The sequence below is a fragment of the Canis aureus genome, chromosome 9 (assembly GCF_053574225.1).
Source record: "Canis aureus isolate CA01 chromosome 9, VMU_Caureus_v.1.0, whole genome shotgun sequence".
Lineage (NCBI taxonomy): Eukaryota > Metazoa > Chordata > Mammalia > Carnivora > Canidae > Canis > Canis aureus.
This window is the reverse complement of record NC_135619.1, coordinates 42,864,896-43,427,445: the sequence shown is the minus strand read 5'-3', so window position 1 is coordinate 43,427,445 and position 562,550 is coordinate 42,864,896. Positions and strand designations below refer to the sequence as shown.

The 562,550-nt window shown below is 39.0% G+C and overlaps 1 protein-coding gene, 5 long non-coding RNA genes and 7 pseudogenes across 21 annotated transcripts; 9 read left to right on the top strand and 4 right to left on the bottom strand.

Moving 5' to 3' along the window:
- Positions 1–100,643: 100,643 nt before the first annotated feature.
- FUT8 (fucosyltransferase 8) lies at positions 100,644–402,218 on the bottom strand. 12 transcript variants are annotated; one of them, XM_077909648.1, is made up of 13 exons: positions 402,085–402,206; positions 353,548–353,586; positions 299,111–299,184; positions 294,668–294,772; positions 247,673–248,098; positions 201,770–201,885; positions 201,493–201,655; positions 191,925–192,039; positions 161,630–161,867; positions 122,860–123,106; positions 117,593–117,769; positions 111,244–111,394; positions 100,644–101,647 (listed from the first exon to the last, which is right to left on the bottom strand). In XM_077909648.1, the coding sequence occupies exons 5-13, from the start codon at positions 247,873–247,875 to the stop codon at positions 101,330–101,332; spliced, it is 1,728 nt and encodes a 575-aa protein (XP_077765774.1). In that variant the 5' UTR covers positions 247,876–248,098; positions 294,668–294,772; positions 299,111–299,184; positions 353,548–353,586; positions 402,085–402,206; the 3' UTR covers positions 100,644–101,329. The 12 variants fall into 12 exon arrangements, with proteins under 12 accessions (XP_077765774.1, XP_077765777.1, XP_077765773.1 ...); XM_077909651.1 differs by lacking the exons at positions 294,668–294,772; positions 402,085–402,206 and adding exons at positions 298,922–299,020; positions 400,856–401,245; XM_077909647.1 differs by lacking the exon at positions 402,085–402,206 and adding an exon at positions 400,856–401,245.
- On the bottom strand, positions 163,724–164,623 carry LOC144320125 (transcription factor BTF3 pseudogene; annotated as a pseudogene).
- Positions 208,619–208,885, top strand: LOC144321300 (cytochrome c oxidase subunit 7B, mitochondrial pseudogene; annotated as a pseudogene).
- Positions 216,697–218,278, top strand: LOC144320124 (importin subunit alpha-1 pseudogene; annotated as a pseudogene).
- Positions 251,216–254,115, top strand: LOC144319934 (lymphokine-activated killer T-cell-originated protein kinase pseudogene; annotated as a pseudogene).
- LOC144319933 (eukaryotic translation initiation factor 1A, X-chromosomal-like) lies at positions 279,405–282,225 on the top strand (annotated as a pseudogene).
- LOC144320745 (uncharacterized) lies at positions 290,050–292,062 on the top strand. The gene is made up of 2 exons (XR_013386349.1): positions 290,050–290,186; positions 291,955–292,062. It is a non-coding gene; the product is annotated as an uncharacterized LOC144320745 (long non-coding RNA).
- Positions 332,133–336,373, bottom strand: LOC144319932 (small ubiquitin-related modifier 1 pseudogene; annotated as a pseudogene).
- Positions 340,800–341,369, top strand: LOC144320123 (small ribosomal subunit protein uS17 pseudogene; annotated as a pseudogene).
- LOC144320743 (uncharacterized) lies at positions 356,816–359,653 on the top strand. The gene is made up of 2 exons (XR_013386346.1): positions 356,816–357,122; positions 359,462–359,653. It is a non-coding gene; the product is annotated as an uncharacterized LOC144320743 (long non-coding RNA).
- LOC144320742 (uncharacterized) lies at positions 400,337–548,011 on the top strand. 4 transcript variants are annotated; one of them, XR_013386344.1, is made up of 6 exons: positions 492,983–493,259; positions 507,314–507,464; positions 508,104–508,160; positions 513,469–513,613; positions 547,288–547,450; positions 547,895–548,011. It is a non-coding gene; the product is annotated as an uncharacterized LOC144320742 (long non-coding RNA). The 4 variants fall into 4 exon arrangements; XR_013386345.1 differs by lacking the exons at positions 492,983–493,259; positions 507,314–507,464 and adding an exon at positions 400,337–400,514; XR_013386343.1 differs by lacking the exon at positions 507,314–507,464 and having other exon boundaries at positions 493,025–493,259.
- Positions 456,053–471,962, bottom strand: LOC144320746 (uncharacterized). Its single transcript, XR_013386350.1, has 3 exons — positions 471,269–471,962; positions 468,949–469,113; positions 456,053–456,856 (listed from the first exon to the last, which is right to left on the bottom strand). It is a non-coding gene; the product is annotated as an uncharacterized LOC144320746 (long non-coding RNA).
- On the top strand, positions 466,084–491,720 carry LOC144320744 (uncharacterized). 2 transcript variants are annotated; one of them, XR_013386348.1, is made up of 3 exons: positions 466,084–466,383; positions 470,951–471,560; positions 489,594–491,720. It is a non-coding gene; the product is annotated as an uncharacterized LOC144320744 (long non-coding RNA). The 2 variants fall into 2 exon arrangements; XR_013386347.1 differs by having other exon boundaries at positions 470,870–471,560.
- Positions 548,012–562,550: the final 14,539 nt, after the last annotated feature.

Genomic DNA, 562,550 nt, shown 5'->3' with positions numbered 1-562,550 from the left:
GGCGCTAAACCACTGGGCCACAGGGGCTGCCCCTCTTTTCTCTTCCTGAATTGTACTCTATGTTAATTTCTTGGTGCATAAACATATGTAAAATTTTGCATAAATGAGTAAATAAGTGGTCTGCTGATTCACCATCTTGGCTTTCTCCCCGCCCTGCCCTCCAAAAAGCTGAACTGATATGGCAGGAATTTTTTTTTAATATGGTCTCTTTTTGTCCTTTTCTTTGTTTAACCACCCACTTCCACTTTTCTCTCCCTTCCATCCATGTTAGTCACCCGTTGCCCAGATAATCTGTGTTAACAACCTATTATATACCCTCCCATATACTTCTCTTATGCTCATATGATCTTAACATAGACACATATGCACATACAGCTAAACATAGCGAATTGACGTGTACCGATGAGTCAGCCTAGTCAAAGATATAATCTCTCTCGGCCAGGAGCTTACCATCTTTTGGGGGACACAACGCACATAATATGAAAACATCAACACAGAGAAGGAGGAACAACAGGCAGAGGAGGAAAAGTTTACTCAAGTGGATAGTACTATAGAAATATAGTGAAGATATATATAGAAAAGGCCTTTCATTTTATGCATTACAGGCTCATGGAAGGCAGACAAGAGAAACTGTAAGAGGTCACTGTCATTGCCTCCATGTCTTCTTGGACCACCAGCGTCCGAATTCGATTAAAACCTGGATTCTGTGTGTACAAGAGACATACTCTCCCAGGTTGACAAGGAAGCACCCCACTCGCGGAGAACAGGGCTGAGGGGAGAGTCTCTCCCCAAGGTGGAGCTCCCAGACCCCAGGAGCATCTTGGGTCTGAAGCAAGGTGAAGGTCAAGCAAGCAAAGGCACTGTGTTTAACTTAGCAAATGCCATGGTGATATTTGCAGGCACAATCATGCAAATGTTATTTGCTGTGAGAAATGCATTTCCAAAACAGATGCTTCCCACCATCTATCCACTTGGCTGCCTCGAAATGAAGCAATTCCTTTCTCAGCCTCCCAGGAGGGTGCTAGTATGCCGGGGGTCTGGGATTCAGACTTGGCAGCCAACTTAAAGGAACAGCTAAAATCCTCCTCTTGGCTGGCAACATGGGCTTCTGCTTTGGGGATGGCAGAGCTTGGGTTTGCAGGCTTTGAAGGGCACAAGTCAGTCCCCACCTGCCAGGTCTGCCCTGTGTCCTGACCGAGAAGGGAAGTGGGCTTTGGGTAGAAACTGACTGCCTTAGTGAACCCAGAATTAGTGAGAGACCAAAAAGACTCAAAAGTGAGCGGTACAGAGCAACAAAACAACAACACTCTGATCAGCAAGCAACTCAGATCAACAAGGCAAAAATAGACTCTTTCTAGACAATGGCTCTCAGTTCTTCTTGTGTACTAGGCAACTTTAGTTCCCTTGGGCGGCTTTATTTTTGTAAATCCTCTTGGCAGAACAGGAATGTGGGGTCATGGGGGCTCCCTAGTCCTTGGCTGGCCCAGGTATCAAATGGAAAAAAAATTCTTCTAGGCAAAGAAACCTATACCAAGACTTTTGCCACTTCCAAGCTTAGCCCCCTACCCACTCAATGGGGATAATAAGAACTCACACCCTCTGAGAAACAGTTATTGTAGTCCTAGCAAGTAGGGTGATATAATTTAAAAGCCACTGCACTTGGCTACCTAGATAAATAGCACACGGCACAGTGAAAAGAAAATGAGACATTAGTAAGGCACATGTTCCAGATCCACCACCTGCCCATTGGGTGACTCCAGGTGCGCCCCTAAACCACACTGAGTCTTTGCTTCTTGTCTATAGAATGAGAATATTAACATCTTCCCCCTTACCTCACCTAACTGATGTGCAAATCATGACCACTAAAGCATTTTGAAATAGTAAATGTCATAAAATGATAAGGTCCTGGGATGCCTGAGTGGCTCAGTCAGTTAAATGTCTGCCTTTTTGGCTCAGGTCATGAGCCCAGGATCGAGGCCCAGGTTGGGCTCTCTGCTCAGCGAAGAGTCAGCTTCTCCCTCTCCCTCTTGCTCATGCTCACTTTCTCTCACTCACTATCTCTCTCTCTCTCTCTCAAATAAATAAATAAAAATCTTTTAAAAAATGATAGGTCTTAATGGCACTGTATCAAATCTTCTGCTACCAAAGATGTGAAAGGAGCCTACAATGAGGCCTCAGTATATGGATAACACAAGAACATCTAGTGAAGACACCAAGGCAGTGCCTAACTACCTAGTAAGTGGGGTGGAGAACAAAGGGCCACAGTCTCTCAGAGAAGCAAGTGGTAACTGGTCTATAAGATACATTTGTAGAGAGAGGTTGGGAGTGAAGTCAGTCCTTATAAATTTAAGTAACTGGACAGTTAAAGAACCCAGGTGAACATAACATCTGGATGGCTTTGTCATTGAGTAGAAAAAAGTCACCTGCACTCTAGTTGAAGGGGTGTCTATGAAGCTGAACCCAAGTACCCCCTCTACTAAAGGGCCTCTAGATGTCCTCTACTGACCCTCAGCCCCCACCTCCCTTTGAGATGAGAGATAATGGACCACAAAGAGCCCTCCAACCCTTCATGCCCTTGTACACACTTCACCAGGTTTTTCCTACAAAGACCCAATGTTGTGAAAGATGTTCTACAATTAAAAAAAAATCAAGCAGTAATTCAGCCACCTCCACACTGCTGTGTAACAGTACAGTGTGTAAATGACAAGTGCATGCAAGTATCTTTTCCCTACTTATTAGTTATTCAAAATATAAATAGTTGCCAACCAACTTTGCATATCAGCATGTGATAACCAGTGTTACCACGCCAACCTAATGATATAATTCTAGCCAAAAGGCAAAGAAACTTGACATTTTTGTTAGCACAGACATTATTATCTGGGTAAATGTACAATTTCTGAGAGACTTTCTGAAATATTGAAAATAATGAAAAATTGCAAATATCTTTGGTATGACTTGGAGGTCCAGATCTCTAGGTCAGTAATCGCTTTTCTAGAAGGTAATTTATAATATCAATCTGTCAACAACAGAAAGGTTAAAAAAAATTAGCTTAACTACTTTTATTTTTATTTTTTTATTTATTTATGATAGTCACAGAAAGAGAGAGAGAGAGGCAGAGACATAGGCAGAGGGAGAAGCAGGCTCCATGCACCGGGAGCCCGACGTGGGATTCGATCCCCGGTCTCCAGGATCGCGCCCTGGGCCAAAGGCAGGCGCTAAACTGCTGCGCCACCCAGGGATCCCAGCTTAACTACTTTTATGCGTGATGCAAACATTATGCTCAGAAGTGACCTGAAGATGACCTGAAGAGAAGTCTGCATCAATGATACTCATCTTAGGTTCCATTCTTATTTCTAAAGTGCTTCACAGTGTGGCAGCCAGGGAAATTTCTTCTGAGGGTGTCTCAGTAGTGACCACTCAGCTGCTTGGAGCTCTTCATTACAAAGTAGCCAGGACACATGCTCTTCTATCTCTGGTAACAGTTGGATCTCCCGTCCTGGCCATTACCCCTGACACCCCCTTCCTCCCACACTTTCCAGCTGGGTACTTCAACTACCTCTCCATCTCAGCCCCTGGCAGGAGTATATGCTGCACTTCCTCCAGGCCAGAAAGTAAAACAGATGGATTGGACCAACTGTTCCACTCACTAATCCATTCTAGTGAGTCCACTAGAGTCTCTAGTCCACTCACTCATTGGGCTGACTTTGCCAGGACCACACAGCAACATGGGAGCTGACCTGGGTCTGGCATTCAGTTTTCCTGTTTCACAACCCACTTCTCTTTCCAGTTCTTCTTTGGAAGACAGAATTTTAATGTTTTGGTATAAAATAAAATGAATCTCAGAAATTCAATCATGGTTTTCTTAAATATTTTTAAAAAAATTTTAAGTAATCTCTACACCCAACATGGGGCTTGAACTCACAACCTGGAGATCAAGAGTCTGTGTTCTACCAGCTGAGCCAGACAGGCACCCCTTAAAGCAATGTTGCAATGACGCTTGAGATCTTAAGGGAGAATGACTAGAAAATAAGAAATGCAGAGTAAGGATATATCAGAACATCGCTGATACAGATCAAAAGAGAAGATACTCTGAATTCCAAAAACCAATACCAATAAACCAGGCAGGAAGATCCCTAGAGAAGAAAAGACTATTCACTGGTAGAAATATCTCTTGAACAACGTGCATGTCTGCCAGGTGGTCTCCTAAGCAGACCATCCACCAGAAAGGATTACTGTACAGAGGGCTGGTGTGAGTCACCCTGCACTGCACGCTAGCATCTGCATGCTGATGTCTTGAGTTCTCTTTGAGATCAGTAGAGATGCCTTCTCCTAGGGTCGATTCCCCTAAGTAACCAACAGCAGACTTCTAACCCACAGCACCAAGACCCAGACCTGGGACTGAAGGTCCTCTGAGGGGGATTCCTGGGTGGCTCAGCAGTTTGGCGCTTGCCTTTGGCCCAGGGCGTGCTCCTAGAGACCCGGGATCGAGTCCCACATCAGGCTCCCTGCATGGAGCCTGCTTCTCCTCTGTCTATGTCTCTGCCTCTCTCTCTCTCTGTGTCTCTCATGAATAAATAAATAAGATCTTTAAAAAATAAATAAATAAAACGGTTGAAGGTCCTCTGAGGTGCAAACCCAGCCCATAGTTGAGGCCAAAGCAAGATTTCAGCTGCTGTCCTTAGGTCACCTTATCTGCACTGGGGTGTCTTTAGCACCAAGGACCCCAGCAGAAGGCAGTAGAGTGCAGTGGATAGATAGGGTACAGGCTTTAGCATCAGAGCCTGGCACTGCTGTGTGCTCTGGGCAAGTAGTTCAGCCTCTCTAGTCTGTATCCTCATCTACAAAGTGTTGGCAGTGATAATAATAATAAGACCTACTTCAGAGGGTCATCGTGAGGATTAAATGGTGCTTAGCACAGCAGCTGGCACATTGTAAGCGCTCCATAAATGTTAGCTGTTGCTATTAATACCCAGCAGGCTTCCACTGTGTTGGTTTGGCAAGGACACTGCCCTGTGCTTTGCAGGACTCAAAGACAGTTTTCCCCTCTTATTGTTTTGTCTCTCAGCACTCTGACCAGAGACTCCAGAGCCCCTGTGATATCATTCTATTAGACTCTACAAGACAGGATCAGAGGACATCCTGTCTGCACAGTTGTCAAGCACACGCCACCAGCCCGTGGGCTTGCCTATCTCTCTCGGGGGCTAGGAGCTCAAACTTCAATGTCCTATAAATGGCAACAGATCACGAAGCAAAACCAATGCACCCCTCTCACTGTGGTTCTTCCAAGAGAAGGAAATCCTTTGATAGCCAAAGGGGAGCCCTTGATTCTAATCTCTGCTGTGGCCAAATCCCAGGGTGGTGGAGTCTCCTCGGCTTAATGCTATGGAGACAGAAGATCTGACCAGAGAGGAAGCGTGATTGAGGACTGATCTCGCCTCTCTTTTTCCCTCGCTTCTCCCAGAGGGAATTCAGACTGGAAAACATTGATTTAGTATTTACAACACTGGTTTAATGAAGGCTCTTGGAGACAACTGAAGTAGCTGTGACTCCAAAGCTCTCTGATAGAAAGGGGAGCCCCTTGGCCATTGTTTCAAGTTGTTTTCTGGAAACTTCCAGAATAGTCAGGCAATAATTTCGTTGCAAAATCTAGGAAAAGCTAGAGAGAGTGATCTCTAGAAAAACAGGACTCATTCTGTGTAAAAGCAGGAATGAGATGACCAAGAACATGGAGATTACAATCGGAAAGGAGCTTATAGATGAATTTTACAGATGAGGAAACCAAGACTAAGAGACGGAGTACGTTTCCCCATATCACAGCCAGTCAGAGGCAGACATGAGTTAGTAACAGAAACAATCTGGCAGCTAGTGCTTACCTAGGGCTTACCATGTTTCAGGCATTCAGGGCTTCACGTGGACCTTGAGCACATCATTTAACTTCTCTGAGCCTCAGTTTCCCCATATGGAAAATGAGGACGATAATAGTGTTTACCTCAACTGTATAGGATCATTGTAAGGATTAAATGAGCTCTCCTTGGGTGGATCTTAGAATGTAAGTGCAGTCCGTGTTAGTTCTTACTACTACTATTATCATGAAAATGAGGATTGCTATCACCCTCTTAGGTTGGCAGGTGGGAGGAGTGAAGGAGCTGTTGTCGCTAGAAGAAGGGCAGATGAAGACTATGGCTATTTACAAGATAAAGGCAATGCCCTCACCAGCCAAAATATGTGTGGTTAACACTTCTGGCATGAAAGCAGCTGTGACCCTCCACAGGAGGGCACCAATGTCATCTGCCAAGAAATAGGACTCAAGCCACTGTAGGCTGAGAAGTGCCTCCTGCCCACAGGAGAGCTGGAGGGCAGCCAAGGAGATGGTGGTGAGGACGGCCAGGCCTGACCTGGGGACAGGAGCTCAGGAAGGAAGAGACAACAACGACTGAGGGGAGGACAGGCAAGGATGAGGCAGCTGCTGATGGCCTCAGCCCACAGGGACAGAAGGTTCCCACAGGACTCAAGACAAGAGTCTCGTTGGTGCCGGGTGTGAAAAAGATGGCCAAGGGATGCCTGGGTGGACTGGATTTCGGCTCAGGTCATGATCTTAGGGTGGGATCCAGCCCACACTTAGCAGGGAATCTGCTGGAGACTATCTCCCCCTCTCCCTCTGCCCTGACCCTGCTCATGCATTCTCTCCTACTCCCTCTCCCTCAAATAAATAAATCAATCTTAAAAAAAAAAAAAAAAAAAAAAGGCAGCTAAGAACATGAGCTTTAAAGAAAATTCAGGCAATTGATATGGGAGTTTATCTTTGTCTATGAATTTAAACTCTGTTACCTCATTTATTAAAGCATTTCCTCACCATACCTTTCAGCAGATTTAGTTAGCTAGTTAGTATTTACTGGGGAGGTGGGGAGGGGGAGAGAGAGAATCTCAAGCAGAGTCCCCCAAACCCTGAGATCCTGATCTAAGCTGAAATCAAGAGCTGGATGCTTAACTGACTGAGCCACTCAGGCACCCCCCAGAATTTTTTTTTTTTTAATATATCAGCTTCAGCAGCCCACTTGGGATCCATCCAGGCCCTTAAACCAGGTAAATAGTGGGTGAGGGCTACAGGCATGAGCACAAGCAAGCAGGGTCCAAAGCATTCTGCATCTATGACCTGGGAGCCCCAGGTTCCAGGGTAGGCCCCCATTTCAGTCTTCAGTTCAAAGAGGACGCTCTAGGAAGGGGTCAGCAAGCCCCTTGTGCCAGAGTTCTGTCCTAGACACTGTGCTGCACACCCACCAAGTCCCCTGGTCATCCAGCAGGGACCGGCAGCCAGTGGATTGCCGGGCCAGCAGCAGAGACCGGGATAGCCTGGGCGGGGCCCTGGGCAGCCCCCTGCTCTGCACCCAGCCTGCAGGGCCACGTCAGGGACGTTTTAAGACAAAAAGCACCGGGGTCTTGAGGGGTTTCCTTAACCCCCCCCCCCCCACATGCTTATGTTTCTGGGCATCTGCATAGCAACAAAAGCCTGGGTGTCCACAAGGAGCAGCCCCTGATGTCTATCAGCCAGGGTCTGGACTTTAGGTCTTTTCAGAACCTGATGGATGCGGGGCGGTGTGGGGTGCTATATTTACTGGAGGCTCTTAGTACATAAAAGTGGATATTTCCCAATAGGCTGGAAACCATCAGACTTGGGAAGATAAATACAAGCAGCTTGCTCTGTAATAGCTTCAGGGAGCAGGTTCCTGTTGTCTTCCGCCTCTCCCTTGCTCGCTCCTCCCCTTGCTTCCTATCTGGTCTTTCCCTGATGCTCTCATCCACTCCTATGCCTTAAGCCATTCTCTGCAGATACGACCCCCAAGTACCTGTTTCCAGCTCCTCTTCTCTCCCGACCTTGATTCCACATGTCTAAACGTCTCCTGAGCATCTCCCCTCAAATGTGGTGCCAGCTTCTCACACTTGGTCCAGAGCTAAATTCTCTGAAGCCTGCCTCTCCTCCAGAGCCACCTTCCTCTGTAAGAACTCTCCTCCAGGCTCTGGAGCTGAGAGCTTAGATCTCTCCCCATCCCGGCCCTGACATCCCTCAAGCCTCCCAATTTGCTGATTCACCCTGACAAAAGCTGTCTTCCTTCTGTCCTCTCCTTTGTGTTCCCATCATCACCACCAGGTCCCTAATTGTGGCTGTCATCACTTCTTCCCGGGCGATTGCCACAGGACCCAGTCTCCCAGCCTCGACTACTTGCCCCCTCCCAGGCCTTTCCAGGCTCTGCTGCCAGATTAATCATCCAAAAGATCATGTGTAATGGTCACCCCTTCAGTGGTGGTGATGGGGTGGGGGAGACTGTCTTCCAGTGACTGTCTCTGGAATAAAATGCTAATTGCTTGGGTGCAGAGGGGCAAGGAGGGGTACAGAATGAGTTTTCCGTCCTGAGCCAACTCGGATTGGTGGATGCATGAAGAACTGCACACATAGTGAGACAAGGAGCTCTAAGGCAGTATCCAGAGTTAATGGAAGAGATTCCCACAATCAGAGTGGGTCATGTCTTTCACAATCACTGAAAGAGGACACCCATGCCTCCAATGGGCCACTTCCAGGCCTGCCAGCATTTGACCCACCATCATCATCTTTTTACCATTAGAGCTCTCCAGTTTCTTGCTAAAAAAGCAGAACACCACCCTGTGTCTGACACCCTTTATCTATCCACCGACCTCTGTGCTTTATTCATGCACACCTCTGTCAATCCAACCTATTACTCCATGTGAAAATTCCATCTCCTCCCTAAAAAGGTCCTGATTTTCCCCGAGCTGAACAGTATCTCCCTTAAATCTCTTAATCTGTAGTCTCTCTAGAATATCACACCCTCCTTTCCATAAGCAACCGGACAACAGAAGCCAGGTGGCTTGTCCAGTATTTTGCATCCGGTAGACAAAGATTTGTTAAATGAATAAATGGATATTCAAATGTGATATGTGTCCCTAATAATGACACTGTCCATCAGTTATTTTTCAATTAGGTGAATAATGCAAGTATCACAATTGAATTATTGGCTAATTACTAGTAATCAAAGCTATACCAGAAATGCAAGCTGAGTTCTGACTTACCTGCCCTTCCCTTTATTCTAAAACCCAGGGAACTTTATCATGGAGCATCCCAGTCCCTCCTCTTGCCAGGCTCCCCAAGAGCACATGTGTGGAGAATAATTGAACCTCTCCAGGGCTCATGCTCTACTGAGGCAGACAGAGAAGCCTTGGAGAATTGTCTTGGCAGCGTGATGCCATTTGGGGAATTTATGCTGATTCTATCGCAGATGGTGCGTTGTTTCAGTTTGCCTCCTACGAGTTCATGCTCATTGTTCTCTCTTGAGTTTTCAAAGGCTCAAAAATTAGTTGATTCAGAGCGCCCCCAAATTAAAAGGAAAAAATACATACCCTGAGTAAATAGACTGAGAGGATGGTGGTGGATTTGGATCCTTGAGCACTGATTTAAGAATGGGTCACCTGTGTATGAGACCAGAGTGGGTAGAGGCCAATCCCCTCACCTGACTGAGCATCGAGGTCTACTGGGGAGATTTTTCTTCCAAAAATATGGGGAACTTCCCCATCCTATGAGATCCTACTTTAGTTGGTCTAGGATGAGGATTTATAATATACATTTTAGAAAAATCTTTCTGGGCAATTCTGGTGTGGAGACACATTTGGAAGCCAATAGTATAGAGGAAGAAAAGTGTGGAGAACAGGACCCAGCACTGCACTTGCCACCTGGCCTCAGAGCTTGCACATGAGGCTGTCTGCTGGTCCTGCAGGACTGGGTCAGGTCTCCTCTGGGCAGTGGTTCACCAATGAAGTGTGCTAGGAGCATCACCAGGAGTGATGCTAATCTACTTGCTAAACAAGTAGATTCCCAGGGCCAGCCCCCCTCATTCTGAGGCAGTAGGTTTTGGGGACCCAGGAATTTGCTTGTCTAACCAACCCTCCATAGGAACCTAATGAAAGTGAGCTGAGAACCACATGGAGGGATTCCATCTCTATACTTGGGTCTAAGCCAAATGACTCATGCTAGCTCTGTGAGCCTTGAGGGATGGCCCCAAGTGGCCCATCCCACTGCTTTAGCACACAGAAAAGCCTTCCTAACTGACCCACCATGATCAATAGAAATAGCTACAATGCCTGGGTTTCTTGGCACCCCCAACTACATGATGAGCCTTCATTCTGAGATGTATCAGAATTTCTTTTCCTAAAGGGAAAATGACTTGGACCAGCAGCTAGTCTCCTTGACACTCGCGTCAACAGACCTCCCCACAGAGGTAGTGATGACAAGGTTGTGGGGGATAAATCATGCCATTTCCCCCTCACTCAAGGCCTAGATCAACGTTCTACCCCCACATGGCCTGCTCTCTGTACCACTAAAAGCGGCTTACTCTGAACTCCTAGAATGATCTCTCTTCTGAGAGACTTTGAAATACCCTTAATAATGATGAGTATTCACCCAGCAAGTCTCGGGCATAACTTGAGGCAAAGCCTGTCCTATCTTGCCTGACATGTCCAGCTGCTCTGTCATGGCTCACCCTGACCCATGCCTGCTGTGAACCTGCAGTCACCGAGTCCTCGTCACCACAGGCAACTAATATGCTACGAGCCTTCATCTCAAGAGGCTCAAAGGGGTCTCACAAAAGAGGCAAGGAAGCCACCAGGGGGGTTGCTGCAGGATCTGCTAACATGTAGATATACACGGTATTATGAGTGCTGAGGGAGCATCATGTGACCAGTGTCAGAACCACCTCATGCTTCCACCTGCCACACTGGACAAATGAGGGGTCTTGGACCCCATTTCCTCTCACTATGAGGTGACACTGACTTAAACCCCTTCATACAACTCTGAGCTCCCACCCTCTGTCCACTTGGGGCTCACAGTAGCCCTTTGAAGGCAGCCTCCATCCCTCTGTTGTCTATGTTGGTGTAGCACAGTGGGTGATAACCAGGCCCTTCAAACCAGGTAACCTGGATTCAATCCCAGCTCTGTGCTTTAGGGACAGTATGATCTCAGGGTGTTAGTCAACTTGCCTGTACCTTGATTTCCCTCTCAAAAGTGGGAAAAAGTTACTTCACATGGGTGAGAAAAATACAAATGGGATAATACACATACTATCATCATTTTTCTAAGTAAACTCTATCCCTATCATGGGGCTCAAACTCACAACCCCAAGATCAAAAGTTGTATGCTCTATTGACTGAGCCAGCCAGGTGCCCCAGCACTATCATCATTTTAGAAGGCCAACTTATGACTCTAATGGTGGGAATTCTAGACCTGAGGGAGAGAAGAGGTAGCCTAAGGCAGGATGCTGAGAAAGCAGGAAGCTTGTGGCTCACCTGGCATACCAAAGTGTAGGGCCCTACTTTTCTGTATAAGCCTGTAGAGCCACAATCCCAGCAGCAGGAGTGGGAACAAGAGCGCTCCCTTCTGTGAGGGCCATGACAAATCTCACCTGTGGTGCTTTCCTGAGCCCCTTCACCAACCCTGAGGGGTGAGGAGCTCCTGTAAATATAAGACCCACTCCACCTGCAGCTCCAAGGCCTTCCAGCAGGCCTCACTAATCCTGAAGCACTGGAGACCAGAGCTCCTCTCCACCAGGGTTTACAAACCTTCCTCACAGGTGACTACCAGGCCCTCATTGTGTGCTACATGAACAGTCTGCAGACCCCAGAGGTGGGCAGTCAGGGACTGCAGGGGAGAGGCTACCAACAGGACTGATGGTGTGGATGATGGACGCCTGGCCAGGAGACAGCACTAGGCAGCATGATGAGGGTGTGCTGGTGAGTATCGCACAGCTCCACCCCTTCTAAACATCCACCCCATTTGTAACCAGCTTCTTTGCATGTGTGTGTGCAGGTGTATGTCTTAGCTACTGCTGTGTAACAAAACATCCCAATATCCAGTGGCATTGAGTATTGGTTACAAGCCTATGTGTTGGCTGGGAAGTCTCCAGCTTCAGCTGGGCTTACTCACACACTGGTAGTCAGCTGAAGGCAAAGTAGGAAGCTCCCCTTGTCTTGGCTGGGCTCTCACAGGCGTCTGGGAGTCAGCAGGTTGTAAGATGGTCTATGCTGTCCTTGACCTGGGACAATTAGCCATCTTCCCATATGGCCTCTGTTCTGCTGACAGAGAACATCATCATCCTGGGCTTGTCCTCTAGGGGACGGGGCTCTGAGAGAGAGAAGGACAGAGGGAAAGAGAGTAGAAATGTTCAAGGCTTCCTGAGATGCAGGCCCTGAACTGGCACACTGTCACTCTGCCACGTTCCAGTAGTCAAAGGGAGCCTCAGGAGCAGCCTAGATTCCAGAGCAGGAGAACTAGATTCCATCTCTTCAAGGAGAAAGCTCCAAAGCCACATTGTGTTTTTTTTTTAAGTCGATATAGGGAGGGGAAGAATTGGAGTCATCCTTGCCAACAATCTACTCCCAAGATTCAGTGCTGGAGACAATTTTTTTAAAGCTGCATGGACTCACTATTGCCAATATTAGAATGAATCTCTAATTATGACAATGACTGGTGAGTGAGTGAGTGACTTGTGGTCCCTGCCTTAACCCTGGATTTAAGCACACAGTTCCATACCCACCCTTGTACAGTTCAGGATTCCAGTCACAACGTCCTAGCTGCTACATTTCTCTGTCATGGAATTCCATCGTGATCCAGGGCTTTCCCAAGGCCAGCAGGGTGAAGCGAGGTCAACAGGACTGCGGGCCAGGCATTGTAACCCAACTCCAGAGATGCCCCCAACCGCACAGGACCCTGGCAGCATCAGGGCTCCTTCCTGGGGCTTCATACTCCCAGAAGTTGCTGAGCCTGGAGAATACATACACAGTGATGTCCTTTCCGAAAACAAGTGGCTCCAATGAGACCAGCCAGGGAACATAGGACATAAATATGGATTGTACCTGGGAACATGATCCTAGCGCTCACCCCAGGAGAGAAGCCGAGCTGCAAAGCCAGGCCCGCAGGTCAGGGAACAGACAGTCTGTGGAGAACCCTCTAGAGGCTTCCACACTCTCTGCCCCTCCCTCACAGCTATAGAACCAGGGACTGGGTGGCTCAGTGGTTTAGCGTGATCCTGGAGACCCGTGATCAAGTCCCACGTCAGGCTCCCTGCATGGAGCCTGATTCTCCCTCTGCCTGTGTCTCTGCCTCTCTCTCCCTCTCTCTCTCTCTCTCTCATGAATAAATACATAAAATCTTTAAAAAAAAGAACCACAGACTGTAATTGCATGGTTTTTAATTTGCACTCTCTGTGTCTCCCTGTCAAATGGTTGCTTCCATATTCCAGTTTAGGACTTAAATGTCCCACGTTCCCCATGTGATCAGAGTACCAGATGCCTCCGTCGAAAAGATGTGACTGCTCTGGTGCACAAAATGGAAGGCTCGGGTCACCTGTGGCCCCTGACCCCTCCCCTAGGCTTGTAAACTGCCTCTTCTCCTCACCCGCTGCACCCAGCCCAGCGCCGCTCTTGCTACTGGCCTCTAAGAGAACCTGGCAAGGGGCACATCTCTCTTGATTTTGTACTTCATGGGTAGCCTAAGAGCATCCTTAGGGTCGGTGCCGCTTTGAGTCAAGGCAGCTTCTCTTTCTCTTTTCTAAAAAATCCAGCAGAGGGAGCAGCCCCAGAGCTTTGTTTTTATTTTTAACATCTGTCTCCTGCATACGGACACATAATCCCCTCACCCCTCACATTACTGTGATCAATTTGTTCTTTTTGGAAAAAAAAGATTGTGGCAAAAAAAAAAAAATCCCAAATACTAAATAATTAATTCAAGGACATCTTCCAAGAAAAATACAAGAATTCAAAAGAGTAATCTTCCACTTGAATGGTTTGGGCCTCTATTAATTATAACTTCCTATTCATTGTGATTAATGATTGCAAGGATGACATTTAGAACAGAAAGTTGGGAAAGAATAACAAGGGGAAACTTGTCTTTGTGATAAGATCTGACTTTAAAATAGTCTTTCCCAGAGGAAGTGACAGGACTTCATTTCTGGATCCTTTTAAAACTAGTCCTCGCAAAGCCCAGGAGAACATGCTAGAAAGAGCAATTATCCTCTAGGGACAGATCAGAAATGCCCTAAAAGGTTCCTTACCTCTCTGCTTTCTGACATGATCGACAGCTGACAATGGTATGACAACAGCAACCGCAAATACAGACCAAATAAGGAGAGAAGTTTGTTGTATTTTTAAGATAAATTATTGTAACCAGCTTAACAAGTTGATAGAAGAAAATCATCGGTGAGCATTTAAAACTTGGCAGTTTCATGCTGGGAAGATGTTCCTCCATGCTTTTATTTGGATTTTCTTTTTCTCCATGGGCTCAGTTAGCACATCATTTGGATCACCTGCTAAACCCAATACTGAATGTGCCCCATACCTCAGATGACAGCCTATAATTTAGAAGGGAATCCCCTGGAGACACGATTGTCAGGATCTATTAGAACAGGCAACAGTTCCACGGTGCCTTATCCAAGGAGGTGTGGAATTGCTGGGGACTCAGTGCCATTGACACTGAGATGCACCAGATCTACGTGGTATTCGATGGCAAACGTTGCAAATGAGCAACGGTATAAGCTCCCCAAATCCCAACAGCTCCAACATCTTCCCTGTTTCTGAGCAGGGCTCCCAGTCTTTGCCTGGTTTCTGAGGGTCCCTCACCTTACTGCAGGCTGCTGGTGAGTCAACACTCCCCAAGGGCCCCTTGAGGCTGCACACCCCAGCACTGCCCCCACCAGCTCCTCCTCAGTGACTTAGGCACCACAGCCACCCAGTAAGAAATGGAGCTGGGGCTTGTGGAGACAGGACCAGCATTCAGCACCACTTTTCATGTGGACACCGCTCACCCATTGCGCTCCGGGCCACAAAGACAGTACTTAGGACTGCTCAGAATGAGTACCCATCAAGCTATAGCTTTTTCCACTCACACACCTACAGCCGTTTTACCTTTGACACACTCTAGTTACTGAATACTCAATCCATTGGATGTGAAAAGAGCATTCCCTCACCACATGCTGGGTACCATACATTTTGGACCACCTGCCAAACCTACCATAAAACATATCACAATTCCCAAGGCCCAGACAGTAGAGTCATCATCCCCTCCCTCAGTAGATTTCCACTAAGGGGTTCTGTGGTCATCTCCTGGTTGAAGTCGACCCTAACCGTCAGACCTGGCTTTCTGTCTGTGCACTTGAGTGCGTGTGTGTGTGTGTGTGTGTGTGTGTGAGTGTGTGGTGATGATGATAATGGTAAAGGGGTGAGAACAAGAAGAGCCCTCTCAGGACCCTGATCTCTTCTCTCTCAAGAGTCTCTGCCTCTAAATAACTAGGTAAATTCAGTTAGAGGAAATTCTACTAAGCTCCAAATTCAAACAAGTATGTGCAGAATAACTTACTGAGAGATTAACTTGCATTGGTCTTGCTTCAGTAGGAGTCAAAAATAAGGGGCATTTTTACCTCTCCCATCCCAAGAGGCCTTTTATTGGGCAGCTGGGCTCCCTAGTTAGGGGGAGTTTCCCAGGTTGTAAATGCCCAGGAGATAGCCATGCCTGTGCATGTGGGCACACATTGCCTCCTCTCCCCATAGAAGTTCTTGGTTTGGAAGATGAAGCCAATTAAGACAGGGGGGAACAGCCTATCCCAGGGAGAAATGAGTGATTTCTTCAAGGCCAAAGGGAAGGAAAGGATGAGAGTATCCACTCTGCCCCTCACTGCTACACAACACCCAGAGGTGTCTGGATCTCTCTCTGAAGAAGTGCCATTGGGTAGGTGCCCAGGGGATGGGTGTCAGGCCTGGCAGCTTGGGATCCTCAACCAAGGTCCTACTTGATCCAGAAGCAGTGGGCCACCTTGTTCCTCTAGTCCTTTCCTCAGCAGTGACACTAAGAGTGTGGAGACCAGAGGGCCTGCAGAGGATCAAGCTCTGCTGGGGTCCTCTGAGAGTTCCACAAGATCCCAAGGGAGCCATTAGGCTAATCTGTAACCAATCTTGACTTTTTATCACTGGTAAGTGGGAGCTCAGAGGCAGATATGATTTCCTTCAAAATAAATAAAGCAATGTGACAGTCATTATCCCTGAATGTGGTGGAGAAATGAGGAGAGATGTGATATTTCACTTCACCCACCCATGGAGACCTAAGAACAGCCAGCATGTCCTATCACTGGTGACATAGGGCCAGCTCCTACAACTGATTATTTACAACCCAGTCCTGTGTGGCAGGTGAAAATCAGACTCTATCCTCTTGAACCTCTCAGCCTTCCCTCCTTCTTCTCTCCTCTTGCCCATGTGGGTGGGCCTAGGGGGTGGGTGGGTAGCTGGAGACACTCTGGCGCATTAAAGAGATGGGGGGCATTCTGGTTTTAGTCCGTCCCCTCATCCTTCCAGCCATGTCCCAGCCACAGAGAGCTATCAGTGGGTGTTATAAGTGATGAACTAGCCAGTTTTTTCTCTTTCCATCCTTAAAACCTAAGCTGAGCCTATGCCTGTGGCCCCCAGAGATCTGATCCACATGAGCCCCCACTTTGCTTTCTCACACCTCCTATTCCCACCCAGAGCCCTTCACGGAATGTCTAGGCTGCATTAATTTATGGTTTTTCTTATGCCAGTAAATACAAACATTTCTAGATATTTTTGATAGAGTTCATCAATTTATTAATTGTCTATATGTTCTAGAAGGGCAAGAACCATGCCTTCTATCCCACTGACATCTCCAGCTGATGCCACATCAAAAGCAGGTCTCCATCTCTAAAACCCAAGCCATCTATGTGCACTGAAATGGCCTCCACGCCAAGAAGACGGACTCTGGAGCCTGGAACTAACCCCTCACTGCCTACCTGGCCCTTCGTTCCCTTTGCCTTTCCTGCTTAAAATCAAGGTTATGCCATCCCCTCGTTCAGGGTTGAGAGGAGTGCAGGAAATCTAAAGTGCCTTAAATCAGTATTTTGTGGACAGAACCAAATTCAAGAGTGGAAGCAGCCAACCAGTTTGAGTCTATTAAGGCCCGACTTGCTTGGTTTGGTGCTGTAAGTAAACAGTTTTCTCAGCTGGGATGGATTTATGGCCCTGCCAGGGACTTGCACAGGAAACTGGACAAGCCTCTGACTTCATTTCTGCTTCAGAGATACCCCTGCCCCCGGGGCCAAGCCCTTCCTCTAAAGGAGAGATTATCCACTTTGCCCCCAAACCACAGGCATCCTCCGAAGCCAGGCGGCTCCTTCCCCTTTGACTCAATTCTCAGCCTGGAATTTCTTGCCAACCCATTTTTTTGAAATGCTTGTGCTAAAAGGAAGGAGAGAGTGAGCCTAAAAAGACACCACACTCGACAGAGACATGGCACTTCAGAAGCATCCCAGGGAAGACACAGGCTAGGACCCCAGTCTCTAGCAAAGTTGTCTGCTTTCTACAAACTAAGTCAGCCCTGCTTTCCTTGTCCCACTGGTCAAGACAAAGGAAGAGAAAAGCCATCAATTAAACAAAAGAAAAAGAGAGAGAGAGAGAGAAAGAAAGAAATAGATGAGAGAGAAAGTCCCCCCATAGTCAGATTTCTCGTTGCCCTAGCCTGAGCCTCGTGTGTATAGGACCCGCAGCTGTTGCTGTCTGTCTGTCCTGCTCCTTGCAATCCCCCCCTGCAGCCTGCTCTCCTGGGTGACTTCCTTCCAGGAGATTGCTCACCACCAGAGCCGTGCGTTGCTGGGGCGTCTTCATGAGGGTGCCACAGGTTCTCGGGGCCCAGCCCCCCTGGGTGAAGCCAGAGGCCTTCCCCAGCAGGTTGAGTGCCTGTCACTTTTCTGCCACATCTGTTGTCACTTCATGGTTTCTGTCCTGCAATACCCATTCCTTACATTCAGGGCTCAATCTGTTCCAGCTGTATTCCCTCCACCGGTCTGTGTGGTTAGAGCCTTTGGTCTACCAGAGTGTGGGACCACCCCGCTCCCCATTCTAGGGCATTTCCCCTGCTTGTGCGGTGAGCGAGTGGCTCAGTGTATCCTACACCAGGGCCTCTCCGTCAGGCACAGAGCAGGTTTGCGTGCCCATTCCTGTAGACACCGGATTGGTTCACTCGGGGATAACCCGGTGTGGGAAGAGGGTGGGGGGGATCATTCTCTTTCTGCATCGTGAGAACTAAGGATCTTGCAAGCCGGAAGCTCCGAGGAGGGATGGGTTGTGAGGTAGGGGATATTTGCCACACTCAGAGAGAGCCACACTGAGAATAGAACCAAGCCTGAGGAAGGGGGAGGAGAGGGTCAGAGAAAAAGTGGGATCCTGAAGATACCATTTGAGTATCGAAAGTGAGAGCCTCTCCTGGACATTCTGGTTCCATGAGCCAACACATCTCTTTTACACTGAAGCAAACTGAAGATGGGATTGTGTCACTTGCGACCACAGTCTCACTAATTAATGCACCTTCAGACTCCAGGCCCATGGAGTCATTTCTCTATTTTTCAAGAGTCTTAGTTGCAAGTAACAGGAACTCAACTCAAGTTAACTTATGCCCAAAAGGGGAGAAAATACTAAACTGCAAGAAGGAACATGAGTGGGTACATCTGGCCTTAGGGACAACAGCACTGGAACTTTCTCTCTTAGATGGCCACTTCTGCTTGTCTGCATATCCACCAAGGCCCCCTGGCTGCCTGAATTCTGGACCTAGGTCCTTACAGCCTCACGAAGAGAGAAAAGTCCTGGGAAAGGACTCTGATGGCCCTGCCTTATGTCTGACCCCAGACCCATGCCTGTAGCCAGGGAGGAGGGGCAGTGGTCAGCTGAGAGAGGAAGTCCGTCACTAGAGGAAACTGGGAAAGGTACAGGTAGTAAAAACAATAGCCACCCCAACTTCCACCCTCAGGAGTACTAAAACCTCTCCCTAAAGCACTCCTGCTAAAGCCCCTTCAGATACCAAGCACCTGGCAGTCAGCTCGGCCCTGGGCTGCTGACTCACGCTGGTCATTTCATTAACCTGGCAATCAAGCTCCCCTACAATTTGTGTGATTGGATTTTTGGACAGCACTTAGTGTATTAAGATAGGGTATTGCTTTATATTTCAAAACCTTAAAAATGATTATTTGCAGCTTAATTTTCATTCTCTGTTACTTGGCAATATTTATAAAGAGAAGACAAGACAGTGTGTCCTCAGGCCACTGTCTCCTGCTGAGCCGTGCACAGCCGTGCATCTGTGTCTGGCTTACGAGCAGCCTGGAGAGCCACAGCCTGTGCCCACCCATCCTCAAAGACCTGGTTCCACTGTCCACCTTGATGGTTTCCCCTCCTTCGGCCTTCAGAATAGAGACGTGAAGGTGTGTGGATGTGTGTGCACACAGGTGGACAATACGGTGCCCATGTTGCTGGATAAGGAAAGGTGGAAAGACAGGAAAGGGCTGGTATAGGCAGGTAGTAGGGAAAAGGTGCACAGAGCCCCTTGTCCTCACGGTGTACACTGAACTATTTGTCACAGGCTGACAAGAGCTGGGAATGTGGTGGAAGGCTCTTATTTGTAAATATCACTCAGATTTTCAGACAGATTTTTTAAGGGAGGAGATGGAGTCCAGAGTTTATAGACTTTGCTAGCAACCTATTTGTCTCACTCAATCCAAAGCTTTTAGGCAAGACCACCAAAAAGTCTTCCAATGAGTTTTAGACGTTCTTGCCAATATTTTATAACAAGGAACCTGGCTAGAGTATTGAAATGTTGGGCACACTTCTTTAAAGGGAACACGGAAATTGTAATGGATCAGAGCTGAAATACATATTTCAGAGAGGCTAACGTAAGACCACTGAAAAAATTATTTGTAATTACTATATTCTTTAGCGAATTAATCTATTAACATACTGAAATAAAATTTCAGTCCCTCAAGTCACCTGTGATAATATTTAGTAACTGCCAGTATTCCAGATAGTAATTAAGTCTTTTGATAAATCATGTGTTCGTTCACTTAGCTGTCCTTCTACCTTAAAACATGTATATCTCCTCGTCGTTAAAGTGTCTCCATTACTTATAAGGACTTTTTATGGATCCAAGTGTATTGAAAACAATGTAACAACCAAACTTCAAATAGGTTCTCCTTCCAATCACAAACTATTTTAAAGACTTTTCTTCATATCAGCCAATTATTCCTGTTGATATGAAACACATTCCAATTTGCTCATGATAATAGCTGCTGATATAAAAAGAAAGCCAGATCATTTTAGTAAAAAATACATAAACATTTTGTAACTCGTGTATGCAGCCTGTTGGCAAACCTGCAATAACCAGAAGTGGACACTAGAGGGAGGTAGACAGAGAGGGTGAGAAGGCAGGGGGGAAAGTTGGGATATCTAGATGTTGACTTTGAATGAATAATGTATTTTGGTTTGACCCCTTTGATGCTCATTTACTGGAGGCCAAACCCAGGAACCTAATTAGAAATATGATCTGTGACTCACATAACATACATTCACTTCGTTTGGAAAGAGATCTGAGCATAGCAGGCTTGTCTCTGAAAAAAGAAAGCCCCTTCTCACGCTCCCTCTCCCCATTCTTCTCCCCAGCCAATACTTGCGTAATGCATTCCAGTTTCCAAAATGATTTCATATACATTATCTTATTTGGGAGTCAATGTGGTGTAGCAGAAATAAAATTAGACTTGAGTCAGGGAATGTGAATTGTATAGTCTGGGCTCTTCCACTAGATGGGGGTGACCTTGGGCGAGGTACTTCATCTGTCTGGGCAGCAGCGTCCGCATATGTAACATGCCAGTGTGAGAACAGATCAACTCGAAGGTTCTTTCAATTCTAAAACTCTATAATTTTATGATACAGTCTGTGTAAGAGAGAAAGAACATAAAAGTGTGTGTGTGAGTGTGTGAGAGTGCGTTTGTGTGTGTGGGGGGCCTATGAATGTGTGTGTCCTGACTTACACAGGAATTCTTTCAAATAAAAACATTATTCTCCCTTCACTGAAAACATTTTCTCCTTGTGCCTCGGAGGAGTAACGCAAACACCACGGAACTCCCAAGTAGTGAAACAGTCCCTCCGGGACTCGGCAAGTACCGAGACTGGGTTACAAAACCTAATGTGTATATGAAATGTTTCCATCAACTTATAAAATAAAATTCCAATAAAAGCAGTGGCTTTTTATTATTATTTAGATTTAGATCATCTCCTGCAGTGTTGAAAAGCCAAAGGCAACCTCCTGAGTTTAGTAGGATCTCGGAATGAAATGGAAACTGAACGTATGGAGGGAGACAGATGCATTAAGCATCATGGTCTTACCTAAAAGGCGATTCTTGTTCTTTGTTTTTTGTGTTTCTTTAAGCCCAGCAAATAGTGCAAATGCTAAAAGCTCATTCGAATTTTAAAGAATTCTCAACCTTCTGATCAATTTGAACTTTTAGAATTTCTGAATCATTTTTGATCTCAAGTCCGTCTCTACTGTGTCATTTTCATTAAATTAACGCAAAGCAATTCTCATCCCCAGCCTGGAAGAAATCCTTTAACTCTCTTGTCTGGGGGTGTGCAGATGCCTGCCTTGCTTCTCATCTGTGTCTGTAGCTTTCAGTTCCCAAACTTCTAGCTCAAGGGAAAAAATAAAACAGAGACAGACTCTAGGAAAGCCAGGAGCATGGGTCCAGGAGGCCCACCCAGGGATGGGAGGAGCTCCGTTTCATGGACCATCAGGTCAAGGCTTGGACAGGAAGCCAGAGACCCAGGCTGGAAGAGGCCATTCCAGGGTACCCCAGAGCATAGTGTGGGGGCTCCAGCGGGCAGTTCCGTAGGTCAGTAGAAACAAATCTGAGAAGTAGAGAGCAGGTAGGGCTGTGCAGAGGGCTTCTTGATTCTCAGGTACTATGGCTGGGTAAGGATTAAATTGATAGCATCCACACTGACAGGACAAGCAAGTAGGAACATGAAAACTTTGGAAGGTGTTTCACTTAGATCCCTTGGAGCCCTATTCTCCAGAGGAATTCCAATTTACAGAAAATATTTCATTCAATAATTTTTATTAAGCTTCTACTGGCACTCTTTGAGACGCTAGGGATACATCCATGAACAAGTCAAACAGAAGTCCCTTCTCTCGTGGAGCTAGACTAGAAGTCTAGACTTCTTCTAGTCTAGCTTCTTAGAAGTCTTAGACTTCTAAGACTTCTAAGAGTCTAAATGTATGAAACAAATACACGATCTAGTATGCTGGGTTCTGGTGGCAACTGACGTGGAAAAAGTCAAGTCAGGTGAGAAGCATAAGAAGGGTTGGGGGACAGGGAAGAAGTTTGAAAGAGTGGTCGGGGGAACCTCACTAGAAAGGTGACACATCAGTAAAGATGTTTAAAAAGTGGGGGAGAGAGCTATGCAGGTATGTGGAGGCAGAGCACTTCAGGCAGAAGAGTAGCCAATGCCAAGGCCCTGAGGCAGCAGCAGTAGGTTCCGGGGAGAGGAATGTGGCTGGAGCAGAGTGAATGAGGGGAACAGTGTTAGGAAGATGAGGTCATAGAAGTAATAATCACCAAAACGTGTAGAGCATGTGATGTCAATTGTGAGGACTTTGGTTTTTACTTCAAGTGAAATGTGGAACCATTGGAGTGTCTTGAGGAAAGAAGTGACATGGTTTGATTTATCTTTTAATAGGATCACTCTGGCAACTGGGTTGAGATTAGTCTGAAAAGAACATATAATTCAATGCCAATGGGAATTCCCATCTGAAATGCCCTCCCAAATGGGCAACATCCTGAAATTCCTTGTGCAATGTGGCAGCCTGTCTTGGAGGGGTCTTCTGTGTCACAGCAGGACCACAGATTTCTTGAGAGGTGATGCTGCCATGAGGTGAAGGGGGTTTGCTCGTTCCTTCTTGGGTGGAGCTACTACAAAATGGCATGAAAGCACCTGCGGTCCCTTCCCCCAGATCTCGGTCTCACTTCCCTTCTCCAGCCCACCCTTCCAGGAAGCCCTCTCCTCTGGGTCCCCAGTCCAGGTTCTCCTCCTCTTCACAGTGGAAAGTTCACCCCTCCCCCACAGGAAGAGGTTCTGTTCCCTGAGATATTTCCCAAACCCTTCAGACTAGCACCTCAGGCTTCAGCAACATGTCCTCTCGTGGCTCTTTTATTCTTTTTTTAAGATTTTTATTTATTTATTCATGAGAGACAGATAGAGAGAGGCAAAGACATAGGCAGGGGAGCCTGATGTGGGAATTGATCCCAGGAACCTAGGGATCACAACCTGAGCCACCCAGGCACCCCCTTCTCATGGCTCTTAAGCGAGGTGGGAGGACGGGGTCAGCCCCAATGACTGGGCACACTATTGGCATCTAGAGCCTCAGTGCCAGGGATGCTAAACAACCAGTGATGGTCAGAGCATGCTTGTTCCATCCAAAGGGCCAAGAATCCCAATAAGAATCACTCAAGTGAGAAGTGAGTAGAGAGGAAAACCAGACCGCAGGTTCTTCCCAGCTGATCTTCTGAGGGGTCCACCTAAGAAACCAGCATGGACTTGAATTTCAATTGAATAGTAAATTTTTCTTCTGGAAGCATCATCTAGTCTCAGATGAGGAAGGGCTTATTCTCCTGATAGCATGAGTTTGACCTTGCCCCAATGACAGTGAAGCTCAGCGGCGCTGCACTAGATGACGTGGGGTGTAACGGGAGGAGGGAGCACAGGTTCCAGAGCTGGGCCTTCCCATGTGAATCCTGACTCTACCACTGATTAGGAGTGTTACACTGAGCAGGTTACTGGACTCGGTTTTGTTATCTGTAAAATGGGAGAATAGTGGCACCCCCACCTTATGTGGACGTTATGAGAGACCTCGTATCAAGGGTGAGCCCAGTAGCGCTCAAGAACTTAAATTCCTTCTGTGGAAAGGGGATGCTCCCTAAATACCAGAGTTTGTAACACATAATATACCTGAAAATTGTTGGTGTATGTTTTTCACGTTGCCTGGTTAGAAACTGCAGCCCCAAGCTGTAAGCCAATGTGAATCTAATCAGGTTGCTGTTTTGCCAGAGCTCACAGGGCTTGACAAGAGCAGAGGACTGTCAGCTGTGACACATCCCGAAAGTTGCTCCATAATCACACAACATACACTTGAGACATTCTGGAGAAGATAACACTATTTATGGCTTTAAGGTGATGTTACTACCTTGGCTCTCATCTCTTCCAGAGAGCCCCTCTGAGTAGACAAGGAGCCACTTCCCAGTGAAAAGGGGAGACAAATCATCCTCCAAAGCCCTTACATTTTTAGACAATAGTTTTGACCTGCTCTTCCCCAAGACCTTTCTGCTGGAACTACAACCAAATAGCGATGTTGATGGGCAGTTTATTAGGGTTTTTTTTTTTTTTAACCTCTTCCCTGGATCGTGACTTTGTTCTTTCCCTCTATTTACTTTCTTGAACCTCTCAGGTAAAGTGATGACACTGCATTCTTTTCTCTCCCAGTGAAATCAAAATGGATTTTAAAATGTTCAAATTATGGCAGAGATTCTCTCCTTTTACCAAGTCGGCTGAGTGCATGGGAAGGCACCTCGAATATGTGTGTGTGTGTGAGATATGTGTGTGTGATGTGTAGGGTGTGTGACATGTGTGGGTGGTGTGTTATGGTATGTGTATGCATGTGTCATATGTATGTGTGTGGTATGTGTATGTATGTGTGGGTGAGGTATACATGGGGGAGAGGTAGACATGTGTGTGGAGACGATTCTTACCTATTTGTTGTATATATGTATACATTGTGTGCATGTGGTATGTACACGGCATGTGTATGTATGTGTTATATGTATGTGTGTGTGGTGAGCCTGGGGTGTGTGTGTGTTTGTGAGGCAGGGCAGTCAGCCAGGAATGGACAAAGCTCAGTCAGGCCCTGACCTGGCTTTGCTAAGAGCTGTGCCTGATTTTGAGTGATTTACATACATTGTCTCTAACGCACACTCCATCAGAGTTGTTTACAAACCTGGAAATCGAGTCTCAGAGAGGTTAAGATTTGGTAAATTGCCCAAGGTCACACAGCCAGTGAGTGGAATAACTGGTATCCAGAGAGGCCTGAATACTCCAAACACACACGCTCTGTCCCTGATCTCAAGCAGTATGCCCTATGATACTTGGGGCAACCACAACAGTTTGGGGAAACCACAACATCAATGGGTTTAGTCACTATTTCTTTGCCTTTCCTGGTTCCTTTTCCCCAAAGTTCTTTCTACCCATTAAATTTGTTCCAATATCAGGATTTAACTGCATGAAGGGATCTAAGAGGAGGGAACCATAGCTGGGTCTTACAATCCTTCTTATTCTGGGAGCCGGTAAATAATCTTAGTTGTCTATTCTGGACCTTAACAGTGAACAGGGCTGACAAAAGAGAAAGAGAAGAGAGATGGCTCGAAACGACCATCTTCAAGGAGTGGGTTGGAGGAGGACCTGGACACAATATGTGTCCAGGATCTGGACACAACAGCAATATGTTTCATCCTACTTACTCATACACCAGTGGTCATGTAACACTAGCCCAAAGAGCATATAGATGGAGGATTTACAGGAAAGGGTAACAAGGAGAAAGGTTGCATTGAAATGAAGGGATTAGAGACAGAATGGCCATCAACACAAAGACACCTGCCAGATGTTTGACAGATTCACTGAGGCCATTTGACTTTGGGTCTCTCACAGGTGAAAAGCCAAGGATATCCTGACTGCATAACTCATTCCAAACACAAGAACTGAGGTTCAGCAGAGGGCTCTGGAAGAGACAAAATGTGTGAAGGGCAAGGCATCCATCAACTACAGCAGGCCTTCAGCGAGATTCTCTCCAGCTCTGCCACAAGGTTGTTCTTGGGCCCCAGAGACCTTGGAACCATTTTCACTGTACGAACACAGTCCTCCACCCCACCCTTCTGAGAAGGCCCAGGTAACGGGCATTGCAGCACATGGGAGAACAACAGAGAGATTCCATTTCACACCATCATTTCAGCACAAGAGAAACATCTAACAATACCATGCATTGACGAGCATGTAGAGAAAAGAAATTTTCATATGTGGCTAACAGAAGTATAGATCAATTTGACCATGTTGGCATGCAATTCAGAAGTAACCAATGAAATTCATGCTCTAAATCTACCCTGAGAGAAAATCAATCAATCAATCAATCAATCAATCCACTCTTAGAGAAATTCTCAAATGTATAAAGAGATACATGTAAGAATTTTTGTTTCAGCACTGTTTGTAATACCAGAAAATTGGAAATAACCAGAATGCATATTAACTTGAAAATGAATAAAAAATTATGGGTTACCAAGTGATTAAGTACTATTTAGCAGTTATAATAAATGAACTACAATTACTTTTAGCAACATTGACAGATACCCAATACACAAAAATTGAGTAAAAAGCAAGTCACAAAGGGAAAAAGGAACAGCAAATCACAATCTGATATTAAGTAAAACTTAAAAATGCAAAATACAGCAATCACATGTTCATGGTATGTTCACATGCAGTGAAAATGTGAGTCATACATTAGGGTAGCATATGCCATAGTCTGCAGGGCAGGCCTCTCTGGGCAGATGGAGAAGAAAATTGAATTTTTTTTCACAACCAAAAAATGAAAATTATATGAAATATTTCCACCAGTATTTAAACACCAAATTTAATCGAACAATAGCTAAAAAGCAAAACAACACAGCATAATAACACAACCTTCTATTTAAAATAACAGTACTATTCTAGCTCTTTTCCAATTACATGTGAATATGAGGTTTATGTATACCTCCTTCTGTATGTGACTAACGTGTTTCCCAACATCTTAAAAACTTTAAGTGGGATTTGTAACCACTCAACTCTGAATAGAAAGCTTGCCCTAAATGATCAATTAAAAAAAAAAAAAAAGTAAACCTCTCTGGGTCTCATTTTCCTCATCTGAAAATGGGGCTAATCATACCGATTAGGCACTGAATTAAACTGACAAACCAGCTGCCTGTCAGCAGTTCCCCAGGCTGACAGGGGAGCCGGGGGAGTTCCCCACAGAGCTGTGGGAAGGACAGAAAGGAAAGTACCATTCATTTGGCTCTTAATATACTGTTGCCCTTGTGAGAAGGCCAGGCGATGACTGGAAGGTATGAGTGTATCCCTCCCTAGAAGCAAATGGGGAGCTACATGACCTCTGGGGTCTGCTCATCCCAGGGATCCCGGATGCTACCCAGTGGGCCCAGAGTCACCCAAACCACTGGAATACCAGGCTCTGGCACAAGGGAAACTTTCATGCCAGTATTGATTCTTGCAGCACAACATTTGTAGCATCATTTCAAAAAAAAAAAAAAGTATGGATTGAGGGAGGCCTTTCAAAGACAAATGAGGCTTTCTCCGGATGGAGAAAGATGGAGAGGCCTGCAGAGACACATCTGTTTGGCTCAAGTGCAGGGCAACACCAGCCAGGGACCAGACTGTGATGTCAGAGCCAATCAACTTGGCCAACCTGTAAAAAGGGCTCTGAACAAACCTTCACCAACCTTCACTGAACAGCCTGGCACCCTCTCCATAGAATCAGTCTTCAGAACATTGAATGCATATCTTCATTATACTCAAGACTGAACAAATTGCCTAGTAAATGTTCACAGTGGGTGCCAGAAATGGCAGTGTGTGGGTTTTTTTTTTTTTTTTTTTGGCGGGGTGGAGGAGGAGTGGAGGGCAGAAAGGAGCCGAAGACGATTAATGATCAAAGCCTAGAGGAAAAAACACTCCAGCCAATTTGTGCTGATTTTCTTCTGCCTGAAAATGGGGAAAACCCATGGATTATTCAAGCTTAATTGATGTTTTTGCAGCAAAGGAAATGAAAGGTGCTTAATTCATATATACACTCTCAGAGGTCCATTACCAAGCTGTCACCCCCATCAGCCAAGCCAGTAGGTTTTCCTTGGGCTCTCCTGCCCACTTTCACATGAGTCTGCTCCCAGCCATATATCAATCCCTGGACAACTGGCTGGTTGGGTTGTTTAAGAGGAGAAAATAGGGTTGAGAAAGAGCTGAAAAAAATAATCTGGACAGAAAATCAACACCTTTGGTCTTTGCAATTTAACAATTAAACAATTTAATTTGTTCTCCTCAAGTTGCAATTTTTCAGGCCCTAGCCCTGAAATAGTATTTAAGAACTTAACCTGAAGTGACCAAACTCAAATTTCTCAGGCAGGTACTCAACCTCTCTGAGTGCCGATTTCTTCAACCATCTTCCAGGGACATCTGTAAAGTAGGGACAACACTTCTTTAAAGAGTTGTGGTGAGGATTATGAGCCCAAGAAGATATGTGAGTGACAAAAACTGGATGCTCCATAAGGGTTATTCTTTTTTCTCTGGCAATTATGAAGACATAATTTTCCTGTATATGACCCACAGCATTTAATGAGTTCAGGAGGAAGAAAACAGTACAAGAAAAATGTGTACAATGTAATAGTTAACTACCTGACTTTTTTTACTTTGACCAGAGACTATAAGTGTAATATCCTTGCACACTCAGAGCCTAAAGCATGTACCTAAGAAAATCAGCACACGAATGAACTATAAAATTTTGCACAAAGGAGGTAGCCCTCCAAATCACATGTGAACTGTCCAAGTGAAGAGCATGAAATAAGAAGCAACCAAGCCCTTGCAAGGCCACATTTTCTGGCAAGTGAGTGCCTTTAATTCCTGCTGCTGTTGCTAAAAGTATGTTTGAAAGTAGGGAACAAAGAACAACTAGAGGGGAAGGATGTTTGCACAACGAGGAAGGCTGTCCAGGCAGCACTTAGCTGTGAGTTCTTGTTTCCCAGATACCCTTTCGCCAGCAAAGACTGCGCAGGATGCATTTGCATTCAAGGAGGGCTGCCCCTCCAGCATCTCCCAAATTGCCCAGATGGGCATTCACAGGGAATGCAAATTTAAAATAAAAGCTCTAGAAAATCAATTGAATTCTACAATGGGCATGTATTTCTTTTGTAATCAGAAGACAATAGATCTCATAAAAAAGAAATAAAGAGAGCCAAATTGATTAAGGCTATACAATTGAGACCGAAGTCTGTGTATATTAAAGCCTAATCTCTATAAACAGTTGCGGACAGAGACGGAGAGGACACAACAACCCTTCTACAAGCTTTGATGTAGGGGAGAAACCAAAATAGTGTCGACCAGCAGGGGTCAGTAAGGGACATGGGTCGGTATGGGACATCAACAAACAACAGAGCTAAAGAGAAAACAAATGAGGAAAAGGTTTAGACCCAGAAGGAAATCACCCTAGCAATGCTAATACCCCTAGAGAACAGAAGACATTGATAGTTATCAACAGAACTGTCCTATAGAGACAATACTTATAAATCAAAATGTCCCCTAGGTCCTACCCTGGGCAAGATCATTTTAATAGTTTATAGTATGACCTGTAGATCAATTTCACCCATCTACTGAGTTGCACAAAGGAGGCGCCTCTCAGTCCTCAGCCTTCTTGTATCCTTGAGAATCTCCTAAAGGATGGGAAGGCTTTTGATGATGTATTTCGATTTATAATCAGTCTCTTCCCTGTTCCAATATCTGTCCACTTCTCTACACCACTTCTGTGTGCTGTCACTTTGCAGGCCTTAGTTAGTGGCACACTCCTGGTGCACCTCACTCTACCAAGCTACTGACTTGGATGTATTTCATGGCCATTGCCACTGCCAACTGCCCCCAGAAGCCAGTCTCTGCTCTGCATCATGCTACTGCAAGGCCATCTGTCATGGTTCAAGACCACTGACACTATGCTCAGTCCACTCACTCCAGAGCCCTGATCTACCTTGACCTCTAAATACCCCAGAGTCTACTCCACCCAATACTGGTCCTGAGCTTTACTTCCACAACTGTGCTGCTTGCCTGTGTCACTAGCCAGTAAGGAAACCACCCGCTTTCCTTGCTCAGCACTTTCAAAGGCATTCCCAAAGGAGAGTTGCTCAGGCTTCCAGTCATATGGTGCTTTCCATTTTGTCACACAATCTTCTCCCTGCAGGAGTGTCTCTGACACAGATTTTGCAGGAGACAAAGATGAAGAAATGAAAGCACCCTACCCTAAAGCAGCCACAGCCCAGTAGAAGGAACACTTCTATTTGTAAGTGTCCACTATAGCATAAAAGAAGTGGACACATCAGTACTTAGGATAAATAACAAAAATAAATAAAATAAACTAACAAATCAAAACAAAACTTCAGTGCCATTGTTCAATCTTTGCTATCAATCCAGTCAACAAGAAAATCCTTCAGCATCCATTCTTGTCCAGGACACCATCACCTCTTAGCTGCTCTCCTGCTCTGTCCATGGTCCCTCTATCATCTGTGCTAGACATAGCAGCCAGAGGCATCCTGCCCTAATATGAGTCGAATCCTGTCACTGTTCTGCTTAAAGCCCTCAAATGCTCTCACCCTCTACATCCTTACTCTCACCCCTGAGGGCCTGTATCCCCTGGGCCTCCTTCTCTTCAACTTCATCTCCTGCTGTTCACCCCTCACCCAAACTGCCAGGTCAACCACCGGCTCAGGCCGTGGCCACTCCCTCTCCTGGGTGCCCTTCCAGATGACTTTTCAGATACCTCCTTCACTCTCCTTGGGTCTTTGGTGAAGAGTTGCTGCTCCAATCACCCTGTCTAAAACATCTCAGTCCCCCCAGTTGTGTGTTACTATCTATATTATATATTAATCTTGCTTATTGTTCTCCTTCCTCACTAGAATATAAACTTAATATAGGAAGGGCTTTTGTCAGTTTTCTCCACTTTGCATACCCAATGTCTGATAAATCGTCATTGAATGAGTGGGAAAAGAAGAGGAAGAAACATTTCAGATGGTTCTTGGACTAGGAGGTAAAAGGTTTGTGATACTCACACAGCTACACAATGATATCAGATTGTTCTTCAAGGGAAAAGGCCTAGAGGCTACATTTGCTACTCTGGTCAATTTTCCATAATCCAGAATCTCACCCTCAATCTTTTGAAGACAGAAACCTAATTTGCACCTTCCCTAAGGAAGAGGGCTCACAGTGACCAAATTATAAAATCAGAAAATCCATTTACTTCCTTATAATTAAAAAAAAAAAAAGTTATTTGCATGGGAAAAGTCTATGTACATATGTAATCAGCAAATTCATTCCCGCTGCCAAAAGCCACTTGGAAAATCAACAATAACCAACCAATAATAATAATAATATAATAAAATGAATAATAATAATGAATTAAATAATGGCATGAAATTTTTAAAAAGTAAAAAGAAACAAATATATAGTTGCCACCAGGCTTACATGGCCTGATGGACAAGCGGCCATTAGAATTCTCATAGTTGCAGGTGCCAGAAAACCCAGCTCACTGGCTTGAGCACGAAGGGGATCTACTGGTTCATACAACTGAGAAAGCCAGAAGTGGAGCTGACACGAGGCGTGACTTAATGCAAGAGCTCAAAGGGATTCAGTTTCTCTTTCCTTCTCTTGTCTCTGCCTCCTCTTGGTTGAAGCCATTTTCAGACAAACCCTCTCCACCTGGTGGCAAGGTGACTCCAGCAGCTCCAGCCTCACATTCACAACTCTAAAACTAATTAAGGACACAGCCTCTTTTCCAGTAGCCCTCCAAAGTCTTAAGATTCACCCTGTAATATGGGGGAATAAAGTGTGCTGATGAGCCTAGGCTCATCTCGTGCTTTACCCCTGAGTTGGGGGTAGGACTGTGCCCAAAACATGTGGCCTCAGAATGAGGAAGGGTGAATCTCAAACATTAGTGAGGGCTAATGGGATGAGCAAATAGTGCACGAAAAAAAAAAAAAAAATCCCCCACAGCCTGTGACTTACTATCACATGCTCTTGTCAATGGTGTTGGAATACTCACGGTTTAGTATGCACGCAGCCTTTGCGTTATACATACTGTTGCCAATAGGTCTGGATGTCTACTGGCACGACTGCCCCTTCTCTGGTTAGTGCACAGAAACACACTCTTTTTTCTAGGCTCCTCTGCTGACCAGCCCCTGCTAACACACTCAGTCAACTACAAACAATGCCTGCTGGTTGGGAATTCTTAGTTCTATTTCCTGCAGATGATTGTATATTTATGCTCTAACCCAAGAGTAACCTGAGTCCTTTATGGGACGAACAAATTTGTTACCCATTGAGAACTGGGGGCACAATCTGGGGCAACTCCTGCAGACACATTTTGTTTAAAATCTTAAGCTCTGCCATAATGTTTAATATCGATTTTGCATTTTATTCTATAGTATTTTACCTACCTTCCATAAAAATGGAGACCAAAATGTAGGAGAGGCAGTGAGTTAGGTCTGGGATGTCTGGGGTTCAACGCTCACATGGGCCCTGCAAGTGAACCTGTCTGGTGAAGCAACTAGAAATATGGAGATGTAGCTCAGGAGAGAGGTGGGAACCAAGATGGAAATTCCAACAGCATCAGCATGATGGGATGGTGAAAGTCAAGGGTGTGGGCGGTGTTGCCCATGGACCATGTGGGGAGAAGAGAAAGGCCTACAGCACTGAGTGCTGCCCACATAGTTGAGTGATGGAGAAGGAAATGGGACCAGGAATAGCCATCAAAAGGCAGAGAAAGCCTCAAAGACTCCAAACAAGTACCCAAGAGAGACAAATCAAGCTTTGATGCTGGACGATTTGAGGTTTCCCGAGCCAGTACAGAGCACTACCTGGTGCTAAGGCGGACCTAACAAACCAGGATTCACAGCCTGTGTGGCCCAGAACTCCCAGCACTCGATTACCCTGGTCACCATGGAGTTCCGGGTGGGTGGGACTGCTTGGCGTCACCTCTGGTCCTCAGTGACACTGCTGTTCTGCCACAGGGGGCCACCACGGTTTGTGCAGGTGGGCAGAACCACTTGCGGGAGGCATGTCCCTGAGGGTCCTCTGCTGGCCTCACCATCTGTCAGCTGCTCCTCGCTTGCCCAGATCAGAGGCCCAGAAAGGAGGCAGGAAAGATCAAGGTAGGCTGCTGTCTGAACTACGGTTTGCTAAAGAGCTATCTCTTTAAAGAGATCTATCCGCTTGTGAATTGCTGGACTGGACAGATGACCTACGGCTGTTTTAAGCCTTAGATCCTCTCCGGGGTGACAGTCACCAGGGTGTATATAATGGAGTCTTTTGCCAGCTTCAGACTTTCCTCATGACCAAGCTTTGAACCACTAGAAGAAGAGGAACGAACATGGATTCCACTTGCCCCGTGAGCAGGCCCTAAATTAAACACTCCGCACGCACCACCCGGGTTCCTCTTCAAGATGACCTTGCACAGCAGGTGCTGTTATGATCTGTGTTTTACACATGAGGAAATGGGGCTCAAAGAACTAGAAAGTGGAGAACCACATCAGACAGCATTTTTCAGTTTTCGGTAATAACTTTAGAGTTGACAAAGCTCTTCCTCATCGAATATTTCCTTTTGACTCAGACTCACAACCAACTGTGAGAATTAACCCCATTTTACAAATAAGAAAACTGAGATCCTGAGAGTTTAAGTGACTTGTACGAGATCTGAATGTGGGGCCAGCTGGCATCTGAGTTCAGTTTTTTCCTAGGGTACTTCCCATCTATTCTTGCCCCCAGAGAAATCCCACAAAGTATAAACAAGTGATTTTTCCCATAGCTAACACATAGGTTCCTAAGCTGGAGGCCTTTTTCTTGAAACTTCTTGCAGGAGACCTCAAAACCTGCCAAGTCCCAGAGTGAATTTGGGGAAGCAGAAGGTGCAAGAGGGTGTCAATATGGAGGGAAATGACTACTCTGGATTTAATGAAGCCCATGCCATCTCCCCTCCCCTCCAGGTCCCCAGACCTCTGCTTCTGTGGGACCCAGCAAGGCTGCCAATCTTGGCTGTTCCCTGTGTGCTCTTAAACCTCAAGCATCATGCCCGTGGCTCCCACAGCACCTGTTCCCACCCTCACAGACCGCTCTCTGCCATCCATTCACCAACTAACCAAGGGATGCTCTGTAGATCTTGGGCACTCTCCACGTATTCTCATCTAGCTTACCTTTATCATGTGCTTCATGCTCAGATGTCCTGCTTCCCTAGCATGACAGCAAGGGATCTTGTGCTTCTCTCTGTAACACTGCATGGGTCCCCACTTAGAGGATTGGTTTTTTATTTTAACCAAAGTCAGATTAATTTTTTTACTATTATATTATACCCATTCCTTACCAGAAACAGCCTTTCTACTATTAAATGAATTTCAATAACTTGTCAGGGGGAGATGCTGGCAATTTCCTTTATGATCCTTTTTGCGATGAAAGTCTCCTCTGCAAGCAAGCCATCATGATATTGTTCCACAGAGAAGCATCTGGTCAGTCATAGCTCTGAGCCTCCCTGCTCCCTTTTGCTAAGCACTGGCCGATGGAGAATAGCAGGTTATTTGGTACCTTAGTGAGATCTTTCGTTTACCATTTGGAATAATAACATCAACAATAATAACACCAAGTATTTGCAACATGATTTTTCAGAGTAGCTATTGGATTTTAGTGCCGGAAAGAGCCTAGACAGAGCCAAATTCTCTCATTTACAGGTGAGGAAGCAAATGAAGTTCGGAGCACCTAATATCCTGTGACCCTCACAGCACTCTCCACGGGTGGGCCACCCCTATTTCACAGATGAGGAAACAGACACAGAAACCCACTTATCCTGAGTGACTCAGGCAAGTCAAAGCAGAGCAGGGCCCAGACTTCTAGTTTTCCAATCCCTGCTCTGGTGCTCTTTCCCCTTAGCTCTCTTCTTTGGCCAAGGAACCAGTAGAAATGGTACCAAAGAAACTAGGCCATCTGTGACACTGGATCTGACCTTGGCTCTGATCCCAGCTGCCTCCCTGCTCAGGGGTTGTCTCTGCTCCCATCCCAGCCTCCTTTCCCTCCCAGTCTGCCTGGAGCCATGAAGTGTGAAAACCCTGACTATCCTAATCATCTGTTAGAGACAATTTTGAGCTAAGGGCTGAGTAGCTTCCTGTCACTTTAATTTATGACAGTATGTGTCCGAAGCTCCCTATAGCAGCAATTCTCCTATACTGGAGGACTTTTTTTTAGCTCTATGTGAGGGAAATAAGCAGGCAGGCCTATATGGCACTGTTGGGTGGAAGTGGACCTGGCCTGGGCGGCCAGCGACGGCTACCAAACACGGAGGCAGGAGGGTGCCCCCTGGTGGAAAGGTAAAGAGCTTGCTGTTTTGGGGGCAAAAAGGGAGAGCAAGAGGAAAGGAAGGAGAGTGGACTTCAGGGGACCTAGCCCTCTTCCCAGGCAAGTCTGTGTTAACAGCTGCTCACCAAGTGGCTCCACACTGCAGCTGGGGAGCCAGGCTGATTCTGCAGCGTGTGATTGCTGCAGGCCCCACTTCCCATGGAGGTCAAGGCAAATCTGTGATCCAGGTTTCCAGCTCCAGGTACTTATATCATGTTAGGAATTCAAGTGGCAACTCTGCTATCTTTTCTGCCTGCTTGACACCCAGTTCCCTTTCTTCCAGCAATAGCACCCTGATTTATCTCAAAAGCCCCCAACTCTGTCCGTGTGGTTCAGCCTCCAAGGACTTTCCCACCCAAACTGTCTGAGAAGCACTTCCTGAGTCCTTAAAGACCCAGATAAGCTAGCTATCTCCTTCCTCTTCCAGACACCCTCTCTAGAAACCCTCAAAAGTTATCTACTTTGTCTTGTGACATCTCTGCACCCTTGCATTCATCATGCTAAACCACAACTCTGTGTGTGTCGGTCTCCCTCTCCACTCTCTCTGGGCTTTTAAGAGCTCAGGGTGTCAAAAAACAAAACCCCAGCTGGGGGTGTCTTTCAATTATTTTCATATCAGCAGCTTCTAGCACGGTGCCTGGCACATGGTAGGTGCTCAATAAATGTTGGATGGAGGAACGATGACGAGACTCACATATAAACCATAAATAATGATGTGAGTACCATATAGACAGATCAGATCCTACAGGCTTGTAGACGTTTTATCAACCTCGAGTGCTACAAACCATGACACGCAGAGGCTTTATTGCATTTATTGGAGAGGCAAGATAAACCCCATCTGACAGATCCTCTTGCTCATACATCAGACAGACAGCACAAGATTAAACAATCAACCCCGGCTCACCCCCGCAGCACCCCCGAGGCCGTGCTACAGCTGGGACCGAGGGGCTGGGTGAGAGAGCTTTCACCCGGGGCCCAGAGTGTTGTTCCTCAGGGTCTCACCCTGGTTCGGGGCTGGGCTGGAGATGGGGAGCCTGCAGAGGAGGAAGGTGCCACATCTGCCTTAAATTTTCTTGGTTTCTAGTTAGGAAAACAAAATACTTGCCTGGGGCAACAGAGGACCACCAGGCTATGTGCAGCTGATGCTTAAAAATAAAATACTTTGCTATAAGAAACAGTTACACCATAAAACAGATTCGGAGCAATCCAGGGCATCTCTTTCCTTGTAAAATGCATGAACTCAATCAATAAACATTCTTCCTCTACAGCTTGCAGCCCCAGGACAACCCTGCCTCAGTGGAAGAATTTCACCTTCAGTGAAAAAGGAAGTGAACTCAACCACGGTCTCAAGACTAGCAAACTGCAATTTCTCATTTCTCCCCCCCACACACACCACTACCCCCGCCCCTCCCCCCCCCATTTTAGAAGAACTGGTGCATTTGCTCCCGCTTCCCCAAGTTAGGAGACAGAGAGCTCAACCGGGAGTGATTTCTTCATTGAACCTCAATATTCCTCTAAATCTACTTTTTGTTGGCCCCCAGCCAAAGCCAGTTATCTTGTGATGGAAAGAAATTGTTTCAGCGTTATATGATTTGTATCTGACAACCCCGTGCACCCCGCTGATTATCAACATATTCCCGTCCTTTTGTTGCTTTCAAAATGACAGTCTATTGATCAGTCCTCTCCCAGGTTTTGAAGTTCATGGAAAAGGACGTCTCCCATGTCTTGTTCATCCCCACTGTTCCTTGTGCTGCAGGGGAGTGCTGGCGTTCATCTCACGTCCTTCCTCTGCCCCTTCACAGGGGCTCAATCACCAGGAATCTTTCCGTGCCTGCCAGGCCCAAGTTGGCCCTCAGGGCTTGTGGCACAGAATGGAGTTGAGAGGAACCATGTCTCACGCCCTCCTCAGAGACTTCGCCCTTTCTGTATTTTTAAAAGATTTTATTTATTTATTCATGAGAGACACACAGAGAGAGAGGCAGAGACACAGGCAGAGGGAAAAGCAGGCTCCATGCAAGAGCCTGACGTGGGACTCGATCCCTGGTCTCCAGGATCAGGCCCTGGGCTGAAGGCGGCGCTAAACCGCTGGGCCACCCAGGGATCCCCGACTTTGCCCTTTAATAAAGGACAGCGGTGCGGGGTCCTCCTGCACAGGCAGCGGGCATAGCAAGACATCTTGGCTACTCCTACCTTCCCAGTTTGCTCAGGCCTCACAACAGCCCACTGAGGCTGGGAGAGCAAGTGCTACTATGGACCTTTTACAAGCGCCGGAGCTGGGCCTGGTTTGAGGCTTTGAGGAGACGGAGCCGGGATTTGGCCCTCGGAATTCTGGCTCCAGGCCGCGGGCTCTTCTGTCTGTCCCTCCCCGTGCCCCCCAAGCACCCCGCCACTGCAGACCCTGTGGCCCACCGCTGCTCCAACAGCACCTTGGCCCAGGGTGCTGGGGGGCCTCGAGCCTCGCTCTCACCTCCCGCCTGCTGGAGCCATGGGTGCCCCCGTGGGTGCTCGCGGGGCTCTGGCCCGTGTTAAATGAGATGCAGCTTCCAACGCGGCGGTTATCCCGCGCTTAGCACCCAAGCGCTGTCACCCTTACAATCGTTGATATTATTATTTGGCTGAAACTGTTCTGTCTCTGAGCCGAGGCTACTCATCAGTAGGTCTTCCCTCTTCCTTGACGTCATTGTTGCTCATCCAGCTCCTTTTCTGCTTCTATAAAGAACCCATCGTTCTTTATAAGCCAGAAGGATTCTTGATTCTAAGACACTTAGAAAGCCTCTTCCAGGCAGACGTAATGAAGAGAGAAAGATCCAGACCAGACACCTGTGCCATGAGAAGCTCAGGCCTCAGGCCAGCCGCCCTCCTTCGTCTTCCTTTGTGGGGCAAAAACTTCGCTGGAGACTCCCATGTGGGCTGGCCGCCTGGTCCGGCCGTGGCCCCGAAGCAGCGCTGCCCAGCTCCCCTTCCTCCCCTCTCCATCCATTTGGGTACCGGGCTCTGCTGACGCTTCCGCCGGGACTCACTTGAGCGCTCTGGCCATGCGCACTGCCGCACCCGGGGCCACGCGCTCCCAGCAGGTAGGATGAACCAGCCGCTGCAATCTCCTTGCCTCCAGGCTCTCCAGGGGCCCAGGACCCCGGAACGGACTGCCTTTCCCGGAGCCTGGCTCAGGTGATGCCTTCCCTCAGCCACGTCCCACCGAATAAAGCAAACTTCTAGGCCTCAAGCCCCAGGCCACGCAGAATCTGGCCACACCTCATCTCACCTTACTGTCCTACTTCTGATTCACCCAGGGTGCTATGTAAAAATGGGTGCTCCTTAATTTACTTAATGAGATTCTTAGGGTGGATCCCAGGAATCTAAATTTGTTAAAAGTTTTCCAGGAGACTACAGCCCAGCCAGATATAGGAACCACTGCCCTGCACGGGGCCCAGGGAGATCCACCCCCAGCCCAGCACATGGGCCACATACTCTGCTTTGGTGTGCGCCACCATCTGTGCCAAGAGCCCCAGTCTCTGCCTGAAAAATTCTCCCCATCATTCAAGGCCCACATCAAATACCCACTCCTCTGGGAAGTTTCTCATGATTCCTCCAGCCAGAAGTATGCTCGCCCTGCTCCAAACACCCATAACATTTTGTACCTCCCTTCTTGCCACTCTCCAGCCATTCCTTAAAAACTCATTGCCTCTATTTCTCCCAGCCCCCAGACACAAGCCTAAGATGTGTCCTTGCCTCATTGCTCTCCATCCCCTCCCCATGCACTTGGGGATGAGTATACTAGTACTTACCTAAGAGGGCTATTCTAAGGAGCAATGAGTTATCTGTGTGGACTACTTCCAATTCTGCCAAGAGACGTTAGCTGTCTTAGGCTAACTCTGCCGTCATGTCATCTTAACTCATGGCATATGGTTCTGGTTCTTTATGTACATATGCTTTCTCTCTTGAATTCCTGTTGAGAGCAAGGACTACAACTCGTTCATTGTCATACTGTCCATAGCAATTGACACAATGTCATATACCAACAGGACATGAGAAATGTTGGATGAGTGGATGACAGATGGATATATCTAATTGCTTCCCTTTCATTCCAGTCTTCTCTCCATCTACTGTAATTCACTCTCAAAGAACGTATTCTCATCAGAATTTATAATTATATGTTTATTTTTTTGTGATTTGATTATCAAATGACATTTCCACCAGGCTCTAAGATCCTTGAAGACAAGTATTTTATCTTAGCTCACTCCTGTGTCCACAGGGCCTAGCACATAGTAAATACCCAAAAAAAGATTTTAAATTAATTAACCAGCAAACCCTAACTAATCCAAAATTGATTCATTAACCCACCAATGGCCTTTTTTTGTTGTTCCCTTAATTATGCTAACAGCTTGGGTTCTGAATGTTAGAGCAGTTGTGGTAAATGAGCCCTACTAGCAGCTAGAACTGTTCAGTGATGCAACTATTCAGATGAGCCAGTTTGGGACATTTTCTTTTATTAACTGTATGACTGTAAACAAATGAATAACCTTACTCTTCTCATCTGTACAATGGAGATATAGTACTTACCTCATAGGGTTACTATGCACATGAAATGCTTACTCTGGAAGTTAGTTCTTATGATGATCTAATGTTGGCTTCCAAGGAACATTACAGACTAACAAATTAAACTTTCATGAGTTAGATCATGTGCTTCTATTTTTATATGTGCATAATGATGCACTCAAGTTCTTTTTAAGATTTTATTTATTTATTCATGGGGGGGTGGGCAGAGACACAGGCAGAGGGAGAAACAGGCTCCCTGCAAGGACACCGATGTGGGACACAATCCCAGGTCCCAGGATCACGACCTGAGCCAAAGGCAGAAGCTCAACCACTGAACCATCCAGGCATCCCTCAAGTTGTAATTTATAATAAAAATTATGAGCTATTTGGGCAGCCCCGGCGGCGCAGCGGTTTAGCACCACCTGCAGCCCAGGGTGTGATCCTGGAGACCTGGGATCGAGTCCCGCGTCGGGCTCCCTGCATGGAGCCTGCTTCTCCCTCTGCCTGTGTCTCTGCCTCTCTCCCTCTGAATAAATAAATTTTAAAAAACAGAAAGTTTAAAAAATATATGAGCTGTTTATAAGGGAACAATAATAATGGAAATACAGGACCCATCCAAGTACATCCTAAGCCTTGACCAGTATATTCTCACTTACTAGAAAATAAAGCCATCACAGACTTTACTTCCTTAAGGAAAGTTTAAGCAGATTTAAAACTTTCCTCGTGGAAAAACTAAAATGAATAATTCCAGAACAAAGACAAAAAGAAGGGAATGGATCAATTCAGCCATATTCATCTTCCTGCCCTGCAACCTGTAGGCCACTCACTTTCCAAGAATTTTCATGGAAACACTAAACACTAAATATCACTATGACCCTAATAAAATCCAGAGCTCTATCCAGACTGTGCACCAAGTCACATTCAAAGTCACATGAGCCAGGGCCCACATATCATTAAAAGGGCACTCACTGCTAATCTTTGCCTGCATCTCATGAAGTACTTGAAAACTGAGTCAATTCAGGGGTACCTGGGTGGTCAGTCAGTTAAGTGTTGGATTCTTGATTTCAGCTCAGGTCATGATCTCAGGGTGGTGAGTTTGAGCCTATTGTCGGGCTCTGCCCTCAGCACAGAATCTGCTTGGGATTCCCTCTCTCCCTCTCCCCCTCTGCCCCTCCCCTTGCTCTCTCTCTGTCTCTCAAATAAATAAAATCTCTAATAAAACACACACACATACACACACAAAAATAAACCTGACTCAATTCATAACTCACCATGACACATCTCAGGAGCACCTTGTCCTTTGCTCTAATGTGATGCCATCTGGGAGATACTCCTCAGCTCCAGCACCAGACAAGGCCTGCGTACCTTCCTCCTGTCTCCTCCCTGCTCACTCCCTGTGCTGACTGACTGAGTCCCTTCATCACCCCCACCGGTCCTTCCCACTTACCCTCCACTGCCCACATCACAGAGGATCCAGGACCAGGGCTGACAAAAAAACTCTCCTTTATCAGAAGATGGCCTGGGACTGGAGGGGTCCACATAAAGGACGGGCATGGTCTTTCCTATTCCTCCTCTTTCAGTAACTGAAAATTCTGTTTTCCTTTTCTGACTACAGTTCACTTTACTGGGACTGTCAAGTAGGCCCTGGCCAAGAGGACAGCACGTGGTTCAGGTTAGGGGAGAAGCATTGGCCCAGTGCTGCCCCAGTGGGTTCCTGCCTTATCAGGGATAAGACCAGACCCTGCTCAGACCCTGAGAGCTGCCTGCAGTCTTTCCAACACAACTATCTGCTTCACTTCTCCAACCTGAGTTCTGCTGGACACTAGTCGACACCTGAAAATCACGAATCTTGTCACCATCTCCACCTGTGAGAATACGGCTGCAGCCTGGGACCAATGAACTTACGCTAACTTAAGTAGTTGGCTGTAGCTCACCGTCAAACGTTAGCCTTCATGAAATCTGCCCTCTACTGCCTTTGCTCATCCCCAACAGAACCATTTGGACATCCCCAAAATACCTAACGAAGAAAGGGATAAGGGTTACTCAGACATGTGGTAAAAACCTATGTTCATCTTCTAGAGGCCACATGTAACAATAAAAATAACAGGTAGCAAAGAGTCAAAATATTCAGCCCCTCCCATTCACTGGCTGTGTCCTCAGCGTAATCACTTCATCTTCCCTGAGCTTTGTTTATCTCATGTATGAAAATATAGATAAATATACCAGCTCTGTCTACTTCTCAAGGTTGCTGTGAGGCCAAAATTAGAAAATCAAATTTTAAAAATGCCTTGCGAATGATTAAATCTGCAGCCTGGACAAAAATTAAAGCCCATCACAGGCACTCTCTTCTCCTTACTGGTTCTTCCTCCCTGTTTTACCAAGTCTTCCTGCTTCCCCCTCGTCCCCAGGGTTGCTGTAGCCCACGTGAGTAGGATGGGGCTTTCTTAGCTACCATGCCAGGTCTGGATAAAATGCACGTCCATGAGTATGTAAGTATCTATAGAATCTTCTCAGAAAATGTGAATTCCTAGTTGTGTCCTTCCCAATTTTTTTTTACAAACATGTATACAGTACGCAACAGCCTGTGGGCACGTCCTCAGTGCCACTGGGAGGGATGATGAGGGCCCACTCGCAGGGGATCCCCCGGGTTTATGAGAACTGAGATTGCTGTGGCTTTCACTTTTTCTTTTTTCTTATTAGAAGCCGAGCTGGAGGCAAAATTTTCCTCACTCTGCAGTCTTAAAAGTAAGAATCATCACTCCAGTGCAACTTGATTAGCTAGGGATCCTGACCAAAATCTGTAACTGAAAATGATTTCTACTCAAATTTCTTAAAAAAACAAAACAAAACAAAACAAAACAAAACAGAAACAGTATTAAGAAGAAGAGTCAGGGGCGCCTGGGTGGCTCCATCGTTAAGCATCTGCCTTCGGCTCAGGTCATGATCCCAGGGTCCTGGGATTGAGCCCCACTTTGGGCTCCATGCTCAGCGAGGAGCCTGCTTCTCCCTCTCCCTCTGCCCCTCTCCTCCTATTCTTGTTCTTGCTCTGCTGTCTATCTCAAATAAATACATAAAAAATTCTTCAAAAAAAAAAAAAAAGGAAGAAAAAAAAAGAAAAGAAAAAAAAGAAAAGAAAAGAAGAAAAGAAAAGAAAAGAAAAGAAAAGAAAAGAAAAGAAAAGAAAAGAAAGAAAAGAAAAAAGAAGAGCCAGGAGAGCCTGGAGGAGAGGGAGCTGAGGTGGAAGCCTGAGACATGTGGACAGCAGAGGTGGAGCTGGGGGCTCAGAGTGTCAGAGGCAGCCCAGAGGCAGGCCTGTGATCGGCAAGAGGCTGGTGTTCCCAGAAAGCCTGGGTGCAGCTGCTTGCTCTTTTCTTGGTGACAAACGACTGAACTGAGAGCAGGGGAATTCCCTAGGTGCAGGGCAAGTTGCTCTTTCCGGGCTGCATGTGCTGTTAACAGGGTGACAGGTATCATTTCTGAGCTCTCACTATGTGCCAAGATGCTGCCCAGAGTGCTTCTGACGCCCTGGGAAGTAGGCACTGGGATCTGTTAGGTTGTTGTCTAGATATTTATTTCCCCTCCCTGGGGGGTTATGTTCTCCTCTCCCATTCACTTGGACGGTGATCAGTGAGATCCTCTCTCTCTCTCTCTCTCTCTCTCTCTCTGTCTGCAGTCTTGAAAGTAGGAATCATCACTCCATCCCTCCCTCTCTCTCTCTCTGTCACTCACTGGCTCCCTGGCCCGAGTGCTGCTTCGGACTTGACCCTGCCCTTCTCCCTCTCTGAGAAGGTCATCCATAGGCTGCTCTGGGCCAGTAAGATCCTCCATCTCCACAAGCTGGACCCCAAGATCCAGAAACCAGTCCGTTAGGTCCATTAGCACTTGTTCAACCTCCAGACCTACCCAGACCCAGACGTCTTCCATCAGCTCCCCGGTTCTGCCCCAGCCCGCATCACTGTGGGTCTCTGACTTGGGGCAGGAGGACCTGGGCATACTCTCCTGGGCCTGTGCTCATGCCCAGGGTCTACACTGCTGGCACGCCAGTGCACCTGCTACAGCGGAGGTCACCTGCTCCCCAGCTGTATCCCGGCCCTCCTCACTTCACTCTCCTCCCATGCCATGCCTGCAGGACTCTCTGGGCACGTGCTCCTCCTCACACTCCCAGCAAGCCACACTTGTCTGCTCCCCGTTCTTTGAAGGCCTCAAGCAATGCCCCGTCTCAGTGTCTCCACCCATTTTTGCCCTCTGCTGGAAATACTCTTACCTCAGATAACTGCGTGGATCACTCACTCATTTCCTCAAGTCTCTGTTCTAATACCACTGGATTGGAGCCAGGCCTCTCCAGCCAGCAGTTACAAAAATGGCACTCCACCCCACCATCTCAAAGGCACTATCCAGACCCTCACTCAGCTTTATTTTTCTTCATAGCATATTGCCACCTGAAATATTGTATCTTTATTTGTTTAATACATTTTCCCTACTAGAAATAAGAGGTTTTGCTTTGATGTCTGCTGTATCCCTGGTGCCCCAAAATACTGTCTGTCTAACACACAAGTTTTATTGAATGAATGACTAGATGGATAATATTGAACTCTTGAACTGAAAATGAAAAGCCACAGTAAGGCCAAGGAAGCAAGGAAGGCATCCAATAGTCAGCAGAGAGGGGCAGGAAGATGGAACAGATACACAGAGAAAGGCAGAGAAAACAGGCCATGTGTCCCCAGAAAGATAGAGGGAGAGGTGGCCATAAATGACTTCCAAGGTCCCCTCCCAGGTAGTTCAGCTCCTTCCTGCCCTGGGACATAACATTAGACGTGCACACATATACCCCCCCCCCCACACACACACACACACACTTTACTGTAATGACTTTGAGTGAGTGCCTGAGTCTGGCTGCCTGATGACCCCACACCACCGCAGTGTCAGGATGTTCATTAGCGTGAGGCCCTCCCCACCATCTGGAGCAGCTCCCAGCTTGAGACAGAGTCCTGTCTTCACTTCCCTGTGGGTGTCCCTGGGAAGTCTCCATCTCTCACAGCCCCAAATAGCCCTCCCTGGGCTCCTGCCGTCTGCCTGGCCACCTTGCCCAGCATCTGCAGTCCTGCCACCTGTCCTCTATACTCGTCGTGTTCTGGGCCACTTCCCCTCAAAATTGCCCTGCCCAATTGCCCTATCTGACAAGAGCACCTGTGATCTCCAGCTATTCTAGTGAGAAACTTAGAAGTCATATTTAACAGTTTTCTCCCTGCTACGTCTATCCATACGGCTTGTTAATTCTTATTAATTCCTTTTAAACACTTCCTAGAGTAACCTTGCTCTTCCATGCCCATGATTAGATCTGATAACAGTTCATCCAGGAGTCCTCCAACCCAGAGACATCAAGCCCCCCTGCATGCTCAAGTAGCCCCCACCCACACTTCACTTTCATAGCGCTGACCACAGTGTGCACCTGCGTGTTTGGGATGGTATGTGGTTGCTGTCTCTCTTTCCCCACTGGACCATAAACTCTGCTAGGCAACTCTGAGTAAATGGCATTGGATGGACAAATAAAGCAATTTTTTCTCTTTCTTTCTTTTGTCCTTGTCCCCAGCTATAGTGTAAGTTTCCTGAAGGATGGAGCTGCCTTTGTTGCTGCTTGTATCCCCCAGTCCCAGTGCTCGACACAACACCAGGAACATACCAGGTGTTCAGGAAATCAGGGCGTATCGATTGCTGTGTCCCTGTCAGTCTTTCAGATGTTGGGTTTGTCTGGGGAAGGGCAAGGCTGCACCCAAGTGAGCAGTCAGGCAGCCAGGCCCTGCTGTCCCCGGGAGCGCTCCACAGCAGCCCGCGGCCGGCCGGTTTCTTTCCTTGGCCTCTCCATCCGGCAGTAATTAGAAACAGCAGCCCTGGCCACGTCGCGTTCCCCGGAGCACCCTGCTGGATGCGCGAACACATGTAGCTGCGAGACCACCTGCCAGGAAGAGAATAGAGGAATCATTTGCTGAACATGGCAGGGGTGATGGCTAAGGGGATGAGCCACTGCATAGCAAGTAGCTGCCCCGTCTTCCCCAAAGCCCTAAATAATTTCTCCACTTGAAAAAAAAAAAAGAGAAAAAAATACACAATTAATTTTTCATGTAGATCATCCCACTTGGAAGCTTAGGGAAGAGCTGTGCATACTAAGAGCCAGACGTGAGGAGCCACAGGCGGCCCAGCGGAGACGGAGCCGAGGAGCGGGAGGGAAAGAGGAAACACCCCGGGCTTTTGCCTGTGGCCTCCCGTGGCCCACGGACTGCAGAACAGAGGACGCCGGCTCGGTCTCTCGCCTCGAAGGTCTCGCTTTGGGCCCTGACGCTTACTTTCACCGCCGCCTTTGCACACCACTGCTCGGATTTGTCCTCCTCCTCCACTTGAGGAAACTGAGGCACGGGCAGGTTGGCATCCTGGGCCAAGGTCACCCAGCGGCCGGGAGGCCGAGCCCCCTGCACTGAGTCCAGGAGGGGCCGAGAGAAATGCTGCCCCCCCCCGGGTCCCAGAAAGAGCAGGGCCCCCCCTTCCAGGCTTGCCCGCACTCGCGCCAGCTCTTCACCCTCTGCCTGCGCCCCACGGTGCAAGGCCGCTCCATTCTGCGGCTGCTCTAGGCTGGCCCCCTGGGTGGCAGTCCCCTCCAGCGCGACATCCGCCTCTGCTACGGAGGGCGCGACCACGGAGAAAAGGTCTGAGCCGCACAGCCCAGCTCACCCTGGCCCTGCCCCTGGGCGGCGTGTGACCAGGGCAAAGGGCGCGACTTCTCCGACTTCACCTCCCAGGCCTCCCAGAACAAAGTGCTGCAAGCCGGCAACCTCGAACGGCAGCGGGTCCCCCCAGGGCCGGAGGCTAGAAGCCCGAAATCCGGGTGTTGGGGGCCTGGGGGCCGTGGTTCCTTGCGGAGGCTCTAAGGAAGAATCTGTCCTTCTCCCTCTAAACCTCTGGTGGTTAGCCGAAGTCCCTGGTGTCCCCGACTCAGGGATGGGCAGGACTCTACTCCCTGCCTCCTCTCCTATGGTGTTCTCCCTGTGCTCCCTCTTTCCTTGTAGGGACAGCAGTCACAGTGGATTGAGGGCTAACCCTCCTCTGGTATGAGCTCATCATAACTAGTCTCACCTGCAACAACCTTTTTCCCCAAGTAAGTTCACATACTGAGGTACGAAGGGGTTCGGACTTCAAAATATTTGAGAATAGGACAAAATTCAACTCATAACTACCTCTGTGTCTCCGTTTCCCCTAAAGGAAGTGAATATTACCACACATCTTGTAGGGTGTTTGTGAGGTCTGGAGAAGTTAGTATACAGAAGGGACTCAGAACAGCACCTGATACGCCCTAAGTGTGCCACAAATGTTTGTGATTAACACACAAACATTAGAATGACATTCATTCTAACTGTCTGTGGAAGAGGTGGAGGTGTCCCCTTTTCTCTGAGACAGCAGCTTAACAGCTCGTGCTGTCATGTAGAAACTTGCTCTTTCCCCACAACCAGGAGTTTAAATATTCAGCGGCTAGGACTTTAGTCGCATTTAACAGAGCTCTACTCAAGCCAGAAGTGACAGAAAGGAGAGAGTCAGTAAAGGGAAGGAGGGTGTCTCCTGGAACAAAGGCAAGCATCCCAAGAAGGCTGGAAAACCCAGGTCTGGGGATGACTGGAGGGAATTCAGGGAGAGTCACACCCTAGCTCTTCACTCTGCACAACTGCCTCACTTGCAGGTTTGGGGCCACTTACTTAACCTCCCTGTGCCTCAGTTTCCTTGTCTGAACAAGGATGGGAATAGGGTTGTTATAAGGGTAAAATGAGCGAATATATGCAGAGTGTCTGCGTGGCACAGAGGAGCGCCTCGCGCACAGATGTCAGCTTGCTATTACTAATCTCTCTGCTTGGCTTTTCCTGCCTGCTGTTCCGTCTACGAGATGGAGAGCACAGCTTGGTGACCAGTCTGGCGGTTTTCCCAAGCTTGTCCTTGTGGCCATGTGGCAGCCTGACCCATGTCCAAGACTATCTCCTCCCCTTTCCAAATTCCTTCTTCCACTGGGGTGGTATCCCCAAGTACCAAGTGTAACTTTGCTACCTAGACTTTCACCGTGGCCCAAACGCACCCCTCCCTACTCTTCTTGGCTTCCCAGCACCTAGGCTAAGGCTCCTATTTGTTTTTCTTGTTGACGAGGCCCTTCCAGATCTAGCCCCACCTTGCTCCCCTGCATCTCAGATCTCTCCCTTAGCCTTGCCAGATATGCTGGTTCTCTGTTTCTTAGGCACAGCAGACTTGTGGCCCTCCTAGCACTTTTGCACACGCCATTCCTGCTGCCTACAGTGTCTTTCCCCAAGATTTCCATATGACCTCGCCTTTCTCGCTATTCAGATCTCTGCTCAAATGCCACTCAGCTCCCAGAGACACCCTCTCTGATCTCCTATCCTTATCTCATCCTTCTTTTATTACCACCCTAGTCACACTCTATCCCATCACCGGTTGTTATTTCTTAACAGCAATTATCACTGTCTGGCTTTATCTTGTCTGTTTATGGGCTTCCTTGTTTATTTTCAATATACTTCCCATAGAACTTAAGCCTCATGATAGTAAAGACCTTGTTTGTCCTATTCTCCCTCATGTCTCTCAGGCCCAGAGCAAAGCCTGCTTAACATAGATGCCCACAGATATTGGGCGAATGAACCAACCTATGAAGAAATCAATTCTGGACCTAGTATCAGGTGAGTGGGAGAGTCAGAAGTTTCTCTGCTTAGGGTAAAGTCGTTAGCGATGCTCTCCAGTCTTCCACAGCCCACCCAACATGCCAACGAGATGCTGTCAGGCTCTGCTGACACACTAGCTTCTCAGATCCCCACAGCATGTAAGGCTTAGGGGCAGTCCTTGGGAAATTCTATATCAGGTCTTTTTTCCACTTCTTGGCTTTACTTGTGTTACTCAATTTGCCAGTAGTAGAGTTTGTCAGTTGGGATTTTAAACATCACTAATAACATACATTTATTTATTTATTTATTTATTTATTTATTTATTTTTTATTTATGATAGTCACACAGAGAGAGAGAGAGAGAGGCAGAGACATAGGCAGAGGGAGAAGCAGGGTCTATGCACCGGGAGTCCGATGTGGGATTCGATCCCGGGTCTCCAGGATCGCGCCCTGGGCCAAAGGCAGGCAGGCGCCAAACCACTGCGCCACCCAGGGATCCCCACTAGTAACATTTAGTTAGAAGATCAAAAACAAGCTAGACTTTTTCCTCCTTTAGCCCTGTGCAATCAAAGAAAATCTCCAATCCTAAAGCTTATTATCTAATTTTATTATCACCCAAGGATGCAAGATGATTTGTTTACATAGGTTCAGATTATTCAAATATTCCTTTATTTGCTCTGTAATAGCCATTCTTTTTCTATTGCCTTAATTGTATCTTATTAGACAACTTGGTTTTGCTATATGCTATGTGGCCTTGGGATATACTGATGCATTTAAACACCCTCACACATACTTTAATATATTGTAAGTCATTTAAACTCATTGTAACTTGTCTATGAGCTATGAAACCATTACAGATTACTTTCTGGGGAAGAAAAACTAAACCAAGTGAATTTTTCCTGGATCCGCAAATGAAGACACTTTCGCTTTGAAAAGCTCTCCTCCAGCTCAACTACCCATGTTGGGCCCATCCTGTTAGAAAGAGGAGAGAAAGTAGAAATGTCCTCCACTGTCAGGGAGGTTCCAAGTAGCACAATGGCCTAAGTGTCCCAGGTGCCCTCAGAAAAGGTTTTACAGACTCTGGTTACAAATGTTACTTGGCCTCTGGTCCTCACAGCAGCCTAAGAAATTACGTGCCCCAGTCTCACTCTGGCTTATTTCCCTTGCTGTTTTATGGAGTTTAGTTTCTGTGAGTTTGATGATTGATTGATTGATTCTGTGACCCATAAGTTGCTGACTAATCCATCTGCAAAATTAGGGATTTGAGCTGAGGCTGGGTCACTATTGGAATGAAACAGATTCCCACAAGAGTTGTGGAGGTCTCAGCATCCTGGGGTTCCTCTGTGGGTCTGCAGAAACTTCCTGTCCCTATGAGTACCTCTTCACCCCTGCACCTCTCTGTAGCCAGAAGGTAGGGCTTTGAGGACAGAGTCCAGAGAGCCTGGGATCTCGGAGACCACCTCAGGAGAGAGCACTCCTCTGGGTTCTCTGCAGAAATGGATGGGTGCCCTGAGCAGTCCCCTTATTTCAGTAGGGAAGATCTAAAGCAGCTTAGTCTGACCCGATATTAATTCCCCTCTTTAATGAATTACCCAGGGGACTTCTCTTTCCCAATTTTCCTAGTGTTTTTATGGTTGTCTTTAGATCCCTTTTCCTTCATTATTCTCTCCATCCCTCCTGGGTTTGGAGCTGGAGGAATTATTTCTCCTCTTGCTGAACCCTCACGGTTTATTGGTCACTGGTACTAACGCTTCCCTGTGGCTCTGGAGTTCCCGAATCATTTTCTTCCTAATAGGAAGCACCGGGTTTAGAGCGGTGGCATTGTCTTCTTTTCAAGTCATAAAATTTTCCTCCCTGTGATTTAAGTGCCGCTGGGATGTGGCGCGGGTCTCCCAGGAGATAAAGTCCTCCTCCACTGCGAGAGTCCTGCTGTTAGATTTTGGGTTTATGGTGACCTATGACCCTAGTATCCAAGCCCTCATCAGCTGGCTTGGCGAAATTTTCAGAACACTTAAAAAACCCAGCTCCCACTATGTACCAATGAAGTGTTAATTAGAATGACTAACTTTAATGGAGTTGATGAAGGTCCTAAAAGCCATACAGGCCTGTGTGGCTGGCCCAGTGCCCCTCCAGAAAGCTCAGAGGCAGACCATTTTGCTGGATTGCAAGCCCTGCAAGAGGGAACAGGAAACACTTTATCCTCCCTGTCCTTGGGCCATTTGGAGGTTGTTCCCACAAATACCCTAGAATATAGAGTAGAAGGCATAACTTTCGGCTGTATCTAACACTAAAGAAAAATACAGATATGGATGCTGTGTCATTTATTTGAAGACCTCCTTCCCCCAGGGAATACAAAGCCTTTTACAAAACTGTCATTCTTTAACAGAGGAGGAAGAGCTATTTATAAAAATAGAAAAACCTAGGCATGGATAGAAGATAAGATAGCCCAAGGTCACATTTGGGAGTCAGGGATAGAATAGGCAAAGGTCACTGGAGGTCTCCAGAACGTACTGTATGTGGCGCTAGATTAGCTACAGGGATGGGGCTCAGGCCAGTCTCTGCAGAGCAGTCAGTGGCTGGAGGACAGCAGTGACAGCTGGCCTGGGAACCTGCTTTGCTTTGCATTTTCTCAAGGCTCTTAGGGCTGCAGAACTTTCCCTAGTTCCGGTCTACACTGTCTGTTTCCAAGAATTAGAGACTCCCGTGTGTCAAATGAACTGCAACATTGCTGCTCAACCCTGGCTCACAATGCTGAAATCATAATTATCCTGACACAGATTACCATAGGGGGCCCAGACTAGGACACTTGACATTCACAGGTAGGAATAGCATGACGACTTATGTAAATTACATCAAAAAATGCAAAAGAATTTAATTATTTTCTGTTGCTTTGGCAGCAACACAAAATGATTTTTCACAAAATATTTAACAAGGATTTTTTTCACGCTGAGTCCTAAGAGATTTATTTTCTGGAGTAGCTATCCATCCATAAACAGTTAAAAGACAACATATGTAAATACAACCTGAAATTGAGTAAAATGTTGATTTTAAAAACTGCCCTTCTGTTGTATGTAAGCAACATGTAGTGGTATATGCAAAATAGCTCCTGTGCTCCATTTGGTTAAAATTTGTCATCATAGTCATGCAATGAATGGTGGAAGGTGGCCAGTGAGTGGCGCAAATCCAGGCGTTGGAGTCAGTCTCCTGGGGTAAAGTCCCAGTTCTGCCACTTACCACTTAAGAGACCCTGGGCAATAATGGGACCTCTCTGAACCTCGGTTTTGTCTTGTGTAAAATGATAATAATCATCCCCACCCTGTAGAGCGGAGGCTTAAATGAATTACTTTATATGACCCTCTTAGTTCCATGCCTGCTACATAATAAGCACTTGAGAAACAGTAATGATTATTATGAAGAGGAATGCGACAAATTTCAAATATGCCCATGCAAACCATGATGGGGTGGAGGGCAGGGGAGGGAGCATCCGGAGGGAAAAAGCAAAGCATCACTCGTGCTGGACTATAGCAGTTGGCAGTCTACAAAATGTGGACAATGCAAAAGAAAGAAGAGTATTGACTTAAACAAAAATACCATTTCAGTAAAGTTAGGCTGCCAAATTCTTTGAAGGACATAACCGTAAGACCCACAGAGAGGACTCTAATTGTGTAAAAGTGAGAGGGAGAAAGATCATGTGAATAGTTGCTCCGACCACTCCAGCCCTCCAGTGGTGCCACAATATCTGTGTGGCATCTTGACTAAAACAAAAATATTTGGGGCAGATTTCTCCACTTAGGGCTACCAGCCCCTCTGCTCTCTGGAGCTCCTCCTGGGAGCCTCCTATCCACACCAGATCATGCCCCCTTAGATGCTTTGGCTGGATGTCTACAAGTTCCCATGGCAGAGGATTCTCTGGAATGGAAAGCATCAATTGTCCCCTAGTCTATAAGCGAGGCAGGCCATATTTTAGAGAGAAACTGAAGTGCTTGAAGAAGGTTCAGACCTCACTGGTTTGAGCAGGTCATGAGATAAGTTTCCACAAAGTGAGACCATGTCTCAAAAGTGCCTTGATTTCTCAGTTCTTACTTCAAAAAGGATGTAATAGGCCAGAATCAACCTTCTGCATCCCCTTCCACAAGAAGAACAACTTTGGCAGTGGGACCAGAATATTAGCTTCATCAGCTAAGGTCAAGGGTCATCTTGACTGAGGCAGAGCTCCTTGTCCTTCCACCTAAGCAGCTCTCCTGGGGCATGTGAATGGGCTGAGGGATCCCTGGCAGGGGCAGGATCCAGTCCTGGTCCTTAAAGACAGTCTTACTGTTAGGCTCAGCAGGTGAACATGTCTCCATGGCAGGAACAGTAGCCTAAGAACTGAGTCTGTTACACGGAAGACTTCACCTCTGTTTCAATTCTCCCTCCTAGAGGATGAGGATAATAATAGTACATACCTCCTAGGATTATTTCAAGGAGGAGATAGTATATCTAGAGTGCTTGGAATAGTATCTAGCATATTCAATAAGTGTCAACAAATAAATGTCACTTAGTAAATAACTCTCAATAAATGTCACTGATGATCATGATGAAGGAGAGAAAGAAGGGCATGTTACTCAACATCAACTAAATCCAAATTCCTCAAAAGAATTGTCTTTCAGAATTTAGTAGGAGAAAAATTGTTTTCTCCAAGATAAACTGATGAGAATATAAATTTGGATTCTCAAATTAAATTGTAGTCCTCAGTTACCACTATGTTAACTCTAGTGGTTAAAATATTTGCTTTTTTTTTTTTTTTTTGGTCCTGATTTCTATTTTATTAGTCTTGTCTTTTATGTCCTTTAGTGTAAACTGCCTAGAATTCCTGTTAGAAGAGGTGAGATATAAACGATAAAGTAAAAATAAAGAGAAGACACTCCATAAAAGTTTGCTGAATTTATTAAATTGTTGAAACTTTCCACATAAACCAGACTGCTTCTGAAAAATGAGTAAGCACAAGAGAGAGCAATAAGAGAAAAACATTCTTCTTATTTTCTTGTTTATGTATCAAAATTCTACCTAGGAGAGGAATCCCATTTCTCTCATTTCCTGTAGCCATAATGTAAATCCCCTTTTCCTTATGAGAGGATCTGAGAATCTGTGTGAGGGCAGATGCTTCAAGAGGCTAAGAGTACAACTTACACACCATCTGTTCATCCTCTGCCTTGAGGCGTGTGCCATTTCTTGTTGGAGTGGCAACTTCAACAGCTAATTTCAGCCCTATCTTTTATCACTCTTCCGCCACTGCCCTGCCCTGCCTCCTGGAGAAGAAAGAAAGAAAAAGAGAGGGAAAGAGAGAGGGAAGGAAAGGAAAGGGTAGGAAAGGAAGGAAAGAAAGAGAGAGGAAAAAAAAAAGAAAGAAAAACACACCTGCATCCTCAAGGATCAAAGAGACATCATTTGAAGCCATTCTTGAGGTTGCTATGGCAATGAGTAATTCTGATCATGGGTGTGCAGGAGCCACTGGTGCTGGGGAAAGCCATGAGTTACAGAGTTGTGGACCGATGGGTTCAGAGTGCCTCCCCAGTTGAGAAAATGCCTGGCTTGCTCAGCTCATTCTCTGCACTCCTGCAAATCCTTTCTGATGGAAAGCCAGCCTCTCCACACTCAGTTTAAACATTACCTGGCCCTTGTCACACCTCCAGAATGCTCTGGGGCTCTGGCGGAGTCCTTTTCTCATTATGCTTTAATGGGCCCTACAATGATGTGCTAAAGGAGTGGAACAATTTGCCTTTGAGGGTTTTGAGTTCAGCTCAAATTGAAGAGGAGCCCAATTTCTCCTCTGATGGATCCCTGGGGGGACTGCCTTTCCTAATGTGTCCCAAAGCTAGACGCTTCTGAGTCTGGTTCACACTGGGACTGGCTTCCCCCTGTTTGGGAAGTGATAATAGGGTATTTTAAACAGACATGGTTCAAAGTCTAACTGCACTCTGAGGACGTTCCTCTCCAAAGCTTTTTCTTCATGTATTTGCCCAGCCTGCTTCACCCACCACTGTCCCCTAAAACTATGTGCTTTTCTCATTTTGAAAAGGGTTTGTGACATCCACTAGGTCATATTCACAGGGTCTAAACACTGAGCCAACTATTTGTGCTGACTAACAAGAACGGGCAAGGAGAACAATGAAGTGCAAACAGAAGGTAGACAGAATATCTCACGCCCAGGCTATGGGCCGCCAGGGAAAACTGGAGGTGGGTGGAGCCAACGCACATTCCCAGCCCTACTCTCCTGACTGGCTCTCCTACGAAGTTGGGAAGGCAAAAGACTCTTTTTCCCAGTCTTCCTTGAATGTAACAATGGCCATGTGACATCATTCTAGGCAATGATGTCTGCTAAGGCCTTCTGGAATGTTACTGTTTTTGTAAAAAAAAGTACAAGATTCCCCCCCTCTTACCAATAAAGAATGTGCTCCAAGACCTCCACTGGGCTCCTGAAACTGTGGATAGTACTAAAACTTATATACACTGTGTTTTTTTTCCCTATACCTACGTACCAATCACAAAGTTTACTTTATAATTAGGCACAATAGGGGTTAGCAACAATAACTCATGTTAAAATAGAAAAATTATAACACTATTACTATATAAAAGTTATGCGAATGTGGTTCCTTTCTCTTTCTCCCAAAATATCTTATTATGCTGTACTCGCCCTTCGGCCGTTTCTTGTGTTGATGAGAGATGATAAAATCCATCAAAAGGAGAAACATCTGTTTCCAGGCTGCTGTTGAGCAAGGATAACTGAAATGCAGAAAGCAAAACTGCAGATAAGGGGACTACCGTGTCACCTTGTTGTTCCTTCGGCCTTCCTTTCTTTTTTAAAGATTTATTTATTTATGATAGACATAGAGGCAGAGACACAGGAGGAGGGAGAAGCAGGCTCCATGCTGGGATCCTGAGGCGGGACTCGATCCCGGGACTTGATCCCGGGACTCGATCCTGGGACTCGATCCTGGGACTCAGTCCTGGGACTCCAGGATCGTGCCCTGGGCCAAAGGCAGGCGCTAAACCACTGAGCCACCCGGGATCCCCGGCCTTCTTCCTTTCTTGAATGAATACGTGATGGCCTAAACAGCCTGTGACAACCATGAGGGCCTTGCCAAGAGATCCCCGGGCCTTAGCATCATCAAACCTCTACATCAACACCGGCAGTGAACTATCTCCAGACTTCTTTTTTGAGAGGAAAAACAATCCCTATTTATTTATTTATTTATTTATCTATTTATTTATTTATTTATACCGTTGTAGTCAGATTTTTCTTTTACCGATGGCTGAATGCTTTCCTCATTGAAATAGTCCCTCTCATTTCCATATTCTGACTCTCAAAATGCAGATGCACAGGGAGAAGCCAGTGAAAGCCCACTTCTTGAAAATTTTAAACTCAGAGCTATCTAATTTGAATCACTTGGCTGTGCCCAGGCATCTTTTCTGCTGTTTCTAAAAATTGGCGAGGTTAGGATTTTCTTAGAGCTTCAGAAATTCTGCTGTGTGCTATGATAAATAAAGCAGTATCTCAATGTTTTCTGACCAAACCATTTTGAAAGGGAGGAGAGAAAGAGCAATGGGAAAGATGGCACAGTAGAATGATAAAGTGACATAGCTCTACAGTTTTCTGCAGAAATAGAAGAAAAGCCACTTCGATAAGCAGAATTTGTAAATGGTACAATCATGAAGAGAAAAACAGGACCCTAAATCCCATTTTTTTTTAATAAGGCTTAGTCTCAATATTTCAATCTCCTATTCCTTGGAGACTTCTTCCCCAAAGAAGGAAATTCAAGGAACGAGAATAGTTTCCATCCCTAAACACAACAATGGAAGATTTATAAGACAGATTTTTCCAAACCACTCTTAGTGCATTATGTTTACTAGTGATGTTGGCACTTGTTCTGTTCTCTCTGTTCCACCTCCTGGACCCTGGACCCCTCGTTCATTCAAAGGTAAGGGTCATTTCCTCCAATGGCAAAGAAAACAGGGGATCCAAGCAACTACTTCCTCCCTAACATCACCCCTCTACCACATACCCAGACCAAACAAAAATAAGGTGAATCAGACTCCCATTCTCCAGGTTTCTCATCATTTTCTGGTTTCTCCAAAGTTCTTCTTCAACTTTCTTTTTTTTTTTTAATTTATTTTTTATTGGTGTTCAATTTACTAACATACAGAATAACCCCCAGTGCCCGTCACCCATTCACTCCCACCCCCCGCCCTTCTCCCCTTCCACCACCCCTAGTTCGTTTCCCAGAGTTAGCAGTCTTTACGTTCTGTCTCCCTTTCTGATATTTCCCACACATTTCTTCTCCCTTCCCTTATATTCCCTTTCACTATTATTTATATTCCCCAAATGAATGAGAACATATAATGTTTGTCCTTCACCGACTGACTTACTTCACTCAGCATAATACCCTCCAGTTCCATCCACGTTGAAGCAAATGGTGGGTATTTGTCATTTCTAATAGCTGAGTAATATTCCATTGTATACATAAACCACATCTTCTTTATCCATTCATCTTTTGATGGACACCGAGGCTCCTTCCACAGTTTGGCTATCGTGGCCATTGCTGCTATAAACATCGGGGTGCAGGTGTCCCGGCGTTTCATTGCATTTGTATCTTTGGGGTAAATCCCCAACAGTGCAATTGCTGGGTCGTAGGGCAGGTCTATTTTTAACTGTTTGAGGAACCTCCACACAGTTTTCCAGAGTGGCTGCACCAGTTCACATTCCCACCAACAGTGTAAGAGGGTTCCCTTTTCTCCGCATCCTCTCCAACATTTGTTGTTTCCTGCCTTGTTAATTTTCCCCATTCTCACTGGTGTGAGGTGGTATCTCATTGTGCTTTTGATTTGTATTTCCCTGATGGCAAGTGATGCGGAGCATTTTCTCATGTGCATGTTGGCCATGTCTATGTCTTCCTCTGTGAGATTTCTCTTCATGTCTTTTGCCCATTTCATGATTGGATTGTTTGTTTCTTTGGTGTTGGGTTTAATAAGTTCTTTATAGATCTTGGAAACTAGCCCTTTATCTGATAGATCATTTGCAAATATCTTCTCCCATTCTGTAGGTTGTCTTTGAGTTTTGTTGACTGTATCCTTTGCTGTGCAGAAGCTTCTTATCTTGATGAAGTCCCAATAGTTCATTTTTGCTTTTGTTTCGTTTGCCTTCGTGGATGTATCTTGCAAGAAGTTACTATGGCCGAGTTCAAAAAGGGTGTTGCCTGTGTTCTTCTCTAGGATTTTGATGGAATCTTGTCTCACATTTAGATCTTTCATCCATTTTGAGTTTATCTTTGTGTATGGTGCAAGAGAGTGGTCTAGTTTCATTCTTCTGCATGTGGATGTCCAATTTTCCTAGCACCATTTATTGAAGAGACTGTCTTTCTTCCAATGGATAGTCTTTCCTCCTTTATTGAATATTAGTTGACCATAAAGTTCAGGGTCCACTTCTGGATTCTCTATTCTGTTCCACTGATCTATGCGTCTGTTTTTGTGCCAGTACCACACTGTCTTGATGACCACAGCTTTGTAGTACAACCTGAAATCTGGCATTGTGATGCCCCCAGATATGGTTTTCTTTTTTAAAATTCCCCTGGCTAGGGATCCCTGGGTGGCGCAGCGGTTTGGCGCCTGCCTTTGGCCCAGGGCGCGATCCTGGAGACCCGGGATCGAATCCCACGTCGGGCTCCCGTTGCATGGAGCCTGCTTCTCCCTCTGCCTGTGTCTCTGCGCCTCTCTCTCTCTCTCTCTCTCTCTGTGTGACTATCATAAATTAAAAAAAATAAATAAATAAAATAAAATTCCCCTGGCTAAAAAAAAAAAAAAAAAAAATTCCCCTGGCTACCCTGGCTATTCGGAGTCTTTTCTGATTCCACACAAATCTTAAAATAATTTGTTCTAACTCTCTGAAGAAAGTCCATGGTATTTTAATAGGGATTGCATTAAACGTGTATATTGCCCTGGGTAACATTGACATTTTCACAATATTAATTCTGCCAATCCATGAGCATGGAATATTTTTCCATCTCTTTGTGTCTTCCTCAATTTCTTTCAGAAGTGTTCTATAGTTTTGAGGGTATAGATCCTTTACATCTTTGGTGAGGTTTATTCCTAGGTATCTTATGCTTTTGGGTGCAATTGTAAATGGGATTGACTCCTTAATTTCTCTTTCTTCAGTCTCATTGTTAATGTATAGAAATGCCACTGACTTCTGGGCATTGATTTTGTATCCTGCCACGCTACCGAATTGCTGTATGAGTTCTAGCAATCTTGGGGTGGAGACTTTTGGGTTTTCTAGGTAGAGTATCATGTCATCGGTGAAGAGGGAGAGTTTGACTTCTTCTTTGCCAATTTGAATGCCTTTAATGTCTTTTTGTTGCCTGATTGCTGAGGCTAGGACTTCCAGTACTATGTTGAACAGCAGTGGTGAGAGTGGACATCCCTGTCTTGTTCCTGATCTTAGGGGAAAGGCTCCCAGTGCTTCCCCATTGAGAATGATATTTGCTGTGGGCTTTTCATAGATGGCTTTTAAGATGTTGAGGAATGTTCCCTCTATCCCTACACTCTGAAGAGTTTTGATCAGGAGTGGATGCTGTATTTTGTCAAATGCTTTCTCTGCATCTAATGAGAGGATCATATGGTTCTTGGTTTTTCTCTTGCTGATATGATGAATCACATTGATTGTTTTACGGGTGTTGAACCAGCCTTGTGTCCCAGGGATAAATCCTACTTGGTCATGGTGAATAATTTTCTTAATGTACTGTTGGATCCTATTGGCCAGTATCTTGTTGAGAATTTTTGCATCCATGTTCATCAGGGATATTGGTCTGTAATTCTCCTTTTTGGTGGGGTCTTTGTCTGGTTTTGGAATTAAGGTGATGCTGGCCTCATAGAACGAATTTGGAAGTACTCCATCTCTTTCTATCTTTCCAAACAGCTTTAGGAGAATAGGTATGGTTTCTTCTTTAAACGTTTGATAAAATTCCCCAGGGAAGCCATCTGGCCCTGGACTCTTGTGTCTTGGGAGGTTTTTGATGACTGTTTCAGTTTCCTCCCTGGTTATTGGTCTGTTAAGGTTTTCTATTTCTTCCTGTTCCAGTTTTGGTAGTTTGTGGCTTTCCAGGAATGCGTCCATTTCTCCTAGATTGCCTAATTTATTGGCATATAGCTGTTCATAATATGTTTTTAAAATCGTTTGTATTTCCTTGGTGTTGGTAGTGATCTCTCCTTTCTCATTCATAATTTTATTAATTTGAGTCTTCTCTCTCTTCTTTTTAATAAGGCTGGCTAATGGTTTATCTATCTTATTAATTCTTTCAAAGAACCAACTCCTGGTTCTGTTGATCTGTTCCACAGTTCTTCTGGTCTCGATTTCGTTGAGTTCTGCTCGAATCTTTATTAACTCCCTTCTTCTCTTGGGTGTAGGATCTATTTGCTGTTTTTTCTCTAGCTCCTTTATGTGTAAGGTTAGCTTTTGTATTTGAGTTCTTTCCAGTTTTTGAATGGATGCTTGTATTGCGATGTATTTCCCCCTTAGGACTGCTTTTGCTGCATCCCAAAGATTTTGGACGGTTGTATCTTCATTCTCATTAGTTTCCATGAATGTTTTTAATTCTTCCTTAATTTCCTGGTTGACCCTTTCATCTTTTAGCAGGATGGTCCTTAACCTCCACGTGTTTGAGGTCCTTCCAAACTTCTTGTTGTGATTTAGTTCTAATTTCAAGGCATTATGGTCTGAGAATATGCAGGGGACGATCCCAATCTTTTGGTATCGGTTCAGACCCGATTTGTGACCCAATATGTGGTCTATTCTGGAGAAAGTTCCATGTGCACTTGAGAAGAATGTGTATTCAGTTGAGTTTGGATGTAAAGTTCTGTAGATATCTGTGAAATCCATCTGGTCCAGTGTATCATTTAAAGCTCTCGTTTCTTTGGAGATGTTGTGCTTAGAAGACCTATCAAGTATAGAAAGAGCTAGATTGAAGTCACCAAGTATAAGTGTATTATTATCTAAGTATTTCTTCACTTTGGTTAATAATTGAGTTATATATTTGGCAGCTCCCACATTCGGGGCATATATATTGAGGATTGTTAAGTCCTCTTGTTGAATAGATCCTTTAAGTATGATATAGTGTCCCTCTTCATCTCTCACTACAGTCTTTGGGGTAAATTTTAGTTTATCTGATATAAGGATGGCTACTCCTGCTTTCTTTTGAGGACCATTCGAATGGTAAATGGTTCTCCAACCTTTTATTTTCAGGCTGTAGGTGTCCTTCTGTCTAAAATAAGTCTCTTGTAGACGTTGCATTCCAGGTGTTCTCTCTTTAATTCTTAGGCCGAATTCATAGATTTTCAGGATAATTTGAAGGTTTTCTAGGTAATTTGGTGGAGACAGGTGATTTGGAGACCCTACTCTTCCGCCATCTTGCCCCTCTCCCCTTCAACTTTCTTTAAGGGCGTTTTTCTCTCTAAAGATGTGTAGATTCCTTGGGAAACTTTTCTTCCTCCCAGATTTGTTGCCCCATATATGATCCCAGGTTCTGAAAGAAACCACGGAAGACCCAGAGCACCTGATAAATCTACTTCTCTGTGCCCTTCTCAGACCTAGGGGAAAATCTTTTCATACATTTTATCAGATACCATCTTTAGACAAAGAAGCCTTGCTACCTTGGGACCTCAGAGTGGAAAGTGTGATAGCTGGGCCATTTGGGTGATTTTCTTTTAGGGGATCAGCTAGGCAGTGCTAACAGAAGGGTTTCCCTTTTATATAGTCTCTGGGTGAAGGAATACTATGACACAAAATGCACTTGAGAAAGTCTTTTCACCTATTCATCAAAGGAAAAGATAACTCTTCAAATGATTTATTTTTTTACAGATTTTTTATTTATTCATAAGAGACACAGAAAGAGAAAGAGACAGAGACACAGGCAGAGGGAGAAGCAGGCTCCCTGCAGGGATCCTGATGCAGAACTCGGTCCCAGAACCCCAGGATCACGACATGAGCCAAAGGGAGACACTCAACCACTGAGCCATCCCAGGCATCCTCTTCAAATGATTTAATGAGATATTTTTCTATCCCATCCCATTATTTAACAAAATACACTGAATGACTGCTACGTGCCAGGACTAGACATACCAAATAAGACATGGACCCTGTTTTTGAGTCACTTACAATGTGATGGGAGATGTACGAACTGAAACATCATAATGTGGTAGGATAAGTACTAAGACAGACAGATGGATAGGAAAAGCATGTAAGTTTCGAAAAGAGCGTGTAAGCTGAGTAGAAGTCAACTAACCAAAAGAGGAACTCCAGAGCAGAGAGGAGAGAACATAGTCCTGACACAGGGACACTGAGGTAAGAGAGTGGTCCTGGAGTGGGAGAGGCTGCTCAGTCAGTGCCAAGTGAGGGGTTGGGAGCACTCTTCCACTGCCCAGGAGCTATGTGGGCCCATGGCTGCCAACACGAGGGCTCTGTATCACCCATACCCCCAGGAAATTGGAACATCTCTTCATTTAAACCAAGCTGTCTATAGGAACCAAGTCCACCCACACCAAGCCTACCCCCTTCTAGCTATCCTAGAGAATATTTCCCTGCAGTGCCAGGCTGGACAACTACAAGATTGAAAAAAAAAAAAAAAAGGACACGTAGGCTGGGAGGTGATTCATATAGTAGAGATTATATATTTCTATACAATTATTTCTTTAGAGGCTGAATGGCCAAACTCCATTGTATTGAAGTGTCATACATTATTGAGCCAGTTCCCCTATTGTTGGACATTTGGGCTGTTTGTCACTAATGGTGCTATCGTGATCCATTAAAGAAGTTTGAAGCAGCAGTTTACGTGATGTATTCAAATTAGCCACCTGAAAGATCTTTATTTTTCCTCAACCTTTAAAAATCTACCTTAACTTCATTATGATTTTTGCCAAAATGAACAACAAACCCCACCTCTGTCCTGTTGATTAGAGCTCTGACTTTGTTTCACAGGCCTGCACAAGCCAGTGGTTTGATTGCTCATGACAGGAACTTCCCAAAGACCCATCAACTCTTCAAAAAATATATCAACAGACAGAGAGTGTCATAAGGTTCTTTGAATCCCTCTCCTCAAAATCCTCACCTTGCTATTTCTACCAACCCTGGATCATTCTTACCCAATCCTAAGCAAATATCATCCTCCTCCTAACCCCCACTTAAAGACCAACCTTAGACTAAACTTCCATTCTCACTAAGTTCTGACTTTCCCTTTCCCTTTCTGAGACATTGCCAAAGATTTCCGAGGTGGTGGTCTCCTCCGTGGCAGAAAGCCGAAAGCTCAGTTTTGTCTTAGCAGCAGGTTGCTTTGGTGATATTTAAGGAGCCAGGTACTGCCAGGATCTGCACATTTTGCACTGTGATATCTTCAAGCTGCCTTTTGGAAAGATTTTACTAGCTGGTAGGGCCACCAACACTGCACAGGTGTGCCCATTTTCCCATCTTCTCATCAATATAGTTTTTTTCCCACTGTCTTTCATATATACTAATTTGAGAAGCAAAAGAATCAAATCCTCATTGTTATTTGTATTTATTTACTATTTGATGAGCTGGACCATATACTGTGAGCTCTGAAATTGGACAGTTTGGATCCTCTTACTGTAGCCATGTTCATCTTGGCTCTGTGCTTTAGATTCTATTTCTGTGAAATGGGGTGCATTAGTCTGATTTCTCCAGAGAAATAAAACCAATAGACATTTTTTTCCAGAGGGAGCAATATTCTTCAAAGAGAGAAAGAGAAAGAGGAGGAGAGAGAGAGGAAGAAAGAGTGTTTGATGGACATACTGTAAGAAATTGGCTCCCATGATGACAGAGACCAAAGAGTCCCCAGATCTGCAGTCACTAAGCTGGAGACTGAGGAGAGCCAATAGTGTAAGCTCTAGTCTGAGTCCAGGGCAGGAGGAAACTGAGGTCCCAGTTCAGAGATGGGCAGATAAAGAAAATTCGTCTTACCCAAACATTATTCCATTCAGGCCATCCATGGACTGGATGAAGCCCACCCATGTTGGAGAGGCCAATATGCTTGACTCGGTCTACCAATTGAAATGTTACTATCATCCACACACACTGTTACAGAAAGACTGGAAATGATGTCTAACCAAATAGCTTGGCAACTAACTCATGGCTCAAACAAATTGACACAGAAAATTTACTATCACATGGGAGTAATAATCATCCCTGCTGAAGAAAGGGTTGTTATGGGCATTAAATAATACTAGTAAAGCGCTTAGAATGGTGCCTGGCACATAGCGGGCACATAGTAAAATATTTAGATACTGAGATTCATCCTTTTATATCAGAAGAGGAAGATTCCATTACAAATGCTGAGTTTAGGGGTGCATGGGTGGCTTAGCCAGTTAAGAGTCTGCCTTTGGCTCACTCAGGTCATGATCCTGGAGTCCCAGGATCAAGTCCTAGATCTGGCTCCCTGCTCCAGAGGAGGGTCTGTTTCTCCCCTTGCCCCTCCTCCACTCACTCTCTCAAATAAATAAAATCTTTAAAAAATAAATGTTGAGTTTAGCTTTCAACTCTTGAAAGATTTTTATTACACCATTTTCTAAATGCCTTCATGGTGTTAGTATGTCACAATTGTATGGTTGATCAAACCAATTCTAGACTTTTGCTCAGAGGAGAAATGTGGCCTAATCATAGGAGAAGGTCAGTGTCTGAGCAGGGAAGGCACCTGTAGTTAGTGGGTTGCTCCCCAGCTGTGTGGCCGGTTAGGGGTCCCACCTGGCTGGGAAACGGGCATAATGAGCTCCTGTTGATTTATCACCCAACTGCTTTAGTTAAAAATGTAAATGGCAATTTTCTTCTAAATGCAAATCATAGGCCCACTCACTAAATTAAATAATTTGAATGACAATGATGTGGAGAAGAAAATGAGGACTCTGGTTTTTCATTAAAGAAAAAAGCAAGGAGGAAGGGAAGGAAATAAGAGTGTCAAACCAGACAGGATCCCTGATGATGGCTTAATGGCTCCCAAAAATTGCAATAAAAGTATCTAAAATTACAGCACCAATTTCTCCAAAATGGCCCTGAGACATTCAGGTATTCATATATATAGTCTTTGAACTAGAAAAGATATTCAAGATCTCAGTTCTCTGTTAAAAAAACCATTCAGTGACTCCCCATCCCCCTGCACCTGACTTGAAATTCGAAGTTGTAAAAAAGGCTTCCACTAACCATTGGATCTGACCCTGCCTTCACATCGTCCTTTCTCAGATTTGGAGGGAAGAAAACCTCACATCTGTCACATTGTCAACCACCTTAAGGAGTTGCTCAATCACCGTAAGGACACACTCCTGTGTCCATACCAAATGATACTCTTTCTGCTCCAAGACCCCCCTCCAGGTGACACCCATCTACATTTTCAGAGAAGAATGCCATTTCAGATATTTTAACAGAGAGAATTTTAAATGGAGAACCTATAGATATTTTGCTTTCAGTGTACTTATTAATTAAAGGATTCAAGATTTTTTTCATATTACTAAGCCCTGGTCTCATTCTCCCATATCAGAGCTAAGAGGAGTTTGAATCATAGGAGGACACCCTCAAGCATTTATTTTGAATAATGAGGCTCTTCAATGAGGTAAAGAAGAAAATTAGAGATCCTGAGAGGGAAAGAGGAAGACCAGGAGGGAGAAGTCTGGATAGCTGTGGAGTTAAGAGGATTTCCAGACATCTAGCTGGGGAAAGCTCTTGCCCTCACACCTACCCTCCCTCCTTCCTTAGTATGTCAGGAGTCTCCAGGACCACATCAGCATCAGTGTTTGCCAGGAGGACTCACATGATTCAGTGTTTAGTCATGCTCAAGGCTAAGATTTATTACAGTGAAAGGATACAAAGCAAAATCAGCCAAGGGTAACGAGGCATGAGCTTTCAAGAGTCCTATCTCTGCGGAGTCATACAGGACACACTAAATTCCCTCAGGAACAAATCCAGACTATACGAGGCTACCAGGGGAGCTTAGCAGAGACTCAGTGCCCAGCGTCTTTCCTGGGGGCTGATCATGCAGGCACTGTCTGCCTAGCATGCCCCCAAATTCTGGGCTCCCAGGAGAGCAGTTGTGGAGCATAAACCACATTGTTTGCACGAACAATTTAGGTATAGTGAGCAACTTATCAGTTGGGGTGATGGGAACCCTCTTGAATGGCAAGCTCACCGAGGCCTGCCTTGCAAGCTGGCCTCTCAAGCCACAGCCACATCAGGTCTGCTCTGGTAATTCTTTCTGCATATATTTCTGGGTCTGCTCAATGTCTCCTGCAACACTCACCTGCATCAGGTGTTCCACTCAGGGGACTGAGGACACTGCTGAGGCCCCTCTGAAAAGGGCAAACAAGTCTGCTTGCCAAAGCCATACATTTACATATGCATACATTTCAAGTTACCTTCTCTTCCTGTGGTGCCTGACAAGATTTCTTTGCCATTTCACCCAGGCCCGCTTCTCCCTGCCTCACTCCACACCATCACTCCAGGAATCAGGTTTGCTGGCTGGGTGGTCTAATGTTCTGCTTGGCCTTTGGGAGTAAGGGTGGAAGCCCCTGGCCACTTCTTTCTCCAGAGGAGGAAGAGTTCATTCATCAGGTGTTTACTGGGCATCTCAGGCCAGGGAAAAACCACAGGAAGCATGGAGAGTGATACTGCAAATGGCCCCAGCAGGAAAGAGCCTCATGTGAGGGTAAATCACTCTGGAAATCACACCTAGAAGCATAAGGCAGGGGTAAAGAGAAGAGTCTGGGGTCTGGGTTCAGGTTCTGAGTCTGCTCTTTGCTAATTGTGGGGTCCCAACTTCTGTATTTGCAAGGTGAGGGTATTAAACTCCACCTCATGTTTGTTGGGAGGAATAAATGAGAAACTCAACTGCAAAGTGCCAATTCTCTTGCCTTTCATCTTTTCTCTGCTCTAAAGGGCTCTAGATCATCCCTGCTTCTTTCAATAACTAAATTCCAATGTTAAAGGCGCTAGAAAACAGCTCTGTAGTGTAAACAATAACCCTACCTCACCCTCCCAGCAAGGATTATCGACCTGGAGGAGGTCTGTTTGCTCAGCAGGAAAAGGCTCTGAATATAAAGGCTCCCACAGAAATCCTGGAGCCCCAGAAAGCTAGACTAAAAGAGAAAAAGTTTAAACAAGTTTAAGTTGAGAGTTGATCATAATCAACAAATATTTATCATAGCCCTCTTCCTGGGATGGGTATGGTGAGGGGATATGAGAAGTGAGGGATGAGACCTAGCCGTCTTTGTTCCTAAGGGAGATGGAATGCCATTAAGAAGAGGAACTTCAGACACGTGGGGAAATTAGACCACTGTCCACAACAGAATGAAATCAAAAGCCTGGATATAGGGAGAACACACTCTACAGTGTGCTCAAAGAATAGTTAGGAAACGGGGAAAATGTTATCTGGGTCTTTGTGATAGGTGGCTCATAAGAAGGTCCCCAACATCACCACCTCCAGTATTCAAGCCCTTGGTAATGCCCTCCTGTGTGGGCTGGACCTAATGACTTGGTTCTAACAAAAAGGATGACGCAGAAGTAATGGGATATCACTGTGACATTAGGTTATTGAAGGACTATACCTTCCATCTTAGATGTTTACTCTCATGTGCTCTCTCCCTTGCTCGCTTCCCCTGAGGAAAGCCAGTTGCCATGTTGTAAGATGCCGGAAGGAGAGGCTCCCATGGTGAGACCTGAGGTCCTCTTCCTGCCAGTAGCCAGCAAGGACCTGAATACTGCCAATGATCACGTGAGTGAGCTTAGATGTGGTCCCTCTAGTCAAATGAAACTGCAGCTCTGGCTCACTGCCCCCTGTCTCAGTACCCAGGACGTTCCCACTCTGAGCCCTTCCCTCTGCCCTCACTCTCTCCCCCAAGTCTCCGGGGCCATAAAACTGCCTTTTCTTCAGGGGCTTATTCAAGAACAAGACAACTCTCACATTTACACTGATCCATCTGCCCCTGACTGGTATGCCTTTCCACAAGCGGAAATGGAACAGGGCCAGTCATTATCTTTTGCAGTTTTAGACTCTTGCTTATATCATTGAAGTCCATGATTTATGGTTGAACTCTTTCATTCTTAGTTTGTTGCTTTAATTAGCTACTCTGACACCTGGTAGCTAGCTCAGTGCTTTCTCTCCCAGCTCAGCTGAGCCCCTGACAACAATCACAAAGGTATGGAAGGAACAACATCTGTGGCCTAGGCTGGACTCTAGCTGGAGAAAATGAGAAATAAGAGCTCAAGTTCAGCTTATCACTGAGAAGATGAATTCCAGAAAAGGAGACCAAAGCTCCTGGATGGAAATAGTGGATACAAAGTGTGATCCTTGTCATCTGAATGTCATCGTCAGTAAGTCTCCCCTTATTTTTAGAGCTTCACCCACTCACAGACAGAAGCAACCCCTGTCCCCCAGGAACCCTGCTGTCCTGATGACTTTGCTATGCTCCTTGGACCGGCATCATCGGCATCACCTGGGAGATTGTTTAAAATGCAGACTCTCAGGCTCCATTCAGACCTACTGTGTCACAATCTGCACATTAACAAGAGGCCCAGGTGAGTGGTATGCACTGGTTTAAAACAGCCTGACAGACTCACACATTTAAAAATAAACAAGAACAAAATCTTAAAATGATTGCATTAATAAGGTAAGTTGAGAATTGGGATCAACTGATTAATTTATTTTTTATTTATTTTTTTCAACTGATTAATTTAATCATTCATCCAATTATTTATCTGTTAGTTTTAAAGCCCATTTATTGACCTTCTGCACTGGACATACACAACTGAAAATATATATATATATATATACAGCCTTGCCCCAAAAGAACTTAGAGCTGGAAGGAGAGTCAGACATGTACATAGCCAAAGAAGAAGAGCTATTACAGGTCTACTATGGAAGTATTTACTGGTATAGAGAGGCACAAAGAAGGGAACATTCCACACAAAAGGTATGAAGGGTCAAGAAAAGCTTGAATCGAGTCTTGTATATGAGTATACCCAGGGCAAGGAAGGACACTCCTGGCAGAGGTTTCTAAAAGCTTGGCCCATTTGGCAAATAGTTTGGCGTGGCTATGGAATGGAAAAGCAAGGTGTATCTGGCAAAAAATGACACTGGAGCAGACCACAGAGCAAACTTGTGAAGGCCTGATGTACCCATGCTAAGAAATTTGGATTTTCAGCTGTAGGGATCTATGGACGTTATCTTAGGTTGCTTTTGCCTGGAAGTAACAAAAGAAGATCCATCTAAAAGTGGCTTCAGGGCAGCCCAGGTGGCTCAGCAGTTTAGCGCCGCCTTCAGCCCAGGGCCTGATCCTGGAGTCCCAGGATCGAGTCCCACATGGGGCTCCCTCCATGGAGCCTGCTTCTCCCTCTGCCCTCTGGACTGTGACTCTGCCTTTCTCTCTCTCTCTCTCTTTCTCTCATTGTGTCTCTCATGAATAAATAAAATCTTTAAAAAAATAAAAATAAAAAATAAATTTAAAAAGTGGCTTCAATTGTAAAGACATTTAATTTTCTCATATAATAAAAAGTCCAGCAGTATAAAGCCATAGGAGCTCATCAATGTAGAGCTCTGGGTCAGCTTCCTTCCACCATCACTATACAGGAGTCCAGGTCCAAGCATCACATCCTCAGCACACAAAATCTCAAAGCAAGAGAAATGGAATTCCTCTCACTTGTGTCTTTTATATTAAGGAGGAACTTGTTTCCCAGAAGTCCTCAGAAGTCTTCCCCTCAAGTCCAGTCAGCCAGGGCATATTCCTATGCCATAGCTGTAAGAGAATCTGGGAGGGTGAATTTTTGGCACTTTGGGCATCTCCATTGGAAACCATGACTCCCAATGAGGAAGAATGGTATTGGAAATGACTGAGGAAAAAAAAAAATAAAGGAAATGACTGAGGAACAGCAAATAATAGTATCAGCCACAGATGGGTGTTAAGCAGGACAATCATGTAACAAGATTTACATTTGGAAGACAGCTCTCTTGGCAGTGTGGAAGAAGAGCTGGATGGGGAGGTAACAAGTTAAAGATCCATGGGAGATAATTCTATTAGAGGCCCCTGGAGGAGCAAATTTCTCCATGTACCCAAATGAAACATCCCCCTGGAACCCAAAAAAGTAGTAGAGGGGAATTTTCAGGAGTTGAGGTGCTACATGAGCCAGTGATTTCTGTATTGTTACAATTCCCGTAATCTCATTTCAACCTGCTAGTTGAAGAGGCTTGGGGAAATTCGGACGTAAGACACATTGGAATTCATTTGTTTCCCTTAAAACAGTTGTCTCTTGAGTAATACAGGTTTGAACTGCACAGGTCCACTTATATGCAGATTTTTATAATATAGTACAGAACTGCAAATGTATTTTCTCATGATTTTATTAATAGCATTTTCCTTTTTTCTAGCTTACTTCATTATAATAATACAGTATATAGAGGACCTTGGGTGGCTCAGTTGGTTGAGCATCTGACTCAATTTCAGCTCAGGTCACATTCTCAGAGTTGTGAGATCGAGCCCCGCATCGGGCTCCATGCCGGGAATGGGGTCTACTTGAGATTCTCCCTCTCCCTCTCTCTTTGCCCTCTCCCCTTTTCTCCCTCGTAAAAAAAAAATACAGTATATAATACATAGAACATGAAAAATATGTGTTAATCAACTGCTTATCCAGTCAACATAGACTATTAGTAGTTAAATTTTAGGGGAGTCAAAAGTTATACTTGAATTTTCTATTGCACCCCTAGCCCTCTCATTGTTCAAAGTGAACTGTATGGTGACAGTTAATACTAAGCAGCTTTAGGTTGGGAAAGCTCATAAAGACTTCCTTGGGGCCAACTGATGTTGATGTTAAAAGGGCTTATAAAACTGAATTTCCAGAAAGCCTTTCAGCCCAACCTTTCAACAGCTGTCATATATACAAGTTACTTGGAAAGATTTTTCAAAAGGCTAAGACATAAACCTCTGGCCTTTGAGAGCTTGTTCCTGGTTTGAGGAACAAGACTTATAGACATGGATAGTACAAGATAATGTTCTGATTAGGGATGTTATAGCTGTAAGGGACCAAGGCCAATACAAATAAAGGACAGGGGGTAGGAGATTGTGAAACTCATGCCAGTCAAGGGTAGGAAGTGAGGTAAAGCAGAGCCTCAATGACACTAGAAATCACCAAGAGCTGCAATCCTTCTTTCATCTTTCTGGGGGAACATGGTCACTTATGCCCATGTGTCTCTATATTGATTCCATCCTCTTGCTTCTTTTTTAAAAATTAGCTCTTTTTGCTTACTGTTTCTGCACAAAGTCCAACATGATCACCCTAGTACTGGGATCTGTGTGGCCTTTCAGGTCCAGTGCCTTATCCTACTTAACTACAATTTCAACACTTGCAGCCAGGCCATGTCATGGGCAGATGATCAACCTATGAATGAGGCTCCTTAGGGTCAAGTGTCTCTCTCTACTCTTCTCAGCTAGGGTCTCAATCATTGGTGACAATCAGGGTGGGGAGAGAAGCAAAACCAGATATGCCCAATACGGCCAGCCAGCCAGGATCCAGTCTATGTTGAAATAGATACTTAAAAGGCCTAAGGATCTAGGGGCAGACAATTTGTGTAGCTGATGAGGGCATAGAGTTTTCTCATCTGAAGTGGAAACATTTCTCTCCTTTTCACATCATTTCTGTTTTCCATGTTTTTCCAAGATGAGAATAAGACCCCAAAAGTAGGAACATGAAGAACATCTAACTTCCCAGGCCACTAAGGAGGAGAAGCAGGATCACTGGGAACCATATTTCTAAGGCCATAGTTTCTGGGCATTGAAGTCATTTCACTCCTCCAAACCTCATTCCCTCATCTAGAAAATGAGGGACTGTGCTGAATGATTTCTAAGCTTCCTTCCAGCTGTGTCATTCTGTGACTGTGGGCTTTTTTCTATGAGAAGCAAGTCTTCTCATTGTAGAAAGAGGGCATCATTACTCATTTGCTGAAGTACAATGTTTTGTCAGCATTAATCACCTCTCATTTTTAGAAAATAATATGAGATCCTAACTCTGAAGTGTAATTAAAAAAAAAACAAAACCCAGACAGAGACCTCTGCAGTCTATTCTGGTGGCAGTGGAAGAAAAGATGCTGAAAAATCCTCGGGATGTAACATCTGAAATGATAACCTTCCACGTCATTAGCCAGAAAAAGCTGAAGGCAGTTTCAGGATCTCGAGCCTGGGGGAACTGCAGTTAATGAGGCTGGGTTACTCCCATGACTCTAGAGGTCAATGACAGAACTGAGGATTGGACAGATGGAACTGCAGAAAACTGATAATCAGGAGGGCTTATGGAGGAGCACTTGTTACTGTGGGCCTCTGAACTTTCACTTGGACTCAGTCTCTCAGCCGGAAACAGGCAAACCCTCTTGCTGCTTCCCTAGAAGAGGCAGGTTCCTAACTTGGAGCTACTGTGAACACTTGACATCCATCACAGCCCAGCTGTCACTCATGATAAGCACACTGGACTCTCTCACATGGGAGTAAATTAGCTTGACCTTTAGGAGAAAAGGAAAATACGTCACCTTTCTACCACAAGCCATAGGCAGATGGCCCCTGCTATAAAGAATGATCTCATTGTACAGCTTTTCAAGGAGGTAGACAAGAACCCCCAAAGAGAGCTGAGAATAAAAAATTGAGGTCAGAGCAAAGGCACACAGCATGAAGTTTAATCCCCTTTGGCTTTCCACGAACCTCTCACAAGTACCATTTTCTCAGGGTCTGATCTCTCCCTCCCTTTCAACCTTTCTTGGGCATCTAATTAGCTTAGAAGGACAGCCACGGTCTTTTCTGTCATTAAATTAGATCTGGCAGGAAAGCCAGCAGTGCTTGACAGTTTGAGCCATTCAAGGGGGTGGGATGTCAAGAAAGAGGTTTCTTTCTAAGCAAGTGTCCAGGACAGCTTCCTTGGAGGGCCCTCCTGGAGATGATGAAAGGAAGGGAGGGATGTCAAATCCAGTGAATACACTCTACCCACAGCCCTACTCATGAATGAACATCATCCTCTTTCAGAGAAAACAGTGGGATCCAGCCCTGGTCAGAAGCCTCAGTCTTGTTTCAAGACAATCTCTCCACCCTAAGGGATATGTGTTCCCATTGACCTGGGCAGTACTTAGCAGATGAGAGGCAGATGGAAAGCAATCTCTCTGACTAGAAAGGAAACTGGTCCAGTTGGCCTCAAGGCAGGTGACATTTTAGTCAGTTTAGAACTTGGGTTGAGGTTTTGCTGGTTCTTTTGGTGTAGTTGGACGACATCCCAGAGTGAGAAGGTGAGCAGGGACTCCTTGGAAAGAAATTCTTCCAGCCCGATGAATGAGTCTAGAAAGGTTGCCAGCTGTCAGGAGGAGGTTTAAAAGCCAAGGGAACAACAACAGAACTTCTCTTCTGCCTACACAAACCCTTCCAGGCTCATCAATTCCATGAAACCCTGTCTGACCACTCCACCCTCCACTGATCTGTCCCTCCTTTGAACTCCTAATGGGATTACTGTCCCAACACTTAAGGGATCACAGAGCTGGGAGGATGTTACTTAGAGATCATTCTGCACGTTGAAGGTTGGGTTGAGAGGATTTCCCAGATGCAGAAACAGATGCTCAGCAAGGTGAAGTGGCTCACCTAAGGCTACTAGTTAGTGGCAGAGGTGGAAGTCGACCCAGGAACCCCAGGCTGCAGTCCCTCTTTGTTGTGTAGCATATACTGCCATGGACTATCAGTGGCCTTTTCATGCATGCCTCATCTCCTGCTTTGTCTTTTTTGTGGGTCATTGAGGGGGCAAAAGAAAGCCCTATGTGCTTGAACTGAAAGGCTTATGTGATTGAGCTTCTCTATTCTCCATGTGGAGGGGAAGGGAATGCCAGAAGCTCAAAGCCTCTGTGTTGTCTCCAAAGAAGACTAAGGTGTGGCAGCCTCATTCACTGATGCCCTGAAAAGCCTCAGATAGCAGGGTTACTTTCCTTTTCCCCCTACTCCATCTTTTCCTTCTAGGGAGCTCTCATCTCACTGTGGCTGCTGGAGTCAATCCTGGTCTTTATGCCTGGTTTATGTTTAACACCCAAGTCTTGGAAGGTATGGGCTCCTGCCCCATCTCCCAGTTGTAGGAGAGGGAAAATCTCCTACCATTAAGGTCTGGCTTATCTCCTTTCCTGGATTTTGTGGGTTATCGCTTACCACTAAAGAAGAAAAGTCTGCCCCAGCCTTATTTTTCTTTTTTTTAGAAGAAAAGGAATTTACTAGTTTAATGCAAAGGAATGCAATAATAATAACTAATCCTTATTACATATCTATAGTGCACCAAGTACTGCTGTAAAGACTTTACATAATTAACTCACTTTATCCTCCAACAACTCTCTGAGAGGGATATCATCATCACTTCCTTTTGTAGACAATGAAACTGAGGCTCCAAGATGTGAATTTGCCCAAGGTCACCCAGCTGGTAAATGGCATAGCTGAGATTTAAATCCAGGCTATTTGGTTCCAGAGTCTACTGGTTTCACTACGATTCAATATAGCCTTGCACACAATGCACAATGCAATGCAATAATAGTAATATACAGCTCTGTATGGCAAGGCCCCAAATCACTATTGGAATATTTTAGTTCTTTTCTCAAATGAGGGTCTAAAGAGCCAGACTTGGGCTTCTGAGTACTTCTGAGTCTGGTGTCATGGATCAGGTGAAGAGTGTGTTCTTAACTGGGTGAAATGACAACAGCCTACACTTTCTGAGTACTTGCTGCATGTTAGGCACTACGCTTAGCATTTTACAGAAAGTGTCTTATTTACTCTTTACTATAATTTTATGAGGAAACTCCTATGTCATACCTGTAATACCCCCATTTTGTAGATAGAGAAATTGGTGCTTAGTCCAAGAGTTCATGGGTAGTAAATATCAGAGCCTATGCTATGGGCATTGCCATTTCATCTGCCTCTTCTGGAGTGGTATGTGAGCAGCAGCATTAACTTGAAGGCTCTGAACAGAGGATAAAAGATACTACAGGTGCAGGATCACCTTTCATAAGATGGCTGTCCCTCACTGATTCATTGATTTGCCCCACCTCCTTCTTGGCTGGTTACCCAGCAGAGTGGGGCAGTCAAACTCAGCATTGACTGTAATATGACAGTATCAGAGATCACTGAGCTGATTGTAGCTCACTGTGACCTTGGACAGCATCACAAGCCAAGAAGAGAGAACTGATTCAGTGGGAATAGGTAAGGTCCAAGAGTAATTCCTTTTTGATTGTGATTCATTGCAGGTGGATGGAGGGCAAAGAGTATTGCAGGGAGGCAGTACAATGTAATGGTTAAGTGTAAGATTCTGGAGCCAGATTTCTTGTGTTCTAAACCCTAGATCTGCAACTTACTAGCTGTAGGACTTTGGAAAAATCATTTAATATCTCTGTGCCTCAGGGTCCTCATTTGTAAAATGGGAATGACAATAGTGCCTACCTCCAAGGATTATTATGAAAAGAAATAATGTAGTGTTTATAAAGTTCTTAAAATAGTACAGAGCATATATTGTTATAGAATATTAAATAAGCACGGGCAGCAAGACATATCTTAAAACTCTATACCCCATCTTCTCTTTGATATTGTTGGGGTGGAGGGAAGCCCGGGTGGCTCAGCGGTTTAGTGCCGCCTTTGGCCCGGGATGTGATCCTGGAGACCTAGGATCGAGTCCCATGTCAAGCTGCCTGCATGGAGCCTACTTCTCCTTCTGCCTATGTCTCTGCCTCTCTCTCTCTCTCTCTCTGTGTCTCTCATGAATAAATAAATAAAATCTTAAAAAAAAAAAAGATATTGTTGGGGTGGAGATGGGATACAATTGACAGGGTGCACAGTGTGTAGGGAAGGTAAACCAGTTTACACTTATGCTCTGTGGCCATAAAAGGGAAGAGTTTATACAGGATGGACTTTCCTTGGCTGATTAACCCCTTGAGCCATATTCTAAGTACTGAGGAAGCAAGAGCTGCATTGCTTAGTTTTCATCCCCTGTAGTGACTAACAGAAGGAGAATAGATACATAGTAAATACATGTTGAATGATTCTTTCCAACATTCTTTACACTCCATACATTCTATCCTAGTTTAGTTCCACGTTAAAGTTTACCCAGAAGCAGATGGCTTCAGGTCTTCTAGTCTGGCTCCTTATCCCCACCTTCTACTGCCTCCAAAGTTGCTGAACACAACTTCCCAACTATCCTTCCCAAGGCACACACCACTCCAATGCTCAGAAACCTTTGATGACTTGTCTTTGTCCACATCAAAAGCATTTTGGCCCAGAATTCAGGCTCTGCACAATCTCTTCTCTGGTGACCTTTCTAAAACTGTTTCTCTCAACTCCCCTCTGTGTTCTAGCCAAACAATTAGCCTCTGTTTCCCCATAGGTCTCTTCCCTCATCTCCATATGTTCATATCCTACCCTACCTTTAAGATATATCCACATGCTCCCTGATGTTTTCCCTTCCTCTGAATTCCTTAGAACTCTGTACCTGGTTTTCCATGCTTATCACATCCTGGTCTGTCTTGCAGTTATTTATGATATTAAATTACCTTCTCTTCTGCAAAAATGTAAGCTATTCAGGGCAGGTGTGTCTAATCCATCTATGTATCTACTACAGGGCTTAGGAGGGCATCTCACATATGCTAAGCACTAAATGATTATTTCTTGGTTTTCTGTATAGATGGGTGGATGAATGGACAAATAAACCCTCTTGATGATGAGAAAGTTTCCATGAGGAGTCCTTTCTCTTTACTTTTCCAAAAGACACTTTAGTCCCAGGATCTACACTCATTCATGAAGTAAGAAATGACACTGGGACTCAATTTTGCTTGACTTGACACATGTATTAGGTGGCCTGCGTATTTCCAAATGGGGCCTGGAGGGCAGAGAAGTGAAAGAGTTAATGCTTAAGTCTAAGACCTAAAGGAAATTCCTCTTTCCTGGTCAATATTCAAACCACTTACATGCCAGGATGCTGCCATTAGAGATTAGGAAACAGATGCCTCACAAGCTAAAATGATTTACCAAGTACCAGTGGCACTGAGTTTAAAATTCACAGCTGAGGGGATCCCTGGATGGCTCAGTGGTTTAGCGCCTGCCTTTGGCCCAGGGTGTGCTCCTGGAGACCCGGGATCGAGTCCTACATCAGGCTCCCTGTGTGGAGCCTGCTTTTCTCTCTGCCTATGTCTCTGCCTTTCTCTCTCTCTCTCTCTCTGTCTCTCATGAATAAATAAATAAAATCTTTAAAAATAAATAAATAAAATTCACAGCTGAAAGAGGAAAAAGAGGGAACTTTTACTGAGTACCAACTATTATAGATACAAGACATCTATCCACAAAAGAGGCTTATGAGGTAAATATTCTACTGATAGGAAAACTTAAAAAGGTAAAGTAATTTGCCCAAGATCAAGTCATTAGAAGTGGTGAGGCCTAAATTTAAACTCAACTCCAACGTCCAAATCCTTGTTCTTTTCACGAAGCAATCATGCTACACTCTGTTAAATCTCAATACAGTGTCACTTAAATTAGAAAGTCATATGCTTCCTTATATTTGTATCTTGAATACTCCTTTGCTCTAGGTGGCCTCTTCATTAAACACCTCCACTGAAGTAGCCAATTATTAACCCTCACGGTGGTAACAAACTACTCTCAAGATCTCAGTGGCACAACACAATAAAGGCTATTTCTCACTCATGTCATAGTTGAATACAGTTGGGCAATTCTCCCCCAAGCAGTGACTTACGGATTCAAACTTCTCCCAGCTTGAGATACTGTAACCTTAAATATATAGCTTCCATTGTTACCTTGGAAAAGGAAGAGAGTGGGAACGATTGCAAGAGGTGTTTTATGGCCAAGATTGGAAGTGTCATATATGAGTGTCTGACCCCATCAGTCAGAGCACAGTTGCCTAGCCTCAACCTAAATGTATGGGAGAATGGAAAATGTAGTCTTCCTGTGTGCCCAGGAAAAGGAGATAGGATTGGTTAATATTGGTTGATTTCTGACACATCCATTGTATCAATCAAGGTTCTTGCAGGAAACAGATGGCACACTCACCTGAGATTTTGAACTTAATGAAGGGACTATTTACAGAGGTATTAATGGGGTTAAGGGAATCTGTATGGGATTTTGAAGTATCCAGTAACTAGCAAAAACAGGAAGTTTATACCACCACTGTTCCAAGGGCAAGGAGAGAAAACATGTTATTAGAGCCCAGTAAGAGCTGGAGCCATGGAAGAAGGGCTTCCTGACAGAAGCTATAGTTGTGGAGGGATACAACCACTGCCAGAACAGCAATGCCCATGCGGAAAGGAGATGGAGGAAGAAATACCCTGACCCCTGGCTCCTTAGGCCCTCATATCTCCTGCCAGCGCCCTCCGATGGCCAAAACCAATTGGAAGCCAGGGTGCAAGAAAGCCTGGGCGATGCAGTGCCCCGTGGTCAGCCTCCCAGCGTGGACAATGGATCTTGAAGATAGGAATTCAAAAGAATAAAACAGCTCACTATGAATTCCATCTGAACACCTCCCTTCCCTGGGAAGAATCATTCTCCCTTAGAGCCTTCCCTCTGTGCTCTGTCCCCCAAATTCTGGCTATTGAGATTCACTCACCCTGAGGGGCACCCTGCACCCCACACGCTCCCTTGCTCCTGCCAAATCTTCATAAATGGGATGGGGGGAGAATGTAGAATTACCAAGAATCCTGAGGTTTTTTTTTTTTTTTTCAATATGACATGAGGAGAGAAGAGTAGACCAGGGCTGAGGGAAGCCCCATCCTGAGAGATCTTGACACCCCAGGCTCTGAATGATTCAGCCCTTCACGCCTTCCTGGCCCGCTCCCTCCCCGACAGCAGCCTGTCCTCCACCTTCAGTAACCACCCCCAGACCTGTATCTGACCTGACTCTGTGCTGTGATTCACTGTGCAGATATGTGCACAGCAGCTCTGTGCTCCTGTCGGGCTTGGAGAAGCAGCTGCGGTAATTACAGCGGATTTCTGGAATGGAAACTAATGGTGCAGGTTCACATCTAAAACGCTTTTGATACTCTTCATCATTAAAAGGCCATTAAAGGTACAACACATATATTACTGGACATCAAATCTACATTGATGTAAAAAGAAATTAGGCTGATAATTGTTCCTAAGGCCATTATCTCGAGTGAGTGAGGGCACGTGGTACCCTGTGCAGTTCTACAGAAGGGCTTTCATCGACCCTGATCAGTTCAGTTTAGACAACATTGGTTAAGCATATCTATGTGCTATCCTAATGAGATGTCTATGTCTGTGATGGCCCTGATTTAAACTGTGACTTTCAAGGACTTGAACTCTGGTTTATAGGCTGAGCCCCAGGAAAAAACTTGCAGGCCTTGAAAGACCACAAAAGTCTGAAGCAAAAGCAACAAGAAAGACTGCATGATTTAGTGACCCCAGCAAGAGGAGCGACCCACAATGCATAAAATGATAAAATAGAGACTGTGAGCATTACCTAATACAGAGCTTTGCATGTAATAGGTATTCAATCAATATCAGCTTAATTATGAAATTAATATGTGGCCCAAAGGGTTCTCTTTATAGGCTTCACATAAGGATAGGGATTAGGACATTTTTATTGGCTTAGATACTATCTCCTCCAAACTACCACCCAAGATTCTCATCCAGAAGGCTTACCATAAGCCAAGCACACCTCACTTAATTCTGCACATCCACATTCCCAATCAGCTGGCAGGGGCCAGTAGATCCACCTGCCACCCCCTTGTGTCACATTGCACCACTGGTCAGGCTCCTCATTATCACTGCCCTTGTCACCTACGGTGTGAGTTAGGTGACAATACCCTAGTCCTATTTCCGGATCTTCTGAAATGGTAGAGAGGATGAGGGAAGTGGAGGGAGCTCTGAGATTCATGGGCCACTGGCCTCTCCCGAGAAAACACTGAGGCTGGAAGACAGTGCAGAAGTAAACAGTGACAGAGAAAGAGAGCTCCATGGAGGGGACAGATTATTAAATACATAGCACATAGCTTATCAGATCTTAGATCCTAGACAAGAATGTCTTCAGAACCATGCCAGATCTGGGTCACTACCAAAAAAAAAAAAAAGAAAAAAAAAAAAGAAAAAGAAAAAAAAGAAAAGAAATAGGTAAAAAGACTGTAACCAGAATGGGTTTGAACTGGAACCAGAAGGAAGTCTCTTGAAGTCCCCCAGTCTCAGAAGCTGAGGCAAAGATATGACTGGAGCCCATGGAGAGGGTGATGCTTGCAGAAGAGACCAGGATGGGGTGGTCATTTCTAGATGAAATGATCTTTGAATCCCTTGCATCTGGGGCCTCCTTCAGAAGATATCACTGGATTGAATGTCCACCAGTAGAGGACTGGTTAAATAAATGCTACAAATTATTGGAATATTTGCATATACCGATAAGGAAAGATCATCAGTAAGAGGAATATAAAATAAGAGTGTAGAAGGGCATAAAGGTGTAGAATATGCTACCATTTGTGTAAAAAATGAATGAAAATAACACACGACTTTATATATTTGTTTATATGTGCATATTTTCCCTAAAGGATATGTAAGAAGCCAATAACACTGATGAACTGTAGGAAAAGGGAGTGACTGGGGATGCTTGGGTGGCTCAGCGGTTGAGTGTCTGCCTTCTGCTCGGGTGTGATCCTGGGGTCCCCGGATTGAGTCCCACATCGGGCTCCCTGCATGGAGCCTGCTTCTCTCTCTGCCTGTGTCTCTGCCTCTCTCTGCATGTGTCTCTCGTGAATAAGAAAATAAAAATTAAAAAAAAAAAAAAGGAAAAGGGAGTGGCTGGAGGCCTGAGGTAGGAGAGATAATTCTCATTTCCATATCCAAATAAGTTTGAATGTGACTATTGTTTATTCAGAATATAAAATAAAAATCATTTCTAAATGAATAGGTAACTATCATTTATTGAAAATGTATCAAGAATTTTGCAGATATTGTCTGTTTTACTTCTCTCAATTTTATTGAGTACTTTTTATTTTTATATGATTTTTTTAAACTTACAGAGGTAATATACACTCAATGCTGAAAATCTGAGAAACTCACACACCTATAGGGAGAAAAACCCAGCTGTAATCCTAACTACCCTTGGCGATAACTGTTGTTAAAATTTTGGTATAAATAGGCTTTCAGTTATATAGAATTGCAGTGATCATACTGTTTTTTGTAACTCGCTTTTCTCACTTCTCACTGTATCATGAACGTTTTCCCATATCAGCCTTATTTTTCTATAAGACAATTTTAAGTGGATGCATGAGATTATTTAATAGGGTATCATAATTTTTGTAATGAATTGTCTACTTACAATGCTGTTGTAAATATTCTTATGTTGGGGTTTTTTAAAGATTTTATTTATTTATTCATGAGAGACACAGAGAGAGAGGCAGAGACACAGGCAGAGGGAGAAGCAGGCCCCATGCTGGGAGCCCGATGTGGGACTCAATCCCAGGACTCCAGGATCATGTCCTGGGCTGAAGGCAGATGCTCAACCACTGAGCCACCCAGGCGTCCCTGTATTTTTTTTTATAGAGCTCTGATTATGTTATCTTTACCACCTTTTTTAGAAGAGTCCAGTGGCTTAGTCTGACACGGCGAACAAACGGTACAGCTGAGATCCGCACCCAGAGAGTGTCCGCCTCCAAAATTGGAGTTCTTTCTGCCACTTAACACTGCCTGAATCTGCTTACTAAGTAGCAGATTTTCATGATTTGGTTGTATGGAAATGTTACAGGTACCCGACTGCTCTATCAGGAAGATGTTTGGACTGAACACGACAGCTTCCTAGAGGCAGGGAAGGTAAAATGAGATGTTGCCAGAGCTGTGCACATCTCCCTCCTCAGAGATGAAGAAATCATCTTCATCTTGGGGAAGCCATTTGTGCTGAGCTATCTGTTGTCAATTCAGCATAAGCATTGCTCTATCCTAAAATCTCTGCATTGCAGGAGGGAAGTCTGGAACTATGTTTCTGAAGATCTTTTTCCCTATCTGGTTCTGGGTTAGATTCTGCTAATGAGAAGCACTTGTGAAAGATTTAAGGCAGGAGAGAAGTAATTTTTCTCTGGCAGCAACTGGGGGCAAATATATGAGCAGATGGCAGAACCAAGGTTTGCAGGGATTTCTGGGCAAGCTTCTGCAAGTCACTTGCTTTGGTAGTACAATCAGTTGTGAGTGCAGTGGCTTCTTTGAGATTCTAGCATATTTTGAGTTTATAGTCTCTGACAGGGCTTCCCTGACCGTCACTCCTCCAGCTTATCTAATGTTTGTTTAAGTCTCTAATTCCCTTATTACACCCTTCCTACTTGGAATACCAGGAGTAGCTTCTGTCTCCTGACCACTCATTAAGCAAGACTTCAGATGAAAAATGTGGCCCTTGGGAAGAATTTTTTCTTTTTTACAACCACCCATCCCTTCCCTCAACCCCCTGCCAAAGGCTTAAAAAGCTATTGTACTTGTATGATTTCTTCATTTGCCACTTTTCTGGTCACTTTGAAAGATGCTGTGTGTTTTTTAACAGACATTAATAGAGCAGCTACCATGTGCCAGGGATCAGAGATACACACAGCACCTGGTGGGAAAGTCAGGGCAGTCAGAACAGTCGACAACACAAGTCAGGGAACTAAGTCTTTTCTGTGCCCTCTTGAAAGAGTATAATATCCAGATGTCATCTCTCTTTGGAAGGCTCCCTACCTTTACAAGCAGAATTAAGTGTGCTTCCAAGATAACTTGCACGCACATACCTCTAGTATAGTTCTTGAATATAAAAACCAATTATAGCAATGTGCTCTTGCCCCCACCAGACTTATCTTCTTGAAATAAAAAAGTATGATCTACTTATCAACTTACTTATCTAGTAGTTGTATACAGATTCACTTAATCCCACAGCTCTCTTTTAGTAGCTAATTCAGGACTATGTGTCGTTTCATCTTAAAATGGGAATGCTGTATATATCCTGAAGTATAAATGGTGTTGAGCACATTAATTTCCTTGATGTTTGACCAAGGAGCCCTTGCTAGAGTCATGAAGTGCCTCATACCTCTCTTTTTTTAATATAAATTTACATTAATGAAATTATTATAATTGAGAATCATACATGCATAAGGTTAAGAATTACAGGCAATAGATAAAAATTAAAATAACTTATTGCATAGGGATTTTTATGGTAGAGTGAACTTCTGTAATTTTGATTTCTGTTAATGTAAAACTATTTAGCATTAAGGCTCTTTGAGGGTTGGCTCAGTTGGTGGAGTATGTATTCCTGATCTCAGGGTCATGAGTTCAAGCCTAAGATGTGGAGCCTCCTTAATTTAAAAAAAAAAAAATTGGTCTTAACAATGGTGGCCTCAGCTGTGCTCAGCTCCCTCCTCTGTAATAGGAGGGTGGAGGGGAGGAGTCATTCTCCTAAAAAATGCAGAGGAGTCTCCTCTCTCTGCATTCTACACATCCAATATGTCACCAGATCCTTTGGCTCTATGTTGATAACATTTCCTTAAATGACCATTTTTCTTTCACTATGACCACTTTGACCTGAGCCCCAATCATCTCTCACTCAGAAGATAATAATAATGATAACAATAACTCAAATACAGAGGCATCATTTCAAGTGTGTCGTTACAGGTGTTTTAAGTCACTTAATCCTCACACAACCAACCGTATGTTCAAAGTGTTTCACATTTAATAACTCACTTAATCCTTACAAAAACTCAATGAAGTAGGCACAATTCTTATGCCCTCATCTATATTCTTATTGCCTCATCTATAGATGAAGAAACAGAGACGCAGAGAGATTACATAGTTTGCCCAAAGTCATGCAGCTAGTAGGCATAGCTGGGTTTTGAACTCAGGCAGTCTGATGTCAGAGACGCTGCTCTTCCTAAGCTCCTATCACCCCTCTAGAAGATCACCCTATGTCCTAAATGGTCTCCTTGCTTCTATCTCTATTACCATCTATAGCCTATTCTCACGGCAGCTACCTGAGTAATTGATTTTATTATGTAATCCAGACCATGCCATTCCATTGCTCAAAACCCTTCAAAAACTTTCCATTTTATGTAGGCTAAGCCCTTATGCTGGTCTGCAAGGTCCTGCACCATCTAGTCTCCCACGACCTCTTTCATCTCTTTCTCTGCCATTCTCCTTTTCTGTCACACGAGCTGCCCTGCTATTATTTGAATAGGCCATTCAAGCTCCTGTTCCCTCTGCAGGGAATGCTCCTCCTTAGTCAGCCACAGTCTTCTCCTTCAGCTCTTTGCTCAAGTGACGCAGTCTGTAACCTCCCCTTATTAAAATAATAACCTTTCACCTCCCACTATAGCATTCTTCATATCCTTTCTCCGCTTTGTCATAATTCTTAACATTTGACATACTATAAGTTTTATATATTTATTTGTTATTTGTCTCTCTCCTATAAGCTCCAGGAGGGTAGAAATCTTTTTCTGTCTTCTGCTCTAGGGCTTAGCATAGTGTCTGGCATATAGTATGTATTCTATCAATATTTGTTCCAAGGTCTCTCCAACTACTGCCATGCTCTAACATCGCATTTAAATAAACCAGTGAGTATGATTTTGCTGCCCATTGGGCATACACACTGGCAGTAGGAATTGCCAGCTATGACATTTGTATAGGAAGAAAAGGGATGGGGAAAGGGGAGGATAGGGAAGATGGAGGTCTGCGTTATTAATACTTGGTCCTGCATTATTAATCATATCTGCCTATTAAGAATATATTTTAAGAATGAAAAAGAAGCTAATTGTTTCATTAAAGCATATTACTTTCTGTTGGTAGCGGTTTCCACAAAGATGCTTGGGGCTAATTTTCCTGGGCTACATGGCATAGCCCATATCTGTGAATTGGATCAGTGCTGGGTTCTAAGACACCTCTGAACGGTAGGGCCAACTCCAGGGTAACTCCAGATAAAATCTGAGATAGCTCAATTTTCTTAAGAATTGGTTTTGTGTTATGACTCAGAGGGAAGTGTCTTAGGATACCTGTTGGAAGGGCTCCAAATGGGCTTGGAAATCTTGGGCCCAGAAAACCATGAGGTTGGGGTAAGGGACTAAAGAAGTAAAAGAGTTGGGGAAAAGCCACAAGAAAAGAACAGTCTTGGGGCAGAACAATCAATCAGCTGGGCAGACATCTTTTTACATTGGAAATATAAAGTGTCTTGGTCCAAGAAGTATGAAGCATGATGGGCTTTGGACAAAAAAGTCCTCCTGGTCCCCGGACAATATCTGCCAGTTTTATAGTCTTCTTGAAAGTCAGGAAAAAATCGGAGCATCAACCTTCAGGGCTCAGAGATTCTTCTTCCCCAGGAAGGCCATGAGGCAAGCTGATGGGGGCATTCAGTTGCTTCTATACCCTGTCAGTTCACCTGAGCAGATGCCTGAATGAGGGAAGTTTTGAAAGGCCTACTCTGATGGCCAATTGTATCTCACTCTCAATTCCTTAATGTTCAGGTCTTTTTGCCCCCTTCCTTGTCCTGCTACTTGCTACATATATGAATTTGAACACATTGCTTAGATTCTCTAAGCTCTAGCTTCCTCATCTATATAATGAAACAGATTAATACCTAGCTCATGGGATTGTTGTATGGATCAAATGGGATGTGTGTAAGGCACACAGTAGGTACTCAATAAGTGAGTGGTGGTGGCTGCTGCTGCTGCTGATATCAGGCATAGGAATAAGATAGAAGAAGGCTGTTTGGTAGAAATGACCTTAGGGACTCTCTGGAGGTTGAGAGCCCTAGGCCACAAGGAGGTCACTTTTAGTTAAAGCTGAGTACACTACAGGAAAAATGGTTGGTGGTGTCATCTTCTGATTTCCCCCCTTGGTCCCTCCTCTATCACGTACACAATAAGCACTGCCTGCACTGACCCATTTCACATTCTTTCCTCTCCACCCCATTTCCCTATGAAAGCAGCTGAAGATACAGATGTTATGGCCCCTTTGAGCTCAGTCTAATTGCTAGGCTCGTAAGCACTCAGCACCATGCTGGCAAACGAGACAGTGGGGATGCATAATGTTTAAGTTCTGGTTATATTAATAAGGAGACATGATCACGTGATAAATAAGCCAACTCAAGAAGAAAAATAATTTAGGGAGGATAATAGGGGAAAATAAAGAAGACTGAGTTGGAGGAAGAATGGAATAGGGAGGTGGGATGGATGCTTCAGTGGGAGCCTGCAAGGACAGTGGAAATAGCACAGGTTTAGCAGTGAGACCCGGGTTTGAATTCTGTCTCAGACATATCACCTATGTGATTTGTTATGTGTTTTGAATTGCTTAAACTCAGTTTCCTCACCTAGAAAAATGGGATCAACAAGAATATATCTCCATTAAGTTGCTGTGAGAATTACATGTTGTAAAGAGTCCAGAACAGTTCCAGGAACATGATAGCTATTCAGCAAATGTTCTTCTCCTCTGTATGCTCTGAATTCCCACAGCCACACAGCCAAGCCCTGATTGGTGCCCTGGCCTTACCCCAGACTTGTAACATCATCCTCATCTTGGGGCAAAGGAAGAAAATGAACCTCTGGAAAGTTAGGCAAATAGAAGGCCAGGAGGCAATGGTCAGGATAGTTTCTGACTCTAGACAGAACCAGTGCAGCTCACCTATGCAACCAAACTGCAGTGAGCACTTACAGTACACCGTGCCCCTGGGATACAAAGATGAATAAAATGTGGAATCTGCCTTAAAGGAACCAGAGGTTGAGAGGGAGAGACAGACACATAACTATAATAGCTATGGAAGGAGTAGGGCTTTACTTATGATATCTATGTATCTTGATTTCAAAAAATCTGCTTTATTGTCCTCATCATCTACTTTGATTTGGGGTTTGAAAAAAAAAAAGTTCCTTACAATTTCATCAGAGGTCTGAGCAAAGTGCTTTGAAAGCACAGAGGGCAATGAGTTCTGCTTGGGAAAGTCAGAAGGGAGCAATTGAATAAGACTAGTGAGAACTAATGTTTATTAGTGTTCACTAAGCACTAACATCTCAAGCACCAAGTGCTTTACACATATTAATTCACTCAATCCTTGCAACAGCCTTATGAGAAAAATATTATTCATATTTTGCAGGATAAGGTCACAGTTTGCAAGTGGCAAAGTCAGGATTTGAAGCCAGAAGTTCTTATTCTGGGTTTCCACGTTCTTAATGCCTATGCCAGATTGCCTCTGTGAATCTTAAATAATAAATATTGTAGTTATCCTGATATTAAGTCCAGTCCCCACCCCCCCGCCCCGCCCAGACCAACAGAGATTGAATCATTCATTTATTCACATCATGTTCATTTAGTGAGTGTACCATGTCAAGCCACTCAGAACTGTGGGAATTGTAGGGGAGCAGAACCCACAGTCCTTTCTCTATGCACAAGCTCTATTTTGCTGTGTTTTTCCTTGGCTCCAGAGCCTAGAGAGCAGGATATTAGGAGTTGGGACGGGCAGCTGGCTTTTCCCACCTCTGTTCCTGGTGGGCAGGAACAGTGGCACCTGAGAAGTTTGAGATATAAAGAAAAACCCAAAGGTTTTGATTTTCCAAAGCAAGGGCTTTTTTGCCCTCTCTATTTCAAGAGTGGAACAATTCTCCAAATCCAATCTTACATGGAACAGATAGAGTGGAATCACTGTGATAGTGGTGATTTATAGCCCCATTCATTCAACCCTATCTATATCTTCTCCCATCTTCTCAGGTAGCTCCCAAAGCCTCTCTATGGGATACAATTTGAAAGTCCTGTCCCAGGTAGAAACTGGTAAAAAGCTAGATGGTACCTCAATAGCCAGCAGAGTTGATGATGGGCAGTATCTTCAGCAGGCAAGTGAGGTCAGGAAGCAAGGGAGTTATCAATAACTGCTATCATTTGGAGGTTTAATGGGCATTGACATGACTCTCTGCCCTAATATGTGCTCTGAGTTTCCCAGGAGAGAGAAGAGACATAGGTTCTGGGGTAGGATGAAGGAGAAGGGGAGAGTCACAAAGCATGGGCCAAATATGGGGGCATGGGAGATATGAGTGGAACAGATGACAGACATTTCCTCTTTGTGGTAAATACAAGATAGACCAAGGATGACTGGAGATAGAAAGAATAAAATCAGAGAAATTCAGAGTAAGTGAAGCCCTCATACTTAGTTTTAACCCAGGTGATTGAGAACACTATCATTAAATTCTGCTCACTAGGGCACCCTTTACAAGAGCAGGGGAAGAGCAGACTTTGGACCTTTTCTGGTTCTGTATACTCCTCCTCAGAATGGGGGTCCAGCCCTACTTTACAGGTGATACCTTGTGCTGCCCAGATATTATTTCATGCCATTCCCCATGGCAAAGTACAAAATATTGAGGCAATATTACAGGCTAGTGAAGAGACAGGGCTTGGAAGTCAGACTTGAATTTTAATCCAGGCTCTGGCACTTAGAATTTGCTTGACTTTGGAAATTATTCTTTCAGTTCCCTCTTTTACAAAATTATTCTTTCAGTTCCCTCTTTTACTATACTAGCTTCTTCCTCATAGGATTCTTGTAAGGAATAAATGCATTAGTACATATAAAGCACGAAAAACAGTCCTTGGTATATAGTGATTATTCAATAAATTATTTTCTTTTATCATCATCTTAAGAGGTACTTAATTATAGCTCTGGATATCCTAAAAGGTCAAATAGCTACTAAGCCTCCTCCCATATCTAAAATAGCTAGGCTCAAAACCTCATTTTGCCAGATTATGGCCAATTCAATATTGTCCTTTTTTTTTTTTAACATAACAAAGACTTATCTCTTAGTCACATCATAGTCTATTAAAGGTTCATCAACAAGAGTGTGGGAGGTGGTTCTGCTCCTTGAAGTAATTCAGAGGTCTAGGCTTATTCACCTAGGCTTCATCATTGCCCAGAAGTTTGATGTTCTTCACCAATTTTCTGCATTTAATTTGGAAGCAAAGGATGAGAGAAAAGCTTAAAAGATGATGTAGAGTAAGGGTCACACTTGGAAGAGGCTCTGTCACTTATGTCCACATTCTATGGGCTGGAAATTAAATCACTACACAGTGCAATCTAGCTACATGTCCAGGAAAAAGATAAGACTAGAGAGCATTGGGTCTGTCTCTGCCATATCTTACAATATGTTTTATAGTTAATTTAGATATTAATAAAAACTTATTTATGGAAAATATCAAACAAAACTAGAGAGAGTGGTGTAACAAACCCCTATGACATATCACTTAGCTTAAAGTTTTCATCTCATGGCCAATCTTGTTTCACCTCTACTTCCACCCAATTTTCCCTCCCTCCCATATTACATGAAAGCAAATTGAAGATACTGCACCCATAATTATTTCAGCACAGTACATTTTCAAGCACTTACTATGTGCCATTCACTGTGTATGCACTAGGAATATAATGATGGATAAGATAATTTTTATTTTTAAGGATCTGCAGCTGAGTGAGGAGCTTATAAACTAAAGCTTATTGATATAAGCGAGACCAAATCATGAGGATAGAAAACACAACTCTCTTATTTGGGAGGATATATCCTCCAACATGTACTAAAACAAAAACAAAAATCTACAATAATTAATAACCTTATTTTCCCCTGACCTCCCTACCTCACAAGTGGGTTTCTGTAAGCATTTTTACTTCCTTGAGCAGCTGCTCCTCTGAGAGCCATTTTAGCTTAGGAGCTCCGTATATCACAGGGCATGAACTAACCTGTCAGTAGAGGAGTCTGATAATGGAATGGTTGCGGAGAAAGAGTAAGAGAGGCCCTTTCCAGCCCAATCAGCTCCGGGGCTTCTACCAAGCAATGACCTCAGGCTTTAGCTCTGTCTTTTTTTAGAGGTGGGAAGGATAACTGGCCTCCAGGGGTTAAGAGGCAGAATCTTAATCAAAAAGAAACTGAGTGTTGACAGCTCTGCTGGCTCCAACTTCTGTCTAATCGGAGCTCAGGACACCTTAATGGGTCACTAACCTTGCCCCAGATGTCCTGCCACATATCACAGCCTATACACCAGTCATTTGGCATGCCAGACGAAGCCAGAAATAAAATACCGTCTGTGTCTTCCATCTTCAGCAATCCTTACCCTGAAGATGGGAGTATGAAATTCAAATGCAAATAGGCTTGGGACTTAGACCAACATCAAGTAATATGCAATATCACATGCAATATCAAGCTTCATATTAAAATAATGTGCCTATATATGTATGTATATATATATACATACACATCATTTAAATAATGTGCCTTCATATATATATATATACACATTTATATAAATGAATGAAAATAATAGATAAAAAGCTCCAATCTCAACTGTAGTCAGACTGAAGCACACCCAGTGAATTGTTTCTGTTCAGATATATATCTTGTGAAGCACAGAAGGCAAACAGAATCAAATCTAGAATTAATTCCTGCATTTAGGGGCTGGGTAATTGATAGCATAAACAGCTATTTATTATACCCTTGCATCTTTGCGTGAGCACAGCAGGCTGAGCTGGGAAAGGACACTGCTAGGACTCCATCTCCCAGTGGTTGCAGGCAAGCAGAGGCCCAAAGGGAGAGTGAGCCCAACTAGGTATCTCTAGAGCATGGGGGAAGTCTACTGCCTATCAACTCACAGAATCTTCACTTGCCTCACCAGTTTTTCTATTTCCTATTATGGATATAGGTAGAGAGTGAATAGAAACAAGTAGTGAATACTAGTTCTAAAATTATTGAGAGGATGGAGGAGGGGAACAAGGTTAATTGAAGACCATGGTTGATCACAAATTTACCTTATAGTGAGTCTGGATGATCAAACTTCAAGTGATCAAATACTCTAAGGATAAATGGAGACTGGCTCATGAAGTCTGCCTTTTTACTGCAGAGGAGCAACATTGTATAGAGGCAGACTTAACAGTCAGACAGTGCTGGATTCAAGTCTTGATTCTACTCAACCACCTATTAGCTATTGTCTTGCAAGTAATTTATCTCCGAGTTTGTCAAGTAGCAAAGGATGGCTTACAGGTGCACTACAAAATACTATTGGTTGTGAATTTTTTTTATGATAAAGTGTTTAAAACAATTTTTGTAACTATTCAACATTTTATAACAGAAGTTACATTTGAACACTTTGTATGGCATTTTGTGAGATTTCTGGACTATTGTAATTGTTAGGTTTTTTAAAAAAGATTGATTGATTGATTCATGAGAGACACACAGAGAGGCAGAGACACAGGCAGAGGGAGAAGCAGGCCCACTGCGGGGAGCCTGATGCAGGACTCCATCCCAGGACCCCAGGATCACTACCTGAGCCAAAGGCAGATTCTCAACCACTGATCCACCCAGGTGTCCCGTAATTATTTTTTTTTATCACATACTTTACACCTAGAACCCACTGCCAGAGAGCAGTGTGAGCTAACTACATCACATATACCTTTCCTGATCCTATACTGAATCCTCTCAGCTAGTGAAATTATTAATACCAATGTACTGAATTTTTTACCCAGCCCTATATAGTTGCTCCAAAAACCTCAAACTTATCCCAGAATGCCAGTTAGAATTTTCTGTGTGCCATAATGTGAAAAAGTTTGGAAAGCACTGGTTTAATCTCAGAATAAATTTCCTCACGTGAAAAATAGAAACAATAACTATGTATCTCAAAGGGTATTGTGAGGATGAAATGAGTTAAAATGTGTAAAGTGCTTAGAGTAGTGTCTGGAACATAGTAAATAAATAGAGGCCAGTTATTATTTTTCCCTATTAGCAATGATGAGGATAATAATGCCTACCTCACATGGCTGATGTGGATTATGCATGTGAGATGAAGTATGTTAAGTGCTTAATACAATGTCTGGCATACAGTCGGAGATCAGTAAATGTGAACCAGTATCTCATACCCCATCTTCAGGGTGGGGGGAGCTGAGGGTGGAAGATGTCTCTTAGCTAAAGGATAATTAGTTTAAATATATATAACTTTTTATGTTAGATTGTAACTTTCTGGTTGCAGTTCATACATGTACAACTTTCCAGTTAAATTGTAAATGAACTGATTTCATTCTCTTTGGGACCTATTACAGTTGTAGAACTGTAGAAGCTGTCCAAAACATGACTGGAGATTGATTTTACAGAGCTGTGAGTCTTTACAAAGCAATCTTATGTCTACCTCCATGTTAAAGACAAGAAAACTGAGGTCCCGGCAGATTACATGGCTTGCCCAAGATAGGAGCAGCTTAGTTTCAGAGCTAGAAGTAGAATCCAAGTCTAGTACTTCACATACAGTGTCCTTTTTACTAGACCATATTACAATACTGACGCTGCTGCATGCTGTTGTACAGGAGGGTGCAATTCATATTGTGGACACTGCACATTAGTATATTTATGAAGGAATTTTCTGACAGATGGCAGTAAGAGTTTTCTTATAAAAATAAGTATATTACAATAATTTTCTAAAGGAGAACCTTTATCCAATTTGGACAAAGGCACCACATAGATTAGTGGAGGCCCTAACACACTACTGCTACAAGTTTTCTTTGATGATTCAAACAGTATTTTGGGATGTTGAGCCCCTTTCAATTATCAATTTGAATCTAAAAGGTAGGATTACTTATAGCAGGGGTCAGTAAATTTCTGTAAAAGGTCAGACAGTAAATATTTTAGACCTTTTGGGCTCCAACAATCTGTCTGTTTTACAACCACTCAACTTTGCTATTGTAGCCTGAAGGCAACCGACAGTATGCAAAAGAAATGGGTGTGCCTGTGTTCCAGTAAAACTCTCCTTATAAAAAAGGCAGTGCTTGCCCAATACTGACTTACAGAATTCTTGCTGTCTGAATTATTAATAAAAATTTCTTGAAAGAGCATTACCTCAGTTAGACTAAACTTGTTGATACTCAGTAAGTGTGAACCCAAAACTAGAAACTAGAACTAATTTGCTTCAAACCTCTTGTTCCTTTGTCTTAACACACATCAGATGTTCTTATTCCTGGTGCAATTAACCCCCAAGTATCAGGGATTAATTGTGAGGTGTGTTTGAAACAATTTCCAGTGTTTACAGATATTAATTAAAAAATAATGAAATAGATCAGAAGGGACTCATACTTGTTTTGATTTCATTGTGGGAAGGAAAAGTCAGATCTGTTCCAGAGGGGGATATCATCCCAACCCTTGGTCTCCAAGAAGACCCTGACTCCTCAGTTCTCTTGTCCTTTGTCTCTTCTGTCAGTTTAGATAGGAAAAAAAGCTCTGATTGCATGAAAGAAGCTTTACCAGGAACAAAGGTGAGAAAGAAAACAAAAGAGTTTTCTTCACATTTAAACAGAGGTTCACAAAGCCTGTTACGTTAGGTAAGAAGTTAAGTTACTCAGTTATAACTGATGTCTAGAAAAAGACCTAGTCACCTAGTCTAGCAAATAGGGCTTTGTTTCTCTTGCTACCAGATCAAGCAGTCCAGGCGGCTTCAAGCTGGCACCACTTAATGACCTTACTGGAATTTCAGTTTCTACAACATGACTGCAAATCCATGACCTTTTTAGAGATATAGGGCTGGAATGGAACTTAGAGGCTATCTAACCCGTCACATGCTTGAGGCTCCCTTGGACATCCCATTCTGCGTGGACATGGCTGCAAGGAACAGGAAGCTGTCACCTAAATTAGCTGGTGTCATTTTCAACAACTCAATTTATTAGGAAGTTCTTCCCTGTGTTTCCTTTCTCTCATCGCGCTGCTTCTGCACACCATGGTCCTATAAAACAACTCTATTTACTTATTCACACGGCAGCCACACCAATGCCTGAACAGGCTATTGTGATGTAACAAGCACAGAAGTCAAGGTGAGATTTAAGGGTTCAGTGCCTTCCCTGGCAGGAGGCTTCTGTTGGTGAGGGGCAGGGTGGGGCAGGAGGGAAAGCCACAGCACACCACGGCAATATTGAATTTACAGGCAACTGAATTCTCTAGGTCTTTAGTTACAGTTCCCATAGCCTGAACTGAGGTACAATCAGCCTTTGGATCTAAGAATAAAGCCCATTTGTAAGCTGCACAGATGTTAAACGCCATAGCATTTATTATCTAATGCAGTGATTCTTAGCCCTGATGATATGTTAGATTTACTCTTTCAATTTTTATTTTTTTAAAATATTTTATTTATTCATGACACACACACACACATACACACAGAATGAGAGAGAGAGAGAGAGAGAGAGAGAGAGAGAGAGAGAGGCAGAGACACAGGCAGAGGGAGAAGCAGGCTCCATGCAGGAAGCCCAATGTCTCGATTCGGGGACTCCAGGATCACATCCTGGGCTGAAGACAGATGCTCAACCACTGAGCCACCCAGGGATCCCCTCATTTCAATTTTTAAGGCAACTTTTAGGGATCCTGATTCTCTCAAACAGTATAACTTATTATTATCTCAGCTTTTAGTCACTAAAAAATTTGACAACAGGGAAATAAGAATAGTGATAATAGCTCAATTTGTTGAACTTTGTACCAGGCACTGGGCTAAGAGATTTTCATGTTGACTTATCTAATCCTCACAAAAGCCTTATGAACTAGTTACTCTTCTTATTTTCATTTAGTTGATGGGTCAGTGAAGGTACAGAAAGGTTAAATGATTTGCTCAGGATCACAGTACCAATAGGTAAAGGACCCAGGATTTGAACCCAAGTAGATTGACAAGAGAACTCAGACTTTTAGCTACTACATCATATTGTTCCCATCAATGTCCTTTTTCACAGCATTATTATACTGTGTGAACAAGTCAGGCTAGAGCTCTAAGACAAATCAGCAGAGACTTGAGTTAATCAAACCTTATGAATAAATATAGCTAATTCTTAATACAACCACCTATGTTCATGCAGCTTCAGTTGCTTTACAGTAACATGATTAATGCCAGGCCGAAATCTTAGTATAGCAGTATGCATAGACACAGTATTCCTTGAAGTGGTTAAAAGCCATACAGTCTACATATGAATCTTGGCTATACTGCCCTCTAACTTTATCATCATAGGGAAATTACTTAAGACATCTGTGCTTTGGTTTCCTAGTCAATAAAGAAAAGGTGATGATAGTACTTACCTTATGATTATGGTGATTATAAACTAACCCAGTAAAGTACTTAGAAAAACCCCAGGTACATAGAAAGTGCTCAATAAGTGCTGTTATTGTTATTCTTATTAGTCTAAAGCTATATGAAAACAAGAAATAAAATTAGCCTGGTATGTCTGGTTCTTGTTATTCTTATTAGTCTAAAGCTATATGAAAACAAGAAATAAAATTAGCCTGATATGTCTGGTTCTTGCATAGTTACCACTGTTAACTTTTAAATAATCTAGTCCAAAACCTTATTCATGACTTGTCAAATTTATCCATTTATGTGTTGATAATCTATCTTCTCATTTTTAGAAACTGAAATATCAGCTCATCTTCAATCATTTAGTATCTCCTGGTCCACCATGTCTCCTTAAAGACTACCAAGAGCCTTAATATTGCTCTCTATACCAAGGACCAGAGAGTTGAAGCATACTTTGGTGTCTGAATATTTGGGTGTATTGGAGAAAAATAACAGGAACTCCCTAAGGTGGCACCTCAGTTTGTGGCCTGTTAAGTCAGAGGCAATCTGTAAGCCTTGGTATAGGATATCAAGATTGGTGGTCAGGGCAGTTAAAATAGAGCTACTTTGGATCCTCAGGCCAAGTCAGAGAGGGGCCCAGGGTATGAGCTATCACAGCACAGTCATCCTTGAGCATGCTAAGTTAATTCTGAGCCCAGAATAAGAGCCAACCAAGCAGATATTTCTGAAGAATTGGGACATGTGTGACAACTGAACCTGAAAGCATTGTATAGCTGTTACCCATATTACCAATCCTTTCCAGAGACAGATTCTTGAAGCTAGGAAAGAACCTTATAGATTAGTCTAGAGGTTGTAAACTAATGGACTATGGGCCAGAAGTAGCTACAGATGTCTTATTTGCTCCCCTTAGTGTTTTATGTATTTTTTGAATTAGCTGCCAATATTTAAAAATTTGAAGATGGTGCATAGCAAATACATTTTGCTGGTCTTGAAAAACAAAGATCTGGCCATATTCTGTCCTTGAGACAGTAGTCAGCTGGGATAGCTAATAGATAATTAGCTATCTTCTTTAGACATGTGGAGCCCAACGAGACAATAAACACTTTTAGAACCTGATTAAATCCAAGCAATTCATCCCACAGATGAAGAAAATGGAGCTCTGAAAAACTATTAAACCTGTCTACATTTAATAGCAGAGTCAAAATCAGTGAATTCCAGTCTAGTGATCTTCAGTGAATATAGCTGACCCTTGAACAATGTGGGGTTAGGGCACCAACCCCCGATGCAGTTGAAAAACCATATATAGCTTTTGACTCCCCCCACACTTAACTAATAGCTTACTTGGCCAGAAGCCTTACTAATAACATAAATAATTAACATATATATTTTAATTAACACATACTTTGTATGTTGTATGTATTATATACTGTATTCCTACAGTAAAGTAAGCTGGAGAAAAGATGATGTTAAGTAAATCAGAAGGAGAAAATTTATACTGTACTTATAAAAAACTCCCATGTATAAGTGGACTTGCACCGTTCAAGGGTCAACTATACTGTTGCTCTTTCCCCTAAAGGGTCTGAGATACATGCACATTACCTGCTTGTAGGCACTATGACAAAGAAATAAAACTGAGAACTTTTGCCTGTGGTCCATTTGTTTTGTTGTGCCAGCAATTCTAGGGGCTGCAATCCAGTAGGGAAGTAGAGTGAGTTGGTGAGTCAGAAACTCAAAGTCCCAACATTCCTTGGGCTGCTGACCACACCCACAGTCTAAACTATCTGTGCTTTCTATATAAAGCACTGCACATTCTCAGCCTTCACAGATGCTTGCTTATGCAGCTGGGTTATGGACAAACATACTGCTTTTTCCTTTGTTTCCTTGTTTTCCTTTGTGGGCCTTTTCTCTGCCCATACCAGCAGTTAGGGAACACGAGCCCTGTGGGACCCTGGTGCTGGAGGAAAGGTCATAGAGAACACTTACAGATGACAGGATGTCAATAGAAGCTCAGAATTCTCTTCCTGAACATCAAATGGCTATGGCCATGGCCTTTGATACATTACTTTTTAAAAAAGTGCAGACATAGTTTTACACAAAGGATCTCCTAGCTATGCTCCATTTGAGTATAACATTGATTCATGAAAATATTTGAAATCTTTAAATACATACAAACACACAGTTATCATAGCTTCATTATACCTCAGGTCCAGGAATATCTTACCTAAAACTGTCCAGGGGGAATATTTGGTTCCCTTTAAATCCTGGAAATGTCAATGACTAAACTATAGTGTAAGTAATTAGGACAGGAACTGCATAAGAAATGGAATAATAACAAGAGAAACACTCACATGAGATCATTCCCTGTAAAGGTAGTAGAAAACAAAATCAAGACTAATTTAAGGATAAGGAAAGGAGAAAGAAGTGGCAACGGAACTGGACTGGAGATGGCAAGTCTGAATAGCTGAGCAGGTTTCCAGAGGCAGAAATTCTGACTTGTATGAAGAACCAAAAATGAATCCACCATCAAAGGGCAAGGACTAAACACACATGTCAAGGACAGCTGAAGCCAAGAATTTACCAAGGCTTCCCTCAGCCCTGCCAAGGATCCTGGAATAGCTTCTCTGTGTTTCCATGAGGGAGAATGCTTCCAGGAACCAGTAAGAACAGAGGCAAACTCTCCTTTGAGTTTCCTTGTGGACATTGCATTTTAAAATTCCCTAGAATTATCTGTATCTGGCATATATTTGGGTGTCATAACCAAGTCCCCAAATTCATCAATTCCCAAGCCACACATCTGTTTTATATTGTCTGTTGATCCTGGCTATTGCACAGCTTTCCCGGGAGCATAAATGAAGTATCAGGCAGTTGGTGATGGTCAAGGAGGACTTGTCTGTTGCCCCTAAGCTAAGAGAGATTTCTTATTGAGGCATCGATTAAAAAAAAAATTTATTTATTTATTCATGAGAGGCACACAGAGAGAGGCAGAGACATAGAGGGAGAAGCAGGCTTCCCATAGGGAGCCTGGTGTGGAACTTGATCCCTGGACCCAGGATCACGCTCTGAGCTGAAGGCAGACGCTCAACTGCTGAGCTACCCAGGTGTTTCAAGGCAGAGATTTTTCTAGTGCACCATTTAGACTAATACTTTTCCTGCTTATTGAATATACTGTGATTGTAATCTCTCTGAACTAAATATAATGGTATTTCATGAAATTGTTATTTTAAATGTGCTTTTCTAACACTCAACCCTCTCAGAAGCTCAGTTCATGTTCTTAAGAGGGAACCCAGGAAACAGGCTAGGCTGTATATAATAGGAAAAACAAAAGCTCAGAGAAGGTAGCAACTAGCCTGTTCCTCACTTGGAACACCACAAAACTCTGGATTATGCCCTTTCACAGCAGGCAGAAAGTGCCAGCTCAGTACTAACTCACTTTAATGGTAGGACCAGGAGAGCCTTGGCAAGACCTTTTATAGCCCCTTAGTTATTAATACACAGGACTTTGGTGCCTACATCCAATTAGCCCAGCCTAGTAATCTGATTCTAGGTAAGGCTCCTTCAGATATGGGTCTTATAACAAGGAAGAAGACCCAAAACTTCCCAGTCTAGCACTGCTCAGTCAATTCAAAACCATGCAGTTTTTAAGTACCATGTCCTCATGGAGAAGTACACCAATGGTGAAGAAATGTCAGCCCTCCCCACAAGGCAGTGTGTAAATGAAGAATCAACACCATGTACATGATTGGCAAAAAAGTGGCTCAGAAAAGCTTTTCAGGAAGATGTGGTCAGCAGTAGTCGTAAGCCCTGCATAGCTGCAGGTTTAATAATTTGATTAGTTCTTCATCTTCCTTCCTGCTTGAAGCTACTGGCTGCTTAGCTATTAAGGCTAGAGTCTAAATAGGCTGTCATAGGACTATGTTCCTTCCTCCCACACCTTGCTTTTTTATTTTAAGTCTGCCTCAGAGTTTCACTTCTGGTATGGTGGAGTTTAAGCACGTACTGAATAGATCTTCCAATGAAGAACAACTATAAACTTGACAAAATACAGAAAAACCACCAGAAGGCATGGGAGAATGAACAAAAAGAGGTGGTAAACTCTGGAGACAGGGTGAAATTAGAAGGAAATGGTGGGGCATCTGCATGGCTGAGTCAGTTGGGCATCTGCCTTTGGGTCAGGTCATGATCCCAGCTCTGCATTGGGCTCCATATTCCTGCTTAGTAAGGAATCTGGTTCTCCCTCTGTCTCTGTCCCTCCCCCCTGCTTGTGCTCTCTCGCGTGCTCACTGTCTTTCTCTCAAATATTTTTTTTTTTTTTTTAAAGAAGAAGGAAATGGCACAAGGTGAGTTCCCATTTTTATGGCTTTTAGGCTGACTGAAAATTGAAGAGTCAGAGGAAACCACAGAATCAGAGCAGCCACAGCTGCTAGAAAGTGAGGGGGGAATCTCAGAATAAAAGAACCAAACAAAAGAGAAACTCAAATTCTGTGCATAAACTCTATGCAAATCTCTGGTGGACCCCTGGAGCCGCAAACATGTAGGGCAGACTCAATCTAAAGATAAAAGAACTGAACTGAGATTTGAACTGCTGCCCAAAACACAATTTACAGTTTGAGTTCAATGAAGTTAAATGCCTAATACAAACCAAAAATCAGCACTCTGTTCAGAGGAATATAACAGAATCCACAACATAAACATTTACAACATTCAGTTGTAAACAATCTAAAATTACTCAGTATTTGAAGAACCTGGAAAATAGGGCTCTTTCTCTAGAGAAAAGACAAACAATGGAGACCAACTTTGAGATGATTCAGATGTTGGATTTAGCAGAAAATAATTTTAAAGTAGTTATAGCTATGTTCTATAAAGTTAAATGTTTGTAATGAATAAAAACAGGAAATCGCAGCAGAGACATTATCAGCAGAGAAATACATTATCACTAGTAACCCATGGTTACTAATGTTCTGATGACCAGTGAGATGGGAATTAGAAAACAGCTCATATTCAGGGGTGCCTGGCTGGCTCAGTTAGTAGAGCCTGTGACCCTTAATCTCAGGGTCATGAGTTTAAGCCCCATGTTGGGCATGGAGCCCACTTAAAAAAAAAAAAAGAAAAAAAAAAGAAAAAAAAGAAAAAGAACTCACATTCAAAAGTACCTCTGCTCACTGGGAGATTTTTATTTCAAATGACTTTATTTGTACTAAAACTAAATTGTAAATTGCTGGCTGACACTAGGTAATTAGTTTTTGTTCTTTGGGAGACTTGACCAGAGAGGTAGAAAGAATTCAGGGAAGATTGGTGGGGAGATTTTACGTACAGGTATTTTCATTTAGTGAGGATGTGAAAGATAAAGCTTTTCTGTTTGGCATTCCTGGTATTCAACACCAGGCCTGCCACTGGTTCTTATTGGATCAAATTCTTCTTTCAGAAGCTAGAACACATGCTATGAAATATTCTTGCCATGCATCTAAAGGATCAGGTCACTGAAAATAGGAAGTGTTTCTACAAGGAGAAAAGTGATGTTTAGAGAGAAAAAGCATAGAGAGTATCAAAGTCTTATCTTCTGAATTGATTCTCTCATAGAATTACTAAAAGTAGTATTTGGAAGAGATAAACCCAAGTCCATCTTGGGTCTCACAGTGGTTCCACTCTCCTTTGTTTAGCAAATTCTACATACTGTGAGATATGTACTTAAGAAACAGAGCCAGCTTCTCAACCCCCAAATTTCTTGGTATGCTCAAAACTAGGACATGATAGGAAAGGGCACATATTGGTTCCTGGATAAAACAGGGCTCAACTCACAAAAAGTGACAGTAGCCACAATAAGAAAGGTTGCCAACAAGCCTGAAATTGTTTGTTTTGGAAATGGAGGTGACAGTTCCTCTGGGACAACAGTGTGATTATTTAATTCAATTAAAAAATAAGCAATGCCAAAATAAGAAAATAAAAGTGTGCAAAGAGTATTCTTAGCAATTTTGTAATGCGTATCAACTAAATTCAGTTTTCAGTGTTACAATGGACTAATCTTCTACCTAAGCAATCAGAAATAGAAAAAAAAATTAAGCAGAAAAACTAGAAAACTCCTCTTTTTATCATAGTTTTTCTATAAAGCTGACCACAACATCATCCAATGATGGAAAATTCCAAAAACTTTACAAAATTCCTTTTTAAAATTTATTTTTTGTTATCAAAGAGAATGTCCAGAAACATTGAGTACTAAAGATCTGTTCATGGCATTGTTTTACAAAAGTTCCTAATGGAGTGTGAATATTTTATTTTTTGATGTATCTTTCACTTATTAATGATGAAGTGGATGAACTGATGTAATTACTTAAAAAAAAAAATCCAGACAAAAACATCCATTCTCATTCTGAATCTGTTGATTGGAGTGAATTCAGTGGTTACAATAGCACCACTGGCTAAGAATCAACCTCCCCACAGTAGGGAGCTATTTGTGTCTTCTCATTAGGTCACGTAGGTCTCTCAGATATAGGCACCATGTTTGAAGTCTCACACAAAATGTCTGTGTCACTTAAATTACACAATGTGGCAGTGTTTGTTTCATGGGGACATAATCTTGAAAGAAGGGGCAAAGTAGAAAACAACCTGTTTGTATGTTATATGTGAGTACATTATTGGACTGTGCATGAGTTTAAGGGCATTGTAGCCCTTAAAGAGTTAAAGGGTAATTCCAAAGAGTGAAGCATCTGTTATTTCCAGCTGCACCTGGTGCTTGAAGTTGTCTACTCATTTCACCATGTGTTGTAAAGTCAGGGCCTTCTTCATCTACTGTTTGGCTCAAATGGTTTGAACTGAGTTTAGCTGTCCTTCTTTTCCATTGAAACTTTATTTCTCAGCCTCAGGATATGTGGGGTACTTGACCGTTTCTATCTTCTCTCGGACTTTGTAGGAGGGATATAGGCCCGTCCTTCCCAGTTTCCTGTTGACACCTTTAGAATAGCCATCCCAATGATTTCCAGCCACACCAATGATATCTCCAGGTTCCATGGGGATTTCATCTGCAGTTCGAGGTTGGTGAGGATAAATAGCAATCTGGTTGTGGGCATTTTGGCCCCCAAAATAGTAGATGTCATCCAAAGAATGGAAGTTTGCAGAAGCATCAGGATGAAGTGTTTGCATGATTTCGTAAGCAACTCGACAGACCTTGGGAAAGAATGAAAAAAAAAATGTGTTAGTATACATAAAATCTCCTGCATAGCAACCTGAAGGCCCTTGGCCAAACAGACTAGGACCAGACCAGGACTAGGACTGACAAGTTGAGAAGAGGTAGATTCTAGTCACAGGTTTTCAGTTGATTTGCTCTCAATTACAATACAAATCATTCTTCATCTTTGTGCTTGTATCTTCTTTTTTTTAAGCATAATAGATTACTATAAGTTCTCTGGGAGTAAAAAACATATCTAATGCAAGTACTTTAAGAATATGAATCAGTTAATTTTAATGAACATTTAATAAGAGTCACACAGTATACCTCGTGTTGGGTACTGGTGACAAAAAAATGAGTAAGACCCAGTTTGTGTCTTTAAAGAATTTAAGGTTGAGCATGAAGATCATAAATACTTTATACAAATGTTGCTGCTCCTTTCTCCTCATTCAGTCTCAATCAATCCCATATTCTTTTCTGCTAGGTTGGATTTGATCTCAGAACTCTTTTCAATAGAAATTCAGGTAATTTTTGACAATCAACTAGCCTTGGTAAGTGAGCTAAAATATATCATTTCTGTTCTAAAGAGTTTTAAGAGCACTAAGTAGATATTAACATTCTAGAACTGAATAAGATGGACTAGCCTTTGCTGAAGATGCATCTACCTGATGCATTTAAAGCTACTTAAAAGATTCCTCTGTCCAGGGGCACCTGGGTGGCTCAGTGGTTGAGCGTCTGCCTTTGGCTCAAGTCGTGGTCCTAGGGTCGTAGGATCAAGTCCCACATCAGGCTCCTCACAGGGAACTTGCTTCTTCTTCCTCTGCCTATGTCTCTGCCTCTGTGTGTTTCTCATGAATAAATAAGGTCTTTTAAAAAAAAAAAAGATTCCTCTGTTCAAAGAATACCTACATGCCCACTGGATGGCTGCTAAAATACCACAATCTGAGCTTTGTACATTGAGATGCTTGGTGATAAAGTTAAACTATTACTATTTTCATGAGGGTATAACATTAATTGCTTAATTTTAAGCAATTAATAAATATATTCTTTATAAATGGGGTTCATGAGCTTTTTCTAAGAATAGGTGAAGACAGAAGAGAGAATACTGTCACTTTGCTTAAAAAAATTCTTCCACTATGGGCAGCCTGGGTAGCTCAGCGGTTTAGCGCCTGCCTTTGGCCTAGGGCATGATCCTGGAGACCCGGGATCAAGGCCCATGTCAGGCTCCCTGTATGGAGCCTGCTTCTCCCTCTGCCTGTGTCTCTGCCTCTCTCTCTGTGTCTTTCATGAATGGGTGAATAAAATCTTAAAAAAAAAAAAAAAAAAGAAAGAAAATTCTTCCATTATAAAAATAAAATTCTTCCATTATAATTCAATGTGAACTGTGAACAGAGAACTCAAGTCAAATTTTCCCAAATCTCCAGTAGTGGTTGTCTCAGTTAATGAAGCTTTGTCTCTATGCCAATACTTTTGCATTTATTTAAAATGAAACTACTAATAGTAATTGTTAACCTGCTCAGTGGAGCAACTTAGGATTACTCAGCAGTCTTTTAAAACTCTGATATTTATGAGATCAAATCTAAATGAAGATGCTCATTCTTAACTATTATGAGCAAATGAAATCTGATTAGGTTAAGCCTCACTTTAACTTCTTAAAAAATCTGAATTTCAGGAACTGCAGGGGTGCTTTTCAAATGCTATACATACTTTGCAGATGAGACTTTAAAAATATTTTAAATTTTGCAAATATGGACTAAAATACAAGGAGAGCAAGTCATCTGCCCAAATTCTAGTGCTAGAATTTCAACATCATAAAATCAAGGCAGTGACTTTGCTTGCAAGTTTGCTACTCTATCAACAGACTAATTTCACACTGGAGATGCGAGAATGTCATGGTACAGTTGAGATCACTGATAGAATACTGAGACTATAACAAAATGAGGGTCGAAAAGATTTGGAATGGGAACTCCAAAGTCAGCTGAAGGTCCACAGGGGGGCAAGCAAAATCAAGTGGAGACTCTACAAAGGAAGAAACTAAGTAAAACAAAGCAGCTTCAAAAATAGCAAAGTATAGAGGCTAGCATTTTCTGAGTTTTTGCTGTCATTGTTTTAGGTATTATTTATTTAATATCTCTATTAATTTACTTAATACTCAAGTAGCCCCATAAAATTCTATTTCCTATTCCTATTTTCTATTTCACAGAGGTCAAAGGTCAGTTAAAATTTTGCCCAAGGTTGTAATTATTATTAAGTGGTAGATTCTGGTTTTGAACCTGGGCAGTTTGTGAATCTTGTTAACTCCTAAGTATATTTCTCTTGCAGAGCCTGGTCTCCATTATTTGGATTTTTTTTTTTATTTTTTAAAGATTTTATTTATTTATTCATGAGAGACACAGAGAGAGAGGCAGAGACACAGGTAGAGGGAGAAGCAGGGACACAGAGAGAGAAGCAGGCTCCATGCAGGAAGCCCAATATGGGGACTCGATCCTGGGACTCCAGATCACGCCTGGAGCCAAAGGCAGATGTCTGCTCAACTGCTGAGTCACCCAGGTGTCCCTCCATATTTGGATTGTAACACCAGAAAGATAAAACATAAGGCCAAGGCAAGCCTTGGGCAAACTAGACAGTTTTGTTTTTTCAGGGCCCTTTAACCCACTCTTCAATTATTTCTAGCCAGGAATGCAGGAGCTTGCATTGCCCTTGACATGACCATATTGTGGCAATGAGCCCTGACATATTTCCTCCTCTCTACTATTAAGTGTCTTACCCTCAAAAAACATTGCCTTCAGTCCCACACCCTTAGGGACTGCTTTCTTTTGTAGGATAATTCTAATAATCAGTTTATAGTTTGGTATCCATAGTTGTTGAAGTGTTAGTGGGTTAATAACATAAGTATTTTCTTAAGCCAAAGAAAAACAAAGGGTAGAAATTTCAAAGACTGAGGTGGGCCAATATGAGGCCCTAAATTCTTCTCATTATAATGATAACAGTATGAGGTGGTTGCTGTTATTATCCATATTTTATAACTGAAGAAACAAGCCCCAGAAAGATTAATTAAAAAAAAAGTTGGGGGGGAATGAGCTAGTAAATGGTAGAATTCTTTCTGGCTCTCTACCACACTAAAATGTCTTAGGATAAGAACCTAATACTGTGCCTGTCACATAGTAGGTGCTCAGAAAGTACCCGTTGAATGAATACTGCTTCATGCATAATATCAGCCTAGCAGTGGAGATGCAGGTCCATGAGTGATATTTAATCCCTAAGATCCACATATAACATTCTTAGTAGTACCATGGAGCAATTTACTGCAAAGGGCTATAAAGATAACTATAGTATTAATGTTTGCATTTAACTACCCTAGGCTTTCTCTTTGGGCTTTACCAATTCAAACTGTGTGGCAGGTAAATGAAGGCTTTCAGCTAATATCAATACTCAGTTTTTTTTTTCTTTTAAGATTTTATTTATTTATTCATGATAGAGAGAGGGAGAGAGAGAGAGAGAGGGGTGGGGGGAGACACAGGCAGAGGGAGAAGCAGGCTCCATGCCAGGAGCTTGACGCAGGACTCAATCCCGGGACTCCAGGATCGCGCCCTGGGCCAAAGGCAGGCGCCAAACCGCTGAGCCACCCAGGGATGCCCAATACTCAGTTTTTGATGATGGACAAATCTCATGACTGAGAGAGGCAAACCCTTTGGTTGAAAGCTGTGGTTGACTATATGTAGTAAGTTTTATTTCATTTATTGCATGTCAGTATATCATTTAGAACACCACTAAGCACACAGGATGGGTTAGAGCAAAAATGTTGCTTAAGGATAAAAACACGATGCAACTGTATTTTTTAAAAAAAAGCTTAAAAGGAGAGGATGGTCCATGAACCTGAATTTTATCCCTGAGGAGCAACCAGCTGAGTTTACATGAGCCTCCAAAGCCTTCTCAGAGCAGATGGGATCTTGTTTTGTTTTGTTTTTTGTTTTTTTTGTCAAAATAGATGGGGCCAGGAGGATCTCCTAGTGTGAAAAGTTGGAAGTAGGTTCTTGTCTCCTTGGGTGATGGTGAGAGATGTATACACTTTTCCTGTAAACTACTTTGTTCTGCTATTCAGCAGGAGAATAGTATCCACTATTGTTTCGTGGGCCTTCCCTCAATGGAAATTCCTATCCAAAGTCATTTGTCTAGAATAAAATGAATGTAGTATATGGTTTTTCCCTTCGGGCTTTCCAAAATCTGATTCAGAGTGTAATGATGCCAGGTATGTTGTGTGTGGATTTGGAACTAGACAACAAAGAGTGCCACTAGGATGTTGTATTAAGTGTGAAAAAGTGTCACAAGGGAAAAAAAGTAGTTTTGTGATTTCAATGGTTAAAACTACGGAACAATGTTGATAGCTGCTTTAAAAATGCTGATAATCCAAAGCTTTTAAAGTGAGCATCTACAACAATTTATGTAAATCAGATTCCAGGATAATAAAAGCTGATTCCATAACTTGATAATATTAAAAAAAAACCTTTCTGATATTTTGCCCATCTACAACTAAGTATAATTGAATAATTGCTGTTATTTCACCACCTATAATTTCTGTGTTTCTTATTTAAGACGGTTTTATTAAATAGGAAACTAAATGACAAAGTAGATGCTTTGGATATAGGCAACTTCTAGTAACATAGAGCAAGATTAAATACTTGGTAGAATAGTTTGGAATGTGACTGCATAGCTTTCAAAACCTACTTGATGTTTTCGGAAAATGTTTATATTGCCTCTAATTTTCAGATTAAATCCTGAGGATTGTTCTCTTCGATTTATGAGGCTTTTAGGACAAACTTGGCTTTGAGAAACAGCTCTGATGAAGGGATTCAGAAAACTAAGAGCAACAATAGTAACAATATTAAAGTTTTATTATTGGCTTAAAAAAACCTTTTCACTTAAGGGGAGAGAATTCCCAGATCTCAGTTATGGATATAAAACCAAGAAAAATCAGAAGTCCTGAGATTGAGGGGGATGGATCCAAAACGTTATGAGGAATCCTGATTAAGGTGCCATGATATTTGTGTCTGCATTTTCTCAAATGTCAATTAAGTCTTGCATTTTTCCTTCTGGCATGGCATTTCATTCTTCCAGTATTGCCTATAATAGCTCATAGTCAACAGATAAACTCTTTCTCACTATTGTCTTACAGTGTAATAGTTCTCAAAGGATAGGACACAGGATACAAAACTGCAGGGTTGTCAAAGCATTATGAAGAAGATACTAAACTCTTTGTCACTTTCTAATAATATCTTTGAATATGATATTATCATCAAGGAAAGTTTGAGAGCTACTTGTCCATGTTTTATTCTGGGCTGAGATTTGGTTCTCAATGTTTTATTTTTTTGTCCCCCTTCTGGATGTAACACTTAGTCTTCTTCTATTTCCCAACATGCCTATGGCATATATAGGAACATCTGCAGATTAATTTCCCTAAAAGTCAACAAATACACAATTTTACTTGCATTTGCTAAAGCAAATACTGTTACTCATCATTTACCCTTTGGGAATGAAGAGCTTTTGTTTCTGAAAATTTGTATTATATGGTGCTGTTCTCTTTCAATAAACTAAATAAAATAAAAGTGAGGAGATATATTGGCACAGAGAAATTAAAATGCCTAATGCTACTGGCTACTCTTCTTTCTTGTTTAAAAAAAGATTTATTTATTTTAGAGAGAGGGAGAGAATGAGAGAGAGAGAGTGTGAGCCAAGGGAGGGACAAAGGGAGCGGGAGAGGATCCCAAGCAGACTCTGAGTGTGGAGCCCAACATGGGGCTTGATCTGATGATTGTGAGATCATGACCTGAGCAGAAATGAAGACTCAGATGCTTAACTGACAGAGCCACCCATGCACTCTCCAGCTTCTCTCTCTCTCCTTTTTAAAAAAATATCTTATTTATTTATTCATGAAAGACAGAGACAGAAACATAGGCAGAAAGAGAAGCAGGTTCCCTGTGGGGAGCCTGATGCAGAACTTGATCCAGGACCCTGGGATCATGCCTTGTGCTGAAGGCAGACGCTCAACCACTGAGCCACTGAGGCCTCCCTGGCTTCTCTTCTTAATGAAGAATTGTTATACCTGTTCAATATACATAATTATTCAGTAGAACCTAAGCATTACCCATGACCACAAGCAGGAGTAACAGAGTCCTTGAATAATAGCATGTTTCATGTTCCTCCTAAAACATGAGAGTGTATGGTCTGAAATAGGGCCATGTGAAAAAAGGTTGCTACAGTAACTACTGTAGAATCTCTGTAACACACAAAGGTATTCCTATACTTTTCCCTTTATAAATAACAATAGCAGCTAACATTATATTTAATATATTGTTAAGTACTATTTTCAGTAGTTTACATATAATTTTTAATCATCATAGTAACTGTATGTAGTAGGTGCTACTACTGTTTTACAGGCAGGGAAGAAATGGTCAGTGATAAGCTAATTTGTTCAAATGCCACCCAGATACTAAGTGGTCAAAGTTAGATTTATTTATTTTTAAGATTTTATTTATTTATTCATGAGACACACACAGAGAGAGGCAGACATAGGCAGAGGGAGAAGTACAGGGAGAAGCAGGCTCCTTAAAGGGAGCCATATATGGAACTCGATCCCGGGACCCTGGGATCATGTCCTAAGCTGAAGGCAGATGCTCAACCACAGAGCCACCGAGGCATCCCCAAAGTTAGATTTAAACCCATTCTGATTCTAGAGTCCATGTTACTTCATTCTAGTTCTCTGCGTAGGAGTCAGTGGCTTGGCATTTTGATGTTATCAGTAACTTTTTCTCAAACTCCACTGGTGATGATGATGAGACATTTTTAGGGAAATTTCAAACAATTCCAAATTTGGGTTTATGGCAAGAGAACCTCTACAATCAAGCAACCAATTTCATTCATAGTGCAAAAATACTGAACTGTACTAAACCCATATTTTTTCTAAAAATATTTGCAAAAAATGCTGGAGTATGAGCAAACCCAGAGATTTATCAGTGAATGTGGAATTATTTCAAAATTTCAAATGCTACAGCTGATAGTCATCAAGAAAGGTATGTGATAATGACAGTGATCACATTTAGCAAACTGCCATTCAATATATAAATATAAGGTATTTTTACTGTTAAACTTTTATTCTGAACTCTCACATAAAATTTTTTGAGGTATTCAAGTCTACTTTGGGATACAAGATATTAGTTTGAGTTTTGCTTTGTTCAAATGAACAAAAGTTATTTTGGATGAACTTTGACTTATCAAGAGTTTTTAGGAATAATATAATATATAAGCATAAATCTCATTCCTTTGGAGATAAAACATCCTCTCAGCACCACTCTTTCTTCATATGAATGAATTCTCTGACCCTGAGGTATGGAAAACATGCTGAGGTTGATATTATGCACAAAATAGAACAAAGTAGTATGAACAATATGCCCCTCAAGCTTGTACAGATTTCTACTACCATAAAGTAACAGAATTCCTGATTTCTGGATCAAAATTAGAGTCATGAGGTTATAAGAATCAGAAATTCTATAGCACATCCTTGAAAAGAAAAAATAAAAAAGGATTTTCTTTCTAGAATAAACCTAATGGTATTATTAAGGAGGGCTGGAAGAAGGAAAGCAAAATAGAGAACATCCCTGTAAGTCTCAGTGTCTGCCTACATGTAAGGCTGCTAAATGTTTAGACATGTATATATTTATTTAACTTTCAAGCTTTATGACTACAGCAGCGATTCTCAACAAAGGCGATTTTGTCCTCCCCACTGCTGTGGGATATTTGGCAATATCTGAAGACATTTTCAGTTGTCACAACTTGAGGTGGGGTGCTACTGGCCAGGGGAGCTGCTGAGTACCCTACAATGCACAGGACAGCATCTCACAACAAAGTACCTGCCTATAATTCTAAAAATGCCTAGGCTGAGAAACCCTGGACTACAGGAATAGACTTTAGACAGGCCTAACATCTAGACCTACAAAGAAGGTGGCATATCTAGGAAATTAAGTCTTGCAATTAATGAATGACTCTGATTCATTCATTCAAACAATAAGCATTCAAAAATTTGTGGAGGTTGTTACTAGTCATTTGTACCTGTTGATCAGGTGGGCATATAGCCAGATTCTCAGTTAAGAGAGAAAAAGTTGCGATTCCTCCCATCTACCCACTATGAGAATAGAAAAGGGAGCTTCTCAAAGAAAGGATCCTTATCCCAGTTAGGAAGAAAACATCAGCAGTGGATCCCTTCATGGGAACTTGGAAGGCCAAGGAAATTTTCTGTTCTGACTAGGACTGTTGCTATGTGACTTCTGTTCTGGGTAGGAAGTTCTCATTCTATATTGAAGAAACTCATAGCCTTTGCTGGGGTAGGTATCTTTATAATAATCATATCACCATCCCATTGTGACAATGTACATTGTCACAAAATAAAAAAAGTTCATTTCTTTATATTCTCTGAAGTATATTCTCATGAAAATGGTGCAGCCTTCCTTTTCACATTTCCTTTTCTCTACTTCTTCTAGGCATTTAGGAAAAAATTTATCTTACATGATCTATATTTCTTGGTAATTACTCTCCAGTTACTTCACGTGAGTATTTTGCTCACTAGATTCTGGGCCAGGGTAAGATCTGTATCTTCAATCTCCCTGGAAATCCTCTCTGCACCTAATATAATTCTGAGCACAAATAGTCATTTAACAGATTGTTGAATGAACTAACCAATAATATGCACATAAATGAGGTCAGAATAAAACCAACAATAAATATTTCTATGCTGATATTCCATTGTGTATACAAGGCTGATTGGACCACTCATAGAAACAAATACACCAAGCCCATAATATACAATTATCTGCAACAATTAAACTCAAAGAATGATTGTAATATGGTATTGCTTAAATTTAATGTATAGTTTTTTGCTTGGTAGAAATGTAATAGGACTTGAAAAAGAATTACATTTATACTTTATTTTCTATAAAGTAATCAATGAGACACAATGCTCACCATTTAAGCCTCTCAGCATCAGTGCATCAATGTGTAGGAGTGGACGGATTCTGGTTGCATAGTGATGGCAAAATCAGGAAATATTTTTTTTTAAAGATTTTATTTATTTATTTTTAAAGGAGAGAGAGGGAGAGCCAGCAGGGGGAGGGGCAAAGGAAGAGGAGAGAGAATTCTGCGTAGACCTTGCACTGAGCCCTACACGGGGCTCGATCTCATGACCCTGAGATCATGACCTGAGCTGAAACCAAGAGTCAGAAGCTTAACTGACTAAGCCACCCAGGTACCCCTGCAAATTCATAAAGTATTAATAAGTAAGCTTTTTTACTTGCTATTTGGTTAAATGCTGTGAACAATTGCTTGTAAGCAACTATACTTGAATACCTAACTTTTTGGGAGGAGGTATGGAATCTTCCTATTCTTTCACAAAAGAGATCATTCCCAAATATTAGGAAAATTGCACCTGAACATTAAACACAGACACAGATACAGATATATATATACACACACACCCCCTAAGAACTTCCTGAGCTCAACATGACCAAAAAAAATATTGGCTATTTAAACATGCCCTACTATCGCTTACCTGGGATGAAAAAGTACACACTAGGAAGTCTGCCTGGGAGAGAAAGTGTATATCCAGGATCACACCCCGAAGTGAATTTTCTGTGTATCGATTGTGTAGTCCAGCTGACCAAGAGATAGAGTTATCACTAATAAATTCATAAGTGGGGTACCTATAAAAAAAAGAAATAAATTTGTACATAGTCACTGAAATCACAATATTCTATCAGGAGTTAGTATCTTACCACCGGGAAGCAGACCTGCTCCTTTGACCAAAGTTCTTTTTAATAGTAAGCAGAGCTTTAACTGTGGTATTTAATAGATTCGATGAAGCATCTTTGAATCTGTCAGTGGAGTAGAAACCATTCTGGAATGTCCTAAATATTACATGTTATTGGCATGTCACATAATATGCACAATACATGCATCAAAATGTCCCTTCTCAATTCATAGGAGTTGAAGGTTCCTTATTTTTTTTGTAACGAGTGACAAAGAGGTTTTTTAAACTGCTTTCCCATTTGGTCACTAAACTTTTCCCTTAGAATAGAAATATCATGGTTAAATTTCATTTACATTTTTAACCTAGAATTTGAGATAATTCAGACTGGTTTCCCCTAAACCCCATCCTCAAAACACTGTCTTAGCCAACAGCAGTAATGGAAAATCAGTCTAGGGCAGCCTGGGTGGCTCAGCGGTTTCGTACCGCCTTCAGCCCAGGGTGTGATCCTGGAGACCGGGGATTGAGTCCCATGTCAGGCTCCCTGCATGGAGCCTGCTTCTCCCTCTGCCTGTGTCTCTGCCTCTCTCTCTCTGTCTCTCATGAATAAATAAAAATCTTAAAAAAAAAAAAAAGAAAATCAGTCTAATAAATTTATGAAAGCAAATTCTTTACAGATGTCCACCAAGTAATATTTCAATAGTCTTGAGATAGGATATGTGTTTAAAAGTATTAAAACAAGATATCTTTAAAAAGTCCACCATATGTTCAAATGATTCTACTGTGAATTAAGAGGTTTAATTATACTCTAGTATACAGTGAATAAATTTTCTTAGTGCATGAGGTAAATCTTTAGAGTTGAGTTGAAAACTTAGAGAATTATACAAAAATTGGATAATAATTGTACCTGTTTTACATAATTCTGTAGGAATTAAATACATAAGCAAAGTAAAGTGGTTAGGAGAGCATCTGACATGTAGTAAATGCTCATTACGTATTAGCTGTGATTGTTAAACATTCTTTTGCAGATGTCCACCTGGTTTTATTCCTTACTTCCTTTAGATCTCTGCTGTAATAAAGTCTTATTAGTGAGGACTTCAGAAATTTCTATCTTTTTTACTTACTTAATTTCATGACTTTTATTATCATCTGACATAATATATATTTTGACTATTATTTACTGCCTGTATCCATTCCCCACCTCCATCATCCCTAGCTGGAATGTAAGCTATATAAAGAGGCATTTCATCTGCTTTGTTCCCTGTATTATTCTCAGTAACTAGAAAAGAATTGGGAATATAACAGAGAATCTATTAACATCTGGTGAGAGGGTAAAAGTGCCTATCTGTAAACCCTGAACCATTAGGAGTCTGTTTACATGTCTGTCTCCCACATAGTATTCTCCCAAGGTTGGGACTGGACTTGATTTTTCTTTGCCTCACAACACCTAGTGCCCCACGCAATGCTGAGTAGGTAAATACATGAATAAGTGAGTGCTACCCATGTCTGGGACTTTGTCCTAATTCCCTAACAGCTGCTTCAGATTCTCTTCATTTCACAGCCACCGAGGAGCTTTCTCTCATTGCCTCTAATAATGACTGGGATGGCAAAGTCTCAGAGCACTGTTTCAGACTGGTATTCAGTGCTCAGATCCATTCGGCCTCATTATTTTTGACATTTTGCCCTCCTAAGCCCCAAATCAGGGAGACAAAGGAAATGTCACATTTATTTTAAAAAGAAAACCACCAAAAAGACTTTTAATGTGATTCTTGTGAAGCTGCACACCCAGGCATGGGGCAGAAACAGCAACAAATAAGTATGAAAAGGCTGGGGGACAGAGGACAGAGCGAATCATTAAAACACAGGTTTTATACTTGAATAAAGACTAACTCTGTCAGTGTGGTTTACGTGCTCAGTGAAAAGAAAAGAGTGATCTTTTTACTGAGAAGTGACACTAACATTAATGCCCTTCATAATTTAAAGACCCCTCCCTGGAACCAAACCAAAAGAACGCTTAAGTTCCACAGGCCTTATCTGAGACTGCTTGATGAAGGATACCTGAGTTTGGGAAAGAAAACAAACAGAAACAATGTAAATAATGGAAAAGGGAGATTTTGCCTCTCCAATTATAAGCATGGAAATTTCTGCACAAACATGCTTCTTTGTCTTCTGCCCACAAGTATGTCAGCAGAGGATTTCTTTTACTGTGACATTGTAGAGATTAGCAATGATAAAATATATTTTTTTCTTCTTCTACCTTATAAAAATTTATTTTTGCATCACTCACAAAGGGCTAACTTAAAGTTATAAACTAACAACACATTGTCTTTTCTGAAGTCTTTCTCCAGACTGAGGGAGATACTCCTCTTCATGATTTCACTGTACCTGGTATAAAACTCCTACAGGGCATTCATCTAACTATACTGCAATACTTGTTACATGTATATGCCTACCAGTTGGATACTCCTTTAAATAAGAAGCCACATATTATCTTTTTATTTCTCTTTTTATTTCTAGTGCCCTGTAACTGTGTGTAGCATATTATAGTTCAATAAAACATTGAAAAAATTCATCACTCGTTATTTCTGAGTCTTTATTTCGCAGGGCAAACACTTTACAAAAACTTCGAAACAAATTTTTCTTGCCTCTGTTCATTTAAATGAAACTAAATTTTAGGAGTGCTCATCCAGCATTTTTGATAAAAAGCAAACTAAGTACATAAATATATATTCTAAGAGATTTTTATTTTTATTTTTTTATTTTTTTAAATTTTTATTTATTTATGATAGTAACAGAGAGAGAGAGAGAGAGAGGCAGAGGGAGAAGCAGGCTCCATGCACCGGGAGCCCAATGTGGGATTCGATCCCGGGTCTCCAGGATCGCGCCCTGGGCCAAAGGCAGGTGCCAAACCGCTGCGCCACCCAGGGATCCCTATTCTAAGAGATTTTTAAAGACTTGTTTCTTCTCCTACTTCACCCCTGTTCCCAATCTCCACGTCTTAGAATATGATATTGGATAGACAACTTTAAGAGTTCTTACTTCTTGGCCAATGATTCTGCAATTTAAACTCTCTAACAGTGATCTGCCTAAGAGAGACATCTACACATTATCAATGGCTGCCATAATCAGTGGGAAACAGGTGTGAAAATCTCACAGATGAACTCAGTCTTAATCTAAAGAAACCTGAGATATAATACCAAGTAGCAAAGCATTATCTACTCATTTTCACACTAAAGCCGAATATATAAAGCTAATCTTGACCACTTTTAGAAAAGATAAGCTACCCAGAAAATGGATTCTTCTCTGTGTGAATCCTATGCATCATTTACTTCTTCAGCACTTCACCCTCTTGAAGCACAAAAGTCTCATAATCATCCTGGATACTATATACCTTGATGAGAGACTAACTCATGTTTTTGGTCACCTAAAACAATGACAGAGGTTTTATGGTTTGCTTAGGTATCAAAACGAATCCTGACAGGTCTAAAGCAGAGTTAATTCAGAGCAGAAAAACATCTAGGTAAAATACTGAAGGAGAGAAACAGCATTTAAGTTCTTGGGAAAATTTTCAAAATGATTCATAAAATTGAGGTGCCTCCGTGGTTGCAGTTGGTTAAGCATCTGCCTCTTGGTTTTGGCTCAGGTCATGATCTCAGTTCAGAGCCTGCTTGAGATTCTCTCTACCTCCCCCTCTGTCCTCCTGCTTGTACTCTCTCAAATTAAATCAATCAATCAATCAATCTTAAAAAACAAAGACTCAGAAAATTAAAATTAAAGGATTTCCAAAGAGGAAAAACAATGCATAAAATGCTGCTACTACATTTATAACAGAATATGAAAAAAACCTTCCTCCTGGACTACTGTGGAGAAGAGTTACTGGCTCTTTACTGTAAGTTACTGAGTTACTGACCACAGAAAGGAAATTCAAGTTTTACTATTCCTACAATCTTAGTAGATTCTGCTGTCAACAGTACTATAAAGGTTGCTTGCTATAAAAATATCATGGGGCACTATGGATCAAAGTTGTAAGATGTTCATATCTTTTTACCTAAATATTTCCAAATCCAGAAGTCTAGCTTAAGGAAATAACCTAACTACAAATATTGGGAAAATGAGCAAGTAAGCAATTGCAGAAGATATGTAGTCATTAAAAAGGGACATTTAAGATAATAATTTTTTAGGGACCTGAGAAAATGGATCCATTGCTGTATTAAGTAAAAAAGAGTTCAAATTATATAGAATATGATCAACTACTAAAATGGGTAACTATATAAATGACTAAAGGGAATATGTCAACATTTAAGTAATTGTTACCACTGAGTAATAGGTTGTGGGTAGTATTTTTTCCTTGCCTATATACTTATCAACTTCCATATTTTCTAATGAGCATGAATTATTTTGCTAGTCAGGGAAAAAAGAAAAACAGGAAAAAACCTTGTGATGCTTCAAGAACAAGTATAAGAGTAGATAAGATTAATATTTTAATTTTGTTTTTCAAACAAGCTACAAATTCAGTCTGGTATTTTAAAATGAAGGAGTATGGTGAACTATTTCTAATTTGTTTCTATCTAATAGGTCTGGATATCAAACTGGAAAAGTATTTGTGAAAATTTTGTATTGTGTTTTGTGCCCAAATATTCATTTAATCCCTAACTATAAGCATATAACTTGGCTTATACTTGGCTGATGAATTTCATGGTCCTTTGTGTGTATGTGTGTGCAAGACAGTGAAAGTGTGTGTGTGTGAGAGAGAATACTTGATAGAGGGAGCCTTAAAAAACGCAATTTATATCAGGTTAGTTTGAATTCTTAAAGGGAGAAATAGGATTTAAATTATTACCCAGTGATTTGAATAAACATTTGCATTACAGTCTTCACTTTAAATTTGTTTTTCTTCCCAAGTCCTATTTGTGACATAAAAAATGACCAAGAAAATTAATTAAACAAATAGCTTAAATGATTAGCAGTGAATAAAATGTTTTCAAGCTGATGGGATTGAAATAAACATAATTTAATAATTATTGGGCACTGAGCTAGGTAGGTACTGTGTCTAAGGTGCTTATAATCCAGTGAGGGAGACAGAGGTAAGCAAGTGCTAAACACTAAGTCAGAGCAGAAGGACACTTAGGGATTTAGGGATGATCTGGAGTAAATGGTGTATGAGCAAAGCTAAGACTACAGATTCTTCTCTTTCATTCCCTACTTTCACACATTTAATATATCTTTTATTAATTGTAAGTAAAGGCCAATTCTAGGTTCACTCAGATCCTGTGATAAACTCCTAATTGGGATCAGTGAGCTTTATGTGTTTTTTGAATACCCTATGTTAAAACTCTACAGTAGCTACTCTACAGTAACTGTAGAGTAATTGCCTGTTCTCCCACTAGATTAGGAATTCCTTGAGAGCAGAGGATCTTGTGTATCATGGAATACCAAGTATCTCACACAATGCCTAAAATATAGGTATGCTCCATAAATGATGATTACTGTTCAATACATACTAGCAGTTCTTATTTCTCCACTTATAAAACTCATCTTCTGATTCTTTACTTTTCTTTAATTTCCAGGTTCCAGAAATATTTATGAAATGAAAATTTATATTTTACATATGTTTCACTTGCCCATAATTGCTAGTGAAGATAGTAAGAGCAAAAAAGGTAAGCACTTGGTGTGTTTTATTGCTAGTAGTCCTAAACAGTTGGTTAGTGTTGTGGACTGAATGTTTGTGTCCCCCTAGAATTCCTATTTTTGAGCTGTAACTCCCAATGTGATAGTATTTGGAGATGAGGCCTTTGGGAGATGATTAGGATTAAATGGAGGCATGAGAATGGGCCCCTTGTGATGGAATTAATGCCCTGATAGGAAGAGACACCAGAAAGCTTGCTCTCAAAGAGGCCATGGGAGTACATAGCAAGATGGCAGCTGCCCACGCACCAAGGGAAGAGACTTCAGAATGAAATATATACTTTGCTGGCACCTCAAATATGCTTTGATTATATTAATAGTCACCCAAGTACACAGTTGTTTGAATTTTAAAAACTCCCAATAATCAGTAGTAATATTATATAATAAGAATCATAAGTCATGGGAATTAAGGATTCCTTTCAACCGAAAAGAATCCCAGTCTAGAATCACTAGTGTTCATCTAACTCACTTTGTTTTTGCCTCCTTTAATAAAGAAGGGTCATCCGTAGCCAAATACACTCTTCTTTTATCCACTTGCATTCTTCGAGCGAGAAGCTGAAAATGTTCTTCAACGTGTACCATGTATTCCTCAATGGGATGGAAAGCTGCTTCTGTTCCTACTTTGTCTGTACGTCTGACATGGACTCTGGGGGGCAGAAGGAGAAAGTCAGATTCTGCCGACAATGTTCTGATCCACTTGGTGCTTTTAATACTGAATTTTATACCTTTATTTATGGTGGCATCACAGACATTTTAAGCCAATTTCTCTTTCAGTTTTGCCATTAGAAAAAATAAAATATTAAAAATTCAAATACATATATTCTAAATATATGTGCATGTTAACACAATACAAGGAGAATTAGAAAATAAGCTTTTGAAGAATGCTTTCTTATAAAGAAAGTAATTGGTATATCTAAGAATAATGGTAGAAAAAATGAAGATTCCAGAGTTTTATATTCCATATACGCAGCAAAATACCAACCAGCCTTCCAGAAAAAACTGGATGCAACTTTTTAAGATTTTTGACAACAAATAATACCAAGATTCACAGCTGTTATTACAGAATATTAAATATATTTTTTGCAACATTTTGGTACCAATTTTTCTTGTCTTCATGATACCCTGGATAGTTACTCTAACTGCCAGCTTGTAGAATTTAAAGTTGTCTGAGGAAAACACAGACCTGCATGGATTCTTCCTATACCACAATCAAGGCAGGTAAATCTTTTAAGAATTCTTACTATTTTAAGTTCATGGAGATGTTCTAGCCCTTTTGTTGTATGCATAATGAATTTTCTTTCGCTGTTTTTCACTCTATCAAACACAAGCAGATATTGATCTCATCTGTCCTATTTTTAAAAAGCCCTAAAACCATAAAATTGGAAACAAGGATTTACACTGTTCTGCACTAAATGTTTTGACTTCCACAGTACTCTCCTCCCATCTTAGTGCTTTCAAAGTGATTATAAATGAAAATAATAATGGTCAGAGTTTATTTTCATAAATTAAAGCTCTCCTTCAATTTACCCTTCTGCATCCCTCCCTACCAAATTACCAAACCACTATTCAAAACTGGGAAAAAAAGTAGATTTGTTTCCCCTTAGGTTATAAAACATGGGCATGCCTTAGGTCAAGCCAAAAGCTGGCTTTTTTTGTGAATCTGGAGCGGGGAGGGGCAGTGTCTATTCTCATGGTAGTTAATCTGTTGTCTTTATAGGTATTATTTCCTTTGCATTCCAGACTAAGTTCCAGATGTGAATACCATCATATGAACACCTATCATTCTTTCTTCCCACATCATTCTTTTTATTTTTAAGATTTAATTTATTTATTCATAGAGACAGAGAGAGAGAGGCAGAGACACAGGCAGAGAGAGAAGCAGGCATCATACAGAGAGCCTGACGTGGGACCTGATCCAGGGTCTCCAGGATCACGCCCTGGGCTGTAGGTGGCGCTAAACCGCTGCGCCACCAGGGCTGCCCTTCCCACATCATTCTTAATCACTGCTTCTCTCAGGAAATTGGAATTATTCACTGTGCTCCTTAGAGATGAAGTGGGCCAGAAAGAACAATTGCACTGAATTTCAATGAAAAGCTTCATGAGAAGAAGCACTATTTGATACTCTGGCTTCACCATACACTTTCTTTAGCTCTAACATTTAAAATAGGGATCAGGGGGTGCCTGGGTGGCTCAGGCCATGATCTCAGGGTCCTGGGATAGAGCTCTGATTTGGGGCCTTTTGCTCAGCAGGGAGGTCTGTTTCTCCCTCTGCCTCTGCCCTGCTCCCACCCATGCATGCTCACTCATGCTCTCTCAAATAAATAAAATCTTTAAAAATAAACAAACAAACAAACAAATAAATAAGGGATCAGTAGCTTCTCTACATATGTAGACTAAGACCCAAGGGAAGATGTGGGGTGGGAGATATGAAAATGAAAATAAAAACAAAAACAAACAAAAGCTGTAATGACAAAGAAGCAGAGGTAGTGGCAGAGTACTACCAATCAATTTTCTCAATTCTCCAAATACCCCTGAAATTAGAGAGGAGCATAATGGAGTCTTTATGGAAGGATCAGAACGTTAGGCCTGTGAAGGATATTTGAAGTCATTTTAATGTAATGTAAGTCTTTCATTAGAGAGTTAAGGAAACTGATGCCTCTGAAGACATTATCAGCGAACAAAAAGACAACATAAGGCAAAGGGAAGCTGGTTTCTCTCACATACATTCAACCTAGTCATCACAAAAGTTAAAGTTCTTTGTGTACTTGCCTGACTTTCACAACAGTTGCCCCTTCAACAACATGGGTGTGAACTATATGGGTCCACTTATATACAGATTTTTTACAGTTCAATACTGTAAATATATTTTCTCTTCCTTATGATTTTCTAATAGCACATTCTTTTCTCTAGCTTTCTTTATTGTAAGAATACAGTATATAATACATATAGCATACAAAATATATGTGAATCGACTGTTTATGCTATTGGTAAGGCTTCCAGCCAACATCAGGGTATTAGTAGTTAAGTTTGGGAGGAGTCAAAATTTATACATGGATTTTGGGATCCCTGGGTGGCGCAGCGGTTTGGCGCCTGCCTTTGGCCCAGGGCGCGATCCTGGAGACCCAGGATCGAATCCCACGTCAGGCTCCTGGTGCATGGAGCCTGCTTCTCCCTCTGCCTATGTCTCTGCCTCTCTCTCTCTCTCTCTGTATGACTATCTAAATAAAATTAAAAAATTAAAAAAAAAATAAAGTACAAAATTTATACATGGATTTTAAACTGCATGGGGGGTCAGTAGTCCTAACATGGCATTCTTCCAGGGTTATCTATATTAGATACCAAGCTCTTTCCGGGCAGGGAATCTTTTTTTTCTTTTTTTTAAGATTGTATTTATTTATTCATGAGAGACACAGAGATTGAGAGAGAGAGAGAGGCACAGACACAAGCAGAGGGAGAAGCAGGCTCCATGCAGGGAGCCTGACGTGGGACTAGATCCCGGGTCTCTAGGATCACACCCTGGGCTAAAGGTGGCGCTAAACTGCTGAGCCACCTGGGCTGCCCTCGGGCAGAGAATCAAATTTTATTTATTTCTAATAGCACCAAACACAATAAATAAATGAATGAATTCTGGGTCCACACAAAAATCTAATTGTTTAGTACCATGTGAATAGAAACCTTAGATATCACCTTAGATCTTCAGTTTTAAACAAAGAAGAGTGGCAATCAATGAAGACCCAGAATGATCAAGTACATCACCCAAAGTCAGATTATTTCTTAGTGGTAGAAGTTAGATGGTACCCCCAGATTCTTGAATTTTAGTGTGCTCTTTCATTACAGCACACCACCTCAATGTACAAATAACTTAATTGTCTGTGGTATTTCAATTTTCTATATTTGGCCAACTCTTAATATGATGGATGGCCCATGGACAATTAGGACAGCTTTCTGGTATACATAACTGCAAGAAAGCTTCCAAGCAAAGTTAAGATGGTCTAAGCCCCGGTTTTGTTTTTTTTTTTGTTTTTTTGTTTTTGTTTTTGTTTTTTAAATTTTTTAAAATTTTTATTTATTTATGATAGTCACACACAGAGAGAGAGAGAGAGAGAGAGAGGCAGAGACATAGGCAGAGGGAGAAGCAGGCTCCATGCACTGGGAGCCCGACGTGGGATTCGATCCAGGGTCTCCAGGATCGTGCCCTGGGCCAAAGGCAGGCGCCAAACCACTGCGCCACCCAGGGATCTCAAAGCCCCGGTTTTGTTTGGAACTTTGGGCAGAGATTTTCTTCCTTTAGTTTCCTCACCTGTAAAATAGTTATCTCTACCCACTTCACAGGACTGTGTTATAGGATCAATGAGAGAACATAAAGTTATTTTGGTAATTTAATTACTATACTGTTGTCTTTCAAGATCCTGTTCAAACACTGAAGCTATGAAGACTTTCCTGATCTAGATGGAAGTACATTTCTCTTTCTCTGATCTCTCATAAAACTTTTTATACTATTCGCAGGGTATTTTACACATATAATGTTAGCCGTATGTCTCTTTTCCAATTGCCTGTAGTAAGCTAGAAGAAGCTATTTAAAAAAAAATTAATCTCTGTCCCCCACAGTAGCAGGTATTCAATAAATGTTCTGCAAATAAGTGAATGAATCAACACATGTATTAATATTAATCAATAGCTGACTTTATTACAAACAGTATAAGCTACAGAATGTCACAGCTGCCTAGCCTACAAGTCTATTTTCAGGAATTATTTTAGCATCAGTCTCTCTGAAACGTAATAATACTTTACAGTATATTTTTTTCACTTAACTAAAATCCTTTTATACTCCTTGTCACATCACTTTTAGGTATTAGCTTCACTATTTTACAGATGGAAAAATCAAAGCCCAATATCATTAATAAGTTACTTGGTCCAGATTTAGGGAAAAGCCAGAGGTACTGTCCAGGTCACTTAGTCTAGGTACAGTATTATTTCCATTAAACAAAGACAATTTTCCCAAGGTATGAAATCTGGCCCTAGGACCTAGGAAAATTCCTCTTTCCATAACTTTTTAATGTATGTGTACAGGAACACATATTTGTGAGCAAGATGCTCCTTTGGATTCTTCTCAGTCCTAGGATTTCCTGATATATCTATCTTCCCTGAACATAAACATGAGACTGATCATATATGTATATGAGAAGTGGGCCAAGAAAGAATTTAAATAATAATTTTAACATTATCTTACATTATATATACTCCTCTTATTTTCAAAATAGCTTCCAGGACAAAAAAGAAAACAGAACATCAAAAAATGCAAAATAATCACCAGTGGTAATTAATGAAGCCTAACAAAAAGAGCAACAGAAAAGCTATAAATGTGACAGCTTTATCTCATGGTCTTGTTAAGGGTAAGACAAGAATCATGTATAACATCCAAAATACTCTCAATAAAATAAAATTTTGCTAGCTTCCCCAGAAGAGATAGCTAATTTTAGAAGCATCAGTTTAATATATTTGTTGAATGAATAAATAAGTGAATGAGGGTAACAAAGTATGATGACTTAGCTGTTCTAAGTGAACAAAGTAAGAATGATCTCCCTGTGACCTAAGGTGAACTGTGGAACATCTGTTTTTGGATGGGGCTCTGAAAATTTATGAAACTTTATGATATAAAGTTTACAATATATTGTGAAGTATACATATATCTCTGCTACTACATATCACTTTATGAGGAACAAATCAGATTCTTACCCAATAACTGGATGTTTGAAGCCAAGCTTCTTGGTAGCCTCTTCTATTTCCTTTTCTAGCCAGGGTTGTGGGCGGATCAAATATTTGACAAACTGGGACACCCACCACACTGCAGGATCACCATGGACTCGTACAAGCCGATCTGCAAGGTCTTCTGGTACAGCCAGGGGTAAATATGGTGGACGAGGATGAAGACTGTCTACAATGGGGAGCTCAACCACCTGAACATTTTTGTCCTTTACTTCACCTGAAAGAATATCAAAATATATCATCACCATGCTGGATTCCTCATACATTTACCATTTAAGAAGAACTCACTCTGGATGCTTTCATCCTCATAGCAACTCTAAGGCAGTATTATAATTCTCACTTTACAGAGGCACTTAAGTAACTTGCTCAAGGTACTAGGACAGAAGTGACAGAGCCAACTTTCACATTTGGGTTGGTCTGCCTCTCAAGTCCATGGCATTTTTTTTCCCGTTCATAACATGCTGCCATATCAATACCTCATACCCTAGATAAGGATGCATCTGGCACTCAAAGAATCTAATCAGAGAATAATCAATCATATTGCTAGTGAACACAGCCAAAGCAGAAAGTTCTGCTTTTTTGTACTTTTTTTTAAAGATTTATTTATTTATGATAGACATAGAGAGAGAGAGAGAGAGAGAGAGAGAGAGAGAGAGGCAGAGACACAGGAGGAGGGAGAAGCAGGCTCCATGCCGGGAGCCCGACGTGGGACTCCATCCCGGGACTCCAGGATTGCGCCCTGGGCCAAAGGCAGGCGCTAAACCGCTGAGCCACCCAGGGATTCCCTTGTTTTTGTTTTTGAACTAGACAATAAAGTGTTCTCAAAACTTCTAGATTGTCATTATAGCAAATGACTCTTGTATTACTTTCATGCTAGAGCACAATGATATTAGAGATACCTAAAGATTTTAATTATAAGCCAAGCAGTTATATCTTTTAAAGAAAAAAAGAGATAATTCTAGTCTTTTTTTTCTTGGCCAAATTATCCATTATATTTTCAATTATGATATCAATATAATCTATGTTGATTGTTTACATGGATATTAATGTAGTTAGAACAGATTAGATGCTAATTTTTGTAGATGATGATTAGCTTCAGAATCCAACTTCTATATATCATTAATGTTACTATGGTTCTACCAATTTTATAATGCAATGAAATGAACATCCCAAAATGGGATAAGCCAGTAACTTTAGAGTTTACTTTACATATCGAAAACCACATAGTAATAACTAGAAGACACAAAGATACCAGGCAGAGAAATTTCACAAATATAAAATATACTGAATTAAAATTTCAGTAACAGAAAATATTAACCTGAACATACAAAATAACTCCACTTAAGATGTTGTCAATGTGTATAATGAATTAGAATCACAATTAATCACTGGACCATTTAAGAAAGAATGTACTTGCAGAGAATAAACCTAGAATACATTTAAGATGTATTCACTAGAATGGAACATAGTCCTCAAATTCTGTTTGTTTTTTTTTTTTTTCAAATATACAAAATGTCTTAAAGCAAATTACATGATCTGGGAAAGTAATCACTCAAACCAACGGCATGATTATTAGAAAGTCAGTTGGCCTAACTAAAAATTAAAACCGTCTGGTTAATATTCTCTCTCTCTGATATGTAAAACTCATTTGAGGATTCTTAGAACAAAGCCCCTGAAACATGGTATTTGTTGCATGAATAAATGGAAATAAAAAAATTTACCACCAGTATTGCAATTCATCTAGGGTACCAGTTAAGAAAAAAGTGGGTAACTTTATCCGATGAGAAACTGTAATTATAGGGAAAGAGTGAGCTACATTTTAAATTAAGCTCTAATAATCTCCCTAAGGCAAGGGAAATTGGGATGACTTCTTTGACATGGACACGATAAGAGATGTAGTACATGAATAATAGAGAAAAAAAGGAAGCAAAAACAGTTTTTTATAAAAAAAGAAAGGAAAAAATCTAGCTCTCCTATATGACCATAAACAAAAGCAAAATTAAGAGGGCTTCCTTTTGTGATTTCTTCCTAACAAGGTTATTCTCTGTGTAACTAGAGCATTTCACTTAGATAAGTATTACACTGATTGCCTCAAGGCCTTAGCTTTCTTACAGCTAGTCCTATTGACAGCTTTCAGATAGAAATGAAAACTATGCCTATACCTTCAAGACAGAGAATTTAGTTTGCTTTTGTTGGTTCATTGTTCATTCATTCATTTATTCAGTTGTTCAAATATTTGTTGAACACTGTTATAGGTCAAATACTATATGACGCAGAGTATACAGTGATAACATGGTCCTTACCTTCAAGATTTCTAGTTCAAAAACCTCTCCTAGAACTGACCACTTTCAGTGAAAGAAAAATAAACAAAATAAAACAAAATGCCATCACCAAAAAACTTATTATCAAAATGATATCAATACTCAACTTCCTAGTAAAATATTAAGAATTTATCATTTTCATATCAATATCATTTTCATTTATACAAAAAATAAAGTTTAGCTTCTTCAATAATGATATATTTTAGAATAAATGAAAATAACATTATATATGCTATGTTAGAAGGTCCTTTTTTAACTTGGTTGACCACCTATGTATTTTTTATTCTACTGACATACATAAGCAAAAAGATTAAAATTTGGAACAGATCTATAATCTTGTTCAGTGTTTTCTAAACTTTAGTCACTAATGTAATGAACGTTATAATTTTTACCATATCCATATACTATCTGTACTGTTTAAAGTTTTAAAAATTCACTTTTAAAACATACGAATTTATTTTATAGATGGCAAATAGAAAAATAACTTCATTGAAACAATATAGACACTATTCCCTGTGAAGGATTCTGAGCCCAAGCTAGATTTCTATTTAAAAAGGAGATTACTGGGGCACTTGGGTAGCTTAGTGGTTGAGTTTCTGCCTTTGGCTCAAGTCATGATCCCAGGGTCCAGTTCCGCCTCAGCCTCCCCACAGGGAGCCTGCTTTTCCCTCTGCCTATGTCTCTGCCTCTCTCTCTGTGTCTCTCATGAGTAAATAAATAAAATCTTTAAAAAAAAAAAAGGAGATTATCAGTGATGTTAAAGGGGTATAATTGCTTTTTTTCCTTACATCTCCTATGAGTTTGAAACAAAATGAAAGAGAAGAATAAAATGGCCATCATAATACCAGCTTGATCACCAATAAGGATGAACTAGAGAATGTAGTTTTTTGTTTTGGATTTTGGGCCTTATGGGTTTTCCAACAGTTCCCACCCAGCCCTATGCAGAGTTTGTTAACCAAGGCCTACTATACGGGAAGGAGGAGGAGCATGCCTTCTGAGAGAAGCCAGAAAGCTCTGTGCCTCACACGTTCAGTTCCTCCTCCTAAACTCGCCAGTTGTACACTATTTTCCTTCCAAGTAGAAGGGAAATGAGGTGGACAGAAAGGAGCAAAAAAACACTTTAGTACTTTCTCCTTGAAGGAATGGAATTAATTTCTATAGGAACTCTTGAAGAATGGAAGATTCCCAGTACGTGTTCCTACCCATCTCCACCCCCAAAACAATTATCCAGTGTTAAAGAAGTATTAAAGATACCTTGATACCAAACTGAGAATTTGTCTGACATGCTCAGAAAGACTGAAAAAGAAGTAACTTTCTCAACTATGCAATTCAATGTTTATTTTAATCTTTTATCAATAAGGAAACTGTCTGAAATTATTTCATACAGATTACTACAGATTATTTTATTAAAATATGTAGGTTCAGAGTTTGGGAAACAGATTTACCTAAATTGTCTCATTTTACAGAACAAATAAACTAGAGAAGCTAAGTGAATTTCTCAAAGGTAATAAAGCTAAATAAAAGGGCCAGGATTAGACAGACTCTAGTATTTACTGCATTACTTTTATTACATTCTGCTTTCTGGAATATATATATATATATATATCTCAAAGCATTTAAGTATGTTCCCTTTTGATCAATCAGGAGTGCCCTGCCATTCTAATAAGACTTTATTTAGTATTGAAAAGAAAAAAAAAACAGCACTGCATTAACATTCCAGCAAGAGAATGTTTTATGTATGTGTATAAGTCACACAAAAGTCAGCACTATGCATTTGGAGAGCATCAGAGCAAACTAGCCTAGGTATTACACGAATGACTGCCTGGTTCAACTTGAACTGATAGGACCATTATTATTTCAGAGACTTATTTTCAAGACTACCTTCTCTTGTTGCTAATTCTGTTTTATAAGGTCATTCTCTTTGCTAAAGGCAGGGAAGAGTCAATAGGCTTGTTAGTACACTTAGAGCCCTCTGCCCATAGCACAGATAGCTCTTTGACAGAGAGGATATCTACAGGTGCAGGCAAGTATCTCTAGAAAAGCCCTCTTCCCTGCTGTTCAATCCATAACAACCCCATTTAAAAGCAATACTCTGTTATCATTCCATGTGCCATAAGACAGAGACACTAGCCCTAGAATTAGGCAATTTGAATTATTAATCATCAGTAGACTCAATAGAAAGATCTTAATACCTACCGTGAATGAATAGGTTCTACTATAATGAAAAATGTTTCAAGGGTAGAAAAGATTTGGAATCCTAGTCCATGAGACATCTTCTGCATTTGCTGTCTTCTTTCTTCGGTTGCTACTCAGTGACTATATCACTCTGATTTGTGAGAGAAACAGAACTTAGGAGGGGAAAATCTTCTAAGACAGAACTCATATAGCCAGAATGGCCAAGGTAAAGAAGTTTGGAGTAGGGTTGCCAGTTGCCAGTTGGGAAAAGTTGCCAATAATAAGACATCACTACCTGAAACTTAAATTTCAGGTAGGAAGAGGAGGGGATTATTAGTAACACTATGGCAATTCTGAAGCTAAAAAGTTGTCTGCTTTCTGATCCCAAGACTCCTAAGGAGATTTCCTTAATATTCACATAGGTCTAGGCTTCCCTCAAATAGGTACAGAGGGGTAGAATGAGGTTTTAATTCCCTTCCCAGAGGTTGCCTTGAATGGCTATAGCTGGTAAATACCATCACACTCAAGAGCCTTTCCAAAGACTGTGCCCACTGCTGAGACTCATGGCCCTACCTGAGGCTGGAACAAGGGAGAAACATCAAACAAGTATGGTAAAGCAAATGCCTATTCATACAGTACCTTGACTGTAGTGCATAGTGATTATGAGTATGGGCTTTGTAATGACAAAAACTCTGTGTTGAAAAATCACTTAACAGTGGTATGATCTTGGGTAAATTATATTTAACTTCACCCAAATTTCTTCATCTGGAAAATGGCTCTGATAATAACATCTTATTATCTGTAAAATGGGATTAATTATAGGATCTTACTCCTCGAGTATTTTAAGGATAAGATATTATATGGAGAGAGCTGACACAATGCCTAACACATAGTAATTCTCAAAAAATGTTTAGTTCTTTACCCTGGAATCAATCCTGTTAAATAATTCTCAAAAAGCTAGCTAGAGTTTGGTCAGGAAAGAGATTATTTGCCAAAATATTATATTCTTTGAAAAAATATCAAAGTTCCCAATTTCAGTGAGCCAAAGATATATTCTCAAATATACCAGATATAAGAAGACATAAGATATAAACCCAAAGTAAATCTTATTCATATTGTTTACCATAGGCAATACAACAATAAAGAGCTTTTATCTTTTCAAAATATTCAATAAATATTCAAACTGAAGAGTAGTGACTCTGGCTATCTGAAAACTCTGATATCCTATCATCACTTAACTGACTTGACCGAAATTCTGTTCTATATTAAAAGCACAGAATGACAGTAAGTTGGCTTAACTACTAATGCATATTACAGCAAAGAATTTGTATGCTTAAATTATATCTGCAAAGACTTTCTGGACTTCTGGGATTTACATTTTCTTTAACACTGTGTGGCCAAATATGACCGATTAAATCCTTACTAAACTCTGAGACTCATTACAGGAGAGTGACTCAGTAAGTAAAGGGAGAGAGAGATCTCCCTGAGTAAAGGGAGATCCAGACTGAAAGCTAACTAGCTGGGGAGGCACTGGGGAATTTTCTTGATTTTACTTGGACACAGTAAGATGGACATAAAAAAAACCACATAAATGTGTGAGGTCTGTTTTTCGGGATTATTAACAATGATGAGATTAATATTTATATCTTCGTTTAATGACTGAGCTCTGTTTTCATTTAAAATACAGAGGAAAGATATACTATTAAAAAGTGAACAGCTGGGCTACTTTCCTTTTGTTTTTCAACCACTGTGGCTGATAGCGATTTCTTCTAGAACTTGAATGAGCAACTGTCACCTGCCATATGAATTCCATCACTGCTTTACTTATGCAACAACTCAAAAGACTGTTATTACTGCCAGTTTGAAGCCTTCAACCAATTGAGTGAAAGTTCTAAATTCAATCATATGAAACAAAGTGCAGTGTTAGCAACATTCTTAAGAATTAGCATATCACACTATGGGAATGATTGTGCAGCAGTCTTATGAGGTGTTTTCTGCTTTTACTAGTACAGAAATGCCTTGTGAAGGCAACCAGACTCATGGTTCACCAACCTCAATGTTATTCTGAGAGATTTAGCTGTGGATATGGGGCTAAAAGAATGGCTAATGGAAAATATATATCTTAGTGAGTTAGGTAGTTCAGGATAAGGCAGGCAGGACATATCAAAAGAAAAAAGACCAAAGAAATTTTTTGCTTTATACCACTAAACAGAAGGCTCCCTGCAGTCATTCTGCATGTTTCTGAAACAAATTTAATCATTTAACTTTTATATACATATGTTACTTTGCCAAGATTCCAGACAGTCCACAGACAGCTTGCTCATAAACTGGACAGTGCCAACAGGTTCTCTGATGACTCACACTGCATAGGCCCTATAGCTCCATATAGAGATTTGAAAGAGTGTTTGGTTGTATTTTGTTTTGTTTTAAATAATTTAGTAATTTTTCCTAACTTAGAAACTCCTTATAACCCAAAGGATCCCAAAGCATTTTAGAACAGCTTTTCTCATGGGGAAAAAACAAGAAAAAAGAGGAATGGAAAGCAGCAGAAAGAAAGATAAGCCTTAATTTCATCAAATTATTAAGGAGCCAAAACCCAAACTCTCTTCTCCTCATTCTCATATAAAAAAAAAAAAATCACAATTCCACTTTCACATTCCTCTTATTCCTTCACCACAAATCACTCTCCTCGAAAGAAATAGGTAGGAGGAAGGACCTCCAGGTAATAATAGCCTTTTATCCCTTGAGGATTCTTTTTTTTTTTTTTTTAAGACTGTATTTATTTATTCATGAAAGACACAGAGAGAGAGAGAGGCAGAGACACAGGCAGGGGGAGAAGCAGACCCCATACAGGGAGTCTGATGTGGGACTTGATCCAGGGACTCCAGGATGATGCCCTGGGCCAAAGGCAGGCACTAAACCCCTGAGCCACCCAGGGATTCCCTCCCTTGAGGATTCTTGAAAGAGATGACTGAGTATACTGGTGTGCCATCAGGATCTCACAGGATAGAGCTGTCAGTTGGCATGCTGTGTTACCTTTTACTTTGGGGGAATTTTACAGCAGCCTTTGAGATTAGCACTTAATAATTAAAAGTTAATAATTCAAAGTTTCATGTTGGACTTATAGTTCCTTGTGATTTTTCTGCTTAATTATCATTCAAATGTTAAATCAAGAAGGACTAATTTGACTTTCCTGATGGTAGTGTACATACAGGTCAATCCTGATACCCTAAAACAAGAATTATAACTAGAAATTCTGGCTACCCCATGAGAGAAGAAAATGAAAACACAATCATCTTGGAAGAAAAAAATCCTGACAAAACAGTTAAGACTCCTGTGGGATATGAGGAGAGAAGACAACCAAATTGACTATAGCACTCCACAAATTGCTGCTCAAACAGACAAACATCTTGCCTACTAAACCAGGGATCGGGGTAGCAAATCTCCCTCATATTGTATGCCAACCCAATCCATAAAGTACCAGCAGCTCCAAAGTCACCCTACCACCACTGCCACCTTTAGCTTGCTGCCATCACAGACTATAGAATCTGTCTTCTTTCCCAGCTGCCCTGGCTTCCACTGTGGAAGAAGAGATGGGGGCTGGGGTAGAGCTTTATGTGCCAAGCCATAGTTGCTTCTGTCCCTGCAGCCGCTGACCTTCCCCTTCTCCTCTCCTTTTCTGGGTTGTGTTACATCTCTAGAGAGAAGAGAGCTAATACTTTACAATCTGGAGTCTTGGTGGCATAGCTGAGATAAATACTGTAAAGACGTTACTCAAAGAGTAGCTATATTTACCCTTTTGGGTTTAACTGAGGGAAAAGCAGGGGATATACCCACACATGAAAAGAAAGAACTCTGAGGCAAAAGGCATGAAATCATAACAGAGCATGGAAAGGGGAGGAAGAAGGAAGATAAATGCAGCAAATAGGGCAAGGAGATGTCTGAGATTGGGAAAAGTAGTCTTTTGCTTGTTACTGCTTACAAAAGACAATACTTTGTATAGATTTGATACTTCACGCTATGGTTCCCATGACATTTTTCATTTATACTTAAATCTGGTACAGCACCATCACAACCCTCTTTAGAACCTGGACTAGAATTTGCAAAGGAATACTTCTGTCACCCCTGCCAAGAATGGTATCTATGGTTTCTCATCATCTGCAACATATTTTTCAACCTGTAGAGAATTTTCTATCAATAGGCTCCAAAGTCTTACCTTGTAAATTTCCAAATCAGAGGCTACTATTTTATCTTAATCATATCTTCATCCCAAATCATAAAGATTCTGGCAAGGATGAGGGCCCAGGGTCTGTTCTTTTCATATGTTTTACTTCTCTTCAATGACCTATGCATGCTATAAGCCATTTCTAAAATAGCTCCTGCATCCGTTGTCTTCCTGCCTCAGCAACTTTAATTAAAGGCTAACATTTATTAGGCACCAACTACATGCCAGGTAATACACTAGATCTTTTCCATGTATTATTCCAATTAATCCACAAAGTCTTTATGAGGTCAGTAATCTCTTTATCCTCATTTGAGTTAACTTGTTTAAAGTCACTCAGCAATCAGAAACAGGAGCTGAACCCAGACATTCTGATTCCAGAATTCGAAGTTTTACACCACCCTACTCCATTACCTTAAAATTTCACAGAAAGCAAAAGTGACTCTACGTGGAATTTTTAAAAAATGGGGGCCTCCCGATATGAGTAAGGTAGCACCAATGGGTAAGGTCCAGGTCTCTTTTTACAGCAAGCATTAGATCAAGGAACTTAATATTAAGTAAAGGACATAAACTTCACACACTGACCACATGTACACATATAAAGCAATTAGATAGTGACTAAACAAAACAACTTAATTCATTGTCATTTTGGGTTCATATTGGGATCCCTAAAGAAACAAAATAACAGCTAAAGACAGATTATCTCAAGTTTAAATTATTTGCATGAAAAAAATGAGGGTGCTTTTTAGTCAACTTAAAGCTCATGGTTAAGAGCTAATAATAATATCTTCATAATTTGATTGTAAAGAGAATATAAATTAGCCAACCTATAACAATCTTATTTCCTAATAATTATATAATAACCCTTCCATGAAAGAGAAACAGCCTACTTCAGAATAAAGAATCTATAAAGCAAAGTTATCATAGAGATTTATTTGACATGTAAACCACTCTCATTATCTATTTACATAGTTATTTTCAACTATTAAATATTAAAGCAAAAATATTTTGCAGTCTTAAATATCTTATCTAAAAAAATTTCCTCCTTTAATTTCTTAAATAGCGTATTTATAGATAAAAATGAACAAGTTTCACTTTGCTCCTAAAGGCCTTATAAATTGAAGTATCTACTTCCGAAATTATCCAAAATTTGAGATATAGTAATGGATGCTATCCCAAATGAATCACAAGATAAATATAAATATTTTATATTTTCAGAAACAAATTTCAGCCTTGATTATTAACTTTATTCATGTCAGTGGAATTTCTGAGAGATTAAAAAAGATCAGAGAAAGGACTTTTAGAAGTGATACAAGGTAATTTTTAAGTCAATTCAATAGATCATTTAGTTGAATATAAATGAATGGGGACAATCACAACTGTGCTTATATACTAATAAATTCATGCAAACTACTGTATCTTAAGACCAAAGAGAAATAATATTTAGAAGGATGGAGATGTTCCAAATGACAATAGGATGATTCTTTTCTATCTGAAAAGATGAGAACTGAGAATTATATGTTCAAAGCATATAAAATCATGGAAGATTTAAACAAGGTGTTCAAGAATGTGTTCACCATATTTTAGAATTATTAGGGATCTTTTGTTGGTGTTTGAAAAAAGCAGCTTAAGAATAAATAAAATTAACCCTAATTTTATACAATATTTAGAATTCTTACAGAACTCATTATCCCAGGAGAAGATAACTTAAGCCAGAAATGATGTTTGGGGTAAAATATGAATGTTCATACCATGACACCATGGATGACAACCATATTTCCTATAAAACATCACTGAAAACTACTGTTAAATCAGAGTACTTAACTGGATTAATCAGTGGTATGACCCCAAGTGCCATTCGTAGCTTTCAATGCACAGGACACAACATATATCAGATAATAAGACTATGTTACATTTTGGTTCTAAAGGATGCTTTTTCTTTGTATACCAACAAACCATTATTTCTTCTTCTTGCAGTATGGAAATAAGAGGTAGATATACCACAAAAACAGAAAAAGATAAGAGGAGGAAGAATAGAATACTACTTATGCCTACAGATACTGCTTGCTTGATTAGAGTAAAATATAAAATTCATAAATATAAAGGATATTGGAATTCTGAAGCTAGTATCACATAGTTGTTTTGTTAGAACAAATCCTGTACATGACTATTTCCTCTCACCAATATCAAACAACAAGAAAATACTTACTAAGAACTTTTTAGCCAAGGATCACTGGTTGCAAAGAACAGAAACCTAGTCAAATTAGCTCAAGTAAAAAAGAAATTACTGAAAGAATACAAGGGAATTTGCCAAGAAACAAAAGGCAGGAAGTATAACTGTGTCTCAGGAGATGGGAAACTTGAAATTCATATCATGTCTTTGTGGACACATGATCTGTTTGGGGCAGCAACACCTCCCTTTCTGCTGATTCCCCTTTTGCTTAGGGCCCATCTTGTAGACATCAGCTTCAGTCTACAGAAATTAACAATTCAATCTCATTTTCAGATGAGCTACAGTCTCTGTCTTGTAATAATACTAACATTTACTGAGACCACGTGTTGGATACTGTACATAATACTTATAAACATTATCTCTCTCGGGCACCTGGGTGGCTCAGTGGTTAAACATCTGCCTTTGGGTCAGGTCATGATTCCGGGGTCCTGGGATCAAGTGCCACATCAGGCTCCTCACAGAGAGACTGACTCTCCCTCTGCCTTTATCTCTGCTTCTCTGTGTCTCTCATGAATAAATTAAAAGAAAAATCTTTAAAACAAACAAAACAAAACAAATTATCTCTCTTAATTATCAAAATGACCCTATAGGGCAAGTACACTTATAGATGACCAGTGAAGGAATTAGAATCTAGATCCATCAAACTCCAGAGTGCTCAGCTACAAGATTGGATTCTCTGTCCATGGAGAATCTTATTGGCACAGCCCAGCCTGAAGGACTGGTCTCCCAGGGTCAGGTAATCACATTGGCCTGTACAGCTGTGACAGTGTGTGTGTGTGTGCATACACCTGCAGGTATTGGAGAAGAGTGGTTACAGAGGTCAGTGATTCATCAGTCTTATATAATATCCACTGCTCATTCATTATATCACATGCCTCCTTAACGCCCATCACCCTGTTATCCCATCCCCCCAAGCTCTTCCCCTCTAGCAACCGTTTGTCTCCTATGATTATGAGTCTCTCATGGTTTGTTTCCCTCTCTGATTTCATCTTGTTTTATTTTTTCCTCTCTTCTCCTATAATCCTCTGTTTTGTTTCTTAAATTCCACATAAGTGAGATCATAGGATAACTGTCTTTCTCTGATTGATTTATTTTGCTACACATAATATCCTCTAGTTCTATCCATATCATTGCAAATGGCAAGATTTCATTTTTTGATGGCTGAATAGTATTCCATTATGTATGTATACACACACACCACACTCACACACACACACCACATCTTCTTTATCCATTCATCTATTGATGGACATCTGGGCTCTTTCCATAGTTTGGCTATTCGGAACACTCCTGCTATAAACATTGGGGTGCAGGTGCCCCTTTGGATCACGACATTTGTATCTTTGGGGTAAATACCCAGTAGTGCAATTGTTGGGTCATAGGATAGCTCTATTTTCAACTTTCTGAGGAATCTCTATACTGTTTTCCAGAGTGGCTGCACCAGCATGTATGCCCACCAGCAATGTTTGAGGGTTCCCCTTTCTCTGTATCCTTGCCCACATCTGTTGTTTCCTGACTCATTAATTTTAGCCATTCTGACTGGTGCGAGGTATCATCTCATTGTGGTTATGATTTGTATTTCCATATTGCAGAGTAATGTTGAACATTTTTCATGTATCTGTTGGCCATTTGTATGTCTTCTTTGGAGAAATATCTGTTTTAAGAACCATTCATTTATGTATCTCTATTACTGCATTTACCGAGATGTTTATAATTGCTTTTATGTGTATCGTCTCCCCCACAAATCTGGAATGACATAGACCTTAACCTATTTGTACTGTTGCTTCAGCAACTACCACTATCCCAGGTACATAAAAAACAAAATAAGTGCTTAGTTGAACTGAATTTAATTTAATATTTAAAGTACTGTATTTAACAGAGATCCCTCAGTCTTCTGTAGGAAATAATCACTTAGCTAGTTAATAGATCACCCCACCACTCAGCAATGTTATGGGCAAATTTTGAGATTTGAGAGTATCACCAGTTTTACTGCTTTACAATGCAAGATGGTCAATATTACTCATGTATTGTCTTTATTTAAGAACTTTACCAGTCAAATAACAAACAGGTGGAAAGCGATATATAAATATTTGCTAAGCTATATTTATATATAACACCTCTATTCTTTTTGTTACTTGCAAAGTACTTGAGAAATATATAGGCATTCTCCTTTGGATTCATTGTCCATTTTTAAAATATATATTACTTAAATAGGACATGGCAGGAAAGAAGATAATATTCTTGCTTTTGTTATTCTGACTATATGGATACTTTTCCAGGGAGCTGAATCTAATTTCCTGGACTTAAAGGATTATCTTTGAGAGTGACATACACTATAGTTATTAGTTATTAAATAATATTAGCATTTACGGTTAATTTTTACATGATGAAAGGAACCTGATGGCGCTGGAAATTATACATAGGCTTATTTATTTTATTTTATGTATGTATGTATGTATGTATGTATGTATTTATTTATTTATTTATTTATTTATTTTATTCATGAGAGACACAGAGAGAGAGAGGCAGAGACACAGGCAGAGGGAGAAGCAGGCTCCAAGCAGGGAGCCCGACATGGGACTCGATCCCCGGACTCCAGGATCATGCCCTGGGCGTGAAGGCAGGCTCTAAATTGCTGAGCCACCCATGGATCCCCATGCATATTTTATTGTTAAAACAAAGTCTGTCCCTTCATTCAGAATTGTATTGGTTTCACACTGTATATTACCTTGAGTTAGGTAATGAAATTAATCTATAAGAATCTCACTTAGAATATTTTTATAAACCATAGCAGAAAACATACAAATGAATTAAATATTACATTTAAAATGAACATTGTCATATCTCTTGTTAATGCTATTTGTGATCATTACTATCATTCTAATAAGACATACTATACTTATTTTCACTTTCAGAGAATTTTCACCTATTAGCTCAGTTTATCTGAAGCAAACTTTCTGTTCTTCTTGACCCTACCTTCAAGGGAAACTATTTTACCAGAACTTAACCTACTGAGGTTTTACCAAAGACTAACCAACTTGGGGGACAGGAAATAGCCACCTCAGGTTCACTAAAAAACAGATCTAATCATAAGACTATAAACTGTCCCTTCCTCATACCCACCACCACATCAATAGGGCTACTGAATAATAACAAATGAGTACAGTTAAAAGAACTGCCTCTTTAAGGAGTCTTTAAGTACATCTAAAAACAATAGGGGAGACAAAACCAAGAATACTAGAGGAAAATTTAGCATCTGATTCAGAGCTATAGCTAAGAGTAAACATAGGCTAACTCCTAAGTAGATAAACACAAACCCTCACACTAAAGGCCTATCTACTATCAGTTCCTGATCTATCATGCCCAGATCTCAACAAAAAATTACAAGACATGCTAAAAGGCAAAAAGTAGACAGAAGGGACAAAGTAATCATCAGTTCTAGACTCAAACATGGCAGAGATTTTAGAATTATCAGATCAGGAATTTAAAATGACTATGATTAATATGCTATGGACTCTAATGATAAAAGTGGACAATATAAAAAAAAGTGGACAATATGCATGATGAATGATGTAAGCAAAGAGATGGAAACTCTAAGAAATAATCAAAAGGAAATGTCATAAATCAAAAACATTGTAATGGACATGAAGAATGCCTCTGATGAGGTCATCAGTAGAATGGATATGACCAAGGAAAGAATCAGTGACTTTGAATATATAGGAATATAAACTTACAAAATTGACTGGAAAGAGAAAAAAGAATGAAAAGGATGAGAGAGAATATTGAAAACTGCAAGACAATTATAAAAAGTGAATATACATGTGAAGGAAATACCAGAAGAAAAAGAGAGGAAGAGAAGTCGTTGAAGTAATAATGCCTGAGAATTTTCCAAAATTAATGACAGACACCAAACTGCAGATATAGAAGTTCAGACAGAACCAAGCTGGATAAATATTTTTTAAAAAGTCTATACTTAGGAATATTATACTCAAACTGCAGAAAATCAAAGACAAAATCTAGAAAGAAGTCAAGTAGATGAGGGTGGGGATCTTATCACTAGAAGAAGTAGGATAAGAATCATATCAGCCTTCTCTTTGGAAACCATGTAAAGCAAGAAGAGTGTAGAGTGAAATACTTCAAAAGTTTTGGAAAAAATACAACCATCTACTTAGAATTCTGTATTCAGTGAAATTATCCTTCAAAAGTAAAGCAGAAATGAAGATTTTCTCAGACAAAAATTAGGTGAATCTACTGACAGCTTCAGCGAGAATAAAAATGGTATAGGTCAGAAACATTAAATATGTGTGTTAGAAAAGGAATAAATAGAAGGAAAATAAAATTTATCTTATTCTTAATCTAACAGATAACAGTTTGTTCAAAGTAATAATAGGAACAAAATATTTGATGATCATAGCTTACAGATAAGTGAAATAAATGACAATTATGTTATAAGGTATAGAAAGGAGGATTGGGGATTATTATTTTATAAGGTGCTTGCAGTTCCTATGAACTGTGTTATTTGAAAGTAGACTTGTATTATTTGTAAATGTGTATTACAAACTCTCAGGCAACCACTTAAAAAATACAATTTATATGCTAAGACAGGATAAAAAATGGGATATACAATGATCAATGAAAACCAGAGAAGGCAGAAGAATAGAGGAAGATAAAGAAAGAACAAAGGTCAATGAATAGAAAACAGTCACAAATATGGTTTACATTAATCCAACTATGTCAATACTCACTTTACATGTAAGCGGTCTAAAAAATACTAATTAGAAGACTGGGACTGTGAGAGTGGATAAAAATTCAAGTCTCAACTACATGGTGTTACAAGAAACCCACTTTAAATATGAAAATACAGATTAAAAATAAAGGGATAAGAAAAATACATCATGGTAACACTAATCAAAAGAGAGCTGGAGTAGCTCTATGAATTTCAGACAAAGCAGACATCATAGCAAGGAAAACTATTAGCAATAAAGAGAGAAGCATTGTATTATAATAGAAGGTCAATTCGCCAAGAAGCCAGAACTATCCTTAATATGCATGAACCTAACAACAGAGCACAAAAACACATGAGGTAAAAGCTAAAAGAACTGCAAGGACAAGTATACAGATTATAGTTGGAGACTTCAACACTGCTCTATCAGAAAGTGACAGAACCAGCAGTCAGAAAGTCAGTAAAGATATAGCTGAACAGGATAGTATCATCAATCAACTATATCTAAGTGATATGGAATACTTCATCCAACAAGCAGAATGTATATTCTCAAGCTCAGAGGGAATATTCACCAAAATAGACCATATTCTAGGCCATAAAACACACCTTAACAAGTTTAAAAGAACAGACATCATATGAAGTATGCTATTAGACCACGATGGAATTAAGTGAAAAAATATTAACAAAAAGATTAGTAAAAAATCCCAAAATATTTGGAGATTAAATAATACACTTACAAATAACACAAGAATAAAAGAAATCTTAAGAAATTAAAAACTTTTGAACTAAATGAAAATGAAAAAAAAACATTAAGATTGGTGGGATATAGCAAGATTAGTATTTAGAGACAACTGTACAGAACTGTAGGCACATATTGAAAAAAGAAAAAGTTAAAATCAATATTCCAACTTAGAAAAACAGGGAGGAAAAAAAAGCAAATTAAATCCAAAGCAAACAGAAAAAGATAGAGAAAAATCAACAAAACCAAAAGCTGGCTTTTTGAAAAGATTAATAAAATAGATAAGTTCCTAGTCAGGCTAGTCAAGAAAAGAGGATAGGGTACAAATTACTAATATCAGAAATGAAAGAGGTATCTTCACAGTTGATACCATGGACACTGAATGGATAAATGAATATTATGGACAAGGCTATGGCCACAAATTTGATAACTTAGATGAAATAGATCCAGTCCTCGAAAGACACAATTTAGCAAAACTCACACAAGGAGAAATAGATCATTTAGTTAGATCAAAGAAACTGAATAAATAATAACTTTCCAAAACAAAAAGCACCACACCCAATAGTTTCACTGATGAATTCTACCAAATACTTAAGGAATAAATGATGCAAATTCTCTATGATTTGTTCCAGAAAAGAAGCAGAGGGGAAACTTCCCAACTCATTGTATGAGGCCATTACACTAATTTCAAAACTATACAAAGACATTACAATAAAGGAAACAGATTAATATTTTTCATTAATATAAATGCAGTATCCTCAAGAAAACATTAGCAAATCAAAACTAACAATGTAAAAAAAAAAAAAAAAACTAACAATGTATGAAAAGAATTATACACCATTATACACCATGACCAGGTGGATTTTTTCCAGGTTATTCAAGGCTGGTTCAACACCTGAAAATCAATTAATGTGGGGCACCTGGGTGGCTCAGTCAATTAAGCATCTACCTTTGGCTCAGGCCATGATTCCAGGGTCCTGGGATAGAGCCCCACATTGGGCTCCCTGCTCAGCTGGGAGCCTGCTTCTCCCTCTCCATTACCTGCTGCTCTCCCTGCTTGTGTTCTTTCTCTGTCAAGTAAATTAATAAAATCTTTAAAAAAATTAATTAGTATAATTCCACACATCAACAGGTTAAAGAGGAAAAATTCTATAATAATGTCAATAGATACAGAAAAAAACACAATCCATAATCTAAAATTCATTCATGATAAAACTCTTAGCAAGGGGAATTTCCTCAATTTATTTATTATCATCTAATAACAACCTACAGCTATAGCTAATGGCATATATAATTTTAAGAAACTTGATTAGGAACAAGGCAAGGATGTTCCCTTTCACCACTTCTATGCACCACTGTACTGGATGTCCTGGATAATTCAGTAAGACAAGGAAAGGAAGTAAAACATACGCAGATCGGAAAAAAAGACATAACACTTTATGTTTGTTCCCAGATGACATGATCATCCATGTAGAAAATCCCAAGTAACTGACCGAAGAACTGCTGAAACTAATATGCAATTATATCAAAGTTGCAAGAAACAAAGTTAATATACAAAAGCCAATGACTTTCCTATACACTACCAATGAGCAACTGGAATTTAAAATTAAAAACATGTGGCCACTTACATTAGAACCAAAAAAGAAAGAGTGAGAAAGACATTTAAATCAAAATATGTATGATATCTATAGCTGTAAGACAATATCTATAAGAGAAAAACTGTAAAACTGAAGAAATACATCAAAACGATATAAATAAAAGGAGAGATAGTCCAAATTCATAGATAGGAAGACTCAATATTGTTAAAATTTAAATTTTTCACAACTTGATCTATAGATTCAATACAATCTCAATGATTCTAAAGTTATATGCAGAGGAGAAGACTCAGAACAGCCATTATCAATACTGAAGAAAAAGGTCACAGTCAGAGGACTGAACCTACCTGACTTCTAGACTTACTGAAAAGCAACAGTAATCAAGACTGCAATATTGGTGAAAGAACAAACAGATCAATGGAACATAACAGAGAGACCAGAAATAAACACACACAAATATAGTCAACTGATCTTCGACAAAGAAGTAAAGTCAATCCAACTGAGAAAGAAGAATCTTTCAACAAAGGGTGCTAGAATAACTGCATGTCCACATGCAAAACAGAGAGAGAGAAAGAGAGAGAGAAAGAGAAGAAAGAATCTAGACACTGACTTTATAGCTTTCACAAAAATTAACTCAACATGGTTCATAGACCTAAATGTCAAATTCAAAAGTGTAACAATTTTTAAAAATAAACACAGAAGAAAATACAGGTGGCCTTGGGCTGGCATGGAGTTTTTACATACAGCACCCAAAGCACAATCCATAAAGGAAAAAATTGAAAAGCTGGACCTCATTAAAATTGGTTAATTCTGCTCTTTGAAAGACATTGTTAAAAGAATTAAATGAAAAGCCACAGAAGGGAGAAAATATCTGTTAACAGAATTACACCCAAAATATAAAAAGAGCTGAACAGACACCTCACCAAAGAAGACATATAGATGGAGAATAAGCATATGAAATGATGCTCAACATTAAAGATCATTGGCACACTGTAAATTAAACAGTATACCACGACATGCCTTATTAGAATGGCTAAAATCTAAACGGTGACAACGCCAAATGCAGGAGAGGATGTGAAGCAACACAAACTTTCATTCACTGCTGATAAGAATGCATTATACTATAGTTACTATTAAAGACTGAATGTTAGTGCCCCCCCACCCGCCATTCATATGTTGAGCTCTTAACCCCCAGGGTGATGGTATTAGGAGGTTGGAGACTTTGGGAGGTAATAAGCCTAGCTGAAACCATGAGGATAGGGCCCCCAAGATGGGATTAGTGCCCTCATAAAAAGAGGAAGAGTCACCAGAGTTTCTTCACTCTTATCTTGCTAAGAATACAGCAAGAAGGTAGCTCCCTGCAAGGCAGGAAGAGCGGCTCTCACCAAGAATTAATTTGCTGGCACTCTGATTTTGGACTTTCCAGCCTCTAGAACTATGAAAAATAATGTCTGTTGTTTAAGCCAGCCAGTCTGTGGTATTTTGTTATAGCAGCTCAAGCTAACTTAAGACAGCCATTTTGGAAGATAGTTTGGCAGTTTCTTATAAAGCTAAACATAGTCTTACCATACTACCAAGCAAGCACTCTCTTAAGTATATCCCCAAACAATCTGAAAACTTATGCCTGCACAAAAACCTACACATGAGTGTTTATATCAGCTTTATTCATTAATTGTCCCCAATTGGAAGGAACCAAGATGTCCCTCAATAGGTGAATATACAAACTGTAGTACATCCATACAATTCAATATTATTCAGCAAAAATGAAATGAGCTGTCAAGCTACAAAAAGACACAGAGAAACTTTTTAAAAAAACTTGTCAGCCAGAAAAGACTTCCTAATGTATGATTCCAACTTCCTAATGTATGATTCTAGAAAAGGTAAAATTACAGAGACAGAAACAAAACAAAACAAAACAATGCCTGCCAGAGGTTGAAAGGGAGGGAGTGGGAGTGAATCAGTAGAACATAGGAGTTTTTTAAGGCCAGTGAAAGTATTGTGTATGATTATGTGATAGTGGATACATAACATTATGTATTTGGCAAAACCCATAGTACTACACAACACAAATGCTGAACCCTAAAGTAAACTATAGACTTTAGTTAAAATAATAATGTATCAATACTAGTTCATTGACGGTAATAAGTGTATTACATGAAGGTAAATATTAACAACAGGAAAACAGGGCCGTGGAGGTAGACAGAAGGAGTAAGAAAGAAAAGGAGAGAGTATATGAGAACTCTGTACTTTCTAATAATTTTTCTATAAATGCTCTAAGAAATAAAGAAAAGTCTATTAATTAAAGTACATTTATAAAAGAACACACATACACATATATTTATGAATTTTTATTTTCTTTGTTATATTTTCTACACTTTCTGGGTTTTTCCAAAATGAGTGTTCACTGCTTTATATTTAAAAAATTTTTAAATATCCCAAATGGAATAAATAAATTTGTCATTAAAACAGAACAACAATCTGATCCAGATTAAATTAAATCCAGAAAACTCTGATCTCTGATCCTGTTGTCCAGTTAATATAATCTCTAATTCTTCTTTTTCTTGTCATATGTTAATTAAAAATCATGCTACCTCCCCTTACAGTTGTTTTCTGGGGAGACTAAATGAGGAAAGCTCCTTAAACAACAACAACAAAAAGAGTATAAAAGAAAGTGCTAAAAATGATTAATTATAGGAAAAGATAGGTGTTTCCTTTGATTGAAAAGAGAGGTAGGCCTGGAGAGATTTCAGTGAAACCTTTAACCAACTAACAGAGGCTAAATTTATCACAAATTAGAAATACAAAGAGAGCATTCTATTAAACCAAAGGTTTTCTCAGTCCAACTGTAAGGCTATATGGAGGAACAGCTTCAATTCAATGAAGTATGAGTCATGGTTTAACTGAAACTTCTGTCCTGGGGAAAAACTTGTTTTATCTGAATGTATTTCTACTTCAGTGTAGCTGTTTTCAAATTCACAACTGTAGGAATTTTCTGGTCAGTATTGATCTGAAGGCTATAATCTGAGATAAATGGAAATACAGTGTTTCCAAAGTCCTTTCTTTTATGGCAACAGAACAGCTACATAAAATTTGTCCTCACACATAATGGTTTCTTAGTCTTTCCTAATTGATGGAATTTTAAAGCTTAGAAGAAATCAAAGCAACATGTAATCAAGCCCCTTTCCCTATTTATTGTCTTCAGACTGTTAACAAAACAAAAACAAAACAACTCTTAAAATTAACAACATTAATCCTTTATTGAAATGACTTTGGTATAGTATCTCATATCCATTAACAGCCTCAACCATTCACTTAAGCCCATCTAAGTAGCTTGATCTGGTTCCATTATAATAATGTATGCTTTCTTTATTCTAGCATGACACAGCATAGAGATTTATTTCACACTGAACTTTTCTGAATTAAAAAAAAAAGATTCAAGAACAGGTGTCTCAGGCTAGATTTGGGACTGCATAAGTGAGCTTTGTGTTAGGGGATGATAAGAATACATTTAAAATTTTAATTGAAGAATGCCAGGCACCAGAGGCAAATAGCATGCAATTTTTTTAAATGCTAAAAACAGCCAGCTGCCAAAAAGGGCAAACTAGCTGATGGTTACAGCTGTTTACCATCATGTAACAGAAACACAAAAGCTGTGGGAAATATCAGAAAGGGAGACAGAACATAAAGACTTCTATTTCTTGAGATATGTCTTATCCACATGGTGGACTATGGCCTCTAAATACAATTTCTGTAGAGTGGTGTTAAGTTACCACAGCATGGCATAAAACTATTCAAAATGAAGGAAAAATGACTTTCTGACTATACTGTTTTAAATGATCTACAATTACATCTTGTTTCGTTAATTTAGGAGAGAGTTGACTGCATCATTCTTACTGTTTTATATAATGGCCACTGAGAGAAAGTGAATTATTCCATGTAGTGCTGCTAGGAAAAAAATGTGTCCAAATCTCTTTTTTGAATTGGGAAATTGAGTGGAAGATTGCAAAAATGTGTTGTCTAACATTCCAATGACAAAAGAGATTGTAAAATGTCAAGCAAGGGAAAAAAAAGTCTGAGCTTTTACCTTTTCCTTATTTCTGGTAGTCACTAACCTAAACAGAGAAGAGGAAGGACAGGAAAAAGAACAATGGCCTTTTAAAACATCCACAGATTGAACAGTCTTTTTCTGTAAGTGTTTCTTATCTGTTGTCCCTGACAGAAAATAGCATTTGATTAAATTAAACTGATTAAACATAAAACTGGATAACAACATATTACGTTTTACTAAAAAAGCAGAGCTTTAAAATCCTAGTTTGCCCTTGACAACAGACAATTCATTCCATCAACACACAGCTGTGGAACCACTTTTTTCCCTGCTCTTATTAAATAATGACATAGCTAGATAGAGGGTTCTATTTTTTTAGCTACAGTGCAAAAGACTTCATTCAAACCTTCTCCAAATCATTCTTTTTCCTCTTCTTTACTTTAATCTTCTCGACATACTCAAAGACCCAAGGAATTCATTTCAATGGGACTGAACTGCAAAATGGTCTTTAAGAAGTGGTATGGCAGGGATCCCTGGGTGGCGCAGCGGTTTGGCGCCTGCCCTTTGGCCCAGGGCGCGATCCTGGAGACCCGGGATCGAATCCCACGTCGGGCTCCCGGTGCATGGAGCCTGCTTCTTCCTCTGCCTATGTCTCTGCCTCTCTCTCTCTCTCTCTCTGTGACTATCATAAATTAAAAAAAAAAAAAAAAAAAAAAAGCGATCCTGGAGACCTGGGATCGAATCCCACATCAGGCTCCCGGTGCATGGAGCCTGCTTCTCCCTCTGCCTGTGTCTCTGCCTCTCTCTCTCTCTCTCTGTGACTATCATAAATAAATAAAAATTAAAAAAAAAGTGGTATGGCAAATGCAATAATTTGCAGAAGTGTTGTTTTTGCACCTGTGGCCACTCCTGTTTTTACTCAGTTACATAGATAATTCCACTACTAGAATAGAGAGGAATATGTACAAAAAAAAGTTACGGACATGCTAAGAGTTATAGTTAAACATGTATCACTCTTTTGTTAAAAACTAAAAATGCCATCAAATATACATTTTATATAAAATTAATGCTAAACAAAATATCTGCACCAACAATAGAACACAGAAACCAAAATTGCTACTTATCACTAATATGTATTTCTTTCAGGCTAAGAAAAATGTTCAAAAAAGAGATTTCATTTAACCAAATGAGAAATACTTATATACCCACAACAGACTAGGGAACAGTAACATGTCCATATACGTTAATTGGTTCATTATCATTAATATTAATATTAATGATATTCAGAAAAAATAGCTTGAAGCTAGTGTCAGATTTTTTTTTAAATGTCATGAATATGTACATAACATATATTACTCATACACTGGATGCCAGTCTGCATGAACTACAAAATTAAAGAATTTTTATGCCTCCATTGATTTTATTTTTTGTTTGGAATTTTGTTCAATTGGCATGGAGTATTTATTCTTTTCTCTCTTTTTGAGAAAAATCCCTCTGTCTCCAACCACTTGATTAATTATTTAACTGTCACAAATTATGTTTAGCAGAAAATGCATCTCCTGATATAGTTTAATATTTTCTTGTGTGCTTAATTTATTTATTTATTTATTTTTTTAAATTTTTTTTTTAAATTTTTATTTATTTATGATAGTCACACACAGGGAGAGAGAGAGAGAGAGAGAGAGGCAGAGACATAGGCGGAGGGAGAAGCAGGCTCCATGCACCGGGAGCCCGACGTGGGATTCAATCCCGGGTCTCCAGGATCGCGCCCTGGGCCAAAGGCGGGCGCCAAACCGCTGCACCACCCAGGGATCCCTTGTGTGCTTAATTTAGAAAGCACAAATCTTTCAGGATGACATTCATTGTTTATATCCTTGCCATGGTTTACAACAAAGGGCTGAGTGAGTAATAATAATAATGCAATTCTATCATTTCCTCAATTTAATTAAAAAATTTCCTAACAAGCAATTCTGTATTAACTTGACTGCTTTTGCTGCTATTCTTCAGAAGCATAGCTGCATTTATTGTTTTTCAAAAATGACTGTTAACGTTATAAAATTACATGTTGAATCCTTAGACATAAAAGAAACTGATCACAAAAATTGCAATTACTATGAATGTAAACACTGGTTTTCAGTTTCACCTATTCAATGACTGTTAAGAATGAATATAAAATGCAAGGTTTATTTAACTAAAGCACTATCATTTTCATACTTTAACAGCTGAGAAAATACTTGTACCTAAGTACCCTCTATCAGATTTGTTTTGGCATCCCTTGAGAAATGCAACGTAAGTGCTATCGGGCCCATTTTTTTAGTCACACTCTCCTAAAGGATAAACTGAGAAGCAAATGGTCTAATGTTCTCTTCCACTTAATTCAGCAAAGGATAGGCAGAAGGAAAAATAATGCCCAGGAGCTCTGATACTTTGGCATTATTCTAAGTAAGATATTACAGGCACATAAGCATTTTTATCATCATCTGTAAAGCAATCCAGTCTGTAGACTTGTGTATCTAAGATTTCTGGTCATTTTACAACTTTTAAAAGCCACTTCCTTCTCATTTTTCTGGCCTTTTGGCAATACTTCTCAATCCTTTAGGGTCTTGTTTATATCTTTATAACATCACTAACTATAGTTTGTCTTCATGAGATCAATTTTTTTAAGTGTTTGTGTTAATCTCTACTTAGATTGGGAGCTTCTTGAGACCAGGGACTCTGTCTTAATTATCTATAATGAGATTGGCAAATCTCATTTTTTTTTAAGTATTCAAATAAGTCTCAGTTTTAAGAAGATCCTCTACATACACATTTGTTACTAAAAATTGAAATAGCACATCAAAAAAATTACAATTCAATTTCTGAAAACCAGAAAAATCTACCCTATGCACACTCTCCCTTAATTATACTCTAACCAAACCACCCCAAGTTTTCTGTGTATTCCTTCTGCACAAGTTACTTGGCTTCCAATTTTTTGATGTTAGGTTTTATCTTAATGACTTTAAGATAAGTCATGAAGGTTTCTTATTACTTCTGGCAAATTACTTATCTACATAAAATATGGGTAATGATAGTACCTACCACATAGGTTTATTGTGAATATTAAATGGAATAACATATGCAAAGTTTTAAGCACTGTTAGATATAAAATTCACTAAATGTTACCTATTAGTATATACAGTATTACTTTCATAATGCCTAAATGAAGTGTTTACTGAGCCAAAGATATCCAAAGAGACAGACATACACACATACATAGCTGAGACTTTGTATAGGAAAATGCCATCTTAAGTTAAAAAGTACAGTTAAACTTAGCTATTTTTTAACTTAGCATTTTTTTTAAAGATTTTATTTATTTATCCATGAGAGACAGACAGACAGACAGAGAGAGAGGGAGAGAGAGAGAGAGAGGCAGAGACACAGACAGAGGGAGAAGCAGGCCCCATGCAGGGAGCCAGACATGGGACTCGATCCCAGGTCTCCAGGATCACACCCTGGGCCAAAGGCGGCACTAAGCCGCTGAGCCACCCTGGCTGCCCCAACTTAGTATTTTTCAATGTTAAGTATTTTCTTAGTTATTTTCAGTTTTACTATTTTACTGAACATATTTTTTTATATCTTACTAAAAATATTAGGAATAAAAATTTTTTTAAAAGTCTTTTAACATTAGGGTTATTTTAACTAATGCAAATATGTGAAGGTGAATTCTACCAAAGTAAAATTTATGAGACACCAAGAAGGTTAAATTCTATTAGGATTTTGTTATAGGCAATAATAAGGTCATATTTTAAAAACATTTTTCCCATATTTCCATGCCTTAGTAAAATAAAATAAAACATAAAAAATCATGTTCTTTAAAAATAACAAAAAACAAACCAACCTTTTTCCATACCTGTTGCCTCATTTACTCCTCATCAGAAACCTGTGAATCACATAGATTAGGCTATATTTCCTTTATTTGGTAGATTTGGGAAAAGAGCCTTACATTTTCTAAGGATCATTTTGCTTAGAGGCAATTTAATTTAAAACAAAAAAACAAAAACTGAGTAAAAAGTGTTGGCCAGTACTATTAGGCAAAAAAAAAAAAAAAAAAAGACAAAAATAAATCAGACAAGCTTCTCAAAGATTTTACAATATAGTCAAAGAGACATATAAACAAACTATTTAAATATAGTGTATAAGGGAGAACATGGGGTCAATTAGAGAGAAATATCACAAAAGAAATGATATTACAAGATAAATAGGATTTCATGTGATGAAATGGAGGAAAGACATTCTAGAAACATGTTCCCAGCATAGAAATACAAGTGTCTATTACTTTGAAGAAATAAATCAGTAGCTGGACTGGTGAGATCAGGAGTACTGGGTACATTTTGAGAAGTGGCTTATTTCCTATATGCTAAGTAAGGAATTTATACATACCTCTCTAGACACTGAGCAGTCACAGAAGAGCTTAAGAAACAAAATCATATTTGATTTTGGAAATATCATTCTGATGGCAGCATAGAGAACAGATTAAAAGGAGATAGATTCTGAAAGCAAGAGGGACAGTTAGGAGACTACTGAAATAGTTGCCCACACAAAGATTAGGCATATGTAGACAAGATAAAGATATGTACAGTCTACTATGACCTAGTGATATAACTACACTTCTAGGCTTATATACAGCTTTCTTATCAACACACTGCAAAATATCTGATGGCAGGTAAAAATTTAAGGTGTAAGGACAGACATAAATTAAACAGTTGAACAGAACTGAGAGACCAGAAATAGGCCCATATGTTGTCAACTGATTGTTGACAAAAGCACCAAGACAATTGAAAAAGGAAAGACAAATTTTTCAACAGATAAAGCTGGACAGACTGGATAAACATATGGAAAATAATGAACTTTAACCCTTAACTCATACTGTACACAAAAAATAGTATGAGTGGGATCTAAAAGTTTTAGATTAAAACCAATAAGGCTTTCAGAAGAAAGCATAAAACAGTATCTTTGTGATCTTAGGAAAGGCAAAGATTTCTTAGAACACAAAAAGCATTAACTTTTATAGTACTAGAATAAACATTGATGAACTAGACTTCAACAAAACACAGTTAAGAAAATAAAGACAAGCCACAGACTGAGAGAAAATACTTACAAATCATGTTTCTGATAAAAACTTGTATCCAGAAACACACACACACACACTCCTCTTATAAATTAAAAATAAAAAGATAAACAACTCAATTTTAAAAACTAATTAAAAAAATAAAATAAATAAAAACTAATTTAAGACTTGGATAAGGATGTTGGTTACATTATCAAAACTCATTGGATTATACAATTAAGATCTGTTTACTTCACCAGAAATTAATTTTACCTCACACTACTAAGTACATGAAGAAGATCAAATTTTAAAAAACGATTCACAAATTTACAGTGATTGAAACTATACTTGTTTGGTAATTATTATTTTAGAGGAGGAGTCAGCAAACTTTTTTTGTAAAAAGCCAGGTGGTAAATATTTTAGCTTAGCAGGCCATACAGTCTCTGTTGCAACTATTCAACTCTGCTACCATCCTATGAAAGCAGCCATAGACACTATGTTAACAAATGGGCATGGGTGTATTCTAGTAAAACTATCAAAATAGTGGGGAGCTGAGTTTGGCTGAGGACTACAGTTTGCCTATCCCTTTTTTTAGAGCCTAAGATATATATATATATTTTGTAATGCACTGTCATAGAGATCTCTACAGCTTTATCATATACCACTACCTCCCAGGTGATAATATGGGCAGTAAAGATATATTTAACATACGATAAGATGTGAAAAACTTTTATAAGCACTGCCCTAGGGTAACTAACACATATGCCCAAGGACACAGGCACAAAGATATTCATTCATTATTGTTTGTAATGGGAAAAACTAGAAATAATTTAACTGTCCATCAATGAGGAAATACACAAATTATGACACATATTTACAATAAGATGCAGTATGTGAATGAACTACATGTTAACTTATTAACACTGTATAATATAAATGGATGCCTCTAAGATGGTCACCCATAACAAGCCATAAGGTATTGTTTTTAAAATTCTAGTAGCATTAACATACCGTGTAATTAGCTTTAAGTGTATATTGTAGTGATTCAACACTTCCCAGCAACACCCAGTGCTCATTACAAGAGCGTTCCTTAATTCCCATTGTCTATTTCACCCATTCCCTGCTACCCACCTCCCCTCTGGTAACCATCAGTTTGTTCTCTATCATTAAGAGTCTTTTCTTGGTTTCTCTCTCTCTCTTTATCCCCTTTGCTCATTTGTTTTGTTTCTTAAATTTCACATGAGTGAAATCATATGGTATTTGTCTTTCTCTGACTGATTTATTTGGTTTAGCATTATCCTCTCTAGCTCCAGCTCCACCAATGTTGTTGCAAATGATAAATTTCCTTCTTTTTGTGGCTGAGTAATATTCCATTATACATAAACACACACACACACACAAACACATACATATACACCATATTTTCTTTATCCATTCATCTATCAATGGACCCTTGGGCTGCTTCCATAATTTGGTTATTGTAAACAATGCTACAATAAACACAGGGTATATGTATCCCTGTATATTAGTGTTCTTGTATCTTTTGGACAAATTCCCAATAGTGTGATTACTGGATTGTAGGGTAGTTCTATTTTTTTTTAACTTTTTGAGGAACCCCCATACTGATTTCCACAATGGCACACCAGTTTGCATTCCCACCAACAGTACAAGAGGATTCCTTTTTTTCCACATCCTCACTAACACTTGTTTCTACCATAAGAAAATCTTTCCTCTGAAAAAGGGATGGTTATCTTTGTCTCTTTGGCATATCTTTGTCTCTTCTGTTTTCATTTATATTTCTCAATGAGTTTCACAAAAAGCCACTGGGTACTTTTAAATTCCATTAATGTTGGTTGTCAAACTTTCTCAAAAGAAACCCTTGCTGAAATCCCATGACCTAATTATTTTATTATTTTGCTTTGTTCCCATAAAGCTAAAGTGCTAATAAACATACAAGGTGGTTTAAAATATATAAAGCATTGTCTAATACACTATCACTTTGAATCCTCATAACTCTGTAAGGTACACAGACCAGATATTAAAAAACATTGTGGGACACTAAAGCTACACGCTAATAACTTCTGATTCCAAATCAAAGACATTGAGTTGTCCTTATTGACTATGCCTTTCCTCATTCTGTAAAGGCCTAGCTTATGCTCCCAGTGATGTCTTTAATTTCCTCAGCCAGAAACAATTTCTCTATCCTCTGATGGCCCACAGAACTTTATTTTTTTTTATTTTTTTATTTTTATTTTTATTTTTTTTCCCCCACAAAACTTTATACCGCTCTTGTGACACTAATCATATCTGGTCTTTGTTACATTAATAGATTTATGGGTCTTACCATACTCACTGCAAATTCCTGAAGGGCAGGGATTGGATCTTATTTATCTTTATATCCCTGACAGCATCTAGGAATACTCAAAGTTTTACTTGATGTCTAGTGAACTACCCTGTTTTCTTAGAAGCTTCATTTTAAAAAATATTATAAATACAAATGTACCCATTTATATTTATACTCAAATAAATATACAGTATTTGTGTAGCAGTTGTACCTTGAAAAAATTTAAGATGGAGAGAGAAAATCTCAAGCAGGCTCCATGCCCAGTGCAGATTCAATCTCTCAACCCTGAGAGATCATGACCTGAGCTGAAATCAAGAGTGAGACGCTCAATCCAGGTGTCCCTTTAGTTGTTGTTTTTTTTTTTTTTAAAGTAATCTCTATACCCAGTGTGGGGCTTGAACTTAAAACCCCAACATTATGAGTCACAAGCTCTACCAACTGAGGCAGCCAGGTGCCCTGGCTGTACAGTTTTTGAACAAGAATTATAATACTCCTAATTGTAGTATTATATCTTTTAGGAAAATCAATTTGACTTATAGCATTACTATCTGAAATTTCTTGCTTCTAGGGTTTACAACCTGCATTGTTTGAAGGCTACTTATATTAGTTTATTAAAATTTAATTGAATGAAAAGGAGTACCTCTTTTTGAATAGGTAGGGAACTCAGATCTAATCCTTTTCAATACCATCAGGAATATTTTTATTCCTAGCTTCCTGGGCAGCGAAACAGGAGAAAGAATAGTGATCGCTAAAGTATCAGGGATTTTATAATTCTTTAATCTGCTTCTGATCTTCTGCTAAAGGCAAGGAAAATGTGTGAGAAGGAATGTCTATTATCTAAATTACATATATATAAAATATATTTTATACCGTTACCTAATGTATAAATCTCTACTGAGCTTTCTTACTCAGCAATATCCTTTTGGAAGGAAAGAAAGGATATGTATAATTCCACTAATGATCATAGACTATTATCTTCCTATTCCATGGAATTAGCCTATAACTTATATAAACTCAAGGAAGAAAGATAAGAAAATTCTAGATTTATTTCATATCCAGAGCTCTTGCATATAAAACTAACCAAAAGAGCTAGGAGGGATTCTTGACTTTATCATTTCAATACTTATTTTATTTGTAGAATCATTTCTAAACTTGATAAGATCTACATGTTTTAAACAAACAGAACTCTTATCAAAATGCTACTGAAAGACTGCATTCTTCATTTACATACTTTGATATTCGAATCAAAAGTCAAATGTGACTAAGACTCTAAGACTTACATAGATGTGCCTCAGGAAAACAGAAAAATCCAATCATTTGAAAAAGGAAAGAAGGTGGAAGGAAGGGAGGGAGGGAAGGAAAAACAAGTGATGAATCTGGGTACTACTTGATCATATTAGAAGAAGGATTCTTTACTTTAGGAAAGGATTTCCTTTGGGAATCCTTTACATACATAGCTCCACTAAAATGTTTAAAGCATAACTTGATTTAATTGACAATAATTCAATTTACAGCAAATTTTTAAGATAAAAAATATAACATAACATAAAAAGCATATCTGTATTTACAAAACCAATGATAACTTCTGAGACTGGTATCATGACTATGTGGCCCAGTCACTGCACAGGAAATAAGAGTGCCTCAATTCTATTTCTAGCTCTAGCAACCTTGGGTAGGTTCGAACTAGAAGTAAGAGGATTTTTTAAAAAAAACTTTTCCAATGAAATTGTGTCTACTCCACAATGACTTTAATGCTAATTATGTATTGCTACTTTCTAAATCATACCTCTTTTTATCTCTGAACTCACTCTGCCAGGAACCTCCTCTAAAGTCTGCCAGAAACCTGGTCTAAAAAGGCCAGAATATACTGCTAAAATGATTCATTTTAGTGATAAACTATTTTTTTAAAAAACAAAATCTACAATTTGGTAAAAGTGCTTCATACAGCATCGCAGGGTGACAGTTTGAGATATGGATCAGAATGCAGGAGAGGTAGGTTTGATTTGTTTCTTTTGTTGCATTTATTGTGTTCTGATCAAGTTCTTGGCATTGTGTAAATAACTAAGAAGACGTAGGGCCTATTGCCCTTTGGAGTTTCCCCTTAAAGATAAAATAAACAACTAAAAATTTAAATACAAAATGGCATTTCTTAAAGTTTTCCACCAAAATGCTTCCAATAACAGCAGAGGAGGGTAAACTTATATTACTTAGGAAGTTTTGTCTAAACCAATGGACTGAAGTTTGATGTTTCATCAAATTTTTCATTTTACTCCATTATAATATCCTGTTTGTTTTATTACTTGAAAGGATTTAACTTATATACCAGCAAATAAATTAATAGTCCAGGAAAATGTACCGTGTTTATTTATCCTGGCAGTGCATAAGCCTCTGACTCACTTCCCCAGGTTCCTTATAATTCAATTTGAGAAGTATTTGTATGATAAATTTAGAAATAAACATCTACGTGAGCTCACTCTGGGCAAGGCTGCTGTGTGGTCAAAGCTTCAGCTCTCTAATACTGTATTTCATAATTATAAATGAGACATCAAAGGTTTCCTTTTATGTCCTTAAGTGGGAAGCTAAAGATAAAGGCAATGTTATAGTGAAAAGTAGTTTGAGTTCTTCTGAGACACACAAAATATAATCTGGTATTTTGCATTCCTGAAATAAAGATCTTTCTTTTATGAACCATGAATAGTAAAACAAAAGCCACACAGGTTGAAACAAAAGTCCTTATGTACCTGTAATGATACTTGCTTAGATCAGTAATTCTCAGAGAAGTGGGGAATAGGACAGATAGACTTAGAATCTTGAAGCACTGACATCTTGCTTTTCAACTACATATGGCACCAATTCACTCTCCAAACCCTGTACCACCACCTCTTGCTCCCAAACTCAACCAGTTTAAAAATCACTAACTACGGTGAGCCACTGTTATGGGTGGGAGTAAATCCTCTATCTTGGATGTGTTAGTATAGAAAAAATATTGAGATGGAGGCTTATGGTAGCTGCAGGGTCCAAAATCTTATTATGATTAAATGGTAGATTACGCAAAAAGATATTTTAATGTCTAGAAGTTATTCTCAGAAATTATTTCTTCTCTCTGGATCTCTTTTAATTTTTCATCTAACTCTATAATTTTAAAAAGGAAAAACTATATGAAGCTCTTATAAAAGCTTAATTTTCACCTAAGAGTGCAACTTTCCTGTTGTTGCAGATTATAATCTAATAATATATTCCATTATCATGTTTGTATTTTAAAATCTGGGGACCAAACATACACAATGAAAATAAACTGTATGTAAAAATCATCTTAATATTGTTATAGTTCTTATTCATTTTTCCTTATGATTACAACCCTATAAAAGTGGATAGGAAGGTAGATATTGAGTATTGTGAGCTTTTTGTATGGCTAACCTGAGGTTCAGAAGATATAACTGCCAGAATCCAGAAAGATAAAAACAACAAAAGTGAGATCTGATGTAGTCAAACTCATAGTCCACTATCTTTTCCTTTTCCTCACATTACCTGAACAGAGAAATCAAGATGTTTTTGCAGCATGAGGGACCTAAAATATCATATGCATTTACTTCAAGTTTCTATTAGTCAATCATCAAAGGTTGAAAATATTACTGTAAAAATGCCACATAGAGGCATATCCATAGTCTATCCTAACAGGTATATTATGCCTATAGATTCTTAACCACTTCATTAGTTTACCAGTCTATGTGAGTTAGCCGTTATTAAGGATACAAGCTGGCTGGACCATTTAGATGATTCTAATATATATCTTAGTAGTTTTATAAATGTTACAACATTAGTTTCACAGGAAAACTTGAAGTAAAATTTAATCCGTGCTTTGCTTGCTAAAGATTTTCCATTTGACATAAGTGACAGATATTTGCTTAAGGAGTTCAGTGGTAGAACTATCACTGTGTGACTGTGTGATCTCATTTGTTATGTGGAATCTAAAAAAACAGAACTTACAAAAACAGTAGATTGGCTGCAGAAGGGTGGCGGTGGAGGAAGAGAGTGAAGGTGGTCAAATGGTACCAACTTCCAGTTAAGAGATGAATTAGTTCTGGGGATACAGATACCATAATAATGACAGCTAATAATACTATACTGTATGTTAGAGAATTCCTGAAAGAGTAAATCTTAAAAGTCCTTATAATAAGAAAAAATTTTAAGTATATTAAGTGATGGATGTTAACTAAATTTATTGCAGTAATCTTGTCACAATATATGCCCATATTAAATCATTATGTTGTATATTTTAAACTAATACGTTATAATATATCTCAATAAAACTGGAAAAATTATTTGATCAGCCAAGCTGAAGACTGAATTATCTTCCTATTCTTTCCATAAAATGATAATGCAAATTGTTGTCATATAGAAATTATCTAATTTTAAAATGTAGGGAAAATAGAGTTGTAAAATTGACTTAATAAAAATATTTTTTTTCTGAATTTTATGAGTTTGTAGTATTTGTCAGCTTTTTAAAATTTACCAAGAGTAAACTCTAAAAGATATTACAAATAAAGCAAAAATTTTTTTAATTGAAAAAAAATTTATTGGTTCCTAAATGACACCAAAAGTCAGCTGAAAGCCAATTAACTTGTAACTTTGCCCCTCTCTGCTGCAAAAACAAAACAAAGGGCTTTGAGTCTTGAATTAAAATCTATTGGTTTTAGGGGAGGAATAGAATCATACAACCATCCAAATGGAAACCTGACAAACAACATGTTTTCAGAGCAAAATTTTAGTCTCTCAATAATCAAACTCTACAAGGAGCTACTTCTAGTTCCCCTAGTGATTCTGTGCTCTCTTGCCTCTCTTTTCCACATGTGATGCCCAATGACAGAAAATTCTTCTATCATATCTCTACCTCACGGACTCCTATTCATACTTTGGGTCTCAGTTTAAAAATCACTTCTTCCAGAAGAAACTCAAATATGTGTTAGATATGTGCTTCAGAGTCCTATCAACTTACCCATATCACAATATATTTTCACATTACATTCAGTTGTCTGTCTTTCCCCCCTAGGCTGTCCCTGATGGGGCAGTGACCATGTTTATCTTCATGTAGTCCAGTAGGGTGCCTGGCACAGAGCAGGTGCTTTTATTAAATTACTTTATTTTAAAATTGCCTCCATATAAAAATGCAAATAAAACTCTTTGATCAAAACGTTTTTGGAGGCTTGGAGGTATGGAGAGGAAGTAGCCATCCAGTTTTGATAATTAAATACAGCAAATGGCACTCTACCTAAAGATATACTTAAATCAGGCACCGTTAGGGCATTAAATTTCATCATATTTAGAAAATACTTTCTTGTTACTAGTCATTATTTTCACTTAAAAGATTGTTTTCCAATTAGACCTATCAATTAGGTCTTAATTTTTTATTAAAACAGTGGAAAAAGACAATGGAAGGAAATATAAAACAGCCAAAATGGTTTAACTGCTCAACTGAATAAATGTTCAATTTTTAAAATAGAATAAAGAGTGGAGAATTGAGTTTAAATGGTTGAGGTTCTGGGCAGCCCCGGTGGTGCAGCGGTTTAGCGCCGCCTGCAGCCTGGGGAGTGATCCTGGAGACCTGGGGTCGAGTCCCACGTCCGGCTCCCTGCATGGGGCCTGCATCTCTCTCTGCCTGCGTCTCTGCCTCTCTCTCTCTCTCTCTCTCTCTCTGTGTCTATCATGAATAAATAAATAAATCTTTAAAAAAAATGGTTGAGGTTCTTTGTTGCTAAATCATCTACTCAAGAGTATTTATATCAACTAGATAAGCATTTTGGAAGCTGGTCATTGGAATAGCTCAAAATAGTTAATATATATTGAAAATCAAATCAATAATTGTTGGAAGAATACTTCAAGCCACTAAACACCAAAATTCCATTCTGAATTATCATCAAGAATCTATTTGGAATAATCAGTCTTATTACATGTAGTTAGTTCAGGTTTAGGAAACAGCTTGTATATATAGAAAAATAAATTGTATGTATAAAAAAATAAATTGATCATTTTATCAGCAACTTTAACACAACATCTATAGGGAATGGGCAAGATGATGATGATGATGATGATAATGATGATGATGATTTTAACTGGAAGCATAATTTTGAATATTTTGCTTCACTTAATGAAATTACTTACTGCAAAGGATATGGTTTCATAAATAATGAAGGAGAAAAACAAAACTCAACCTATAACAAGGTATGATTTAGATATTGAAATGATCAGATGTGCATACTAATTCCTGTACTGGTGACAGATTTCAACAGAAATCACAAAATTCCACCTGCAGGCACATCATGTCAAGTGTGTATAAACAACAATAATTTCATGGCAGTGGTACCAGGGGAAATATCCCACGATTCTTTATACAAGTCAGTACAATAACAGATGCAGTAGTTGATTTATGGCTAACTAAAGAATTAATGTTAAAGAACTAATTAAAATTCATTTTGTTTCCTCTAATTCTAGAAATACGTTAGTTTCTCCAAAAGGTACAAATACAGGTTACATATAAAAACAGAAACAGAAGTGGATGGCCACCAGAGCTTTCATGAAAATTAAATATTCTAAGCTCAAATATAAATCTCTTCCTCCTTTTAGATAACCGATTAGCATCTAAATTACGTTATTTACAATGAATTCTGCAAGCATACTGAAAATAATCACTAGTTTAATTAATTAAAGGTGTCCAACAGGCACAGTATAATTCATTAGCACAAAGAAAAATATATGATTTTATACAATATCTGTAGTGATAAAGGAAAGGTCTATAAATTAAAATCATAATTCTGTATTACCATAATAAAATGGCTAACCAAGGACTGCAAATGACTGAGAAGAAAATACCACTGATAACTCTTCAGTGGAAATTATATGGAAGGTCTGGAAAAAGTTACAGGACAGGGGGAGGAAATAAATTAGTAATTTTATTTAATTCCTAGACATTCAGGATAATCTCGATGGCTGTCCTTGTTCTAATGAGTAAGGTGTTTGGCATGAGTTTACTGGGAAGGATGTAAACTGAAGGTAGGTATAAGTCAATGTGCCAACCACAGTTCTGTCATTTATAAGCTGCATGATCCTGGATAAACCACGTGGTATCTATTTGGCCTTAGAATACACATAAATAAAAGAAGGATGATTTCTAGAACCTGTTTAACTACAACATTAAGAAATTCTGCAGGTTTCATATTCAAGCCTGTCTAGCCTTCATATCCTGTAGTTGCCACTACAGACTACAAAATCTATGAGCAAGGACTAAAAATCAAACCAAATAGCTAGTTGTAGCTTTTAGGCAAGGTCAAACTATATACTAAATTTGGTAGGTCTGGTGAGGCCAACTTTTTACTTTTCTATTAACACAAGAACCTTGCCCTACTCTGGCTACATATTTGACAAGCAAAGATGCTTGAAACTAAACGAAGTTCACAAAGTGAAAAAGTTAGCCACAATGAGTCTGACAGATCTGTTTTTCCTGTATCTTCCTAACCTTGACACCCAATCTGTTTGCACCAGCTGTAAACTACAGACCAGATCAATGAAAGATGCAACCTCAAAATTAAAGCTCAGCTAAGGTTCTAGCTTAAGAGGTTCACTTTAAAACTTGGGTGAGTTACAAAGAAAAAATATGTTGGTATATACCATAAGGCTCCTAAACCATCCTAAGGAAGACAAAACTCACATCACAAAATAATACTTTTAAATCCATATAGAGTCTTTTATAGAGCAACTTAAAAAACATTTTACAAAAAATTATCCAATTAACTTTTCTGTCACTTCAGTGAAAAGTCAACGGTATTATCTGATATTTTCCAAAGAAGTTAAAAAGAAACAAAGGAACTAAAGTTACTCACTTTGCCAATTACAGAGCTTCTTAATTCCACATCCAGTGTTTTAGACTTGTGAAAAAAGATGCTCAGCTCCATGACAAATTATATTAACAGAAATACCTCAGCCTTTTGAAAAAATTTTGACTTTCCACAAGATGTAAATGCAAGAGATGGTGTACTGTCTTGCTTAGCATTTCACCTAATCACTTAGTTCAGCATATGCCACACTGTAGGTATTCTCTGTATATTTACCCGAATAAAGCTATTAATGATAGCTAATAATTACTAGAGTTCATGTATCAAGTACTGTGCTAAGTGTATTACATATATTGCTTCACTTAATCCTACTAACAACTCAAAGAGGTAAGCAAATCATTCTCATTTTACTGATGAGAGAACTGAAGGCCTAGGTTAAGTAACTTGCTTAAGATTATAAACAGATAAAACCACAATTTTTACAAAGGTAGTCCAACTTTAGACCTTGTTTAAAGATCATCATTACAGAAAGAATAGATTAGAAGTAAGAAAGTCTGTATTTTATTTCTTTTATCACTAAATTCTTGGAGATAATGTCTAGCATTGTACCCTACTCATATTTTTCCTCATCAAATGTTTCATGGATAAAATTAAAATTGCATAAGCAAATTAGGTTTCATTGGCCTCAACAATGTAAAATGGAGATAAAAGTACTTGCATGGTCTGTCTCAGTGGTTCTCAAAGTGTCATCTCTGGACCTGGAAACTTTGTTAGAAATACAAAATCTCAGCACTCTCCCCAAACCTACTGAATCACAAGCCGGTGTTTTCACAAGCCTTCCAGGTGATTCTCATGCATGGTGGAGATTCTCATATATCAGTCTACCTTACTAGCTAATTATATCAAATGATTTCAATAATGTGAAAGTACCCTAAAAAGTGAATCATGTATCATCATTAAAAGCATAAATTACATTCCTTAAAAAACTTAGTGATTTTGCTAAATCCAGATAAAAATGAACATGAGAAATGAAAGAGGTCATAAAGCACCTTTTTTTTTTTAAAGGTTTTATTTATTCATGAGAGACGCACACACACACACACACACAGAGAGAGAGAGAGAGAGAGAGAGGCAGAGACACAGGCAGAGGGAGAAGCAGGCTCCATGCAGGGAGCCCGATGTGGGACTCAATCCCGGGTCTCCAGGATCACGCCCTGGGCCGAAGGCAGGCGTTAAACCATTGAGCCACCCAGGGATCCCCCATAAAGCACTTTTAAAATAAAGTACATTCTAGATTTTACCTTGGTATGTAGAGCAGTCATGGATCCAGGGAAAAAGATGACCATAAGCCATAAAGCTGTGCCTAGAAATCTGATAATTGGAATGTGGCAGTTCAATCCAGAGATGTGAAATGCCGTACAGGCCTCTTACCTGACCAGTGTCCAGTGGAGGTGCCAGATCTGTCTGTACAGGTCTCACTTACAGGTCTAAACACTGTTTCCCATCCACCAGTAGCATAGCGCCAATTCTGAGATTCCAAGATGAGTGTTCGCTGAGTACCATATGCAATCATGAAGCAATAGACCACATGATGGAGTTGACAGCCATAGCCACAGCCTTTGTTGATATTACATACCAGCTTCTTGGCTTTGCTGCAGTCCTTGGGATTCTGTCAGGAGGAAAGACAAACAAAGGTGAAGAGAGGTCATCTTCTTTTTCTAAATGACAAGTGTCAAAAATCATATAATAAGCAAGGACTGATCCAGTGTATCTTACTAAGCAAAGAATCCAGCTTTAAGGTTTGAATTTCAAAGAATCCACTGAAAGTTTATTATAGAGAGATGGCAATGAAAAAGAACAGTTGCTTTGGAAATATCATGAAACAAATACGAAATGAAGCAGTTACACTGAAAAAAATACTTTCATTTCTCTATCATTCAGAACATGTAAGTATGATCATCTCTGAACTCAAAGTTGCATACGTTAAGATCTTTATGAAAGAAGTGAAATATGCTAGCTGTCCTTCAGCATGCTGTGCTTACTACCTTCCCAGCTGAAACTCAAATAATCTTAAATGAAAAACTATAATTTACCTATTAATTCTATCTTCCTCTAGAGTCAAGTGTCACAAACAAAATGTACTTTTCATTATGGAAGTGAAACTACTGAATAAAAAAATATGATTAATAATTACAAGATGTTAGTTACAGGACTTTAAAAAAAACCCTAATCTTGATGATGGCTACTAGTAATTTTCACAATAAAATGTAGACTATGTTCTATACTGTCTTGAGACTGTATTATGTCAATTTTTTAGTCATTGAAGTATAATTAACATACAGTGTTATGGTAGTTTTAGGTGTACAACATAATGATTCAACAATTCTATACACTGCTCAATGTTCATCATAAGTATAGTTCACCATCTGTCACCAAATATTATTACAGTATTATTGACTATATTCCCTATGCTTTACTCTTCATCTTTGTGACTATTTTACAACTGGAAGTTTGTTTACCTCTTAAACCCCTTTACTTCACCCATTTGCCCACCCACTGTTATGCCAATTTTTAATCAGGAGGTCCATTTTTCTATTTGTGTACCCTGCTATAAGATGAACAGCAAGTGGTTAAAACATTATTATCTAACAGTGGATGTGATAGGGTTAGTTAATGAGAGATGCCTTTTTTATTCTAAAGCTTCAACTCTGGGGCACCTGGGTGGCTCAGTGCTTAAGCATCTGCCTTTGGCTCAGGTCATGATCCCTGGGTCTTGGGACTGAGTCCCGCATCAGGCTCCCTGCCAGGAGCCTGCTTCTCTCACAGGTTCTTAGTTTATATGACTCTTGAAAAAAGCAGTTGCCAAACCACAAACCTAAAACTAATCTTCAGGGATATCATCTGTTCTGTCAAGAAGAGCCCTAGAAACAAAAGTTAGGAATGTGATGGTATAAAATGATTCTGAAGGAAAAGCTGAGAAGGGAAAATGCAACATGGTTACTTTCAGAAGAGGTATCTTTTAAGATCAAATGTGCCATAGCAGGCTGATCTTTTTAAAATCAAAGCTCTTGTTCATCAAGAGCCCTCTGAAGAGTTAGAACCCTTATGAATTTGAGAGAATCCACATAAAATTCAGCAAGATTTGGTCAATACTGTTTTCCCAATCAAGTACTAGAGTTGCTGATTCTTTTCACTTTTGAACTCCAGTTGGTTTAGCTGCAAAAGATTTGAAGGGAACAGAAGAGTATGAGATGTGCTATTGAAAGACTAATATCACTTACTTTCTATCCAATATTGTAGAATAATCCTGGGAATAAGTAACATTCTCAAACTGATCCAAAGCTTTATTTTAACTCAATAGTTTATCAAAAGGGCAAATAAAGAACACTGACATTTGTCAGATTTTTCAAGATTTGTAAGAAATACAGCACTTGAATATCTCTAAAATTCTTATGAATACAAAAGAAAATATTCGTTATATATTTTCAATAACCTTTTTTAAGAAGTTTTTATTTTTTTAAATTAAAAAAAAATTTTTTTTCCTAGGCAAAGAACTTTATTAACCTTGTTTCAAACTTTATTCCCAGGCTTCTTCAGCTTAGTTAGCTGCAAAGAATGAATTGTGTATAAGCAAAAACTGAAAAGAGCTGCAGTGTCCAAGGGGCTTGGGCTTAAAAATATTAGAGATCTATATTTTATCAGATCCATGAACAAAATTTTAAAAAAGCAGTCATAATATAAAATAGCAGCTCCCAGTAACTTCTTCAAGTTTTATCTTCTTCAGAAGTTGACTCAATTCAGTTTGCTTCATTCTTGGAAGCTTCATCAAAATTCTCCACAACATCTGGAACTTCATCATCATCATCCTCTCCGATAGCAAGTGGTGCTTTTCCACCCACGGATTGTGTGGGCAGAGCTTCAGCCAGTCTTCTTAAACTAGTCAGGCTGTCTGCACCAAGCTGGTTTAAGATACTGGGTAGCATTTCTGTCAGCTGCTTTGTCTCAGCATGGCCTGTAATGGTGAACGTGTTTGCTGCCAGCGATGCCTGAACTTTAGGGTTGTTAAAATGGATCACTGTTCCTTGGTTTGTGAACATATTCACTTGTTCAATACCAGAGATACTGTTTACCCCTAACTTCTTTAAGGAGAACTGAAGTTTTTTATCATCTGTTGTAGCTCTTCTATGAACCACCTTCTTCTTTCAGTGAGCAGTTCCTTTCCCACCAATGCGCACTTGTGCTTGCAGTTTGGCGAGTTTCTCCTGGTTCATGATAGTTTCTTTCATCTTGATGGAGTGCAAATGGGACCACGTGGGGGACTAGGGTTGGCGCTCGGGGGGTCTCGGGCGGACCAGCTGAGGTTAGGCGCACACACGTGGGGACGCAAGATGGCAGCTAGAGGCTAGAACAGTTTTTAGATATACAGAATTATTGCAAAGAGTACAGAGATCCCATATGCCTCACATCCAGTTTTTCCTATTATGTCTTTTTTTTTCCTATTATGTCTTACATTAATCTTCATTTTTTTTCAAGGAAAAAAAGAGTGAGGGAACATAATAATTAAACATTTGAAACTAAGACTTTTTTTAAATAAAGAGAAGATATATATGCATTTATTTTTTTAAAAGATTTATTTATTCATGAGAGACACACACACAGAGGAGCAGAGACACAAGCAGGCTCCATGCAGGGAGCCTGACATGGGACTCGACCCCGGGTCTCCAGGATCACACCCTGAGCTGAAGGCGGTGCTAAACTGCTGAGCCACCTGGACTGCCCGACATATGCATTTAAGACAGGCACACCGCTTATGCTTCGAGAGTTTAATTAGAATGCAATGCTTTGAGCACAAGAACTGAATACTAAAAGAAAGAAATGGCCAGTTTATGAAACGAAGCTCAATTCAAGAGTTTTAGTGCTCCTCAAACCAAGCTAAATCAAGAATATATTAAATCTGTTAAATCATAGGTAACATGGAGAAAGGAAAAAAATCTATTATGTTTGGTTCTGGAATGAAAAAGGTCTACAATATACAGGGTAATCAATGGAAGATTCCAAGGCAGAGGCTAGCAGTAAGAGAAGATAAAATGAATGACTAGAATGAGAACAGTTACCAAAGTACTGAAGAAGCTCAGAGTCACAGCTCAATTTTTTCACAAAAATATTTCCAAGTCTGAAAAATTCAAAACGTCTTGTTCACAGAAAGGCAAAGAGACAGTGAGAAATAGAAAAAAATACATGTGTGTTTCTATCATAAGATTAGGTTCACCAGAATAAATGTCTAGAAAAAAACAAGCAGATATTTATAAGGTAAACAAAGCAACAATTCTGAGATGGGCAAGGATTTATTCAGATGGAAAGGATCCGTATGGGACAACCTTTACCTGACCTAAGTCTTTGTTACCCATCACTGTTACAGAGTAGTAACAGATATTTATAGGAGTCTATAAAGGGGACACAGAACTTTTGTTACACACACACAGGTGTGCGCATATATACGTATGCGTAATCTTCAAATTTCTTACCAAATAGTCTTTGCCAATTGCCACTGATCCTGGTTTTACACTTTCTGTCTGCAAAAGGCTTGCAGGTATGTCTCATCCATAAGCAAGCATATACAGAAGGGCCTCATTACTAAAAGAAGCTATAATTATGCTAACACTTTAACAGGGTAGCTATTTCTGATGATAAAACCTGTTTTTCAATTGTTTCTAGTATGCCTAATGCATTTTATTTTCTAATTCTCTATCAGTTATACAAGGATGCGGGCATATTGCTTTATTCTATATTGTGATTCTTTCGATCTTTCCCCTCCTTTCCTTTTATGACACTCTCCACTCATCACACACACAATCACACACACACACACACACACACACACACGCAGACACATACCCGTGTGTACGTAGAATATGATAGAATACATCCCCAGCAGAAGTCCTACTAGGAAGTACTTCTCATCTGAGAGTGGAAGATGGGGAAATACAGATTGAAAGTACACCTCTTATGTCCCCAAGACATAAGAGCAAGAAGGTCTCACCTCTTCCTGCCTTGAGTATCACTCACTGACCAAGTATAGATTAAGAAAAATCACTTTCAGCTGGACTGGAAAGGGTTATGAAGAAAAATTTGTATTTAAGTTAAACCTTAAAAGGTATAATTTATTGTCATTTCTGAAATGCCAAGTAAAAGTACTTTTTTTTTTATTATTAATAAGAGCCTATATTGTAAAGAATGATGGTTAAGGGCAAAGTAAAATTATAAACTCTCTAAATTATACTTGTATTGTGGGATTTTTATATATAGGGTCTTCTTGAAGTCAAAGCCATTAATAGGCTCATATATTCTTCCTTGCAATGATGATGATTATTCAAGTTTTTGAAACAGGAGGTAATTTTGTCAAAATTACTTGAGACAACATGCTTAGTTAAGGAACTTTGCATAGAGAGGTTTAAGATAAAATTTTGTTCTAATTCAGTCTCTGTTATGAATTAAATGGTGTGATTTTTGCCTCATTTTCTTAATTTAAAATTGTGACAAAAATTCCCTCCCTCCACAATCTCTTTCTGCGTACCCATCCCTTCCTTCTCAGAGATACAAGGAAGCTAAATGACATGGTATATGCTCAAAGCTAATTCAAACATACTATCTCATTTATCCTCATAATCTCGAGACATTATTTCACAATGGATAAATGTAGTATCTTTTGCATTTAGTGCTACAAGGTGGTCCAATTATGGAGCTTTATAAGCTAACAATGTTATGTAACATTTTTACAGTTATAATTCTGCAGCAAAGTTAACGCTATAGTACATATAAATCAAGAGATAAGGACTTAAGATAAAATAGGGTTCTTCTGTATTCAGTTTCCTTCTCTTCAGTTTTTTTTTTTAAACACTATCTGAGGCATTTTTTCTGACACTGCTAGTTTCCAAGAATGATCCTAGATCAATAGAACCAAAAGCAGTGTTTGTTCTCATTATCCTATAAATCAAAATTGAGAAGTATATTAAAATCAATATGCCTCTAAGATGGTACATTAAGAGAAGCAGCATCTCTTAAATCTAAATGATTACTAATTCACTAAAGGCATCATCATAACGCTGAAATATTTTAATCTTTTTTACTTTGGTTAAAATACAAAAATTGTTACCATTGAATGTATTTCAAATTACGAAAAGCCATTTTAATTTCTACTTTGCTAAAAAAGAATAGTTTTGAATCAACTAGCAAACCAGAATTATTCTTATATTAAGTAGGCACTGCTAAGATTTAGAAGTTTCCACTGCCTTCACCTAGTAATAAACCAGTAGTAATTGTGAATTAATGATGTAACATTATAAAATAGTATGGATTCCATGGTTTTTAAATTAAATCAAAGATAATGCCTTTTGTCCACAACTATTTAGGTTTCCAAATAGGCTCAAGTAAAAGGCTCTTCAGAGGAAAATTTTCCAGGCACCATGTAATTTTCCTCTTATCTGCCTGGATTTACTACAGACCAAAAACATTATATTAAAAGGCTAAATTCACAACAAACAAAAAAATTTAGTCAATATAAACTGGACATAATATCTCCAGGCATCTCTTGCAAAGAGTAAATGCTCAATAACCATTAGTTCAATTGAATTGCATGTAGGGAGACAAAGATGATGTCAAGCTGACAGTGACAAAAATAAATTAATTGGTGACAGCTAGAATTTAGAATTTGGCTCTCTCAATCTATTGTTCAATGCTCTTATCTATCTTCCCATGATGTCTTTAATACAAGATTCAACAAGAAGTGCACTCAGAGCACTTATCTGGTTACTCCCCAGCTTTATGGACATATGTATATTTGATGAATAAAAATTGAATATATTTAAAGTGTACAACATGTTGATATATATACATACACACCATGTAATAATTACCACAATCAAGCTAATTAACATAGCTATTGCTTCATATTGTTACAATTTTTTAAATTATTTATTTATTTATTCATGAGAGACACAGAGAGAGAGAGAGGTAGAGACACAGGCAGAGGGAGAAGCAGGCTCCATGCAGGGAGCCCGATGTGGGACTCCATCCTGGAACTCCAGGATCACACCCTGAGCCGAAGGCAGGAGCTGAACCTCTCAGCCACCCAGGGATCCCCAACAATTTACTTTTTGGTGGGGAGATCACTTGAGATCAAATTTCAAGTATATAATGTCAGTATTATTAATTATAGTCAGCATGCTGTACATTAGATCTCTAGAACCTACTCATCCCACATAAGCGAACCTTTGTACCTTTGGTCAACATTTCTCCATTTCCCCCAGCTCCTTGCTCCTGGTTATTACTGTACTATTCTCTGCTTTCATGAATTTGACTTTTTTAGATTGCACATATGAGATCATGCAATATTTGTCTGTGTCTTATTCAGTCAGCATAATGTCCTCCAGGTTCATCCATCTTGCAAAAGCAGGTTTTCTTATTTTTGTGGCTGAATAATATTCCATTTTACACACACACACACACACACACACACACACACACACACACACACATATCAAAACCCCGAGGATCCTTCCAGCAACTCTCTAACAGCATGTCTTCTCTAGGGAGTAGTTAAGCCATAGCTCCTAGTTCCAATGAAGAGAGGTCAGAAAAACCAAAGGACTGAGCCAAGTAGGTTAAATTTTATTGTGCTCTTTGCTCTAATCACTAAATAGTTTTTAATTTGTTTGTTTAAAAAGATCTGCAACATCTAGCTTTGTGTTGGTGATGAAGAAAAGATTCATTAATAGTGTAGTGAAAACATTTCATTGTATTGGAAATAGTCTGATTTTATTTCTCTAAAATTATTTTCAGAACTGAAGGAGAAAAGGTAATGAAGCAAATAAGAGAACTGGAATACTGAACTGTGGTAATTAAAACAAAGACTCTGGGCATAGTTAATAACCATGAAAGACAGAGTTAAAAAGCATTCTCATTTTTAAAAGCCAGGACTGGAAATTATTGTCTTTTAACACATTAAACAAGATTATTTTCATAGTAAAGTTAAGATAGTATCGAGGTGTCCTTTCTACCCTTCTAGCAAAGAACAATTTGTTGCAAGTACTAAGAACAACACAATAGTTGAGGCATATACAGGCTAACAAATGCTGCAGGAAATCAATGTTCCTTTAGGTATTTTATAAGATTTTAAGTGGGGAAACTTAATGGAGAAAAGATATCAAGATGCATAGTTTACAGGCTGTAATCCTGACACACTGAAGCAAAGGTCTATACAGTTATAGAAGAGGAAAGATCCTAGTAAGTAGAGCATCAATTGGCTTAGTTAAATGCATTCTTAAAATTTTTGCTCTTTGCCTAGAATTCTCTATTGAATGTTCTAAAGCCATTTTTTTTTTAAAGATGGAAATTCTACAAATCCAGTAGAAAGCAACAAACATTATGGGGGATTCTACTGTGGGTCTTTGACACAGTAGTCTGTCATCTCTAGATATTCCAGATGGTGTCTAAAAATATCTCTACTTCAGGTTCAAGAGATGAGTACACCAGAGCAACCTTGGTAATATTTTCTGATACTATAAAAGCCACAAAGGAAGGAAGAGAAAGAATGAGACCAAGTCTAACTTTCTCATCCAAGAATCTAATGTAAACAAGGCTAGAGAAGAAAAGCTAAGTTACCTGAGAACCCAGACTCTGCCCATCCTACACAAATGTACAGAAGAGTTAGTATAACCTCAAGCACCTTCAAATGTTTTATTTTGTTTTAATAAAAGTCAGAGTAACTTAAACTGTTTGCCAGCTCTTCCATTCTGCAAAGTGCCATTCATCCCAGTAGTGGTGGTACTTATAGCACTTATCTGTCTACTCACTGGCTTTTAAAATCAAATCATAAACAATAACTACACCAGATGTCAAATCCTGCTGCCTGGATAGAGGCATCGTTCCACTTCTCCATGCAGCTATCCATGCTGTGAATCCACTGTTAGCTGAGCATAAATTTCTTTGAAATCCCAGTTATTATTATTATTTTTAATTAAAAATAAAACATACTTAAGACCATTTTTCTCACTGCCTCAGTTTAACAGTGATCTAACCAAATCAGGCTATTTACTTTTTGAAATCTTTAACCCTGTATTTTTTGCTGTTTATTTTTAAATAATTTAATACACACAATAAATTATAAAAAGAGTAGAGAGTTACCATATATACCTTCCATAGTGCTTTTCCCAGTGAGAACATCTTACTTAACCACAGTTCATTATCAATACCAGGAAATTGACATTACATAACATTATTAATATATAGAAATTTCTTTGAATTTCACCAGGTTTTACATGCACTCTTTTTTTGGGGGGGGGGTATATTTAATTTTATAACGTGTATAGACTCATGTACCTAGTACTACAATCAGGATATAAAACTGTTGCATCAAAACAAAGAAATTCTCTTACACTACTCCCTTTAAGAGTCACACCCTTTCCCCAAATGTTAATCTCTGGCAACTACTGATCTGTTCTCCATGACAATGATTTAGTAACTTTGAGAGTGTTGTAAATGGAATCAGATAGTATAGTATGTAAGTAGCCTTTTGAGATTGGCTTTTTTATCACTTAGCATAATGCTCTTGAGATCCACCCAAGTTATTGTGTATACCAATAGTTCATGCCTTTTTATTACTGACTTGTAGTCTCTTATGTGCATTGTGTCACAGCCTATTCACCCACTGAAAGGCATTTGGGCTGTTTTCATGTTTAGGGTATTACAAATTAAGTTGTTATGCATACAAGTGTACAGATTTTTGTGTGGACATGAATTTTTATTTCTCTAGGATAAATATATAGGAGTATAATTGCTGAATCTAACTGCCAAACTGTTTCCCAGAATGACCATATCATTTTACATTTCCATAAGAAATACACAAGAGCTGGTGGCTCAAAATTCTTTGTATTTTTTGTTAGCCATTCTGATAGGTGTGTGGTGGGATCTCAGCATGTTTTTAGGTTACATTTTCCTAATAGTTAATGATTTTGGACATCCTTTCATGTGCATTTTTGTCATCCGTATATCCTCATTGGTAAAGCTGTCTGTTCAAAACTTCTGCCCACTTTCCAATTGGATTGTTTCTTACTGTTAACATTAAAGAGATCTTGATACATTCTGGATATAAGACCTTTGTTGGATAAGTGGTTTGCGAGTATTTTCTCCCAGTCTATGGCTTGTCTTTGCATCCTCTTTAACAGGGTTGTTCATAGGACAGAAGTTCTAAATTTGATAAAGTCCAATTTATTGATTTTCTTTCCTTTTATAAACCATTCCCTTAGTGTCATGTTTAAGAACTTTTAGCCTAGGTCACAAAGATTTATTATAACATTTTCCTCTAAAGTTTTTATAGTTTTGTATGTCACAGTTATTTTATCTGTCCTGTTTACTATCCATTTTGAGTTATTTTATGTAAAATGTAATGGTTAGGTCAAGGTTCATTTTTTTCCCTATGAGATGTCCTTCCACTGAACTGCTTTTATACCTTTCTCAAAAATCAATTGCCCACTCATAGGTATATATTCAAAAGAAATGAAAACTGTTATTCAAATACACGTAAAGATGTTAACAGCAATGCTATTTTGAAATAGCAAAAGGTGGAAACAATCCAAATGTCCATCTACAAATGAATGGATGAATTCATTTGGTATACTCGCACAACAGAGTATTACTCAGCTATAAAAAGGAATGAAATGCTAATATATGCTACAACATGGATGAAATGTCAAAACATTATTCTAAGTCAAAGTTGGAAAGAAAAGATCACATATTGCATGATTCCATTTATATGAAACATTCAGAATAGGTAAATCCATAGAGAATGCAGATTGGTGGCTTCCAAGGGTTATGGGAAGAGGGAATGGGGGAATGAGAGCAACTGACAAATGGGTATGAGGTTTCCTCTTAAGCTGATGAGATGCTGTGCAACTAGATAGAGGTAGTGGTTTGCACGACCTTGTGAATGCACTAATAGCACATTCATTTTAAGATGGTTAATTTTAGATAGTTTTAGAAATTTCACCTCAATGAAAAACAGCATACCCATGTGGTTCCATTTGAAACTCTGTTTCATTGATTTATATGTGTACCCCTCCTCCAATACCATACATTATGTTGATTACCATTGCTATAGTTGTCGAGCCTTTAAACGATAAAGTATGATTACTCCAACTATATTCTTCTTTTTCAAAATTGCTTTAGCTATTATCGTTCCTTTGCCTTTTAATATACATTTTGGAATCAATTTGTCTATATATACAAAAAGGAAAAAGGACTTGCTGGGATTTTAATAGGAATTATGTTAGGTCTATGGATCAGTCTGGGAAGAACTGACATCTTTTCTATGTTGAATCTTCCAACATAATATATTCATTTACTCATTAGATTTTTAGTTTCTTTCATCAGCACTTTTATATGTATTTTTACGTAAGTGTTCCATTTTTAATTTTTGGAGCAACTGTAAGTGGCTATATGTCTTAAAATTCTGGTTTCCAATATTTCTTGCTAGTATATAGAAATATGATTAATTTCTGTGTGCTGATCACATATCCCACAATTTTGCTAAATTCACTTATTCTAGGAGCTTTATTGTTGTGTGATTATTGTTATTGTTTGGTACATTACTTGGAATTTTACTACGGAGACAATCATGTCACCTGCAAATAGAGACAGTTTTCTTTCTAGTATATATGCCAATTATTTCTTTGTCTGCCTTACTGGATTGCACAGAACTTCCATTACTATGAATAGAACTGAAAGAGTAGGTGAGAGAGGATATCATTGCTCCTTCCCAATTTTAGGGGAAAAGCATTTAGTCTTCTACCATTAAGTGTGATGATACCTGTAGGTTGTTTGTAAATTCTTTTTTTCTTTTTTAATCAGATTGGAGAATATCCCTTTTTTTCCTAGTCTGCTGAGTATTAATCATGAATGGGTATTGGATTTTGTAAACTTTTTTTTTTATCATGTTGACATTTTTTTACCACCTTATCAACGTGTTGTATTACCATTTTTATAATTTTCAACCTATTTTAGTATATATGCATATATGATATATGAATATATATTTTTATCATGACCATATCATGACCAGGTGGGGTTTATTCAAGGAATGCAAACCTAGTTAAGTATTCAGAATTCATTCAATGTAATCTGCCACATTAATAGTTTAAAGAAGAAAATCCACATAATTATACCAATTCATAAAGCAAAAGTATTAACAAATCCAATATCTATTCATGCTTTCCTGTGCATAATTTGAACTTTCAGTATTCAATTTTGATTCACCTATACTGTTTTTAAATATATTTCCTCAGAGTTTTGTTAATGGCCATATATGTATTTATACACAAACATACACAAGTAATTTATTACAGTCTACTCATATCAGCATTTTATTATTATTATTTTTTAAAGATTTATTTATTTATTTATTTATTTATTTATTTATTTATTTATGATAGAGAAAGAGAGAGAGAGAGAGAGAGGTAGAGACACAGGAGGGGGGAGAAGCAGGCTCCATGCCAGGATCCCGCCCTGTGCCAAAGGCAGGCGCTAAACTGCTGAGCCACCCAGGGATCCCCAGCATTTTATTATTTCAAATGGGATGTAGAAACCTCACTACCTTTACTCTCTCCCCTTTTATGATATAATTCTTAAAGATCACTTATATATACATTAAAAACTACATCAGACAATATAAATTTTGCTTTCCACCACCACCATTTTTAAAAATTTCAGAGGAGAAGACTAATCAATCACCCTGTATCTATGCTTTCATTTGCATTCTTAATTCCTGACACTCCAAGTTTCCTTCTATGATTATTTTCTTCCCATCTAAAGAATTTCCTTTTTTTTTTAGACTTAAGATTGTTGGCAATGAATTCTTCCAGTTTTCCTTCACCTGAAAATGTCTTTATTTCACCCCATCATATTTTCACTGGATGAAGAATTCTAGGCTGCCACTTCTTTCCTTTGGTACTTAAAAAAGTATCTTACTACTTCTTTCTGGCCTCTGTGTTTTCCAATAGGAAATTCACTGTCATTCAACTTGTTCCTCTGTAGGTAATGCATTGCTTCTCTCCAGCTGCTTTATTTTTTTTTTTAATTTTTTATTTATTTATGATAGTCACACACACACAGAGAGAGAGAGAGAGAGAGAGAGAGGGGCAGAGACACAGGCAGAGGGAGAAGCAGGCTCCATGCACCGGGAGCCCGACGTGGGATTCAATCCCGGGTCTCCAGGATCGCGCCCTGGGCCAAAGGCAGGCGCTAAACCGGTGCGCCACCCAGGGATCCCCTCTCCAGCTGCTTTAAAGAATTTTTTCTTTGACTTTAGTTTTCAGCAAATTACTTAGAAAATATCTGGAAATGGATTACTTTGGGTTTTTCTGTTGGGAATTTGCTCAACTTCTTAAACTTGATGGCTTGCCAAATTTAGGAAGTTTTCAGTCATTTCTTCAACCCCTTACTCTTCCTTCTCTCCTTCTTAGGCTCCAAAGATAACATACATAAATTTTTGTTGCTCTTGTTATTGTCCCACAGGTCCCAGGCTCTGTTTATTTATTTATTTAATCTTTATTCTCTGTTAACGAACTGGATAATTTCCATTGATCTAACTTCAAGTGCACTGATTCTTTCCTCTGTTCCAGCTATCCTATCATGAGCCAGTTTTTTTTTTAACTTGTTATTGCATTTTTCAGTTCTGAAATTCTCATGTTTTTTCCTTGTACCATCTATTTCTTTGCTGAGGCTATCTATTTTTTTCATTTGTTTCAAGTCTTGAATTTGAGTAATTGAGTATTTTTATTATATATCTTCTTTAAAATTCTTATCAGTAATTCCAACCCTTATGTCATTTAAGTGTGCTGTGTGCTGATTATCTTTTGTTATTTGAATTATGATTTCCTGATTTCCCTGGTTCTTGGTATATGGTGAATATTATGTTATGAGACTCAGCTTTCTATTAAATGATCTATTTTGGTAGGAAGCAAACTACATAGATTCCTAGCTTATTTTTACTGGCTGTTGCTCAAATGGCAATTTAATTATTAAAGGTTTTGCAATGTTATTCTGCTCTGCCCTACTTGTGGCTAATCAAGAGCCAGTGCGAAGCCTAGGTGGTATATCATACCAGAGTTCAGTTCTCAAACCCTTTTTTTGGATTGATTCTCAAGAGTTACATGTATGTGATGTTCAGAGGTCTGCTCAGGATATCAAACACAGACTTGAAAAATCCTGTTCTCTAATTCTCTTTTCTCCATAACTTTCTTCCACTCTAGTGGTGAGGAGAATGGGAGTTGCCTCATGATTGGAATAGGATAAATGTAATCAAAATGAGGCCTTTTTGGCTTCACCCATTAGCATTTTTAGGTTGGAGGATTCTGCAGCACCTCCAACAAGGATATATACGAATAAAGCAAGCAAATAAATGTAGAAGATTCATATTGTACAGGATTTTGGTTTTTACTTAGCAGGAAGAATAGGAAGAATATTAATGTATCTTATCCAGAAACTCTCATTTAATGCACATTTAATTCATATCTGTAATGCTACTTATTTATTTATTGGAAAACTAATGACTTTGTGTTTCCAGAGGTATAAGTTTCTTTTAAAAATGATAAACCACCCTTTTTCAATATTTGAATCTTGATAACACTATGGTACTGTATCTTCTTATATAAAAGGAAAATATAACATCTGCTGGGAGAAAAGAACTCTAGGAGTGAACATTTAAAAGATTATTCAAAGCTTCTATGGAATGTAGGCTTTGAACACAGGCAAAACTCCTTATATTTAAAAGGTTTTTCTTAGGGTACAGCTTTATTTCTTTTTTCATCCAGGGCACTAAGGTTTTTTTTGGTTGCAAGCCAAACATAGTATCTATCCTGCCCCTAACCCTTTAATCATAACCAACCCTCTCACAAGGCATCCTCTCTTTATTTCTAGCAGTACCTGCAGCTTTAAGGCATGGTCTCTTCTACTAGCTCTGATACTTCCAAACCCAGCAAGTACAACCACTTTAATCACTCCAGGGAAGAGGATTTAGACCAAAATTCAGAATAAAACAAATAAATGAAAAAACCTCCCATACAAGCAAACAAAAAAACCCCACCAACCTCTGAGCAAGGGAGATATCCACAAAGCTATAGGACAATTTTACTGGCAGAATGTTAACTAGAATTTTTCCAACAATCGCAGATAGTCCCTGATATGCTTCAACTTGTAAAAAGAAATGATGGGGTATGTGAGTATAAAAGTGTTGGCTTTTTATAGGTGATACATTTTGTCTAATAATAAACAATGGTTATGCCAATGAAAAGAGAGAGGAATAAAAGGTGCAACAGCTCTGAGAAAGACATGAAATAGTTGAAAGAAACCAGTAACAAGCAATGATAAAAATAGTGACCTATCTCTATCTATTCAGATATTAAAATCTATCTGCTTCTTTTTCTATCTGCATTGTTTTTTTTGTTTTTGTTTTTGTTTTTTTTATTTTAAGAGGGAGAGTATGCACGAGCAAGGGGTTGGGCCAGGGACGAGGGAGAGAATCTTAAGCAGGCTCCATGCCCAGAGTGGAGTCCTAGATGTCTCCATTCAGGGTTCAATTTCATGACCCTGAGAGCATGACCTAAATGGAAATCAAGAGTCAGATGCTTAACCGACTGAGCCACTCAGGCACCCCTATCTGCATCTTAATCTTTTTTGGCTATTACAGCCTCTTGTGATAGCATGACAATAATAGCCCAAATATACCAGAAGAATTTTGCTATACAGTAAAACAGAAGAAAATTATTAACTAAAAATAAAAATACTACTCTCATTCCTTCCCTATCTCCAACATGTAAGAAATAAAAGATAAAGTAAAATAAAAACTGATTTCATTAGTTTAACTGCTTTAAAGTCCCTCTAGTAGAACCTGATACTACTCAGAATATATCAAGATGTGGCCCCAATATTTAAGTTGACATCGTTTTGCATTTGAAAGTTTCATAATCATTAACAGTGTTCCTTACTATATCTTAAGGAGATCACTGTGCTCTCAATATGATTTAAAGTAAATATGGCCAAAGTCTGTAACAGAGCAGAGTATATTCTTGAGAACCTACATATGCTTCATATCTAGTTCCATGATCTAACCAGTAAATCTCAACTCACCCATAAATGTAAAAAATAACCTATTAGGATAGGAACTTCAGCAAGGGGCAAAGGCATATGCTCAGAAAGCTGGTATCTCAAATACAGATAAGAGCTTATATACAGCTGAAGGAACAGGAGGAGGAAGCAAAGGAAAATAAAAGGCAAAAATATTTAAGAATTATTTCTATCAACGTCTAGCCCAGGATTAACAAACTTTTCCTGTAAAGGGCCGTACAGTAAGTATCTCTGACTTTTCAGGCCATAAATTCATATTCTGTCACAATTACTTAACTTTGTCATTGTGGCCTGAAAGCAGTCATAGACAATATTTAGACAAATATGCATGGCTTTATTCTAATAAAACTTTATTTACAAAAACAGCTGAGCTGGGTTTGCCCTGAGAGTGATAGTTTGCTAACCTCTGGTTTAGGTCAATAAAATCTGTAAAAACAGGGTGGCAAAAGGAAGGACAATATTAGACAGGATGGGTAAGAATACATGTTCTCTAAGAACATTGGAACCTATGTCTTTTTCTGTTTTGCATTCTGATTTGATAAAACTTCTGAGACCTTACCATTAGTGAGATACATAGATTTAGCTCTTCAATAAATCTAGGATCCAACGCCCACATTACTTTCTACTTACACGACTAATAGTATTTTCCTAATGTCTCAGCTGCTAAAATCTTGACTCCTCTTTCTGAAGAGGACATTGACCTCATCTATAGATATATTTGAAGGATACCTCTACAGTGTATTGAACAACACCGAAAACTAGATAGGAACAAGTAATATTCATTTCTTACCACCTGGAAAGAAAGATGTTTGATAGATCTGACTTAATGGGGAAGTCAGAATATGTTTAACATTTCTTCTGTGAAAAACCAAGCTTTCTATTCACACCTCTATCTAAATTTTAATCTACTTAGCACATCATTCTATACTTTACCACCATTAAAGTTAAACTTTTTATAATTCAAAGAAAGAAAATCACTTCTTATGACTACTGTCATGATTACAAAGACAATCACTTTTTAAACATATTTCCCCTAGATTTCCATATCATAATATTACCGTATCTTTTTTCTTCAGATTTGTTCATTACTGAAAAAAAGTTCATATTCTCTAATGACTTTTACAAATTTCTATGTGTTTTCACAATTCATAATCTTTTCTAATGACAAAGAAATCATCTTAAGAGTTGGAAACAATATATATAGGCAAAGGCCACTTCTAGAAACTTTACATTTTGTGTTTCTACTCATTTAGTTATTTAAAAGTTACATATCACTTTCCTCTATTAACTAGATACATGAGGAGTCTGTTTTAAGGTTTCTGTGGCAAGGTCCTATATTGCTAATGATGGACAGATGCAAAAGAGGATGTGGCTTCACCAGACAATATTAAAAGCAGCCCTAAAGCTTATATTCAGTTAGTCTCCTTCAACAAAGCACCAGGAAAATAAAATAAAAATCAAAATACTCATTCCTCAAAGCACTTGTTAATGGTAAATATAACAACTTGGAGTTAAGATTCTGCTTCTTCCCTCTGTTATTTACTAGGCAAGTTATACAAACTTCTCTATGCCTCAATTTATTCTCCTACATGCTGAATATAACAACACCTGCCTTGTAAGAGTTTTGCCTGCTACTGAGTAATACAGAAAGTGTATAGAAGGGAAGTGTATAGAAGCTTACAGACATTATCCATGCTCACAGCTTCCTTTAATGTAGCAGAAGATTTTAAAGAAATATCCCCTCTTTCACCTTCCAATTAAAGGACTTTAATGAGACCTTGGGCTACTTGGATGTTTTATCATCTATTTTCAAAATGATTGATCCAAACCCTGAACCCAGTATAAAACCAATGTAATGACTTTGAATGCCTAAATTTTCCACAGAAAAAAACAGAATCACTAATAACCTTTCTCAGGTGGGTTTTTGAAGTGATATGAGCTGTGCAAATCACACACACCACCCCCTGATAAATATTGATCACAACTGGCCTTTTTGGTTTAGGTAGGTCAAACATATGATGGCATTCATACAGAACATCTAAGCACATTTTAGAATCACTACTACAGTACCATAAGCAATATGAGAGCATGCGTCATTTTCTAGCATCAGAGCATATCTATATATTTTAATGCTATATTTATATGCTTTTATAACTTATCACTGAGTCACATCAGAGACTTATTTGATCTTAGATTCTTAGTCAGTACTCTGTCCTGAGTTAAGCAATTAAGGAGTGTGAGCACAGTAAGAGTGAGCAGTGAGGCTTACTGAGCAGATACTATTATTGTCTACAGTAACCAGGACTTACACCTAGAGTATGGGGTCGTACAAAAAGGCTGTGGACATTTACTGAATAGCAGCTAATAATCAATTGCAGGCTGGTCAATTTGAGAAAGTACTGCATACTCTAGGGAAAGACAGTGAAAGTCCTAGTCAGAAAGCTGCTTTATAAATAAAGTACAATTTTAACTGGAGGCAACCTAGTCTTTCTTTGTTATCTATGTACTTGAGACAGAACCCACTCAATCTTAAACAGTCAGCATCTATTACTTTTCATCTAAATTTGCCATATGTCTTTTTCTATTTCAGGCTTCTTAATTACAGTGGTTCTTAGGTAATCTTATGTCTAAGGGATGTTAGATTCCCTCTTAGTTCAGTGACAAAGGCTTCCTTAGGAGCAGAGTGTGTTTACTAAAACGTAAGCTGAAGGGACCCTCATTTGAACAGGTCCTTTCAAAGGCCCTGGGAGGAGGAGGTATACGTAATGTGTTTACCTGGTCATGTGTTTTTGCTAAAAAATGCAAAATTTGATCACAATGAGTTAAGATAGCTGTCTTGTCCCACTTAGAATTCCCTTCCATCTCACTTTTCCACTATTGGTGTCAATATTGGGTGGCAATGAAGTGGCCTTCAGCATTTCTGGTTCCTGTTATGGGAAAATTAAGGTGGGGATTCATTTAGTTTAGATCTATAGGGATGTATTTATGTGGTTCAGGATTACTTTTGTGCAGTTATTTTTGTGATATAAATAGATACAGGGCAAAGGGATGTACTACAATGTCAATGGGACCCCTGGCACCTAGCATGGGAAGTGTCAGGTAATCAGAGAATTGGGAGTTAGTTCTCAATAATGCCTAGTCAACACAGTTCTCTTCTGTCATTAATATCCTAAAAAATGTAGTGTATATAATGTAAAATGTAGTTAAATAATTATATGTATTATTCTTTGTTCCTTTTTTGATAATCACATGCAATAGAATTTCCTTTATATGGCACAAGCTTATAGAAGTACTACAAACATGAGATATGTATATGTAAAGTTGCAAATTTTGTGCATCACAAATATCAGTAATTAAAAAACAATTTTATCAACAATGTTAGAGAAAGATCTGATTGAATTTTTCTGTTCTCTTCATAGAAAATATTACAAAATCACTGTAAATTCACTGTACAGGATATCCTATAAATCATAAAGAGCATGAAGCTAAGAAACGGTATTACAGAGTGTCAGGCAATAATAAAACTTTCAATTTTTCTGGAGTATTGTGTTATGGTATTTGTCAACTTTGTAAAATTTGTAATTTGTTGGTATTTCTTTTTTTTTCATTATAAATAACCAAATCTCACTATTCATAGGTTCCATATTTGCAAATTTGCCTACTAGCTAAAATTTACTTGCAACTGCAAAATCAATACTTGAGGTGCTCTCAGGGTCACTTGTGGACACATACAATATAGTGAAAATATGAGCTGCCTGAAGCACACAGTTCTCAGCTGAGGTCAAACAAGGTAGCATTTTGCCTTCTGGTTTTAGCTGTCATACTACAAACAAGCATTCTTTTTGCAGTCTATACAATGCTTTTTGCATTTTTGTGCATTTGTTGACAACTTTACTGTTTAAAAATGACCCCTAAACATAGTGTTGAAGTGATGTCTAGTGTTCCTAAGCACAGGAAAGCTGTGATATGCTTTACTGAAAAAATATGTGTTACATAAGCTTCATTCAAGTATGCCTTGCAGTGCTTTAAGCTATGAACTCAATGTTAATGAGTCAATGATATTATATAAAATGTTTTTAAATGGAAACACACATAGCATAAGGTTATATATTAATTGGTTGGCAAAAAAGGTGTGACTAGATTTCCAGGAACCCAAGAGCTGTGGTTCACTAATTCAGTGTTTATGGTGACTTTATAGAACATAATGATACAAATAATGAGACTTGACTGTAACTATTTACTTTAATATTTAATTCTGTATTTGTATTCCTTTTTATAAAAGAAGAGTGCCAAAAACTGTAGAGATTTCAGGTCCAGCCCCTAGATCTGAATCCACCTCTCGTCAGTACCCTCCTTCTTCCTTTCATGGGAGCTTTGCTACTCCTCAGTATTTTTGCCTTGCTAAAATTGAGAATAGGATTCTGGAAAATGAACTCCTGGCCTGGGACTTCGTAATCAAGATCAAAATCACCAAATGTAACAGTATTCCTATGTGGAAACCAGACCTGCTTTAAGATTTGGAAAATTGTTTCTATAACACTGTGTATATTGTAACCTAAGGCAGAGTCAAATTATTGTGAAATTTGCCATTTCTTAGGAAAAAAAGAGTCATATTTCCAGAAACAGAAACTGAGTAACATTCAAAACAAGTAGATGTTAGGTTGATAGACCTATATTAAATAAAATTTAATTTAAGTCCAACATATTCAAAAAAAAGTAAAGAGGATAAAATATTAGGTAGGGGAGTAGCACCCAGAATGTTGTCAGTTGCTTATTTTTTTCTAGGTAATAGATGTTAAGAACCTCACATGCATTCTCTTATATACTTCTACTAAGGAATGATGTTTTATTTTATTTTATTTTATTTTATTTTATTTTATTTTATTTATTTATTTATTTTTTTAAAAATTTTTATTTATTTATGATAGTCTCACAGAGAGAGAGAGAGAGAGACAGAGAGAGGCAGAGACACAGGCAGAGGGAGAAGCAGGCTCCATGCACCGGGAGCCCGATGTGGGATTCGATCCCGGGTCTCCAGGATCGCGCCCTGAGCCAAAGGCAGGCGCCAAACCGCTGCGCCACCCAGGGATCCCAGGAATGATGTTTTAAAAAAGCCTTTCTTAAACTAATATTATACCATATGTTAACTAACTGGCATTAAAAAAAACTTGGCAGAAAAAATAAACAGAAGTTAAACACACACACAAAAATGCCTTTCTTATCGATAATTAAGAAGATATGAATATATAAGAAATATGTAAACTTAAAAACAACAAAATGCTGGGGTGCCTGGGTGGTGTAGTCAGTTAAGTGACTAATTATTGGTTTCAGCTCAGGTCAAGATCCCACCATGGTTGTGAGATGGAGCTCTGCATCAGAATCCACGCTCAATGCACATGCTTCAGATTCTCTCTCTCTCCCTCTGCCTCTCCTGCTCATAATCTCTCTCTTTCTCTCTCAAATAAATATTTAAAAAACAACAACAGCAACAACAACAACAGAGTGCTGGAATAGTTGTGCTGACTACACTGCTAGGAATTTAAAAAATTCCTCCATAACCACTGGACATCTCAAAATGTTTTGTTTTGTTTTTTTAAGATTTTATTTATTTATTCATGAGAGACACAGAGAGAGAGAGAGGCAGAGACACAGGCAGAGGGAGAAACAGGCTCCATGCAGGGAGCCCAATGTGGAACTCAATCCCAAGACCACGGGATCATGCCCTGAGCCAAAGACAGATGCTCAACTGCTAAGCCATCCAGGGATCCCCTTCAAAATGTTTTTAAACTCTTGTTAAGAAAACCTAAAATCCCAAATCAGACTTTGGCAAAGATTTTAAAAGAAGGAACTAAATTTGTGATTCACTATATTGTTATGCTAATATTAAGTTACACTATTTAATTAAGATAAGTGGCTTTTAAGAGAATACTGCAAAAATGGCATCCAAATTGAAAATGACTAAATAAATGTGTCTATTTTGGTATGACATGGTAATTTATGTGGTAAACCTGATGGAATCTACAAAAATGCTACTAGAATTAATGTATGAGTTTAATAAAGTTGTAGGATACAATATCAATATACAAAAAAATCAAGCTTTTATATGTTGAGGTCATTTCCTTCTGTTCCTATTTTGTTCAGTCTTTTTATCATGAAAAAGTACTGGATTTTGTTGAACATTTATTTCTGCAGCAATCAAGATGGTCAAATGGGTTTTTTGCTTTATTTTGATGATGCAGCATATTATAGTGATCAATTTTCATATGTTGAACCATCCTTGCATTCTAGGAACACATAACAGCTGTCTGTCATGAGGCTGGGAGTATGGGGTGGGTAGCTGCTGTGGAACTAAGAGAGGAAATTAACCAAACTTAACTGCAATTTATAGTTGAAGATTTCCCCTGGAAGTTATAAGCCTTCAACTGACTCCAGAGTTCCAAAATAGTTATATTACATAGTTTCTGCAGTGCAACTGATGTCTAGGTGAGGAGACAGATTCTTGGTGCTTCCCACTCTGCCATTTCTTGGAATTCCTCCCCAGATAATCAATTTTTGATTAGCACATTAAAATGTGCTTGGCAATCAGAGAAATTTGATCGATGACTGGTTATTTGATTATATTAAAGAACTATTCTTAGTATGCTAGGTGGAGTAATAGTACGTGGTTATGTTTTGGAAAAGTATCTTAAACTTTTAGAAATTTATTCTGAAACATTTATAAATAAAATGATAAATATCTGGGATTTGCTTCAAAATGATCCTGGAGATGGTAAGGACTGGTGGCAGTATAGATGAAACAAACTGAGCATGAATTCATAATTATTAAAGCTGGATAAGGCGTACATAGGGGTTCACGAGTCTCTCATTGTTATGTATGTTGAAATTTTCCATAATAAAAAATATTTAAGGGATAATAAAAAAGCCTGTAGCAAAATTAGTGTAATAGGTGAATTAATAAAAAGATCCAAATAATGAGACAGAAACATAAACCTCAAAACAAAACAAAACAAAACAATGGGAATTAAAAAAACAATGTGTGTGTGTGCAAGTGTGTATATCTGAGGATAATTAATTCAGAGATACTCTGAGAATGTTACTAAACTTTAAGCTTTCCAAGAGCAGACAACATACCCTATCTGTTTGTTCACCATCCTAAATCCTCAGCAACATACCTAATGTCTAGTACATCCAAATACTTACTGAATAAACAAACAATTCAATCAGACCTATGCTCCCATATGCAAGGACTCTGTAAAATCTGTAAGAATTCAAGATAGTGTGGTTTTTAATAATGCTTAGAAAACTAACTTTAATAAATTTTCATTTTTTCTCATCACCACCTTTGTCCATCGACTTTTAGTATAACAATTCCCCTCTTTCATTTTATGAAAGCTATTCTTGATGTTGTATCTACTTACCACTTCTTGTTCCTCCCTCATCAAACCTGTTTATATTCTTGTTCTTGGGAAAGATATTCTCCTTCTCAGTATATTCTTAAGTCTTAGATCTAAGAAACTGTCTACTTTTCTCCATTTGATCTCTTTAAAACTAATAATTTCTTTCAAACAAGGAAAGGTTGTGAAAGTTTCTACCTACTCCAGTCGTTTTATATATTTAATTAACATCTTAATACAGCTAAGCTAATGACTTTGCCTAATGAGTTATAAATATTAGTACCTCTGACTTTATTTTTAGTTTTCATCCTTGTTGGTCAGAAATACAAGTGTTACCTGAATCACTCAGTAGAACACATTTTACAACTCTGAGAATACCTGATGATGGGTTTGATCTCATGTTCAGTACACCAGCAGACAAATAAAATTTATAGTTATATTCTAACTTTATTTATTTTATTTATTTGAGAGAGAGAGAGAGAGAGAGAGAGAGAGAGAGAAAGGGAAGAGCACAAGTAGGGAGAATAGCCAAGGGAAGAGCAGGGAGCCCGATGCAGGGCTCGATCCCAGGACCCTGGGAACATGACCTGAGCTGAAGGCAGACGCTTAACCAACTGAGCCACCAGGGCCCCTCGCCTTAAATCTATTTTATTTATTTTATTTTATATTTCTATTTATTTATTCATGAGAGACACACAGAGAGAGGCAGAGATATAAGCAGAGGGAGAAGCAGGCTCCCCGTGGGGAGCCTGATGTTGGACTTGATCCCAGGACCCCGGGATCACGCCCTGGGCCAAAGGCAGACACCTAACCACTGAGCCACCCGGTGCCCCGCATTAAATCTATTTTAAAGAATTTGTTTTGTCAAAGACAAATGTGTCTACATTTTGTGTTGGGAGTTAGGGTTTCTTCAAAATCTGAAATACATGTTTAATAGCCCCAACAATGCATTCCTAGTATGACCTGGCCACTTTCCATTTTATAGACCATCTACAGTTGCTGGAATCCATACAGGAAAAGAGAAATTACTATTTCTCTAGCCAGTCTGTTATATTTGAATGGAAAAAACAAATGTCTATCGTCATTTAAGAAGTAGAATACTTGTTTTCTATTTGCACATCTTTTACTATTCTATGAAAAAAAGGAAAATTATCACCCTACTGATTTCCAGTAAAAGTCCTATTCACAACATAAACAAATCCCTAAAAAAAGGACATCTTTGTTACTTTTTATATGCTTTACTTAGAGTCCACTGAAAATGGGCTCAATATTACTTAAATAGTCAACTTTGGGTCTAGGTAGAAAAAAAATCAACCTGAACCAGAAATTAAATTAACTTTAATTTCAAGTTAAACTGGGAAATGCTTTTTGCCATAAGCTATATGCCATAACTAGTAGCACTCACCACTGTGAATTCAAACTGTTTCAAACAAGTTAAGAAACAAAGGCATTGTGATCTCTATCATTCAGTGTGTTTAATATAACCAGACTAGAATTTAATATGAGCTAATTAGAAGCCACAAAGTAAATTCTAATAACAGTAATGAAAATAGAATCTCTTCCATGTCATTCAAAAGTCTAGAAAAATGACTTATATTATGGCAAAATGTGGACTCATAATGACAATATCAGCAATGTATAGTTTTTAAAATGAGCCTGGAATTGATATCAGAAACTAGATTTCAAAATACAAAAAACAGCACTTTCTCAATTTGTTATCATTACACAGCACACTTGTAAAGACCCCCACAAAATGGTACTTAAACCAACCCAATATTACATGGTTACTTTATGGATAAAGAACATTTTAGGTAAACATATAGAAGACAAACACCTTAAGAGAATTACTTGCTCCATTCTACTAGAGCCTAACAGCATATTCAAGGTTGCTCAATAAGATTATTATAATCTTTTAGTCAGTTTAGTCTTTTTATACTACACCATAAGCCCTTCAGCTCTAAAGAGAAAATAATTTTAACTAAGACAACCATAGAACTTTGTCCCAATGAAGTCTAGTTGCCATAAGTATTTTTTTATTTTCTAGTATCTTTTGTGAAATGGCTTCTCCTAAGTAAAACCAAGATATAAAATTAATGAATGAAAATCTAAAATGGAGACTAAACTTGACTGAACTACGTGACTAAGTCAAGCAGCATTTTCATGGGACATAATGAATGTCAATGGGTTGGAATTGCAAAAAGGCTTAGATTTAAACTGAAACCTATTATTGATTAAGATAAAGGCTTAATGCAGGTTGTTTCTTTGACCAGGTTTTGTATTACACTTTAAATAAATCAGAGTTTAGAAAATTTTACAATTGCACCCAAAACCATAAGACACCTAGGAATAAACCTAACCAAAGAGGTAAAGGATCTGTACTCTAAAAACTAGAACACTTATGAAAGAAATTCAGGAAGATATAAAGAGATGGAAGAACATTGCATGCTCATGGACTGGAAGAATAAATATTGTGAAAATGTCCATGCTACCCAGAGCAATTTATACATTCACTGCAATCCCTATCAAAATACCATGGTCTTTCTTCACAGAGTTGGAATAAATAATCCTAAGATTTGTATGGAACCAGAAAAGACCCCAAAGAGCCAGAGGAGTGTTGAATAAGAAAACCCAAGCTGGAGGCATCACAATGCTTGACTTCAAGTTGTATTACAAAGCTGTGATCATCAAGACAGTATGGTATTGGCACAAAAACAGACACACAGATCAATGGAACAGAATAGAGAACTCAGAAATGGAGCCTCAACTCTATGGTCAACTCATCTTCAACAAAGCAGGAAAGAATATCCAATGGAAAAAAAGACAGTCTCTTCAACAACTGGTGTTGGGAAAATTGGACAGCCACATGCAGAAGAGTGAAACTGGACCGTTCTCTCACACCATACACAAAGATAAACTCAAAATGGTTGAAAGAGCTAAATGTGAGACAAGGATCCATCAAAATCACAAAGGAGAACACAAGCAGCAACCTTGTTGAAGTTGGCCACAGCAACTTCTTGCAAGACACATCTATGAAGGCAAGGGAAACAAAAGCAATAATTAACTACTGAGACTTCATCAAGATAAAAAGCTTCTGCACAGCAAAGAAAACAGTCAACAGAACTAAAAGACAACCTACAGAATGGGAGAAGATATTTGCAGATGACATATCAGATAAAGGGCTAGTATCCAAGATCTATAAAGAACTTATCAAACTCAACACCCAAAAAACAAACAATCTAGTCAAGCAATGGGCAGAAGACATGAACAGACATTTCTCTAAAGACGACCTACCCATGGCCAACAAGCATATGAAAAAATGCTCCACATCACTTGGCATCACGGAAATACAAATCAAAACCACCACGAGATACCACTTTACATCGGCGAGAATGGCTAAAATTAACAAGACAGGAAACAACAAATGTTGCTGATGTTGGAGATGTGGAGAAAGGGAAACCCTCATGCACTGTTGGTGGGAATGCAAGCTGCTACAGCCACTCTGGAAAACAGTGTGGAGGTTCCTCAAGAAGTTAAAAATAGAGCTACCCTATGAACCAGCAATTGCACTACTGGGTATTTACCCCAAAGATACAGATGTCATGAAATGATGGGACACCTGCACCCCAATGTTCATAGCAGCAATGTCCACAACAGACAAACTGTGGAAGGAGCCATGATGTCCTTCAACAGATGAATGGATAAAGAAGATGTGGTATGTGTGTATATATATATATATAGATGGAGGAGGTGGATGGGGGAATAGGTAACTGGTGACAGACATTAAGGAGGGCATTGACGAGATGAGCACTGGGTGTTATACTACATGTTGGCAAATTTAAATAAAAATAAAATAATGCTTACTAGTAATAATGAGAACTGATACTAAATTTCATCAAAATGAGTAAAAATCTAGTAAAGCTTAAAATGATTTCAACTGTCCGGACCAATCACTGAAGTAAATTATAAAATCATCTGAATTATTTATTAGGAATACAATAAGGTATGACTAAAATCTCCCAAACAGATTTGAACTATTAAAAACATTTTCTCTTATTGCACCTTTTTTTTTTTTAAGATTTTTTATTTATTCAGGAGAGAGAGAGAGAGAGAGAGAGAGGCACAGACATAGGCAGAGGGAGAAGCAGGCTCCATGCAGGGAGCCCGACGTGGGACTCGATCCTGGGACTCCAGGATCACGCCCTGGGCTGAAGGCAGGCGCTAAACCACTGAGCCACCCAGGGATCCCCTCTCTTATTGTACCTTTTCCCTATTATTTCCTTGTTAGCTATAAATTATTATCATTCTTTATATAACTGCTGCCTGATAGGCCAAATAAAAAGAATCTTGTAAATTCTCTATTAAGTTATGTAAACTACTTATTTTTATGTAGAATACAGGTATCAAAGGTCAAGGTTTTTTTTAAAAAATATTTTATTTATTTATTCATGAGAGACACAAAGAGAGAGAGAGAGGCAGAGACACAGGCAGAGGGAGAAGGAGGCTCCATGCAGGGAGTCGGACACGGGACTCGATCCTAGGTCTCCAGGATCACACCCTGGGCCAAAGGCAGCGCTAAACCGCCAGCCGGGCTGCCCAAGGTCAAAGATTTTTTTCTTTATCCTCCTTTACACTTGATTCTAGCCAAAAGACCAAGAAGCTATTATCGTCCTTTACATATTTATTTTCTAGTATAGTACTCAGTTTCTAAGCCTGTTGATGTCTTTTGGGATTTAAGTTGCTTAAATAGCCTTTTTACAATAGTATTTCACTTAAAGCAATGGTTTGGGAACACCAGTACATTTGAATGCCAAGAAAAGTTATAACAAGAAAAAAATGTAATCACTTAAAAAATATGTATAAATAGCTGACCTCATCTGATTAAACTCTCTAATTCATTTAGTTGAACCAGTCAAATCATTCTTTTTAAAGTAGCTGCTGTGCTTTTCTAAACTGGGAATAAAAGTTCCAGTCAGAGAAAGCATTCTTTACTAACATAAGTGCTTAATTTTGTTGGAGTGGGAGAAAGGACTCTTATTTACCTGTAGCCAAAGAAGGAAAAGTGCAAGTGACTGGCATTGTTAATCTCTAACAAATAATATGTTAAAAATATAGTTCCTGAATTCAAAGAGCTTTTGGACTAGATGGAAAAAATGATCATGAATACATTAAATAATTAAAGAAAAATATTTTTCTGAAATATGTTTTTTCCTACTGAGATTTTCCTCATCTCCTTCAAGAAAAGCATGAAAGTAAGCATCTGTTAAATGGCAATATTTGAAAGTGAAAGTAAGGTCCAACTGAAATGCTGTTTTGCTCTACTCTAAAAGATTAATAAAGCCAACATGGTTTGAAATCATTAGCATGATTTACAAGTGAAATTCTCTAATATAGAACCACAGAAATCAGCACATAGAGGATCAGATTTGCACTACAAGTAAAAGCACTTGGACAAGGAGAAAAAATAAACTAAAGCAGGTGGCAGGTACTTGTTACAGTATGCAGAGCTCAACTACGACCAAATCATAGTTTAAATATAACTTTTGTTGAATAAAATCTAATGAATATGTGGAAATGGAAGAAACTCAGAAACTATAGTTATTTCCATTTTAAATGAGGATGATAGTTCTGCACCACCAGCTGTTTATAGTTCATTGAATGAAGTTCTGGTTGATAGGAGATAATTACCTCTTCCCTACAGGAGGCAAGTGTTTCTCATTCTGCAGACACCCCTGATAAATGGTCATGGGAGTATGAGACCAAGACAGCATGCCAAGATCAGTTTGGTTTTTAATGATCTCTTTAAACACTTGATTTTCTATTTTTTTCCTATGTAAGTTTAGGAAAACGTGCACCTTGAAATATAGAGAATTAGGTCACTGGCTATTATTTTGCTTTTACAAGGCACTTCAACCTTAGAAGGAAAGCAGAGTGACTGTACACAGAAAGTATACCATCCATAGTATTAGAAATGGATGGGCATGGTTCCAACTTCAAGCATTTTGAAGTTACTTACTAATTCATTGTTTACCCCAAGACTATTCTTTAAGTTCCCTGTCAGATAACAATGCGCCCATCATCCCAGTCACTTCAGCTCTCTCAGCCACTTGGAAGGGCCTATCAATCATACCTTCCCAGTCTCTCTCAATTTTGTCTCTTCATTTCCAATTCAAATTGACACACACCTCCATATTTCTCATCTGCAGGGTGGTCCTCACCTCCTAAATGGTCTCCTTGCCTCTAGTCTCTTTCTATACTATTCCAGTTCAGCCAAAATAATACTTTCGAATTAATAGCAACACCCTCATCATGCCACTCTTAGATGTAAAAATTTTTCAAAAGTGGGTTGTAATTCCAAAATGGAGAAAAGCATATTAAGCAAAAATCCAAAATTTAAAAAGTAAACCACTTCTGTTATTAGAAATAGTTAAGATTAGGTATGCATATTAATAAGAGAAGAAAACACAAAAAATGAAGAGAATACATTTAAAAGGGCCTAGGACTTGAGGCTGTTTATTGTTAAAATGATGTTTTTGCAACAAATTCTCTCAGCAACCACTTGCTGCTTATGCAACATAAAGCTTAACCGGCACCCAAAGAACCCTGCAATTTGGCTCCCAAACCTACCTTTTCTAGCTTATTTTATACCCCACCTATTCATACAACCCAAAACTCCAGACAAATTAAAATATTCCATTACTCAATGGGTTCCTGTCCTGCACTTTCCCGGCTATGGACTATTATTCATATCATATGCTCCAGCTAGTATACTCTTTTCCATTTCTATGTGTCTAAATCCTACCTAATCATCCTTTTTAGCTCAATTCAAATAGCTTTTCCACAAAGCTATCCCTGACATCTTCTTCCTCCAATGAACATTTCACCTGTATGTCGCACATAAAATACCACTTTCTACTTTGCATGGTAGTGTGTGTGTGTGTATATGTAAGCAGTAGCTCCTTTAAGGCAGGGACTTTGTTTTAGCCGTCTTTGTATTGTACTGGAGATATAACATAGCATCTTTCTGAATAAATACATAAAATGAGTAAATACTTTAAAAAAACAAGGGCTAGAAAGACTAAAAACCAACATCTCTTATATGCTTATATGATTTTCCTTCTTTTCTCACTCAGGTTTACTTCTTTACCTAATTTTCTTACCTGAAGGTATGTTATTCTCCGCTGGACCAGGTCTGTCAGATCTTTGGCCTCTTTTTCCCGCCAATCACCTGCTCCATCTGTTTGACTGAGGTAGTATAGATCCGTCATTATAGACCTATAGACAAACAACATTTGGAGGTCTAACTTATTTGTACTTCATCATAGGATTACACAGAGTCATAAGAAGAGAACCAAATTCTTCATAAAGATTGGTGCTCACACTGATGCTAGTTCTCTTCCTTTATTTTCTATTAAGACTGTGAAATTCAACAATTAGTTCCTAACATCCAAGATTCATTCCTTCAGTAAATTTCCACTGTTGAGAAAAACATGCTGGTTTTTCCCATGCCAGTCAGCTGCATTTATTTCCCAATGCAAAGTGCTACAGACATTGGGGGAAATGGAAACCCACAGCAAAGAAATAGGTAAATTAATATAAGGGAGAGAAATAAGTTGGTGCCAGTATTTGAATACTACATCTTTGTTCTCTCTGTCATTTCCTTCCCCCACTTAAATGATCTCTTCATACATAAACACTCTGAGTGGTTGGAATAAAAGATAGAGGAAAGTTCTGACATAAGTCTTAAACAATGGTCCAAACCAAGGTTCAGCAAACATTTTTCTGTAAAGAACCAGATAATACATATTTCAGGCTTTGTGGGCCTCTGTTGCTTTTGTAGCAGGAAAGCTGCCATAGACAATATGTAAATGAATGCATGTGCCTGTTTTCCAATAAAACTTTATTCATAAAAACAGGCTACGGGCCAAATTTGGATCTTTGGGAGGTGCTTAAGTCATGAGGGCGGAACCCTTATGAATGGGATTAGTGCTCTTATAAAAGACCCCACAGAACTCCCTAACCCCTTCCGCCATGTGAGAACACAGTGAGAAAGTGCTGTCCATGAACAAGAAAGCAGGTCCTTACCAGATACCAAATATGGACTAGATCTTGGACTTCCTGGCTCCAGAACTATGAGAAATAAGTTTCTGTTGTTTATAAACTACACAGTCTTTGTTATTTTTGTTGTAGAAAGCTGAACAGACTAGGCATTGCTATTTACACTACAATGCCTCAGAGTTGTTTTAGAGCTTTTACCTTGTATATGAAGAGTGCCTATGAATAGTTCTACAACTAAGAGAAAGTAACTATTGGGTGTGGGTGACATGGTACTGACGGCCAGTCAGAAAAATGATCCAATACCCAGTGCCTTACAGGACTCTTGTTTGATCAGTGAGAACTCATTTAGGAGATAATGAAGCTAGCCTTTAAAAATTGTGATTTACCTAGGAGTACATGGCATAGTCTTAATTCTCTGTTATTCCTGGCTCTTAACTAGTTGCTAAACCATTTAATAAAAAACCAATAACACCACACAGGAAAAACTAAAGTCTTATTTACTATCATAGAAAATTATTTAAAGGGATGCCTGGGTGGCTCACTGGTTGAGCATCTGCCTTTGGCTCAGTTTGTGATCCTGGAGTCCTGGGACTGAGTCACACATGGAGCCTGCTTCTCCCTCTGCCTATGTCTCTGCCTCTCTGTGTCTCTCATGAACAAATAAATAAAATCTTAAAAATAAAAAAGAAATTAACTTATAGTCTTACACAATGGATAGAGGTTCAACTTTTAAGTTTTTTCAGATTATAAAACTGAGGCCCCTATGGATTTTTAGGTAGCCTACAGTATTTTTATAACGTTTTACATTTTTTAAAAAAGATTTTATTTATTTATTCCTGAGAGACACAGAGAGAGAGAGAGGCAGAGACACAGGCAGAGGGAGAAGCAGGGTCCATGCAGAAAGCCCAACGTGGGACTCGACCCCAGGACTCCAGGATCACGCCCTGGGCTGAAGGCAGGTGCTAAACCGCTGAGCCACCCAGGGATCCCTAAAGTTTTACTTTTATTAGGGGAAATGTCACTACCCATAAGAAATTGTGTGAGTTGATCATGGAAACACATGAGAAGTCTTAGACTATAATGGTGCTACAGGGCTCTGCTGGAAGTTTATTTAAATTAGTTTCTCAGGGTCTATTTATTTTATTTTTTATTTTTTATTTTTCTTAAAGATTTTATTTATTTATTGATAGAGACAAAGAGAGAGAAGCAGAAACACAGGCAGAGAGAGAAGCAGGCATCATACAGAGAGCCTGATGTGGGACTCGATCCAGGGTCTCCAGGATCATGCCCTGGGCTGCAGGCGGCACTAAACCGCTGCGCCACCGGGGCTGCCCTCAGGGTTTTTATATATATATATATATATATATATATTTTTTTTTTTTTTTAATTTATTTGAGAGACAGTGTGTGCAGATGTGTGAGCAGGGGGGAGGGGAAAAGGAGAGAATCCTCAAGCAGACTCCCTGCTGAGGGTGGAGCCCACAGAGAGCTCAATCTCAGGATCCATGAGATCATGACCTAAGGCAAAACCAAGAGACAGATGCTTAATGGATTAAGCCACCCAGTTTCTCGGTTTTTTTTTTTTTTTTTTTAGTTCCTCAGTTTTATAAGCCTCTGCCCCATCACTCTCATCATGATGATTATTTTTTATACCTCATAGGTTTCATCATATCCAAATATGGTTATTGGTTATTTGCTTTTTTCTGCCTATCAAATATGAGCGATCTCAAAACCTGTTATAAGCCTCAACCTTTTTTTTTTTTAAAGATTTATTTATTTATTTATCCATGATAGAGAGAGAGAGAGAGAGAGAGAGAGAGAGAGAGGCAGAGACACAGGCAGAGGGAGAAGCAGGCTCCATGCCGGGAGCCCGACACAGGACTCGATCCCGGGAGTCCAGGATCGCGCCCTGGGCTAAAGGCAGGCACCAAACCGCTGAGCCACCCAGGGATCCTGTAAGCCTCAACTTTAAATAGCAGTACTCTTTCTGGAGATGTAGTATAGTGGGATAAATAAGCAGTTTACAGGCAAATGCCTATTGAAGGAAAAAAAGGAAATCCAATATGCTCTGCATGGCTTTAACATTAAACCTACACATACTCATTGACAAACAGCACTACATTTCATTTCACTGTATACAGGTAAAAACTACATTAGGTCTAATTTGGAGGTGAGAGTTCTTTGAAATATAAAAATTGGCTCAGTTATGCTTTCACATCATAGTAAGCAAGCCATTCTTTAACCAGTGGGAATAAAAGCTAATCTCTATATCTTTTAATAAATTAGAAAAAATAATGAATGTTTTTACCAAATTACATCAGTACTAAGTCTTGGCAATTAATTCACATCAATCCCTACCTGTTAAGAAAATAGGATAACCAAGCTTATAATTAGAGAGCCAAATATCAAAAAAAGAAAAAAGAAAAAGAAAAAAGTGCACTAATTTTTTATGATAACACAGAGTCTCAGCTACTCTATTCCAAGAGTCAACTAAAATCAGGCTTGCTTTTAAAATCTTTTTTCTTGGCCTTTCTGTTAGAGACCATGTAAGGAAGACAAGCCCAGGAAACAATCTTATTTTTATTTTTTATTCTTTTTAAATATTTTATTTATTTATTTGACAAAGAGAGAGGGAGCCAGAGAGCACAAGCAAGGGAAACAGCAGAGGGAGAGGGAGAAGTGGGCTCCCAACTGAGCAGGGAGCCTGATGTGGGACATAATCCCAGGACCCCAAGATCACGACCTGAGCCAAAGGCAGATGCTTAACCGACTGAGCCACCCAGGTAGCCTACAATCTTATTATTTTTTTAAGATTTTATTTATTTATTCATGAGAATACACAGAGAGGAGAGAGAGAGAGGCAGAGACACAGGCAGAGGGAGAAGCAGGCTCCATGCAGGGAGCTCGTTGTGAGACTCCATCCTGGGTCTCCAGGATCACGCCCTGGGCTGAAGGCGGCGCTAAACCCCTGAGCCACCCAGGCTGCCCTACAATCTTAAATTTAAATTAATTCTTTGCTGATACAATAATATTTAGAAGTTACCATCCCATAAAATTTATCATCTTTTAGCCAAAGACATGACAAAAATCAAATAGAAAGTTATGGATCATTACTGGGAAACAAGGTGACTAAAAGTCATTCTACAGAAATGTTGAGTTTTCAGTGACTACTCAGATTAAATTTCCTAGAAGTGTTCCAAAAGCTGGTAATCTGGCTGTCTTGGTTTAGACTATGAATAGATATCAAGAAATTTGGGAGGTAGGTGGTAAATCTTAAGGTCTGGTATGAGGCCAGGTCAAAGCGTGGGAAATACAAACCCAGGCAAAATACCAGCAGACTAGTGCTAGTCACTTGAGGTAGGGTACAGATGCCTGAAGATAACCAGTAGACTAGAATATAATCTGTGACTCTGAGTGCAAGCCAGCTACGACAGGTATCAAACTTCTACTTCAAAAGCTGGGCTACATTTATGTTTTTTGTATTTTCAGTAAATTTCCTAGTTCTATATTTTAATACCCATAAAACCATTTTTAAATGTTTCAGTCTGTCTCAATTATGTCAATGAAGAACCACAAGTAGAGTATTTTGTTTATACCTGATTTGAAATGTTAAAGACAAAAATTCCCCTCTGAGGGTGAGCAAAGAGCAGACATAATTCAAGAAAATATCAAGGTGAAGGATCCATCATTTGTTAAAGTAAATGTGACTAAGAGAGGCTATACCACAGAGTCTAACCCATAAGTAAATCTGGATCACAGGCAAGAAAACTTACTTGGGCTTTGTCCAAGGCTGCTTTTACTATGATTTGCTCCTGGGGCAGAAATAAGCAGTGCAAAGGATAAAAATGTCACCAGGAGACAGATAGGGAGACAATGTTCCTTTTGCCTTCCTGGTCTCAAGGAGGAAGTTTAGGACCATCGCTTTTTGACAGCCCACATGGGTGGGGAGGAGTCCAGAAGAGCAAGAACAAAAATAGTTCATACTATCACATAAGGCCATGATTATGCTACTTGATGAGTGATGTCCTACCAACCTCATGTTTAGGTTCTAAACCTTGAAATTCTTTCTACTGAGCGCTATAACAGTTTCCCCTTATCTGTGCTTGCCCTGCAGCATCTAAGAGTTTTCTATTTATATCTTCTTTTGGGGCTTTCCTTACGCAGGTCTCCTTAGAACCCACTAGAATCTATAATGTTTCAGTCACTGTGGAAAGTGTTTTATATATTTTCCCACATTTAATCAACACAATGCTATGATAAAAGACTTATATCCCCATGTGTAAAAAAGAACTTAACAATTAAGGAAAAGTATTTTGGAGTAAAATAGCTTAGCTACTTACTTGTGTAAACTCTCTAATTTCTCTAAGCCTGAATATAACTTTATTTATATAATGGGAAATGATAATACTTGCCTCAAAGTATCACTACGCTGATAAAATAAGACAATGAATGGAAAGCCTTTATCACAGTAACTGACATGTAGGAAATCCTACCTAACTATTTTTAATGTCAAATCATTCTTGAGTTTGGAAACCACACTCAAGGAGATGTAAGGTTGGGGGCAGACAAAGCAGAATCAGAGCCATTAGATGAGACACCTTTTCTACCTTTAGATTCTCCTTCCAGTGCAAATTTTATTTTAGGGGAGGGTGTTTCTGAGAATCATGATCTGGTTGATAGAGACTAAGTGATAAGAAGAATAAGGACAACTTCATATGACAATGTTCCCTTGTCCACGGATATTAGGAGGAGTGTTCTAGCAGCACTTAAAAATAAGCCTGATTCCTTAGGAGAAAGACAATCAGACAAAAACACTTTGTCCAAAGAAATTAACAACTGAGGAATGAGTATCTACATTCCAGTGTAATTTAAGTCTCAATCAAATCACATCTCAAAGAACTTAAGGTCTTCCTTGATTCCTTCCTCTCTGTGTGTGTGTGTACATGAAATAAAAAACAAATAACAGCTTTGAAGGTTCACAAAACTTAACTTTTCAAGAGTGGAAATACCAATTCTTTGACCTTTCAAAGACAGTCTAGTAGCATTTGCCATATAAAAATAGTGAAAACACATGCTATTGTGCTATAATAGCTATGATCAGCAGTTCTGATCAAATAAATCTATAAGCTGTTGGCCTACTAATCTTCCCTATAACCAGAGATTGCACCTCTTACCTGAGTTGAAGTCCTTTCCCTTGCTACATAACCCCAATACACAGTATTCAACAGCCAATCAGCATAATTAGCCATAAGTATTATTTATCATTTGGGAAACATCTCACCTCAGTCTTATCAAAGCTGTTTTTTATATTACTGATAATGAGATGATACAGACCAGGCCAGGGCAATGAGATTGCTGCTTTGCCAGATTATTTCTCAATAGTTTCAAACAACTTCATTGAGAAAGAGTTCATCAACCCTGTATGCCCTCCTGTTCTTCAGTTTGAAGTTTAATAATGGCTATAATCTAAAATCAGAAATAAGTAGCTCCAGGAACTATTTCATAAACCCTGGTGTCTAGCAATATAAGGAATGCAAAAAAGAACCAAAGCAACAGTGATTAAGTTAAATATGTCTATAGTCAACCTAAGATGATGGTAAGACAGAATTTCCCATGATATGCCCAGAGGTTAAGGGATGAATGTATATAGCTATAAATTCAAGCACTAAAGCTGTACTGCTACACAAATAATAAAATCATGACAATAATAATTACTCTAAACTGTTAATCTCCCTTTTGCTAGTTCAAAGAAGCCACAGTAAATTCATGATCAATATTGTCAAAAGCAGCAGGTAAACTTGGCTGAATTACTATGATGTATGGTAACATGCAATTGCTAGAATGAAATCATCACTTGAAAATCTAGTTTGGCCATGTCTTGTAAATTAAAGAGACACTCAATATATGACCCACAAATCCCGCTCCAGATATTTAATCCAAACGAAATGAAAATATGTTTCTGCCAAAACATGTATGTTAATGTTTATAGTGGCTTTATTCATAATCACCAAAACATATAAACAACTCAAATGTTCTTCAATTGGTGAATGGATAAACTACCTATGGTACATCCATACAATAGGATATTACTTAGCAATAAAAAGAAATGAACTACCAATACACAAAACAATATGGGTGAATCTCAGATGCATTGTGCCACACTCAAAGCTACACAATGATTGCATTTACATAAAATTCTGGAAAAGGCAAAATTATAGGTATAGGAAACAGACCTAATGACTGCCAAGGACTACGGGATGGGCAGGTGCTGACTACAAAGGAGCATGAGGAAACTTCATGGGTTAATAGCAATGTTCTGTATGTTGATTGTGGTGTTGGTAACAAAACTGCAAGCATTTGTGAAAACTCATAGAACTACAGACTAAAATACATATGTTTTATAGTATATAAATTATGTCACAATAAAACTGACTTAGGAAAAAGATCAATGTTTCTATCAGAACAAAGTTCTAAGAAAGAAAAAAACCCTTTTGAAGAAACAAAAGCCTCTAAATTTGTTCCTATAATTGATGTCTTTCTTTTTTTAAATTTTTTAAAAGGATTTTATTTATTTATTTGAGAGAGTGAGAGAGAGACAGAGAGTGAGATGGAGCATAAGAGGGCAATGGCAGAGGAAGAGGGGACTGAGTAGGGAGCCCAACACTGACACCAGGGCTGGATCCCAGAACCCTGAGATCATGACCTGAGCCGAAGGCAGATGCCCAACCGACTGAGCCATCCACGCACCCAACTGATGTCTTTCTGAACCAAAAGATGACAACAGTGATCATAGGGAAAGCTGAACAAAAACACTAATCGACGCACCCTCTGATTTCTTAGAGAACACAAACTTTTAGTCCAGAGACAACCTATACACTACATTTGGGGAAATGAAAAAGTGAAATGGGAATTTTTGTGCAATGTAAAAATCACCAGAGGCAAACACAAAAGTCTGTTTTAATTCTTACACTTAAAAATCTTGAAAATTATAAGATGGCATATTCTGCATACATACAAATTCTCTCTAATTATACATTCATAACTTTAGGGTTATTTATCCAATGTCTGGCTGTGCTTTGCTCATTATTTTATCATTGCATTCTAATACAGCTACCTGAAGTGAAATTACTACCCAGTGAAGTTGCATCCCAAGTTCCTTAGAATTTCTGCCTAAGATAACAAAAGAAACTGACTGGGGTACCTTTCCATTTTCTTTTCAGTGAAATATTATTATTTAACATATACTAAAAGGTAGTGTCAGGAATCATAATATATTTAAAACAAAATTCAACTTACAAAAAATTTAACAATGATTTACATCAACTTTAGGGCTCCACACTTTTTTCATTTGTATATTTGCACATATTTTTCTATTTCTATATACAGTCACAAAATACATGCACAAAATAATTCTTTAAATAATAATTTTAATTTAGAAAAGACCTGAAGATTAAATTTTCAAGTAATTTAATCACTCAAACTTTAAACACAAAGAATTCAATAGCCAAAATTGTCCTTTAAATACCACATAGTCTACCCAACTCAAATCCTCTTCAGATCTGCATTATCCTATAAAACTGCATTAAGCAAAGCATACAAGCATACAGCTCCAATTAGCAGAATCATGATGCTCAGAATCAGCTTTAGGGTAGAGAAGCAATAAGGATGGAATTAATCAGCAATTGGTCTAATGGTCTAAATATGGCTAAAATTTTAAAAGGGACTGCTGAATGCCCCTTGAGATTAATGCTTACTTCTGTAGATTAATGCTAAAATGATTCCAATAAACTGATGGATTTTATTTGTAATTTCACTTAAAATAGCAAAACAGTATTTCAAATCTGTACAATATTGGGGATGCTGTTAATATATATAAATCTCTTGGTTGTGGGGTAATTCTTTTCTTCTTCCCAGTGGTAGGTTGTGTTAATACAACAATTTTTCTTTTACTGTTCACTAATGAGACAGTAATTGCCATCAGAATCCTACTGGGAATATAGACTTGTATATATAACAGGCCTAAGGACAGGTTTCACTGTATTTATAATGATTCTCAGATACACTGTGTTCCACATGAATACTCCAGTACCAAAATGTTTTCTTTTCTATGGAAGATAAACTGCATATTTTCAGGAATATGTAAACAGGAGAAATAAATTTAACTAGGGAGATCTCAGGTTCTTCTTTCTAAAGCAACTAAGTAGAAAAGAATTAAAAGAAATGTAGCCATTTATTAAAAACATGTGCAACCTTTAGAGATCCTAAAAAGGTGTTATTTTAAAGTCTTTAACGTGTGAATTAGAAACATAACTGCCAGCCTCAGTATGAGTTCCAATGTACTATAATGTAAAACTGCATACTCCAATTATTGATTGTATATGAAGGAAATTTATAGGAAGATATTTTAATGCATTACTGGCTGACACCTTCAGAGTTCACTTAGGGTTATAAAGATTTCTAAAAATACATTTTAAATAATATTTTCCAGTGATATATTTTAGTTGATGAACTACACTTGGGAATTATTGTCCTTAAAATCTTAGGTACTCTTCTTCTAAATATGGTAGGTATCACTTACCATTCAATAGGGAAATTAACAAAAATTCCAGTTTATATTCTTAGAGTATAATCTTTACCAAAGCCCCAATGAAATGTAAAAAAAGAATAGCACCTTTCATGATGTCCCAAATCTGACAGAAATTCATCTGCATGTCTTTGGAGTACATTTCCTTCTAAATTCTTTAATTTCTTTAATTCACTTTGTAGAAAAAACCAGAGCTCTTTAGCTCCATTTTCAATCCTCCTCCTTAGGATTTCATGATCCTTCCCCAGACCTGCAGTCAAAGAATAAATAGTATTAACATTTTCATATTTTGATGAAAGAAAATTTTAATTATTTGTGGTAATATCAACATATTAAAGAAGAAAAAGACTACATAATCACCTACCATTTCTAGTTTGTTTCTTATAATTTTCAATCTGTTCTTTGGCCTTCAAAAGCTGTTCTTCTAAAGCACGAACCCTTCCTGAAGCTGGCGCCTGGTCGATGGGACCTTCTGGTATCCTGTAATTCAAAAAAGAAAATGTAAACATTTCACTTATAAATTATACAATAAAATTAATGCTTACTTTGCTACAATATATTTATTGGTAACTCTAGAAGTCATAAATCATATATTAGAAGTACAAAATAAAATTTTCTCTCCAAAGGTATAGGATAAAGCATAAACAATGGAATGATACTGAACAAAACCAGAAAAAAATAATCTAGCTCAGATATCTATGACCTTCTAGGAATACAGGAGCCTTTAGGATTGTGTCCTAAAAACTCTCATCATATCACTTAGAAAAACACCACCCGTGGCATAGTGGTCAATTCTCCATTAGTGTCAAGAGCAACAAAGGTGAAAGAGAAGGTGACAAAAAGGCTTAAGGGAAATAAGAAGGTATGAATCTAAACATGTGCGGGTGTTCAAATAGCAAATACAAATTATTTCTGAATTCATCACAATATCAAGTTATGTAAATTGGTGCTTCAATTCATAAACTCATGACCTTAGATTGCTAAGTACTGGTTTTATTTTATTTTTTTATTTTACTTTATTTTTTTTTAAGTACTGGTTTTATAGAAAGGAAAGACAAGAGTAGAAGATGAGCATATTGGAAAAAAAATGTACAGTCTTGGATTATGTAGGTGGGCCTTAATTGTAATCACAAATGTTCCTATAAGAGGGAGGCAGAGGAAGGTTTTACTACAAAAGAAGAGAAGATGGTGTAGCTATTAGCTTTAAAGATGGGAGGACGGGGTCATAAGCAACAAATACAAGGAATGCATCCTTAGAAGCTGGGAAAAGCAAGGAAACAGATTCTCCTCTAGAGTTTCCCAGAGGAATGTGGCCCTGCTGACACTTTGGTTTTGGCCCAGTAAAACTCATGTCAGACTTCTGCCCTCCCAAACTGTAAGAGAATAAATTTCTATTGTTTTGAGCCACAAAGTTTGTAGTAACTATTACGGCAGCAATAGAAAACTAACACACGTTCACATAATACTTACATCCATACATCTATGTATATATTTGCATAATTACTGTCAAGATTAAATAATGGCTGATTTTCTTCCAAAATCTATGGAAGTATTTAGCACAATGTTTGGCAATAAACTATCAGGACCATTGTATCTGGGCTCAGGCATTTCAGAGATGAGCTATAATTGCAAAATATCTGGGTTATCTATTCTTATCACAATCATTTTAAGGGAACTTAATTTTTAAAATATACTTGGCAGAACTTAAATCCAGATGTCAACTCAGTCCTTTGATGCAAAGACTGCAATACAGATTTTTTATACCTTTTTGAATATTTTTTTATATAACAGCCAAATTAACTATTACTTACCTATACCACTTCAGAATAAAGGCTTAGTAAAGTAGCTCTTGGTACAAATCTACCAGAGTAAATGAGGTATTCTGTAATTGTATGCATTAACACTGAACAGCAGCATGAAAAATAACCATTCTCTAATCATGAGTATCCCAGGCTACAAAATTTGAATTACAAAGCCTTAATTTGTATACATAGAGTGAATAATGATAAAATAAACAGAGTTGTTAGGTGCACAATTACCCAATTTATAAGCTCAAATGTGCATACATTCATAAATGAGGCATTTCCTGGTATACAGTTTTTAAAATTTGGCTTTTAATCTCTTTCTGAAGTAGATGGCTGATTTCTAGGAAATAATTTGATAAGAGACTAAAACTACTACCTCTTAGAATTTATTTTTGAGAGCAATATGCCATAGGACAAGCATGCCCTTTTCCAGAACATACCTTAATGACAGAAAATTCCAGACAACACAAAAAAAATATGTCTAGGTTCTCTTCTTCATCTCATTTCCTCTTATATTGATGGAAAAAAATTAGTGTAAAAAAGGCAAGAAAAAACAGCATTAAATCATTTCAGTAGATTTCCATGAAGTACTAAATCCAATCTAATTTTAATAAAACATACATGAATTAGTAATTTATATTACATTATTATATATAATAATCTAATCCAACTGTGGATAAACTACAGATAAAAGTAATAGAGAAGCCAGTGTAAAAAAAAAAAAAGAAGTACACAATAAGGACTATTCTTTCCAAAACCATTCCAGAAAAGAGTCAGTCTGCAAGGACATTATCTGAATATTTAGGATTTGATTTTGTTTTGCATCATACTAACTATGCAAAAGATATATAGGATATCTTCTGGCCAAGATGAAGCACCAGAGATTAAATTTACCATAATGTCTGAAACAACTGAAAAACCAGACAAAATATATGAAATAACAGTTTAATAAAACTGAATCAGCCATTTGAAAGATGGAAAAATAGGTGGTTCCCCACTTCAGTCCCCTTCACGGAAAGGGCAACTAGCAACTATATAGAGACATTTGCAAAGATTCCAGAACATGGTGGTGAGGCTGAAGCATCCACTTTGGTTATAAAAACAAAAAACAAAAAACAAAACAAAACGAAACGAGAAAACCTCATTAGAATAAGATAAGAGGAGCAGTTTCATTTTGACTGCATTTCTCCTCCTCCAGGTCAGTGCAGTGCTACACAAGTGGGTCCCCCCTGGGCCTACAGTTTCTCTAGCGAGAAAAGGAATAGTGCAAAGTGGGTATCAAGCTTCCCTCACATCACTGATGCCTCCTGGAATGTCCACTAAAGAAATGCTTCATGGAGACTACTGGAAGCAACAAGTGTGCAGATCTTGGCCAACTGCATTCCTGTTAGTTGTGGGGCCTGAACACAGATCTCAGTCCCTGGCTCTGATCATTTGCAGAGCTGAGCTAGTGCCTCTAACTGGCCAGGGAGCTTAAATGGCAATTCTGCTTTGTTTGGGCCCCCCGCTAGAGGGTTATCTTGGTGAGGAGCCCCACCTACACAAGAAGCAAGTCAGCAGCCTGCTCAAATGCTGAGCATAGCCTCTGGCCCCACTTAAGCAGGAAGCCTGCCCTAAGCTGCTGGGTTTTTATAGGGCATCCTATGACACAAGAAAGCAGAGAAACAAGTCACTGGCCACAGCTAACTGCTGGGCATAGCCTTCAGGCCCACCCAACAGGGAAGCCTGACCAAAGATGCCAGGCAGCCATGGGCTGCATATAACACATTCTATGGCCTGCCTAGGCAGTAAAGCAAGTCAGTAGCCTCACCAAACTGCTAAGTAAGTTTGCCCCACCAAACTCCATAGCTTCCAGCTGCTCCTGCCTGAGAATTCTGGCCAGGGATCCTGGCAGCCACAGACCCCATTCTATAGTTCCATTCAGGTAGGGAACCAGGTCCAGCAGCAGCATCCTACTGTTGAGCATAATTTCAATCCCTGCCTCAAAAGGTTGCCCATCTAGAGACCCTGGCTAGCTCTAAAGCTCAACCTGATAGCCCATGCAGAGCACAGACAGCCTATGGCTCCATCCAATTGCTGGCCATAGATTGCAGAGTCACCCAGACAGAATGCACAGCCAGTCACCCCACCTAATCACAAAGCAAAGCCTGTGGCTCCACCTAATCAGCGAGCCCCGAATGCAACCCTGCCTGATGATGGAGCACAGCCTCTAACCCCATCCAACTGTAGGATACAGGTGGTAGTCCTTACCCAACCAGAAAGCCCAGCAAGAGACATTGTCAAACAGCAGAACACCACCCGTAGCCTGCTCAATCGTAGAGCCTAATGTGCAGCCCCATCCAATATAGGGCACAGCCTACAACCCCACCCAGTCAAGAAGCACAGCCTGAGTTCCCATCTGATTGCAAAGCCCTGTGTATGGCCTTAATTAAATGTAGAGTCCAGCCAGTGGCACCATTAAGCCAGGGGACACTGTTTGGGAAACTCCAAACGACAGGAGGCAAATCTGGAGTTCAGCATGTGGCTTTGTCCATCACAGAGTGCAACCAGCAATACCACCCTGCCAGGAAACATAGCCTGCAACCTGTCCAACCATATGTGATTGCAAAGCCCAGCAAGTAGCTCTGCCTGAACACCAATACAAGCCAGCAGTTATGCTTGAACGCAGAGCCCAGCCATCAGACCTGACTGCAGAACACTGGCAATTCCCCACACCAACCTCGGAGCACAGACATCAACCCCACCCAATTTGGGGCCCCCGAGAACAAGCACTGCCTTCAAGAAGCTGCTAGCAGCTGCCTGTTGACCCCCCCTCTCCGCCCCTGATTAGCTGAATGGCAAGGTCTTTCCCTGTCAAAGCAAATCTATAAAGTCTGGAAAGGAAACTGCTTCCTCAAATGAGCAAATACCAACATTAGAATATGAAGATTGGGAAGAATCAAGTAAACATGAAGACTAATAAAGCTAATAAATTAATAAAGCTCCAATAGCCTTAAAGAAATAAAGATATAATTAATTAATTAATTAATTAATTAATTAACTGTCTAAAGAAGAATTCAGAATAATCCTCTTAAAGGAATCTGCTAAGAGATTTGGACATCTAAGTTCAATGCAGCCTCACAGTCCTCAGTTTCAACCCAAAAAAATCTTCTTTAAGGCAAATTATAATAAAACTATCTAAAATCAAACACAAAAAGTTTAAAAGCAGCAAGAGGAAAAAAAATTCCTCACATACAAGTGAACTTCCATGAGGCTATCAGTGGCTTTCTCAGTAGAAACCTTACAGATTAGGAGAGTGGGATACTGTTTTCAAAGCACTATAAGAAAAATACTACCAATCAAGAATACTTTATTTGGCAAGGCTGTCCTTCAAAAATGAAGTAGAGGTAAAGAATTTCCAAGAACAACAAAAGTTGAGGGAGTTCATCACCATGAGACTAACCTTACAAGAAATGGTAAAAGTTCTTTTTAAGCTGAAATGAAAAGATGCTAATTAGTAACATGAAAACATTAAAATATAAAACACAATGGTAAAGGAAGTATATAACCAAATTCAGTATACTACAGTACTGTAATATGGTAGTGTTTTAATCATTTCATTCTGGTATAAAAGTTAAAAGATCGTAACTACAATTATTTGTTAATTACTATACAATATAGAGATATAATTGTGACATCAAAACATAAAGTGTGGGGAGAGAGTAAAAAGGGAGAGAGAGGTTTTTTTTGTATGATAAACTTAAGTTGTAATCAGTTTAAAATGGACTGCTAGATCTTCATGGTGTTTCATTTAACTCTCATGGTAACCACAGAACAAAAACTAACAGCAGATACACAAAAGGTAAAGAGAACAGAATCAAAGAATACCATCAAGTAAAATCATAAATCACAAAGGAAAACAGCAAGAGAGGAAGAAGGCCGGGGGGGAGGGGGTTAACAAAACAGCCAGAAAAATAATATGATGGCATTGGTGTTTGCTTATCAATAAGTACTTTAAATGTAAATGGATTAAATTCTCCAGTCAAAAGGAATAGACTAACTGGTTAAAAAAACAAGATCTAAGTATATGTTGCTTATAATACTTACATCAGCTTTAAGTACACATACAGGCTTACAGTGAAGGATGAAAATTGATATTCCATGAAAATGGTAACCAAAAGAGAACAAAGGTAACTATACTTATACCAGACAAAATAGACTTTAAGTCAAAAACTATAAAAAAAGACAAAGAAGCCCATTATAAAATGAGAAAGAGGTCAGTCCTCTAAGACTATGTAACAAATGAAAATATATATGTCCCTAGAATTAAAGCACTTAAATACATTAAGTATTATCAAACCTAAAGGGTGAAACAGACAATAACAATAGCAGGTTCCACTACTATTGTGGGAACCCCATCTCCAACAATGGGCTGATCATTCAATCATAAAATTAATAAGGAAATATTAGACTTGAACTATACTTTAGACAAAATGGACTTCATAGACACATACAGAACAGTCCAACAGCAGCAGAATATACATTCAAGCACAGATGAAACATTTTCTGGGACAGATAATATTTTATTTTATTTTTTATTTTTTAAAAAGATTTTATTTATTTATTCATGAGACACACACAGAGAGAGAGACACACACACAGAGAGAGAGAGAGAGAGAGAGAGGCAGAGACACAGGCAGAGGGAGAAGCAGGCTCCATGCAGGGAGCCCGATGTGGGACTCGATCCCAGGGCTCTAAGATCACGCCCTGGGCCGAAGGCAGGCGCTCAACTGCTGAGCCACCCAGGCGTCCCAGATCATATTTGAAGTCACAAAAAATGTCTCAGCAAATTTAGAAAATCATACCAAGAATCTTTCCTGATCAAATGGTATGAAATTAGAACTAGGTAACAGGAGAAAAAAGGAGATATTCACAAATATGTGAAAACAAAACCCCACACTCCTGAGAAAAAATTGGGTCAAAGAAAAAAAATCAAAAAGGAAATTTTTAAAATCTTGAAACAAATGAATATGGAAAGCCAACATACTAAAACATAGGGGATACAGAAAAGCAGATCTAAGACAGAAGTTGATAGCAATAAATACTTACATTAAGAAATGAGACATTCAAATAAACGATCTAAATTTATATTTTAAGGAAATGGAAAAAGAACAAACTAACTCCAAATAAGCAGAAGGAAAGAAAGAAATAACAAAAATCTGAGCAGAAAGAAAATGAAATAGAAAAAAGGAAAAGAATAAGACAATTAATGAAACTAAAAGTTGGTTTTTTGAAAAAATAAGCAAAATTAACAAACCTTTAGCTAGATTTACCAAGAAAAAAAAGACCAAAAAAATTAGGTTTTTCAGGGCTCTTGGCACAAAGTGCAGCAAACCAACAGCTGCAGTTGCCACCATTCATTCAGCTTCATGGTGTTTCCCACAGCCAAAAACATTCTAAGTTGTCTCCAAGTTCAAAGCATTCAGCAAACAATGGCAAAATAGAGCCATCAGAAAGGGGCATCTGATATCCATGGCAAATATGGCTATGCTGTATTAGCTAACAGAGCTACTTTCTGTGTTTCTGTATGGGCATACACAGAAACACAAATTGGAATAGAATGGGACCTGTCTCCTGTTGGCATAGTCATCCCAAAGGAATGAAGAAATCAGTATTGTTTCAAAGCCAACTCATGATTGATGCCAAGTAAAAGTACTGCACACCCATTAAAATATGGCATGATTGAAGAAATAAGGTATAGTTGAAACCTTAAAAACAATTAATGAAAAAAGAGAAGACATTATAACTGATCTCAGATATTCAAAGAGTTGTAAGAGACTACTATGAATTAATTACATGCCAATAAATCAGACAACCTAGGAGAAATGAGTAAATTCTTTAAAAAGTACAATGTATCAAGAAATAAAAGATCTGAATAGACTAATAATGAGCAAAAAGATTGAGCAAGTAACCAAAAATCTCCCAACAAAGAAATGCTCGGTACTAGATGCCTTCAAGGGCAAATTCTACAAAACATTTTTTAAAAATGCCAATCCTTTTTAAACTGTTCTAGAAAACTAAAGTAAGGGAACACTTGCAAATTCATTTTGCAAAGCCAGCATTACCAGAGCCAGATAAGGACACTACAAGGAAATAAAACTCCAAGCCAATATTCCTGATGTATATAGATGAAAAATTTCTCAACAAAATACTAGCAAACCAAATTAAACAGCACATTAAAAGGATCATATACCATGATCAAGTGGGATTCATTCCTAGCATGCAAGGATGGTTCAATGTATGTGATTAAGTAGGATACATCACATTAATAGAATAAAGTACAATAATCCTATGACTATCTCAATAGTTTCTGAAAAAGCATTTGATAAAATTCAACATTCTTTCATGGTAATATGTCTTCACAAAGTGGGTATAAGAGGCCATATATGACAAGCCTACAGCTAACATAATGGTAAAAGGTGGAAAGCTTTTCCTCTTAAGATCAGGAACAATATAAGAGAGCCCACTGTCACTATACCTATTCAATGTAGTTTGGAACTCACAGCCAGAACAATCAGGCAAGAGAAATAAATAAAAAGCACCCAACTAGAAAAGAAAAAGTAAAACTGTCTTTGTTTGCAGATAATATAACCTTATATATAAAAAATCCTAAAGACTCCACCAAAAATTGTTAGAACTAATCAATAAATTCAGTAAAGTAGCAGGATACAAAAGAAACAGAAAAATCAGTTGCATTTCTTTACGCTAATAATGAAACATCTGAAAAACAAATTTAAAAAGTCTATTCACAATAATACCAGAAAAATAAAATATTTAAGAATAAAAGGGGGGGTGAAAGATTTGTACACTGAAAACTGTAAGACTTGGATGAAAAAAGATACAAATAGAAAAATACTCATATTCTTAAATCAGAAAAATTAATGTTGTAAAATATCCATACCACTTAAGCTATGTATAGATTCAACACAATCTCTGCCATAATTCCAATGTCATTTTTCACAGAAATAAAAAAAAATCCTAAAATTTGTATAGAAACACAAAGACACTGAATAGACAAAGCAATACCAAGAAAGAATAAAGTTGGAGGCATCACACTTCCTCATTTCAAGCTATATTACAAAGCTATAGAATTTAAAGCAGTATGGCATGGCATAAAAACAGATATACAGACCAGAATCAAGAGCTCAGAAATAAATCCTTACATATATAGTCAACTAATATTTAAGAAGGGAGCCAGGAATACTCAATGGGGAAAGGATAGTTCTCTCTAAGGAATGATGCTGGAAAAAAAACCGGAAAACCACATGCAAAAGAATGAAACTGGATCCCTATCTTACCACCATTCGTAAAATTTAACTGAAAATGTATTAAAAACTTGAATGAAAGACCTGAAATCATAAAGCTCTAGAAGGAAACAAAGGAAAACTTGACACTGGTCTTAGCAATGATATTTTTTGGATGTGGTACCAAAAGCATAAGCAACAAAAGCAAAAACCAACAACTGGACTACATCAAATTAAAAAGCTTTTGCACAGCAATCAAAATGATCAAAAGAATGAAAAGGCAATCTATTGAAGGGGAGAAAATATTTGCAAACCATGTATCTGGATAAGAGGTTAATATCAAATATCTATTAATACTCATGCAACTCAGTAGCAAAAACATCATCATCTGATTAAAAATTTAGGAAAGGTCTTGAATACACATTTTTTCAAAGCCAATATATAAATGTCTGACATTTACAAAGGTATATGCAAGATGATTAACATTACTAATCATGATAGAAATGCAAATTAAAACCACCTCACACCTATTAGAATGGTTATCAAACAGACAAGAAATAACAAGTGCTAGTGGAGGATGTGGAAGAAAGGAAAACGTTGATACTGCTGGTAGAAATGTAAATTGATTCAGTCTTTATGGAAAACAGTATGAACATTTCTTACAAATTTAAAATAGGACTACCATATGATCCAGCAATCCACTCGGTTTATATCCAAAGGAAATAAAAATCAGTATCTCAAAGAAATACCTGCATTCCCATGTTCTTTGCAGCATTATTCACAATACTTAGGGCATGGGAAAAACTTAAGTGTCTGTTGAAGGATGAATAGATAAAGAACATATGGTATGTATATATGGTGCATGTGTGTGTATTGGCATATATATATACACACACTATATACACACATACCCACCATATATACATACCATATACACTTTATTCATCCATAATTATATATATATACACACACACACACACACACCTTTACATGAAATATAAAAATTACAAACTCACAAAAAATGGAGTGTAGACTGGTAGTTACCAAGGACTGAGGTTTGGAAAAAAATGGGAAAATGTTGGTCAAAGGGTATAAACTTACAGTCCTAAAATAAATAAAGTCTGAAGAATTTAATGTACAGCACAGGGACTATAGTTAACAGTACTGTATTCTATACTTGAAAATTTCAAAGAAAGTAGATCTTCAATGTTCTCACTACAAAAAAATTATAATTATGGGTTGAGATGGTTGTGTTAACTAACCTTTCAGTGGTAATCATTTTATAATATAGATATGTATTAAACCATGTTGTACACCCTAACCTTGCACAATGTTTTATATCAGTTACATCTCAATAAAGCTGAAAAAAAACACTAGAATCAGACAATAAAGGTCAGTGATTCTCAGAGAAGGGAATACAAATGATCACAGCCATTCTATTGCCCCAGTTTACTGTCTTGAGAGTTTCCTGACTACATCTGGAGTGATGGAGCTGAGTCTAGCTGTCTCAGAGTATGGATGACCAGAGTACCACAGAAGAGAGAGGTGAACAGGGAGAAAACTCCAGAGATATGCATAGGTCTACTTGACAATCAGCAGGTGTATGTAAGGAAACTTCTGAAGGCTGGGAAAATAATTCTCTAAAAGAATTATAAAGGAATGCCTGGGTGGCTCGGTGGTTGATCGTATGCCTTCGGCTCAGGGCATGATCCTGGAGTCCTGTGATCGAGTCCCACATCGGGCTCCCTGCATGGAGCCTGCATCTCCCTCTGCTTGTGTCTCTGCCTCTCTATGTGTGTGTGTCTCTCATGAATAAATAAATAAATAAGTCTTAAAAAAAAAAAGAATTAATGAAATCAGTGCTTGGCATTCCCTGGGTTAGGAACAATTCTTGATCTTACCAGGTGAGATTCATTCTATACACCAAAAGTTATAAAACTCCCCTGAAGAAAACATTTAACAAAAATCTTTATTAAAAAACATGAAGGTGCCCTACTAATACCCAACATAAGTCCCACTCTTCAAGGAATTCAGTGGACCTGTTCAAAAATATGAAAACCAGTAAATGCTTACTTTCTAGTCAGAATATGAAAAAACAGTGAATTCGTAGCTAAGTGGAATGATTATACAGTGCTCTCAGAAAAATTAAACTTTTATCATCAGAAATATATTTAATAATTGATTTAAAACAGGTTGCTTTCTTAAACAGTTTCAACAGTTATACCATGAATATTGGAATAATAAAGACCTTAATTAAGAAAAAGAACCTAGATACAAATAAACAATATTAGGAATGTAAAGGGAATTACACACATAGATCAAGAATATTAAAAATTAATCACAAAATACTATAAACATTTTCAGGCACTTAACTTAAAAACATGGAAAAAGTAAATAATTTCTAGAAGTTAAATTACCAAATAGATTAAAAAGAAACAAATTGAATCAGTAGTCAAAAATCTACTGAATTAAAAAAACGCTAGATCCAGGCATTTTTATAGATGAGTTATAAAAATCTTCATAAAACAATTATCTGAATTGAAGTTTTCTATGGAATATAAGAGAGGATGCTCCAAAATTCTATTCCTAAGATTAGGATAAGGTTGATATAGAAGGAATAAAAAGATCAAGAAAAGGAAAGTAAAAGGCCAATTCAATTTAAAACTTATTTTCAAAATCTCAAGTGATATATTAACAAGTACAGCAATGTATTTAAAATTACATCAGGACTATCCAAACTTTATCCAAGAATAACAGGCTGATTTATGATTAGAAAAGCTATTTCTTGTCATTATACCTATCCATTTTACCTAATGTGAAGAAATTCAAAATGGAATGGAAGAAGGAGTACAAGGGTCAAGGAACCACATCAGCTTCAATAGAATAATCACATGGGATAATCTGTATCCAACTTCAGCTCTAGATACTGTAATATCAACATTAAATAGAGGTCTCAGGCTCAATTCTCCCAGGAAATCTGTGACCATGTTTGTTTTGACAAGTGAAATAGAAAATGTAAATTTGGCCATTCTTTCATCATCCAACAAGCCTTAGACAGAACAATCTAGACTGACAGTTGTCCCTGTTCACTTCAAATGTGACAACACCCCTGGTAAAAGAAGGCATTTTGGATAAAACACAAAAATTAAGATAATGAACGATTGTTGTAAAATTTGAAGGTTTTATCTCCAGATTTTTTTTGACAAAAGTGTAATTACTTATTTATTTGCTTATTCATTGTACTGTTAATTTTCCTTCAATCTTATTCACTTAAAGTTTCTTTGAAAATATAGTACATGAATAGAGGCTTATTTCTTTTTTAAGGTACAAGATTACATATAATGAATAACAAGTCCAGTCCCCATGGACCCTCAGTAGAAGCTGTGTCTTCTACTTCACTGTTGGCAGTGTCTTAGGTATTTTTCTAAAAATGTAAAACACATACACAGAGAGAGAGATATATATAAAACATTCATTTTACAGAAATATCATAATCTATTCAATGTATCCCCTATTGATGGTGATTTTGGCTGTTTCTATAACCACACATTTAAAGTAAAAGCTTGTTTCTCCTCTCTGCTACATGCAAATTGGTGAGGGCACTATTTTATATATAACATATGACACATTCTCTGCCACACAGTAATTGCTTCATAAATATTTTTTTGAATAAATGAACTAACAAACAAATCACTATTTATCAGAGCCAAGGGGGAAAAGAAGAAGGTGTAAAGGAAGGGGGAAACAATAAAGCTCTGTTATGTAGCCAGCTAAAGATCAGTGAGAAGTGAAAATAAAGCACTTGTGAAATTGAAATCTGAGTAGATGGAAAATTCAATTACTTTTTCAAAAATCCAATTGCCACATTTGTTTTTATAAATTCATGCTTTTCATTAAGAATGAACACTTTAAAAAAAAGGATTTATTTATTTAAGAAATAGAGACAGAGAGATTGAGCAGGGGGAGGGGCAAAGGGAGAGGAACAAGCAGAGCTGAGCAGGGAGCCAGATAAGGGACTCAATCCCAGGACCCCAAGATAATGACCTGAGCCAAAGGCAGATGTTTAACCAACAGAGCCACCCTACCATGCCCTAAGAATGAACACTTTAAATGGAAGAAAATGCCCAAAACACAGGTTGTTGTAAAAAATTTGGACATTCTATTCTAGGTTTTTTTGGTTAAAATAAATGTCCAATGCTGGCCTTATTATCAAGTTTTCTTCTGTTAATACATCTATCATTTTTTGGAGAAATTCCTACATTCCAACATTTCTCAATAGTACCAGCTAATTTTCTTCATGTACTCAAATGGCATGAAATCTTTGGTGAGAATATCTTCTGGGCAGATTTATAGACCACTGAATTTTTGTCAAAGCTTATATACAAAGACCTGATAAACTATTATTGGAAATCTCTTCTTACAAATTAAGAAGACAGTGAATGGCTTTATTAAGAAATGGAAAGACCTCAATAGCCTGCCAAATCATGCTACTAAGACTCTTTAGATGCAAGGTTTGAAGGTAGAAAAAAAGGTACCACTACTAGTTTACTAAGTGAAGCAGAACCCTTAAGATAAAATGTTGAAAAGCGACTTGGAAACCTTGCAAACCACAGAGTATCTCTGGATGTCTGGCCCAGCAATATATCCTCAAATTCTTCTAAGCATAGACTTCCTTCAAGGTGGTAGATCAGGCCTTTATATGACATAGGTCCAAACTTGAGTAGCTTGCCTATACCAGCCATTCCCTAGCATGAGTAAGAATTTAGAAAATTTCAGAAAATACTCATAAGCAAACTGGGAATATATTAAAGTAATTAAAATGACATTTTGGAAAATAAATTTCTAAAAGGGTATTTTTTTTTTTTGTCTCCTTTCAGGTACACCTTCATTTTTTAAAAAAATGCTTACAAGAAATGCTGTTAAAAGTATGCATGGAAAGGAGGAAACTGCAAGCATTCTCGATGAATTTAGGTTTTCTTTTCCCCTCTCTTCCTCCATCCAATTTCTTTTTATAAAAATGATTACCTTATTTATATGCCTGATATTAGAGTGGGCAGCATATTCTGAAAATCATGTTTTCTGTTTACTAGTGCTGATGATTGTTTTTGCTTATTTCTCATTTACAAGGTGAAAAACAGCTCAAGCAAAAATTAAGTTTTATGTTCAGAGGCTTGTAAAAAATTGCAAACAATAGTTTAGTTTTTGAAATAAGTAAGTGTACTATTATGGAAACCTAACATTATTTTCTTCCACATTTCAATGACAACAATAAACTAAGAAATGAGGGTAAGACTTCTACCAAACAAAAACACTAAAAGCTAAATTAGTCTAGATTTAATAGATGCATACACATATTCTTTTCTCCCAAAAGTACATATATATATATGTACACAGACATATCTAAAAGTAGAAACATGTATACTTATATTCATAATAGAACTCAAATTAAATTGGCAGATTGCTACGACTATAATGTTTCTCATACAAGGGTAGGGCACATTAGTTTGTCTGAATGCTTATCACCAAGCTGCTTATTTATTTCTAAAGTGCTCAAGTTTGCAAGCAAATTTTTAGAAAATTTATTCCCAGGCACCTCAGTGGCTCAGTCAGTTAAGCATCTGCCTTCAGCTCAGGTAATGATTCTGGAGTCCCAGGACTGAGCCCTGCATTGGGTTCCCTGCTTGGTGGGGAGCCTGCTTCTCCCTCTGCCTCTGCTCCTCCCCTGGTCATGCTCTCTCACGCTCTCTCTCTCTCTCTCTCTCTCTCAAATCAACCAATCAATCAACCCCCACTCTTGTTTGTTCTAACATGAATAATGAAAATGGCAATATAGTTATAACAGCTATTGTAATATATGCTACTCCCATTATCTTCAAGACACTGTGTTTAGCCTTTAAGAGAACTATTTCATTTACAACTCATAATAATCATGAAAAAGGAATTTATTCTTATAGACGAGGAAATGAAGTTTAGAAAGGTTAAGCAACTTTGTTCAAAGTTCCAAAGCTAATATGTGGTGCAGCCAGAATTGGGAGTTCAGGCCTTTATTATCCTTCCTGGTAGTCAACAGAATAAAATAAAACCTATTAAGAATAAATTTACTATAAGGTAGCATGAGTTGTAAATATTTAACTCGGACACCATCTTTGGGCTGATCCGTGGTGCATGTTTTGAGGGCAGCTGACCCACAGCCTACGCGCACTGCCTCCTGTGGAAGCCTGAGCCGGCTGTGGAGCTTTCTCCCTTTGTCTCATAATGATGTCCACCAACGAGAATGCTAATTTACCAGCTGCCCACCTTAACAGATTCAAGAACAAGGGGAAAAACAGTACAGAAATGAGGCGGCACCGAATAGAAGTTAATGTGGAGCTGAGGAAAGCTAAGAAGGATGACCAGATGCTGAGAATGAGAAATGTAAGCTCATTTCCTGATGATGCTACCTCTCCACTGCAAGAAAACCGCAACAACCAGGGCACTGCAAATTGGTCTGTTGATGACATTGTCAAAGGCATAAATAGCAACAATTTGAAAAGCCAGCTCCAGGCTACTCAAGCTGCTAGGAAACTACTTTCTAGCGAAAAACAGCCCCTCATAGACAACATAATCCGGGCTGGTTTGATTCCAAAATTTGTGGCCTCCTTGCGTAGAACTGATTGTAGTCCTATTCAGTTTGAATCTGCTTGGGCCCTCACTAACATCAGTGAACAGCTGTATGGGCTCTAGGAAACATTGCAGGTGATTGTTCAGTTTTTCCAGACTTGGTTATCAAGTATGGTGCAGCTGACCCACTGTTGGCTCTCCTTGCAGTTCCTGATATATCATCTTTAGCATGTGGCTACTTACATAACCTTACTTGGACACTCTCAGATCTTTGTTGCAACAAGAATCCTGCACCCCCGTTAGATGCTGTTGAGCAGATTCTTCCTACCTTAGTTCGTCTCCTACAACATGATGATTCAGAAATATTAGCAGATACCTGCTGGGACATTTCCTACCTTACTGATGGTCCAAATGAACGGATTGAAATGGTTGTGAAAACAGGAATTGTGCCCCAACTTGTGAAGCTTCTAGGAGCTACTGAATTACCCATTGTGACTCCTGCACTAAGAGCTATAGGAAATATTGTCACTGGGACACATGAACAGACTCAGACTGTAATAGATGCAGGAGCACTTGCTGTCTTTCCCAGCCTGCTAACGAACCCCAAAACTAATATTCAGAAGGAAGCTACATGGACAATATCAAACATCACAGCTGGTCACCAGGACCAGATACAGCAAGTTGTGAATCATGGATTAGTTCCATTCCTCGTTAGTGTTCTCTCTAAGGCAGACTTTAAGACACAAAAGGAAGCTATATGGGCTGTGACCAACGATACAAGTGGTGGAACAGTTGAACAGATTGTATACCTTGTTCATTGTGGCATAATAGAAACATTGATGAACCTCTTAGCTGCAAAAGATACCAAAATTATTCTGGTTATTCTGGATGCCATTTTAAACATCTTTCAGGCTACTGAGAAACTAAGTGAAACTGAGAAACTTAGTAAATGACTGAAGAATGTGGGGGTTTAGACAAAATTGAAGCTCTACAAAACCATGAAAATGAGTCTGTGTAACAAAGCTTCATTAAACTTGATTCAGAAGTATTTCTCTGTAGCAGAAGAGGAAGATCAGAGTGTGTGCCTGAAACTACCTCTGAAGGCTATACATTCCAAGTTCAGGATGGCACTCCTGGTACCTTTAACTTTTAGATTGTACAGCTGAGACAGAAAGTTGTTTGTTGTGTACTCTGGTAGAAGTTTGTCTTAACAGTTTCTCTACTAAGAACTCTTTTTAAATGTGTTTTGTTATTGTAGCACTTTTTACAACGAACCTATACTTAACCAGTTCCGAACTGTACAAACTGTATGAAGCTCCTTTCAGTGGGCTTCTTATTTCTATGTGGAATCTCCTATCTTACAGTGTCCTGTAAATAAAGATTAAATTCCACCCTTAAAATAAATAAATAAATAAATAAATAAATAAATAAATAAATAAATAAATAAATAAATAAATAAATATCTGACTCAATGTTACCCTGATTGAGTTATCCATATTGGTCAGTGTGGAGCCAAATATCCTCAGCTGTTTTAAGATAGGTGGAAAGAGTTTCCGGGCCACCAAAGAAATGTTACACTATGCCCTTTACCCCAAGCCATACTCTGCGATATACATCATTCTAGTAAGTATGGATAAATTAGATGATTAATCATTACTATCACTGTAAAGATCATTCAAATCAGTGCCTTTTTAACCGCTGGTTAGGTACACTACAGTGGTTTTAGAGTAAGACAGATCTTGATCAGGGTCCTACTAGCTGTGTGACTCTGAAGTTATTTAGCCTAAGCTCCTGTTTCCTTATCTGTACTATGACAATAACAATAGTAACACAAACTGTGATCATATCTTACTTTTCCATGTGTACCTGAAAGATTTTTCCATCATGTCTCAAAGTAAAGGCTGTAAAAAAGAGAAAAAAGAAAGAAAAACAACAGTACACAAAGACTCATTTTGAGGACTAACTGCTCCAAAATAGTAGAGGCTCAATAAATGTTACCTATTAACATTTGTACTGTGTTCTATTGTTGAACAGCACAGAACACTGTGGAATAACTTTACGGTACATCCCTAAAATTTTATAAAGATTATAAAGAATATGATTACACCTTCTTCTTATGAATTATGCTACTGAGCTGACTGGTCTACAAAAAACTTAGTAAAATTCTATATATTCAAATAAGTGTTTACATAGGACCATGCTTAGAAAACTCAATATACTAGAATATAGTAAGTCCTCTGAGAGAAAATAATCACTAATATTAAGCTACTATCTTTTTTTAACAAAAGAATCTCTTGGGTCATCAAAGAATTATGTAGTTTCTATCTGTTTCTTATGGCATCTTGGAGATGTTAGCTGAAAACTATCAAAATAATAAATAGTAACTTCCCTAGTTATTCTGCACACTCACATCATAGTCTGCTAAGAATATTTGAAGGAACATGAAAGAAGGATGGCTTTAAAAAATTTCAGTAACATTAAAATAGCTTATCATATAAGAAAGAAAGATAATCCTTCTCCAGAACAAAAGTCTTGGTAACTGCTATAAATGAATTAACAGCATTTGAAAGAATACTATATAAATTATATGACAATATCAAGAATTTTAACTGAACACTGCTGCTGTCAAAGCAATGATTAATAAGTACATTTAATCTTCAAATTATGCATACTCACATCCAAGTAAAAAATGTGGTTTTTATTATAGGAGATCTGCAGTTGAAATCATAACATATCAAAATTATAACTTTCCATTTTGCATACATATGTGCATGTGGTCATTTCTGAGTACATTTATTTAACCTGGTTAAAAAAATCATTCCTAAAATTAAAAATATAATTAAAAAAATCCCAACAGAATCTAAAGGGACCAAAAATTAATTTCAATTTGACTGGAAAGGTTTTAGATTCCAGATCACCAGTTTGTCAGGTCATTTATAAACTTAATTTCCATTGTTACAAGTCTGTTTTTTCTAGCCCAGATAATATGATTTATGTTCATACTTTAAGAAACACAGAATAATTATCAGTCCCAGCAGTAATGTTTTAGAGTATAAATGATAGAAGAAAATGCCGTGAAAAATAAACAGATGACTCTCACCAAGTTCTTTGATAAAGAATATATGTCAAATTCTACTTAATGCAAAGTGACCTTTCTTCTCAAAATCAGGTAACTGGTTTGAAACTACTACTAACCAGACTGAAGAATATCATGGAAATGAGAAAAAGAAAATGACACTTTATTTTTAGGAAGAAATGAACCCTGCAAACAAGTTTCCCCTATCATTTCACCTCAAAAAAGAAAATCTAATACTTTGAGTTCATATTAAAATAGTCAAATAGACACAAGACAGTTCAAGATAAGTCCGTATTTAAATACTTTTGAAATGTGGCTAATGAAATTGTAGTTTATTATATCCATTCATGTTAATGATACTCTGACCCTTAGTGACAGATTTAAGGATTAATAAATAACAAAGATTAGATATTCTAATTTGTATTTTAAAAATTCACATTTAAAAGCAATTTTTCACTTAATTTTTTAATTACTTTTTTAAAAAAGATTTCAATTATTTGAGAGAGAGAAAGAATGAGAGAGCAAGAGTGAGGAGGTGGAGAGAGGGAAAGGCCGACTCTGAGCTAAGCATGAGACTGATGTAGGGGGTAAGCGGCAGGCAACACAAGCCACCCAGGTACCTCTCTGTACTTATAATAGAGATTTCTTAGTCAAATTGGCAGTGTAAGGTTCATTAGAAAAGTGCATTTCAGAAAAGCATATCATCTCACAACTATTTTAATTTTTTATAAAATCAAAAATTATCTTTACATAGATATTAAGCAGACAAGTTTAGTCTGTATCTTTACTTTGTGAAATACAGAATCTACAGTGCTATGATAAAACTTTGAACATTTCAAAAGCAAAAAAATCTTGTTTGCTAAAGGAATAATTATCCCTCTTTCAAAATAAAAGTAGTAGATTCCTCACCTAACCTCAAAATTTATTTATTTTAGTTGTTATATTATTCTTTATTTAAAGTAGTGGATATTTTCCTTACTCTTCTTTTTCACTTGGAAAAAGTAAATATAAGGCATCTATATGTGCATTGGCACATAAAGACTCATAAAAGGAGTGCAGTCCAGGTGACTATTTTACAGTGATTCAAGTAAATCAAGAAAAATACATGGTAAAGATCAACAAGCAATGTAAGATTAGCTTGGAAATCCTATGGTATTATGGTGGGGATGATAAATAGTATTGAAGCCTGGAAGGACTGATCAATTGCCTGAACTAGTTGTAAGAAACTATACTGGATCCATCATATGTGAATACAATGGGAAAGAAACTACCAAAAGAATATACACAGAATTTACTCTTTGGAGACATGGTCTCACAGCCTTGTGCAGTTCTGATTTAATAAATATTAATATTTACAAGAATGTACCCTTTCCTAAAAGGGGTCATTTATATTACATCTGGGACTATGAAGATTCTGGAATCCCAGACAGAACATTCCATTCATTTAAGGCAATCGCTCCACTTTTTGACATAATCTACAGGTGGTCTTCACTGACTTAGCCTTAATCGGGCCTCAGAATGCTTTAGAGTACTTTAATCACTTTATGTATTTGGTCTTCAATCCAATTCAATTTTATTGAATATTTACTATGGCTTAAAATTGTACCTGACAGTAGGACAAATACCAGGGGATACATGATAGGTAAAACATGTATCCAACACTTATCCTATCTTTAAAAAGCTGTCTAGTAGGGAAAGGCCAGGGTGAAAAGTGCAACACAAATTTGTGTCTAGGTAGCAGAGAGGAGAAAGTGATTAGACTATGGAGTTACTATACAGATTGAGGAGAGGCAAAGGTGGCTTTACAGAAAGGATAATGCATGAGTTATATTTTAAAGGATAAACTAGAACTAGGCCAAAGGAATGGAAAGCATTCTATAGGTAGAAACAACAACACATGCAAAGGACTGGTGGTATAAAATGGAATAACAGCAGCTCAGTACTACTGATTTGATAGTGGACATAGTGGAAAATGAAAGCAAAAAAGATAGGTAAGAGCCAGATCATAAAGACCTCTTATGCCATCCAAAGGAGGTTAAATGTTTATGATTGTATGCCACTAAAGGGTTTTAAACAAGTTGTGGCAAGATAATATTGTCAAGAGCATTCACATCAGCTGTATTACAGGGAATAGAAGACAGGGAGGGATGCAGACCAATCACTATAGCAGTGATAGTTAGAACTAAGAGAGCAGTAATTATGGCAGGAGATGCTGAGGAGTTTGATGGCATACTACTAGATAGAATCTGGGGAAAAGAATCTCTTTCTGCTCCTCTACTTCCATAACAAATCCAGAGTAAAATCATAAAAGATAATAGATGTGAAGAGAAATACTGTTTAAGAAGTAAAAGGAAAGAACTGAGACTTCAGGAGATTACCTCTCTCATCAATTTAGAGAACTGGGATTCCTAAGTGAATCAAAGATACTGCCTTTAAGAAATAGTTGATGAATCTTATAAAAAACAACAACAATAATGAATAGGAAAGGAGAGGGCAATCAGGTTCTTTTCTCTTTCTCTCTTTCTTTTCTTTTCTTTTTTTTTTTTTTTTTTTAGAGATTTTATTTATTCATAAGAGACACAGAGAGAGAGGCAGAGAAACAGGCAGAGGCAGAAGCAGGCTCCATGCAGGGAGCCCGATGTGGGACTCGATCCTGGGACTCCAGGATCATACCCTGGACCGAAGGCAGGCGTTCAACTGTTGAGCCACCCAGGCATCCCTGGTTCTTTCCTCTTCACAAACAATATTAATCCTTTAAAATGGTACAGAAATATAATAATAATCATGATGACAATAATAATAATACATCTGGTAATTTTGATGATTAGCCAGATTTTAAATCGATTCTGAATCTAACATGAAAGAATGCTTTTAAAAAAAGGCATAGGTTAATATCATATTTTAAAATCAATTATACCATATACTGGTAGTACATAATGCCTGACCTACTTGGAATTCAACTAAGAGCAATGAAGTGAGCCAAACATCTTCTGAGTAGTAAGGTAGATAAAAAGTCTCAGCACTAGAACCTATTTGGTAACTGCCAATAAGACAGGGAAAATGGACAAAAGGGAAGCCTACCCACTTGAAGGGAGAAAAAAGTATTGGTAGAAAAACCTCACCAGGTATAACAGTGAATATTTACTTTTAAGAGCAAAAAAGGTATCCTAAAACTACTCAATGGAAATTTTAGTTTTTTTGATTTCTCATTATTCCTATTCAGTTAAATAAAAAGAAATATAATTTGTGGAACATAATTGACTTGCATTTGAAAAACAAAAAGCACTTTATAAAGAATAACCACCTTATCATTGCTAAGGAACTTCTGGAAGACTTAATGAAGATATGCTACAGCATCGTGTGAAAGGTAATATAACTGTAAATTTAATCTGTTACTTGAAAATAAAAGGAAGGAAAGGGCACGAAGGAAGGGAGAAAAGAAGGAAGGGAGGAAGGACAAAACACTCAATATATCCCCAAACAATAATCCTCACTTAGAGAGCAGCTACTTTGTCTTATTCAATTCTATGAACATGGCATGCCCTAGCCCAAGTGCTGGCACGTAGTAAGTGCTCAGGAAATGCCTATCAAATGACTGATGCATTTAAGAATGACTACAGATAGTTTCCTAACAAGTAAAAGAGAGGAATATTTTAATTATAATCTTTATAATTAAGGAAGACCTCACCACTTATTTCATTCTCTAAGAGAACACAATTACATCCCCTAGAAAAAGCCAATACTTGAATAAAGGGGGGGAGGGGAATAGGTCATAGGTCACTCCCTCTCCCTCCACCAAACCTCCCTCCACCAAACCCTCATGCTTTTGTCCATGAATTACAAATGTAAACTTGTATTTCAAGTCACACTCACAATCATTTTTTGTGAACTACTTTCAAGCAGGGAAATGATTATGACATAAAACTAAAGTAAAAATTCTTCATATATATCCATAGGCATTCAATGCCTGTTTTAAAAATGGAGCTGTCAAAAAACCAACTGCACATATGGCTGCAAGTGCACAAGGATGCAGAAACACCTTCATAATTAATCCCTGTGTTAACAAACAATTAGAAACTTCCTCAAGAACTAGGAGGTAATATCTAGAAGCAATGACCTTTTATTTCCAGTTAAAATTTTATTAATTTGTAATAAATTTTATACCCTTTTGAAAAATATTTTTTTTATTTATTCATGAGAGACAGAGAGAGAGAGAGAGAGAGAGAGAGAGAGAGAGAGGCAGGGACACAGGCGGAGGGAGAAGCAGGCTCCATGCAGAGAGCCTGATGTGGGACTCGATCCAGGATCATGCCCTGAGCGGACAGCAGACACTTAACCGCTGAGCCACCCAGGCATCTCAATTCTATATCCTTGTAGTCACAACCGAATCATGCAAAGAATTGTTATAATCAATCTGTGACTTTCCTGCAGTGTTAACCATATCAGTAAAGCAAACTGCTACTAGATTCTCTCTCTCTCTCTCTCTCTCACATGCCCCCCCTCAAAGCCAACTTGAACAGTGCACATTTCCTTTGGTTAATGTACTAGAATTGTTTAAGGGAAAGACTACTAATTTTTAGCTGAGATATTAAAGATGAGACCCACTTCAAAAAGCCCTCTAGCCTCAAACTACACTATCTTACAGATTAAGACCAAAATATTCTCCTCAGCCTTCCCTCAAGTCACAAATGAAAAAATGATCATTGGTTTGTAAAACCACAATCATAATAGCACTATCTAACCTTTAATAACTTAACTTCATTTAATCCAATGGTATCAAGCTGCTTTGCCAATGTTAATTAAGCTATATAAAATCCCAGTGAGGTAAGTAAGCATTATCAACAACTGAGGGTTAATCCTTTCAAAGAAAAACATGGATTTTACTTATATATCATCTTGTGTCTGACTGAAGTAGAACACAGTTGTCCGAATAAGGAAGTTCAAGTTTAAAGGCAGAATGCATTATAAGCTCTCAGAAGTAGAATTTCATGTCCCATTCATGTTCTTCAATACTCAAATCTAATCCTGAACTAAATATCAGTTTGTTTGTTTTTTTTAATTTTTGTTTTTTGCTTTTCATTGAAAATAGTAACAAATGACAGGCCAAATGAAAACCACATAGACTGTTAAAAGCAAGTTCAAAAGTAAATTTGAGTTTCTTTATATTGAAATGGGAAATTTAAAAACCACTCATTCCATATTTATTGAAGTAACAAATGTATTCACATAACAATTCACGAAGAAGCATTTCCCTCAAAAGACTGAGCTTTGTTTCCAAAGTATCAACAAAGTACTTTCTATTTCCTACCATCATTGCACAGCACTGTTATATATGTGTGTGTTTTAACAAAATATAGGTAAAATAACTCACATTTTAGGATACAACATTTTCCCAAGTAAATACTGAAATGCTTTTGTTTGTTTTTCCTCTACAATGAAATGATGAATGTGTAAAATTCCTCAAAATATAACACTAACATCACCTCTTCTCCCCACAGAGATTTTTATCAAGACAGATGGAGTGGCAGAAGGAGGTGAAAGAACATTACTATCATGTGCCCTCAGGCATATAATTGCAGCCTGAAGCATGAAAGCTATTTTCAACAAATACCAGGAGATTGTTGAAACAATGTTTTAAGTAGGATTTTACTGAGGTACTGAACCCTGGCAGTGTCTTGAAACTTTTTGTCTGGAGTTAAGAATCACAGGTTTTTACTGTGTTCCTACTTCACAAAATAACTAGTTTTCCCACATGCTTAAGTATCTTTTAGACACTAATCCATTTCCAGGAAATGAATGAATGACACATTAGGTTCCAGCACGCTGCCATCTAGGCAACAAAACTTTTCCGTTATTATTATTCCCCAATGTTTGCTAAAGAGGGAAGAAAGAGAAAGAGACCTCCCAAAGGATTTTCCCCATAGTACCTATTCTTTGGCCCCATGATGCAAAGATATAAAAACAATTCTGCAAGTTATGTGGAGACGTTCAGCTTTCAACAAAAGCATAATCTCTACTTTCCTATCTCTTCTTATATCATGTGACAAATGAACTGGTTATACTGGTTTGAAAACATATTCATTGCAAAGTCATTTCCAATTATAAAGACTTAATGTTTTTCACAGGTTTTTAAAAAAAGATTTTATTTATTTGAGAGAGACAGAAACAGAGAGAGAGGGAGGGAGAGAGCACACAAGCGGGGGGATGGGGCAGATGGAGAGGGAGAAGCAGACTCCCAACTTTGAGTGTCATGCGGGATTTGATCCCAGAATCCTTAGATCATGACCTGAGCTGAAGTCAGCTGCTTAACTTACTGAGCCACCAGACACACCAATGTTTTTCAAGTGGCTATTAAATTTTCTGCCCATAACCTCATGATCAACAAGTGATTTTTTTTTTTTAAAGATTTATTTATTTATTCATGAGAGACGGAGGGAAAGAGGCAGAGACACAGACACAGGGAAAAGCAGGCTCCATGCAAGGACCTGAGGCTGGACTCGATCCTGGATCCCGGGATCATGCCCTAAGCTGAAGGCAGATGCTCAACCCCTGAGCCACGCAGGTGTCCCTCAACACATGATTCTTATTTTTGTACAGTTATAAAGACCAAAAAAATGAATTTACAGGAACAAAACAAGTAGGCAGAGCTCTCAAACACTGAACAAAGAGCTAGGAGACCATGCCAATATGTGAGGTGATCCACTGGTATGGTCATATATTTCTTTCCTCACAGATAGGGAGGATATCTCTGAAAGGATGCACAAGATCATGATGGAAGAGATCTTATGGGAAGAGGAAATGAAGGGTTGAAGAATGGGTTAGTGTGGGGATATTATTTGCCCCGTATCCCCTTTTATACCATTTGAATAGTTATTTTAAGTCCAAGAAACCATGGAGGCTCAGTGTTAAGACCATGCTACCATCTTTTATGCCCACATTGTAAAATTTTCTAAATGTTAACCTTAACAGTATAATTTTATTCACAAAATATTACATGTACTAAGTAGGTAAGTTTACCTTACTAAAGATTTTTAGCCTATTATATACATACATATATAATATGGAGCCTATTATTTTTTTCTTTGTAACACACTGTGGCTGTCTCTACCACTGCCCTGGAAACATCTTAATTCCATGTTATTATTCATGTAAGAGAGTAAAAAGAACAGTAGACAAAGAAACATGTCATTTCTGGGCCTCATTTTCTTTTTTCTTGTGTAAGAGTCATAATTTTTTCCTGAATACATGAATATTATATTTTATAGTAAATAACTTCTCCTAAAACTTATAAATATTTTACTAATTTTTGTGCAAGTTAGGACTTACTACTTGAGAGGGATTTTTAATCCCTTTAATAGGGATTTTTACTATAGAAAAAACCCTCAAATACCACTACACAAAAATAGCTATCATTTACATTAACATAACTCTAGCTACTTCAGTGCATATGCAGAAATAAAGTTTATATATAAATTGTATCCAATGGATACTGTTTGTGTTTTTTAAATATAGTACACCTAATTTTACTTTAATTTATTACAAGCACAACCTCAATGAAAATACATGAACTCCACAATTTCAAATTGATATTTTCTAAAATATTAAGGTTAAAAAATTGCAATAAGTCATATATTTAAAATTACATTTTTTAAAGATTTTATTTATGAAAGACAGAGAGAGAGAGAAGCAGGGACATAGGCAGAGGGAGAAGCAGGATCCATGTAGGAAGCCCAATGTGGGACTCGATCCTGGGTCTCCAGGATCATGCCTGAGCCAAATGCAGACATTCAACCACTGGCCAACCAGGCATCCTTAAAATTATATTTTTAATTCCAGATGTTTATTAACTGAAACATAAGAATATTCACATTTGCAACTCTAAATTTTGTGGGCATGCTATTATTCACGCTGTCCAACTTTGTAACAAATATATTCCATAATCATAAATTGCATAAATGTCTAGTATTTCATTTTAGATGGCTCACTGCCAATTTTGTTATCAATTTGTTGTATCTTTTAATTGGTTGGATTTCATAATTAAGTGATATTTTCTTAAGAGTACTCATGGGTATTTGGGAATAACTGTACTGAATTTATACTTGATTGGTATCTTAGCTAGGCATAACATTCCTCGATGGCTTTTTTACTTCAGAAGTGTACAGAGATTGCGAAAATGGCTTTCAGCACTGACTGCTCCTGGGAAGACATTTACTAAAAGCTTGATTTTCCTCCCTTTGAAATGATATGTTCTTCTTTTTTGCATACCTGGAAAAATAGCAAAATTCTTTTTTTTTTAAATATTTTTATTTGAGAGAGAGAGAGCAAGAGAGAGCACAAGTAGAGGGGGGAGAAGCAGGCTCCCTGCTGAGCAGGGAGCCTGATGTGCAGCTCTGATCAATCCCAGGAATCAAGGATCATGACCTGAGCCAAAGACAGATGCTTAACTAACTGAGCCACCCAAACACCCTTTAATTCTATCATTTAACCTAGATGTGTCAAGCAATCAAAATCTCTAGGACCCAAAATATTATTTTGACCTGATGATTGTTTATTCTTTTCAAAGAAAACTTTATTATATCTTTGAATAATTTTTCTCTTTCACATTTTCCACTCTCTACATCATGCAATTATCTTAATTCTGGATCTCTGCTGGTTCTCTGTATCTAATTTATTCTCTGTGCTTTTATTTCCCACTTTTTCACCTGTATTCTCTGTGATTATATCAAGTGTTTCTTCAATGTTAATAATTTAATTTTATCTATTGTTTTTTCTGCTATTTCTACTTTATTTACTATTTCAGTAACTATGTTTCCAAGTACTACAGAGTAAGTATCTAAGGCAAGGCAACCTGACTTCCATATGATGAGTTCTGCCAGCCATTATCTCTGAAGGAAACTAGTAACTAGACATGCCACTCCTCTATCTTCACTCTTTGTAACAATGTAAGAAAAATTATACTTTTTTTGCTCCTTGTCTAAAATCATAATAAAAATACAAGTAATCTATACATGTATCAAAAGAGGAACAGCTTAAAAACATCCATATTTTTACAAAAATATCCATATTTATATGTTAATGTTATTTCCTATTACCTCACATTACATATAGCCAGAACTTTTACCCTGGCTATCATTTCAAATCAATCTTATTCAGGGTAGAGAACCATAAAATTGAGAGACCAGGAGAAGGAGGGAGTGGGGGAGACAGTGAAAGAGAGAATATCCTAAGAGATGAGTTGGAAGACAAATAAAAGTATTTATAAATGAATTAACCAATAAATGTATAAACAATTAAAAGTATCTATTAGAACAATTAAATATTTAGTTTACATACATTCCCAAACCATAATATGCTAGTAGAATCAATGGTGACATTATAAGGTCCAAAAGAACAAAGTTTTCCTAAAGTTCAGAGGCTTATTCTAGTCTAAGCTGTGCCATGAATTAGCCATAACATCTTAGGGGAAATACTCAATAAGCCACCTAATATTCCATTCTTTTGGCATTAAAAATGAGAGAATTAATAGAGGTAACACTTAAAATCCTTTACAGTTATCAAATCCTATGAACATGTAAGTAATTTATTGTACTAGGTACAGCAGCTAGCCTACAAAATGGCCCAGATAGATTCCCACCTCCTGGTATGCACTCTCTCATGTAGTCATCTCCCACAGTGACTAGAGATGACCTATGTAATAACAAATATGATGTTGCCAATGATGAAGCATAACTTTGATTGCTAGGTCTTATAAGACATTGCAACTTCTGACTTTTTTGAATCCCTTTCTCTGGGGGCAGCCAGACGTCATGTCATTAAATACTCCAAAATAATTCTAAGGCAATAATCTGCTACACAGAAACAGATGATAAACTAAGACCACGGAACAATATGTTTTGAGTAACTTCTTTTATTTCCTACAAAATTTATCCCACTTCTCAAATGAGTACTGTTCAAAGAGGGACTAAGGAATCAATAAGATATGTACTTTCATGTACGTAAGATAAAGAATGCCTAAGAATGCCATCTCTAACTACAAAATAGAATTTTTCCCCATACAAATATAATAGTTTGGGGTGTGGACCAATTCATGACCTTTTCCTTAACATCATGCCCTCTGACATCGACTAAGCCAATTGACTCAAAACTCTAGTATTATAGATTGATTTAAAAGGTTAATCTGTCATTCTTACAGTTGCTTGAGAAGTAAACTTTGGTAGTAATTTTTATAGGAAATGGTATATTGTTTTATATTCTGAAAGTTACAATGTATTTATGTGAAACTGAAACTGAACCTGAACGTAGTTTACAGAATCTGTCACAAAAGGGACACCTGTGTGGCTCAGTTGCTTGTGTTCAACTTTTGATTTCAGCTCAGGTCTTGATCTCAGGATTGTGACTTCAAGCCCCTCATTGGGCTCCACGCTGGGCATGGAACTTACTTTAAATAAAAAATCTATCAAGAAAGACATTTAACATCTCAAATGATGGAAATCATTTGGGGCAGAGATCTGTGATTTAGCAAATTCTAAAGATCACTTGGCAAAGTATTCTTCATTTGTCTTCTCTGATGGAGAAAAAAAAGAGTGTCTTATTTCCAAGCTAAGGAGATTTGTTAATAACTGTTTAAAGGGGGGGGGCAACCTGGGTGGTTCAGTCAAGGTTAAGCATCTGCCTTCAGGTCAGGTCATGACCCAGGGCCCGGGATTGAGCCCCACATCATTGAGCAACCTGCTCAGCGGAGAGCCTGTTCTCCCTCTCCCTCTGCCTGCTGCTACCCTTGCCTCTCTCTTTCTCTCTCTCTGTCAAGTAAATAAATAAGACATTTTAAAAAATTTTTTAAAGGTTTAAGTGGATATTCCTATAAAGTGATATATTGCACTTGAGCTATATATAACCTTCAACTAATTGATGTTGCTACTGTATTTTGTAAACATTAATGTCTTTACTAGTCAGAGGAATGGTCACAGTCACTTTGCTCATACTACTGCAGTTGACTGATTCGAAGTTAACTATATGATCCCTAAAATCACTTCTGCCTTTAACTTTAGGCAGGTCTGCCCATGTTATCAATGCGGTGGAATTACCCTGGCCCTTCATGCAGAAGGTAAATGTATATCATTCACAAACCAACTATATTTTTGAGCCTCAATAGAGAAGAAAAAGTTTATAGCCTCCATTTTTATTAGCATCCATACCCCCATTTTCTTTATGTATTCTGATTTCCTTTATATGAATTTCCAATTAACAAGTCTTTTATTTGACAGCCATTTTGATATTCTTTCCTCAATAAATTGGAGTATGGTCACATATACATATGCATGTATTAGGCTACAATATTTTAAATGTGTGTAATATCCCAAGGTTTTCAAAATACCATCTAAGTAAAAAAAAATATATATCTGTGATTGATAATCTATTCAAAAATATAAGAAAAAATTTTCTGAAACTTTAAATGTAAACTTTGGATAATAAATCATTATATTTTTTAAAACTGCCTTAATGGGGCAGCCCCGGTGGTACAGCGGTTTAGCGCCGCCTGCAACCTGAGGTGTGATCCTGGGGACCCAGGATCGAGTCCCACCGTCGGGCTTCCTGTATGGGGCCCGTTTCTCCCTCTGCCTCTCTCTCTCTCTCTCTGTGTCTCTATGAATAAACAAACAAAATCTTAAAAAAAAAAAGGGGGGGGGGGGCGGAATCCCTCGGTGGCTCAGTGGTTTGGTGCCTGCCTTTGACCCAGGGCGCGATCCTGGAGTCCCGGGATCGAGTCCCGCATCGGGCTCCTGGTATGGAGCCTGCTTCTCCCTCTGCCTGTGTCTCTGCCTCTCTCTCTCTATGTCTATCATGAATAAATAAATAAATCTTTAAAAATATAAAATAATATAAAAAATAAATAAATAAAACTGCTTTAACATGCTACTTATCTTCTATTTTAATCAGATCTAAAACTTAGAACAGGCAGGAAGCATAGTGCTTTTGAAGAACTATAAATTGCTCAATAAAGCAGTTTAGAATCCAAATTAAGAATATTGAGAATAAAGGTTAGTGAAGTAAGCAGAGATCATAAAATACTAACATTATTATAACTCTATCTAAAACTAATGAAGTACATTTAAATAAAAATATTTCAGAACAACATAAAATTTCCAGGGGAAAAACACATAAATTTAAAATGAAAGAAATCATATGTGCTTACCATGAATAAAATATGGATATACAACCAAAAATGGGTACTCATGACTTTAAATATTACTTTAATTAGATGGAAGAAAAAAATTCTGGTTAAACTGACTCTTCTGACATTTATGCTCCTTTCAAGCTATGCCTCTGTGGAGCAAAGTGCACTCACGTACATTGTTCTATTTCCTATATCTCAAAGACAAGTTCAACATCATGACTTTTAGCTATCACAATGGGATTCCAATAGCCTCAGCCAGATGTAATGGACAAAATAAACTGCTTCCTCCCAAGATTAAGAAAGTAAAAATCTGATCAAATGTCAATACCTTCCTTTCTGTAACCAAATTTTTGTGTAAACATACAAAAGTCCCATTAGAAAACAAAAAATTCATAAATATGTCTGTGTTGATTTGGCAATAACAGCATCATTCAAGAAAAGAATAATGGGTAGAACAAAAAAGATAAAAATGATTGATACCTATTAGTAATAATATATACCAACTCAATATCACACATAGATAATTATGAAAAATAATCTCCATAGGTTTTAACAGGAAAACAAGGCCAGAATACGTAAACTGAAATTTACACATGCTGGTTTATATTCTTTGACACAAACAAGTAAGGTAATATTTTATTCACATTCTCCTTTCAAGGCTTTTGTTGTTAATAAAAGCTTTGGCTGTATAAATGATTCAATATAAATCTTGCAAAAGCAGCAATCTTCCTAAAATGAATAAACAGAAGGTTCCCAATAGGTGCTTCTGAAGTAATATAAACTTCACTTCTATCATATTACATGAGGTTCTACACGTAACAGAAAAAAGATGTGAATATTTATCTCATTAGTAACCTCTGCCAGGTATCTGAGAATAACTGGTCACGATAAGCTTCCAAAGATGATTTACTGGTAGTTAACTATTTCTTTTTCCGTTATGAATTTTTTTCAGGACTTTAAATATCACATTTTTATACTTATTAGGACAGTGGTTCTTAATTTTTTTCTATCCCTCTAGTTTGTATCTATATGCATCCTCAAAGCTGAAATGGTCTCATAGTTGTTGTTGTTTTCTTAATCTATCTAGTCACTCTGTCTTTTGGAGAATTCAATACATTTACACTGAGAGTAATTATTAGTAAGGACTTACTAATGCCATCTTATTAACTGTATGTATTAAAAATACACATCAGATCCATCTAGATAATTAGTTAAAATACATTACTGAGCGACATCTCGAGTTTATGATTCAACAGGCCTTGGGGTGGGGCCTGAGCATTTGGAAGTTCCCAGGTAATGTTCATGCTACTGTCAAATGACCATAATTTGCAAGACAGATGTGGTAGGGGTGGGGTGTGTGTGTGTATGAAATAAGTGAAGGCAATTAAGAATACACTTATCCTGAAGAACAATTAGTGATGTACAGAACTGTTTAATAACTATATTATACACTTTAAAATAATATAACTGAATTTTAATTATGCTTGAATTTTAAAAAATAAATTAAAAAAAAGACAACCACACTTTGAAAACCACTGCTTTGGGGTGATTCGATGAAATCAGAAGTCTAGTTATAAACCATTACAGCATCATCCTTCCAATTTTTTTTTATATCAAAAAGAAAAAAAATTTGCTCAGATAAAGAACACAAATACAGAGTATAAAATTATTTTCAAGTTTTCCTTTACATTAAATATAACGTGTAAACCATCCTGTCTCTCATTTACACAGTGACAAAAAACATTAATCAACTATAAGAGCAAATCATGGTCTTACAAAATTTTTAAACATCATTAATAACTTTAGCAGTTAAAGTCAAAGAAATATCCCCTAGTCTACTTTTTTCCTAGTGATTGAATATTTAGAGAGGGGGAAATGGAATGCAGTAAAGAGTAGAGAGGCACAATATCAATCTGTGTGGCATGCCTTTTAAACATCTATCTTCCTATAATTACCACTGGTTCTTGCCAATTTTTATACTTTGTTATAAAGATATGTATATAATTTTTTTCAATCCAAATATGTCAGGGTGCTTCCTAAATGGATTCCAAGAACCTTCCCTTGAAGCAGTTTGGATTCAATAACAACAACAAAAAAGTATATAAAAATTATTCCAATTAATCAGTTATGATGAAAAAAGAAATATTTTTACAATGAATTGCTCTGGAAATTTTTGGTATTAAAACTCTAAATAAATGCATTCCTAAAAACATACCCAAAACTTCCTTTGTAGGAAGCAATATGTTTTTAATACTGTGGAGGATACAAAGATGATTGAAATAGGCCCTACTTTCAAGGTGGTTAGCACTAAAGAGGTTAAGATAAAACAAGTCCATATATATTTTTTAACATGTATTTGAGAGAGACAGAGAGAGAAAGTGCACAAGTGGGAGGTGGGAAGCAGAGGGAAAAGCAGACTCCTGCTGCATGGAAGCCCAATGAGGGGCTTGATCTCAAGACTCTGAGATCACGACCTGAGCCTAAATCAGGAGTCAGATGCCCAAATGAATGAGCCACCCCGGTGTCCCAAATCTATTAATATTTTTAATACAATACCTGGTAAAAAGTGCTATAACAGACAATTTTATGCAAGAAAGAAACTGGGAAAAGGCTTTAGGAAGAAGCTTATTGGACAAAGGCCCTAAATAATGGACAGAACCTCAATGGACAAACTCAGGGGAAGAGAGGAGAGTATAAATATATGCACATTTATACATGCATAGAGAAGCATATATCAGAAACAGCATTCTCTTCGGGTTTAAACTTTGAAAGCATGATGCAATTTTTTATTTGCTTGGTTCTTTAAACCAACAGAAGTTTCAAATACTTAAGTCTGTTATATCTTTGAACGTTAATACAATTTAGGTAGCATATACATCTTTATTTTCACTTACTAGACTAGTACTAATTAATTGCTCATCTAACTTAAGATTTCTTACCTGACTACAGAATATCACTTTAAAGAGGAGTGTTCTACTGATATATATTGTATACCACAGTTTGGATAAGTGGTCATTAAAAGAATCATTTACATAATATGATTTCCACAAACCTGATTTCCTTTAAATTAAGTAGACTAGGTAGGCATGACATCTGCTCTGAAGCAGTGGTTCTCTCTATATAAATGTTATTGGAAATAGAAAAGATACAAAAATAAGATGAAAACCAAATGTAAATTCCATTAAAGGATGATCAATAATAGTCAATCTCTATATACAGTACTACAATGACAGTAATAAACTTCAAAATATCTTAACAAATGGTGTATGTGGTGAATGCATTTGTGGGTATTAGTGTATATATGTTCTAAATCTATACTCAAAGAGTAATAAAATATTTTATTGGGAAATAAGCCCTTCAAATTTGTTTATATTTTATTGTTGAGAATTTTAGCATATTCATCGAGGATATTCTCTTGTTTTCTTTTTTATAGAGTCTTTTCCTTCTTTTAATATCAGGATAATTCTGGTCTCATAAAATAAGTTTCCTCCTCTTTAAAGTTTTGGCCCATACAGTTAATCAGATGGCATAAATAACTCTTTAAATATCAATAATCACTCTAAATGTAAGTGTACTAAATTCTCCAGATTCAAAGCAATCCCCAACAAAATTCCAATGGCATTTCTCACAGAAATAGAAAAAACATTTGTATGGACCCACAAAAGATGCTGAATAGCCAAAACTACCTCAAGAAGGAAGAATAAGTTGGAGGCAGCACACTATGATTTCAAACCATCTACAAAACTATAGTAATCAAACCAGTATGCTACTTGCATAAAAGACACATAGACGACCATTGAAAAGAACCAAGAGTCCAGAAATAAACCCTCATATATGGTCAACTGATATTTGACAAAGACATCAAGAATACCCAAAGGGGAAAGGATGGTCTCTTCAGGAAATGGTGCTGGGAAAACTAGATAACCACATGCAAAAGTACGAAATTGGACCCTTATCTTACATCACTAACAAAATTAACTCAAAATGGACTAAAGACTTAACTGAAATCATAAAACTTCTTGGGAGAAAATATAGGGGAAAAGCTCATTTACGTCAGTCTTGGCAATAATTTTTGGATATAATGCCAAAAGCACAAGCAACAAAAGGAAAATTAATAAATGGGACTACATCAAACTAAAATAAATAAAAAAGCTCTGCACAGCAATAACCATGAAATAAAAAAACAATCTAACAAATGGGAGAAATATTTACAAATAATGTGTCTTATAAAAGACTAATATCTAAAATCTATAAATAACTTATACAACTATACAGCAAAAAAATGATCTGGTTTAAAAATGGGCAGAACTAAATAGATATTTTTTTTAAAGAATACATACAAATTACCAACATGTACATGAAAAGATGCATGACATCACAATCATGGAAATGCATATCAAAATCACAATAAAATATCACCTCACATATGTTAGAATGGCTATTAGAATGACAAGATATAAGAAGTATTGGAGAATAGGGGACCATTGTGCATCATTGGAGGGAATGTGAAATAGTACAGCAGCCACTATGAAAAACAGTATGGAGGTTGCCAAAAAAATTAAAAATAGAACTACCATATGATTTAGCATGTATACACACATACACACACGCACATACACACACACCTGAATATTATTCAGCCATGAGAGAGATGGAAATCCTGACATTTGCAACAACATGGAAGAACCCTAAGAACATTACACTAAGTAAAATAAATTACAGTATGATAAATACTGTATAATCTCACTTAGAATCTTAAAAAGTTGAATTCCTAGTAACAAAGAGTAGATTAGCTGTAGCCAGGGGGTTGGGGAATGGAGGGGTAGAGGAAATGGGTGAAAGTGGTCAAAGGGAACAAACTTCTAGTTATAAGTTGTGGGGATCTAATACAGCATGGTGACTATGGCTCATACTAGTGTACTGTATAGTTGGAAGTTACTAATACAGTAAATCTTAAAAGTTCTCACCCACACACACATAATTAAGTAACTAACCTTACTGTGGTAACCATTTCATAATATACACCAAATCATCACACTGCACAACTTAAACTTACATAATGTTACGTGTAAATAACATAAAAACCTCAATAAATCTGAAGGGGGGGGGAGACAATATCCCAAAAGAAACAGTAATATTAAACTCTTCAGCCAGCTTTATTTCCAATAAAAGGCAGTTTATTAGCTAAGAAAAATCTAGAAATATTATTTCATTGTTATAATTAATTCAATATACATGAAAATGTGAACTATCTAGAATTGTTATAGAAGCACTTTGTCAACAACTAAAAATCTAGTAAATACAAAAGTCCATGACCTGAGGGATAGTGCATTAGGCTTAGGTTCCAAAACCATAGTGTCCAGGAGCTGATTCAGATATCCTTTGATACCTGAACAGAAGGTTGATCAAATCCAGTAGTTAAAATAATGCCACAACTGCCTTAAGAGAACCATTTACACAAGGTACTGCAAGAACACCTAAAAGTATAGAAGTGTGGATTTCAGAGTTACAGAATAGATCATGTGACTATTTTTGCAGCTGCTTATTATGTTTCTATATTCAACAGGCAGAATTCAATCTGAGCCTTGTCTTTACTGTAAAATATTAAATGTCAGCAAAATTATGAGGGAGGAGGATGCCTGTCTTCCTCGCTAACCTTTAGTCTGGGGAAGCTACCAATAGCTAATAAAAATAATGATCAACTGGTATAGGTTAGTTTGCAATTAATCTTGTGTGTGTGTGTGTGTGTGTGTGTGTTTGTGTGTAGAGTATGTAACATTAACAGTACTGTGGAAAGATATACTCTCCAAAATGCTGGGAAGCCAGAGGCATATTGATTATTGGGATATCTTAAAATGAATTTTGCTTTCTAGGGCTTTCTTGGTGTTAGGTCTGGCTCAAGAACTTATAGATCCCAAAGCTGATATACATTCCCTTAAATGGAAATGCATTGACTGTTAGCACACATTCTTCCAAAAAAAAAAAAAAATGATGACATTAGTTCCAGGTATAAAAAGATTAGATATAACAACAAATGACCTTAGAGCTGGATAGACAATACCTCATATGGACAATTACACATGTAGTTTATAGGACTCTAAAGAGCCATGAGGGAATCTAAAGGGCCAACAGAAGCTACATTTAGACATATTACATGTATTCCTACTCTACGTGGCCACTTGTAATAAACTTATATATGATTAGATTATTTGACCAATCTTATAGCATATGGTTTCTTCCTACAAATCCATGACCCACATAAAATGCTACAAGTACTGAATATAGCAAACTTCTGTGGCAAATGTGCCATTTGTATTTATTTGTACAGATTATAAGCTTTTATTATAGTTAAGTTCAATAAATATTAAACACACCCCTTATATGCTTAAATGGGTGTATCTATATAATTTAAAGATTTAATGATTCAGCTAGCCATTTCTGATATCAGCATATGGGAATCTTAGATAACATATAACAATGACCAGAAGTAATTATAATGTTATTTGGATATTTTGGTCATTATTGATAGGCTAGTAAAACATACTGTCCTGAGTAAATACTTAAAGGAAGAGAAATCTGAAATGGTATAAAAAATGACAGTGTTTCAGTGTACTGAAAATTAAATACCACCTCATAATTCCTTGGAAGATTCTATTTCTGTTTCTACAACTAACTTGCAGAAAAATGACTAAGTCACTTAGCTTCTGTACACATCGTGTGGTATAATATTTTTGAAGTGCTATTGAATACAAATTAGAAGTAATATTAAACTATACTTCTGAATGTCCCTTTTGTCTTTATTTGCAGATTTAGCATTCTGCATTTATTAGGGGAACCTGTTTCTCTCCAAACCTTATTAGACTCTTTTAAGGATTAAGATGTGAAACATCTCTGCCAAGCAACACCTTTTGCATACAGTTTAAAAGAACAAAAGGACTGGATTAAAATCAAACTTATTTTATTTGAACCAGCAACAACAAGAAAAGCACAGTATGGTATTTTAAACTATACTTCCTTCTATCCATCATAATTCATAGGCTAACTATAATATTTTATAATCTTTTTATATTTATTTTCCTTCAGACAGCTTTGTCTAGAATACTGATCTCTGAACTAAATAACCATTTTCTTTCATGATTTTAACTGAATGAATTATGAAATATCAATTCATATTTTGAATATTTTCATATTCATATTTCATATTTTGCAGTTTGCAAAAACAAACATCTTCATAATGAAATAAACGTCTACCTAAAAGAAATATGAGAAATAGTCCAGAAAAGTTGTTTTCTAAACTACTAGATTATGTGTCGTCTAAATCAGATAGCACAGAAATTGATCACTATAAGCCATATTTCCTATAGTTATTAGCTTCAATTATCAAGAAGTGCTCAGAGCTATTATCAACTCCATAATATCAGGATAAGAGAATAAAGAATAATATGTAAAAAAAAAATGTTCAATCCAGCTCCTAAACTCAAATATTCATACATTTTAAAATATTTAATGCAAATTCACTTTGTCTCTATAGCATTTATACATGGAAAATAATTCAAACAGAAAGTTTAAATTTTTTCAATCGAGTTAAGATTTTACTATTCTTATTGTGTGACATCTCTCTGAAAGAATGATCTATTCTTTCCTAGAGACCTTTCTGGGTAGTGATAATAACTAAAATTCCTATATTTTAAATAAAGCTTAGGATAGGGAATTATAATTCTTATACCTAAAAGCATCAACCAGCTAAAAAAAATATAAATTTAGGCAGGAAACCAAATTATAAGAAATAAAGCCCATTCTATGCTATTCAACCTAGTGTATTATATAACTCTTTTGTCTCTGCAAAAACGTACAGATCTACCAAATGTGATCATCTATCCCAACTGACTTTCTTCGTAATTTTGATTCCAGGCCCACAGAAGTTAAGTTTTCTCAAGGTAGAGAGTTACTCTAAAAAATATGTAGGTTTCTGAATTTTAATCCACTGAAATAAGAGAATTCTTTCTATTAGAAACAAAGGAAATAAGTATTCTAAATTCCATGAAAAGTATATAAGGTCATGTGCTTTTTAGATTATTAACTACCTACCATAGGGTATAAAACTAGTTTATAAACTACCATTAGAAAAATTACTGTTTAGTGAATAACTACTAATACAAAGGAGGGCTTCTCAATGAGCTTTTAAATCTCTTGTTAAAACTTAACAAAATTCCAAAATAGAGATTATTATTACCATTTTACATCTGAAAAACCTGAATATCAGAAAGATTGTAATCTTTTAAAAGACCATTTAGTAAGTAGTATACTTGAGATCCAAATACAGATCTGAGAAACTCACACTCCTTTCATTTCACCAGACTGTTCCTTTCTAAACATACCCAATCTCTTACCCATAAGTCCCATTTCAGCCCCAAGTCTAAGCTGCTTCAAGGAGGCGGACTGATGAAAACATGGGATAGCTGAACATGGAGTAAAAGCATAAAACAAGAAGAAATGAAAGGTATAAAGTATATAAATATTTATAAGCAAAAACATAAGAATAATATCAATAATTGGACTTTGTCTTACTTTCAGAGCATGTCAATACCCACATGCAATATGCATAGCAATTTAGAGATTAAGAGAGACAAGAGCTAAAAATGAATACATCTTCATTCACACAAACTTTTGGTCAGCAAATTTTGTATAAGGGGCCAGACAGTAGGTTGAAAATATTTTTAAATTTTTAACTATTTTAATTACAATTAAAATGGGACACTGTCAAAACTTGTGGGATGCAATTTAAAACTGCTTAGAAATTTAAAGCATATATTAGAAAAGAAGCAAGATTTAAAATCATTGATATAGGGGCATCCAGGTGGCTCAGGGATCAAGTCCCTTTTCAGGCTCCCCATGGGGAGCCTGCCTCTCCCTCTGCCTATACATAGTCTGCCTCTCTGTGTCTCTCATGAATAAATAAATAAAATCTTTAAAAAATAAATAAATAAAATCAATGATATAAAATTCTTCCTGAAAAAGTTTTAAAAACCACAGCAAAAACAAAAACAAAAAACCATACATGAAAAAGAGATTATAAGAAATTATCAAACTAAGAGAAGAAATCAATAAAATAGAAACAGACATATGATTAGAGAAAAAACAAAATAACAATCAAACTACTTCTTTGAAAAGGTAAATGAAATTGATAAACTCTTAGCAAGGTAAAAGGAGAAAACACATTTAATATCAGGAATGAAAAAGGTACATCACTACAGGTATTACAGGTATGGAGAAGAAAATTAGAAAGGCATTATGAACAACTTTATGTTTATACATTTAAAAATGTTGATAAAATGGACACATTCCTTGAAAAACACATCTTACCAAAACCTATATAAGAAAAAATAGAAAAAAAAATAGAAAACTGAATGGGCCAATTTCTATTGAAAAGATCAAATTCAGAATTTAAAACCTTACGTCATGCCCCCTTTCACTCAAACTCAAACCTTGCACCCTTCTCAAAAGACTCTAGACCCAAATAACTTCACTGGTAGAATTCTAACAAAGATTTAAAACAGAATGAGTATCAATTTTATACAAACCCTTCTAGAGAATAGAATTGGCCTGTATAACCTTGCTCTAAAACCCAAAAGACATCATAAGAAGGAAAAATTATAGGTAAACATGTCTTGTTAACACAGAAAAAAAATTCCAAAATACGACAAGGACAAACTTAACCTAGCAATATATTAAAAAGTTAGTAAAAATTTCAGGGAGATAGCAGCTGTTTGTCAGACTGGGAGGGCTAGGAATCTTGACTACAAATCTTTTTTTTTTTTTTTTTTTGACTACAATCTGAGAAAGATATTCTCACACAGGGGAGCAGTATTGCCCCTAAGGACAAATTAGATACTCTTAATAGCATAAGGAATAACAGATGCAGCGTTGCAAAAATAAAAGGCACATATGTAAGGTAAGGTTAAAGGTAGATGGCAGGTGTTCTAAACATTCCAAACCACTCACTTGCTCTACGAATATAAGTACACTCTTTACATGAGAAATGGGCAGTTACAGAGAAGAGAGCCTAGAGCAAATTTTCCAATCAACCAATAGGAACAAAGGCATCCCTCATTTTCTAATACCAGCTTCTCAAACAGAAGAAGTAAGATATGACCTGTGAAACATTATGTCAGTTTCCTTTCTACCCATTCTGTGTCCATGCTTCTGTTGCTCCAAATTTTTCCAACAGAAGACTCGTGCTTTGGCTCTAATCCATCTGGGAAATTTACTACATAGCTTAGAAAAACAGAGAAAGCCATAGATTAATTATACAAATCCCAAGAAGCAAAGATTCTGTGAACAGTAACTTCACATTATTAAAGGTTGAGAGAAAACAAACATGAAGTATAGAAAAGCATTCTTATAGGGTAGCAGGCTGAGAAGGTGATTACCTCTAAATTTTTAAAAGAATGTTTTACAAAACAAGTACCACATGCTTACCTAAAGTGCTGGCAATTAACAAGTAAAAAAGGGATGTCTGGGGAATGCCAAATAAGAGCATACAAGAAACATGAGAAAATAAGTAGATGTACCTTGATTCCTGAGCAAAAAAATTCAACCACTAATTTTAATCGAGGTCAGTATCACCTCATGTCTAGATTTAATACTATATTTCCAAGTTAATTTCATTGCAGTGAAGCACATACCCTAATTCCATCTGAAAATCTAAATCTTACTCAACCATCTTCAATATGTCATTCCTCTGCTATAAACCGAACCACAAATAACTCTATCAACCAAGTCTAAACCAAACTCTGGCTATCAGGACCACAATGATTTGACCTAGTCGATTACTTCTGAAGATGAGAATGGTAGTTTAAATATGGCCACAAATTCTTTGCAGTTTTTCCCTGTGTTCCCTGAATATGGAATGTCCCTTTCACTTGCATACACTAACAGAATATGGCAAAAGTGTGACTTTTGATACTGGGCCTCAAAGGGACTTACAGTTTCTGTTCTTTCCCTCTTGGAATACTATTACATAAGAAACCTGAGCCATCCTGCTGGAGAAGCCACATGTAAGGGTCCTAGCTAATCATCAAACACGTGAGTGAGGTCATCTGGACTCCCTTATCACAATGTAGTAGCTGCAAGAGTGACCCCAGACTAGAAAAAACAACCAAGCTGAGAGCAACCCAAATTAAATAATCAAGGAAAAAAAAACTTTGTTTTAAGCCACTGGATTTTTACTCTATTATATATAATGTATATTATATACATATATAATTTATATTTACATATGCATATAAATTTAATTTTTTATATCGAAATACAATTTTAAAAAAGAATGCAAAAATAAGAAAACAAATTTTAGTAACAAAACCCAATTTTTTAAAATTGACAATAGGGGCACCTAGGTGGCTCAGTTGGTTAAGCATCTGCCTCTGGCTCAGGTCCTGATCCTGGGGTCCTGGGATAAAGCCCCACATTGGGCTCCTTGCTTGGCACAGAGGTGGTTTCTCTCTTTCCCTCTGCCCCTCCTCCCAGTTGTGCTTGTTCTCTTTCTCTCTCTCAAATAAATAAATTAATTAAGTAAGTAACAAATGTGAACAGATGCCTCACTAAATTATGGCAATTAATAAGCATATGAAAAAAATGTTCAACATCATTGTGGAAATGCAAATTGAAACTCAGTGAGATATTACTACGTATCTATTAAAACAGCTAAAATATAAAAAACATAACAGCAAATGCTAGCAAGAGGAACTGGAACTCTCAAGCATTGCTGGTGGGAATGCAAAATGATATAGATACAATGGAAAACATTTTGGCAACATCTTAAAAAATTAAACAAACACTCAAATGACCCAGAAATCCCATTCCTAGACATTTACCCAAGAGAAATAAAAACTTATGTTCACACAAAAACCTATAGAGCAAATACTGTAACAGCTTTGTTCATAATTGCCAAAAAACATCTTTCAACTGGTCAATGTGTTAAAAAAAAAAAAAAAAGACAACAACCCTGAGATACATCCTTACTATGGAATACTACTCAATATTAAAAAGGAATTAAAATAATAGGAAAAAGAAAAAGACTACCAATCCACACAATAACATTAATGAATCTCAAGTACATGATAAATGAAAAAAGCCAGACTTATAAGGCTGGCTTATTCTATTTATATGATGTATTTTAGAATCAGTATAAAATACAGAACAGGGCAGCCCGGGTGGCTCAGCAGTTTAGCGCCGCCTTCAGCACAGGGCATGATCCTGGAGACCCAGGATTCAGTCTCGCATCGGGTTCCCTGCATGGAGCCTGCTTCTTCCTTTGCATGTGTCTGCCCCTCTCTCTCTCTGTTTCTCATGAATAAATAAATAAAATCCTTTTTTAAAAAAAGAATTGTTTTAAAAAAAATACAGAACAGAAAAAACTTCAGTACCAGGGACAGAAGGTAAGGCTAGAATCTGATTACAAAAGCACACAACAGAATTCTGGTGGAAGGTAGAATTTTTCTAAAATTTAACTGTGATGGTAGTTACAAGACTCTAAACATTTGCTAAAATTTATAGACCTATATGCTGAAAAAAGTGAATTTTATTGTATAGAAATTATTCATCAGTAAGTCAGAATTAAAGACTAAACACACACACAAACAACCCCCCAAACATAGTACTTAAACATTTGCATCCCTCAGAATAATGATTAATTTTTCTAAATGTGTAATTCAATCAACAAAATTAGCAAATTTTAGCTAGAGGATGAGTTATCTACTTTTAAAACTACTGTCCTAACTCTTGAACATTGTAATTTCAGGCTTCTGGATCACTCTCCTCCAATCCAATCCATATTCTTCATCCCAAAGAAATGACCTAGATTTGCAGACATATGAATTACTCCGTTTAGCTTACAAACACGTTGTCATCTAAGAAAAAGACATAGAAAACTGGGTACAAAATGTTATAATGAGAGGGAAAAAACACCAACACCCATAGCACTTCTACTGTTCTTCCTTTTATGCCAGGGCTCTAAAATGCAATCCCTCTGGCTGAAACACAAGTAGCCCTACTGGTAAAGTTGATGGACGGGTCTGAAGAGGTTTTCTTCCCTAATGAGGGAAAACAAGAACTTATTTATTTTCCTAAAATTATCTATCTATACATAAAAATGGACTTGGTCTGTTTTCAGATTGTATTTATGATGATATTACAGCACTGTCTATTACATACCATCTCAACTCTTACAAGTTGTCTCTACATTTGAATGTAGTAGTAGAGAATTTAATTTCAACACAAAAGAATACAAAGAAAGTGACTTAAGAGACACAAAGATTGGGGTGCCTGGGTGGCTCAGTGGTTGAGCATCTGCCTTCGGCTCAGGGCATGATCCCAAAGTCCTGGGATCCAGTTCCACATCAGGCTCCCTGGAGGGAGCCTGCTTCTCCCTCTGCCTCTCTTTGTGTGTCTCTCATGAATAAATAAATAAAATCTTAAAAAAAAAAGAAGACACAAAGACTAGTCTGCAGAAGAAACTACTATTATTAAAGGCAAGCTTCCTTTCATGCAAAAAAAAATAAGACACTTGGCAGTCAGAAATAAGCCAACTGACATCAGTATTGAAGTTGGAATGAGGAGAAAAATAATTATTTATGAGCCTGAATTGTTAAGAAGCAAAATCTTTTCCAAGGACCAATAATCCCAGGATGTAGAACAAGATTTTACTATAATCAAAGCATACTCCAAAATCAACTAGAGCAGTTGCTATTCTTAGTGATCTCCTGCATGACACTTTTAGTTGAGATTTCTGAATCACTGACTTCTCTCTGGTTTCTCTTCAGAGGCAATACACCTTATCAGAGTCCAGGCTTTTGAGGCATACCGCCAGGATGCAGGATACTCCACCACTTGTGAAAGTATAACCTTGGGAAAAATTAAATTCCTTAATACTGCTTTGATTCCTCATCTGTAAAATGGTTATGAAAACAAGTATCAGCATCTCATAAGGAAACTTATGAAATTCAAAGAGATAATCCATGCAAAGTCCTTGGCATAGTACCTGGCACAATAATAGCTATTACTAACCTCTAAATTATCAATCTTTGATTCTCATAACAAATGACTGAATGAGACTACAGAAAGATCACCTTCTCTGTGATACTCCCAGGTCCCCACCCAAAAGGAAATAAAATGATATATAAATCCAGGAAGTTATCTGTTCACTTTTTAATTCCTGGTTACTTTGCATTTTACCACATGGTACTACTAAAAATGACAGGAATAACTTTTCATTCATTATGTGAAATTCTTAACATCAAGCACTGTCTTCCAGAGAACATAAAAGGGCCAAAAATAATATTATGGTAAAGAAAAAAGTTGAGAGAAAAGTAAATTCTAAAGAAAGTGCAAAGGCAGTAGTGGCAGGGAGATGAAGGAATGGGAGGAGAGAAGTCTTCTCTAAAGCCCCTAAAGTATGTGACACTGCCAACTGTATTCGTCCTTCACAGAATGCTCCTCAGCTTCACCAATCTAGCACTTTCCTTCTCTTCTTCCTCATCTACTCTGAAGGCTCAATGCACAACAGGATGTTTTCATTTTCCACTCCTCAATTTTTTTGTTCTCAAAAAGAAATGAACTCTGTCCTCTTTTTCTCTACCCTTGGGGTCACTTACACCTCTAGAGTAATGAGAACTCAAATCTTCAAACTTTAGCTTGAGAAACAGCAAGCACTGAATACATAATCACCTTCATATATAAAACAGAGGATTTAGAATTAAGGAATTACTTGTTCCCTGAAAATACAAGATTTTATTCTTCCAAACAGCTGATGCCTTCTAACATACATGTTACATTTTGTAATAAACTAGAAGTAGCAACAGTAACAATTCCCTAGATTCCATATCCAGTTGTTTTATTCAGCAATGAATTTTTCTTTCTTAATTTTAATAAGTTAAAGATTATTATCTCAATTATTATAAATGTCTATTATTGTCCATATAACAAAAAGTTTAATATGCACTAATTTAAATCATACAAAGTTTATATTTAATGTATCAAAATTATTAAAATGCTGAAGATAACTACTAGTGAAATACAAAAACAAATTAAATGGCATGGTTTTTCTATATTAAAATTCATATGCAAAATAAGATTTGACACCATGGAGAAATTATGTTAAATATATAGAGCTATCATTGTTATAAACAGTATCTCACTAAAATATTTAAATTTTTGCATAAATAGCAATTTAAGGAAATCATTAAGTATATTTTAATAGGTGAATGAAGCCCTGCAACTAAAAAGAAAGTACTGTACTTCATCACTCTTCCTTCAGTTTTTTAGAACCTACCGGAGAGATTCAGCCATTCGCCTCAAGTCTTCATTTTGCTGTTTTAAACGTTCAAGCTTTGCCAGAATCTTGGACAGTTCTCGGCTAGAGTGATCAGGGTGGTCATTATCTCGTACCAAGTGACCACCTATATAAAATAGCAAGGTCCCCCAGGCAAAAAGAATGAGCATAATCCAACGCCAGGAACCAGTCCATGGCCGCATTTTCAGATTTTCAACTCACTCTCCTGGCTTCCTGGAGCTCAAAGAATTGAAAACATCATAACTCTGTTTCTAGCTAGTGCAAAAGTAGTAGCCTTCTGTTGTTTCAACACATGATGCTTCAGACTTGGTGTCTCTGGTAGTCCTGTAGTGAATCTTTCAAAGAGATCCTCCTGGTGGTATGAGTAGGAAGCTTTATTGTCCTGTGCTTCATGGACTCTACATGCTGTGGAAAGAGTAAGAAATATATTTAAATTATTTAGAATATGCAAAATAGCATATGCGGAGATTCATGGAGTTAAATGAAACACATTGGTGTTGAATGGTCCACAGGGTGGCAAATAACTTAACAGCCTAATAATAAGTAAAAAGCTAAAGCTTTTATGTCTACATCACCCATGTAGACCAGGGCTATACCAGATAAATTAATTAGCTCTAAGCTTGAAAGTCTTCTAAGTGCCATCATAATTCTTTTTTCTTATATCATTGTGCAATAGATAATACACAGAAATCAAAAGATTATCTTTGAATGAACAATCTAAGCCAAACAAACATATTCAACCACATATTTTGGCCCAATGTTTCCATGATCCCAAACAGAAACATGTTCTCATTCCTAAAAGATCTTGATTTCTGGGACACCTGGGTGGCTCAGCGGCTGAGCGTCTACCTTCAGTCCAGGGCGTGATCCTGGAGTCCCACATCGGCTCCCTGCATGGAACCTACTTCTCCCTCTGCCTATGTCTCTGCCTCTCTGTCTTTGTGTCTTTCATGAATAAATAAAATCTTTAAAAAAAAAAAAAAGATCCTGATTCCTTCTCCCTCCATCTCACTGCTCAGCTGATATTACACTACTTAACTCTGCATGTGACAGGCAAATTGTCACTGATAAATTCTAAAAGTGACATGCATATTAACTAAGCAAAGGTTATTGCAGCCATTAAGCAGCTGGTAACCACTCCAAATATCACAAGCAAAGGTTCATTATAGATTAAACTAGATTATCCCTTCCTTGAATGTATTAAAAAATACAAACATTTGCATCCTAAGTCTCTACCAGTTATATCTTAGTCACTGCGCATCTTAAGTTTCACATGCACATGCTTTCTCAGGCTTGGCTGCAGGTTTCATTTGTCACTTCATCATTAGACTTATAATTCCCTTTAGAAACAAAACCATTTTTTCCCCCAAAGAAAAAATTGTAGCCAAACATATAACTTTAACACCATTTGAAAATTCCAGAGCTATATAAGAGAAGTCATATCTCCCTCCAGCCACAGAGTTCCTTGTAAAAAAGAGAAAAGATGAGAAATAGTTTTTATATTCAAGACTAAATGTGATAGGCACTTGAGCATTAATGAAAGTTATTAAAAACTAAACAGAAAAGTTGGGAGAAAAGTTGGAAAAGAGGCTTCAAAAATTACTACAGAGTTGCTATTTTCCTACTTTTGAACCTCAAATTTCAACTGTTTTTAAGTGGCCAAGTATTCAAAGAAAAGTAAATCTCTTCAAACAAGTGTTCTATTTCCTTCCTATTCCTACACTATTTTCATCATCGTTACTGGTTTACACTAGTTAAAACATACAACAAAAGGAATTGTACTCACTGAGAATTGTTTGAAAAACAAATAGAAAAGCAATAATCAAAAAAAAATTGGGTGTTTTCTCTGTTTTAATAACTATGTTTAAGCCTACTGAGAACATTATTTTTAGTGACTCCACTGTTCATTCTTGTCTCTCTCAAAATTCTTTCTCAAAATCCTGCTCCTCTAATCTCAGGTTACCTCATCCATTCACTAAAACATAAGAATAATTAAGGACTACTCAACATCTCAGGCCAAAGATCAGTCATAAGATGTCTACTTTATTTTGCTTTAATTGGAGTTCAATTTGCCAACGTATAGCATATTACCCAGTGCTCATCCTGTCAAGTGCCCTCCTCAGTGCCAGTCACTCAGTCACCCCAACCCCCCGCCCACCTCCCCTTCCATCACCCCTTGTGTTCGCTTCCCAGAGTTAGGAGTCTACTTTTCATATGCAGAAACAATGCAGATATTCAGGGCTTCCTGGTTAAAAAGAAAATTAAAAAAACAAATCTACTCTTATGCCCTAAGGATGGATTTAATTCAGTAAGTTAACAAAAGAAGCTACCCATTAACATTTGAGTTAATAATATTGTTTGTGACAACATATACAACAATATAAATTGCTGTTTTAACATATGCTGAACCTATAATATAGTCCAAGCTATACCAGTAAGATGTTACATTTTTAAAAATATTTTATTTATTTTAGAGAGCGAGAGAGTGCACACAAGTGAGTGGAGGGGGGTGCCATGAGGGAGAAGGAAAGAATCCCAAGCAGAATTTATGCTGAGCACTAAGCTATGCAAGGCTTGATCTCATGATCCTGAGATCATGACCTGACCTGAAACCAAGAGCCAGATACAGATGGACTGAGTCACCCAGGTGCCCCAAGGTATTAAATGTTCTAATCTTTCCCTTCATAGCAAAAGTTAACTTAAAAAATATAACGGTGATAAACAAAACATAGCTTTCTTACAAGAATCATTTAAATAATAAGTAATAAAAAGATGTGCTATAACATTTTATTAAAATTACAATAAAAATTATAATACTCAAAGCCAGCAAAAGTATAACTCAAATAGAAACAAAAGGCTATAGAAACATAAATTTTGTTATACAAAATACTTTAAATTCTTATAAACTACCATCAAAAATAACCAAAATATTAAATATCAAAATATTAAATTACTACATATTACATGAATTGTAAGAATGCATTAAAAATTATCATAGGAGCAAAACAAGGCCATTTTCTTAATTAATAGCACCAGCCTATTGTTTGAACGATGTCTGTCAAAATGTAAACTCCATGATTTTTATCTATTTTGTTTACTGATGTATCCCAAGTACTTAGAGCAGTGTTCGGCACTTGTAGATACTAACAAAATTTTTTAATAAATCAGTGAATGAATGAATGAAGGATGTCATACATGGTATATGCTAGTATGACATATGATGCAATTCATGCACATCAACTTCAAATGCATTTTATGCCCCCCTTAAGAAAGCAAATCTGAATGTATAAAGTAAAGCAGTACTGTACCATGAGGAAAACAGTTCAAAAATAAGTCATTTATAAGCTTTAGGCTTTACTATTGTCAACATATACCTTATAAAACACCCCCAAATAATCAAAATAAAATGGTCTAAAAGGCTACAACATCAACTTATGGTTACCTTTCAAAATGAGAAAATAATTTCTCACTACTTTGTCTTATTTTCCTCACCTAAAAGATTCATTTTGCAAAGACAATGGGATGACTGAAGAAAGTATGTATAGATCTTGATATGAAAGCCACTATATTTATTTGTGAAAGAATTAGTGAAAATATTTCAAATTTATTAGTAAAAATATTTCAACATTAACTACATGAGTGAATTTCTAACTAAAATTTATATAGTAGTGTTTGCTGAGATTTCTTCTAGGAGTGGGTTGTTTCCTTTAAAGTTTTGATAAATTCATTCCTAAGATTCACATACCACCTTTCATCTGCAGAATATATATATACACACATATTATATCATATATATAATAATATGTATATATATACACACATATATTTGAAGAATATTAAATGTGAATAATAATGTGTATATATATATATATACACACACACACATATATTTGCAGAATATTAAATGGACTGAAATATGTCAGACTTCCTTCCACAAATTTATTTAATGATACTACTTTTTTTTTTTTAAGGTAGTAGGTATTTAAATGATTCTGGGGGATGTTTACAGAGATTCTTTGGGTCATATTTGCTTAATTCTCTGAAACAAAAAAATGTATGTAATTTTTCAAAGTAATTCCTTTAATCTGAAAGCTGAAGTATATAATCAGTAAAACTGAGAACTTTAATAAAGTTACTGTGAGGCTGAAATGATGTTAATATATATGTTCTTACTATAATGCTTGGCATATGAGATGTGCTCAATAAAAGGTAATAGTATTTTAATGCTGATAAGATATGGAAATTAAATATATTGGTAGTAAAATAGGCAAAGCCTGGACTAGAGACTTTGTTCTGCTACGTCACAGCAAGGTAATCTCACTGAAGTTCAATTTCTTTATCTATTAAATAGATATAATGCATACTACTTCTCCCACGGGATACTGAAGAAGCTTAGATAAAATGTGTGGGAAGCAGTTAGCATACTACTAGCAAACTGTTACTATACTACATATATTAATGTTGGTATGTTATTTTATAGACCCATTTATAATATTTTGTTAATTTATACACTATGTATTATTATAGGCAGTTTCTAAAATGACTACCAATGATCCCTGTGTCCTATACTCATGCCCTGTGGAATCTATTCCTCCTGAGTGTGGGCTGGACCTAGTTGACTTGCTTCTTAAATAGAATACAGAAAAAGTGATATGATTTCACTTCTGAGATAAGGTTACAAAAGACTGATACTTCTATCTTGCTCACATGTTCTTGTTACTTTGATGCTGCCATATGAAAAGACTCATGAACTACTGGGACTTCATCAAGATAAGAAGCTTTTGCACAGCAAAGGATACAGTCAACAAAACTAAAAGACAACCTACAGAATGGGAGAAGATATTTGCAAATGAAGTATCAGATAAAGGGCTAGTTTCTAAGATCTATAAAGAATTTATTAAACTCAACAGCAAAGAAACAAACAATCCGGAGTTGGTGAGTTGGTGGGTTGGTGGGTGGTGGGGGCGGGGGGTGGGGGGAGGGCTCGGGATCAGATTTCAAGACCGGCTTGGCCGAGACCTCTCCTCCCCGAGACCTCTCCTCCCCGGCGTGGCTCCAAGTGTTTATTACAACGGAAGAAATCAATAATTTCAAGACACCAAGCAAATTATCAGAAAAAAAAGAAATCTGCATTATGTTCAACTCCATGTATAAATATTCCTGCCTCTCCATTTATGCAGAAGCTTGGCTTTGGTACTGGGGTAAATGTGTACCTTATGAAAAGATCTCCAAGAGGTTTGTTTCATTCTCCTTGGGCTGTGGAAAAGATTAACCCTAAATGTAATGATCATTACCAAAGTATGTATCAAAAGAGATTAATAGATGAAGCTAAGATTTTGAAAAACCTCCATCACCCAAACATTGTAGGTTATCGTGCCTTCACTGAAGCCAGTGATGGTAGTCTATGTCTTGCTATGGAATATGGAGGTGAAAAGTCTCTAAATGACTTAATAGAAGAATGAAATAAAGACAGCCAAGATCCTTTTCCAGCAGCCATAATTTTAAAGGTTGCTTTGAACATGGCAAGAGGGTTAAAGTATCTACACCAAGAAAAGAAACTGCTTCATGGAGACATAAAGTCTTCAAATATTGTAATTAAAGGTGATTTTGAAACAATTAAAATCTGTGATGTAGGAGTCTCCCTGCCACTTGATGAAAATATGACTGTGACTGATCCTGAGGCCTGTTACATTGGCACCGAGCCTTGGAAACCCAAGGAAGCTTTGGAAGAGAATGGCATTATTACTGACAAGGCAGACATATTTGCCTTTGGCCTGACTCTGTGGGAAATGATGACTTTGTCTATTCCACACATTAATCTTCCAGATAATGATGATGATAAAGATAAAACTTTTGATGAAAGCGACTTTGATGATGAAGCATACTATGCAGCTTTGGGGAGGAGGCCATCTGTTAATATGGAAGAACTGGATGAAACGTACCAGAAAGTAATTGAACTTTTCTCTGTATGCACTAACGAAGATTCTAAAGATCGTCCTTCTGCCGCACACATCGTGGAAGCTTTGGAAATAGATGTCCAGTGATCCCCGCATATTCATGACTACTGCCTTTACATGTGGCTCATGTATAGAACTGTTCTGTTTACTCTAATACACTATAGAGTTACTATGATAAGCTGTAATTATTAGACTTTTTGGAAGTGACCCACTTTAGGACCACAGCGCCTAGTTAACATTTAAACAGTTGTATTTGTTAATATGCTTCTGATGATAAGCATTTGAGATTATAGGTTTTCTTTTTTTTTTTTTTTGAGATTATAGGTTTTCTATTAAGTTCAGGAAACTAGCTACTTATGTATTTGAATGTTTATATATATATATATAAAACACTAGCAGTAATACAATGCTATAAACTCTATGCATAACGTTAATTTGGATTGAGTGACCATCACTTTTACTGTTTCTCAAATATTATTTTAATGGATTTATTGAAATTAGCACTTTGTGCCATACAAAAAGAAGTCTATGTTTGCTTATCTTTTAAGCCATTTAACTTTTTCCTGGCCTTTTTTGGCTGATGTGCTTATTATGAAATATGGTCACCAGAAGCTGAGAGAATATGGCTCACAAGACTAGCTTCCTGGGTATTTAGATGTTTTTGGTTAAGGCTTATCTTGCTCTCTCCATTCTCCCCAGGTCTTTGGCTTTTGCTTTATTAGATGTATTTTCTGTTTTGAAATATTTTTTTTATTTAGTAATCTATATCTTAAGCATTTTGTAGTTCTGGCATAAAAATAAAATCCTAGTAGGATGATATAGAATAAAGGAGACTTCAGTTACCAGAAAAAAAAAAAAAAAAAAAAAAGAAACAACAATCCAATCATGAAATGGGCAAAAGACACGAACAGAAATCTCACAGAGGAAGACATAGACAATGGCCAACAAGCACATGAGAAAATGCTCCGCATCACTTGCCATCAGAGAAATACAAATCAAAACCACAATGAGATACCACCTCACACCAGTGAGAATGGGGAAAATTAACAAGGCAGGAAACCACAAATGTTGGAGAGAATGTAGAGAAAAGGGAACCCTCTTGCAATGTTGGGAATGTGAACTGGTGCAGCCACTCTGGAAAACTGTGTGGAGGTTCCTCAAACAGTTAAAAATAGATCTGCCCTACGACCCAGCAATTGCACTGCTGGGGATTTACCCCAAAGATACAGATGCAATGAAACACTGGGACACCTGCACCCCGATGTTTATAGCAGCAATATCCACAATAGCCAAACTGTGGAAGGAGCCTCGGTGTCCATCAAAAGATGAGTGGATAAAGAAGATGTGGTTTATGTATACAATGGAATATTACTCAGCCATTAGACACGACAAATACCCACCATTTGCTTCGATGTGGATGGAACTGGAGGGTATTATGCTGAGTGAAATAAGTCAATCAGAGAAGGACAAACATTATATGGTCTCATTCATTTGGGGAATATAAAAAATAGTGAAAGGGAATAAAGGGGAAAGGAGAAAAAATAAGTGGGAAATATCAGAAAGAGAGACAGAACATGAAAGACTCCTAATTCTGGGAAACGAACTAGGGGTGGTGGGAGGGGAGGTGGGCGGGGGGTGAGGGTGACTGGGTGGTGGGCACTGAGGTGGGCACTTGACGGGTTGAGCACTGGGTGTTATTCTGTATGTTGACAATTGAACACCAATAAAAAATAAATTTATTAAAAAAAAAAGAAAAGAAAAAAAAAAAAAAAAACCCTGTGAAATGGAACCGAATCTGTCAACAACCATGTAATTAAGCTTAGAAATGGATTCTGTACCAGTCAAGCCTTAATGTGACTGAAGCTTGGTCCACATTTTGATCTCAGGCTTTTGAAAGACCACAGCCAGAAGATCTAGCTAAGCCATGCCCAGATTCTTGACCAACAGATAGATAGTAACTGTCTTAAATCACTTAGTCTTTTTTTTTTTTTTTTTTTTTTTTTTTTAAATTTTTATTTATTTATGATAGTCACAGAGAGAGAGAGAGGCAGAGACACAGGCAGAGGGAGAAGCAGGCTCCATGCACCAGGAGCCTGATGTGGGATTCGATCCCGGGTCTCCAGGATCGCGCCCTGGGCCAAAGGCAGGCGCCAAACCGCTGCGCCACCCAGGGATCCCTTAAATCACTTAGTCTTAAGGTGATTTGTTATATAACAATAGATAATTAGTATACATGCCTACTTCCTACTAGGGCTGAGTGCCTGGTCTTCAGTTCATGTGTTATTCTTTCTGTCCCCAGCAAGTTGTACAAAGTCTAAGGCACAGAGCAGGCATTCAAATGCCAGACAGAATTGAATCTTAATCATACTTTCTTATGCATCCTGCTAACATATCTTACAAATACTTTTTATAAAATTTTACTCAATTATAAAATTTTTTTATAAAATTTTATAAAAATTAAACTCAATTTAGAGCAAATAAGAAATTCGATAAATGCCTTTAGACTTCCAATATAGCATTAAACTAATAATTACAATCTTATTTATTTAACTAGGCTAGAAAACTTAAGTATTTAGAAAACCTGTTTTCAGAGATCGGGCAATAGCCAGACAAGACTGTGATGCCTGAGATAAGGTAAACAATCAAAGGTAAGTCCTATAATCACTCCAGTCTTTTGCCTAAAATTTACTGAATACCCACACAAAAGTGGAGGACCCATGCAAAGCACAGCTGTCTTCCTAAAGTGAAAAGATAAAGTCTAAGAAGTTTAAGGGAGCGAGAATCTACAAGTTAGCATATTGAAGAGGAGGGTGCTGCCCAGTGAAAACGATCTAAAAATGTGCATAGGTGAATCTTCAGTCTTTGGCTGGATACTAAGCTCTGCGTGCATAAGATTTCATGAGGCTGCCAAAGAACAATTATCAAGAAAAGAAAAATACAAGCTAACTGAAAAGTAACTATCTCTCAGAGACTGTTTGAAGGGGAAAATCTATGAGTTCCAACCAAAAACAATGAAAATGCCGCAAAGAAAACCTGGTGCATTCAGTAGAAAGGCAAGAAATAAAACACCTTAGAAGTTAGGGTTAAGTAAGCCCTAGAGCAGGGATCAGAAAAATTTCTCTAAAAAGCAGGATAATAAATATCATAAGTTAGTGGGACACATAATTTCTATCACATATTTTTTATTTTTGTTTCTTTATAGCCTTTTAAGAATGTAAAATCCCATTCTTCACTCAAAAACTATACAAAAACAGGCTATGGACCAGATTTAGCTCATGAGCCAAAGTTTAATGACTCCAGCCACAGAATTAAGATGAGGCTAACAAAAACTATAACAAAATTAAAAACAAGCTACAAAAGGATCAAGGTGATCAAAAAGTAAATTACATGCCTATTCAAACAAAACTCAACATTCTTTTGAGAAAGACAACAAAATAAACTTCACACTCTCCATCAACTAATCAAAAATATAAAGAATATTGAGACAGATCATCTTGTGATGCAGCCATCCAAAGACATGGTAAACGCTAAGGACAGACTAGAATACTGAGTAATCTTAGCACTCCAGGCCCCACACTAAAAATGAGGTAGCAGTATTCCACTACTCTAAGAATTTTAAGTCTCTGACTCAATGAAGGTAGCAACTTGTAAAAACAACAACAAAACAAACCCAATTCAATCACTGAACATAATGACTCAATTCCCATTCATACATAAACAAATAGCCTCAAAAAAGAAAGGTACCCATTTCTGAGCATAAATACTATTCACCTCAGTCTTTACTACTCTGTAATTATAATGTCTGGCATGCAACAAAAATCCTGAAACACATAAAAAAAAAAAAAAAAAAAGCAAGATATGACAAACCGTTTTCAAGAGATAAAACAAACACCAGAGCCAGACCCATAAATAAACTGGATGTTAGACCTATCAGACAGAAAATTCAGAATAATTATAACCAATATATTGAATGTGGACAACACACGTGAACAGATGGAGGATTCAGCAGATAAAATACCAAATTAACAAAAAAAAGACCAGAGGACCTTCAACAGGCTTACCAGAAAACTAGATAAAAGTGAAAATTAATCAGTGAACATGATAAAAGGCTGCCAGATTATCAAAATAAAACTCAAAGAGAAAAAAAAAGACTGGAAAAAAAGAGAAGGAACTCGAAATCTGTGAGAGGATTGATTATCAAATGATCTAACACATATATAATTGGAGTTACAGAAAGAGAGGAGAGAAAATAAGGCAAAAAATATATTTTAAAACATGTTAGCTGAGAATTTTCTAAAATCAATGAACAATAAATCACAAATCCAAGAAATGCAGAGAACTGCTGGAAAGGTAAATTTAAAATGTAGGTAAAGCTGCTGAAAAACAGAGAGAAAATCTTGCAGGTAGCTGGGGAAAAATTACATACTGACAAAGAATGAGAACATAATTCTTATCAGAAACAAGTCAGCCAGAAGACCACGGAGCAACATCTTTAAAGTACTGCGGGGGGTGGGGGCGGGGGAATGGAGAGATGGAAGTGGAGATAATTTTATAGCATGGTTCACAACTTATAACTAGTGAAAATATCTTTCAAGAATAGTTGTTTCTGGGGGTGGGGTGAGGCTGAAAAATACTTTGTGCCAGCAAAACTGCACTTCAAAAAAAAAAGAGTAAATGAAGTCCTTCACATAGGAGAAGTATGATGCCACACAGAAATTTGGATCTACACAAAGAAATAAACAGCACTGGAAGTGGTAAAATCTAAAGAAAATAAAAACATATTTTCCCTAACTTAATGTCTAACTCAAAAAGAGCAATAACGTATCACTAGGTTTATGAGTCTGTAGAAAATATGACTAAACACAGAAGGAGAGGAGGGAAAAAATGGAAGTACACTGTAGTAAAGTTCTTATAGTACATTAGACTGATAGCTCAAAAATGTATACTGTAAGCCCTAGAACTGCACTATCTGCTTCAATAGTCACTAGCCGTATGCAACTACTTAAACTAGAATTAAAAGTAAAAATTTGTCCTCAGTCACAGTACCAACATTTTTATTGTTCAATAGCCACTTCTGCCTATGGCTACCATTATGAATGGTACAGATATAGAACACTTCCATCATCTCATTAAGTATCAATATTGCCCCAGAACAACAAATGATTTAGAAAATAAGTATAAAAAATCCAATAGTGGAGATAAAATGAACAAAAACGAAAGCGTGATTCAAAATACAAAACCGAAAGGATGAACATAAGATATATGATATAGATGACTATTCTGGGATTTCTGAGAGAGAATTTAGTATCTTGAGAAGACGGGGAAAGTTTCACAGTTGCAGTAGAAAAGGGAGTGCATCTGAGAGATGGCATGAGCAAAGGTCTTTGTCCATTATGATGGTCATTTTTTACATACTCTCCTGTGCCACCAATAAGAAGTTTAACTTTAAATAAGTTACTTCACTCAGTGTAGCTGTTTATACATTGTGCTCTATTTATTTTAAAATATATAGCATGGTTCTAATCAACATTTGTAATAGAGAACATCTGGAACAAATCTACCATATACTTTACCTAATGCTATAAAGTACCATGATTCAATCATTTGTTCATTCAAAAAATACTTAATAAGTCCCAATCATATAAAAGACACTGTCCTAGGCCCTGGAGTGGTAGCAGTGACTAAGACCATGAGAAGCTCTGCCCTCAAGAGGTAACATTCTATTGGATTCTAATTGCAAAGGGAAGTAATTCCACAGAAACAACTTCAGAAAAGCCTCTTCTTGAAGCAACTAACATACTAAGTGATACAGTGAGAAACTGAATATAAACTATACCACCTAATTAATTTCCTAAAGACAGAACTAATCACTCTGTGAAAAACAATTGCAGTACCATTTATAACATGTCAAATTGACTGTTCTTATTATCTGACAAATAAGAAAATGACCAATAGCCACTTCCTTTAGCATCTGACTATGTGCAAATGATGTTTCCAAGAATCACATTCAAGTGGTTTCCCTTTAATGCTAAGGGCAAAAGATAAGTATATAACAATATTCTATAGAACTAACTAAGAGTCAGAACAAAGAGTTGTTCTGCTATGAACCACTCTCATAAGAGGATAGTCTTCCAAACTCAAAAATAATTCACCACTTACTTAACTAATACAAGTATGTATATACTTATATACTATGCAAAGGAAAATATGGCATTATATATCAAGTATTTATGTAAAAACATGACCTTTGATGAGAAATCCCACTAGCAGGAATTTATACTAAGATGTGTTTTAACATATGAACAAAATGCATTTTACAAGTCTATTCATTATAATTTTTTTTTGCAATAGCTCCATATTGGAAAAAAAACATAATTGCAGATCAATACAGTTTAATAAATTATGAATTACTTTTTCTTCCCAAAACTGTGTTTTTCTGTGACTCAGAACCAAAAAGAAAATCAGCAACCTAAAACAAACCCGTAAGACAGAGATGATGAAAGCAGACAAGGAAACTAAAACAATTACTAAAAATATACACTACAATTTAAATTTAAAAGTCAATACACTAAAAAAAGAAAAGCTATAACAAAAAATAATTTCTGTAAGTAAAAGTATCTGAAAGTTTTAAAAATTCTCTGGAAAGGATTAAAGATTAGATACTACAGAGGAAAAGTTCAATGGACTTGAAGACAAAGTAATAAAAAAAATACCCTCATGACAGGAAAAACTTTATAACTAAATACAGTGAGAAATGCTAACTAGACTTATTGTGGTAGTCATTTCACAATATATACAAATATCAAATCAAGATGTTGCACACCTGAAACTAGTATGTTATATATACTATGTTATATGTCAATTAAAAAAAAATCCAGAGAAAAATATCCAGGAAAAAAATCTGAAAAGATTTGATAGAAAAGAAAATTTTAAAGCAGGTACTTTATAGCACTTATCTTTAGATATTATGATATTTTACAGCTTTTCCCACAGGGTATCACCATATAGTATCCATCATCATGAACCAAAAATTGTTCATGTATTGATAAGACTCAAATAAAAGCCATACATCATCGTTAGCAAGAAAGCAATTTACATCATTAGCCTCAGGGCCAGTTAGAATATACCAGCATTTCCCAATTTTGAAATTCAGCTTGAAAAAGGACTTCTCAGAATGAAACCTGTCATCAAACTTTAATATACAGTAAAAATAAGCCTAGTCATAAGTAAACACAGAATTTGTAACATATTTTAAAATACAAATAAAATCATAATTTAGAGGGGAAAAATAGTCATGGAAAAATACATACATGGCAAAAACAATTTCAGGGGCTTCTTAGAAAAAAGTACAAGCTAGTGGGCAATGGAACAACATCTTTTAAAATTGCTGAAATTAAAAAAAAAAAAGGCAAAACTACACTCGGCTATCCAGTGAAAATATTTTCAAAAATAAAAGCAGTTTTCTGTGAACTTAAGTCTTCACTTAACTTGGTAAATACCAAAAAGTAAGGCTGTTGTGTCATAAGGAAAATGTATGTTTATTTAAAAAAAAATGCCACACCCAGCAAAACTTTAAATGTTTTAATGAAATATGATCTATTCTTTTTTTTCATAATTGTTGTTTTGGTCTTATATCTAAAAATTCAATCCCAAATCTAAGATCACATGTATTTTCTCCTATTTTTTCCTAAACAAGTTTTAGGACTCAAAGTTAAAACTATGCTTAACCAAAGAATGCCACTCCTAGGTATCAACCCAAGAGAAATGAAAGCTTATGTTCTCCAAAAATCGATACTCAAATGTTTATAGCAGCTTTACATATATATAATAGGCAAAACTGGGAAAAAAACTGATATGGCCTTTAACAGATGAATGAATTTAACTCTGATATGTCAAAAACTAAGGAATACTGCTCAGTAATAAAAAGGAACGAGCTACTGACCCACTCAATGAAATGGATGAAATTTTAATATATTTTACTACATGAAGGAAGCCAGAATCAAAATTTGCACATTGTGTTATTCATTTATTTAACATTATTGAAGATGGAAAACTAGGATGAAAAATGGATTAGCAGTAGCCAAGGACTAGAAATGCAAGGAGAGGCAGATTACCAAGGGGCTGCAGGGGAAATTTTACAGTGATGAAACAATTCTAAATGGTACTGAAGAAGGGCATATCATCTCTATGGTATTCACTCACAAATCTGTAACTTCATCCTAATAATGAGAAAAATACCAGACAAACCAGAACTGACCCAAACATACTCTTCAAAACTATTAAGGTCATAAAAAACAGGAAATAACTAAGAAATTGCCAAAGATATGAGAAGGCCAAGGAGACATAATGACTATATGCAACATGGTATCCTGGATTTGGATCTTAGAAGAGAAAGGGACACTGAGGAAAAACTGGTGAAATCCAATATGATCTGTAGTTTGGTTAATAACACTGTACCACTGCTAATTTATTAATTTTGACAAATTACCACAGCTGTATAAGTGGGAAACTTGGCCAAGAGTATTGGAAACTCTCTGTACTTTCTTTGCAAATTTTCTGTAATTCCAAAATTATTCCAAAATAAAAAAGGTTTTTTTAAGGTTTTTTTTTTTTTTAAGACAAAATAAGTACATTTTGTTTTCTGAAAGGAAAATAAAAGCTGAAAGAACTTGTTGGCAGCAGATACCACTACAAGATATATGTAAAAGGATGCTTTTCTGGCTGACTGTAGATGGAAAAGTGAATATAAACAATGGATTTAAACAGACATATTAAATGTATGGTAAGTATAAATGAAATATCATTTTAATTTCTTCTAAAATAGATTTGATTCTTTAAAACTAAAGTAATGATAAAGCATTATGGGACATATAACAATGTCATAAAGTGTATGCCAATGATAATGAAAGATGACAGGCAGAAAAATGAAAGATTGTTTTAAAGCTTCTACATTATTCTTCAAGAGGTATGACAGTACTACAAAGTTTGGTGAAATAGGTAAAAGATTCAAAATATAAACTCTATCAATGAACTATCAAACAGATAAGCAATAGAAAAAAAATCAATGAGACCAAAAACAAGCCCCTTGAAAAGACCTATAAAATTGATATTTCAGCTGAACTAATCGGGGGCAGGGGGCAATAAGACATAAGTTGCCAATATTAGGAATGAAAAGAGAGCATCTGGGTGCTGAGGTGGCTCAGTTGGTTAAGTGTCTGCCTTCACCTCAGGTCATGATTCCAGAGTCCTGGGATTAAGCCCACTTTTCCCTCTTCCTCCTCTCCCTCCTGCTCTTGCTCTCTCTCTCTTGCTCTAACAAATAAAATCTTTAGAAAGCGGGGGGGGGGGGGGGGTATCACTACAGATGCTACAAAAGATAAGGGAATATTGTAAACAACTTTGTGTGAACAAATACAAAGCCAGACCTGAAACTGGCAAGTTTCTTAAAAGAAACAACCAAAGCTCAATCAAGAAGAAAGAGACATTCTGAATAGCTGTATAGCCTCATGACTATTAAAGATTCAAATTCATATTTATAAATCTTCCCATGACGAAAACTCCAGGCCCATATGGCTGTATGTGTGTATTCTACGAAATATATTTATAGAAAATGTAACAACAATTTTAAATAAATTTTTCTAGAAAAGAAAAAAGAAAAAAAAGTCTGACAGACCCATAAAATGCTAAATATATATTTGCCATATAACTCAACCATTCCATTCTTAAGTATTTACAAGAGAAACGAAGACATATGGTCATACAAAGACATACAAGAATGTTCACAGCTGCTTTATTTGTAAGTGCCAAAATTTTGAAAAAATCCAAGTATTACCAACACATGACTGGATGAACAAATTGTGATATATTCATATAAAAGGATATTATTCAACAGTAAAAAGGAGAAAACTATTAATATATACAACATGGATGAATCTCAACAATATGCATGGCTAAAGATAGTAGAGACAAAAAAAATACACATTAATATGAAAGTCTAGAACAAACAAACACATAGTGCCACAGAGCAATCAGGTGACTAAAACAGGGAATGTTAGTTACAAGAAGGTATATATTTGAGAAAAACCATCTATCTGTATACTTAATATGGGTACATTTTATTGATGTAAATTATCCTTCAATGCAGCTGAAAAACATTTTAAGAGAAAGTTTAAACTACCTCCATTTTGTGAATGTAATTGAGAATTTCAATAATTGAAGGCTGCTAATTCATTAAATGGCTAAATTATGTGCTCACATCTTGAGTTTCAATGAAAGAGGTTTTTTTAGCAAAATCACTGTACATTCTTTTAATGAAAATTTTTCAAAGGTAATTATTCTATAAATATAATCAACTTCAATCCAAATGGTAATGTGAAAATTGTATTTTGTACATATCTCAAAAAAAATTAAGAATCAACTCAAATAACTAGTAATATAATTAACAAACCAAAAACTGTGTTGAATTTTACTAGTCTAACCTTCTTCAGAACAAAAGAAATAATCACAAATATTCAAATAATAATGATTCCCTAAATCATAATAAATATATACTATTTATTATTATAGTAAAATTTATATTTCAGAGAGTTATTATCTTTAGAAGAATTTACTTTTCTAACTGGAAAGAGTAAAAACCAAATTATTATTAGAGACTGCTTCTTGAAGTAACTCATTGTAATGAAATGAAAAATTCAACAGAAAAATAAAATCATAGAGGTTAAATATAACTATTATATTTTAAAGGCATCAGGTTGATAAAGGGAAACAAAACTTTTAGAAAAAAGCTAATTATCAATTATAATGTACAAATATTTTGGTGGGGGGCACCTGGGTGGCTCACTTGGTTAAGCATCTGCCTTTGGTTCAGGTCATGATCCCAGGGTCCTGGGACTGAGCCCTGCATCAGGCTGCCTGCTCAACTGGAAGTCTGCTTTTCCCTCTCTTTCTGCCTCTAGCTCTCCAACCCTGTGCCTGCTTCAAGCTCTCTCTCACTCTCTTATGCACTCTGTCTCAAATAAATAAATAAAATCTTGAATTAAAAAAAAGGGAAAAAAAGTACAAATGTTTTAAAAGCCCTGTACATAAGAAATTTAGTTTGTGATTAACATATACCCAAGACTTTAAATATCTTCCCATTTGATCTAAATTCACTTTCAAATTAAATATTGTTATATAATTTATTTAAAACACTTCTTACTGGGCAGCCCAGGTGGCTCGGCGGTTTAGCGCCACCTTCAGCCCAGGGTGTGATCCTGGAGACCCGAGATCAAGTCCCATATCGGGCTCCCTCATGGAACCTGCTTCTCCCTCTGCCTGTGTCTCGGCCTCTCTCTCTCTCTCTCTCTGTCTCTCATGAATAAATAAATAAAATATTTTTAAAAAATACTTCTTACTGTCCAGTCTCCATAAATGGAAAAAATGAAGTTTATAAAATTATGTTTATTAATTTAAGTAGAAAAAAAACAAATTAAAATAGTATCATAAATTAAAATGGCCTTTTAATGCTAGTTGAAATCAACTTTATTTATATAAAAGCACTAAGTAACCAACTAAACTGAAATATAGAATAAAGTCAGGGAGGAAGAAAGTAAAAAGAGGGAGTCAAGAAGGCAGGGGAGGAGGAGGGGAAAGATAGGAGAGGACAGAAAAGGAAATTTTCATATAGCCCTCACCAAGACTATAAAATTCAATTTTCATTCATTACTTACAGAGTGATCTATCATACTTTCACACTGCTTATCAGTAAGGTCACAGTATATGCACATATGAATTTAAAATGCTATGCATCCTGATTGCATAAGCACAAAATACTCTATTTAAATTCACCAAAACCAGCCAATATCTTAGAAATTAATCTTCCTCATTATGAAGAGCAAACAAATAATCACATTTATGAGGTTTCTATCAGGAGTATCTCACTCACCTTAACTCAAGATAACACATCAAGCTGTGTTTACTGATGCAATTAATTTGTACCATTCAAATGGGTCAGAAATCTAGCCTTGGCATTAGTACCTTTGGCCCTGAATAGATTAAAACTGGTAAAAAGTGGTAGTACTAAAAAAAATTCAAATGAAATGTATACCCTTACCATTTTATCTGATTATCCAGTATTACATAATATATACTTGACTGGCAGCACGATAGGGTAGAAACAGCAACTATTTCAAATTAATGACTGGCTATAAATATATGGGAAGTTACCCAACTATAAAATGAGAATAACAGTATATCCTCACATAATTGTAAAGATTACATGAAATAATAGATGTAATGATTTGTAAATTGTAATGCAATTTGTAAATATCAGTTACTACTCTTTTTCCCTTGGTCATTAGAAAGTAAGTATACTAGCCTTCTGCCAAGTTCTTACCTATCATGGCACCTTCATTCTTCCTGTTCCTTCTACTTGAAATGCAATTCCTTTAGCTAAGTCTTACAATTCAGATGTCTAATTGAGTTAAATGTCACCTCTTTTCAGAGACAGTTCCCAACAAACTGTATCAATTATGACATATTAGGATACAAGTTAGAGAAAATCTAACTCAAAACTGCTTTAAAAATAAGGAAATTTTAATTTCTCAGTAGACAAAAAGTTAATTTAATCACTTCAAAAATCTACTTTTATCTTTCTATTCTACCCCGTTGGCCCGTCAGCTTCTGTCCTCTGGCTACTATTCTTCATGAACAAGTTGGTTGCCTCAATCCCAGCCACAGGTAATTACAGTACATTACCAAAGACCAATTGGTAATCTCCTTCAGTCCATCTCATTTTAAGAAAGAACAGGGACTAAAAAAAAAAAAAAAAAAAAAAAAAAGAAAGAACAGGGACTTAGAGCACAGTGCCTAAAACAGAGCAAGCCCTTTATGAGTATTTGTTGAATGAAAAACTGAATGCATGAATATTACCCAAATGTGCATATATTTAATACCTACAGTTAAAATTCTAGGGAAAATAAAATTAAAATCAAGCCTTAGAAGAATTAAAAGATTCAAAGTCATTTTCATATGTTTATTCATTTATTTTTACATGCAGGAAATGTTAAAACAAATGCTCAGAAGGAAATATATCCAAAATTAATTTCAAACCAAAGACTTGAGACACCTGGGTGCTCAGCAGTTGAGTGTCTGCCTTTGGCTCAGGGCATGATAAGTCCCTTGATTGAGTCCCACATCAGGTTCCCTGCATGGAGCCTGCTTCTCTCTCTGCCTATGTCTCTGCCTCTTTGTGTCTCTCATGAATGAATAGATAAAATCTTAAAAAAACAAAAACAAAAACAAAAACAAAAAACAAAGACTTGTACTCAGTCCAACTCAGGATAAGCTGAAGAGTCTAGAAGACAAAATAATGAAAAATAATGAAGCTGAACAAGAGAATTATGCAACGTAAGAACAGACTTAGCGAACTCAGTAACTACATCAAAAACAATAATGTGTATTATAAGAGTCCCAGAAGAAAGAAGAGAAAAGGGGACCAAAAATTTATTTCAAGAAATAATAGCAGAAAACTTCCCTAATCTAGGGAAGGAGACAGACATGCAGATCAGGAGGTACAGAGAACTTCCATCAAAAATCAACAAAAGTATGCCAACACCAAGACATATTATAATTAAACTTGCAAAATATAGTGATAAAGAAAAAACAATAACTAAAGGAGTTCATGACCACTAAATCAGCCCTGCAAGAAGTATTAAAGAGAACTCTTAGAGTGGAAAGAAGAGACCAAAAGACTAAAAGACAAGAAAGGATCAGAGACAATCTTCAGAAACAACAACAAAACAAATAATAAAATGGCAGTAAATACATATCTTTGAGGGTGCCTGGGTGGCTCAGTCAGTTAAATGTCCAACTTTTGATTTTGGCTCAGGTCATGATTTGAAGGTCATGAGATTGAGCCCCATGTTGGACTCCGTGCTCAGCGCAGAGATTGAGATTCTCTCTCTCCTTCTCCCCCTGCCTTTCCCCCCCACTCACACTCTCTAAATAAATATCTTTAAAAAAATTAATTACTTTGAATGTAAATGGAGTAATGCTCCAATCAAAAGACACAGATGTCAGAACGCATAAAAAAGCGAGGCCCATCTATATGCTGCCTACAAGAGACTCATTTTAGACTTAAAGACACTTGGAGATTGAAAGTGAGAAAGTAGAAAAACATTTACCACATTAATGGATGCCAAAAGAAAGTCAGAGTAGCAATACTTAGATCAGACAAACTAGACTTTTTTATTCTTGTGTTATTTTTATCCTGCTTTGATATCGGGGAAGTACTGGCCTTATGGAATGATTTTGAATGTGTTCTCTATATTCCATTATTTCTAAGAATTTAACAAAGATTGTCATTATTATATTTTTAAATATTTGGTAGAATTCACCAATGAAACCATGTGGTCTTGGACTTTTCCATGCTGGGAGATTTCTGATTCCTAATTCAACTTGCATTCTTATTATTGGTCTAAGATATTGGTCTATTTCTTGGATTCAAGATTGATGATTAGATTGTGGTAACATGCATTTTTAGAAATTATCTGGGTTTTTTTTTTTTCTAAGTTATTTGTTAGTTTATTCTGTTATCACACCATGTATTTCTTCTAAGTTATTTGTTACTTTATACTGTTATCACACGATGTATTTCTGGGGTTATCCGTTGTATTATTTTCTCTTCCATTTCTCATTTTGGTTTATGACTCTTCTTTTTTTTTTCTTTTTTTTTAAAGATTTTATTTATTTATTCATGAGAGACACACAGAGAGAAGCAGAGACATAGGCAGAGGGCGGAGAAGCAGGCTCCATGCACAGAGCCTGATGTAGAACTCGATCCTGGGACTCCAGGATCAGGCCCTGAGTCAAAGGCAGACTCTCAACTGCTGAACCACCCAGGCATCCCTTCTCTTTTTTTTCTTAATGTACATAAAGCAATGCCAATTTTGTTTAAATTTTTTTGAAAAAAAAAATCATTACCTTCAATGTTCTGTTACTGTTTATTCTGGTTATATATATATTTTTTTGTCATTTCCTTCCTCTACTAAATTTCAGCTAAGTTTCTTCTTTTTCTGGTTTCTTGTGGTATACTGTTTATTTGAACTTTCTCAATACAAGGATTTATAGCATAAATTTCACTCTAACTTCTGCTTTTGCTGCAACCCATAGGTTTTGGAATATTGTGTTTTCTTTTTCTTTTGTTTTGAGACATATTTTGATTTTCTGTTTGATTTCTTATTTGGCCCACTGTTCGTGCAATCGTGTGCTAACACTTACATATTAAATATTTAACATTCATATTTTAGATTTTCCAGCTTTCTTTTATTGTTGATCTTTAGTTTTGTATCATTGTGGCTGGAAAATATACTTGGTATGATTTCAGTCTTCTTAAACTTGTAATATTTGTTATGTCTCTTTTTATGTGATTTAACCAGGAAATTCTGTATGTATTTTAGGAAAATATGTATTCTATTTTTCTTGGATGGAATGTTTTATATATATCTTTTAGAACCATGTATTCTGAAATATGCTTGAAGTAAAAAAAAGTTCTTGTTGAAAAAAGTTTAACTTTAACTGAGGGTGCTTATTTAAAATAAAGTGTATCAGAGTGAAAGTTGGGGACGGGATGGGTAAAATAGATAAATTAAATGGGATTAAGAGTACACTTATCATAATGAACAGTGAGTAATGATGTATATAGTTCTACAGAACTGTTGAATCACTGTGTTGTACACCTGAAGCTAATATAACAATATATTTTAACTATACTGGAATTAAAATGTAAAACTTAAAAAAAACATCGCATTTAATAGCTAATAAGGGCAGACAGATGTATTGAAAAATTCCAAGTCATACAGAATACAAATAATGAATAAAGATTCACAATCTTTCTAGAGAACTCTTTCTAAAGAACAGAGATTAAAATTTTGGTTTAGGGATCCCTGGGTGGCGCAGCAGTTTGGCGCCTGCCTTTGGCCCAGGGCGTGATCCTGGAGACCCAGGATCGAATCCCACGTTGGGCTCCCGGTGCATGGAGCCTGCTTCTCCCTCTGCCTGTGTCTCTGCCTCTCTCTCTCTCTCTCTGTGACTATCATAAATAAATAAAAAAATTTAAAAATATATTAAAAAAATAATTAAAAAAATAAATAAAATTTTGGTTTAAACAGATTTAAAACTGTTTCTAAAGAACAAAAGAGATTCAAAAGTATAATAAACATTTTTTGCTACAGAAAATTTTAGTGGGATATATTTAAAACAACACACATATTTTAATCTTCATATAAGAGGCATGAAAGCCACTTAAAGGCTAATCTTTGCTACTGCATGTATGGAGAATATTAGGATGATATTATTGGCTAATAATTCACTAATATTTGAGCAGATGAGTGACAGGAAATTTATATATCCTAAAAAAAGAGAAGTTTAAATAAGTTAATGGGACAACCATTGGTGAAATATTATGGCTTAGTTTTGTTTTTGTTTTAAATTGTTTTTATTTTTTAGATTTTTTTTTTTTTTTTTTTTACTCATGAGAGACATAGAGAGAAAGAGAGGCAGAGACACAGGCAGAGGAAGAAGCAGGCTCCAGGCAGGGAACCCGACGTGGGACTCAATCCGGGGTCTCCAGGATCAGGCCCTGGGCTGAAGGCGGCGCTAAACCGCTGAGCCACCTGGGCTGCCCTATGGCTTAGTTTAATGAAGAAAAATATACACAATAAAATATTAGGTGAAAATGCAGGATGCAGAAGGATTTGATGTTGATAAGCAGGTAGTATGATGCCTTGAAAACTGTAAGCTCTAAGGTCAGACAGAACTGGGTCTAAAACCTGGCAATACCAAAATAAAATTGGGCCAGCAAAGAATTAAGCAGAACATCTTACTTTCCCAGAGCCTGAATTTTTTTAACCTTGAAATGACTGTAATAATTTCTACCATATGGGCCTATCATTCTAAGTGTAATGATGATATAGTTACATTTATATAGTGCTTCCTGAATGCAAGGTACTTTTCTCAATACTTCACAACTGTAATACCATTTAAGCTTCTCAACAACCTCTTGTTGTTAGTACTATTATCCCCATTTTACAGTGTAGGAAATTAAGGCACATTGAGATTAAATAACTTTCCAAGGTTGTAAAGCCACTAAGTGCCAGAACCAAAATCAATGTTAACTATTTTTTTTGTTACTGTTATTAAGAATAGCGGGCTGACTTTAAGAATTACAAGGGAAGCTAGAAAATCTCATTCCACACATACTTTTTAACTCAAGCATAAGCAATTTGTATCACTAGGACATGTCAACTATAATTCAATCCAGAGACTGAAAGGCCTCCACTTGTCCTCCCTAACTAAAAGCACACTATTAGGAACACTTCCATTTAATTTTTTTTTTTTTTACATTCAAAATATAGTGAAGTGACTTTTGGTTCCATTTCAAGATGGTAAAGACAGACTTCATCCAACCCCTATATCTAAGGGGTTATCTAAGAATATCTGTATCTAAGAATATCTAAAAACCCTGGACACTCTGTATAAAACAAATACAAGAAGACTGTCAAAGATAGAAAAGGCAGAACTGCTAATAATCTAGGAACTAAGGCAATGACATGGAAGTGAGTTCTGAGTTTTCTTTTTGCCTCATACATTCCAGAAGGAAAAAAGAACAACAGAAAGAGCAAAAGCATGAGTAAATGTAAAAGAATTTCTTTTCTTCTTGACTTTTCTACATTATGTTTTGATAATACCTGTTATGGCTTCAAATACATGTAGAGGTAATTTAAGACTATTATAAGAAAGAGAGAGTAATGGGACTTCAGAGAGGCAAAGATTCTACATTTCACTCAAACTGGTAAAACATCAACGTGAGTAGACTGTGATAAGTTACGTATCTTTCAGGTATTACTTAAAGCAACTACTAAAAAACCTATACAAAGAGATACACTCAGTAACACTTAGCAATATAATCATTAGAAGTTTAATACAGAGGAAGTTTTATAGTCAACTGGAATAGCTGTCTGCCCATTTTATCTACTTTCTAGCTGTGACTGTGACCAAATTATTTAACCTCTTTGTAAATTATTTAATAACATTCATTTTAAACCAATTAGAGTTAGAACATATTACCTATAATTATTATAGCTATTATTTTAATATTTTCATTGAGTGAGACTATTAACCTTGTCTGGTTTATTTACTTTGCTGGTTTAAGCAAATATTTATAGTAGTCTTGATATTTGTGTAAAGTGCTGCTCATGGTGACTAGTATGTAGTATGGGCTTGATAAATAAAGGCTATGATTATTCAGTAGTAAATAAAGGGCTATGGGTTAATCTTTATTCCTACAGACTCTGAGCCACAAGATCTTATAACTTCCTTTATACCAGTCTTGAAAATTATTTTTTTGGATTTGACACCAAAATCAAAGGCAACAAGAGCAAAAATAAACACACGGGGACTACACCAAACTAAAAAGCTTCTGTACAGCAAAGGAAATCATCAACAAAATGAAAAGACAACTTATGGAATGGGATAAAATATAAGACATATATCTGATAAGGGATTAATATCAGAATAAATAAAGAACTTATATAAGTCAATAGAAAATAAAGAACCCATACAATAAAGAACTCATACAAGAAAATAAAATTCATACAAGAAAATAAACAACTCATACAAGTCAACAGAAAAAGCCAAACAATCCATTTTAAAAAAGTGCAGAGGATCTGAAAACATTTTCCCAAAGATAACATACAAATGACCAACAGGTACATGAAAAGGTGCTCCTTTTTTTTTTTTTTTTAATCTTGTTTGAAAAAACTTTACTTGATTAACTGAACTGCTCGTGAATAACATCAAGAGCTAATAACTTTTTTTTTAAGAGCTAATAACTCTTAAAAGAAAAGCAATCGATGCTCTCTTTAAATTGTTGAATGTTCATCTTCTTCTTTGAAAAACAAAAATATTTTCTTCCCAGAATCGACCCCAGCAGGACTTGCCCCAAGTGGAGAGAAGCAGAGTGCCTGGGGCACACCCGTTGCTGGAGCTCATCTGACATATGGACACAGGGGCTGGCAGTGGTGTTCACACCACTGCACTGAGTATGGTCTCCAGGAAATGCCAATGGTGAAGCTAAGTATATCTTGAGATTTAGTGTTCATTTTAAAGAAACACCCAATGTACTGGCATGAGGTATAGATTATTAACAGAAAAGGAGCAGCACAGTTCCTGCTATGTATGTGTAAGGAAAGGGAAGAGGTTAATCCCAAAGGCAATTTAAATAAAGGTATTTTATTTTTTATATATAAATAAATGTTCTGAGAAATCTCAGACTTTAAGTGCATTGTTGTAAAAAATTAGTGCAGTTTTCTCATTAAAGTTTTTAGCGCTCAAGTAATAAGATAAATCTATGTCTGTTCATAGTCTCTTTCACTGCACATTAAACATTCATATTGCTAAATGTCAAACTGAAGGTTTTCTATACTGGTCTGTTCTTAAAAATCAAGGTAAATGGATTTCATGTTCTGTGACAAAACATGGCAATTATTTTTGGCAAAGAAACTAGAAAAATACGAGATCGGAGTTTAGAAATGTAGAGTTTATTGATGTAAAGCATAGGCAATACATAGGAAAAACTTTTTTTAAGGATGTATTTTAACAGAACTTTATCCTTCATGCAAAAGGATAACAAATCATTAGCAAAATGCAAATAAAACCACAATGAGATAGTACCTCATACCTGGTAGGATGGCTATTATCAAAAAAAGATGAGATAAGTGTTAGTGAAGACAGAGAGAAAAGGGAACCTTGTGCATTGTTGGTGGGACTGTAAATTGATGCAACCACTATGGTAAACAGTATGAATGTTTCTCAAAAAAATTAAAAATAGAACTACCATATGATCAGCAACTCCACTTCTAGGTTTTTATCAAAAGGAAACAAAATCACAATCTTAAAAATATATCTGCACCCTTACTTTCATTGCAATATTATTTACAATAGCCAAGACAGAGAAACAACCTAAGTGCCATCAACAGATGAATGGATAAAGAAAATGTGGTATACAGCTGACTCTTGAACAACATGGGTTTGAACTGCACGAGTCCACTTACTTAGAAATTTTAAATTTTTCTAATATATATTTGAAATATTAATATATGTTAATTATAATATTTGGGACAACATGGATGGATCTTGAGGGCATTACACTAAATGAAATAAGTCACATAGAGAAAGACACTTAAAGGTAGATCTTAAAAAAAAACCCAACTCATAGATGATATGATACAGAGAACAGATTGGTGGTTGCCACAGGCAGGGGTGTGAGGTGGGCACACTGAGTGAAGGTGGTCAAAAAATACAAACTTCTAGTTATAAGATAACTAAGTCTAAGGAAAAAAAATTCATAAGACATTCCTGGGGATCCCTGGGTGGCTCGGTGGTTTGGTGCCTGCCTTTGGCCCAGGGCGCGATCCTGGAGTCCCGGGATCGAGTCCCGCGTCGGGCTCCTGGCATGGAGCCTGCTTCTCTCTCTTTCTGTGTCTCTGCCTCTCTCTCTCTGTGTCTATCATGAATAAATAAATAAATAAATCTTTAAAAAAAAAAAAAAAGACATTCCTGCATTTTTTTTAAAAAGTAAAGACAAACTGTTTTATTGTTTTATATTTATATGATGCTATATAATTTGTGCTTTTATCTCCCCAATTTGTGCTTTTATCTCCCCTAAAACTAATTATTATGAATTACTACTATTTTACAGATGAGAAACTGTAGCTCATAGGTTATTTAAAAATTTGCTCAAAGCATTTACAAAGCTAGTATATGATAAAGTCAGAATATAGGCTTTCTGTCTCTAAATTTAATGCCCTTTTCACAACACTATGCTGCCAATCAGATAGGAAAACATACAAACTCACAAAATTAGTAACTATAGGATACAAGATTGAAAAATAAGTAGTTAAGCCCTATGTGCCTAAGATTATATTGCACTGTTGATACAGATGAATAAGATATAAACAGATGGATATTCAAGCTTGTTAGCATTAAAGACACATTAAAGCACGTCAAATTAGAAATATTACATATATCAAATTAGCAAACATGTACTGAAAACCAAAAAACTAATGATAATACAATGGAATATTACATTGCCATCACCAAAGGGAATTTATTATTGAAGAAGATACTCTATTCCATAGCATGGATAGTTAGAGATTTGAGGGTATGTAGTATTTTCCATACAATTTGAATTCTATGTACTGCCTAAGAAAATTGAAATATAAAGATAAAAAGGAAATATGGTGACATCAAGTGACTTAGTATTTACTATAATCAATACTTATTATCCTTTAAGTAAAAATTAAATGGTCAGAGATATATGGAAAGAAATTAATAGATTCACAAGGAAAAAACAAAGGTAAAAACTACATAGCACAGTAAATTACAATGAAACATATGACCTTCTGTAGTCTTTCTAGGCCTGTTACTCCATACTAACCCAAATAAAACTAAAACACAGATTAGGCAACATGATTAAGAGATTAAAATTCTCAACTCAGGAATCTAAACATTTTTCTATCCAAAGCTGCTGAATTAAATATGTCAAATCAATTATTTTGGTGTCACAGAAACCATTAAAAAGTGAAAGCCTATCAGTACATAAATAATTGTTCAGAATCATCTTTATGCAAAGGAGTAAAAGACTATCAACCATTTGCTACATAAGATCCAAAAAATCTTTTTTCATCCTCTTCAGCAGTAAATGGCTAATCCAATGTTTTCTAACATTTTCTCACATTTGCCAATTCAAACTTTTGAGAGAAAACACTTGAAGTGTCATTAATAAAAAAGAATTTACCATAAAAAAACAAGTTATACATTCATCAATTAACAATGGTATAACAAGCTAACAACAATAGCCTATAAAAAGCTGTTAATACTCTAACACAAGAATGACTATGGCCAACACATCAATTTTGCCAATTCTTACTACCCTCGATATCTATCTAACAAAAATGTGATAACTATCAGCGTAATTGAATTAAATGGTTTTCCCATAAAATAAGTTTCATATTTCCTATTAATCTAATAAAATTTTACCAATATGATCAAAGGAAATCCACAATCCCTTATTTAGTGTTAGCTTCCAATTCTCCTTATATCCTCACTCCCCTTGCACAAACACCCCCCTACAAAAACATTAAATCTCAGTGGTGCTTTGTTATTTATACCACTTCCCCTCAGTATAAAGATATGTTTCTACACATTACAAAATACCCCAACACAAGAGCAGCTTGGCTTAAACAAGATTGAGATTTATTTTTTCTTTTGGAGAAGGCATCTAGAGATGGTGATTGCAGAGTATCCTCAGGAACCCAAGTTTCTAACTTTCACTTCCACCAATTCTCTGTGCCTGGCTTCCATCATCAAGATCACCTCATGGTCCAAAATTTTGCTAAAGCTCTAGTTACCACTACTTCAATAAAGGTCAAAAAGGAGAAACTGAACAGCAAAATGGGATCTCTTCCAGCAGAGTCACTGACCTTTATAAGCATTCACACGCACGTACACACACACCCCCACACACACAATACTTCTGCTTTTATCTTTATTACCAGAACTTAGTCACTTAGTTAAGCCCTATGTGCCTAAGATTATATTGCACTGTTGATACAGATGATTAAGATATAAACAGATGGGATGTTCAAGCTTGTTAGGATTAAAGACACATTAAATAAAGCACATCAAATTAGAAATATTACATATATCAAATTAGCAAACGTACTGAAAACCAAAAACCTAATGATAATACAATGGAATATTATATATTGCCATACAATACAGTATTTTTTTCAAGGCATCAGTGTGCCTACCTAAATAAAACTTAAAAAAAGAAAAAGAAAGAGGATTCTATTACTATAGAAGAGAAAAACAGATTTAAGGTTGGGTAGAATACTAGCAGCCTGCATCATATGGTCCTATCCATTTTTCACAGGTTCTGAGGAACCTTTGATACTGGAAGAAATTTTATATCATATTTTTAATCAATACAGCTAATATAAAAGCTTTTCCCAATAAATACTTTTACCTCCTTGGCTATCTGTGGACTACGGCCAATCCTAAACTGTACTGATAACCACAGTATGTATAGTAAGATTACAATTCTAAAGTCTTATTGGATAGGGTTTTTCATCTATTACATCTTGTGCACCAGCTAGGGTAGAAAAGTTGATTTGTTTTGTACAAGTGACCTAATAGAATGCTGCAACTCACTCTGTGTGTCTTGACCAATCAGCAAATCAATGAAGCTCCAGTGTGGTCTCTTTTGTTACAAATCTGGGATCTTACTCCACAGACTCATCTGCTATACAATCACAATTACCATCAATCCCATTATAGCACCTCATTTACTGAACATGTAGTAGGTCCCTGTGCAAAGTGATCTAATTATTCATTTAGGCCTCATAATAAACCTATTATGTTATTTTTGTCCTCATATTATAGAAAATAATAATAACAAACATTTACTGAGTGCTTAGTATGTGCCAGGCTTACTCAAAGTAGTTTACAGATAAGTACTATTATTATAATTTAATTTATATTATATTATAATTTATAATTATAATTATTCCTAATTTATAGATGAGAAGGAAGAAAAGTTAGTAATTTGCCCAAAGTCACATAGCTTCTGGGGGGATCCCTGGGTGGCGCAGCAGTTTGGCGCCTGCCTTTGGCCCAGGGCGCGATCCTGGAGACCCGGGATCGAATCCCACATCGGGTTCCTGGTGCATGGAGCCTACTTCTCCCTCTGCCTGTGTCTCTGCCCCTCTCTCTCTCTCTCTCTCTCTCTGTGACTATCATAAATAAATAAAAATTTAAAAAAAAGTCACATAGCTTCTAAAAAACAAAAACAAAACAAAAAAAAACAAAGTCACATAGCTTCTAAGCAGCAGAGCCATGGAGCGCCTAGGTTGCTCAGTCTATTAAGCATTCAATTCTTGATTTTGGCTCAGGTCATGATCCCAGGTTCCTGAGCTCAGGCCCTCCTCTTCCCACCCACCCCCTCACGCTCAGCATGGAGTCTGCTTAAGATTCTCTCCCTCAGAAAAGGGAACCCTCTTACACTGTTGGTGGGAATGTGAACTGGTGCAGCCACTCTGGAAAACTGTGTGGAGGTTCCTCAAAGAGTTAAAAATAGACTTGCCCTATGACACAGCAGTTACACTGCTGGGGATTTACCCCAAAGATACAGATGCAATGAAACGCCGGGACACCTGCACCCCGATGTTTCTAGCAGCAATGTCCACAATAGCCAAACTGTGGAAGGAGCCTCGGTGTCCATCAAAAGATGAATGGATAAAAAAGATGTGATTTATGTATACAATGGAATATTACTCAGCCATTAGAAACGACAAATACCCACCATTTGCTTCAACGTGGATGGAACTGGAGGGTATTATGCTGAGTGAAGTAAGTCAATCGGAGAAGGACAAACATTATATGTTTTCATTCATTTGGGGAATATAAATAATAGTGAAAGGGAATATAAGGGAAGGGAGAAGAAATGTGTGGGAAAGATCAGAAAGGGAGACAGAACATAGAGACTCCTAACTCTGGGAAACGAACTAGGGGTGGTGGAAGGGGAGGAGGGCGGGGGGGTGGGGGTGAATGGGTGACGGGCACTGAGGGGGGCACTTGAGGGGATGAGCACTGGGTGTTAGTTATTCTGTATATTGGCAAATTGAACACCAATAAAAAATAAATTTATTATAAAAAAAAAGATTCTCTTCCTCTCCCTTTGCCCACCTTTGCCCCCACACACATACACGCATTACCACACATACTCACTCTCTCTTAGAAAAAAAAAAAAAAAGTAGCTGAGCCAAGATGCAAATCCACGCAAACACTCCAGAGTCCACTCAATCAACTTCTATAGTACAATAATATCAAATAAACCAGCAAAGGTTAAGTAATTCACTAAGGTCACAAATCCAGGAGCCCAGACTTATGGCTATATCTATCTTATTGACTCCAAATGAATCTAAGAAATATGGTTTGACTGACCAAGGGATTATTATTCTTCAGGGGCAGTTAGAAGAGAACAACACTATCAAAATAACATACATAATCCATAAATATCAACAATAAGCAATCGAGGAGGATGGAATGCAGTGTGTATCCCAGGTGCCTAGGCAGCACTACAGGTAGATCTACCTCTTTTAGTAACAGATAAACCCAAAACAGCTTTTGCAAACTTATCTAGTGACTGCCATACATTAGTCTGAATAATCATTAGTATAGAAGATAAATAGGTGTCTGTATTTTATATCTGCTGTCAAAAAATTGAAGAGTAAACAGTCTTTTGCTATACCATACTCAATGGATATATCTAGAAGCAGTAATTTTTGAAGACAATAGGAAAAAAATTTTAAGAAATAATAAAAAGTAACAGAATCAGACACTTTGTTGCCATCTGTTAGGGCTAATGAATTTATAGTTCTCTCATCCTTCGAGATATATATAAATTATGGCTATAAATTTCTTTAGCATTTTTTCCTAAGATTTACAGTGTACAATTCTCGTATCAGAGTCAAAAATGCCTCTCTAAAAAATAAATAAAATGAAAATCTCCCCTTCTCCCAAATAAATAAATAAACAAATAAGCCTATGGTAAGCCCGAGCACACAACACATAAATCACAATGCTACTACTGGTTCATTTTCAAACACTCCCTGAAGAATTTCAAGTCCCTCTTCCAAGACCAGCATAGACACATAATGACTATTAGAAGGGAGTATCTTGTACCTAGTACAGTAACTAAAACACTGTAAGCGTTAATGATAAACAATGAAGCTCATGTCACTAATCAAATCAACCAAGAGAGTCATTTACTGTTTCATCAACACTTCATATCCTGTAAAAATTTTGGGTTCAGTATATTGTTGCTCATCAAACACATCCTTTTTTCATAATTCCAGACTTAATGAGACATTCTCAGTTAAGTTCATACCAATTCACGTTTATACTCTACTTCTAATTACCAATAGTTTTAAACTAATTGAAAGGACTTTAAAGAATTGAGCAGTACTACACTTATAATATTTCACTGTATCCTTAATGGATGAAACATAAAATGTATTTTTATTAGTAAAAAGTATACTAAGTAAGAATTAAGGTGTTTTTTTATTATACTGATTCCTGTTTAAATTTAAAAAAGAAAGAAAAGTATCATAAAACAGCCAGTGATCCTCAGTGAGGCAGAAAAGCACCAAAAACAGTCAGCTATTATAAATCATTAGAGTTACATTCACTTTAATTCTAATGCAGCAGTTGACTGGTAACTAATACTAGATGAAAACCAGCCAAAGCAGCTTTTATTTATAGCTATCTGTGGAAGAATAACAGAAATGTTGTTACTAAGATCAACTTAATTTAAGCAACATTTAAAAATGAATTTTTACACATATGGTATTTGAACAATTTCAAATGGGCAGGACATATCACTTGCTAAGAATATCATTCCTCATTTTAAAAGTGTTAAGAGATCTCTACTTTTACCACAAGGGAGTAATAGGATCCAGAATTAACTTCCAAATGTAAACTAGAAAACTGGATAACTATGTATCTGACTTTAGACAAAAGGCAGCACAAAACTGATTTGAAGATGGGAAAAGGAGAAGGGAGGAGGAGGCAGGAGAAGGGGAGGAGAGAGGGGGAGGAGAGAGGGGGAGGAGAGAGGGGGAGGAGGGAGGAGAAGGAGAAGGGCAAGAAAAGTAATGAGGAGACCTATAATTACCAGTGATTCTTTTTTTTTTTTTTTTTTTTTTTTTTTTGGTACGCTAAAGGCTGGAGGATTCATTTCCAAGAAGGCACACTCAAAGGACTGGCAAGTTGATGCAGGCTGTCAGCTTGGCAGTTTGGTCAGAAGCCTCAGTTCATCTCCACGTGTGCCTCTTCATGTGGCCTGGCCCTTCTGATAGCATGGTGGCCGAGTTCCAAGGTGAATGTTCCAAAAAAGAGGGCAGAAACTATGTTGCCTTTTATGCCCCGGTCTCAGAATTTCCATGACATTACCACTATCACACCCAATTCATGGAGGGAGTCACAAGGACCTGCCTCAGATCAAAGAGAGGGTACATGGACTTTATCTCTTGATGAAAAACATGTTGGAAAATTGTTGATGAAAAACATGTTGGAAAATTGCGGACATGTTTTAAAACTACTATATTATTTTCTTAAATAATGATAGTAAATAAAGATGACAGTGATTCCTCTTTCTTGATCAGCCCAGCATAGTTAATTGATAATGAAAGACTGTTTGGTCTTCATTGGGGCACACAAGGATGCACTTCAACTGCCTTGGATAGGACAATTTCTTTTTTGAAATTTTATTTAAATTCAATTAATTAACATATAATTCATAATTGGTTTCAGAGGTAGAAGTCATTGATTTATCAGTCTTATATAATAACGTAACCGGAGATTCTTTCTGAAAGCACATTTGAGATATAGTATGTTGAAAGGGAAACCCAAGTAGAATCTAGTGCATTGCTAAATTGAAAAGACAGAGGTCTGTGCACAAAAACAAAAACAATTTTTTTGGGGGAAAAAAATCCCTGAAGTGAGAGAGCTATACAAAGACCTATTTTTAAAATTTTTAAAAAGACAGAGAGAGAGAGAGAGAGATCCCCTTAAATTACATAAATAACAATCTGTATGTGCAAAGGGTGAAAACACATAAGGCTGAGCAAAAACAAGTTCTGGGAAAGAAAAATTACCAGGTAGCTAAAGCTGAGTAAAACTATTTATGATACTAGAGCTCACAGGCGGTAAGGGATCATTCAAATTCTTACAAACAAGATAGAGAATCTTCAGTGAATCCTTGGGGCATTCAGTAAAGTCCCAAAAAGAGGTCAACCTTAGTAATAAGGCTAAGAAAGCACAAAAGTAAAGGTTACCTCTAGACCTGCCCTAGGAAACCTTAAATACATTAACATCCATGGTAAAGGAAGAGGGAAGGAAGTAAATTTGCTACTGCTGAGTCTGGCTCAGAAAAGCTCAGTCTCAAAATGCTCCCACACCTGCAAAGTGCCACTTTGCACCACATGCTAAGCCATTCCCTGTGCTGTTTGGAAGAACAGCTACCACGGCCACAAGAGGAAAGGAGACTGAGAAGCCATGAAGCATTGCATTGACCAAGAATAAAGGTAAAGGAGGTAAAAACAGGTGCAGGGGTAAGAGTGAAAATGAACCTGAAAAAAGTTGGTGTATAAACAGAATGACTAAGAGTATAAACAAGTAATCAAAATGTTGAAAAATGTGTAATTAGAAGCAATGTGTCTTGATGGTGTGAAGAGATTATAACATTTGAAAGGAAAACTGAGAAAAATGGCTTGAATTGGTCTGCCAAACTCTGAGGATAACAAAGCTGATGTAATTTTAAAATACAATGCAGAAGAGGGTATTAATCTGAAGCCATATGGCAAGCTTCCAAATGTGCTAAAATTAATAAAAACATATATATTTAGTGGTGGAGATGATGATGAAATCCAGTTTTATGACACTAGAGATGATGATAAAGACCATGATGATATTTAATTGAACTCAATGTCTTACATTCCAAATTTTCTGAGGATTAAATCCCAAAGGAGATAGGGTTCCTTGTCTTTTAAAAAGTTAACCAGGCTTCTGGAGTGTCTGGGATGCTGAGTCGGTTGAGCATCTGACTCTTGGTTTCAGCTCAGATCATGATCTCAAGATCATGGAATCGAGCCAAACATCAGGCTCCGCACTTGGTGGGGAGTCTACTTGAGATTCTCCCTCAGCCCCTCTCCTTCACTTTAAAATAAATAAATCTTAAAAAAAAAAAAAAAAAAAAAAAAAGGTTAACAAGACTTCTATGTAGCTTAGTCATTTTATCATGGCATCCCTTTCCCTAAGGAATAGGTGAACTCCTGATAATCAAATACTCTTGGAAGCAGTTCTTATATCTTCGTGATTGTTCTCTCATTAGTTAAATAAAAACTTTGGGGATCTCTGGGTGGCTCAGCAGTTTGGCGCCTGCCTTTGGCCCAGAGCGTGATGCTGGAATCCTGGGATCGAGTTCCACATCGGGCCCCTGCATGGAGCCTGTTTCTTCTCCGTCTGCCTCTGTCTCTGCCTCTCCCTCTCTCTCTCATGAATAAATAAATAAAATTTTTAAAAAAACTTTGATACATGTTAACAAGTAACTTTAAGAGGTAACCTTTTAAAGAACCCAAGTATGTTTAATTCCAAAGTCCTATGTTCTTAATCATAACTCTTTTAAAAAGGGAGGGGAGGAAATGTCTACATGATAATGTACTCAAAGATTAATGGGAAAATCCTATTATACAAAAGAAAATGTTTATGGTTTAAAGAATACTGGAACAGAAATAACAATATCTGTCTTACAGTTAAGAAAACTAAGGCATTTAAAGGTGAATTAATAGGGGGTGGAAATGGTGTCACACAGCTAGCAAGTATCAAACAGAAATTTTAACCTATCTATCTGATTCCAGACTGTACTGCACAGATATCTTTCACAGCCAAGTATCTTCTCATGTCTAGACCAGACATCTGAAACAAAAAGATCCCTATCAATAGTTAGGATAAGAAATAAAGTATTTGCCATCCTAATTAACAGTGACTTTTGGAGAATCATTGTACCTAAAGAACTCTCTTGTTTTCTTATGATTTATAAAGACCTCTGCAGCTTGAAATATTATAGTTTGAAGTTTAGAAAGGTGGGGCAGGTGATTCCTTCAAAACTACTCCTCATTGACCAGCATTACCTAGATCCCAAAACCAGATAAACATCCCACCCAAAAAGGAGAATTACAGATCAATATCCCTGATAAACATGGATGGAAAAATTTTCACCAGGATGCTAGTCAATAGGATCCAACAGTACATTAAGAGGACTATTCACTACAATCAAGTAGGATTTAACCCTGGGATGCAAGGGTGGTCCAACATTCGTAAAACAACCAATGTGATAAATCAAATCACATTAATAAAAGACAAGAACCATATGATCCTCTCAATTGATGCAGAGAAAGCATTTGACAAAATAAAGCATCCATTCCTGATTAAAACTCTTCAAAGTGTAGGGATAGAGAAAGCATATCTCAATATCATAAAAGCCATCTATGAAAAGTCCACAGTGAATATCATTCTCAAAGGGGAAAACCTGAGAGCTTTTCCCCTCCCTAAGGTCAGGAACACAACAGGGATGCCCATTCTCACCACTGCTGTTCAACACAATACTAGAAGTCCTAGCCTCAGCAACCAGATAACAAAAAGAAATAAAAGGCATTCAAATTGGCAAAGAAGTCAAACTCTCCCTCTTTGCAGATGACATGATACTGTATATAGAAAACTCAAAAGACTCCACCCCATAATTGCTAGAACTCATGCAGAAATTTAGCAATGTGGCAGGATACAAAAATCAATGCACAGAAATCAGCTGTATTTCTATATGCTAACAATGAAACTGAAGAAAGAGAAATTAAGGAATTGATACCATTTACAATTGCACTCCAAACTATAAGATACTTAGGAATAAACTTAACCAAAGAGGTAAAGGATCTGTACTCTAGAAACTACAGAACAATTATGAAGAAATTGAGGAATACACAAAGGGGAAAACATTCCATGCTCAGAGATTGGAAGAATAAATACTGTGAAAATGTCTATGCTATCCAGAGGAATGTGCTATTGCACATTCACTGCAATCCCTATCAAAATACCATGGTCTTTCTTCACAGAGTTGGAATAAATAATCCTAAGATTTGTATGGAACCAGAAAAGACCCCAAAGAGCCAGAGGAGTGTTGAATAAGAAAACCCAAGCTGGAGGCATCACAATGCCTGACTTCAAGTTGTATTACAAAGCTGTGATCATCAAGACAGTATGGTATTGGCACAAAAACAGACACACAGATCAATGGAACAGAATAGAGAACTCAGAAATGGAGCCTCAACTCTATGGTCAACTCATCTTCAACAAAGCAGGAAAAAATATCCAATGGAAAAAAAGACAGTCTCTTCAACAACTGGTGTTGGGAAAATTGGACAGCCACATGCAGAAGAGTGAAACTGGACCGTTCTCTCACACCATACACAAAGATAAACTCAAAATGGTTGAAAGAGCTAAATGTGAGACAAGGATCCATCAAAATCACAAAGGAGAACACAAGCAGCAACCTTGTTGAAGTTGGCCACAGCAACTTCTTGCAAGACACATCTATGAAGGCAAGGGAAACAAAAGCAATAATTAACTATTGGGACTTCATCAAGATAAAAAGCTTCTGCACAGCAAAGAAAACAGTCAACACAACTAAAAGACAACCTACAGAATGGGAGAAGATATTTGCAGGTGACATATCAGATAAAGGGCTAGTATCCAAGATCTATAAAGAACTTATCAAACTCAACACCCAAAAAACAAACAATCTAGTCAAGCAATGGGCAGAAGACATGAACAGACATTTCTCTAAAGACAACCTACCCATGGCCAACAAGCATATGAAAAAATGCTCCACATCACTTGGCATCACGGAAATACAAATCAAAACCACCATGAGATACCACTTTACATCGGCGAGAATGGCTAAAATTAACAAGACAGGAAACAACAAATGTTGCTGATGTTGGAGATGTGGAGAAAGGGGAACCCTCATGCACTGTTGGTGGGAATGCAAGCTGCTTCAGCCACTCTGAAAAACAGTGTGGAGGTTCCTCAAGAAGTTAAAAATAGAACTACCCTATGAACCAGCAATTGCACTACTGGGTATTTACCCCAAAGATACAGATATCATGAAATGATGGGACACCTGCACCCCAATGTTCATAGCAGCAATGTCCACAACAGACAAACTGTGGAAGGAGCCATGATGTCCTTCAACAGATGAATGGATAAAGAAGATGTGGTAAGTCACACACCTCTCTCTCTCTCTCTCTCTCTCTCTCTCTCTCTCACACACACACACACACACACACACACACACACAATGGAATATTACTCAGCCATCAGAAAGGATGAACATCTACCATTTACACTGATGTGGATGGAACTGGAGAGTATTATGCTGAGTGAAGTAAGTCCATCAGAGAAAGACAATTATCATATGGTTTCACTCATATGTGGAATATAAAAAAATAGTGAAAGGGACCATAAAGGAAGGGGTAAACTGAGTGGGGAAAAATTAGAGAGGAAGACAAATCATGAGAGACTCCTAACTCTGGGAAACAAACAAAGGATTGCAGAAGGGGAGGTGGATGGGGGAATAGGGTAACTGGGTGACAGACACTAAGGAGGGAACATGATGAAATGAGCCCTTGCTGTTAAACTGTATGTTGGCAAAATGTATTTAAATAAAATTAAAATAAAGTCCACAATATCGTTGGGTTATAGTCAGCATTTTAAAAAAAGAAAAAAACACTCCTCTTCATCATTCGTAAATTCATTCTTATTTACCCACTGCCCCACTGCCTACCATGTGTTTGGCACTATACTAAGTGCCAAGGATACAATGATGACAAAACAGAGAGAGACTCCTAGGTGGCTCAGCAGTTGAGTGTCTGCCTTCGGGCATGATCCCGGTGTCAAGGGATCGAGTCCTAGGTCAGGCTCCCTGTGAGGAGCCTGCTTCTCCCTCTGCCTCTTTCTCTATGTCTTTCATGAATAAATAAAAATTATAAAAAATTAAAAAACTTTAAAAACCAGAAATAATGCCCATTTTAGTGGACCACAGAATCTACTGGGAAAGTAAAAATGAAACAAATAATTACACAATTAATTTCTTATGTTTCTAAATATGTTGAACCTACACCCAATACAGGGATTTTGAACTTCTCTGAAACACACTTGTCCAAATATCCACCACAGTTCTTTCTTTATCAAATTCAGGACATCATTCAATGATGATCTTTTCAATAAAACCTTCCCTGACCATTCTATACAAAAATGGTACTCCCCACTCCAACATTCCCTATCACCCTCCCTGATGTACTTATTGTTCTCTAGAATATTTATCACCATCAAACATACTTATTTGCTTATTATTTGTATCCCCACTAGAATATAAGTTCCACAGGATAATTTGTTTAGGCTGTTGATTAGTATCACTCAAAGTCTAGAACAGGGCCTATAATATGGTAGATACTGAATATTGTTGACTAATGAATAAATGAGTACAACGAAGGAAAGTCCAAGTATAGTGACAGTGTATAAAAGAAGAAACCATTAATTTCATTTAAACTAACATACACAGGGACGCCTGGGTGGCTCAGCAGTTGAGCATCAACCTTTGGCTCAGGGCGTGATCCTAGAGTCCTGGGATGGAGTCCCACAATGGGCTCCCCATGGGGAGCCTGCTTCTTCCTCTGCCTATGTCTCTGCCTCTCTCTCTCTCTCTTTTGTCTCTCGTGAATAAATAAATAAAATCTTTTTTAAAAATTTAAAAAATAAACTAACATACACAATGTTATTATTCATATACATGTTATGTAATAATTAAATAGCACTTATAAATGCTATCTATCATTCATGTCTATGGTATTAATTTAAGCATTTTGTTTCAGATTTTCTGTAATTCCTTTCTTATTTTTAAACATTTAAAGTATTTATAACAATGACTTACTGCTAAAGAGATTCACAATTTTATTCCAGAAGGAATTCAACATCTAACAAAATGATTTATTCTTCATTCTATAAACTCTTTCACCTTAGAAAATGAAGACAATATGGGATGTACTATTCTACCTGGATTTGATATTACCATACTCTTAAACTAGAGCAGGCAACAGAAATGAAAAACTAAAAATAAAGAGAGAGAAGGAAAGGACCTAAAATCACCTTCTAAGGTTTATAGTTTGATTACTTTGCTTTATATGCTTAGTGCGTGAAGATTTTATACAATTATGGCACTTACAGCTAAACACCTAGAAAAAAAATTGTCTCAAGTTTGGTGTATCACAGTCCAAAGGACTATGTGGCCTGACAAAACTCTTGTTTTGAAGAATGATACTATATTTTTATACATACATAAATATAGTATATTTATACTTAAGCAACATTAACTTATCATTTAAACAAGTATTTAACAAGAGTCATTTTTAAAACATTTAAAAAGATAAAAAGACCCTGAGACAGTTTTGAAATTCAATCACCTATCATTTGAAACTCCAATAATCAGAGTCAACATGATCTCCAGCAGATAAAGAAAAAAAATGAAATTTCTATAGTATTTCTAATAAAATGAATTTGTTATGAATAATCTATGTGCACAATGGAATTTTTCACGTCCTCTAATTTTTCTTGATAAAAACACAACTTAGAACAAGTAATTTGAAGAAAATACTTGAAGAAATAATCTGCCCCATTATACTGTGAAAAATCTAAGATTATTAACCAGCTATCACCAGGACTCCCAAAACACATGTATTCCTTTCCCCTAATTAAGAAAATCAGGAGCCCATGGGTGGCTCAAGTCGGTTAACTGTCTGCCTTCCACTCAGGTCATGATCCCAGGTCCTGGGATCAAGTCTGCTTCAGGCTTCGTACTCAGTGGGGAGCCTGATTCTCCCTTTCATTCTGCCTCCCTCCCCACCGCCCCCCACTCCCCTTGTGCTCACTCTCTTGCTTGCTCTATCTCAAATAAATACAATCTTTAAAGCAAAAAAAAAAAAAAAAAATCAGTAATCATACTAACAAGAAGCAAAAACAAATCTTCAGGTAAAAAATACAGTTCAATCTAATATCTATTAATATCTACATCCATACTAAGTTTTCAAACACACAAAAAAGCTAAAGAATGTTCTCAGTTCTCCATCATTTAATTATGTGGATATTCCTCAAAGTATCTATAAAAATTAAAATCACTATAAAATAGTTTCCTACTATTACACACATTTGCAAATGTTACTATTCATTTTAAAAATATACTCTATATTGTAAAACAAAGCAAACAACCACAGAAATGTATAAAGGATAAAGAAAAGGTCATAGGAAACTTACCCTCTAAAAGAATAATTCACAGTTACCATTTCTGCACCCTCTCTCAAGATATTATACTTAAATATAATCTTACATTAAATGATTCATTGCATATATCCTATTTTATAGCCTACTTTAATTTATTAGTAAAGAACACCTTTCATGTCAGCCAGTATATATCTTCATATGTCATTATCTTTAAAGGCCCCAGTGTATATTACATTCTATGTATTACCATAACTTACTTAACCATTTTCCTTATTAATAAATACTTGAGTTGCTTCCATTTTTTCATCTTTTAAAATGCACTATCTATAATACAATGATTGGGACATTCTTCACTACAATGCCCCTTACTCCAAAACCTTCTCCACAAAACAGAACTCATTTATTCAAGTATTTTTTAAGTGCCCATTATGTTCCACTGACTGTTCTAGGCAATCTAAATTCCACAAGTGTAGGGACTGATTCCATTTTAGCCACTTCTTTATTTCCTATGTTTAGTGGATTGTCCAGTATATAGTAGACTATTATATATGTGTTGAATGAATGGATGATCATCCTTGTTCATTCATCCCTTCACTTTTTTGTGTTGACTCTGAAATTAGCTGTTTTCTTTTCTTTTTTCTTTTTTTTCCACTCTGCAGAGTAATGAGCCTATACATGTCTTTACCACTCACAATGCACGCTCACTACTGGGAGCCAAGTAGATGAATATGGAGAAAAAAGACAGTACTACAGCATCATCTTTTGGGACCTCTGCTTAGCTGTGTTTAAAATTTTCAAAGTTTCTTTCAAGCTTCAAAACATCATCCTTAGGAAATGTGAATCTAACAGCTAGCTAGCTGTATGTTTTCCTTTGGTCTAACATTTCAGTGGAAAAGAGTAGTAGTAACACTCTCCAAAAGGTCCAGCTGGCACACACAGAGAAACCTTAAAAATCCAATTAAACTGAAAAATCATGATTGAATTCATAAAAGATTTATACTGTTTTTCCAGGAAAGATTCTTTGAGAGAGATAAAAAGACCATTGAAATACCAAAATGTTTATATTCTGATCAAATTTTAGCTTTTAAAATTGCTATGTAATAGATCTGTTGAGATATCTTATTTAGAGGTTATACAAACCTATTCTATTTTCTCTCATTTGGAAAATCCGGGTACTATAGAGATTAAATTAGGATTACAAACCTGGGAAGAACCTTGAGACACAGAGAGTTCACCCTTCTGCCTTTTACTCATTTACACTTAGGCCAGTTTATATACATAAGAAATGTATCCACAACAAGAATTACTCAGCTCAGGGTGGGGATGGGGTTAGGAGATGTGATCAGAGTTAAGGTGGAAGTCTGGGAAAAGAATGTTCACTCACTCTAAGAATGTTTTCATTAGAGAAAATTGTTTAGAGGAATGTCATGATTCAACTTCCATTTTAGTATGGCTCTAGAATTTGTGCTTGAATGTTAAATGCACATGTTAAATACATATGCTTGAATGGAACATCCATGTTGATAATGGTCAAGTACTTTGCCTCCTAATTGGTAAGAACAACATGCAAAAATTTAGTAAGAGAGGATGTTGGTTTGTATTAGATTGTGAATACCTCTTCAACTCCAAAAAGCATATGCTACCTATCAATGTGTTCTTATTAGCACACCAATTATTATTAGATTGTAAGTTCTTTAAAACAGTATATCATGATTTTATAACTCTTTTTTTTATAAATTTATTTTTTATTGGTGTTCAATTTGCCAACATACAGAGTAACACCCAGTGCCCATCCCATCAAGTGCCCCCCTCAGTGCCCGTCACCCATTCACCCCCAATCCCCGCCCTCCTCCCCTTCCACCACCCCTAGTTCGTTTCCCAGAGTTAGGAGTCTTTATGTTCTGTCTCCCTTTCTGATATTTCCTACCCATTTCTTCTCCCTTTCCTTCTATTCCCTTTCACTATTATTTATATTCCCCAAATGAATGAGAACATATAATGTTTGTCCTTATCCGACTGACTTATTTCACTCAGCATAATACCCTCCAGTTCCATCCACGTTGAAGCAAATGGTGGGTATTTGTCATTTCTAATGGCTGAGTAATATTCCATTGTATACATAAACTACATCTTCTTTATCCATTCATCTTTTGATGGACACTGAGGCTCCTTCCACAGTTTGGCTATTGTGGACATTGCTGCTATAAACATCGAGGTTTAAAAAAAAAAAATCGAGGTTTATATCTCCACTATTTAGACTACCCTATAGGTATTTAATAAATATTCATTGGTATCACTGAAAATATAGGTATTTATCTAGTCTATGTAAATGAAATTTCATTACCACAAAAATTCTGAATATTAAAATATACTAAAAACATATTACTACACTTGAACATAGATACTTGCACAACAAAGTTCACAGCAGCATTACTCACAACTCAAATGTCCACTGACAGATGAATAGATAAACAAAATGTGGCACATCCATAAAATAAAATATTATTCAATCTTAAAAATTCTGATACATAGTGCAACATGGATGAACTTTAAGGGCACTATGTTAAGTGAAAGAACTCAGTCACATAAGAATAAATATATGATTCAACTTATAAGAAGAACCTAAAATTGCCAAATTCGTAAAGACAAAATTAAACAATGGTTACAGGGGTGAAAGTAAGAAGAAATGTGGAGTTAATGTTTCATGAGTACAGTAGTTTTGGATGATGAGAAAGTTCTGGAGATGGTAGTGATGGGTGGGTGTACAACAATGTGAATGTACTTACACTGAATTACCGTGTAATTAATGTTACACTGAATTACATACTTAAAATGGTTAAATGGTAAATTTTACGTTATATGTATTTTACCACAATAAAAAAGGACAAAAATATATTACTTTATAAATGGTTTGCCCAAATAATACTTTATAATTGTACAATTACAGAATTCTAATAGTTCTTAACATTAAATTATTAACAGAAAATGGAGTTAAAAAATAAACACCCAGTTCTATACATATCTGGAGTCTTTAAAAAAATGAATACAAAAAAACCCAAAAAACAAAAAATACCTTGATGAAACAAAGTTTATTTTGATTTCAGCAATAACTGATAATGCATTTATTCTAACTTTGCAAATCCTATGCCTTATGAAAAAAAATACTCAAACATATGTTTATCTATACTTAAACATAATATGTTTATATGTGTTAACATTGACACATAAATTCATCTCCACTTCTCAGCAGAAACTTGTCTGCACTTAAATGTTTCTGCAACTTAGTTTTCATTCTATTTTCTTTTATCTTTTTCCTTGCAGGTAAAAACTATGCATGCAAAGACTATTCTCTACTTTCTGCGACATTTTCAAGGCAGTTAATAATCTGATAAGAAATACAGCATGTCAAATAAAATGATAAACTGGGAATTCTTGAGAGTGATTAATACTGTGTACACTAAACCATTTCCTAACCTTTGGGAGATGTATAAGAAAATAAGTTAAAATTTACATTAATCTCAACATATACAAAAGCTAATACAACTGCTACAGGACACAAAGAAAAGATATTTTTGCTGCTAATTATTTATAAAAATGATTCACATTCAAATAAATCTAACTGAAATTCATGGAACTACATAATATCCTTAAAAATACAAACTTCCTAGATCAATACAATATACCACACACACACATCAATTTTTATTCTATGATTAACTCAAAGGAATTATATTGATTTAACACAGTTAAATTCAACAATATTGATTTAATTCATAACTACTTTAACATGATTCATTTATGAGACTTCACCTTAATTTACCAATTAAACTTCAATATTGGTTAACTACATCTTTCTCTGGTAATTCACAAACTATAAACTTTTCAGCACCAATTAATTTTCCAAGATCTGTCCACAAAACCAGCATTATATATTAAAGTCTCACTAAAAATGAAGTTACCTAAGATAAAAAGAAAAGCAAAGACAGAGGCATATTCAAGTGTTTGACTTCCTTAGTAACCTATTAAGCAAAAATTAGGTAAACTATTGTAGAGTCCTCCCACAAAACTAAAACTAGAGATGTGTCTTTCCTTATTATGTAAAATATATTGTGGATTTGGTGTCCAGAAGATCTGTCCAACAAAACTCACATATTTACATAAATTTTTAGCAGTTTAAGATTCACATTCAGATTCAACAAAAACTTCTTAGACTACACTATGAATTGAACTCCAACCCACAACTTTATAAAATAGACATTAGTGATCTTATGTTAAAGGAAAATGGGGTTCAGAAAGACAAAATAATTTGAACTTATAATCAGTGACTGGTGATCACATTCAAGAGATGGCATCCAGATATTACTGATACCAAAAAGAAAGAGGAAGAGAAGTTAACACTTGTTCCACGTCAAACATAACCCAGGCACTTGGCACACATTTCCTCATTTAATTCTTACCACTGTTTTGTAAGGTAGGCACAATCTCCATTTTGAAGATAAACTAAGGTAAGAAGTTATTTGACTTGATCAAGGTTTGTACAGAAAATAGGAAGCTAAAACAAGAAAGAAACCCTGGGATTATTAAACACTGATAGATTTTGTCCTCAAACCATAATTGTGATCCAAGGAGGGAAGTTCATTTGACATGTTTTATTTTTGTTTGGGGGGTTTCTTTTCTTTCTTTTTTCTTTTTTTTTTTTTTAAGGGAGAGAATGTGTGAGCAGGGGGGTGGAGAAAGGAGCAGAGGGAGAGAAGCTCAAGCAGGCTCCATGCCCAATGCAGAATCCAACAAGGAGCTTGATCTCATAACTCTGAGATTATAACCTGAACCAAAATCAAGAGTCAGACGCTCAGCCAGCTGAGCCCTTGTTTTCAGTTTTATTTGTTTTTCTACAGAAAAGGGATCAATTTTATCAAATCCATTTAATACAATTTCTAATTCCTTTAAAGAACCATATCTGTTTTGGTGACCCCGGGAAGGTCACTATCATGAGTCTACCAGGCAGACAAATGATAACAATGATTCAGCATTTAGCATGCAAATAGATGTCAACTCAATATTAATCCAATAATCCAATAGCAAAACACTGAATGCCTTTTGTCATTAGAATAGCTTTGTTAAGCATCGGCCCTTCGTGGGCAGCCCAGGTGGCTCAGTGGTTTAGCGCTGCCTTCAGCCCAGGGCCTGATCCTGGAGACCCGGGATTGAGTCCCACATCAGGCTCTCTGCGTGGAGCCTGCTTCTCCCTCTCTGCCTGTGTCTCTGCCTCTCTCTCTGTGTGTGTCTCTCATGGAATAAATAAAATCTTTAAGAAAAAAAAAAAAAAGAATCAGCCCTTCTTGAACCAGGTGCTAATTCTTAAAACAATACTTTGAGCAACAAAGAATGAGAAAGTTTAGAAAAAGATGGTGAAATAAATACTCCTCCTCATTCTACCCAGTGCCCCTACATTTCACTAATTTAAACCTACGATCTGGTCCCTGCTAGCATAGCTCTATAGGACAGCAAGAGCAGGGAGAAAAAGTCTCAGAATGGGAAAGAAACACACCATTTCATATATAGAATCAAACCTCAGTCATTTTCATCTCTCCTTGAGGAAATTGGGCAATGTATCATTCAAACTATTGTCTTCTACTGGCCGATATAACCTTCTAAAATCCAGTTAGAATATTCTCTTCCTTTATAAATTCTCACCTATCCTTTCCCATCTGCTTCTGTTTGTACTCAAAATCTACTAAAAAAAAAAAATAAGGCAGTCAGATATCCAGAGCTCTATTATTTGGGAGCAAAGGTTAATAATTATCATACACTGGCCAAGCCATGAGGTATTCATATTTCACAGTAATTTTCAAATTTTGCTACATGGAATCAAAAAATTGTATGAAATATTCCTAGTAGCTAATGAATGAGAGAGTGCCAGATAGGTTTCATTTATAAAAGTATATAACTCACATATACTTATTCATTAAATCAAACTTGAGGCCAGAAAAATGTATTAAATATCACAATAAAATCGAAGTTCTAAAATTCTTACCCTAGAATATGTAAGAGGTAGAGGGGAGGCAGGTGATAATTTGTTGTATTTTTTTAAATGAGTCCTCATCTTTCTTTTTCTCTGATCTCGTTTATGATGCAAATCCTACAGGAAACAAATTGAAGTCTAAAATGAACTCTGAAGTTTCTGAATAATACCATTTTCATTCCTTTTTTTTTTTAAGATTTTGTTTATTTAAGAAGGAGAGAATGCTCACAAGCAAGAGAATGGAGCACTAGGGGAGGGAGAGAGAGAGAGAGGGAAAGAATTTCAAGCAGACTTCCCACTTAAGCATGGAGCCCAGGGAGGTCTCAATCTCAAGATCATGACCTGTGCTGAAACAAAAGTAGGATGCTTAACTGACTGAGCATCCCTACCATTTTCATTCTTGAGATGTGTATTCTGCTGTTGTTGTATAAAGTAATCTACAGATATCAATCATACCTGGTTGATCAATGGTACTGTAGAGTTCAAATATGTCCTCACTGATTTTTTTGCCTGCTAGATCTGTCCATTTTTAATACAAGAGTATTGAGATACCCAACTATAATAGTGGATTCATCTATTTCTTTTTGAAATTCTGTTTTTGCCTCACATATTTTGATGCATACATATTAGATCAACTAAGAATAAGAAAAATAAAAGTTATTTTAAAGTTATTCAAAAGTTAAAGTTATTTCCTTTTTTAATGTAGATCCAAGTTTCTGGCCTATACAATCTTCCTTCTCTGAAGACCTTCTTTTAATATGTCTTACAAGGGAAGCCCACTAGCAACAAATTTTCTACATTTTTGTCATCTGAGAAAAATCTTTATTCTCTTTCTCTTTTAAGGACAATTTAGCAGGAAACAGAATTCTAGATTGTTGGATTTTTCTCTCAACATTTTAAATATTCCACTCTTCTCTCTTCTTGCTTGTGTGATTTCTGAAGAAAAGTCAGATCTAATTCTTACCTTTGCTCCTCTATAGATAAGGTGTTTTTCCCCTTCTGGCTTCTTTCAAGATTATTTCCTGTTTTCTCTGATTTTCTGCAGTTTGAATATGATATGCCTAGGTGAAGTTTTGGGGACACTTACCCTGCCTGGTGTGCTCTAAACTTCCTGGATCTGTGATTTGGACTCTGCCATTAACTTAGTCAAATACTCCCTCATTATTGCCTCAAATATTTCCTCTGTTCCTTTTTCTCCTTCTGGTATTTCCACTATGCATATATTATACCGTCTGGTTATTTTTTAATTTTTTTCAGGCTTTTTTCTCTTTGCTTTTTAAATCTTTTTTTTTCTTTTTAAGATTTATCCATTTATTTGAAAGAGAGAGAGAGAGAGTCTCAAGTAAACTCCATGCTGAGTACGGAGCCCAACACAGGGCCTGATCCCATAACCCCAAGAACATGACCTGAGCTGAAACCAAGAGCTGGACACTTAACCAACTGCACCACCCAGATGCCCCTCTTTGCCTTTTAGGTTTAGATATATCCTTAAACTCAGACTCTTTTCTCAGCCACGTTCAGTCTTCTAATAAGCCCATAAAAGGCATTCTTCATTTTTGTTACAGTGTTTTTTATTTCTAGCATTTCTTTTTCTTCCATAGAATTTCCATTTTTCTACTTATTGTCCATCTGTTCTTGCTTGTCTATTTTCTTCATTAGAGCCCTTTGCATATTAGATATTAATTGTTTCAAATTCCTGGTCTGATCACTCCAAAATCCCTGCTATGTTTAAGTGATTCTGATGCTTGTTCTGTCTCTGTAAACTGTGCTTTCTGCTTTTTAGCATGCCTCATAATTTTTTTGTTGGAAGCTAGACATGATGCACTGGGTAAAAGAAGCTGTGGCAAACAGGCATTTAGTAATGTTGGGGTAGAAGAAATGTTCTATAGTCCTTTGATTAGGTCTCAGTTTTTTAGTGAACCTGTGCTCCCAAGTTATAACCTTCACAAGTTCTTCTCACTCACTCCACACGTTCCCACCACCTAGCCCTACCCTTCCCCCACAACACACACATGCTGTAGGTCGAACAGGATAGTTAGAGAAAGAACAGAATGGCTAGAATTGGATACTTCTCTTCCCCTACATGGAAGGCTAAAATGAGTTGTGTTTTCCCTTTCCTCCAGGTCAGTTAGGCTCTGATAATACCTTAATAGGTTAGGCACTGATAAAATAACTACTTTAGAGCAAATCTCATTGAGACAAACAGAATGACTTGGCACATTTCAAAATGATAGCATTTTTCTCTAATACTCACTACGAAGACATGGTAAAGTTCCCGGAGGTAAAACCATGAAAGTGTGGGGTTCTTAAACTTGGGCCCCCCCTGGAGTTTTTACCTCACACTGACAATTCATTAATTATATTTCACTTTTTTTCCTACCCAGTACTGGTTCCCTTAAAGGTCTCTGCTCTTACATTCTGCTAGAATAAGTTGTCATTCTCTATATTTGCCTGTCTGTCTCTTCAATTTGGGGTAGTAGCTTGCCTTGTGACCTCGCCTCTATAAAAAAAAAATCTAAGAAAAGTTGAAAGATTTTTCAGTTTGTTCAATTTTTTACTTAGTGCTAGGAGAGAGTGATAACATACATGTCATGTCACACCAAATAATCACTGAAAAATCTCCATTTTTGACTTTTACCTTCACATTTTACTAGTTGGTAAAGTGACATATAACACTCTTATGATATTAAGGAGAGAGAAAAAAATAAAGACCTGTATTTGTCTCAATGGCACATAAATTACCTAAAACATGATTGATCATAGGGTTCATCTATAAGTATCACCAAAATGCAAATTATTAAACAACACATTTCATCCTTGGTTTCTGAAACAATGAAAACACATATATAATAAAAAATTATAGGGATCATTTAGATCCTGCATTATTACTACAAACTAAAATATTTCCTAAATAAAGATCTAAATATTAGATTTCCATAGGGGCGTTTTAAAAATCTATCAGTAAAAACTGCAATCCTCTGATATCTTTGCTGCTTAATTTACAGAAAAATAAAGCCTACTTCTAATTCCTAAAATAGAGTTCTAATGCCTTCTAAACAAACTTGAGTTTTCAAATTCTTCCTCTGGAGGTAAAAAAATCAGTAAAAAACTAAAATTTGTATGTGAAATTTGACACTTGGATGCCAATTCCCAACATTTGCTATCACTATGGAATTAACCTTTATAAATTAATTTACTTAGGAAATCTTAGTCCACTGTATAGTGCTGTCTGCTGTTCTTGGAACAAGAAATGCAGCTGATATTTTTTTTTTCCAAATTACACTGTAAAACAGCTCATTACTCTTTATATTATTGACCTAAACTTTATTCAACTGAGCTTTAACATACTTAATCAAAGACATGCTGGTTAAACAAGATGAAAATATCTAATTCATCTTAAGAAATTTGAAAGCATGTTGCAAATAAGCTCCCAAACAAAGAATGTCAGAATAACCAAACACAAGGGAACATATTAGCAGTACCTTCACTTCACATAAATACAACTTTATTTTATTATTATTATTTCCATATCTGTGATAGATTAGGTACAACAGACATTTCTGAGCCCTTAATATATTGAACAGATGGTGAACCATTACAAAATTAGGAACAAGGGTAACATCTTAAAGAATTACTAATAATCTTGCTCTCCAGCCAGAGGAGAGGCTGCAAAGTTGGACAAATAAATTTTCCTACAACGGTAATGAGGAATTAGGGTGAAATACATAAGAAATTATTTGGGGATGGTCACAAAAAGCATGGAGAAACAGGACTACAGTAATAAGCAAAAAATATATATATGCAAAAGCTCCTAGAAAAAAATATTAATAGACCCAAAAAGGTGTTGTCAAACAAGAATGAAGATGGATGCTTGTGAAAGATAGAAAAGACTGCTCTAAAAGTTCCATTCTTAATTTGCTAAACATAAAATATATTCTTGAAACGCCACATTCCTGCAATCCTCAAAAAAAGTCAATATCTAACTAAAACTAAGACTTAGTACTTGGTGTATTTTCTAGCTAAAGTAATAACTAATAAAAAATGGAGTCAATTATGTCAATTCACAAGAGATAAATGAAAACACCCAAAGCAAAAAAAAAAAAAAACAACAAAAATTAAGCCTCTAGTCATGTCAAGTGGTTATATATGTAAAAATAAACTATTCTGGTGAAAATGGCTAAGAGACAGGATAGCCTAGCAAAGGAGCACAAAATCTACTCCTGTCCTAAAAAAAAGTCACATGAATTTTAGAAAGTCACCGATTACCTCCGGAGCTGAAATAATGTAGTCTCAGTAGAATATCTTGAGGAATGGTGATACAGCGTCAATAAATAATACAGTGCTTTCTGGATAAAGGGACACTACCTAAAGAGAAAAGGATTTCCTAACTTTTAAAGAGAAAATGTTGATTTATTAATAAAGTTATTTCAATACTAACTGTGAAAAACAGCTTACCTCCCTTCCACTGGAACATAAGCTGATATTTCCAAAAGATATTATTGCTTGAATCTGGGTCTCTAAAATTATCACTGTTCAAATGAGAAAAGAAAAGGGTAACAATAATTATCTACAATTATACATTTTCTTTATTGTTAACATGAAACATATCTCACATAAAATCTCATAGACCATTAAAATGAAACACATGTTCCTAGGCTTGAAATCTCTAGAGGTAGATTCTTTGAAGACTGAATAGTTAAAACTAATTAAATAATTCATGATTACTAAATGTGAATACATTTTTTTCTAACTAAAAAAAATTAATATTTACTGTCCTCACACACTTTATTTTTTTTCCCTAAAAAAGAACATGGAAAAGAAGTTCAGCTATACAAAAAGGCTCACTGGAAAATAAAATAAATAAAAATTAAAATAAATAAAATAAAATGATAAAATAAAATAAACGGGGGGGGGCAGGGGCTGAGGGGTGGATATTCAAACAGCTTCAAGGACAAAAAACATGTTCCACACCAGATCATATTTACAGTTCCTCATCTAGAATTCAACTAACATCCAACTGCAGCAATCAGCCAAGCTTGGCAAATTAAAATAACAGTAATTTTGACAGATTATGTTCTATAAATATTCAAATATGGGCGTTTATGTACATGCAAGGGTCTCTATATGCCAATCAAAATGCTTTGTTTAGGATCCTAAAACTGAGCTTTTTTTCACCTTTCTTTTCTGTAGGAATCCCCTGAATCCTTAACTTTCATTTTAACTCTTTCACCTCAGCTGATAAAGGGGCCAATTATTTCCCTATTCATAGCCTGAATTATCATCCATAGCCTGAATTAAAAATTCAAGGATAATATTCATATCAGAGAAAAAGAAAGTACCTAGAATCTTTGAAAAATATAAGTCTGTAAAGAAAAAAAGAAAGATCCAGGAATGGGGATGAGGTGGATACAGAGACGGGATATTAAAGGATGGCAACTGAATAAAAGATTAATGTTTTACACATGTGACCATTTATGGCTTGGTAAAGTCCAAATGTAAAGAACAATTAACAACTTCATTAATTTGGGCTGCATCTAAAGTTCCATTAAGACAAACTACCATTTATTTGGGGTGCTGGGTAGCACAGTCAGTTGAGTGTCTAACTCTTGGTTTTGACTTAGGTCACGATCTCAAGTTTGTGAGGCTGGGCTCTGCACTCAGCACAGAGTCTGCTTGAGTTTCTCTCTCCCTTTCCCTCTGCCCCTCCCCCTTCTACATGCATGCTCTCTCTCTAAAATAAATAAATAAAATCTTTTTAAAAAATAAAAATAAAATAAAAGACTATTTGACTCAAGGCAAGACTCTACACTTTGATGACACATTTAAGTATATGAAAGTGTCAAGAGTGGGGAAATGCAATTAGTATAAACTTCAAGTGCAATTTTTGAAATCTGTAGATAGCTCAATCTAATCAAGAATAATGGCTCTAATGAAGGCAAGATATCTGATACATGAATTTATTAACTGTCCTCCTATCCTATATCTCCCATTAGTCAGTTTCCCTGAAACACGTATGCAATTGCTGAAAAGACCCAGATGTTCCAGAAAAACTATAAGTGATAGACATGCCTCTGCATCCAAAGCAGACAATGCAGTCAGACAAAAATTCAACCTATTCAGAGGCATATGCCCTTCTGGTTCCACCTGGAAAGAAACAGTTAAAAAATCTCAATTAAGATTGCTCAAAATATTTCTAGAAAGTTAAGCCTGCAAGAAACTTTCCCCTTTTGATCACTCATAAAAAATAGTTTTACCTTTAAAAGTAAATGTAAAAATAGTTTTACTTTTAAAAGTAAACTTTTAAAGTTAGACATTTAACCTACTGAGTGAGCCACCCAGGTGCCCCAAGTTTTGTATTTTAAATAAGGGATCTTAAAAAATAGAAACCCCTTTGAGAGCTGAGGAATTAGTATCTAATGATTAAATCTCAGATCTCAAGAAAGCATGTGACAGAGTTTCTTAGAGCAAGTGGCCCCATCCCATGCCTCTTAATCACATTAACTAGACAAGTTAATTTAATAACTCCTTTCATTCCAAACCCTAGACTATAAGAGCATGTGGGAGTACCAGTAGCTAAGAAAGAGACCAAGAGACCAAAAGCCTATGCTGTCACATAACTAGAAAAGGAGAAAACTGCATGTGCTCATTATTTAGATATTGTCTTTCAGCTCCAAACCCACCCTTTCATACTCAGCATAGTGATACTGAAAACAGAACCCTGGAAACTACTTTTCTCTTTTGTCAGCCAGCTTCCTCATGCTGCCAATAAGGGCCGTGAGAAGGAGAAACTTGATTTTTCTAGTCAGCACTGCCTTAGCACAGGCCCCCCCACTCCAGAAGTAGCCCTTGGTGACAGCCACCACTTTTTCCAGCACTCTCAGAAGTATCAGCAGCAGCAATAGGATGCGTGAGGAGAGACTCAAGGAGTCACACTTCTTAGTCCAGTACAGTAAAAAAGAAAACTTCAGGATATTAGCTGCCTTCCATAAAGAGTTCTAACCAGCTACGCTTTATCATCCCTACAGATGCTTAAAATGATAGAAGACAGGGATCCCTGGGTGGCGCAGCGGTTTAGCGCCTGCCTTTGGCCCAGGGCGCAATCCTGGAGACCCAGGATCGAATCCCACGTCAGGCTCCCGGTGCATGGAGCCTGCTTCTCCCTCTGCCTGTGTCTCTGGCTCTCTCTCTCTCTCTCTGTGACTATCATAAATAAATAAAAATTTTTTAAAAATGATAGAAGACAAAGTAAAGGAAGACATAAAATGGAGCTTCTTGGTTTAATGGCTCTCCTTTGAATCACTAAAGTAGTAGCTTTTAATGCTGTCTACACGAGAATGAATTAGAATATTTTTTACAAAAATAATAAAACAGTAATAGTGATGATGCTCAGAACACAATGCCAGAGACCTGATTTAACTGGTCTGAGATGGAGACTGGGCATATTCAAAAAAGAAAACCAAGACAAAACAAAAACTGGAGCACCTGGCTGTAAAGTGTGTGACTCTTGTTCCTGGAGTTCTGGATTTGACCCCTACTCTGGGTACAGAGATAATTTAAAAATAAAATTAAAAAAAAAAAAAAAAACACTCAAGCATTTATAAACTACTGATAGAGGGACTGAGAATAACTTAATAGAACATTCCATAACTTTAATACTCAAGGTATGGCCTAAGGACTTAGCTATATCCAGATTACCAGTGGAATTTATTAGAAAGGTAGCTTCTCGGGTCTTACCAAGAATCTAACAAGATCCCCGAGTAATCTGTGTACACATTAAAGTTTCAAAAATAACATCATTCCATAACATTATGAAAAAGGTTTGAGAGTGTGTGTGTCCAAATTCCAACCTAAAAATAACTAAGATTAATTTGGATTGTTTTTTTTTAACTTAAAAAGAAAAAAAAAAAAAAAAAAAAAAAACATCGTGGGCCTAAACTCACAACTCTGAGACCAAGAGTCATATGTTCTACCAACTGAGTCAGTAGGGCACCCCTAAATATTTTTACTTTTAAAGTCTACTAGAGTTTACTAAGAATACAATGTTACTAAGTGAATAACTTTTAATAATATATATTTATTCAGCCTATATAATTTGTAGGCATTGTTCTTTACAAAATGATTTAATCCTCAAGATATGTCTACAAACCACATCATTTTATAATACCTGTGTTACAGATAAGAAAACTCAGGCAAGATTTATATAAATAGGGATCCCTGGGTGGCACAGCGGTTTGGTGCCTGCCTTTGGCCCAGGGCGCGATCCTGGAGACCCGGGATCGAATCCCATGTCGGGCTCCCGGTGCATAGAGCCTGCTTCTCCCTCTGCTTGTGTCTCTGCCTCTCTTTCTCTCTCTCTCTCTCTCTCTCTCTGTGTGACTATCATTAAAAAAAAATAAAAAATAAAAAATAAAAAAATAAAAAAAAAGATTTATATAAATAGTTTGCCTTAGGTCACACAATTAGTAAGTGGCAAAGCTGAGAATTGAACCCAGATAGTCTTAGCTTATACTTAACCACAAAATAAGGAGAAGGTTTATCAATACCATCCCAAAACATTCTGAAATCATTCAGGAGAAAAGGTATAATTATTGTAATAAGAATACGATACGAGTAAAGGAAAAAAAATCAGTGTGCTTCTCTGGTTAAAAAAAAAAAAAAAAAAAAGACCAATAGAGTTGCAATAGTAATATAATTACATCAACACTGGGGATCCCTGGGTGGCGCAGCGGTTTAGCGCTTGCCTTTGGCTCAGGGTGTGATCCTGGAGACCCGGGATCGAATCCCACGTCAGGCTCCCAGTGCATGGAGCCTGCTTCTCCCTCTGCCTATGTCTCTGCCTCTCTCTCCCTCTCTCTCTCTGACTATCGTAAAATAAAAATTAAAAAAAAATAATAATAATTACATCAACACTGTTAGGAGTCTGTGGCCACCACTTAAAACAGAGAGGAACATGACGAAAATAACTCAGGAAGTTGCTTATAATGACAACACTGTTAATATTTTAGGATAAATGATAAATATATCAATACTTCATGGAGAGACTATCCCATGGAAGAAAGATTTCTGGTAATAATTACTTTGTTACCTACATTTGGGAAATAACTGAAAGCCCATGTTAGGATATATATTCTCCTCAATGCTTCCTTAATTCACTACTACAACTGCTCCTACAACTACCATCGCAACTACCCTCAGAAAAGTAAAATATAAAAGGCTATAATTATTTTTCACAATGAAACAGGCATGACATAAATTTAGTCTAATTTTTTCCTCACTTTACCTCATTGCTCCTAACATCACAAAAGGTCCACTCTCAGCTTCTGTCATAACAGAAGTAAAAATTCCAGTCCCATTACGACCCAAATGTTATTTTTGAAAATATTAAAGACAACTTTTATAAAGACAACTTTTAAAGAAGTCAGACAGAAGCTGTCAGTTAAAGGCCTACAAGTAAGTTATAATAATTCATGTGAATTCTAAATAGCATGATAGAATAGCCGAAGTTCCCAAAGGTAAATAATGTAACTTTACCAGCAAACAGATTGAATTTAAAATATATAAAATTATATGAGTATTTAAAGCAAAGCAACAATTTCTAAGATGTCTTAACCTCATTCCGTCCAAGCATACTCAAAAAAAAAAAAGGTATACAGTACCTTTTTCGTGAACAATGACAAAACTCTGGTGACCTACTTGCTGAGAATGAACAAAACTATAGAAAAAAAATAGAAAATAGAGTTGCTTAACCCATAAGAGCCATGAAAGTGGATGCTGGAACAAGAAAGATTTAAGGACTAAAAATACCAAAGCAAAGACTTGCTGAAATTCAGTCTTCTAAACACCTAAGTATAAAACTATGATTGAAGCAATTCACTGGTTCCTTTGGGTAAGGTTTTACCTGAAGAATCTAAGAAAGCTGAGTTCCAGGGACATCTAGGTGGCTCAGTCAATTAAGCATCCAACTCTCAATTTCAGCTCAGGTCATGATCTCGGGGTCATGAGATTGAATGCTATGTTGGGCATGGACACTGCTTAAGATTCTCTCTCCCCCTCTCCCTCTGTACCACCCTCCCCTCCCCTCTTCTTCCTCTCAAGAAAGAAAAGAAAAAAAAAAAAACAGAAAGAAAGATAATGAAAGAAGGCAAGCAAGATGACAACCATGTGAAGCATTACATGGATGCAACCTGATTTCCCAAAAAATGGATTAAGAGTCTCAGGAAGCCAACATTGACAAAACCCAAAAGAAGCATGCTCTTAGGAGGCAAAGCAACTGTCAGAAAACACAGAAGTGGAGTATTCTTGATATGACTCTTTTCATTAACCAATATGACTAACAAAACTACCCATACCAAAACTCCTTGAAAATTTCCATCAAGTTTTAAGTATCCATATTAGTTATGTAAATTATTTGTAGTTATTTTTTCCTTCTAGTTAAAACCAGAAAATCACTCTCTTCATCTCTCCACCTACCTTCATAATGTGTTCTCAGTTTGCCTTCCTTTGCTACTCTATTCCAAAAGACTACATTATTTGAATAATAAAGTAAAATATGATCTATTTATGAAAAAATATGCCTCAAATAAATTATATTTACTAAATGAGTCAAATGACTAATCACTATTCTTCCTACCATCATACCATAGAAAAATCATATTATACATCATGTGTAAAAATTTAAATGGAAAAAATTTACTACCTTCATCACCAATAGAAAGCTTATCGTATCAAAGAAAAATATTTAAATACACTCGACTCTCTGTGTCTCTCATTAATAAAATAAAATCTTTAAAAAGCAGGGGGAGGGCACCTAGGTAACTCAGTGTTTGAGCATCTGCCACCTGATCAGGTCATGATCCTGGGGTACTGGGATCAATCTCTCATCAGGCTTCCCACAGGGAACCTGCTTCTCCCTCTGCCTCTCTGTGTCTCTCATGAATAAATAAATAAAATCTTTAAAACTACACATTTTAACAAGCTTCCTAAGTGATTATGATGCAGATTATCCTTGAAGCATGCTTTCATATATACTTCACCTTCAAACCACTCTCCGCTTCCCTGTAAGTCCTTTAGGTCTGATCAGACTACCCACTCCTATCCCTCATCTTAACAGTTTCAACTTCTAATTAAATAAATGCTTAGAACTAACACAGAGAAAAAATAATAGCAATCAGTTGTTGGACATATATTACTATGGGCAAGGAACTTTACATAATCTGTTACAGATACCAGAATTAAATGACAGGGGGCAGCCCAGGTGGCTTAGCAGTTTAGTGCTGCCTTCAGCCCAGGGCGTAATCCTGGAGATCGGGATCGAGTCCCATGTCGGGCTCCCTGCATGGAGCCTGCTTCTCCCTCTACCTGTGTCTCTGTCTCTCTCTCTGTCTCTCATGAATAAATAAGTAAAATATATTTTTTTAAAAAAAGAATTAAATGACATATTGCATGCAAAGTCTATAACAGAGTTTTTGGCTAAGATAAGTAAATGCTCATTAAACTAGCAGCTACTTGAAACGAATATCCACATAATACTCTGCGTATGGATGTTTATAGCAGCTTTATTCATAACTGCCAAAACTTAGAAGCAACCAAAATGACCTTTGGTAGGTAAATGAAAAAGTAAACTTTGATACATATGAAATACTATTCAGCCCTAAAAAAGGAATGGGCTATGAAGCCATGAAAAGACATGGAGGAAACTTAAACTGAAACCAGCCAAGCTGAGAAGGCTACATACTGTGTGATTCCAACTGTATGACATATTAGAAAAGGTAAAACTATGGAAACAGTAAAAAAAAAAAAAAAATCAGGGGCTATCCTTGGGTCAAAGTTAGGGAAAGAACACAGGAGATAAAATAAGGGATACTCTGTATGGCATTATAATGATAGATACATGTTATACATACATGTCCAAACCCACAGAATGTATAACACCAAGAATGAACTCTAAGGTAAACTATAGACTTTGGGCAATTACAATAATTTAGTATAGGCTTATCAATTACAACCAATGTACCACTCTGATGGGGAATGTTGCTAACGGAAGAGGCTATGCACATGTAAGGGCAGGGGATATAAGAAAAATTTCTGTAACTTCCTCTTGATTTTGTTGTGAACATAAAATTGCTCTTTAAAAAAGTCTTTATTATTTAAAAAAAAGTCTTTATTAAAAGAAAAGAAGAGCAGCACGTGGGTGGCTCAGTCAGTTAAGCATCTGCCTTCAGTTCATGTCATGATCCTAGGGTGCAGGGATCGTGCCCCGTATCAGCTTCTTTGCTCAATGGGGAATCTGCTTCTTCCTCTCACTCTAACTCATTCACTTTCTCTCAAATGAATAAAAAAATCTTAAAAATAAGTAAATTTAAAAATTCTAAAAAGGAGGAGGAAACAGTAAGCTGCTATTATATTTAATACGAGATTATTTTGTAGGCATGAACCTAAGACATGGTTGTTACTTATTTCCAAGTTGCAGTTGAGAAAACTGATTTAATAACTTGCCTGGGCAAATAATTTGCCCAAGAGATAGTTAAGGAGCAGAGAAAGAATTCAAGATAATACCTGTGACTCCAAAACCTGACCTCTTTACTCGAACCTAGGCTAACTTCCTGAAACAGCAGGGCACAAAACCATTCCATAGTCATAACTACCCTTTACAAGTATTTTCCCAAATCATCCCCAGGTCAATCATGACCTAAGCATGTCTCACAAATGTTACTATATGACTAAGAACTGAAAGACAAGCATAATACTATGATGGGCGGCTAAGGACAGGTAATTATAATAACCAAAATTGAGTATGGGTTAATGAATGAACTACTTTATATTAAGGGATGTTCTACTTAAATATAATAAATATTATAAAGGAGTATTTTATGTTTAAATAAAGGAGTATTTTATGTTTTCACAGCACTTTAAAATTATAAATTAGCAATAACTCCACAACAAGCGTCAGTATGACTGTTAACATTCCAGCAGACAATACAAACAGACAGGTAAATGAAATCTAGTCTAAGTCATTAAGCTGTTTAACTCAAAAACATTACAAAGTCAGTCTCGTGACTTCTCACATCTAAGGACTGTAATCCTTAGTTAAGAGTATAAGAAGCTATAAGAGGGTGAATTCAAAACAACCAGGAAGATTTCTATATTTCATCCATACAAAATATAACATAATAAATACAAAATTCAAAGTTCCCTATCATGATGCCTTCTACTCAAATTTTGTAAAATCTGATTATGTTCCTAATGATTAAGTTTTTTGTATGAATCATTTATTTTTTTTTTAAAACATTCTGGACCTCCTCTCAGAGCATCTGTTTTCCCCTCATCTCAGCTCCCCCCAAATGGCCATCATTTTCTTTCTCCCAAGTACACGTTTAGCTTGCCTGTTTCCAACCAGCTATCTCCAAAGTGGTAAGCACTGGTTTCCACAAACCTCCCCCACACTTGAACCACATTCATAACTAATAAAATATAATTATTCTTGCAAAAATATATATATATATTTACTGATAATGTCCGCATACAACCAAAAGTACAAATTCAGAAAATGGAAATTACTAATGACAAAAGTACACTCTATTCTGTTAAAATTGCACAGAGCAGAATTTATATTTTATCCTGATAACTCTCAACAAATTCATAGAAGTCTTATGGCTGTTATTTAGTTTTACAAACCTTACGATTTATAGATAACTCTAGAAAAATTTTTAATTAAATGCATTAAAATTAGCCTCTTAAATATAAAATATGTTACATAATACAGAACAATATACAAATATAACTCAGCCAAGAAGAAAACATATCTCCCATTTGCTCACCCTCTCCCTAAAGGAGAAAATACCTGTCCCATACAAACCAAAGAGGCTCTGATTCACTGGAATGCTACAGAGCTCAAGGAACCCAAGTACTCTAGGGAGAAGCCAAAGTGATAATGCTTCCTTCTACTGGAGATCTGTTGATTAAAACACATAAAAGTAGGTATCCTACTACCTAAATTTTTACAAAGAATGCATATTACACTTTTACAATTAGACAAGATTTATTGTCATTTTAATGTGGTAAGTTTAAGTTAGGTATATCCTTCTTTTTCCTTTTTTTTTTTTTTTTTTTTTTTAAGAAAAGGCAGCATTAGAAATTCTTGCCTGAGAAAAGTAACCACAAACATTCAATCCCACAAAAATCAAACTATTGAGGCTGCAAAGGGTTCCAGGCAGAGACACAAAGTCCCTGACCAACACACACCCCATGTTTTAAGAGTCAGAACTGTGTACTTCTCCTCCATTGCTCCAGCTACAGAAAAAGTACTGTACTCTATATAGAACCAGAGCCCAGTACTTATGAGATAGCAGAAATTCTCTGGAATCCCCTGCAAGCCCCTCTAACCATGTAACACTCACAGAACCTCAAACAACAGGAAGCCTAAACATTTGGTAAATCTTTGCCCATCCCTTCTTACTAAATATAAAAAAATATATTCTCTTCCTGAGCAGATTCTCTAGCACAACTGAATAGTGAGTGATGCCTTTTTGGCTCCAGATCAACCTCCACTCTTTGTGTTATACACAGAGAATAAACCATCTATTTGTAATTCAATCAGAAATCCTTTATGAACATAACAAGAGGAATCAACCTTTTATCTTTTAATGGGGCATAAATGCACTATCCAATAAAGTAGTTAGTAGCCAAATGTGGCTATTCAGTATGTGAAATATGGCTAATTTCTTTGGATTAGCCATATTTCTAGAGAGTTTCTATAATTAGCCATATTTTCTAGAGAGTTTCTGTAATTCTGAGATTCTGTATGTGTAAAATACACACTGGTTTCACTCTTACTTGGCAGAATGCAAAATATTTCATTGATATTTTTATATTAATTAGTTGAGATAATATTTTTAATATATTAGGTTAAATAAAATATATTATTAAAACTACTTTCACTTGTTTCTTTTTACCTTTTTTAATGTGGCTACCAGAAAATTTAAAATTACATGCATGGTTCACATTATATTTCTAATGAACAGTGTTGGTCTATAAACTAGTGATCAGTCATAAGTTCTTATGAAATTATTTCTATGTCACCCTCATGCCCAAGTAGCATCATAAAATCTAGTCATTACAACAGCCTAAACAAAACTCCCTTTCTCTCTGATTTACAAAGTAGATTATATTCATATTCAGGTTCCTTCCTTTCTGATACCTTCATGTTGTCTTAAAATGTTGAATAAATTCTATAATATTTCATCTCCTCTACCCTACCCTCTACCAACCAAGCTACTGGCCTTATCATGTTCATCTTTTATCTCTAATGAGTATACCATACTTACAGAAGGGGAGGCTGAGAATTTTTCTTAAAAGGGCCTCCAGATTAACAAGCAGTATGTGGTAGTTTTAGAGTTTGGTATTTAGAATCAAATACCCCTAACATGAACCCTGCCTCTAATTGTGCAAAACACTATAGCTCAGCTCCCTTTTCTGTAATAGGTTAAATATTATTATAATTTGGGGCACCTGGGTGGCTCAGTGGTTAAGTGTCTGCCTTCAGCTCAGGTTGTGATCTCGGGATCCTGAGATCGAATCCAGCATCAGGATCCCCATGGGGAGCCTGCTTCTCCCACTACCTATGTCTCTGCCTCTCTGTCTGTCTCTCATGAATAAATAAATAAAATCTTTTTTAAAATATGTATTATTATCATTTAACATTAAGTTGATATTTCATTTAACTAATACTTAATATTAAAGTATCAATACCATATGTTTTTGTAAGGTAATATAAGAAAAGCATTTAGAACAGCACCCAGAACTTCAATGTTAATAAGTATTAGCTATTATCATTATTATTTCCTTTTTTGACCTGCTTCCCGAACCTATCATCCTCTTCTTTTTTTTCTGGCTGCCCCATCAAGAGGTTCTCTCCTTATTCAAGCCCGTAGCATATCTTTTTTTTTTTTTATAAAGAAATTTCTTTTTTTTTTAATTTTTATTTATTTATGATAGTCACACACACACAGAGAGAGAGAGAGAGAGAGGCAGAGACACAGGCAGAGGGAGAGGCAGGCTCCATGCACCGGGAGCCTGACGTGGGATTCAATCCCGGGTCTCCAGGATCGCGCCCTGGGCCAAAGGCAGGCGCCAAACCGCTGCGCCACCCAGGGATCCCGCCTGTAGCATATCTAATAAAATGTAAAAAATACAGAACAGCAGATAGAGCAGGTCATTTGGTCTGAAAAAACAAAGAATTCCAAATACAACATCCCATAAGAAAGTGTACTTCATCACATAATAGAAAGATTCCTCATTATGAGAGTCAAGCTAATTCTGGGACCCTGTAAAAGTTCTCTTCAAGGGGGTTGGAATAGATGTTCCTCAAGCTTTCCTTTAATTGTCTATGTCCCTGTCAAGGTATTCAACCTGGATGTTAAAATCTAGAACCTATCCCATTGACAATATTCATCAAATCTAAAATTGTACATTCTTTATGGTACTTTGACTCCGCTACTGATTCATGTCTATACACCTAAAAAAAAAATCAGTAAGCTCCCATCTGCAATTATTAGAGAGCTCAAGTTTAGACTTTCACTACATTGTAATGCAAGTTAAAAATCTGTCCACTCTTACCTAAAGGCTAAAAAGGCAGATCTATAAGAAAAGGTCAAAATGCTCACTTTGCCACTTGTAGCATACCAAGTCTCGTGGACTTCAAACAGATTCAGGAGGGGAGTTCTTTAACTTGAGCCATAATCTGGGTCAGCTGAACCTCTCATTACCCTTTTCATATTGTCATACAGTGTAGACATTTGCATTATATATTTTATTTCTTTCTTCCCCAAATTACATAGAAAAGATCTTATAGGAACGGAGTATATCTTCCTGAATTCAGAAGTCTACAACTCAGGTTCTGACAAATTGGATATGCAAGTATTTGTCAAGCTGGATTCAATCTATAGTTATAAAAATATTATTATTTACTTTTGTGAAGTCTTCAGTTTTTTAGACATTTTCAGGTGACTTCATTTGATTGTCCCAACAATCTTATAGTCACATCCAAGATCTGATCTCATTTTTCATGAAGTATCTTAATGGAAGCTCATAAGTCAAAGTAACTAACTCAAAATTATTCACTTTTGTATGTCTTAAATACATAAATTTAAAGTCCAAGACCACACTGGTCATTGGTGACAAAGCCAGAACTGCACTGAACTGTATCACATGACACCACACTAAAGCCCTTTTCAGAGAGAACCAGCAGAGGAAGGAAGAAGATGAAAGAAGAGACAGTGACAATAGCAAGTTTTGGTAGTGAGCTAAATAGCCAGCCAGTCCCTAAATAAAATTAAATTGCTTTTCACATTTCATTTTTCCTATCTTCTTAAAGTCTTAAAGTTTTATTTTCTTTCCTAAAAGTTTAAGTTTCTTCCTTTATTTTCACATAATTAGCTGTATCTTCATCATCAAAATTATACTCAATTTCAAACAAGCCAATCTATGTTTTAAAAGCTATGTAATTAAAAAAATAAGTAAAAAATAAAAGCTATGTAATTTTGTAAATAGTTTCTTTATTCTGTCTTAATGAATGTATTTAACTATTCATTTGAATTCACCAGGATTCTCTGAAATGGCTTTTGTTCAAATTTTCTCTAAAAATACCTATATAAGTCCACATTCTGCTGATACTATTAGACTCATGTGAGGAAAAAAACGGCAGTTTCTCTCCGAAAGTACCTACAATGAGTAATCAATCAACTTTAGCCAACACCCAAGATTATAAGCAAAGTTAACTTGCTACCTTTGTCACTCCTGAGTTCATATTTAGAATGACCTATAAATCTCCTATTTAATCAATGACTTAATGTAATTCATTCAATTCTTTGAATCTGTTTCCTCCATGTATAGCAAGAAGAAAATTGGCCTAGATCTCTGGAATTTTTTTTTAAGATCTAAAGAATCCCTGAGTCTGGAGATTTAAATTCAAGTTTATTTGCCCTCTAAAAGTTGATTTCTTTTTTTTTTTTTTTTTAAGATTTTATTTATTTGAGAAAGAGAGAAGAGAGAGAGCATAAGCAGGTGGGAGGGGCAAAGGGAGAAAGACAGACTCTGAGCAGGGAGCTCAACTCAGGGCTTGGTCCCAGGTCCCTGGGATCACGACCTGAGCAGAAAGCAGATGCTTAACTGACTGACCCTGTAGGTCCCCCTAAAAGTTGATTTCTTAAACTAATGCACATATTTTTACTTTTTCTACCCACTGTACTTGAAGAACCATATATCTTTGTACCCTAATCTCTTTAAGCATGGTAGTATTTACATATAGGTATGTTTCATTTGCTTTTCTGCCTGAAAGTGTTAAATTATTAGCTTTGGCAGAAGACTTTTTGAATTTCCCTACGTGCAATTCAACCTCAAATGACTCAATTCTAAAACGTATCTGAGAATACAACACTGTAAAATTATGGTTAGAATCCAAGTTATTATAGATAGCCCATGACTGATACTCAACATAACATCTGCAAAAGAGAAGGCAATTAATTGAGACAATGAGATTGGCCCCGAACCTTGCTCTTAGCCATAGTTTTTCATAACCCTTACAGCCAATCCTTGACTAACTGAAAACCAGACCTTAGAATGACATCCACATCCCTAGATCATAAAGCTACAGGGAGAGTGATGAGAGCATTAACATGGATGTACTTAACTTATAATTTATCATCATAAAACTTGCTCCAAAATTAAGAGATTTACCAAATTTGTTTTTAGACAAGGTTAAAGTCAATTTCCTATTAGAATAAAATTTGAAAAATACTTTTGAAAAAAAATTGAAGTAAAATTTGAAGAAAAAATAGATGTATGGTTTTACAGATTCTAGTTAACTTGTAATAATATCAGCATTAGCTCAAATTTAGATTTAAAAACTATTCTCTCCCTAAACACTTTTAGTAGATGCCTTAGCCTTGATAAAAATCAATAAACTATGTTTGGAATACACATAGATCTATAAAATTAAATACAGAAATAAGATGATAAAAATCATTTAACTGTGCATAGAGCAGAACAAAAAAGGTTCCAAAAACCGTAACGAAGAATCACATATAATCTTCACATCTGCATGCAGTTAAACATATGGTACTCCAGTTTCAGGAATCTTGAGCTCACCAAAACTTTTACAACTAAATTTGGGTTACTTGGGGTAAGGGAAAGAAATGAGAAAGGGGAGTGGAGCCTTTAAAAACCCCTATTTTGACTAAATCTGCAGCTGTAATTACAGCTGTTCTGAAGCTTTCTTGGACTGCCTAATTACATTTTTTTTAAATAATAACAACCAAAAGTAGGCTTAAAGAACTGAAGAATGATAGGAGGACTTCATAGTTAAAAGCTATTTTTTATATAAAATTAATTTCCTATTGTTTTTTGCTCTGCAACTATTAGATAAAAATTGCTATATACGTACAAGAAACTCTCAGTTTCCTTGAGTTTTTGAATTTTTAATTTCTTTAACAGAAAGTACACTGCACTTCTTTCCTTTGATAATTTTGCAGCAACTCTATGTTTCTTCTCCTTCCCCATGCCACCTATTTTATGTAACTATGAGACCAGTCTATGACACAAATTACATACATGTATGATATCAATAAACAACACAGCCTTTTTTACTATCATTCTAAACATACTATAGTCCCCCCTTGCTTTTCCACAGGGTACATATTTCAAGACCCCAAATGGACTGAAATTGCAAATAGCACCAAACCCTATATGTCCTATACATGTATACCTATGATAAAGTTCAATTCATAAATTATACACAGTAAGAAATTAGCAACAATAACTGAAAACAAAATAGAATTATAATATGCAAAAATAAAAACCATGAATGTGGTTTCTCTTTCTGAAAATACCTTATCACCCCTCTTCCTGTAAGGATGAGAGATGATACAATGCTACATGATGAGATAAAGTGAAGTGAATGACACAGGCAATGTGACATAGCATTAGGCTACTACTGACCTGACTGAGAAGGAAGATAATCTGCCTCTAGACTGTGGTTGACTGTGGGTAACTGAAACTGTGAAAAGGAAAACTGTGGATAATGGAAACTACTGGAACTACTGTATTCTCTAATGGTATATTTACTGAAAAGAGTTACATCGTGCAGCAACATGAATGAAGTTATATGTCCTTTAAGACTCACTTTTGTTGGGGGGAGGGAGGGCGGGAGGGGGTGGAATAAAGTACTATTTTTACTGCCAAAAAAAAAAGACTCACTTTTGTATTATATTTTAGATATGACTGGCACCTCAGTTAATTCTCTGGAATAACATCTGAAAATCACAAATCTGATTTCAGTCGAAGATGGTGACAAGATTCCAAATTCACCTCCTTCCAGAGACATAATGAATCTACATCTAAACATGAAACAGGTCATCCCTCTGAAAGAAACCTAAAATCTAGCTGAGTGACTACTACACATAGGACAAAACAAAAAAACAAAAAAAAACAAAAAAACAAAAAACAAAAAAAAAAAAAACAACTATAAATTGAATGGGTAGGAAAGGCTGAGAAACACTCTTTCCATAAACCCCATTCCCAGCACATCAACATACAACTGGGAGAGAATTCACAACTGCCAGCTTCTCCCTGAAGAAAAAATATTTTCTGGGGCACCTAGGTGACTCAGTTGGTTAAGCATCCAACTCTTTGTTTCAGCTCAGGTCATGATCCCAGTGTCATTCTTTCCCTCTCCCTCTCCCTGTGCCCTCCTCTGCTCGTGTGCCTGCATGAGCACACACTCTCAAATAAATAAAATCTTTAAAAATTAGGTTAGATCAAGTGGAAGAAAGAATCAGCAAACTTGAAGACATGACAGTGGAATTCATCCAATCAAAGAAGAGAAAAAAAAGAATGAAAAACAGTGAATGTAGCTTAAGAGAATTATGGGACATCATCAAATATACCAATACATATATTATGTGGTCCCAGAAGACAAAGAAAGAAAGGGGCTGAAAGCCTATTCAAATAAATTACAGCTGAAAACTTTCATAACACAGGAAAAGAAACAACATCCCAAAGAATTTCAAACAAGATAAATCTAAACCAAGACACACTATAATTGTTAAGTTAAAGACAAGGACAGAATCTTAAAAGCAGCTAAAGAAAAACTTGTATTATATAAAAGGAAATCTGAATAATTTTTGCAGGTGAGAAGGAAATAGAACGAATGTGATCAAAGAAAAAACTACCAACCTAAAATATTCTCCCCAGCAAAGTTGTCCTTCAGAGTTGAAGGACAGACAAAGAGTTTTCCAAGGAAGTAAAAGCTTAAGGACTTCATTGATCCTAGGTCAGCATTATAATAAATGTTAAATAAAGACTTCTTCAAGCTGCAAACATAAAAAGGCTTATTAGTAACAAGAAGACAAATTAAAGAACAAATCTCCCTGGTAACAGTAAATACATAGTTCAATTCAGATGAATATAATTTGTAATGAAGGTGGGTAAATCACTTATGAATCTAATAGGAAGGCTCAAAGATAAAACTAGTAAAACTAACTACAATTTGTTGTGGATACATAATTGGATACATAATTTGTTAATGGACACACAAGGTAAAACAATATAAATTAAGACATCAAAAACAGGATATATGGGGGTACAGTAAAAATAGAGAGCTTTATTACACATTTGACATAAATTGCTACCAACTTAAAATAGACTGTTATAATATAAAACGTATTACATAAGCCCCAAGGTAACCACAAAGGAAAAACCTACAACAGATACATAAAAGATAAATCTAAGCATACCACTATAGAAAATCATCAAATGACAAAAAGATAAAAACGGGAACAAAGGAATTATAATACAGCCAGAAAACAATTAACAAAATGGCAATAATAGGGATGCCTGGGTGGCTCAGCAGTTTAGTGTTTGCCTTCAGCCCAGGGCATGATCCTGGATACCCGGGATCGAGTCCCACGTCGGGCTCCCTGCATGAAGCCTGCTTCTCCCTCTGCCTGTGTCTCTGCCTCTGTGTGTGTGTGTGTCTCTCATGAATAAATAAATAAAATCTTTTTTAAAAAATGGCAATAGTCAAGTCCACATGTATCAATAATTACTTTAAATGTAAGTGGACTAAGTTCTCTTATATATCTTAAGAATATATACAGACTGAAAGTAAAGGAATGGAAAAAGATATTCCAGACAACTAGAAGCCAAAAGAAAGCAAGAATAGTTACACTTATATCAGACAAAATAGCCTTCAAAGCAAAATACTGCAAGAAGAGATAAAGAAGGTCATTGTATAAGAATAAAGAGGTCAGTCCAACAAGTAGTTGTAACATTTTAAATACTTATCTACCCAACATAGAAGCATCTAAAATTATATGGCAAATAATAGTAGATCTGGAGAAATAGACAGCATCACAATAATTGCAGAAACTTCAATATCCTACTTTCAACAATAGATCATCTAGAAAGAGTATCAATATGAAAACACTGAACTTAAACTATATGTTTGACCACATGGACTCAAGAGAAATTTACAGAACATTCCACCCAACAGCAGAATACTTAAGTACACATGGAACATTCTCCAGAATACATCATATGTTAGGTCATAAAATAGGTCTTAACAAATTTAAGAAAAATGAAATCATATCAAGCATCTTCTCTACAGCATCAAACTAGAAATCAATTACAAGAAGAAACTGGAAAATCCACAAATATATGAAGAGTAAACAACATGCTATTGAATAACAAACGGGCAAAGGAAGAAATAAAAAAATATCTATGGGCAAATTAATCTGGAAATATACAATGCTAAAGGGCTACAGCAAAAGCAGTTCTAAGAGGTAGGTTTATAACAATAAATACCCACATTAAGAAAAGAGAAAAAGCTCAAATAACGTAATTGACTCATCAAGGAACTAGAAAAATTTAAAAAACTAGAAAAATAAACTAAAACCAAAGTTAATTTAAAAAAAAAAAGAAAGACTACAGATTACAGTGGAAATAAATGAAATAGAAACTAAAAACAGAAAAAAAAATGAAACTAAGAACTAGTTTTTTGAAAAGATAAAACAGACAACATTTAGCTAGACTACCCAACAAAAATGAGAACTCAAAATTGTAACGAATGAGGAGACATTACAACTGGTGTCACACATATACAAAGACTACTACAAACAACTACATACCAACAAATTGGACAACCTAAGAAAGGGACAAATTCCTAGAAATATACCAACCTACCAAGACTAAATTATGAAGAAATAGAAAATCTGAATAGGACAATTACTAGTATGAAGATTTAATCAGTCATCAAAAACCTTCCTACAAAAAAAGTCAGGACCAGATGGCTACACTGGTAAATTCTACCAAAAGGGCAGTCCAGGTGGCTCAGCAGTTTAGCGCCGCCTTCAGACCCCGGGATCGAGTCCCACATCAGGCTCCCTGCATGGAGCCTGCTTCTCCCTCTACCTGTGTCTCTGCCCCTCTCTCTCTGTGTCTCTCATGAATGAATGAATGAATAAATTCTACCAAACATTTAAAGAAGAACATCAATCCTTTTCAAACTCTTCCAAAAACTTAGAGAAGGGAACATTTCCAAATTCATTTTACAAAACCAGCATTATCCTTATAATTAAAACCAAACAAGGACACTACAAAAAAGAAAACTACAGAGCAATATCCCTGATGAATATGAATGTGAAAATCCTCAACAAAATATTAGTAAACAACAATAAAATAAAATAAAATAAAGTAATAATTTAAAAAATATATTAGTAAACAGAATTCAACAACACATTAAAAGGATCATACACCCAACAGCGTGGTCTAATGGGTTTTTCCCTGGGATGAAAGGATGGTTCAATACAGGCAAATCAATAAATGTAATACTACACATAAAATGAAGGATAAAAATCATATGGGGCACCTGGATGCTCAGTTGAACATCCAACTCTTGATTTTGGCTCAGGTCATAATCTCAGGGTTGTCAGATCAAGCCCCACATCAAGCTCCATACTGGGGCATGGAGCCTGCTTAAGATTCTCTCCTCTCCCTTTGCCCTTCCCCTTTGCACATTCTCCTCTCTCTCAAAAGAAAAAAAAATTATCATCTCAACAGATGAAGAAAACATGTAAAAAAATTGAAAATTCTTTCATGATAAAAACTCTCAACAAAGTGAATATAGTGGGAACATAACCTCAACATAATAAAGGCTATATATTACAAACCCACAGCTAACATCATACTCAATAGTGAAAAGCTGAGTTTTTCCTCTAAGATCAGGAACAAAACAAGGATGCCCACTCTCACCACTTTCATTCATCACAGCACTAGATATCCTAGCCAGAGCCAGTAGGCAAGAAAAAGAACTAAGACATCCATACTGGAAAGGAGTGAGTAAAACTCACTATTTGCAGATGACATGATATTATGTATAGAAAACACTAAGACTCCACCAAAAAACTGTTAGAACCAATCAATGAATTCAGTAAAAATGCATGATACAAAAATCAATATATAAATATCAGCTGTGTTTATATACACTAACAACAAACAGAAAGAGTAATTAAGAAAATCCCATTCACAACTGCATCAAATAGAATGAAATAAAATACTTAGAAATAAATTTAGCAAAGGAAGTAAAAGATTACATGAAAACTACAAGACACTGATAAAGACACAAATAAATGGGAATCACAATTAAATCTGTGTTCACAAATTGGAAGAATAGTATTAAAATGTCCAAACACCCCAAAGCAATCTACAAAATCAATGTAATCTCTATCAAAATTCCAATGGCATTTTTCTCAGAACTAGAACCAACAATCCTAAAATTTGTATTGAACAAGAGATCCCAATTGAGATCTCAAGATCTCAATCTTGAGAAAGAACAAAGCTAGAGACCTCACATTTCCTAATTTCAAATTACACTACAAAGTTATAGTAATCAAAACAGTACAATACTGGCATTAAAAAAGATAAACCAATGAAACAAAACAAAGAGATCAGAAATAAACTCATGCATATATGGTTAATAAATAAACTCTTGACTCTTACACATATGGTCAATTAATATTTGACAAGCCAAAAATATACAATGGGTAAAGTATAGCCTCTTCAATTAAATGATGTTGGGAAAACTGGACAGCCACAGCCAAAAGAATGAAACTAGGCCCCTACCTTAAATCGCAACAAAAATCAACTCAAAATGACTTGAAACTATAAAACTTCTAGAAGATAACATACGGGGTAAGCTCCTTGACATCAGTCTTGACATTGATTTTTTTTCAATTTCAAAACACCAAAAGTAAAAGTGACAAAAACACAATAAACAAATGGGATTATATAGAACTTAGAAAGCTTCTGCACAGCAAGGAAATCATCAGCGAAATGAAGAGGAAACCTACAGAATGGGAGAAAATATTTTCGAACCATATACCTGATAAGGGGTTAATATCCAAAATATAGAAAAACTCATACTACTGAATAACAATAAATAAATAAATAAATAAATAAATAAATAAATAAATAAATAAATAAATCTGATTTAAAAACTGACATTTTCTCACAGAATACCTACAAATGGCTATCAGGTATGTGAAAAGATGGCTCAACATCATTACTCATCACCAAATGCAAATCAAAACTAAAATGAGATACCATCTCATGCCTGTTAGAATAGCTATCATAAAAAGAGAAACGTGATTTAACAAGTGTTGGTGAGGATGTGGAGAAAAGGAAACCCTTGTGCACTGCTGGTGGCAATGTAAACTGATACAGCATACTATGGAGAACATCAGAGCTTTCCCAAAAAATCAAAAACAGAATTACCCAAATGATCCATATAACCTTCTTCTCAGTATACACTCAAAGGAAGTGGAAATAGGATCTCAAAGAGACATCTGTACTCCCCCATGTTCACTGCAATATTATTCACAAAAGCCAAGATATGGAAACAACCTAAGTATCCATCCACAGATGAATAGATAAAGATGTGGGGTGTATATGTATATATGTATATGTGTGTATGTATATACACGTATGTGTATATATGCAATATTATTCAGCCGTGAGAAAAAAAAAATCCTGCCATTTCCAATTTCTCAATAAATCTTGAGAGTGAAATAAGCCAGACAGAGAGAGAAAATACTACATGGTATCACTTCCATATGGATTCTACCAAAAAAAAAAAAAAAAAAGAAAAAAATCAAACTCATACTAACAGAGGTAGACAAGTAATTGTCAGGGACTGGATGGTGTGGGAAATACAGAGATGTTGGTAAAGGAGTATAGGCTTCCAGTTATGAGATGAACAAAGGCTGAAAATCTAAAGTAAAGCATGGTTACTATAGTTGATAACACTATGCTATGAAATTACTAAGAGAGAATACATGAAACCATCATTATGTATCCTTTAAATATTTTATAATATTTGTCAATTATACCTCAATAAAGCTGAAAAAAAATCACAAGTCTATGGAATTTTTTAAATACCTGATTTGTTCATTTTTAAAAAGCCCTAAATGACCAAGATTTTACATTGCATATTTTTATTTCTCTGGGTAGCAGAAATCTCTACAAAAACATCAAGAGTAAATGAAGGTATTTTCTTAAGAAGAAATAAAGGATAAAGAAGCCTTTCAGAGTTCTCAAGATTTAAAGATAGGAATACTATAAAAGATACTTCTCAGAAAATTAAAGAAAACTATGGTAGTGACATTTATATCATATCACTAAGTGTTACAAATGGAGGAAAATGAGATTTAAGAAGCATAGTAATATATTAGGTAGAAAAGATTCTCACAAGTGACTATTTAAATGTAGATAACTCTTATCTCTAATTTTCTCTGAATATCAAAAAAAGAAAGCCACATTATGGAAATATTTGTGATATTCTGCAGAACAAAAACAAACATAAATAACTTTCTTATAATCTATGGGAAACTGCTTAACTATATATGACAATACTAAAATGCTGATTATATCTAACGCATTTACCCTGAGAGCTTCAAAGTAAATAAAATATATTTTTCACAGTTATGGTAAGTACATCCATGTAGAAATAGTGGATATGCCATTCTTCATATTATTTTTCTACTCAAGCTGTTTTGAAAAGTAAAAGGTCTACGGTGAGCTAGATAAGAAAAAATAAGAAATTTACCTCCCTTTCTATATTCTGAAAAATTAGAATGAAATACCCCAAAAACCCTAAAAATGGTGGTCAGATATTCATACTTTCCCAATGTCTGAACAGCCCAAAGTTTTCTTTGGATGCTAACTGACAGTAACCTTGTATTTAAATTACAAGTTAAGTAAGCGTTACAAAAGGAACATGGAAGCCATAAAGCAAGAGGCAAACTATCAGATAACAAAAGGATTTATGATTCAAAGAGAACAAGAATAATTTAATTTCAAAGCACAGATTATATTTACAGGAGAATGGATTCACCTATAGTCAAAAACTACCTCATAAAGGCAAAGAAATCACATGAAGCACCAAATTCAAGAAAGAAAATGCTAAGTACCAGCTGCTAGAAACCAGTAATGCATTAAATAGATACAAGAGAAGAAATGATCCATTTAGTCACAAGCTAAGCTCCCTGAAAGTATAGGTAGGAAGCTCTGGAAGGTTAGCTGCAAATACCAATATTCACAAACTAGCTATCAAAAATAATTTCATTTGACTTCTACTAGAATCATCACAGAAAGATAAAGCAAAATTTTAAAAAAAATCAATTCCAACTTAAGTTGAAGACGTGTCATCAACTAAAGTAGCTTCTGCAAAACCCTATTTGAATCTCCCTTCCAGTGATATGTCTACTCTGAAGATTTTCAGTATCATGCATTACCATTCCTCTACTACAGAGCACCTGCATAATAGAATCCAAAACACAATGCAAAGAAGGCAGAAAGAGAACCTTCTAGCTCTACAAAATACTTAATTCCTCATTCTTTATAGTTTCATAAAGATATTACCTCTGAGATCAAGAACTAGAAGGGGTATAAAATCATACCCAGGATAAAGGGTCCTTATACTAGTGGCAGGGGTGTAGGGGGAGAAGAATGCAAGAGTCAATGACAGAAAAATCTACTGTGCAGACCCTAAAAACATGAGAGTTTTGCAGTGGTCCTCTCATGTCCTTGACTGACCCTCATAGCTGCTTCTCAAACTTCTTGAAAAAATCTGCCCAATGGCTACTAATCTACAAGATCAATTCTCTGAGAGCCTTGATGAACTACTCCCCAAAACTGGTTGAATGATGCCTAACCCCTCCTGCTAATGGACCTATGAAAAACTGCCAACCTTCCTCAAGTTAGAACTCTCCTTCAAAACATTTTCTAATATAATTTTATGTTCACAGTGTTCTGGTTAATTTTCTTTCAAACTATGAGAAGTTCTAGATCAACACAGCAGGAATTGGCTTCATTTTTTATTTTCTTGATGGGTTTCAAAGTAACTGTGGGCACTACTTCTGTATTTATATATAATCAAAAGGAAAATAGGCAACAGAAAAGTAATGCTTCTATTGGTCATTTAAAAAACAATGAAGACAAAGACATTTATTAAGCACCTAACTATACCACTATGGCACTTTTATGTAAATGATTCTATTTAATCTTCATTACAACTCTTGGGGTAAATATTCTTATGTTCATTCTACAGATGAGAAGTCAGAAACTTAGTTTAAGAAACTTACTGAGTAATCGAAGAAGGAAAATCATCATATGGTTTCACTCATACAGGGCATAGAAGAAATAGTGAAGGGATTATAAGGAAAAGGAGGGGAACTGAGTGGGAAAAATTAGAGAGGGAGACAAAGGGTTGCAGAAGGGAAGGTGGGCAGGGGATTGGGGTACCTGGGTGATGGGCACTGAGGAGGGCACTTGATAGGATGCGCACTGAGTGTTATACTATATGTTGGCAAATCGAACTTCAATAAAAACAAATGAAAAAAAAAAGAAACTTACTGAGTTAGCAAGTGGTAAACCCAGGATTTAAACCCAATTATCTCAGGGCAATTCTTTCCATTTCACCAGCCACCAGCTACCTTAATTCTAACTATTTTAGTCTGTAAGAAACAACTGCATTCTTTCTGAGCCGCTTGTGTTCTGCCAGGTATACTTATTTCCTTTTTTTCAATCATCAAGTAAGCCTCTGTGCTTTAAATTTTTCTTCATGTAATTCATCTATTGCTTTCACTCCTTCCTAAACACTGATCAAAGATCCTTAAATATCCATATCCTATAGCTGTCTCCCACCAGTAATGCTGAATATCAATTTAGAGTTAAAACAATTGTACTCAATCAAAAATCGAGAATGTCCACTCTCACCATTTCTATTCAGCATTATACTAGAAGGTCCAGCCAGTGACATTAGGCAAGAAAAAGAAAGAGAAAACACAGACTGGAATGAAAGGAGTAAAATTCTCTTCATTCACAGAAGACATGACTAATCCAGTGGAATCCACAAAAAAAAAAAAAAAAAAAAAAAAAAAACCTACAGAACTAAAAAATGAATTTTGCAAGGCTGCAGGATATAAAAATTGCATTTTATATATTAGCAATGAACAAATGGAAAGTGGAATTTTTTAAAAATCATGTCATTTATAAGAGCATATAAAATATAACACATTTAGGGATAAATCTGGCAAAATCTCGGAAAGAGCTATATATATAAAAAAAAAAAACCTAAAACACTGCTAAAAGAAACTGAAAATCTAGGGGCACCTAGGTGGCTCAGTTGGCTGAGCGTCTGACTCTTGGTTTCAGCTCAGGTCGTGACCTCAGGGTCATGAGATGGAGCCCACAATGGCTCCAAGTTCAGCAGGGAGTCTGCTTAAGATTCTTTCTCTCTCAAAAAAAAAAAAAAAAAAAGAAGATTCTTTCCCTCTCCTTCCCCCTCTGCCCCTCCTCCCACGTACCCAAGCACTCTCTCAAATAAATAAAAAAGAAACCAAAAATCTATAAATGAGAGGTGAAACGTTATTCATGAATCAAAAGACTTCAATACTGTTAAGAGGTCAATTCTCTCCAAATTTATCTTTAGACTGCAATGTGTTTCCCCCAGATTTATGTATAAATTCAGTGAAAATCCCAGTAGGCTTTTTTTTTTTTTTGTAAGACATTTAGAAACTGCTTCTAAAACTCATATAGAGGGCAGCCCAGGTGGCTCAGCAGTTTAACACTACCTTCAGCTCAGGGCGTGACCCCGGGGTCCCGGGATCGAGTCCCACGTCGGGCTCCCTGCATGGAGCCTGCTTCTCCCTCTGCCTGTGTTTCTGCTTCTCTCTCTCTCTCTCTCTCTCTCTCTCATAAATGAATGAATGAATGAATGAATGAATAAATAAATAAATAAATCTTTAAAAAAATAAATAAAATTCATATAGAAATGTAAAAAATCTAAAACAGCTGTATCATTCTGGATCTAATCAGAAGAGAAAAGCCTCAGAAATTTGAAAAGGGAAAGTTAAGCATAAAGAATTAATAACTATAACAGGGATTGGTATAACAACAACTAACTAGTGAGAAACAAAGAGAATACTAACAAATAAAAGAGCAGCTAATACCTCCTAGGGCTGAGACAAGAGTGTTTAAGCAAGAGCCTTTCCCAACTCCCTAGCCATTCCAGGACTGAGATCAGATCTTGTTGGAGAGGGCACAGTTCTGTCTCACCGGATGACAGATAAACTGTTCTTGTGTCATGTCATCAGAACTTGCTGGAAATCTGTCTTGCACAACTTGCAAGAAATCCATTCATAGGGGGGCTAGGAAAAACTGTTCATCTGGAATTGTCCCATTAAGGCATTCTGCTACAAACTGACATGAGAGGTACAAAAAAGAATCTTGGGTTGCTGGCTGCTAGGGTAGTGCTATCCTCTGAGCACTGCAGAAGTTTAGTGTTGGTAAGCCCACACATGTGGCAGGAGCTGTACACTAAGGAAGCCATGTGTGCTGATTCTAGAGAAGCTGCATGTGCTGTTGGTGCCTGCCAAGCAAATACACAGAAACCAAGAAGCAAAACTCTTTCCTCTTACAATGTGTCTGCAGCACCCTATATCGACAAAGCTTAATGCTGGACCAGCTAGAAAAAGAAAAATACTAAAAGGGCCAGATCTATTTTCACAGAACAAGCAAAAAGGGTGAATCTGGAGCTAAGAGGCAATAAACCAATAACCAGTACAACAGTCAAAATAACACTGAAAAAGAACAAAGGTAGATGAGTAGCACAACTCCGTTTCATGACTTCTTATAATGCCACAGTAATCTAAACAGTAGAGTATTGAAACAGACAAGAGATCAATTGAATAAACTAGGGAATCAGAAATTAACCCACACATAGATAACCAGCCAATTTTTGACAAAAGTGTAAAGGATAGCTTTTCAACAAATGGCATGAGAACAAATGGAGATCACCATGCCAAAAAAACAAACTTACCCAAAAAATAAAATTATCCAATTTTCACTTCCCATAAAAAAAATTAACTCAAAATGCATCATAGTACTAATCATAAAACCTAAAATCATGGGGCACACCTGGGTGACCTAGTGGGTTGAGCATCTGACTCTTGATTTTGGCTCAGGCCATGATTTCAGGGTCCAGGGATTGAGCCCCTTGTCGGGCTCCCTGCTTAGCAGGGAATCTGCTTGTCTTCCTCTCCCTCTACCCTTCCTTTTGCTCATGTTCTCTCTCTCTAAATAAATCTTAAAAAAAAAAAAAAAAACTAAAATCATAAAACTTCTAGAAGCTATCCTAGGAGAAAGAAAACCTTTATTACCTCACATTAGGTAAAAATACCTTAGATGCAAAAACACAGTTGATATAAGAATAAATTGATAGCCTGAACGTTCATCAAAATTAAAAATGTTTATTCCTCAAAAGATACTATTAAAAGAATGAAAAGACAGCCATAATTCAGGGAAAAAATGTCTGCAAAGTTTGGAATCGAAAATATAGAAGCAGCATTCAAAACTCAAAAAAAAAAAAAAAAGCATCCAAAATTCAGTGAGAAAACAACCAATTTTTTTTAAAAAAGTAAAAGATTTGAGCAGACTTTTTTTTTTTTTTTTAATTCATGAGAGACACACAGAGAGAGAGGCAGAGACACAGGCAGAGGGAGAAGCAGGTTCCGTACAAGGAGCCCGATGTGGGACCTGATCCCAAGACTCCGGGATCATGCCCTGAGCCGAAGGCAGATGCTCAACCGCTGAGCCACCCAGGCATCCTATGAGCAGACATTTTAACAAAGAAAATATACAAATAATAAGCACAAGAAATGATGCATATTATCATTAGTCATTAGAGAAATGCAAACTAAAACACAAGAAGATAATACCCGACACCTATTAGAATGGCTAAAATTAAAAGGAATAAACCATACCAAATATTGGTAAGATACAGAAGAACTGACAACAAAAACAAAAAGTGGTATGGCCACTTTGGAAAATTATCTGGCAATTTCCTAAAAATTTACACATACACCTACTGTACAATCCAGTCGTTCCACATTTATGTATTTATCTAAGAGAAATGAAAATATATGTCCATACAAAACCTTGTATTATTAATGTTCATGGCAGTTTTACTTGTAAGAGCCTGTAACCAGAAATAACCCAAATTGTCCATCAAGAGGTAACTGGATAAACAAACTTAGGTATTATCCATATGTGTCAGTTATGGACATATATGCAGAGGCCCCCAGCTCTGAAGGACTCTTTCAATATATGTTTTGTGATAAACAACAAAATTCCTTTGACATGAGCACTATGCTAAACTTTTTTCAGTAGAGGGCACTCAAGGGACACTGAAATAAAAAGAGGTTCGCCACCAGTTTATAGTAGGGACTTGGTAAGGAGCCTTAGATATGTGGGTGAGGAGTTCTAGTAGAGTGCTGTCCCAGTCACTTAGAGGAGACACAATCCCCTGCAACCCTGAAGCCTCAGCCTGATAAGAAGCTGTCAACATCCCTCTGCACATGGAAACCAGAGCCCCTGGGCACTCTGAAAGACTCTTGTCGGAACCAGCACCTATACTCCCTCTGTGAGCCCCCATTCAGATTGAACACAGTTGTCTGTGGCCCAGATGGACACATACCCCTAAAATACAGTTCCTAAATCCCTTGGAATTTCCTGATAGAAACATCTTTCATTCTGATGAGGCTACTCTTGGCGGGCTCCCAGATCGCTCCAATATTGGGACTGGTCACCACAAAGACCAAACCCTGATTATAAACTTGGAACTTTCAGCCCCATAACCTATCCTTTAGGGACAAGAGAGCACCAGACATTGACTTAATAACCAATCATGCCCATGCAATAAAGCCTCCATTAAAAATTCCTAAACTAGGGATCCCTGGGTGGCTCAGTGGTTTAGCACCTGCCTTCAGCCCAGGACATGATCCCGGAGTCTCGGGATCAAGTCCCACATCAGGCTCCCTGTATGGAGCCTGCTTCTCCCTCTGCCTGTCCCTCCCTCCCTCTCTCTCTCTCTCTCATGAATAAATAAGTAAAATCTTTAAAATAATAAAAAAAAAATTTCTAAACTATGGGGCCTAGAGAACATCCAAGTTGTTAAACACATCCATGTGCCAGAAGAGTGGCACACTCCACTGTGTGTGCTCAGGATCCTTCCGGACCTCATCCTATGTACCTCTTAATCTTGCTGTTCATCATTATCTTTAATTACGTTCTTTGCAGTAAGATTATAAACATAAGTGTTTCTGAGTTCTGTGAACCATAATAGCTAATTATCAAATGTGAGGAGGAAGTCATGGGATCCCCCCAGTCTGTAGCCAAGTCAGACAGAAGTGTAGGTAACCTGGGCACCCACTACTCCCAAATGACATCTGAAGTCTTGTGGGACCAGGCCCTTAATCTTTGGGGTCTGTGCTAACTACTCAGTTGGTATCCTCTGAGATTAAAGAATTGCTTGGTGTAGAAAACCCACACATCTGATCAGAAGTGCTGTGAGTACAGAAAATGAGTTTTCTTTTACAGGGCTAGATCCTCTGAGACACTAGCAACACAAAGATAAAAGGTCTCCATGATTAAGGGATTTTTGTTCTATCATATTTACACATAGGCAGGAAATCAAAATGAATAGTTTTGCTAGACAGCATTATTAATGGCATTAGTTCAAAATGATTCCAGTAACAACCAGAACCAAAGATATGATCAGTTTCCAAATGATAGTAGCAAAATACTTGCTTTCTTCATAAGAAAATTTTAAATCCAATTCCTTCACTGTCAAACTGAAAAGGATTATTCCTAAAAGATACCATTTATGAGAAAATAGATGGAAATATGTACAAGAAAATAGATGGAAATATATACAAGAATCTTACAAATCTACCATAGACTTAACATTTTGCCCATATCTACACCAAGCACAATAACCAAAATCTACCCAACTTTCTCAACACCAATTCTTGTTTTCAGTCATTACCTTCTATCTAGCCCTATCATTCAACTTATTGCTGATCAAAACTAAAAATGTTAGGTATGTGAAAGAACAGATATCAAAAACAGGCAATTCAAAAGAAAGAAAGGAAGTGGAAAGGGAAGAAAAAAATGAATATCAAAAAATTTGGAAAAATGTTGGCTCTCTTATAATAAAAAAAATACAAACTAAGAGATCTTTTTAATCAACTGAGAAATATTAAGTCTATAATACCCAGCATAGAGAAAACATGAGGAAAAGTTTGTAAAATGGTGTAACTTTCAGAAGGAAATTTGTTTCTGTGAATCAAAACTCTAAAAAATTACTCAGCCATTAGAAACGACAAATACCCACCATTTGCTTCAACGTGGATGGAACTGGAGGGTATTATGCTGAGTGAAGTAAGTCAACTGGAGGAGGACAAACATTGTATGTTCTCATTCATTTGGGGAATATAGATGATAGTGAAAGGGAATATAAGGGAAGGGAGAAGAAATGTGTGGGAAATATCAGAAAGGGAGACAGAACATAGACTCCTAACTCTGGGAAACGAACTAGGGGTGGTGGAAGGGGAGGAGCCGGAGGGTGGGGGTGAATGGGTGACGGGCACTGAGGGGGGCACTTGACGGGATGAGCACTGGGTGTTATTCTGTATGTTGGTAAATTGAACACCAATAAAAAATAAATTTATTATAAAAAAACTCAAAAATAATTCAATCTTTTGAATTATTCTTTCAATTTTATCTCAAGGAGTTAATGCTAAGGAGTGTATACAAAATCCTTTGTGTACATTAATACATATGCTATGTAAATATAATCCTTTGATATCTGTATCCTTAAATAGCTCCTCAGGGAATTCTTATGATCATCCAGTTTGGGAACCATGCTCTAAAAAATGAAACTATGTATTAAAAGAACTAACATCTAATCAGCAATTTTTGTAAGCTCAGCACTATACTGACAAAATCATTATCACTTTTAACCAAAACACACTAGGAGCTAAAGGCCTATTTTGAAAGCTCCACATTCCTAAAATACTCATAGTAAAAGCCTTAAAAAGAATTTTCACACAGTTATATTCATTACCTCACTTAAGATTAATGTTCTGTGTTACCTGTAAGGACAATTTCTAGTTACTATCTCAAAATTTCCCATTAAATTATATTACAAAATGGAAGCTTGTCTCAAAATTACATAAAAGTGACTTTTAAAACAGAATACAAGAATTAGTGGAGTATGCATGATATAACAGATAATCAAAATAAATTTCATAGAACAAATATCTTACCAAAAATACTGAGAATCTTACCTTAAAAATTATAATCACCTGCCTGGATCATTAAAATCTCTAAGAGAAAATATCTGTATCAGGTATATCCACAAGAAGGAAATGTTCTATATCTATACGGTCCAATATAATAACCACTAGCCATACGCAGCTACAGAGCACTTAAAATATGGCTAGTGAGACTGAAGGGGAAGCATACAAACATATTTAAGTTTACTCATCAATTTTAACATGTATTAAAATGAGAGGAGTATTTCATTGGGGGGAAAAACTGTAAGTGAAATAAAAGCCTAGAAGAAAATCTAGACTAAGTTCTTTTTGTATTTATATTAGTAAAAGGGCAATTTAATCCACCCCTTTCATTCCATGAAGATACAAGCAAAGGCAACTCTGAGTTTCTTCATGTCCAGCAAGGACTAAGTAATTTTTCATTGCTACCAACAGAAAAAAGGTTTGAAATCACTAACTGTAAGAGAAAAGCCTAGATGACTCATTCCTAATCCTCTAAATCATTATAACTTCACATAACTAAGTAATACAGATTTATTTAGCAGGACAATTAAACCCTCTGGAACTTTATTTAAGGTAAGTAACTTCACTAAGAAAATAAAAGCAAGATTTTCTATCAATGCACCGGTCATAGACTCAAATTTCAGCTACCAGAACTTTAAAAACTAGAAAAGCTTATCCTCTTTTATGAAAATAAAGGTCCAGCCATAGATAAGAATAATGCAGAAAATAATTCAAAGCATATTATTAACAAGGGTCAAAGGAAATAAAAAAAAAGGGGTCAAAGGTACAAATTCTGATCCCTCACCCCAAAAGGCTAAGAGAAACTTAAAGAAAAATGATACAGGAGCACCTATGCTCCTGTGGTTTTAAGGAGTGTGGTAACAACACTCATTAAAAATGTCTGAAATCAGTTCTCCAGCATTTACTATCTACAGATTAATTCACTTTTTTTTAAGAAAACACTTTTTGCAGAGAATACTAATTGCCAGGAACTACATTGAGTCCTGGGGATAGCCCTGAACCACATGAACTTAGTCAATGTTCCCAAGGAGAGTCTATGATAGGTCCAAAGTAGTCTAATTCAACAGTAGGTTGAAGGTAGTACTTCTGGGTTCCTCCATATAACATCTGTTCTGAGCTAACAACATTTAGCCTCAGATTGGCCTGCTCTGTCAATACCTAGCATACTTATAACCTAATTTTATTTCTTTTCTCTTTCAGATTCTAAAATAAACATCTACTTCAGAGATTCTGCTTTGGCTTTTTTTTTTTTTTATGGCCTTTACAAACATTTTGTTTATTTTAATGAAGCTGGTACAGAGAATGTCCATTTAAAACTCATATCCCAGACCAAAAAGTACAAATAAAATTAAAAAGAGCAGTGTTCTATTGTATACACTTCTACATAAATAACTTCATTAGGTGCTAATGAAAAGTAGAATTTTTCTGGATCTTCTGACAAGATTTTTCTTTTATCTTAAAAATGCCTTCTCCTGGGCAGCCCAGGTGGCCCAGCGGTTTAGCGCCGCCTTCCTTCAGTCCAGGACCTGATCCTGGAGACCCGGGACGGAGTCCCACGTCAGGCTCCCTGCATGAAGCCTGCTTCTCCTTCTGCATGTGTCTCCATCTCTCTCTTTCTCTCTCTCATGAATAAATAAATAAAATCTTTTAAAAAAAAAAATGCCTTCCCCTCAGTGAAGTCAACCTTTGGAGTTAGTCATTACTCTCATGATCTCTGTCACCTCAACTCCAGCCTGATGTTTCTCTTCTTTTGGTCCAGACCCTTAAATTTTAAAAGCAGCTTCAAATTAAGGAAAGGCCATTTTTCCACAGTTCAGTTCTCTGAAAAAACTTCCATTTCCCACTGAAAGTCATAGTCCAGGAAAGAAGCAATCACATGCTAGAACTTCAGGGCTAACTGGAAAGTCATTATGAACAATCACATTGCTTGTGAATGCAATCATGGAAAAGGTGGCCTTTCTGTGCACACGTGTAATTTTTAAAAAGGAGAGGGCAATATGAAGGAGGTGAAGGTTTGATCACCAAAACTCAGCACAATGAAAACAAGTGATAATGAGTAACAGGCACTAGAATTCAAATTACCAGATGTTTTAAAGAGATGGAATACAGGTTTCCAATTCCATTTTGAACACCATATTACAAAAGAACTATTTTTAAAAACAAAAAAGGATTGATAGTAAAGAAACATATAAAAAGAACCGCTAAATCATTGAATGACCTCATTTGTTCTGATAAACTTCAATCACATCTTCTTCCATTTCCAGTCCTTTTGCAGCGTGATTATCAGAAATTCTCTGACCTTCAAAAAGGAACCTGAATGAACTCCTTGTCTTTGACAGCACCATTCTTTTGAGTTTGAGATGTGTTGTCATTTTCACTTTGAAGTGAATGAATCTCAATGCTATCCTGGTCCAATGACGGAGTTTAATGTATTCACCTTCCTTCTAACCCCTCCCCCTCCCAAGTCCTTAGTTGACAGTTTTGCCTCCTGGTCAGATATGATGAAGGTGGCTTCGCCCAGGGTCTCTGCACAATAGGGACTTCAGGTAGAACATCATTCTGAGATTTATAAATCTGTCTCTCTTTCCCATGGAAAAACACCACAGCTGGAAGGACTTCTCCCAGGCATTGCATCACTCTGCTTTGACTTTTTAACTTTTGGGGATTTCAAGGTATTTAAGCTTTTCTAAAATTTTAATTATATTTATAATTTTTATTACAAACATATCACTTTACCAATCAAAATTTCTTATATTTTCAATTTAATTATCACCATTTATATTTTCCTTTAACAGATTACAATGATGAACACTAGCAAGCCTTAAAACTAATGAGTTCTTAATTCCTCATTTTTAAAAGTGTTGAAGTGTATCCCTTTATTATGCAAATATACTTTCCCAACATCATCTTTATGAAAATGAATAACTTAAAGTTACTTATATCTGATTCAAATCTAAACTTCGACACTCCTCCCCTGAAAAAAAGAAAAAGGGGAAGGAGGAGGGGGAAGGGAAGGAAAGAGGAAGGGAAGGACAGGACAAGAAAGGAAAAGGAAAATCCTCTACCAAACATTTATTGACCACCTACTATGTGTCATGCTATTATTTTAGGTGCTTAGGATATCTCCTGAAGGGTTGGCTAGAAGGATTGGCTTGGTGTCCTTACCCCTGGGTTCCATTCCATTTAGCAGAATCCTGCTCTGGTATATGTATCCCCTCCTTTGCAGGCCACAGGACTGGCCCAACTATGAGCTTTGTGAACATGAAAAGTAGGCAACAGTTTTCCTGGTTTTAGCCAGGCACTCAAGTCTTTAACAAAGCCTATTTACAGTTCAGGTGACATCCAGTTAAGCATTTAATAAACGTTTTGATGAAAAAGGAAAAAGAACTCATGGAATTTTATTCTGGTAAGAAATTAATCAATAGGGATGCCTGGCTGGCTCAGTGGTTGAGCATCTGCCTTCGGCTCAGGGCAAGATCCCGGAGTCCCGGGATTGAGTTCCACATCGGGCTCTCTGCATGGAGCCTGCTCCTCCCTCTGCCTGTGTCTCTGCCTCTCTCTCTCTCTCTCTCTCTCTCTCTGTACCTCTCATGAATAAATAAATAAAAATCTTAAAAAAAAAAATAGTCAATAAATACAAACACATGCACACACACATACAAAAACAGTGTCATACATAAGATGATATGATAAAAAATAGATATTTATTTTAGATGGAGTGATCTGGAAGAGTTGATAGGAGACTGTCAACTAATCTCTTTGATAAAGTGTCATGTATTATACCACTACTCTATAAATTCCAGTTTTAACTTAACAATGTGTATGAAAAGTATCAACCTACTGATTGACTAGGTGTTTTGTAAAGCATCCTCTAGAATCTAGAATTAAAACAATTAAAGATTTTATAGCAGGGCATCTGGCTGGCTCAGTAGAGCATGATATCCAGGGCATAGAGTTCAAACCTTACATTGGGTGTGGAGCCTACGTAATTAAAATAAAATTAAATAATAATAATTCCTTACAATAATAAAATTCATTTACAATTAACCAAACTGTCAAGTAACTTATTAGTGTATGAAAGAATCCATTTTGTTTTTAAGCCATCTCCTTCCCCTTTTAGCACTTTTTTAAAACCCCAAAATGCAAAGATGCAAAGTGTGCATAATATATTAAACTATCATGAAAGTACAATTCTCCTAGGATTTTTAAGAATGTTTCAAATATTACAAATCACTACTAACTGGTGGCACAGTAAGAAATATTTTTAAAATGAGATTTATCTTCTATTCTGCAATTGCCTGTATCAAATTTTCTCAAGCCACTAACTCAGAACCTAAACCGTAGTCACACTACTGTCATTAAGATCTAAGTATCGGGGATCCCGGGGTGGCTCAGCAGTTTAGCACCTGCCTCTGGACCAGGGCGTGATCCTGGAGTCCCGGGATCGAGTCCAGCGTCGGGCTCCCAGCATGGAGCCTGCTTCTCCATCTGCCTGTGTCTCTGTCTCTCTCTATCATGAATAAATAAATAAAATCTTTTTAAAAAATAAAAATAAAGATCTAAGTATCTAAGATCTGAAGTGGAAGACAGAATGTCTCTTTTCAGAACAGTAACCATATATACAAAGGTTTCTATGACTGTGAACGTACTTCTAACTTCCCTTGTCCAAAAAGAAAGACAAGGAAAAATTAGAGCTCTCAAGCACTTGATCCTCATGGAGTCCCCTTAGAGGGTTTTCAGCATTTTACAGACCTGGTCCTAGAACCTAAATCTTCTAACTGAAAATATTATCGGAGATATAATCTAGATTTAGCTATATTTGTCTCTGATTTTTCTGCTGCTTTCATCAGTTACCTCTGATGTGTGATAACATCTGAAAGAAGGGTTTTTTTTAACCTAAAACTTCTTTAAAAAAAAAAAAAAAGACACCTCTCCCTACAGTTTGGCACTACTGACTCTAAATTCAGATTCCTCTAACCTATCCCAAGTAAGCCAAATTTACCCACACCAGAAGCTGTGAAAAAGGTACTCTTATCAACTCTTATTATATGATTACACTCACATCACAGTGAACCCTAGCCACCCTGTGGCTTCATCTTATGCCAAAATGTAAAGGTATACTAAGAATTTCTTCTACACTACTATTTTTGCAATATTAGAGTTTTTTAAAAAAATTTTTGGGGGGATCCCTGGGTGGCGCAGCAGTTTAGCGCCTGCCTTTGGCTCAGGGCGCAATCCTGGAGACCCGGGATCGAATCCCACGTCGGGCTCCCGGTGCATGGAGCCTGCTTCTCCCTCTGCCTGTGTCTCTGCCTGTCTCTCTCTCTCTCTCTCTCTCTCTGTGACTATCATAAATAAATAAAAATTTTTAAAAAAAAATTTTTTTCAGCAAAGCTCATAGGGCATTCAATTAGTTTCAGGTCAGAAAGGCATACCCAGAATAGGTCATCTCTAAGACCTATATGAGACCATCTTCTCCATATAGGTGCTCAAGGTGGTCCCAAGGTAGTCATAGTCTCCAAGGACCACATTTAAGGCCGGAGACCTAAGGAACTCCTAACTCAGTTAACAGTAATAGTTAACATTTATTGAGCCATTACTTAAGCCAGGCACCATGCTAAAGACTTTGCATTTATTATTTATCTATATTTTACAGATGTGGAAATTTAGTACCTAAATTAACTACCTAAGCACAGCTAGTATCCAAGTCAAGAATCAGACCATATCTGCCTTACTCCATAGCTTATACTCTCTAGAGCAATTCTAAAACATACAAACACCCCAATTGACCTGAATGCCCAGAGAAATATCAAGAGTAATTTAAAAAGCATATACTTAAGTAGAAAACAGCTTTATATTTAGTATCAATTTTTATTTGGAATAAATCTAATCATAAAAATTCAATCATATTATCATGCCTATAATACTTACCAAGAAACATAAAGAAAAACACAGGATAAACCCTCATAATTAGAACTTGAATTACGAATACTTTCTTGAAAATGAGGATAATTTAGTTTAGATATTGTTTCTGTGAAATAGTCACCTTTTTTAAAATTAATATTCTTGAAAATCCTTCTAAAAATTGAAATAATTTCCCATCTTAATACTGTAAAGAATAATAATTTTAAAAAACTATAAAGAACATAAAGTAGGTGCGCCTGGCTGGTTCAGATGGTAGAGCATTCGACTCTTGATCTCAGGGTTGTGAGTGCAAGCCCTACATTGGGCACACAGATTACTTAAAATAAAAAAGATTTTTTTTAAAAAAAAAAAAGAACTTAAAAGTGGTTCCTTGTAAAAACAAGTATTACTTAGAAGTAGGAGGAGGAGGAGAAACCTGTTCTAATAACAGTAATAATGGTAATGACAGAAGTAGTTACAGAAGCATTAGTGGTATAGTAGTATTTACAGTAATATTACTTAGTAAATATAATAAACCAAAGAAAATATAATTTTGCTTTGCTGATCCTGAACCATGCAAAATCTGAGAATCCTTATTAAAAGTAGTAATTCTCTTTGTACACATAGGTAATTAAATGCTATGGGAGATTGTAACTTAGCCAATCAAGTCTAGAGTTAAAGAAAACTTAAGAGACGAGGTACTAGAAGCTTAGCTTTAAAAGTATGTTTGCTATCAATTCAACTGTCATCTTCATGAAGCACCATTCTCAAACTCTCTAATTCTTGCAAAGCACATTTTATAAGAGCCCTATTTGTCACAATTTTAGAGATTTCTATCTTTCCTCTAGACTTTTATCTCCTTTAGGCTTTAATTCATGTCATATGTTGTGGCTGTCTCAGGCATTCAACACAGTACCTGAATCATAACAAAAGTTCAATTAATAAAACTGTTCTACTTAAAAAAACATTTAATCATCTAATGTATAATTCATAATGAAAATTTACTTAGGGCAGCTTAGAAGTTGCTGAAGTTTGTGTATAAAGTATTAAGTTATAAAGATATTCATGAAAGCTCTACCCCAAGTAATGTATTCTAGACCACAGACCTGTAAGATTTGAGTAAGGTTTTAAGGTATCAGTATTATTAGGGAAAAACTTCCATTATTAGATCTACTTTTAAAGCCACTCATTTACTAAAGAGTTTAAGTATTCCTTCCTCTGTAAACCCTTTCATTACCTTCTAGGCACAATTTATTATTACTCTCTGCGTGCTACTACAAAGTTTTACAGATAAGCCAATTATACTTACACTAAGCAGAGTAGGACTAAATTTCACACAACTCAACATATTTCACACATTACAGAGGGATAACCTCAAACTACCTTCAGAACACCAAATTCAGTCTTTGAGACATCATTTTATAAACAATTGTGAGTTACTGCATGAAGATCTGGTAGCTCATAATGCTAAGGAATAGGAGAAGTGTGAAGACAGGCCTCCCTGAAGTTGAGAAAACATCTGTTATCATGCTGGCCTATGATGACTTCCTACCTCATTTTTCTCAGTCCTTCTACAGAGCGAGCTTTGGTCACATATACATAAAAGCTGGGACACGTAAGGGTGAAGGGGTTACTGAAACTATCATTCCAAAATCCTGTAAAGTAGGTATCCTCTTGTCTGGCCTAACTCTTCCCTGGGCCTATCTCCAACAGTCCTTGATTTCTCCCTTGGGACAGAGAAGTGCTACAGGTATTGCTGGTTTTCAGAAAGATATCTCAAGTAATCAAATATATAAGTGGGCAAAATTTTTTAAACACCCAGATCATATTGTCACAGCAGGATGAGAATGAACCTTTTCCCCTCAGTTTCACAGACCTATCATTCCAGTAACAGAGCTCAAATCCCAGAGTCTGCACTCCTCTCTACAAGGAGGTTGGGCCCAAGATCCACTTTCTCAGCCCAAATACAGCAAGCAATCTCACCCAGACGCTTTTGATGTTGTGCACCAAACAGGATTCCTGGTTCCAAGGGAAACAACATGCCCAGGAACCAGAATTAGATGTTTTGTTTTTATTTTATGTAGGCTCCACACTGGGCTTAAACTCATGACCCTGAAATCAAGGTCTGAGCTGAGATCAAGAGTTGGATGCTTAACCAACTGAGCCACCCAGGCACCCCTAGAATTAGGCATTTTATAATGACACATTTTGGGTCTGTGGAATAACTCCCTATAGAAATACCCGAACACCTCCTACCTGTCTGACATGTGACATTTATTTTTAAACACATTTTGGAAAATATATTATTATAAAGAAAATTAGAGGACTTCCTATACTGCAACTATTGACTTACATTTCCAGCTTATCTACTAAATTGTCAGCTTTCTAAAGGCAGAGTCTTAATCATTTTGTGTCCAAACTCGTAGTAGTTGTTCATTAAATTTGTTGAAGAAAGGGCAAGAAAGCAAGACTAGGGAAAAGAAGGGAGTAAGGATAGAAAGAAATATGATGAGCACCCTTCTATACATCACTTTAAATCCCACACCAAGACAGATATTCATAAGTGATATATATTTTTTAAATCCTATCTTCCTGGAATCCCTGGGTGGCTCAGCGGTTTAGCGCCTGCCTTCAGCCAAGGGAGTGATCCTGGAGTTCCAGAATTGAGTCCCATGTTGAGCTCCCTGCATGGAGCCTGTTTCTCCCTCTGCCTGTGTGTGTGTGTGTGTGTCATGAATAAATAATAAAATCTTTTTAAAAAATAAAAAAATAAATCCTATCTTCCTTGAAAAAAAATTGCAAAGAATAAGAACAAATTCTAATTATGAAATTTTACTGCTTTCAAATAAAATGAACCCATCAATTCTGCATGATCTTTTCCTTCCCTTGGGTTTATCTACGTCTCAGTAGAAAGATGATTTTTTTTTAATAATGGTAAAATACCTTGAAGATGACAAGAGTAAAAAAAGCTAAGTAATTTATAAAACATCAGCTTAGAAAGCAAGAAGAGACATGCAGTATAGAAGGTCCTAAAACAATCCTTTGATAGCTTTTACGGGTAAGGAAGTGGTTCAGAATCATCAGACTCACTAAATGTTTCTAGAAGTTTCTACTACTACTAATTTTCCACTCAAAAGGGTAGACCCAATTTAGGCCTAAATACAACTAATAGGGTACAGGAAAAGTCAGAAGAATGCAGAGAAATCTGATAAGGAATCATGACAAAGACATCAAATGAAACCCAAATACAAAGTCAGTAAGGAAAAATTCAATTTGTAAGTACAATATAAAATATTAAATTATTTAACTATAGATAATTTATAATCTAAGTAGGAGAGTCTAGAATACCAAGTTTAACACATCTAGAAGATCATTTTAATCACCTAGTTACAAATTCCAATTTTCAGAAGAGAACAATGTGAATCACTGTGGCAATATAAGTCCTAAAGCATTGTTTTCTTTTTTTTTTTTTTAATTTTTTTTTTTTTTTTTATTTATGATAGTCACAGAGAGAGAGAGAGGCAGAGACATAGTCAGAGGGAGAAGCAGGCTCCATGCACCGGGAGCCTGATGTGGGATTCGATCCCGGGTCTCCAGGATCGCGCCCTGGGCCAAAGGCAGGCGCCAAACCGCTGCGCCACCCAGGGATCCCGCATTGTTTTCTAATCATAGAAGAAAAAAAATACATTTTCAAGATCCAACAAAAGTTAATTAGCACTGAGGGCGAAAAGATAAAATACTCCTTAGAAAAAGAAGAGAGAAAAAAAAAAAGAGACTGAAACTCCTGAAAACCCAGGTAAGGAAATGCACAAACATAATAAAGCTAAATAAAAGAGTGCCTGGCTGACTCAGTCAATAGAGCATGCAACTCTTGATCGCAGGGTTGTAAGTTCAAGCCCCATGTTGGGCACAGAGCCTACTTAATTAAAGAAGAAAAGAAAGAAAGGAAAGGGAAGGAAAGGGAAGGAAGGGAAAGGAAGGGAAAGGAAGGGAAAGGAAGGGAAAGGAAGGGAAAGGAAAGGAAAGGAAAGGAAAGGAAAGGAAAGGAAAGGAAAGGAAAGGAAAGGAAAGGAAAGGAAAGGAAAGGAAAGGAAGAAAAGAAAAAAGAAAAGAAAAGAAAAGAAAAGAAAAAGAAAGAAAGAAAGAAAGAAAGAAAGAAAGAAAGAAAGAAAGAAAGACTAAATCAAAAGAAATAGAAAAGCTAAATGCACAGTGTATCAATCACAGTGATAACAGAGTAACAGTCTCACCAACCTAACAGTACTGCACTCATGAAAAAACATTATTATTAAAAGCACAATGATACAGAATCAGAAAACAGACTACTAATTACATAAAGCACAAATTTAAAAAGAAATTATGATCACAACTATGTCAAAAAAAATCTATCTATGAAAAAGAACTAGAAGGCACATATACTCACACATGGTAACTATGGTCATGTTAAACTGTGGGATTAAGGATGATTCTCTTATTTTAACAAACCAGCTGCCTGGCCTTTTTCCAGGCGGCCGGGAAGATGGCAGACATTCAGACCAAGCGTGCCTACCAAAAGCAGCCAACCATCTTTCAAAATAAGAAGAGGTTCCTGCTTGGAGAAACTGGCAAGGAGAAGCTCCCGCAGTACTACAAAAACATCGGTCTGGGCTTCAAGACGCCCAAGGAGGCCATTGAGGGCACCTATATTGACAAGAAATACCCCTTTACTGGCAATGTCTCCATCCAAGGGCGGATTTTGTCTGGTGTGGTGACCAAAATGAAGATGCAGAGGACTATTGTCATCCGCCAAGACTCCTCCACTACATCCGAAAGTACAACTGCTTTGAGAAACGCCACAAGAACATGTCGGTGCACTTGTCTCCTTGCTTCAGGGATGTCCAGATTGGCGACATTGTCACAATGGGTGAGTGCCGGCCCTGGAGCAAGACTGTGCATTTCAACATGCTCAAAGTCACAAAAGCTGCTGGCACAAAGAAGCAGTTCCAGAAGTTCTGAGACAAGACTTCTGTCTACACCCCTGAAGAAAATAAAACTATTTTCCCAGTCAAAAAAAAAAAAAAAAAAAAGTTGCCTGAATTGCCTATAACATAGTGATTTTTTAATGTAACATTTTTTCAAAAGAAAATAAATTACACTTTACATATAATTACACCAATTTCTCTTTTCATACTTCCACCGAGATACCGAAGCACTAAATTCAAGATACCTAAGCACTAAAATCATGACATACATTAAGTTTTTTTACATCACATAAAATATAAGGATTAACATTATTACTCTATTCTCTGCTCATAAAAATAATTAGTAACAGTGTACTAATTAAATTAAGACACCCAATCTGAATGAGCCATCCAATTAATTCTATATATCCGAAGCATCAGCACAAGGTTTTAATAATCATCAGAATCATCAGTTATCCTAAGTACAAATTAGTGAAACTTGACATTACCCTACATGTTTAAGAGTATAAAAATGAAACTATCAACATAGGAAACAAAGGTTGCCATTGTCCAGAAATAGTAACTGGGCTAAGAATGAGTCATTTCACCAATAACAAGAATCAGCCCTAAAATCATTTTCCCTCTGAAAAAGTTCTTTACTTATTTTTACAGATTAGAATACACTACCTCAAACTATGCAAACCTAAAGCCAGAAAGCAAATTCCAAAATACTGTCAAATCAGACAGAAGGTATCATACCAAGTTTTACCATTACAAAATTGCCAAAAAGAGTCAAAAGTAATCATCATTCATGTCCAACATGTAATGAGCCGGAAGGGAAGGGAAGGGAAGGGAAGGGAAGGGAAGGGAAGGGAAGGGAAGGGAAGGGGAATAGACCAACATGGAAAACAAAAAAAGAAAGAAAGAAAATCAACACCTCTTCTTAGAGCCATCAGAGAATTGAGCTCTGAGGGCAAACTGCTACCCTGAATACTAGAGAGACAAACAGGCAGATGCAGACAGAAAATCAGTGTGGGAGATATAGAAGCCCAGAAACATAATAAGCCCTCAGCTGGAGCCAGTATCAATAAGAATACTTTAACAGTAATAGACAATTTGCTGGAGGCTCTGTGTCAACTAGCTTGGAACGAAAAATGGAGAGAGAATCCAGTCTTTGAGAGGTCCCCATGCTTTCCTGACTTTTTACATCCAAAAACCCTATCAGGTTCTCACTGGGAGGATCTGAGAAAACTTGGTTTCTGGAAGGGGCAAGGGAAAAGTAACCACCTTGAAATATGCCCAGAATTCTCTGTTCTTTACAAGGCCTGCCTGAAAAGAAAACTATTTAATAAAGCCTAACAAACTAGAATTTTATACAGCCTAACCAACCAGAGTTTTACAGAATCTAACCAAACTGAGGGAATGGAAACATCCAACTCCAACTCCTCTGTCCTTCAACATGGGGTAACAGAGAACCAAATCAGGCTCACTAAAACACTGGGACCTAATACCATCCCTTACCACCACATTACATCATTATAAATAAATGAACTGCAAGCCTCAGATCCTATTAAAGGATTTTCTACAAAACCCAGAAACAACTGAGCAGACAAAAACAAAAACACTAAAAATTTTAGTTTCTGACACCACTGATTCAGAATATAGTAAACAGCCTAACTCATGGCCAGATAAACATAAAACCTCACACTAAAGGCCTATTTAACTTCAGTTTGTTTTACCTAACATATCTGGCTGACACCAAATATTACAAAACACTGTAAAAACAAAAACTATAATCTGAAGACACAAAGCAAGCTTCAAAACCAGACTCAGGTACAGCAGAGGTTATCACTGAATTTTAAAATAGCTAAGGTAAATACACTAAGGGCACTAATGGACAGACCCATTGAGGCACCTCTTTTTTAACATATTTTTTAACGTATTTTATTTCAAGTATTGCTACAGTGTTACTGCAAATGTTATATTCTAATATGTCTTCCAAAATTTAAATAAAAGAAATCACCTTTGTTGGAGTATCTAGTGATCCTCTCTGAATCACCCAAATACCCACCCTGAAAACAGGGGCCTGGGAAAACTTGTCTGTTATTGACGAGCTATATGTCGGTAGATCCTTAAGTTCAAGCATTCCAGGGTTTCCCTATAAGATGGGTTTAAAACTGGACTGTATGGAATAAACCAAAAATCCATTTTCTTCCACTTCAGTCACTTTCGTGCAAATCCAAAGATGTTGGTTCAACTGACATTTATACCTACCACCAATACATAGACATTATTAATTTGTATCTTGAAAAAGCGTAGACAGAACCACAGGTGGTTTTAGTTAAGTATTACCAAAAAATTTCCTCTTAAGTATCCACAGTATGTCTATGAAGTAATCATTATGTATTTTCAATATTATTCAAAGGAAGAATTCAAACAATAGTGCAGTGAGCTATTCAAAAATATAAGGAAAATCCAATGGAAGAAGAACTCAGCACCATGCTTCGCCTCACTAGACTATTATCACTCTATTAAGAATGTTTCTCAGATCCCTTGACTGAAGGAGTATTATTATAGACAAATGTAGGCAATGAAGGGAGAGCTACTCTCTCATCCTCACTTCAGAAAAGGTTATTTCATTTTCTGAACTCAGCTGAAAAAGAACAGCAACAACACATTTTTTTAACTTCAAGTGAATTAACTAACCTGAAGAATGTCTCCACTCCAAATATACTATTCGAATTGAAAAACAAAATATGGTTAAGTCAGAGAGATCAAGACTAACGCCATGTTTACCTAACATCTTCATGACTGATCTTCACCCAAGTAAATAAAACATAAATAAGACTACATTCACAAGTCAGAATCTATCATACCAGCACTTAAAGCATTCTCTATTTCATTTTTTTGTCACTCTAACAAAACTACTATCAATATAGTATATAGCAGACACTCAACAATTACCAAACTTCAGAATCTGAAACCTAGAAAGGCCCTTACAGATCATTTGGTCCATTCCTCTTCCATTTTACTTATTGAGAAACTACTACCTTGAGAAGACAGTAACTTTCTCAAGCTAGTTAATAGTAGAGTACAAACTAGATCTAAGGCAACTTGATTTCTATACTGGTATTCTTTCCACTACATCATCCTGTTGCCAAGAACTCTGAAGAGCCTGTGATTTTATCCTACATGCTAGCTAAGCAATCAGCCTGCCACAGTCATGGATACTGAGAAACATCATCATCTAGCCACACACAACTGAGATACTGAAGACTGAAACCACATACTTCCTTGTATCCTTGCACTGGGTTGAATACTGTCCCCCTAAAATACATTAACTGTCAACATGACCTTACTTGGAAATAGGGTCTTTGCAGATATAATCAAGGTAGCATGAGTTTACAGTGGATTAAGGTGAGCCCTAATCTAGTGACTAGCGTCCTTATAAGAAGAGGGAAACTTGGATACAGATACAGAGGGAAGACCACCATATGAAGATGGAGGTAGAGATTAGAATTATATTGCCACAAACCAAAAAACACTAAGGACTGCTTGTAAACACCAGAAGTTAGAAGAGAGAAGAAAGAATTCTTCCCTAGAGCCTATAATTTTAAGCAAGAAGTATGTGATTTATTATAGCAACCCTAAGAAGCTAATATACCTACACACACATCTTCTGGTATATAATAACAAGATTTGGGGACACCTGGGTGGCTCAGCAGTTGAGCGCCCGCCTTCTGCCCAGAGCGTGATCCTGTAGTCCCTGGATTGAGTCCCATATTGGGCTCCCTGCATGGAGCCTGCTTCTCCCTCTGCCTATGTCTCTGCCTCTGTCTGTCTCTCATGAATAAATAAATAAAATCTTAAAAAAAAAAAAAAAACACAAGACTTATTACTCCAATGTCCTCATTAGCATAATTCTACTATTCCAGGAGATTCTTGCATAAATATAAATTTGATTGTTCATTACAGAAGCTTCAGGAAAGACCCATCAACTCTTCAATAGGAAGCATCAACAATTTTCAAATCCTTGCCTTTCTGTTTCCACCAATTCTAAACTATTACAATATTCAATTCTAAGCAAGCCCCATCACCACCACTTAAGACTCAAACCAAACTTCAAATTCTCAAATTTTGACCTTGGCTTTGCCCTTCTAAGATACCACAAGGCTTTTTTAAGGTGGTATTCTCCTTCACAGCAATAAGCAATAAACTCAGCTTTATTTTATCAATAGGTTGTGTTAGTGATATTGGCAAGTCAGCATAAGATAATCCTAACAGAAGTTATGACACTCCTGGGTCAGAGACAAAGAATAGTTTAGTACTCAAAATAATAGCAGTAGCCAGAGTATCATCATTTGCACTGGTTCCCCAAGCTCTAATTCTTAAAAGGCAACACAAGGTGAGCCAGTGATGCCTGCATACACAGTAGGTTGCATTACAGGAAAAGAAAATTGAGCTTACTTATGAAACCCTACTCTGGTTTACAAGCAAATGTGCCCTATCTTTTCCCTAAAGGGATTATCTTGAGTATCCTGGACAGCACAGAAATCTGTAACCTGTCCTTAGGAAAACACTGTTTCTATCTTCATAGGCTGTTTGCTATACAAATTTCCTTGAAAAGACAGCCCCAAACAAAAGCTATCAATGCTTCTGCTCAGAATATGGGCAGAAACACAAAAGATTCATGCAGAAAAAAGGAAAAAAAAAAGATTCATGCAGAATTACCTTCAAATAGGTGTCTCCCTTTGTCCTAAAGGGCTAGAAATTCTTAGGAAATCAGAATGAAATTAGCATAATACAATGAATAGAAGATTTACAAGAGAAAAAATTAGAGCAAAGAGGTGAACTTTCTGTATAACTACAATCACAAGAGTCACAATCTCTTTATATGTCTATATATCAAATATCCAAAAGTAAATACTTATATGTTATTTTAAAATGTCACATTTCTAAAATAGTATCTTGAACAAGTTTTTTGTTTGTTTGGTTGGTTGTTTTTTTGTTTTTTTGTTTTTTTTTTTGCTAATATTCTAGGCTTGGTAGTGCTCATGAGAAAAAAGGAAACTGGTAGTTCTAAACTTTGCTAATTATACCTATAAACATGTTTATTAGTGAAATCCAGAGCAGAATATAATACATTATTTTAGGGTGCTTAGGGTTTAAATAAAAAAAACTAAGGTCCATACTTAAGTAAAGTATTTGTGAAACTAGAGGTCTCATTTAAATTTTATAGTTTTAAATTAATCTACATAAAAGTGTTTTGAGATAGTTTAAAAAATTATTTGTTAGACTTCTCTAGCTATATTTAAACATCAGCATTTTTTATGCATCTGTTTGAAAACTGAGATCATATCTCATACCATTTCAATAGTGACCTGTTCTAACTTAAAGTCAAATGAAAAAGAAATTAAAAACTGAGTTGTGTAAGCAATTTTAAATTGAGCAATTTAACAAAGCTGGAGGTATCACAATTCAGATTTCACACTATCCTACAAAACTGCAGTTTACAAATCAAAACAATATGGTACTGGCCCAAAAAGAGATACATCAATGGAACAGAATGGAGAGCCCAGAAATAAACATATGCTTAAATGGTCAATTAATCTATGACAAAGGAGGCAAGATAGGCAATGGGGAAAAGATCCTCTCTTCAATAAATGGTGTTGGGAAAACTAGACAGTGGCTTGCAAAAAAAAAAAAAGAAGAAACTACATCACTTTCTTACACCATACACAAAAAATAAACTCAAAATGGATTAAAGATCTCAATGTAATACCTGAAATCATAAAACTTAAGAAAGAAAAAAATAGGCAATGATCTCTTGGACATTGATCTTAGTGATATTTTTCTGGATAGGTCTCCCCAGGCAAGTAAAACAAAAGCAAAAATAAACAATTGGGATTACATCAAACCAAAAAGCTTTTGCACAGAGGGAAAATAGAAGAAAAAGAAAAAGAAAAAGAAAAAGAAAAAGAAAAAGAAAAAGAAAAAGAAAAAGAAAAAGAAAAAGAAAAAGAAAAAGAAAAAGAAAAAGAAAGAAAGAAAAAGAAAGAAAGAAAGAAAGAAAGAAAGAAAGAAAGAAAGAAAGAAAGAAAAACTATCAACAAAATGAAAAAGCAGAATGAGAGAAGATACTTACAAATGAAAAATCTAATAAGGGGCTAATACCAAAACATATAAAGAACTCATACAACTCAACACCAAAAAAAAAAAATCCAATTAAAAAATGGGCAGAAGACCTCAAAGAATATATACACAGTCAACAGAAACATTAATATCACTAGTCATCAGAGAAATGCAAATCAAAATCACATTGAGATACCACCTTATACCAGTCAGAATAGAATGGCTAGTATCAAAAAAAAAAAAAAAAAGAAAAAGAAAGAAAGAAATAACAGGTGTTGACAAGGATATGGAGAAAAGGGAACCCTTGTGCCTGTTGGTGGAATTGTAAATTGGTACAGCCACTATGAAAAACAATATGGAGTTTTCTCAAAAAATTAAAATAGAAATACCATACAACACAGCAATTCCACTTTTTGGGTATTTATCCATAAAAAACAAACACTCTAATTTGAAAAGATACATGCACCCATATGTTTACTGCAGCATTAGCCAAGATATGGAAGTAACATAAATGTCCACTGACAGATGAATGGATAAAGATAATGAATATTACTCAGCCATTAAAAAATAATGAAATCTTGCCATTCATGAAACGGATGGAGAGTACTATGCTAAGTGAAATGAGTCAAATGGAAAAAGACAAGTACCATATGATTTCACTCATATACAGAATCTAAAAAACAAAACAGACAAAAGAAACAAGACTCATAAAAACAGAACAAACTGGTAGTTGCCAGAGAGGTAGGGGGATAGACAAAATAGATGAAGGGGATTAAGAGGTACAAATTTTCAGTTATAAAATAAATAAGTCACAGGATGGGGAATGCAGTCAGTAATATTGTCATACATTTGTATGGTGAAAGAAAATAATCACATTTACTGTAGTAACCATTACATAACATATAATTGTTGAATCATTACGCTGTACATATAAAACTAATATGTCTCATGGGATGCCTGGGTGGCTCAGCAGTTGAGTGTCTGCCCTTGGCTCAGGGCGTGATCCCGGAGTTCCGGAATCAAGTCCCACATCGAGCCTCCTGCATGGAGCCTGCTTCTCCCTCTGCCTATGTCTCTGCCTCTCTCTGTGTCACTCATGAATAAATAAATAAATCTTTAAAAGAATAATAATAATAATATAATGTTTCAGGTTCACACTGAGCATGGAGTCTGCTTAAGATTCTCCCTCTCCCTCCACCCTGCCCTTTACTTGTGAGTGTGCATGCACATGTGTTCTCTCTCTCTCTCTCAAAGAAAAAAAAAAACTTTAAAAAAAATTAATACTATGCTCTTTGGCAAATGGAATTTGTGTTCCCACATGCTAGCTGTCCATCCCTTTCCTAATATTTGGTTTTCAGTTATGTCTTTGATGCTGTATTAAAAAGTTATGCCAGATAACTTATATAATTAATACGACATGAAAAGAATAGCTCAAATCTGAAGAAATCATGACTTCTGAGCATGTGTTGCATTTACCCAATGACCAAAAAACTGCTCTCTCGGGAACATCTTTAAAATGCTGAGACTCTGCCTAAAATGTTTTGCTTATTTTGGAGATGTTCCCTGAGAACACAATAAAGCGTACCCTTATATCTATAGAGATACTATGAAAGTCATGTAACTTATCTAAAACATTCAGAAACAACAGAACAGTTCAAAGTTGCAGACTCTTTTAGTCTCTAGCCTGAGGAGCTGGAATCTAAAGCAACATTCTCTGAGTCAGAGTATATGTTGCTCAAGATGTCTTTATTTCTGTAGCACATAAAGAATTAGATAATCCTTATAAATAATCAATAGCCTTTTTGAGATCACAACATAGCTAATTGTGTATGTTCACAACTTCCCCAAGGCAAAAGTACAGTTTCCATCACTTTCAACCCAAATATTCCTTCAAGAAAGTTAAAATTGACTTTCCATGCCCAACCTTTGCCATCTTTAAGGATAAGTATGATCTTTAACATAAGAGAATTACTTGACTTTTCTAAATAGGTAGGTTTCAAAGCTACCATAAGAAGGTTAACTATACAGACCTATCTACACATTACTGATCTGGTACTATATTAAAGAAAGCAATGTGATTTTTCAATAGTCAGGAAACGCCACAAGATTCAATATTCCCCATTTCTAACAATTTTGTATCACCTCCCTTTACATACTCAAATTAACCATAAATTGCAGGTCTCTTCTCCTACCCACAAGATCTGTTTAAAAATTTTTTTGGTTATGTATTTTTTAAAATTTTTTTTAAGATTTTATTTATTTATTCATGAGAGCCAAAGAGAGAGAGAGAGAGAGAGAGAGAGAGGCAGAGACACAGGCAGAGGGAGAAGCAGGTTCCATGCAGGGAGCCCGATGTGGGACTCGATCCCAGGTCTCCAGGATCACACCCCAGGCTGCAGGCAGCACTAAACCGCTGCGCCACCAGGGCTGCCCTTGGTTATGTATTAATGCCATTTTTTAAAAGAAATGCAACTCCAACCCGAAAAAACAATAGTAAAATCATTGTGATCTTTTTAATAATGACAAATAACATTCTATTAATAAATTATATTAATAAAACACTAAGGATAATTCTACTGATAAATATTCTATTAATGGAATGATATTTTTTAAATGTGTAACTGCATGTTAAAAGGATTACACACCATCACCAAGTGGGATTTACTCCTGGAATGCAAGGATTATTAGACATGAAAATTCATCAGTGTAATATGCTACATCAACAAAATGAAAAACCCATATGATCATCTCAATTGATGTAAAAAAAAAAGCATTTGAAAAAATTCAATACCCTCTCATGATGGAACAGAAGGAAATTACCTCAATATAAGTCATATGTGAAAAACCCCCAGCAAATATCATACTCAATGGTGAAAGACTGAAAGCTATTCCTCTAAGATCAGGAACAAGGAAAGGAAGCCCACTTGCCCTGCTTCTTTTCAATACAGTACTGGAAGCTCTAGCCAGAGCAACTCGGCAAGGAAAAAAAAAATACAAGGCATCCAAATTGAAAAGAACAAAGTAAAATTATCTATTTGCAGATAATATGATCTTCTATGTAAGAAAACCCTAAAGACTCCACAAAAAAGGTCTTAGTACTAATAAATTAATTCAGCTAAGTAGCAGGATATAAAATCAACATACATACAAAAACAAACTGCATTTCTACACACAACAAACAATCTGAAAAGACAATTACAAAAGAATTCCATTCACAATAGCATCAAAAAGAAAATAATTATAAATTAACTTAACCAAAAAGGCAAAAGACTTTACAATGAAAACTACAAAACATTGATGAAAGAAATTAAAGAAGACATAAATAAATGGAACCACATCCCATGTTAGTAACACTGGAAGACTTAATATAGTTAAAATGTCATACTAGCCAAACAGATCAACAGATTCAATGCAACAAAACCCTAATCACATTTTTTGCTGTATAGGAAAATCCACCCTAAAATTCACATGAAATCTCAAGGGACCCCAAAGAGCCAAAACAATCTTGAAAAAGAACAGGAAAACCAGAGGGCTCACACTTCCTGATTTCAAATTTTACTATAAAACTACAGTAACATAAACAGTGTGGTGCTGGGGCACCTGAGTGGCTCAGTTATGATTAAATATCTGCCTTCAGCTCAGGTCATGATCCCAGGGTCCTGGGATCCAGCCCTGCCTTGGGTTCGCTGCTACTCCCTCTCCCTCTGCCCCTCCCTCCCACTTGTGTGAGGGGTATGAATACAGTCTCTCTCTCTCTCTCAAATAAATGAATAAAATCTTTAAAAACAAACAAAAAACAACAACAACGAAAAAAAATAGTGCGGTATTGCCACAAAAACAGACCTATGGACCAATGGAATAGGGAGCCTAGAAACAAACTTTCACATATATGATCAAGTGATTTTTGACAAGAGTGCCAATAACCTTCAAAGGGAAAAAAGAACAGTCTTTTCAATAAGTGGTCCTAGGAAAACTGAATATCCACACAAAAGAATGAAAACTGAATTCTTACCTAATATATACACAAAAATTAACTCAAAGTAGATCAAGTATCTAATGTAGGACCTAAAATAATAAAACTCTTAGAAGAAAACATAGGACAAAAGCCTCATGACACTTAATTTACCAATGATTTCTTAGGTATGACACTAAAGACAGAGCAAGAAAAAGAAAGGAAAAATAGACAAACTCAACTTCATGAAAAACTTTTGTGCATCAAAAGATAACACCCACAGAGTGAAAAAGCAACACAGAGACTGGGAGAAAATATTTGTAAATCATATATCGGATAAGGATTATCCAGAATATATAAAGAACTCCTAAGCCTCAACAACAAAAAACAACCCAATTCAAAATTGGAAAAAAAGACATAAATAGATATTGTTCCAAAAAAGATATACAAATGGCCAATAAGCCCATAAAAAGATGTTCATTGGCACCAATCATTAGGGAAATGCAAATCAAAAGTACAAAAAAAAAAAAAAAAAACACAACTACAATTTCATACCCGTTAAGATGGCTACTGTCAAAAAATAGAAAATAACAATTGTTGGCAAGGAGGTAGAGAAACTGAAACCTTTGTGCACTGCTGATGAGACTATAAAATGGTATAGCCACTGTGGAAAAAAGTATGGTGGTTCCTCAAAAAATTAAAAATAGAATTACCATATAATCTAGCAATTCCATTTCTGAATATATACTCAAAAGAACTGAAAATGAGCTGTTGAAGAAATATTTTACATTCATGTTCATAGCCACATTATTCACAATAGCTAAACTATGGAAGCAACCTATACCCAACAAACAGTAAGTATATAAATAAGCAAAATGAGGTGTGTGTGTGTGTGTGTGTGTATACATATATATATGGAATAGATATATGGAATATACAATGGAATATTATTCAGCCTTAAAAAGAAAGGAAATCTTGTGCTATGCTACAACATGGATGGACCTCAAGGACATTATGCTAAGTGAAATAACCCAGTCACAAAAAGATAAATGCTATGTATTACTCCTCTCATATGAACTGCTTAGAGTCAAATTCATAAAGATAGAAAGTACAATATACTGCTTGCCAGGAGTTGGAGGGAATAGAGAATGGGTTGTTATTGTTTAATAGGTATACAGTTGAATTTTACAAGATGAAAAGAGTTACAGGAAGGGATGGTATCACTGCATTACAATGTGAATGTACTTAATACCACTGAACTGTACACTTAAAAATGGCTAAGATGGTAAATTTTATGTTACGTATTTTGTTTTATAAATATTGTTATATAGAAGTATTTTATCACCAAAAAAGAAAAAAAAAAGAAAAAAAGTATGACTGAAATAATCACCAAAAACTAGAAACTCCCCAAATGTCCATCAAGTGGTGAATAGATAAACTATGGTATATCCCCATATGGTAGAACACAGCTCAGCAATAAAAAGAAGAACAAATTACTAGTACATATAACATGAATGAATCCAAATGCATTATGCTAAATGAAAGAAGCTAGACTTTAAATGCTACATACTAAATGATTCTATTTAAATGACATAACAGAAAGGAAGACTATAGGAACAAAAAACAGATCAGCGGTTGCTAGGAGTTGAGATGAGGGAGAAGTTGACTACAAAGAGACAACATGAATGAATTTAGGGATGAATATACATTTGTCAAAATCCATAGACTGAACACTAAAAACAAATAATAATTTTGATATACAACTAAAATCTGGATAAAAATCAAACCTTTAAGTCAGCTACAAAAATGTCAAAAAATTCTAAAAGGAGTTATTTATTTTTGACACCAAAAGTACAATATGCCATATTCAGCCACAACTTGTTTTATCCAGCCCCTTAAAGTCTACTTTAATTATTAAACCAGAAGTAAAACACTTTTTTTATTTTATGCACTACAGAGTATACATAGTAGGTAGTGTGAAAAAATCTGTTACTTAATACATAATTCAATAGAGTTCATTCAATAGAGTTCAGAGTGATTTGGTCTTTCCTATTCACCACCATATACATACATAGCTTTAAACACAAAATTATCCACTGCTCAAGATATTAACTTATAATTGGAACAGGGAAGTGCTATCCACAAAATATATTAACCTGAATTTGTTTAGTTAATCAATAAAGGCAACAGAACACTTTATCTTGAAAAACATACCATCTGGGTCATGGGTGCTCTCTTAGCAAAAGCAGCAACCTGGAACAACAAACAAACGAACAAATAAAATTCAGCCCTACTCAAAGTTCAGTTAGAAATTCTTCAATTATTATTGCGATTTAAAAGATTCCTTTTTTCCCCTTATAGTACGTCATAACACGTAAAACAGAGGCAGACAGAGAATTAGGCTTCCTACTAAGCAGGGAGCCTAACTCAGGGCTTGATCCCAAGACTCCAGGATCATGACCCAAACCAAAGGCAGACATTTAACTGACTCAGCCACCTAAGTGCCCCCATGTAAAACTTCTATATGTTCACTTCTGTAAGTAGTGTTTTTCAAATCCCGATAAAGAATGGGTTTTTACTTTATTGCAATCAAACACAGTAACAGTGTCTTAATTAATTAGCTTCATAGTTTATCTTAAAATAAGTCAGCATCCATAAAACTTACTTAGTGAACACAAAATTCTTTAATTTTTCTACTTTTTAACATATAGGGCAATCAGAATTGTCTCTCTCTTCAGACTATTGCAAAAAATCTGCTACATTCCTCACACCCCAATCAGCTCTACAGGCCTAATTTCTGACTATCTTCTTTTTTTTTTTTTTAATTTTATTTATTTATTCATGAGAGACACAGGAGAGAGAGGCAGAGACACAGGCACAGGCAGAGGGAGAAGCAGGCTCCATGCAGGGAGCCCAACGTGGGACTCGATCCTGGGTCTCCAGGATCATGCCCTGGACCGAAGGCAACACTAAACCACTAAGCCACCTGGGCTGCCCTACAGAGAATTCCATTCAAGCCAATTTAATTTGCTTGTTTTCTACAGAATAATTTTGTCAGTCTCAGCTATCACCCTGCAACACACCATTCCTTCTTTTCAGAACAGGGACTTTTCCTCCCTTATCCTCTTACTGAATCAATGTATATCCATCAATGTTCTCAAAATCCAGCCCCTCCATTTCGCCCTGAAAGCTGACATAATCACTCTGTACTCCATTAATCTTTGCTAGAATATATTGTTGCCTTATACATGTGATATCTCATATGATCTTCTAATAAGGAATTCTATCTCCTATTTATTTTACCTCGCTCATATCTACTACTATGTTTGACATATAGAAAGTTAATGATATGACTGACAAGTGAACAGTCTTAATAAAGATTCCACATCAACAAAAAATCTAATCATGAAACGGGCAGAAGACATGAACAGAAATTTCACAGAGGAAGACACAGACATGACCAACAAGCATATGAGAAAATCCTTTGCATCACTTGCCATCAGGGAAATACAAATCAAAACCACAATGAGATACCACCTCACACCAGTAAGAATGGCAAAAAATCAACAAGACAGGAAACAACAAATGTTGGAGAAGATGTGGAGTAGGGGGAACCCTCTGGCACTGTTGGTGGGAATGCAAACTGGTACAGCCATTCTGGAAAACAGTGTGGAGGTTCCTCAAGAAGTTAAATTGTACTACTGGGTATTTACCCCAAAGATACAGATGTAGTGAACTCTGGGACACCAGCACCCCAATGTTCATAGCAGCAATGTCCACAACAGCCAAACTGTGGAACGTGCCACGATGTCCTTCAACAGATGAATGGATAAAGAAGATGCCGTATATATACACACTATACACACACACACACACACAATGGAATAGTACTCAGCCATCAGAAAGGACAAATACCCACCATTTGCTTCAACATGAATGGAACTGGAGGGTATTAACCTGAGTGAAATAAGTCAATTGGAGAAGGACAATCATCATATGGTTTCACTCATATGTGGATTATACAAAATAGTGAAAGAGATTATAAGGGAAAGGAGGAAAACTGAGTGGGAAAAATTAGAGAGGGAGATAAACCATGAGAGACTCCTAACTCTGGGAAACAAAGGGTTGTGGATGGAGAGGTAGGCGGGGAGTTGGGGTAACTGAGTGATGGACACTGAGAAAGGCACTTGATGGGATGAGCACTGGGTGTTATACTATATGTTGGCAAACTGAACTTAAATAAAACAAATGTAAAAAATAAATAAAGATTCACAAACCAAATGTTCACTGAGTATGTATGTGCAAGTCCCTAAATACAAAAACCCAAGAATAATATAGCGACACAATACGTTCTTTAGAAATATGGTTTTTTTGGCAATTACTTTACTAATGTTACAATGTGAGATTTAGGATCTCACATGAGATCAGTGAGATCAGAGAGAAGCAGTCTTTCTCCAATGACATCAAAGCCTACTGAAACCAATTTTTGGTAATTAGGAACAATACTGAAGGTATCATCACCCACTCCAACTCCTCTAAGCATAAAGGTAACCCAATTATTTTCATTTTAAATTCCAAAAGTCAAAAGTCTATTATGAGGCAGTACAGTTTATTAGTAAGAACATTCAATAAACTCTAAGCTAAAAACAATAAGTACATTTGTATAGTGCATTTCTATTGACATTATCTTATCTGCTAGATCTGGTTGAAAAAGACAAACCAGGGGTGCCTGGATGGCTCAGCAGTTGAGCGTCTGCCTCAGGGTGTGATCCCGAGGTCCCAGGATCGAGTCCCACATCAGGCTCCCTGTATGGAACCTACTTCTCCCTCTGCCTATGTCTCCGCCTCTCTCTCTCTGCCTCTCATGAATAAATAAATAAAATCTTTAAAAAGAAATAAAAAGACAGACCACTGCTAAGCCTGAGCCAACTACTCCAGGGGCCCATAAACAATTCCTAAACGGCCATTAACTATAAAAATCAGCCATGGTTCATCATTATTCCTTCCTTGTAACTTCACCCAGAAGTCTTTACCAACTTCTCACAATAATCCAGTAGTTTAGGATTTATACTTCTAACTGTTACAGAGTAACGGGTACCAGATTTACCCTCAGACAGTAAACAACTACAAAACTAGACAAAACATATGACATAGCAGTTTATAGACAGTGGACAATAATTAGTGTAGATCTGCATTCCCTGACAGAAGCAAACAAGCTAGATAAGCCCCATGAACATCTTGACTTTCTGCCAAGAGACATGCTCTAGACACTACAGCAGGCAGGAAGATTCAAAACAGCACAGCAAACTACTTAATTCGAAAAGACAAAGATATAAGTTCAGTAAAGTACAGGTGACAGGAATTACCAGAATACTGTATCAGAGAGGAGGAGTTAAGCAGAAAAAAGCTCTAAGCATCTAGGTAGGGGTTCACTTGATTCTGACTCAATACTAATCTACATACACTTAAGAGTAAAATTCTACGAGGTCAGGCAGAAAACAACTGCTGAGGAGTTTAAAGAAAAAAAAAAAAGAACAATGCAAGGTTCAAACAGAGCTTGGAACAATGGAGGTTCCACCCAATCAAAGCAGAGAAAGACTTTGTATATTCTGGGCAATAAGTAGAGACCTCGGCGTCGCTAAATCAGTCCTAGAGTAAAGACTACTTACTCTCTAATGATCCCAACAGAACTTAAAAACAAACCTTGAAGGAATAACCGGAACTTCAATTTAACATCTGTAACCAGATGACCAGCCAAATGGAAAACGTCATTATTCACAGGGCATCAGGTAAAGTACTAAGAAAGGTTCTGCCTCAGTAGTGGGGCAATTAGATTAAATGGTCCCACTTAACAAAGATTAAAAGCACTATCTTAAAGGATCAAACACTTTACAAGTGACTTCAATATATTCCAGAAAAAGTTTCAAGAATATTTATAGGAATACAAAAATATCCTCACCCACAAGGTAAAATTTGCAATGTCTTCTTCCTTTACATGCCTGATAAGCTTCAATTGATTTCTAAGCAGGTTTAAAAAAAAAGAATAAGGAAAAGAAAACAGAGCCATAATGAGTAAAAATATCAATCAAAAACAGCCTAAACATGACATAGTTGATAGGATTAGGAAACTAGGACATTAGAAGTTGTTATAAATCCCATATATTCTAGAACCTAGAAAAAAAGGTTGACTACATTTTCAGTAAAGACAGAATAAAAGACCCAACCCAAACATCTAAAAATGACAACCAGAATGTTGGAGATGCTCTGACACTCAGTGATTAAGATTTTCTGATGGATTCAGAGCTCTATTCCTGGTATTGTATGTAGTAAGGTAGGAGTATTATATTGTTCCCTCAATTCCTTTTGAGTGGTTCTTCCTAGCCTCAAGTAGTTCCCTCACAGGCATGTACTGATTAGTACTCAACTGAATTCTTGAAAATTCTCCTGTAACTCTTTCTCTGATGTTCTGTCCTGTGACCTCTAGCTGCCTTGGCTCCCTACAGCCTATCAGCTCCTTCTCTTCAACTCAGGAAGATCTCGTGGCTCCTCCTGGGTTCTACTGACCTACACTATGCCTAAAAACTCTCTCCAGGCTAGAGCAATCTTAAGTCTCACATAATTTATTTCCTGTCACTCAGGGATCAAAGACTTTTGCTGCCTGATGGCAATGTCTTAGGAAGTGTTGTTTCATATCTTTAATCCACTTAGTTGTTTAGGGTGTAAGGATATTAATCCCTGTCGGTACATCCTGGATAGAAGCACTATTTTCATTCTTTTGAAGGGGATCTATGAGCTAGATTAATTTCGTGATAGAAAAAAAAAATCCGTGATAGCAATAAACACTGAAATTTTCAAAAAATTAGAGTCAATTAACACCACTCATATGTTATCCTAAAGCATATAATAAATGCATAATATGGGGTAGAAAAGAATAGCAACCATGAAGTGAAATAGTCAAATACCAGCTGAGCTCAAAGAATAAACAGGATCCAGTAATCAAAATTAGTAAAAAGTTATTTGTTGGCTATGTATTTAACAGCCAATGCAACTAATCTAGAGTAAGGTCTTCTACCAAAAAATGAGGAAAGATTGCTTTTGGTATGTTGCTGAAGTGCAAGTGGTCAAGATCAAAAACAAATGATAGGTAATTCCCAAGTTGTTTACCAAGAGGTTTTTGATATAAGCAAGAAAGAGATACAACCTACACACCCAATATTCCTGCAGCTGGCTCTTAACTTCCCTGTGTTTCTCTATGAGAGCCTTAATAATCCAAGCTTGCCTACACACTGGTTAAAATGGCTTTTGATGAGGCCACATCAGAACTTGATACAGTAAATGAAGCCTCATCCAAAGCAACCCTCAGGGCACCTGGGTGGCTCAGTGGTTGGGCCTCCATCTCCGGCTCACGGTGTGATCCTGGGGTCCTGGGATCGAGTGTCACATCAGACTCCCTGTAGGGAGCCGCTTCTCCCTCTGCCTATGTCTCTGCCTCTCTTTGTCTCTCATGAATAAATAAAATCTTAAAAAAAAAAAAAAAAAAAAAAAAAGGACAGCATCCTCATCATGAGGTTGCTCAGAGACAACCTAACATTATAGACAGCAGACAGTGCAGGAGAAGACTGTGATGTTGCAAAAGAGATTAGAAAACTAAGTGCATACAGGGTGTAATCCTTCTCCCCCTCAAGAAACCTTTGTACACATTTCCATTTCTTATTCCTCTTGAATGTTCTATAGCAAAGAAACCCATTCATGTGTATATGGAATCAAATGTTTATAGTCTTTTCACACTGTAGCTTTGGGAAAAACCCATTCCTTGATTTGTGTTTGCCTTAGCCCTCCTGGTGTGCAGTTACTGTTGTAGAAAACTATTAATAGCTTCATTTCACATAAACATAAGTAACTTCTGAACACTTACATAGAGGACTAAAAATGTATCTGGTATTTAAGTAATCTGAACCAGTTCTGCAAGTAATTGTGTTTTGTATTACTTTGAAGATATGAAAATGTAGTTAATTATCATTTAAAGAGTATTCTACATAACTTAATTTCTATTTTCCCTCTCTTTTTCCCAGGGTTTCCTTTTCAGTAAGCAACTTTTCCATGTTCTTAATGTATTCTTTTTTGGTAGGAATCCAGAAGTATGAGATTAAATGGAAAAGCATTTGACATTTCTGGGCTGGATGTCACAAATTAAAAGGCCTCCTGTATCCTGTATATGATGGAGATCTTGCATGTCAACAGGAGTTTCCTTATTCACTCTTCATTTGCTGCTATTTAAGTTGACAACTTTCCTTCCTAATAAAAATTTACTTATACCTCCTGCCTTTGTAGTTCTGGTATTCACTTTACTATGTAACAGAAGTAGCATGTTGCCACTAGAACGCAAGCATTGCTTTTGGCAAGTTAAAGTGTATGTCATTTCTTAATACACTAGAAAGAGGAAACAAAGTACACAAGTCTACATCTAAAACCTTAGTACTTTTTCATGCAGATTTGTTCAGGTGTAAGAGGGCATCCAGTTTGTCTAGTATTGTTAGAGAGCTGGACCGCTATTGTGTGGTCATTGATTATAGTTCCAAAATAGCCTTATGAAATGTTATGCCTTATTTAACAGCAAAGTAACATACAATTAAAAAATGTAAAGAGATCCTTTTATAGTTGTGATCCTTTCAAGTGGTATGAAATCAAAGTCAAAATACTAAAATTTCCATCAGTTATAATACCATCATTCCTTTTAAATTCCCATGGTACGCTGAATTTTTAAATCTTTTTCAACTTGCCTTACACTAAATTTGGCTTTTTTCCCCATCCCATCTCCATAAAGCTGTGTACACTGCAAGAGCCAAGACTATGTGTATTTTTATATCCTTTAGTGGTTTGTAACACACTATTGTCTTGACATCCATTAGTATTTAACATTTTCTGCTCACCAATATCCCTTCTATTCATTTCACACGGATATTGCAAAGATCAAAGAGAGTAACATTTGTGATGGTACTTTGCAAAATAAAAATGTTTTGCAGACCTCAGATGAATTTTATTTCATTATCTGTGATAATCCTAAATCTTAGCTGGCATGTAGTAGAATGCTCCACAGAATAAAAACAGAACTGGCTCTCATGATTAGCATGAATTTAACAGTGGCTCTACAGCATCCTTTATTCTGTCCCCTTTTCTACAGGTTCTAGAGTCCACTTCATCATGCTAGGAGTCATCATCCCAACACCATCCCTGTCCCCACATCATCTGGCATTTTTATGATTTCCAGAGCCAGCTCCAGTTCCAGCTCCCAGTCTAACAATTCATAATGACTGGCATGTTCCCTACCATCTTCAGGTCCTATCAGGCCCCTCTCTTACTGGATAAGACACAGAGAAAAATTAACAAAGCAAAGGCTTATGACCTAACATTATCTCTATGTTGAATAAAAAATCACTTGCACCTTTTTTTTTTAATAAATTTTTATTTATTTATGATAGTCACACAGAGAGAGAGAGAGAGAGAGGCAGAGACACAGGCAGAGGGAGAAGCAGGCTCCATGCACCGGGAGCCCGAAGTGGGATTTGATCCCGGGTCTCCAGGATCGCGCCCTGGGCCAAAGGCAGGCGCCAAACCGCTGCACTACCCAGGGATCACTCACTTGCACCTTTTTAAAAAAATGCTAGTATAAATATGTAACATTGCCTTAGCTGCATTTTAAGTAGGATATGAGAAGCTCTGGATGTCGTAACTTTCAAGATTATCATGATTTTCAAGAACATATTCCGGCATTGAGAAAAGAATCCTAAAATAGAAATGAAGAAGAGTCTTTGAATCTAATCCCAGCTCTGAATATCAATTTACTACATGATCTTGGATATAACATATCACTTGCCTAGACTTCTAGTTATTCTCCTACAAATCAAAGAACTGGAAAAAAACTGTTAAAGTCTCTCGCAGCTCTAAAATTCCGGGAGTGAAAGCCTACACTATAACTTCTAGGAGCCATTAAAAGTCTCCAGCTTACATATCAATTCACCTTTATGCCTTACTATTAAACACGCCCTCTTTCCCAGAAACATTCTAAATAATTCATCTTGACAAGATACGATTTGAGTAACCAGTCCTAGAACCAAGTGTTTTCTTTAATCTTTTGCTTAAAACAATTCTTTCCATTCCAAAAACTTATTTTTGCTTCATTATTATAAAACAGAGATGTTTTCTTCTATCTCTTTACCATCATACAGTGATTATAGTTCCCTAATTTACTGTTAACTGAAAAGTATAGCTTATATTCAGCAATAAACTCACATAAAATTTACTTCCCCAAAAAACCAGTCCTGGACACCTTCAGTCCTACCTTAAAATTTTTTTTTCAATTTTATAATAGTTTTATATTACAGACAGGTTGCAACAAAGAGTTTCCATATGCCTCATACTCATATCTCCCTATTGTTAACATTTTGCAGTACTATGGAACATTTGTCACAATTAATGAAAAAAAATGTCAAACAGTACTACTAATGAAACTCCATACTTTATTCAGACAAATACACTAAATATCAAAAACAATTTCAAAGCAAACTCTTAAAAAGAGCAATGAAAACATAATACAACATAATGAAGGCCACACAGTAAACAGAACATACACAGTAAATGTCAGAGCTAAAATCTAGCATATCTGTGTCAATAATAAATGCAAACAGCTTAACTCCTCTACTTAAAGGAAAAAGTTTAGATTGGTTCCTGAAGTAAAACCCAATTGTATATTACACAAGAAGACCTAAAACAAAGTAACTAAGAAATATTAAAAGGAAAAAGATATGAGCAAAGGTATAATGGGCAAATACAACCAAAAAGGAAGCAAAAGTTATGATCTTATTGACAAGGTAGAATTCAGGCCCAAAAAAACATCTGCCAAGACAAAGTAGAACTTTTTATATGCTAAAAGACTAATTAACAATGAGGAAGATAAATCAGTTATGAATACTTTTGCACCAAATAACCCGTCACAAGTTCTATAAAACAAAAATCTACAGCAGCTATATGAAAAGTTTAATAGACAGAGTAATCGTAAGTGAAGCTACAGAAGACCAAAGCCATGTAATCAGTAAGGGAAATTATTGTAACATATTGAATTTACTATATTGAATTTAGTGTTGTAATAGAGAAAATCTCTTTTCATGTGGACGTGGACTATTCACAAAAAGGATCATATATAATATCATACAGAAAATCTCAGTAAGTTCACAATAGAAATAACATAAATTATGTTTTCTGATCACAGTGCAATAAAACTACACATGAAATATAGTAACAAAAAGCCCTTACTCCTGCAGGTTAAAAAATGTTTTCTTAAACAACTTGAATAAAACAGAAAAAAACAAAATTGCATAATACATAAAAAAATATGATGAACTCCAAGTGGATCAGAGATCAAAATATAAAAATTAAACCATGAAAGTCCTGTAAAAAAAATGATTTCAAATATAACCTGTGAATGACAACAGTCTAGCAGTGACTTAAAGTCCAAAAGCAAAAGATATAGTTTTTAAATGATAAACTCAAAAAACGCTATTTTTTAAAGTATGCATGGCCAAAATCCCCACAAACCTGTAAGTAAAGGCAGAAAACAAACTGAGAAAATATGTGGCTACTAACGACCATTGCATACTTCAATTGTGGCCAGTCCAAACTCAGAGGTGCTCTAAGTATGAAATACATCCAAGATTTTGAAGACTTGGTACAAAGAAGAATTAAAACAAAATATCTCATTAATAATTTTTATATTGATTACATGTCAATGATATACTAATTTTGACTGTTGAAATGATAGTATTTTAAATATATGTGGTAATATTTAGATATATAAGTTAATCATAATTAAAAGTATACTTTTAATTTTATAATGTACAATTTTAAGTCTTCTAGTAGCCACATATGGCTCACATTTACCTATCAGATAGCACTAATTTATATCAATCCCCCAGCTCTGCTGCCATTCTAAAGACAGACTTTCACAAATACAATAAAACATATGGAGGTTATTCCAATGAGATATCATTTATAATAGAAAAGATTAGAAATATCTCAACAGGGTCTGGATGAATAAATTATAATACATTAACACAATGGATATTATACAGCTTTAAAAAAGTATGAAGAAGATCTCTATGTACATATTGCTCTCCAGGATATACTGCTGTATAAATAAAAGCTAAGTACAGAACAAATACAAGGTATGCCAGCTTTTCAGGAAAAATGTAGATATATCTTATTTTCTTAAAAACAAAGTACTGGAACTCCGAAATTAGTAAAAATAGTTACTTGTAAAAGGCAAAGAAAGGGGCCAGGAAGGAGGAGACACAGGTAAAAGTAAGACTTACCTAAGGGCATATGACTAAATAGTTTTGATTTTTGCACTAAGTGAATGTTCTGCATATTTACGAATAAAATTAAATCAAAAGGAAAAACAAAAGCACCCAAATCATCTTAAATTTCTAATGAATCAGTAAAATTACTACACGAAAAAAAGATTTAATGTTTGCGTCGTATGTATGTATGTGTGTTTTTATTCTTTTTAATTTTTTTAATTTATTTATTCATGAGAGACGGGGGTGGGGGGACAGAGACACAGGCAGAAGGAGAAGCAGACTCCATGCAGGTGCCTGACATGGGACTCGATTCCGGGTCTCCAGGATCACACTCTGGGCTGAAGGCAGCGCTAAACCTCTGAGCCACCCAGGCTGCCCTGTATGTGTGTTTTTAAAGATTTTATTTATTTATTCATGAGAGACACAGAGAAGCAGAGACATAGGCAGGGGGAGGAGAAGGCTCCCTGCAGGGATCCCAATGTGGGACTGGATCCCAGGACCCCCAGATCACGACCTGAGCCAAAGGCAGACGTTCAACCACTGAGCCACCCAGGTGCCCCCACACAAAAAAGATTTAAAATGACTCTGAAAGACAGTACTCTGGTAATAGGATATATTAGTATAATATATTCTAAAGAGAAAATGAACGACTAGAGAAATCTTGAGATTCAGTTTTGCAATTTTTGATAATTCAGGTGTGATTTGCAAACAATGTTTTTGCATGGTGTAGAATAAATCAAATAGGTAAATGTGTTTTTAGGAACTAAGATATTTCGTTTGGTGGGGGAAACAAAATATAAAATGAAAAAAATTAAGACAAAATAGACTCTAATGTTAAATTTGAACTGATGTATGATTTTACTTTTTAAAAACAATATATTTCTTAGCTTTGTCCAATAAGAAGTATTAGAAGCAATGATGCCCCTCAAAAAATGAACCTAGCACCCAGATCATGGTATCTAAATCTTGTTCTCATCTCCAAAGCAGCAAATATATAAAGTTAGCCTGGGACATCATCTTCTGCCTGACATAAAGAGTTCAAAGCCCAAAAAAAGTTCCAAAAAAAGATACACAGAACACATGCACACAGACATACAAGAAAGCTTGAAGGGGCTTCCGCAAGCCAAATTTGAACATCTAATCAGAAGCCATACGTGATTATAAAACATTAAATACATAAAAATCGGGATCCCTGGGTGGCGCAGCGGTTTGGCGCCTGCCTTTGGCCCAGGGCGCGATTCCGGAGATCCGGGATCGAGTCCCACGTCAGGCTCCCGGTGCATGGAGCCTGCTTCTCCCTCTGCCTGTGTCTCTGCCTCTCTCTCTCTCACTGTGTGCCTATCATGAATAAAAAATAAATAAATAAATAAATAAATAAATAAATAAATAAATAAATAAATAAATACATACATACATACATAAAAATCAATGAGACTACTGATTAAAAACAAATGGAAGAGGGGGAAGTTCTATGTCATATATGGTAGACTACGTTTGTCCAAACCAATCCTCCTATAGGTAACAATCATAAAACTTGAAAAAGTACAAACAACAATAACTACCTAAAGGTACAGGAACATGAACAGAAGCAGGCAGATTCTGAAGGGCAATATAGTCTTGGAACAAAAAAATGGCAGCAGTAAGTTTCCAAATATATTGTCCACAGCCTCAGGGGCAGCCATAATCAGTGGCCACACGATGAAAATAAAATTCCCACAGATACCCACAGATTTTAATTGCAGTTTTTCTCTCTCCCGGAATACCAGAGGAAGCTTTCAAAGCAACTGCGAATACTGCAAAGTGAAGGGGAAATTCCAGAAAGAAGAGAGTCAGATAGTAAAGTCATATATTCTACTTGTAACTCTTGCCAAATCTTTGGCAGACCAACTGACTGACCAATGAACTGTATATACGGAGGACAGACAACAGCTAATGATTGGAGGGAAAAAAAATAAAACAAAACAACCACAACTGAGAACTGAACTGCCTCCTAAGATAGAGCCTGTAGTATGAGCATAACCAAACTGCCTGCTAACACAAAGGCATCAGCCCTTTTATAGAAGAATATAATGGAATCTATAAAGACTATAATACAAATTTATTTGACATACAAAGGTCAGGAAAGTAAGACCAAACCACAATAAACAAAAAAATAAATACCAACCTTGTAGAATCAGATGTTTGCATCAATAAACAAGGATTTTAAAAGAGCTATTATAATTATGTTCAATGAATAAAGGAAAACATGCCCATAAAGAAATAGAAACCACAGAAAAACAACCAAATAGAAATTCTAGAACAGTAAAAGAGTATCTACAACAAGGAGAACATACCAGAAATGACACAGGGAAGAGTTAGTGAACCTAAAGTTAGATCAAGAGAAACTTAACTTTCCCAGAAGTTATTCCTCTTGTAACTGGAAGTGTGTACACTTTGACCAACATCTCATGTCTGTCAACCCCCAGCCCCTGGTAACCACCATTCCACTCTGTTTCTAGTTCAGCTTTTTCAGACTCCACATAGGCAATTCAAGTACCTATCCTGTATGATATACAATATTTGTCTTTCTCTGTCTTATTTCACTTAGCATACAATGCCCTCAATATCCATCCACATTGTCATAAATGATAGAACTTCCTTTCTCTCATAAGAATAACATTCAAAAAAAAAAAAGAATAACATTCCATTGTATATATATTATGTACCATATCCCCTTTACCCATTCATCCACTAACAGATATCTTGGCTATTATGAATAATGCTGCAATGAACACAGGAGGGCAGGTATCTCTCCAAGATCCAGTTTCTACTTCCTTCGGATATATACCCAGAAGTAGGATTACTGAATCATACGGTAGCCTTATTTTTAATTTTCTGAGGAACCTCCATACTGTTTTCCATGTGGGTGTACTAATTTACATTCCCATCAACAGTTCACTTTTCTCCACAGCCTTGCCAACACTTATTATCTCTTGTCTTTTTGACAACAGCCATTTTAATAGGTGGAGGTGATATCTCATTGTGGTTTTGATTTGTATTTCCCTAGTGATTAGTAACACTGAGCATCTTTCCATGTAACTAAGCCATTTGTATGTCTTTTATGGAAAAATGTCTATCAAGTTCCTTTCCCCATTTTATAACTACATTAAAAAGCTTTTGCTATTGAGTAGTTTAAGTTCTTTATAGATTTTGGATATTAAACCCTTATCAAATATATGACTTAGAAATATTCTCTCCCATTCCATAGTTAAGGTAAGTTCCTTCTTGTGCACTCAATTTGTTGATAGGTTAAATCATGAAAGGATGTTGTGTTTTGTCAAATACTTTTAATGCATCTATTAAGATGACATGATCTTTATCTTTCATTCTAATAACTTGGTTTATCACATTTATTGATTTGTATATGCTGAATCATCTTTGCAACCCAGGGATAAATCCCACTTGATCCTTTTAGTATATTGTTGAATGTGGTTTGGTAATATTTTGTTAAAGATTTTTACATTTTTGTTCATCAGGAATACTGGCCTATAGTTTTCTTTACTTGTAGTGTCCTTGACTGGTTTTCATATCAAGGTAATGCTGGCCCTGCAAAATGAGTTCATGAGTTATTTCCTCCCCTTATAGTTTTCATAAGAGTTTGAGAAAGATTGATATTAACTCTTTTTTTTTAATTTATTTTTTATTGGTGTTCAATTTACTAACATACAGAATAACCCCCAGTGCCCGTCACCCATTCACTCCCACCCCCCGCCCTCCTCCCCTTCTATCACCCCTAGTTCGTTTCCCAGAGTTAGCAGTCTTTACGTTCTGTCTCCCTTTCTGATATTTCCCACACATTTCTTCTCCCTTCCCTTATATTCCCTTTCACTATTATTTATATTCCCCAAATGAATGAGAACATATAATGTTTGTCCTTCTCCGACTGACTTACTTCACTCAGCATAATACCCTCCTGTTCCATCCACGTTGAAGCAAATGGTGGGTATTTGTCATTTCTAATAGCTGTAACTCTTCTTTAAATGCCTGGTAGAACTCACCAGAAAAACCATCATCTGAGACTAGGGTTTATTTGTTGAGAGGTTTTTGATTACTGATTAAATCTCCTTACTAGTAATTGGTCTGTTCAGATTTTCTATTTACCTGAGTCAGTCTTGGTATGTTATATGTTTCTGAGAATTTATCCATTTCTCTACATTGCCCAACTTGTTGGCATATAATTATTCCTAACAGTCTTATGATCTTTTGCATTTCCATGGTTATGAGTTATAACATCTCATTTCTGATTTTGAATCCTCTTTTTTTCTTGTTAAGTCTAGCTAAGAGTATGTCTACTTTATCTTTAAAAAAAAAAAAAAAACCTAGTTCTTAGTTTCACTGATCTTTTCTATTGTCTTTTTAGTCTCTATTTCATTTATTTCCACTCTGATCTTTAGAATTTCCTTTACTAACTTTGGGTTTTGTTTTTCTAGTTCCTTGAGGTATAAAGTTAGGTTGTTTATTTGAGCTCTTTTTCCTGAGGGTGAAAATGAGGGTGTTTATTGCTATTAATTTTTCTCTTAGAACTGTTTTTGCTATATCCCTTAAGTTTTGGTATATTATATTTCCATTTGCATTTGTCTCAAGGTAATGTTTTATTGGACTGGTTGTTCAGTAGTACACTGTTTGATCTCTACATATCTGAATTTTCCAGTTTTCTTTTTGTAATGGATTTCTAGTTTCATACCATTGTGATCAGAGAAGATGCTTAATATAGTAAAGCTATTTTGTATGACACAATAGTAGTAGATAATAGTAGACTTTGTCTGGTACAGACAAAAGTGACATATATTTGTCAAATTTTCTAAAATATACAACACAAAGAATGAACTTTAGTGTAAACTATGGACTTTAGTTAGAAATAATGCATTAATATTTGTTCATCAATTAAAACAAATGTGTCATTCTAATAATATAAGATGTAAATAACACGGGGGAACTGGGGAGTGGTGGGTATAATGTGAGAACAATATACTTTCTGATAAATTTTTCTGTAAATATAAAAGTTCTCTTAAAAAATTAAAAATTTTTTTAAAGATGCTGTAAGCAAAATCAAATGACAGGTGAAAAATTGAGAGAAAATATATACAACATACATTGCAGACAAAAATCTAATATCCCTAGTATAGAAAGAACTCTTAAAAGCCGAGAGAAAATTAAACCAAAAACCTGATAAAGAAGTTGGCAATAGATAATTCACAAATAATAAAATACGTAAAAACTGCCCTTGAGTATACAAAACATGTTCAACTCATTACGCTGACATGCCACTTTTCACCTATCCTCAAAATTTTTAAATATGATATTCTGTCAAAACTACAGGAAAATAGGTACTCTTATAAATTGCTGGTGTTAGGTAAACTAGTACAATGCTAATGGAGAAAAATTTAGCCGTATCTAATAAAACACTCAAATGGTGTTTTACCTTCTAACTTAGCAATTTCACTTCAAGAAATTTGCCCTAAAAAAAAAAAAAAAAGGTAGTACACGAAGATATATGCACAAGTTATTCACTGCAGCACTACTTTTAATTGCAAATTAGTGGAAAAACCCTAAATAACAAAAAATCTTAAATTGGAGCATGGTTGAGTAAACTATGGCATCCATACAGTCAAGTACTGTACAACTATAGAAATATGAGGAAGATTAGTGACTTCCAGGATACATTAGGAGAAAAGTAAAGGGCAAAGAATATTTATTGTATGTAAACTTTTGAGTAAGAAAAGGAATTAAGAAAATATCTACAGATCAGAATAAAGTAAAGATTTAAACAAGAAAACTGTAAGATTGGTTACTAGCAAGGGATGTGTATCAGTTTCTTGTGGCTGCTGTAACAAATCACCATAAACCTGGTAGCTTAAAACAAATTTACTCAAAAAAAAAAAAAGAAAAATTTACTCTTGGGACACCTGGGTGGTTCAGTGGTTGTGTCTGCCTTTGGCTCAGCTCATAATCCTGGGGTCCTGGAATCGAGTTCCACATCAGGCCCCCCCAAAGGAGCCTGCTTCTCCCACTGCCTATGTCTCTGTGTCTCTCATGAATAAATAAAATCTTTAAGAAAACAAACAAACAAGTTTACTCTTAACAGTTCTGAAGGCCAGAAATCCAAAATCGGTTTCACTGAGCCGAAATTGAGGTATAAATACGGCCTCACCCTTAGGAGTCTCCAGGATGGAATCTGTTCCTTGTCTCTTCCGGCCTCTCTCTGGTGGCTGCCAACATTGATTGCTTGGCTTGTACAACACTACAACTCTGCCTCTATGATCACACTGCCTTCTCCTCTTCTATGTCAAGTCTCCCTCTGCTTCCCTCTTACAAGAATATACCATATGTAGGACCCACCCAGGTTAATGGTCCATCTCAAGAGCCTTAGCTCATTTTAATTACATCTATAAAGACCTCATTTTCATATAAGATTACATTCACAGGTCCCAGAGATTAGTGTATGCATGTCTCATGCATGTCTTTTAGGAGGTCACTTTACAGAGTGGATGAAAATGGAATGGAAGAGATGGAGGAATGACATTTGAGGATATGTTTTTATATAGTTCTGACTCCTGTTAATGAACTCCTATAGTTCTCAACCATATGAATGTTTCACATACTCCAAAAAATAAATAAAATCAACAGGTATGTAAGAGGGCTAGCCCACTTATATACCCTAAAGTGGTATATAAACAGAAGGAAGCAAACCAAAAACTATTTCAAATAATTAACACATCACCACTGAAAAGAGAAGTAGAGCCACTGGAGAGAAGTAACTTTGAGCATGGTATTTTGTCTATACTCTCAAGCTGAAAACAAAAACAACATTAGTTTGTTTTTACCACTGGAATGGGTTATCAATTTTGAGACTATCTTTTATGCATTTTAAGATTAACTGAATAAGTAAATATATTGTAAATAATCAGAGCCAGGTGTCTCGTTGTCAGCAAAGAGAATTGCAAATACTTGAAAATTTAAGTTTAGAATGAATCCTAGGATACTGGATTGAAACTGGAGCTATCAACTTGAGATCAGGTTACAGATACACATACATAGAAATATAAATAGATATGACTGTGTCAGCATGTATAGTTTCCTAACTCTACCTAGAGGGCCTAGAAACAGTGACACTACCGTGACAATGAACACAGTAACTAGCACCCAGACGTTTTATCTGAATACTCTTCTTCACTAAGAGGAATTGAGACTTCTTAGAAAAATTGCTGATTTCACCTCAGAGGCTGGGATAGTAGTACAAGGAAGACCCAGAATATCTTGTGCCAGAAATAAGGAAATGTTCAAAGAATTATGGTAGTATGTCTTAAGAAAATAGGAGTCGCCGTAAAGGGACCAGATCTAGGACAATCTGAGAATCACAATAAATGACAATAATTTGATAGCACTAAGTCAAAATAAGAATCTATGTGTATGTACATATTAGAATGTCAACTAATTAAAGGAGAAGTCACCATCTGGCAACCACCATATTAATAACACTGGTTCAATCAAAATTCCTCAAAGGGATGCCAAAGTAGTTAAGAAAAGTCTGATGAGAAACAAAGTATTTATATGGTCTCAAATATTTCCTCGCAATATACTTACTAATTGCAAAGGAGAAAAAAATAGTAAACTGTTACAGTGAAGAAAACTGGCAAGTGATCAAAGTTAACATCACTAGTAATGGGACAAATTCAACATTTTGTGTCTCCAGATTGAACATCATGAGAAGGATACAACATCACTACTGGGTAGCCCTGCAAAAAATGCATAACTAATGGTACACAGATGAGATATTAGACAAATTGAAGGCTATTCTCCCAAATAACTGGGCTATACTCTTCAAAAAAGTCAATATTATAATAGAAACATTTCCACATTAAAGAAAATGAGAGCAGGTGAAAACTAAAAGCAACTCATCACCTGGAATTTGATCCTGGACTGGAGAAAATGCTTCTTCTTTTGCTTTATTATTTGGTCAATTAGTGAAACTTAAATTCATAGACTATATAAATATTTAATAAATAGAGATATAGTATACTATATATTTATTAAATATTTATAGAGGCTTATAGAGAATGTCCTTAATTACTTCAAGAAACTGCCTAATTTCATAAAATACACATTGAGTTTTCAGAGGATCATGTCTGCAATTTTCAAACAGTTCAGAAAAAAATAGAAAATTATTTTTTAAAATTTATAAAATATTAACATTTGGGGAACAAGATGAAAGATATAGAAGAATTCTTTATACTATTCTTGTGCCATTCATTTTTGCAAGTCTGAAATTATTTTAAAAATACAAAACTTAAAAAACTTTAAAAGTTACTAGGGTAATAATTTTGAGATTGGAAAATATTCCAAGGAACCGATCCAGGACCAGCTAAAGGGTAGAAAAGTTTCTGTGACACTCCAAGATCCAAAACTGTGTAGTACAGCAGGGTAGCAACTGGAAACATATCTACATCTGTCTACATCTGCCTGGTGTCTTATTCATTCCCAGTTCCAGTCCATGCCTCCCACACCAGGCATATGTTAAATGGATGAACCTATATAAAAATAACAACCAACAATGATAATCTGCATTAGAAAATGAACAAAAGCTGTTTAGAAATAAGTCCTAAAAATTAAGTTTCTAAACATAATTTAGCAGCAGAATCTTTTTCCCTACAAAAATCTTAAATAGAACCTCAATACAGGAAACAAAGTGAAGTCGCTCTAGTTTTAATGTGGATCTGATGAAAATTTGGAACTCCTCAACTTCTCTTCACCCAGCATAAAAAGACTCTAACACCAATTTTTCAAGATTCAAGAGCTCTGAGAAGGTTATTTTATTTTTGAGAAGGTAATTTAAAGATAGAAGGATAGTCTTATTTTGAAGCTCTAATGTTAGCCTCCACTGATACAAACTTTTCCTTGCTTTTTCTAAACCTTTATCCAAAGAACCACTCAGCCCCAAGGCAAATTATTTCCTTTTCACTGTTCTAAGCCTTAGGAACTGTTAAATAATTAATATTCAAGATTGGTTCTTCTCAAGAACCTTCAACTACCTGGATTCCACTGAAACGCACTGCTGAAAGCTATGAAATTTATCTCCAAATAAGAAGTTGGATAGGAAAATTCAGATTTAAAAAAATTATCAGTAAATAATAATCCTCCCCAATAACTAAGAGATATAGCCACAAACTGGCCTATAGTATATAAAATATGGTATATGAATCCACTGGGATACCCAAAATCCCTTCAAGCATCCACAAGGCCAAAACCATTTCCATAACAACACTGATGATATTTGCCTTTTCACAGTTAACATTTGCATGCACAGTACATGCAAAGGTGGATAAAACTGCTTGTGTCTTAGAATGAATCAAGGCACCGGCACCAAACTATATTACTAGTCATTGTATGATTCAAAAACACACAATGGGAGGAGGCAATAAAGGGGAATTAGTTTAATCCTAAGAATTTTTATTTTTTAAGTTTTCACTGAGAACATCTTTTTAAGAGTCTGTGTATTGAAATGGAAGTATGCATAAAGCATTTCTATGCATACCAAAGAACAATAATTGTCTTGAGGAAACCACTTGTAGGATTGTGTGAGCTACAAGCTGAAAGAGCCACTTTCCATGGGATACTGTTTTCACTTGAAAGGATTCCGGTTCTTCAGACTTGGGTATTTGGCAGACATTTTCTTGAAAATGAAGTCTGTGTGTGTGTGTGTGTGAGAGAGAGAGAGAGAGAGACAGAGACAGAGACAGAGAGAGAGAGAGACAGACAGAGAGACAGAGAGAGAGAGGGAGAATGCACCATTTAAAGACATATGCTCCCTGGCCCACAGCGTCCCCTGCCAGGGCAATTTCCTGGCATGGTCACTTTTTAGTCCCTCACACCACTCCACCTCAAAGTCATAGCAGAGATCTGGCTCCTCCTTTTTCTCTCTGTGCTGGGCCTTCCATTTCAGGAACCAGGCCCTCCTCTCCTCTGGGAACAGGGCAGCAAGGTCCACTGCATCTTAAGCATTCGTAGTGACTTCCAATGAGATGTGGATGGTGGAGCTATCCTACTTGACGAGGAGCACCTGATAGAGGCATGCACAGGCTTGTGGTCCCATGTAGGAGTATGGCTCTCTTGCTGTCAGCCTGCCAGGAGGACATGTGCAGATGGTAAACGTGCAGGGGGCAGTCCCTATTAGCACGTGCTGCCACAGCAGGCTATAACATTGCGTTAGGGCAGCCTAAGCAGACTAAGACACCTGAAATCCACCTAGCTTCTGAGTGTAGCAGACACTTGGCCTTCCTGCACCCAGTGAGGTGTGTGCTCCGAGCAGGTGGCCCATGGTGGCCATTCCTCCTGAGGTTCCCTGTAGCACATGGAGGCTCAGGGTCAGCCACTGGCCTGGTGTAAGACCTGTCCCACTCACTGAGCTCTGGAGCAACCTCAGGAATCAGTGTCCCAGCCACCACTGGCAAGTTAGGAGCACAAGTGATGGAGGCAGTGCACAAGGTCGCAGTTACCCCAGTGCCCTGTCCTCCTGTGGCATCCAGTAAGCCTATCTTTTAAAAGTGACAGTTTCTAATGATAAAATTCAAACTTTCAAGTTGAGAAAATATGCATTCATCATCATAAGCTTAACATCTTACCTTTCTAATGAGATTGGTGGTGCTATTAACAAGTGTTTTTTTTTTTATACGGTATAATTGAAATGAGTCATGTTAACACTTGGAAGATCCGCATAACTCAGTGAACCAATATTTTCTACATGACCCAAGCTTAATGTTACAAAATCATTCCTGGATTAAAGATCCAATCAATGTACACAACATACCATGGATTTTAATGTAATAAAGTAAAAAGGTTAACTGATACAGTTTCAGATTTCACAATTTAGAAAACTACCATTTGGGGCACTTGGGTGGCTCAGTCTACCTTTGGCTCAGGTCATGATCCCAGAGTCCTGGAACCAAGCCGTGCATGGGGTTCCCTGCTCAGTGGAGAGTCTGCCTCTCCCTCTGCCCCTCCCCCTGCTTGTGCTCCCTCTCACACTCTCAAATAAATAAAATCTAAAAAACAAACAAACAAAAAAAAAAAAAACAGAAACTACCATTTGTCAAATTTTCATAGAATTTCAAATGGGATATCCACAACCATCTAAAAAAGCTAAAAATATCCCTCTTCCAAATAGATATGTATGGGACGCCTGGGCAGCTCAACGGTTAAGCATCTGACTTCAGCTCAGGTCGTGATCCTGGAGTCCCGGGATGGAGTCCCACATCAGGCTCCCTGCATAGAGCCTGCTTCTCACTCTGCCTATGTCTCTGCCTCTCTCTCTCTCTGTGTCTCTCATGAATAAATAATATAAAATCTTAAAAAAAAATAGATATGTATGTGAGGCCATATTTTCTTCATATACTTCAACCAAAACAACAAATCATAATACACTGAATGCAAAAGCAGATATAAAACTCTAGACAGGGATCCCAGGGTGGCGCAGCGGTTTGGCGCCTGCCTTTGGCCCAGGGCGCGATCCTGGAGACCCGGGATCAAATCCCACATTGGGCTCCCAGTGCATGGAGCCTGCTTCTCCCTCTGTGTCTCTGCCTCTCTCTCTCTCTTTCTGTGTGACTATCATAAATAAATAAAAATTAAAAAATAAAATAAATAAATAAAATAAAAAATAAAAACTCTACACATCAGGATGCCTGGGTTGTCAGTGGTTAAAGCGTCTGACTTCGGCTCAGGGCATGATCCTGGAGTCACAGGATGGAGTCCCACATGGGGCTCCCTGCATGGAGCCTGCTTCTCCCTCTGCCTGTGTCTCTGCCTCTCTGTATATGTGTGTCTCAAATTAATAAATAAGTAAATACATACATACATAAATATCTTTAAAAAAAAAAACCTCGACATTTTCTGTGAAGTCAAACATTAAAGAAATTTACAAAAATGTAAAACAATGCCACTCTTCTCATTAACTTTTTCTGTTTGGGAAATTATTTCTTATTAAAAAATGCTATTTATATAAACATCTAATGGGTTTATTGCTATTCTCAAATGAATCATGTTAAATTTCTTGGTTTTAATTTCTAGTTTGGTAAATAACAATATAATCTAAAAAATCAAGTTTCTTGCAGTCCCCCTCAATAATTTTTAAGAATGTTAAATGGGTCCTCGGAACAAAAGTTTGAGAAGCACTACTATAGAACCAATTGATTTGTCAGAAAACTTTCTCTAACTGCTACAGAAAGAAAGAAGAAAGAAAAAATTGACTGCTATTATTATAGCATAGCTCCATTCAATTCAGTACAGTTAAAACAAATGTGCTTAAAATATAACCAACACCTCTATTTACCTTAAAGTATTATTTTCCCTCAGTAAATAACCAAATTTACTTTTCCAAATATAACAAGGAAATTTTAGAACTTCTAAATGTTTTGTCATTGTGAATTTCTCTACTCTCAATGTATCATTAATGCTGAAAAATGCTCAATGATTTTAAATGGAATGGAATACATTTAAATGCTCAAAGAAAATAAAATTGTCAGCTCTTCCTGCTTATACTGACATTCAATGCATACAGTATTACTAATTAGTACTGCTGAGAATACAAATAATTCTAAAATTCAAAACCATTTACTTAGCAGCTGTTAAGATCGTTTCAGATCCTCATAAAGCTATGACAAGTAAACAAAGTTCATAAAGCTATGATGAGTGAACAAAGTTTATCAGATTTTCAGGATAAAAAAAAACCTATCTAAATAAAATACCATCTTTAAAAAAAAACGCACTGCTTAATTTTCACTGATATTATAATTATTGCCTACCAGTAAAATACCAAGAGAAAATTTAAAGTACTATCTGAACTGAGATAAAAAGACAAACAACAAGATTGTTTACATCCTTATTTATAAAGATTGAAGAGATTTCGTATCAGTCGATGTTGTAGATGTAGAAATGACTTTGTTTTTCCCAAACTGAGACAGAGTCTACAGAATATTTGAGGAGTCACATCCAGTGTTTGGGTTATTTGGTAGTAATTGGTGAAAGGCCACCATTTTTTTTTTAGCATTTACTATGTATCAGGCATTGCTTTACGTACATTTTACTTACATGAGCTAATTCATTTACTTTTCACAACTCTGTAAGTTCATCTCTATAAGAAAAAATTGAAACAGTACTTGCCCAGTGACACAGAAAGCTAAGTGGAAAAATGGGATTTGAACTCAGGCATTCTGTCTCTAAAACCTGGACCTTAAATGACTACTGTATCATACTGCCTCTCTCGTGATAAGTGCTAAGGTCAAAACTAATACTTTCTATGACCAGGTTATTAATGATTATGGACTGCTTTCAATTTTTACTGAAACTCTTTCATTGTCTCTGACACTGTGGAGGACTATTTTTCAAACACTCCCTCCTCGACACTTGATTTTTTGTTGTTCTTCTCTGAATATGTATCAGTTCTCCTTTGCTGGTCTTTTTAACAAATATTTATTGGACACCTACTAAGACTCAGGTATTATTCAAAGTGCTGAAGATACTACAAGAAACAAGAGTCAAGAATCCTGCCCTTCTGCCTGCCCTTTTAAAAAAATAAGAGCTGAACTGAAAACTGCAGAAAAAGTTGACATCTGTTTAACTTAGTGGTGGGATAATGTCTGCTCTATGATTTACTATACATTTTAATATGTCTGAAATGGTTCTTAGTTTTAAGAAAATCTTAGTAGAGACTACTGGAGTACAGGAAAGGAGAAAAGGAACAGAGGAAGAAAAGGGGGGAAGAGAAAGAAAAGAGAGGGGAAGAGAGGCGGCTGAGGAGAAAGGAGAGAAAAGCGAAATAAAGGGAGACAAAAGGCCAGGGAAGAGTAAATCACTTCCTAACTATACTTTCCACAAAGCTGGCCAGACATTTTAAGTATATGATACCCATCAACAAATTTTCTCTAGGCATTTGATATTTACCATGGCCTAGCCAAACAGCATTGCTTAAATGAAATATTTGTTAACTGAAACAAACTTTCTCACAAACCATGTTCAATGTTCAAGGCCAGGAATATTATTTTTGTTTAATTGTGCTTAGCTTGTTTACCTGAAACTGGACTATAAACATATTACACTAGTCAAACTTCCATACTTCTACCATCAGGTTCATTTAAGAATAATTATCAAATTCATTCATATTCTAAAGGTTTCTACCTCACTTTCGCTGAAATAGCTTAGAAGGTCAGTATTGGCCACTGATAACCTACTTCGAATTTCAGAGGTGTATATGTATATGTATATATATATATATATATATATATATATATATATGCACACACACACACATTTCAAAAGTTTACTATTTCATAACGGAAATAAAAATTGAGCCAATATCTCCATAAAATATTTGCTAAAGCAAATACTACTATACAGAATAATTTGAAGAATAAACAGCACATTATTTTACTTGCTATTTGAGCTTTCATTAATAAGCACTTAAGTGCTTTTTATTAATATTACTAAAAATGTGAAAAATTAAAATAAGCCATCTATTTACCATAGCCAGAGTTATCAGCATATATTATCACACCTATATACTACATCTTTAAAACATAACTCTATGCTGTAGTTCAATGAAATGCTCACTTTTATGCATGTCAAGTTACTAAAGAACTAACTTCAAGAATTAAAGACCTAATGGTATGCTACCGTTAAATGTGTACCAAGTGCCTTGACTAAATAAGCACTTCACACAGAGTACTACTATATCATTTAAAATCTCATAACGACCCTGCAATTACCATCTCCATTTTATAGGTAAAGAAACTAATTCAGTTAGTAAATGAAAGGATTAGAATTTGAACTCAGATCTAACTCCAAAACCATAGTTTTTTCCACTCTGTCAAGTTACACAGATTAAAATTTATAGTTTCCATTCATTAACAAAATATCGGTAGTACTATCAGTTTCAGTTGCATGACAACAGTAAATTATCTGCAGTGTACTGTTTAATCCCAAACTCAGATATATAATCCTTGATGATTACAAGATAGTTAATATACCAAATATTTCATGCTTGGCACCTGGCAAGCAATGAGATCCTCATGTATTAAAAATACGCAGACTGCTATAAATGAACATGCTATTCCAAAACCTATTCAGAACTTAAAATGCACTTTCTTTTTATATGAAAACAATGCTAAAAACAGTAATTCTAGAGGCACCTGGCTGTTTCAGTCATTTAAGTGCCTGACTCTTGGTTTCAGCTTAGGTCGTGATCTTGTAGTCATGAGATCGAGCCCCGCAATGGAGCTCCCCACTCAGCACGGAGTCGGCTTCAATTCTCTTTCTCCCTCTCCCCCATCCCATGCCGGCTCCCTGCTCACACTCTAAAATAAATAAATGAAATCTTTAAAAAATAAAATACAGGCACATGGGTGGCTCAGCCAGTTAAGTGTCTGCCTTCAGTTCAGGTCATGATCTCAGGGTCCTAGGATACAGCCTCACATGGGGCTCCCTGCTCAGCTGAGTCTGCTTCTCCTTCTCCCTCTACCCTCCTCCCCACCCCACCCTAGCTTGTACTCTCATTCACTCTCTCTCTCAAATAAATAATCTTTAAAAAGTAAATAAAATAAAATAAAATAAAATAAAATAAAATAAAATAAAATAGGTCACTCTATTTCCAGGCCAGCCAATATTTAAGTAGTAACCTAACAATATGTAACTACTATTTATAAACATAGGAAAATATGTATGTGTATTGGTGTATATGGGGAAGAGGGCAGATGTATTAATGTTCTGAGTTCTAAATTGTGATTTCAGTGTGTGTTAGTGAGACCAGAGATGTCCGTAATACTCATGCATGGCAGCTTTGCAGAGAGGCAGGAATTCAGCAACAGAATTGAAGTTAAAGAGAAACTTAATCAACAGTGCCTGCTAGAAAATCTGAACAATCATGTAAGAGACAGAGTCTACATAGAGATCACTCACTTCCCAGGCAATTTCTATTCTTTAGAGCACTTAAATTTAAAATATTTGTAAGTCAAAAACAAACTATATTACAAGTTAATTTAGTATACTGTAAAAAGCACATTTTTATTTTCCTTTTTGTCTATTTCTACTTGAGGTGCATAAAAACTAGAAATACAATGCTTAATAGCCAATTTGGCAAACATTATGGTTTAAGTTATTAACACATGCTACTGTTAGCCCTTACATTCATTTGCAAAAGGAAATCTATACTGCCAAGTTAGTTAATTTTTGTTACCCAGACCATTGTTGGGCTGCTTTGACCCAACAATTAGTACACATATGCCTTGTTGTTGGTTTTACATTGATATTAAGTAAAATATAATTAGATAATAAACTGAAAATACATAAACTCAAGAACAAAAGTAGCATAGTTGAAATTCCAGTTTTATCACATTCTTATTTCATGATGTGGGGCAAGTCATTTAATACCCCTATGCTTCAGTTTCCTCATGTGTAAAATAGGAAAAATAATATTTAGCCATGATTATGAGCAAAATATAGTTTTAATGTTCAGCAAAGTGACAAATGACCAGTATTATTTCAACAAGTTATTATCTATTCAAAAATGTGACCACCCAAATTCCTTGTACAGAATGATTATAGTACTAATTCTTTTAACATTAAAGATTTTCTAATATCAGTTACCTTATACAAATTCTTGAAAATTAAAAAAAAAAATTAAGAGAAAACATCAAACAGTAATTATTTAGCTTATTTAGCCAGTTGTTAGACCAAAAGCTTTATAAAGCTTATTTAGCCAGTTGTTAGACCAAAAGCTTTATAAAGCAGATATACACTCAGTTTGTATATATGTCTTCTGTTTTACTATTTAAAGTAACATACAAAAAAATTGACTTTTTCAGGGGAATATAGTTCTATGAATGTTAACAGATATAAACCGCCACCATACTCAGATACATAATAGTTCCTTTACACCAAAAAACTTCATACTCTCTATTGTCGTTAAGTTATATGTAGTTATAAGTAACATAACCTGATAACCAGTGCTGTTGTTTTCCATCTCTATAGTTTTGCATTTTTAACAATGTCATATAAATGGAATCATGAGACAAGTTACTTTCACTAAGTGTAATGCCTTTAAGATTCATCCAACTTGCATATATCTACAGTTGATTCCTTTTATTACTGAGTTGTGTTCGACTGTACGGTGTATCCATTCACATACTGACTACTATAAACACTCATGTACCAGTTTTTGAGAGACTATAGTTTCACTTCTCTTGGGAAAATACCTAGAGTTGGGATTTCTGGGTCATGTGCTAAATGTTTAACTCTCTAAGAAACAGAGAAAATTCTCTAAAGTGGCTGTACAATTTTGTATTGCTATCAAGCAGTGTGTAAGAAGAGTTCCAGTTGCTCCACATCCTTGCCAGCTTGGTATTATCAGAATTCTTTTGCTTGGTTTTGCTATTCTAACAGGTATGTACTGGTATCTCTTTGTGATTTTAATTTGCACTTCCCTAATGGCTAATGACATTGATATGCTCAAGTTTTTTAAATATTATGTTTAATTCTACTTATTAAAGAACTGTTTAATGCTTCAGCACACAGCCTGTTAATGAAATAGTTTTATCAACTAAACTAAGCTTCATGTCTTTTCAAAATAATTTACAACACTGAGGATTTCAAATTGGCCTCACAGTTAACAGAAAGTTTATGCAATGGACTATGAAATGTAGTCAAACATATTCAACTTGTAGTAAAGTGAACTTTTGTAGCTTTTTAATAAAAATTGAGAAAATTTATTCTTTTAAAGATTTATTTATTTATTTATTCATGAGAGACATGGAGAGAGAGGCAGAGACATAGGCAGAGGGAGAAGCATGAGGAGCCTGATTCAGGACTCGATCCTAGGACCCCGGGATCACGACCTGAGCCAAAGGCAGATAGATGCTCAACCACTGAGCCACCCAGGCATCCAAAAATTGAGAAAATTTAATAGCTTCTTTTACAACTTTCTTATCTTTCCAGAAACCCCTACAAAATAACCTATGTATAACAATGTTCCTCAACATTTTTGCTCATTTTGTGCTAGGCACTAGGCTAGACCTTAAGTATGCAAATATTAACAAGTCAAATGACCCTGTCCTCAAGCAATTTATATTATTCAGAATTTTTAAAAATTAACTTTTTCTTAAAATAAGCTTTCTCTTTTAAAAGTTTTACATTTAAAGGAAAATTCAGAAGACAGTACAGAGTTTCCATAAACCACCCGCCCCCCAGTTTCTCCTAATATTAACATCTTACATTGGTAATTTGTTGAAATTAATAAACCAATACTAAACTTCCTTCAACGTAGCAAAGATGTTAACTTTTATTACCTTTTAAATTGTTTAATTATATTTTTTATTTATATTTAGGAGTATGGCTTTAAAGAAACTTCTGTCCGTTCATTTGACTCTCCAATTCAAATGCCCAATACAGACTGACTTGAAGTTATGCCTTAATCACAAATCATCAAAAGTTACTGGAAAAGATAATCTAATGTCCATTTTCCAAAGAAAGACTGGACCATATCCTTCCATCTCTATTTCTGATTCTCTCTGGGTCTTAACAGGATTCTCCCAAACCCAATTTTTCCACATCTTTAAAGTCTCAAGACTAGAGAGGATCTCTTTTCCTCCTAGGTACAGTTCCAAAAAACCCAGAATAGAGCTACTATTTGTTCATCTCACAGAACCATTCTTGCACCAATAACTGTGATAGTAATGAGCTGCCATATGGAAGCTTCCCCATATTATTATACTTCCCTCTGACGAGAATAGAGTAGGATGAGTGCTCCAAAACAGGCAGGTAACAAGAGAGTTATTAGTGATCTAGACAAATCACTGAAGGAGTCCCTGGTAGCCAATTAACCAAACCAATTTACGTCTATCACCACTGGGGAGTGGGGACAGGTAGGCTGGGAGGCAACTTAATATCTATACATTGTTTTTTAGAAATTGTATCTTTTGGAGGCCACCTGGGTGGCACAGTGGGTTAATCCTCTGCTCTTAGCTCAGGTCCTGATCTCAGGGTCCTAGGATGGAGCCATAGTCTGGCTCCCTGATCAGTGGGGATTCTACTTGTCCCTCTGCCCCTACATGGCTCATGTGTGTATGTGCATGTGATCTCTCTAATAAATAAATAAAATATTTTTTGAAAAGAAATATTATCTTTTGGGCAGCCCCGGTGGCGCAGCGGTTTAGCGCTGCCTGCAGCCTGGGGTGTGATCCTGGAGACCCGGGATCGAGTCCCACATCGGGCTTCCTGCATGGAGCCTGCTTCTCCCTCTGCCTGTGTCTCTGCCTCTCTCTTCGCTCTCTCTGAATGAATAAATAAATAAATCTTTAAAAAAAAAAAAAACATTTAAAAAAAAGAAATTATATCTTTTTCATTAGGAAATAAAGTATCTGTAACTGCATTTACATCTTCTTTTATATTCTTGCCCAAAATGTTTCTTCAAAGTTATTAAAATTTCAGAAACTATGTAAGTAGCACTTATAGCAACTGTACCTGTGAACAAATATTGTGGAAAATACGGAGAGCAGAAATTTCAGGGATTTAGAAGTAGAAAAGTGGGAGCACCTAGCTGGCTCAGTTGGTGCAGCATGCAACTCTTGATCTCAGGGTTGTGAGTTTGAGCCCCACATTGCATGTAGAGATTTAAAAAATGAAATCTTTAAAAAACTTTTAAAAAAATGAATGATACCAAGAGTTCAAACAGAGCAAGAGAAGGGAAGCTGCGTTGGAATGTGTGTGGGGGCGGTGGATTCAACAGAAAAATTCAAATTAACTGTGGCTTAAACAAAATAGTTTACTTCTCTGTGACATAAAATAAAATGTGAAAATAGGCAGTCGGGGGCTTTTCTACCATGTCTTCAATATACAGTATCCTTCCACTCTCCAATCCACTATCTTTGGAATATAGCCCCATCCTCATGGCCTAAGTTGGCAGCTAGAGAAAAAGATTAAAAGGGTACAACTCTCCCTTTATACAGAATTTTAGAAGTATCACACATTTCCACTTTTCTATCACTGACCAGGTAATTTTTCACTAACTGCAAGAAAACTTCAAAAATTTAGTCTTTCATCAAGGAAATACTGCCCACTAAATATCTAGGTTTTGTTAATTTGAGGAAAACAGAGAATATGCCACAGTAGGCCATTGACAACAGAGTTAGATGAAGACAGGAGATGTGAATGCAAACTTTCATTTCTCTAATCTCAAGCTACAAAATGTTGAAAATGAAATGTTTTTGATGTTATTACTTAACTGAGAGAGAAGAAATGGAAAAAGAGAAGGACCTTTAGACTCTTAACTATAAGAACAACCTGATGGTTATCAGAGGGGAGGAGGATGGGGAATGGGTTAAATAGGTGATGGGGATTAAGGAGTGCACTTGTGGCGATGAGCACTGGGTGTCTTATGGAAGTGTGGAATCACTAAATTCTACACCTAAAACTATTATTACACTGTATGTTAACTAACTGGAGTTAAAAACTTTAGAGGAAAAAAAAGAAAAAGAGGACTTTTAACTCTACTTCTTAGACTATTTCTTACTCTGCCCCATATGATTACCTTAAAAAAAAAAATGTCCATTTGAGAAATAAAAGTGTGAATTGAACAAATTGGGCTCAAAGTTGCAAAACCATTTCACTACACAAAGCTATAAAACCAATATGTCTAACAAACAGAAAACACCAAGATAGAGATCGTGTAAAACCAAACAAAGAAACAAAATCATACTATCACTCTTCTTAGTTCTGAGTTAAGTTACTTCAAGGTCCACAAACTCAGCCTAAACTACTCTCCATACCCACTCTATTACTTGGTAAACCTCTTCATATTCATAAAGCATATTTAATCTTCCTGGTTCTCCTTCCTTGCTCTTTTAAGGATTTTACTACAGTCACCTGGAATCACAAGACTAGTCATGATGAGGGAAGGTGGGGGATGGGATTGGTTACATGGGTGATTGGGATTAAGGAGTGCACTTGTGGTGATGAGCACCAGGTGCTGTATGTAGGCATGGAAACACTAACTTATACACCTAAACTAATAATATTACATTATATGTCAATTAACTGGAATTTAAATTTAAAAAAATTTTAAAAGACTAATCATAAAGAAATTACAAAGTTTAAGAAAAATCTTAGAAAATAATTCCCTGGACCTCAAATATTCTCACTTTACTGGAAAAAAACTATGTCAACTAGTATTCATTCACATCATCTTCTTGTCTCAAGGAAAGTGCATCTCTAAGACCTTAAACATTAGGTGATATATTTCAGAGTCTTTCTTTACCACAAGCATGATACAGAAGTACCTGTGATGGGTGATGGTGATAGGACCAAATTAAAACCTTTAGAAGCCCCAAGTACAGAAAATGTAATGGTATAAGCCTCTACCCCACCCTACTAAATACTACACAACTAAGACTAAATTAATCCAAAAAAAAATTTCTTTCCAGATTACTACTTCAAAAAAAAATTTTTTTTTAAGATTTATTTATTCATGAGAGACACAGAGAGAAAGAGAGGCAGAGACACAGGCAGAGGAAGAAGCAAGCTCCATGCAGGGAGCCCGACGTGGGACTGGATCATGGGTCTCCAGGATCATGCCCTGGGCTGAAGGTGGCGCTAAACCGCTGGGCCACCTGGGCTGCCCTCAAAAAATGTTTTAATTATTAAGTGCTTTCAATCTTTTTTCAAATTCTTTTTCCTCTGCTTTGCTGGTACCCAAAAGCCTTGGTTGGGTATGGCTTTTGGGTAATCAGCACTAATTAGTAGTAAGAAATAGAGGTAAAGGGGCACCTGCGTGGCTCAGTGCTTGAGCGTCTGCTTTTGGATCAGGTGGTGATCCCGGGGTCCTGGTATGGAGTCCCACATCACACTCCCTGCAGAGAGCCTGCTTCTCCCTCTGTCTATGTCTCTGCCCCTCTCTCTGTATCTCTAATGAATAAATAAATAAAATCTTTAAAAAAGAAACAAACAAACAAGCAGAGGTAAAAGCAGTTGCAACTTGAAGAGGTCTACTCTGTGTCAAGTATTTTACATGCAGTATTGATAATTCTTACCAGTCCACAAAAGGGTGATACTATCAATCCTCTTTTGCTGATGAAGAAATGGCTCAAAGAAGCTAGATAAGATGCCCAAGGTCACGCATGCAGTAAATAGAAGAGTATCTGGAATATGCCTTTCTATCTCCCAAGACTGATCCATTAGACATACTGCCTTATAGGGCATTTCTTTAGAACCTGCTCCTGAACAAAATTTCATTTCAGAGAAACACTGAAAAATGATTTTTTAAATGCATCATTTGATAGTACTCAAATTTTCCATGGAACTTAATCACCAATAATTCTAGCTAATGGCTGTAAATACACAGCCAACACTGCTGCATTGCACAACTCCAAAGAACCTTTTTTTTTTTTTTTTTTAGTGTGAATGGTGTCCTCTGAATTGTGCAATATACCAGCTATAACCCAAATGCTTATCAAAAGCCTAGGCCATTCATTGTTCTGTTTTCAAAAAAAAAAAAAAAAAAAAACTGCAATCATTTTTTAAAAAGCAGGTAAGTACTCTGAGAATGTTAAAGAAAGGTATTTTAATGCACATGAAAATATACCCAGCATCATTAGCCATTAGGAGTGTATAATTTAAAACCATAGGGATATACACCTACTAAAGGAGCTAAAATCAGAACAAAAAAGCAAAACAAAACCAAAAAACCTGACAACATCAAGTGCTAACAAGGATGTAGAGCAACTGGAATTCTCATATATTGTTGGTGGGAATGCAAAATGGTATAGCCACTTTGAAAAAGAGTTTTGTAGTTACCTACAAAATCAAACATACACTTCCTGTATGATTGCTAAGTATCTACCCAAGTGAAATGAAAATTTATGTTCATACAAAAAGCTATTCTCAAATGTTTATAGAAGTTTTATTCATAGTTGCCAAAAATTAGAAATAACCCAAATGTTTCTCAATAGATGAATAAACAAACTGGTCCATCCTATGGATTACTACTTAGCAATGAAAAGGAATAAACTATTGATAGTCATGACAACATGAATGAATTTCAAAGGCATTTTCTAAGTGAAAGAGGCTGACCCAAAAGTCTACACAACTATGATACCATTTATATGATATTCTGATAAAAGCAAAACAACAGCCATGGAAAACAACAGGTCAGTGTTTACCATGGGGTTAGAGATGAGAGGAAGAGGCTAATTACAAAGGGGCAACACGAGCTCTATGTCTTGAATTAACGGTGGTGTATATACATTCTAGGCATTTGTCAAAACAAACAATAGTATATAACAAAGTATGTATTTTATTGCATATAAATTTAAAAATTAAAAGAAAATTTAATTCATAAAAAATAAAGGAAATATGCCAAAGGAAAAAAATGAAAGAATAAAATTTTTTAAATTATTAGTTCTAGAAATGGTTATCTTCTGGAGAGAATATAGCTGCCTCTAGTAAGCCACAGAGATAAAATATAAAATGCTCAAGGCAAGGCCTACCACATTCTCAACTGATACTAGTTCCCTTCCCTTTATTCATTTCTCTGGCCTGTGTACACATTTCTCTTTCCCTGTGACTTTTCTTTCCTCCTCCTCCTCTGCAATGACTATAGATTGCTTTTGCATACTTCACACTCCTTCTCCCATTTCTCTAGTTAATAGTATTCCCATCCTTTGGGGAATTGACATTCCCCCATTTTATGTGGCTCTGATGATAATCCAATGACATAATGATTAGCTCAAGGATGGGCCCCATCAGTGAGGCCTTCCTTCAGAAAGTTCTGTTCTTCTGTAAGCTTTCAGCGATGAGGCTGTGCATCTCTGCCATAAAAGACTTCTAATATAAGCAGACAATAAGACTACCATACAGAAAAAAGTAAAGTCAAGAAATGGAGAGTATCCTGAAGACATCATTTAAATTCCTGGATCTATTTGGTCTTAGACTGTTCCACCTCTGCTCTTCCCATTTACAAAGACAAGAAGTCATCTTTTTCAGCCAATTTAGAACTGTTGGTTTTCATGCTTCCCATTTTAAAAACACAAAACATTTTTTCTCTCTAAAGGAGCAAAAACAGTAAATTATCTCTTCATTTGCTGTGGCCTTTAGTTAACTTATTTCCAATATTAGCGGCTATTAATATAGCCCTGCTGTAAGGCCAACACACTGTATAAAGAGATAGAAATAAAAGATAAAACCATATATAAGTAGACTGAAAACAGCTGTCCACTAGATTTACACTCCAAGTTCCTTAAAGACAGCTTGTAATGTAAATTATAAGATTTTAAGTCTTCAATGCAGGTAGTGCTCACTTTTCACACCTTGACATTTTACCACTCTACTCATTCAAAACTAGGTAATAAGATGTGTTACTTTGTGTCACTCTGGTTTTACATGGTTTCTTCACAAATCTTCATCAATATCTGAAGAAAGACAATTGCATATGCCAATAGAAGAACACACACATGCAGTAAGGATTAAAGCAAAAGTCTTATGAGTTGACAACATATAATAAACTTCCAATAAGTCTTTCTTGCAGCCTGTCTGGCTGGAATGTCCCTTCCTTATTCTTTGATGCTAAGCTTAAACATTACCTCCTTTCAATAGAGCCTTCTCCACTTATCACACCCTAATAGTATTGCTGTCTCTGCCTCCTCTCTAACCATGATAATTACCAAATTACAATTATTTATGTTAGTGGTAATGAGAACCTTCTGTAATAAAAGTTTCTGTAGTAAAAAATGAAACAGAAAAGAGCAGATGAAATAGAGAAATACTGTAGTAACAATTTCCAGTGTAACTATGGAATAAATCTGATGGGAAATTCAAAGATGACTCAGAGTTCAAGTTTGGGCAATGGGAGGAATAAGCCAATAATAAAGAAAGGAAAGTTAGAAAGAAGAATACATTTCAAGGGAAGAAAATGAAAGAAAATTCAAATTTGAGCATGCTGAGCTCAATGGCATGACAAATGGAGCTCTCTAGCTGAAAACTGGAGTTTGGGCACTTACAGTATAGGAGTCATCTGAAAAAGATGACTGAAAAAGGTACTCACTGAAGCCAAACACCAGGTACATTCCAAGGAAAAACATTTAGAGTAAGAAAAATGTATAAGGTAAATATTTAAGAAACAAGTTGACCTTGTGAATGAAGAGTGGCTAGAATATACAGGAGAGGTAGGAGAACTACGAAGCTATAAGGGAGGAGGAAAAAGGGTTCACAGTGTCAAATCTGGAGAATTAAAAAGCAAGAATTAAAAGTGAAAAAAGTCCCTATTTGGAAATTCGGGTCATTGGTAACAACCCAGAGAATAGCTTTAGTGAAAAACAAGGTAGCAAAATTTAAACAATATACATGCTGCTTTTTCCTTTGGGCTACTGAGTAATACGAAAAAAAAGGGGGGGGAGAGAAGAAAAAAAATAAGAAAAGGAGTTTTACGGGTTTTTTTTTTTTTTTTCTTTTTGGCCACTGAAGATGTTAGAGGAGATTCAAATAAAAATAATAATAGAGTTAACTAACAAACCCATATATTCTAAGGGATAGAAGGGATAAAAGAAGTAGCCATGAAATAGTCATGTAAGCCTAAAAGGACACATCCCTAACACCAAATGTCAGAGAGGATGGGAAATTAAACAATTTAGAAATAAAGAAAAACAAAGCTGAAGAAGTTTCTGTTTGATGGTTTGTTTTTAAGATTTTATTTATTTATTCTTGAGAGACAGAGAGAGAGAGAGAGAGAGAGAGAGAGAGAGATAGGCAGAGACACAGGCAGAGGGAGAAGCAAGCAGGCTCCATGCAGGGAGCCCGACGTGAGACTCCATCCCGGGTCTCCAAGATCACGCCCTGGGCAGAAGGCGGCGCTAAACCGCTGAGCCACCCGGGATGCCCCTGTTTGATGGTTTTAATCTTACTCTTTTCAGAAAAAAACTAATTGAAAACAATCTACAAAGTCTGGGAACAGTATACAGCAAACGGGGGCTAGGAAAGGAGAGACAATGTCTGAAACAGCCCCTGCAGGAAGAAATTACAAAAGAACTGCCAACCAATATTAAGTGGGCATCTCGGAGCACACTTTATAATTAATTGTTCATCTCATTTTCACTTACCTAGTAGAAGGGCACAAATTCTTTAGCCTATTTGATTTGACTGTTATTCTTTTGCAAAGACAGCCTTCTATATCTGATTTGAGGTAATGATGTTCTTTCTGTAAGTCTTTTCCACTGTATACTACTGCATTTTTTTCTTTGCTATGTTACAAAACCTTTAATCATTTTTACTGCTTTAATGTGTTCTAGTCTTGCTCTGATGCTTTAATATCCAAGTAATATTCGATTATTCAAGAAATCCTTAACGTCTATTTTCTTAAAGTATGTAAGAGAACTATATAGAGAAGTGGAATTCTAAACTTAAAAATGGCTGTATCTTTTGAGGGGCGCCTGGATGGCACAGGTCATGATCTCAGAGTGATGGTATCAAGCCCCACAAGGAACCCCCCAGACTCACCGGGGAATCTGTTTCTCCCTCTCCCTTTGCCTCTCCCCCTGCTTATGTTCTTTCTCTCAAATAAATAAAATCCTTTTTAAAAATGGCTATATCTTTTGACAGCTGCTTACTATGTTTAAAATAAAAAATCCCTGGGAAAATATGGTCTTTAATATTTTGAAGCTTCAAAACTTATAGAAATCTCTTTTCCTTTACAGTGAAATCTTTCCAATTACATAATTCATACTTAGATACTTCATTTCAAATTTTGTGAGACATTTAAAAATAAATATGGTATGGCATATATTTAAAAGAATATGACTGCCATAAAATAGTCACCTTAGAAAGTTCTCACACTTATTCCTAGAATGTTGCCATTGCATAAAAAGCTATGAGATTCAACTTTTAGAACTTCCTAAAAGTCTTAACATAATCATTATATTATTGTCAAAGTGAAAAATCTTCACTGATTATAGGTTTCACATTTGGGGAAATTTCTAGTTCTCATAAAGTGGTTTACCTAAATTAAAAATACCACATGTGAACAAAAAATATGACTATAAAGCATGAAACAAATTTTCTTATGCTGCTATAATGACATCAATGTTAAAATATATTTATGACTATATTCCCCTCCTTCACAAAGTCTGATCTGTGGGTTACCACTCATACATTCTAATATGTTGGGTAAAAATAAAAATTAAATTATTTTGGGGCAGCCCCGGTGGCACAGCGGTTTAGCGCCGCCTGCAGCCCAGGGTGTGATCCTGGAGACCCAAGATAGAGTCCCATGTCAGGCTCTCTGCATGGAGCCTGCTTCTCCCTCTGCCTGTGTCTCTGCCTCGCTCTCTTTCTGTGTCTCTATGAATAAATAAAAAATCTTTTAAAAAAAATTATTTTATAGCCTACTTCTTACTATTATAGGTAATATAAGAAGCTCTGATGGTTTCTAAGAGTCAAATTATTGAATATTTAAAAGTAGTTACAGCACTCTCACTTTTAAGTTTAGCTAATTGTTATTCAATGCCCTATTTTTTTTATACTGAAAATGCACCTTACCCCTTTGGCATAGTCCTGATGCCAGCCTACTCTGTCAGTTGTCTAGTCCTATTACAAATACATACATTTATGTATGCATAGCACTGCTTTTTTAACTCCGTATATATTTTTTCCTTAGTTTGTCACCTGAATGTTACCCGTCAGCTTTGCCTCTACATGAACCCTATACCTACAGAAGTCTTCCTAACAGTAGCTATACATTTTCTTTGGGTTTTTCTGAAAAATGTTCTAGTCTCACCTGGCTGCCTTGAGCCCAATTTGGCTTAAACTTAGCTAAAATCTTTTCATACCATATTCTTCCAAAACAAAAAAATAACTAAAAAGTCTAATTTTTTCTTACATTCATAAGAGGCTTCAATCACTTTTAAAGCTCTATCTCTGAAAATTATTCAACTGTCTTTATTCTCATCAAAAATCATTAACTCAGCATTTAGGACTGTCCCTATTCTCAAACTTATACACACAAACTAAGAAACATTCAAGAAAAAGTTTAATCAGCCATCTTGTTTCTTCAAGACAGTCCCTTATTTGTTCATTGCTGACTCATGTATTTGACTATAAGCCTCGTTTTTGGGTGCTCGGGTGGCGCAGTTAATTACGCATCTGACTCTTGGTTTCAGCTCAGGTAGTGATCTCAGGTCATGAGAACAAACCCTGCATCGGGCCCTATGTCTGCTTAAGACTCTTTCTCCCTCTCCCTCTACCCCCTCCCTTCCACAAGTTTGCAATGCCCCCTCGCAAATAAATAAATAAATCTTTAAAAAAATAAATAAATATTATGGTCTAATAAGCCTCATTTTTTTATTCAAAAAAATAACAACAAAGTGACTATATTTAAGGGAAAGAGTTAAGATACATTCTAGGAAAAGGTCAGTGAATATCTACCCAGCTGTAAAAACTATAAGAAAATAAAAATGATTCATATTATAGAAAAAGAGCAAAGGCCCGGGGGAACAAGTGGCTTACCCAAGTTTATACGCTTGGTAGCAAAGCTACCACTAGTATCCAATCTCCTGATTCCAGGTTTAAAGTTTCTCTACTTTAATCATTCATTCAAGTGACTAAGCCAGGATTATAGTAAATGAAAGGAGCCAGACACAAAAGAATACATACTGCATGATTCTCTTAATGTCAGGCTTCTAGACATGGCAAAACTATAGAAACAAAAAGCAGATCATTGGTTGCCTAGGGCTGGGAGTGGGAGCACAGTTTGGGAAGATGGGCAAGACAGAGCTTTTTGGAGAATGAAAGTATTCTAAATTAAGCTGTGTTCATTGTTGTACAACAATATACAAATTTATTAAAACTTAAGCTGTGTGGGTGCCTGAGTGGTGAGGTAAATTAAGAGTCTGACTCTTGGGGATCCCTGGGTGGCGCAGCGGTTTGGCGCCTGCCCTTTGACCCAGGGCGCGATCCTGGAGACCCAGGATCGAATTCCACGTCAGGCTCCCGGTGCATGGAGCCTGCTTCTCCCTCTGCCTGTGTCTCTGCCTCTCTCTCTCTCTCTCTCTCTCTGTGTGTGACTATCATAAATAAATTTTAAAAAATTTAAAAAGCTACAGCAATCAAGTTAGTACATTATTACAGTAATCAAGAAATTGGCTAAAGGGACACTTGGGTGGCTCAGTGGTTTAGCGCCTGCCTTCGGCCCAGGGCGTGATCCTGGAGTACCAGGATCGAGTCCCACATTGGGCTCCCTGCATGGAGCCTGCTTCTCCCTCTGCCTGTCTCTCTCTCTCTCTCTCTCTCTCTCTCTGTGTGTCTCTCATGAATAAATAAAATCTTCAAAAAAAAAAAAAAAAGAGTCCGACTCTTGGTTTTGGCTCAGGACTTGATCTCAGAATCATGAGACTGAGCCCAATCAATGTCACACTCTACAGGAGTCTGCTTAATACTCTTTTTACCTCCACCCCATCCCTCCCCACCACGTGCTCTCTCTAAATAAATAAATAAACAAGTCCTTAAAAAAAATAAAACTGAAGCTGCAAATTTTATGAGTTATAATTTATACTTCAATAAAGCTATTCAAAAAAATGATTAAGAAGGAACTCAGATTTTGGCTTTAAGTCCATTGAGCTCTTTGGAAATTATATGTCAAAAAGTATCACTAGAAGTGCCTGGGTGGTTCAGTCTGTTCAGCATCTGCCTTTGGCTCAGGTAAGGATCTGAGAGTCCTAGGATCAAGCCCTACGTGGGTCTCCCTGATAAGTGGGGAGAGTCTGCTTCTCTCTCTCCCTCCACAGGTTTCCTCCCTCATGCTTGCTCTCTCAAATAAATAAATTTTTTAAAATCTTTAAAGAAAAAAAAAGTATCACTAAAACACACACATACAAAATTCAAAATTTCAGATCCTTTTCCCTTCAGAATTTCCAAAAGTTAGGTACCTTATTTTCCAACCTTTCATTTTCCATAGATAAAGTAACAGGAAGTACACAAATATACACATAGGAAATGTGCATAACTCCGGTGAAAACACTTTAGTTATTGATCATTATTTCTTTTAGGTAGGATCTGCACTGCTCTAAGTAAGCCTCTGCAGACAGTTTAGAATAGAGGATTGCTCCTTTATCTGTTATGTGGTCTGATAAATTGCTCCAAAACAGGATTCTTTAGTGATTTCATTTTCATGACATCTTAGTGCCATTATAATTTAAACACTAATAGTCTCTTTATTAAGAGGAACCATTCTTGGTTGCATATTAGCAAGTTTCTGTAGTTAATTATTTGTGCATCCTTATTAGGTATACATCTCTTCAGCTTATTCAGCATTGACAGCCTATTCTTTGTTTACTTACAAATTAAAAATAAGTTGTATCTCTCTCATAACAGTTAATGCTTTACATCAATGAGAAACATCACTGTTTGAACCTTAAAAAATAAACAGTTGTAATTAATGGAGGCCTAGATATCTGTAATTATGTCAGAGGAAGCAGTCAGGATTAGGATTACTTAGTAAACCTAATTTCCCATGCTGCTATGGCTCAGTTTACCAACGCTAACGAAAGACCTTTCGGTCTCAAGAATTTCAATTACCACCTTCCTAAATACTAGAGTTTCACCAAACTTCCTAAAAGAGAAAGAAAAATCTGAAACTTATAAAAAGAAAATGAAATGTTTACCCTAGCTTAAGCTCTAATTTTAAAGAGTAGGTTTCTCAAAATTACAATCTTTTGACTTTTGGTAACTGAATGAATTAACGAATTCAAAGAATTCAAGACATGAAAAATGTTGAAAGATTGTGAGAACACAACTCAACTGAATATATCTCTCTCTCAGGCACAATTCTGTGTGTCAGAGAAACTGAATCAGCCAGATCCCAAATGGTTAAGGTCCTAATTATCAAACATACACTTTCTCCTTGTGACCTTTTCACAATAACTGGCTTAAACTTGCTAACAGTACTCCCAAGAATGGAGAATATTGCTGTTCATTTTAGTTTGTTAGCTTTCTTCAAGGGACAGCCACAGTATGGTTTCAGGGTTGATTTTTTTTTTTTTTTTTTTTACATTTTTATTATTGCAATGAGGCAAACAAAGAAGGTAAAATGATATTCTAAAAAACCGATTCCTTATAGATGTTAACTCTATAGATGAGTACAGAAATAACAAAGGAGACATAAAAATGAATTCCAGGAAATTAGAAGAGAGGATGATGATATATTTAATATTACGTAAAACAATAATGTGACTGATACAGCACGCTTAACAATGGATGAACCAACAACCCCATATTCCTTTTTACATGGAGTTACAAAATCATTTTTTAATAAACAATAATAAGCCCTACCCCAAATGAAGTTTTTCTAGCCTCTTGCCTACTGCCTCAGAGGAAAGGAAATCATTATAACAAACCTATTGTAACATAAAAGCTAATGTTTTACTAGGAAATGTTCTAAGAACTCTAAGAAAAAAAAAATCCTATAAGGATGGTCAACTATCACATTTCCTACCACTATTGGGAAAGTAAAGATGACAAACAGGGAAAAGAAGGAAATGGAAGGACAAAGAAAAACTGAAGAAATCTCTCTCACCTCCAAACAAAGCAGGCTCATCAACCAGTAAGATCCTCTGCCTCTCTCAACCTCCCTCCCTTCACTGACTGCCCCAAACATAGCTGAAGTCTGAAACAATGAATATAATATAGAAGCTACATATTATATTTTTCCCCACCTTTACCACCAATCAAGATATGGTCAATTATATTGTAAAAATGATTTTTTAAACTAGCTTATGGAATGACTTAAGTCATTTAATAACATCGCTATGCTTTTACAGTTTGATGCTTTTAAATATTGTTTTTACCACAGGTAAATTTATTCTGGTTCTAGGTATTAATGGAATTTCGTATCTCATGTAAGGGATATAATCCAGCCACAAAATTATTAAAAATTTGAAACTCATTCATGGTTCATTAATAGTCAAGTGAATAAAAGATGTACAAAAACACAAAACAGATTCATTTTAGTCATGTTAACAGTAAATCAAATAGAAGAATCTCCCATTTTTATGTTACTTTTATTCATGTATAATCAGAAAGTTACAGCAATTAAAGTTGATATCATATTTCTCTTAACTCAGATTCTAAAATAAACAGTTTAATTGCTCATTTACATCTATGACTAATATCAACACTTAATTACTTATTTTATAATGTGAACTTTTTTACATTAACCAGTCATCAAGACCATGACAAGTAGAACTGTTAAATCCAATCATAACATCAGTATGTTGTTATATTTATTCATTTTGTCCCACTGTTAAATGTGAAAAACTCGAGTTCTAAGATACAACAGAAATTGGGAGCATTTCAATAACGATCTTTAAAGTTTTATTTCAGTGCTCCAAGAAAGAGGTTATACTAGAGAGCCAAGACAAAATAATAGCAAAAGCAAATCTGAACCACGTCAGTACTAGCCTTATATTGGTGCAAGTTGTCAATTTAAAAAAAAAAAAAAAAAAAAAAAAAAAAAAAAAAACTTAAAACATATTTCTTCTTCACATGTCATTTTCTGACAACCAAAAAAAAAAAAAAAACTATCACAAAAAGATATTTTTGAAAAGTAAAGGTGAGCAAGCTATTAGGTTTTAGTAAATAAAGTCTTTTTTAAAGAAAACTTGTATGAAATTAACCATATGGCTCTGCTTTCTGTAACAAATATAAGTAACTCATATTGAAATACACAGCATATCCCACAGGCCTTATATGTTCTTCTTCCATTAAAAGGAAAATGTACAGTACCATATAAAGTTTATATAGCTTATATGTTTAGAATATTGTAAAGATTGATAATAAAGTCATTTATGTAATCAAGGAAGAAAAACCTATGTCAGGTATGTGATATTGTTCATTTTATTGGTTTGATCTCTAATTATTCCAAAGAGAAAATTGTGGGATATTTGAGGGAGGTTGAAGAAGAGGAGATGTAGCCTGGAGAGAGAATGTAGAGAGAAAACACGGTTGAAACATTGAGACTAATCTCTACAAAAATGTACCTTAAATGCATACAAATCCCCTATGACAGTTTTCTGTTGGGAATTTTTTAATGATTTTTAAAAATGGATTACAAATATCTTTTACTTTTAAATATGTTTGTCTCACTATAGCAAACTACAATTTAATAACAATTCCAACTGCCAAAAAGAAACCATGTACTAAATGGTATGGAAATAAGCCACAGACTTATTAAGAAGAGAACCAAAGAAAATCTTGTACTGGTCCTCTAAATGCTACAGCTACTACACTGTTGACTATAGAAGCCTGGAAGTTGGTATCTCATCTGAAGAGTAACAAGAGGACTAGTATTGATACAGAGTATAAAAGTACTATAATAGGAATACTTTTAGTTTCAGAACTGTTTAGAATCTTAATTGCATTTTGCTTTTTAAGTAGGCTCCATGCCCAACATGGGCCTCCAACTCAGGACCTTGAGATAAAGTGTCACATGCCCCAGTTATGTTTTATTTTTAAGTTACAAAAATTTACATTTTTTAGGGACCCCTGGGTGGCTCAGCAGCTGAGCATCTGCCTTTGGCTCGGGGCGTGATCCTGCAGTCCTGGAATCGAGTCCCACGTTGGGCTCCCCGCATAAAGTCTGCTTCTCCCTCTGCCTACATCCCTGCCTCTCTCTGGGTCTCTCATGACTAAACAAAGTCTTTAAAAAATCACATTTTCTTATTCACTCTTTATATTCATAAAATGGGAACTCTTTCGTAAATGTTCCATAATATAAAATGGGTGTATTTGCCATTTAATTAAAACAAGAGATTTTGTAATGCAGTTTATAGTAAATCAAAAATAGCCATTTAAGAAATTGAAAGAGATACATAAAAGTATACTGGCATATCCTATAAAACATTGTTTAATTTATAGCATAAAACCCTTAAAAACGGTAAACACTTCACTATTGTAGATCTCACAGGTATTGCCGTTCATTTCAAAGAATCTATTTTTTATTTATCAGTACTGAGATTCTGACATAATTGACAGCAACAGAGAACAAATAGCCCAACCATTATCTTCAGAAAACAAGATATTCTAATGATTTTAACATATACATTATCAATTTCTAGCCTTGAATTTGAAGCATATGTGAACTAAGAGAGGTAAATTTGCATTCCTAACTGATTACAGTTAAGAAATCTAACTAAAGTGCCATAAACCAAAAAAACGATTGCTCTATATTCAAAGGCCCAAGTTCAATTTAGTAAACGCTAGACTCACTACATTATATTACAGGAGATAGAGGTTAAGAAGTGACCTTGGGATCCTGCTTTCCAGATGTCTGAAGGGTCCATTTCTTAATAAAAGAATCTCTACTCTTGATAAATATTAAGCTTACTATCCATTCAGTATCTTTGCCCACATAAGACTCTACTTGATTTTTAAAATTTTAGGACTGTAGATAATATAAAGAAAAGATTTAAGAACATACAACATGCACAAAGGATTAAGACATACTTTCCTTCTGATTGCAATGTACAAGAAGGTTAAGAAACTACTATCATACACTCTATATTATGGGGTATATCGTCTGAGATTTTAAATGGGAAATTCAGTAAGCCTTAAGCAAACAGTTTCCATTATTTCAGATCATGAATAGATTTTTTAACTAATTCACAATACACAACATATATATGTATATAAATATTCCACAAATATCTATGCACAAATATATGCCCATTTCAATTCCCTTACTCTTATAATTAAAAATTTATGCTCCTTCCAGTCATAAAAATCTGGGTTTGGGCGTTTTAAAAGTTCAAATGCATAGTAAGCTATGCTTTGCTTTGGCACTAGCTCCCCCTCCAGACCAACCTACTAATATAACTACACTTAAAAAAATAAACAACAACACAAGTTTTTCCAAGCCACTAGCAAATTTCAAAATTTACCACTTTTAAGGACATTCCAGTACCTTAAAATAACTAAATAAAATTGAAACCAAACACTGCATAATTTAGTCAGAATTATTGTTTTTCTTTTTCAATTCCATCCATCTCAAATAGGACTGACTTGTAGGAAAACAACCTCAAGTGACTCTAAATTTAAGAACACCCTAAACAATCTATACAGTGCTATATTTTATGGAAATTATTTTGAATCACTATCCTAATGAACCACAGTATACTCCTGTTAACTGACTACTCGATCAAACACACACTTTTGCATATTTTTTTACAATGGACACAAGTTTCATTCCAGCTGTTCAGCTATTCGATTCAAATACAATTCTCAATTTATAAAAGCAGCAAGAGGAAAATCCATGCCTCCAAACCACCCTTCAATGTTCCTTATAGCCTATTCATTTCTAACTCCCTACATTTCTACATAACAAACCATAAATTCACAAATCCAAATGTTTGAATGCCCACCTTATCCCTACGGCTTGTAATATTTATAAATCAAGTAATTACGACTTTCTACACACATTTTACGATGTATTTCACAAGGCTGGCAACGTGCAAGACCTTACCATTTGGCATAGGATTTTAGGTCATTTTTTCCGTTATTTTAAAGAAGGGAAAACACAACTTGCTCCATTATTTTAAGATAGCGCTGTTATGCCTGATTTCTCTCCTGAAATGTTTTCTATAGGATACACCTTTTAAAAGAACTATGTATGGGCAGCCCGGGTGGCTCAGCGGTTTAGCGCCGCTTTCACCCCAGGGCGTGATCCTGGAGTCCCAGGATCCGAACCGAGCCTCACATGGGGCTCCCTGCGTGGAGCCTGCTCCTCCCTCTGCCTGTGTCTCTGTATCTCTCATGAATGAATGAATGAATGAATAAATAAATAAATAAATAAATAAATAAATAAATCCTTAAAAACAATAAAAATAAAAGAACTATGTATAAAAACATGAAATTTAAATTTAACAAAATAAACATACACTTACCTACCCCCTCCCCCAGGAGTAACGAGGAGGGGAGGCGGGGAAAAAAAAAAAAAAAAAACTATAATGAAACCTTGCCTACAGCTTCTGAAGAGAGCCAAGTCAAAGTTCAGTCAGTTCCCCCTTGATGAGCTTAATTCTAAACTGAGAGAAAACTTTTGCTGAAATGTGTTCTCTGTTACCTGGAAGTTCGGGATGTGATCTACTGGCGACTCTGCCTTCCCTAGGTTCACCTTCTAGAGTTGGCTTAAGTCCACTGTGAACTAATCCAAACCCGGTGAGAAGCCACACCACCTCTCCCTGCCTTTCTCCAAGGCCTCGGCCCAAAGGCTAACGACAAGACACGGCTCGAGGCGGAAAGCTCGCCAGGGATCAGCCTCACCGAGGCGCTGACTGCCATTTACTCGAGACCCACACGCTGCGTCTCTGACGTTCCGTGCGGTTTGAGGCTTGCAATCCCCACAGTCAAAGAACAGGTGCTGCACCGGCAACAACCCGCTCGCTCTCGCAGGGCGAATCCCCCTTCACTAATAGGCGAGGACTCATTTCACCTTCCCAAAGAAGTTTAGATACTCAAAAGCCGCCAGCTCATCGTTTGCACAGCAATTGCGGGGCGGGGGCGGGGGCGGGGGCGGGGGCCGGGGGGAGGGGGCAGTGCAGCGGCACACACGCCGTCAACTGCCCAGGCACTGGCCGCTCGCCGGGAGCGGGTCATTGTACCGGTCCGGTCCACTCCCGGCTCCTGGCCCGACAGCCCCTCACAGAAGCCCGCGACGCACGAGCATCCTCCTGCCCACAGTCCGTGACTACAGACACCGAGTTGCAGGCGAAGGGGCAGGTAGGTGGAGGGCAGGAAAGAGGGGCACCTCCCACCCCCGCCCCCATCCCTCTCCTCGCCGAGGCTTCGGCCCCTGCCCGGAGCAGGGGTGCGCGACGCCGAGCACGGCCGCGGCGGCAGGCGCCCCTCACCCCCAGCCCGCGCCCCCGGGCCGCGCCGGGCGTCCCGGGGGGCTCCCTCCCCACTTTTCCCGGAGCCCCCGGGCAAGCGGCAGCAGTTGCAGCAACAGGCCCGGGGAACGCCTGGGGGGGAAGAGCGGCGACAGCCCCCATCACATCCCCGCGCCGGCCCAGCCCCAGACCCCGAGGCGCGCGGGGCCCGGCTCCCAAACGCCCCCTTACCCGAGGCGGGAGCAGAGGCGGTCTCCGCCGTCCCCAGTGGCCGCCGCCGCCGCCGCCGCCACAGCGCTCCGCCGAGGTGCCCCGGGGGGAGTGGGAGGGGCGGCTGGGTGGAGGATGCTACTCCCGACTGAAGGGAGAGGAAGAAACGGAAACAGGAACCGCCGCCGCCGCCGCCGCCGCCGCCGCCGCTTAACGGAGCCTTCGGCGCCACTGACTGAGCGAGAGCGCGAGGCGGCGCGAGCGGGGCAGTCGCTGACAGCGCGAGACCGAGCGCGAGACGGGTCCCGGGCGCGCGACCCCGAGCAGCGCCGGCCCCATTCCGCGAGGAGAGGAAGGGGACCGGTCAGCTGGGGGCTGGGAGAGGGCGCCGCGGGGCGGGGGCCTGCAGCTGAGGGAGCCCGGCTACTCGGGTCGGCCGGAGACACCGCGCGCACGCGCCGGAGCGGCTCTGACACGGAGCGCGGGCGGGGAAGCCGCGGCCGGCGCGAGCGTGCGCGCGCGGACAGGGGCGCGCGCCCCTCGGCGTTACAGGCTGCTGGGAGAGGGCGCGCATGCGCCGGCCGCGGCCACCTACGGCGACCCTGGCATGTGCCGCGGCTCTCCCCCGCCCCCTTCTCGCAGCGCCCGCGGAGAGCGTAGCTGCAGCATCCGCTGCCAGGCAGAGCCGCGGGCCGCTGGGGGACCGGAGACTTCCAGCAGGACACCAGCGGCGCTTGGGCGCCTGCTTCCTCCACGAGCGTAGGCCGCCCTCTACCGCCAGCAGGCCGACGAGCCCAGCTCCCGGGCCCGGGAGCGCCATCTCCAGGGAACGTCGTACTCCCGGCAGCCGGGGAACTGACTGGCCCGAGCCAGTTCATCCCGCGGCCCTAAGGAGCACTGGTACTGCAGGTTTGAAGCAGGCTCCCGGCTGCCGTTTAGCGGTGACCGCCGCTGCTCAGCCCCTGCAGCCTAGATCTTGGCCGTCGGGCTGCAACTTGCAGCGTGGACCACAGAATGTCATCGCACCCACATGCAACCAGAGAAGCCCCGTTTTATCTTGTGAGAGCGGTTTCCACCTTTGCCCCGACAGAAAGACCTCCCACAGGGGCCTGAGTTTGATGCTTGGCCTCTCCGCCCCCACCCCCCCGACCCGCGGCTGCGACAGCCCCTTCGAGGCGGAAGTTTATTCAGTACGGGGGGGGGGAGAACTTTGGGGGTGCAGGAGAGGGGCTCCCTAGGATGCTTCCTACCCGCTCGCACTCGGGAAATTCCTGGCGCCCGCGATGCAGAGCAGTGGGCCGAAGAGCTAGCTCCGACCGGCGCAAACAGCGAGCTGAGCCGGAGGACCTGAGCGCGCCGCCCTGGCACACAAAGTAGTCGCGGGCCGAGGGAGGGGGTGCTACGGCGGCCAATCAGAGACGAGAGCCGTGTGAGTGGAGTGCGAGCCGACCAATCAGAAGGCCGGAGGATGAGCTTCCCGTACCCAACTCTTCCCTGTAGCCTCGGGACCCAGATCCCAAGCCTGGGGCGCAGCACCGCGGAAAGCGAGACGGTGCCCTAAGGGCAGAAAAATTATTTCTCTAGACTTAAGTATTTTTAAGTATGTGCATTGGTACTTATCGCAGAGCAAACAGCGGCGGCGTCTTAGATGCTGAGTATGAAAAGGATCACAGAAAAGAGATTTACAAGGCACTGGCCTGCCAAGACTGCAATCTGCCTAATAACATTCATAAATTTACAGTATTTATGGAGATCTTTTTATACGCCAGGAACTGTATTAACAGAAAAACAAATAACTGCTGACTCAAAGAAGAAAAAAAGCTCCCTGTCCTCAAGGAGCCCAGGCGCTTCTTATGTTTGCTGGACCTTGTGACTCTGGTGTTTATTGTCAGTCCTCTAAAGAAAAAGCTATCAGTGAAGTAGTTTACAGTCATTTTCATGACTGTTATCTCCCTGTAAGAGGAGAAAAATTGAGGGAAAAGTAGAGTGACCTGTCTAAAGTCACAGAAAAAAAAGATACTGACAGAGCCAGAATTATGTTCTAGCTCAGAAAGCTTGATTATCATCATTCAATATGATTTATTGAATGCATGGTTGCCCTCCTCCACTAAAGAGAGTCCTGTACTAAGCTTACAAACAAAAGAATTCTATAGGGGCCACAAGCTTTGGTTGTTGGAAATGAATGGAAATTTTAGGTTTATGCCATCATGAGATGGAGTAAAGGCTAACATCTTATCAGTCATACTCTAGGTCATTTTTAGAAATCAGGGGTGAGATGGATATTTACTTTTCAGTTTAAACAGCAGTTTAAAAAGTACTTTAGCAAGCATATGTAACTTTAAAGCTTGCCTTATATAATACTTTAAGACCTCCAATTTCAAAGCTTTACTTTACATTTTTCTCAAAACATCAGGTTTTCCATCTGGCCTTCATTTTTCCATTCCAAAAATGTAGGAATTAAAATACGTTATCTTCTCAGGGGCACCTGGCTGGCTCAGTTGGTAGAGTGTGTGACTCTTTATCTCAGGGTTGTGAGTTTGAGCCCCAAGTTGGGTGCAGAGATAACTTAAAATCTTTTTTAAAAACTAAATAAAATACATACCTTCTCTACTTCTTTCAGCCTTAAAAAAAATATCTGTCCTAGGAGTGTTTGTCTAAGATTTAGGGCATTTTGATAGGAGGGTATATTACATATTAAAATATCAAATTAAAAAAAATTTAAAAAAAATAAAAAAATAAAATATCAAATTACTTGGGTGTCTCTAGAATACACTCAGAAATTAGTTCTCTAATGACTCTGATTGTGCTCTGTTGAGTCAATACACTTGTTGGCCTGTGACAGAACACTGTTATCAAAGCCCTTTCCAGGATATGCCCAGGATTTAGCTGCCACCTCAGAACTGGAAGTTTCAGTTATACAACTGTCGTTTTAAGAGCAAATCTTTACACACTGAGTTCCAGATCAATAATGAATTTCAAAAAAATTCACAATAGTTAACAGCTTTTAAAAAACACATTTCTTTAACTCTCTCCAGAGAGGAATATTAAGTATATCCTTAGTAATATTAAGGCTCTGCCTTTCCCTTGCTAGGCTAAGTTTCTGAAAAGAAAAATATCTCCAAAAGGTTCTAAATGTTACTAGTCACCGGAAGCCATCTCTGTCAAAAGATGTTTTTTCTCCACAAGCTTCAGCTTCCCCACCACCACCACCCACTGCTGTTCCTGGGGCCCACTCTTTCTCTCTTCTCACCCCAGCTGCCTGCCTCTGTCTCTCATCACTCCTAGTTTCTGATATTTGCTCAAGCAAGTAGAAGTGACCCACCACTTCCTCCACCCTTCCCTCACCAACTAGGTTTTAGACTCATCTTTATTTATCTAAAAATTTACAGATAAGTTCTATTTAGCAAGAGATTGTACAGAACAATCTTTATGTTCTGTATAGAACTAATAGAACCTTGTCAGTACATTATATTCTTTTATACAACCTGTGTCAAATTCTTAGTCATCAACCAGAGTTATGGGGTCTTGTGGGTGGGGCAAGGAGGAGTCAACCATTAGACAATGGAAAAGATGAAAATGAAAGTTAGGGGATCCCTGAGTGGCTCAGCGGTTTAGCGCCTGCCTTTGGCCTGGGGCACGATCCTGGAATCCCGGGATCAAGTCCTGCGGCAGGCTCCCGGCATGGAGCCTGCTTCTCCCTCCTCCTGTGTCTCTGCCTCTGCCTCTCTCTTTCTCTCTCTGTCTATCATAAATAAATAAATAAATCTTTAAGAAAAAAAAAATTAAAGTGAATACACAAGTAGCCATTTTATTGAGACATTAGCTAGATCAAAGGTAATGAACTTGAATATTATCACATTTCCAAAGTTGAGAACATTCATGCAGGAACTAATTTGAAGTTTACTACTACTATTTTATTAATGACTATAATAAAAATAATGCCTAAGTGTAATACTGCTGAGTGTCTACTGAGTGTCAGGGGCCATAATAAACTCTTACCTCCATCATTTAATTGTAAAAGCAACTATTTGAGTTGGATCCTGTTATTTTAGTAAGGGGATCTATGAGGTCACAAAGAGGAGGTAAAGAGGCTTTCAAAAGCAGCTTCTCAACAAATAGTTTATAGAAATGTTTCCATTTCTAGAAATGTGGATCAACTGAATGTCAGGCCTGGAAACATTCTTAATAATTTTTAATTATCCTTATTTTCTAAGTTTGCTTTAGGTGCATTTACTTAGAGGATTCCATCTTCCAAGAAATTATTCAAAAGACAACACTGTTACTGCTACATGCAAAAAGATTTGACCTTGAGACCATCATTTTACCGATTTGGCCCTTAGTTTTCTTATCTGTAAAATAAAGGTGGTGGTCTAGAAAAATTTTAGTTGTTTGCCAGTTCCAAAACTATAAATCTAGCCAGCTCGACATACCATTGCCAACAGACACAACAATTAAATATGGAGAAACAGTCTATACTTTGAAATCCAGTGCATGTTTTTAAGTCACTTTTGAGCCAACTCTTTAAGTAGAAATTCAGTCTACACCTACTCAGAGCCAATATTTCCAATCAGAAGAGTGAATGAAGGGATTGATTTAAAGACTTGTGAAATGAGCCAAACTATCCCTTTCTATGACTTGCCACCATAGCTGAAATCTTCTTCATTGGAATAAAGCATCATATAGCTCACACTGCTGACATCCACTCCTATTCCTTCCTCATTAATAGAGCTGTGTGTGTGTGTGTGTGTGTGTGTGTGTGTGTGTGTGTGTTTTAGGTAACCATCCAACCTCCAGCTATAGAAGAACAATTCAATTAGCCTAAGTCTACCAGTAAATTAATTTCCTAGTATGGTAGAGACTTGCTTACCCTCTCTTTCCTTGCATATAAAGAGATTTTCATTCATACATCTCCGCTACTCATCCCAGACTTGCAGTTGAGCTAAACCATGTGACTAGTTATAGTCACCAGTCTACAGTGGGTTGCAAGTAGATGTGTAACATCCAGGTAAAAAATTTAATTGCAAGTACAAGTTCTTACAGTGTTTACTCTTCCCCAGTCTCAAAACCAATATTACTGAAGATGCTAGAGCCTTTGTCAGCCTAAATCCCTAAAAGAGGAAAATGTGGAACACTCCACCTCCCACCCTCATGAGGCCAGGATGGATATATGAATAAAAAACACACCTTTATTGTTTAAGCCACTGAGATTTGGGGTTGTTTTTTACTGCAGTATGACTTGGTATCTAAGTTATGCTAGGTCTTAGACTATTCTAATTCTAATTTAGGTATATTCTAATATACTGGATAACCATTATTGTCCTAGGGTGTATTGGCCCAATCAGACTGAAGGGAAGGATTTTTTAGTCCATGCTTAGGGGAGAGGATTCTCTCTTTTCTCTCAGATACAAATGATAACAGAGATGATCACTGGCAGCAATCTAACAACCACAAGAGGAATTAACCTTACAATGAAGTCAACACACTGAAGATGGCAAACAAAGAGAAAAACCTTTGAAAATATGTTTGAGCTGGTGGTTATATGACTCCTGAAGGCTACTCTTCTCTGGACTTGTAATACTGCAAAATAATAATTCTGAGTTTTTTTCTCCATAACACCACAAGCAGAAATTACAACTTGTATATCTTTAATTTCATCACAGTTCCTACACAGATTTATCTCTAGAAGAACTCAAAAATATTGGGTGAATTAAAATTTTTTAAAATATAATAGCTCATACTCTTGCCTTTAGAAATAAAATATTGCCTGAATTAACAAGGGGAAAAAGTAATTTAATACAACCCAATCTTTTTACAGATAAAGAGATTAAAACTCAGATACATTATAAGATTTATCAAGTTCACATAGCTTTGTTATGGCAGAACTAAGAGGAAAAAAAACAGCTAATAATTGCCTCATCAAAAATGACCATAGTTTCCAACCAAAAATAGGGAAGCAATGAGACAGTATATTACTGTGGTAGTTAAAAACTTTGAAGTTAAGACAAATGTAGCATACTTACTAGCTATATGTTCTTGGACAAGTTACTTAACCTGCCTGAGCTCGGTTTTCCATCTGTTAAAGAGGATAATAATCTCTAGCTTATAGGGTTATGAGGAATAAATGACTCAAAATGTAAAAAGCACTCAGCACAATGCCTGACACATAATAAACCTTCTATGTATTGCAGACCTATCAAATGGTGTTTATTCATAGATAAATCAATTTTTTTGCATTAAGATTGATCCATTCTCCGTTATCTTTCATTTAATTCAGACCACTGATCTGTGTTTTTCCATCATGTATAATTATAGTGTAGCCTATACAATTGCCTAGCCAGTACCTGCCTTTCCTATTGAACTGCTCCTCCCATTTCCACACATCTGTCATATGATGGCAGCAAGAAAAGCCTCGTTACTACTGACTGGCCATTGGCCAATTTGTCAAGAGATGGACACCTGATGTAAGATGGGCCAATGAAGCCATTACTCCAAGAGTTTTAGATTTCGGAAGGAAGGTCATCTCAAGTCTCAACTAGATATATAATCTGGAAGATGTCATTGAACATCTTTTTGTTTTTATTTTTGTTTTTGCCAAGAGGAAAAATACATTCTGCATTGAAAAAATAAAAATCAATGGACAAAGGGAGAAGAGGATGAAGAAGGTGTCTTTGTTACACTGGAGTTCTCAGTTCCAGGTTTTCTGGAATCTCTGCTTTTCTTTCTGCTTTGGGTTTCCTCTTCCAAGACTTCTACCCATATTCTTCTAATGTATTCCCTATTTTGCATAAACTAATTTCAGGTGGGTTTATTTTAGATGTGATTAATGCAATCGTATGTTATATTATCATAATGTAAAAAATAAGAAGAGGGAAAATCCTTAAGTCAATTATCTTTATTAACAACTTGAGTGATACTTCTAAGAATATGATCAAGCTTATAAAAATCAATCAATAAATCTTTATCAACTATATATAAAGTACCTATGAGCAGTGACTTCAAATTATCTCCCTATATCTGTTTTTATTCTTCTATAATAACCAACCCCCAATTTTTAGATGGTCATATTGCCACTCAGTTACAACCTAATATTTTCTAGTCTCCATAATTGCATATGTGTGGCCACATGACTAAATTCCGGCTATAAAAGATCTAAGTAGAAACGTTATGCGGGACATCTATTTTTTAAAAGTCATAAAAAGAGGGATCCCTGGGTGGCGCAGCGGTTTGGCACCTGCCTTTGGCCCAGGGCGCGATCCTGGAGACCCGGGATCGAATCCCACGTCAGGCTCCCGGTGCATGGAGCCTGCTTCTGTCTCTGCCTCTCTCTCTCTCTCTCTCTCTCTCTCTCTGTGACTATCATAAATAAATAAAAATTTAAAATAAAATAAAATAAAATAAAAGTCATAAAAAGAAAAGAAATAAACCTTCTTATCTGTTTTCTGCATCCTATTACCTGGGCTATAATGTGATGACTGGAGCCCTTTCAGCCATTTTGGACCATGAGGAAGATTGCCAAACCCTATAGCATAATTGTAAGGACAACCTTGTGGAAACTCCATGCCAGTCCTGGGATGCTACCTTCAAAATTCTTTCATAAATAAATAAATAAATAAATAAATAAATAAATAAATAAACTTCTCTCTTATTTAAACCACTGTTTTCTAGGTTTCTCTGCTACACATCACTGAACTTAGTCTTCATATACTACCATAGTAGTTTGATAAACTATGTTAAGTTGGATCCTTAATGCTCCATAAAAAAAGAAATAAATCCAAAAATATAAAATCAAAAATATTTGAATAACAAATTGAAAAATTTTAAACCAAATATAAAAATACAGACTGGGGAAGGATGGGATAGGCACAAAAGAAAAAGAAAGATTCAGGGATAAAAATTCTAGCAAAAAAAAAAAAATGATCACTGTCACTATATTATAAATATTTGCTCTAATAAGAATGAGCCTTGCTGAAGTCACCAAAGTTCCAAAATTCTGCTTTGCAGGGGCAAAACTCTATCTTATTAATTTACCAGAGGGCAAATTAGATTCTGAGGGGAAAAACTAACTCCAACCAAACTGACAAAAGTCTGAAACACCAGAAGGTCCCTTGAGGGCAGAGCCCCACCTCTCTGTCTTGTCTATGTATCGTATTTGCTGAATGAGTTAATTAATTTTCATTGCGATATAACTGCCAGGGGGATCAAAAAAACTCATAACCTCTGGTTAGTCAGGATCTTCTGTAGTTTCCATGGGAACAAGGCAGTATAGAATCATGATTCAGAAAGTAGATTCTAACTGTATTTGAATCCAAGCACTGCCACTTAATAGTGATGAGACCTTGGGAAACTTTTTAAAACTATGTGTCATTTTTTCATTCATATAAAATGGGAGTGATAATACTATCTACCTCATCGGGTTGTCATGACTGTAAAATGAGTTATTACATGTAAGGCTCTTAAGAACAGCACCTGGCACAGAGCACACACAAAAAATGTTAGCCATTTATAGCTCTATGAAAACCCTGAGCAAAAGCAAGCATTTGTGGACACTATTATTATTATCTGATCTACATCCAAAGTCAAGATAACATGAAAACAGAATCTCGTGAAGAAAAAGAAATAGGTGATTGACAAGATTTCCTGAACTGAAGGTTGAATGTCATTTCAGTTCTGTGGTACATGCTACAATACAAGTGTTGGTATTTAAAACAAAGAGTAAAGGTTCTAAAAAAACAACCCCCTATAAATTGTGCTGGCACAGTGTACAGGTCTACTTGTAAACTCACATAGATTGGGTCAAGTGGAGCTAACTTCTATTTCTTTCAAGGTTGATCACTTAGGTTAAAATACACTCCCTTCCTTCTGGGCACTTCTGTCAAATGGCTGAGATGTCCATCCAGCTTGAGCTCTTTAAGGAACTAGGGTTATTTCAAGGAAAAGGGGATATGAACTGTTTTCAGTTCAAAATACATGAACCGAAACTGACCCTGTGGCCGAAGCACTGTCAGATACCTAAGCAACTGGAGATCTGATCCACATCTCCATCCCTCTCACATCCCCCACATAGTTCTCTGCTCTTCTGCTCCTCTCTCAGTACCGACTGATTTCCATTTTTTATTCTACATTTTGGTTTCTGGGTCTCATGGCTTTTGTTCCCTTATAATTTCATCTTTTTCATAGCATAAAGCACAATCTTAACTTTCTTGATCTCTTGATTCACTCTCCAGAGAGGGAAATCTTGCCAAGTCTTCATATCTTTCTCTACTGAGTCATATCATAGGTCTTCTGGCCTTCAGTCAGCTATTCATTCTTTCCAAACCACCATGTCAAGGCAGTGATGGCTGAACCTTCAGCAGGGGCTATGGGCCTAAGGGAGGCAAACCCTTTAGTAGGAGTAGGGGGTGGGTACACACAGGGACTGACATCCCTAACACCCTGCTATAGTCCTTTCCCTCACTTTTTCCTTCAGCTTTTGACAACTCCCCTCATCTTTCTAATATTCGCATATAGACCTTACTGCTCTGTCCTGTCCTCAGTACTCAGCAATTCAACTCAATCTCAGCCTTCATATTGGTCTTTGCGAATTCTCTGATCCATGGTTTCCAGTGAATGTTTTGCTTATATAGTCAGGTGGACTTTGTTTCTGCATGGACTATCTAGCTTCTCTCCAACAAAATGACTCAGCCCCCCTGATACTATCACAAAGTGAGCTCAGAAGATATAATGAGCTATGTAAAGGTGACACTCATGGCTTCTTTTAAAATCATCAAAAAGGTGAAAGCCCTATGATAATGGAACATAGGAGAGACAGATGTTTTAAAGCTAATCTACAGACAAGTTTTATTAAAATCTAATTCTATTGGGTGTTGAAACAGAGTTTATGAATATCTAATATATAAATAGTTAATATAGCTCTGGGGTGCCAGGGTGGGTCAGTCGGTTAAGCATCTGACCCTTGATTATGGCTCAGGTCATGATCACATGGCTGGTGAGATCCAGCCCCAGGTCGGGCTCCACGCTCAGTGGGGAGTCTGCTTCAAGATTCTCTCCCTTTGCCCCTCACCCCACTCTCTCTCATCCTCTCTAAAAATAAATACATAAATATTTTTTTAAAAAGAAAAAGAAGTCATATAGCTCTGAATTAACAACAAGGGGGACCGGGAAATAAAAAGGAGCACATGGATGTTTGGTGGCCACAAATATCTCCACCACATGCAATAGATGACCAACACAATCACATGTGGCACAGCTCTGGGTAAAATAATTTAAATATGAGATAACCAGAGGATGAAATGGACAGCAGGAGGTGAATTTCAGAAATTGTGAAGGACATGATAACGGATTAGGTGAAAAAGTGACTAAGATGAATGAGATTTGGGGCTTGGGTTATTTGAATTATTTGATACCATCAATATAATTCATAGTTCAGTATAATCACATTTAGAATTTAAGTTTTCTGATCCCAACCCAATATTCTGTCAGGCTCAATATTTCATTTACAAAAGAGCAAAATCCTAACAAAGGATCATTGAACTAGATAGTATCCCTAGTGTCTAGAAAGTGCTTAGTCTATGAGAGATGCTCACTGAACATTATTAAATGAATGGATGAGTGAATGAATGAATGAAGAAAATGACTTTATGTCAACAGAAAGGATTTGACTAAAAAAAAGACGTTTTGTCTTTACATGCTGTTAGATCCTGCAAATGGTTTCTAAGGAAGTTGTAATACCTTTTAATAGCTATTTTTAAAGTATCCTAAGAAACTCTCCACATACTTACGTCCACATTCCTAAATAATAGAAGAAATCCAATTAACTTTGTCTTTCCTTTTATAGAAGTATTTTTCATTTTTAGAATAGAAGCATAATAAAAGAATCTATGCAGCCTTTTCACTTTTAATATTCTTTGTGCCTCTAAGACAAAATATGCTTGATTAGTTCTCCCCTCCACCTTACAATGAATGCACTTACTGACTCTTCCCAGATAGATATGGCTGTGGTGACCATATTTTACTCACCAAATGGAGTGAAACTAAATTTAACAACTAAATCTGGTACTTAAAATCCGAATTTCTCTGGAAGTCTAAGACACATGGACACCATAGGGATGAGTCTGAAATATTTATTTAAACTCTGCATGATTCCTTATGATTCCTTATGACCTTGTACTGAAAGGGACCTTGGTTGTATATCAGAGCTGATATTCACCACCAATATAGCATAATTCTGATTGGTCAGGGGTCTATTTTGGTTGTCTGATACCATGCAATAATAGTATTTTGAATATGCACAGTGCCTCTGTCTTCTGTGAGCTTAACTGAGTAACAGGAAGGCTAACTGAAGCACTGGCAAAATAAACAAGGTTGCACATGGATAATTTTGATTCTGTGGTAAGAGACTTTTTAATCTTTTCTTTGTCTCCCAGTTACTATTTCAACTTTGCTCATGGAAGGAGCTGGGATAAATTTTACACTCATTACAACAAATCTTGACTCTAGTATCACATGCAGATAAAGTAAGTCAAAGCTTTACAGACACAAACTAACGGGTAGGTATGTATATTTAATGGTTTTAGGTTTAAGTCAGTCATGCTCTGACAGAGTAGCATGAACCATATAACGTCTTGGAGGTACCTTCTGTATTTATGACTCATAGATTCCCATATATACAGTTCTAGAAAAACCAAACTGCTAGATTTAGATGCTCATTTAATTGCTTGTACAAGAAAAAGGATATCAAGTTTTTTATAACAGTTGAAATGAAAGTTGAATAAAGCACATCAGATTTCCCCTAATAACCTTACAATCATCTTCAACTGCTGGAATCATCTTCCAATGTTTTCTAGACAGAGCAGCACAAGTTACTCTCATCCTTTATATTGCCCAGACTCCTTGCTAGTCAAGTTGAAACCATGTTCCAGCCAAGGGGTTACAGACCGGAAGGTTATTAAGTTACTTCCTACTCTGGTTATAAGTGCCCCTGTGAGAACCTCCAGCTCTTAATTCCCCTGCCCTGGTGATCTTGAAGGCTAGATATTTCAAATGATCTCACTATAAAGAGAGAGGTAGGTTGCCTGGATCCCTGAGTGTCCACTAGAAGGAGAGCCACCCTACGAGCAGCAGACTGTGACATGAGCAAGGAATAAATCTTTATTTCATTAAGCCACTAGTGCTAATTAACCAACTACTATGGTGACTGAGAGGATAATGAGGGCTAAAATCTAGCCCCTAATTTAGTCACCAAACCATGTGCCCTGCTACAGTCTTTTGCCAAAATGAGTGTCCTAGTCTGCATCCCCTCAGGGGGAGATGTATCTTTTCTAAATCATATATAGATGCCATATGGACTATCAGCAGCCTTGACTGAATCTCCTCTCAATTGATCACCCAGTGTCCACTCTTTCTCCCCTTCACAATCCCTCCATAAAGACCTGCCAGGCTAATATTCCTAAGGCATAACTATGATCATGACACTTCCAGCTCAGAAAGCCCCAGAGGAGCCCCACTGCTTTAAGGATAAAGCCAAAAATCTTTAACATGGTTTCTAAGACCTTCCACAATTCATTGAACAAACTCACCTATGCATCCTAATCACTACCTTTGTCTTCTCATTCCTGCGTTCTCCATATTTGGAAGCTAGCGTGACATGAAACCAGGAGCTCCCTCAGCCTGACTCCAAATAGCAGGTGCACCCCAGCTCACATCTAGCATTCACTGACCCAGCTTATAAAACCTCTGCCTTTACTACTTCAACAAATTTCTATAGTATGGAATTTCTTCAAGTCCTCCAGCCTTCAGGAGTCACCTTTTCCTTTAATGTCCAAAATTTAAAAGCTCAACTCCCATCCTATACATGTTTATCATGTATAGGATGTTTAGCACCTATATGTATCATGTACATGTTTAGCACCTCCATCTGGTTTATTTGTAGGGGAGAAGGAGGTTTGTCTCACAGTTGTTCTTGAGGCAGTCAATCCATAGCCTGCTCCTCTCTTCTGGCTCGGCAGCATAGCAAGAATTCAGCTGTATTCTCACCCCATGTTGGATTCTACTTGTGTAGAAGGTGTCAATAGCAACTCATCTTACCACAAGGGAACCAAGAGGTAAGGGAAAAACAGCATAAAAGGTATCTACTCCTACTCTATAAGCAGCTAGGATTGGCAAATAAAGTATGGGATGTCCAATCAAATTTGACTTTTAGATAAACAACAAATCATTTTTTTAGTATAAGTATGTCCCAAATATTGCATAAGACATATTTATGCTAAAAAATTACTTGTTTATCTGAAACTCAAATTTAACTGGGCATCCTGCATTTTTATTTGTTAGATCTGGCACCATAAGTAGTGTCCTCCCTTTTGTTAAATTCTTGATCTTGGCTCAGACTGGGGAAGAAAGCAGGACTCTTCCTGCCAATGCAGAATCCACCAAAACCACTGCCATATATATGGCTTATATAATATATATAAAGAGAGTATTATATTGTATATGTATATCAAAATAAAATTTCCCCCTTCAATAGCATTGTTTTCCTTCCTGTTATTCATGTGTTATAATTTCTACACAATAGTATCTCCCATGTGACAAAAATAAGCCTCTTGAAGTCAGGAATCTTATTTTTCATATTCTTTCATTAGCTAGTTAGATCTTGGAGGCATCTTTCTGGCACTAACTATCTACTTGCTACATTGGCATTTCAAGAATTCAAAACTAGCAAGAGCACCAGAAATTTTAAAGCAGATAAGAGTCAGAAGAAAATGCCTTAGGCATGTATAATAGCAAGCCTTTTTCTGACTTGTGTCAGCCTTGGATTTTTACTTTGGGACTTGCACATATGTTTCCAAATATCTTTCAATGTTTTCCAGGAAATGTTGGGTGGGTTTTATATGAGGTGTGTCAAACACTCATAGGAACAGACAGGTTATGGCTAAAAGTCATTCCTTTAAGATAGCTTTCCAGAGGTGTAACTCTCTTCCTAAAACATAACAGGTAGCATCCCCACTTTGTGGGTGTTATTTCACTCTTACAAACATATTTATTTACATGTTACCTGCAGCACTGGAAAGGAGTAATCTGGCCACAGGTTAACATCTTGTGGATCACACAGCCTTACTATTCAGCTCCTATATCCTGTGCTTTTTTGGTAGCACCTCTGGAAGCCAGAAAGAAGGGTGGGTTAGAGTATAAAAGTTAATTAAATACTGTAAATACTATATAGAATCATGAAAAAAAAATGGCCTTATTCTTTCTTTCACCCATATTTAAACAAGCACTATGCTCCAGATGCCAGTCATTTAGGTGTCTACCATGATGATTCTTCTCATAAGGAATAAGAAATTAATTATAACCATGGAGGTACCCTGGAGAAATAATAGAAAGAGTGGGTATGGTCTGTCTCCTTTAAACAAGTAATCTAGAGATGGGGGAAATTTCTAAGACTGCTTTATGGAAATCTAACCCTTTTGGAGAACTTTGGTTACTTTACTGGAAAAGAAAAAGAAAAATTATATATGTGTGTGTATGTATATATCAAGTAGCAGCAGTTTTTAAAACAAGATATGCACATGATAAAGAAAAAAATGCAAAGGGTATATAGAAGTGCATAAAGGGAGATATGAGTCTCTCCTCCACTATGTACCCTAGTCCTCCTTCCCTAAAGCACTAGTGACACCAATTTCTATATCTTTCTAGATGTATTCTCTGAGTGTATAATTATACAGCCCTTAGGTGGATTTTATTTATGCATAATAAATATTATATAAAATAATATACTATTATACACATTACTTTTTCAATTCCTTTTTAAATGTTTTTTTATAACTAGTCTGTTTTTTTATCTTTGTTTTTCTTTTTTTTTTAATTTTTATTTATTTATGATAGGCACACAGTGAGAGAGAGAGAGAGAGAGGCAGAGACACAGGCAGAGGGAGAAGCAGGCTCCATGCACCGGGAGCCCGACGTGGGATTCGATCCCGGGTCTCCAGGATCGCGCCCTGGGCCAAAGGCAGGCACTAAACCGCTGCGCCACCCAGGGATCCCTGAATTAATAAATAAAATCTTTTTTAAAAATTGAGTTAACTAGTTAACTATTAACAATAGTTTTCAGATATTGGACAACACACAACATAGGACAGTCATCTTTGAAAGAAGAGAAACAAATGAGGTGAACCTATAATTACCCCAGCTTACTGCCTAGACAGATTCCAGGTTACAGCACAGGCAAGGGAACCTGAACAAAGCCTGGCAATTTCCCTGAGTTGAAGAGACAGAGGTGAGAATTCAGACTGGCTACGGCAGCTAAAATTTGCAGGATAGATGACCAGAAAGGAGAAAGCTGCTCAGAGAAAGTACTGGAAATCTGTAGGGGCTCCCCCTTGAGTCCTTAATTAATATACATGTGTATAGAAACTACATGAGCCAAGAGGGAAAATACCTGAAAGGAGCAATTTCTGGCATTCACACACCGCTTGAAATACTTCACATTCCCACAGCCTAAATGGAAAAACTTTCTAACACATTGGGCATTGGATTGAGTATCAGAAAGACATTGCCTTTTTAGTAGGCCAAATTCGCCCCTTTGTTCTAAAGGCTGGTCTGCTCCTATCAGAATTTAAAGGCAAGCCTCAAAAGAATCAAACTGTTTCCATATCTCAGAACTGTTAATCATAGGAAACAAACTGAGGGTTGCTGGAGGGGAGAGGGGTGGGGGGATGGGGTAACTGAGAGATGGACATTAAGGGAGGGCAAAAAAAAAAAAAAAAAAAGGGAGGGCAAGTGATGTAATGAGCACTGGGTATTACATAAGACTGATGAATCACTGACCTCTACCTCTAAGAATACATTATATGTTAATTAATTGAATTTAAATTTTAAAAAGTCTAAATAAAATTAAATGACAAAAGATTTTTTTTTTTTTTTGCTTGTGGTTTTACATAGACTGAAGTTTTGTGGTCTAGGTTAAATTTGGGACCTCCTCAAAGAGGACTCTATTTATTTATTTATTTATTTATTTATTTATTTATTTATTTATTTTCTTTCCAAAATGACAACTTCCAACCCCACACAAATGTTCGATCTGTAACTGGTGATGTTGAGAGAGAGCAAGCATTTCAGCACCTGCAGTTAAAGAACTTACGATGTCAGGGGGATAATAAGAATGTAAAGGATCCTGTAGAAATTCAAACCCTAGTTAAAAAAAAAAAAAAAGAAAAGAAAAAAGAAAAAGAAATTCAAACCCTAGTGAATAAAGCCAAAAGAGACCTTGGAATAAATCACTGACAGCTCCATATCAGGCAACTGCATTTCACTGACAAGCTTATAATTGAGAATCAAGAGAAGCCTAGGACCTGGGGAGCCACGACCAGTCACCATTGACACCTGTGGACCACCTTCAGCATCCGTTCTGTACTTGGGATGGGGGCTCCAAACAGACAACAAGTGGCCTCTTACATCAGCTTAAAATAGCCTCTTGCTCTGCCTGCCTTATAGGAGCTGATAAACTGAGTCTGGCTTCCATTCTTTTGCACCCTTTGTGAAAAAAAGATGACTGTCCTTGGTTCAAGTGTTAGAATGAAGAGCTGGAGCTTGCTCAGAATAATGTTATGTATTATTGGGTCTTTTCTCCACCCCACCCCTCTTTTGTATCTTATCACCACTTGCATAGAGCACCCCCACACTTTGTTTCTTGGTTGACAATAAATAGAACTGTTTCACTAAAAAAAAGAATATGACACAGGTGGTAAATTAGTAGACAAAGACATTAAAACAGCTGTATTAAGTATGTTCCATATGTTCAAGAAAGTAGAAGAAGGAGTAAGCATATTAAGGAAAGAAAAAGAACATTTTTTTTAAAAAATGAGCAAAATTGAACTTCTTAATCTGAAAAATACAATATTTGAGATGAAAACTCAGAACTGCTGTGGCAGTCATAATTTTTGCCACTATTTCTACCATTAGGAACGTCACTAATGTAAAATAATATTTTCAATGGGTCTAAAAATACTCCTTTTCATATAGAAATCTCAAAACCACATACCAATGTGCATCAAAACTATCAATGCAGAATAGTGTTTGCATAGTAAAAATATGTTAGCTGCACTTGCTATTGGGTATTTATAAAGAATAGAAGCAGCACACAGCCTTTTCTGTATGCAAAACATGTTAAGCCAAGCATAACTTCTATTCAGAAGAGTTTAAAATCCAATGAAGAATAAAAAATTGGGTTCTGAGACTTCATTTTTAAACTTGGTGCATGCATAAATTAAAGAAAAAACATTTTATATGCACCACTTAGGACCCGGAATAAAGCTAGAGACCCTTGCCAGGGTCCATGGCAGCAGTATTTCCACTTTGAGAGTGAGCTAAGGTTTGAAATATCTAACTTAAGAAATATGGTAAGAAGCAGCAGAAAATTAAGCAAGAAGCTGAAGAAGACCAAAAGGAACTCTTATAAAGAGTGGGAATGTAAAAAATGTGAGGACTATGGTTTACAAGTACGTATGAATCTCCCTGACAGAGGGAGAGAAGGTGATAACATGAAAATGCAATTAAATTCAACCAACAGTTATTGAGTGCCTGTTACCTCAAGACACTGCGCCAAATGAAGTACTCTCCCTTTCCTCCAGCAGCACGAAATATGATGCAAGAGATGAATGCAGATGCATAAATAATTGTCTCATAAGGCAGACTGATAACTGCACTAATGTAGACACAACAAGAGCTAACGGAGTACAGAGGAGTGAAATAATAACTGGATCTTGGGGTTGGAAAATGAGGGAAGACAACATAAAAGACAACATTAGAATGGTGTTCTATCAGATACAGGGGATTTTACAATATATAAAGGGAGGGTTCTGTGGTTAATTTAATCTCCCATTTAATTCCATTTATTTCCAAAAAAATAATAATTCCACTTATTTCCATCCCATTAATTTCCATTTAATTTACCCCCTCCCTCACACCATCATTCCTTTTTTGTGGGTTTTTTTGTTTTGGTTTTGGTTTTGGTTTTGCCTCTCTCTGCCCTGCTTTATAATCTATAGACCACATCATTTGACAATCCTTGGTAGTTGGCTGGCTTTTAGTCGAATTCATCCAATCAAAGATATCTGCCAGAGATTAGAGGGCAAGAGGAGAGAGAGGTTGGGGTACTCACTGTCACCTCTCTGGTTCAGCACTGTGGCTTGGCAGTAGCTGCAACCTTCTCAGCCTACAGCTCCTACTCTTTCCCATGGTCCCAGCTTTCACTGAGCTATGGTGACAGTTTTTCATCCCCTTGGCCCTTTGGGCCTTTAGGATGTAAGAGCTTCCCACTCTGCTAGTGTCTAGGTGTCTTAAACAATCTTGTGGCTTCCCTTTACCTTGACTGTGTCTCTTAAATAGTCTCTTCATCTAGACCATCTGAGTTGAACCCAGTCTTAGAGAGTAGTATAAGCAAAAGCAAGAAGGAACACAGTTCATTATTGAGGAACTGTGACTGCATTACGGGGAACATCATAAAGTAGGAATCTAGGGTAGAGGAGAGCAGTTTTAGAGAACTGGGGCTAGATTATGAGGGCCTTATTAAGGAGTTTGGACTATATTCTTTGGTAAGAGAAATCCAGTGGTAGTTGAGTGGCTACAATCAGATCTATCTACTAGCATGTAGAGGATGGAATGAAGAAGAATAAGACTGAAGGCAGGGAAGCTAGGTAAGAAGTTATTGCAATAAGGTCCTAAAATAGGGCACTGGATGATGGTAGTGAGAATAGATTTTAAAGTGGCCAGCAATCAAATCTATAGGGCATGGCAAATAAATGAATTGAGGGAGGAAAGCCAAGGCAATTTTTAAGGATGGCTTCTAGTTCTCCAGCTTGGGAGAATGGTAGCCCTATAAACAAAGAGGAAGAGGTTCTTAGAATTGGGAACATCAGTTTCATTTGAACCACCTAGAAAGTGAAGTGCTATGGCACATTAAGGCAAAGAGCTAAGAAATTGGGTCTATCCATCAGCAATAATTTAAGAACTGGAGATAAAAGCATGTATTATAGAGCTATGGTTCTTAGTCCTAGCAGTTCCTGAGAATCAGCTGAGGAGCATTCATAAAGTAAATTTCAGGGTCCAACCCCAGATCAATTAAATCTGATTTCTGGGGAGGATCAGAAATCAGACTTAATGGGTGTGTATTTAATCAGATTTCATTGGATTTAATCTGGGTTTGGATTTTTTTTTTTAAGATTTTATTTATTTATTCATGAGAGACACAGAGAGAGAGAGAGGCAGAGAGATAGGCAGAGGGAGAAGCAGGCTCCATACAGGGAGCCTGACGTGGGACTCGATCCCAGGTCTCCAGAATCACACTCTGGGCCGAAGGTGGTACTAAACCGCCAAGCCACATGGTCTGCCCTGGGTTTGGATTTTTAAACAGCTCCCTAGGTAATTCTTATTGCATCCAGATCAAGAGCAAGATAGAAACAGCTAAGAATGGATGCTGCCATGGGAGATGATAAAGAACACCCATGATAAAGAGTGGCCGATAGAGATAAAAACAGTAAGAAAAATTGTAATCAGGAGAGTGAATAGACAGGTCACATGCCATGGACAGGTGGAAGAGGAATGAGAAGAGGTCACTACATCTGGTAAATAGGTTATTACTGATCTCTGGGAAAGCAATTTTAGTAACTGCAGAAGCCAGATTGCAAGAAGCAAAGAGCAGATTTTAGATGAGGAACCAGAGGCAGGGTTGAAAGACTTCTCTTTCAAGAAGCTTGGTATAGAAAGTAGGAGGAAAAAGCCAGTAACTTAAGAAGAAAAGGACTGAGAGAACGCTTTCTTGGACTTTACAATAGAGCATGTAGCTGACTAAGGTAAGGAAACATCAGAGAGGGAAAGAATGAAAATATGCAGTGGAGGAGAAGTTATCAGAAGAGCAGGGCCGCAGAGGAACCTGGGAGTGGCAGAAGATTATCAGAAGAGTGGACCAAGCAAGGGATACCAAAGAGATAAGCTCTAAATTGAGAAAGATTGAGGGAGTGTGAGGCATTGTTTTCATAATACAGTGAAAGGCATGGGTGACTAGTGAAAGCAAAGGAGGTAGATGGGAGAGGGGCGGAGAGAACAGTTCCTGAGAATTTTCTGTGTGCCCGGCACCATGCCGAAATTCTACCAAGTTACCTCATCCGGTAATTTGATGTATTTCTGAAGGACAAATGTCACATGGGATAAGAAGCAAAAATTAGGCCTGTTCTGCCCGATTTCAGCCATCCAGTCACCTTGCTCCTGTGGTACCATTACTAATTAATGGCCCTTTAAAGCTTAACCTGCAATCTGTTTTAAGTTAAATGCTCATTTCTAGCTGAATAGGAAGAGATTTCAGCTATGATAATATTTCCTTAGTTCAGTTAAAGGGAAGAGCCATGGAAGAACATTTTAAAGAAAGAGAAAAAGCCTATTATTAAGAACACTCCATTAGCGAGGGCAAAGAAAGATGGGGTTTTATAAAGATACTGTGTAATGGCCCAAGATAATGGCAATTAATAAATATTTAGGAAGTGGAATTAACCTGCATATTTTTAAGGTCTCCTTTTAAATGAAAAAAAAAATGCTAACTTTAGGTTTAGATTACAAATCCATCAAGGGCTAGGACTGTGCCACCTCTTTCTGTGATGCCTGGGCAACTGCATGGGCTCAGGGGATACCAACTAAGTATCCCCTGAGTCATCCTACATCACCAGAGCTCCGCCTACAACATTATTATCCATGCCACATGGTACAGACAAGCAGGCCAGCAAGGTAACTAAATGGCTTCCAATCTTCCAGATACAGACGGAGCCTCTAGGTGGGAAAACTCATGACGTTGGCGATCCTTTTCTCTCAGAAACATTCTCCAAAATTGGAATCAGTAAATTCAGAAGTAGCGGCCAAGGGTTTTCTTCATTGACATCCCAGTGAACCAAGTTGGGGAATGGGCATAGATGAAAAGAAAAGCAGGAAACTTGACCAACCTGTCTGAATAAGCCTTGGGGAGACCCAGAGGGATGATCCTTCAGATGCCAGAAATCCAGTGGGAGGAGAGGTGGGGTAGGGTTGAAGAGGGCTGGGTTGAACTCAGGGTAGCACCCCTATGTGGCTCTCCACAACTTCAACACCAAACTACTATAAATTGTTTCTCATTTATTACTTATGCCTACCCTGCTTACAAAACACAAGTTTCAGATGATCAGGCCTCCCTCTCTTAAATCCAGAAAGTATGCAGCTTTTAAGTTCTGTGGAAACTGGATCCTAGTTTATATCATTCACCACTATGATCATAGATCTAAGCACATAAAGTAGTTAGTACTCGCTAGATATTTATTGAATGTTTGAATTTGTACATATGATCCTCTTCTCACGTTTCTACATATTATTTACATTTGTTTTAAAACTTCCTTGTAAAGTGTTTTTAAAAGTATTACTGGAAGTGTTTTAACATAGGTGTACTGCAGAAGTGATACTCTGAAACTCCAGAGCTTTCTGTCCGCTGTCTCCTAAATAAATAGCTTTTCAAAGTGTTGTAGCTGGAAGGCCATCAAGAATTGTATCACCTGACATTTACTTAATGCATTTCTTTAGGGGAGTCTCCATTTCTCTCCTAGAGTCTCCCAGAGTTCTCTATTACATCCTGGGCAGGTAGATACAAGGCAAACATTTTCATTTCATCTCCATTCTAAAAGGTCAAAAAGATGATAGAAATAGAACCCACACCTTTGGCTTTCTTGCAGATTTCCTCCTACTTAACCTTTATCCAAACATCGCCTTCCTCTTGGCCTCTTCCTTAGCAGTTCATCTTCTTAATCATGATCATGCCAGTCTGGTAAGGTGAATCCTAAACTATAATAACAAGAATAGTAAACATAATTTTATATAGGATCTTTTATACAGCTCCATTACAGAATGCTGTGCCAACTTAAGAGTTGTAGAATTACAGAGTGGCACTACTAAATTAAGTAATAAGTAACAGCAGATACTAATAATTAGCTAATTTATGGTCTAGCAGAACTGTCACAACTGAGGCAGCTCTCCTTCCGCCCCTCATCTCCCTGACTTTTCTTCCTCCCTCCTCCTTTGGCAATAGCAACCAAATGAAGTGCTGAGATTGTCATGTTATCATAAAGTCAAGTCACTTCTTCCCTTACTCTTAGCTTTATGACCTTATTATATCAAGAATTTCCAACCTTTTTTGAGTTACATCACGCTATCATTGTTTAATTTCACAACTGCTTCTCTTAATGGCATGCACTTGGTGGGAAGGGCATACCAGGATGAATTGAAATCTCTTGAGAATCTGCAACAACTTCAGAAAGGCTCTTGGTTTTTGCAAAATCAGGGTTGGCAATGACTCCTCTACGTACATGGTAACCTTGTAAAGAGGGTTCTCCTCTCCACTTAAACCAAGGAGCTAAAAATCAAACACATTAGAAAGGCGATATGGGGTCACATGGCAAAAGTTGGGAATGACTGTTTTTCCAGTATCTGTGCATGGTAGCTTTCCATGGACACTCTGACCTCACTGGTAATTGGAAAGAATTTAAGAACGTTCTTATATGAACTCGACCTAAAAACTCATGCAGCTTAGATTTAACACAGAATACCCATTTTAACACATTTATTAATCACTTACCTCTCTATATACTGACCCCCAGCTTCTATGTTCTGAAGCAGGAATATGGGCCTACTGTACAACCGAAATAATGTAACCTGGTGACCAAACATTCCAGGGCCAACAAAGCTGCTCCCTCTGTAAGATATATTCTTGTGGCCAAATCAAATTAGGACTTGGAGGCTTTTCAAATCGTCTGCTGCAGAATGAGGGGTAAGTGTCAGTGTCCTCTATGCTCTGATAAAATTGCCAACTTACCTGAACAAAATGTATCTCAACAACACTCCATGCTGGGGAGGGGGCCCTGAGCAGGAAGCAGCACGAAATATTTTATGTATCTTTTATTATTGCATAAAAGTGATTAACAATTTAGTCCTAGGTTAAGACATCAAAACAATTAAAATGAACATAAAAATCCAACATTGCAAAGTCTTCTGGAGTACTTGAGAGTAAATGACGTATTCATCTCCACCCCCCGCCCCCTCCCGCCGCCGCCTCCCGCCATCCCCCCCCCCCCCCCCCCACCGCATGAAACTCTTCACAGGAACTCATGTTTCTAATACCTCCTAAAGTATGTTGAGGTGACAGATGGGCTGAGGTCTGAGTCCCATCAAGCTTGGAGTTTTGTGTTTTTGTTTTTTGTCAGGGGAAAGAGGTTTCTTTGTTTTCCTAAAGATGAGCTTGTCCACTATAAAAGAAAATTGGTGCTCTTTAACTGTGGGCTGAACCAAGAGAGATTTCCCTTTCTTGCCTCTTGCCACCATGTATTTTTTCTGATTTGGTTTGGCTAACATCACAACCAAAACAGAAGCCTTCCTGACGACTGTCCTCCCAATTCCACTGCCCTGAAATATCTGCTAGAGAAATGATTCATTGTGTAAAGCCATGTTTGGCAAATAGAATAGGAAATGTCTGTTTGCAGAGAGTTCTTTGGTTTTATCCTTTGTTTTCCCAGAATGAACACAGGCCCTTTCAGATTCTTAAACTCAAAGAGGGTCGAAATCCTTCTCTACAAGTTAGTGTTTGACAATCATGAATTTAAATCCACTGGCATCGTTTCCTTGCCACAAGGCTCTCTGAACCAATTTCATCATCTGTAAAATGGGGCCAAGTCTAGTGAGAGCAGTTGGCACTCCTGCCCCATCCTTGCTATTCACTTCCAGTCCTTGCGATTAACAGCCTGAATTTTACTGCCTATATTATTTACCACATGTAGCAACTAGTTTAATTATGACAATAGGAGTTGATAGGAAATCATTTTTTGGAAGTAATTTGGCTCCTTTTGAACTTATCTGGGCTCATTTCAGAGGTTGTTTCCAAGAAAATAGACAAAGACCAGTGTTCTCAGTCCTCCTTGAGCCTTGGGACCTCTCACCTTCCAACTTAACAAATGACCCTGGGTGTTTATTTATTAGTGACTGAAGAGCCTTTGTAAACCAATTACCATGAGCAAACAGCATTTATTGTAAAGCAATAAAAAACAATAAACCTTGCCCTCATCTAAATTCATTGCCCTAAACCACAGACCGCAGGGAACAGTTAGGTTTAAAACTCACAGTTGGTTAAGATTGAAGATTTATAGGCACTCCAGTCCAGCTCTCCTTCGGGAGCCAACATTGCCGAAGCACCAAGTCTGGAAGGCCAAATAACCTACATCAGGGTCACCTATAGTCTTTCACTGGGGGCAGGGGAGTAAAGGGAGAAGAAAAAATTCTTTTCTTTTCAAATTATCTTTTTCCCAGGACATAGGAGTATGCAGCACATTACAATTTCTCCTCCAGGTATATTAACCAATAAAGTAAATGGAAAAATCATTGTTGCCAAGTTATACATGGCAGATTGAACACTCATAGGTATCTCTATTCTTATAAAACAATTCAGCAAAAAAAAATTTGGGGGGAATGCGTGGGTGGCTCAATGGTTGAGTGTCTGCCTTCGGCTTAGGGTGTGTTCCGCGGGTTCCTGGATTGAGTCCCACTTCGGGCTCCCCTTGAGGAGTCTGCTTCTCCCTCTGCCTATGTCTCCACCTCTCTCTGTGTGTCTCTCATGAATAAATAAATACAATCTTTTAAAAAATATTTTTAATGGCATAAGCCCACAAAGACTAAAAGAGCACTAGACAAACACACAGCAAAAGAAAGAAATAACCAATATTTGGAGTAAGTTGAAATCTAAACATCCTGGAGAAACAAATCAATCTGTCTTAGAATCCCAGAAACTCAGATGCTGAGGGCAATGAGTACCTCCAAGGGTCAGAGTTCTGGGCAGACCTGAAAACAGAGGGATTGGTTGAGCATTTAAATAAAACCCATTTAGATCATTTCTAGTCCCCACCCCTACCCCCACCACTGTCCGCCAGGATCATATTCAGGAGAGGGATACCAGACACTTTGAAGAGGGGTGGAAAGTGGTCCTGAAGATAGTCTGCACACTGCCTGCTTCCCACAACTGGATTAAAGTACATCAACAGCTGGGCTTATAGCAACAAACTGAAGGATTTTTCTCTGAGAAAGTGGACAAGCCCAAGAAAAATTGAAGTCCCACTAGTTACTCAGATCATAGCTAGGGTGACCAGATTTAGCAAATAAAAATACAAGAATGTGCAAGTATACTTAAATTTTAGATAAATAACAGATAATTTCTTCACATAAATATGTCCCGTGCAGTATCAGAGGCATGCTTATATTAAACAGTTATCTATTTTGTATCTGAAAATCAAATTGAACTGGGCATCCTACATTTTATCTGGCATCTCTGTCCCCAACCCCAAATTCCAGTTGGCTTCTTGGTGCCCCATTCTTATACAGAAACACTGGCTAAGGACCATCAGATGGTTCTGTTGGAGGAAAGACAGAGAGGTCAAAACCAACAAGGACATGCAGAAGAAAGAGAAACAATGAAGGAAAAGGAAAGAATTAAATGAACGAGGATGAATGTCATCAGAACGATAAAAGAAAAATCGCTTCCATGGAATGAAAACAGCATTCTATTCATAAAGGAAAGAAGAAAGGAAGGGAGTGAAGAAGAAGAAGAAAGCTCAAAAAAATGAGAGAACTCTTGGAAATTGAAATATGATTTTTGAAGTTAAAAATTCACTGTAAGAGTTGAGACATAAAGGAATCCTGGCATGGGGTGTTGGATGAGGAAGATACCCAAGGAGGAAGACCCCCAGCACAAGGCAGGAAAAGTACAAGACAAACCTGGAAAACATGTTGGGCTGGAGAGTAAGAAAGTACTTTAAAGAATGATGGGCATGTGTCAAAAGGACACAGAAGACAACTTGCAGGGACTCCCACTGACCAAATTGGGAACAATTTCAGCATTAAGATACATAATGAATAAATTAAAAGTTTGATGAGGAAAGGGATATTTGCATCATTTTAAATCAACTCCCCAGTAACTACTTATTAATGATGAAATAACTGGCCTGTTATTTCCCAGTGGTGTACATCAGACTGAGAATCTCCTCTAGACCGAAGGAGTTTGAAAACATAATTGAGACAGTTGTTCAAACTTGAGTGCTACCTAAGTATTAGGTAATAGTAACATAACCTTCTTAATTTGTGTGACCGTATTGTGGATTTGCAGGTCATGTCTGTGTTTGTAGGAAATACACAATAAAATCTGAAGGATTACAGAGCATCAAATCAACAATTCACTCTCAATTGTTCTAGGGCTAACGTTCTATACACTGTACTTGCCACTTTTCTGAAAGTGGTGTGATTATTTCAAAAAAAAAAATAAATACATCATTCAGATGTTGGGATAATTAAACAGGCTAGTGTATATAAAAGGCAATATGTGCTATAAAACAGTGGTTTCCTGACATTTGGGTTTCATGGTCTAATAAAATCTGTTTTTAATAGGAGGAGCACTATAGTCACCACCTTTTTATTTAGTCACGGAATGACATTAAGAAGGAGGACTACCATCAATTACTACTATCGTTTCATAAATGATTATTTCTGTGAGGAGCATCTCACTTTGGCAGAGGCATAATCTCAAATCTTAAAAATTGAATGCATTTGCCTCTAAGTAAAACTCAGTGCACTGTTTTTATGCTTATTATTATTTTGCTATTGTACCAACTTGTGAAAATGTCTTCATGAACCAGACCATGTCCCTGTAATTAAGGCCCAATCTCTCCCCTTCCTCTGCCCATTCACCTAACCTATAAGACTGTACTGTCCAATACGGCTATTAGCCACGTGTGGCTATTAAATTACTTGAAATTGTTTTTATTTTTAAAATTTTTTTAAAGATTTTATTTACTTATTCATGAGAGACACACAGAGAGAAGCAGAGACATAGAGGGAGAAGCAGGCTCCCCAGGGGAGCCCAATGTGGGATTCCATCCCTGGACCGGGATCACACCCTGAGCAGACGCTCAACCACGGAGCCATCCAGGTGTCCCAAAATTGTTTGTAAATAAAGTGTAAACATAAGTATAATTACACACTGGATTTCAAAAACATAGTATGAAAAAAATGTCGAATATCTCCTCCAACAATTTGTATATTGTTTACATGTTGAAATAATAGTATTTTGAACATGTTGGGTTAAACGTATTATTACAATTCATTTCACTTACTTCTTTTTACCTTTGTAAATGTGGCTACTAGAAATTTTCCAGTTATGTTTGTGGCTCACATTATATTTCCAGCACACAGCACTGCTCTAGGGAACAATCCCGTCTTTTCCAAATCAGTTTGAACACTTTTGTTGTAAGAGCTGGGAGATGAAGAGAAATGGGGTTGGGGAGGAGGGAGAAAAGAGAAGGTGTGAGTGAAGAGTGAAGGGGTGAGTGAAGAAGGGGCATTAAACACAGGGCCTGGGGATTGAGGACAATTTGGGGGATTTGGAGGTAAAAGTCTGTCTGATGCAGACTGAAGAAGAGAAAAAAAGGAATTTAAGAAGTGTCCTCTGGGTTATAAATCAGATTCCCTTTAGCATTCTTGAAGAGATTTGCAGCTCTAAAGATTAGAATGCAGGTTTCATTTCTTCTTGGCTCTGGGATTACCTTCTTTGATGATGATTCTGGGAAACTGAGCCTCCTGAGGACCTCAGGATTTATTCTGGTTACTTTTTATTCTAAATATTCATTGGATTAGTCCACAAAACTCTTTAGGACTTTTTTTCCCCATCCCTTTACCCCATTCTTTCCACCCTTCCAAATGGGGCCCAGGGTAACATGAGGACAGGCTGCTCAGTGCTGGAAGGACACGTCTACCTTCCCAACCCTACCCAACCCGATCCCATCTCTTGCTTTGTTGGTCCTCACACAGCCATCCTGTGGGATTAACAGGTGCCCGTGGTCCACATTCTAATGGAAGTCTCATCCCATTAAGGCTTCCTTACCCACTAGGCTTGTTCTTAAAGATGAAGAATCATTTACTTAATGAGATGCCACTTTCCTACCATCCTCATCCATTAATTATTCAGGCCTTCCCTTTACACTTCCTCTGAGGCAAATGGTCTCAGATACACACAGCTCCCTTCCATAGGGAAATCCACCTTCTGAAATGTAGGAACGAGTCCTCAGGACAGGAACAGGAGATGGGACAGACAGCAGCTATAGCCAACCCCTCTGATCAACTCCAAGTCTGCCCAAATTCTTCAAGCTCTGGAGAAGTCTAGAGAAGCTGCAGTTCTTAGAGATTAAATAAATCGCTCAAGGATACCCTTCCTCCCTTTGATTTCCTTTCCTTCAGTTGGAACTTTTCCCCCAATTTTCCTTTTATATCCTGTTCCTAACCTAGAGTGTATAGGCAGGGCCAGTTTGCTCCTTCTCCGGAGAGCATTGCATAGAAGCCTTTTAACTGGCTGTGGAATGAACAACTGGTTAGAAAGACTTTCAGTCTCCAGGATGTAGTTGTAAAGTCCAGGGTATTTTCAAGGGTAGGAACTTAACCTTAAGTTAAAAAGCCTAACACTTTAGTAAATGCCTTAATTTAACTGGATAAAGCAGGCCTTTTCAGGAGTCTATTCTGAAGGACCCTTTGGCTTGTCAGCCACCACTGACCAGAGTATGCTTGACAAAGGGGCACAGAGCTGTGGCAAGGTGTATGTTGAGTAGTCTTCCTGGTGGTCTGTCGAGTATATACTAGCAGTAATTTTGATAACGTCATTATAATCAGAGCATAAGACTTTCTAAGCGTTTATTTTCTTTGCAAAATAATACAGAAACCATCAGAGGGAAAAACTTGTGCAACAGCTTTCCAGGGCCCAAACTTTCTAAGGCTGGTTCATTCAAGTCTCCAAATATCACTTGCTCAGAGGTTCCTTCCTGACTCCCTTTTCTATTGTAGCAATTCTCTAGCCCCATTCACTCTGCATAACCCTACAATGGGTCACTTTTATCATGTTTACCACTACCTTCAATTTTCTTGCTCATATTAACTCTGTCTTTCCCAGGAGAACATACACTCCATAAAAGTGGGAATATTGTCTATCTTATGCTGTCTCTCCAATGTGTGGCACATCCTGGGTGCTCAATGATCTTCTCTTGAATGAACGAATGAAGCAATGAGAGAGAGTGAGGAAGGGGGAAGACTTCGGCCTTAGGAAGGGAGTCATGATCCTCTTTGCTCTGTAGGGAGCCAGGATACCTGCAAATGCTCAGGAAGTGCTGAATATTTAACGAAGCCCCAGTGGTTGAGGGCCTTGTGGGTATGTTGCCCTGCCTAATATACCTGAAAGAGAAGGGTGGAGTGCTTTAACTGGAAATGATACTCCCATTATTTTATTCCAAGCAGAATAAGGCCAGAAAGGGTAGAATGCCCTGGAAAGGTACTTTCCAAAAGGATTAGAATAGAAGGAAGAAGAAAAGATTAATGTGAAGTCTATCACTCTAAACTTCAAAAGGTACACACTGTACCTGGGAACATAGCCAAAGCATAAGGGTGGGTGTGGACTGCACACCCCCAAGGGCAAGTCCTGGTGCAAAGAGAAGACCTGTGTGGCCCAGGAATGATGTGATATGGTAGAAAAATTAGATTAATGGGATCCCGAGTACAGATGTACCTAGACTTCACGGAGGATTTGGGCCTATAGGAGGGTCATCCCAGATGCCTTTCTGGCAAGATTTCGGAGTTCTTCAGCTCTCTATTAGGAGTGGCATAAACCTAGGTGAGCCTGTCTGGACCAAGTAGCCAAAGGCAGGTGGGGGGCATCCCTGCTTCAAGCATATGTGCTAATGCCTAGCAGGGTGCTGCCAGCGGGGGTCTGCTCTGCGGGAACCAGAGAGTGCTGAGAAGGATGAGACTGCCTTGCACAGGTGTGAGCTCCCTACTTTCAAAATGGTTTGGGGCCCGTTATCTTATTTTACTCCCATTTCAAACCGGTGGGGCTGGGTTACTGAGGGCAGTTACTATTTTTGTGGCCATTTATGACCATGGAGACGGAGCTCAGTGAATTTGTCGTTTACCTAGAGTCAATTTGCTTAAAACAGTAGGGGAATAGTGTTCTCTGTACCAGGTTTCTAAAATGTGGAACCCCTGCATCAAAATCACCTGGATTCAGAGTCCAGAAATCTACAGTTTTATTATAAATTCCAGGTGAAAATAAATACTTAATTAATTAATTAATTAATTTCCAGGTGATTCTTATGCATATTAATTATTTAGCCTGGCATACCATCCTTAACTCTAAACCAGTTTGTAACCCATTGAGCCATTAGCTCAATTCTGAGCACACCTATTCCTGTATTAACGTTCTTAAATAGTCTCCTTCTGAACTGGAAACACAAAGAGTTCCTTAGAAGAGAGGATCAGGTGGCTGTAAAGTGAAGCATGAACAAACATTGATAAGGCCTATTTGAAGCTCTGGTAAGAAACTCTTGTTGAAACAATCATAACTAAATTGCAGACTGTAAAACACAGCAAAGCCTGGGAACCTGCTCTTCAGTGGTTAAAGTGACATGCAACCCAACTAGCCGATCAAGTGTTCCAGGACTAAAAAGAATTGACAAAGAGCTTTGGAGTCATTGCAACGGGCAGAACCGAAGCTTCATGGGCAGGCTGGGGACTGTGGAAACAAGATACGCTGCAACAAGTTCCAGAGCAAAACAAAGAAAGCATTTTCACACAGCTGTTGAAAGTTTATAAAGTAAGGATGGGGGAGGATCGGCCACAACTTCCAAAGCAGTTGAAGGAAATAACCAGAGCTGATGGAGAGTGGACTCCTTGGAACAGGGTGATGGCAGGAATCATAATCTATTTCTAGTGTAAAATACCATGCATTTGTAGAAGCATAAGTGAGTCGCTAAGAACAGTGTCCTCAATTCTATAGTAATCTTTTACATTTGCAGCACTCTCCATGGTTTAAAATCCTCCATATAACCACATTTCTATGACCCTACAGCACCTTAAAAATACAAAGCCCTGTCACCATCCTTCACTAGTTGTAATCTTTACCCCTGCTCTGCAATAGTCCTCATCCCTGTTTTGCAAGTGAGAAAGTTTAGGCTTATAAAGTGAAGGATCTATAGAAGTTCACCCAACTCATTTTCGGAGAAGCTAGGATTCAACTTCGGGGCTTTCCCTTCTCTACACCTGCCCCTCCCCACTATTAATTCCTGCAGCTAAATAAAATGTAGCTCAGTCAATCATAGCATTTGAAGCCAACCTCCCATTTGATAGATGAAAAAACTGAGGTACTTACAGTATGATTGAGGATTTGTCCCAGGTCCCATGGTTATCAAGAGGGCTCAGTTACTAGAGCCCATCTCCTGATCATCCAGTTCAGAGTCCATTAATTCCACTCTGCCTTGCTTCCTCTCACAGCTTAGGGGAGCTATACATAAATCACCCAGGTTAATTTGGAGACTTGGAATAAATACCTTTAAAAAGGGAGCTCCCTGGGGGTGCATGGGTGGCTCAGTCAGTTAAGTGTCTGCCTTCGGCTCTGGTCATGATCCCAGGGTCTTAGGATCAAGCCCCTCATCAGGCTCCCTGCTCAGCCGGGAAGTCTGCTTCTCCCTCTCCCTCTGCTGCTCCCCCTGCTTATGCTCTCTTGCTCTCACTGTCAAGTAAATTTAAAAAATCTTTTAAAAAAAGGGGGGGGAGGAGGGAGCTCCCCAAAGTATGGGAGCCTAACAGATTAAAAAGTCATTAAGTTGATTTAAAAGGGCATCTCTGCCTTTTACATGTAGTGACTCTAAAAGCTTGGAGCTTTTGGCTTCTCACACCTTGATATTATAATCAATATAGTTGCCACAGTAAGCAGTACAGAAATATTTGCTCTGAGTAATGTCCAGATTTCTTTTGTTGGTGTAGATGGCTATACACTCTAGACGATGGCAAAACTGTGGAAGTCGTTTTATATTAGACTCTGGTAACGGGGAAAGAATGAGAGAAAGGAAAATTGGATTCAAAACATGATTTATAAAATTACCAGTTACTAGAGGCCACATGAGGGCTAGCCCCAGGACAAAAGGTAAAAATGAGGTGCTTTGCACAGGGATGTCAACAGGTATATGTATGCCCATGTTCATAGAAGCCTTATTCAATAGCCAAAAGATGGAAGCAACCCAAGTGCCCACCAACAGATGAATGGATAAGCAAAATATGGTGTATCCGTACATGCAATGGAATAATATATAGCTTTTAAAAAGAAGGGAATCTTGTCAGGTTACAACATGGATGAACCCTGAAGACATTATGCTAATGTCTTATGCTAATTAAATAAGCCAATCCACAAAAGGACAAATGTTGTATGATTCCTCTTGGATGAGGTTCTTGGGTAGTGAAATTCCTACAGACAGAATAGTGGTGGCTAGGAACTGTGAGAAGGGGAGCAGGGGAGTTTGTGTTTTACAGATTTTGAGTTAAAAAAAAAATAAGTGTGCCTTTTTTTTTTTTGCTTTGTTTTGTCTTGGTTTGTTTCCTGCATCATTTTCTATGGGCACTAGGGCTATGTATCCTTGGGACAGCCTGGGGACTCCAGTTCAAGCTCCAGGGTTTTTTCATCCCTTTTCAAAATGTTCACTGAAACCCGCACTGCAAGCAAACAATGATGAATCCAAAATGTGGGACATTATATAAGACATCCTGGCCTCTTCAATAGTCAGTTTCCCTTAGAAGGAATGAAGGGGAGGTTATTCTAGATTAAAAGAGACGTAACCAAACACAATGCATGCATGAACTGTGATTGGTTCCTAGTGGGGAAAAAAAAAACTCTAAAAGACATTTGGGGAACAACAGAAAAAGTGTGAATATTGACTCAGTATTAGGTAATATTTAAAAAGCATTGTCAATTGTTCTAGATGTAGTAATAATATTGGAGTTATGTAGTAGTAGCAGGGAGGAGCTACACACTGAAATATGTAGGAGTAAAGTGTCATGATTTGCAATTTTCAAATGATTGAGAGAAAAATACACATGTATACAACAGCAAAATAACTGTATGAAAATTTCGAATAACAGCAAACATGGCAAAGTCATGGATAAAACAATCACTATCTAAATGATATGTATAGAGGTGTTCACTATATTACTTCTTCAACATTTTTGTATACTTAATAATATTTATTTTAAATGTGTAAAAATTGAGTAGTCATTGATTAATAAATATGAACTCACTAATGGATACTTCTCTAGTAAAATCCACCATCACTGCCAATTATTGAGTGTTCAGGGTGTACCAGGCTCCTGGTACAACCTTTCACATTATTTCATGTTGTTCTAAAACACTCTATAAAGAGAGTGCTTTCATTAGTCTCACTTACAGATGAGCAAGCTGAGGTGCACAGATTGAGTAACTTCTTCAAGACTCTCAGCTAGTGAGTACAGTCAGGATTCCCATACCATCAGTCTGGCTGCAGACAGGGTAACCACTTTAGAAGTCCTGGAAGCACTGTAGACAATATGAGGCATCAAGGCAAGCCCATGATGGAGGTGTGTTGGGACCAGAAAGTCTTTCAAAGCCCCTCAAATTATGGCCATTAAGGGTATATTTCTTCTTTCTTCTTTTTTTTTTTCCAATTAAGCCCTAGGCTCAACTTGGGGCTTGAACTCATAATCCTGAGATGAAGAGTTGCATGCTCTACTGATTGAGCCAGTAGGGCACCCCAAGGGTGCAGTTCAACCATGTAGGAGTTGGGTCTTCTTAGGCTACAATGCTCCAAGGTAAAAAAGCCTCTGTACCAGGATGCCTGGGTGGCTCAGGCGTTGAGCCTCTGCTTTTGGCTCAAGGTGTGATCCCGGGTTCCAGAATTGATTCCCACATCAGGCTCCCTTTGAGAAGCCTGCTTTGCCCTCTACCTCTTTCTCTGTGTCTCTCATGAATAAATAAATAAAAATCTTTTTTAAAAAATCCTCTGTACCCGGGTTCTAGGGATAAATCTGGGTATTTTGCCGCACACACCCCACCACCACCACTCAGAGAAACTCTGGGTGTTTTACAGCTGCCATCTCCTGTGTAGCCCTACGCAAGCAGGGAGCAAGTATAATTAATTATCTCCCATTATAGCTTCAGAAGCTTGCCTGAAGTTCCCAACTCTGAGACCCACTTGGCCTTAAACAACAACAATAGCCACAACAGTTAAAATTTATCTAACACTTGCTTTGCGCCAGGCACTCTCCTAAGTGCCTAAATAGTACTAACAAATCCCTACAACATCCCTCTGCAGTAAGTATGCTATTATCTCTATTTTAGGGGACAAGAAACTGAGGCACAGAATGTAAGTGCCCAAGGTCACAGAGTCAGTAAGTGAGGGTGCCTGATTCCAACCAAAGTCTGCTCATAGCTTCTGTTGATCCTGAGGGGGCCCGAGAGTCCCTTAGTGGTTCTCGACAATCCTGGGGAGAATTTTGTCTCAGTGCTTACCCCTGACCATGTGAGTTGAGGCCTCTGACAGTTTTGTGACCTTGTGTTCTGATTCTCCACTCATTCGGAACTTGGCCTCTAAGGTCTCTGTTTCTTACAAAACAGTAGTAACTCCTAGGTGGCTTGCTATCTGAGCTGATCACCCCACCTTGCTACCTGCCTAGGATGTCGTGGCCTCGCCCTAACAAACCACAGGAAACAAGTTATCTTCAACAGAAAGAAGAGAAGGCTTTCTGGTCAGTGTCACCTGATATAACCAACCACAAAGCCAGCCATTGGACCGGACTGCAAAATAGGACAGAGCCAGCCTTCCCCTCTCCCCACCCCATGTCCTCTATCCTCCCATCCAGCAGTGTCAAAGGAACCCCTTACAGTAAGCTACTAGCGATGTTTTGTTACCTCTCCCAGGGACATATCTTAGGATCCCTTGCAGACAACAATATCCCACCGGGCATGACAATCAAATAAGGCTTAGTTTCCTTTCTGCCATAGGAAAAAAATATTTATTTATTTTTTTAAAAAGACTTTATTTATTTATGCATGAGAGACACACAGAGAGAGGCAGAGACACAGGCAGAGGGAAAAGCAGGCTCCCTGTGGGGACCTCGATGTGGGACTCGATCCTGGAACTCCAGGATCACACTCTGAGCTGAAGGCAGACACTCAACCACTGAACCACCCAGGCATCTCAGGAAAAAATATTTAAAAAGAAAAAACAATTTCTGTTCCTCTTCAGTGGCCATACAGCCTGACAAATCACCCAAGGCTTTGTGTTCAATGATCTCACCTGCCCCCAGCCCCTACCCTGTTTTGTCTTGGCTGGTGACAGCAGTTAACAAATAGCTTCTCTCCAATTCAAGGGTCAAGCCCAAAAAGGAAGTAAGCTGGAGGTGCCCAAGGGGATGGGGTGGGGTTGGGTGGAGAGAAGCTAAGGCTTCCTAGATGAGGGACAGAATTGAATTTTGCAGGCCTGGAAGGATATTAAAGGGGAAATGTCCCCAAATGGTGGACTCCTCTGCCTCTTATGCAGCACTCTGGAGGTTGTAGGGCTCTGGGGCAGCAGTTGGCACCTGGCAGTCATGCCTCCAAAAGGTCCTTCTAGGAGGGTCTTAGTGAAGCAATCTGGGGAGAGGAGGAGGCTGTTCTGTTTATGTGGCTCTATGCATGGGAAGGAGCAAATATTAATTATCTATAGCAAAGAATAGAAGACACTGACCCAGAAGGTCTAAAGTTTCCTCAAAGCTCCTTCCACCCTCCCCTCATCCTAGACTGGGCCCATAATTAATGCCTCAGGGACCATCTTTAATTACACGACCTTGAAAACATGGGCAAGGGCCTATGGCAGAGTGTGCAGGCAAAGTAGACACTAATACTGAAAACCTTTGAGTCTAATAGTTGCATCTTGTAACCAAAGAAGAAATATTAATAATGGTGGCTATTTTACTGACTCTTTCAGACCCCTGTTGCATTCTCCCACCACCAGGCAGGCCCCCAGATTTTAGCACTGTCCAAGGGAGAAGAAGAGGGGATTTCAATAATAGTGAATATCAAGGATCCCACCAGCCAGGCCAAGGTGGGACTCTGAGCTTGCTTCCAGTTGATTTAGAAAAATAAAAATGTGCTCCTTGATGCAGTGGAGCAAATTCATACCTGTTATTTAGGCATCAGTGGGAGGGCAGCAGGAGGGAAGGGGGGTGCTTTGAATGATCCTCAAGTCACTAGGCACCTGGAGATGCTGCCAGGGTCTGCCCTCCTCCATTTGCCGTTAGTTGGCAAAAGACAAATTAGCCCAGAGCCTCCTGAGCCAGAGTTTGCAATGCAGAGTCTGCAAGAATGTTTGCTTGGGGAGCCGCACTGTTCTTTCTCTCAGCAGGTATAATTCCATCACATGATTGCCTTGGATCTGCTTTTCCCTGCTCCAGCCCAAGCTTGCCAATTCAGACAAGCATCACTGAGAAATAAATAGTCTTTCTCTGTGTCAGCCCAGAAAACACTGGGGGTCTCTTCACACAGAATATAATGAGAATTTCCTGACTTCTGTAGTTAGGAAGGGCCTCTCTCCCTATCCCAAGGCCTACATGCTGAACTTCCTCTTTGCAGACAACTCACCGGCCTCAGTGGGGAAGCCAGGATAATTCTGCACCGCCCCCCACCCCCCAACTCTGTCCTGAGCTTTACAGGTCCCTGGAAGACCAGTTAAAGAAGAAGACTTCAAAGAGAGGCAGAGGGTCTAGCCCAGGGCCTCCATTGAGATAAGAACCGTGCTACCTTGGAAACTTCCAGTAGAGCATTGCTGTGTCTAGCCTCAAGGGTGATTTCTGTTGCAGCAAAAGGTTACCTAGGACAGGTACCTTTCACTGTCTGGGAACTGCTGACAAGGAAACCACTAGAAGGGACTTTCTCAGCCCAAGCCCCAAAGGTTCAGCCACTCAGCCCAGAAGAGGGAGAAGGGGAAACCTTGTCAACGGTGACTGCCTGCCCATTTGAACTTCTTGTGGGGTCCTGTGGAGGCAGGTCAGGGTCTGATCTTCTTCTTTCAGGCCACAGATATTCCCTCTGGATGGCTGTTGAGGATTAAGTTGGCTTGGGAGACTCTAGGATTCTGAGCAGCCCTGACCCGGACCAAGAGAATTTAGACCCTCTGGGTAAGTTCCAGGGACTCCTCCAGACTGGGGTCAGCCCCTATGGTGACCTAATGTTTTATTTACCTGCTCCAACTTCTCTTAGAAGTGTTTTTCATTTAATAAGCCCTGATAGGAACATTTTCATAGCAAAAAAAAAAAAGTTTTAAAACTCAGAACACCCTCATCAACTAATTGTTCTTACTTGTCTGTTCTCCCTCCCTTTCCTTGTCTACGTGCGTCCATACTTGGTGCAGGGCTGTTTTCTCAGCACAGATAAGTGTTCCACTTTCCTTACCAGATAACTGCTACTGTGAGCCTTTTCCTTCTGTAGCTCAGTGCTTCTGAAAGCTGGATGTGCGTCATTTGGAGCACTTGCTTAAAGTTCACATTCCTAGGTCCCTTCCGGAGTGAGACTTGATTCTGTAGGCCTCGGTGTGGGACATAGGATCCTGTACCCCCCCACCCCCTCCACCCCGACACAAGACCACAAGATTTAATGACAATATGTTTCTTATAAACAAATTATAGGGAATTATAAACAAGAAAAGCAAATCTCTGTTTTCTTCGGTGCTGGTGAAAATACACAAGGGCCACTCCAGTCCCTTAGCTGTCTCTGACAGATCCTGGATTTTCTCCATTTGCCCCTCAAGATCCACTCTTTATCCTTCTCCATCTGCTCTTTGCCTCAAGAGGCTGAGCCACAGGAGTTTGCATTGATGGGCTCTCTTTGCCCTTCCAGCCTCTGGGAGGACAGGCTGATGAGGTTGGCCTATCTATTTCCCTGGTTCCTTCCTGTGAGCCTGCCCTCCCCATCAGCTTTCTTCCTGGGTTCCCTTACCTGGTTCTGCATCCCTTACCCTTTCAGACCTGTTGGTGTTAATGGTTCCTGCACTTACCAAACCAAGAGTAGCATACCACCCCCTTTTCTTTGTCTAAGTCCAGCCTATACTTTGTAAATAGTGTCTTCATTACACTGTTCTCAAATGACTCACACTCTAAGCCTATTTGTTGCCAGGACCCTGATTGAGGTAACCTTTCTAAACTAATATGGTGAAAATTTTAACTTAATTTTGCCCTTTCCTAGGCTTCTGCAAGTGGGATTTCATTTTCCCTTGGGAAAATTTTCCCTTAGTAAAACTAGAGTAGCTTATTTAAACTTTAAAATATAGAAAATAATTTGTGTTTTTTGGGGGGGAAAGTAAGATCCTTACTACAGTTGCTTTCAAGAGATAATTCTGGGTAAATAGGAAAAGAATATTATAAACTGTGTATTTTGAACAAGCACTGCCAAGTGGTTCTGATGCATGATGGTTTAAGGAGCATTGGGTACATAGGCCCTTCAAGCTCCTCACAAGGCAGCTCATTTAAGCCATCAGCGTCCCTTCCGGAGTGCCAGGATGTCCCTCCATTCAGACCCATATAAATGAGTTTGAGAAAAACAATTTTATGTGAAAGTACAGCCTAGTATGCAGACTTTGGAGAGTCTATCCTTAATGCCTGTTTTTGAAGTCCAGGAAAGCTGTGCATACTTTTTTTTGTCTTAAACTCGAGGTTTTTCTAAAATATACATTCCTCCATATTCCCTATTTTTAAAATTACCTATTTTGCTCAGCAACAGCTCCTCTGTGAAGCTCTTGATCCGTGTACATCTGGAATGAGAATACGGCAAGTTGCACTGCTTTGGCAGATGGTCCTGTGCCCAACAGAAGCCTTAGCCTGGATTCAGTCCCATATCTTCTTTCCCAGCACAAGCACCTGACTCAGCCTCAGAAGTGCAGAGAAGGTTATAGGACATCATCCTAGTCTGCCTCCCCAGACTCCAGTTCTACCCACTTACTTTCTCCCTAGTCTAAACGGACTATTTCCCAAATTCACTTTAAAGATATTCAATAGGAGATTGATTATAAATGTAATGTGCTCATTATTGTTCTGAGTTCCTCATTAGAAGCTCTTGCCGAAGGGCACCTGGCTGGCTCAGTCAGTAGAGCATGTGACTCTTGATCTGGATGATGAGTTCAAGCCCCATGTTGGGCATAGAGATCACTTAAAAAATAAAGATTTAGAAAAAAAGAAGAAGAAGAAGCCACAGCAGCTATTGCAGTGTACTGCTAAATATTAAGCTTTGTTCCTAATATCCATACCCACCTCCTAGAAGTATCTTACATGGATTAGACTAGGACAAGTTCCAGTACAGGGGAACCATAGAAAAATCTGGAACAGAGGCAAAAAAATGACCTTAGGAATCAAGGTTCCTTTATCTGTGTGTGTTCCCTGCCCGCCTCAACAACTTCACACTGGCCACTTCTTAACAGCTTACTTGAGAATTGCCTGTAATTTTCCAAAACTTACCTGCACGAACTTACAAACATCATCTCTGCTTGAGGTTTAAAATGCTAGTTGTAGGCTGCCCTAGTTCCTGCCCTCTAAGCCTTCCCAATGAGCTCTGAGCAGCAAGCTGCTCCCTTGCCAACTCAAGCCTGGCCTGCGCATTCTTCTGATGAAAAGCAGGTCCTACCTGTCAGCTTCATCTGACCCAAAATAATGAACAACTGCAGCCACTGACTCCCCAGTAAACAGTAGTAGTCATTATCAAAAGTTTTGAAGCAAGTGACGATTAATCAGACCTTTGTTTAGGAATATTAAAAAAACAAAAACAAAAACTGGCCATAATGAAATTCAGACTTGCCCTAGGGTCTGTGGCGCCTGGAGCATGGTACAAATGGAGGCCCACATGCCACATGTCAAAAAGTTATAAATCAAATTAACAAACTATTAAATAAGATACATTCTATCCCCCTGTACTTAAAAATAAAGTCCTTCTTAACAGTGTGGAAGGCCAGGTTCAAATATAGAATTAAAGAGTTTCTCTGAGTTCCATGCTGGGTAGAATGGAGGAAAGCTGGTCTCTGGCCCCTAACCCATTCCCAATTCAAGCTCTGTCCCAGATGACAAGGGATCTTAAGCTCATGCAATGGACATGTCCAAGCTCCACCTACGTCCCACCCCCACCTCACCCTACCCTCCTCCGATAAACAACTACCCCTTGGGTACATTTCAGGGCTAGGAATAAGTATAGTAGTGGTGTGGTCTGTCCTCAGAACAATATACCTGGAGAAAAGTCTGGCCCAGGTCCAGCAAATAGGATCGATAAGGGGAACAGGGACTTTGAGTAGGAACATCCCATTTGCCTGTGGACTCCATACCCTGTGGAGAAATACAGCTAAAGTGGACCAAAGAGGGGCTCCTAAAGCATGGGACCCAAGGCAGAGGGGATACTGTTGAAATAAAGTACTTTAGATGGAGGATACAACCAACTGCAAGGAAATCACTAAAGAGGTCATGAAGGCCTTGGGTAAAATGAAAGCCCAAGAAAGGAGAGGAGGGAAGAGATAAGACATATCCAGGAAGCAGAACATGAGCAGACAGGAGAGAGGCAGAGACCAGTGGCCCTGGGTTCAGCCCTGACAGAACTCACATCTGCACCTGGCCTTGCAGACACTTTAAAATGTGAGCCCTCCCTTTGCCTAAGCCAGTTACGGTTCTTGAAAGAAAGTATGTCTCCACAAAATATTACTTGGTCAGTTGCAAAAAAGAAACCCAAGCTGGCCCAGAGAGAGGGAGAGTAAAGAAAGAAAAGAGCTAAAGACAGGTTTGGGGAAGTCATAAATTTGCAATGCAGGAATTAAAAAAAAAAAGGGGGGGGAAATAGAATCATCAAAGAAGTAGGGGGAGAACTAGCTCACTAGGGTGAGCATTTAAGAAAGAGGGCTGTCAGGTGGAGGATGAGGCCTGAGAAAAAGCCACTGAATTTGGTTACTTCAAGGTCACTGGTGACCTTCAAGAAAGTACAACTACAGACAAATGTGGGCAAATGCACACGCCCCGGTGTGCTTCAGAGATTGAACGAGCTATGGCTCTTCACGGATGGCTGAGGTCTTTCTCCTTCCCTGGTACTGGCAGTGGGTACGACTGCCCCTGCCTCCTCCTCACCTCTTTCCACGGGGCGTGCTGGTGAACTCTGGCACCCTCGGGGCCAAGGTTGGTTTGAAATGTGTCAGAGAGCAGGGAATGAGGTGCCACAATCCTGGATGGAATCACTGGAAAAAACAAGCAAACAAACAAGCAAAGAACCACTGGATTCTTGGGGACCCCCAGTCTTTATCTATAACTCTTCCATCTCCTCTTATTCTGCTTTGCCTTGGCATAGTTAAAGACAAATCCCAGCCTCCACTTCCCAAGCAGCCAGCCAAGGCAAACCAACTTCCCATGTTGCTTATCCTTTCTCAAGGGGGGTTGTGTGTTTATGTTTGTGTATTTTGGGGTACGAGGGAGCATGATCCCCTAAAGAATCTTTTTCCCAAGTCTCCACAATTCAGGAGTCACAACAAACAAGTAAAAATAACTTTTTATTTAAGGAAGCACATCTATGGCTTCCTGTTCACATGGCTGACAACAGAAGAACCGGGGCTGTGAAGCCTGCAGAGACTTTTCCAGGGAGGTGGATTGCTTATAGCTGGAGAAAATGAGCAGGAAGGACAGCCTGTGCCCAACTTGTCCCCTGTGACCGTTGCTCAAATATAGACACTGAAGAGAGAATGTCAGATGTGTGAGAAATGACCCTGAAGATACAACAAATATTCTGATTGGCTTCTTCTCCTTTGAGGCCTCTCCCCACCCTGTCCTTACCCCATCCCACTCCATCCCACCTCAGCCCCCAACCACAATTCCCAACCTGAGTGATGTTCAGGCTGGGTGGCCCCCAGCACACCTCCTGCAAGGGGTGAAGGGGGACAGAGTCCAATGCCCTTTCTCTGATGTTTATGAAAAGGCAATATAGCAGCACACTACAATCCCTCCAGACCCCTCCTGACAATGTGCTCCATGAAGAAATTTAAAAATTACTGCTTGGGATACCTGGGTGGTACAGTGGGTTGTGCAACCAACTCTGTTTCAGTTCAGGTCATGACCTCAGGGTCCTGGGATCAAGCCCTGCATCGGGCTCCACACTTGGCACAGAGTCTGCTTGGGATTCTCTTGTTCTGTCTCCTTCTGTCCCTCCCCCTCATGCTGTCTCTCTCTCTCTCTCTCTCTCTAAAATAAATAAATAAATCTTTAAAAAAAATTACTGCTCACTAGAGAAATGGGAGAGCCTGATCTTTTCCCATTGATTTCTCCCCCTTTTTTTTTTATTCAAATATCTGCAGCTCCTGGGTGTTGGGAGCCTCTTTTAACTTTCTCTGGGGGGGGGGGGGGCATTCCTTGATGTCTTTCCTCCCTTCTCTGGAGACAGAATTTTTTTAACCCATGGACTCAGACTGCTTTTCTCCTTTGAGGAGCTGGAGGGGGGTTACTAAACAACACACTGTTGTACATATTTCACTCGATCCTCTGAACTGCCTGTGAATGCATACAGTTGTTCTCTTCCCCTCAAGAAAGAGAACAGGTGTTCTGAAGGTACCGTGACTTGCCCAAGGCCACTCAGGGAATGAGTCCTGGAGTCTCAAATGGAACGTCTGCCTCTGGCTCTAAAAATCTGTGCCAGGCTAACCAAACCGAAGGCTTGGGCACTTGCTGGGGACAAAGTGTACATTGGGAAGCACAACCTCTAAACCTTGTCTTTCTCTCCTGTCAGGGAGCCCAGAATGAGGAGTAGAAAAACACATACTGCAAAGAGAAATGGGAAAGAAAACATACTGGCCCTTGGAGCACTGGCTTTAAACTGTTTTGTTGTTTTTTTTAAAGACTTCGTTTATTTATTCATGAGAGACACAGGGAGAGGCAGAGACATAGGCAGAGGGAGCAGTCAGGTCCTCACAGGGAGCCTGATGTGGGACTCGATTCCCAGACTGGGATCACCCCCTGAACTGAAGGCAGACACGTAACTGCTGAGGCACCCAGGCGTCCCAGCTTTAAACTGTTTTGACTGTCACCCAGAGTAAAAAACACATTTTATATCTTGACCCAGGACGTTATATAAACAAATGATATATACATATATATATACAGTTTTACCAAGAGTGATGCACTCTGATATATTTTGTTCTACTCTTGTATTCTTTTTTTCCCCTTTAATGATGGTTTTTGACACATAAGATTGATTTCACTACCCATGACAGATCTTAACCTGCAGATTGAAAAATGCTGTCTTAAAGCATAAACTCCACATTCAGAGATAAGCTCTCATACCTTCTTGTATAAAGAGCCAAGTGGGATGGAGCCCAACACGTAATATGTGTTTAGGAAATACTTGTTGAACTTCTGGATTTTTAAGGAATTGATAACTCACAAATTAAACAATTTGGTCTGGAAACTCTTTGGTCGGCTTTATGTGAAAAAGATAATCCTGGGGATCCCTGGGTGGCGCAGCGGTTTAGCGCCTGCCTTTGGCCCAGGGCGCGATCCTGGAGACCCGGGATCGAATCCCACGTCGGGCTCCCGGTGCATGGAGCCTGCTTCTCCCTCTGCCAGTGTCTCTGCCTCTCTCTCTCTCACTGTGTGCCTATCATAAATAAATAAATAAATAAATAAATAAATAAATAAATAAATAAATAAATAAAATCCTAATTTTAAATCTCAACAGACACATGATTCCCAAACACAAAACTATAATTGGGTCTCTGCTATGAATCTAGGCTTGAAACTCTAAATGAAAATACTAGCCACCTGGGTAGCTCAGTGGTTGAGCAACTGCCTTTGGCTCAGGGCATGATCCTGGGGTCTTGGGATTGAGTTTCTTATAGGGCTCCCTATGGGGACCCTTTTTCTCCCTCTGCTTATGTCTCTGCCTCTCTGTGTGTGTCTCTCATTAATAAATAAATAAAATCTTAAAAGAAAATACTAGTGAATGAATTTTATTCAATAAGTATGACTTAAGTGTTCTGTACTGTGCACTGTCCTAGGGACTAGAGATACAGAAAGAAATGAGGCCCAGTCCCTGCTCTCAAGGACTCTCAAGCTGCGTTGTGGCAGGAGATTGAGAAGTGAAACCAGAATTACAATGCAGTGTGAGAAGGGTGGCACAGGCTGTCATGGGAGTGGAGGGGAGTTACTAACCCTTTCTAGATGAGACAAAACACATTTCCTCAGGGTCATCCCAGCCTATACTTTAAAGATGAATGATAGCTGGATGGGAGGATAAGTAGAGGAGGGCTATATCAGGCAAAGAGAATATTATATGGAAAGTTGTGGCAGGGGTGGCTGGGTGGCTAGGCATTTAAGCTTCTGCCTTCAGCTCAGGTCATAATCCCAAGGTCCTGGGATTGAGCCCTGCATCAGGCACTCTGATCAGCAGGGACTCTACTTCTCCCTCTCTCTCTGCCCCTCCCCTGTACTTGTGCTCATGCTCTTGCGGGCTTTCTCTCTCAAATAAATAAATTAAATCTTAAAAAAAAAAAAAAAAAAAGTAGTGGCAATTTGTTGATTGTCCCCCTACAACCAATCCACATTTCCTGTCAGCAGTGTCCTAATTATTCGGGAAGGGGCGGTGGGGGTGGGGGGCAAGGGAGTGTTCATTCCTACTCAATTATCATTCAAGGGAAAATCCTGATTAACAAGAGCCAAATATGATGGTCCCAGGCTCCTCACCAGTTATTAGTTTAGGAATGGGCATAACACCCAAGTCTGACTAATGAGATTCCAGAGCATACCTTCTAGCAGGGGACTTCAAGACAAGTTTCCTTGTTCTCAAAAAAAGAGGTTCACAGTAAGAAACAGCCATTCGTCTATTGGATCCTACGTTGTCTCAATGAGATGTCTGTGATGCAGCCATCTTGTGAGCAGGAAGCAATCTAGTTGGAACAGAGCAACCAAAAAGTTAGAAAGACCAGGGACCTCAATGGCCTTGGTGAGTAGCTGAATTAGCTAGACTCTAGAACTACTTTATCCCTGGACAAGATGTCATGTAAGATAAAAGAATTTTCCTTATTGCTAAAGTCAGTTGAGTCAGGGGTTTAAGTTACGTGTTACTCATTACTCGCAGTCAAAATAAACCTAAACTGATACAAAAGCTATGAAGATATGAAAGGCATGTTCTGGGTTCCGCAAGGCAACAATTGTATACAAAGTTCAGATCATACTCTGCTACAAGCTTCAGCTTCAAAATGAGACACAAATGACTATTAAATATCTGGAAAACTCAACCTCATTCTTTTATCCGATTCCAGTTCAAGTGTCTCTTTCAGGCCCCTTGTCCCCTCCCCTCATACCTCCTAACCAGCTAAGGTCCCAGTTTCAACTGCATTGCAGGCTGGCTACCTACGCGTGCCTTCTGTGAAATCTTCTTTTCTTTTTTTCTTTTTTTTTTTTTCTGTGAAATCTTCTGAGACAATTCTCCATCTCAGAGTCTGTTTCTATGAAACCCAGTCTAAGATACTATATATGTATGCAAACATGCATACATATATACACACATTTCTTTACAAAGGAAGCTACAAAACCTTCTGCGTTGTCTAAAAAGATGTGAATGAATGGAAAAATAGATGTTCCTGGATATGCAGCCAAAATGTTACATAAATACCTGTTTCCTACAACTTCAGTTATAGATCTAGCAGAATCTTGTTTTTTTTAAAAAAAAAACTAGAAGGCCTAACTCTGGGAAACAAACAAAGAGTTGCAGAGGGGGAGGTGGGTGGAGAGATGGGGTAATTGGATGATGGGTACTAAGAAGTGCACTTAATGGGATGAGCACTGGGTGCTATACTATATGTTGGCAAATTGAATTTAAATAAAATATATTTTTAAAAACTTGAAGGATGTTTTTTAAACATATGGCAAAAAAGAAGAGAGAAAGGAAAATTCTAAACAGGCAAGAAAGAAAATTTATTGGGGCAAGGAAGTGAAGGAAGAATTAATTACTATCAAAACTAAAAACCCATAAAGCAACAAAAATAGGAGAGTGAAGTCTTGGTGTAAGAATAGACAGATTCCTGGAATATAATAGAAATATCAGCAATGCATCCTAATTTTCATAGAAATTTTAGTGTATTAAGAAGATGTCACAATACAATGAGATAAACAAAGTTTTTTTTTTTTTTTTTTTTTTTTCCATAAATAGTGAAGGGAAACTGATGAGCAATTTGGGAGGAAGGGAAGAATTTAGATCTACCCTTTACATCAAAGTGAATTCTATTTTATTTATTTATTAAGTAATCTCCATACCCAATGTAGTACTCGAATTTACAACCTGGAGATCAAGAGCACATTCTCTGCCAATTGAGCCAGACAGGCACCCTAAATTCCATTTAATTTAAAAACTTAAGTGTACTTAAAACTACAACATTCAGAAGAAAATAGGGTTAAATATTTATCACAGCACTAGTGGAAAGGTCCTTCTGATGACTTTCTATCACATTAATGTATTTTATTTTCTTCATCACATGTACAACTTCCTGAAATTATTTGTGTTATGTTTCCTTCATAACTTTCATCCACAAGATAATAAGCTTCATGAGTACAGTATTATTATAGAGCAAAGATGGAAGTACTTGACAACATGAAGATTTCAGAAAAGAAATTTTGTATGTTAAAAAAAATCAACACAATACAGGAAAAATAACATACTAACAGATATATTTACAAAAAAAATTGCCAAAAAAGATTAATGACATTGTTATCTCAAGAATTCACACAAGTTGATAAAAATCTTATTAAGACCCCAGCTAGGGCAGCCCCAGTGGCTCAACGGTTTAGCACCGCCTTCAGCCCAGGGCATATCCTAGAGACCCGGGATCGAGTCCCATATCAGGCTCCCTGCATGGAGCCAGCTTCTGCCTCTGTCTGTGTCTCTGCCTCTCTCTCTCTGTATCTGTCATGAATAAATAAAATCTTTAAAAAAAAAAAAAGACCTCAGCTAATATTGGAACAAAGACTTGTAATAAAATACTCACAAAAAACAAATATTAGTAAATATGTGAAAAATATTCAATTTTATTAGTTATCAAATAGAAGCAGATTAAAAGAAGTATGGTATTTCTTTCTCTAAGTTAACTAAATTAACATTACTAAATTAACCCCCCCAAAATTAAAATGTGAATCCCTAAATCCAGAGCTGATAATATTGGTACTTGTATTCATGGTGAGTAGTATCATAAATGGATGCAATCAATTAGGAAAATAATTGAGAGTCCCCAAAATGTTTATGCCCTGTGACCAGTACATCTCTTTTATTTATTTATCTTTAAAAATAGGTTCTATGCCCAATGTGGGCTAGAACTCACAATCCCAAGATCAAGAGTCACATGCTCTACCAACTGAACCAGCTAGTGCTCACAATATATCTCTTTGAGAGAATGGATCTCTACTTCTGCAGATGTTCTGCTTCTACAGAGCAGCAGAAGCATCAAGCCATTGTCAAAATCCAGCAAAATCCTGACACGGCCTCCCTTCCCAGACCACATTTCTATACCTATGCTGTCCAATACAGTAGCCACTAAGCACATGTGGCTACTGAGCATTTGAAAGCTTGATAGTTTAGAGGCAGCTGGTTGGTTCAGTCAGTTAAGAGTCTGACTCTTGGTTTCAGCTGAGGTCATGATCTCAGGATCATGAGTTCAAGCCCTACATCAGGCTCTATGCTGGGTGTGGAGCCTACTTAAAAAAAAAAAAAAAATATATATATATATATATATATATATATATATATATATATCTCAAAGACTTAGAGGGAAGATAAGAAAAAATGGATCATTAATCATTTTATATTGATTACATATTGAATTGATAATATTTTGAATATATTGGCTCAAATGAAATATATTATTATGGTTAATTTGATCATTTTACTTTCTTTTACTTTTTTTTTAATGTGGCTATTAGAAAATTTTAAACTACCTATGTGGCTCACATTCTATTTATTCTGGACAGCTCTGTCCTAGAATTGCCCTAAACTAATGTGACCAGCATCCTGGGGAATCACCTAATTTCTAATCGACATTATTCTTTGTATCTAGCATTGTAGCAAGGCTGGCTTTTTTTCTAGAAGAAGGAGCAGGGAAGGCTAAGTAGATGGTTCAGCAGATGAAAGTGCCTCTGCCAATATTATTGCCCTAATGACCTTATTCCTGTGCCTGATATTCTCAAATGAGCCACAGTGGGTTGTTGAAATAAAAGGAAGCTACCTGGCAGTGATTACTTTTCCAGACTTAACAGTCCTCTGGGACTGGGTCTTCGACTTGGGTCCATCCATGATGCCACCACACAGATCTACAAATATAAACAGGTTATAACATGTTCCTGCTTCACTTGCTTCAATGATTCTTCTTTCTGCCTGCCTGCCTTGGCCACAAAGCCCACAAGACCTGGCCTTGCTTGTCCATCTGTCCTCTTCTTTCTTCTCTCTCTCTAGACTTCTCTCTCTAGACTCCAGCCACACCAGTCTGATTTCACTCTCTCAGCCAGGCCAGCTTCTTTCTCTCTAAGCCTCCAGAACATACCATTTCCAGCCTAAAGTGGCCCTTCTAGTCACTGTTTATCACTTTAGTGTATTCTGTTCTTTCATCACACCTATACCTTCCTGAAATTATTCTTGCTGTGTTTCCTTCATTACCACTCATCTTTCCTCCATAAGATAAAAAACTGCATGAGAAGAAGGATCATGTCTACCTTGTTCACCACAACATCCCAGATCTTAGAACAGTGCCTGGTGCATATAGGGGCTCCTCAAATGTTTGTTGGTGAGTCTATGAATGAATGCCAAATTACTCCTCTTACTCTTCCCCAGATATGCTTTGAGTTTTCTTATCTCAAAGAAAGTCTTACCTCAAAGTGTCTTTGCTTTTGCTGTGTCTTCCCAACTAGAATCTTTATTCTAATTATCTAAAATGACATACTTTCCACCTCAAATACAAACCACCCAACTCAAAATCATTTGGTGATTAGGAGGCTTTTTGGTTTTTGTTTTTTTAATCACACATAATAAATCCAGAGTGGTGCCATTCCAGAGCGGCCTAACTCAGTGGCTTAATGATGTCCTCAAGGACCCATGCTCTCTCCAACCTTTCCTGTCTGCCACTCTTACCATGCCAGCTATTGACCTAACCCTCCTCCTTTAAGTTGCAAGATGGTGACAGCAGCTCAAGCACTATATTCTTGTACAGCATCTCAAATCCAGAGAATCTCAGACTTACAGAATTTCCCAGAAGTCTCTTCTGCAGAGTTCCCTTTTATATTTCATTGTCCAGAATTGTAGTACGTGCTGCTCATTTCTAATCCAGCCCACTTCTAAACCAATTACTGGCAAGAGCTAGAAATTTCTAGCTAGAAATTGGCCTAAAGAATTAAGATGGGCCTCCTTCAGGCTACTTTGTGAATTCCTGGTCCTGGGGAGTAGAGGCTGCTAAAATAACAAAGGAGGGGGATTGGGTGGGGGATGGGGTCCGGAAAGGCACAATGGTCTCAGAATAAACCACTGAGAGTTTACAAGCCACAAAACCCTACTAGATTTTCAAAGTACAGCTCAAATCTTGGGTCTTTCATTAATCCTCTGATTATCTTAAATAGAAGTAGCCACTCCCTCCTTGGGTTCAGGCCAAAAACTTTGGAGTCATTCCTAGTTTCTCTATTCATAACCCCATATGTGTTAGCTATCTTGTCTACAAAAAACGTTCAGAATCTAATCTTATCTCGCAACCCTCAGTCCTATTACCATGGTCCAAGCCAACATCATTTCCCCCCTGGATTATTGCCTGCTCACTAGCCCCAAGCTTCTCTTCCTGCACCCCTATCTAAAAAACTTACCTCACTCTGCTTCATTTTCCTTCAAAGCACTTGTCATAAGTTGATGAATTATATGTTTATTATTTGCACTCTGTCTTGTCTTATTAGAACCTAAGATCCATGAAGCCAAGGGTTTTATCCGTTTCATTCACTGGTTTAGCCTCAGTGCTTACAACAAAACGTAGCATGTAACAGGTGCTCAACATACGTGTACTGAATACTTGCACACTTCTTTGAAGTGTGTGGTGCGCTTGGCATGGTCTCAGGCTGTTACTTTCATGTGTGCACACATGCTGTCTCTTCAACGGGAACATAAGTTTCTAAGGGTCAGAGCGGAGTCTTACCACACCATTCCTGGCATGAAGGGGGCACTCACAAGTTTGTGTGGTTGACAGATTTAGAGGGAAAACACATTAGGGCAATGAGAACTGTTATTTTACGTACCCTGTACTTGGCAGGATTCTGAAAAGATGAAATATGGGCTAGGACAGCACATTTAGGGCAGGGTGTGGAGCTTGGGATTCTGCGCTAGAATATGGTCCAAATTAACTCCTTGAGGAAGAGGAAGATGGCAACTCTTTGATATTGAAAGAAGAAAACAAGGGCATATTTCTTACCTGGATTTCCCCTGGAACTGGTCTTCCCACGTTTGTTTACAATCTCACAGTACTTTGCAATGGATTGAGCCTCAGTCCTGTTAATTGGTGGCAAAGATCTCTACTTAGCAGATGCTAAATAGAAGCAGAGCAAAACTAAAGAGTGGTTTAAGGTCACCTAGAGTCGCTGCTCAAATTTAGGAAGGAAACTCAGACTTCTTCCAGGTCCCACCCCCAGCTGCAGCGCTCCAGCCTCCCAGTACACTGTGAAGATCCCAAGAGGGGCGCCGAGCCCGGGAGAGGAGGTCCTGTTAGCCCTCCCTCTCACTTCTGTACCCAGCGCTCTCACACCAATTCCAGCAGCAAGGCCAATTACCAGACCAAACACCAGACTCAAGGGAACCAGACCACTTTCAAATATCCGTAGCATTACTTTTCCCCCCGAGGAGAAAGGGACACATGAGGAGACAGAAGATCGTGCTTTAAACAGAAGAAGAAAAAGATATCATTGGATGTGCACTCAGCCAAAAAAGCAAACGCCAGGAATAACTGAGCATTGTTTGAAGCCAAGTCTGTGCAGAAGGGACCCAGGTGGAGGAGGAGGCAGGAGGTAAGGTGGTCTGAGGACGCAGAGCAAATGCCCCACGGGGAGGGGCAGGAGCAGAGGGACATATTTTAGGCAACCTTAAAAGCCTTGATTTAGCATCCTGCAGGAAATGAAAAGCAGGTGGGTTGGTTTGGAACTTGTTTACGTTTTACTGGCCTCCAATGAGGCTCCTAGGACAGAGTTAGAACTGGAGAGAAGGGATATTTTAGGCAAATATTGACAGGTGTCCGTTCTGAGAGAGTGGGGCCTCTCACTCTGGATCATTGCCCCTCACCCCCCAGGAGAAACCAAAGGAGGCCAAAGATTCCTCACTCCCCCGGTCTTCACAGGTCTGGCTGGAATAGATATCAATTTGATTTAACTACTGATCTGCTTGCACCAACTTAAGGAACTACGTGTTAACACACCTTCTCTCTTGCCTTCACATCACATCCCACGGGGCAGAGAAGCAGAAACAGAAGCCTAGACATGGGGAGGACACAGAATGGTTAACACCAGAGGTCCTGAGGTTTGTAGAAGGCACGTTAGAACACAGATTCCTGGCTCCCACCCCCAGAGTTTCTATTCAGTAGAGCTGGGAGAGGCCCAATGGCCACACATGGGAATTACCTGGCCATTAAAATATACTGGGCCCTATCTCCTAAGATTCGACATTAACAGTACGGGGTGTGACCTGGATATTGTTTAAAGCTCTCCAGATATTTCTAAGGCATGATCAAGGTCGAGAATCATTGATCTTCTCTCTTGCCTGCCATTAGTATTACAGCCCCAGCTTCATTTCAATTTACCTTCATAATGTGGCCTCGGGCAGTTAGGGCCACAGGAGACCATGGGATCCAAATTAGGCTTAAGCCTAGATTAGAGGGAAAGGGCTAAAAAAATATTGCTCTCTGAGACACAGACTATCAAAAATTTATGTAAATGCAGGCAATTACCCTTTTATGTAATGTGTCCAGGAAATAGGACTCCTAAAAAATGTTTCATAAGTAAGTTGCTGCTAAGAGGCAGCAAAAGTAATCATCTTTAATGCTTATCGAGCACTTATTTTGTGCGATGTACTCTTCCTAATGCTTTCTTTTCAAACCCACTTAATTCCCACAGTAACTGGATGCCCTAGGTACTATCAGCATCCCCCATTTCATAAATGAGGAACTAAGGCAACAAAGGAGCAGTCGTCTGTCCCAGATCGCCCAATTAACAGGTGGCAAAGCTGGCTCTAAAACTTTGCAGGGGGGAGGGGAGGAGAGGCATCTGCATTACTTACAGAAACTATTCAAAATACAGATGACCAGGCCCCATCACAGACCAGTAGGGATTGGGATCACTTGAGGTGGATCTTTATCAAAATTATTTTTAGCAAACTCCCTGGAGAGTCAATTGTTCACCAAGGTGATGAGACCCCTGTTGGGGTGTCAAATGAAGGCTTTGGAATTTAAATAATCCTAAATTTCATTCTGTTTCCACCACTTATAACTGGGATCTTTGAGTAAGTTACCTATCCTCTCACTGAGCTCCCATTTCTTCACCTGGAAAGGAGAATGGTAGTAATTTGGGAATTATTCTGAGGATAACATGGGTCTAAAGCACTTAGCATGGTGACAGGCCCATGCCAGTAGAGCAAAAGAATGTTTTGAGACATTGAGTCTTCCCTGCTACCATCAACATCACACACTTCACTTCCCTCTCACACCCTACAGTCCAAGACATGCCCTGCCCCAGGGAAAAGTGGGGTGGATACAGCTGGAATGCCAAACAAAAAAGTTGGTTGCTCAGGTTTTGAGATCCGTATGAGAACACAAGACGTAGTCTTGGGAAAAAAGTACTTCTGAGCAAGCAGCAATGATTTGGCCCTAACCAGTAGACAAATAACTGGTCCAAAAGAACTCCTTTCCCATTCTCCATCCAAGGTAACCTTCTCTTGAGGATTATAGTAGTGTTACACGGACTGTAAGGATAGATGGTTTCCTAGAGAGGCCCTAATCCCATCATTTTCCCAAGGTGGATCCCCTCAGAAGAGACAGGACTGTGGTTGGGGTAGGACACACCAGATCAACTTTGAGGAAACTGAGAGTGGTGGAGTTTGCATCTACTTCCTATCTAGGGAGGGTAGCTCTGCAGCTGTGCTTATGCCACAGTGAGATAGAGTCAACAGAGAAGAGATGGTTGTACAGTAGGAGAAATGAACGAAGTGACAGCCTTGTTTCCTGTGGCTCCAAAGAGGTTTGGGAAAATAACTGGACCGTCCTCAAAACCTGAAAAGGGCTCAGAAGTGAGTTAGCTGAGAGTGACAACCAGCAGCCCAAAGGAATCCCAAGTCCCTGATTTTTGCCTCAATCACAACCCTCAACTTTACCAACCATTGGACACTGGGATCCGCAGCCTTCAGTTTACCTTATGGAAAAGGGAGTTGATTGATCCCTGTAGGGCCACTTCATTTGTGCCTAGGGAAAATTAAAGCAGGAAGAGACCACAGAAGTAGAGGAGCAGATTTAGTTTATGATTTAGTGAGCAAGGAAAGATCTTGGGGCACCTGGTTGGCTCCCTAGGTAGAGTATGCAACTCTTGTGTTCAAGCCCCACCACACTGGGTATAGAGCCTACTAAAAAAAGAAATGAAGAGATGTTGCCCATTTTTCAAGGCAGCTCTCCTCCACACTAACATATCACAGGGTATCAGTACCTTATACTTGACTGTGAGGTTTCTGTGCAGAGACCAACAATATAGATTCTTTATCCCCAGACCAGTTGAAGCTAAGTTCATGCTACTTGACTCAAGATATCATCAAGCTCTTCCATTCTAGACCTAAAGTGCTATTTCTGCTAAGGAACTCTGGTGAAGTGTGATTTAGGTCATTCCTCTTGAATTCTGGTTTAATTCATTGCTGGCATTTCTGAAGTAGTTTAGGGTGAATATCTGAAATAAATGAGTTGTCTTGGTCCCTCTATTTTTTCTGTTTCCCATTATTTTCTAACTTAAACATTTCAGGACTAAGGATTAATATATTCTCTGTGCTGGGAACAGGCAAGTCATTCTGTAAACTATATTGGGAAATTAATGGACTTCCATTTGGGGAGAAGTAAACAAAAGTAGATAATATATATGCCTGTTTATCTATAGACACACAGTATTGGGAGCCTGAAGAATGGTTGAATAATTCTAAGCCAGGCTTGTCATTAGGTTAAAAAAACACAACCAGCCAACACCAATTTGGTTTTTTTCATGCTGTCAGCTGGAAGCTGAGAGAAATAAAATGTTAAATTGAACCTAAAGGAGACTTGAAGTATTTTGAGGGATGTTTTAAGAAATTAAGAAGATGCTACATTTGCTCTCATGTTCTCCACCAAATCCACTCTACTTGCATATCAGTGAAGGCTGCTCTCAGATTCTGGGCTCCCAGAGGAAATTGGGAGGATTCCCTGCACCCATTGTGACTATGATCTTGTGGTTTAACAGGTATGCTTAGAAGATCTCTTCAGATTAACCCCCTGGATGGTTTGGGGGACAGAGAGAGCTAGAGGTAGCTAGAGGCAGCCAGAGGTTTTGCAGGCTCCTTTCATGGTGGGCACTTGACAGCAGGCAGGACCAACTGTGTTATCCACCACAGTGTTTGTTCTTCCTGGATCCAAAGTACAAACATTTCTCCTTAGCTTATTGTACAAGAACATTATAAGAAGCATCTGATCCACTTCTGTATAAATGTAGTTCTCATATCATGTATGGTATTTTGATTACTAACATTAGTATAGCACCCTACAGTTTGTAAAATACTCTCTCAGACACATGATCTTATTTGATCCAGTTATACACAAGCCTCATCAAAGAGAGCAACTAGGGTAGCCTGGGTGGCTCAGCGGTTTAGCGCCGCTTTCAGCCCGGGGCGTGATCCTAGAGACCCGGGATCAAGTCCCACATCGGGCTCCCTCCATGGAGCTTCCTTCTCCCTCTGCCTGCGTCTCTGCCTCTCTCTCTCTCTCCCTCTCTTTCTCTCTCTCTGTCTGTCTCTCATGAATAAATAAATAATATTTTAAAAAATTAAAAAAAAAAAAAAAACACAAAGAGAGCAACTGTCATGAGCCATCAGGAAACAGTGGATGTACTGAAGTTCTCCAGAACTTGCTGTCAGGGAAACCCATCAGTACTATTTTATGAAGAATATCAGTTTATCTGATAACTGAAAAAAATTACAAGACAGTTTATACAGTATGAACCCATTAATGCAAAAAAACTATGAATATAGCTATATATGTATAGAGATGGCTTTATTTGTATACTATACTCACATAAATATATAGATATATGTATATGTACATACATTCAAATGTTTGTGTATAATTTTATAATGAGCATTATTTTTGTTATTTGTTACATATTTATAATATTCATATTACATTTTATAATTAAGCATTACAATAAAGTATATTTCAGAAAAAAGCTTATTGTAGTTATCATGTTGCAATGTACACAAATATCAAATCATTATGTTATATACCTGAAACTAATATAATATTGTATGTCACTTATACCTCAATCATAGATAAGTATGTAAGTCAATAGAATAATAGATTGATAAATAATCTGGGGTGAAAAAAGAAAGAAGAGAGATAGCAAATTAGAGTTGGCATTTCTTTTCCTCACCCTCACTCAAGGGAAGAAAGGTGATTGTTATGTTGTAAAGGCCTACATTGTGCTGTATTTGAAAGACAGGCCTTAGAAGAGAGAAGGACTCTGACAGGAAGGCAAGGACCACACTCCAGTAGTTTTGTGTCACTGGCCTTATACAAACCAGATGCTTGCCAAGGGTTAGAGCTTGAGAGCTGTGATGAGAGCTGTGTTGTCAAAGAAAGATATCTTCTGTCCCTGAAAGTAACTCAAACTCATCCACAGGTGGTCCAGTCCACAAGTGAGTCAGAGGATCAAAAGTATCAGACTTTACATATGTTTTCTCTGGCCAGCTTCGCAGATAGCCCCGGGCTTACACATCTTAGCTCGAAAACAGAAATTGATGGCAACTCCTGTGTCAGCTTCCAAGGAGGTGATGCAGTGTAGCTGAAGAATAGAGCATTCGAGTCAGGCATTTTTGCGTTTGAACATCTGCATTACTGCTTACTTACATGTGTCCACAGGCATGATCTTAAGCTCTCTGAGCTCCATTTCTCTGGTAAATGCGACCAATAATACCTGTATCAGAGGATTATTTCATGGACACACCTCAAGTTTCGCTCTATAGAAATGATGCTGAATTGCTGGTTGTCAGAGCTAGGATGCACACAGGGTGACCAATCAGACTTTGCCAGTATCCCACATTCACTGCATCAGATTGAATTTCTGTCACTTTGTGTACGTTATAGGGTCACTCCTGTGGCATCTGCAAGTATGAATAAATTGAGTGTGTTTTCTTTAATAGGAAATAGCGCTGTTCGTCAATTCTTCTACAAACAAATGAATATGCTAGAGGTTGAGATTCTGCAAATAAACCCCACATTTCTCTAAAATGAAGGATACTTTGAGAGTCCACTAGATGTAGGAAAAAGACTCCCACAATTGGCTCCCTTTGCTGTTCTAATAAAATCTTCATTAGTCCTCCCCACTCCCATCCCAACCTGTACACTTCCACAGACCAAGAATAACATACCTAGTGAAGTGGACCCTGAAAAACATGACTGTCTTCCTAACCATCTGGGAAATTCCTTAGAAAAAGGAGATTTTGGGGTGCAAGGAGATTCAATTTGCAAACGTTGTATAGTCCCTTTAGCCACCAATTTCCTCAGCAGTAAAAGAAAAAATTAAAGATCATTAAACTCTGTTATAGTTTTGACATGTGGGCAGCCCAGTAGCTCAGCAGTTTAGTGCCGCCTTCAGCCCAGGGTGTGATCCTGGAGATGGGGGATCGAGTCCCATGTTGGGCTCCCTGCATGGAGCCTGCTTCTCCCTCTGCCTGTGTCTCTGCCTCTCTCTCTCTCTGTGTCTCTCATGAATAAATAAATAAAATCTTTTTTTAAAAAAGTTTTGACATGCTATGTCTCGAATCCTCTTCCTTGAGTGTTCCATCATGTATTCCCATTGTTCCACCTACATTTGTGCAATAGCACCTCTTACCTGGGGTGTCTAGTCTTGTTTCTCCAAAACCATGCTACATGTAGGCTGCAAAATGATCTTTCCAAAATGACATCTACTTCTAGTGTTTTGGTGACTCTCCATTACCTCCAAGATAAATTCCAAATTCTCAGCACAACCCTCAAGGACTTGTCTACCTTCCCAGCATCATCTCCTATCACATCACCTCTCATGCAACTCTGAGCAAACAGAACTTAGAGTTTCTCTCTTGCCTCCGTGCTTTGCATATACTGTTCTCTTTGAACGGAATGTTCCTCTCCATGAACACCCAACATTTCCTAAGCTAACTATTCCTTCAAAGTTAGCTCAAGTACCACGTTCTCCAAAAGGCAATTAGATACCTCTCTTCTGCACCCCAATCAGACCACATGAAATAACTCTGTCATAGTACTTATCACACAGCATGAGTTTTTGTTTTCTAAAAAAAAAAAAAGGCTACCTTTCTGCTCTGGCGAAGGACTCAGTACTAGCAGCATTACTGGTATAGGTAAAACTTAGAGGAGGGGCAGGTATGCAGGTCCCTATTCTCCCTGGTTCTGGCCGAGAGGCAGGGTCAGGCTGGGGTGCAGTTGGATATGTCGTAGGGCAGTGCTCCTGAGGAGAAATTCCTTGTTGCTCTTCCTTTTTATAGGTCAGCTTGAGAGGAGCTTTGCTGGCTGGCAGGCAAGGAGGGAAGTATTTTGGGGTTCAGATACTGAGCAGTATGAGTTTAGGGTCCCACTACTTAGGGAAATGCTTGAAATGTCCAGCTAGAGGCCTGACATCTCCTAGTCCCATAGGAAATTGAGGTTTGGCACAGCCAGCCCCCACCCTGTTGGAGCAAGAGGGAGCTAGCCCATTGCCAGGCAGCCTCAGAGAAAGCCCCTGAGGCCATTCATTGGTCAATCCTACACATCACAGCATACTTCCTACTCATATTCCCCCAAACCGAGCTAAGTAGCTAATACATTAAAGGTACTCACTAGGGGCCCCTGGGTGGCTCAGTAGTTAAACAACTGACCCTTGATTTCAGCTCAGGTCATGATCTTGGGGTCATGAGATCAAGCCCTGAGGTGGGTTCCAAGCTGAGTGTGGAGACTGCTTAAAACTCTCTCTTTCCCTCTGCCACCCCCTGCCCTCATCTTCAGTGTGTGTGCACTCTTTCTAAAAAAATTTTTTAAAAAAAGTATTCAATAAACAACTATAGCTACCACTTACTAAGTACCTATTGTATGCAGGTAACTTGACATTTTATTACTAGTTCTCACAATGACTGTGCAAGATAGGTATTATTAGCTCCACTTTATAGATGGGGAAATGGAAGCTAGAGAAGGCTAAGTGACTTACCTAAGATCATACAGCTAGTGCAAGGTGGAGTTGGAATCTGAACCCACATTTCTATGATTCCAAAACCAGTGCTCTGGTCCCCAAGTTGTGTAGCCTTCCTGTATGAAGCACAATAGACATTCCCCTCACCTCTCTTTCTTTCCCTATCTCTGGTTCTGTCCCTATCTCTCTGTCTCCATCTCTCTCTTGTCTATGGGTAGGCACTCCTCACTTCTTTTCCTGAAGCTCAGGCCTGGAGTGCCCTCCTACTGGATGTGCTTTTTTCCAGTGGGGCCTCCTGACTCATCTGCACTCTTACAGGCTGGCCTGGAGCCGTTTTCTTTATCTACTCCTGGTCTAATCTGATCTCTATTTTCCGAACCCAGTATGTACCTGAAAAGCAGTGCTTATCTGCTGTTTGTAAAAGCTCCAAGTAAGATGAAAGGTAAATTAGGAGCAGGAACAATGTGGAAGCTAAGAGACAGGAGCCAAACTTGGTTCCTTGGCAAGGCTGTTCGAGACAGAATGTGACCCAAGGTCGGTCAAGCCTGGCCTCTGAAGCAGGAAAGGCCTCTGGCCTTCTCACTCAGCAAGATGTCCAGGGAACAACCCAGAACGTGATCACTCTGTCAGAGCCAGCTTCTGTATTCCCCCAGGGACTTGTAAACCCTAACAATCACTATCTCCCTCCCCCTCCTCCTCATGAAAAGCATTTATTAAATAGCCTAATTATTAAACAAAGCAGGTGGAAAAGAAAGGTGGGAAATTGGAAGGTTAAACTGAGCTTTTTAAAAAGCCAGAAAAATGATTCAGTGTGTGTAACACCTCATTTAGAGAATAAAGTGGATGTTCTAGATCTAGCCAGGTGCATTGTTGAACCTGTAGCAGAGAGATATGGAAACAGACCATTTTTTTCCTCTCTCAGTCATAAACACTGTGAGCTCAGAGCTGAACTGGCAAGCTTCTAGAATAAATTCAGGGGATTTACTTTCTCAAGAAGGGCAGAAAACTGACAGAATCACAGGAAAGAAAAAAATATAGTGTCTGTTCCAGTCACTGTTTGGAATATGGAAAGACATTTTATTATCAAATTAACTAGACTGTAAGCTCCTTGAGGTAAGAAGTTGTGCTCTATTTATTTTTGAGTTCTAAGATGGGGTCCAGTGCCTGGCGTATAGTGGGTGCTCAATAAACATTTGCTAGAAGAAAACTCCAGGCAGGAGCTGAGTCTCCTACCACTTTGTACTCCCCTCGGTGCCCAGCTCTAGGGAATGAGTGATGGGGACATTAACGCAGTCTTAGATCCACCTTTGAAGGAAAGCATAGATGCCTTTGCAAGTGGTGCTATAATTTCCCTAATTATCCAAAAAGTCTGTGGTCAGTTCCTAATATCATCTTGATTTTACCTCCTTAGTAGACAAAACTCTTGCTAAATGAATCTGGCTGCTAAAAGGAGACCGTTCTGGTGGCTTTTCTTCATCCTCCTGACAAGTCAAACAGTCCTGAACATCTAGAGCCATCAGAGCATTTCTTCTGGTCTTGTCTGAGTACAGGTCAGGCTCCTGGAATTCCTGTGAAAACTGGTTTAGTTTGCCTCCAGCTTTTCTGGTTTCCTCCCTTCTAATCTCTCCTCTCCTCCTCACTCTTTCTTTGGCTTGCCTTAGCTGACTTTTGACTCTTTTTCCTTCAGCAGCTCCACCTTCCACCAATCCAGCTTATCTTCTCTCCCTCAGTTTAGCACATCTGCAGAGGGTCACATCTGGATCATATGAATTGCCAGGAAAGGACACAGAGTGTGCAGGGAAACTGAGGCAGAAGCAGGGAGAGGCAAGAGCTTTTCTCCCGAGGGTCCCTGGTGGGGACAAGTGGGGCATTCTTTTCCTCTCGTATATGGAGACAGATGCAGGTCATTCCCTTGGGAGGCAAAGTGCATCCTGATATAATAGTTCCCTTCACAAACACATAAAACCTCCTTATTTCCTAGCAGAAAGACAGAAACTCCAAAAGATTGGGAGACCACCCCCTCCTGGCTCAGCAAGGTACTCCTCCCCCAGGCTCCCCTCATGGGACCCGGACCTCTACCCTGGCATTTATCATTTATCATACTGTGATAGTTATTTGCTTATGTATCATTTTCTACTCAACGTTCTCTGTGCTCCCTGAGGGAAGAAACTATGTCTTTCATCTTTGCAATTTTCAAGGATAAAGCCCTCAATAAATGCCTTGCTGAATTAACTTGCCCAAGGTCACCCAGCTAATAGGAGGCTGAGCTGGAGGCTGAGCTGTGAGCAGAACCAAATCCTCAGTCCCTTCAAATCCCATATCCTTGCTGTCCTAACACAAGTGGACGGCAGATCTGTAAAAGAAGCCAATCAAGTTTATGAACTATACTGAGAGATTTTTCTTTTCAAGTTTTATTTTCCTTTGGTTGGGAACTCTAGCCAGATACTCAGAGCTGAGCCAGGGTAACATCTATGTCCTTGCTCCTGAAATAGCTGAATTCATCACCTCTTCAGAGGGGAAAGCTTTTTATTTATTCATGAGAGACACAGAGGGAGGCAGAGACACAGGCAGAGGGAGAACAGGATGTGGGACTCGATCCCGATCCCGGGTCTCCAAGATCACGCCCTGGGCTGAAGGCAAGAGTTTTGTCTACTAAGGAGGCGCTAAACCGCTGAGCCACCCAGGCTGCCCAGAGGGGGATGCTTTGTCAGGAAAGGGAAGGCTGCAAATCTCCAGGTATGGCTTTCAAGCTTGCTCCTACCCTCCTGCCAGGTAAGAACAAACACTTTGAAGTAATTTGAGGATGACCTGGAAGAAGTGTCAAAGGCTTTGATCTGTGGTTCTTAAAACATTGGAGAGTTTTCTGATCTTGTTGGTTCTGAACAAGAACCAAGTTCTGGATGAAATGAAGGAGGCCACTGTGAAGAAAGAGGTACCTAGCATTGCTCCCAAGGGTGGAAGAGATTGCCTAGTTCTCCACGTACATTCTTCTTTTCCATAGAGTTGGTATCTCAGGTTTGAGGGAAAAGAGATAGCCTTTTTTTTTTTTTTTTTTTTTTTTTTTTTTTTTTGCAGAAAAATGTTTTTCTAACTCCAATGGCATAACTATATAGTCCAAGAGTAATGTACCTGGGAAGCACAGTTAAAATTCTCAGGTGGGTGAAAGAGCCGCCACCCTGGGCATTTGTCGGTAAACACTTCACTTCTGTTTCGGAAGCATATGAAAAAATAACAATTTATTATGTATTAGTGCTTTTAAATTTGTAAAGTGTCCTGAAGCTCTGTGTTTTCCCCCTTTTAAAAGAAGCACCTATAGAAACCCCTCAAAAGCATAAATATTTTTAAAAAAAGCATAAATATTTAGCTTCAGAAGCTTTGGAAATGGCATGGATGTTTCAAGAATAAAATAACCAATTTTCCTCCAACGTCAAGAATTTATTTAAAAAAAAAAAAGAATTTATGAGAGGTGATACTTAAATCAATGAGTTTAGCACATCACTTGGCAAAGTATTTATTGGCCACTTTAGCCAGTATCTAATATGGAGCCTGCTACACAGAAGGCATCTGACAAAAAAATGTGTTGAGTGACTGAATTAAGATGTATTGTTCGGTCCTACCTATATATTATTAAGTTCCTTTTTGTTTTTTAAGAGATTTTATTTATTTACTCATAAGAGACACACAGAGAGAGGCAGAGACATAGGTAGAGGGAGAAGTGGGCTCCCTGCAGGGAGCCTGATGTGGGACTCGATTCCAGGACCCCAGGATCATGCCCTGAGCCAAAGGCAGACACTCAACCCCTGGGCCACCCAGGAGCCCCCTATTTTTCAGTTTCTTCAGCTTTATTCTCTTTTTCTCATGAATGAATTTCCTGAATTTTTTTCTCCTCATTTAATTTTATTTTTTCCTTTAATTTAAAAAGTACTCTATAGGCTTGTTGTAAAACAGACAAACAAAAAGCAAAAACATATAAAATTAAAATTAAAATCCATACTTTACTATGTTCTCTTCAGCGGTAACCATGTGGACCATGTGGTACGTATTTTTATTACAAAGGTAGGAGCATACAATATATATTTATTTGCTCTCCAGTTTGTCTTATTCTTTTGAATGGCCTCTTTGTATTTGTCAGCATATGTAACAGACACTGTTGATGCTTTACTCATATCCCCTCAGAAACCTCCATCATTTCCACGTAGAACAGCATGACTTCTCAAGTCCAGGGTTTTCCATTCTTCTTGGATATATAGCTCCTTCCAGCCACTGAAACCAATTTGCCCTTGGACAGTTGGTTGCAAGTATTTGGGAATTAATGTCTCTGTGAGAAACAGGCTTTAACAAAGCCTAAAAGTTGTAGGAGTATAAATACCCCAGTTCCTTGGCCCCTCGGCTCAGGTATTTCTGAGGCATGTGCTTTACACTGTTTGTTTGGTTTCCCTGAAAGATTTAACTCTAGCTACTCCCCCAGGACAGCTAGCTTAATAACAAAGCCTTTACTGGCTCTGTAGGTTCCCTTCCTCACTTCCCCAATTCTCTACTTACACTTCCCAAACATCTTGTGCTCCAATCCTAGTCACAAGATCTGCTTCCAAAAGAACATAAAGACGCATGAATATGCTTCGTTTATTTAATCATTTTCTTATTAACAAACTTTTTTTAAATTTTCAATACAAATAACACTGCAATAGAATTTTTATCCATGTGGATTAAGCATGTGCCCATAGTCCTGAATTGTAATTGCTACATTCAAGGGAACCACACATTCAGTATTTAAGATACTGCTAAACTGGACTCCAAAATAGCTTTATTAATAATATCCTTACCAACAGTTTGTTGGTATGCACCTTATCCCCACCTCTTGCCAAACTAGAGCTATAAGCATTTGAATTTTTTTCTGATTAGTTAGATAAAAATAGATGTATCATATTTTAATTTGTGTTTTTTTAGGTTAATTAGGATCAACATCGCAGCATTTCAGGTAGTTATCAGTTGATAGGAGAAAATACACGCAACAACACACACCTAATGTAAGATAAAGTAAGGTCTGGATTTCATTAGCCAATGATGCAAAATATTATCAGGGTGGTGTGGCCACACAGAGCAAAGACAGATATCTCAGCACAGCTTTCCCCAGCCCCTAGGGAGTGAAGTGGGGCACACTATGCCTACCAAGGCAGTCAAGTCAGATGTGGAAAAATTCAAGTCTTATTATGCCTTCACCTTACTCTACTCAGGGTTCTTGTCATCTTTATACACACAAGCCATATTTCTGTCTAAAGGAAGGTCTATCAATCATGGGCTTTCTTGGTTTTTGAAATAAACTTAACAAGGCCAGGTCTACCTGAACCAAAGCTCTGCCTACACCTTTCCAGCTTTCTAGAAAGCCCATTTTCCTGAGACCATCCCTGGCCTATGATTTAATACTCTTGTCTGAATGGTTCTGAAACTGAGTGTGGTCTGAAAACCACAATTAAAAACCATCTGCTCATGTGCTCAGTGATGTTTTGTATTCCTACTGTAATTGACCAGTTCAGTTTCTATCTTTTTTCTGCTTTTCTATTGACTTACTTGTATTTTTGTGTATTTATTTATTGAAATTTTTTATATATTGTGGATATCAACCCTTTGTTTGCTACGTATGTTACAAACATTTTCTCTTAATCTGCTGTTTTTCATTTGCCTTTGTTTAAAATGTTTTTAAATTTCAATACTTATTAGACAATGATATTAAGGAATTGTCAACCATTTTTTAGGTGTGAAAAGCTTTGTGATTATGTTTTTCTTTTTTTTTTTAAGATTTTATTTACTTATTTGACAGAGACAGAGCACAAGCAGGGGGAACGGCAGGCAAACAGAGGGAGAAGCGGGCTCACCGCTGAGCAGAGAGCCCAATGAGGGGCTCAATCCCTGACCCTGAAATCATGACCCCAGCAGAAGGCAGATGCTTAACTGACTGAGCCACCCAGGTGCCGCTGTGATTATGTTTTAAAGGGCCCTTTTCTTGGAGACATGCATCCTGAAATACAGAAGAAATAACCCAATGCCTGAGATGTGCTTCAAAAAAACAAAGACAGGAGGGGGCAAGTGGGTTGTGGATAATTGATAGTCAGAGCTGTGTACTGGGCACACAGGGTTCACTGTACTATTCTGTGGACTGCTACCGCACATTCAAAATTCTTTTTAATTCAAAATCATAGAAAGGGACCGGGTAAGGTCTGATTTCCTACTCCCACTGTCAGCACAGTCCCAGATTTCTCCCCCTGGACCAACCCCACAATGTGAGGAGCCTTACATCTGAATCATCCCTGCTTCCCACAAAAACTGCGGCAGGAGAGGTTTCAGGATAGACAAATGCTTTAATGACAGTCCCAATGGCAGCTTCACACTCCTCAATGGCTCAGTGACTTGCGACTGTCGTGCAGGTGGTGAAGGACGATCTGGATGCTGGAAAGTGTGCTCAAGTGCCAGATCCAGCAGGGCTTGTGCTTGCATTTGATGTTGTTCGGCTGATACTCATTTCCCTGCACTTTTCTCCAGTTCTGTTGTGTGGTGGGGAGTCCTGAGCTGTGGGGGAGCCCCAGCTAGACCTGGAGCTGGAGCCACCTGACAGGCCTAACTGGAGACCTCAGGATCTGACCAAGTGTTTACAGTGGTTTTTAATTTTATTCAGTCAGTCATATCTGTAGATATTTCCACTTATAATTTAGGGTTCTGTGTCTTGCTTAGAAAGGTTATTTGTTCCAAGCTTCATCATGAAAATATTCTCCAATCTTTTCTTCTAGTTTATTTATTTATTTATTTATTTATTTATTTATTTATTTATTTATTTATTTTTGCGTTTTTGTTGTTGTTACTGTTGGTTTTGTTCATTTCTTTATGTCTGGATCCTTAATCCATCCAGAATTCATTTTCGTGGATGATGTGAAGAATACACCTACCTAGAGAATTTTATCATGTTTGGCTGCTACTACAAGTGAGATATTTTCCCCAGTGCATTTTCAGAGTTGTTAATGCTGGCCTATGGACTACATGCTTACTCTGAAGATTGAATTTCATCATCTCTCACTGTCTCATCTCAATAAGGACTAGATGTTTGTGTTGAAGGAAGATCCTCTCAGACTGCTCAGCATGCCAGCTATGTAGCTATTAAGGTGATTCTCTTGGCTTTTGTTTCCTCATCTGTTAAATGGGAAACTTGGACGACCAAATGCTCTTTGCAGTCCCTTTCTGCATTAATAATGCTAAGGTTTTAAGTAACTTTTCTTTCTGGCCAAAGAGTAGTTCCATTTGAAAAGGGAGAAAATGGAACCCTGTAGCTCTGTTTGCTAAAAGGCACCGAGCCTCTTCACATTTGAAAATGATACCAAGGGTGATGAAGATTAGCATCTCCCGCTCTTGGATTCAATACTTTGGCTATATTTAGCTAGATCTAGCACCTGTGGGAATGGGACACTTGCAATACAGAGCTAAGAAGAGCAGGGTAAGGCAGCCATTCTGCATTTATTTGCTGACTTTCTGTGAAATACTTTGCTTCTTTCCAAAGAAGGGGCAAGGGGGATGCAGCAATGATCTCCTGCCTTTTTTTTTTTTTTAAGAATTTATTTATTTATTCATGAGAGACACAGAGAAAGAGGCAGAGACATAGGCAGAGGGAGAAGCAGGCTCCCTGTAGGGAGCCCAATGTGGGACTTGATCCCAGGACCCAGGGATCACGCCCTGAGCCAAAGATAGACGTTCAACCACTGAGCCACCGAGGTGCCCCTATCTCTCTGCTTCTAAGAAACTCTTTTTCTAGTGACCTGGCATTATAGAGTTGGCTAAGCCTGATCTGGAGGCAACCCACCCATGACCAGGGGGTTCTGTATGGAAGTATGGGAACCCATATACCTGGTGCTGTCTCCCAAGTGGTTTCAACTGTAAATTCATGGGAAAGTTTGATGTTTAGCTAAGAGAAACACGAATATTCATTGGGTGTCAGATGACCTATAATTTCTACCAAACTTCTAGGTCAGCCTTGATTTGTGTTATACTTCTATCATTTACTTTAAAATCTCAGCATAGTTAATAAGATATATATGTCATCTACACCGTAGGGATAGTTAATTAACATTTGGAGTCCTCTGAAGGAGATTCACTCTTCAGAGATGAATACCTGTGGAAGACTCTAAACAGAGCTCTAAGCAAAAAAGACTCTAGCAAGAGAAGGGTACCACAACAACTTCAACTATCTTTATCTATGTTAACATCAGAGGGCTTGTTAATTTGTATAGTAAATGTTTGATATTAGTTTTCACTGGCAAAATAAGTTGTGTTCAAGGTGGGTGCATTGGCTGGGAATACTGGGTAAGCACTTGCACCTTTGCCCAAACAGTTCCGTATCTTATGCCCTTCAGGATGGTCCAGGCCAAGAATCAGTTTAAACCACTTACAAATGTTCAGTTACCTGATCCCAACTAGAAGGTTGGTTTAATCCTGCCATGTTCCGGGATCCTTGAGTGGCTCACCGGTTTAGTGCCTGCCTTCAGCCCAGGGCCTGATCCTGGAGTCCCGGGATCAAATCCCTACATCAGGCTCCCTGCATGGAGCCTGCTTCTCCCTCTACCTGAGTCTCTGCCTCTCTCTCTGTGTGTGTCTCTCATGAATAAATAAAATCTTAAAAAAAAAAAAATTCTACCGCATTTTAATGGCAGGTCTAATAGTTACTGTAATTTGGAAGCAGTGATGAGTGTAAAAAATATTTCAAGATAACAACAGTGTAGTGATATGAAATAGCTATGATTTCTATTGGTGACAAAGACACAAGTTCTTCAAGTAGTACTACAGTTGATTGCCTACATCATTAGTGAAGAAAATGCTAAACTCAGAAGTTAGTAAAAACTTAAAAATAAGAAAAAGTAAGAAGTTAGTAAAAAGGAAGTAGTAAAAATAAAGTTTCTTTTTAAAATTTATTTATTATTTTTTTTAAAGATTTTATTTATTTATTCATGAGAGACATACAGAGAGAGGCAGAGGGAGAAGTAGAGGGAGAAGCAGGCTCCCCATGGGGAGCCCGAGATGAGGGACTCTATCCTGGGACTCCAGGATTGCACCCTGAGCTGAAGGCAGATGCTCAACCATGGAGCCACCCAGGTGTCCCTTAAGTTTCTTTTCATTCAAAAACATAAAGTCTCTGAATTCTATTCACTGACCTCTGAGGGGGCCATAGAGTTAAGATACAAACTCCCATGCCCCGCCTACTAAATGTTTGATTCTAGAGAACCCCTCCAAAGGGCCTCATTGCTAATGGTGCCCATCATGAGAATGCCAGTGTCCTGACCAACAGGGTCTCTCCTTGGAGATATCAGAGCAGGCTGTGGCACTAAGCCCCACATAGAATGTCCCTAATTCTGTGTTGCTTGTCCCCATGGTACCCACAAAGGCCTTGCAGGAGCAAGTTCTTCATCTACTATGAGCTGTACAAAAACACAGACAAGCTTCAGTGAGGTATTGGCTTGGATGAGAAAGTTGTCCTTTCTCACTAAATCCAGTTTTTTCCTAAAGAAGCATAACAGAGACCTCTATCAGACTCCAACATAAAAACACTCATTCACTTCACCACTCAGAGCACTTTTCCCTTACAACTACTGTATCTCTACATTTACATAATAAATGGGCCATTTCATTGGTTTTCCCAGAACTAAGTAACCATCTGTCCTAAAGCTATATCCAAGTCTTACCTCTTGCAGAACCCAAGTCTCACTTAGGGACTCTTGAAAATCTGGGTTTATTGTTGGTTCGCCATATGTCTTCTATTCTCTTCACAAAGATTTCAAAAGTCTTCAAGTCAAAACTCAGTCCCACCTCAAGCATCCCAAGCAGTCTTTGAAGCACATAGTCCAGCCCTGTGAGGATGGCACAGAGAGATCTCCTTCCCCTACCTGTACCATTGGTGGCCATCACCCCCATACCACCCAGTGCCCTGATGCTAGTTTCACAGAAGATCAGCAGGAAGGTTCCACTCATGGGGTGCAATCTGGCCAGGGTACTAGAAGAAGATAGGACTGGAGAATGAGAAAGGCAGAAAGCTGGCTTCCTCCACTTCCAGCTCCTTCTCTCTCCCTATTCCCAGGCAAGGAAGGAATCTGGTCCTCTAAGGCACCGTGTTCTGGGTAACTTAGAAGGAAAGCAAGTACAGAATCAATCTAAACGCACGTGCTGTCCCTGCCAGCACCTCTTTGTAGGATAGGCTGCCCTAGGCGTGAGGAGCCTGTGGGAGAAAGTTGTGCAGAGGCTGTGAAGGAGGAACTAGGTAGGATCTCCACCTTCCCAGCTCCCGGGGGGTGCTCACTAGCCACATTGGTGGTACTGGCATCAGGAGGGGTGGGAAAGCAGGCCTGGCCCTCCCTGGGTGCCTCTGCACTCAGCCAGGACAGACTGTGCACAGGCTTGCTACTACCCTGGGCATTCCTACTTCGTCTGGGGGTGGAATTTATTATCACTTTGTCTTGTTACCTAAACGTGGCATGAAAAGAGAATAAAGAGGGGAAACCCTTTCCAGGAAAATATCCTTTCTTTCCCAGATTCACAGACTCCTTACCCTTTACAACATCTGATTTGACACCTCCCAATTTCTCCAGACTTAGGATCTTTCTTCTAAGCAATCCCCTCCAGGGTCCCCCCGCCCCCGCCCCACCCCAGAAGTTTTTCCTCCAGAAGTATTACCATGAGGGAAGCATCAAGGTGTTAACTCTCCCACCCCTGCTTACAAATAACCACAATTAACCTGTACTGAAACAAAGGATTCCATCTATAGAAACTCATTTGTTTCCTTCTCTGCAGCTGGCTGGGCTGGTGACCGGGAGCCGGAGCCTTCTCAGTCACTTTTTTCTTAAATGTTCCAGGAAATGACTAGTTCATTATAGTTAAAGTGTATGTTACCGGCCATCCCAGCCACCGGTCAACTCCTAGTATTTCCTGCTTTTTGTTCCATTCAAATACCAGAAGAGTGGTTTCACTTAGGCACTCCCTATCTGGGGCTTGAAGAGAACCCAGAGGCTATTTCCAGCCTGGGCCTCCCTTTGAGCTTTGCAAACCCCATCCCACTGTTGCCTCAAACTCCCCATCCTCTACAGTATCAGGAAGTTTAGGGCAAACAGTTCAGGCTCTGTTAAGAGCTGGACGTCCCACCACCACCCCACCACCAAAGTATGCATCTTGGAGCTTGGAGTCAGGAGGGCTCTGGCTGCCTACCTTCCTAGCTGTGTGATCTTGGACAAGTCAGTTAAATATTCTGAGCCTCAGAAGAGGGATAACGATAATACCATCTTGGAAGGTTTGCAGAGATTAAACCAAGTGGGTTTTGTAACTGGTGCTTAACAGACTTTAAAAGACTATTCAAATTGCAGCCGCATCATTTCTCAAAATGTAGAGCTAAAGAGGAGCTTCTCAGGGGCACCTGGATGTCTCAGTGGGTTAAACATCTGCCTTCAGCTCAGGTCATGATCTCCAGGTCCTGGGATCAAGTCCCAGGGATTGGCTCCCTGCACAGTGGGGAGTCTGCTTCTCCCTCTATCTCTCTCCTGCTTGTGGGCTCTCTCTATCAAATAAATAAATAAAATCTAAAAATAAATAAAAAATAAATAAAAAGGATCTGTTCAGAATTTTCGCCAGGAGTCCAGAATGTCAGCAACTGCTGTGGCACTGAAGAAGGACCCCCCACTGTTCCCTCCCCTCCCCCAGAAGGAGCCCCCAGGAGAGAAGACGAAAGCCCTGGAGCAGAAAGGGAAGGCCCTGCTTGACAACACCGAGTGGCTCATCAGGAAATCAGTCTCCCAGTGGTTCCCCTGCCTTCCACACGGTGGGAGCCCACGGCATGGCCCCAGCCCCCGGAGTGGCAGGAGAGAAAATCACCCAGTTTCAGTGTGACTGAACCCCACGCCTGGGCCCTCCCCCTCATGCCATCCTGCCCGCTGTGCAGCCGGTTTCTCTGGTGAGGTGACCGGCCAGGCTCCCCACAAAGGGTTAACCTGCAGGCTGTCCTCCTGGGCCCTTGCTTACCTGCAGTCCTGACTTCTAGTCACTGGCACGTAATTCTTTGCTTTGACAACTGCGCCTGAGTGTTCTAACCCCTGGCTGGCCCGGTGGAGTTTGTGTGACCACACTTTGAAAAGTGACTTCAGTGCTCGCGGTGGTAACTGGCGGGCACCACAGACTGTCCATGTGGAGCTGGGACAGACTAAGCCATTGGGTCTCCGCAGCCCAGTTCTTTTCCTGTGGCTTCCTGCTGCTGCTGTGGCTGCTGTGCACCCTCGAGGAAGGCACCGGGCCCCAGGGCCCTCCTGGCTGATAGGTATGTGTGGGCTGTGGAGGCGGGGGTTTTCTCTTAGACATCCTTCCAGAAATAGCCAGGTATTTTCCGATGGCTCCTGGTGGAAAAAGCCCTGCTGCCACAGGGGCTTTGCCTGTGACACTCCTCAAGGTTCAGTGTCTACCGGGTTAACCCGACACAAGCCTTGCGAGGAGTATGTGGACACAAGCAAAGACCACCCAGTGTGGGCACAAGCAAAGAGCAGCAGCGGCTATTTATGCAGAGCCTGCTATGGCAAGGAGCTCAGCCACCATCGCCTGCTCTTGGCAGAGACTCAAAGACAAGTAGGAGAGCAGGAAAGCTCCACAGTGAAAACTAGAGAAGGTTTCAGGTACACTCCGGCTGGAAGTCATTGGTGTGGCGGGTAGCCGGAGGTGGCATAACCAGGAGCAGGGCACATGGTGTGATTGGTTCAGAGAGTACATTTGACTTTCTCTGGTTGGTCCTGAGTTGGAAGCTTAGGCAAAATTTAGGGAAGTGGGTGATTACGGGCTGATTACTACAGAGGTTGTGTTTTACCTTCCTGGGCTGGTTGCTGCAGGGGTTGGGGGTCAGGGTTCAATTTTTACATATGATCTGGCCATTGTTCATTTGCATGGTCAGTCTCTCAAGAATTTGAGAATCCTAGTTAGTCTGGATTGTCTGATATTATTTTGGGGTGACTAAATTGTGGCTCAGTAAATAATGTATGCACAAACAAAACGAGGCTGGAAACAACTAGAATGCCCAATTTTGCAGAGTAAAGAAAATTATGGAACACCCATGTTGTGCATCAGTTTGGAAAGGTTGTTTCTGCAGAGACTCTAAGGACATTGGAAATGTTTACCAATGTGCAGCAAACCCTGCCTCAGACCTGTGCCATGTCAATCTAGCAGTGGAGCTCAGCCGTTTTCTTAATTTTAACAAAAACTCATTCACCCAAGGCCTTTGAACAGAGCATGGAAGGATTTACATGCAGTCAAGTGTACCCAAACATGAATATCATTTCTCTGAGTCTCTTGGTCCCCAGGCTTCTTCCATGCTTCTGGCTTTGGTCTCCCAACATGCTCACAAACCTCCTCTTTTTTCTCTTCTGCCCTCTTTCTTCTCTGCCCCCACCCTTGAGAGGAAAAACAGATTCTTCTTATTATCTTCTGCACCCAATTCAACTCTCTCCAGTCCCCCTTCTTGCAAAAGCCACTCTCCCTGAACACATGCAAAAGCTCTATCAAAACCACAGAACTGCCCTTTGCGCTTCATTGGGCCCCCAGATTACATTGGCTCTGAGACCAGGCTCTTCTCATGGGCCCCCGAGTGTTGAGTAAGGGAGGGAGTCGGTGTGGGCAGGTGTTTTTTTCCAGTAATACAGGGTTGTCTGAAGATTAGAGATAGTGTACTGGAAAGTTCCTAGCAGGGGCCCTAGCCCTGGGATGGCCCCTGTTGTATCCAATAGCCCCAAAGGGAGCCTCCTGCAGGTCCTCTGAGTGCTCAGCATTCACACACAGAGGCCAGCTCTGTGGATCACTCCTCTGCTACTGGTTTTGGTACAATTTCACCCATCTATTCTCAAAGGCTAGGGCTTTCAGCCTCTGTGTTTAACCAATGTTCTCAGTCAGTGTCCTCTCCACTGTTTTTTTTTTTTTTTCCTAATGTTCATCCAAGAGGTTCTTATATTGACATCTCAGCAATAATTTTCTGTTGATAAGTTCTGAAGGCCCCATGAAAGTTATGCTTTTAACTTTTATTGTCTCATTTTTCTCTCTGCTGGGGCCCAGATATGTCCAGCCTTATCTAGAGAACCAGTGGGGAAGCCTATCAGGAAGCAATGTGTATGACGGACCAAGAGGCCAATGAGGAAGTTCTCTTTCCAAGGGAGACACTGGCAAACCCAAGCTGCCACTAATCATAATGCGTTTGACCTCTGAGGAAAGGAGTGGTTTTGAGCAACAGCTGGTGTATGCCTCCCAGCTTGTTCCCATCCAGCATCCTGTGGGTGTGACCACGTCCTAAGAAGAGAGGGCTGGAATGGCGAAGAGCAGAATCAGGCACAGTCATGCAAAATTTCCTTAAGATATTGGGGGCACACAAGTAGCACTTCGGGGAGAAGCAGAAGTGAAGGTAGATAAGGAACACACCTCAATTTGCAGAGCCAGCCGGGACCAGGGTCATAGAAGCAACTCCAGCAGGTGGATTCTCATCCTAGGAAGCAAGAGCCCAGTGAGGTGGCCTAGCACAGAAGCATGAGTCAACTTTAATGGACAACGATGGTGTCTTTGGTGAAAACCTAAAGCTTCTGGGAGTGGCAGCAGTGGTGCCCTCAGTGCCGTTAACTCACTATTGACATCACTGGCTTCAAGTAAAAGACAGTACCACTAGCTCAGATACTACCTTCTTCGTAGCACAGTGGACCTTCCTATTGGAGAAGGACTGGGGGTTTTTTTTTTTTTTTTTTTTTTTAATTTTTTATTTATTTATGATAGTCACAGAGAGAGAGAGAGAGGCAGAGACACAGGCAGAGGGAGAAGCAGGCTCCATGCACCGGGAGCCCGATGTGGGATTCGATCCCAGGTCTCCAGGATCGCGCCCTGGGCCAAAGGCAGGCGCTAAACCGCTGCGCCACCCAGGGATCCCAGGACTGGGGGTTTTATTTTATTTATTTATTTATTTATTTATTTATTTATTTATTTATTTATTTTATGATAATCTCACAGAGAGAGAGAGAGAGAGGCAGAGACACAGGCAGAGGGAGAAGCAGGCTCCATGCACCGGGAGCCCGATGTGGGATTCGATCCCGGGTCCCCAGGATCGCACCCTGGGCCAAAGGCAGGCGCCAAACCGCTGCGCCACCCAGGGATCCCGACTGCGGGTTTTAAATGCCTAAGTGCCAGGTTCTCTACTAAGGTGTGGAGGTTTCTCCATTTAAGTCTTTTAACTTCTTAAGAACCATATTTTGTGTTTTTTTTTTTAATACTACTTAAAGCTATCCATATTTTTAAGGAACAATAAAACATTTTTCCACCCTTTGGAAGCTGGATCTCGGCAGGAAGTCTTGATACTTTCCCAGAGTGAATGCCACTCTCATTCAATTACACTCTGACTCACCAAGTTTCCTTCTGTCTTGACAGTCTATCCAGCTCATGGCCCACCATCCACAAAATACACAGTCTGCCTAAAATATTAACGTTTCCCTTTTCTAGAATTTTGTTGCCCTTACAACTAACATTGACACTTAAACACATGGGGCCTTGTTTTGGGGACCTTAGGTTTTTCACTCCAGTGAAGGGGGAGGGACCGTCTTCACTCCAGTGAAGGGGGAGGGAACTCCACAGAACCTAATGCAGTACAAGCCCTAAGTAGATGGCCTAGTCATAGTTACTCAATTAACTTTCTAGGCAAGGTGTTTAAGCTCAGGCTTGCTGCATTCATGACCCTTTCTTCCCAGAGCAGGTCTGCGGCTAAAAAAAGATGGCTGGAAACACTACTGTGCTCTGTCTGGCCTGGATGAAAATAGAGCACTTTTCTACCAAGCTCATTGGGAAGGAAGGTTGATACGTGTGTTGTAGGTTAGAGAACTGGGAGGGGATGAGGGAGTCAGGGAGGTGACACAACATTTATTTCTACTTCCTTATATGCTGCTTAGTAAATATAGTTAAGTTCTTATCATATGTTTGGTGTATATCTTTCCTCTTAGGTTAGCCATAAAGTTCTCAAAAGACAGGGACCATGTTTTATACTGAGAGTTCTGTATTTCAAGCCAGGCCCAACGATAAGACCATGTATTTATGTAATCATTTAAAATAATTACCCAAGTTTAATTGTTTAATTAAATTACACAACTTAAAAAAAAAATTACACAACTTAAGGTATTTTCTGATTTATTGCCTCGTTTGCTCCTGGTTATCGTAAATAACTAAGGCTCCAAATACTTGGTTCAGGACTCACTCTCCTACCAAATCCAGAAGGAGGTTTGAAGATGCCCCTTAGGGTTCTTGTGTGTTGTTATGTACCCAGCAACCATTTTTCTCACTTGAAATTAATTCGGGGCACAATTCAGTGCCCACTGCTAAGAATGGCCCCTTACAAGTGCTTCTAATCTTGGCCAGTGTTGTTTACGAGAGGAGAGGCAGCTTCCTGTTCCCTCAGCCACCGTGGCTAGGCAAATGCAGAGTTGTTTACCCTCTTAAACTCCCCCTAGCACAGGCAGAAAATGATCACTGGCTTAGAACTACTTACCTGGGGCATCACTGAAGCCCCTGGACACCAGAATTTAAGAGTCCATACTAGGCTACGGTTGGTTGGAGCTGGGGTCCCAGGCCTGGAACAAAACCAAATTCCCCAGCTTACCAGGAAGCTGTAAATTCTGCCAAGCGGTGGGGTGGGGGGAAGTTCAGAGGTAATTCAGCCTTCTCGGCCTCAGGAGGACAGAATCAAACTGGTCTGGGGGGAGGAGGAGGAGGACAGAGACCTGCCCTTACCAGAGCCCTCCCCTTCCTCGAGTTCCTGAGGAAGCTCCGGGCTGCTCTTCCTCTATCTTTCCCAAGTGGTCCTTCCCCTCCTTCTACCTCAGTGGAAGGGCCTTCTTAGGGTGACCAACTACTGCAGTTTGCCTGAGACTGAGGGGGTCCTCAGGCTAGACTTTTAGTTTTTAAACCAGGGAACTCCTGGGCAAACCAAGACTTGTGGGTCCCCCAGGTCTCATCTCTCTCTCCAGGGCCTCCTCAGGGATTTTCCTGACTCCCCGGTGGGCGCCAGCCCTTGGAGCAGAATTCCTCTCTAGGTCCCCACTTCTGGCTTCTGAGCTGCAGCCCAGTCCTTCAATCACCAGTCTGATGATGCTATCTGCAAGCCCAAGTTGAAGTTCCAGAGGGTCTGGACCGACTGGCTCCCTCACTCTCCACTCCACCAACCCTGCACCACTCAGCTCTCACCGTTGCCATTTTGGTCAACACCAGGCCATTGTCCCAGCTGTTCGGGATTTATCTGTTTACATTCACGGAGTACCTATTTTGTGCCAGATTCCGTCCTGGGTTCTGGGAACTCTGCAGTGCCAAAACTTGCTGCTTTCATGGAGCCTACATCTAAGTCCAGGGAAACAGAAAATAAATAGCTACGTAGGCAATAAGCAATGAGGGCTTAGGTACCATGGAGAAAGATTAGCAGGTATAAGGCACGCTGCTGAGGGGAGCCACCATTACAGACCATTCGGGGGGATTTCAGGGAAGTCTTTTCTTTTCTTTTCTTTTCTTTTCTTTTAAGACGTATTTATTTATGTGAAAGAGAGAGAGCGCATGTGCATGTAGGGGGGTATTGAGGGGCAGAGGGAGAGAATCCTCAAGCAGCTCAAGTAGACTCCCCACTCAGCCCGGAGCCAGACAAGAGGGGGTGCAGGGGCTCCATCTCAGGACCCATGAGATTGTAACCTGAGCCACGACCAAGAGAAGATGCTTAACCAGTTAACTAATTGAGCCACCCAGGCACCCCGAGGAAGCCTTTCTGATGCAATATCATCTGAGTGGAGGCTTAAAGGAAATGAGAAATGAACCAGGGACTATCTGGAGGAAGAGTGTGCCAAGCAGAGGGCACAGTAAATTCAAAAGCCAGCGTCGTTGGGCAGACGGGCAAGGGAAAGAGTAGTAAGAGAGAAATCAGGAACAATGCAGAAAGTGGGGGTCAGGTCCTATAGGGCCTTGTAGATGAAAACACTTCATTTTTTATTCCTTTACCCTCTAATTTGTTGCCAGACCATGCCAATCTGACCTCTGCAGGGTCTTTTCTCTCTATTTCTGTGGCTAGCCCCTTGTGAAGATCCTCATTACTTCTCATTTGAATCATTAGATGGGCCTCCTGAGTAGTCTTCCTGCCTCTTGTCTCTCCCTACTCTAATCCTACTCCCCCCTGCTATCATCTTCTCGAAGCACAGTTCTGACTGTCGTCATCATAAGATCATTAGCATACATTTATGTAGCTCTGAATAAAAGGAGGGGGACAGACACAGGGGATGTGTTCCCACAACTTCCCGGCACGTCTTTGTCAGAAATAGATAGAACTGTCAAAAATATGTTGTCAAACATGTCAGAGTTCTGTTTTTATGCCACAATGTAAAAATTGCAAATTTTCCATCCAACTAAAAAATAAATAGAAAGATGAATTAGTCAGAACCCCTTTGGTTGCCATGAACAGAAACCGAATGCAAGCTGCCTTTCAAAAGGTAATGCTAGGGGCACCTGGACGGCTTGGTCGGTTCAGCGTCTGCCTTCCACTCAGGTCATGATCACAGGGTCCTGGGGTTGAGCCCGCATCTCGGGGTCCTTGCTCAGCGGGCAGCCTGCTTCTCCCTCTCCCTCTGCCTGATGCTCCCCCTTCTTGTTCTCTCTCTCTCTCTCTCTCTAGCTCTCTGTCAAATAAATAAAATCTTTAAAAAAAAATAAAAAGGTAATGTTAGCTCCTATTTTAAAGCTCTAATCTTCAGAAATGGCTAGCTCCACATGCCAGCAAGGGCAATAAGAAATCTGCGTGTTTCCACCTCTCAGATCTGCTTCTTCTCTCTGTAGTCTTTGTTCTCAGGCAGAGAGACCCTGCCCAGGCAGTGACAAAGATGGCCACCACTGCTTTCAGCTTACACCTTCTCAGCTTTGCAACTCCACTGAGAAAATGGGTATCTCTTTTAGCAAAAGTCTCAGTGCTGACTCTCACTGACCCTCCCTGAGCAAAAGACTTACTCCCCAACCAATCACTATGACTGGTTAGCCAAGCCTGGGTCACATACCTGCCCTGGACCTGAGGTGGGGAAGTATGAGGTGATTTCCTCCTGGACTACATGGTGTGTGGCTTCCAAAGGCCATTTGGTGCTGAGCATGGGGGAGGGATGGTGGGAAGGTGAAAACAACATGTGTCTACAACCAAAGCCTTGTTGCTGACCCATGTTGGTGATCCTTGACCCCAAATATCTCTGAGAAGTCAGTAAGTCTCCACCCTCAAAAACTGTTAGTCTTGTTGTGCTCATATTTGATTATTTCAATGATGCTCTTGCTCCATCATCTTAAATAGCTCCCCACTGCCCACCTCCTGCCAGCCTGCTCTCTTCCAGCTCTAGGTCTACTTCACTTGCTTGACAACAGGGCCTGAAAGTGAAAAAGGTCTTTGTCCATGAGCAAGCTTTCAATAAGCTGAAGCTACTGTTATGGACAGCCACAGTCACAGACATAGGCAGGACTACAGCAGACCACTCAAACATCATAGGTAGGTATCTACTGGGATGCTAGCAGGAAAGGAAGAGCCACTTGTGTAGACTGAGGACTATCCCCCACCTCCCTGACATAAAAGGAGTCATTAATAAGAGGAGTTTGAAAGGGTACATAATATGTGTTATATTTATAAACATATACATAATCTCATTTAGTTCTCACACAATAACTTTATGAAGTAGGCAAGACTATTCTCATTTCGCAAGCTCACGTCTCACAGGGGAAAGGTGAAGGATGAAGATGTTGAGCACCTTGACTGCTGCATCCACAGCTAGGATGTGGAGGATGTGGGATTTGAGCCCCATGCTCTCCGACTCACACATCCTGCCGTTTCTGTGAGGGGCAGGGAAAGGGCTCCTCCTGGAAGTCCACCCACAGCTCTCTGTGCCCTGGAAATGCACCAGCGGCCATGCCTGCCTCTCAGGCAAGTAGGTGGCCAGACTTGACCTTGCCTACTTTTCAAGGGGCAGAAAACGGAGAAGAACCAGGATCAAGGGTCGATAAGGCACACTCAGAAAGGTAGAGGAAGTGGTGGTTGCTCAGGCCTCCTGCCGCCCTCTTACCTGAAAGATCCTTCTAGCAAATAGCTACCGCCCACCCTTGAAAACAGCTCCTGTGGTCAAACGGTGTCCGAGTAAAAATAGCTGGGCCCTCTCCCTGCCCTGGCTGCGTGCTGGTCTGGACAGCACCTGCAGGTGGGGCTCCCTGGGCCTGCCTGCTTCCAACATGTCCTACCCTGCCCTAAGGTCTGTGGCCAGGTGCGTTGTGAACCCAGCAGGCTGCCTCTCACCTCTTGATGGGAGCCCACTTGCAGCCCACCCCATCCCCTACCCCTCCCCCATCCCGCCCTGTGTGGCCCCTCAACCCAAAACTTCCAACCGCAGTTGCTGCAGTTCAGAGGCCTCTCCTCTGACCTCCACTCCGACTGACCCCTGGTGGACTCAGGTGATAACATAGCTCAGTCACCAGGGAGGCCTGACCAAACTGCGGAGTCCTTGGGAGGAGCAGGAGGCCCTGAAAGTCAGTCTCAGCAGAGGCACCGAGGGAAACATGAGGCCCAGGGGGGCCTGGAGTCTCCTGAGCAGGTGGCCAAGTGAGGCAGCAGATGGTCAAGTGAAGCAGCTGGTGAAGGAGATGCGTACAGGTGTGGTGTGTGTTTAAACAGAGTGGACTAGCCTGGTGCTGGCAGAGGGCATAAGGTTTCTGCAAACAGTCAACAGGAAGCCAACAGGCTGGCTGGGCAAGGCAAAGTCCTAATGAACCTGGCTCTACACATACCCTGTCTGACCTGGAGCTTGGAGATTGAGGGAGGAGGCCCAGAGAGAAATGGTGGGAGGCAGCCTCAGAAGTTAGGTTACCAGGTAACTCAGGCCCAAGTGGGGCCCCTGACTAGGGAATCCCCAGGGCAGATCTGAGTTAGTGATGAGGGAGAGGGGGCCTGTCCTGCCCACAGTAGGAAAGGCCCAGAGCCTTGGATGTTGAGAGTCACTAGGAGACATGATACAAGATCTTGGACCACAGTAGTAAATGTTACTTTTTTTATCCGGTATATTCAGATTTTGTAGTGAGAAGAGATTTCACAATGAGTCCACCATATTGACGAAAAGAAAAGTACAAATAGACCCACATTTTTTATTTTTATTAATTTTTATTTATTTATGATAGTCGGGGGGGGTAGGCGGCAGAGACATAGGCAGAGGGAGAAGCAGGCTCCATGCACCGGGAGCCCGATGTGGGATTCGATCCTGGGTCTCCAGGATCGCACCCTGGGCCAAAGGCAGGCACTCAATCGCTGCGCCACCCAGGGATCCCAGACCCACACTTTTTAAAATGTATTTTAAACTTCTCATTATGGAACATTTTACCCACTCCCATCATGCAGATTATTTTAAGCAAAACCCAAACATCAAATCATTTCACCCATAACTATTCCAGTTAATTTCTCTAAATTTTAGAGCAGTAGTTCTTCACCCAGACCAGTTTTGCCCCCCAGGAGACATTTGACTATGTCTGGCGATGCTACTGATTGACATAACTTGGGGGAGGGGTGTACTACTGGCATCTAGTGAGTACAATCCAGGAATGCTGCTGAACATCCTACAACATAAGAAAGAGCTTCCCATGACAAAGAATTATTTGAGACAACATGGATGGACCTAGTGAGTGTGATGCTAAGTGAAATAAGTCAGACTGAGAAAGACAAATATATGATTTCACTCATAAGTGGAATCTAAACAACAATAACATGAATAAACAAAAAGCAGAATCAGATCTAGAAATACCAAGAACAAACTGAGGGTGGCCAGAGGGGAGGGGAGTGCGGGAAGGGCAAAATGGGTGAGGAGGAGGGGGATATGGGTTATGGGATGAATAAGTCATGGGGATAATAGATAATCAGTGAAACTATCATAGCATTGAATGGTGACAGATGGTACCTGTACTTGCGGTGAGCATAGCATAATGTATACACTCATCAAATCACTATGTTGTACCCCTGAAACTAACGTAACATTAGATGTCAACTATACTCAAAAAAAATTATTTGGCCCAAAATAACAATAACACTGAGGGTGAAAAACAATGTGTTAGAGCCTAAAAGGTAAAAGCACTTTAAATATATAACTACAATATTATTAGCACACAAAATAATTAATTCCGTAATATTAACTATCCAATTAATATTAAAATTTACTCGGTTATCTCATTAATTTAAAAAAATTTTTTTGTTTAAATCAATATCCAAAACAGGTTTATACCTTGCAACTGGTTAATATATTTCTCAGGTCTCTCTTAATCTATAGGTGGTCATCCCTCTTTTTTTTTTCTTTGTGACTTATTTATTATAAAATAAAATTTTTTAATTACAAAAGAATACATGAGTATTCTGCTATCAAAATTGAAACATTACAGATAAAGCTAAAAATTCCTTTACCAGATATTCCAATCTTCATCCTCCCCCAGAGAATAACTATGTATCAGCTAAGATATGTTAAAGATCGGTTAAAATTATGTTTCGGAAAACAAACAAAACAATAACAACAAAAGCTTCAAGTTTACTTATTTTCTGGGAAAACAAAGTAGGTGGTCCAAGGCAAGTCTGGCAGTTGCATGAAGTTTTAGGGTCTCTGGCTCCATTTAGCTCTTTCCTCTACTTCCTCCTCATGAGCCAATATGGCTAATGGAGGACCAGACCTCTTCTCTGCCTTCCAGGCAGCAAGATGGAAACTTGGTGAAGAAGGGCATATCTCTCTGTAGGGGTTTGCTAGAGCTGCTGTAACAAACTACCATGAACTTAGTGGCTTACTCAAAGGAAGTTTATTTATTTTCTCATAGTTCCGCAAGCCAAAAGTCTGAAATTAAGTTGTTAGCAGGGTTGGTTCTTTCTGAGAACTGTAAGGAAAATCTATTCTATACCTCTCCCCTTTCTACTGGTAATTTGCTGGCAATCTTTGATGTTCCTCCTTTATAAAAGCATCACAGCATTCTCTGCCTCCTGTATCTGTATTCAAATTTTCCCTTTTTATAAGGACACCACTCATCTCATATTATGACCCATCCTAATGACCTCATTTTAACTAATTACATTTGCAAGGACCCTATTTCCAAATAAGGTCATATTCTTAGAAAATGAGGATTAGGATTCCAATCCTAAAGGAATATAGAATGAGGATGAGGGAGGCACAATTCACTTCCTGAAAGATGGTTATGGAAGTCTCTTACCTCTATTTGCTTATACTTCTTTGGCCAGAACCTAGTCTTTTGGCCACACCTCTCTGCAAAACCTGCTTAGGAAGCTAGGCTTTAGTGGAGCACACGGCCATCCCCCAAAATGTCAGTTTTCTGTTATGGAAAAGAAAGGGAAAATGGATGTCAAGGCAACAGCTAGCAACCTGCCATGGAATGTACCCTACCATACAATTTTCTGTGTGTCGCAAAAATATCTATGTGCCTTTCAGTAGGCACTTAAGCGTTGGATTCTTCATCCAACTTTACTTCTTGCAAAGCTCACAGTAGGAGCCAGCGCTGTCTAGAGCTTCACGCTTTTATCTACAATCCTCAGGACACCCTGGAAGCAGAGGCGGCTTGACGTAAGCCTCGGGGCCCCTCACTAGCACAAGACCTTTTCAAGGCCCCACTCCTAATTTTGGGTTTGAAGCTTTGTATTCTTCTTTAAAAGGGTCTCCAGAAGGGGAGCCTGGATGGCTCATTTGGTTGAACGTCTGCCTTCAGCTCGGGTCATGATCCCAGGGTCGTACATTGGGCTCTCTGCTCTGTAGGGGGTCTAACTCTCTGTCTCTCATGAATAAACAAAATGGTCTTAAAATTTTTTTAAAATAAATAAATAAATAGGTCTCAAAAAATATGCATGTCTCAGATCCTGAATCTGCTCCTGCCTGTAAGGTAGGAGTTATTATCCTCATCTTATAGATAAGAAAGTTGAAGCACAGAGAGGGCAAGTAGTTTGTCTAGTGTCACAAAGCCAATAGTGGAGTTGAGTTTTAAGACAAGGTCTGTCTATTTCCAAAATTAGGCTATTTCTCCAATGCCTTGCCAGCAAGAGATGCTGAAAGCATCCCCCAGATGCTTTCTCCAGTGTGGATCTTCAGCCACAGCCCCATCTAGGTGTTTGTATTTCCCCGAGAGCTGGTTGCTGACCTGGACACTGAGGCTGCTGTTCAGGCATATTCTCCTAGGGAGGGAAAAAAGCATCTCCTGTGGAAGGAATACCTGAGCTGGGGTCCATCCTTGGAAGCACACCTGTAGTAGTTTCCCAGAGCTGCTGGAACAGAGTGCCACAAGCTAAGTGGCTTTAAAAAAGAGAAATGTGTTCTCTCACAGTCCTGGAGGCCAGAAGTCTGAAATCAGTGTTAGCTAGGCCACACTCCCTCCAAAGGCTCTAGAGAATCGTCGCACCTTGTGTCTTTCAGCTTCCGGTGGCCCAGGAATTCCTTGGCTTGTGGCTGCATCACTCTGCTTTCATCTCCACGTGGACTTCTCTGTATCCGTGTTTTGTCCTCTTGTCTTGTATAGGGACATTTTGCACTGGGTTCGGGCCCACCGGGGTAATCCAGGATGAGCAGCTCATCTCAAGATCCTTCATTTAATTGCATCTGTACGAACCCTTTTTCCAAGTTAAGGTCACATGCACAGGTTCTGGGATGTCGTGGATGCATTTTCTGCACGGCCACCATTCAACCCTCTGCACACTTCATCCCAGAGTAGCAGATATCATTTCTAGGACCAGGGGAAGGGGCAGGAAAACATGGGTGTATGCACACTGTCCTCCTAGTCCATTTTAATGCGGTGGCAAAAGGGGCCATGTGGAACTGCAGAGACGGTGTTGCTCACTTGGGGAAGCATCAGTGGACCTAATTGCCCAGGGCCTGTTTCAAGTCAGAGAAACCCTGAAGGTTCTGCCAAGTGTAGGCATGTGGATGCCAAGCTTTTTTAGCAGAATGGGAAGCCACGCTGGCGTGGTTTTCTGTTTACTCTCCACTTTAGAGAGGTGCCCCGTGAAATGAATTTTAAATTCAGAAGCCAAGTCAGGAGGGGCACAGGAAGGCAGAGGGGTGAGAACTACATTTCCAATCAAGCTGTGAGTTCTGTGGCCTCCCTTCTCACTTAAAGGGCAAGGTGCTCGCTAGGGGGAAGGGTGGATGCCAGATTTTGGAGGTGGGAGAGATAGTTGCAGACCTGTACCTGCCACCATGTCCTTTAACTGATTCAAATTCAGTTTCAGGGGGCACGGAGCACGGAGTCAGAGTGTGTCTTGATTCCTAACCATAAGTGTTCTTCTCACCATAGCACCAAGCATAAGCATTCCCTCCTATCTGCTGGCTCCCATCCTGGTGAGGGGGCAGGAATGAGAGCGGACCCATCTCTCACCCACCAGAGCTTGAGCTACCCCCCCCCCCAGCTGAAAGCAGAGCATTCTGCAGGAGGAGGCGTGTAATCAGCCTTTCTGCCGCTCTCCCGTACAAGTGGAAGAAACTGGCTAATTAAAGTCTGCAGCATGCCCAGAAGCCTCTGCGGCCGCTCCAAGTGTTTCCTGTGCATTCTCTGCACCTGATGTTACATATTCTTCATGTTTATGTGGCGCAATACACTGCGCTCCACGAGCATGAGGTATTAGTGAGCCAATTTTCCCATCCACGCAGCTCCGGAGCAACCTATTATAATTTATGAAGGACCAGCATGGGCAATCAATAGGTGCCCCACAGGTTATTAAAGAAGAGAAAGATGGCCCAGGAGGCCCTGTTTACTAACAGGGAAATGGTCTCCTGGCAGCTTCTGGCATGTGGCCTGTGAGAGATTTACATTTTCTTTTCAGTCCAGAAACTGGGGCCTTCCCTTTTCATCTCGGGCCTAAGCTTGTGAACAAGTTGCTGGTGGAGGCCCAGTCTGACAGTAATCCTTCACTGCACCGTCATCCCAGAGGGAGCACTGAGAGTGAGGGGTGTGGGGTGTGGATCAGCCCAAAGCTTTAATCCATCCATTTATGTTTGGAGGCCCCTGAAAATATCATTCCTGTGCAGTGCTGAGACTTAGGGAGTAGGAGTGGGTGGGTGGGCTTGAGATCAGGCCAATGATGCAAAAAGAAGCAGGCAGTTCCCACCAGGCTGCCCAGAAGGTGTCTTGGTCAGCCTTGCACAGCTCTGGAGAAACCTTTTTTTTTTTTTTTTTTTTTTTTTTGTGCTTCTTCTGCCTTCTCTCTTTGTTCTTGGTCCTTTGATTTCAAGAATCTGTAGTTGTTCTGCAGTTTTCTTTACTACTTAACAATTTTCAAGGAAGAGGGCTGGTTGGATTTAAAAATAAAACCATAACAGCACTGGCTTATTTGGGTAAAGGGGAAAGAAGTACCTCCTCCAGTCCACTTTCTGGAAGGCAAGCTGGTGTAAGGTAGCAGTCCTCAAATGTTTTAGTCTCAGGGCCATTTTACACTCTTAAAATTTAAGTAGATGATGTCTATCAGTAGAAAATGCTTATTTAAAAGTTTCATTAATTAAAAATAACAAAAATAAATCCACTACATATTAGCATAAATAACATATTTTCATTAAAAAAAAAAAAACTTCCAAAAAATTAGTGGGAAGAGTAACACTGATATTTTTGCAAATTTTTTAGATGTCTGGCTTAATAGAAGGTAACTGGATTCCCAAATCTGCTTTTACAGTCAATGGTTTGCAATATGTTATTTTGGTTGAAGTGTGTGAAGAAAATCTGGCTTTACACGGATATATAACTGGAAAAACAGAATATTTAATAGTCTTTTTGAATAACTGTGGGTATTCTTTTTGATACTGCACCAAAATGTAGCAAGTTTCTTAAAGGTTAGTTGCAAAGTGAAATCTGAAAGTGTATCAATGAACTTTTCATATTCTGTTACATTAAAATCTGTTGGTTTATCATGCACTTTGATTGGATCTTTTACCCATGTATGAATTTGTAATACCATGCAATGGTCATTAGAAAATGCTTGTTTATTGAATTATAAAGAAATTCCAAATGTTCACACATTTCATCACAAGTAATTTAAGCCCAGAAAAACCAGAAGAAAAATAATAAAAATTAGATTAGAAATAAATAAAACAAAGGCACCTGGGTGGCTCAGTGGTTGAGTGTCTGTCTTCGGTTCAGGGCGTGATCCCGGGCATTATACAATATTTTATTAAAAATCACATTCATTAATATCACCATCTATCTCATTAGAAACGTCCTTAAATATTAGGAAGCTGTCAAGTTCCACAGTGGTAGATACAAGTTTCCAAAATTTGCATTTTCCCTTGCAAGTTCAAATTTTATCATTGGTAACAAATACTATCAGTTGTTTTCCTTGAAGTGACAGATTCCCTTTGTTCATTTAGAGAAAATGTCTGCCAAACACCCATGCCGAGAAAGCATTCTTTGTCATTCAGTCTTTCAAGCAAAAGAAAGAGAAAAGGAATATGTTTCATGAAAAAAATGGCTAGTTCAACTCACAGGTTTATCACCCCAGTACATTTTTTTTTATTTTTTTAAGATTTTATTTATTCATTCATGAGAGACAGAGAGAGAGGCAGAGACAGACAGAGGGAGAAGCAGACTCCATGCAGGGAGCCCGATGTGGGACTCGATTCCAGGACCCCAGAATCACACCCTGAGCTAAAGGCAGACACTCAACCACTGAGCCACCCAGGTGCCCCACCCCATTACATCTCTTAGGGATAACCATCATACCTGGGAATGCAGAAAAAGTATTTATGCATACTCTCCATTTCGTTACGCAGATTATTTTGAAGAGTGTCAGTATTTAATAAGACTAATCATATTTACTGCTTCATCAAGGACATTCTTAAGTGAAACTGGCATTTGTTTTTTACGGCAAGTGTGTGGCAGTGATGTCTAGTATGCCTTGGTGCCTGCCTTGATTCATGCTCAGAAACTAGCAGTCTTACCCACTATTGCTTTTGTACCTTCAGTGCAAATGTCAACATGGTGCAAAAGGCAAAAACCATCAACTGCAGACCTTCATAACTCCATGAGCCCCTCAGAAGTGTTGCAGGGATCCTCGGGAGTCTATGGATCCTCCTTTGAGAACAGCAGGGATAGTAGAAGGAACAAATGACTTGGTGTCAGAGACTTTTTACTCCATCTTTGCCTTGGACTAGCTCTGTCTTCTCCCAAGTCATTTTCCTCAAGTGTCTGTTTCTGCATGTATAACATTAAATGAATCAGATTAAATAATCTCTATCATGTCACTGTCATTTTAGAAGCACTGTGGGACACTGAACAATCTTTATCATTGACTTCTTATCATTATCATTGCCTGTTCATTTCTAATATGTTTTGCTCTTTCTGGTGGGCTGCTGCCAGGATATACAGGCACATACTCTCTTCCTAGCATTTTATAGATGAGAGAGCAACCAGCTCTCCCACAGACCAGGTGTTTTCTTACAGAGGAGGAACTGAATACTTCACCTCTACCATTGGGGAGAAAGTTGGACATCAGAGATGGCCTATTTGAACACTGTACCTTTTTTTTTTTTTTTTTTTTATCGTGAATGGTTCTGGAAGAGGCATTTTCAGCGAATAAATAGGAGGGCTCCTTGACATGAAATCTAGGCCGGAAAATAAAGGCCAAGCCATAGTAATGAGAGAAATACACAGTTTTATAAAACCTAGCCCAACAAAGGTACTACTGCTGGTTCCCCCCACCCTTGTAAAGCTTTGGAATAAGTACTTGAGCCCTTTACTAAAAGAGCGACAGAAGCCACCCTCAAAATGTAGTGTGCATTTGGTCTGGAGGACAGGTGAAGCAGCGTGGGAGAAGCTCTTAAACCACCCTCCTCCTAACCAAATCACCAGGTTAGCGGATGTTCTCTGTTTCCTGTATAAAACGCACTGTGCCCACAGCCCAGATGCTCAACTGGTAGAGGTACTCTCAGGGGCTCTTGGGTACTTCTGTTCCCACAAATGGAGCTGAGTGCTCACAAGGGGTCATGTAATTTAATTGTTGTGAAAACCAATGTAAACTGACATTTTATGTTTTGGAAAGGCTTGATAATGACTTGTCCTTTTGTCCTAATGACCGAAAATCCTATTGAGCTAGCATGGGAAAGACTAGGGGGAAAAAATCTTGAACATCTTAGCATGATCTGTACTTGGATAGCCTTGGGTCTTTAAATTCTCCTTCTACTTCGAAGAAACCTGAACTGAAACTGACAGGAGATTCCAACAGAATATAGACTCCACGAGTGTGGAGAATTTGTGTTGTTCACTGCTGTATCCCCAGCACCTAGAATATGCCAGGCGCATAGAAGGAACATGATAAGCATATATAGGACAAATGGATTGTGAGTATAGTTAATACAGGAAAGATAAAACAAAACTCCAGTTATTAGAAGCCTGCACCCAGAAAATGCCTTGACCCAACTTTTAAAAAAAGTATGTCTGAACATACTTGTATATGCTTTAAGTTAAAATAAGAAGTCTAGGGTATATTTCTCATGGTTACCCTTTAAGTAATATTCAAAATTAATGGACCATCTACCATTTTGATCACATTAGAGAGGAGCACTTTACCTGTATTTAGAAGCAGGGAAGCTCCTTAACTATCTAATAGATACTGGCTCCCCATGGTGGAGCACTAGCCCAGATCTGGAGACCTTAGTGCAGACTCCCCTGAACTCCCTTCTCCAGAAGGTAGCTAGAAAAATCTGCCCTGGTTCAGAAAGGAAGAGACCTGATAGGAGGCAGACTGCATCCCTGGACAGGGATTGGTCCAGTGGACACAGACGGGAATGAATGGCCTTCCCTTTGAAATTTCTCTGTGCCAGTAAGCTCTAGTGAGCCTGAATGATGGTAACAAATGCCACCCCCATTTCAGTCTATGTTTGAGGCTCTTTAGATTTGGACTCAGAGAATCTGAGTCACTTTTTGACCTTGAACTAGTTAACATACTTCTCTAAGCTCAAACTTCCCAACTGGTGGGCAAGGAATGGGTTTCCAGCTGCTGAGATATCACTCTTCTCAATGCTTGGAATAGGCAGGCGAGACCTAGGGCAGCCAGAAACTCTGAGTTTATCACCTCTGGGGCCAGCAGCCTCATCCCTTTTCCATGGTAAGGTATGGATATGGGTACAAACCCAGACATAGATGATAGATAGATAGATAGATAGATAGATAGATAGATAGATAGATGCTTTTTTTTTTTTTTTCAGTTTTCTGAGTGTATCACTGAATAGGTTGGAAGCACCAATAGTTGCAGCCCTAGCTCCTCAGCCAATAAATCCAGCCTTGTCTTTGTCAACAGGTTGTTGTGAGGATCACATGAGAAATAGATGTGAAATGCTTCAAGGGCAACCGATAGTCCTACCGACAACTGGCATTGTGACGGTCAGAAGCACAAGGAGAGTTTGAATCCATGTCACCAGCCCTAGTTACTTCACCAGATTCCTGAATCAACGGAGAAACAAGAAAAAGCTGGCATATCAAGCTCAAACCATTACCCTTATTTCGGATACATCTGTATTAGCAAGTGTCACCATAGGCAGGTAAACAACATCAGGCCAATTTACCCAGCCAGTCACAGGCAGCTCTGGGAAACCACATTCCTCCCCAGCAGGGAAAACTTTGTCCCTAGAAATGCAGAGTATAAAACATTCCCTGGGGGCAGTTTGTTCCCAAAAAAAAGAGAAGCGGGGACTGGTCCATGCACTGTCAAACTTGGTAAGGTTTCCAAACGTACCAATCAGCTCAGCTATTTCACCTCCCTGGGAAGGAGTATGTGAAGGGCTGGAGGGAGGGCAGGAATGTTGCACCAACAGAGCTCCTCCCACCTGGAAGAATGCACACCAGAAGCACCCTCTTGAGATGTGAGAGAGACTGTGGTCTGCTTCGTCTATTTCCTGGCAAACATGGTCAGAAGCACTGGACCAGTACCTCACCTCACCACCAGCTGCCTGGGTATAGAGAAGCAGGAAGTGGGCACCCATTTTTGTCTAGGCAGATCTAACAGACACAATCTGGCCACGGAGATGGATTCCTAATCCCTGTCAGATCGTCTCTGTTTGTAAGGCAAGGACTGGGTTTCTTTGAATCATTTTTTAAATAGTTAACATAGCTGAGCTATAAACCCATAAAGGAAAGGACTCGATAATATGACTGTCTCTGCAGTTGGCCAGCCCGTTCTAGATACCTGACAAGGACTAAAAGAATTAAGGAACGGGTGACACAACACAAGAGGAAGCACACTCAATACACGTTTTAGAGGGGACAGTTTGACCTTCATCTGTCCTATTCACCTTGATCAATGACCCCTCCTTACTTCTTTCAGCCAGGTTCAGACATCGAACATGTTTCCATGTCATCAGCAGTCTCTGCTAATAGTGAAAATCCTTTGAGGACTTCCCACCTATGAAAATAAATTCTTGTCATAACAAACAAAAAGGCAATTTGGAGGAGAGAGAGATTTCAAAATTCTTTAAGCCAACATAAGATTTTTTTTTAAAGCACTTCACTTGATGAGCTCTCAGTCCAATGCATAGCAGTGAATTTGTGTACATACATGATAAAGCCCCTCGATGTCAATGAGGGGGCACCATTAATATCCAGGTATGTGATTGGGGTCCTTTTCATATAGAATAGGATAAATGGTTCCTAAATACTTGTGATATGCTGAATTGTATCCCCCGAATTCATAAGTCGAAGTCCTAACCTCAATGTATGAATTACCTCAGAAAGTAATAGTATTTGGAGATAAGTTTTAAAAGAGGTGATTAAGGTAAAATGAGGCCATTAGGATGAGCTCTAATCTAATATGGTGTCCTTAGAAGAGGAAATTTGGACACACAGACATCAGACACGTTCACTCACAGAGGAGGGCCATGTGAGGACACAGCAAGAAGGTACTCACATGAAAGTTAGGGAGAGAGGCTTCAGGAAAAACCAAACCTGTTCACATCTTAACCTCCAGAACTGTGAGAAAATGAATTTCTGTTGCTGAAGCCACCTAGTGTGGGGTATTTTGTTATGGCAGCCCTAGCAAACTTATATAACATTTACTGCAGAAGTCTTCGTCATGGTGTCACACAAAGATGTGTTTGGGCAACACATCCATATACTCACCGGGCGCTGGGTAACAAGGATTGATAGAAAGTGCAACTGACAGATAACACAAGTGATTGAGTTATACTAGAAGGAAGCAATTGGCAAAACTTTAGAAGTCTCAAGAAATTGGACACTCCTGGACACCTGTAGCTAAATTTTCTTACCCTTAAAAATTATTCTTTTAAAGATTTTTTTTTATCTTCTCTCCCACTTTGCCTGCCTCCCCCTCTTCCCTCTATCATCTGCACCCCTGCTGCCACCACACCTACACGCTCTCCAACGGGCTTTGACATCCATTTCTGCCTTTGCTTAATAAAAAATAAAGCAGCTATTTTGTTTTGTGTGTTTGTTAAAGGCTTTAAGCAGATTTCCCCAATCGAAAGTTGAGCAAATTTAAAAACCTGTTTGGTAGGGTAAGATTTTCAACTTGGCCACAAATCAGCGAATATGGATCCAGAGAAGCAGCCAGTTCTGCAGCGGTATCAGGAAGTGTTTCTCTTGATAAGAGAAAACCACCTGCAAAGCTTGGCGAGGTGTCCACTCCACCTCTAGGGCAAAGCGGCAGAGCAGACACCACTCTGGGGGGACCACCCATCTAGGAGGAGCCGCGAGGGCAGCTCCCGTGAGTGTCTGTGGGAGCCTGTCTCCTGCTGTGAGGACTAGGCTGTTGGCTCCCTCCCAGAACTCAGTGGACTAGGCTCTGCAAGACCTTGAGTAAGTCATTGCCCTCTTCTGGATCTAAACTGTTTCCTGAAGTGTAAAATAAGATTAGATGAGATTAGTCACTTTCCATTATTTGTAAGTGTGGAAAGACTACTTGGACAAAATCTTGTGTATAAGTTATATTAAAAACAAACAAACAAACGTGTCACTGGCCTAGTTCGGGGCTGGGGGGAGCCCCACCTGTTCTCACTTTGCCCAACACCTCCACCTCTTCCTCCTTCAGGCAGCAAGCAAGGACTCTCAGGGGAGCTCCTTGGCTGAAACATGGTGAAAATCACCAGATGTGATTATCTCTAGCCAGTGCACAGGGAAATGTTTAACAATAGTCTGGGAGTAGAGGGTGCTGATCTGTAGTGTTTTGCTGATTTCCGTTGTGTAAATACTACTACTGTGGCTATACTCAAGTCACCAATGTCACATCACTGAACGTGGAGTTGGGGTGCAGTAGCATACCATATGGTAAAGTAATTACGAAGCAATGAGTTTTGAGTATTTGTCACCTTCACTTTTAATATGTTTTATTTAATTATAAGTTTATATGATGCAATTCTTGATAACGGGCGAGTGGGCATTGATTTGCAAAATTCGGAAAATTCAACAGTTATTACCACTTAGTATGAGCCAGCTCCAGGATACCACTATCTAGGATTTTTAGAGTGCCAACATTCTAAATCTTTATACTAAAGCATAAGCCGTTTGAAGCTGGGAAGGGCCAAGTGGAATAAACCTAGGGATTTTGGAAGTGTGCTCAGGAGGGGGGCAGAAAAACATGTTTTCAGTGTAATATCCCACACAGAGCACAGAACTAAAAAATAGATGGCCAACCAGTGAATGATGCAATGACCCAATGGGGCAGTGGCCCAACCCACATGCAGCAGGCTTTGTACTTTGAGTTATTTTTTAAACCATTAGTGGGGTAGGTTTATATTCCATCCACCCACATTATGTCATCCAGCCTTCCATGGGACAAGTGGCACCAACTGTGGCCAGGAGGTATCAGCAATGCACTTAGTTACAATGAGGTCTTGGAGAGCCTACAACAGGGATGTCATCTGATACACAGACTGGTCACAGCTGAAAATCCAGGCATTTCCAGAGCCCTGCATGGATTCTACCTAGACTTCCAGGCAGCCGCAATCACCTTTGGGTGGGTACAATCTTGAGTATCTTCTCACTCCTCCCGGTTACTATCTCCCTGAAGATTAATATTCAATTCATACTTTTGTCCTCCAGTTCTTCCCAGAGTGTTTGAAAACAGCATGGGTCTTAAGGAGTTACAAGCCTGGATTCGGATAGAATCAAAATTCTAGTTTTGTCACTTACAAATTGTGTGACTTTGGGCAAACTGCTTAATTTCTCTGTATTTCCATTTCATCCTAGATAAAATGTGGATGATAATACTACCTACTTCAAAGCATTATTTGGAAGATCAAATGACTTTTGCATGTATAAAGTACTTAGAACAATATTTGCCACATAGACTATGCTATTTAAATGTTAGTTATTATATCATTATTACATATATAATATATGCACTTATATATGATTATTACATATAATAATAATATATGTACTAAATGAATGAATGCAGGTGAACAAATGCATGGGAAAGAAGGGTCTGAATAGATGCAATGAGATTCTTCTGGAAAACAAATGCCAAGTATGTATTTATAATAATTATAATAAATAATAGCAGTAACCTTAGCTAGCATTTGTGTTTAAAATACATTTTATAAGCATTATTTCATTAATTCCTCATAAAAATTCTAATAGGAAGGAACTGCCTTTAGCTGTGTATTACATAGATAAGAAAATCCAGACTCGTTGAAGGCAAGAAATTTTCCCAAGATCACATAGTTTGTTAATGACTCAAATCAGGTCTTTTGACTCTAGAGCTTAACCTCTTTACCACTTAACCCACCAGCCAGCTCCTAACCTCCAGCCCCGATGCCTTCTCTCCTCAGTACTGCGCCCCACTCCTCCGTGTCTTCACCTATTCCTTCAGGTCTATCCAAGACTTATGTCTTTTCTGAAGACTTTCCAGACTGTTCCCCTTAGTATGACGCTCCCAGCACTTCCATATACTGTGTGCCCCTCACTCTCTCCTGCCCATGGCTGTTACCCTAGACTCTGTCTGTGTTACACAAGTAGCTGTGTGGAGATTTTGCAAGATCCAGGTTAAATTCATGCCCAGGCTGAGATGCGCCCTAAGCCCCATGACACAGCCAGTCCCTGCTGAAAGCTGCCCTGTATGTGCATCAGGGTTCCCCAGAAACTGCACTCTACTGCTAGCCCTAGTTCCGGGGCCTGTAAAATGGGAACAATGGGAAGTCCAGCTGGCTAGATCAAGCCTGGATCTAACCAAGCACCGTTGACTTCTCTAGGTCATGAACTCACTGGTGCAGAAAGGAGGGTGGAGAGCTAGAGTCAGCTAAGAAACAAGACAAGCTAAGGGGCACCTGGGTGGCTCAGCTGGTTAAGTATCTGACATTTGATCTTAGCTCAGATCTTGATCTCAGGGTCATGAGTTCAGGCCCCAGGTTGGGCTGTGCACCTACTTTAAAAAAAAAAAAAAAGAGACAGATGAGCTGTTTCAAAACTTTTTATGTCAAAAAACAAAAAAGAACAAGACAAACAGAAAAGATGATCCAGCCTCTCCTCTCAAGGTGACTACTGCTAGCTCACATAGCTCACAGGTGCAAACCCCTTTAAAAGGATCCACAGACCAACTCACAAGAGAATACGAATCTAGGCAAGCGAGAAGTGCTGAGCGGACATGAAGTTCAAAGGAGTGCTCAGGATGCAGTGGGACCCTTCAGGGAGACTTTCCTAGAGATAGTGAGTTGATTTTATAAGAAATTAAAAATAATATTTTCTTAGCACAAATGCAGTATATGCCCATGACAAACAAATCAGAAAATATAGACAAGCAAAGAAAGGAAATGAAAAAAACCCCACCTACAATCTCGCCCACCTAAAGACAATTTCTATTAACACCCTCAACACCTTGACAACCAGATTTTGCAGGAGGCGATGTGCAGAGCTGAAGCACACGTTGTGTTTGTGTGTGTGTGTGTGGCTGAGGAGTGGGGCGGGGGAGGGTGGTGGGGAGTGGTGACTGTCCTGGCATTTTAGTCTATGCTGGGGAGTAAGTGATAAGGGTTGAAGAGCAGGACTAACGGGAGATCTCTGGGACCAGGCAGAGATTTGAAGCAGGCAGCAGTAGCAAGGAGCCTGGCTGAGCAGTGGCCCACTGAAAACAATCCTAATAGCAATAACGGAGAGCGTGTGTTGAGTGCCTCCCATGCGCTGGTATTGTGCTAAACACTTCACATTCCATCATCTTCTACAATCCTCTCAGCCACACTATTAAGTAGATAGATAGTCTTATCCCCATTTTATGGTGGGTAAGGGGTTTGCCCAAGCTCAGCAACCCATACACCAATGTTTCTTAGGGTGTGCTTTATAGGTGAACCACATCAGAATGCCCTGAGCTATTTGTTAGATCAATCAAGACAACAGGAGTCAAAAACCCCAGACCTGTTTGTTCGTGGTTTGCCTGAAGGTCTTCTTCAGACTGAAATGCTTCTCATCAGAAAGTCACAAATGAGAATGCCCAGAAGATACCTATAAACTGGGAAATACTAAGGGCTGTCTTCTGAGTAACTCACAGTCCCATTTCCTTCCAGAAGTGCTCAGAGGATGATGGTGAGAAAGAGTAAGGGTGTAGCCCAAGATCTGAGTTCTGTGGGCTCTACACACCTTTCCTGTCCTTGGGTTAATCATCCATCTAGTAGCCCCCAAACCTGGAGAGAGCCTTCTGCAGGAGGTAAGGCAGCAATAAGATAGTGCACATCAATCATTCAAAAGCACCAGGGCGGGTATAATCAGGATCAAGAGGCAAAACCAGACCTGGGAGATTAGGGTGATAAGGAAGGGCTGGGAACAAAGAGCCCACACCCGGGTGCTTTCCCCTTATATCTTCACTTGACTTGAGCCTTCTAACCCCAGGGCTCTTATCTGCAAAATTACTGAGTTGGCTTTAACAGTCTCAAAGGTCCTTTCAGCTCTAGATGGGAAGACACTATCTAAATCCAGATTGTACTCCCACTGCCCTTGTTTACCTGGGGGCAAGTCCAGAAACCCTGAAGCCCCACAGCCACCTGGAGGGTGGTAGCAGGTACCAGCTGAATCGGACAAATAAAGGCCAGAAGAAAGGTGACCTTCACCGGGGAAGCTGGGAAAGGCCAGGAGTGGCTCCGGCCCTGGGTGAGATGCCAGCACCTCCCTACATGTTGAACACTTCAAAGACCTTTCATGGACATTGTTTCATTGGATCCTCCCCACTCCCTTATAGGTTAGCATTTTTCATAACCCCATGTGTGACCACAAGGCAGAGACAGAGAGAATGCTACGGGAATGAGAATGTATTTTCAAGAACACCCAGGAATGAGGTAGGAAAGGGGCATCTGGGAAGAGGCACCTGGTCCCTGGGCTTTCAATTCCAGACTGTGAGGCAGGTTTTGCAAGCTACCAGGGAAGTTTCCCTCGGGGCACTCAGGATCCATCTTCTTTCTCTTTGTCCCATTCTCATTGGTTGGCTGGCTGCCACTCAGCATGGAGCCAGCCCTCTGCTGGGCTGAGCTCCCCACTGTCATCTCTGAGGTATCTGTGACAAGATAATTGTCATATTAATAAATTTGCTGTGTTTTTCCATTGCCTTCTCTTTCCAGGCAGGCACTGCTAGTCAGGCTTTTTGCCTTAGGATTTTCTTGCCCTAGGATTTCTTGCAGGACTGAAAGCAGAAGCTGCTTGAAGCTAATAGATCTTCCTGTCTTTGGTAAAATCCCTGGCTCATTGAGGAAATCAGACAGACACCCTGAGGGAGAAGGGTGATGGAGGAGGGAGAGCTTTGAAGGACAAGGAGAGAGAAAGGACTGTGCTCAGAGACCAGAAAGTGAGAAGACAACTCTGATTATGAGAACAGAACCTATCGGAGTCTTGGGTAAGAGTCAGATCTCAGAGGACGTGACGCCTTAGGCAGGCCTTGGGCATTGGGTTTCCAGCCTCAACAAAGATCCCTGGACCCCAAAGTTGGACTCAGAAACACTAAAATCACCAAATTGGCTGAGACCCGAGGCACCAAAGGAAAATTCAGTGTGGGCTACCGGCTGATGAGTGGGCAGAATGCCTCTCACTTTAGCCCAGTGAGGCACAATTTTTTCAAGGGGTTGAGCTCCCAGAATGACAGACTAATTATTTGTCCACTGAACAGGATGGGAGGCTCAGAGTCATATTTATTTTGACTAAATGGAAAAAGCATAGGAACATATTTCTAGCTCAGCTGGTTTGTAAAGTAAGAGTCACACCTGAGGAAAAGAGAAGGCTAAATGACCCCCATCGTCCTGGTGCCACCAGCCTGTGATGATACCAGTTACAGTTCCTTAATACCCAAATCTTATTAGCTCTGAGCACTCCTCAGCTAATGCAAGAATTCCAGTCCAATGCTCAGTCCGTTAGGATGTTTTAGCCACAAGTAACAGAAAACCCAGATTCAAATGTAAAAGGAAATACATCCCTAATGGGAATTCCAGAAATTGTGGGTTCCAGGTGTAGTACAATGAGTGGCTTAAGGTACTGAGAACACAGGTTGTCCTCATCTCTCTGCTTTTTTGTCCTCAAGATGTTGGCTTTGTCCTCCAGCTGGTTCCCTTTACAGTAACAAGATGCAGTAACATCTAGAGGAAGAAAAGGACACTCCTCCTGTATCTGCTGCTTAGAAGCACAGAAACTTTCTAAAAGTCCCCTGTAGAATTCCATTCATGTCTCATTGGCTAGAGTTAGGTACACGTCTGTTCTTAAACCAATCTCTGGCAAGGGGATGGGGTTGCCATGGCTGGCTCACAGGGAAGTTAGAGGGTTCATCACAAAGAACGCTGATACATTCCATCTCTCACACAGACTTTTCCCCTCCCTTGGTTGGGCTTGGGTCCTCCTTCATTTATGTTAAATGCTTTCTCAGAGACCCTACCATCTCCTAGAGAGTGGGAGGCTCTTGGATTTACTTAGCTAATTCTGAATCTCAAATTTGAATTCTGCTCCAGCTTTCTTTCCCAGGGGATCCTTTGGCAGAAACAGCTCTTTAGAGGAACAGCTCCTTAGAAGAACTCTTTTTGCCAGACAAATCCAAAGTTGGCTCTGGCCCAGCCAGGACCTCCATTGTATGGTTGCTTCCACCTTGTGACCCAGACCTCATCCTGTCTTCTGCACCCAGGGGAGTCGAGCTGGGCTACCAGCAAAGCATGCTGCACAAGCCAGGGCAACGACACTGGGAAAAGACCAGTTGTGCTACTTTTCTCAGGAGAAGATTGTGAATATGGCATCAGGATTTCTCCTTTAGATTATTCAGCACATTGATATTAACCCCATTTTACATTACATGAAAGAGATGGGGAGTGGTAAAGTAGCATGCTTAAGGTCACTCGGCTAGTTAAGCAGCAGAGCCAGGAACATTCTTACATGAGTATTTTTGTGTATATGTTTTGACTTCTCTTGGGTAAATGCCTAGAAGTTGAATTGCTGGTTCAGCGTATGTGCATGAGCTTCTCTAACTATGAGAAACTGGCAAACTATCTTCCAAAATAGTGTATGAGTGTTCCGGTTGCTCCACAACCTCATCAACATTTGGTGTTGTCAGTCTTTTATTTTTAGCTATTCTAGTTGGTATATATTTGTTTTAATTTGCATTTCCCTGCTGGCTAGTGATGTTGAGCCCTCTTTGCTGTGCTCACTAGCCATTTCTATATCTTCTTTTATGAAGTATCTGCACATTCTCTTTAAACTGAGTTACTTTTTTTCTTATTGATTTGTAGAAATGCTTTATATTTTATCAGTAACTATTCTTTGTTTTGCAAACACTTTCTCCCAGTCTGTGGTTTGCCAATTAATTTTTCTCAAGGGTGCAGAAATTTTAATTTTGATGTGATCTATCAGAGTGGTATTTTTCTTTAATAGTTATTGTTTTCTGCAAGTTGCCCAAAAAAACCTTTGACTACTCAAAGGTTTTGAAGATATTCTCCTGTTTATTCTTCTAGAAGCTTTATGGTTTATCTTTTACATTTAAGTCTATGATCTCTCTCAAATTAGTGTCCATGTATGGTGTGAAATGCAGGGCAAAATTCTTGTTTTTAGTATGGAAATTCAGTTGTTCCATTGTCACTTGTTGAAAAGCTAACACATCCCATAGAAGTGAAGCAAGCTGACCATGCTGTCAAATATTACTTAGCCATGGGATCCCTGGGTGGTGCAGCGGTTTGGCACCTGCCTTTGGCCCAGGGCGCGATCCTGGAGACCCGGGATCAAATCCCACGTCGGGCTCCCGGTGCATGGAGCCTGCTTCTCCCTCTGCCTGTGTCTCTGCCTCTCTCTCTCTCTCTCTCTCTCTGTGACTATCATAAATTAAAAAAAAAAAATTTACTTAGCCATATAAATGTAGGTCTTTTTCTGGGCTTTTTTTCAGTTTGATCTCTATAACTATCCTTACTCCAATACCCTGGTCTCAATCACTATAGTTACAGAGTAAGTTTTGAACTCATATAGCTTGAGATCCCCCCTCCCATTTTGTTCCTCTTTTTCATTATTGTTTTAGTTGTTCTAGATGTGTTGCTTTCTTATGTTTTAGAACCAATTTACACACACACACACATCTACTTTGGGATTTCACTGAGCTAAATAGGTACAAAAGGAAAAACCTACAGTTTCCTTCTGATGTTAAGGAAGAACCTAATTCTTCCCTGCTATGTCTTTCTTCCCTGTGAGCAAGACACCAGTGAAGACCTGTACTTCTTAGTGACCACTTCCTCAGGTTTGATTAATTTGCTAGAGCAGCTCACAGAACTCAGGGCAACACTTATATACATTTACCAGTTTATTAAAGGTTATGATAAAGGAGACAGATGAATAGCCAGAGGAAGAGGTACTGAGCACCAGTCTGGGAAGATGCTGAGTGCAAGAGCTTCTGTCTCAGTGGAGTTGGGTGTGTCACCCCCCAGGTATTAATGTGTTGGCCAGCCTAGAAGCTCTCTAAACTCCATACTACTGGGATTTTATGGAGGCTTCCTCACACAGGAATGATCAATAATTAACTCCATTTCTAACCCTTCCCCTCTCTGGACGACAAGGGGTAGGGCTGAAAATCCAAGGTTCTAATCATGGCTTGGTCTTCCTGGTGATGAGCCCTCACCCAGGAGAGCACCCAGAGTTGCCTCATCAGAACAGACGGTGCTCCTAGTTTTCTTAACACTTAGGAAATTACAAGGGTTTTAGAAGCTCCATGCCAGGAACCAGGATGAACTCCAAATATATATTTCTTATTATAAATCACAACAACATGCTTCCACTTCAATATGTTTCTCTGCTGATGTACCAATCCTCTCTAGCTTCTTTCTTGTCACAAAAGAGAAGGATCCCTCCACATTTTGAGGGTTAACTCCTCTGCCAATTTTTTTAATTTCCTCTCAATCTGGCTCCTCTTTTCCTCTTGAATTAAATTCAAATGACCTTTAGCACCCACTCCACCTCTGCCTTCCCCTTCCAGGACTCTCTTCAGTCACATATAAGTGCTGGCTTCCCTTCTCACATGTTTGCTCATTTCTGTAATTCTTGTAGTAGAGGGCCTGCCTTCTATCAGTTTCCAGAACTTCTCAATCATGAATAAACCCCAATTTACCAGACCCAGTACCTCATCAGTCCTCAGGTTCTCCTCTCTGTGGTGTTGTGCTCAGTTTACTTTCTATCTCCTTGGTGGACCTCTCTTTTTATACAACTGTTTTTCCCTCCTTTATAGGCATGCTTGCCACTGTTTGGTGGCCTCAAGAGACTAGAAGCCATCAGACAAATACTACCAACTTCCCACCTGCAAATCTAAAAAAACCATAATTCCTCTGGTCAAAATGGAACATTTATCTCTTCCTTGACCTACAGTAGTTCCTCCAACTTGAAGGAAGTCCTGTCTTTTCCCACCTTGCTGGGGACCTCTCTCTAACAATCAGCTTTGCGTGTTCTGGAATCTTAAACATCTCCTTCTCTTCTCTTCTTTCTCAACATTGTGAACACATGGTCTCCATCTCTTTTTTTTTCGAAAAATAGCCTTATTTTCACTTTTTTTTTTCACTTTCTTTTATACCTAGTACACAATGACACCTTCTAAAAGAGTTATGTACCCATTGTTTTCCCTTAGTCCTTTTGGTCACTCCTCAGTCCTCTGAAATTTGGCCTTTGTTTCCAATGCATCAGTAAAAACCTCACCAAGGTTATCAATGACTTTGTTGCCAAAATCTCTTGGATCTTTGTGGCCCTTTGACCTATTCCTGATAGCACTGATATTGGTCACTACTTCCTCCTCCTCCAGCATCCCCTCCCAATAACTGTTTCCTCCTTGCACAATGTTTGTTTCCACCCTTCAGCTCCTGGGGTCCACCCTCCAGCTCCTGGTGTCCACCCCCAGCCTCCCGGAGTTCACCCCTCAAATCCTGGGGTGCACCCCCCAACTCCCATGCCCCCAGTGTTCCCTCCGAAGGCCCTGGGAACATTCCACCCCCTCCTCCAGCCAACTGAAAAGCAGCCCCTTCTTCAGGCAAGATTGGTGTTGTGTGTTCTGGTGTTTTCTTTCCGAGCTAAGCGTGGTACTCTCGTACTGGGCTGTACCGTGTCCCCAGCGCTCATTAAACACCTCCCCTCATGAAAAAAAAAAAAAAAGAGGAAAAGCCTCTCCTTTGGATTCTGTCCTGGGCTTCCTTCTTTTCTCACTTTCTATGAATGATCTCTCCTACTCCTTGACTCCATAAGTATTTATTGAGCACCCACTGTAAGTAAGGCCCTGATCTAAGCCCTGAAGATACAACAAGTGCCTGTTCTCATGGACTTCACAGTTGCCAATGGTGTCAATTCCATCTGGATACCAATGACACATAAACTGTCCTCCAGCCCAGCTCTCTCTCTCTTTTGTCTACTTGGTCTGCTTGGCTATTCCACATACACCTCACACTCAGTATTTCCAAAACTAAAATTGCCATCCTCAGCCCACCTTCAGACCAGTTCTTCTCTTTCTATCTCAGTTATGTGAGCCACAAAGTGTTCATCATCTGTGTTCACCATCTTTGATTTTTCACTTTCCTTCTCCTCCTAATCTAATCTGTAACCAAGTCCTATCAATTTACCTTCTAATCCTCTGAGGTGCCTCTGGAATCCATCCACTGCTCTTCATGCCCCATACTATTGCTGTAGTTTAGACTAAAATCTTCACCTCCTTGAGTCCCAACAGGTCCCTCCATTATTGATCACTTCCTCACCACCACCACCCCCCATCTTCAATCCATTGTCTACACTGTGGCCATAGTCATTTGCTGAAATAACTCTGATCACAAGACGACCCTGCTTGAAATTCCTTGTTGCCTTTAAAATAGAAGCCAACCCCTTTAAGATGGCCCAGAGAGATCCTGCCTACCTCTTCATCCCTTCTCTTCCCACTACTCTCCTCAGTCTTAACCCTCCAGCCACACAAACTTTCTTTCCCTGGGTGTGCCATGCTCACTCATACCTCCAAGCTTTCAGAAGTGCTTTTCCCCTAGCCTGAAACACTTCCCTAATCCCAAACTCAAACTTTTACTGAGCTAACTGCTACCTACTGCAGTTTCAGCTTAAACATTACTTCTGGAACACTTTCCTTAAAATCTCTAGTCTATATGTCAGTGCCACCCTGTCCAATCCACCCTAGTATGATTTTCTGATTTCTTTTGTTATTCTCTGTGCCCTTCCCTCCATTAGACCCCAAGCAACAAGAAGACAGCATCAAGGCCTATGTCACTCATGCTGTGTAGTTGTATTCTCAACTTTTAGAAAGTACCAATCAATACATATTTGTCAAATGAATGAATAATTTCCTGCCCTTCTTTTTCTGCCTTCTAAATACAGATATTGTTTAAGATTCATGACTCTGAGCTTTGCTCAATTTCCTTCCTTATCATTGATTCCTATGGCTTCAATGATCAGGTCTGTTTGAAGAAGTCTCCAATCTACCCACAAGCTGGATATCTCTGAGCACTATGTCTGCATTTCCAACATTATGCTAGACATTCATGCCTGTAGGTCTTTTTCATCACCTCAAATAAAGGATATAAAACATTAAAAGCATGCAAGGATAGGTATTCAAGGATGTGTAATGCAACACTGTCTATAATATTGAGAAACTGTAAACAACCCAAATGCCCATCAAAAGAGAAGTGGGTAAATAAATTCCAATACTACTGTAGAGCCTTAGAAAGACTAAAAAGATTTATACACTGACATGAAAAGATGTCCTTGATATACTATTAAGTAAAAAAGCAGGTTTCAGAATGATAAATATAGTTTAGTTTCGTCTTATTCAATTATTCAACATGCATATACTGAGCATCTACTACAAGCCAGTTTCTCTTCCAGGTGCGAGGGATGTGCAGAGAACAAGACAATGTCCTTATTTTCACAGAACTTTTTAGACAGACAATGAGCCAATTATATATATGTGAAATGTCAGGTAATGATAAGCATTATGAAGAAATAGTACTGGAGTACCTGGCTGGCTCAGTCAGTAGAGCATGCAACTCTTGATCTCCAGATGGTGAGCTCAAGCCCCACGTTGGGTATGGAGCCTACTCTAAAAAAAAAAAAAGAAAAGAAAAGAAATAGTGTGCTATTTTAGGTAGGTAGTCAGGAAGGCTTTTCTGAAATGGTGACAGTTGAGCAGAAATCTGAATAACGTGAGGATGAGACTCTTGTGAATATTTGGGGAAAGGACATTCCAATCAGAAGGATGGGCTGGGATGAAGTAAGGAAAGGAGAGTAGTGAGACGTGAGGCCACACACTCCACCTGGGATCCAGCCATGGCAAGGGGCTCCAGAGTCCATTGTATGATGGAAAAGTCAGTCTTTGGAGGTGTGTCTGTTATAACATGTTGGTGTTTCATTGAAAAAAGTTAGAAAAATAAATACCAGCTCTAATCAGAAAATATTTCCAGGACATGGGATTATAGGAGACTTTCATTTTTCAAAACTATACTCTTTTGTTGTGTATGAATGTTTTATTGTGAGTGTGTTTTAGTTTGGTAATCAGAAAAGGAAAGGATGATTTAAAAACTCAGTGCATGCCCTTGACTCAACAACTCCCTTTGAAGCAAAACATCCTTTAAAAAAAATTAAGTCTGTAAAAATGTGTGTATACGGATGTTCATTATAGTGTTATTTACCAAAAATTGGAACTAATTCAAATGTTCCACAATAGGGACTTGATAGAATAAATCATGGTGAATTTATATGATGAAATCATAGGAGCCCTGACAAAGTGTGTCAGAGAATATCACCTCAGGCTCAAAGCCTAGTTCAATTCTCAACTCAAAAAAATCTTTTCTGGACACACCTGCCTTAAAATGATTTCTGTCTTCTCGAATTTTATTTGTGCCTATTGTTTGTTGCACTCCTCTGGCCCTTACCCCACATGCAATTCCACTATGGAACAACAGATTTAGTTCACACTTGGCTCACCATAAGCTTTATGATGGAAAGAAAGGCAGAACAACTCCAAACAATAGATAATTCATTCCTTTGTAAATGCATCACAGCATTTATTTTGCAGGAGATTCAGCATTCTAATTAGCTTTCCTTATGCTAATATTAAAAGTGAGAAACTTATGCAAACACGGATATAGGCGGCAAAGGCAAAAAGATCCACAAAAAGACTGAAAAGTGGTGGTCCCCTGGGTAGCCCCCAGATGGAAATCAACACTGGGGTCAGGAGAGTTCTCAGGGCCCTTCCCCTACACACTCACCATGCCCTCTTCACTGAGAGGCTGGAATACACACCCTCTCCTCAGGCTTCTGTGCCCCATGCTCTGGGTGTGCAATGCTGAGGGCTTTCTGAGCTCAGCTCTGAGCCCCTGTGTGTGTGTTTGTGTGTGTGTGTGTGTGTGTGTGTGTGTGTGTGTGTGTGCTTCTCTGGCCTGGCCTTGTGGCAGTGAAACAGCCCCTTGATGGGTCATGCGAGGCTGCCTTCCACCCTGTCCAATCTGCGTGGCCTCACAGCTGACTCAGCAGCTCCCACAGAGGCCAGGACACATTCCTTCCGCCCACCTCACAGTGGTCTCCTCTGAAAGGGGCAGGATGTCCTTAGAGAGAAAGGGGCCACATTATCCCACAGCCATCCTAAACTGCCCTTCTTTTGTGTGACACGAGGGCTCACTGAGGAAGCCTCTTCCTTCTGGTAGCCCTGAGCAGCAGGCAGGGTTTTCTACCAAGGGGGGCATCTGAGAGGGCCTGTAATACCCCAGCTGAGGACTCATGGGTCACACATGAGTTAACCAGTAAACGACATATTTATTACTGCTAAATGCTGACACTGGCAAATTTGTTTGTCTTAGGGCTGCCTTTTTTTTTTTTTTTAAGGGCTGCCTAATTCTGAAGCCCAGAAGGATCCTCTACATGGATGGTTAATCTCTTAAACTGATCCCAAAATGGATTATTGGGTGCCCTGTACAATGCCCACTGCACTTACTCACCAGTTCTTGTTGGGAAAAAGGGGGATTGGTATTTGGGTTTTGTAGGGCTTTATTTTAGTTGGGGGTTGCCTTTGAAAATTCCCAGAATAAAATCTATTGCTACAAACAATCTTTTTCCTTTGCTTTTCGTCCCCCACTCCCTTCTCTCAATCCCTCCTTTCCCTCCTCACATCCCTACCTCTCTTTCCCCATTTGCCAGTCCAGCCCATAAGTTCTCTCCCTCCCTTTCTGGTTCCTACCTTACCTTCCCACCCAGACAAGAGATGAGGGTGGTTCTAATAGGAAATGAGGTGCTATAATGCCCTGCAGATGCCCGAAGCCTCAGACCCAAGAAACCAACATTCTTGTCTCATGTCTCCTGGCTTTGGCACCATCCCATGGTCCCAACTCCCTCTGAATAGAAAGAATTCTAAATTCTTTTAACACTCTTAACAAGGTAGAGTCCACAGCCCCACTGACTGAAACACTCATGGTTGGTCCTTTCCATGAGCCTAGGTTGGTGCCTTTTGCAGTGGGATCTGGAGGCCACAACTAAAACAAAATAAACATCCTCCTTCCCTGACAAAAAAAAAAAAAAAAAAAAAAAAAACTCATTCCAGAGTCTCTTTGTTCAACTAAACAAAGATTTAGGTGCCAGGCTCTATGCCTGGGCAGAAACCCAAAGGTAGAGAAGTCCTGCTCCGAGGGAGTTCACATTCTGGCTTCTTACAGCTAAGCTTTTCTGGAGCACACTGGTCATTGACCAGTAGAATGAAGTCATCTTCCTGCCTCAGCTTCCAACAGAAGTGGCAATTCTGCTTCCTTGCAGACTCATAAAGGTTCTGAATGGTAAGGGTCCTGAGACATCCCCGTATCAGAGGTGGAAACTGAGGCCCAGAAAGAAAAATGGTCTTGAGCAGGTCACACAGCTGGTGGCTGAGTTCGGCCTAGGCCTGTTTCCTTTTTCCCCACACCGCCCTGCCTCTCAGGCATTCCTTTGCGCTGATGAGCCAGGTGAATCCAAGACAGCTGGCTGCTTCTGGGTTTGGCCTGATTATTCCCTTCCCTTGGGAGTTGTCCAGATAAACTTCCCGGCATGCTAAGAGGCTCACCTCCCAACTTAGAAGGACAGGAGTTCTCTGTGAGACCAGAGCCAAAGAAACTCAGTCAGCACTGATACTGTCAAGCTCCCTGCACAAGGTATTAATACAATTGCCTCCTGCCCCCAAGGCCAGAGCCCTCAGATGCCCACAGATCTGGTCTATGCCTGAGAGCATTGATTTTTTTGGTCCTTGAAATTCATCCAGTGCAAGTGTTTTCAAGCTAGCGGTCCCAACCCATTAATTGGTGGCAAAATCTAATTTTTTAAAGGAAAGAAAAGAGTAGAAATGTCAGAGTATAACATATTTGTGGTAAGCAGAATCTCGGAGGACCCCCAGTGACCTCACATAATCCCCTTGAGTGTGGATAGGACCTGCGAAGATGATGGGATATCACACCCAAGATTATGGTAGTTATCCAGCAAAGGAAGGGATTTTGCAGAAATAATTAGGGCCCATAATCAGCTGGCTTTGAGATAATCAAAAGAGAGATTATCCTGGATAGGACTGACCTAATCAGGTTAACTCTTTACAAGAGAGGACCTCCTGTGGGCCTCACAGAAGAGGCAAACTGCCGTGAATTCTATTGCTGCAAGGAAATGACTTCTGCCAACACCCGTGGGAGCTTGGAAGAGAACCTGAGCTTCATATGGATGGCAGTACCAGCTGACACCTTACCGCCGCCTGGTAAGACCTCGAGCAGAGCATCTAGCTAAACTGTGCCTGCACCCTGACCCATGGAAACAGAGATAATAAATATTTGTTGTTTAAACCACTTGGTTTGTGGTAATTTGTAGCACAAAAATAGAAAACTAATAGAATACTCCAACAGTAAAAATAAGTATTATTAACTTTTTTCTGGTTATGTGTATAGATCCATGAGTATTTGACCATGGTATAAAATACAAGTTTTGTTTTAGGATGTGATCAAAGCCTTGGAAGCCATTGATGTAGTTGGACAGTGATTTATCCCAGGTTAGGCAGCCATTCCTGGAAGAAAACTGGAATCCAAGTGTCCCTGGCTAATGCTCCTTCCATCATACCATCATACCACACTGCTTAATGTTGTTAGGAAACATTAATTCAATTTTTGAGAGGAGAGAAGAGTGGGAAAGAGTTGGTTTACTCTGGTTGAATCAGTTCTTTCTGCGTTAGGATACTGCCACTCCATGACATTCTTCTTTTGTCAGACTATCCCCACTCCACCTGCCTCAAGGTCTATCTCACTGTATGTTATTACTGTGGGGTAAGTGCTTTGCATAAATGATCTTGGTTAATTCATACAGCAGGCAAATGAAGTAAACATTTAATGCCTCTATTTTCCAGATGACAAAAGTGAAGCTCTGAGAGGTTAAGCAAAACATAACCGAAGACACAGGGCTGGTAAGTGATAAACCCAGGATTCCAACTCACGCCTGCTGAATTCCAGTGCCTGAACCCTTCACACTTCTGACACCAAATGTGTGGGTTTCCCACAACAAGCAATTCTCCAGTTCTCTGGGGACACCACATGGGTAACTTATAATTTAATTCAATTCTGACACTAACCAGGTTAAGGTTTCTGTCCCATAAGACATACCCACACTTCAGATGCCAACCGCAAGTAATGGGTCTCCAGGTGACCTACACTTCTGTCTAACTTGGCAACAAATCTGAAGTTCCCATAACCCTTTCCTTGATTTCAATAATTTACTGTAACAGCTCACAAAACTCAGGGAAACACTTTAAGTACTGTTAATGGTTTATTTTGAAGGATACAAACGAATAACCAGATAAGAGGTTTGTAGAGTGAGGTCCAGATCCATCCTGAGTATGACACCCTCCTGGCATGCGGATATACCACCAACCTGGAATCTCTCTGAACCCCTTCATTTAAAGTTTTTGTGGTTCCATTAAATACACATGCTTGATTAAATCATTGGCCTTTGGTGGATAACTCCATTTCCAGCCCCTATGCAACTGGAGATCACAAGTGGGGCTGAAAATTCAGACCGTCTGATCACAAGGTCAGCTTCTCAGGCAAGCAGCCTCCACCCTGCAGGAGTCACCTCATTAGCATAATGCAGTTATGGTTGGCTGGGGCTTATTATAAGTAACAAAAGACTCCCCTGCCACCCCAATCACTGAAGGAATTGCAAAGCTCTCTAGGAGCTCTGTCTGAGGAACTGGTCACCAAGACCAAACGTATTTCTTGTTATATTGCAGAGGGGCCGGGGTGCAAGGGCACTTCGCTCCAGTGACCCCCAAACAGACCAGGTATAGCCATTTTTCTGCAGACACATCCAAAGGCAGACGAGTGGTGGTGAAACAAGAAAGGGATTTACTTCAGTGAGGCCAACACTGGGAAGACAGGACGAGTGTCCTGTCTCAAAGACTGTTTCCAAAGTGCTGAAAATACTTCCAGGTTTATATGAGAAATATGTGGGACAAAGGTCAGTGGGTACACATAGGTGGGCAGTGAAGGTCAGATTGGTCATTGTCTTAGGGTCAGTCACCCAGAGTCTTGCTGGTTCAGCGCAGTCCTTGCTGCTTGAGGGGTAGTTTAGTTTCCCAACAAGGGATGCTTTGTCCACAGGGTCTTTTGCCTGAGTTAAGAGATGAGCCAGAAAGAACTTGGTCAGTTAAACAGTACAGACTGAGGTCGAAATGAAGGCAGTTCAAGTCCTCTTTGAATTTCACACAATCACAGCCCTTAACTACTGGGTGCACTGCTCCCCACAGGAAATCTCTCTCCACAGAAATTTAGTTGGCTCAGACTTTGCATCTGGGAAATGTCCTGGGTTTTGAGGGAAGCTCTGTATAGATAGAAATACATAGCTAATATTTATTGAGCATTTATTCTATGCTGAGCACTGCAAAAGGCACTTCACAGTCATTATCTCCTTAAATCTTCACAACCCTATGAGAGTAGATACTGGTATTACCTGCAATTTACAGATAGCAAAACTGAAACTCAGATGGCGTCAAGAAACAACTTACTTGGGATTATACTAGGAATGCAAGGGTCATTCACTATTAACCATTAACATAAGTCATCATTTGAATGGGTCTAACAAGGAAAAACATATGATTTCACCCTAAAAGATAAGAAAGCATTTGAAAAATTTCAAAAAAATGGCACAACCACCTTGGAAAGCAGTGTGGCAATTCTTCAAGAGGCTAAATATATGATCCCGGAACTCCACTCTTGGCATCAGCTCAAGAAATCAAAACATCTGTCTACACAAACACTCGCCCAAAGATATCCATCTAAGCATTATTCACAATACCACAAAGGTGGAAACGATCTAAATGTCCACCAAGAGATGACTGGGTAAACAAATTGTGAGATCACATACAATGGATTGTTATTTGTATACAAAAAGGAATGAAGTTCTGATTCATGCTACAACATGGATGAACCTGGAAAACATTATGCTAAGTGAAAGAAGCCAGTCAAAAAAGACTACATATTATGATTCCATTTATATGAAATATCCAGAACAGATAAATTCATACAGACAGAAAGGAGATCAGTGGTGGTCTGAGGCCAGAACAGACATGAGGGCTACAGCAAGAACGAGAAATGGCCTCTAACGAGTATAGGGTTTCTTTCTGGGATGTTAAAAATACTGTAAAATTAGATGGTGGTAATGGTTGTACAACTCTGTGGATTGTACTGAAAACCACTGAACTGTATCAACTTTAAACAAGTGAATTTTATGGTATATAAAATCTGTCACAATAAAACTTTAGAGAAGAGGAGCACCTGACTGGCTCAGTCAGCAGAGCAGAGCATAACGCTCTTGATCTCAGGGTTGTGAGTTTGAGTCATAAGAGAATGCACATTAAAACCATACTAAGATAGCATTTCTCACTCATCAGATGGGCAAAAATTCGAAATACTGACAATATACTCTGCTGGTGAGACTGGAGAAACAGGCACTCATCGATTGCTTGTAAGAATGAAAAATGGAGAGGAATTTGGCAATATCTTACAAACGCAGATCCGTTTACCCTTTGTCACAGTCTTCCTACTTCTAGGAATTTACCCTGAAGGTACACATCCAACAAATTTTTTTTAAAGATTTTATTTATTTATTCATGAGAGACAGAGAGAGGCAGAGACATAGGCAGAGGGAGAAGCAGGCTCCCTGCAGGGAGAGCCTGATGTGGGATTCGATCCCAGGACTCTGGGACCACCACCTGAGCCAAAGGCAAACGCTCAACCACTGAGCCACCAGGTGCCCCCACACCCAACAATTTAAAAATATTCAGGTACTAGGTTGTTCCTGGAACATTATCTATTTCAAAAAATATATATATTAATATCTTAAATACCTAAACATGGAAGATTGGTTAAATAAACAATGACATTTGGTTGAAGCGCTATTAAAAACAAAACCTTGTGGAAAATCTCTATGACCTGATTTCCAGAAGATAATAAATGAAAAATGCAAAGTGCAAACAATTATAAATAATGTACTTTTGTATCAAAGATAAAGGGGCATAAGAAAACTTAAGTATCTGCTAAATTTTGAAAAGGATAAAACGAAAAACCACACATACATTAAAGAAATGGGAGGGCACCTGGGTGGCTCAGTGGTTGAGTGTCTGCCTTCCACTCAGGTCGTGATCCCAGGGTCCTGGGACCAAGTCTCACATCCCGAGGGGAGCCTGCTTCTCCCTCTGCCTTTGTCTCTGCCTCTCTCTCTGCGTCTCGTGAGTAAATAAATAAAATTTTTTTTTAAATGGGAAAACACTGAAGTGGAATCCCTACAAGGAGTAGAGGAAGAGGGGCATATGGACGCTTCTCCGTGTATATCTTGGTGTACAGTTTTGATTCTTGGGAAGTACATCAATGTTCTATATGTTTTAAAAAATGAATTACATAAAGGACAGGAGGACGGAACACAAAAAAGAGCAGATAAACCCAAACACACCTAAAAAAAAAACAAAAAACAAAAAACAAACACACCTGATACAGCCTGTCAGTTGCGAACCCACCCTCTCTTATTCTGCCCTGCAGACCACATTTCCGCTGTGCCCGTGACCTCTGGGTGGGGCTGTGCCCCCCACCTGCGGACAGGGGGCTACAGGGCTGCAGGAGGGACAAAGGGTGTCCTTCCTGCTTCCTTCGGGGCAGCGATTCCCAGAGTCTCACTCCAGCGACCTGCCACCCAGAGGCCACAGTGCCTTCTCCTAGCAGCTCGCGGTTCCTCCAACAGCCTCATTAAACCACTTGGGCAACCCCTGCTCTAGCCGGCGGGTACCCCCTCTCGGAGCCCTGGTTTCCAGCCCGAAGGGCCCCTTCCTCCGAAACCACAGAAACCAACCCCCAGGTAGCACCTTTTCCACAGAGGAGGTCTGAGTCTCGACCCCATAGGTCCGTTCTGAGTGTCTAAGGCTTAAAAATTCAAACTACTTCCTTTTATTCTCTCAACCCTGAGTGATTATCTCAGAGGAATGAAATTTCGAGTGTTGCTTGCTTAGCGCTTTTCTAGAGTTTCTAACTGGTTAAGTAATGAACGTGTGCTACCTTTATGACAAGAAAAAAAATGTGCCCCTCTTATTTGATGATGCTTCATTGTGCCTTAGTACAAATATAGAGGCCGCGTGAGTGACGGCCCAGGCTCCTGAGCTCCGGGGGGGCCGAGCTCTGCCCCGCAACAGAGCAGGCCTGTTCAATTCTGACGTGTCCCTTCCATCCCTTCCCCAACAGAAGATTATTTGAAGACTTTCTTGTTCTCTAAGCAAGCGATATCGGCCCAGAAAGACATTTCTCTCAGAAGCTTTTCCAGAAGCTCACAATAAAGCTGAGTCTCCCAAAGTAATGTGAGCCAAGGAACCAGAGGAAAGAGGAGGCCCTGCCAGGTTCCACGGGGAGGGAGGGAGGGAGGTCCTGGGTTCCTCGGATGCGGGAGAGCTTGGTTCTTGTCTCACAAGAATGTCTTGTGAGGAATGTCTTGACTCCAAGAATGACTCTGGCGGACACAGGAGAGTGAGTAAAGGGAGAGAAATTTATTAAGTAAAGGTATAGAGAAAGCTCTCAGGAGTGAGAGGGGTCCCGACAGGGTTGCCGCTGAGGGCTTGTGGGGCTGGTCTTTTGTCGAAAGCTGGCTGGGAAGCTTGTGGCCTGGAGATTCTGGTGCTGTCTTGGTTTGAGTTAAGACTGGTGATAACATCTTTAATGGCTTACTTGGTCTTTGGGGTCTGGTTATTCTTTGTTGGCCACAGATGACTGTCATAAAAGACACCCTCCCTCCCACACCTAGGGCAGGGTGGGCTGGCTTGCTCCCTTATCTCTGGCTTCCTGACACCTCAGCATCTTGGGGATTTCTGTGAGCTGATTCTGTGGCCCCCTACCTAGCCCTGCCTGGCCCTGTTTGTCCCTAACTCCCCTCCGCGTTCTCTCTTCCCGCCAGGCTAAGGCCAGGGGGACGGGAATGGGACTTACAGCTGCCTGTGCCCGATTCCTACCTCCCTACAAAACAAAACAGAAACGAAAACAAAACAATCCCGTCCTCAGAATCCAGACCAGGAACTCTGGAGACGTTGCCTGTTCTGGCAAGCAGCCTGATGGCTAATAGATAACAGGTTATCCAGGAAATAATTAGAAGCCCGCGCCCACATGGATCAGTTGCAAACACTGACCTCTGGCATTCAGGATATGGCCCCCAAAGTAAAGAACTCTTTCTTCTTTCACTTCCAGAGGCTGGGAAGGCGTTAGTGCTCTCTCTGTTCTTTCAAACCTGACAAATGAACAAGTACAGAAGCTCCAACAGGCACCGCAGCCCGGCAAAGCCCAGGGCCTCTCCCTGAGCCCCTGGGGTAGGTGAAGAGGCTCCTGTCCCAAGGTAGGAGGCCAGGGCCAGCTTGCTTTTGCACCATTTCCCGCGGGTGTCTTCCATCTTCTCACCCCTTTCGCCCACACTTGTGCCCCAGCCCTGCTCCTTCCAAAGCCCACGCCTGGCTGCCCAGGGCGGCCATCCAGCCCCCACTGTCTTTTCCCAGATTCAGCACATTGCACTGCCCGCTCCCCTCCTCCAGACGCTAGGCTTGCTTGTTTGTGAGGAGGGAGCAAGACTCAGAACTCAAAGCTTGGTTTATGTTTTAGGAATTCATGTGGGTTCACCACTATAGATTATACTCTTGTGTTGCATCGTTGTTGCTTTTAATAATGGTTTCCAAAATGGATTCCTCTTCAGAATTCTTTACGGTTTTCTGCAGCGTGATGTATAGAATTTGAAAGTAAGCAGGAATGCAATGACAGATTGAGGCTTTCTCACTTTGTCTTAAGTAGATGGAAACAGCTAATAATTCTCTTCTTATATATATCATGTCAAATCACCCTTTTTTTTCTTCCTGTCTTTGGATGGGGCTTGTGTTTTTCTCTAGTAAAAGCAAGAGTAGTAACAGTAACTACCATGTTCCTAGCACTGGCCGGTGCTGGCTGTGCTAAGCTCCTTAGGTCCATTGCCCAGTTAACTGTTTCCATAGTCTGGTTTTATTATCCCCATTTTACAGGTGACAAAACAGAGGCCTGGAAGAGATTAAATAATTTGCCCACAGTTATTTCAAAAAAGAAAACAAGTAGAAACAGCAAGGATCGAGGTGCCTGGGTGGCTCAGTGGTTGAGCATCTGCCTTTGGCTCAGGGCATGATCCTGGAATCCTGGGATCGAGTCCCACATCAGGCTCCCCACAGGGAGTCTGCTTCCTCCTCTGCCTCTGTGTCTGCCTCTCTCAGTGTCTCTCATGAATAAGTAAATGAAATCTTAAAAAAAGAAAAAAAGGAAGAAGAAAAGGAAACCGCAAGGATTCTGAGATTCAAATCCATGTCAGATTCCCAAGGTCCATCCTCTGTTACCTACATCATATTAACTTCTTCAGGGAGGCAGCCATTAAGAGTCCTGAGTCCTCGGAGGTGGGATAAAGGGGATAGTGATCTGTAGGGGGCAGATTTCAGAGCTTGTGGCCACAGTGTCATAGCACCCAAAATTGCCCATCAGGCTCAGAATCTGCCCAGGGCTCTGCACCCTCTCTTTTGAACCTCACCACAAACCCATGAGTCAGACATAATTTTTCACCACCCACCACCACCCATGTTATGTATAAGATTTAAAGTGAAGGTCAGAGACGTGATTTGTTCAAGGTCACTCAACTGGTAAGTGGAGTAGAATTGTGGTTTTGAATTCAGGCCTCCAATTCTCCAATCGACTTTCGACTTACTATGGCCTCTGTCTCTCAGCCACCCGGGCGTTAGGGCTCCCTCTCACGCAGGGGCCAATGGTGCCAGGCACCCTGGCTCTTTGCTTATTCGCGGTGTTCAGTAGTTTGAAAAGCACAGTGATAGATGTGAGTATGGGTTCTAGAACCAAACTGCCAGAGTCAGAATCCCAGCTCTGCCATGTACAAGTTCCATGGCCTTGCAGAGCTCGCTGTGCCTGTTTCCTCACTTGCAAAATAAGACGGAGTAAGAGCAGCCGCTTCTACAACAGCTGTGACTGAGGCGTGTGACAAGAGCTTGGGATCACGAATGAAGCAATCAACAACTGCCACTTATTATGGTCATTTAGCAATTTCTACCTCGTTGCCAGGTTTACACAGAAGCTACTATTTCAGTTAGTGCGATATATATTTCCTGCCAGAGATAAGCCCTCGGGGCTCCTCTGCCTTTAGCTCGAGTGGCTTCCCCTGAATGCAGACTCCTTCGGGGCAAAGATTCAGGTTGCGAGTAGTTGAGGTGGTGATCCCAGAAAGCTCTGTGAGAGAATGGGAAACATGAGGCAGGGAAGGGAGGCAAGACTATGAATGAACAGGTTTCCACTGACAAGAAGGGGGCTAGATCCCACCGGGTCCCTTTGAGAAACTGGAACAGGTCTCAGGATGGTCCCTGGGGACCCTCACAGCCCATTCCCCCATGGAGGAAGGGTTGCCCCTGGAGCATTCATCCCCTCTAACCTCTGGGGCCAGCATGCTCCGGGGCAGAGCACACCTGCAGGCTGCAAGAAGCCAGAAGTTGTTGGTGTGTGGGGAACGGGTTGCAGGTGACCCTGGGGTAAGCCAAGGGCACGTAGTTGGGGCCCTGCCTGCCAGCTTCACAGTAATCTCCCAGTGTTGCTAATATATACTCTAGGTGTATTTTTTTGTTTCTCAGAAACACTTGCCAAATAGCCCCATTGTTTGCTCTGGATCTATTTTTAATGAGCAAAATTTCCTCCTTGAACTGTAAGTGCCTGCTTAGAACTGTCTCAAGAACTTCTAGATAGTCAAGGTCCCCTGAAGTATCCATAATCGTGACAGTCCCCTACATGTCTGTGCATTGTGCCTTCTAGTTTACAAAATTAAAAAATACTTTTCACACACATGATCTCATTTAATCCTCATGGTAAGCCAGCGAAGTGGAGGATAGTTCTCCAAAGAACTCCAGAGTTCTCGATACTTTTACAAGGGATTAGAAACAGTTTAGTGATTTCTGTTGAGAGATGATTCCGAAGGCCTGAGGGAAGTTTTGCAGCATCTCCGCTCTATCTAAACAGTTCCTAATGGACCGAAAAAGACCTATTCCAGCCATTTTACTCAGGTTTGGAAACTTTAAGAGTATGGATGCTTTAGGAATAATAAAACAACTCGGTTACTTTGTTCATTTCTCTCAAAACGTACACATGTAACAAGATGTTAAAATAGAAATTTCTGACAAAGACGGCAGAGATCACATTCTAAAATGAGGTGTTGGACCTCCATGCAGGCTTCAGAAAGAAGGCAGGTGGTTAAAGAAAACCAGTCTCGTGATTTCCGCACCCTCATTCATGGTAATAAAATGGCTAAGAATTTGGAGGTGAGAAAACTGGATTTTTGAACAATATTTTTGGTATACCATGAGTCCCAGTCTCACCCTTAAAAGAGAGAAGGGAGTATAGGACCCTTTTCACAAGCTTAGAGAAAGGGGACCCATCATGTCCATTGAGAGATTTAGGGGACACAGTGCACAGGTGTCCAATTCCCACATAGAAAATCTGATGGACAAGCAATGGGCTGACTACAGCTTTGACTGAGGAGTAAAGGGGAAGGTCAGTGACAGCCTGTGCTCTCACGTTTGTCACAACGTTGTGGGCAGCAAAAGAGATCAGAATACGCCACCTTAAAATATGCCACTTTAACATATGGATTATTTTGAGCCAAAAACAATTAGGAAACAGAGCACACAAGAGGACCTTTCTGCCCTCTCTTTGTAAAAGCAAGGCATATGTTTCCCTTCACACTGTGCCCCCTCCTCTCTCTTTCTTAACTGTTAGGAGCATTGACTTGAATTTGCATAAGAAGCCTTACTAAAATAAGGCTTATATTCTATTAGTTTTCCCTGTATATTTATCTTCCACAATTTACCACCCGTGGAAGCCCAACTCCCTTTTTTAACTTGTCTTGTCACTTCACAATTTATCACTCAGGACACCTGGGTGGCTCAGTGGTTGAGCATCTGCCCTTGGCTCAGGGCGTGATCTTGAGATTCTGGGATCCAGTCCCACATCGGGCTCCCTGCAGGGAGCCTGCTTCTTCCTCTGCCTATGTCTCTGCCTCTCTCTGTGTGTCTCTCATTAATAAATAAGTAAAATACATATTTTTAAAAATTATCACTCTTTGTTAAAATGGTATATAAGCTCCCAGGCTTAACTGCTTTTGGGGATTCTCACTCCTTTTCGTTTGAGTCCCCTCTCCCTGCCCATAAGACAAACAGAGACCTTCTCTCCTGTTCATCTGTCTTTTGTCACTTTAATTTGCAGGCTCTAGTCACTGAATATAAAAGGGTAGAGAAAAGGGTTCCCCCCTTACCAGCAGCAGTGAAAGATTGTCTTAGATCTGTCCAAGAGGGTTGCAGGGAGGGACAAACATCTCAGAGAGAAGCCTAAGGTGTCACCACATTTGCAGAGGCTGATGAAGGAATAAGTGGGTGACCAGAATAGAGAATATTTGTCCTATGAAGCAAACTTTAGGAGAGAGATCCTCAGTAATTGGGAGTGAAGATCATCCAAAAGAGCTTGTGAGAGTCAGCTTTCAAACACCTGCCAAGTCCAAAGAGAGCAGAGCAGATGATAAATCAGCATGCCAAGACCAGTCAAGGAAGAACTCCCCTGATCCTTTCGCCTCTTCTCAATTCCAGAATGCTAGCTCTGAAAGAGTTAGGACTCATGGTTAGTAAGCAGGGTAAGGTGAAGGAAAAGTGTTAGCACCTGACCATATACCCCTTCCCTTAGGCCCTTTCTTTACACCTTTAAATAAGCCTGATGTGGGACAGGGCAGGTAGCTTCAATTTTAAAGCAAGAATATTCCAACTATTAAATGCATCCTATATGTTTTGAAGTGCCCAGATGGGTGTTGGTATTACTGTGACTAGAAAATCATGGAGCATGCCCTAAATTTTATCTGGGGCAGATGAAGAGCTCATTCCCCTAAATGGATGAGAAAGGACTGTGGGAGACCAAAACAAATTTGCTTTGATTATCCTCCATGAGTCATGTTTTCAATATTGGGAGATTTCCTAGTGCCCAAGGAAAGAGTGGGTTGTTGTGTATGAGTTGAACTCTGGTTCAGAACCCCAGAAAACATCACTGGAGAGGTGACACCAAATATATAAATAGACCAGTGCCTGCAGCTACCATGGGGCTATGATCAAGGAGTATCTGTTGTTCCCCACCCAATTTAGAAACCTATCCTGACCAGAGATTACAAATGGTTAAAAGCCACCAATGCTCCCCTGGCTGCAAGACCATGCAAGCAGATGGCTGCTACTGCCTGCCATGGGAAATCCCAAACTTGGTCTATAAATCCACTATATGTGCCCCCCAATACTGCCCAAGGATGAATCTATTAAGAGTTTGAAATCCTTGGGATGAACAGATTGCATAGTGTCTGTGACTATTACAGTAGACAAAATGCTTTGGGAGACCTTTTGAACTTATTATCTCTCAGATCCAAACCCGCCCTTCGGGCTCAGCCTTGTGATGCCCGGCCTCTGCAAACCACATTGTGGCTTTGCCTGCAGGCTCCATGTTAGCTCTTCGATGGGAAGCATTAGAGGGAGAGAGCAAAGCTGGAGGAGAAAGAACGTGTTCCTTCCGATCTGCTTCCTGTGGGGTTCCTGTCCCTTTGATGTCACGCTAGTGCCCCCTTGCCACCCTGGCAGTGGCCGCCCCCCTCATAGTGGCACTTGCAACTATGTTTTCCCAACGCTCACCAGCAGCCTCGTTGCACTCCCCTCTCCCAGGAGACACCAGGTCCCCCTGGGTCCCTCTCCAGATGGCAGAAGCCAGCTCAGCTGAGCAGGGCCTCCTCCTCAAAGTCTGAGTTTCCGGTTTCTAAGTTTGTGATAATTCCCACCTCTCCCCACACCTACCCGCACGGGGAGCGGCTGCTTCCTGCAGTTGCTACCTCCACGACACCCTCGTGTCCTGGTTTTGCTTCCTCAGTCACCTAGTCAACAACGTGGTTTCTTTGTCAACGATTCTTATACCGCCTCCTCTGTTCAAAGAGCTGAGGATGTTTCCTCTCCTGGTCAGTTCCTGACTGGTGTACGCCTCTCAGTGTAAAATGGAGAAGTGGAGTATCTCAGGGGACTCATTGGGGTGAAGAATCAGTGAGGCTTCTAGGAGAGAAAGCTGGGAAGACTTTTAGAGTGAATTTTTTTAAAAAAGATTTTATTTATTCATTCATGAGAGACACAGAGAAAGAGGCAGAGACACAGGCAGAGGGAGAAGCAGGCTCCTTGCGGGGAGGCTGATGTGGGACTCGATCCCAGGACCCCAAGATCATGCCCAAAGGCAGACGCTCAACCACTGAGCCACCCAGGTGCCACACAGAATAGTCTTTTTTAACCTTTTTTGAATCATGCAGCTCTCTGAGAGACAGATAAAAACAATGGGCTTTCTCTCCAGAAACTGTAAATATCTATCAGCACACACACCACCCCCCTTCAACCCAGTACAATTTTACACCCAGTGACAGGGGTTGGTGAACCCCAAAGCCCAGACTAATAATTCCTGTGGTAGAAGGCTGGCCGGGGTGGGGCTCCATCTTGGAGAAAGTCTAGTTGGCTCTTGGAAGCTGCTGTCTGAGCCTAAGAAAAGTCGAACAAAGGGACCGTCAGTACGGGGTTGCCAAGGAGCTGTCCTAGATTTTCAAACTCCCTGAATTTGAGATAAATATCCTGACTGTGGACCTGCCAACCGCCCTGGATTCCTAGTTACTCTGGCATCTGAAGCCTTAAAAATGTATCTTTTTCAGCAACAACTATTTGACTCATGGGGACCCAGCCAACAAGAATGAGGCCTTCCGAGGCAGAGGGCTGTTTTGAGGGCTCTCCTTCCTAGAAGCCCCTGGCTGACTAGATGGCTGGCCCGGCCAGGTCCCAGTTGTTCTCTGCCCGCTCAGTGGCCGCCTAGAGCATAGCCCTCCAGGGAAGGAAGGCGCATCGCCATCTCCTGGCTGGTGCTATTATCACATGCCAATTTTCAAAAAGCCATTCCTGCTGCCCGATTTCCAAGCAAGCATAAGAACTACTCTTTTACTGTGAGCTAGTTAACTAGATGTGTTGGGTGAAGGATTATGCTCATTCCGTTAGAGGAGAGAACACAGAGTTTGGGAGTAGTACCTCTGGACCTCAATTTTTCCATCCCTAAGGAAAGGCCACTGTCTAAATGCGGAGCAGTTGGGCAGCCCGGGTGGCTCAGCGGTTTAGCATTGCCCTCAACCAGGGTATGGTCCTGGGGCCCCGGGATCGAGTCCCACATCAGGCTCTCCCTCTGCCTTTGGAGCATGGAATGGAGCCTGCTTCTCCCTCTGCCTGTTTCTGTGCCTCTGTCTGTCTGTCTCTCTGTGTCTCTCATGAATAAATGAATTAAATCTTTAAAAAAATAAATAAATGCAGAGGAGTCTACTGCTGATTTTCATTTCTCTATTAAACTGTCCTGTTGAGGGATTCCTGGGTGGCGCAGATCCTGGAGTCCCCGGATGGAGTCCCACGTCGGGCTCCCGGCATGGAGCCTGCTTCTCCCTCCTCCTGTGTCTCTGCCTCTCTCTCTCTCTCTCTCTCAAATTTAAAAAAAATAATAAATAAATAAATAAAAAAAAACCTGTCCTGTTGAGCTTTTAGAAGGCAGCACCAGAGAATGGAAGAGGATTCTTCCCCACATCACTTACACAGGTAGATAGCCACCATCTTTCTCCACAGAGCCGTCTGACATACAGTTGCTTTCTTAGCTGAATGTCGATCCTTTAACTTTCTTAAAGACTGCCCGGGATACAGATGGATTTCTTTTCTTTGTTAATTAAAAAAAAAGTTTATTGTTTTATTTATTCCATCTGTAAAATAATTCATTCATCCAATACATTTTTTAAAAAGATTTTATTTATGTCTTCATGAGAGACACAGAGAGAGAGGCAGAGACACAAGCAGAGGGAGAAGCAAGATCCCTGCAGGGAGCCCCATGAGTGATTTGATCCCAAGATCCCAGGATCATGACCTGAGCCAAAGGCAGATGCTCAACCACTGAGCCACCCAGGTGCCCCTTTCCAACAGTTTTATATTGAGTGCCTACTATGTGCATGCACTTTTGAGGCACAAGGGATATCACGGCAAACAGTACAAACAAAAATTTATATAGCTTCTCATTTAGTGGAAGAGATAGACAATAGATAAAATAGGTAGTGGGTGAGGGCCAAGAGTGGTGTTTTGGGTGGCTGTTTGTTTTGTTTTGCTTTCTTCAGACAGGCAAAATTATAGCATGTTGCTCTGCTGATGGGAATGATGCAGTAAAGGGGAATAATGACCCAGGAGAGAGGAGGAAGAATTGGTGAATGCCCCTTGAGTAGTAGATTTGGTGCACAAGTGGAGAATGAATCAGATATTTACTGAGTCTCTGCCAGGTGTCAGAACCTGGTTAGGTGCTGGGGACAAAGCAGGAAGAAAACAGGTAACACCCCTGCCTTTCTAGAGACTGCATTCTAATTAGGACAATGGACAATAAAGAAGCAGTGAATCCCTAGTATCCATGGATTGGGATAAATGCAATGACTAAAAGACACTGGTCATAGTTCTCTTTGAGAAGTGAATTTAACTGAGTCCTGAAGCATGACACATGTCCACATGAAGAGCCTGAGGGAAGAGGATTCTAAACAGAAAGAATAGCAAATGCAAGGTCCTGAGGAGGAAGAGCCTGGCTCATTTGTACACTTGTGCGAGGTGAGGCTCTTGGAGGATAGTTATCAAGAAGAGTAAAGCATGAGATGAGGTTAGAGAGGTTGGTCACTGATGGCTTTTTTTAAACAGCCAATAAGTTTTATGAAAAAGATTTATAGATAACTCAAGGCTAGGCAGGACAGTTAACATTGTTAAATGACAGAATCAGAATTAAAAAACATTTCAGTGGTTGGCATGTAACAAATCTCCATGTCAAATTTCATTTTTGGATTCAAAAAAATCAGTTGTGAGAAACAGTAAAAGGAAGATCAGGAACACCACCAGTTTTTATGAAAAGGGTTCTAGGTGTGCAAAGAGCAGAACCTAAGAGAGAGACCTAAATGGAAAATCTTTCCTGGGAATGTTACCAAAGGAGAGAGGAGAGGACGTGGGGGGTGGGGGAAGGTGATAGAGAAGAAGGAAGAAAATTATGAGCCATGAACTAGAGAACCATGTAATGGACTTGGCTGTGTCTGCAGGCTAATGCTTGTACGATCCTGGGAGACTATGGCATTGCTGTCTGAAAGGTGTCTCCGCACCAACCAAGGGGGAAGGAGGGGGCAGCAGCTCTTCATTGCTGCCAGACCACTGGGCAAAAATTCTTTGCATGGTTGTCTACATTGCCCATGAGTAAGTGATAAGTACGTTTCCATGGTGGTCCCACCCATAACGTCACTCAGAGGCCCAAAGGTAGAAAGCAAAGGGTATAAAAAGTGTACCTTAGGTGGGTCATGGTCAACTGCACCCATGCAAACTGGCTAGACACAGCTGGAATAAGGGACAGGAGAGACCTAAACCTCAGAAGTGATTCATAAGAGGTGTCTCATACACATAGAGGACAATTTCCATTCATTCATTTATTTATCATTCATTCATTCATTCATTCATGACAGACAGCCAGAGAGAGAGGCAGAGACACAGGCAGAGGGAGAAGCAGGCTCCAGGCAAGGAGCCTGATGTGGGACATGATCCCAGGACCCCAGGATCACAACCCGAGCCAAAGGCAGACACCCAACTGCTGAACCACCCAGGCATCTTCCATTTCTCTTCCTTCAGCATTTTATTTCAGTCTTTTCAGATTTTTTGTGGAGACATGTGTATGTACCTGAATCTCACTGGCAATGCTTTCATGAAATTTGGATCCTGAAGGCAAAAAGTTCCCTCAAAATGCTGTCCCTTCTTTGGTATTTCTCTAACTCAACAAAGGAATCTTTATTAAACACTAAGATTTCTGCATCTTCACAAAATGCTGCACATACATAAACTACTTACTTTTGCTACACCCCGGGCCACCACTGCGGGGGGCAGTGTGTTATGTTGGGAAAACCACTTATTCCGTTCATCCCAGGCCGATCAAAGGCCTCAAAATTAATATTTTGGCTCATCTCCAAATGAGGTTATACATACAGTCTCAGAGCCATACTGACAACAGCATTGAAAGACGATGATCTTCATACAGCTAAACCAGGTGTCCCCACTCTCAGATCAGACTGCCTGCTGTACATTATGAATTAATATTTTTCAAAACTCCTATAATTATCTTATGAATAACTCAGTGCCTTTGGTGCTAAATTATACCAATTTATTAAATGCAAAGTTTCAAAAATATCACAATTTTTGTGATTCTGTTTTGACATTTCTCCTTTTTTTTCAATATACCAGGAGCTTTAAAAAAATGATAGTAACCCATGTATTTCTTGATTTCTGAGCAATCCTGGCTAATCTCTACCAACTTGCTGAAAGGATTGTGATTGGAAGTTCCATATCCCTCCCTACCCCCCATTCCAAAGGTTTATTAGTCTTGCAACTTCTGGCTGCACAGGGAAAATCAAGGGAGAACTAGCTAGAGGGTAAGTGAGGAACCCGTGTTCCTTTCCTAGCTCTGGAAGTGTTTGTAAACATCACCCAAGGCAGTCTGGTTTTGCCCTGGAGACTGGTTTATTTTTCATTTCAGTGTTAGGAGCCCCTTTATGTAATTGTTGCTGTGGGGAGCCAGTGCTTCTAAATACATTTTTGTTGGATCCCCAAAGGATTATCTTCTCTCAGAGTTTCTTCAACTTATTTATTCTCTAGGCCACTTCAGATTCGTTCTTTTTTTTTTTTTTTTTTAAGATTTTATTTATTTACTTGAAACAGAGGGAGAAAGAGCACAAGCAGGGGGAAATGGCAGAGGGAGAGGGAGAAGCAGACTCCCTGCAAAGCAGGGAGCCCAATGCAGGGCTCAATCCCAGGACCCCAGGATCATGACCTAAGCCGAAGGCAGACACTTAACCGACTAAACTACCCAGGCGCCCCAGGCCACTTCAGATTAAAAACTCTGGTTGCAATTCTCTCCTCATTACATCTCTGCCAGCAATCCAGTGGTGCTTTTGGGGGAGGCCCTGTAAAAGTCAGGGTTCAGTTATCTCTGCCCCGCAGGTGCTAAAAAGCTGGCTGCTGGCTGTGGCATGCCATCGTTCACCTCCTCAGTGGGTTCCTGGGCCTTTTCTCCCAGGTTCTAGGTAAGGAACAAGCATACAATTCAAAGAGGCTAAAGTGGGCTTGCAGAAATACCGTGCAGGACTGGGGAGCCCCAGAACCTGATGGTAGTCTGAACAGTAACAGTAAGAAGAATGGCAGTGACTTTCACTTACTGAATATTTTCTGATCTCCAGGACTGTGTTAAACGCTTTACAAACATTAGTCTCATTTAACCTTATAATTGCTTTACCCTATAAATACTATTATTATCCCCATTTTCTAGGTGAGGAAACTAAGATTTATAAATGTTATTTGCCCATGTGGATGGTATTCGGTGGAGGATGGAACCCAAGCATTGACTCCAGAGCTCTCACATTTAACCACTGTATTCCTGAAGGATGTCCTTGCCCAGTTAGCCACAGATGCTCCACTTGTAGAAGATGGATTTATTCAGCCCACTGCTCTCTGCTCTTCTTGAACTAGGGAAGCCGAGTTCAAGTCTCACACTCCTTCTGAGATCCTCCTCACCCATCCAGCCCTCACAGGGTGCCCCTTTTCCCAAATTCCTGTAACGAGTGGAATGTGTGCCGCCAACTTGGCATTTTATCATCCAAGGTCTCAGATCATTATCTCATTTAAGTGAGAACATCTTGTCTCTCCAACAAGAATGCAAGTAACCCCGGGTAAGGACATGTCTTACTTTTCAAGGCAAGAGAAATACTTGATGAATAAGATTGAGTAACTCCTCCTCCAGGTCCTTCCTGTTGGCTCAAAGGCAGGCCGGCAGCAGGCCTACCACAGGGCCCTGCTCCAGACTTCAAGGCTGGGGTGCTGGCCTCTCAGTTATCTTGGCTGTCTGCCCCTCACCCTACACGCCTCCTTCCTTGCCCTGTGTCAATATCCTCACTTTCTCGCTCTTTCTCACCTGGCAAACATAAATCTGGCAGCTTCCCACCACCATCCTGATGAAGCTAACTCTTTGCTGTCCAGAGAGGTCCCTGCAGCCCTTTCCCAGAGAACTCCTGGCCCTCCCCCAGGACGTTCACCTGGGAAGGTAGTGGCCTCCCCGGTGTGCTGCCTTAGAGTGTCACTGTGTGGCATCTATTGTCCCCATCCCTTCTGTGTTTTTCCCATAAACTGCCATCCCTGAGAAGGAATCAATCCATCCTGTAATCATTCTCTTGGGGGGCCTGGGAACTGATTGATGGGTGTAGTTGTTTTATTATTAGCCAGTGGAAGTTAAGTAAGTCCAATCAATAAACTTTATAGGTCTCCCCAGATGGCTCCAGAGGTGAGACCCAGTTGCTTTCACCTCAATAGATTTAGACCCCTGCCTAAATAAAAAGCAATACTCATCCAGAGAAGCCGTTTTATTTCCTTCTGAAAGAATCTCTTAGTGCCCTTGAGCCTGTCATGACTTAAATCAATAACCTTAACAGCTTCCAAGAAGAAATTAGTTGCCTTTGGAGCATCTCTGTGCCACCACCTGCTGTCCCTGACACATGACAATTTTAGACCTCTGAACTGAGCCAGGCAAAGTGGCGAGGACTGGTACCAAAGCCTGTCACATCCCTGGACCCCAGGCACCCCTCCAGCGAAGGCAGTCCAGACTTTCCCCTCCACCTACTATTTTCTCTCTCCTGCCTCAGAGCTCTCTGCATCTAAGGCTCCTCGTAAACCCATCCCTGCTCTGCATCTCTGGCTTCCAGGATCCTGAGAGACCAGGCTGGCTGCCCAGGAGCTGGTCTTCCTTGTCATTTTGAGGGTGAACATGAAATTCCTTCCAGGTGGCACTTCCATACATTCACAGGGATATCTAGGAAGCAGAGTAAAAATAGTGCTAGTAGTAATAGGAGGAAGAGTCAGACCTCGATGATGAGAGAAGAGGGCTCTATCAAGGGCCAGAGACCTCTCAGATGATTATTCCTCAGAGAAAGCCACCATCTGTGTAGGGCTGGCCGCAATAGGGGTAGTTAAAGGGTGATCCTTATAGTCTTTTTTTTTTTAAGGTTTTATTTATTTGTTCACGAGAGACACACACACACACACACAGAGGCAGAGAAATGTGCAGAGGGGGAAGCAGGCTCCATGCAGGGATCCCAATGCAGGACTCCAACCACGCATTCTGGGATTACACCCTGAGCCAAAGGCAGACACCCAACGGCTGAGCTACCCAGGTGTCCCGATCCTCATAGTCTTAACTCTGCCCCTTCATCAGACTGGCCAGTCTCCACTTCTACATTCTGCAGACAACCATGATGAGCCCACAGTGAAATGGTCTGGCTAGGGGCCAGGAGCCAGCAGGAGAGAAAAGTCACCTCCATCTCTCTGCCCAGTGTCAAAGTATTGTGCCTGTGAAAGCCACTGTGTCGTCTATCTAGAATGGTGGCTAGAAAGGCCCTAACAATATATTCATTCTCCAAGTGGGAACAAGATCCACTGCTCCCTGGCTATGAGATCAAACGTGCAAATTCCAGAATTTCCATGATGTTCCAAACATCATTCTGTGCTACCAAGATGAACTCTCCAATCAGGCCATTAACTGATCAGGATCAGGTTGTCTTGAAACCATTTCTATGTTGGAAAAAGTTTTAGGGGCACTTGGGTGGCTCAGCAGTTGAATGTCTGCCTTTGGCTCAGGGCATGATCCCAGGCTGGGGATTGAGTCCTACATCAGGCTCCCTGCGAGGAGCCTGTTTCTCCCTCTTCCTATGTCTCTGCCTCTCTCTCTGGGTCTCTCATGAATAAATAAATAAAATCTTAAAAAAAAAAAAAGGAAGGAAAAGAAAAAAAAATTTAAATAAAATACTGGAGTTGGGGGAACCCTCTTCTCATGTGCATAATCGTGCCAGTAAAAATATATAAATGTTAAATATAAAAAAGAGAAAAAGTAATGGTTTGGTATGTTTTAATTACATCAATACTTTAAAAAACTGGAACAAACATACCTACATACTGGTCTGTTGCAGTAATGAATAATATTAGATTCTGTTTTCCAGGCTTAACCTCTATAAATTTAATGACTTTGCCAAAACTTATCTTCACATATTCATGTTCATCAGACAGTTTGTTGATCTATTTTCACTCATAGTTAATTAATTCTCATCTAGAGAAACTTCTTTTATGTGAATCAACAAACATACAAATAGGAAGTTGTATTATGATAGGTTTGTCACAGATTCCTAAAAACCCCATGTCATGGTGAACTTCAGAAGTTGCACTACGGTCCATGTGTTTGTTTCTTTGGGATCAATTTTAGATGCTTTCAAATGTCTGCACAGTCAAAAAATTTCTGCTTAAATATCTTCACCAGAAAATTCACCATTCATTTCTATCACAGTTGGTCAATTTCCGAAGTTCTTCCTCTAAAAATCAGGGAAAATGGTTGAATAGCAGTGAATATTGGTATTATTTGATATGTAGCTTTAGAATAAGCATCCAGATCTTTATTTTTTTAATATATTTTATTCATTTATTCATGAGAGACACAGAGAGAGAGAAGCAGAGACGCAGGCAGAGGGAGAAGCAGGCTCCATGCAGGGAGCCTGATGTGGGACTCGATCCCAGGTCTCCGGGGTCACGCCCTGGGCTGAAGGGAGGTGCTAAACCGCTGGGCCACCCGGGCATCCCGCATCCAGATCTTTAAATGCCTTTGAAAACAAAGCACTTAAACATTGTCCTTTTGAGTTCTTCTGGCATGGACACACGGAATGAGAAAATCCTACTAACTCTCCGTCTGTTTCTTCATGTTTACAATCAGCTGTTATTATTGTTAATTTTGAATTTATTGTTGAAACATAAGAATATGTGATTCCACAGGTTTGGAACTTAAGGGTTTCAAATCATTAGGTACTTATTCTGAAAACATATACTTGTAGACAGATCCACTGGAGTCAGGGGTTAATTCTCAAATTAGCTTCCCCATAGAATGCAATGCTTGTTATTAGATAAGTGATTTAAATGGAGTTAATTGGAGCTTACATACATATTAGTGAAACTCAACAGCAACCACAACGATTATTTAAAACTCAGACCAACAAAAGAATTTTTCAAAGAGGGTATTTTTATCACTGACATTGTTCAGATTTGCCAGCACATGCTGATAATAAAAAACAGACTGATTTTTAGTTGTTTTATTGTTGTTTAAAAATTTGCTCGACAATGCACCCCTGATGGCCTGCACCTAGGATGGGTGCTCCCACTGCCTGCACACCCCTGGTGTCCCACTGCTCACTCAAGGTGCAAAGGAAATTGCAGACCCTGGCAAGCTAATCTCTGAGTCTGGCTTTCTAAACCTTGCAAAGGAGGCCTTGATGATGGAATCCACAAAGTGGAGGCCTGCATCCAGGTCGTGGACCTATTTTGTTTGGCCTATAATGTTAAAAAACAAAACAAAAAACCCGTGACGTGTCAATGCCTTTTGGCAAGGCATGTGCTTACAGCTGGCCACAGGTCCCATCACTCCTATCTTTCATACCTTGAATAATTTGCCCACTTCCATTCTCTGCCTGGCCCCAAGGGGCTGACTCTCTTGGTTAGCAGGGGAAACAGAAGAGAGAAAACATTTCCAGCCCCCAACTCGGGGCAGCCCGGGTGGCTCAGCGGTTTAGGGCCGCCTTCAGCCCAGGGCCTGATCCTGGAGACCCAGGATCGAGTCCCGCGTCGGGCTCCCTGCCTAAAGCCTGCTTCTCCCCCTGCCTGTGTCTCTGCCTCTGTGTGTGTGTGTGTGTCTCTTATGAATAAACAAATAAAATATTTTTTTTAAAAAGCCCCCAACTCCTGTGCCAAGTCCCACCCATGGTTGGCTTACCTGAACAAATGTCATACAAGACACGTTCTTGGCCAAACTGCCCCATCTCAACACGAACAATTACTTTCAACCGGGGTATTTTGGAGCCAGTTCAGGCCAACTCCTGAGAGGCAATTGTTACACACTCAGAAATTTTACCAGTGAGCCGTATCTTGAAATCAGCCAGGGCAGATGTATTTACACCAATGACATTGGTAAGTGTTATAAACAAAGGCTTCTTGAGGGGGCATACCACTGCTTTTGGCCCAACCCAACATGGCCTTCTGCCCACAGGCAATGACTAGAGATTTTCAGTTTTATTTGCTATATTTATTTGCTCCCTTGCGTTTTAGGAGAGATTGTTTAGTGCAGGTAAGAGGTGGGCTCAGGAGCCACACCATCAGGGTTCAAGTCCACATCCGACCTGTGGGACCTAGAGCCACTGTTTTAATCTCAGTGCCTCATGTTCCCATCTCTGGCCTTAGCACCTTCGCATAGGATTTTTGTGGGTTTCTTTGAGTCAGTAAACACGAGGTACCTAGAGCAGTGCCTGCATCTAAAAAGCGCTCCACAAATATTATTGCTCTAAAACTGAAATATCCTCCAGTCCTCTTATTTCAGCTGTGTAGTGAAAAGATGCAAATATCTAGTAACCAATTTAAACCCTGCACTGCTCGCTGACTATAAATCTCACTACGATACCATCCTTTTGATTGAATGTCTATCAGGTCAACTCATATCCTCTTCCTCTCAAAAAGTTACCAACAGCATGTGGTAATAAAGCCTATTAAAACTATTATTGCAAAATGTGGGTATTGGTTTTGTATCTCAATCCCAGAATTAGGAAAAGCCTTCTCTTGTTTAGTTTTTTTATAAATTCTGCTTTAAAAAAAAAAGTCATTTTTAAAGTGCACTGTATCTTTCACATGTTAATGGTTCCTGAAATCAGAACAGGTGTTTGAGCTGCTGTGTGCATTTGATGGGGCCATGTTCCTTTTTCTCTCTCCCTAAAAGCAGTTATTAAATCGATGGTACATCTTACAATCGATGGTGTCTTAGAATCTGAGAGGTGCAGTAGTAATTGTCAATGGTATAGTCAGTGATAGGACCCAGGACGCCAACCTCTATGTCCAATGGCCTGTCCCCAAGATCACAGTGTTTCCAGGGGTGGAGTTCAGTCACATGCCTGGCTAGCAAGGCTGCCCATTCCTCCCCTTGGGCTGAAGTTTGGTGGGGGTTGGCCCAGGCCCAGATGTTTTTTTAAGTATGCAAAGATCCTTCTTCATTCTTCAATTAGAAGCACAGTGCACCATGCCCAGGGGCTGGGATCTGACCGAGGAAGGGAAAGCTCCAAGATGATGTGAAAGCAGAGGTGGAAATAGGACCTAGGCTGCAGAACCAAGAGCAGGCCCAGCTGCGCTGGGCAGAAAACACACCCATAGCACTGGCATTCTGTTCTGAGTCATCCCCTTCCTGGTTCCACTTGGTTGATCTACACTACACACTTTCTCCATAATCTCAGTTTCCCCACCTGCTTTCTTACCCAAACCAGTGGCAGCTTGGGCAGTTTAAGAAGGAGAAATCAATACAAGACCTCAAAGGGACCGTGACAGCTGTTCTGGCTGTGGTGGCTCTGGGGGCTCCTCCCCAGCCGCCCCCCACCCTCCCTGAGCACAGGCTCCCCCAGCAGGTGCCTCTGAGCACCTGGCCGATCCTGGAGCTCGAGACTCTGAGCCCCAGGGGATGGGGCTCCCCTGTGGGCACTGGGGCCGAGCTGCTGGGATCCCAGGAGAGCAGAAGCCACAGGGAGTAACCTCTCATGGGAGCTGAGCTGCCATCCACACCCTGACCTCGTCTGTTCTTGTTTTGTTCCTCCCCTGTGTCCTGTGGCCCCGGAGCCACCACAAGGCCGCAGCAGGACAGGTGCACGCAGTCGGGCCTGGACCACACTGCCACTGCTGTGTCAGCAGCCCTGCCTGACCCCTTTCCTCTTCGCAGGAGCCAGGAGGCTGAGCCGGAGCAGGAGGCAGAGGCACAGGCGTGTCAGGCAGAGCAGTTTGGTGGGGGTTGGCCCAGGCCCAGATGGTTTTTTAAGTGTGCAAAGATTCTTCCTCATTCTTCCATTAGAAGCACAGTGCACCATGCCCAGGGGCTGGGATCCATCCCCTGTGGTGTGTAGCACAGTGGGAAGGCCAGGGGCCAGCTTCCCCCAGCCGCTGCCCCCACTGCCCCTTCCCAGTCCTGTGGCATGAAGATGATGGCCATGATGATGCTACTCGGCCTTCCTGCTGTGGAGAGCAGGCTTGTCTGGAGGCCCCAGTTGCTGGCCCTTGGGATCCACCCCAACATCCACACTGAAGCCACACTCCCTAGACCTACACCCAGCCCATACTGAGCGTTGAGGAGCGGAGTATGGGCTACTGTAGGCCATTCCTGAGAGACCAGACTCCGCCAAAACAGTTTTGGCTGGGGGACTCCCCATGTATCTGCCCAAACTTTTTTCTGAGCCGCGCTACTAAGATCTTCCCACCCATGTAGTAAAAAAAAAATTAACCTTGCCCCAAAAGAGATCTGGCCTTTCCCTGTGACTCCTGAGAGAGAATCTTTGTTTGCCTGGGGGCATTGGGTCGGCCAGATAGTAGCAGTGTGACTTAGGGTAAGGACTAGTCACTCTAGGAAGAACAATATGGTTTAGGGTACAACTTTGGTCACCCAGTTCAGTCAACCTGGAAACAGAAATCCCCTATGTGGGCAGTCAGTCAACCACACCTACATGGTGGAGCCTCAGTAAAAGCTCTGAATAGCAGGGCCTGGGTGATTTTCCCTGGTTTGTAATACTCCATGCATATTGTCTCACATGGATGCTTGGAGAGCAACATATCCTGACTCCGTGGGGAGAGCACAAGACAAGCACTTAGTCTGATACTTCCCTGGACTCCATCCTATGTGCTTCTTCCCTCAGCTGATTTCAATCTGTATCCTTTCCCTACAATAAGCTAATCATGAGTATAACAGCTTTCAGTGAGTTCAACGAGTCCTTCTAGCAAATCACTGAACCATGAGAGTGGCGTTGGAGCCTCTGAATTTGCAGTGGGCGTCTGAAGTACAGGTGGCCTTGTGACAACTGTTGCCTCTAAACTTAGCAGTTGCCCTAATTCATCTCACTGTTCATTCCTTCCTTTCACAAGGACCAGAGCTGTGGTCTGGTTCGATTCATCCTCCTCCTGGACTCCCACTCTTTTAGCCTGCATGGGCATTTCCCCACTGAATCTCTTTTAGGGCCAATCCCATCTTGGCATCTGCTTCTCAGTGGACTTGAATCAACATAGGTGATCTCTGAGCCATCAGCACTGGAAATGCAGAATCCTGGGCCCCACCTCAGACCAGCTAAGTCAAACTCTCAGAGGTGGGGTCTAGGGATCTACATTATGAATGAGCTGCCCACAGGATTCAGTTACACATGAAGCTTTGAGGGCCACTGGCCTGGAAGATGGGCAGTTTCTGAGCAGCTGCTGCAGTGGAGGCTCAGACACAAGGCAGCCACAAGTGGGAGGCGGGCTTCTGAAGCACCACCAGGCTGCTACCCTGTGTGGGGACACCAAGCCCTCAGCTGCAGGACGGATGCATGGTGGTCTGCGGTGGGGGTGAGTACAATAGCTGCAGGAGCTGGCCCCACACACAAGACCAGGTGCTTCCTGTTCCCTGCACCCTCACTGCCTGGTCTGAGACATCAGTCCATTATCCTCATACTCAGCCCAGCCTTTGAGAACCCAAGCTTAGGAACACCTCCCTGAAGCATCTACAGTTATCTCCTTTCTCCACTGGAATGCAGAGCCCCTTCTTTCCAGGGTCTCTTGCTTTCACAAAAGCTCCATCATTACAAAGCCTAACAAATACAGGTCACCTCCTCTTTGCATTTCTGGGAAGGTACTTCCACTTTTGACAACATTTCCATTTATTCATCCATTTGTCAACAAATACCATATTTGTTGAATATTCAATAAATACAAAAACTAAGAATGCTTAGTACACAGCACATATACACTGGAATCATCATACCTTACCCCCAAGATGGAATAAGCCTAGACACAACAGACTGAACAACCACAGATTTTTGAGACCACAAAGTTATTTGATCTCAGAACAAGAATAATAAGGTGGTTAGATTAGTCACTTACAGAAACCATCTTAGAGGGGCCCTAGGTGGCTCAGTGGTTGAGTATCTGCCTTTGGCTCAAGTCATGATCCTGGGCCCTGGGATGGAGTCCCATACTGGGCTCCCTGCAGGGAGCCTGCTTCTCCGTCTTCTTATGTCCCTGCCTCTCTCTGTGTGTCTCTAATGAATAAATAAAATAAAATCTTTTTAAAAATCATCCTAGAAATAAGCTACCATGAAATACAACATATGAATGCACTGCTAATGTGATGAACGTGCCTCCAGAACTTCCCCAGGAGCTTGATTGGTGTTAATGAGCACTCCTGACCTTAGTGACCACCTCTCCAGTCCCTTCCTCCAGACTGAACCTGGGTGGCCAAGGACTCTATCTCACACAAGTAGCTCCAAATATCTTTTGGAATAGGAATCTTAGGACGCCTGGGTGGCTCAGAGGTTGAGTATATGACTTCAGCTCAGGTCATGATCTCGGGTCCAGGATCATGATCGAGTCCCACATCAGGCTCCTTGCAGGGAGCCTGCTTCTCCCTCTGCCTATGTTTCTGCCTCTCTCTGTCTCTCATGAATAAATAAATAAAATCTTTTTAAAAAAACAGGAATCTCTTAGAATTTGATGAAGACTATAGACCCTTTCTTCTCTAACAGCCTTTTATACATGCAAAATTGTGTATATGTTCCAAAGAGCTCCATCCCCAGCTCACAGATTTAGCTATGGGAATGTTCATCACTAATAGAAAAACTATTTCTCTACTCACCACACTTCTGGCACCAAATGTGAGGGGAGGGGTTGCCACATGAACCAATTCTTTCAACTCTCCATGCACCAACTGAGTGTCCTACAATTCAATTCAATTCTGACACCAGCTATGAGAGTTGGTGCAGCTCACACAAGTTAAGGGCTCAGACCCACAAGACTGCCCCCACTTCAGACATCAACTGCAAATCCCAGGTTGTCACTTGTACTTCTGACCAACTGGCTATAAATGTGCGTTCCCACAGCCCGCTCCTCAGGCTTGATCATTTGCTTTTATAATGAGACTTTACGGCCCACAAAACTCAAAGAAACATCTACTTACATTTTTCAGTTCATTATAAATATATTATAAAGGATACAAATGAACAGCCAGATGAAGAGGTACATAGGGTGAGGTCCAGAAGAGTTCCAGGCACAGAAGCTTCTGTCCTATGGAGTTGGGTGTGGATGTGCTCACCAATCCAGAAGCTCTCTGAACCCTATATTTTAGGGACTGAGGCTTCATCGTGTAGGCACAATTATTAACTCTTATGAACTTAATACCCAGCCCTTCCCCTTCCTGGAGGATGAGAAGCAGAGCCGAAAGTTACAGGCTTATAATCATGGTTTGGTCTTTCTGGTGATCAGTTCCCCTTCCGAAGCTATCCAGGAGCCCATGAAAAATTGCCTCATTAGAACAAAAGACACTCCCATCAGGAAATTTCAAGAGATTTAGGAGTTGTGTGTCTAGAAGTGGAGGCAGAAACCAAGTATATATTTTATCATGTCACAGTAATAAAAAAATTAGAAATGATCTGATAATGGAATTAAAGTGCATATAATAATGCATTATGCGGCTATTAAGATATTTTTAAAATATCCTTGCTGACATAAGAGCCAAAACATACTGCCTATCCTGTGACAGACATGATTTTAAGCTCTTTAAATGTTTTAACTCGTGTATTTATCACCAACCCATACCCTATCAGGTATGCTTTAATTTTACTCATATTTTATAGATAGAGATACTGAGGTAGAGAGGTTAACTTGCCCAAGATTGTATAGTTACTAAGCAGAGGAACAGGATTTGAATCCAGGAGATTTGAACTAATAAACAAAAAAAGGTAGGATATAAAGCCATCCATACAATATGATCCCATTTTAGATTTTTAAAAAAAAACTGACAGGAGATCCCTGTGGTGGCTTTATTTTATTTTTAAGATTTTTTTTTAGGGACGCCTGGCTGGCTCAGCAGTTGAGCACTTGCCTTCAGCCCAGGGTGTGATCCTGGAGCCCTGAGATTGAGTCCCGCATCAGGCTCCCTGCATGGAGCCTGCTCCTCCCTCTGATTGTGTCTCTGCCTCCCTCTCTCTCTGTGTCTCTTGTGAATAAATAAATAAATAGTTTTTTTAAATAAGTAAATAAATTTAAATAATAAATTATTTATTTATTTACGAGATTATTTATTTATTTATTCACAAGAGACAGAGAGAAAGGCAGAGACATAGGCAGAGAGGAAAGCAGATCCCTGCAGGGAGCCGCCCAATCCAGGACTGGATCCCAAGACTCCAAGATCACACCTTGAGCAGAAGGCAGCCACCCAACCGCTGAGCCACCCAGCGCCTCCCTTGTGGTGGCTTTAATATATGCCCACAAGTTCTTTGATTTTTTTCCTCCTTTCAAGAGTTAGAAGTCCTCTCCCCGTAAGTGTGGACTTGACTTAGTATCTTTTTTCTAATGAATAGAATATGGCAGGAAGACTTCCAAGAGTAGATCATAAAAGGCACTGCACTTCCTCCTCAGTTTCTCCCAGATCACATGCGCTGGGACAAGCGAGCCTCCGTGCTGTGGACATTCTCAAGCAGTCCCATGGAGAGTCCCTGTAGACACTCTCATGAGTAAACCGTCTTACAGTCAGATTTTCCAGCCCCACCCAAACCTTCATTCAGGTGACTCCAGCCTTACCACAGACCCTAAGCCAGAACCCCCTCCAGCTAAGCTGCTCTTGAGTTTCTGACCCATAGAGACTGCAAAATAATAAATGTCTTTTGTTTTGAGCTGCAAATTTTGGAGCAATCTACTATGCAGTAGGAGACTAATATATCCCCAAAATCTTTATCACAGTGAGATTATAGGTAATTTCCATTTTTTATTTTTTGTCTTACCCATATTTTCAAATTTTTCTTCAATAAATCTCTATTATCTGCATATCTCAACAAGCAGTAGAAAGACTAGAAAGAATAAACAAAGGGACAACCACCATCCTAGGTTATGGACACCCCATCAATGACAACTATGTGTGACACATTGACTGGAAACATTCGTGTCAGCCTTTGCAATGTATGTTTTACTAACAAAACTGGGCACGAGCTTCCAAAAGGAGGCACTGCTGCTCTGAAGGCGAAATGGCTGAACCAGGCAGGTCAACCGGGATTCCTTGGTTCCTGATGATGTAGCCCAGGGTGAGGTGGAAGGATCTGGGCTCACGAGAACTAAGATCTTATCTCAGTTTGTATGTGTGGTTTGTTCTGTTCTGTTTTGTTTTTTTAAGATTTATTTATTTAAGACAGAGAGCACAGGGTGATGGAGTGGGAATGGCAGAGGGAGAAAGGGAATCTCAAGCAGTCTCCATGTTGAGCACAGAGCCTGACACTGGGATCAATCCCATGACCCTGAGATCATGACCTAAACTGAAATTACCAATCAGTTGCTTAACTGACAGAGCCACCCAGGTGTCCCTCCTATTTTAGTTTTATATGCAGCCCAGGCAAGTCACAAGCTCAACGGGCCTCAGGCTTCTCATCTGTCAAATGGGCATTACTTCTGTAGAATTCATGAAATTGGATATTGCCAAATAGGTTACTTAGTCCATTCAGGCTGCTGCAGGAAAACACCACAGATTGGGTGGCTTATTCCTAAAATTCCTAATACATTCCTAAAATGTATTTCTCACAGTTCTGGAGGCTAGAAGTCCCAAGATCAGGGTGCATGGTGACATTCTAGCAAGGGACTGCTTCCTGGTTCATAGTCAGTGCCTTCTCATAGCATCCTCGCAGAAGAGGCCAGGGATCTCTCTGGAGCCTCTTTCACAAATCCCATTCATGAAGTCTCCACTCTCCAGACCTAAGTACCTCCTCACAGCCCCACCTCCTAATACCATCACACTGGGCAGAGGATTTCAGTATATGAATGGAGAGTGGGCACAAATGTCCATAGCATTTACATAGAACAAATAACATGATTATACATAATGTAGGGCAGTGATATGCGGTATAAAATAGAAACATTACTTCTCTACGAGAATAATCCCTACAACCTATGGTCTTGTGAATGTAATCTTATGGACTAACAATTCTTATTTTTAGACAGTTTTTTTTTAATGCTGAAGTATTTTAAAATAAATTATAGACATTATGAAATGTCACCCCTAAAGATCCTGTCCAAAAAAAATGAGAACATTTTCCTGCATAATGACATGGCATTTGGCCAATGATACTGCAAGAAGATTCCACCAATCAGAATTCTAAAATGATAGCATTCTCCTCACCCATCCCAGGTTTACCAGCCTTCACTGTCAGGATCTTGTTTAAATGGCAGTAGCAATTGATTGGCCATTTGTAAATCAACTGAAGTGGGCCTATGGAAATGGAGAAATACTCAAACCTAGGCGTTTACAATAAAATAGGTTTCACCCATCTACAAGGGAGAGAGAATACAGCGCAGAGACATTACACAAGAAACAGGAGTGAGCCAGAAAGAGCCTTCCAATATGTGCCAAGTTGGCGGACCCACGGGGCCCCTGGCTCCCTTTCCCAAATCCATGCTGGAAAAGCTACAGAGGGAAATAGAGCTTCCAGGAACCAACATCAAGAGGATAACAATAACAACAAGGCCTGAGAAGCCCCTGGGGAGGTGGCTGGGACCAGGGCCCTGCCTTGGGCACTCTTCTGTACACAATACAGGGCAGGAGAGCCAGTGTTTCTGGGGACTATGTGCTCCCTAACTGGGGCCCGGTCACACTTTCAGAAGCCAAACAGCAGACCACACAAGCCCCTGTGTTATTTGAAATAGAAGGATTAGAATAAGAACAAACAGACCGAGAGTCTAAAACAAGCCTGAAGTAGAATTAGAGAGACAAAATAGAAGCAGTGTGAAACAGGCAATATAAAAAACACGTAGAATTATCAGGTATGAACATTCTAACAGTGAATAATAGGCACAGGTCCAGGCTGGGACTGAAAATGAGATCCAAGGACAAAGCAAAAAAGAAAACAAAGTAGAGCTGCACAGGCAGATACTGAAGGTGCACTCATCACCACCCCCAGCTGCACCCCCCTCGCTCCCCACCCCCCACCCCTCAGCTGTGGTTCGCCTGGAGAGCTTTCTTATAAAAGACCTTGGGGAAGAAGGCATCATGTTTCCAGGCACTGGCGCCAGGATACTTGCTGTCCCTGGGCCTACAGTTTAGAGGTCCTTCTTCCTTCCCACCTGACCCTTTGGCCCAATGATTTCAAGTTGAATTTCTCCCTTGGATGCCCTACAGGCAGCACTGATTACACCAGGTCTCCATGCAGAAGAAGAATGTGAGGTCCCTTGTTTAAAAAAAAATCATGAGGGTGCCTGGTTGGTTCAGTCGGTTAAGAGTCTGCCTTAAGCTCAGGTCATGATCTCAGGGTCCTGGGATGGAGCCCCACATTGGGCTCCCTGCTCAGCAGGGAGTCTGCTTCTCCCCCTCCGTCTGCCTGCCACTCCCCCTGCTCGTGCTCTCTCTCTCTCTCTGTCAAATAAATGAATGAAATCTTTAAAAAAAATTTTTTTTAAGTATAAAAAATTATGAAGAGTTTCAAGATGGTGACAGCACATTATGCCAAGCATGGGTCCCTCCTGAGGGTGGGACCCTGTGGAGCTGCATTGATTTAAAGTCCAGGAAGCCTACGCAGTCCATAGGGCCTGGGGGCTCCCTGGCCTTCTCCAAACCGCACCTTTGCAGCTGGGGTGCATAAACTGGCTTTGGGTTCCCAAAGATACTGCTGCTCTAAGTTTGTTTATCAGATGAGAAGATGCTGGTGAGACAAGGGCTTGAGGTTGGGTTTGAGTCTGCATGGAGGAATGGCCGGGGAATGGATTGTGACAGCTTCCAGTGGGTGGCCAAGGAGATGAAGGGAGCTCCTTAACAAATCCAAAGCCAGTTGAGAGAGACTCATACCTTCCCTAGAGCCATCCATCCACAAAACTGCATTATCAGAAAAGCCACCAGGCCTAGAGGGCCCCAGTGGAAAATTTTTAGTCAAGCTAGGGAATTTTGTTTCTTTGTTGATTAAAAAAAAAAAAAAAAAAAAAAAGTGGAAGGTGATGAGGAAGTTCAGAGAGTCATTCAACCCCTTGGTGAAAACCTAAGGGTTCTGGAACTCTGCATCTTCTTAGAGTGCCTTCTGATTGGGCATTGGGAAGGCTTGGGGGAGGGGTGCATAAAATATACATAACATAAAATTTTAGCCATTTTAATCATTTTTAAGTGTACAATTCAGTGACATTTAAGTACATTCACACTGCTGTGCAACCATCACCAATTTCCAGAACTTTTTCATCCACCCAAATTGGAATTCTGTCCCCATTAAACACTAACTCCCCATTGCCTCCTTCTGCAGCCCTTGGCAACCTCTTCTCCACTTACTGTCTCTATGAATTTGTCTGTTCTAGGTGTCTCAGGTAAGCAGAATCACACAATATTTGTCCTTTTGTATCTGGCTTATTTCATTTAGCATGATGCTTTCACTTAGAATCCGTGTTGTAGCATGTGTCAGAATTTCATTCCTTGGGGCACCTGGGTGGCTCAGTTGGTTAAGTGTCTGCCTTCAGTTCAGGTCATGATCCCAGGGTCCTGGTATTGAGCCCCATGTCGGGCCCCCTACTTAGTGAGGAGCCTGCCTCTCCCTCTTCCCACCCAGCTCCTGGCTTGTGCTCTCTGTCATGTGCTATCTGTCAAATAAATAAATAAAATCTTTTTTTAAATTTTAAATAAATAATTTTTAAAGAATTGAATTCCTTTTTTATGGATAAATGATATTTCCTTGCATGGATATATCACATTTTGTTTATCCATTCTTCTGTTGATGGACACTTGAGTTGTCTCTACCTTTTGGCTATTGTGGATAATGCTGATGTGAACATTAGTATATAAGTATGTGTTTGAGTCTCTGCTTTCATTTCTTTGGGGCCTATATAGGAGTGGAATTGCTGGATCATATGGCAATTCTGTGTTTAACTTTTTGAGGAACTATCATACTATTTTCCCCATCCATAAGTTTGCATTCCCACCAGCGAGACATGAGGGTTCTAATTTCTCTATGTCCTCACCAACATTTGTTATCTGACAATTTTTTCAAATAATAGACATCTTAATGAGTGTCAAGTGGTATCACAAGTGCTTTTATTTTGCATTCCTCTAATTACCAATATTGAGCATTTCTTTCATGTGCTTATTAGCCATTTCTATGTCTTCTTTGGAAAAATGTCTATTCAAGTCCTGTGCTCATTTTTTGTAATTGCTGAGTTGCAGGAGTTCTCTATATAGTCTGAATATTAATCCCTTATGAGATATATGATTTGCAAATATCTTCTCCCAATTTGTGGAGTGTCTTTCCACTATCTTGACAGTGTCCTTTGATACACATGGTGGAGAGGCTTTTGAGGAAATAATGTTAACACAGCAGTCTACTGCTATCTGGAACGGGTACAAGATATTATCCGTTGGTCTCTCCATGGAGATCCATTCTACCTCCTTTTCCAGTCACCAGGTGCCTGGCTTCTCTGTATGCAACATTGGGCTCCCTTGCTCAATAAACCCAATGGCTTTGCAGTTGGGTTAAGTCAACAGGTAACACCATCAGGAGACCTGCAGGGTGACAGTTCAGCTGTACTTCTACCACAGATCACAGCTGCTATATCAGGTGGCCCTACTATTTCCAGGTTCTGGTCACTGCTTCACCCTTTTGCACCAGAAGGCCTTCCACTCTTAGGGGCAGTAGTGCCCCCCTACTCTTGCCAACCCTAAGAAACTGCACCATGCATGTTGGTTTCCCTGAACCCTATGTAGGGGAAGACATTTCCTTCAACCCTCTTAGAGTCCCTGGCTGGGTCGGAAAATTAAACCAACAAAAACAGATTAATAGGAAAAAGTGTACAGATTTTATTAAATTTTTACATGTATGTGGAAGCCTTCATAAGAGGTGAAAGCCTGGAGAAGTGAACAGAGCAGGGAGTTTTATACTTTTTAGACAAAGAAGCAGGAAATTTGTCAGGATTTGACAAGACAAAGGAGTTTGGGTTAGGGATAGTAAACGATGAAGAAATCACTGGAAAGGTAAGGGTTAATTTCATAAGGTTTGTTTCTACAGATTTCTCAGCCCCAAATCCCCTGGCCTCTAGTGATAAGAATGTCTTCCTTCTTTCTGGTACAGGGATGGTACCTTCTTCCTGGTACAGGGATGGTACCTTTCATATATATGCGGGTTTTATGACCAGCACCAGAGGAGAAGAAGAGCAAGGGACCAGGGGAGGTCAGAGCAACCTTCCTGGTTCTGCTGTTTCCTCAAACTCCTTCCACTTTCAGATATTCAACATGCCAAGATGACATATTTTGAGGTAGCATGTTCTGAACCCCATCATCTGCCCACACCTTTGTAAGCAGCCCTTTTGCTAAATTTTCCTCAAACTAGTCCATCTGAGCATCTCCTGCTTGACACTGACTATAAGAACATAAACCCTTTGGAAGCAGGAAGACCAGAATTCAAATCTTGGCTTTTCTGTTCAATCACTTGGACAGGTTCATCTCTCTGAGCCTCCCTTCTGCCACTGTCAAGTGCAAATAATGACATAAATAGGGGTCTGGGGAAGGTAGAATGGAAGAGAAAACGTGAATACCCAGCAATTTTATGTGCTCAGCAAGTACTAATCCCCTTTCTTCTGTTGGACAAAGCCAGTCTTTGGTCCCTCTCACAGCTTCCTTTGGCTTCCCAGATTCTGGAGCCCCTGACCTGGTAATCCATCCCTGGTCTGGTCAGTCCTCACTATCTAGATCTCTTCCTTGCCACCTAAGTAGCCCCAGAGACATCCTCATGGACCCCATTTAAAGCCAGTGCATCTGATTGTCCCATTCCTTGAGAGGTCTTTCTGCTTAAAGTAGTTGAAAACATATTAACCAACAAACTCATTTCAAAACTTTATTTATGCAAACATTACGGTCCCAGGTAAGGAACTGACCTGACTCAATTAAAATTTACAGATCCTCGAAGTTTGAGGCTGAGGACAAATGCTAAGGACACTTGACTAGCAATTTTCCCAAGGGCTGGCCTTTTATAGTTTCCAAAATCTTACCAGACAGGTATTGGAGTGGCAGGAGGGAGCATAGCAAAGAACCAAGGCTGAGAGTGTGGCTTCTGGAGTGGATCTGCCTGGGCTTAAATGCCAGCCCACAGTCCTCCCTGTCTGCTCACTAGCTGCATGATTTAGGCAAAGAACTAATCCTCTCTGATTCTTAGCTCCCTCACTTACCGAATCAGAGTATTCATGCCAACTTCATAGTACTGGGGTAGTGATTACATAAAATAATCCAAAGTACTCAGTATAATGCTGGATACATGATTCACACTCAATAAAAGTTAGCTATTTTTTCATTTCTATTCTACACTAGTATATATAGGAAGATCCATCAGTACACAGTTGGAGACAGGGGCTACAGGCAGATGATTTATCATATTTTATGACCTTATCTCATTAAATAAGGTCCTCTTGGGGGTGCCTGGATGGCTCTTTTGGTTAAGCATCCAACTCTTGATTTCAGGTCAGGTCATGATTTCAGGGATGTGGGATTGAGTCCTGCCTTGGGTTCCAAACTCAGCAGAGAGACTCCTTGAGATTCTCTCTCTCCCTCTCCCTTTGTACCTCCCTCCACTTGCTCATGCTCTCTCAAATAAATAAATAAATAAATATTTTTTAAAAAATTAAAAAATAGGGGCACCTGGGTAGCTCAGTAGGTTAAGCATCTGCCTTCAGCTCAGGTCATGATTTTAGGTTCCTGGAATTGAGCTCCATTTTAGGCTCCCTGCTCACAGGGGAGTCTGCTTCTCCCTTTCCTTTTGCTCTTGCTCCTGCTCATGCTTTCTCTCTCTCAAATTAATAAAATCTTCAAAAAAATAAGAGGCTTTTTTTGTTATAAAAGTAATGACTCTTTATTGTGTAGAGTTTGGGAACTATAAAAAAAATAAAGAAGAAAATAAAGGTCACCTTGTAATCTTACACACAAGTACAACCACTAATTCTTTTTGGTGCCTTTCTTTTTCTGAAGATTTTATTTATTTATTTGACACAGAGAGAGAGAGCACAAGCAAAGGGAAAAGGGAGAGGGAGAACCAGGCTCCCCGCCAAGCAGGGAGACCAACATGGGACTTGACCCCAGGATCCTGTGATCATGACCTGGCCAAAGGCAGATACTTAACTGACTGAGCCACCCAAGCACCACTTTTTAGTGCCTTTCCTTCCAGATTGATATACATTCGGTTTTTTTCATATGTATTTGTATTTATCGTAAGTTTTTATATACCAAGAATTTTAATACTGATTTATCACTGCCATGACCTTTTCCTTGTTTCATTGGACTTCTAAAACATGATTTTTAATTTAAATCTATCTATTGGTTCAGTTGTATGTACATCTTTAAAAGCATATGCTGTATAAAATAACATTCTGAGGGAGAAATACTTTTTCCCACTCTCATCTTGCATGACACAATTTATTCAAATTCTTCCCATGTCTCTTTCACATTAATGTCTTTTCTCCCTAGAGCCATCTCTCAGTTTTCTAGGATTTGTTGCCTTCTCTTTTGTGTAAGGTTTGCGTTTCAGCACTTTTCACATCTATTTGCTGTCACTGGAAATTTTATCCTAAACCACAAGTGAACAGTTAGTTCTGCCTAAAACAGTTCAGATTTTCTTTCTCAATATAGGATTAGATAGTAGAAAGTAGATTTTTCATGTGCTATGTGATCTCTACAATATAACCATTTAGTTCATTTCCTTTATTTTTTTTAAGATCTTATATTTAAGTAATCTCTACACCCAACATGAGGCTTGAACTCAACCCTGAGATCAAGAGTTGCATGCTCTAGGGACTAAGCCAGCCAGGTACCCCTAGTCGGTTTCCTTTAAATATTGTATTTCTAACGAGTTTTATGTGGACGTAGTACAATAATCCAAAGGAAAGGTGATTTTTCACTGATGCATAATTCTTCTTCTTAAGATAGAATATGAGTACTTAATCTGTCCCTATTAAAGGATATTTAGACTGTTTTTCATCTTTCATGCATTTTATTTTTTGAAATAGCTTGAAGAACTAGGAACATGGAAAAAGTCAAGATCCACTTCAAGAGATAACCTCTACTTTTCACTGTTCTTAGTAGCATCTCTCTGACCTCCCTGAACAGTAGCCAAATTCCACCTCTCTTTAGGACCAGTAATATTCTTTGACACTAGGTGGTGGTCAGGGGGCTGAAGCTCCAGGCCCAGGCATTGCTTGCAGTCAGGGAAGGAGTCACAGGGCAATAAATCTTCAACCAGCTCCTGCTTGCTCCTTTTTAAGCTCTGGATGCCCTACGAGCTGCTAGAAGCAAGGACACAGTCCAAAGGGTACACTTCAGTCCAGCAGATAATTTGGCCATCAGGCCACATGTGCAAGCCTACATACCCGAGTTTCTGCAGGCCAGTGTCCCACCCCTTTGCCAGTTCCTTGTATTATATAAATCAAAGCATCAGACCTCCAGGGAGTCACCAGCTGAAAATAAGTCAGGACTGAGAAAGGAAAGAGAATTAGAACAGGGATAGCCAAACAGATTTCTGGCCCAACAATGGGATATCCAGGATTGGAATTATCCCAATAGACAAATACACCCTTGACAAGGTCAAGTATGAGGGACATTGACACTTGATACTTTGGGGTCTGGAGGTGTACAGAAAGAAACAGACCATCTCTCTCCTGAAAATTCTGCCCAGGTGCCTAATATCTCAAGAAGCTGCCCAGTTGGTTTTGCAGGAGTCATCCAAACCTAGCACAGGATGTTTTTCCTGGTGATTGATAATTCAGAATGTTCAGAATGAAGTTAGAGGCAGGAAGCTACTGAACTGAGTTCCACCCACTGATGTGTGTAAATGTTAATGTCGGCTCTCAGATGGAGGTGGGGTGGGCAGCAGGGAGTTCTGATTAGTAGCATCTCCCAGTTTCCATGGTGTAAATATTCCCACTACAGCCATCAAGCCATTAACATGATATCATTGAATGCAGTCATAGAGATGTGAATTATAGAGTATTTCTACCATATAGACACAATAGATAGAAATAACTTCAAGAGCATAGATAGTAGCATAAAGTTGTAATGTAACAAAGATGTGATGTTTTAAATATTTATTTTATGTTGTTTTCAATATAATGTACTTAATTGCAAGCTTATGTGATTTAATTTTTAATAATGGATGTCTAACTGATGGCATGAAAAATTCCTGAAAATCAACCAGCTTTCCATAAGGTGTTATAAGCCAGCACACCATTAGGACTTTCACCCTCCCTGTCACTGACATGTATGTGGGTCCCCAATCTAACGTAGAGCTAGCAGAGCAACACTGGGCAGAGTAAAAAAGTCATGTTGAATGTGAATGGCATTTGAACTGTTCCTTCATTTCTGCATTGCTCCAATGACCCAGTGTATATTAGTCAGGGTTCTCCAGAGAGATAGAATCAATAGGAGATGAGATAGATGGGTAGGAAAGTAGAGAGAGAGAGAAGATAGATAGATAGATAGATAGATAGATAGATAGATGATAGATAGATAGATAGATAGATAGATAGATAGATAGATAGAAGATTTATTTTAGGAATTGACTCACATGACTATTGGAGGCAGAGTCTCACAAACAGTTGTCTGCAAGCTAGAGAATCAGGAAAGGCAGAGGTATAATTCAGTCAGAGTCTGAAGGCCTGAGAACAGAATCTCTGATGTCTCAGGGCAGGAGAAGGGGAACATCCCAACTCTGGAAGAGAGAATTCCTCCTTCCTTCACCTTTAGTTCCATTCAGACATCTGATGGATTAGATTATGCCCTCCCACATTGGTGAGGACTCATCTCTTCACTCAGTCCTCTGATTCAAATAGTAATCTCCCCCAGAAACAGCCTCCCAGACATCTAGAAATCCTCTTTTACCAGCCCTCTGGGCTTCCCTTTCGCCAGTCAAGTTGACATATAAAATTAACCATCACACAACCTTAAACCTTTCTTTAAAATTTGTTTTAATGATAAAATCGAGCAGATGTGCAAATCACCAAGGCACAGACAATAATGTAATAATCACTTATAAACTATCCAGTTTAAAAAGTAAAACACTAGGGGGCCTCTGGATGGCACAGTCCATTAAGCATCTGACTCTTAATTTCAGCTCAGGTCATAATCTTGGGGTCGTGAAATTGAGTCCTGCGTGGGGCTCTGGGATCAGCATGGAGTCTACTAAAGTTTCTCTCTCCATCTCCCTCTGTCCCACCCTGCATTCTCTCTCTCTCTCTCTCTCTCTCTCTCTCTCAAATAAACAAATAAATCCTTTAAAAAATAATAAAACAATAAAAAATAAAATAAACGGTAAAACATTACAAACTCATTTGAAGCCTCCTGTGTATCTCCCTCATCACATCCCCATCCCTCCTCCTCAGAGATGATCACTGTCCTGAATTTGATGTTTACCATTGATGTCCTTACCTTCATAATCTTAGTACATATATAGGTATGCATGTGTTTGTGTATATGTGTGCAACATATGTATACGTGTATGTATTGTTTCCAGCCTCTTTTTGCAAATAGGAAAATGCAACAAAGCTCAGAGTCCAACTTGCTTAAATAAAATACCTTTTTCATTAAATTTTTTTTTAAGTTTCTGATTCTGAAGAAAGAAGCTCACCCAAAAGAGGCTTAGAGGTGAAACTGGCCTCTTTATTTCTAGCCTAAGGATAGTTTAGAAGGGTGGGTGAATGGTCATTTCAAGACTGAAATAAATCCTAATGAGCAAAAGGCTTTTTTTCTTTTCTTTTTTTTTTTTTTTACTTCCAGATAATGACCTGTCTTCTGTTTCACTGTGAATGCCATAGGTGTCTGACCATGGTTGTCACTAATGTTTCCATCATCTGGCTTTTCATAGTCATTCTGTATAAATGCTACTATGAAGACATCCTATTCACTGAATCCTTTACTAACCATAATTTTCATCCAAGAGGTAAGAGTTAACATAGTATTTCTATTTTATCCCTTTTTTAAAATGACAAATATTGACAAACATCAAGGCAGGAAGATGTTATTTACGCAGACTGTTGTAAGCTAAAAATCACAAGATGGAGATTTGTGATTCTTTATCGAACTTGATTATAAAAGTTTTTATTGAGTACTGTCAGACTCGTAAGCTGGGGAGAGACTTCAGATTTATAACTTGGTCCTAAATGGGCAACAGCAGATATAAAATCTTGGAATTTAATATCAGCTTTGAAAATGTTAAATTGAGAGTTCGAGCCGTTTTTACTTTATGAACTGGCACATTGTAGAATGCACGGACTGTATTGATTTCTGACAGAAGAGGCTGTCTCTAAAATGGATCTGAGCATTTTCATATTCCATTTCACCCTAAAGACACATTTTAAGCTATGTCCTCTTCATTTCCATTTAGTGTGTGTGACTTAATTGAAGAAGAAAGAAAACAGCTTTACAGAGAAGGACCTCTTCCGAGAGCCTGTTGGGGTCACCACAGAGGTGGAGAATAAAATTAAGGAAATCTGCTAAATGACTTGAAGTTCATGCCATGGATTTTTTTCTCCCAAGAGTTTCAGCTCAAAGCAGATTCAAAACAATTTCCCTGGGCTATTTTTGCAACAGAGTGACAAGAAGAAAGGTGTCTTTTGTGTCACTCCTTAGTCTTTTGGCCAACTATCTCCATCTGTAGAGGCCTCCTCACAACCTCTGCCCTCCTTTCTCTCTTTCTGGGAATGCAATGCTCTTGACTCAAAGGTTTTGGAGTTTCAGGGGCCCAAGCACCCTTGTCTGGTGACAGGTTTGGGAACATGCTTATCAGGGCAGAAACCATGTTAGCATCAGTTGTACATGCCATGGGCAGTTAACCAGGTTAGCTTTTATGTCCGGGATTCCAGCCCACTGGTGTCCGTACAGAAACCCAAGATTGGTTGTCAAAAAAGCTATCCTAGGGGTGCCTGGGTGGCTCAGTTAGCTAAGCATCAGACTCTTGGTTTCAGCTCAGGTCATCATCTCATGGGTTGTGGGATCAAGCCTCTCGTTGGGCACCTGCTGAGTGGGGAGTCTGCTTGAAGATACTTTCGCTGTCCCTCTCCTTTCTCGAGCATTTCCTCTCTCTCTCTCAAATAAATAAGTCTTTTTAAAAATATTTATTTATTTATTTATTTATTTATTTATTTATTTATTTATTATTCATGATAGACACACACAGAGAGAGAGAGAGGCAGACACACAGGAGGAGGGAGAAGCAGGCTCCATGCCAGGAGCCCAACGTGGAACTCAATCCCGGGACTCCAGGATCGCACCCTGGGCCAAAGGCAGGTGCCAAACTGCTGAGCTACCCAGGGATCCCCCTCAAATAAATAAGTCTTTAAAAAAAAAAAAGCTATCCTAAGCAGGTCTTAGGATAGCCTGTGATTAAAGGGTGTTGGAAAGGAGCCTTTACCCCAAAGATATCCTTTGTGTTGGTTTTCTATGATTGTTGTTACAAATTGCCACAAATTAAGTGGCTTAAAACTACACAAACTTATTCTCTTACAGTTCTGGAAGTCAAAAATCCAAAATGGTTCTTGAGAGGCTAAAATCAAAGGCCATGTGCCTTCTGGAGGCTGTAGGCAAGAATCATCACCTTTTCTAGCTTCCAGAGGCTTCCCAAATTTCTTGGTTCAAGGCCCCTTCTCTTCCACCTTCAAAGTACATCAATCCAACCTCTGCTTCTGTTGTCACATTTCCTCTCTCAGTGTCTGACCCTCCTGTCTCCCTTATAATCACCCTTGTGGTTACCTGACTTTACCTGAATAATCTAAAATAATCCCCACATGTCAAAATCCTTAATTTAATCACACCTGCAAAGTCCCTTTTTCCATACAAGGCAACATATTCACAGGTTCTGGGGATTGGGACATACACATCTTTGGGGGCCATTATATGGCCTACCATACTTACAACTAAATTGAAATTTTGCCTTTTGAGAGACATTAGTTCAGGTCTTAAATTTTGTATGTTTAAAAATCCTTTTTTAAACGCAAACACTTCTGGTAAAGGTGATGCCAAGAGTATCTGAGAGAGCCCTGGCCAGCTCCTGAGTTCTTTCTGCCCATAACTCTTCTACCCAGTGGGGCTAAATTCTGTTGGTTTATGGAGACCCCTCTGTGGTGCCCCTGCCCCAGCCCTAAAGCCATGAGAAAACAAGGGAAATAAGGTTTTAAGATTGCATTAATGAATTCATCACTTACCTGATCAGAACAGAGATACCCAGGGTCATCTGAAAGAAAGAAAATGGCTCTCAGAGCTAGAAGACCCTTCCCTGAATGTCCAGATTTTTCTGGATGGTCTCAAGCAGAAGCAGCATGGCCTGGAAGAAAGTGAGGGAAAGAGAAGGCACAATGCTTGCAGGCCCATGTACCAGGGGGCTCTGTTTGCCCATCTGGTCCACCTTCTCCATGTAGCTCTTTGACCTAAGAGGCTGGCCTCAACCAGTGGAATCAAGCCCTCTGGCTTCCAGTTGTGTTCAGCCAATGGAATTCACAAGTAGGATCAGAGGACAGGAGAGAGAAGCCTGAGGATTTTTTCCCAGGTCCCCTCCCTGCTAGACAGCTTTGGGAATGGCTGTATTTATTCCCACCAGAGGCTATGGGTCCCGTGGAAATGCTCTCTCTACTGCAGCCTTCCCTAGCTTCTGGTTACTTCCTCCTTTTGCCCTGGAGCTGGTAACTACTCCCAGGGTTGCTAGATTGGAGCTATATTAGGGGTGCTGCATCATCTCTTGTTGGCTTTGAAACACATTTGAAAAGAGTGCCTTCTTTAAGCTCTGCAAGCACTACACCCTTTTGAGAATGCTATTTCTCTTCTGGCCTGATACCTGCCATATTCTAGCACTGCCCAGAAGAGAGTAGAGTATCCCTAGGTCGATGGGGGCATGCATCCCCATGGCAGATATTTCTTTCTGGTAAAATTGGTGGTCCCAGACCTTAGCTCTTAATGCCACTAAACTCTGCTCTTCTCTAATGCCCCCTAGTGCCCCCTGCACTGATTTCAGGAGCCCTGAACAGCCAGTTGATACTCTGACTCTCCAAGCAGCTTCTCATCGTATGAGAGAGAGAAGGCGGGGATTGGGCTAAAGTCACTTTAGCGGGTACATGTCTCATTGTACATTAATGTATTGGCTTTTTTGTTTGTATTTCTCTCTGAGCTTTGTTCCTCTGAGTGATCATCACTCATCCACTCAAACTGAGGACATGAGAAAATGGAGCGTCTGGAATAGCCAGGCTGTGAACAGACGCTGGACTATAGTGAATGCCCCAAGGTAAATGCCACCGTGCCCAGCCACCTGGTGGCTGGGCCCTCTGGCATCTCTTGTAGTATCTGTTCCGGCATACACTTCTTGCAGCCTTCTATAGCCTCTAATATCCTCCACTGGGCCCACATTTTATGATCCTCCCACAGGCTGTTATCAGCTAACACCTTGCAGGGATTATGACAGCTGGCTCAGAGCAGGAATACATGGAAATGGGACAAGGCTCAATGCCTAGAGAGGGTGGGAGGGGGAGAGGTGGGGTGATGAGGCAGGAGGAGGTTGACAATAAAAAGGCAGTCGACTTAACCTGCTTCACTTTTCTGCAGCTGTCCCCTGGAGTACTCCTTCCCTGTGTCCCCTCTATGGGTCCCAGTTCTGGTCTTGACTCTGCTACTAACTACCTGTGTGACTTTTATCTTCTCCACATCTCTGTTTCTTCAGCTGAAAAAGCAATTCTACAAATCCATGAGTCTATCCTGCATGCATTTGTCATTTATATTCAAGTATTTTAAAACGCATGTATAGGGACACCTGGGTGGCTCAGCAGCTGAGTGTCTGCCTTTGGCTCAGGGCATGATCCCTAGGTTCTGGGATCGAGTGCCGCATGGGGCTTCCTGCATGGAGCCTGTTTCTCCCTCTGCCTATGTCTCTGCCTCTCTCTCGGTGTCTCTCATGAATAAATAAATAAAATCTTAAAAAAAAAAACACATGTATATTCTAGTGGCATTTAGCTGGGAAATAGAGATTCAGTTTGAAGTGGGCTCTTTAAGCTTCAGGTTTAGAGCACAGGAGGTCACATGAACTTAGGCGTGGAATCCAGCTCTACTTCTCTCTTCTAACTCTGGGCAAGCTATTCAACTTCTCTGAGCCTTATTTCCTTCATCTGTAAAACAAGAACAATGTTGCCTACCTTACATAAAGGTAAGGATTAAATGAGAATATATGTGTACCCCTGACATAAGCCAGGGTCTCCTGTCATCCAGTTGGCTTGGAGTTACATTTGAAGAAGACAGTCCTACAAGCAAATGTAATCCATACTGCTTTCTAATCATACTAGCATCACTCAAAGATCGTAAGAGAGGGCCTAGCCTATAACCTACAGCAAGCTTTCATAAAATATCTTTTTCTCCTTTGCCCAATCCCCCCTCTGTTAAAAAATCTCACAAAACTCTCCTCCCTACAGCTCTGGACTCCCCAGATTTAGCAAAACGAAATAAATCAAACATCAGAAAAGGCTGCCCAGTTTAATTTGATTTTCAGATATATATCAAATCTCTTTTTTATTTTTTTTCAAATCTCTTTTTTAGTATTAATATTTCCCATGCTTTCTTTGGGACCCATTTATACTAAAAAACACATGCATTATTCTAAAAACTTACTGGTTTATCTGAAATTCAAATGAAAGTGGTGTCTTGTATTTTATCTGCAACCTTACCTGACATGCAACTCATAGACTTTTTTCTGTTCTTCATTCTCCCCATCCCATATTTGCTACGTAGGTTGACTGAACTCACTAAGTAAGTTTCTCCCACTTCACTTTTAGATTTTCATCTATGCTCTGCCCAGTGCCAGCATCCTCCACAACGCAGGAGAGCTTTGGAGGGGGCCCAGCAAGAAGAAGCTTTCTCTCTCCCCCTGCCTCCCCAACCGCCCTCTATCCCATTCCCCCATTCTACACCTTCAGAAGCTCAGTAGTCAGGAAAACCTGTGAGGGCAGGAGAGAGGAAGAAGCTAATTGTCAAGGACCAAACTTTTGTCAGTGTTAGGGAGGAAGGCATTGCTCTCACACTTAACAAATAGGGGACTTAGATCAGGGTCTGCAGCTTTGTAAACACAGAGCTCTCCTCCTCCTCATTCTCATGAGAGAGACATCCTTTCCCAGCCTCCCAGTCCAAATCCAAGACCTCATTCTCTATGGAACACTCCAGAGACCTTAAAAGAGGCCTGCCTACCAGGTGGTCCCCCTGAGATGCTGTGGTGGCACCAAGCCCCCTGGGTCTGGATCCACAGCAGCCTGAAGTAGCCTCTACACCAGGAGTGTCCCAGCTCCATTACTTGGAAGCCCCAGGTGGTCATAGCATCACTCTCTTCTTGAGGTCACATGACTCACTGTCCTGGCCATCCAGGAAGTTCAAAATTTCCAAAGGCCCCTAATGAGCCAGGGAGTTCCTTCTGGGACAGTGGCCTCAGTTCTCTTTAAGGATGCCCTGTCCCACTGCTGCAGAAGATAGTAATCCTCCTCCATCCTGGGGCCACCTGAGGGAGTTAAATTCCCATCACAAAAACAAAACCCATTGAACTGGAATAGCATTGGTCCTGAGCGCCAGCAAGAGCCTTGCCTAGTTCCCAAAGGGGTGCTGGGTCCATTAAAGCTTTTCACAGCTGATTGCTCACCTGTTCTTCATTTTCCACTTCACTTGGTGCGCTAAACAGTGTCCCAGAGAGAAGGACCCAGCAGAACAAACCAATAAAATTGAACATTTCCCCCTCAATCCTCTTTGAAGCAGACACTCCAGGATGTCTCAATGGGGAAATGTAGCTTCATTTCTTTCGTTTGGCTTTTTTTTTTCCCCTTCTTCTTTTGAGAATGGGAATCCAATCTGGAACAGATAAGACCCAGGGCTTAAAAAAAAAAAAAAAAATGGCACCACAATCATTTCTCCTTATAACTACTAAGGGGTTTCTCTAATGTTCTTTCTGTTCTTTCTTCCTACATCATTGCAACTTCCCAAGAAGCATCACATAAGAAACAGGAAAAAGAAGAATATGGCTGGGTGGCATGGTACATTTCCTAATTTCAATTTATTTCAACAAACACTTGCGGTGAGGGACCAACCCACAACGGGGGGATCCAAAGTAGGGTAAAGCCAGAGCCTGCCCCCCTGAAGCCCACCACATATGAGCAGAACAAAAGCAGGCGCCCCCTCCCACCACCACCACCGAGAGGGGCCTTGTGCCCACAAAGATCCGGGCAGGACAGAGCTGCATGGAAGGTCTTGAAATGAGGCACAACGCTGTTGTGTGTTTGTTGTTATTGTTGTGGGGTTTTGTTTTTGTTTTTGTTTTACTTTCTCTCCTTTTCTATCCCTCCACTATTTTCACTATCCCCAGCTTACTGGGGTGGCTGAGGTTGAGCTTAGCCACTGGACTCTAGAAAACAGCCCATTGTGTCTAGCTTTTCCTATAGGTCTTTCTGTCCAGAATGACTGCAGGGTGCAGCATGCAATATATATTATATATATCATTATTTTAAATTGAGCATTTACTGTGGTAAGTACTAAGAGGATGGCTCTGGGAAACACCTCACCTCCACGGTGCTCACAGACCCACTGTTCAGCACAGAGCTAAAGTTATAAACATACAGACTTTGGAAATGAAAAGAGCTGGGTTGCCTTATCATCCATGAGACTGTAAGCTAATTAAATTCTCTGTGACTCAGTTTGCTGATGTATAAAATGTGGACAATAAGACCTAACCCTGTAGGTTTATTATGAGGTGTAAGCGAGATGTGCGTTGGTGTTCCCGACAACATGAGTGTGCTTCGCTGCTTTCAGGTTGTTTCCCATGAGTCTGTCTCATTTTACCAACATCAGAAGCCTCTCGAGGGCACAACAAAAGCTAGGCGTATCATAAATATTCAGCAAATAGCTTGTGAGTTATTTTTGAGTCCGGAGCCTGTGGACTTTTTCTGCAAAGCTACTGAGGTTCCCATTTCAGGCCAGAGCAAAGGGGGCCAGAGAATTTCCCACGCTGAAATACCGAATGCACATGTTTGCTCAGCGAATAGGGCAGAGGAAAGATAAAGTGAATTCCAATGGGGCCGTGACAGCCTCCTGTGACAGATAGCCTGCAGAGCAGAGAACACAGCTGAATAAACCCGGGCACAGAGAGAAATGAATGCGGCCAGGGGGATGCTCAGCAGCATGAAAGATAGTAGTAGGTCAGCGTGAGACTGAAAAGGAAACCTCATGACTGCCCAAAAAGAGACCAGGGCTGCTTTTTAGGTGGAGTGGTGCTCAGGGAACCCCACAACGTGGTTGCACCGAGACCAAATGGAAAAGCTACTGGGGGCCACACCGACTCGGAGGGCAGGGAAGATAGGTGATCAGTAAAGGAGTAATTCATTGAGTCAAAAGATGCTCCTCTCTATCCCACTCCCACCCTCACCACTTCCCCAGCCCTACCACCCCCTGGCCTAGGTGGGAGAAGCAACTGGACTGTGGCCTCCCAAAGAGAAACCTGTAGGATACTGAAAAAATTGCAAAATATTCCTTGTCTTGAGAGATCGTTGCGGGTACCTAGCAGATAAAAAGTGGTCAATAACTATTTGCCAATGAGGAGTTGAATCCTGAGCATCAGAGACCTATAATGTAGAGATAAAAGGGGATTATTTGGCCCATCCCTTTGCTTTACTGTGTGGAAACCAAAGTCCAGAGAAGTAAAGTGACTTGCCCAAGGCTGAGCCAGTAGCAAAGAAACTGGGAGTCCTTACTCAGATCCCCCAGGCCTGGGCTCAATGCTTGTTCTTCAGGCAATCCAGTCTACAATGAGCAGCAGTCCTGTTTCTTGTGCCTAGGGCCCCAGCCGCCCCTCTACCTCCATTCAAGCTCAGACGACTGCAGTGTGGGGTTTTCTTTCTCCCAGGTTCTGTTCTAACCTGGGTAACATGGTTGCTTCAGGCTTGTTTTCTCCCCTCGGGTTCTAAACACCTTACAAAGTTGGAGAAACTTTAATGAGGAAACCAACAGAACTCTCTTCACAAAGCAGAAGACTCAGCCCAGCTCAGCTCTCACCATTAATAGTGTCACTATCAATATTATTATTTGGTCACCAGCTACTGGCTGGGCCCAGGCAGTGATGTGCCAGCAGCTAAGGTGGTCCCCACGCCGGCCCGTAGAGCGGGCCTGCCCCCCTGTCCCTTACCAGACACCTCAGACCTCCTGCAAGCTCCCACAGCACCCACAGGAAGGAAATAAGCGAGTTCATGCTGGCCTGGGCTGAGTCATACAGTCTCAGACGGGAGAGGCTGAAGGAAGGTGACTGGAGCGTCCGGGCTTTGTGAGCTGCAGCTCGGAAGGAGGTCGTGGAAAGATCGCTCCCTGCGCCTCCCGTTGCCAGAGCCCCTGCAAGTGATCGCAGAGCCCAGGCTGGGCTGAGGCTCTGCAAACTGGCATTTTATTGCTCATTTTTAAAACGTACTAGTCATTGCCAATCTTCTGTTTTATATCTTTCAATTGTTTTAAAACTGTGTGCTCTGGGGCAGCCCCGGTGGCGCAGCGGTTTAGCGCCGCCTACAGCCCAGGGCGTGATCCTGGAGACCCTGGATCGAGTCCCACGAGTCCCACGTCAGGCTCTCTGCTTGGAGCCTGCTTCTCCCTCTGCCTGTGTCTCTGCCTCTCGGTGTGTGTGTGTGTGTCTCTGTGAATAAATAAATAAAATCTTAAAAAAAATAAAAATAAAATAAATTTAAAAAATTTAAAAATAAATAAAAAATAAAACTGTGTGCTCTGGACCCTGAGGTGATTTGAACAACAAGGGCAGCACTTCATAAAATAAATAGATAATGAGCTGCATTCCCTTCCCTGCAGGATGGAGATGGAGCCAGCAGGGGTGGGGTGGGAAGAGACCCAGAGAGATGGCTTCTGAGGGTTTGTGGGGTGCAGAGCCTCACCCCTGCCAGCCCGTTCCTTCTTCCCCTGTTCCTCCAACAGTGCCATACTGTGCTTCTGAGAGCCAACAGGAGCGGGAAAATTGGAAGCTAGGAAGTTTCATGAATCATTTGGAAATGTCTGTGGGCTTTGCTGTTGCCCAGGCCAGCTGGGCAGAGCCAGCTTGAGAAGACAGAGTACCTGCAGGGACTGTGTCCTTGCAGAGTCCTAGAGAACACAGCCCCAGAGTCAGGAGGGGAGTAGTATGATTGAAAGGAAAAAGCTAGAACCGCATCTTCCTGGCTCCAACTGGAAGGCCAAATGGCCAACCAGGAGGTACTGACAATACCAACATTTTCCTTACTGAGGACTCTTTCTGTTTGAGAAGAAGGCCAAAAAGTCTCTGGAGTCACGTCTGGATTCTGGTTCCCTCTCTGCCTTTTCTGAGTTTTAGTTGCTTTGTCTTGGTTAAACGGTGGGGATAGTAATAGTATTTCATATACATGTTAGGAAGAGGAAAGGAACTGGGTAATCCAAGTAAATGCTGGGCATGTGGCAGACAGTAGATATTAGTTTTATTGTTATTACGTATTTAGTGCTAGTATTAGGCCATCGTGAGAGAAGCCAAAGGAGCAGAAATAGTCACTGTCCCTGAGGAATATGTTCTCCAAACTCCCACCACACCTCTTGACTGCCCACCAAATCTGATTTCTCTTCAGGAGCTTTCCCATGTGGTAGAGAGAGCCTGGCTGTGTTCCCTGGCTTAGCTCCTCGGCCCCTGACCTCCACTTATGTCAGCTAACTTCTCTGAGCTTCAGTTTCCTCTCCTGTAAAGCGGAAATAATAATGAAGCCTCCATCTCCTTCATAGGGGCACAGTGAGCTTCAACTGTGATTATGTGTGAACATGCTATGAAAGTTATAAGGTAGTGTGCAAAATAGAGAGTTAATATTCTAATCTCACAGGTTTCACTGAGTGCTGCATTGTCCCACCTTTTCTATGACATAAATCCAACTCAAACTGTCTTAAGTGAAGGAAAACAAGAACAAAAAGAGGATTTTCTTAGCTCTTGCAAAGAAGTAACTAAGGAGTAAATTCTGGAGTAGTTGGATCCAGGTTTCCAAAAGATGACATTAAAAATCTGATTCTCTCTTTCTCTCAGTTCCACTTTCCTCAGGTGGACTTACCAATGAGATGGCAAAGGTGGCCACAAGCCCTAGAGCTTGCAACCTGTCAGCTTGGCAACCCAGAGAGAAACAGTTCACTCCTTTCTCCGTAATTCCAGCAAGTGCCAGAATTGAGTCTCAGTGGCCTGCCCTCGGTCATGTGCCTATCCGTGGCCCTTTCACCTATGGCCAGGAGAATGGAATATACCAATTTGCCAGACCTGAGTCACGTGCCCACCCCCACCTGGAGCCAGGAGATGTGGCCCCCCAATTGCATAAATAGAATGGGAGGAAGCAGTTCCCCAGAAGAAAGGTAGGACAGGGTCTCCAATAGAAGAGAGAAGAACGGAGATACCAGACGACAGATGTCCACGGCACACAGATTGTGCTACTGCACTTTCTGGCGGGATGTAGGAAAGAGAAGTGAGAGCCAGACACAAAGTCCCAGAGATCAACCACACATTTGCTTGGTGCTGTGTTTGAATCAACACTTCCTTTCCCTAGAGAACTTTGCCTAGTAAAATGGCTTCAGACAAATGAAGGTCCTGGTCCATTTTTGGAAAAGAGAACTACTCTTGCTGAGAAACACCACTGTGAGTGATAAAGGGAAAGAAAACCCTATTTCCTGACTCATTAAAGCAAGAAAATGCTTAATAAATACCATTTGATGATAAAGTTCTGACAAGGCCACTGAATAGCCCACGATTCTGACCATTCCATTTAAGAATCTGCATGAGCCCAAATCTCAGCTGCTATTAATAGGGGCCCTGTCGCTGGCAGGCTGAAGCAGGTTCTGTGCACAGGAGCGCAAACACCATGTGGGGGACCCAAGAAACCACAGGTATTTCAAACCAAGTCACAACATCACTTCAGCCCCATTCCACTTCCTTTGGGGGACTGGCCGGCTTCCTGCCATTACATACCACTTCTACCTCCTAAATAGCACTTCTTGTGCTATTTTATTATATGTAAAAGGTATATACATACTTATTTCAGGAAACTCAAATAAAAGGATAACAGTCCCCGTATCCTACTCAAACTTGCTGCAAATCCTCATATCCTTTTCTAGGTATATATGCATGGAGACTGCATATAAGATTTTTAAGTGGGATTATTCTGTTTTATAACATATATTGAATACCTCTCTATGCCTATGATACATTTATATAGCATCAGTTTTAATAAATTCAAGGATTTAAAAAAATTATATTGATGTACCATAAATTATATTTACCCAATCCCCTATTGATGGACAGCTAGATTGTTTACAAGTGTTACTATTATGGTGTCCTCTGGAGTCATTTAAAGATAAAACAAACACACAACTGCATAATGGGGTTACAGTAGGGTAGCATAATGGCCAGGATGTTAGGGTAAGAAATATGGGGCACAATACAGAAAAAGGACTATGAGAGGAAGAACTGCCCTCAGAAAAATATTATTTCTGTCTGACATCATGTAGACCACAGCTGGAATCCTGAAGTTTTTCTGGGCTCTTCTCCCAGCTCAGTGGAGTTTTTGCTAATTAAATGACATAAAGAAGCTTTATCCATATGGGTCCTATTGTTTCTATGTGGTGGTGGTAGATAGATCATTAATTCCTCTAGCTTTCATTATATATGTTTCAGTTAAATAACTAGATGATAAATCACCCCACAACTTACTGGCTGAAATCAACTACTGTATTCGCTTCTGATTCTGTGGGTCACCAAACAGGGTTGTACAGGGAGGTAATTCTATTCTATATGCCATTTGCTGGGGTCACACACTTGGCTTCCTTTACGTGGTGGCTGGGTGGTAGGTCTAAGAAGAACATACATATGTCTGGCACCTCAGCACTTCTCCACATGGCCTTTCTGTCTCCACATGGTTAGCTTGGGCTTCCCCATAGCATGGAAATCTCAGGGTAGCCAGACCTCTTACATGACAACTCTTTCCAAGTAGGACAAAATTGGAAGCTACAGATGTCTTTAAGGCCCAGCCTTTGAAGATACACAATGTTACTTCCAGTGTATTCTGTATGTCAAAGCCAGTCTCAGGGTCAGCCTAGATTCAAAGAAAAAGGAAATAGAGTCTGCCTCTTGATGGGAAGAGAGGCAAAGAATTTGCATCCATCTTAACCTACTACAATAAAGCTGATGAAGACAAAAGGCTTACAAGGGTCTTGCACAATTAAGAAATAGAACATTCTGGGGTTGCAAATCACTAAGACCCAAGTGTGGACATCTCCAGCTGGAAGAGTTTCCCCCAGTTCAGAGCAATAAACCAAGAGACCATTACCAGGGTTGCATGTAGGAAATGGAATCTTTGGCAGAACTCATACCCAGGAGATAATAGTGACACTGGTCCTGCCCAATGGCCCCCACCCACAGTGCCAAAGGAAGGCACTTCGGCTCAGCTCCTCCCTCTGCTGTGGAGCATATCTGCCCCTGGGCTCCTGCAAGGCACCTGCTTCTCCTTTTGTAGATTCCTCAATCCTTAAATACAGTAATCCTTTCCCAAGAATTATATTGTATTATGTGAGTTTTGAGATCTTCATGAGAACCTTTGTGATGAAATCACAAATATCGGCTCTGCAAATGTTGATATGCTACCTCAGACTAGCAATAGTAAAGACGGTATAGGTTGCCTCATGAAAATAGAGAATTTCCCATGTAAAAGTTAATCATTTCTTTTCCTCTGGGGGCCTTGAGAAAACTAAAATCTCTTTCATGCCATTGGGCTCTAGAGGTCTGCATGAATCAGCCAGTTACTCAGGGAAAGACCTGACTCTCCCCCTCACAATTACTATGATGACTCAGAGAGTTTCTTGATCACATCCACTCCTCTGAGAGCTAGTTCTGTAGTTTCTTACAGTTTTGCCCAAGTTCTGGGCTGGCCTAAATTTAATATCAAATCATTCTTTGCCTGATTCCTACTGAATTGATAAAAAAAAGATTCCACTTGAGATATAGTACCTCTGAAATAAAGGCATTTGTGGGGTAGTATGTAGGTAAATGGGCCACGTGATGGGCAAGGAGTTGGGTCCTCTATTGTAATCTAGATACAACCTTGAGCCCAGCCATGGAGATCTAGCTTCTCTGCAGAAAAGTACACTGTGGCCTCTTTAAAAAGAGCTTAGACTTAGTGTCTGTTTTCACTCTGCACTGATCAGATAAGGGCTGACCAGCTTTTTAATATTTAAAGTTTCTTTTTCACAGTCCAGCCTGAAGCCTTGTGCCTATTTGATTTATACAGCACATATCTAGCTGATGCTGGTGAATTGAGACAAATATCTTTTCAGAACTGAAAATGACTCCATTTTTTCCTATGCCTCCCTCCAACCATCAGGCCGCATTTGAAAAGCTGAGGGTGGGACAGATGCCTTCTTCCGTGGGAGAGAACTCCAATCCCCCCCCCCCCCACCTTCCCTTAGGCTTCTCTTTTTATCGTCCCTAGACCATTGGGAAGAAATCAAGACATTACTTTATTCAATTGGGATCATTTATAAATAGCAGAACCACTTTCTGCTTCGCTGCAGCTCATGCTATTGAGATGAGTGAATTAAAGTAAACGGCTATCAGAGAAAGTAGGGGAGTGAATTTTAATGTAGCATACAGCAGACCTTCCTTTGACATCTTTTCTCATAACATGACCATTGTGTATCCGATGGGGTGAACACCTTGGGACTTGTATACCAGGTCCTTGTATCTGGATACAAGGCTCTGGGCAGGCCAGATCAAATGGAGGAGGATAGGGTGCTGGGCCTCACATCCCTCCCCCCACACCACCTCACCACCTCCTGAGCCTGAAGTTAGCAGGTATCCACATCCTGAGCTTCATTCTGTGGCTCCAGAGGAAGAAAGTGCCCACTTCTGTGGAGAAGTGTTCTGTCTCTGATAGAAAAGACCCCTTCACCAGGTGTCAGAGTGGCTGGAAAAATTCTGGGAAAAAAGAAGAAAGGGGTGTGTGTGTGTGAGAGAGAGACAGAGACAGAGACAGAGACAGAGACAGAGACAGAGAAAGGAGAGAGAGAAGGAGGGAGGGAGGACAAAGGGATTAAGAAAGATGTGAACTCAGTCCTGGGCTTTCTCACATTGTTGTCTCTCTGCTTTCAATGAGCTGGGTCAGAACACCCTGCTGAGAACACACCCTCCCTTCCCTCAGAAACCTGAAAGGGAACTTCGACTTCAGTCACTGGTCTGATTTGGGCATTGTAACAAATACTTTATCCCAGCTTTATGTTTGGCCTTCTGTGATGCCCTAAGGGACTAGATGCATCTCTCTCTCTCTCTCTTTCTATCTTTATCTCTATCTCTCTCTCTCTTTCTTTCTCTCTCTCTCTCTCTCTCTCACACACACACACACATGCACGCAAGCACGCACGCACATGCACACACCACGCACACACACACCCGCCTCATGCTCCCACGTTAAGATAGGATTCTCTGCTTTACGAAGGGAACTGTGAGGACCTAAATATAAGGTGTAGCATCAGAGTGAGGGAAAGAAAAGAGTGGGAAGAAAACTCACCCAAAAGGACTTTCGAATCTGCAGACGGAGCTATTTTTTAAACTTTACTTTGAATTCATTTCAGGCTACAGTAAAGCACAAAGGACTTTTATCAGAAAAATACAAAAAGGACAAAGAATGCCTGTACACTTGTCTTCGATTTGCTTATCATTTTATCTATATATACACATGTATTTTTTTCCTGAACTAGCTGCAAATAAGTTGCAGATATGATGCCTCTTTATCCCTAATACTTGAGCATGCATTTCAAAAAAAAAAAAAAGAAAAAGGACATTCCCTTTCATAACCCCAATATATTATCAAAATCAGGAAGATGATATTGATGAAATACTATTATCTAAAGTACACATCTTTTTCAAATTCCATCAGTTTTCCTAACGATGTGATTTACAGCTAAAGAGAACTTTTTTTGATCCAGAATCCAATCCCAGATTAGACATTATCATGTCTCTT

Coding starts and splice junctions, on each gene's coding strand:
- FUT8 (XM_077909653.1), bottom strand. CDS start 247,875: ATGCGGCCATGGACTGGTTCCTGGCGTTGGATTATGCTCATTCTTTTT. Junction 123,107..161,629: donor CTCCACTGGACACTGGTCAG/GTAAGAGGCCTG, acceptor ATATTCTTTCAG/GTGAAGTAAAGGACAAAAAT. Junction 111,395..117,592: donor TTAAAGGAGGCAAAAACAAA/GTGAGTTAGATG, acceptor TTTTTTTTATAG/GTACCCCACTTATGAATTTA.